Raw genomic sequence first — 495,534 nt, 5'->3', positions numbered from 1 at the left:
GAGGTATGTCTCGTTGCATTATGTATCTATCTGTAGTCAGTGTTCGTTGGCGAGGGTAAATAATGCATAGGACAGATGTTATAGTTTGGTAGAAAAGTTCGAATTCTGTAGAAGTAATCATCTTTCGAATTTTTTGTTTTGGACTAATGCAGCAGTTTGCACGAGCACGGAGGACTGCCACAAATAGTAAGACGAGTAAGAAGCCTGACAACGGGCTCCCAGCCTAGGTTTTGGCTTTATATGCTGTGAGGCACTATCAAGATAGAAAAATCAAAGAAAAGAAATCCAGTTCTGTTACGCTCACTATGAAGATTTGTTGGAATGGTTAGTACCAAAATCATAGTAACCGTTTAAGCAAAGTGTGGGCACTGCCCTCAGCCATAACGCGCATGTCGATGCAGCGTTTCCCCGTTCCAATGGAAGTCTGCTGCGTGCGAAGGTCCCTCTCTACCTCCTCGACCTGTTCCTCCCACGTGGAAATATCACTGCCCGGGACGGTTTCGCGCAGGAAGTTTGTTAGCCCGCCGATCACCTCGGCGAGATCAGGGACGGGGACCTGTCTTTGTTGTTGTGGTTGTTGTTGCTCGGATGCAGTTTCGGTAGAGGTTTGAATAATTCTAACGAAAGAGTATTGCAAGGAGCCATTCTCAACGTCGCTTGAACCGCAACTACGGCCTCGTCGGTCCATATTGGCAGAGGGCTGCCTGACGTTAGATGGATCAGTCGGTGTGAGGCCAGCGTGGCACTTAGGGCGAGGTGGAGGGGGAGGTGGAGGGGGAGGTGGACGTGGACGTGGCCTCTCTGCCACAGCCTGACTGTGATCAGAGTTCTGTTCCGGAGCGGCCACAAGAACCACCCAGCTGCCAGAATGTATATCTCTGCGTCTGACGTTTGACGGGTCGTTGGGCGGGAGTTCGTGATCGAAATATCCGACTGGGATGGGGCTCACACCGAATTGACCTGGTGATGTGGTGGTGGTGAGTGACGAGGAGGGCCCCTTGTATGCGAATCGCAAGATAGCTTTCTCGAAACCCGAACCCGAGCCCAAGGACTGGAGGTATGCCAGGAATCGGCCGGCAAAACGCTCGGCGTCTAGCAGGGTATTGTCCATGGCGTAGTAGCCACTGTAACTGTAAGTAGAACTGTTCTCGTATTGTTGGTCTGCGTCTGTGTCTGCGTCCAGGACATCTTCGCGCTGACGACCCACAAACGTGAATATGTGGATCACGGGAAATACAGGAGAAGTGATAGTCGAGGATGATGTTAAATATTTGCGGCTGCGCAAGGATGTTGAGAAGGCGGAGGTCGGATAGATGGTGATGGACCCCAAACCTCCTCCCGATATCCTCTTCCACAGCAGCAGCAGCTGCGAGCAGAAACGAGCGGACGCATTGTCGCTATCCCTGTCCGGCCGCTGCAAAAAACATAGCTGTTTGAGCGCCGTGGATCGTGCCAGGGCCGCTGCGAGATCACCAAGGTCTTCCTCTCCCTCGTCTCCCCTCAGCTTGAACTGATCGACGCAAAGGCTGAGCGCAGACGCGCCCCGAAGTTCATCAGATGCAACGGCCGCAGCGATCACGCTGGGCGCGAGGTTCCGAAACGCGACCCAGTTGAGGTGCCTGCGTCCGGCGTACGCAACACGCAGAATATAGCCCGAGTTATCGGACGGACCTAGGCTGTCTGGCACCTCTTCCAGCCGCTGCCGCAGCTGCTCGCGGTACTCGACGAGCTTTTGGAGGTTGCCGATTATCGTTTTCTCAAGGGGGGGCTCGGCGGGCTCCTGAGTGTGCAGAAGCATATCATCGATAGCATGGTCGATGTGCGCATTCCGCAAAGGCTCTTGTGACGGGGCAGTTGTTGTAGTCGATGCACCTTCAGCGCGAGTGGTGGGCTTTATGGGCCAGAAATCTGTTTTCATAAGTCAGCAAATGTGTCTAGACATGTGTGAGTACAGACAGTCGGAACTGCTTGAGAGAAGGCCTTGTGAAGATTCTTCAGCCTGGCTTTCATCTGTATCCTGATCTTCAAGCTCCGGCGGCCAAAGGTCTACCATTCCCAAATTAGCGCAGGCGGACAGTTGAGGTGAAAGCAGACGCACAGTCCAGGGCTGCAGCATCAACAAGCGGCCTGTCCTCCAGTCTGAGGACGCTGGGGTCTTTTTTCACGCTGTCAGAGACGCGGTACTTGCTTAGCCACTGATGAATAGACAACGGCACTCGAGGCCGCGGGCTATCGAGTACAACGTCAGGCTCCTTTAAAGGCGGCTTGTCTTCGATGGGATCCCAGTTCATCGGCGTGAATCGCGCCCAAACCTCGGCCATATAATGCATGCGGAACGCAACTATGCCGTACTTCACGCCGCTGTCGAGGTCGGATATGTCAAGAACGACAAGGCCGTACTCGGTGCAGTCGCCGCGAAACACAGTGGAGAGCGGTTGGAGCTGGACGTCGCCGGGGCGCGCGCTGTTGCTATTAGTGGCATCGCCATCGCCGCGCAACAAGCCCAGCACAAGGCACGTCGCTGTAAAGGGGAACTCGCTGAGCGCGTCATCATGCCACGGCAACTGGGGCCGTGGTGGCACCGGGTACTTATAACGGCGGTCAGGTTTGACGAAAGGAGGCTGCGGCGAGTCTGGAACGCTGGGCCGCTCATTAATATGAGGCTCGTTGGCCCCCTTGGACCGGCGATACCAGTCCTTTGCGAGTGCCCTCTCCGCCTCAAGCAGCGCGCGGTTTGCGGGATCCGAGAGGATTTCGATCAGGGCGAGGGTGTCTGCCACGAAACGGTGTATGCGCTCCGGAGGCCACAGTGCGGTGGTGCGGTCGCAGCCCTGGCGATAGGCCACGGCCAGGGGGCGGCTGGCGCCACCGGGGCCAACATTGGCAACGACGGCGAAGAGGAAGGAGCGGGGGGTTCTGGAGTAGAGAGTGGTGTATCCCCGCACCATTGTATCTAAACAGCTGGGGAGACAAGGAGAGCAAACGGGAAAGACTGGCGGGCGGCTAGCTTAGGTCTAAGTACTTAACAGAAGAGGGGAAGTGGTGTTATGACAGCTTTGCCAAGGGAGACTAATAAGACACCTGTCAGAAGATGTGTACTCTCTGTCTGCATAAGACGGTGACATAGCCATGCCGTGGCTTAGTAATTTGGGCTCTTTGTAACTATTAAGCGTTCCCAGCCAGAATGCAGCATCCTTGATTATAATTTAGCTGAGCTACCAACGTTGATATCTTTCCATGGCATTTTCCTCAACACAAGTGACTTGCCGATTTATTATCTCTAGTATCATGGGTTCCGGGTTCAATACGTTATCCCACCCATTTGACAAGCGTTGGAAAGTCCAGACGACTCTAATACCACAACTCCAAGCATTATTCTGTTGGGAGTAGGCTATCTTCATCTTATTTATCATACGACAAATAACAGGGAGAAAATTCAGTTGCAGCTTCTTGGTAGAACTTCAGGGCCCTAAATTCTTCAGGGCCCTAAATTCTTCCTGAACCAATCTCGACATCCGGGTCTGGTCAATAGCGCCTCGATCAGCTAGCGAATCGTAATAACGAATCGCTCGCTCCCATTTATTAATTTCAAGTAATATGTAGTGGCTATCTGTGTGACTAATAGGGCAGAAGTAGACCAATAGATTAACATCTCCAAAGGTTTCTTTAGCTTGTCGTCGGTACTTTTGAAATCTTCTTGGCCCACACCGCTAACGGCCGTTTGAACGGTCAGATTCGCTTTACTGGTTTAATTGCAATAATCTCATCAAGAGGAATACTTTTGTCGTGTCGAACAATTTCCGGTCAGTCAAATATCTACATAGCGGCCAGGATTATCTATGCATCGAGCCATACCCCTGGACAGAGGTGCTGAAGTATTGTATATTCCAGCTCCGTGCTTCCATTCACGGCCAGATTTATCGGTAGGGCTAAGTATAGTCTGGCCTAACACTCTGGCCTTGACTCCTTTAACCAACTTTTTAATGGCAGTATCTATTTTGCCAGCGGGAAGAGCTTCCTGTTTTATTTTTATTAATTGAGCTGTGCTAGTACTGATGATTCAGGTTCCTTATATCCTTAAACAGAAAAGTAATTCGTAATTCCCGAGCCTTGTCTTTTGAAATCAGCCCCCCGGGGGCCTGTTAGACAGGTAACAAATCACGAAAGTCAGGCCAACCATTACTCACAAGGCGCTCTAGTTAGAGGCCAAGGAACTGAAGGAGCCTTATATGTTGGGAGTCCTTATATGTTGGGAGTCTGCTTGTATAGGATTAATAAGGTTATCCAGATACTTCATGCTCATCTTAGTGTTTTCCCTAGCTATATTAGCGGACTGAGAAGTAACGAAGCAATGCCGGCCTTGCTAGACTTTTCTGCTGAACAGTATCCTGGAATCCTAGGATTTTGACCAGCTTCGTGCTTAGCTTTTGGCCTCTGTTGAGTTGCATCCTGATAAGTTTCCTCTGCTGGCGCTGGTCACTCTCAGCAGGGCTGACCGGACTGCTTGGAAGCTCATGGCTATGTTTATTTTGGTTCAACGCAATTATTCCAACCCTACTAATCTACCTTCCCCGGCCTTCCCCGCACCCTCAAGTGGTCTGTATCTCATTCGACACAGGGATTACAGCTCCTCGGCAATCTACCCGCTGACCCTTCTTGGTGGAGATTGTCCTCTGGGCCAGTTATACTTGGCCATTATACTATTCCCAGGCCCCCATGTATTCCAGCATGTTAAGAATAGTAACATGACATTGCCAAGAGGGTCCTATCTCGAGGGCTTGTACCTATATCGAACCATCGGACCATATATTATTCGTAGATGCGGCAAGTGTCTCCGGCTGGCTGCCTTGCAATAACCGAAGACTTCGTCTGTGTATAGCCTTAGGGACACTATCCTGATATTGGCAGAGCTAGTAGAGGATCCGAGCAGCGTTGATAATTAACTCCTGGATAGGTAATACCTCCATGATAGAGGAATATGCTAGGGATTGGCAGGATAAACTAGAGCTGTCAGCTAACACTAGTACTTTTTCTTGGTAGACCTTAGGTTGAGAGAAGAATGTTTCCTCAACCTGTCCTGTATCCAGGGTCTTTTCAGCGGGCGGTATTAATTCAGTTTCTAGTACGGTGTTTTCGGTTCCACGCGATGTTAGGGTCTCTGTCAATAGCATGTCCTCGCTTGCCGTGGTGACTGTTGGACGAGCTTCGTCATCCCCCATGATCGGCCTCTTTATTTCCGGACCGCAACAGTCAGCAGTGGGACTGGATTTTGCAAGGTATGAGGAAGATCTGCTAATCCTGGTAGACTTTGATGGACGATAGGGAGGATCTTGGTCGCGTTGACCTGCTGTTCGGATGGGACCGGTTTGTTTCTCCCTGCATGGTTCCTGCAATGGCTTGTGCGACATCTGGGGCTGCCTCGCAAAGTTCGTGAAGTATTGTTTTGGAACTTATATCGCACTTAGTATATTCCTGATTTCAGTGAATCAGCGTACCTTGGGCATTTCTTGAAGATCAATAGCTGCGTGGGAAATAATTAGATAAACAAAACGCTCCAGGAGCGCGATAACCTCATCCCTGACTTCCGGTACTAGATAGGATATATCAGCATTGTTAGACAACATGGTCGAGAGTGAGCTTGACTGAAGAATTGATTATTGCTATAGGTGACCGAGACTTAAGCGAAGGATGGGTGGGTCTTCTTATACCTGTGGCTCCGGGCATTCTACTATGCTAGATGGTGGAAAGCGAGCCAGTCGGAGGTGGCCAGCAGGGTTTCTGACTGGCCAGAGTGGCTATTCCTTTCACGGAAAGTGCTTGGCTCGCTATCATTGCTTCATTGCTTCATCGTTCCCTAGTCCAAGGCAGACCCGGCTCATGGTCATATTCAGTTGGCCCAAACAATTGCTCCTGTACAGGCCAATCGCCGAGGGAAAGTATAGTGTTTGTATTGTCATGGCTGCATTGGAATGGATTTTCTTTGAAATACTGCAGCTGGCCCCCGAAAGGGCTTACCCTTATCCAAACTGCCCGAAACATTGACCTTTTCCGCGATCCTTGGCGTCAAAAGTAGTCAGGAACTCTCATCAGGGCGTGGCCAAGATAGCCATAGCGTAGCATCAGGGCCCTAGAAGCTACCAGTTCCTCCAAACAAGGTAGGACTAGAAGTGCGCACGGTAAATGACTGGCTCTTAGCACCTAGCTTAGTTTCCACCATTCATGTGAATCTCCGAATCAAGTCCGGTTATCCAAGCAACCTGTTTAGGGTCCGTGAGGCTTAGACTGCTGAGCTCTAGGACAGAAATGTAGATAAGGTCTATATATTAATCAAGAAGCCTCCTTGGTATTTGGTACCCTGGTACAGGCGCTGCTAAACTGTAACGCTTACTGCAACCCTTGGCTAGCAATCCCATGCCCACGCGCTCTTGGATAGCATGAAAGAGACAAAGGAGATTCTCGTGCTTGGTCTTGGCAATTGCTAAAGTAAGAGGGATTATTTTCGAACAAGACATCTAAGCGGGTTATCATAAGTTATAGGCAGCAGGTAGACTAGGGAAGCGCCTTTGTTTATTTTTCGGCGCCCTCGCGGCATAATAACATAAACTGCCAGCTCTTGGTTAAAGGGCCCGAGACTGCTTGGGCCGCTTGAGCCACTCCATATCCTCTAAATCAATAATAACTAAACACCGGGTAGATTCGTCCTACTGTATATTACACCACTCTTTGTCTTTGTAGTTAACTCCATGTGACCGGAGGATGGACAGACAACGATGGCGCTCTTCGTGGAAGAAGGCTGAATTTTGATTATTGATTATTTGCTAAACACGAGTTCCAGACCAACTCAGGATTATTATATATATTATTAATTTATCATGGTATTAATACTTGATATTCAGCACAAAGCTGCCTAGACAGACCGGGATTTAATACCCTTACAGGGCACAGAGGTAGTAATAGTTATCTGCTTCTGCCTCAAGGGTATCTTCCTTGTCCTCCGTAGTGGCTTTAATAATCACGGTATACCCGTGAGATAATAGAGTTACTTTTAACAGATACTCAGTCTGACCACGGATATATAGTGGTCCAAAACCCTTATTCCGATTCTGGACAAGTTGATAATGCAGGTTACGTGTGAATACACGCGTGTCTATTGGATACTACTAACTACCGTGGAGTTGCTAATTAGGGTACTTGGTATCGAGGCGACCTTGGTTAGCTATACCGCGGATACAAGCTATAGTTAGTATAATCTCTGCATGCCTTTTTGAGAGGGAGCCTCTTTTTATCTCCGGTCACGTGGTATTTACTCTTGTCCGCTAGCTAACTAGCATTTACTACCTTTTCTGCGGCTCAATGTGCGGGTAGCTGGTGCGGTAGACGGCGAAGGCACCTTATTGTCACTGTTACTATCTTTACTTGAGAGCCTCGCGGGGTAGATATGCCTGGATTATAGCGAGCGTCGGAACGTGTATTGTAGCGAATTGGGACCCGACAGGCCTGTAGTGAAGTATGGAAGTGGATAAGTTGATGCTATTCAGAGACCGCCGGCGGCGGGAGCTAACCACCTAATGCTGACTAAGAACTGAGTCATCAGGGATGACCGATATAGTGAAGTATGCACACTGCGTGACATGGGACGCGACCAAAAAAACGAGGCCTCGTCATCTGCAACCACCTTATATAACCCATAAAAGCTAGAAAAAAAGTTTTAGATTATCATGCTTACCTTTATATATATTATTGCTTGAAATAGCAGCCTTACAGTCTGTTATGAATTGCGTATGCACACGGGAAGTAGGGCAGAACGAGGCTGTATCAGCTACACATACGTAGCCTACTAAGGAGCGGATGCCTAGATGGTTATCATTCCGGGCACCGTGCCTGGGATGAGCCTCTATTCGATACTTGACGATTCTCTTTACAACACGATAGATACAATGAGGGGTCGACTTCCCAGGGGTTGGAGTAGCGGCCGAGCCGCTAGAAATCACGTGGTCTCATACTTTCGTATCACAGTCTAACAGAGGTTATATACAGATGCATAAATGAGACAAGACGTAGCTGGGAGGGCTGTACTTCGAGAGATATCGACTGAACGGGCGGTCAAGGGCAGCAGAAAGAGCCACTTCACATATGGAATGAAGCCTAGGCCGGCACCATGACATTTATACTAAAACCAAGAGATTAATTTGCTTGCACTAGATCCTGCAAGACCTGCAATGCAACTTTCTCCCTCCCATCCGGTACAAAAATATGGTCATGATAGAAGCCGCTAACCACATTCGCACTGACTTTTGCATCCTTGAGCTTTGCGCTAATGGCGGCGATTAGTCCTACGGCTTCAAGACTAGAATGCACGCTGAGAGTAATCATGCGACAGGGAAAGACATAGTTGGTGAAGCCATGCGAATCGGCACGCTCGCGAGTAACAACAAATGTGGTGCCTTCTGTTTCCTGAAAGAGAAGTTGCGGTTGCAGTGTATGGAAATCTTCGCTCGCCTGGTGGATAGTCGTGTTGGGCACAGTGAGAAAGACGAAAATATCTGGGTGCAGGATCGGCTCGAGAGATGAAAGAAGTATTTTGAGATCAGATTCGCCAGGTGCCATTGTACTTGCTATATTGGGGTATGGAAATAGTTATCACGAAGGATTTTGTAAATTGGTGTAAAAAAAAAAAACCCTTTGGTAAAAGTAATAAAATAATTTCAAAGCTACAAAAATATATTACGGTTGGTCACGTGAATTAAAATGCTGTCGGAGCATACTGCCCTCCGGTACCGCCTGCCCCTAGGGGTTCGACCTCTTCTATTAGTAAGCTAGTTATCTTAGATAGGCGGCTATGAGCGTCAGCCTAGGTGTAAATTACTCGACATCAACCACTAATCATATAAAAGAATGAAGGTCTGATTTCTCAATCTAGCTGCAAACGGTGGTTTAAATACACAGATAATAATCAGCAATCTAGCCGGAAACAGCAACTAGAAGAGATATAACTTTTGAACGGTGGCAATAGCAGAAAATTTCTGCATAAACCTCGGTGATCGGAGGTCGTCAATCCGATATCCTAAATAGGCAGGTCGTACGGTCGACAGCGGCCTACCGGCCACCCAATGAGACACACATCCATCGCTTCCCATAAATGCTAACGAATTGGCTTCGCAGTCATGAGGTGGAGGGGGTAAGGGTCATCTCACCCCTTTCAACAGGTGACGTGACCTGTGTACTACATGCAGGAGGTTTACTTGCCAACGGCGCTCACGACCCAAGAACTGCATGCACGACGCCCACCAGCCGCTCAACAACCAACTCGACGTCTGCGCGGGAGATGTTGTATGCTGGGGCTATCTGAACAATGTCCCCGTTCTTTCCATCCGCGACGCCGACGCCGGGAATGACTGAGATGCCGTGTTCCTTCTGCAGGCCAGTCAGGTGGACATTCTGCGCTATACCGTCTGCCACTGGGAAGGGCTCTTTGGTTGTTTTTTTCTTGACAAACTCGACCTAGATTCGTTAGATCATGCACAGTGAAATCTAAAAGGGTACCTACAGCCCAGAAGAGTCCGCGTCCGCGAATGTCTCCCACGTTCTTGTGTCCTCCCAGGCGGTCTTTCAACAGCTGCCCTAGATACCTTCCCTGCTCTTGAACGTTCTCTAGTAGATTATCATCCTTTATGATCCTGTGCACAGCGCAGGCCGCCGCGCATGCGATAGGGTGTCCCTGGTAAGTCTGGCTATGGATGAAGCTCCCTGTACCTTTGGACAGGGTGTCCACAACCCGTGACCCGACAAGGAGTGCTCCGACAGGAGCATACCCGCCTCCCAAACCCTTCGCAACGGTTTGCAGATCAGGCACAACGCCTTCCTGCTCCCAGGCGTGGAGAGTCCCCGTCCGACCCATACCCGACATGACTTCGTCCAGTACCAATAACGCACCATGGTGGTCGCATACCTCCTTCATCGCCTTGAGGTATCCTGGAACGGCGGCAACGCATCCCAGCGTCTGGCGAGGTCAGCGAAGTGATTTATTGCCAGGGCCGAAGACTCACCGTCCCAGACATGGTCTCAGCGACGAACGCGCAAACTCTATCCGCTCCAACTCTCTGGAACTCGTTTTCCAACTCCTCTGCCAGGCGGGCAACATATTCCGCGTCGCTTTCGCCTTCTCTCTTGTCCCGGTATGGATAACAAGGCGAGACGTGCGAAGTACTAGCCGCCAAGATGGGCTCATAGACCGCGCGACGCGCTTTGTGGCCGCCCACTGCTAGAGACCCAAGGGTGTTCCCATGATACGACTGTCGTCGGGCGATAAATTTTGTCCGCTGCAGCTGAGGCTTCGGCAGCTCAGTGAAGTACTGACGGGCCATCTTGAGCGCGGCCTCGATTGCCTCGGTTCCTATCTTCATTAATTCAGGTTGCCAACTGGGTCTACATACCTACTAACCTGAGCTTACTATGAAAACTTTACTCATAGCTCCATTCGTCGAGTCCGTCAGGAAAGACGCAATCTCCTCGGCGGCCGGAACGGTGAAGAAGGGCGAGTAGACGTACGCCGCCTTGTCCAGTTGCTCCATGATTGCCTGCTTCACTCGCGGGTCATTGTGCCCGAGACAGGCGACTGCCGCACCGCCGCTTGCGTCAAAGATTGCTCGTCCATCGCTCGTCTCGAGATAATGACCCTGGCTCCTGAGTATTTCTGGTGGACGGGTGTCTATTTTGCTGTAGAGGACGGAGGGAGCCATGGTATGGTCAATGACGGTGGGCGCCTTGCGAAGGAGATATGAGCAACGCTTATCAGTAGAGACTTTTCTGGATTAAAATCTCTTCCGTTTTTCTTTACTTCCTCCGGCTTCTGTTCTCAAGTACGGGTTCATCTTATACCCCTCGCCGTTATCAAGCCGATCGGCCAGCGACTTGGAGTAACGGCGACGCGAGCAAATCGGCGTTCAACTTGCAGCTTATCAAGCCCGAGTGCAACTCTGATTGGAATAGAATTCGGACGACCGAGCCTGTCATTGGCAACGTGAGGTATGTACATCCCAGCTGCGTTGCAACCGAATCATGCGCTTACTGCGATGCGTGCTTAGTATCAAGCCCGGTAGTCTTTTACTTTCGCACGGTCTGTCGGAGAGGAGCCCCAGTAGATTTCGCTCCCCTTACGTAAACTGAGAGTCATCATCCGCTTGATGTAAACTGATCTTTGAGGTTGCTGTTGGTCAACCAACGCACGTTCGGCGAACCTCAGGCCCTTGTCCAACCGGTTAATGCAACATGTCTGCGATGGACCTGCGAAGCGGTAAGAGAGCGAGATGGATGGTGAGCCGAGAGCGGATGGTTGCCTCTCGCAACATACTTGGTAGTTCGCAGTTTGTCTCGATTAGGAAGATCTCAGGTTCTACCGGTGGGTATCCTGATCGGCTACCAACGGACTTACAAGACTCTCTGGCGCAAACAGCAGTAATCCAAGATACTATGGACAAAATAGCTAATCTTATTGGTACAATGTCTTCATAGATCATTTTAATCCAAGCCCATGATAGCAACCGCCAGAGACACGGCGATCGTGGTGCAGTGCGTGCCTCCGACGTCCACACGCACGCCAGACTCATCGCAGCCATTGTGCAGGACCTCGCCGTTGATCCGACAGCTAACAGCAGGCAATGTTATACTGAAGCTTCCCTGCGTATTTCTCGCCCCGCAAACCTTGAACGCAACCTCCTTACCAGAGCCATCAATTTTCCAACTAGCATTGATAACCCCATGCGGCGTCGGAACCCTGCCCTTCGCCCACCTAAGCCCAGTATGAGTGAGGGTAGGCCGAAACGCCCATTCCTTGAATCCCGGTTTCGTCGGCTGAATCCCAAGAACATATTCAGTAAAGACGTATGTCGGAGCCCCGCCCCATGGATGCGCATGCGATGTGAAGAGATCCAGACCGGGCCGACCATCGGGATACACGTACTCCCATGCCGTCCCTGTGTAGTACTCATCCTGGTCTACCATTGCGGCCCACAGGCCATTCAGCAGGAGATCGACGGCCTCGGTTACAGCGGGATCGGTTGGCGCTTGTCTTGCATATGCAAAGAGTGCCTCGAGGAGGAATCCTGACAGATTAGGAGAAAGGTTTGTTGACGGGTCTGAGGCCGGGAGATCCGAGGAAAGTTTGTACCCGATACCAAGCTTGAGTGAGGAGAGTGCCGCAATGGCCGATGCAGCCTGAGTTTCGTTTGCTGTGCCGGAGAGGATGGCCCATGTCGTTCCGATATAAGAGGTCTCGTTTGTAGCTGTTAGACTCGAGCTGTATGTCCCGAGGTCACTCTTCCAAAGGTGCCGGTTGACCGCGTCAGAGATATTTGTAGCGACGTCGCTCCACTTTTGCGCGGTCTCGGCTTCTCCCACGACATCTGCCAAGTTGGCAAGGCGGTTCAAGGTATGAGTGAGCAGAGCAGACGCAGCCGTGCCATTGCTGTCGCCCTGGAAGAAGGCGCCGATTGTCCCTCCTGTGGCAAGCCCGGAGTGCTGATCGACAAGCGGCAGCAAAACCTCAACCCCAGTCTTAATTTTTGCCCACCACCCGACGACAAAGTCCTCATCCGCAAAATCAAGATAGTATTGAGCATGCTGTTGAGGAAGAACATCTGGTAATCGAGCAGACCGTAGGACTTGTAAACAGGAGTATACTTTGCGGCCTGGCCCATGCCCGGAGACATCGCGAACAGTCCAGCGGAGGGGCCATTTGTCTCTTGACGCTCGAGACAGAACTTCAACGTGCCTTTGAGGAAGTCGGCCCTGTAGGTGCTGGCGCTGATGATGCGCTGGGTGTGCGCAAAGTCACCCGACCAGACAAGTCGATCACGCTTTGCGCCGTCCAGGCAGACCGACTCGGTGTTGTCCATGACTCCGTATTCCTCGAGGACAGTCTCGTTTGTCATGGGGTTGCGATACAGAACAGTGCCATTCTGCGCGTGGACTGTCACATCCTTGACATACGCCACTTGGTCTGCCCAGGGCCCGAACCCCCATGTCCCGGTGTATACGCTGCCTGTTGAGAACATGGCATTGGAAACCAACTGCAGGTCGCTCAGTGGCACAGTGATAGGAGGATTGCTTCCAATTGAAACGATATATCCGTCCTCCGCGATGCTGGTAGAAATGCTGAACCACTGGCCTTCCTTAACATTAAAGGGGAGCTCATAGTAAGACACCCGACCACTCTCCAACGACGTGTTATTGACAATGTTGTGGCCGAATCCAACAGCCAGCGTATTACTCGGCACAAGCGTCCGATTGGTGTTCAGAAAGGTCGCGTCTGGAGGATACTCGCTTGTGAGAAGAAACGTAGGACCGAAGCTGGTCGCTGAAGTCGCGACCCTCCAACCAGTTCCACCACGCACAATCTTCGTCTTGAATGTCATTGTATAGTTGGAGAAGTCCGCCCCCAACGCCGACTGCGCCGATTGCTGCCCGCGAAGCCGCACCCCGTCGGCAGTGACCTCCCACGTCGACGGCGCCGTTCCCTTCTCGATACAAGCCTGCTGCACTGTGCGTGCCCCGAGCGCCCAAATCTCATTATACAGCGGATTCGAGCTCTCAAAGTAACCAGGCAATTCATTGACTGGGCGCCGCTCATTGAGGGACTGGATCCCAGCGCCGCATATCCGCACGTTTCTGTCATGGTTAAGTAATCGGAGACTCTGCCAGCGCTGCCCACCCTGTTGAAAATATGACTTGATCTGACCTGGGGTAGTGATATTGAACGTTTCAACGCGGAAGGTATTCGATAGCTGGTTTTGGAAGGCCCATGGGCCGTCCGCGTAGGGCACGTCGAGGCCTGGCTTTGCTTCTGAATATTTGGCTTCTATCTGAACTGTTCCAGAGAGGGAATGGATGTAGAGGAACGGGTATCCCCCGACTTCTGCGCCGTAATCGAGAGTTACATTGGGTTGAGATGGGGAGAGCGTGATGCATGTCGCATTGGCGTTGTAGGAGTGGAAGCCGCCAGACGAATGCCCAAAGCGCTCTGGATATACAAGAATCTCGCTTTCAGATGTGAGAAGGCATAGCCAAATTGGGGAGCTCACCTCTCACCTTTTACCAAAACCCACGCAGTAGACGAAGACAAGGCCCAGCGCAGGCCATATACGTAGCATGTTCGCAGTTATTGTCGACCCAAGTCCATGAATGCGCGAAACAATGGTTATATATGCGTGCAGCACCGCCCACAATTCCAGTGGGCTCGTTTCGGTGACTCTTATCCCGAGCAAACTTGGAGCGGTGCCCAGTCGGTCGTGGATGTGGAGGAGAAGGTGCGCTTGGCGAAGCTGCCTAGTGTCTGCACTATACAGCGAAACTTGCAGAGACTCAGAGAGCCTGTTGGAGATCAACAGTCACTACGTAATCTTTGTTTGAGATCGGCGTCAGGCACCGCTTGCTGTCTCCACCGTCGCTGTCACTCCGATGCGGCGGCTCGGAAAACCCGGACACTATGCCTATGGGTTTTAAGATAAAGTTGATATGCCTTTAGGTTTTGATAAATTTGAGCTGCTCGATATCAGGAAGTCTCAAGTCTGAGCGGTGATTCCATCTCCATTGGTTCCGGTTCAAATACAGGATCAATATGTGGCAGTTAGGAGGGTATACCGCTCCGAGTTGCTGGTTCAGCATATCACTTCATTCAAACGGTTCCTTTGAAAGCCCCGTTTGTATAATCTCAAGATCATGGCTAGGTCATGGTTCTGTTATGATATCGCAACATCAGCCGCGAGCGGACCAGGTCTCCAAGAAAGAGGATCTGCCTCTGATTGCTGAGTTAGTGCGTCAAGGTTGCTGGACTTGGGACAAGGTCCGGGGAATAATGTTACTCAGTAATCAGCTGAGGGGATATTGACCCGGTCATCTGTGTAGTAATGTGATTTAAGCGATGGGCTGATTCTATGCAGATACAAACACCCTGAATGATAAATGCAGCGCCAAGCAGGTACCTTGGGGGTAGGGCTCCTCCGCAGGTCCTCGTGCACGACGCGATTCTTGACTGTTAAGACCTCGATAAACTGGGCAGTGCTTCATGAGGGGTAGACAAGTTCTGGGTCTAGAGCTCTCTCCACGTTGAGTTGAAGCTTTGAGTTTCAGATATCGTATGTCTTCTCAGACTTCAGCCCTAGACTCCAGCCGCCCCTCTACACGCTCGAGTCTAGAATGAGCACCAAGGACGAGATAGCAGTGCAAGCGAAGAATGCTAGTCATCCCTGCGGTATGCCTCTATTTATAGTCTCCTTCTTTTTTCGTTTCGCCTAACGAACCCTTTCATCAGGCACCCAAATCTGGTTCACCAATCTGGAGGATGGGAACACCTGGTTCCGATCACCACATAAGCTCGAGAAAACGATAGCTTCAGTCACAAGCACCACCCCAAATGACCCCCTAAATTGGCCCGCCTGGCGTCGAGATGCCCTACTGATTGCAATCGGCTTCAGCAGCTTCCTATCTGCAGCTCTATGCCCAATCCTCGCCACAGGCTTTCCAGAAATATCGGATGCATTTGGCGTATCTACGCAAAAAGCCTCCTTCACCATAGGCATATACATGCTTGGACTCGGAGTCGGCACCCTACTCTGGTCGCCCACTGCAACTCTCTTTGGCCGGCGCCCTGTTTACGTCGCCGGGTCTCTCCTCCTTATCGCGTCTTGTGGTTGGGCAGCTGCCAGTCCTTCCTACGCTAGCTTGGTGCTTGCGAGGTTCGTCCAGGGCCTCGCCTCCAGCCCGGGCGAGTTCCTAGTCTCAGTCACTATATCAGAGGTGTACCAACCACAAGAGCGAGGTTTCAGGCTAGGCATCTACATGCTTCTTCTAGCGGCGGGGAAGAGTCTTTCACCGTTGATTGGAGCTGGGGTTATTCAACGACTCGGTTGGCGTTGGGTGATGTGGTACGTCGAGTAGATTATTTCATTCTTCATCGCAATAGCTGACTGAGGAGCAACAGGGTGTCGGCCATAGCCTCCGGTGTCTGTTTCGGTTCCATCCTCATTTTCGGGCGGGAGACATACTGGGTGCGCGACGACCGAAAAGTAAGCAGGCAATGCTATTCAGCCATATAGAGAAGGGCAAAAGCTGATCAATATAAAGGAAGACTGCGGTTCGGTGACACGTACACCAGGACAGGTCTACACCGACAACCTCTCGACTTCACCACCTCTCCGCTTCTCCCAAGCACTCTCGCTATGGAACGGTCGCCTCAATCAATCCAGCTGGTTTACACTAGCATATAAACCTATGCGTCTACTCAGATCTCTCACCCTCCTTTGGTCGGCAACGATATACGCCCTCTCCCTCGGCTGGCTCGCTGTCCTAGCAGAAACAATCTCGCATTTGTTCCAGTCTGTCGATGGGTACGGCTTCAGGCCACTTCAAACAGGCCTGCTCTATATATCCCCTCTCATAGGAACAGTCCTCGGCAGCGTTGTCGGCGGTAAGGTGTCTGACATCCTAGCATGGAGAAAGGCACACCATAATCACGGCATATACGAACCTGAGTCTCGGCTCGTGATGATGATACCGGCGGCCCTCACGGCCGTTCTTGGTCTGGCGGGGTACGGTGTGGGTATCGAGGCACGTACCCATTGGGTCATTCCAACCGTCTGCTTTGGCGCTGTGTACTTTGGGTGTATCCTTTGTAGCATGATCGTAGTCACGTACTCTCTCGATGTGCACAAGGTAGCTGCTATTGAAGCGCAAGTTATCCTGAGTGTATTCAAAAGTACGTGTTGATTAATCCAGCCCTTTTGGCCATGGTGAAATGCTAATCTGGTCGGTTAGACGTCCATGGTCTGGCGTTCTCGCTGTTCGTTGTTGATTGGGTCAAAACGGCGGGACCGCGGGATATGTTTTTGGTTATTGCGGGTATTCATCTGGTGTTTCTCTTAACAACTACCCCAATGTTTATGTATGGGAAGCGGATACGGATGCGACTGGAGAAGTGACGTCCTAGATATATTACCTTACAGGACTCACAACGACCACGCCCAATTCCTCACCCGAATGCAAGAGAGCGCCCAGACGGTGGCTTAAATCAAAAATGAGGGCGAGACGGCGGACAACATTAAGAAAGTGTATGTTTCTGCCTCCTTTCCCTCTCATCCTATCCGCTAATGTTAGTTTTCTATACCTACCAGCCGTCTCCACGTCTCTCAAGACCGCAATGAGGTTTTCGTGGCAGTCGCCCAGTATGATAGCGAGCACATCAGATATCTCAACGACAAGAACCACAAAAGCCACGCCCCATCATTCATGACGATGAATTGGGTTGGTCCCTTCAATACCCTTAATCCTAACCACATGCAAGCGGTGGGCTCGATTCTTCTGGCCATGTCGCTTCGAGCAGACGCCGAGGAGAGGGGCTCGGTTTGGATACTGTGGGGATTTCATTGTCTTTGGTTCCATTGTCTTTAAGCTACGAGGATATCTTGAAAAAAGAGCTGGGCCTCCTATGCCAACAAACTTTGTTTTTCATGTACCTGCAGTTGAAGCGAATCGAAATGTAAATTGGTTGTCAGATTCATGCTTTTGAAGGACCAACCAGCCGTATCTTTGGTGCAGCTACTTGGCCGAAGCATTTCAAACAGATAGCTGAATGGGGCCGGGGCTCCCTCGCTTCTACCTATCTCGCAGCCATCAACTTCTGAATAAAATTACTCCTCCTCTTCAACAAAGCACCAACATTGCTCGAAAACTCATAGTTGTGTCCTCCACGTGGTAAGATCGCCGCATCAACCGCGGAAGCATTCACGAACCTCTTCACCAAATCCTGGAATATCGGTATTCCTTCTTGCTCATTCTCCCACGCAATATCCACCTCCGCGGCAAGGAATTGAACGGGAACATTAACACCCGGAAAGACCTCGTTGAGAAGCCACGTGTTATTTTCGAGAGCAAGATACTCGCTCAGTTCAGACTTTGGTGCTGCATTGCGAGCCACCAGTAAGTATTTAATGCTGCTATTGTAATGGGAGAGGGATGCCATACCAGGTTCAAACACCGCTGCAATGACGCTCTCCGTCAACGCCCCGTCCTGCAGCCACTCAACCTCGCCCATAAACCGCCGGATATTCTCCGCGGTAGGCTCAGTCACGTAGCGGGGTCCACCGATCTCGCTATCCAGTCCCGGGAATAAGCCAAGTGGTTTCAGGGAAGGCAGGGAGCCCATCACGCTGACTCCGAGGGTAGGCAGGCGGTTTTTCGCTTCGAATGCGATGGACAGAGCAAGAGAGCCGCCGATCGAATGGCCAATTAGGATTATGCCCGGCCTTTGCCCAGAATGGCCAAGACTATCGCTGTATACCTTCTCTATGAAGCCGATGAAAGCCGGTATGGAGTCTCGGAGAGGCGTTTTGGTAGACGGGATTGGGGTCCCGCCGTAGCCGGGGCGGCTAATGTTGAGTACATCGTGGCCGAGGTTGTTGAGTTCTTGGACTACGCTGGGACCAGTTAGTAAGAGGTCTTTGCTATAAGAAGGAGGCGACATACGAGACTACTGAGTTATCGAAGAAGGCCGGGGTTGCCCCTCCTCCGTGCAGCAGGACGATCAAGGGGAGTGTTGGCTGCGCACCCCGTTTGAGAAGCCCGTAGAAATAAAGGCCGTTCTTCTCAAAGGGAATCTTTTCGTCGTATTTGGTGGCCATGGCTTCTAATACTAGTCGATTGTGGTTCTGCCTACAGGACATGGATTCACGCAAGGTGTTCGTTATGTGTAAGATTTGAGCACTGCCACTAAAATTCTGCACACATTCATTGGCCAGCGTAAAGCACGAAAGAGGAGGAACAGATGAGTCACAACAGTATTAATAATGTCGCGAGCCTAGACACGCTCTGCAGGCCGCAATTGCGTGCTTCCAGACTTGGTCGGTTCTTCGTGAGATTGCTCCTGCTCGTCCCGGCCAGGATCACTTTGGACATCCGATTCAACAGGCAGCCTTCCGATAACTCCTCGAGCCCTATCTCTCTTTTCTAAATACGCAATCAGTACGACGAACGGCAGTGTCAGCGCCCCGGTCACTAGGCTCGCAATATACCCCTTGCGATAATTCGGGGCATCCGTGACCGGATAGAAGATCAACGGCCACCAGGTGACAAAAGCAAAATCAAACGAGTTCATGAATCCGGTCGCAATGGCTCGAAGCTGCACGTCATGACTGGTCACGTCGGCCAGCCAGCTGTACCATACTGCCTGCGGTGCGTATGTGGTGCCTAGGAGGTAGAAGGCGAAGAAGTACCCTGTTGTCGGCGGGTCTGCGACTAGGATGGCAGACCCAACAACAAAGGTCACGCCAATCGCAATGGAGACCTCCCACCGAGACCGCAGTCGGTCGGAGATGGCAGCATATCCGATCGTCCCGACAATGGCCGTGGCATGGACTGCGGTCGGATAGTTGTTTTGCTGGACGGTGGTGTAGCCGCGCGACGCCATCCAGAGCTGCATCACATTGTTCGACAAACTCTGGACACAGAGCGAGTACACTAGAGAGTTAGGCAAGGCCTGGCATTAGGGCAGGCGGCTTACGCATGAAGATAAATGGCAGCAGGTAGAATTGCCAGCTCCACAAGACGCGTTTGAACACTGTCAGATCCCATTGCTCCTTGCGAGGAGGACCGAGTCGAGTTGCAGCGTGCTCCTTTTCCTCGGCATTGAGATACCAGGCCACTCGATGTGCGGGCAGATCAGGGATAAAAAACCATCCAAAGAGAGCCACTGGGAGGGTCATGACGGAGACAATGATGAAGATCCATTTCCACGCCGAAAGGCCCCCCTTGCCAGCTAGACTCTCCAGCAGCCCTGCTTGAATCCATCCTCCGGCCATGGACCCAAATTGGCCAAAGACGCAGAAGATGGCATTCCGCGTACCCAGCTCCGACTTTCTGTACCACGAAGCAAGAGTGAATAATGCTCCGACACTGGGCGGTCAGTCAGGACGTCTGCTACGTATGAGACGGGATAGACGCACTACGCAATGGCCGAAAAAGCACCCTCGATTGCATTCAACAGGATGACCTGCCAGGAGTGTGTCATGCGAAAAGTGATCATGGTGAGCACACTCCACGTCACATTGGCCGGCACAAAGACATATTTCGGTCGGACCAGGGTCAACAGGCTAGTTCCGGGCATTTGGAATACAGCGTAGGTAACCAGGTACGCAGTGCTCATGTAGTTGTAGTCCTTGCCTCGGAAATTGAGCGCCTCCTTCATTCCGCTAATATATGCCGAGGAGTAACTAGACCTGGTGACGCCAAACAGAAACCAGATGAGCGAGAAGTACGGCAGGAGCGTGATGTCGAGTTTCGCCAGCAAAGCTCGGTCCCTTGGGTCAGCGCCCCAGAGCCAGACGGCGATCCTTGTTGGAAGGGGAGCCATGGCCGAGGATAAAGGGGGGGTGGTGAAGAACAGCGCGACTGCAGGCGACTGCAGGCGGGGATGATCTTAAAGCTATGGAATTGGAGTCGTCACGAGAAAGGCATCTAAAATGGCGACAAGGTTGTCCTTCTGAAGCAGCAAGGATTTGCTATCTGCCTTGGCGCAGCAGTGACCATGATGTGATTCGCGCAAATGTAGCGTCACTGCAGGTGTCGTTGTATCCCCCGAGCCGCCCTTGCGTGCAGCGTGCTCAGAACTACTTACCAAGACAGGATCTCGACCTGGTTTCTCTTTCCTAAATTATCGAGTAGATACATAGCTGTCGCGCCTTCTTTGTCTGGCAAGAATGCTGCAGATATACACGGCAGGTGCGATACGCCGCTACACCTTCCCGGACACAGGGCAACAACCACCCCAGCCCTAAACAATGCAACTGCTGTCCTCTTCCGGGGTCCGGACTTCGATTCATGGGTTTTTTACATTGATACGTCTTGTTACTTCGAGGCTTCTCCTGACTGCCTCTTCTCCACAGACAGATACCGATCCTTGCCTTCGCCCCGCACCCGGATCTCATATTCGCCATCCATAAAGTCCTTCAGCCGAAGCTCCGTTGTCCTTCCAAGCCCCTCCAGCTCGTCAAGTCGGTCAAGCGTTGCGTTCAAGTGTTCTTCGAAGTCAGGATCGCTGATGACAGACCGGAAGGCATTCTGCATGGGGACGGAATCAGCTCTAACGACTGCATCGGCGTCGATCGCGATGATGTTCATCTCATCCAGCCTCTTGATAAGGTCCGCTCGTGTCATCAGCTCTTGAGCTTTGTGCAGTGGGATGCCTGGGAGACCGGAGACGTAGTGTGTTCGATCCGGGTTCTTCTCCAGCTCAACCAGGGTCTTGCCCAGCAGCATAGCACCAGACTACAATATTAGCACTGTCTACCAGGGTATTTGAGTGAACTTACTGCCAAGTCTTGTTGATCTTCAGCCTTATCATCCATTTCGGCACCGAGAATCCAGCATTTACACAGCAACCACCGTTTCTCTTTCTCACAGATGGACTCGCATGTTTTGAGCATGTCCTTTGATCGAGCAACTTGATCAAGGTGGATCAACCGCCCGCCAACAAGCTTATAAACCTGATCAAGGACGCTCTCTGGAACAGATTCTCGGAAGGCAGACTGCCGGAACGCCTTCAGGGACTCAACGGCCATGTCCTTTGGAATGTCCTGCACATTCAGCACTCGCATCCGAGTCGCATGTAGCCGAAGCATCTCAGTTGTCCGATACTGGTCGCTGGTGAAAACAAGGGTAATCAGCCCGCTGGCAGCCCACATCTCCGCCCGCTGCTGTAGGAGGTCGATAAGTTGTTGTCCTTCTGTGTTGTCTGGTAAGTAATGCAGGTTGTTGATCATCAGCACCAACGGCCTTTCTCCTGTCCTTTTACGCGCGAGGGCGACCTTCTCCAGCTTGTTCAGCGCGCGCTCAATGTCCAGGAGAGGTGTGGAATCGCGCGGGCCGCGAATGCTGAACATCCCTCCGATGTAATCTTCATGGTACTCATAGTCGATCGCCTTCCCTAACCGAAGCCGGAAGACTTCGATATCACCGTGCGCTTCAAGCATGCCGACACCGTCTCCGTGGATCTTCTGCATGGCCTGTAACAGCATAGAGTTTTTTCCAGTGCCCTTCTCGCCGAAGAGTAGGTAGTAGTTGCCCATATCTTGACCACTGACAATGCGATCAATCAGCGACTGCTCCGGTCGCGTTATGCGAAACTTCTGCTCGTCGTCTAAAACAACCCCATTCTCAACAGTATATCCATGCTGCGCGAGAGCCGCCAATTCCAGGGACGAAAAGCCAGGCGAGAAGGCATTGTCGATCTTCCGCAAAACAAGTCGCTTATAAAAAACATGATACGAATAGCCTGCACCACCCAGCATAAGCAAGGCTGCTATCGTGGATGCTCCATTCTCCAAAAATTTCCGCAAAACGCTCTGCTCCTCCTCGTCGCGTTTGGACCCGCGATTGGCGCGTGCGCGCCAGGCCGTTCGCACTGGTCTTCCCTTGAACAGGCGGAACCAGATTCCTGCATTTTCTGTCAATAATTGTCATATCCTACAGGAAGCTATGCCTGCATACCGTATCTGTCCACTCGAATTCGCGGCATGCTGCTTGAAAGGAGAAAGAAACGACGCTGCCTGAGAAAGAGGGAAAAGTGTCAGCCTTGGCGCCAAGACCCGCATACACGCCCCATACCCCCTACCCTTACCTGCGCAGCCCTAAGAATATTCGATTGAACAATTGTTATAGCCCTCCAAAGCCATCCATCACGGGTGCCGGGTTGATTACAATCACTCCACCGCGGCAGAAAGGTTTCATATGCTCAGCACTTCTACCCTATAGACATGCACGAACCAATACAGCCGTTATCGAGGAGTTTATTTCTCATGCCGTTAAGCTAAACGTCAAATGAACAGGCCTGGGCAGCTAAATTACTTGTTAGCCCAGGCTTGAAGAGTGTCGATAGCAGCCAAGTGTTCTCAAAATACCGTCTAATCAAGCCAGTTGATGCTCCTGTCTCACGATCTACGGACATGGCAAAACCAGATGTAGAGAGTGAACTACGCCATGCTCGACCTCATCCTCCCCCGGAAGGCGGCTGATCACCTCAGCTGCCTTCTCTAGACGCAACTCAATGCGTTTCTCACCATTCAGAGTCCGCCATGAAACCGTCGCAAGGTTATCTTTCCCAAGCGCAACCCTCGCAGTAACCGCCCCACTCAAACCCAACCGGGGCTTAAAGAGTATCCTCCTACACCCCGGCGCAACAGGCTGCACACCCGCCAACTCCACACAGTACTCATAAATCGGAACACTCCCCCAAGCATGGCAATCCGAGCGCTGCCGTACATCGTCCTCTTCCCACGTACTAAGATTCTGCGCCAGCATCTTGCGATACGGCTCCCACGCTTGGCTCCAGAATCCCTCGTATACCTCGTCGCCCGCTATACTGAATGCGCGCAGGGCGTAGAAGCGCATCATGTATGAGCATTTGCTGAAGCGGGGGTTGGCGAAGGACTCGGTTAGCAGTCTGGCCCTGTCTTCAGGATGCGCAGTGCCCGAGATGATAGCGAAGACCTGGCAGTGCTGCGAGTATGCATCTTCACCCGCTTCATCGACTGTTGAGTCTGTGAAGAACTGCCCATCGTAGCAGTGTTCCCGTACTGCATCCCGCAAAGCCTGAGCGCGAGTTTCATACTCCCCGGCATACCCGGGCCTCCCAACGTCCCTGACCAGCTGCGCGGCCCGTTGCAGAACATAGGCATAAAGAAGACTAAAATACGTATGCCGATTCGATCGTCTTCCTGACGTTGGTACCCCCTTATCCGGATGCTCGTCTGTCGCGCCCCAACTCGTCACCCAGTCAACATACTGCCATACATCCTCCGGTAACCCAGAAATAAGACCGAGAGTGTCAATATGACTATCAAAGAACTCCAGGACTCCATCAATCCTCGGCAGAAAAGTCCGCGTATAGTCCGTATCCCCAAAATACAAATGGTGATCTGCAACCTGGAGTATCCAGTAAAGCGAGAATCCCGCGATAACCTGGGGGACGTGGCTTGGGAACCGCGACTGCGTTAGTCCTTCGGGGGTTATACTCGCTGCGTAATTTGTGATCGCTTGGCGCATGAGTCTGTCGTCGCCGGAGAGGAGGTAGTGGAAGAGGCCAACGGAACGGGAGTCGCCGGAGTATCTGTCTCAGTTAGGCTTCCTCTAGTCCCATCTTGCTGCGGGTGTGTGGTGAGAGGGGCATACTGCAGCTGTTCGTAGAATGGACAATCCGAGTATCCATCGAACATACAATCTCGCAGTGTGCGAATAGACACGTCCCAAATTTTCGAACTATCCATGTCGCTTGGATTCTCAAAGTCTGCTTTTATAGCGAGAGGGTAGTTGGCCTGCGTTGCCTCAAAGCCCGTAAGCCGAACTGGCGCTGATCCAACAGAGACCTCCAGCCGCAGAAGGCGGAACGTCCTGAACCAAAAGGGCTCGTATACCAGCGGCTCGCCATCAGTAATCTCAAACTTAACCTCGTCGTATGGCCCAATGAGATGCCCATTCTCCGCGTCAAGTCGATCTGCTTTACTCCGGAAGAAAGGGTACGCGCGCGGGTCCAGCTCGTACCCCTCTGAGTAGGTGATCTTCAGCTTGATCGATGACGATCGACCGGGGTCAGCCTGGAACGTCCAGCGTAGGAACGCAGTCGAGTGAACGTCAGCCTGGAGCTCAAGCGTATGCGCAGATCCAGCATCCAGAACCAGGGGCTTCTTATCCGAGAGAGCGGCAGTCCAGTCCTCTGCTGGGATTAAGCTCTGACATGCCCGAACTGTATGAACGTTCACACTGCTCTCCTCATAGATTGGGATCATTCTTGGTCGGAGTCTCCAGGGCGCCAGCTCCCCATTCAGCGTTTTCAGGCTGTATGCAATGGGTGTGACAGGCGGTGATAGCGCGACGGGAGATATACGTTCGTTGATCTGATCTCCAGTCAGCATGGGTACTATAGATCCTACAGGTGGCAAGTAGCATACATGAAGAAACGGATCATCCACCAAGCCAATTGGAAACCGAATACTGCTATCAACCTGCGCAGTCCAACTCTCCGTTCCCGCCGTGTTAATCTCAACGATCTCCCCATCTCCATCCTTGGACTCGACAAACCCAACAACCGTCAACCCCGGGAACGCAGTCCTTTGAAAGGGCATCGCCCCACGGCAGGAATTAAAGTACCGAATCACGTCAAACTGCACCGCATTGCTCCCCTGTCGGAGACACGACGCGATATCGAGAGAGTCATAGTACCAAATCGCGGGACTCCCGCGGGTAGGGCCGACGGCTACCCGCGTGCCATTAACGAAGAGTTTGTATCGCGTGTCTGCTGAGACATGGAGAAGTGCTCTTTTGGGGGGAGAAGGGAGGGAGAACTCGTGGCGGAAGTGGACGATTCGACCGGCTGTGTTGGTGGTGTGCGGGGATGAGTTGGAGTTGGTGTCGGAGTCGATCCAGTTGGGGGGCCAGATCCAGGAGGCTTGGAGGGCGTTGATGGTCTGCAGCTGTTAGTATCGGATTTTTAGGGAGAAATGGAATGGTCGTACTAATTGTTCTTCTGGGGATACTTTCATCATCATCTTGGCTGTGCAGTTGTTGAGGTGAAATGCGAAGCACTGGAGACGGTACGCCGGATATATATCACTGTGAGGGGCTCGGACTGCATTAAGCCGATGCAACAAAACGCCAGAACCCTCAATCTCAACCCCGGCAGAATAATGGCTTTATGGACCTCTTCCAGATGAAGAGGACAAGATACAGGAAGTTGAGGGTCTGTTCTGGTAATGACTAAATGAATCGAGGTTTCCTAAATATGGGTTTCGTCGACAAAAGACTGTCCACTGGATGTTGCTTCAGGAGACATTGTCAACGATGGTAAGATTGGCATCTAATTGTACAATTCTGCCACCACCTAAGAAGCAGGTTCGTTAACTCTGTTGTTCAGAGTGTTGTGGTATTTATGCGGAGGTTCCAGAATATGTCTTCCATACAAAAGTCGCCGCCACGATTATACCATCGGCAGCTGCGACTACTAAGACTTGTTTATTCTGCTAGCGCACCCGTTCTAGATCTGGCCCACCTACAGATACACCAGCAGTGCTTCCGAGGCACCGACAGTAAAAGTTGCCTCTCCTCCAGTCACGCTGGCTGTCTCAACCACCTCGTCTCCTTGCACCGTACAATCGCCGTTCCCAAAAGTCTGCCCTGCAAGTGTCGGACTCTCGCCCCTGTCCGCTCTCGAAGTCGCATACGGCGCAGTCAATCGTCTCGCAGTTAGCGTAGACGAAGGGAGCCCAGTCAAGGTATAGGTCTGGCTGGACCGCGTCCCGCTGGTATAATAGTCCGAGTTATACAGCAGCACGCGAGCAGGACTACCGCCCTCGTAAATTGCATATGCAGCGTAGTTGGTCGTTCGTTCATCCAATGGCGCGATCTGGTCTGCGTTTGCTAGCGCTAATGTGGCGAAGTATGCCCCGTAGTATGGTGCACCCGTCGTGTACCGTCCCCACCAGCAGTACTGGCAGTTTCCGATTGTACCTTGGTGGAAGTAGACGGCCTGGAACGATCAGTAATCGCCAATCCGAGTATAACGGTTGGGTGACCTACCTCAGTCCCCATTGTAACCAACTGCATCACATAATCGACGATCCACAGCGCCGCGCCAAATGTTGGACTTATACCCCCTCCGCCCTGAGTAGCTGCACGAATCAGCCCTGGCCATCGTTCTACAAAAAGAGCGTAACATACCCGAATTCGTCTCTCCAAAGACATGCGGCTTCCCAACGGCATTTGCAGCCTCAATCTCCGCCCTGAACGGCTCCACCTGCGTCGCAATAGCAGCATGGCTCATCAAAGCTTCCAGGTCATAGTTCGGCGCATACTGCGGATAGTTATGCGAGCAGTAGTCGCGCACATAGACAGTTGCGCCTCCTTCTTCCTCTTCTGCTGCGAGGTCTTGAATGCTCATCGGATCCGTGCCGAAATATACCCCAGCCGAGAATATGTTTGTGGCTGAGAGGTTCCCGGCTACGGAATCTTGCCATTCAATTTGGGAGACGTAGTCTGCGGACGCGGTCCAGGGGGAGCCGTTCGCTATGGGGTCGTCATCTGTGAAAACTATGGTTTGTTAGCTCGCGATATTGAACAATGCGAGGGCACTCACAGTTCGGCTCATTGCCTAGCTCGATAGCCTGTAAATTCCCAATACTGTTGAATGCAAGTTGAGCAGCGTCAATCGTATTCTCGATATTATTCAGCCTTCTATTCAGGCCGAGCACAACACTGCCTTCGTATTGCGCAGCTTGGGATATGAAGGCCGGCCCGAAAGTAAGTGTCAGCGGCGCATCGGCGGGGTCGTCGACTGAGTACGTGACAGCTTCAGTGGAAGACGCGTCGTATGTCGCTCGGTCTCTGTGTTCAGATTCATTACCATCTATCTCAAGGATTAGTGTGATTGGAGCCTACTGTGTCGTCCCGCCAATTCTCAGTGGCGGCCAGGCGCCGGTCAAGTCTCGAAAGTTCGCTAAGCAGGTCGTTGTCGCTGCAACGTCGTTGAAGTAGGCAGGAAAAGTGAAGAACTCTAGGGAGACACCGACGGGAGCAGACGAGAGCTGAGGGCTGGAATTTTCAGGCGGGCTAGCGGGGACGTTGAATGTCAGGGCAACCGTTCCTGATACCAGGTGGCTCAAAAGCCAGACGGCCGAGAATCGTGCAGGCATTTTTATTGTAACGCACTAAATGACTTGTTCCTTCCGCGCTCAGCACCTCCAATCTATATAGTGTTCGAATGTTTCCCATCAAATTCGTCACTGGTGTAATGAGGAGTTCGATTGCATGATCGGCAACCCCACGGGGAACCCGCTTAGCCCGGCGGGGGCATTTGCCGTCTCGGGGTATCAGACAGCGAGATGCTACCCTAGGGCGCCTAGCCGTGAGGAGTCGATGCATTCCTCCAGTTAGAAGCTTGTCTAGTGCAGGCGAACTTGGTACTATTCTTTGTTCTTCTTGGGCTGTGAGCTTTACTCCGGTGGCACGGCCGCTGGGCTCTCACTAAATGATTTTATCGGAAGCCGGCTGTCCAGTTTGTCGGTTTCTGATATCAGGGGGTTTTATCCTTTAGGATAAATGCTCAAATGCGGGGAATAAGCCCTGATTCTTGGTATAATCGCCCTTCGTCGTCCACCTGCACAGCTTTCTTGTCGTCGAATCCATACCGTCGGCCAAGTACCTCGCCATGACAAAGAAGGTTGAAACTGACATGGTGGAGGAAAGCACCAACGTGGCTCAGGATGCTCCTGCCAAAGGAGAGCCGCTCATGCGGTCTGGCCTCGATGATCTCAGCATCTGGGAGAGTCTGCGACGCTACAAGGTCGTCACTATGATTGCCATGGCGGCGGCGTTTAGCGCATCCCTGGATGGCTATCGTAAGTCAACACCACCTAGCCTAGAATGAATGCATGGAATGTGAGATCCAACCTAGCTTAAACGGAGCAGAAATTAACCTGAACGGCGGCGTGGTCTCCAACAAAGGGTTCATCCAACAGATGGCCAATCCCGAGACGTTGATTATCGAGGGAAAATACATCTCTGCTTGGGGAGGGATCCAGTCCGCCGGGCAGACGGTTGGACAGATTGTACTCACTCTCGCTCATTTAAATCGACATCAGAACCACTGACATGAGCAGCTTCTTCAGTATGCCACGGACGGGTACGGGCGGAAGATAGCGCTCTACATCATCTTCCTTACATTTGTGATAGTATGATCCACGCCAATCGGCCAAGGTGCATCAGTGATCTAATGATTAAGTAGAGCGTCTTTGTCGAGTCATTCGCAACACACTGGGATCATTGGCTCGTTGGCAAGCTTTTCTCCGGCATGGGCGTCGGTATGCTGCAGTCGACCATGCCGCTTTACCTCTCTGAGATCTCGCCTACTCAGCTGCGTGGGTTTCTCATCAACGCTTATAGCTTGTCAGTATCATTAGCCCTGAGAGTGTCATTGAAAGAGAGCTGATAACTGGCAGCTGGTTTGTGATCGGTCAACTCTTCGCCTCTGTCGCCTTGAACCGCCTCAACGCCTCTGACCCGTATAACTTCCGCACCCCCATCTACACCCAGGTTCGTTGATACCCTACCATATACCGACTGAAGTCTAATTTGTATAGTGGGCGATGGTCGGTCTATCTGGGATCATCTTCGTTGCCCTCCCAGAGTCACCCTGGTGGCTCGTGGGTAAAGACCGCCATGAGAAGGCAGCAAAAGTTCTACGTCTTTGCAACGGTGGAGTCGAGGGCTACGACGTCCAAGAGCAGATAGTCAGTAACTGCCCTTCACTTGAAGAGCGCAACTGACTTGCCAAGGGAATCATGACCGCAACAATCACCGAGGAGCGTCATATCGCGGCACGCGACAGCCAACAAGGGATGTGGGCTGTTTTCCAGGGCCGAAATCTACTCCGATTTATTATTGCCGGCTGGCCGAAAATTACGCAGCAGTTTGTTGGGCTGTCGGTGTTCAACACCTATGCTACTTATTTCTGTACCTTCCTCTGCCCCCCGGAAACATGGCTGGTGCTAACGTGGCTCTAGTCCAATACGCCGGCAACTCGGATCCCTTCCTCGTAACCCTGATACTCTCCTGCGTGCAGATTATCTCCATGGCTGTAACATGCACATTGACAGACCGACTCGGCCGCCGCCCGCTAACCGTCTACCCTTACGGCGTGACAGTCCTTAGTGTCCTAGCCCTAGGAATCGTCGGCTGCTTCGACTATACAACCCCATCACTTAGTTCACTCCTGGTACATCTCTTCGTATCCGGTCTATCTATCTTCAGCACTAACAACGCTTTCAGATCTTCTTCGCCTGCCTCGCCACATTCTCCACAACCGGTGCCTCAGCAATAGGCTACGCCTACGCCGCCGAAATCCCCTCCCAACGACTCCGCGCGCAAACAGCGGGCTTCTCACTCGCGTTGTCTAATATGGTCGCCATCATGTTTAGCTTCTGTACGCCGTTGATGATTAACGAGGGGAGTGCGCAGTGGGGTGTTAAGACTGGGTTTTTGTATGTCCTTCCCATTCTCTTCTCATATTTACTGGGGGGGTGAAGTGTGGTGTGAGTGGAAGTTAAGGCTGACTGCGTGACGATATAGCTTCGCTGGAACTGGTGCAATTGCGGTCATTATTGCTTGGTTTATTCTTCCTGAGGTCACGAGAAGGACACCGGCTGAGATTGATGAGCTGTATGTATCGGTCCACTCATTCTTCAGGCTTCCGGGAACTAATGGCTGCAGGTTCGAGAAGAGGGTTAATCTGCGGAGATTCGACAAGCATGTTACGAACGTACAGTTGAACTCAGTGGCGCAGACACAGGGCGAGGGGACCGCTTGAGATATCTGCCAGGGTTTTGAGGATATGATACCTAGCGGCCGTTGAAAGCAACCAGAGATCCTAGTTGAGATTAATAAATGAGAGAGGTTTGGGAAGCTTTTTGACTCTTGAAGAAGCCTCATCTGTGTCTGAAAGGCCTGAATGAAGGTACTCCTGACGCGTAAAAGGAAAATACAGCCTTAATAGTTATCTGATACACAGCCCTTGGGTAACCTGAGTGTGACAATTTCTCATTATGTGTGAGCCAGTGAGGCTGTGTGGAACTAGTCTTTTGTTTTATTGGATGCATGCCCTGAAGCAGAGTTAATGAACGGATAACACTTCATTCGTAGCCTGGGTACAGTTGCCTTCAAAGCTGCGGTTAAAGTACGTATCGCCCATGTAAGGGGGAGGTATTTGCTAAGATTATTAATAATGTAGCAGCCGGCTACGCTCTGCCAATTATCATAAAATCCGAATCCTACGTGGACTATATTATCGAAACCCTCAAAGACCAGCTTAACGACCTCGCTGTATCCAAGCTATACAAGTGATTCAACTTCTTCGCTTTTGACGTTGTCGGTGAAGTCACATTCAGCCAGTCCTTCGGGTTCGTCAAGGCAGGTCGTGATATTGGGAATGCAATTGCCAACGCGCGAAACTGGCCCTCTATGCCTGGACGATGGGCCATTTCGTGTGGCTCCACAACCTCACCATCGGAAACCCACTAATTAGCACGCTGGGCTTGATGCCAGCATCTCATTTATCCGACACTTGCGTAGCGGCCATCGAGTCTCGAAAAGGGAACCGCGAGGCGCAGAATGATATGATGGAGCGGTGGCTGAACATGCAAAATACGTGTTCCGAGAGAATGGCAGAAGCGGAGGTTTTCGCTGCCGCGGCTGCGAATGTTGCAGCCGGAACAGAGACGGTTCGCGTGTCGCTTCAAGCACTAGTTTACTACCTACAAGGAAATCGCGTCTATTTGAGACGGTTGCAAAATGAGCTAGATGAAGCTCAAGTGACGGGCGAGTTGTCACGCATTGTGCAGTACTCCGAGGCACAGAATCTCCTGTATTTACAGGCCTGTGCAAGTATCCCACCGCAGACGCAGCCTTCAAGCCCAACTGCAGCGAATCAGTTGTAGATCAAAGAAGCATACCGGTACCACTCATCAATCGGGACGAACCTTTCGCGCGTTGTACCGAAAGGTGGACTAAGTATCCGAGATCGTTACTTTGAGGGCGCGCGTACCACCTACGTTTATGGCCGTATTTGGTGCTGATATATATAGACCACACTAAGCGTCAACCTCTGGGTGGTCCACCGCAACCCTGACCTCTTCGGCCCAGACAGCAACTCATTTAACCCAGAGCGCTGGCTCGATAAAGAGCGTGCGAAAACGATGGATTATCACTTGCTTCATGTATGTACCGCTCTGCCCTGGAGTCAAGGGCATCCTAACAAGTCGTGACCGCAGTGGGGAGCAGGTTACAACCAATGTCCAGGTCGGAACCTCGCGCATTTTGAGATAAGCAAGCTTGCTGCAACGCTCCTTCGGGACTACAAGTTTGAGCGGGTTGATCCGAAGAAGGAGTGGTCTTTCAAGGACCATTTTATTACGAGATCGACTGATTGGCCTTGTTGGGCGAAGAGGCGGGAGGTAGAGGTAGGCGTCTAACTAGACCTGTGGAAGGGGTCACAATTGATTTGAGATAGACACAGCCTTCGGTATATGAACCCGTGAGGAGTCAGGGTTTTCATATGCAGAGGATTGGTCAATCTATATCTGTCTATTGTTATCTGGTAATGTATCCCGAAGGAAAATCAACATCTAACCGGATTCTCCGAGGGACAGAGGCAAACAGTAGCCCTGTAAAGTTCCAGGCAGTAAGCACCCCTATCCATCGACCGACTAAAAGAAAAACCTATAGGCGCGGCTAGCGCTATTCCCCGTAGGAGTGTATTTCAGGGCTAGTCGTGGTCGAAGAAGGGGTGCCGGACGCGGACGAACCCTGCGACAGGGGCGTGGACGGAGAGGGCGCAGTGGTTGATGTTCCTGAGGTGCTGATAAGCACGGAAGTAGTCGCCTGCGACGTCGATGTCCCGGCAGCCTCAGTCTCAGACTCAGTCTCAGACTCAGCTTCTGACGTAGAAGTCATAGTGCTCGATGCACCACCGGCCGAAGACTTTGAAACCCCAAGACTCGGGAATGGCGCCATGAAAGCCATACACAGACCACAGCGTCCCGCATCCCTCGTCTTGGCGCTTGGAATGGATATATGTTTCTTGCTACCGTCTACGTAACCCGCGAGGCAGCCAACGCTGCACTGAACTCCCTCGAATCGCTCGGCTCCATCGACGCCGCCTTCGGCCATCAAGCGGAGTTGATCGGTGCTGCAACTTACGCCGCGCGTAATGGTTTTGATTCAGTTCTCTCTTACATGTGCCGGGCGTTTATCTCTTTCTGCGCTGCCTTCTGTTTCTACTTGCCAATTACATGTAGAGCGCGATGGTAAACATCTGAGTAGATTGCAGCTATCGTACATACATACATTCCTAGTCCCCAGATTGCATGGCCTTAAGCCAATCTTCCTCCACCCGCGACTCAAGCGCTGTCTCTGGTTGATCAACGCCCGAAATAGAGCAGTCGATGGAGCCGGGGCTGGAAACGGCGCGACGTGAAGAGAACAATGAGGGGGTAGACAAGGAGTGACAGATATAAAACGACGGACTTAGAACGACAGGCACGCATGGGACGACAAAGAGACGAAAGCGACCGGTCAGTGCAAGGCTTGTGAAGGGAGGTTATGCTTCAGAAGGGCGACAGGGGGCATGTTGCTCTTCAACATGGATCACACGAATCAAGGCGAGCATCCTCAGAGTGTCGGCGCAGTAGGCGAAATCGCCGGTAGAGTCGCGGTATTCGCTGCAGTATTGTTTGCCCTTCTGGTTAGGGTAGTCCCGTCTGTGCCCGGTTGGGCGCAGCAGGGAGCGATTGAAAGGAACAGGGACATGGACAGGAAGACTGAGATGACTGTAGGCAAATTGAATTGTCCGGTAGCAGAACAAAGCAGAATCGAGAAGTGGTTTAGCGATAAGATCTTGGAGGTTTTAGGGCGGCTGCTCCCTTCTGCGGACCTGATGCATCCGGTTTCTTCGCCTTCGCCTTCTTCCATCTGCGGCCTGCCGCAGGGCTACGGTTGGCTGGAGTAGCCATCACATGGTGCAGGGATGTCTCCACGATTCTCCAGGCCTCAGATTGCCTGTCGTTCTTTGCAGGGAAGCCCTGGAACCGATAGCTATCGCCCAATCGATACCCATCAGGGCCAACATAGTCGTGTTTCATCTCGCGTTTCAGCCATTCCTCCAGGGGGATTTCGTGGTTCTATATCATCCCGGGTAGCACTCCCCAGTCGTTGTTCCACCACCCGCGGATCTGCCACTGTGCTTGTAGATCGTAGCATGCCTGGGAGATTATGCCGGGTCTGCCGAGCAGCGAGGACAAGTTTTCCGCCCTTTCGATCAAGCGTCTCCGCTGTGTCTCGAGTTGGTACGTGAACTGGTAGTACGGCCGTGACGGATTGTCCAGTGTCGCGCCTTCAACATGCATTTCCGCTTCGTGCATCCAAGGGTTCGGACTGGGTGGTCCTGCGTCGACATTCCAGCTGTCGTTCCACATTCCCTGCTGCACCCAGTGCGTTCTTGATTGTCTTACCAGGGTCCTCGCCGGGATTGGGGTATAGCTCGCGATAGAACTTACCATTGACTTGAGCCTTGAATTACCGACAAGGCCTGCTTGCTCCATGTTCCGACACCAGCTTCAGCCTCCGGTTGTATGCGTTGGGAATGTCGCTGAGGTCATTGGTGTCGATGCTGCTGGCTAGAGGTTAAATCGGTTTCTGGCGCACTCCAGCTGCTCTGGATTCTCGGTCAAGTTTGCGAGGGCGTCTTCCCGGTACGTACCCAGATCCATTCCGGCCGTTCGGTTATCGCGAGGAGGCCGTTTGGCGAATTGAAGGTGAAATGGAGATGAAGGTCAGGACTCCAGGAGGAGATATAGCCCCTTCCATTGTCTATCACAGCTTTCAATGTCACAAAGAGTTGAGGGGGCGGAAATCTGTGCCTTTGACATTGCCTGCCACGGTCTGGCTAGACGAACGAACGGAGTGCTCAATCTCTCCAGCTTGTATCTCTGCCTTCCTCTACCTAGTCGCTACGCTGTTCTGTCTCGATGAATGTGCCCCTCGGCTTCCATATCATCTCGCTTGCTTGTCCCATACTACCCCTGCTTAACATGTCTCTTCCGCCGCCTATCGCAGGTGCGCTCTTCTCGCTCTCTCCGTGCAATGGCAGAACCACTGATATAACTTCTTACCCTCATAACTAATACCTGCTCCCAAACTTACAAGAGGTCCCCGTCATTAACGTTAGCCAGTCCCCTCCCAAACGCCGCGACCCTGCTGTCCTGGTAACAATCGGCCGCGCCCTAGACGCAGATATTTGTGTCGATAATCACGGTATCTCAAGGACACAGTGTGAACAGAGCGCCAAACCTTGTTATTCTCCGTTGATACTTTAGTATCCCTTAATAGCCAAATCTCTTTAGCTTCCAAGTGATATAGCACTAGCCAATGCAGGAGACTTCCGATGAAATCGCTCGATGATCGGAAACGGCTCAGTCGGAAACGCCAATACGATCTCAGCAAACCCTCGCTCCAGTAGTCACCGACGCGGAGGATATTTGTACGTCATCCTCGCACGAGAAGTATACTCACTTCCTGTAACCTGTACGATATGCTCCTGTGCGTCACTGAGCACCGATCCAGGAGTATGTGAGCGAGCTACTAATCTCAAGAGTGGACATATCATGAGATTGCTACAGTCGACTACTAGTCAACCCCGCATTTTGTGGTCTTGGGGGGACAACTAAGCTGGCTGCCCATGGGGTTAGGTCGTTGGAGTGCGGGTGACCCCAGCCCTAGCCTTATCCTGGATTCTAGCCCCTGTCGGATTCCTTTCCAGTCACAAGTGCGAACGCCACGCGCGGTCGAGCACGGCGTAACTTCTACCGAATGCCTAATCGCACCCTTCCATTTACTGTTTTTCGGCTTTGTTCTCTAGAGATCGTCCTGACCAGGTACCTTAATGCCGACTGTTAAGCCGACCTCGCCCTGTATTCTCCCGAGATGATCACTGCTGGGAGACGTGTATAAGGTGGACTGAAATGTCCATAGATCCCAGTTCCACCTGGCCAACCTTGATCCCTAGGTCTAGCTGACACTAACTTTCAACATGGGTCTCTGGAACCGCAAAATCACCGTCAGCGACGACGCCGTGACCTCCGCAGTGAGCCTCACGCTGCGGCAGTCCCTGCTCCCAAATGCTTTAGGTATTTTACCCCGTCTCCCTGCCTCAGTTGATCAACTCAACTAACGACCACAGTCACTATCCTATTCTTCCTCTGGGGCTTTGCATACGGCCTCCTCGACGTTCTGAACTCTCACTTCCAGTCAACGCTCGACATCACAGCTAGCAAGTCGAGCGGCCTGCAGGCGTCGTACTTTGGTGCTTACTTTATCTGTCCGTTGACTGTTTCCGGATGGCTTGTTCGACGGTTCGGGTTTCGAGTCACGTTCATGACTGGTGTGTTCTCGCTCGTTTATACGTGGTATAACGGGGCTAATTGTATAGGGCTGGCTACCCTCGCCGTCGGATGTCTTCTTTTCTGGCCTAGCGGGGTGAAGAAGTCGTTTGGTGGTTTCTGTGGGAGCATGTTTGTATGGCTTCTCGGTCTGTGACATATAGCCTCAACTGACGGAGATAGGTCGTCGGAGCCGGTCTAGCAACCCTCGAAACAGCCGCCGACCCGTACGTCCTCCTTTCGACCTTCACACCGCTATCCACGCTGACATGGGTACAGCTTCCTCTCCATCTGCGGCCCACCCCGCTACAGCGAAATCCGACTCAATTTCGCCCAAGCCGTCCAAGGCGTGGGTACCTTCGTTGCGCCCCTCCTCGCCTCGCGCGTCTTCTTCGCCCACACTCTCGACACAGACCAGGGCCTCGAGAACGTGCAGTGGGTATACCTCGGCGTAGCGGGTTTCGTGGCCCTCCTGATAATCCTCTTCTTCCTCGCCCCTTTTCCTGAAATCACCGACGCAGACCAGCAAGCTCTCGAGGGAATGATCAGTGAAGATGGGACTGAGCCGGCCCCGCTGAAGAAACAGTATAACCTGTTCCTGGGCGTGTGGAGTCAGTTCTGTTATGTTGGGGCGCAGATTGCGCTTGCGGGCTACTTTATGAATTTTTGTTTGGAGGCGGGCTACGATTCTGCACAGTCGTGTATGTTTCTTCTTCTCTCCTTTTTCTTTCACAGAGCAGTGTACAAGTCCTGATAACATCAGCGGACCTCCTCGCCATCGCTCAAGGCCTCTACGCATTCAACCGGTTTCTTGCGACGGGGCTCATGATGATGAAGGCGTTCAAGCCGCGGTATATGCTGACCGTATACCTGGGTCTGTGTATCGTGTTTTCGATCGCAGCAATGAACACCTCGGGCGCGGCGAGCGTTGCGCTCTGCGTCTTGGTCTTTTGCTTTGAATCTGTACGTTCCGATCCTCTCTGACTAGAGAATTGTCACTGATATTTGACAGTGCTGCTTCGCGACAATCTTTACCCTCGCGCTGCGCGGTCTAGGTAGACACACTAAAACCGGGGGATCCTTCCTCGTCGCCGCGATTTCAGGAGGAACAGTCTTTCCGCCGATGATGGGTGCCGTCGTCGTACGTACTTCTTTCATTGAGATGTCCTCTATCCTTGTTCCGGGAGCTAACGAGAAATTCTAGGATAAACGAAACGCGCACATCGCCATGGCAATCCCAATGATGGGGTACATCCTGGCCTTTATCTTCCCCGTGTACGTCAACGTCTTCAAGAAGGACAGTATGGATGCGCACCGCAACACGGCAATTAACGTGGATGTGCACGCGGGGAAGACCATGGAGGTTGAGCTTGAGAGGGCGGGACCTGTTGAACAGGTAGAGCGGGTTGAGGGGTAGATAGGTCGACCTGAGGAGAGGGGCCGTAATTGATGATAAGTCTGATGGGCTGGTCTACATATCTCTTCAGAGTATCCTCAGACTGGTGTAGTGAGGCTTTTGAGTCTACTAGGCATGGCATATATTGTAAGCCGCACCTTGCTTTCATAAACTCCTGCCCATTCAAGTCTAGCCTGGGTAATATCTATCCTAGACTGATATCCTTTCTAGACTGAGGTTCCAAGAGATTCCAGGAGCCGCGGAGTGCGAATAGATGCCGGAGAGTGGTACTTTGTTATTAGCCATGCCGTCCATGTCCGGCTACGACCGGGTGCAATGCTAATTACAATGCCGAAACCTCGGAGGCTGACGCAACAATGGCATGATGTACCTGGCGTTCTGGACCGCAGTATGTACGATTATGGAGAATGCATCTAGTCTCCGCGCTAGATAAATTGCAAGGAATCGTGCATGAATCTACTCAGATTAGAGTCAAGCGTCGCGCGGAGTGGACTCCATTTTGATTCTGACATCGTGGCGACCCACGAGGACAGTGGAGTCGATTGACAAACATGACATTTGCGCCTCGAGGTGGTGTTGATGCATCACATTTTCGCCACAAATGGACGGACACTCGGCCGGCTGAGTTAGGGTTATCCGCGCCTCTGGTCAAATTCCTTTTCAGCCCAAGGCAAGATCAAGAGAGAAATATCGATTTGCCTGCCTCTTTATTCCAATTCTAGACTAGAAAAAGAAGTGAGGAACTAGAGCACTAGCCTGATTAAAGCCGACAGTTGTGTCTTCACTGGTCTGAGTCTCCGCGGGGCCAAGGCCCACTATTGTTTCCTCCACGTTCGAAGCCTGCAGGGTGTGGCGAATCAGGATGACTGTTTCATGTTGGGCTTCATGTCGAAAAACGAGGCACAAGCCCAATCAGTCTTTGTAGAGAACAACAAGACAAGCCGGCAGTTCCTTTCAGCTCTTTCAGGAACCGCTCGGCTCAGTTGTGCAGGGGTTTCGCACAACATGTTCGTGGACTCGGAGGTCGTGCCACGCTCCAACACTTTGTGCTGCTGACTGACTGAGCTTTGAGTAACAGTACTTTAACTTTAACTCATCGAGCAGTTTACACTGCCCTTTGTTCAAGATGTATCAATCCGAGTCAGAACCCACTGGCGCTGAGAGACACCCGCAGCAACACGATTAAAGCCCTGCGCATGCCGCGATGCCCCAGTATTCACACTCCAGTGTCTAGCTATCCATATACACGTGTGATCGCCATCAAAGCCGATCTTCTGATGAATCGCGGCCTCGGAAGATCGGGACCAGGACGTTTGACAGCGGGATCCACATGGCCACGGTGCTTTTTTTCTAGCTCCTGCGCGGGGCCTGCATTTCGATTGATTGATTTTTGTGATTTGCATTTGCTTTCGCGTTTGTATTTAGGCTCTCTTTTTCCTACGTCTTGCGTCCCGGTCAAATGTTGGCCGGTCTGAAGGTTCAGACGCTGTCATTCCTTCGTGCGTCTTTTGCGGCTTGACACTCATTCAGCAGAATATCGATGCGTACGGTCTCACTCTCGATTACAATCTCACCACTCGAGTCTCACGAGTTGTTGTGTGCGGCAGGGTCCTCTTCAAGACTAATTGGTTCGCGCAATGGAAGGCATGGAAGCATTGGCGGGCACAATCACCACAAAGGCAATCTCACCAAGCGCACTGTATGCCACAATCTGGGTCGAATATGGAATCTGCACAGTTGTCATGGTTCTCCGGGGGTACTCGCAATTCTTCGTCCTGTGCAAGTTCACCGCCGATGACTTCGTCATGCTCGGTGCTTATGTCTGTCTCCTCACTTAACTACTCATCCCAATTCATCCAATCTACTTTACTGACGACACGTCGCAACAGATAATCCAAGGCGTCGCGTCCGGCCTCGTAACAACCTCAACATACTACGGCCTCGGCTCAAGCATCACATCCCTAAACCTCGCAGCAATTAAGAACGTCCTGAAATACGCCATGATCAGCCAGCCCTTCGGGGTGATCGCGCCCTTACTAGGCCGAATCTCGTTCATGCTCTTTTTGCTAAATTCCGTGATCACGATGAAGACGATGCATAACCTCCGAAGGAAATTACTCTGGTGTTTGATTGGACTCCAAATACCCATCAATATCATCCCGTGCATTTTGCAGTTCACGCAGTGCAACCCCGTCGATGCGCTGTGGGATCCGCTGCAGCTTATGCTGAAGTGTCAGGGAGCGAGAGTTGTACAGAAGTTTGGGTATTTTCAGGGTGGTAAGACGGGTAACTATCCTGGGATAAGCAAAGGAGACTGCTAATAGGTGGTTTCATGCAGCATTCAACGCCCTAACGGACCTTATCCTCATTCTCATCGGCCTCGCTGTGATTATATCGCTAAAGATGCGCCGCTCGAATAAGCTCGTCTTGTGTGGGATCTTGTCGCTGAGTTTATTGTACGCAACATTCACGTTTATCCCAGTACCTAGTACCTAGGTGTAGTGGAAAGCAAGCTGATGAGCGCAGAGCAATGATCGCCGCGATCCTCAAAACCGTACAGATTCGACTTCTCAACTCGACCGAGTTTAGCCGTACGTCCCCTTTTAATATTGGTTCCTCCCGTCCAACCAAGCTCGAGAAAACTTACTAGATGGATATGGGCATCACTAACATGGCTGTGAGCAGACGCAATGGGTCTCTGGGCAATCTGGTTCCTGTAAGCCCTCCCCCTTCCCCCCTCGCCCCAATACTCTCTCCTCCAGGCATTTAACAGGGCCCTTGTATACAGAACGGAAGGAACCGTCGTGATAATAACTGCCTCAGTCCCGCGCCTCCGCGCAATCGTCGTCCTGGGTCGCCAAAGCCGCAAATCCTCATACAACTACAACTATCCCTACAACAACTACAACGCGTACATGCCCAGCGCAAGCAGGAATTCTCCAAACGGCACCGAAGACAGGGTCCTTCGCAATGCCGATAAGAATCAGATTCTACTCACGACGGATCTGCATATTGAGAGGGAGGATATGTCTATTGGGCATGTTCGTTCTCATTCTCACGCTCAGACATTGCAGCGGGGTCGGAGTGTTACGAGTCGGTGTGAAGCCGGGATTCGGAATATGGACGGTAGTGGGAATGAGAATGAGAATGGGAACGAGAGTGGGAATGAGAGCTCGAGTTCCAGCTCAAATGGGGCAACGAGCGTACAGGGCAGTCTTACGCGGGTACAGGCTGCTGCTATGGAGTCGGGCGTGGAGCTCATACCTGTTGCGAAGGAGAGGAGTCCGTTTTTGTAACCAACCAGGAATTCATTCTTTTTGCTCTTGGGTGGTTTCGTTTGTTTTGGTTTAGTTGATATATATACTACATATACCCCTTCGTTTGAGATTATTGAATAGAGTGTACATATACGGACAGCTGCAGGTATAAAGTAGTAAGCCTCGCCGTTACCACCAATAGTCATTCATCGCCTCGTCAGCATTAAACAATAAGCGTTCCTGATTAATTAATTACAAGATCAGATAAGTCATATAGACAAGTCATCCACCCCGCCTCGGCCAGAGCATAGACATTGGAGATCAAGAAGCCTAGACCTAGACCGCCAGGACGGCAATCAATGCCCCGACTGCCCCAGATACCCCAAACCTGCTAAGCTTACTCGCCGCACCGGTGAAGCTGGGATCGTCGGTTCCAGTTGCAGTTGGGGTCCCCGAGTCAGAGCCCGAGCTGGAGCCACTGGTCGAGTCGGTGTCGCTATCTCCGGAGGACGAGGAGAAATCAAAGCCGGAGTCGCCACTGTCTGAAGATGACGAGGAGGACCCTAGACCTGAGTCGCTGTCATCTGAAGATGAAGACGAAGACGAGCCAAGACCTGAGTCGTCACCGCCCGAGGAAGAGCCCAAGTCAAAGTCAAAGCCCGAGCTGGAAGAAGTGCTTGAGTCTGAGGAGTCCGAGCCAGAGCCGGCGCCGGAGCCGGAGCCGGATGTACTTGACGATGAACCAGCGCTATCCGAGGAGTCTTCTTCATCATTTCCGTAGGATGAGCTAGAGCCAAGACTGAAGTCAAATCCAGAAGAAGATGATCCTGTTGAGCTCGCCTCGGCGCTGGCCCCCGTGCTTCCGGTTTGGGTGGCAGTTGGCGAGACGCTAGTAGTGGCAGTGCTACCCCCTCCGCTACTGCCACCACCGAAGATTAGATCAATAAATATGGAAATGATTTGCATCAAGTACTGGAAGATCTGGATGGATCGTCAGTTAAAGCCCGTATCTATGGTTAGGATATATTGCGAACGTACCGGAGCAAGACTATTAACCAGGTCCCGGATCTGGTTGGCAACGTCCTGGGTCAGTAAAATGCTGGCGTTATCTATGAGGGTCTTGACTTTGTCAATCAGGTCGGAGTTGAGTAGCTCAAGGAGAGTCTGTTTCGAGTTAGTTGTGAATCTTAAAAATGAGGGAAAACTCACTGGAAGCAAAGGCTCAAGCTGATCTATAAGATCCTGCACCGCATCCGAGTTCAAAACGCCAGATATAACATCGACAAGATCTTTGGTACTCTCAGCCCCTCCATCACCCAGCAGATTTGCAAGGTTGGTGATGATCGAGTTGATGTTTTGCAGCGACTCCGGCCTGATCAAGTTAAACAGCGGCGTGAGAAGATCGGTGATGCCACCGACGATACCATCCAGGTCGAGCGAATCCAGGTCTACTTGGCGAGCCACGAGGAGATGCAGCTCCTCCTGCGTCACCCCAGTTACCTGGATCAGCGAGGCATCATCCTGGACTGCCCAGCGAGGCTCCGTGGAAACAATGGCCGCGGCCGACAGAGCGAAGAGCGGGAGGTGTCTCGAGATGCGCATGTTGCTATCTGGTGGTAGGCTACGGTTGGCAACAGAAACAAGCCCAGGACGTTGCCCTCGAGGGACCTAAATCTGGGGCGCATAAGCCAAGTTATAGCATCCCCGTCTCCGCATGCGACCATGGTCGATCCTGCATTGAGACCCTGCCAGGACCTTCCATGTGACGAGAGGCGTCCCTTATTCAGGACCTAGCCAGATTTCGAATAGCCTCATTATAGACGTTAAACCCAGCCAATGTTTGCAGTGGGATATATTGCCCGTTCGAAAGGATAAATTGGAGCCGTGGAGAGCCAGAGCGGGGGAAGCGGCATGACTCTGGTGATCTGACTTCGAAGTGACTGACTCGAATGACGGAGTAGTTGAAGCTCAGACCAGGAGGTGATAAAAGCCTCAGGGTCTGGCCGGATTAAATAACAGATGCCCTAAATGGAAGACGCACGTGTATCGATGCCATACAGAGGTTGCTATCTCGGCCCGCGGAACCAGGGCTTGGCTGCGCTTCTCCCTGATCAACCCTGTCGGAGGTGTCGCTGAGGAGAACAGCGCCCAGGCATAGTCGACGGGGGCACTTGCAAGGCCAGAGCTCGGTTGCGATCGTACCCATCCACGATAACAGTACACCTGATAGATGTGAGGTAGGTAATGCACAGACGCGCTCACGGATTGGAGGAGGTTATGCCGATAGAGCGACCCCCGCGGGTACACAGTGGTGGAAGGCACATGAGAAACGCAAAAGATATATTCTGAGATCCATAAGCCCAGGTCCTCAAGCTAGAGGTGAGACTACTCTATGTGACTAATTAACAGCTTTGCTGCGGTCCAGTATGCAACAGAAACGACCATCTCAGAAAGCGGCACGACAGAAAGCTTGAAGGCAGAGGGGAAATACATGAATGGCAGTTGACATGATTAAGTAGAAAGAAGGATGAATAAACCAACGAACCGATAGAGGAAAGGCCGACCTCGTCTGGAAGAGGGAAGGGAAAGTGGCAGGTTTGGCTGGTCCAGCGAACGGTGATTTGCTTCAGAAAGCCTGGGCCAGTACTTCCGCGGCAGTCACAGTAGTGGGATCCGGATCTGCCACGGCGTACACCCCTTGTTGCCCCTGTAGTCCAGTTGCCACTGGTGTGGGAAGGCCGTCAAGAGAATCTGGAGACAAGTGCGAAACGAACAATCCTGTCTACTTCCATGGTTCTGCAGAGAGGTATCAAGCGCGCTGGCCGACTCTCCCACTTTGAAGTCTGCAGCAGGCCCTGCCGGTGGAGAGCTGGGTCGAGATCCTGAGGCTCTGAAACGAGATACTTTAATCTGTTGATGTCTAGTGTACAATCCCTGCCGAGGACCTGCGCTAGAATAGTTCTTCGGTCTTCTGGTTTGGACTTCGGCGTGCCCATTCGTTTGTTGATATCGGCTCCGTGTTTCAGTGCAGGTTTGCAATGTGGAGGTTTCCTTCAATCACTGCACACACAAATGGGTGATGCCGTAGAAGTCCAGGGCGTCGGTCTCAAGATCATATTCTAGCAGGCGAGTTGTGAGGAATTAGATCTGGGTCCCCTTGTTGAGCAACGAGGTGCGGGCTAGGGATATTCATCTGCAGGTCAATAGCCACGTTGTGGAGGGACATTGTCGAACAGGTCCGGCTCGGATCTGCATCAGCCTCTAGCAGGGCAAGGAAGATGGATTTCCGATGATCATGGATTGACTGGTGAAGAGCCGTCATTCCGAACTCGCCGTTCGGTCTATTGATATCAAGGACTTCCATGCAAGCCTTCGAGGCGAGAAGGTACTGCACCCACACGAGCCTCTCGTAGCGGGCAGCCACGAACAGCGCATCGAGCTCATATTCATGTCCACCTACGCGGTCCGTTTTCGTACGCGTAACGTCGATCCCGCGAGAGACCAGCAAGTCAAGTGTATCGTTCACGGCCTTGTGCTATACGCACTGCTCAAGGGAGCGCAGAAGCTCTCTTCCATGCAGGATTTCAATGGGGTCTGCCTGTTATCCTCGACCAGTGACGACGTGGACAGACTCGCGACGCTTAGGGACGCCACACAGACGCCACACAGACGACATATCCATCGCTCTCCCAGATGGTCGACCAACCAATGCACTTTCTTCGTCTGCAAAAAGTAATCACCGAGGCTGTCCAGCAAAACTTAGCCAACTGTATCCCTCTCGAAGCTACAACCATGGTCCAAACAAAGGCCAATGGCAATAGTAGTATTGCCCGGTTATCGGAGGATTTCCTAGTGCTCATAGATTGGAGACCATACGAACCAAGTCAATACGACACCGAAAGCTTTATCAATCTCATAAGCTGCATCGCCCCATTATCAGTCCTCCTCAGTCGAAAGCCGATGCCTATATACTTCCACGTCCTCGACTGCATCGGCTATTGTCACGATGAGCCGGAGCACCGCTTCGGCATAGTCTATGGTCTACCAACCCTCGAAGTCGACAATATTCCTGACGTCGTACGCTTTACGACCTGATTCATCCACAATCCGGCGCCGAGAAGGTATTCCCCAGTCTGAACGACCGGTTCAAGCTATCAATCCAGCATCCTCGGGAACGACATCCTGCAACTCCACTCAAAAAAGTGGCTATGGACCATCATAACTCCGCAGCTCACACATTCTGTTCATCAGGTCCAGCAAGAGCATAGACTGGCTGCAAGAGCCGTACATCCCCGGCTTCAGCTACTTGCGACCAAACGAGGCAAACACAATCTCACTACCACTCTGGGAGCAAGACGTAGAGGTTAGTACCTCCACCCGGTCATCTCAGAGAGCGCGATAACGGGGCGATACCGTTGGGAATTCGACGCGTATAATCCTAGTTGAGATTAGGTTCTGGCGACCCATCGCGAATTTTCGAAAGGCGACGTATAATCTACAAAAGAATCATCGGCGGCTGCTGGAGTATCAACTCACAGGTGATCTTGCGCATCGGATGGGGGATCAGTCCGAGCAGGCTGTTAAGTTATTGCTCACTAACAAGGTGTATGTTGCAGCGACGGAGGGAGAGCAGCTAGTGGCGTTTTTGCAGAATGTAGTGGGCAAGGTTGATGGTCGAGGGTTAAACTAGGTCCGGGCATAATTTATGGCAGAAGTCTGCACGGTGGGGCTTCTCAAATCTATGTTCATTCTTTGAGATGGAGCTGGCGGGATGGGATGTGGTCACAGCCCACCATCGACTGCAGAGTCTGTAAAGGGAGCCGGACTGAATGACCCCAGCCACCTGCAAAATCACACTAAGCCCAGAGCCCTAGATAATTGGCCTTTCAATTCCTCCTGGCTTGTTCTTTCACGCCTTCCCGCTGACATCGGGCCAATAACAAGACGTCAATGATGCTGATAACCTGACCAAGCCAAGGCTGCATCCGGAATGATTCCGTGCTCTGACCAATGCAAGGGTTACCCCGGATTACAGTCACTCTATAAAATTAATTCCTTCCACCTCCTCATGAATCATCCTGTTGAGAGCACCTGCCCTTAGCCATGTCCCAAACACAGGAGATAACTCTCAAGAATATAGTCCACCATGACCGCCCCCGATCTGCACCCGCATCTGTATCCTCCTTTCGCAATGAAACACCCCAGGCACAACCACCCCTCAGCCGCGCCCAAGCAATAACCGCCGTCGTCGCCCTATCAGGCGTATCCTTCCTAAACACCATGGGCTCCGGAATCCTGACCGTCGCCCTTCCCGCTATGGCCCCAGACCTCGGATTAAACCACGACATCCTGCTCTGGCCCGCAGCCGTGTACGCCCTCTCGGCCGGCTGCACATTGCTAATCTTCGGCGCCGTCGCGGATGTCATCGGCGATAAGCGCGTTTGGGTCACGGGCTCTGTACTCTTCGCCGCGTTCACGCTTGCCTGTGGACTGGCAAGGACGGGGAACCGGCTCATCGCGTTTCGGACACTATTGGGGATTGCGGTTGCGATGTGTCTTCCCTGCGCAGTGAGTCTGATGACGAGGACGTTCCCGCCGGGACGGGCGAGGAATCTCGGGTTTGCGTGTATGGGGATGGGCCAGCCGTTGGGGTATAGTGTTGGTTTAATCCTAGGTGGTATCTTCGCGGACTCGATTGGGTGGCGCGTGGGGTTTTATATCTCTGCGGGCATCAATGCCCTGCTTTGCGCGTTGGCGTTTTGGAGTCTTCCAGCGGAGATACCGAGAACCGAACCTGTGCTCAAGGGGTTAAAGGGGATTGATTGGGTTGGCGCGCCGATGATTAGTGTCTCGCTTGCACTGTTGTCGTTTGTTCTTGCGTGAGTACTATCCAGCCCTACCTTCCATACCTACCTCTGAGACCCAATCTGATAATAGACCAGCCAAATCACAGAATCCTACCGCAATCTCAACAAACCATACATCATCACGCTCTTCGCAATCTCTCTAATCCTCCTCCCCGCCTTCGTCGCCTGGGTCGAGTACCAGGAACGACACGGCCGCCCGGCTCTGATACCCAATAGTCTCTGGAAGAACGCGCTCTTCAGTGCAACCTGCATAATCGTCTTCTTTGCCTGGGCGGAGTTGAATGCGTTGCAGTATTTCACTAGTCTTTAGTTTGTCACCTGCCTGCCCTGCTTTGCTTACCACATTGCGCAGAGGAGAGACTAATGATATGTGGTGTAGCTTCCAAGAAATCCAACACCACTCCGCATTCTCTTCATCGCTAATGTTCCTCCCTATGGTGGTAGCGGGCGCAATAACCAATATATTCACAGGCTACACGGTCGACAAGATCTCTGTTGGCGCGCTGGTCTTTGTCTCTGCTGGTATCAGTACCGTCTCGCCGCTGGTTATGGCGCTTATGCGGCCGGAATGGGGGTACTGGCGCGGTCCATTTGCGAGCATGCTGCTTAGTCCGGTGCATTCGGATGGTTTGTCTTTCTTCCTTCCTTTCCCGCGAGGGATAAACTGTTTGGGGTTGGGTGTGAAAGCTAACATGATTTTGTAGTTCTCTTCACGGTCTCGAACCTGATTATATCACGCGCGTATCCAGGACAGAATCAAGCTCTTGCCGGCGCGGTGTTCAACTCTGTCTCTCAAGTTGGAAACTCAGTAGGGTTGGCCGTAGTGCTGCGATTGCGGCGTCTGTCACAGAACACTCGGGGCAGGATGACTTGAAGGGGTTCCAGGCAGCATATTGGCTTATGCTTGCGGCTATGGTTGTGGTCTGTGGGTTCAGTTACTTTGGTTTGCGTGGTGGAGGGTACGTCGGCAAGAAGAATGAGTAGGTTGGCCTCAAGATATGGAAGATATACTATGATCGACCAAGTTAGGGCTGCCTTCCGTTTGAAGAGAGACAATCACATGCCCTTCACTGAGATGGTCAGCAAGATTCAGCAAGTCCCGATAAGCGGGCGTATAATCCGGTGACTCACTTTACCTTGCCTATAGAACCTGATCTATACGTCCTGGCAATGTCCGATTCGCAGCACCTAGCTCAGCTCGCTACGGCCGAGTTGCGCCTACGAATCGGTCATGGCCAAGTAAGCTTACGGAGCTGCCCCGCACTCCAGCCAAAGTCGTCTTCGTAAAGGACCCATGAAGGCGAATGACCTGGGAAATTGGCTAGACCTGGTCCATCCTGGGGTCCGCCCTATACTAGGTTGCCTGTTTGGGCGAACTACAGAGGCGAAGTTAGCGCAGTGGGACCCCCACTTCAGCTTCGGCTACGCGGTCGATCTGGCTTGATCTTGTAAAAGGCCCCCCAGGTATTTATACAAACCTGCAGGGATCTCCAGATATCTCAAATCAAGCAAACATCCGCACGTGGTTCTGAATCCTTCACTATGGCACTTACCTACAGCCTCCCAGAGCTCATCACAACTGACATCAGGTCGGCCCTTCCTGAGGCTGCCGTAACCGACATCATCTCTCGGGCGCCATTTGCAACTGTCCCTGGAATCTTCAACCTACGCGATCTCAGCAATGCCATCACTCCATCCTCTGCCTTTCCAGCTGTCCTTCGACCAGGTTTAGCCTACCGAGCGGGTGCACCTGCTTCGACATTCAGCGATGAGGGAATCGCTGCTATGACTGCCCTCGGGATCAAGAAGATCTATGACTTGCGCCGGGCGGACGAGCGCATCAAGAAACCGAGCCCGGTTATTGACGGAGTCGAAGTCGTCTGGATCCCGCATACCGCTGGCGCTGTCGTAAACAAAGAGCCACCAGCGGACACAGAGAAGTCGATTGACGCACTGGTGCAAATGTACCTCGGCTACCTGATGTCGCATGCACCAGTATACAAGGCAGTTTTTGAGCACATCCGCGATGAGCCCGAGAAGCCTTTCCTCTTTCACTGTTCTGGTTCGTTTCTCCACACAAACGTAATTCAAGGCGCTAACAAGTTATCGGTATCATAGCTGGAAAAGATCGCACCGGCGTCCTTGCAGCTCTCATTCACCGACTCGCAGGAAGCTCCGACGAAGCCATTGTCCATGACTTCACACTGACCCGCGTTGGTCTAGAGCCCGGTCGCGAATCGCTCCTGAAGATGATGCAGGGTCTCTATAGCGAGTCCGCTTGGAATAATCCGGTGTTGTTGGTCCTTTGGGGCGTCCACGCTGGCGGGATAACGGGGTTCTTGGAGGTCCTGGACGCGGCGTATGGCGGAGTCACTGGTTATCTCAAAGGCAAACTCGGGTTTTCGGACGCGGATATTGTTATTATGAAGAAGAATCTTGCCCTCAAGGCATCTGGAAGTTCACTGTGATGGCGGTCTGCCATGGTAGGTAGTTGTCTGAGAGAAGTTTGAGGCAGAATCATGCAGGCGCATATGCACGGTGGCTCTTTCCTTTTGGGCGGATATTTATGCAGCACAACTTTTATGCATCAGGATGTGAAGCTGGATAGCACGTGATTACTCCGGCGGTGTAGTCGGCCCGACAATATTTTCTTGCCTCGTGATTGAGCATCTTCAATTGCTACATTTGCCAATACAATAAACACTCAGAAAATTACCTCGGTTCTTCTTTTCTTTTTTTATCTTCTATAAAGCACAGTTACCATGGGTGTCGCAAAGAAGACCAAGAAGTTCGCGCAGGTCAGCGCTCCGAGCAAGCAAAGTCGACCACCACTAACACCCAGCAGATGAAGCGCCAGATCAAAGCCCGCGACGAGCGAGTCAAGAAAGCGCCCGAGAAGCCCAAGCCGAAAGACGAGGTCGTCCGTAACGTCCAAGCAGCCCCGACGAACATGTTCTTCGCCGCCAACACTGCCCTCGGTCCTCCTTACCGCGTCCTCGTCGATACCAACTTTGTCTCGCACGCTATTCGCGCGAAGCTCGATTTACTGCCGGCTATGATGGACTTGTATGTTATACTCTGGTCACTATGATTGGGATGGATGCTCATTCTGGCTAGGCTGTATGCGAAATGTATACCGACGTTCACCGACTGCACGATTGCGGAGTTGGAAAAACTGGGTGACAAGTACCGTCTTGCGTTGAGAGTGGCGAAGGATCCGAGGTGGGAGAGGGTCAAGTGTTCGCACAAGGGCACATATGCCGATGACTGCCTTGTCGACAGGGTGAGTGCGCTCGGTACGAGGTCGATGACACCTTGCTGACTGTCAGGATTAGGTGTCGAAGCATCGCATCTACATCGTCGGAACAAACGATAAGGATCTCTGTCGCCGACTTCGCAAGATTCCTGGTGTGCCCATTATGAAGGTCGCGAGAGGAAAGTTTACAATCGAGAAGTTGCCGGACGCGATGGATTAGTGGCAGCCGTTACCGTTTTTTTTGTGATACCTACAGCATCGCCGAATGCTGTCCCAACCCTGCAAATGTCGCAGTTCAAGCCCCGGTCATCGGATGAAATTTGCGATCCCGCACCGCCGCCGTCAACACGAGGCCGGCAGGCTTCTGCGCTGTCGCCGAATGATCACTTAGCGATGCCATCGGGCGCACAATACCTCAGCCTTGTGACGACTGAACAATTACAAGGCATCACAATGAGCCTCCCAAACGAGGCCCTTGAAGACAGGCTTAGATATCCTCACCTAAACAATGGAAAATTATCCGTTCATCTCCACGTCTCCACATAGCACTAGCCCAAGGTCGAACCCAACACCGTTCTAAAAAAGTCCATACGCCGTAGAATCATACGATGACGCTATCCCCAACATTGTACGAGTTTGCGAGAAATGCCGCACCTTAGGTCCCACTGATATGACAATTAGCGTCGCCGACGGGCACTTCCAACCCAGACAAACCTCTTATCGGCGCCCCAATGAGTCACGGCCGGCCATTGGCACGGCGTTCCAAGGTTCGTCTATCAGATTATCAGACTATCTTATCGGCCTGCGGGGAGTTTAAGTATCCCCTCATTCTCACTTACTCCAAATTTTGTGTAGCCAAATTACGCGCATCATTCCAATTGACTAATCTCTAGCAAACTACCAAAATGCCAGAAAAGACAGAAACCATCGTCGTGGTCGGGTACGTTACGTCCACCTCACCTCTCCCTCAACGTCAACCCAGCTAATTGTTCTCTCACCAGCGCCGGCGTAATCGGCCTCTCAACAGCCCTCCAACTCCAAGAGCAACTAGCACCACACCAAAAAATCCTCCTCGCAGCCCGCGACTGGCCCTTCACCACATCAATAAACTACGCCTCGCCCTGGGCGGGTGCACACTACCGCCCTGTCCCGGGAAATACACCTCAAGCGCTGCGCGAAGAAACGCAAGCTCGTCGGACGTATGCGCATTTGAAGCACGAAGCGACGATTCCTGCGTCAGGGGTCGAGTGGGTGGAGGGGATAGAGCACCTTGAGGATCCACCGAGGGAGTATCTCGCTGAGAATGCACTCGATAATTATACGCACCTCGAGGGGTTCCGGAAGTTAACCGACAATGAACTTCCAACGGGTGTGAAATGGGGTGTGCGCTATATGACCTTTACGATTAACTCGCCTGTTTACTGTGCGTATTTGCTGCGGCGGTTTATCTTGCGTGGTGGGGAGACGAAAGAGACGGCACTAGTGAACGTCGACGAGGCATTCTATCTTGCGCCAAATGTGCGGACGGTCGTGAATTGTTCTGGGACGGGCATTGGGATGGGGGATTCGAAGAGCTTTATCATTCGCGGTATGCAATCATCTTCTGCCCATTTGAACAACAAAACCCAGCCCGCTAATAATGACGATTTCCAGGCCAAACATGCCTCGTCCGCAACCCCGTCAACGTAACCCTAACGCGCCAAAACTCCGACGGGACATGGTCCTTCTGCATCCCGCGGCCCTTAGAGGGGGGAACAATCATCGGTGGAACAAAGCAAGTCAACGACTGGGATCCGAACCCGTCTCTTGCCACGCGGGAGACACTCCTTCGGAATGCGACGAAGTGGTTCCCCTTCGCGGAGGGAAGTAAGAAGGAGTTCGATGTGATTCGGGATATTGTTGGAAGGCGCCCGGCGAGAGAAGGCGGGATGAGGATTGAGAGGGAAGAGGTTGGGCAGAGGAGGACGGTTGTGCATGGGTATGGGGCTGCTGGACGGGGGTTTGAGATTTCGTGGGGGGTTGCGGAGGATGTTGTCAAGTTGGTTAAGGAGGCCGGGCTTGTGGGTGGGAAAGAGAGGGCGAAGTTGTGATTGCTGTATGACACTCGGGACAGTCGAATTGGGCTGGCCCCGAGGTAATTGGTTGCGTTGTATTTTGCCATGCTCCAAACAGGCTTTCTTTTCCGCCTCTCGGGATTTCTTTAGAGGTTTCACTCAGAAAGGAAGCGTAGCGTTGGAATATCATTACATTAGACCATCTACATCAGTTTTCGTATTAAAGCTTCCCATCAGGACTCTGCCTTCTCGCCAGATCCTCCCCAGAGACACTACTACTCTCACTTCTCGCAGGCCCAGTCCGTGTCCCAACATCCTCAAACCTCGTCACAATATCTGTCGTGACAACGACCCCATTCTGAGCCCCCACAATCCCCTCCTTACTCCCATTCCTCTCACCCAGCTCCATCCAATCCAGATCATGCGGATCCTTCCTGGTAGAGGTACCATATGCATCGGTGCGGAAGTTCGAGTGATTTGTATTCGCGGCCCCGGTGGCAGATCGATTGCCGTAGCCCGGGCGGCTGGAGTCGTAGTACCCGTAATGGGGAGTGGAGGTTTTCTTGCTCGAGAGGCCGAGACGCTGTAGGATTCGTTCCATCAGCGGGCGGATTGGGGGGACGCAGCCAACGACGATGACGATCCAGGCTTCTGTTGAGGCCCAGATTAGGAGGGAGGGTTGAGCCCCTGGTACATGGCCGGTCAGCAGCTGCATCTGGTGGACAGGAGGAGAATGCTTTCAGGAATGAGTACGAACATGTAATATCCGACGTCTCGGTCAGAGCCTTGAGCTCGTAAGTCTTGACGGCAGAGCAGACGGCCGCTCTTGCTGCATGTTAGTACTTGAAGCCGTGGTGTACAAATCTAGGTAGGGCAAACTCACATCCACCCAAGCCCCATAAGCACCGACAGCGCAACCTTAATCCTCAACTTCATCTGCAGCTTCCAAAACAGATGGATCGGATAACTGGCAAGGAGCGCATCGGAGAAAGAATTGAAACTCGCCTGGAAGAACGAGTAGTTCTGATTATTCAGGCGACCCGGGTCACAAGTCCCTGGTATATCATCATCCCACAACTTCTCCATAGGCGAGCACTGACCCAGAATCGTCCCCAGCACAGCAATATTTACAGCGGCGATAAGAACCCCCAACACAATAAGCAACCACGGCTTCTTCTCATGTCTTCCCCGGATTTGAACAAGAAATGCAAGGATAGCTAGCTTTCCAAGCATGGACCCCGCGATCGCGAGGAGCTGAAACACCCACGACCACTTTAACGTGCGGACCTCAGACTCGTGGTCGAGCGTGTCGATGTGTTTTCCCATGCCATGATCCACGGAAAGCTGCAGGAAGATCTGGGCGACGACTTGCGTGAGCACGGTCACGCTGGCGACTGCGAAGTCCCAGCGGAACCGGGCAACGATTTTCCAGTTTGTGATGAAGCGCAGCGTGAAGAAGGAGAGGCCGATGAATGTCTCGACCCAGGAGATCGCGAGGATCATTGCAGATTTGTCGCCTGCCATGGCTGTGACTGGTAGAGCGCATGCCCCATGCAAGTCGGCACGTTGCGAGGAAGAGAGGATTCAGGCAATGACAATGGGGAAGGGGGAGGGGGGTATGGCATGAGGGATAATCAATTATTTCTACAAGTACGTCGTCTACAATCTGACATTTGAAACGGACAAGGCAGGACCAGGTCCCAGGTCCCGGGCCAGACTTCATCATGCATGATTAGCTCTCGTCAATTGAATTCCATATAATTCATTTTCCTTCAATTTTCCCGATCCTGACCTACGACCGCGTCCGGTACAATCATATTGAAATTACCAATTTACCACTTTATCACTTTATGCCAATAATTAAAAATTCTTCCAGGAACCAGGCCACCTGGGCAGAGACAAAGACCAGGTCCAGGTCAGGTAGCCCGGTCCCAGCTAGGACATAAAACTCGCTATTCGACGACAGGAAGCCTACACATTCCCTAGCGCAAGCAAACCAGAAACTCAATTCGCATCCCGCAGGATGGACTGCCCAGTGCCATCAATGAAGACGCAACACCATGGCTGAGACAGATCGACAGAGGAATCGATTCTTCCCAGGCAAACAGAAAGTTTCGAGAACCATGGATCTGCGAGCGTCGATTCGAAATCGACGTCCATGTCGTGATCTTGTCTCTGAGGGGCAGCGGCAGCGCGCATCCGGACGTCCTCCGTGCTCTTCTCCGTAATAATCTGCGCTACACGGCCCTTGCTGTGATCTCTGGCATAGACATCTCCACAACGGAGGACAATTGCCGATTAGGAAGCCCGAAATGGCAGGCGGGGACGCTCAATCGCCGGGCCCCGAAGCCCGGCGCGCCGGCGGGCCCCCTAAAGCGCCCAAGGAACCCTAAGTCGAGCGCTAGGCGGCCCTAAGAGAGCGGACTCGATGCGGTGGAGTCACGGCCGGGCATGGGCCGGATCTGGGATGGAGCCTGGGGGCGGGTCGGGTGGTGCGACATAGCTGAACCCTGTTCGCACCTTGAACTGAGAGCTGGTATGGCTGACGCTGCTGTTATGTTACTGGGATAGGAATATGTACCTTGAGGCCGTGATTCGCGCATTACACGTGGCGACATGGGTGTGTTTTTGTAGGTTCAATTTCGGTGAGTGATTTTCTGGTTAGAGTGTTTTGCGGACACGCGTTGGCCCCGATTCCTTCATATAGTGAAAGTTTAATGGAAGATGCGCTAGTGACAGGATGACAATTGCGTTGTTTACAGTACTTTCCAGACTCTCGGCCTCCCCGATCCGTCAATGCCCGGTTCAACCTGGTCCTGATTCCCGTTCCTTCCTACAGGACACCCGCTGCAGCGAGGAAATTCTTGTTGTGAAGCCAGATCCTGATCTCTTTGCCCTTGAGATAGAAGGGAATATAGAACAGGTAAATGGCCACGTTAATCGTCGCAACGGTCATGAACACGGAGAGGAGCCCGCTGGCCGTGATGAAGTCGTTGATCACCCACGTCCAGATCCACGCGATGCAACTCTTCAGCGCGGCAATCGTGATCATCACTTCCACAGAGAGCTGGTAAGCAGTTAGTAGCGGCCTGTCAAAAGCAAAGATGAGACAAACCTCTTTGTGGCAATCCAAGGCGTAGTTCATTCCCAGCGTCGTGCCCATCTGGCTTCCCACGGACAGAATTCCAGCCCCCACTACCGGCATGGCCCAGTGCATCTGATGCTCATATGAGAGAGCGAACCAGAGGGCACCGAAGAATGTGAAGAAAGCCGCTAGGAGACAAGTGGGGAGACGCATTTCGGGCTCACGAATCCCGCGGTTCCTTTTCGTGAAGAAGTTTGCGATCCAGTCCGCGAATGTTCCGGAGAAGAAAACGCCAAATATCGAGCCGATAAATGGCGACAGGAAGAACAGACCTTGCGCCCGGGGGTTGAAGTTGTACGGAGGCGGCCCAAAGAGCTGCGCGACTGTCGCGCCGAGAATCACATTCCAACTCAGCGCAAGACCGTAGATGAAGCAGGACCAGACGACGGTCGGATAGGCGAGGAGGACAAACGGGCGGAGAAAGATGTGAGTCAGATTGACGTCTGGGTCGCCGGCGCTCCAGAACTTGAGCTCTTCCACAAAACTCTTCGGGGGGATAGGGGTGCGTTCCTCGACGAGAACCTGCTCCTTCTGCTCGCCAGAGGACGCGGTAGACATAGCAGCCGCAAAGGGATCCGGACGAGGTCCGGTAAATTTCGTCTCAGGCATGAAGAAGAACATGCAGATCGCATTCGCAAAGACAAAGATTGCCACAATCCAGAACGCCCAGTCCATTCCTAGGTCCTGGACAATCAACCCGGAGAACATCGGGCCCAGCTCGTTGCCTCCAAGAACAGCCAGTCCATAGATGGCGACGAGCTCGCCGCGGTTATGTAGGAAGAACATGTCGGTCACGGTCGACGGAACGATAGACTCGATGGGCGCCTGGAAGGCTCCGAGGAAGGCGCGACCAACGATGAAGACGAGGTATGTTTTGTTGGATGCAATGGCGAGCCAGATACATGCGATGCCCATGAGGATGTTGGAGAAGAAGTAAATCGGGCGACGGCCGTACTTGACAGCGAAGGGCATCCAGACACAGTTCCATACGCCTTGGTTAATCAGACAAGCACCGTTCGCATAGGTCAATTCTTGGAGGGTCTTCCCAAATGTCCCAGATAATTCCTGCATACCTATACAGAGTACAAATTAGACCAGCAAGAGGAATGCGGGAGAGAAAACCTACCAGCAGCCATGATAGGCCCCGTAATGGCACCCATAAACGCATACCAACAGGCATTGAAAAACGTCAAGTTCTTCTTCCAGCCCGACCACCGCAGCGGATCATTGGGATCATTGATCGAGGGCTGCGGCACGAGCAGCATGCGCGAGTCACCTTTGGTCCGGTGCTTCAACTGGTGAATCCGATCGGCGATAACCCCGTGCTTTGAGGCATCGTCAAAGAGGATTTCAGTGCCTGGCGCACTGTGGAAGTACTCGGCCTTGTTCTCTTCACGCTGTGCAGCCATGGCAGCCAACGCTGGACAATAAAATCAGAAACAAATCGAGAATGCGAAGAGAAAAGGAAAAACGAGTGGACTGACGGATGATCATCGGGATTGAGTTTGGAACTGCAGGCTTTTATTATTCTCCGGAGGGGTACATCCTTGCAGTCGCCAGACTACTCTGTCTAGACTAGGGGAGAGCGATTCAGTCGGTCACCCTCCGGTCATCAATAGGCCACTGCCACTCAACCACTCGTGAGTCGTCTACACGTGTCTGGGTCGATACGTACATACGCTGCACTATCCCGATTCCTGTAAATTATCCATTCACTCCCTCTGGGCATCATCTTTGGATCCTCCGTATTCCCGACCTCGGAATTCCCGAATACTCCCACGAACGAAGCCGTGCTCCAACCTTTAATTGGGCGACAGGGATCTAGATAAACTCAGCCCACACGTTTCACATTGGCGATTTCTAATGCAGCCACAACTGTATCTAAATTCGTCGGGCCGGCCATGGTCCCTCTTAGGGCTGTTGGTGGGATCAGGTAGATTGTCGGGTAATTAAAATGTGAATTTGTTGAACCGGACCATGGTTGTCAACTGCGCTATTTAACTTAAAGTCATTATCCACTGTCTCCAAAATAGTGAGCAGCGAGCGACTTGGGTATCTCAGACAGTTATAAGGGTCAAGCACCCTCAAGGCGTAGTAATATATGGCAGCGCCCAACCTACTTCCCAATGCGGACAGCAACAGAATGAAACAATGGCATAGTGCGCTGGCAGATTGCCTGCAAAGGAAGCTTGACCGAAGCACGCAGATCCAGGCCTCCAGCCCATGCATGGGAGCTGCGCCGCTGACAACCCCTGCTGACGCCCAGCCCACCACTCAGACACTAGGGCATGGAGGCCGAACTGGGATTAGCGCGGTGCATAATTAGTCATAGCCATTTGTGCATCATTATGCATCTTCAACCGCCGAGCATCCAAGCCCGAACACTGCCCACATCAACCATGCAGCCTCCCAGGCCCAATAAGGCCTACGACCAGTGTCGTGCTCGGAAGTTCCGCTGCATTGGCATGCCTGTTCTTGTGCAATCCAGTTTCTTCACCTCCTGGTTCCACGCTCACTTATTCGTCACAGTGCCGCCTGGTGGCCCTGACGTCTGTTCCCACTGCATAGTAAGTCTCACAATCATTCATCTCCTCGCTTGACGGAGAAGAATTGGTTTCTGATATCCGCCAGAAACGAAATGAGACATGTCAATTCAGCAACCTAAAGCGCAGGCTGCGGGTGAAGGGTAAGTAAGGGCTCTTGAAAACGTCAGACGGCCCAGTGACTAACTGCTTGTAGAGCCAGCACCCCAGACAGACGCAACATCCGGCTCGCAGACACTTAATACCTCGTCTGATCTCTTCGTCGACCGCTTCCTTGCAATTCGTCAGAGATTGCTGTTCTCTATGATGAGTTCTGTGTCCTAGGGGTTCGCAATGACCGCGGTATGCCTCACTGAGACAGTCATTATCGTCGCCGCTGATCGCTATTAGTACCAAGCTCCGGACTTGCCTTCTTTTCCAAGAAGAAAGGGGAAAATAAATATAAAAATAAAAATGAAATGAAATGAAATGAAAATGAAAAGAGTCGACTCGCTTGTAAAAAGGCTGGGACATACAAGGGTCAGGGACCTGGTGCACTTTATCGACAAATCTATTCGGACGCGTTTGCTGGCGAGGCCTGATAAGGACACTTTGCTCTATAGTCTTGCCAAAGCTCGAATGGAGTTGGTGATTGATCCAGAAGCATCGGCGCATATACAACGTTAGTACATCTCCGTCAAGATATACCTCTGACAAACCTAGGCTATTTTGAGATTCTACATCCCATATATCCCTTCTTGGATCGAAAGTCGTTTGAAGAAAAAGCCAAGAGCAGACTTGCTCCAGGCCCTAGAAACGTACCACACATTTTGCGGGCTATACTACGCTATACTGGCTCTAGGCTGCCAATACAATGACTATAGCTCGTTCACTCCAGATAATAGCCATGCGTGGAAGCTTTTCCAGGTGTCTATTAGTCGTCTTGACCGTATCCTTTTAACCACAGAATGTCTGCTAAACCTTCAGGTACGCCGCAAACCCCAACAACCAATATTGACTGACGATACCAGTCCGTAACAGCAATTGTATGTCTATGATTCGCCTTTGATGGTTTAATCTAACGGCGAAGACCATCTTCGCGACAAACACGTTCATCCTCCAGCTAGACCAGACTTTACTGGCAAAGGCGAGCCGAATTGTACTTGCACTTCGGTATCACAAATCCATCGTCAGCGAGGGCCCTACACTATGCCACCGGAATTTCTGGGTCATCTATCACTTAGAGAAAAGATACTGCTTTCAAGCCAGCAGCTCGGTTTGTCCGTTTCTCTTGCCGGCCTGTAACTGCAACACTTACAATCGTAGGCAATCGCGGACTACGACTTCGGGTGTCCCATTCCAACAACTCCAGAGTCGATTCTTGGTCATCACGACTGGCTGAGGTCGTCCGTCCGCTACGGCCGCATCCTTGCCATCCCTTACGAACCACTTTTCTCGACCCCTGCATCGACCCGACCAGACGACGTGACTATAGCTGCCATTGACCATGTTCGCGCATTACTCGAGGAATGGCGACTATTGTTCCCACCCGATTTCAGGCCGAAAGAGCCACTTCAGCGATGTTGTCTGAATGACGGCGCAGCGAAAGAGATCGCATTGCGGACTCACTACTACTACTACCATTTAACCATTGTTCTAGAACGACTAACCTTAGACGTTAGTCGCAACATAGCAAGAAGCGAGAACAGCATGAAGTCCTAACTCAATACCGCGAGAGAAGTCATCAGTTTGACCCGTTACATTGACGTGGAGCCATATACACATGTGTTGTGAGTTCTCGCCTCATCCTCACCAATACCTCCATGGCATGACTGGTTGGATAGCATCCTCGCAATCATACCGCTCTCTGCCCAGTTCGTACTCTTCGGCTTTGTTGTGTACCATCCTAATGATCCTGATATACGCGGATATTTGACCTTGCTAGATATTGTCGCGGGGCACTTTGGCCAGCTCGACCACGCCTCCAACGGGACAATCCAGTCAAGCTACTTCTCCGAGTTCTCGCACATGGCCCGGCAGTATGTTCAAAGTATTCAAAACGCAGAGAAAGAGAAACAACTACTTCCCGCACCGCAAAGCCCAAGCGGCAGTCAATTGGCTGCAACAACAGCAACTAACCGAACGGTTACACCGTTCGACGCCTCGAGTAGTGTTCCAATAGCCGCGAGCGATCACGCTGACAGAAGGCATCGATTATGGCAGATCGATAACTTTTATTTCCTAACTCCGGATAGTGACTGGGGTGGAATGACGTCGCTCGATGAGTGCGACCCAAGAGAGTACTACGGGTCTATCTTCCAGTGACTCTTACAACACCGGACTACATTTGCAGCAGATTCAGCCCCAAGCTGTGAGTCTGTTCTCGGATTCGAGATACAGAGTCCTAGCAGGTCATTGGGCAATTTCCTGCCTTGAGTGTTGATCGCTCTGTTGGTCGGCTAAGGAATACTTCGGTGCTCGGTGCTTGGCGAGGCAGTGCTGCCAGCATTTGTATAGCCTCCCTTTCAGTGCTCGAATATTCAACATCATCTAGATCAGCTGAAGCAACTCATAAATAGCAACCCCAGAATGCCCTCGAATTCCTTTTTCACCAAACCAAATTATCCAACAAATGACCTTGACACCACACCAAGCACTCTCGACCGTGATCATAATATTCTACCTCCCTCCCTCGCTCATTCCAACGACCTTCCTCCTCCATCGGCACGACATCGGCAAAGCATGGCTGGCTGTACCTCTTCATCTTCTCGGTCTTCCGCACCACCGTTGCAAGTCTTCGGATTGCGTCGGAAGCAACTGAGACTAGTGGACTGCAGACGGCGGCGTCGACCTTTGCGTCTATCGGCTTTATGACTCTACTATTGGCTATGTTAGGTGGTTATTGAGGATGTGTATGTCTCCCTTGCTTGTGAATGTGGATTGATTGGAGGATAATAAATACTGACGATTATAGCAAATCAACATTCGCCTCAGACCCCATCCACCCTCGCATCTGGACCCTCCTGCACTTGTCTCCTCATTTACCACTCGCAATGGCCTCAGCTCCGCGGTCGCAATAATTGTCGCATGTCTATTCTCCTGTCAAGCTAGCATCTGCCTCGTCTTCTATATCCGCTTCCGCTCAGGTCCAGTCGATCAGCAACAGAATCAGTCTAGAGATGTGGATAAACAAGATATCCTTGGAACCAACGAGGCGGACGCGACAACAACAAGGACCCTCCTCATCCTAGCACTATGCAGCACGCCTTTTCTCACAGTCCGCGTGATATACATGCACCTATCTACATTCGTCCAGACTCCGATATTCCAAGGGAGGGATCTAGATGGAGACGGGGACGCCGATAGACCCGCGAAAGTGTATGTCCTGGCATTCATGCAGTATCTCATGAAGATTATTGTTTTTGGGATGTTTTTGTATGTGGGGTTCATTATATCGTTGAGACGGATGGCGAGGGCTATACAGAGACAGACAGGTTCAGCTCCACTCCGGGCGGCAAGTCAGTCACCATCTACTTCGATCAGCGAGGTTTGATATCGCTGAAGGCGGACGTTTAGGGGAAGATATTTCCTTTTCGTCTGTTCTGTTTCTCCGCAGGCTCGGTAAAGGTTTTTCTGATCAAGTTTTTCTTTCCCTTTACTCCCGCCCAAATCGGGAGCCCACTGCATTGCTTTTCGTTTATTGAGGTTTTTGGTTTATCGAAGTAAGTACTTTTACGACACCATTGGCGCAACCTGATCTACTGCTTCGGTTGGCAAACTTCGTTATGCATTTCGAACATTGATTTTAGAAAGAGCGTGAGACATTGATACCCATACTGTGAATGGATGGACTCCGCATCATTTATCAGCTTTTCTAACAAGACCTGGGCCCTGTGCTAGAACTATTTACCTGGCTATTTATCTGTGCCTTTTGCTGCTGGTCCGGGTAGATCAAGAAGGATCGTGGACAGATGCGATTGCCGGGAGTGCATGCGGGTACCCCATCGCCATGCCTTAGATGTGACCTCACAACAAGCCACGACTGCATGTAGGTAAATCGACTTCAACGTCTACGAGAGATGGGAGTGAGTTCTGGCCGGGCCGCCAGAACGCTCTTGCCCTCGTCCATGTCCGGCTTTGGCCGAAACCCGGAGAATCGTCGTGAGGCCGTTAAACCGGCAAGGCGCAAGATGCGCCGGGCCACGAGCCCAGCCCTAGGTTCTACTAGGAGAGGCCATGTCTCTGCTCTGGCTATGGCTCCGCGTCTAGGGCCGGACAGAAGAATAGGCAGCCTCCACTGACCTTACCTCGCCTGTCTCATGAAATCGACAGATGTATCGTTGGACCTCTCATGGAACTGGAATGTTAACTGTACAAGCTACGTGCCGATGCGCCCTTCGGCCAACCCCCACGATGCTAATCCAAACCTCTAGGCTAGCCAGCCCTATAAACCTAATCCATATTCACTGGCAGTCGGAGTGAACTTACTATACTAGGCTCTGGAATTTCCGCCCGGCCATGCTAAACCTTGCCCACGTTTAGTTCGTGTTTTCAGGTACGGTTGCTCTGTTCTGTGAACTAACACTAGAACGACTGGACCTGCTTTTCTACTTCTCTTGATTTCCACTGTGTTGAGGGTACTGTGGTAAGGCTAAATACATTGTTCACTACACTGCAGTGCTTGTCTGATATCCGCCCCGCCATACTTTACTCAAAGGACCAGTCAATGTGAGAGATTCTGAAAGCATCAAAGCAGGCTGAAACCAAGGCTTTCCAGTTGTTGACCTTTGCATCCCATCGCTCCTTCCCCCTTAACTTTTTCATTCTGACGCCGACTCCGAACTGTCCCAGCAACAACCATGTCCACCCCCATGCACCCGACCCTCGAGAAGATCCATCAGGAGGTCGTCTACCTGCATTCACAAGAAGACAACCTCACTTCCCTCTCATCGACACATACCCTCGGAATCAAACTCCGACCCGTCGAGACACCCCTACAAACCCACCATCACCGTCCGCTAAATTTCAAGCCATGCTTCTTCCGCCCGCCCAAGCCGGAGAAGAACAGATTACAGTTCAAGACCAGATCAAAATCCAAGTCGACCTCAAAGCTGAAAAAGACAATCCTGCACTCGCACGTGCGCGAAAACGGCCGTTTGTGCGCCACCCTCATCTCAATCCTCATCCTCGTCCTCGTCCTCCTCGTCTACATCGACATCGACATCAACATCGCCTACTCGCCTCTCGTCTACAAGCACTTTGTCGGCATCGCGATCTCTACAACTGAGACCATCGTCATTCCTGTCTTCTTTCTCCCCATCTGTTTGTGGTTTTGCGCGTGGGAATAGCGATCATAACCGTGGACGTGATGAACGTGGACACGGACAGACCGTGACTTATCCAATACCGCCGACGCTGCGAAGGTTAGCTGAGATGAAGGACGTGGAATTGGAACTGCCAAAACTTCCAAAGGACACTGGGAGAGTGGCCCTAAGGGATAACGGGTGAGTCATTCGAATTGAACATCGATCCCGGCGTTTTCATGTTAATTGAACTGACACTAACGGGTTCAGTCTCAGCCCAGTAATGAAAGGCAAAGCGCGTCAGAACCCAGCCGTCGAACTGCACGAGGACAACAAGTGGCGGATCACGCAGGTCCTCGAGGACACGACATACACAGCACCACACGCTATCGAGTTCGTCGTAAACGCGCAGCGGCCCACCGACGGGTTATCCCTGACGATAAGTGAAATCAAGGCCATCGTACGTGTAATGAGGCTTCGGATAGAGATGAGGCAGTATCGGCGCTTTCCAATTCATCCGGTTCTAGCACTCTCGTATCTCAAAGGAGGAGCCGGGGCCGGGTTCGGAGCCAAAGAGAAGAGGGAATATCGCGCCGCGAGGATCCTGCAGGCGCACCATGACGGGAAGCAGCTGGTCATTCAGTACTCGCAGCGACTTCTCTTTACGTCTGAGATGGCGCCGTCGTCGCTGGATAGGCTCTCTCGATATTACCTCAGCGAGCCCATGATGACTGGTGATCTGGCTAAGAACGAAGGGGATCCTTGGCGTTTGCTGCAGAGCTGTATTGCGTTGAAGATACAGCGCCGATCGGATCCAAGTGACGCGGACGACCCAAATGACGAAAAGGAGAGCCGGTCCTTGCGGCAATGGTTCAGTAAGAGGCTTGCGCGTGGAGATTAATTCGGTTACGGTTTACTTGAGCGTCATATTATCTGGTAGATAATGTCTCGTAGAGTTATTTAGATGAAATTCATTGGCTTAACATACACGCGGTCTTGCTCATCCCCGGGAATAATCAAAGTAGTGGAGGAGAAACGACATTGCATAACGGATTAAACGAAGAGCGTAATAGGAAATCATGGGAGGGAAGAGTATCATATTAAAAGGAGAGGCATCCGAAAATTGGGCCACGAGCGTCCGACGAAGCGAAAAGATGAGGGCGAATCAATCGGGCCCACTCTCAGAAACGATGCGCGTTTACTAGAACACAAATTAGCCGCTAGTCCACTTCCACGAGATCTTGCTAACTCACCGAAATCTCAGCCATGCCGAGGTCCTCTCCAGCGGCGGCGGGCTGCTGAGGAGCACCGCCAGCCGCGGCGTTGGCGTCGCCTGTAGCGCCATTCTCGTTGGGAGTGTTGAAGTAGTCCACCATCTCAGCGTCGAGCTCTTCGGCAGTCTTGGGCTTGGGTCGGCCAGCACCACCTCCCCGGCGGTTCTTGCGGCCACGCCCGCGGGTGGGAGCCTTCGCGTTGGTCGCCGGCTTTGGCTGAGACTTGCCCTGACTGGAAGATATTAGCATTTGTATCAATCGGGTGAAGAGGGAACGGTAACTTACGCGACACGGTCGCTAAGGGGCTTGGGAGCGGGCACCGCAGGGGCGTGCGACGCATCGACGACAACCTCGATCTAACACAGGTTAGCAGCAGAAAATGAAAGACAAGAATGGACGGCAAACCTTCATCGGTCGTCCGTCAACAAGAAGTCCGTTCAGGTCCTTGGCGGCCTTGGCAGCAGTGTCGGGTTTGCTGAAGACAATTGATGCGATACCCCGGCTGGTACCGTTCTGGTTGTAGGTAAGCATGACTCGCTTGACGGGTCCTGCAGACTTTGTGAAGTATTCCTATTGGGAGGAGGAGAAACAATCAGTATGTCGGCCAAAAGAGTAATGAAAACGCGTCAACGATGCCGTCACGGCCCCAAACACAAATATGACCCGGACTCGACAGCAGAGAGCATCAGCGAGCGCACAGCGTTGGTTAGTTGACAGCGGATGAGCGCATGGCGCAGCCCAGTTCCAAGCAAAACAAGCCAATTTGAAGGCGTTTGTCCCATCAATTTGTCCCCCAAGAACGTGACATGCTGCGGCATGAGCTTTTTCCCTCGGATGTTCCACCCAAACCGACACAGTTGACCCCCCAAGCCATAACCAAACATCTTCCGACGAAAAGAGGATAGTCATTGTGTCGACAACTATCGACTGGTCACCCCACTTGTGGCTAGTGCGGCAGGGTCGAAACCATCAATGCCGACATACACCCGTAGAAAAGGTAAGTTTCAGCGACATAAAAATGACGCAGTCTCCAAGCGAGACGAAGCTAAGCGCACGCTGCTCCAAACGACCAAGTCAACGGTCTATGGGCTATGAGGTGTGGCTAACAGAATAGACCTTCTGGTTTGCTGCTGGTATGCTGATGCACTCGCTGACGCCCAAGACCCGAGATAAGAACTACGCGGGCAGGAAAAGCGGGCTGAATGTGGTGGGTTAATCAACTCTCACCAAAGCGCAGTCTGCAGCGTCATCAAGAACCTCCAGGTTCTGATGTGAAAGACACATTGCAAGATTACGGCAAAACTCGACTTCCACGCTGGCATCTGCCAATGAAGGCGACGCAAAGCGATTGTTCCAGAAGGAGTAACTGCCTGCGCGAAACGAAGCAACCACCACGATATATGAGCGACGTGATGGGGTCGAAAGGCGAATGGGATACGCTGCGACCGGAAGGCTTCGAGAAAAAGACACGGCGATAGAAACCCAAGGCGATGGCCTCTCGATCAACATACCTTGATATTGGCCTCATTCACATCGGCAGGCTAAACAAGGTTAGTAACCGTTACTTTCAGTACGAGTTTAAGGTGTCTGCTTACCAAGCCGCTGACCATGATCTTGCTCTCAGTTGAGGCCGGGTGTCCATTCTGGACGGCCTTTCCAGCAGGCTTAGCACTCTTCGTGCTCTTCTTGACTCCTCCAACTGGGACTGTGGCAGTGGCGGCCTTGGACCGGTTGGCGCGGCGGCGCTGACGCACGCCCTGGCGACGGTTGACGAGTATTTCGTCCAAAGACTTGTCGAGCTTGCCAGACATTGTGTTGAATGGAAAATTCAGATGGGATCCGAGTTTGATGATGGATGTAAGGTGAGTTGCAGACGTTGGGCGCGAAAGCTGATGTGGCGCCTCGAGTGTTCGTGCTCGAAAAGAGGGCGCGAAACAGGCAAATGATTGAGCGCTACACGATAGATGTACGCGCAAAGGTTCAATCAAAGTAATAAAGAGGATTGACGAGGTGTGGAAGCTTGCAGACTGTGTGAGCTGATGGTTGATGAGACAGGGAGGAAGGGAGATGGAGGATGATATGGATTGACGCAGGTTTGGAAGGACCAAAAGGAGAAGGCGGAGTGAATGCCCGTGACAGGCCTGAGTGAACTAATCCCAATCCGGTGAGCACCATGATGCGGAACTATACCACTAACTAGGATGGGGGAAATTGTTTTGAATTCATTATTTGACTAGTGAATTATCAAGCATTGATAGGATGGGTTTATTATACTGAATTGCGAGGAGGTAACATACTTCGTAACTAAGGCGCTGCCCAATTGCTTCAAGAGGTGATGGACTGTACTCCACGAAAGAGTAAGTGATAAGCGAGGTCTTTCTAGAATCCTGCATCCAAGGCCAGCTGTCTGGCAGGATTCTGAGCGGGAAAGTCATGCAGAAACCATAGTATCATCGAAAAAACACAAACGCTCTACCGTAGTGAACTCCATCAAACATAAGAGAGAAGAAAAAAAGTCGACAAGCATCCGCGTCCCTGTACAACGCGATGGCATCACCAACAAAACCAACAAAGCTCTAACAGAGCAAGGGGCCTCTATGCTCAGCTCTTCAGAGCTTCCAGGCGCCCTCTCATCTGCGCGAGAGCGGCTTCCTGATCCTCGAACGCCTCTTCCTCCTCCACCGCCTGGGGCTCCTCCAAAGGTCTTTCTTGTTTGACGTCCTCCACTTGGGATAGCTTTCCCTGTAAAATCTCTTGTAAGATCTTATCAACCTCCTCATCGGCTTCTGCTTCCTCGTCCTCTAGTAGCTCGTTGTTCGGAATGGCATCGTCTACCATTTCTTCGATGATGCCGGCGCGGACCAACTCGGTCGCAAGCTGGTGCATCGTTGCTGACAGCTGAGGGAGACGAATCAAGGTATTGACGTCTTTCATGATACCTGTCGACTTTTGTAGGCTACCCTGGATCTTGCGCATAGAGAATGCTTCATTGACCTGCATTTGGACGCTCTGTAGTTGGGCTCGGCTGGTCGACAGTCGCGCCGATTGCTTTCTCACCCGAACAAGTTCCCGCGCCAGTGTTTTGGCTTCAATGTTTGCCTGCTTTGCGCGGGCCGGGTTCCGCTGTGCGCGTTTCGAGGCATTCAGGATTGTCTGGCGTGTTTTGGAATCGAGCGTCTTGAGAGAAGCGATATCGCGGTCCAACTGACGAGTGTTTGCGCGGATAAGCTGGTTACATTTTCGCATCTGCAGATATGGGAGATCAGTATGTGCCTAGGAGTGTCTCATCTTCGACGTACCTGAGTCTGAGGATCTGGGCCAAAGAAAACAGCCTTGAGAGACTCCATGACGAGCGCTACCTCGCGATTACGTGGTATGTTTGATCTCTATACTCGAAACACCTTTGGCGACCTGGAGTGCCGTTATCAGGCAAGTCTAGGTGGGATTCCCGAAAGCGGAGCGGTACGGTGCGGAAATCGGATCCGAAGTTCAGGGCACGACTGATGTGGATTGCAGTCGGTAGGTAGAATTGGTAAGTTGGAGTCTGAGATATGAATCACATTACCTTCGTACTTTGGGCCATTCTGCTTTGTTGTTTCCATCTGAGTGAGAGCCTCCAGGTCGTCGAAAGTTAACGAGCGCCAAGAGGCCAAGAATAGCTGCCTGAGGCTGCACAATAGACGGCAGACGTGACGTCGCAAGTGAGGGGAGGATGCAAACAGAACAAACAGTCTCAGCAGGTTCCAGTACTTTCCAAAGTTTCTAGCACCACTTCGGCGGTGATCATCAGCTCGCAAAGAGGCTGGATTTCAACAGTGCTTCTGCTCCTCCACTACAACACACCATCCCTTCTAACTCCCACTTACACCAGTCCACCTCAACTCGATATCTGAATCACTCTCTTTTCTTTTCACCCCGCATTTCCCTCTCAACTCTTATAACAATGCCTGAGCTACCTCAACACACTCCCGAAGGTACGTAATTCCTGCTTCTTTTCCCCGCCTTCCGCTTGCTTGCTTCGGGTGTTTGCAGCCCAGTCACAAGGCCATGCCCATTCAATTCTCCTTCTTCTCATCAAGCGACCTATCATATCGCTATCGCTATCTCAAAAAAAAAAGCTGACTGATTTTCAATTTACAGTCACATGGGCTCAGCGCTCGTCTGCCACTGATGCCGAGCGCAACTACCTTTACGTCAACATCAAGGCTGCGGATGTTCCCCGGTCCGATGCAAAGCTCGACATCACTGCCAAAAATGTCACATTCTCCGGTCCCTCCAAGAAGGGTGTAACATACCAGGTCTCCCTTGACCTGTACGGCGAGATCGACCCCGAGAACAGCAAGGTGAACCACAGCGACCGCGAGGTTGAGCTTATCCTGCGCAAGAAGGAGCTGAAGGAGGAGTACTGGCCCCGTCTGTTGGAAATTGCCAAGAAGGTGCACTTCCTCAAGACCGACTTTGACAAGGTGCGGCCTTCCGTTGAGCCCGATCTGCTATAGCGTGCGGAATACTGACTACTGGTAGTGGGTCGATGAAGATGAGCAGGACGAGGCACCAGAGGATGATTACGCCAACAACTTCGGCGGTTTCGACCCCAGTGAGCAAGGTGGTCTCGGAAACATCGATTTCTCGAAACTCGGCGGCCTTGCCGGCGCCGGTGGCCTTGGCGGTGACCTACCTGCTGAGGGTGAGGAAGAGGTAGGCTTCCACCCCCGATGATTCTCCTTAAGTCTTCACCAATTAACATCTTGCTTTAGGATGATGATGAGATGCCCGAGCTCGAGGATGCTGATCAGAAGGCTGGTGATAAGTCTAAGATCCAGGAGGTTTCGTAGACGTTGGTCTTTTTGGAGAATTTGCTGGAGTTGGGAGGACTCGAATTGGGCTCGGAGGGGGCTCCCAGTACAATGGGTAGCATAACTGATGATTATCACGATCACACATTACTCGGTTGGCATCCGGTTCGTTGACTGGTGTCAGCTCTTATATTTACGCTCGGCCTATTCTAGTTGGCTTGGCGAATGCCTTGAGCATCAAGAAGAAAAAATTGACGTTATTTGCCTATCTGTACAAACACCATGAGTTCTTCAAAGTATGTTTGGTACACACAATGAATCGGCTCGTATCTGAGTTTGTGGTTTCTTCTTACTCGTGATGTCAAAAAACTTTTCATACTCTCTAGACATACATGTCATATAAAATATACCACTGTAACAGATTATCGAAACTTGGTTTGTTTACTCTTAAGAGGTGGGAGATGGTGTATATAATATTGTTGCCATCCGCACGTGCCCTCTTCAAGAATCAGAGATTCCTGTGAAATGAAAGAGGTTAGAACCACGCAAGTGACAGTACAGAGCAAATAGCCTAATAATATTTGTGATCTTGTTTCTTTATTTGAACCAGGTTCAGGTGGTGGTTGAGGTAAAAGATTGAAAAGCGCAGTCATTGGCGGAGAGCAGCTTATGTGAACAGTGAAGGAGTTTTGCCCGCCACACTGTAGAAACCCACACCGAATGTGGAGGAGAACTTGCAACTTCCATCCATCTGTGCCACCACCACTATCGTTGATTTCCCTTGCGGTCGAGGTCTATCGTCCTCTTCTTGTTTTATCTTGCATAGATTGGACCCCTTTCTCTCTCTTTTCTTCCGGATTCAGCGATTGAATCTCTTTTCATCCCGCCTTCTGCCACCAGCGCCCGCGCCCCTCACGACGCTAGTTTCGACCCAACTAGGCCAAGTCGAAAGCGTCCTCATCGTCATCGATTATATTCATCACTTTCAAGCATTCTAGAGGGTTAAATAAAAGTCGCCATCATGCCTCCCAAGAAAGCCGACCAGCCTAAGAAGAAGAAGGCCACCGTCGAGGACAAGGTTCGTTCCCATCGTAAGACTTTTCGTCGAGACCGCCCGCTAACGTGACCTCGCGAACAGACTTTTGGCATGAAGAACGTACGTCACCGCGCCCTACCCGCCCTCTTTACGACACTCAAATTCAATAACTAACGGAGTTCTCCCGGACAGAAAAAAGGTGGAAGCGCCAAGAAACAGATCGCACAGCTCAACGCTCAAGCCGCCCACAGCAAGACTGCAGATGAGAAACGGAAGGCGGCGGAGAAGGAGCGACGCGAGGCCGAGAAGAAGGCCTCTGAGCAGGCGAAGAAGGATGCTCTCGAACTGTTCAAGCCAGTCCAGGTGCAAAAGGTTCCCTTCGGTGTGGACCCGAAGACTGTGCTTTGCATGTTCTTCAAGCAGGGCCACTGCGAGAAGGGCAAGAAGTGCAAGTTCAGTCACGACCCGAATGTAGAGCGCAAGTCGCAAAAGAAAGATCTTTACACCGATTCTCGAGAGGCGGAGGAGGAGAAGAAGAAGGCCGATACGATGGAGCAGTGGGATGAGGAGAAGCTACGCAAGGTCGTTATGAGCAAGCATGGCAACCCACGGACAACAACAGACAAGGTCTGCAAATACTTCATTGAGGCGGTCGAGAACCAGAAGTACGGTTGGTTCTGGGTCTGTCCAAACGGAGGCGACAAGTGCATGTACAAGCATAGTTTGCCGCCTGGGTATGTTATTTTCCGAATTATTGTTGAATTTTGACACTGACTATTCGCAGCTTCGTTCTCAAGACAAAGGAACAGAGGGCCGCAGAGAAGGCGATGATGGACAAGTCCCCGCTGAACACTTTGACACTCGAAGATTGGCTCGAAAGCGAACGACACAAGCTCACCGGAGAGCTGACACCCGTCACGCCGGAGACTTTCGCCAAGTGGAAGAAGGAACGTATCGACAAGAAAGCCGCGGAAGAACAAGCACGCAAGGCCAAGGAAAACACTGGAAGATCATTGTTCGAAAGTGGCAACTGGCGGGCCGAAGACAGCGAGGCAGACTCCGACGACGAAGACGACGATGGAACCTGGAACCTTGCTGCGTTACGGCGGGAGACCGAGAACATCCGAGCACAAAAGGAAGAGGAGCGTCTTGCAAAGCTGCATGGTGAACCAGTGCCAACAGGCGGGGGCGAGGAATGAACGGCGCCTGAGTTCTCCAGGTGATGATGCGCTTGGAACATTGGGTTGTGGAAACCCGCCCCATACCGGCATCGGCCTGTGGCTGTTGTCGAAACTCATGATGGTGAGATCGCGCTATCTACAAGCCGCATTGACCGGTCAAGTTGAAGCGGTTGTTAGCTATCGCGGTCGGTGCGAGGGCTCAGTAGTTGAAGTGAACGCTGATTTGCCGTCTTCATCCATGCCCACAGCCATGAGCTGTCGGAGCGCTCTGCGGAGCCATGGAGAAGACTCAGCGCAGCGGCACACAATGTTGGATCAATCATTGTGTTGGAAGATAAGTCTGCCTGACATGATATTATGCTAAATGTACGTAAAATGGTTTTCTACACCAGTTGTTTGAGCATAGACTGCCACTTTAATTTCAACATTCTCCCAACCGTCTGCTCTACCTTTTTTCTTGCGTTGCCGACGGCCTTTACTCGGTGTAATGTTGACCGAATGCCGGCAGTGCTCCTTGGTATTCATGAACATGTTGCACGTAGCGATCCTTCCAGGTTACTCGATAGGGATATACCCCAATTAAAGACTCATAGAATATGAGACAGCATCACCTGACTCCCCCGCACTGGGGCCAAACTGGCGAAGAGTCAGACCCAGCCCAGACCCTGGGGAAGAACCTGGAGACCTGTAGTAAGCTACCAAGGTCCCTTGACCAGGGCTCAGGCAATCTAATTCGGAGCCTGAGACGTGATTGGCAACCTCGTCCGCTAGAAGTCCGCTGGTTCTCCGCCAAAAGCACCTAAATATACTAATGGGAGCAGCAGCACCTGCGCAATAATGCACTGGAAGGATTCCCCAACGTCCTGAGTCTGTCAACCACTCTTCATTTCGGAGGATAAGCTGCTCAGCCTCGAGAGCACGACCGTACGATCTGTCACTGGACGGCAGGGGTGTAACTGTTACTGCCAAGCGCTGAGCGCTGGTTGTTCCACCAATCATCCCCGTAACCCTAACTGCTTTTTCTTTGTCTGCGCAGGTGCTCTCTGAGTCTGGGAGTCAGCGGCTTGCGTAGACACGTGGATGACAGATGGGGAGATCCTGGTGAATTCGACAGTACGGCCACTGGATTTTGGAATCGCCCGATGTCTTGAGGTTCAAGACCGTTCGGGGGATTGTGATTTCGGTCGTTGGTTGGGCTCTGCTGATGGATTGTGATATCGCCTGCAGTCACTACACTCTGCACTACTCTGACAGCAGAATTTCACCCTGACAGTCAACAACCCGAGTCCCTCGCGTCTGCGACTCCCCGACACGACACCAGGTATCGCATCCATCCTCACGGTGGCTAAACCAAGCTCGTCACGCGTCTTGTATGTCTTCTCCCCCGGCCTGGGCGTGGGGAAGCCCACGAGCGCATGATTGGAACCTTTACGAGCAGTCCAAGAAATCGAGGTCGCGTGGCGTCCACTAATGGCCCTTTTAGCTTTCTGCTTCCAGCGCCGTCTCGTCAACATGGGTGAATCATGAATTGCTTTTCGACCACAATTGACTAGTAGCCCGCCGCTGGATGTTACGTTGCACTGCTGGCTGGCATGCCATGGGATACGGTTTGGTTTAATTTGGTTTCTGAGGCGGTAGAACTTAAGACTGCACATATGGTGAGGGGTTAGGTCCAACGGTTCGGTTGAAACCTGAGCCTGACATTCATTCAATCTGGGACATGGCCTGGTCGACGTCGACTGGCATTAATATATAAGGGGGCAGCACCCTGGCCTCCCCATCTTATCTTTGTTCTTTTTTTCGCCGTTTCCCTTCCTGACTGTTTGTTGGTGTGCTGCTTCGCGCCGGCCTTCAAGATGGTGAGCTTCGGAAAGTCTTACAATGTTTACTTCCTCTGCGGGTTTATGACCCTCGGTAAGACCCCGAGCTTGTAAGTAGGAGGGGGTTTGTTAGCTGACCGAATAGGTGGTGGTCTGTTTGGTTTCGATATTTCTTCGATGAGTGGTAAGACCGTTTGTTCTGTGACTGCAAAAAGCAAAGATCTCACCAGTGCAGGTGTCCTCGGTACCATGGCGTACATTAATTATTTCCAAGTCGGTGAGGGCAATTACAAGCAAGTACGTTTATCCATCTCTGTAAAAACAAAGACTGACAAGAGTAGGGTGGAATCACCTGTGCTATGCCATTTGGATCGCTCGTTGGCGCCCTGGTGTCTAGTTACTTCGCCGACAAATACTCCCGTGTCTTGACTATTCAGGCTTCTGCCATTCTATGGATTATTGGTTCTGTGTATGTATTTACCTTTTCCACTTCTACAATTCTAACATTCCCAGCTTCCAATGCGCCGCAAACGGTATCCCCCTTCTCGTCGTCGGCCGTGTCATCGCAGGCGGCTGCGTCGGCATAGCATCAGCCATGGTCCCCGTCTACATAGCCGAAGTCAGCCCCAAGCAAATCAGAGGACGGATGATCTCGCTCCAGCAGTGGGCAATTACCTGGGGTATTCTCATCCAGTACTTCATCCAATACGGCTCCAGTGAAGTTGACGGCGGCCCGAACAACGAAACCCAGAGTACGGCTGCTTTCCGTATCCCCTGGGGTATCCAGATTGTCCCCGGCGTTATCTACTTCATTGGTTTGTTCTTTTACCCCAAGTCACCTCGTTGGTTGGCGAGTAAGGATCGCTGGGACGAGTGTATTCAGGTTCTTGCCCGCCTGCACGGCAACGGGGACCTCAACCACCCCAAGGTCCTGGCTGAGTACAAGGAAATTCAAGACGCGCTTGCACTCGAACGTGAGCAAGCGTCGACTGGTTTCCAGGAACTTGTCAAGCCGCGCATCTTCAAGCGTGTCATCCTCGGTATGAGTCTGCAGATGTGGTCGCAGCTCTCCGGCATGAATGTCATGATGTGTAGGTCTATCCCAACCAACCTCTGATCGTTTAAAAAAGCTAAAAAAAGGCGACTTTTTAGATTACATAGTCTATATAATGTCGTCTACTGGCGCAGGATCACCTCTCCTGACGGCCTCGATCCAATATATCCTCAACACAGCCCTCACCCTCCCCGCCATCCTCTGGCTCGACAAGTTCGGCCGCCGCCCCGCAATCATCATCGGATTCACAATGCAAGCCATCTTCCTATACGTCGAAGGTGGCCTGCAAGCTGGATATGGCCGTCCAACTCGAGAGGGCGACGACAACCTCGACGCAATCTCGTGGACCGTTGCCGACCACCCGGCCGTCGGCCGCGGCATCATTGCCATGTCCTACCTCTTCGTCTGCTCGTTTGCGACGACCATCGGCCCTACATCTTGGACTTACCCAGCTGAAATCTACCCGGCCAAGGTTCGTGCTAAGGCTGTCTCCCTGGCGACGGCAAGTAACTGGACCTGGAACTGTCTCCTTGCGCTCTTCGTCCCGCCTTTGCTATGGAGTATTAACTGGAAGATGTACATGATTGTACGTTCCCCTTCCCCCTATTATCCTCACCCCTCTAGCCAGGCTAGACGTAAGCTAACCCAAATATGCAAACAGTTCGCAGCCTTCAACACCGCCGCCGCAATCCACATGTTCTTCACAGCCCCGGAAACAAAGGGCTTCACGCTCGAAGAAATGGACGAGGTCTTTGACAGTGGGATCAAGCCCTGGTCGCGCCGCAAGAATATCCAGTCTCGCCTTGAGCATATCGAGAGGGAGATTGCGGAGGGGAACCTCAAGGTTACTGATCGGCAGGGACCGGTCGAGCCGGTTGGGCCGCCGCCTGAGAAGGTCGCTGCCGCTGTTGAGGGGGATCAGAAGGTTTGATTTGACTTCTCTACCCTATCTATCTATTTGGGATACCTGGTACGTGAATTGGATGTAATGAGGAGGATTGAGGAGGTTGGGAGGTTGAGTGTTTATTCGACATGGGGAAACCGGACGGGGGGTCGGGTAGTTAGGGTTGTGGGTAATGTCTACTCTAGTCTACTCCGAGTTATGGATTCCAATCTGAATAGGGCTTACATTATGCAATAAATGCCCCCTCCCCCACCCCCGAACATGAGAGAAAAGAGCAAAGTAGGCGTAGTCACTACTAATACCTGTCTTTCCATTCCCAGTTTCCCATCGACGTCAATTCTACACAACAAGCCCAGCCCTCATCGTTAACCGACTACTAGTAGTAGCTAGAGTAGTATCCTGCCAGTTCAAATCAACACACGAGTCCAACCTAAGTAGTCGCTACCTCGTCTATCGTTGACGCCGACACCACTCACTTGACTTTAACCTTGGTCATTCCTGCAAGTGGCGTCGAGCATCATACGGCTGTCAACGATCTGATACTAGGTAGGCGCTGCTGAGGTTCATGGTCCATCTCCCGCTCTTGGTGTTTCTGGCTCAGATGCTCGAACTCGATGAGACCATAAGATAAGGTACCGACGTGACCACCGTCGAATCCAGGTACTAGGTACTCCCAGGTCAGTCCTAGACATGAAAGTTAGTATAGCCAGGGCCGATAAAGTACTAGGAGGATCTACCAAGGACCTGTAGGTCTGGGTCTGGGTCTGGGTTTGCAGGTACTGAGAAGGCAAGAGCGACCGTCATCCACCAGGGCAAAGACCGCTCCTGCCTATAAGGTTCTACATCTATAGATCTAGATTGGTAAGTAATCGCGCCTTCCTATTTACGGCCATGCGTTGTAGGTAGTCCATCGCTCCCTCCATCTCGGACTGACGCAACGTATGCTTCAAGACGCCTCCGTCAGGCTCAAAAGACACAACTTGTAGGTTGAAGCAGGGAATGCTTCAGTCGGTAACTTGTTCCAAGAATCATCATCATTTATAACAGCCGTACATCATCATGTCCAATCCAGACCATCTGATCTAGCGCGTAGTATACCCCCCATTAGCAAAGATAGTCTGTCCCGTGATCCATGTTCCCTCAGCGCAGAGGAACCGCACAATGGGCGCAATGTCCTCGACCAGGGTCAATCGTCCGCCCATTCCGTTGGCCTTGTGGAATTCCACGGCTTCGGGGGTTTCCTGGGGGTAGAAGAAGGCTAGCAACGTTAGTTTCATACTTTACAGGAGGTTAGGGAAGGAGACGTACGAGTATCCATTGGGCCAGGGGCGATGTTGTTGACGCTGACGCGTCGGGATTGGAGTTCTTTGCAGACGCCGCTGGTAGTCATTAGAATAAATTTTACTCGTTACGGAGGCGTGAGGTACTCACCGGGTAAAATGCTCGACGGGTGCTTTGCTGCCCGCGTACGAAGTGTAGTATCCGGTGAATGCACCCAGCAGGGCGGTGACAACGGTGATAATCTTTCCGTCGTCGGAGACGTTCTTCGCGGCCTCCTTCAAGACGAAGAACGCAGTCTTCGAGTTGATACTAACGAATGTCAGAGACGCAGTTGCAGAAAAAAAATGGGTGACATACGCAAACATCGAGTCATACTCCTCCTCCGAAATATCCATAATGGGCTTCTTGAGCACCTTGCCAACGGTGTTGACAACGATATCGATCTTGCCAAAATCACGCTTGGTATCTTCAAATAGCTTCGTGACGGCAGCAGCGGAAGTCAAGTCCCCTTGATAGACTGCAACCTTGACGGACTGCTTTAGCTCGGCTTCGATCTTGCTGGCGTCGGACTGGCTGCTGGGCGAGTGGTAGTGGAGGGCAAGGCTGGCTCCCTGGGCAGCGAGTTCGCGGGCAACCTGGGAACCGAGGTTCTTGACACCACCGGTGATGAGAGCGACCTTTCCGGCGAGGGACATTGTGAGTGATGAGTGGCAGTGAGGGTATCTGATAAGTTTGTATGAGATTGAGCTTGAGGTTCGCAAAGGGGTAGCTGTGCAGGGAGAGGGGTATTTATCTTCAACCCCTCCCAAGCTCCATCGACGGAGATAGGAAGAAAGGCACCGGAGAGCGCATTGTCTATGCTCAAGCTGCAGGATATCCATTTGTCGAGGACCTCGGTGTACAGAGTACAGAGCAATTGTGATAACCGCTTCAGGTATAGTGCCGCCGATCTCGCAGATGTGATCACTCTTTTGGGAAAGGCTCCATCGAGCCCACCAGATCAATGGTTCTTCTCAGGTGAAGGATCGGAGTTCGTGATATCATCCAGCCCAACCCCGCCAGTCGCAAGCTGAGTACTTTATTCGCATCATTGCGCTCCCAAGAAGTGACCAGGATTCGGATCCGGCAATGGTTGACCCGGCGCAAAAGTTTCACCCGGGAAATACAAGGGCGACCCATTCAAAAAAGCGCCATTGCGGTCGATCCAAATCACAATGCGGCGTAGGAGACCACCGAGACCCAGGGATGAAAGTCCCCCTCGAAGCTCGATAGCTCGCTGCAAGCCTTGCATATGAACGGCATAGTTATTCAAGTTTCCGTACATTGCTTCGTAGCTGGCCATCTTCGCGATTGCGCCGATCAATGCGTCGCTCACGGCTGAAGGCTGGAGCTCCAGGTATTTATTGATGGCTTGGACGGCTTCGCATCGAAGGCCGAGAAGGTGCAATTTCATGTCTGTTGCCTCTGTCTGTACGGAGGCGTAGTTTGATGCTGCCAGTAAGACAATCACTAGGAAGAGCGATGGCTCGCTCATGACGAGCGGAAACCAGTTGGTGCGAAGGAGGCCTCTACTCCCTGGTTGGTCCAGCTCAGGGATGTCTACCGCCATGCTCATGAGATCTATTAAGCGGAACAGCGTTACGATAGCATTCTGACAATCTGGTTCAGGGGACGTACAGTGATCCACGAGCTGGGGTAAGAAAGGGTGCCACGCGACAGGGTATGACCAGAACGGATCTCCTCGCAGTCCACCGAATGGTCGGTCTATAGGCAGGTTGCCGGAGAAGAATGCGGTCTGGGTGTGGTTAGTCGGAGGCTCAATCAGATCGACCGAGACTAAATCCTGCAGAGAATGCTTGTCATGTGTGTCACTGCTGTCCTGGCCATTGTCCTGGCCATGCTCATGAACTTCAAGCTCGCCCCTCTTCGCCTTTTTCGGGACCCTCTCGGTGGCGACGCGAGAGCGCTCTCCGTGTTGCTTCCACTGGCGGCGCGTGACGTGAGACCGAATGCGGGTGTCCTTGGCCAGTTTAAGGGCATCCTTGGGTTCGCGAACGTGGATGAAGACAAAGTCGGAGCTCATACTGACAGGTGTTGTGCGCCTGAAGAGCGTTTTGGGCGTTGTTGACGGGAAGAAGGATAGTTCGGGTTGTGGGCTCGGCTGCCCCTCGGTGGCAACGACCCCTGAGTTCAGTGTGTACAACCTCACCCACTTCCTGATCAAGGCACTACTGCTGACGGAGGTGACTATCAACAAAAAAGCCGCGATGAAGCAAGACTGTTGCCACTCGATTGGTCTGAGTCCTGACTCATGCTAGTTCGTGATCGCAAGATTGGCGCGAGATGTGGCAGCCGACATTGCGCCGACGAGATCTTCTCTACAGCATCCAGCTCAGTGCTCAACAGTTGCGCAGAAGTGCCCAGGACTAAGGCACCCACAGAGAGCTGTCTGTAACTGACCATTAGTTTTTGTTGTCTTTGTTGGCCATTGTCTGCAAGTGTGAGACTGTTCTCGACCTGAGCGGATCTCGCTAGCGGTTCGCTTTAGCCTCAACCAGGGTCCAGAATCAGAACACGGTACATTGGATAGCGATGCGCCAAGTCCCACCACCACAAGAGCTGGCTCTTAAATGGAGCTTGTCCCGGGTTAAATGTCCCCAAGTTAACGCAGATGACCTTGATCATGGTCAGAAGCGACGCGTAGATAACTGTCCACTCTACTCACCCAAGTCTATCGTTACCCTCCTCTACATACTTACTTCTCCACTATCGTTAACTTTATTACTTGCCAAACGTTGCTTCAGCATCGGAAACCAAAATGCAATCCCTCACTATCCTCCCGTTACTACCTATCGTCTTCCCTCTGGTGTCCTCCTTCTCCCTCGAACCAAAACCAAGTACTGGGCCTACACCACTTCCTCCCTGGCAAACACCACCTCAACGGAATGCAAAGAAGCCTACAGCGCCGAGATCGCCTGCGACGACTATATCGTTGCAGTCGTCAACGCAAACGAGGACCGCCATTTTCTTCCGTCGAAGGAATTCTCGGACATGGCGGATATGTGCACGAAAACATGCCGTGACTCGTTGACCAAGTACATCCAGAATGTAGAAGAGAAGTGCTCTGAATCCGGCGATGCAGCACTCAATGGGCGCGGCATCTATGGCGAAATGGAGTTGGAAGATATCCCGGTTGAGACGGTTGGTCGGATTCTCGAATATCACCTTATGCGGGGTTGTGCGGAGGATGAGTATGACTCCTCTCCATTCCTCCTTCATAGACTAATGGAAATAGGACCGGCGAAAACTGCTACATCAACGAGTCGTCTAGCATCCCGACTGAGTTCAAATGCAGCTGGACCTGCGCCGTTGCATACCGGTACAACCAGCACGAGTACCCGTACAGCGAGTGGCAGTTCGGAAGCACGTCTGGCCGAGGAGTGCGGTACGAGGTTGACAAGGACGGGAACCTCGAGTCTCCGATCAACATTTCGGGCGATGTGCTCGTTCAGCATGCAGTGTTTGAAGAGGGCATGGAGGAGGGGTGGGAGATTGCCAGCAACTGCCGGCGGAACGCGAGTGTACAGTTTCAGACGGGCATCAAGGGTGTTGATGCTGGGTCTGAGACGGCGGACGTCAAGGCTAATGGTAGTAATAGCACGAGCGAAGAGAAAGCGAATGCGGGTGAAGTCCCGTCGAACGGGACCGCCTCGTCTGACTCGGCAGATCCTGAGAGTGCTGCCGTCAGGGTTGGGGTTGCTGGCGGATGGGCAAGCGTTATGATTCTGGTGTCGAGTCTTGTATATATGATTCGATGTGAAAACGTCGGCGGATGAAGGTCATGTATAAGTATTGCAGCAACCAAAGAGCCGGTGATATTGTATTGCTCATTCAGCTCAATGGCGCATGTTAGCCGACACTTCTGGAAAACGCCAGACTTACTTGCTATGGATGCGATTCCTTCCCCGTCAACTGCAGCAGCATGCGACAGAGATCCATTCCCTGCCAGGTGCAAAGACACTATAGCCCTAGTCACCAAGAGCAGGGCGAGTCCGGTGACAGTTACCTTGACTGCATCCAGCTCTTCGACCGTTCAAATCGCAATGATGACAATGCTCATTTTTGCGGTCTTAGCCAGTGCACATCTAGGGCCTTTCGTACCGGATAAGCACATTTTCGTACCATATGTTCGAGGCAGACGAACTGAACCATGTCCGAACCTGTACGAAGTCAGCGTCAAGCGATACGACTGGCGCGAATCGGGGACAAACGGCTACCTATCAGGCAGATCTGATAAGGAAAGAACGAGCATCATTGCACTTACCTTGTGAATTGTAGAACGGCCATTTCAGGAAGGAGCGACGACCGTCGACGGGTCGACGAAAACGCGGCCCTCATTATATAGAAGGCACGAATGTCATCCATCTGAGGAAGACGCGACTGGCTCCCAATTGAACGAACCTCCGCTGGAAGGCGCGATTGTCCATCGTCTACGCAGTTTCTACGTACGGAGTACTCATGGCTGGATACTCGACTCCAAGTCATACCCCCCTTCACCCTCAACAACGGAGTTGCTACAGAATCGCCTAAATCGACAGCAAACACATAAACTCAACGGCGTCGCTCCCATCCCGTCAAAAGACGGTAAACTCATTGCAAAGTGACATATCTGGGGATGTACATCCCCGATAAGACGGTGAACAGTCTCGACTCTTGATCGCGTCCGTGCTCAAGCTCGAGCTCTCGCACTGCATCGAACATAAAGAATGCGGATCGGGAGACCAGCTGCTACGGCAGCGCGGATGCAAATGTACCAAGCTTGGAAATGATCATTGGAGACAGATAGATGTCTTTACCCGCGCGGAAGGGACAAGGTTGGAACTTCAATGGAAGACTGCAGATGGATCATCATCCTGGAGGGGGTTCGGTCGGTTTGGCAACCCGCCCAACGGTTTGACATTTTCATTGACAAACAAGTTTGATTGAGTTTGAGTGGAATTTGGAGATGGTTCCAAGTTGTTTTGCTTCGGGTCGGGTCTTTGTGCGTCGCGTCAGTGCATTTCGGGGTTGGAGTGGGCTGCTGTGGATTAGGGTACATGCAGGGCATGGATGCATGCGTGAAAGCAACGCAGCATTGGCCAGGGTATTCACCGCCAGTTCCAGGTCAACAATTGGTTGCTTTCTCTGAGCTTTGCTTGTTGAGTTCATGTTTGACTCATACTGGGTTGCGTGGCCAGTCTCCAGCATCAACATCTGGACCATCACTAAGGTCTCTGCTGCTATTGAGCACTGATATCCCACTGGCGCTTTCGAGCGCCACCAGTGGCGGAAGAACCTCTCCGTCTAGATCTAGACCGGATTTCGCATGAATCAGGATTGAGGATGCCTACCGCGCACTCCAGGCCCAGCTAGACCCTTCAGTATCATCCGTCATCTGCAGATTCGTTTGTCGCTGAGGAACTCCATCTGACTGATCCGACAGGAGAGAGCGCGAAGGTACGCGACAAGCAACGACGAGGATGAGGGATTCAAGTTTAACGCCCACCAGCCTTATCTGGCAGGTCCTCAGCGCACCGACTCAGTCGAAGATCCAATCGATAAGATCAAGATTAATCAGGCCTACGACCAGAACCATCACCTAACTCATCATCTCGACTCCGTGCTAGCCAGTGTGATTGGCGAAGACGTCTGACCAGTAGCGACCGCGGACGAAATCTCCGTTGAGTCGTTGACAGTCACCTAAGACACCGTTTTATTGCGGAGTCCAATCGCGTCTCAGTGTCGTCGCGAACCTCGCTCAGACTCCTCGCGACGGGACTGTCTGAGATGAGAAGCTGGACTGAGACAAGCTGGATGACTGGTGAGGCCTGAGATACGAGGTCTGTGTTGCTCGCTGTCGCTGTCGCTGTCGCCTCGTCGGGTTCCGCCGTCGACAGAGCAGTCGTAGTGGTCAGCAAGAATAGCATCATAACGACGATAATTATAATAATGATAACGCGTAATGATAACCGCTAGATGCAACGTGGTGGTGATGGCCCCACTAGGGTGTTGATTCTAGAAGCCTTCTCGAAGGACACCCTGGTCGCGATGACGCCAGATCAGAGCAGAGTCAACTGAGCGGGGCGCGTAAACGGTTATTCACACATTGAATAATGCCACAAGCCACAAGGTTACATGATTTAGTCTCTTCTGTCAGCTGTCGGACACGCCAGAGTCAGCAGTTAGAACAGTGCGAGTGATTATCAAGAGGCATCACCACCACCCGAATTCCAACGTGAGATACCTGACGCGGCAGATGGGAATGAATGCCTTTCCCTTGGTGGGGGACCGCGGGGCCATTTCATTTTGGAGGGGTAAGTCAATACTGATAAAATTGATAAAAATGATATTCGATAAGCGCGGTTACCACCACCAAGTTCGAGTTGTGTCACACCGACACATGAAAATGAACTTGAGGAGCAGATCGTCGACGTGGGTGGCTTCTCTAGCGAAAACTCGCGTACAGACTACAGCAGGTTATCATGGTGTTGACTTGAAACCTGGAAGAAGATCAAGACAAGACCTTGTTTTTGACAGCCCACCGTGCATAAGACTTGAGTCGGAGGGGTTTATCTTATCGTGAGCTCCACATCGACTGTCGAACCTACCTTTTTTGAAGTCAAGAGTCGAGTCTCGACTCTTAAGATTGAACCTTGATAGAATCAGGGATAATTCATCCGGATGCGGAAATCTTAACCATCGGCCTGGCCCCGGTTGGCGGCCCGGTAGAACTGTGGCCTCGAGTCGAGGTCGAGGTCGCGATCCAACCAAACAAAGTCCATATTCCAGATGACTCTGTATGTCACGTAGGGTCATAGTCGGCGACGACCGAGACAATGTCGTAATCATGCCATGAATTATCATTCGTGTCCGTGTTGTTCAGCTTCGCCAGATCCTAGACTGGGCTCTGGACTCTGTAAGAAAGCTGAAATGAGGCTCTGAGGCATTCGACCAGTCGGTTAATATTGTCAGCACACTACAAAAATATATAATTACACTCTACTCTGTTCTGTGGGTGGACTGTCTGTCATGCTGACTGCATAATTAATTTCTGCACGAATGCGATACGCTGAATGTCCATTCAGCCTCTGATATCCTGTAGAAATGAGATTATTCTACATCGAGTTTAAGAGTATGCTTCACTCCGTATATTCGGAAGGAATATTTTCTAGCATATGAGATGACGCCCAACATCTGCAGCGAGGGTCGCGACACCTTCACATGAAGATGACACTCCCATGTGTCAAACAGAACATCATATTATGGTTATTATTTAACACGAGATGAAGTCAAGCCAAAGTCAAAGTTCAGCATTTGAACAGACGGACTCACGGAGCGAAGTAAATATCGTCCGAATCCCTCCGAGCAACCACCACGGGTGACGGCTCACCACGATAATCCCACGATAATCAACGGACGAAATCACGAACAAAGGTACAAAAGTACCGACCGAGGAAGCACCGCGAATTATCCGAGCTGGCCACTGGACTGGGCAATTGCCAACCTTATCCAATCGGCAAATGCGATCGACCCTACGGATTCTCACTCCGGACCCCAAGTCTAGGCACGCCTGCACCGCTGATCATATAACCGGTGGCGAAGTCACTGGCAAATGGAAATGATATCTCTCGAGCCGCGACTCGAGACGAAGTAGAGGGCGGAAAACCGACCGACTTTTGGCGGAGAGAGAGTCTTCTTCCCGAGGTCATTCCTTAGAATAGATAATTACTGTGTCCAGGCTAGGTAGTTAAGTAGATTGACGGTTGATTAATCGGCGGAACTCCGACCGAGAATAATATCCCCAACTCGACGCGGGAAGAATTACCCTTCTCTTTCACTCCGTAGCTAATCTCCACATTCACGACGGGGCGAGTTATCCCGTCTTGTCTTGTCTTTCTGGGGACCCCGGAGTTAGAGTCAGAGCAGTGAGACGGGTACGGACAGGCGGAGACTTGTCCGAATATGACGGAAAATGGACCGTAAGGGAATTAGTAACCGCCGTCTCACAACCTCGGCTGCTAATTCTCTAGCCTTGTATTCGTCCCATGGGTGGTGAGTCCTGGTGAGCAGGGCTGAGTCGGGTCCGGGGAGGATGATGACCTGGAGAAGGGAGTGGGCCGTGTAGGAGCTCAACCCTGGTTCAGCGCGGGAGGCCCGTTGCCTTTCCCTTGGAACCTTACTTACCTTTCCTGAGTTACTTTGTATAACCCAGGAAACTATATCGCGGGGAGCATTTCCGCGGTGAGGAGTCACATAGTAGCATCCGACAACTGATCTGTGCGTTAGGTAGCTTCGTAAAGTCTCACTGACTGATCTATATACTTAAGAGTCGTCGTCAGTGGCTTTTGCCTTGCTTGTGTCCTGCGCAAAACCAGGGCTTTTGTCACACGGTCTATACAGTAGTCAATAGATGTGATGCGATGCGAGGCAGCAAGGCACTGTGCTCTGTAGCCACATACGTATCGAGGTATGTGATGCACCCTGTACAACTGGGTATGCTTCAGTGCAACGCAGTTCCGATTTATCGTGAGCCAACCAGAATCATCGCATAGTAAACCCGAGTCCGAATTTGGTGATGGATGGAGGGCGAAAAAGCCAAACTCCGTATTATTTCTCCGCGATTACCACCTAAGGCTGGGGTAGTTTCTGGTAGCTCTCATCCCTCGCGTCAAGCTCCCGCCGGGAAGTCGAGCCGGGAATCAAAGCTCCAGCTGCAACTCGAGCCTGCAAGGCGCCTCACATGAAGATTATTCCTGCCTCTGCAAGGGTCTCGGTCGGAAGGTTATTTTGTTCTCCGCGAGACTCTAACCTGGGGTCTGGAGACGGTGGACCTTGCGTTGTGATTCGTTTCTTCAGTTCACTCGGTCGGAAAGCTCGAAAAACGGACTGAGGAGAGGAATCGGTCGATTGGCATGTATCTACCCGAGACTCAAAGCCAGTGGCGTAGATAGTTCGAGCGCCATGGGGATTGAGCAGGACATATGTCAAAGAGAGCAACGGCCAGTCGTAAGTACCGAGTAAGAGCTCGATTTCTCCAGGTCCGATCCTGGAATGTGAGCTGAAGAAGTGGCGGTGGCCTGTGTACAACAGGTATGCAGCCATCAATATCAAGGCCGGGAAGAATGTATCCGATCGATAGAGCGTGCATGAACGTCGTCAGCTTGGAATGCTGGGGGCAAGGATGGCTGGAATGTGCATATCTGGAGAAGTCTTTGATGGATGGAGAGAGCTTGAGCCAGAAGCAAGGGCTCAGCCACAATGAGCCACCGGAGATTTATGCAGAGGAAAGCTTGGTGTGGTAGATGTTTTCCAAGGTCATGGTGCTTGTGCATGAAGAATGTGCTATGCATAGCAATAGCCATCAGGCTCCAACGCCCCTGATCGTTCAAGTTTGGTACCGTACGGATCAAGCCTCCCTTCCGCGCTCTCCACAGTCAAGTCGAGACTCGAGCCCAGCCATCTTTTTCCGCTTGGGGGGAGTCATGTGTCCACGAGGCCACGAGTCGAGTTGATCAGGCTGATCAGGACATTATTGAAATGGCCAGTGGCAGTGGCGGGTGGAGCAATCACAGGGCCGTCAGTCCTCACATCAACGGCAGAGTCGGACAGCAAGAGTCGCATCGCAACTGAAGCCAGATTGATAGATCTTTTTTGCATCAGGTTGTCAACATCACAAGAGTTAGCCTGTTGTTAGTGTTACCAGGACACCGGAGCCAGGAAAAGGGGCAGCCAGCGGCCCCCACCGGCACCCAATACCTGGAACAGTGGACCTCAGTTTCAACGCCGGTTGGGCAGAGAGTGGTGGTTCTTTGTCCCGCTGATTCCGCGGGCCTACCCGTATCCGTGGGCTGCTCGTTTGCAATCATCATTGGCTGCGGGTACAAGCTGGTTTCCCGATGAGGTTTCGGGGAGAGAAACTGGACCCAGGCGAAGGATGGTGATCTAAGCAACAAGTAAAGTACCTTGTTAGAGCCTGGCGAGTTCACTGGATCAGGAACTTCGGGACTTGGAGCCCTTCATCGTTGCTCCGCAATCGCATCCGCTACGGGTCTTGATCCTTCAACTAGTCGACCCCTTGGGCAACAATCTCTTCATCTCAGCTAGAGTGGTGATTCCCACTCTCGCGTGAAAAAAGAGAGTGGGGGACTCCGACACAGTGGTTCGTTCGCCAGATAAAAAGGCACGATTGAAAAAAAGCAATATGAGAGAAGAGGCAAAAGCAGTTCCGCGACTGGCGCTGGTGCCGTCTGGGCGATATAGCGACGCTTATTGGTGTTTCTTTGTTGGTGTTGGAATTGGCCACTGGTGTTTGGCTGAGACAGCACGATTGATCTTGAAGCGGGAGCTCGCGGGCAGCCGGCCAGCTACATGCCTCTTTGGGAATACGGGGTATCTTCTCCGGCTGTGCCGCGGGTGGCTGTAAAACTATTCAATTGGGCAGGCATGTCTCCTGAATGTTGGCGATGAATTTCCACGGATCACTTGGGTCGTTTGTCTGGGACTTTGTTGCGGCTAGAGTGGGTGACAGGTACCAGAGCGCTAGTATCTACAGATCGGGTGTGTTGCATTGATCAAGATAGCCGTACATTAACATGCAGCGGAAGCAGGGGCTGGCTAACGACTGAAAGTACGATTGGACTCTTCAGCTTCAGTCATCGTCTGCCTCATCATCACCTGCTTCGTCTCCGTATCATTTCACCTGCCTCAGTTCATCAATACGAGGCAACACCTCCCAAGGCTCCCAGCTCGTGCTTCATCCTCGTCAACCTTCATCCCAAGCGACCGTAAAAGAACAACTTCAATAGTAGTTGGATAACCTCGGCAATCTCAAAGAACCCAAGCAGCCGGAACGCCCATCCTGATCGCTCGCACAGCGTTCCACCGAGCCCCGACCGTGGCCCAGCACCAAGCCGGAGTTTTCCCGCAAAATTACGCACATTTTCCCGTGGCCGTGAGTTAGTGCTTCATAATCACGAAACGGTCTCGACTTCCTAATTGACCCGTTGATCCTGAAGGAACGGCAACGGTTGGGGACGCGGGAGTTATCCCGGGGGAGTTTGTACCCACAAATTCGCCATTTTGGGCGTGCGCTAGACTCGACTAGGACCAACGGCTTTGTTCTCAGTGATGATCCACAAGCTCCTTGCTCTTTTGGGCGAGCGGATAATTGCAACACTCGTTAGTTCGAACTTGGGAGTCGGGGATGGTGCGACGACGAAGAGCGAGCTAGAAGTTCTTTGTGTTCTAGCGGGAGGAGGGCAATCAAACTACGGCAGTTGGGCTGATGTTCAAGTTGACCCGTGGTGAGGGTTCAGAAGCAGTGGGATCGGGTATTCCCTCGACTATGGATATCTGTTATCTGTATACAACAATAGAATCCCACTGCAACATGTTCTGTTGATAGTTGATACATAATAATATGATCAGATAAATCGCCGTCGCGATTGCCCGCGCATACCGCGCATGGGGAGACCCCTGTTATACTGATGTGAAGACAAAGCACAATTGCAGTAGTCCTCAGGGCGATCGGATAATTGCTTTTGATAGCATAAAGTACGATTGCTCGCGACAGCTTCAAGTCACAGATACCAGTCAACTGCCAACACTGACAAAAGTTTGCATGTTTGCAGTTGTCGGTGAGCTGACCGCCACAGGGCCTGAACCCTTGATTGTACAGACTACAGCCAACTTGCAGCAACGTTGCACATCGCGGGTACGGAAGCAGACCAGGGCAGGGTTCCCAGCTTCCCACGGCCAGGGTACCTTGATCTGCCAGCGCTAACAAGCGGTGAGGTGCGTGACGAGTCCAGCCAACACGAAATGGACTTGAAGGAGCGGTGGTTGGGTGCAAAACAGACAGACCGCTGACTCGAATCTACTGCAGTCTGGAGTTTGAAATTTGAGGCGAGAAGATGAGTTGGTGAGACTCGGAAATTGCTATCGAGAGTCCGCCTTGTTAAGAACAAGACTCGAAGACGTAAGACTGAGACCAAGAGCTCGACGGCTATCATCTGGGGAAGAATTCTTCCGGAGAGCAATTGATTACCTTAGCAGCGGCTAATTAAAATCAAGAAAAGAAAAAGAATTATTTACCCCAAATTCCATCCGATCTTCCCCGGCCCGCGGACCGACTCGACGCGACGCAGCATGAAGAACCGGCACAAAGGATGAAAGGCAAGAAGAGAACATCATAAAAACGAGTGATCCGCGCCAGGGGGTACTTGCACATTTTCGAGTCTCGTACTTTGTTGCTGCTTCATCTTGTTGTGTCTCACCACCAAACCATCTATCAACTCTACCACTCAACCAAACCGGTGTATCATTTCAGTGCCAGTGACAGATCACTCTGCAAACACTGAATAATAGTCTGTTAATCTCATCAGAAATCAGGCTGCATACCGCACAGCGCCGGAACGCCATCCGCCTGATCACCGCGCTTGACTCGCAGGTTGTCATCGTTGCCAGTGGACGCCTCATGCCTCGGTGGGTCAATTAAATCGATTATCTGAAAATCAAATTGGGAAAAAAATAAAATAAAATAAAACCCCCCGCGGCGCCTTATCTTGGGAGATGCAAGGGAGTCCAGAACCCCCGATCGGTCTGGCCCTTCTTTCACTGTCCGCTTCTTATATAGACTCTTTCACTCCGCCGTTTGTTCTGGATTCTTTCCTCACCTATTCACCACCAACAACAGAGAACAACAGGCCTTTATCCCTCTGGCTTTATATCTCGCTCCCCTCTCACCACATCTCCACTCCCAACTCACCACAACACAACACCATCACCATTACCTCACTCACCCACAACAGTACGCCAAAATGGTGTACCCCTTCCAGCCCTGGAGCCGGGACTCGTCCAGCATCCGCTCCTCTCTCAGCGAGGCCAGCTCAAGCAACCACCATGTCTACTTTGACCTCAGCTTCGGCAGCACATACTCGCCCATGGCCACCAGCATTCCGCCTCCACCACCACCGTCGCCAAACGACGACCTCCTTGACATCACACCCCAGAAGTGCTCGTTCTCGTCAAACTCCACCAACAACGCCTGTGCTTTCCCCTCATGGCCCAACCGTCCCTCGCTCATCAGCTGCGACTCGGGCGAGTCCACCGCCAGTGCTTACCTCTCCGACGAGGACCTCTTTCCTGACGGACCAGTCACTCCTGAGCCAGTCGAGGAATCCGCCGTCAACGACATGCCCGGTGCCGCCAGCATGACCACGGAACAACAAATCCAGATGCTCCGTGCCGCAGCCGAGGAAGAGGCCCAGCGCGCGCGCTTCCTCGCCCAGGTCCAGGCCCACGCCAAAGCACAGCAGGCTCTACGCGTCGCCCAGCTCGCAGCCACGGAGAAGGAAAGCAACAAGCGCACGAAGAAGCAGCGCAAGCCCGTGGTCGCCGAGAAGAAGCGCCGAACTACCTCGTCGCCGAGAGTTGTCTACCGCGCGTAGACGACATGCTACGGTCGCCCGCGCAGGTCGCTGGCTACACCATCACCACCACCACCTTCCTCAGCTCATCCGGTCTGGCAGCTGATCGCCACCAGTCGCCCCCATGTCTGCCCCCCCGAGTCTCCAACAGAGGCTGAGCACACGTGCGCGGGCCAAACGCGAGTGAGCGGCCGGGGAATCCCCGAACAGGCAATCTGACGCGCGAAATCGGCTGCTGATTCGGCGCCCGACCGGGGCTCGGCGGTTTGGCAGCTTACCTAATTCCAGTCGCAGTCGGCGCCTGCAGAAATTCCCCCAACTCGACCCCAACCTGTGCACACTGCACTGTCAGTCAATGTGACAGCTGCTCCAGCCTATCATCCCGGAGAACCTCACCGCCAGATCTCGTCTTCCCGACTTCCTCCACACTCTCGCCTTTTCTACTCGCTCAATACCTGATCTGGTCGGAAGATCTTATCACATCTTCTCTTCTTTCCTCTTCTTGTCGTCCGCTGTCTACCCGGGCTATGACTCACTTGATGACTTGTTCTCTTCTTTTCTTCTAATATCTCCATTTCGGGACTTCGCTTATCCTTTTATCCTTCCATTAATCCTGTTTTCTAGCGATAGCGATCATCTGCTTTTCCTGTCTTATCCCACTTATGTCCTATTGATACCCCGTCGTGTATTCTTTGCTGATTCCTATCATACCCGAGCGTGCCACAGCAGCTCACGTTGGTTACTTGGTTGCATTATCTTATTTCATTTTATTAGCATAGCCCAGCGTCATACCCATCGCCAATTTTATTTTTGTCTTAGGTAGTATATCTTAGGTAGCATTGTTTGGACTCTGAATACGAGTTATGATACAACAACACACATGTCTCTTCTTCGTATACGTATACTGACTGATCTATTCTTGTACTTGTATTTGTAATTCGTAGCCAAGGCAACCCATCGAAGTGTTCGAACTTATGGTGAGATTAGGCAGGAACCTGATTGCCCTAACCGCCTGTCTTTGGGCCTGTTTCGTATTCGTCTTGAAAGTTGAAACCGAGGTCCGCAGTTTGCTAAGGTTTGCTCCTTCTGAAACGGCGTTTCGTCTCCGGATTTACAAATATAATGACCAAAAGTGCCTTAGATACCTACCTCGGTCCTAGGTTCTAGGTCCTACCTCTTCGAGCGTGACTCGCGGTCTCAAAAACTAGAAGCCGAAAAAGCAAAACACCAATACCAACACACCCTTAACTCCTTCGGGAGAAAGATAATCTAGCTTTGCGGTGCAGTGGATAAAGAAAGGATGCCAATGCTATAACAAACGCACGGAACGGGTGACTGATCCTGGTGTCACATCATCACATCACATCCATCCTGGCACAAAGACAAAGAGACAAGGGCACATCTTTCCTTTTTGGACCTTGATGCATCTAGATTCTTGCTTCGAGGTAGATCCTGGATCTGGGGAAATTGAGGAGTTTGTCGATCTATGTCGTACTTTATTTTTTCTTTCTTTCTTTCTTTCTTCCATTGTGCCTTCTAGGAGAGATTCTGAATCTTGTTATGTAGGATCAGTGTCAATAGTCGGCCCGGCGCAACGGTTAAAATAACGCCCATGTCCAACATGAGTTCAAGACTTCAGACGCGTTGGTTTCGTCGCAAAGAAAGTCACTCCTGCCTTTCCTTACCCCTACCACCCCTACTTGTCCGAAAACAGACTGACCGACTGACTTCGTTGCCCTACAGCCCCTTCCCCAGCAACTCACCCCCAACCTCCTTGAACAAAGAATCGTTCTCGACGTCCTCAACGCCCTTCTTTGCGTCAAGAACATCCCTAACAGCCAAAGCCTGACAAAGATCCGTTACCGCGCCATCAACGGGCGCCTCATAGACTAATAGACCCAGGGCGAAAATGAGACCGTGCAGCGCTTCAAGGCTACTACTTTCCTGACTGAGTGCTTCAACGATGGATGCCGTGAGCGCGACTTGTTCTTCTTCAGTCAGCGGTTCCTCGGTATACGGCGTGCCGTTGAATCGGGAATTATGGTTTAATGCGGAGAGGTTGAACGCTAGGCTTGCGGCCACAACGCGGAGGTTGCTTTGTTCGGAGAGGAGGGAGGATGTAGCTAGGGATAATAGAAGAGGGCGGAGAGGAAAAGACGATGAAGAGAAGTGGTTTGTGTAAAGGGATGTTGTGAATACGTTGCAGGCTAGTTGGAGGGTGACGATGCGGAGCGGGTACGGTGTTGATTCGTCGTCGAGGGAGAAGAGGGTTGTGAGGAGGGTGTGGTGGTTGTCTTCGGCGAAGTAGGCTGCGACGCGGGGGTCGACGAAGAGGAGGCGGGTGAGGTCCACGAGGGCGAAGCGATTTTCTATCGAGATGGAGTGGTAGGTTTGGATTAGGTAGGGCGCAAAGGTAGGGAGGTCGGATGGTAAAGGTGTATCAGCGGTTGACTGTGCGCGGCGCTTGATGAAGTCGATGATGGAGAGGAGGGTGGGATCTCGGTCGTGAGGCTTCAGCTTCTGGATTAGCTTCTCGAGCGGCGGACTCTTTTTGTACGTGACGTAGTTGGTGATGGTGCACTGCAGGCTAGGCAGATAAAGCTGGCGATGCTTATGCGTGGGATGCGCCATCTCAAGCAGGAGACGGACGTTCCCGCGTAATTTTCCTGCGTCAGCACCAGCCCACGTATCGAGCTTCTTGCCGCGAAGAAAAGTCATGAATGTCGGTGTTGCGCGGACGCTGTATCGCATGCCAACGTCGCGGGCGACGCTGGTGTCGACCTTGATGAGAACAGCCTTGGACCCCGCCTCTTCAGCGAGTTCGTCGTAAACCGGGTACATCATCTTGCATGGAGGGCAAGTAACCGAAGTGAAGAAAATGACGGCGCACGACTTCGACGCAGAGGCTAGCTGTGTCTCAAGCTCGTTCAAGCTGCTCGCCGCGCGTACCTTACCCGTCGACTGCTGAGGCTGTATTTGTGGCTGGGCAGCAGGTCTCGCAGAAGGCCCTGGCAACCCCGGCCCTGGAGCCTGTGTTACACCGCGTAGCGCACCTTCAAGCTGAGGCTTCAGCATCTGGCCCAGCGGCGTGCGCAGAAACGTCTCGGGTAGATTCCGTATATGCTCGGGGATGCCCTTCCCCACGAGGAACATGGCCAGGTCCTGCGTGAAGTTGTTGCAGTTGTGTAGGAAGAGGTCGTAGGACTGACACCATCAGCATGTAACTGCATTCAAGAGAAGCGAGGGCATACCTCCGGCGTGTAAATGGAGCTCAACGACTGCAGATACTCCTCTACCACCTCGAATGGGAGTTGGCTCTTGCCCATGTGGATCTTCTCCATGGGCTGGCCGTGATGCGTGCTTCCAGGCAAAGATGTCTGGATGCCTTGTCCGAAGTAGTGCTCCACGTTGTTGAAGACTAGAGAGGTGTGGTAAATGGCGTCGATCTGGGTGCCCGTCAAGGCCATCGAGTACTACCGGTTTCAGAACCGCATCTCAAGAGGATTGCAATCAAGGTTGCACGTACCATTCGTGCCATGCCCTGGGCTAGTTAGCATGTAGTCATTAAACATATATGGGGGTCGCTCACCTGGGACAGGTCATAAACATACAACTCTACATCCATGTTGACGAGCTGCAAGTTGCTACAAGAACAGATCACAAGAAAAACAGTAAAAGTCCCAGAACTGGCAAGGAAATCAAATCGAAGAGCTCCGTCTTATACCTGCATCCGCGCAGAAGAAAGCTGCCGGCGACGCTGCAGGCACGAAGCGTTACGTCAGCATCATCAGCAGGACGCGTGCTTACCTAGATAGAGCTTCCGCCAGCTTCTATGATTCTATCAGATGCGACAAGGCCGAAACCAGCGCAACGCCAACTTGCAGACCATGTCCGCCAGCTCTGCAATGTGATGTTCTCACGAGCTCCTCGATCACATCTCATCCACCCCGCCTCCTATGGCCGAGCCCCGCCTGCTCTTTCAATCTCCCGGCTTTCTTTGGCGTCAATTGCGAACCGCGGGCAGACTTCATTCAACTCCCTATCTTACATTACAACCAAATCAATGGTAGGCGCGACTTTCTCTCTCCAGACTTGAAATCCCGATTCAGCCAGCGACTAACATAACACAATGCAGCCACCAAAGAAGCGCTCCGCGCCGAGCGCATCCACCTCATCAGCACCGAAGAAAGCGCGCCAGTCCAAGCTCGCCAAGGAGAACGATTTATCCGGCGAAGAGGAGAATGAGATAAAAGAGGTGTTTCATATTTTCGCTGAGGCGAACGAGGAGTTCCCGGGTGAGAAGGAGGGTGTTATACCTAGGGAGGATGTTAGGAAGGCTCTTGTGTATGTTGTCCCTCCGACTTCCCTTCATACGACGAGGAGATGGACAATGAGGGGTGGATGGGCCGATTTCGTGTGCTAATGATACGGTGATAACAATACAGAGCCCTCGGCCTCCCCCCCACAACCCCCCAAGAACTCCAATCCATCATCAGCGCAATCGACCCCACAGGCACAGGCTACGTCCCCTACGCGCCCTTCCTCTCCGTCGCAGCCGCGAAGCTGCGCTCGCGATCTGACGACGCCTTGTCAGCCGAAGTTGACGCCGCGTATCAGCTCTTCACGCGCGGTGGCGACGGCCCGATTACATTGGGGCATTTGAGGCGGATTGCGCGTGAGTTGAAGGAGGATGTGGATGAGAAGTTGCTGCGGGATATGATTCTTGAGGCGAATGGGGGAGGGAGTGTTAATGAGGGGGTTTCGTTGGAGCAGTTTCATGAGGTTATGTTGAGGGCTGGGGTTTTTTGATTGGTTTGTTGGTTGTCTTGCGAGGTGTTTGGCTGGTGGTTATGCTTTCAAGAGATGGCGTTGGGGTGTTTGGGTGCTACTGAGAGGTTCTACTATTTGAGTCTCGATCTACATGTTTACTGTTGAATTGCAACCAAAACCTAATGTGTTGTAGTATTGATACAGCCAAGATTCCGACCCTTATAGATACAAATAAAGCAGACTTGACCGCTGCCAAAACGCCTAAAATGCTTGTGTTGGGTATCATAGTGCATGCAACCGCATGAGAGTCCAAGAAGATGCGAAAGATAGTCCGGAAGCGAAGCCCATCCTGACTGAAGTCTAGTCAACTCCCAAACCTGGCTGACTCTTGTCACTGGATTCGCCGTCAGCCGAGACACTCGTAGCACGGGAGGTGTCGGAGGCCGTTGATGAGCGATCAGTCACTGTCGATGTAATGGACGACATATCTTCCGGCGCCGGAGAACTGAAACTGGACTCGCGGTTCCCAATTTCATTAGAATTTGAGCCTACTCTCGGCGTTGAGGCACCAACAGCTTCGTAGAAAAGCATGAATGCTCCGCCCTGGGTCATCACGTTCTCTTCGCTGACCATCTGGACATCCTCGTCGCTCAGTCGGTACCAGCGTTCGGACTTTTCTTTATCGCCGTCTGCCTCGAGAACTGCTTCCGGCACATGCACGGGGAAGAGGTTAACCGGGTGTTTTCTATAGCATATATAGTGGCCGTTCTCGTGCCGACCATAGTGCGTAACTACCGCACGTAGTTCGTAACGGCGTCCAGATGTATCTCCCACGGCGCCGGGCGGGGGCAGCATTGACACGCGTGGGTCGGTACCCCAATTCTCGATATGCTCCACGGCCTCCCGTGAGCCCCCTCCCAAGCACCATTCGTTCAACTCGAGGACCCTCGGAAATTTGACCGCCGCATAGTTCTTTCGCAACAGTCCCGTGTGCTCGTCAAACACGCTTCGATTGACGTGGATGGTTAAGCAGCTAGGCGGCCTTGCAATGACGGCTTGCCGTGACTTTGTTGTGGAAACTCTGTTCTTCGAGGGAATGTGGCATTTCTTCGACAGGGTCTTTTCGGTGAAATCGGTCTCCTCTATCGCCTCGTCAACAGCCTGCAACCGCTGCTCAGCTGATGTTTTGAGCGCGTCCGACACTTTTGTCGAGCCATTAGACTGCAGTATTTTTTCGTCCTCTTCGATTTGTTGTAGTAGGTTGCGGAGTTGATCTCGAGTGCGGAGCAGCGTGCACTTTGCGCATTCCACGCCCTCAATCGGTTCCAAATTCATGTACTCGTCCAGACAATCGCGAACATCGTATTCATACCCAGGTCCTAGAGGCACAGTCAAGCAGTTGAACGGGATCAGGGATAGCCCTTCTGTCCACCCACACTGCATGCATCCCACTCTTTGCGCGAGAAGGCCTTCCAACGGGTTCCTCAATGATACCCTCTCAGGTCCCATTTGAGCTGCACCATCGACCTGTGCTGATATGGTCCCGATAACGTGTTCCTGGGGTCCCGCCATCTTCAAGCCAAGGTTGCTCGTCCGCCGTCGCGTCGCCTGTTGCACCTCATGATCGATCTGGTCCACCACCTTTGAAAAGTATTCCTGCGCATCCTGCTGCTGCCAACTGCTCATCGACTTTAGATCCGGTGGTGTCCACAACCGCTGCCCATGATTTTCCGCATCGTTCAGTCGTTCGATGATCCCCCTGAGCGCTTCATGGGTCGAAAAGGAAACCTTTCCGCTGAGTTGGTCGATGTTCCTCCCTAAGAAATCTGCAAACGACGGTAATGACGCCAGCCCCTGAATGATACTGTTCTGATAGCACGAATTATCCCAGTTTCCTAAACCCGGCGGCACGGTGTCCTTATTTCCCAGTATAGCGGTGCCAAGTCCGGAAAAAGGCGTCGATCGAGGGAAAAACGAAGGGAACGTGGCGCCGTCTAGACCGAGTATCCGTTGCATCGCCTCGCTTTTTGCTTGGAGGGTCATTGAGTCGGAGGGTTCGTTCGAAGCGGTGGTCGCCTTCGAATCTAGAGCGACGATTATGCGGGTCGGCGTCAGGTGGACGACGATACCCCACACTGCTCCGATGAACGAAGCCGGAACTGACCTGAAGTAGTTCAGGAGAAAGAGGACAGACACCGCTGTGGCGAGAATATATGTCAGATTGGCGTTATCCTGCAGATGGCCCCAGAAAGTATCATAATGGTTCGGTTGAGTGGTGTAGCGACTCTGAGCGAGGAAGTCAATCCCCTCTCTGCGAGCATTCATGGTTGATGGAGAGCTATGAGAGACAACATAGAGCCAGTGTTGCTAGAAACATGGGTAACTGCAGATGACGGAAGAAAAAGCGTTGTGTAGGAAGTTCAGAAGAGGAGCACCTGCAGATCGGCTGCATGTCAGCGCACCAGCTGCACTTTGGGTTGGTGCCGCCTCCCGCAATGGCTTTTATCGATAGCGGGATCCACAAAAATATTCTACAGAAACAGACCAATTCACCAGAAGTTACAAAATCAGATATGGCAAAAGCAAAGCGTAAGTCGCTGAAACTACCAGCTGGAATTCAAGGCCGTAAACATCTTGCTAATATATTTGTTGTACAGCTCCGTCGAAACACTCGCGGGCTGCCCGCCGAGCGGCTTCACCGAGTCTGGATCTTGACAAGTCCTTGACCTCCCTCCCCCGAGCTGAGAATACGCCCATGCAACGCGAGTCGATTCTCGCCGATCGCGCCAACGCCGGTGTGACAAAGAAGCAGGCGAAGCCGAGAAACAGATCACGGACTCAGCGTCTACGGCAGCAGAAGGGTCAGGACCGGGCGGAGGCTGTTCTGGATCAGCTAGAAATCAAGGTCGCGAAGAGCAAGAACCGAGCGAAGACGGTCAAGAACCGCAGGGTATGTTTCAGTCATTCTGTTCTTCAGGTGTCGCTAACATGTGTTTAGGCTGAGTGGAGCGACCTGAACGGAAAAGCGGCCAAGTTTGACGCCCTTGCAGAAGCCGACAACGGTGATGATGATGCCATGGTCGATGCCCCCGTCACGAGCAGCAAGCCGAAAGCAAACCCGGCACATGTCACTCAAAATGTGACGGTAGAAGAGCACGCGCCGATCGACGAGGATGACGAGATTGACTGAGGCTTGAACTGTTCGACAAACTCAATGGCATCTATTTCGGCCGTAGTTGGTTGATCATCCGGCCAATCTCGACGGCAGCCGGACCGGAGGCCTTGCCTTGGAGGACCTCGAGGGTATTGAAGTCTTTTGCCTTGAAGGCTTCTTCTCCGGCTTTTACAATCATTCCGCACTTCACCCACATCTCAATCCTTTCCTCCGCGGACAGGTTGGTGCATTTTGGCACGAAGACAGAAGCCAGCTTTGTGTTCTCGGCACCTAAAATTTCATTATAGAATGGCTTCACTTGATGTCAGCTTATGCAATGATACCACGATACGATGCTTTACGTACCTCCCATCCTATTGGCGACTTCTTGACCTTGCCGATTTCTTCCAACTCCCCCCAGTCACGCTTCGCTACGAGCGCTCGTAGTCGTAGCCACCAATATGTTCTTTCCGGCATCTTGAAGTCGCCTTGTATCTTCTGCGCTCGTTTGCCGTAGCCTGATCTTATTAACCTGTAAATCGTCTCGTTCAAGCTAAGGCCAAGGAATTCAGATCGTTCCGCCAGGTCCTTGTCCAAAGCCTCTTGGACTTTGAGTAGTTGTGACGACTCGGTGATTAGCTTCTGGTGTAACATTAATGTCGGGTCTTTGGAGTCGGACAGTAAGCGTGAGGCTAGCTGAAGCTTCTCCTGCTTGCGAGCCAAGTCTGTCTCCTTTAGTGCATCTGAGAGAAGAGCGTTCGAGCCATCTAGAGGCCGGTCGTCCTGGTAGAACAGATCTTTGAGTAGTTCAGTGTCCTCATCCCGGGCCGTAGTCTCCACGAGGGCAGACGCCATTGGTCGTGTGTTAATCATCCTAAAGAAGCTCGCGATAGGGAGCTTGCTCTTGAGATGAAGAAGTACAAAATTCACAAGGTCGTCATCTCCGCTTTGGATAGCCTTGTCCAGCGCAATCTCATCTTCCTCCATGTTAAGCAGCAACGGAACCTGCTTACCGGCCCGCGGTTCGTAGTTCAGAAGTTGCGTTGCGAGATGTGAACGGCCCTCATCGTAGGCCGCTTGTGCGATCACTTCGAATGATATTCCTGGCTTGCCGTCCAGTCGTTGCACGATTAGCTTGCAGACGGCTTCGTCGTCGACCGTGGGATCTTTAACTTTTGAGCTTGCCCAGTGGACGTAGATTTTGTCCGCAGGCAGCTGGAGATAATCTGAGATCCGGATCGCAAGGAGGTATTCCCTCCTGTTTACCAGGCGTTCAACAAGCTTCTCCGGCGTCAACCGCATGTACTGCTCGTACGAGAGAGCAAGTCCTATTTGAAAGTCCCTGACGGCCTGCAGCACCCGCAGCTTTTCTGTCATTTCAACAAACTCATCGCTGTTGTACAGATCTAGGACTGACTTTCCAAAAGATGCTGCCTTGAGCAGTCGCTTCTGCCAATGCGCGTCGAACTCCAGTCCGGATGCTTTCACGCAAGAATCAACAGCCTCTGGCAAGCTCGACTTGATCCGCTGAATATTAGCATCTGCTTTGGGAGATTTCTTCTCTAGAAGATCGATTGAATCCACCAGCACTGACGCAGGAGACGTAGAGCCGAGTCGGAAAATGGCCTCAGTCACGTCTGCTCTGATTAGCTGCGAAAGTTTGGTTCATGCAAGCAACCTACCTGACACCTTGTGTAAGAACTCATATGTATCATTAGTAATTAGCCCAACACCATCAAAATCTGGCAACACATGAACGGTGCCATCGTAGTAATACCTGCTCAAAATTAGAAGAGCCTCAATCTAACGAACGCCAAACTTACCGCGCTGCAGCACCATTCGGCCCAATAAGATGTACCTCATCTTCCCAGGCAATAACAACCGCGTCATCGCCACACCACTCCACCGCACGAGGCGTAACCCGAGAGTCTGGATCGTATTCGCTGTATTTGTTATGGAAATCGCTGCTCACCACCCAAACTTTGCCTTCCGCTGTGATAAGGGCCACGAACCGGCCCGTGGGTGATACACTGGTGTGCTTGAAAGGTCCGCTCTGGAGCACCTTATCCTCCGCCTCCGTAGGATCAACGAGGTAGATCGTCTTGTCGACAGCGAGTAGAACCTCGACAGAGCGGGACAGCGTATAAGCCGGCGGAATCAGCGACCATGAAGCAACCTCTCCCTCCGGGCACTGTGCGAGTAACCGAGGCCGCGGTTCATTGTAATTGGAAACAGCAATCAGCTGATTGTTGGCGAGCAATGCCACAAAACCAGAGTTCCAGAAGCGGCATGCTCTCACTCCATACTCCTCGGCGCCCTGTGATAGCCAGTCAACTGCAGCTCGAGATTCGAATTAGATAGTCCTTACATTTCCGAGAGAAAATGAAGTGAAGTCCCCGTACAGGCCAAAGTAGCGCCGGACAGTACCATCCTCGGTAATCACCAGCAGTTCCTCTTGATCGGACCATCCAAGCCCTTGAATCGTGCCATGCTCCCACTAGAAGAGTTAGCATGCAACTTCTGAACAAGAGAATGAACTCACATTAAGCCGATTAATCAGTTTCCCAGACCGAGAGTAGATGTCAATGTTCGACTTCCCCGTTTGGGCGTCTCGAAAACGCATAGGCTTACTCTCATCACGATATAGAGCTAATTATCCCATCAGTTCAGATCCGGACTTTGATCAATGATGATCGCATACCAACGGCACCTCCGTACGGAGCGCCGGCAACAATGTAGTTCTCTAACTCGACGTCCTCATCAAAGACTGAGTGGTAAACAGGGACCTTTTTGTAAAAGCTCGTCCCTAGCTTTTCCCAGTTGGCTAGCGGATTAGTCGGCGCCATTGGCGGCTGGTAAGATCATGTAAAGCAACCGAAGTATGGAGGTGGGATCATGGATGGAACTCGATGTTGTCGTTCTCGGGGAAGCTCACATGGCTGGGAGAAGCGCTAACCCGATTGGTGTTGGCCCATATCAGGCTGCGGACGGCCACTGCCGCATTTTCTACTCCGTCAACAACCATCCACTGTCCAACATGAGCGCTGTCTCAGGAAATAATGATGGATGACCTGCAAGACATCAGTGGGCTTGCTCATGAACTATCCGACCTTGAACTGGCTTTGCTCATTTGCCTGGCTGGCCAGGAACACTGCCTGATTGAGGCTACCGACAGCAATATCAATGACGTCGCGGCAGAGCTCGCCTTGGTATGTTACATGGTGTGATTCGTACAACAATACTGACAATCGCATTAGATCTGTTCGCACACATACGAGCGGGCTTATACGCTCGCAGAATTCTCAGATACAACCACTCTCGAAGATTTCTATGACCAAATATGTACCCAGCGAGGGAGCGTAGTTGATGTTGTTATCGCAAGAAACTTCGACTATGCGCCGGAGTCTATACAGCTGGAAGCTCTGGAGGTACGGCCTTGCTCAGTCTATCTCTTACATAGCTAATGTGTAACAAGTTGATGCGGTCAAAGAAGCTTACGACAGCAAGCGGTGTCCTCGAAGCCCCGTCGCGTTTCTTGTTCGTCCCTGTGGTGATCCGCGACGCAGGGCAGGTTCGGCCGAAACTCAACGCGCATCTAGTATGTGCTGTTTCCTCTCTATGTTCTACCATGTCTAACCAGCATAGATCGATAATCTTCTTATCTCACACTTCCACGACTCCGAAGACGGCTACGTGTATCTTGAAGATGACGACTGGCAATCCGAAGGACAAGAGTCCCTGTCTTCTGTCGTCCACAGAACGCGCACTCGGGATAGCCGGCACCCAAGCATTGACGACGAGGTATATCTGCCCTATTATGAAGCTGCATGATAGCTGATACTCCTAAGATCCTGAATAAGATTCACACGGCTAGCAAAACAGTCAAAGCAACTGCTGAGCTCATTCGATATCAGCAAGACATCGTCGTCTTTCTTCGACTGAGCCGCGCTGTTGCGGCCGGTATATCCGCGCGTTCAAACATTCAATGCACAAAACTTGCCAAGTATTTAACCATCTACTACTAAACAGTGTTCCGAAACTAACGGAAACAGAATTCTGGCCGTCATCCACGGGATTGACTATGTGACCCCGTCGATCGCCGCGCTAGCCGCTAAAAAGGTCTTTCGCCATCGGATAGTCGTAGCGAAGCCCGAAGACGATCGCAGCTTGCAGTATGGGAGTGACCTGGCGGCTGTTTCGAAGGTGCTGGAGTATGCGACTCCGGATACGATCTTGGAGAGCGTGCTTACGCTAGAAGCTCCTCTATAGCACTTGCCCGGTTCAGCAATGCTGAACCAGCTGCCCTTCTCCTACACTATCTGGGACCCCTATTCCTCGATCTCAAGAACATGTCCGGCATCTCAAACTCGCCCTGCTTCGCGTCATCACTGCTTTCACCCCCAGCACTCACAATCCCACCGACCCTCCTCCACTCTCCAAGCACAACCTCAACCTCAATCTTCGCGTCTCCCACAAGCGCATCCATCTTGATGTCATTCCGATCATACCCAAATGGATCCTCCAGCTGAGACCCGATACCCTCAATCCCATAGAGCGTAAAGATTACCAAGCTCACAATCGGAATCGTCCACCACCCCATATCATCCACCATTGCGAAGGGAAGCACACAGCCATACAACGCAAGGACTTGCTTCTGGTGGATGAGGTGCGCGACGGGGATAGGCGTTATCCTTATCGTCTCCATAGTACCCAGCGCCGCGGTGAGACAGTTTAGTTGTGCTGTCATTTGGCTTGCGCCTGGCGCGTGGAACCAGTTTCGATTCACGCCTCGCTTTATGAATGCGTCGACGAAGAAGGTTAATTGGTATGGCAGGCCAAGTCCCGAATCTTCAAACCCGATCAGGTCTGCGGGAAGGAGGTTCGCATAGCTGGGGTTATAAACCGCGGTCCCGTTCTCAGAGAGGTCACTCCCCAGCAACCCAGGACCACCACCAAAAGCACCACCATCACCAAGCTCATCAAACGCAGCCCCCCACTCCATCCTCAAATGATTCTTCACCGCGAATGGAATGGCCATGAGTATACGAACCGTCCGTTCAACATCATCCTTTTCCTCTACGCTCAACGGCCCCGCCGTACTATACGCATTCGTGAGGATAACGCGTACCAGATTCCGGATACTCGTCTGCACTGCCGTCATGCCGTTCCGCCCGTCCCAGAACCGGTTGTAGCTCGTTTGGTTGCGGAAGACGAGCATTAGACCGACGACGATGGAGAGGGAGGGGATCTGCAGACACATTCACTTATCAACCATGTCCGAGAAGAAAGGAAAGGAACCACATACAATACTATTCGGCAACCCCACACTATCAAAAACATACTTATCAAGCACAATAACAAACGCTGTAAACACCGCGTGGAAAATAACGTAGACGAGGATCGCGCCGTGGATCGCGCCTTTTATGAAGCGGAAGACGAGCGGCCATCTTCATGTATGCAATAGACATGTTAGTTTCTTCTTATTGTGTTGCGGGAGTACATGGACGAGAGGAAAGGATAGAAAATACCGTCTTGGCTTCCGCCGACTAGACAAAAGATGCGGATGCGTGCTCGCGCGGGAATGGTGCCGCTCATGGTGGGTGTTCTGGCGACTTAGTGTTGGGGTGGGGAGTTCACTGAAGTTCAGGCGCATCGTACCGCTATCCAGGGACTCTGTACGGGTGTAGCTGCGGGTGAATTGAGGGGGAAGAATGGTTCAGATAGTTTGGATCAGAAGGTGGTGAGGAGTAGCGGTCAATTGCAGCCGCTAAGCAAAGCTATGAATTTAGGGCGAGCTTTGTTTCAGTGGAGATAAGATTTCCCCGAATATCTATCTACTGCGTATCTTCTCAAGAAGTTCAGTTCATTATCTCGAGACCTCAAGCTCAAGTGACCTCCAGCACCAAATCAATAGCTCTGCCGCAGTCGCACTACTGACGCATGAAACAACAAATCAGAGGTACAGCTTGCGCAACGAACACAAGCCACTGTGCCACAGGTTCCATCTGCGCAATCAGGAGCCACATTCCGGCGGGGGTAAAAGGGACTCCCACTTGAGCTGTTGATCGGGGCGTGCTGGGTGTGGATTGGTGTTGAGGCCTGCGAGGTGCGTTTATTTGAGGTGTTTATTTGAGGGAGGATGACGCGGAGGAATACAAGTGAGCGGGGTTGGTGTACGAAGCCAGTTGCCGCCGTGAAACTACTGTACTCTGTATGGATTGAGAACTCATTTGAATTATGCGAGATCCATTCGTATTGAAGCTAAGAATAATCATGGAGACAGACTCGAAATTGTGTACTCTGTATAGTAGCAATAGTCTATCGTATACAGAGTAACATTCGGCCAGTATGCCCTTGGAAAAAGCCCAGAGGCCTAAGAAAATTGTATAGAGAAGGTCCATCGATAAAAGACAGAGCGCCGTCTTGAAGCGAGTGCAGGCATGTTAGGCTATGCAAAATTGAACTTGAGACATCAACCGGAGTGAGTCAAAGTAGGCTGCCGAGTGCTGCCGGATGTCAACGAATGTAATATAGGGAAGCAAAGCCGCGAAAGGGGTATAAGCCAGATTAGGGTAATGATAAGAGATATAGCAATGCCAAATGCTAGGAAATGCAACCAGATGGTTAGAAATAGCTGATCGAAAACGCCTCTCAGCAACTACAGTAAATGAAGATGCAATGCCTCGATGATGATGCAAGAAATTAGGCTGAAATATGGCCATCGTAATCGACCAGTATTGATATATGTCAAGGAGGTCTATGACATCCCTGCTCGGCCATCGAACGCAAGAGGACCGGAGTCATTTCGTGGCGTCAAAGGGTTCTCATCCGACGACTCGGACCGATTTGGAGTGTCCACCCGTAGTTCTGCTTGTCTAGGCGGAACGACAGTAGGGGACTGCGTCAGGGAGTGAAACCCAGGAACCTCAAGATCGGGATTCTGAGGGGAGGTAATGGAAGACTCGGCGGCAGTCGCTGTCGGATTGCTGTCAGTCAGACGAATGTTTTCAACCTGGTCGACGAGGCTGTCGGCGGGCAACTCGGGCGTCTGGCGACCTTCACTACTGCGGGAACCATTGGATGTGCAACTCGTGCCTAATTGAGTAGAACACATCGTAGACCGTACCCCATTTGTAGGCTCTTCTTTATCCTCTGAATCCTTTTGGTCCGTACTCTCAGCCTCGAAATCGTTGGTGTCGTCGACCTCGGCGCTCAAGTCTGTATACGCTCGACAATTTGGGCACTGGAACATAGGATAATCGGGCGTGTGAATCAAGCGACTGACACATTTATAGTGCCATACATGGGCACAGGCTGCCATGAAGAGACACTGGTACGGCCTCTGTGTCTGTAGTTAGCCCTGGTCTTTCAACCAAAATATCCTACCTAGAACCTACCAGAACAGATCCTAGACAGATGGAGCACTCCCGGCAGCCAGAGTAGTCAGCGGTGTCACCCTTGCCCAAGTTCTTGATGAGACTCTCGGTGTTTTTGCTGCAAAGACATTAGTTTGGTCTTCCAGGAAACTGAAAGTAAGAGTGAGAACATACTTGAATTCGTTCGGCTGTTGCTGCCAGGATCTGTTACATTCAATCCTGATGCGAACGCAACGGAAGATCATTTCCTCTCCCCCACGAAAGTCGATGCCAAGCTGGACAATGTCTCCGTCCTTGATGGTGTAGAGTCGCGATGGCATATTAGGCTGGCTCAATCTCATGTGATTCAAGAACGTCCCAGATGAGCTCCCCACATCCTTTATATGCCACTGGCCATTCGAGTATATGAATTCACAGTGCTTCCGGCTCACAACTTTCGACTTGAACCCAACAGGGGCGTCCGATGGTTCGCTCGGATTTGGAAGAGGAAGTCCATCTCTTTCGGAGTACCGACCGACGCGAATGTTGCAACTATCGGACGGGAGGGTGCGTGAAATAGGAATGAAAGGAAGGGAGGGGCGCGAGCTTTGACTAGGGTCTTGGTGAGGGAAAAAACGGATCGTCGCTCCTTTTTTCGACCTGGGGCTGGAGGTAGCAGCACGGGAGACAACGGGGTCTGGAGAATCGATATTTATCGTACTTGGCGCACTGGAGGAAGCTTGCTCGCTGCGGGAGTCTTGGTGGTTTTGTGACGGGGCTCTTAGTCGGGCCATGGCTTCAGGCGTTGGTTGCCTTGAAGATTCTGAGGACGGCGGGTTCGAAGAATCGGAGGAAGGCTGGTTTTGCGATCGCAGATCTATTCCAAGGCCACGAGAGCTTGGAACCACAATCGCACTGTGACGATTTCGGGTGGAGCGTTCAGCACGAGGCAAAGGGCATGGGTTCGAGTCCGCGGCGATCGGTTGAGCGGAGTCGGTGCGAGAGGTGGTGTGAGCGGAAAACCAAGACAGACGGCGACCGCTGATACTATGACGACGAGGGCGTGGTTGAGGTTGAGGGTTGGTTGGCGAGGAAGTGTTGGAGGTGTTGGAAGAGTGGGGAGATGAAAAATGGATTTGCGTATAGGCTCGCAGCTGGCTTAGGCGGCGAAGGGGCCCCGAGCGGGAATCGGACGAGACCTGAAGGGGGTGCGAGATCGAGGTGGAGGCGGACACCGACGCTGCCATCATTGGGCGCGAAATTCGAATTCGCCTTAGTCTGAGTGCACAAGGCTAGACGGCAAATGTGAAATTATTGCAAGGAAAAGGTCAGTCGCAGAGAATAACCCGGGTGATCCCAGAATTGGCTGTCTGTCTCTTTAGTACGGAGTACCTCGTGGGATCGGCGAACAGCTCTGGGTCTAATAGTCGCTGTCTGGGTCGCCTGATGCAGAATCGCACGTTCTGGGGGTCGGACTTGCAGTTGCAGCACCGCGCAGTGGTGATGTATGCGATTGACGGGGGGTTCGTAGCTTCTTTTCATAGGCGTTCGCTCGGCAAAGGATTTTAAATCTCAATGGTTTGCAGCAGAATCAGGGCTCTGAGGAATGACAATGAAAGATGTACATCTGTGAGAAAGGAAAAGAAACAAAGACACGAGGGGACATGAGCCCATGTTTTATTGTGCATTTCGCGGTCAGTCCACCAGTCCACTGCGAGTCAGACGGCAAGGGATCTTCACTGTTCTCCTCTGCAGGGCCTAGGCAGTGGGGTCAAGGTAGTTGATCGTAGGATGCGCTCTTGTATAGACTAATAGTATTCCTCCGGAAAGCGTGAATCTTTCCAGGAGAACGAACCGATTCACTCTGAGTGGCGCCTCAGTCCTCCCAGCTCGAACCATGATCGGGACCGAGGCACGCAGTCAGCAGTCAGCACAGTTCAGCGTTGTCTGATTGAATGTGCCGAGTCTGCAGTTGCCCCAGCCAGGAGAAAAATCTCGAGGTCAGGGACCCGAGTTGAGCAGGGCATCATGCCGTCCAGCCCGTTTCCCAATGTCCACAGGCCCGCTATCGGGCTGTCTATTTCTAGCTGCCTTACAGAGCTGGCCATGGATCTATCCTATTCTCCTGTTCCTGTCTCAGACTGTCTACAATGACTTCTGCGAGTATCCAGAGACCTCTTCGTGAACAAAGAGATCCGTGCCAGTTGCCACAGGCGGCCGAGGATGGTTAGGTGCTAACTCTTCGATCATGATGGGAGAATGCTCCGCTAGCGTTGGTTAGTTATGCGGGGCGACGGGCTAAGGCTGGGAACCAAAAGTCGGCCAGCCTGTCAGCGTGCAGTTCCGCTTCAACGGGCGCTGCAGAGATCCACGATGGGCCCCAATGCCTTCCAAGTCATGAGCCCATCTCCGCATGTGACGTCGCCTCACGTGGGTTTCAGCTTGAGCCAGAGTATAATAAGTCTGTTCAGGACCCTCTCTGTAAGACCATTCTGCGCACGCTTCGACCAGGTTTCCTTCGCTTCAGACTCATGTCAGCATACGAAGCACCAATCCAAAATATCTTTGGGTGGTACTGCCGTGTTTCAACTGTAGGATATTCAGCTCAAGGTTCAATTTATTTGGGGTCTAGCAGGGATGAACACTAGACATTAGAAAACTGCTAGCCGAGACTGCGAGGGTAATCAACAATTGTCCGAGCACCCAATATATAGAGCGCCCTCCCTGAGGAAGCACCAGTGACTGTGCCCTGGTCTCTGTGGTGGGCACAAATCATTTGATAGTGGACGAGATAAGGTGGAGGCTGATCTCCCGCCGCCGTACTTTTGGATGCCTTCATGCGATTCCGCTTATGACGAAGTGATTCGTCGTTCACGGTCAAGGCGCCTGCACCGGAGTATGCAATGACGATCGGCCCTATTATAATGACGACTGCCACGACTGGACGATTGGGATGTTGAAGGCGAGAAGTCGATGTTGAATGCAATATATGGAGAAAATACCTACTGGCTCGTATTGGTAGCAGGCAGGCCCAGATCTTCAGATCCTCGCTTGTCCTGCTATGAGCACGAGGTTCTACCTGGCAGGTGACTTGATAACAGTGTAACAGTTCGATATGAACGCGATAAGGCCGGTCGATAAGTATGTCCATGATAAGCATACTATTGACCACATCAATCAGTCTTTTGAGTCGTCAAAGTATATGGATGCCTTCGAGATGCTGAGATCTATACTAACGTGAGAACCATCGAGCTCTTTGGCTAAAGCACGATGATGTAGTTTGGTGGTGAGCTTTTCTAAAGCTCGATGTCATTCGCCAGGGCCCCATGGTCGGCAGTCACCAGCCGCCAGAAGCTGGATGGAGCCCATACTAACTAAACTAAGCCCGCTTGGTCATTCACCAACTCCATCTTCACCCTTCACCTCCCCTCCATCATCGCCATCTCCTCGTCGGCAGGGCGCCTGGGAATAGATTCGACTTCTCCCAAACTGGAACCGGGCCCGGTCGTGATTGCTATATCTTCCTTCTTTCCACCGCCCGACCTGGTTTTGTTTTTTCCCAGGCTTCAGCTCCATATGCAGAGCTAGGTCCCGTCCTGTTAGCTCCTTCAACCTCTCTTTTCATCCCACCCCCCTTCCTCTCGATTTCCCTTCGGTTACATCGTCGATCTCTAGTCTCTCCGGAACCTTACATTCGAGGGCGCGAGCAGAATATACCTCAAGGGGAAGGAGCAGCTTCGGAGTCCGCCCGGTGTACGCTTTCCGTCTTTCGCAGCGACTGCCGCCCGACCTCCTTTCACTCTTTGACCTTCGACGCCCGTGGGACTGATCCCTTGCTTTGCAAACACACAACCTCGAAGCCATGGCCGGAATCGCAAATGCATGCCTCTCTTGCCTGTCAACAGTCGACCGTTGGTGCCATATCACCGCCTGCCTCGGTCCCCTTGGCGGTCGCTCAAGAGAGGGAATATACGATACGACGTTGGCCGATAATGAGCGGGAAGCTGTATCCGACCTGCTCGGTTACCTCGAGAATGTAAGGCATTTCCTTCGGGGCAGATTTTCTATCCGAGATTACTAGTCCCCCCCCCCGTTTGATCGTTGCTGCTAACGTTACTCGATAATCAGAGAGCGGAAACCGATTTCTTCTCTGGCGAACCTCTCCGAGCCCTGAGCACCCTGGTCTATTCCGATAATGTGGACCTTCAACGAAGCGCTAGTCTAACGTTTGCTGAGATTACAGAACGAGGTACGTGCGGAGATGCCAATAGACGACCCTTGCGATGGCTAATGCCGGGCTCAACACAGATGTGCGCGAAGTCGATCGGGACACCCTCGAACCAATCCTTTTCCTGCTACAAAGCTCTGATATCGAGGTTCAACGAGCTGCGAGTGCGGCCCTTGGAAACCTTGCGGTGAACGGTCGGTCCCAAATCGCCTTACTTCTCGATTAGTGCTGACAGGAAGCAGCGGACAACAAGGTGTTGATAGTCGCCCTGGGAGGGCTTGCCCCGTTAATAAAGCAAATGATGTCGCCGAACGTCGAGGTTCAATGCAATGCGGTTGGCTGCATTACGAATCTTGCTACACACGAGGATAACAAGGCTAAGATTGCCCGGTCCGGGGCTCTGGGGCCACTAATTCGCCTTGCTAAGTCCAAGGATATGCGTGTGCAGCGCAATGCGACGGGGGCTCTTTTGAACATGACACACTCAGGTAAGTATCGGTCTTCATTTGGAAATTCTGAGTATGTTCTGATTTATTATCAGACGACAACAGGCAACAGCTCGTCAACGCCGGTGCGATTCCCGTTCTCGTTCAGCTACTCTCTTCCTCCGATGTCGACGTCCAATACTACTGCACAACAGCCCTCAGCAACATCGCTGTTGACTCGTCAAATCGCAAGAGGCTAGCCCAGACTGAGTCGCGGTTGGTCCAGTCTCTCGTGCACTTGATGGACTCCTCCACACCAAAGGTACAGTGCCAGGCTGCTTTGGCCCTGCGAAACCTTGCCTCCGATGAGAAATACCAGCTCGAGATTGTTCGGGCCAAAGGATTAGCACCACTCCTCCGCCTCTTACAGTCGTCTTATCTGCCTCTTATCCTCTCCGCCGTTGCTTGCATTCGTAATATCTCTATCCACCCTCTCAACGAGTCTCCCATCATTGACGCCGGCTTCCTCAAACCGCTGGTAGATCTTTTGGGGTCAACCGATAATGAAGAAATCCAATGCCACGCCATTTCTACTCTTCGCAACCTCGCCGCTAGCTCGGACCGCAACAAGGAGCTTGTTCTCCAGGCTGGTGCGGTCCAAAAGTGCAAAGACCTTGTCCTCCGCGTACCCATCAGCGTCCAATCAGAAATGACAGCTGCCATAGCTGTCTTGGCCCTTAGCGACGACTTGAAACCTCACCTACTCAACCTTGGCGTCTTTGATGTGTTGATTCCGTTGACGGAATCTGACAGCATCGAAGTCCAGGGTAACAGTGCTGCAGCTCTAGGTAACCTTTCCTCCAAAGGTACGTCGTATCCCGCTCGATTTTTGCATCTTCGGAAGCTGACAGCAGTAGTTGGGGATTACTCCATCTTTGTCCGTGACTGGGCGGATCCCAACGGAGGAATCCATGGCTACCTGAGGCGTTTCCTTTCTAGTGGAGATCCCACATTCCAGCACATCGCTATCTGGACGCTTCTTCAGCTTCTTGAGTCAGAAGACAAACGCCTCCTTGGCTACATTGCCAAATCAGAGGACATCGTCCAGATGGTCAAACTAATATCGGACAAGAACATCGAGTCTGATGAAGAGGACACGGAGGACGGTGAAGCGGAGGTCATTGCCTTGGCCCGGCGGTGTCTCGAGCTCCTCGGAGGCGGCCCTAAGCAGACTTTGGTTGAAGGCTAAAGTCTCCATCCAGGTAAATTCTCTTTTATAATGTTTTCTGAGCGTCCCACCTCATTCGTCGGGTCCTTCACTTCTCACCTCCTCTTCGACCCACGCGATTCTGTGTCTTTTTTACCTTGATATACATTGTTCTTATGTTATGGGCTTCAAGAGGCATTTTATTTGATGTCACTTCATCTCTTTCAGCGAGCATTCGGTGTAATAGGATCTATATCTTTCATGGGCTTTTTGTCTTTTCTGTTCGGAACGTTGCTGTGATGACGTGGATTTATCCGCGGTTAATAATGTAGTCGGCTGGGCCAGAGTCCCTATTTACCGTTGCTTAGATATATTATATATTCATTAAATATTGTCTTCTACTATCTTGGTGCGATAGCCGTACTCTGTTTCTCTGAGAGCCGCTGCTACTTAATGGTTGTTGCGGCTCGGGTAAACTCTGGTTCCGTGATGGCCCACTTGGGAAAAGAACTTGGAAGCTTCACATCACTCATTTCTCTTTCTCCTTTCCAGGTTTCGTTTGTTTCGCACCGAGCCGAGTGTGGTCTGGGATGGCAAGCTCTCTTCCGTCTCTGGCCATTCCTGGTCAGCGTCTAGGACCTGCCTCCACTTTTTCAGCCGGCCCAGGAACACATGTCCATCATTCCGACATTTATGCATCAATCGCGGGACCGGTTTTTGTTGACCCGGCTCAACCAAAGTCCCAGGCAAAATCTGTAGTCAGCGTCTCAAGGACGATCAGAAGGGCACCGTCATCCGAAAACTCGGCCGCGCGGTCAACTGCATCCTCGAAACCCAAGTACAACACACTCCCCGCAGTCGACTCCGTCGTACTGGCCCGCGTGACCCGCGTCCAGAAACGACAAGCAACAGTCTCAATCCTTGTTGTTCTGGACGAATCCGCAACGTCCAAACCCTCAAACCCCACACAATCAACCTCCGACAACGATAACATCGAATCCATCCTCTCATCCGCCGCGAACCCCGAAAACCACAGCAGCACAGACGAGCTCCGCTTCCAAGCACTCATTCGAAAAGAAGACGTGCGCGCCGTGGAAAAGGACAGGGTCGTGCTAGATGAGATGTTCAGGGTTGGAGATATTGTTCGTGGGACTGTGATTTCGCTCGGTGATCAGAGCTTTTATTATATCACGACTGCGCGAAATGATCTCGGTGTTGTGATGGCCCGCTCTGAGCAGGGCAATATGATGTTTCCCGTTAGTTGGAAAGAGATGCGCGATCCTGTTACGGGAGCGGCGGAGTTGAGGAAGGTTGCACGGCCTTTTTGATCAGCTCGCTTGGTTGATGCACAATTGCTGTTCAAACTTTCCGCTCAGAACTTGCGGCCGCCCGGCTCGTCTGATCTTGTTGACAATCGCGGACTTTGACTCATCATTGCCATTGGGCTATTGAATGCCATGCCCGATGACCAACAACTCTGGCATTATCTTCGAAGCCAGGCTTCACTACATATCTGAGATTGAAACTCAGAACCAACCATCACGGAGTTGGCCGCCCCAAGACCGATGCACATCAGCAGAATATTGGTTTATGATCACCAATCTGGTCACAACTACCTGCCTGGCCTTATTATGAAACTGATTAGCCAGAATCTTGAGATACCCAATGAACATAGTTCACCATCCAAGGACGCTCATCGTTCTACCTTACCTAGTTTACGTCTTTGTCTTTGTCGTTCATGACAAATACGACACCCTCCTCAGTATCCATGGTCCTGGCTTTTCAATGCTGGTCTGTGGTTGTCATTGGAGGGAGAGAAACCGTTCGCTCTGCGTCTCGTGGGGACTTCGTCTTCACGACCCTGTTTTAGGATTTCTTTGACTTTGCTTGTGGTTTGAGAAATTTGTTTAACTAGGGTACATATCTAATGACGTATCTTGTTCGTATCTTGATACATATCAAATCATAGATATAGATATCAAATCTAACCTTGAAACAAGCCTCTAAAAAAACACCATCAGGACCAAACCCTACTAACAACCCGCAATCTCGCCTTCAGTTCAGGCCTGTAGAAGCCAAGGGTCCCTGGGGCTCAACCGCATAACCCATACCCCCTAAGAGCGCCGCCGTACCACGCCGCCTAGCCTCAACCTCTATATCCTCTAGTATATTTCTCAAAACCCGCAGTAGCCGGTCATCATCGCGCCTATTCGTCCAGTGCGCAAGCAAGCTAATTGAAACGAGAGGTCCAGTCGACGAGTCCAAGTTCAAGCCAAGCGAGGTCTCGATCCTACCCCGGGCTAGCTCTGCGGACTTTCGTAACAGTGAAACGGGGTAGAGCTGGAAGATTAGTCTGTCAATGAGGCCCTCTACACTGTAGAGATGTTGAAGGGCTGGGGTAGATCTCTGCTGCGGCCTTGAGGGTTGCGGCGTGGGGTTTTATGACTGTGTCTCTGGTTTTTCCCAGAGGTCACAGTGTAAACCCTCTCAAGTGTGAGGGCCAGTATAATGAACCCGATTCACACACACCCCTCTCCCCCTAAACCGCGCTACATCGCCGAGACTGATCGTGATATGAGTGTCGTCCTCCTCATTCTCATCCTCAGCTGCCCTTACCAAATTCTCGATCTGCGACGCTAATGAGAAGGGGAAGTATTATGTTACGGCTGTCCAGGGGGTTCCCTGCGGGTTGAAGGTACGTGTGTCGAGGTCGAAGCGCGTCACGACACCGATACCGAAGTTGTTCACGCCCATGCCGATGCGGAGGGCAATCCAGAGCTGCGGGCTTTCGAGGGCGTTGGCGTTGACGATTTCTACTGAGAGGAGCACGATCTCGTAGTTTAGGATGTTGTTATGGGTGGGATGAGGCTTTGCTCTGTGAGGAAGGGGAAGTTGGTTTGGGATGGACCTGGTCTTAGCTGTTAGTTGTGCTTTATTCCTGGTTTTACGATGTATCATGGCGATGGATATATGGTAAAATTGAAGATGATGAAACTACACATAGATGGATAGATAGGTAGATAGGTAGATAACATACCACTCGACGCAAACCCCCCAACCCCATCCGTCACCGCACAAGACCCCGGAAAGCCCAGACCTGGTGCCTTTCTATCCAGCTTCTCAAAGACAGCCTCCCCTCCACCGTTCCCCAGCATCAATGGAGAGGCTACTCCCGTCGTCCATCACAGACACTCCCGTAAGGAGCCCTAGATCAAGCGTGATGCCGCCCTCGATATCCGCGCACCCAGGAAGTAGTTGAGAGCCTGAACCAGCACTCTTGATTGCGAAGGATATCTCTAGAGGGGCGATGGTTATTAAAAACAGCGAGACATCTTCTGTGTTTCGGGGACGATGCAGGCGTCTTGGTCTGAGAGGTAGGAGTCGTTAGGGCTGAGGGTGCTGACTTGGACTTGCGATGGAAAGATCTCTTGAAGAAGTGCAATCGGTTTATCTTTAGCTATGTCCGTCATAGCCATAGCTATCATATCATTTGGAAATCTGCTTATACTATCGGTGTTGGGGTGGGCTATCACCTGGAGATATATACTCCATAGATTCAACCAGCCAAGATAATCCACCGTGCAGGTCTGATCCAGTAGTATTGTGCGGCAGCTGCATATGTCTAAGAACCGTAGATCTACGGGCTGGGTCGTATGAGCTTGAGCTCGTGGCTTACATATAGAAGTGTAGGGCTGCCCGATGATGCAGATTGGGAGACTGACGGGGTGATGCCCTAATGGTTTGACAGGTCTCATTGCTTCTTTCCGAGTCCTCTTGTATCGTTTCTACTGTCCTGATGTCTATAATGAGTCCATCACGACCGAATAGTCTTCTTAATTGTCGTCCGAGACCTCCTTTGACTAATGACTTTTCTTCTAGCATGAAGGTTGAGGTCTTTTGGGTACAATGACAAGTACATATATATATCAAACAATGCGCAGCTGAGTATGGCACACTACCGTCTCCCAGCCTCCAAAAAACGGCAAAGATCTTTTCAAAGTCCTATGTACCTTTCATCTAGTCTCTACAACTCTACTTCTTCAACGTCTTCTGCTTTTCCGCATCAATCAACTTCTTCCCCTGTACAAACAACCCCTTCCGCGCCCTAACAGCATCAACATAAACCTTGGCCACATTCTCACGATCCGCAAGCTCGCCCAAATCCTCCAACTCCTCCTCCGTAGCCGGAACCCAAAACGGGTCTTGGTCAAGCGCTTCAAAGCCCGCGAAGATAAGCTGCGGCTGCGCGGCGCCAGATGTCCGTTTGCGGATTTCTTCGGCGAACCCGAAGGATTCGGCGACGGGGAGGAGAGACAGGATTGTGAAGAAGGGCGTGCCTTCTTTCATTGCCTCGGAGAGGATGCGGCCGCGGCGGCGGGTGATGACGCCGTAGACGCGGCCGAGGACTTCGGCTGGTGGTTGTTAGTACACTACACCCTGAATGACTATGAAATGGGGCTGGACTTACTAGAGGCTTGAATCTCGCAACTGTACATGGCAAGCATGATTCGGGGGCTCCAGTCTAAGAATCCCTGGGAGATACTTTCTCGGACGAGCCTGATCGTCTCACCGGTTAGACGGCCGAGGTCAATGTTGTCCTCTGCAGCATTGATTTGAATCTCCTCGAGGAAGACGGCTGTTCCTTGGATGGGCTCTTGACAAAGCGGACCTTGAGCCATGGCTATCTGAAAGGCGTAGGTGATTTTGTCGCTGGAGTCGCGGACGATGAGGGCGTCACGGCTGGCGTCTGCGCCGAGGACGCTGGGTTGTTGTTTAGGGTCGTCGAGGAGGCTATCCTTTTGTTAGTGCTTGTATTCGGAAAGGTGGGATGGGAAAAGCGTATACAATTTCTCGCAAGTGTTGACTGCCGTTGCGTCGACGAGGATGTTAGGGCCTATCCGCCGAGGACCGAAGGCGACAATTTTGTCGACGAGGCCCTTCCACAGCTCTTTGTCTTCCTTGATATCCTCAAAGATCTTATTGAGCTCGGACTTGAACTCGTCCAGCGAGAGCAGGGTGACTTCTCTCGCCTCACCTGCAGCATCGGTAGCTTCGTCCTGTTGCGTGCTATCAGAAAGCAGCTCGCCCTCAGCCCTTGCGGTCCGCTTCTCAGACTGCAGGCGCTTGAGTGTCCCAACATGCTTTGTGAAGAACTCAGTAACGACCTCCGGCAAAGGAACGACCCGTAACCGAATCGTGAGCTGCTTCGAGGGAGAAACTGTGAGGATTCCTCCTCTAAACAGTTCCGGGTTCTTCGGAGGCGCCATTTCGGCTGCATCGACGATGGTCTCCCGGTATGGCACGATGGTCTGGCCGGTTTGAATCTCACATTTGGCGAAACGTTCTCGGAGATCCTTTAGACAGCGCTCGAGGTGCAGTTCTCCCGCCGTCAGGATCACATGCTCACCATTTGGAAGAACTTCGTATAGTGCACATGGATCACTCTGCTCAAGTAGACGCAGGCCGGTGACCATTTTGCTCAGATCCGACGGGTTGACGGGCTCGAGAGCCACGCGGACGATTGGCGGCGTGTCCAGAGAGACACCTGCTAAGTTTATACTTCCTTCAAGCTGAGAACACAGAGTACCTGTCTTCAGGATGTGGCCAGCAAGACCGCCAATGCCGAAGACGACACCCGCAGGCACAGACTCGAGAGGCTCGAGACTCCTTCCCATCAGCAGGTAGAGGTCTGTCACAATGACTTTCTTGGGCCCTGGACTTGTGTGGGCGTTTTCGGGCGAGAACTTGGGTGGTAGGACGTAGACAGAATCTCCGACTGAGAGGGTTCCAGAGTAGAGGCGTGCAAAACCGATCAAGTGCTCGGGGTCTTCCTTTTGCTCCGACTCGTCCTGTTTCTCGGTGTCGTCTACTGTAAAGTGCTCAAATGCAGACGTTACTCGCGAAAAGTCGTCTTCTTGGTTGTTGCTGGCTTCTGCTTGCATCTTGGCAATCTCTTCTCGCTTTCTTCGAGCAATCTCTCTAGCTTCATCCGCGGACATGGATGCTCCGGACTTCTTGTTGCTTGAGGAGAGCTCACTTTCTGGAATGGCTGTCATCTTGCTGACGTATGCCACAACGGGCTCCTCGGATCCTGTCTTGAACTGAACCATTGCGTCTTTCACCTTGGTGTCCACGAATTTCGATCCGGGCGACTCTTCAATCATTGGCGGTAATCGAGAGGCTTGAGCTGCCCTTGGACTAGGAAGGTACTCAATAACTGAGACTAAAAGAGCCGTGGAAAGCGGTAGCCATTGTGAGAACAATGTGGTCATGATGTTCCTAGGGTCGCGAGACCGTAAGACGTATGGTGGGATGTTGATACCCAGTGACTTCGTGATCTTCTCCAGCAGTGCAGAGTCACTTTAAGCAGGTCAGTACATTGCAATAATCAATGAGCGTTTCTTGATCATACCCTTTTCCTTTTCCGCCACCAGTGGTGGCCTCGTACGCGGCCCAGACACTATCCAACACTAGCTGTACAAACATTGGCTTCAGGGCTCGCCCTTTGAGATGCTTCTGACCTAGCACTCTCTTTGTCTTGGGATCGAGATAATAGTCTCCCCAGAGCACCTTCTCAAGGATAGACCTCTTGATTCCCAGCTTCTTCTCATAAATGGCAGCAAATTGTCGAACAGTGAAAGCCCAGCCATCAACAGCACTGCAGAAGATGACGTTGTTCTTCTCAGGTGCGAAATAAAGGTCTTCGTCGTCACGTTCCTCATATTGTGCCCCGTCGACACTTCCCTCAACGGATTCGTCATCTTGCGCCTGCTTCTGCTGAGCTGCGGCATTGACACGCTCTTCCATACGTTCTCGCCACTGGAGGTCTTCCTCCATCCGCTCTCCTTGGTAGAAGCTGCCAATTACCGCATTAACCTGCTCCAAGAGTCTGCTCAAATGTGAATAAGCCTCCGCGGACGTCATCTGAAGTTCCGTAACCAGCCTGTCCATTTTGTTGACGACGAGGATTGGCTTCAACTGCTCAACCCATGTTTGACGCAGCACAGTCACCGTCTGACTGCAAACACCCTCTACAGCATCAACAAGAACCACTGCCCCGTCGCAAAGGCGCGAAGCTGTGGATACCTCGCTGCTGAAGTCGATATGCCCGGGGGAATCGATCAAGTTGATGAGGTACTCCTTGGCCTCTGGCTGGGCGTCCGGAGCAGAGCGGCGCATCATGGAGAAAAAGAGCGAGATTGCAGATGATTCCATAGTAATTCCTCGCAGCTGCTCATCCGGACGTGAGTCCAGATAGCGGATCTTGCCCGCCAGCTTGGGCGAGATGATGCCATTTGTGGCGATAAGGCTGTCTGTCAATGAGGTTTTTCCATGATCCTGAATTTATGAACATCAGATATCTTCATGAGATATTTAGGGATGTGATTTGACTGGATTCCACGTACAACGTGTGCAAGAATACAGATCTAAAGCATGGTTAGCCTGGCAAGAACGTCACCGGCTGTGGAATCAAAGTGGGATGGAGGGGCAACGAACATTTCGAATGTCGTCGGGCTTCCGTTGCAGCCGGACGAGATCTTCGACGCTGACAACGGGCATTTTGGAGAAGAGGGCGCTGCGATCCAGCGACTAGGATCCGGTGAGTTCCAAGTCAGGAACGCTTGTCGCGTGAGAATTCAATGTTCTTGACGTTCCAGACTGCGGACCTGCGTGGGAAAAATATTTCACCTCATCAACGCGCCCTCCGTCCGGTTATCACAGATGACTTCACCCATTCCGCAGCTACATTTGGTGAGTAACAGAATAACTTGAAAAGGCTTACAATGAGTCATCTATTATACAGCTTACTCATCGCTGTGGCCAGTTGGGTTCTCTACATGGTCTTGCGACACACTCCGCAGGTCGAAACACTACTCGCACTCGACGAAGAAGTTGAAGGACTTTTCGAGGAGACAGAAACCCAATCTACGATAGACATATGGTGGCGGGTCTCTATTTACTCCTCAAAGGAGAGCTTGATTTTCTTCTTCTGTTTTGGTTTCCGAGGTCCCGTCTCTTTCGGCCGCACATCCTCATTCTCAGCTTCCTGAACTTCGTCGCCAACAACTTTGGCCTGTTTTCGCTTTCGAGAACCTCCGATCTCAGCTAGGTTCTGTTTAGATGTTGCTCCATTCGTCTTCTTGGAGCCTCCGCCATCCTCCGCGCCGGTTTCTTTGTCCTTCACACCATTGTCAGGTTGTTCAGATTGTTCGTCGTCGTCGCCTTTTACCATGGCCTCGTAGGTCTCTTTAGATATCACCTCATTGCTCTCCGCATCGACATACGTAGGTCCGTCGTCGTCGTCATTGTCTCTTACGCGGCGGGGCCGTTGCGAAATCGGGCGCTCTAAGCCTCCGGAGGTATTCCCGTATTGTCCTCGTAGCCGCTGCAGAAAGGCAGGCTCTTTCGCATCTAGAAGTGATATCAGAATAGCTAGTCAGAGAGTGCGCTCTGCGCTCCCAGGACGGGATGGGACGTACCGTAGGCGAGGTTCTTCGCATTGTACGACATGGCTGGATCGAATGAGCCGAATCAACGACACCTAGCAGGCGTAGATAACTGCCAGGCCAGACTGAGAAAACAATGCAAAAGATTGAGGTTGTTGCTCATGCTCTTGCTGTGGTTCGGCGAGAAGTCGTGCCTGATAATGCCCTCCCCCCCAGAGACTAGGATGTACACATCAGTCAGAACACTGGATTGCGATGAGTGCCGCCAGACATCAGCGCGCTAGGCCATCAATACTTAGATCAGCTGTTGGCCAGAAAGAACTGGGAATGTCATGGGGGGCGTGTTGGCAGAATGCCTCGAGCCAAGCAATCAGTGATCGGCCACAGCTATAGCGGTCGCACTAGTCCAAATCCAGCGACAGCGGAAAAGTCCAAGGAGCCGCAGCTTCACCTTCGCCGACTGTCTTCTCCATCAATCAACCAGTCTACACATCATGCTGTGCGCAAGTAAGTCTACATCGATCTTATCACGGCTGTGACCACGCCCTAACTATATCGCAACAGTTTCCGGAGAAGCACCGCAAGAGCCTGTCGTCTCGCCCAAGAGCGGTAGGTTTTCAGACACCAAGAGACCAACAGCTTCGATTCCTAACTCTGATTAGGCAGCGTCTTTGAGAAACGTCTCATCGAGGCTTATATCGCCGAGAACGGGAAAGACCCGGTAACAGGGGAGGAGCTCTCTACAGACGACCTCATTGAGGTCAAGGCCCAGCGCGTCGTCCGACCTCGACCCCCCACGCTCACGTCGATTCCTTCGTTGCTCAGTGTTTTCCAGGAGGAATGGGATGCCCTCGCTTTGGAAACATACACATTACGCCAGACTTTAGCTCAAACGCGACAAGAGCTCAGCGCGGCACTATATCAGCACGATGCCGCCGTGCGCGTGATCGCGCGGTTGACGAAGGAGAGAGATGAGGCTCGCGACGCGCTATCAAAGGTTACTGTTGGCGCGAGATCTTCCGGAGCAGGCGATGCCATGCAAGTCGATTCTACCGGTCTGCCTGATGAGGTTTTGGCGAGAGTAGAGAGCACACAGGCATCGTACGTCTATCGAGATCGCTATTCGCGACGCTGTTTCCTGAACATATTTACTAACTTCGGACAGCCTCTCAAAGACCCGTCGCAAACGTCCTGTTCCCGAAGGCTGGGCGACAGGCGAAGCTATCTCCGCGTACAAGCCCACTGAGAGCACTGACCCTCTCTACCCCGGCGGCAAAGCGTTATCTGTCAGCTCGTCGGGCGATTCAGCACTTGTTGAGACTGCCGAGGGCGTTGTTGGCGTCTACTCTTTATCCCAGAAGCAGGTTCTTCATACTCTCCAGACAAACGGTCCGGTTACCGATGCTATTTGGGCGGGCGAGAAGGCAGTCATCGCTTCTTTCACTGGCTCCGTGAAGGTCTTCGAGAGCGGAAAGGAAGTTGCGAGCTTCAACTCCCATGCCGGCGCAGCTACCAGCCTCGCGTTGCATGCTACCGGCGATATTGTCGCCTCCGTTGGAGCGGATAAGAGCTACGTGCTGTATGATCTCACAACAAATGCGGTTCTCATGCAGAATTTCAGTGACGCATGTAAGTGTCTCCTCCAGCCTTGGAGATTTCTGAACCCTCGCTAATCGCTTCTGTTAGCCCTCGTCTCTGTCCAGTTCCACCCTGACGGTCACCTCCTTGCTGCTGGTGGCGCGGACGGTCAGATCAAGATCTTTGACATCAAGACGGGTACTGCGGCCGCAAACTACGATCTTTCCGGCCCGGTTAAGCGTGTCTTCTTCTCAGAAAATGGTACCTTCTTAGCGGCGGTGACGGAGAACTCGACCATGGTCTCAATCTGGGATCTACGCAGTTCGAAGGAAGTCAAGGTTCTTGAGACGGGCAGCCAGGTCGAATCAATCAGCTGGGACTACACAGGACAGTTCTTGCTTGCCGGTGGACCCAGCGGGCTCACAGTCCAGCAGTACATCAAGGCCTCCAAGTCTTGGTCAGAGACTCTACGGAGTGCTGTTCCTGCGGTTGCTGTTGCCTGGGGCTCTGCTGCTCAAAGCATCGTGGCGCTCAATACAGATGGCCGAATTACTGTGTTGACGGCACAGTAATGATGAATGATACTCTGAAAATAGGGAAGACTGTCATCAATCTACTTCTTTATGATTTATTCTGTACTATTAGGTGTTTCGCAAGGGAAATAGCAAGGAGAATGACAAAGGATTGTGCATAGATCTGTTTATTCCAGTGAATGTGATAGGCAGGATACTCTCACCCCGCCTAGAACTAATTGGTGTTACTATTCGCAACGTCAGAGCACAATAACCAGAATGGGAGAAGGCGAATCCAGTGAAGTCACGTTGAGCGTCCAAGCGCAGAAGGCGCCATGTTGGACTCGGACCGGGGATCCAGACTGCCAGCGGTTCTTCATCACTAAGCAATCGATATGACCTCCACCACGCCGCCTTTGAGGCCCTCACTGAACTATTACAACTCTGTAGACCCCCGAGATCTCTCTCTATCCCTTCCACCCTTTGTCTCGCCTCGCATTTACCGCTCACCCCTTCCCTTTTTGTCCAGCTATCCTTCAGAACCATCTCCACACAATATGAGCAGCGACTCCGGTGTTCAGTTTATAGCTCGGCGAAGAAAGGTCAGTATTGCCTCGTTCCCCTCTCAATTGCGGGGTCTTGATTGATTTCCCAAACTCTCTTTCCTACCCGCAACTTTACTGACACTTTCTTTGTGTTGCAGCGGCCTCGGCATGATTCCGTAACAACACCAAGTGCTCAATCCTCGAACTCCGTACCTACTTCAAGAATCCCCCCGAGCGAGATGCCGCCAGCACGCAGGTACCCTGGAGACGGATTCGACTTTCGTCGCCCAGTGGCTTCATCTGCGCCACTCGAAGAGGATTCGGAGGTAATCGACCTTACAAACGAACCAGATTCGCCAGAATTTCCTAGACGACAGGTCCCCGAAGGCAGCTCACGGCGGGCGGCCCGGCCGCCTCGGTTCGGTCGAGACATTATGGATAATGTTGTTGATTTGGCTGGTGGTGATGATGATGATGGTGATGATGATGATGATGATGATGATGATGATGATGAGCTGGAAACCCCGAGCAGCCCCGAAGTGCAATTTTTATCTTCAACAACACGACGGCAACCGTTGCCACCGCCCAGGCCGCCAGGTCTCATGAGTGCAAACTTTTGGCGTATGCTGCCACTTCCACAGATGTTTAGACCCACGAACGAAGGAGTTCATCGTCGCGAGATACCTTGGCAAACAGCAAACCAATTCTCTCGTACTGAAATTGAGACTCTGTTCCTAGGAGATGGCTCTGGGGGTCCTCTCGATTTGACGATTGATCTGGATGACGGCGCCTGGAACTTGCTTGGGTTAACACCGGATAGAGGCCGTGAAGCAGAACGGCCGCGGAGCTCATATAAACCGCCAAGTCCGGCACCAGAAGGTTTCACGAGGTCTGTTGCAGAGGATGATATAGCTGTCTGTCCCAACTGTGACGAAGAGCTTGGCATTGGGGGCGAAACGAAGCAACAGATATGGGTATCAAAGCAATGTGGACATGTTCGTCTCAGCTCTTTTATTCACCTTAAGGTCATCAATGTCTTAACATCTGCTGCAGGTTTATTGCGGAGCATGTGCCTCTAACCGGTCCCTCACAAAGTCGAAGAAAGCGAGCTCGAATACGAAGCCTTTCTCGAAATGTCAAGTGCCTGATTGTGGCAAGTCGGTCAGCGCTCCCAAGGCGATGTTCCAAATATATTTATGACTTAGCCGTGTTGTATGTCGTGCATCTGCATTATCCGGTGTTAAAATGGCGTCTTTTTCTCTTCTTTTGATACCCCCTTTGCATTGACTGGACATCATGGATGGTTCAATAGCAGAGTCCGAACTTTTGGTTATGTTAGTGTCATATGAATCTCCATTCGAGCATAATACAAGTGTATGCTTAGAGAAGTCCAACCTGAATATCACTTTCAATCGGTATATGTGCAAGTATGATACAGAGTGGTCATTAACCATGTAGATGTAGAGAGACCATAATACAGTGAAAGAACCCCATAATGCCAAAATAAAACACCGATGCAAAATGTAAACCAACACAAGACCACTTAAACCGTCTTGAGGCCTCCGTGGTACGGAGACCAGATACCACGCACACTGTCGTTGATACTCGTAACGGGCTTCTTGGTGCGCTTCAACTTCTCACCACTAGCCTGCTTCAACAGGTCGGCCTTCAGAGCAACCTGTTCCGGCTCGAGGTTCCGCACGCAAATTGTCTTTTCTCGTCCGTTGATGTAGTGGCCCTTGATGATGGGGTGCTTGTGAGGTCGTGGTGAAACTCGGATCTCGATCTGCGGGTTCTGTTTCGCGAAGGCTGGGAGGGCGTGCTTTAGGTAGGCCCTACATTCATTGAGGTTAGGTCATGAGCTGGAAAGAGCGTAGAAGAGATCAAGGACGACGTACACCATACCCCGGGAGCTGCCCGCCCAGTCACAGTAGTGGAAATCCAACCGCTTGCATTGCAGGACGAAGGCGCCCACGCCGTTCTGGAGAGAGTGTGTTAGCTGGCACTGTCGAGGACAAATATCCAGAGCGGCGGAATTGAGCATACTCTAGCAGTGGCAACGGAACGGAGCCCTTGTACCGGCATTGTTGCGTTCTCTGTTGATGTTGTCTCTTCCCTTCAAGATCGCCAGGTCGAACGGGGGACTTTTTCACGGCACCATCCGATGTCATTGACCGGCGCCAAACTCGGCTATCGCGCTTGGCGGCAATACGTCTGCCAAGACCATTCATTCAGCCAAACGGGGAACGCGAAGTTTGGAACACACTAGACGAGGTCACGACTCACGTACCATATCCTATCCGCCCATGCCTCTTTATCTCGGTCGCTGAACTTCTCCTTCTCGACTCGACTGAGATACCATTGGGGCACGATGACGGATAAGCTCCCCCCTCCGCTCCTGGCGCTCTTCCAGCCTCGTCCGCCCTTACGCTGGGTCACGCCCATTGACCGCGCGCCTGAAGACGTCAAGAAGAGCAAGCTCTCAGGCGTCGCACAGTTCCTCCCGGAAGCGAAGAAAGTTGCTGAGGAGACTGAGTACAATCCGACTGAGACGTGGTTGCAGCGCAAATGGCGTCAGAAGGTCGAGAAGAAGGAGCGCTTGAACAAGCATCTAACTGAAGGTCTTGCGGCTTGTATGGGTTTACTGCTTGGGTCGAATATGAAGTGATGCATGCTAACTGTTTTAACAGATGAACCTAATGAAGATGCGCAAGCTCGCGGTGATCCATTCAAGACGCTTTTTGTTTCTCGCTTGAGCTATGAAGTCACCGAGCAAGATCTTGAGCGGGAGTTCGGACGGTTCGGTCCTATCGAAAGAGTATAGACACCAAGAGCATTCTGTGACGATGACAACAGCTAATATATCTGTAGATTCGCATTGTTAAAGATACCGTTACCCCCAAAGGCGCGAAGAAACCCCACCGCGGTTATGCATTCATCGTCTACGAGCGTGAAAAAGACATGAAAGGTATTATTAATCTGAAAACTCATCGCTAGTCCCAATGATACTAATCTAGGTCTCCGTTCACCGTATTCAGCCGCCTACAAGGAAACAGATGGTATCAGGATCAGAGACCGACGTGTCTTGGTGGACGTTGAACGTGGTCGGACAGTCAAAGGCTGGAAGCCTCGTCGGTTTGGTGGTGGCCTAGGAGGGCGAGGTTACACAAAGGCAATGCCCGCACGCCCAATGGGCCCCGGCGGCTTTGGTCCGCCATCTGGTCCGGGCGGTTATGGCGGTGGTTTCCGAGGTGGCTATGGCGGACGAGGAGGATTCAGGGGAGGACGCGGTGATCGTGGATTTGGTGGGCCCCGTGGAGGTATCGGCTACCAAGGAGGTCGGAGCGGCTTTGGTGGACAAGCGCCGCCAAATGCCCCCTCGGGACCAGGGGGTGGCCGAAGTGGAGGATTTGGTGGCGGCCGATATGACCGCGGTGCCACGGGTAGCAACCGTGAGCCTGTCCAGCCCAGAGACAGATATGGCGACCGGGACAGGCGAGACCGGGACCGCGATGGCGACCGCCGTGATCGTGACCGTGACCGTGATAGAGACAGCTATCGCTACCGTGACCGTGACCGCGAGCGCGATAGGTATGGGAGCAGGGATGATGGGGGACGAAAGAGGCATCACGAAGACGACTCATACGATGACCCCCGCGCAAAGAGACGATACTGAACACCCCTCTTATTCAAGACGCTTTTGTCAACCTAGCATGACGGTTTGTTGGTGGGTATCTCTGGTTGAAAGTCTTTCTTTACTCTTATCGTCGCTTCACCATGCACTGGGTAAGACAGATCCAACATCAACGGCACCTTGAATCGGTCACTCACAGCAGTCGAAATGCCATCAGCTCCACTATAGCATTTGAATCAGCGCAAGGTATCTGATCAATCCCTCCACAAACTCATTTCATCAGCTCCGACTATCTACCAAAGCGTATCTGGGCTCCTGGGCAAGAAGGGTTCGGTCCAACAACGAAAAGGTCTTACGGCTTGAGTATGGCCCTCGCAAACATCTTTTATCTTCCATTCGGGTTTCCCTTTCTTCTTCCTGTATTCTGTCGTTTGCCCTGTTCTCTCCCGTTTCCGTTGCTCTGGCTTGGGGGTAAGTATGTACTTTAGTGAATCTCTTTTCAGCAGGAATCGTCGTTCGGAGGATATTTCTACATTTCAGGTAAGAAGATAAGGTAAGGTTTCTCATCAACGATGACCTATGCCAGACATCTTCGTGGGTTGTAAAGCAAGGGGATAGTTTTTTCAATAGCCTGAATACCAGATACTCTAGTTTTGTAGTTTATCTTGGTACTTAATTATCAGGCATTTCGGCGGCGGGCGTGGGAGTATGCGCAAACCAAATTCTTTTGCTTGATATTCTATATATCCGTCATACGCTCATGAAAGATGTCGACACCTTAGAAGTAGGACATCAACAACGGGATCAAAAGTAAGAGAAAATAACGCCATCCGAACTCCAAGAGATGCCCAAGGGGACTTCGTATAAGAGAAATCCAGGAACGAGAACCACTTTTGAGAAACCCCCATTTATTCCACCTCCATACCACCCTCATCCTTCTCGAGAATATCCACCTTACCACCGTCCCTAGTCCAGTGAGCCTTAAGCCCAACCTTAAACTCCGACGTCACAACCCCAAACATCTTCAACAGCGTCGTCTGCCTCGAATCCAACTCATCCCCCTCCTTACAAACAGGATACCCATCCTGCCCATCCGTCAACTCAAGCATAACCTTGCCCTTGACAAGCCGAGTCGGAACACCCAGCTTGCGTAATTCCGGCTCAATCGTGTGGCTAATGGGCTCGTCCTGTGTAGTCGGAATCTCACCCGCACGGGAGTAGACCAGACCAGCGGGGATGGAGAAGTCGCGGGTGGCTGTTGTCCCGGCGCGAGCGAAATCGAGCGGGCGGAAGTTGTCGAAGTACGAGATTACAGAAGCCGGGTCTCGCGAGGTGAAGAGGAGGCCGACGGCGCCAGTGAGGTAGGGCGTTAGGAGGTGGAGGTTTTCAGCGGCTTCTGTTTCGGGGCTGTGGCCGAGGGCGACAGCCATGACTTTTGTTTTGCCGAAGAAGAGGCTAAATATAATTGATATCAGTATCAGGTACAGGTCGATGTGCGCAGCGGAGTGGTTATCTGTCTGTCTATAGACGGGTTAACTCACCGACTGTCTGCGAATTCCGTGCGCACATCCTTCAGGTATGTGTTTCGCATGTTGTCAACGGAGAAGACGAAGAGGTGCTCATATTTCTCAACGCATTCGCGGATATTAGCGAACAGGCGCCGGGTCTGTTCCTTGTGGGACTTTTTGGCGGTCTTGGACTCGTGGATGATCTTGGCGCGCTTGGAACGAGGCATTTTGGAATTTTGGCGATTGATGAGGTATCGAAGTAGAGAGTTTGATATACAAGTGCGGAGATTGTGGTGGAATTATTTTTTTCTTCGCTGATAACGGCGGATTAACATTGATGCGGGGCTTATCCGACTCGCCCAAAGAGGAAATGAGCTGATAGGCTCGCCGCGGCCGGGGGTGAGCTCGCTTCCAATGTTGTTTTCAAGCAATTTCCCTTCGAACTCACTATGCTCTGTGGTGCTCACCTCGAATACGTATTACAACAACGTACGCTGGTCCTATTCGTCTCCTGAGTGACGCCTGATCATGCTCGATTTCATGGACTATATCCAACTCGCGTTCGCGGAGGGGACGCAGTGGAACCGCGACAATTCGTACTCGTCTCTCACTGCGACGACACAGTGTAAGTGGCCGCTTTGGAGCGACCGTAGAGAATGCAGAATTGACTATTATCAGCGCTTCTTGACTTCACAACGCCTGAGCGTGCCCGAGTTCACCTCTCCTCTCTCTCCACCCCCAATTTCGCGACGAGCTATACCCTCGGCACCGTCGGTTTAATCGAAGGCTCCGTCTCATATTTATACAGCAACATATCATTCAATGATACGCCAAGCAAGAGCGCTTTGATTCCCCTTCGCAAACTTGCCCCTGGCTACCGACAAGTGCAAGCACCTATCGCCCCTCCTGTTGATTCATGGAATTGGGATTCTATACTCGATGGCACGAAACCTGGAACCGTTGGCTATGGACAAAGCCCCAACGGCCAGAAGGCGACATTACTGCATGCAACGCTGCACCTCCCGCCGCCGACGACCCTGAACGCGCTTTTCCTGCGACGGATCTCCCCGTCTATGCAGCTCTCCCTTGCGGTATCCTCGACACGGGGCCCTCCGCTATCCAAATCCGCACCGCAAGCTACTCTCCTAGGCCAACTGTCCCACGACACAGGGAAGTACAGCAATGAGTATCTGTTCAGCACGGATAACTCGCTATTCGGCTGGCGCGGACTATGGAATTTCGGCCCCGATCCTCGGTTTCAGCCAGTCGCACATCGGCCGTCCCTATTATCAGCCGGAGCGGAAGCCTATTACTCTCCAGTCTCGTCACTAATAGGCATGTCCACAGGCCTACGGTTCAGCACGTTACCCGCAGCCACAAACCCACAATCATCGTCATCACCGACACCCTGCCCTACTTCACCCATCTCAACCTTCCCATATACCTTAACACTCACCCTCACACCACTAACCGGATCCCTTTCAACATCCTACTCCCTACGCGCCTCACCCAATCTATCCTTCAGCTCCCGCTTTGGCTTCAACGTCTACAGCTGGGAAAGCGAGATGGTAGCGGGTTTCGAGCTGTGGCGACAGTCGAAGAGGTCCAACGTCGGAAATGCCGAAGACCTTGAATGGGCCCGAAATAAAGTTCGACTTTGGGACCCTTCTGCTTTCCCCGTGGCTACGGAGAGGGAGAATAAGATTCCTTCGTCGAGCACTGAGAACGAGAACCAGGAATCGGTGCTTAAGCTCCGTGTTGACCAGTCTTGGAATTTGCGTCTTCTTTGGGAAGGAAGGGTTAAGGAGTTGCTGGTTAGTGCTGGGGTTGGGTTAGGCCCGAGCTCGTTCTCACCGAGCTCTCAGGGAACGGCCGGGGCGCAGGGTGGTGGTGGGGGTGCACCTGCGTCATACTGGAGGGGAGTTGGAGTTTCGGTGTCGTATTCTTCATGATGACCTTTTTAGAGTTGCTTCTATCTAATATATACTTTGTCCAGCTACATAAGATGCTATACGTGGAAACCCGCGTGATGGAAGAAAATATGACATAATTATTCATTTTTTATGTTGTATCACGATATATATCCAAACTCATACCGTCATTTAGCGCTGTGGTATATTTTTGACCGCAAAAGCTTACAGGCGAGCGTTGACGATGTCGACGACTAAAGCCAGTTAGTGACGGATGCACCACGATATAGTTATGAAGGGGGAGCGAAAACGTACAGGCAGGCTTCAGACTGGCACCGCCGACGAGGAAACCGTCAACATCGGCCTCCTTGGCAAGCTCCTTGCAATTCTTCTCGCTCACCGAGCCACCGTAAATGATACGGGTGTTCTCGGCAGCCTCACCAGAGATGGCGTCGCCGAGCCACTTGCGGATGGCAGCGTGGACTTCCTGGGCCTGCTGGGTAGTAGCGACCTTACCCGTTCCAATGGCCCTGGTCTCTGTTAGTGTCATCTGTTCGGTGAAAATGAAAATGACAAGGCAGAGGTCCACTTACCAGACGGGCTCGTAGGCAATGACGACCTTCGTCCACTGGTCCTTGGAGAGCTCCTTGGCGGCAGCGTTGAGCTGGCGAGTGACGACATCAATGGTCTTATTGGCCTCACGCTCCTATACAGGTTGTTAGAAGATGTAAATAGCCTAAAGCGCCGAGAGCTATCCAGAGTGGGGCAAGGAAGAACAAGCAAAATGCGAAAAGGGAGCTTTACCTCGAGCGTCTCACCGATGCAGAAAATCACGCTCAGGCCACCGTCAATGGCAGCCTTGGTCTTACGGGCAATGAACTAATCCAATTAGCATTTGTTCGTGTCACCGAAGCAGAAGCAATGCGCGTACCTCGTCGCTCTCCTTGAGGATAACACGGCGCTCACTGTGTCCAAGGATGGTCCAGTTGATCTTGGCTTCGCTGAGCTGCTGAACACTGATCTCACCGGTGAAAGCACCGTTGGGCTTGTCGAAGACGTTCTGAGCAGCGACGCCAATCTTCTCGTCGGCAACCTCGCGGGCGAGGAGCAGGTAGAGGGCAGGAGGGGAGACGACGACCTCGGAAGAGGAGTCGAGGTTGGCAGAGTTGAGGTTCTTGATGATGGAGGTAGTGCTCTCGGCATTACCGTTCCTACAGGCGAAAGAAGAACCGGCTGTTAGCTACCTATACCAGTTCGCGGGGTTCAGGTAGGAGTATATGGCGGGCACGATGGTGTCGACCATTGCGGGGTAGCGGGCCATACATCTTGAAGTTACCACCGACGAAGAATTGGCGAGGCATCTTGGACGTTAGTTTGAGTAAATTAGAGGGTAAGAAAAGGGAGAAAGATGTAAAGCTTGAGGTGAATTGAAGTCTGGAGAGTATGAAAGTTTGAGAAGGAGAAATGACGAAAATAAACGGGAGGCAGCGGGAGTGCACTAACCCGGTGACTTAATGGAGGGGCTTATCGATAGGCGTCAACTCGGGGTGAGGTCACTCAGGTGGGCTGCGCGGGACCCATTCTTGTCCTCCTTGTGTGTTGGCTGTGCGTCACTACCTGAACTACACCCCACATACTCAAGGGAAATCGTGGATATTGACTTTGTAAGTGCATAACTTTGATAAGTCATGAAAGGACTATCACGAAAACGGTATCTGTAGATTCCAATTGCTCATTTTCCAGCTCAATACCAAGACAAACCATCCGATAGGAGACCCGAAAGAACATAAGAAACGAAACGAATAGCTCCCAGAGACTCGAAAAAACATCAGTTAAGATAGCCACGATGGTGGTATGGGGGCAATTGATGATCCCGCAAGGACCTGGAGCGGTTAATGAAACCAATGTCATCCATCCGTTCGTTGCGGATTGAATCCTTGAGCATCTGCTTTTGGTACTCGAAGATATGCTCACGCTCTGCGAGTTCCGCTTCCCAATCGTTCAGCATCCGACTGCGAATATCATGCTGCGCCCGTCCTCGAGCCTGAGCTAGAAGCAACTCCATATCATCGTGGCTAGGCTGTTGATGGAGGATTCTGGGTTGAGCACCCCAGTGTCGAGTGCTACCGTGAGCCCTGCCCAATTGTCTTGCAGCATGCGTTGAAGCCGCCGGGTAAATGTCGACAATACCATTATCTCGATATCTCCTGTGTCCACGCTCTTCAATTCGTTGTGGCTCTTTCCGATAGTGTGTGCGATAACCATGGCGATGCTTCGAGGACGAATGGCCACGATGAAGACTTCCTCTCCATGGTGTCCTGGTTGACTTGGCTTCACGGCTGGAAAATTCTTCTTCTGAATTTTCACCGTCATAGTCCGGTGTCAGTATCTCATCTCCACTGCTGGTTTCGTCGGCGGTTAGATCTGGCTCTGAGCCATGGCGGTGTTTCGGCGACTTATCGCGTTTGCCGCCAACTTTCACTTGAGGATTCTTTCGGTTTGTGGCCGGAGGGGGAATCTCCCTTCTATGAGTCATGGGCTCTGGGTTGACTGCGGGCCTTCGTCCACCATGATCTGGCGCGTCAGGTCTAGCATTGGGCACGGGCGGATGATTGATATGGTTGTGCACAACTGGCGCAGGATGTGGCGGTTGGCTTCTTGGGACATTCTGTGTCCAATTGCCTTGCTCTGGATGCGCTGGTCCTCCCATAACGTTCTGTGGTGGCGGACGGGAAGGGGGAGGACCTTGTTGATGGAATTGAGCAGGCTCTGGATGCACCGGTCCTCCCATCACATTCTGGGGCGGCGGGCGGAAAGGGGGCTGCCCTTGCTGGTGGAATTGTGCAGGTCCTGGCTGCATATTAGGCATATGGGGTGGCACCGGCGTTGGGGCATAATTCGGCCCGTGCCGCGGATCAGTGTAAGGGCCATTTACGACGGCAGGTCTATGCTGATTCTCCGGTGAGAGACGCTGCGAGTGAGCTGGTCTCTGATCTCTGAGGTGGATCGATTCCCCGGAAGATGATCGGCTCATCGATCTCATCGATTTTCCCATGAGGATGATTGTCATTGACGTCGTTTCGTAATCGCCGCGGCGGAAGTTCTTGCCCTTGACGTCTCTTATCTCCTCCTTGACATAAACGCACGTCCAGTGGAACCGGGGGTTGCTATGTCGAAGATCCTCGATCAGTCGGTCCACATGGGTTCGCTTGGCAATGGACAAGTTCTGGTACTGAGTTGCGACTGAAGTCTTTTTAGAATTCTTCCTCACGAGGTCAGCAAGGTCGTTCTGCCTCAGGTTCATCTTACTCCTCTCAGCTTTCTTCCATGTTGGCTGGGAATCCGGAGTCGTCTGGGCCTTGAAAAAGGTATAGCCGACATAACAGGTACCCGTTCGCTCATCGATGTCAATATCATCAATGAAATCCCTTGGCCTCGCTTCAAGGCTAGGGCTGAGCCGGTCTTCCTGGATATGAAGTTGCCTCATTTGATTCGCTAGATAGCTAGGGTTCATGGGCCCAGCGGGGTTACCGAATGGAACATGGGGTCTGTCGCCCGGGTGGACTGGCGCCTGATGTGGGTGAGGCATAGGCGGATTCATGTTGGTAATTGCCATTCCACTAAGGGTTTGCGTGAGGAGGCAAATTGCGGGAGCAGCCGTAGTCCAATCGACGAAGAAGGATGGAAGACTGACTTGGGCGGGTAGGATGAGCTGAGGAATGGCAACAGAACAGGTTCGGACGAGGCGACGAGGGCACTGAAATATTCCCAGACACCCCACACCAAACGCACAACACATCCATTATCTTTGGGAGAGGGGTGTCAGCAGATGCACGATGAGCTCTGATTGCAACTACACAGCACTTTGCCAGAAGAATATTCATTCGCCAATGGGAAATTCTGCTACGACACCATGCTCAAGACTAGACGCCCAGTTTCCCGTCAGAAGACTGCCCCTGGGGAAACTGCGGAGATAAGATTGCGTGGAAGACCGGGCAAATGGGCAAATATTCTCGACTGCTTGGTAACAGATAGAGAGAATGAAATGACGCAGTGAGCCCGGGCAATGAAATGTGAGGCTTCAGACATGGATGAGAATCCCGCCTATGCTCATCGATACCGCAACTCTGCAACCCTTGTGCGCTGTCAAGGCAGAAACATTTGATTCGGACGGAGCCTAGCGTGCATGAGGCTCTTCTATCTGATAGTGAGGCGAATCAACCAAGCCACTCTGCCTGCAGGGATGACTGCGGGGATCTTGACTGGCTTCCCCTTCCCTCTTAGCCCCTATGCGAGGCTTGGCTCTTCCCAACGACGAAGAACTGGCAGACTCGTAAGCGCAACGTACCTCTCTTCCTTGGCGCCCTCCAATCCATATGTATTTCTTGCCCTTAGCCGCAGAAGATATGCAGCTAAGGCGCAGTGACCAATACCGTTGCTTGCAGAACAGCTCAGCCTCCGCTACCTGTCTGTTACTTTGGGCTGTGCCAGCCCACCACCAATCAGTTATGACTCACACTTTGAGAATCTAATGCGCTTGCTTGTTACCATGCATTACAATTGTCAAAGCATCCCCGCCGTTCTTGCTCTGAATCACTGACCCACAAGGCTACAACGTCTGAACATTATATTTGACGCGGGGCAGATATCGACTAATTCGGCTGGGGTTTACATATACTGACACCATTATACATCTGCCTGGTGTGTCCCAACTCAAGTTTACCCCTCCTTTCCGTTTCACGAGCCTGAGCCCGACTGAGCCCGGGCAAATGGGCGATGCCATCGATTGCTAAGCCCACCAGATCAGACATGGATGTGAGTGGCTCGCGTCAACACTCCCGCAGAATTGTTCTCATGCAAAAGTTGTTTGCGTACTTCATACGGACTTGGATGCCGTCGCTTCCGGCAGCAGAGCCTCTCGGCGTCGAAGTATCGAGTAATCGAGGCGTTGCCCTGAAACGATCACTGATCTACTATCTAGGATGATTTAATATAGGGCTACGGTCATCATCGGCACTTTGACAGGAATCTCGCATATTCTTGCTCAAGAATGTTTGTTTATACTACCTTCCTTATGACTGTACGCAGAGGCAGAGCCATCGCCATCTCGTATCCAGGAATCAAGCATGAGCGAGGCGATAGCTGCGTAACCTTTGGGCATTATCAAAAAACAGGTTTTGTCCCATCTCGTAGAGCCTCATCTACGGAAATGCAGGATGTGAGGTCAGTGGTCGTTTCAATGTTTTCATGTTATAGAATGATGAAAATAAGACTGGCTCGAGTCTAATAACCCTAGCCCATTTCTTGATATGGATAGTTTCGTCATGTCAGTTTCGCTCTTCTCGCAACGTCATGGGTATGTTTCATTATCCAGTTTAAAATTGGAGAAGGCCGCGTCTAGAATAGCCCCACTGGGCTGGATCAAACGAGATGTCGGAGTTGTAGGCTCGTAAAAAAGAATCAAAGGTTGCGGCTATCGCCTGAGGCTATCGAGCCTTGCCTGGAGATCGTCGTCGTCGCTTGCGCCACCTCCACCACCGCCAGCACCAACCGCTTGAGCTACTCGTGCCTCACTAACCGACTCCTTCTGTATGCCCGATGGCGTCTCTCCCAGCTGTTTCAGAGATGCGTTAGTACATTCTAGAAAAGTGAACTTTGCACAAATCAACACGTGAAGACGAACCGCTTGCGTAAGATCAACGCCGATCTCGTCTAGGACTTCCTTGACGATGTCTTCGCCCTCCTCTTCCTCGCCCTCCATCCCTGTCGCTTCATCTATCGCGTCGTCCATCATCTCCTGTCGTTGATCCATGATGTCGTTCTCGCGCTCGAATTCCATCGCGATTCGTTGCAAGGCTGGAAGGTTCATCTGCTTGTTCATGCTTCCTAATAACATTGTCGCACCCTTCATCGACTGCATCATTTGTTCGTTGCTTCGGACGGTCTGTACCAGGCAACCGTAAGCCCTCGGCTAAGCGCATAGATAAAGGAACATCGTACCTGAATGCGAAGAGAGATAGCCTGTAGTTGTGTCCGCATCTGATAGAACTTCTGAATATATCTGTGCGTCGAGAACAATACATCACCAATCTGCCAGCGGAGCAATATGGGCAGAGTATCAGGCAACATACCTTCGTGTCCGTACCAGGTCTTTCGCCTGGATCTTGCATGCTCCAATCTGTCCATTCTTCGCGCTCTTCTTGATGTCTGTTATGAGCTTCTTCTCTTGATTCTCGAGTTTCGTTCGCTCTCGATCCAGTTCCCGCTGTGTCCTATCGAGCGCCCGCTGGTGTTTGCGGAGACGCTCAGCGGGCGTCATACGCTTTCCGAACGCCCACTCGACGATCTAAAGGTGATTATTAGCAGAAAATCCTTTCAAGCGGTCGCATAGTGAGAACTCACATTCATCTTTGACAGAAATGAAAAGACTGGGATAGAAAGATAGCAACCGAGGGGTATCAATGAGGCACAGAACGGAGACCTCGCCGAGCGGCGGTGACATCAGGCTGCCGCGGGCTTGTAACGGCGATACCATTCTTTACCCAGTCACATGGCAGCCGCTATTCCCGATTGAGCCGCGATTTTTACGGGTCTTGCCGAGAGAAATCACATCACCTTATCCTCGACATCAATTCATCGCAACTCGATCTCTATGCAACACACGAAGTCGTCGCCATGAGTCAGGAGTATTTTTCCGGCAAAGGTGGCTCCTCTTCTTCCGCCGGTGAGGGGTCGTCGACACACCCACCTCCTGAAGCACCAGAGGAGAATCCGTTTGCCCCCCGACTTCCGCCATCGTATATGACCGTTGGGAATGGTTCGACCTCGGAAAGTGCTACGGCTTTGATGAACACGCTGCGTGCGGACTCGGGATATGGAGGTAGTGTCGCGGATGGAGAGTCCAGTGCTGGTTGGAGGTCCGAAATGCTGGTCGATAGACCAACTCCTGCGCATACGCCTACCCAACCTGGAGAATGGAATCCCGCGGCCGAGCACGAGAAACAGATTGTCGCTAGTCATGTTCATCAACTGCTATAGTGCGTTCTTACCCGGTGGTTACAGTATCTCGGTAGGCTATCTAGATGCTAATGGCGAATCTAGTAACTCGAACCGAACGAAGCTCGCGCGCGCTATCTCCCGCACTATCGAGACGTTGAGGGAACTTCAGGATATGAACCGGCAATGGCCCGCCCACTACCCATCAGTACAAAACGTTCCGAGCGATTCTTCGCAGAAGCCTTCGTTACATCAGAGCCAATCGTTCTTGGGAGACCCAACTGCACACGCGGACAACCTGTCACGGCCTGGAAATTTGAGACGCGCTGCTACTATGCCTATCAATGACGAAGCCGCAGAATCGAGCGCTGCTGCCGAACGCCGAGCTCCGCCGGAACCCAGATTGATGAGCCCGCAAATCGCGCAAGAATTCTCGATCCTGAAGCTCGATTTGAAGTTGGGGGCTCTATCTCAAGCTGAACTGGTACATTCTTTGGAAAAGTCGTCGATTGCGTCGCTATTGGATGGAAAGATTAGCCAGAGCGTCAAGCATCTCCTTTCGCTACGGGACAGAATCGAGGACATCTCCAGTAAAGTCTTGATTACGGGAGATTTAAATGCAGGAAAGTCAACATTCTGCAACGCTCTTCTTCGGCGCAAGGTGTTACCCGAAGATCAACAGCCCTGCACTAGTATCTTTTGCGAGGTCCTGGATGCTCGGGAGAATGGTGGACTTGAAGAAGTGCATGCCGTGCACAAGGATCAACATTATAACCGCAACGACGAAACCACCTATGACGTCTACTCGCTGGCTCAACTCGAAGACATCGTTATCGACAACACAAAGTATATGCAGTGCAAGGTATACGTGAAGGATGTACGAACGATCGACGAATCCCTTCTCAATAACGGTGTGGTTGACATTGCTTTGATTGATGCTCCTGGTCTCAACTCGGATTCACTGAAGACCACTGCTGTCTTTGCTCGCCAAGAAGAGATCGACGTGGTGGTCTTTGTTGTCTCTGCTGCCAACCATTTCACCCTCTCAGCACAGGACTTCATCTGGAACGCAGCGCACGAGAAGGCTTACATGTTCATGGTTGTCAACGGATTCGATCAGATACGCGACAAGCAGCGGTGTCAACGGATGATTTTGGATCAGATCAAGAAGCTGAGCCCTCGCACATACAAAGAGTCCGCCGAACTCGTGCACTTTGTATCCAGCAATGCCATCCCCGTTGCACCACAAGGCCCTGTCGAAGGCCCCGGTGGTGGTGGCGGTGGAGGTGGCGGAGGATCGGATCCCAACGGAAATGATTGGCCGGGCGGTGACGATGAGGATAATCCCGAAGACAAGGGCAAGGGTAAAGGAAAGGAAAAGGAGAAGATTCAAGATTTCGAGAATCTGGAGAGTTCTTTGCGCCGGTTTGTGCTGGAGAAACGATCTCGTTCAAAGCTGGCTCCTGCTCGGACATACCTGCTCAACCTTCTTGCGGACATCAGCGCTTTGGCTTCTGTCAATCGCGATGTTGCTGATTCAGAGCTGCAGAATGTTTTGCAAGAGTTGGCTGAGCTTGAGCCTGCATATGAGTCTGGCAAAAAGAAGAAGGTTGAGCTACAGGAAGAAGTCGACAAGGCCATCGACGATTCATGTGAGGATGTGTATAAACACACTCGATCAACCCTGTCGTCCGCCATCTCCAACGTATCCGAGGCCAATCTGGGGGTTGAATACCCCGGTATCTTCTCTGCATTCCAATACGCCGAAGATCTGAAGTTGGCCATGTTAGATCATATCTCCGACTCGGTGGCTGGATGCGAGGATTATGCTCGCACCAAGACCGCCCAGGGCGTAGGCTTCATCCAGAACCTTGGTCTATTGCATATTGGAGAAGACAAGTTCAGCGCCCCGACTTTCCGCGCCGACTTGATGTTCCGCCGTGGACGTCGCCATGCGCTTGCAAGGCAAGTCGACACTGAAGTGGAGTTGCTGGATTTCTTCGATATCTCTGCCCTCTGGGAGCGGCAAGAGAAACTTGCCGGGACCGGTATGGCCATGACGGCCGTGACTGTTCTGGGAGGCCGGGCGTTCGGTGGTATCAGCTGGGTTGACAGTGCGTTCAGCGCCGCTAAATTCCTTGGGCCAAACAACTTGCGGCGTCTTTTCCTTCCTGGTATCTTTGCTGCTGGTGAGTCTTGCTGTTATTGTTGGCTTTTTTCAGTGTGTGCTAACTTGGCTAGCTGTTATTACCACGGCATATGTGCTCTCTACAATTCCCTCGACACTTCCACCTCGGCTTTCGCGCAAGATTGCCGCCACTCTCGAAGAGATGGATTACGTCCACTCCAACTCTACCCGGATATCATCTGAAGTTCGCCGTATCCTCCGCGTACCCGCTGGTAACCTTCACAGCTCTCTGGCTCAGGATGTCGAAGACCTCGGAAGGCGTAAGCAGGAGGTTAGCAGAACCAAGCAGGAGAGTGAAGTCGCCAGCAAATACTTTGCCAACCTGTTCCGCGACACCACTGACAACAGGACATCCGTCGAAAACATCGATCTAGACGGCCCGTTACCCGGTGCACTCGGTGCCTACGACGCATAGTCTTTCTTGTCTCTACTGCTGTGCTTGTACAAAATTACGACGTTTCACGATGTATCATCTTCATTCTGGTGTTGACCATTCATCCATATTGCACAATATCCCCCTCGTGTACCCTTGCTTCCACTTCCTCAACATTACTCCTTTCTCCTTTTCTTTCTCTTATGCTTCCTTTGACTATTTCAGATCCTCTTTCCTCGTAACCAGGGCCTTTAGACCTTACTCTGTCCAGAACAACCATTTGTATAGCATCATTCTACCTCAACGCGAGATAATCAAATCAATCACATCTTATTTGATCTTATGTAAATTAAAAGCTTTCTTGCAATTTAGCTGATGCGAATTGTGTTGCTATGGCCTTTAAAAGAGCTGAATCGAATGCTCTCAGAAAGCAGCCGCGGCACACTACTTGTCTCTAGTTCTCGACTCAAAGCTGCAACAAGCCACCCGCATTAGATAGTGTATTATATAACGTCTAACTCTGTTAATTCTACCTACTCTAATAATACTCCAGACTGTAAAGGATGCTGGCCGTCTTCAAGTCGCTCCTTCCGCTCCTCGTGTACCTTACTAACAGGGTAATCTGCTTTTCCCTTCTGGGGATCCCATCTCAAGACCCCATGGTCTCATGGGACCTCCCACGACCGTGACCGGGTACTTCTTTTAAATACTGCGACTTCCTTCAGTGAGAAGGACTTGGTTTTCCTTTCATCTTTTTCTCCCACCATCCACAACTCCGCCGATCGGTCCAGCACAAGGTCGACGGTCTCAACAAAGCCCTCATCTTTTGCTACTTGACAAACAGGCTAGTTTCTCATCTCACCTTATTTCTTACTCTCGTTGACTGCTTACTTATTTTCTCTGACTGTTCTCCCGGTTTGTTGTTCCAACTGCCGTCCTTCAGCATCACGTAGATCAGGCCTTTGAGCCCTAAAGTGAGAGGTTAGTCTCGGGGCTGCAATGCTGATTGAAAGGCAATTCCAGATATCCAAATGCTGAACCACTTTCTTCCAACCCGTTCAGAATTGTTACAAGTGGACGCAGCGCATACTTGATGATGAGCTTGGACTACTACTTGACTGACCAAGAGCATGTTGAGAGCCCCCGTTTCAATCCTGTTCACCCTGTCGATTGACCTGCCTGCCTCAACGATGATACACAAGAAGCGCTTCTAAACTGCATCTCTGACTGAGACGCTCAGTCCATGTCTACAGGAGCCTTTGTGTTGATAATGGGAAGATTCAATTCCTCTGAAAGGCATGCATATCCCACTTCCCCAGCGCTCCCCTCCTGTACATCATCCTTACATCTTCCCATACACACCTTCATTCTATACATCACCAAAGCTCTCCACCCATGCCATGCATCTTCCTGTTACACACTTATTTTCACTTCTTATCCTCCTACACCTTCTCCTACATCCTGCCCTACACCTTCCCTGCCATGCCTCCTTTCCGATACACCCACCCTCCTGTACACTCACCTTCCCTTCCTACATATCTTTCTTCTTACACATCTCCCCGTTCAACATATACCTAGCTCCCATCCCATGCATCCCCAATCTTACCCTTCTTTGCCTTGATGATAATTAGGGTTCTTACCCACGCTGGCTGAAAGGCATTCCTTCCTCCAACGAGCTGTAACACCTGTTTTGCAGAATGACAGAACACAAGGGAATATTTACCTTTGTGATGAATGGCGCTGCTTTCCGCGCTCTGAGAGGCATATTACTGTGTGTAATCACGCCTTTTCATTTTATTGACCATGGCTGAAAGAGCTTTTCTTTCTTATCAAATACATTCTATCAGGTCTCTGGCTCAATGATGAAATGAGGGCTTGTACTAAACCCTACTGAGAGACAGCCCTCATTTTGCACATTAGTGTGCACCAAGAATAATACAAAACATATTTTTCGTTCCTAAAATGTAATTTATGAACGTTAGTTATAGCGTGGGCTTTGGCCAAAGCTCAGAATACAGCATTTCCAGGCTGGTTAAATAGACAAGTAACTTTGAGATTCATCCAAAGAGAACGTTCTTATACAAAATGCGCCATGACTCCCCAGGTCTTCATCCAAAAGAGTAGCCGTCTAAACGCCATGCACATTCTATGCGACACAGCTCTTGCAATCAAGATCAAAACTCATCCTCATCCAAATTAATAACCCTATTCGCATTCCTCGTCCTCCGTCCAGTCCCCCACCCAGTGGACTCCAACTCCTGCACCTCACCCACAACAAGCTCCTGCCCCTTCTTCGACTTCTCAACGACCTTCCCCGCTTGTCGCAGGAACTTCTCTCTCATCGCGACAGCGTCCGGATCCTCATAGTCCAACTGAGTCATCTGCGGCGTCTGGTCCTCATATTCAGCGCCCTCCTCGGCTTCGTCAATGTACTCGAATTCGAACCGGCCGTTCCTACTTAGGGATGGGATGGCGATGTCCGTGTTTATGCTTGCGCTCGCGCTCCCGGCTGCACTCCCAGGTCGGTCTCCATTGACGGTATCGACGGAGCTAGCGCGGGAGAAGGTTCTATGAGCTGATGAATGCGATGGCGCGCGGCCTAAAAGTGGTCGTGGTCGTCGTGAGCGGATACGGTCGTTCTCGCTGTTTGTGGAGTCGGAGTTTGAGCGGGAGGGGATTGATCGGGCGTTCTTTAGGAGGCCGTTTACGGCTTGGTCGATGGCGGATTTTGTGGAGGATGCTGTTGCTGCTGCTGTTCCTGTCGTATCTGTTGTTGTCGTTGCTTGTTGGTCAGAGGAATATTTGCGTTTTGCTGGTGAGGATATCGCGACGTTTTCGGGGTCGGAGGGGGTTAAGTTTGTCGGTTTGGGGGGTTGCTTTGATTTGATCGAGTACCCTTTCTGCGGGCTTTCGGAGATAGATTGTTTGATCGAAGTGCCGTTGGTGGAGTTTGCATCGGGTGATTTTGTCCCATGGGATATGCTGTTAGATTTCCGCAGCGCTGCGGCATCGTTCTTGTGTATTTGCTGCGACGGCCGCTTCTGTTCTGTGCGAGAGCCAGCTCGCGATTCTAGGTTTTTGCTGCTGCCCTGTGAGGACCGGATGAGGTATGGCTCGAACGACTGTTTCTTCTCTTGCCGGATGGATGCCCACAGCCATTCGACAGTCACTGCTGGGACACCCCATTCGTGGGTATGGCGGATTTTTTCGTGGTTAAGGGATATCGAGTCGTTACAGATCAGGACGGACGCAGTGGGCTTCAGATACTCGTTATACGTGGCGCCTGAAACGTCAGCGGTTGACGATAAAGGGAGATTGAGCGTAACTCACCAACTAGATTAACAAGCTTTGATAGATGTAGAAGGTCGATTCGGGAAAATCCGGTGGAGCAGATGTTCATTCCCGATAATCCTGGTGTCGTTAGGACGCACTGCAGTAGTAACGAGTAGGGTTATCTACCTTTAACCGGAAATGAAGGAATTGGCGTGTTTGCAAGGTGAGATTCAGGAGATACTAGTGTTTTTGAGTCAAGGCACCTTTCCAGCCACATATCTGTCACGACATCGCATTCAAAGGCTAGATCGTCTGTTGACGGAGCGCTTGACCGAGGGGTCTTGTAAGGAACGATAATGTAAAGACCATGACCTCTCTTGGGTATATCTGGCCGAGAGAATTCGCTCAGAGAGCCTACCAATTGAGCACCATTGAACGAAAGATGGTTTTTCAAAACATTGGTCTAAGGGAGTTAGAAAGTTCAGAGAAAAATAGGCTAAACCCACCTGTTTGGAGGAGAACCCATGTATCAAGAAAAAACATCCATCCAAAAAGCCATTTCGAGCATTGACAGGTCCTACAACCGGTTCACGAGGTTGTGAGGGCGCGGCAAATGTAGTCTCGCTGGCAAAGGACTTGGCTACCTGAATCGCATTGCCATCCTTTATTTTCTGCTCGTGTAATGCCTTCCTATCTTCGCTAGATGGTTTCGGTTCCGCCGTCTCGAACCCTATACCAACAATATCGCCCCATATGTTTTCATTTTGGTCACCCAGTTTGGCACTCGCAACCCTGCGTATCTTTCGTGGTCGAGGGCCCGACGAGCTGTCGGCTCCTGCCGGTTTCGGTTTGATTGCAGGTAAAGAGCGATTCCAGGCTCCAGTGCCCTGCTGCTCCTCCGGCAAGAGAGGATGGTATAAGGTTTCTTCAAGGACCATCCCACGTTCGATGCTGTCGTTGAACCACTTTAGGGTGACCACTTTCACGTTCCATTGCGTCGCGAATTTGTACTTTTCGCCCTTTGGATTCCGTGCAATGAGATGCGTCACTGTTTTGGTGAGGTCTTTTCTGAAGTCTGCGCCATGAGCTTGTGCGGTCGTACTCATATATTCTCGGAATGCCACTGGAGTAGATCCAACGTCAATGCTTGCTCGACCTAACAACGGCACCGCCTACTTACTGTCTTCAAAGCCAGTGATGCATATCGCACAGCCAGTAAACGTTGGCAGCTTGTATCGCTCTTCCAGAGCCTGTATGTTTGTATCCCCGCCCTTCATCCATGACTGGCGTACAGCTTCTACCCATTCTGGCTGGAGAACAACAATGTCCGGCCGCTCGCGTGCAACGAACTTGTACTTCGCGGTGCTTGTCTCGCCGACAAGTAGATGAGTGACGTCGGAGGTTAGGTCGTAGCAATGAGCCGCGCCCATCTGGCCTGCGATGGTTACTAACTCAGTCTATTGGCAAGAGTTCATTAGCATCGTCCCACTCTGGAATAGAATCATATCAACCCACCCGCTGCTCTGGAAGGATGGACGTGAAGCACAGAACCACCCCCGCAAGAGGGTGCTCCTTGTCTGCCGAATGTCAGCAAGGCGATGTAATTTTTGCACAATGGCCACTGACTCGAGGCAGTTTTCCCTGCCATACTTCATGATTGACGGACTCGGGAGGCTTATCGGAGTTGACCCAACTCGGCTGCTACCGGCGGTTGCGCGTCAAATGGATTACTATCGTGCGGGTGTCATATACGCGGAGTATACTCGATAGACTAAATCAAAAAGCAAAGATAGTCCTGTAATTCAGCAGTTCAGGCTAAATTGGACAAGCAAGGAACCAGAATCGTTGTTTTCCCCACGGAGCAGCAGCGGAAGCAGAGCCCTTATCGCGGTCACGTGTGATAGCAGCGCGTTCTCCAGACGCGCCTTTTTTGGGACGCGGAGTCTTCAATCAATTGCTGTGCTCATTTATCTTGCTCTCTTTACAAAGGAACGGCTCTTTCCCCTCCCTGTTTATGTACTTTTCCAGGGCATCACCCCGGAGACCAGCTGCCATTTGTCAATCTTTCTCCAATGGTCCAGTTTTAGCCCCGCAAACTGCCTCAAAATTCGCGACTCTGCGGCCACTGCAGGCTGCAGAAGATCCAGCAGTTATGTTCAAAAAGGCAGTCAAGGACCATTCAGCTGCGACTGCCAGACCGCTCCAGTCGACTCTCCCGAATGCCAATGGAAATGCGCCCATCAAACTTCCCCCGTCACAGTCTATCGGCGTGAAGCGGAAAATCGAGATGACAAGCACAAAGTCTACACTGGGGACCTTGCACAGTGCTGTATATTTTGACGAGAACGACTTCGATGATGACGATGACTTGGACTTCTCAACGCCCGATCCTTTCATTGCCCCGTCTCAGGCTCAAACCAACAGCTTCCCGGAAGAGTCATTCGAAACTGCAAAGACAAGCCTTTCACTGTCTCATAAGGACGACTCGCTATCGAACATTCCGCCTCCCAAACATACTTACAGCTCTGAAATCAAGTACCCTGACCTTCCGCCTATTTCGCCGGACGATACTCCTGCACCGCCGAGTAGCTCTCAGCTACCCTGGTCTTCCTCGCCACCAACTCATTTTCAGAAACCCGCCGCCCCTCGAACCGTCCCCTGGCTCAGACAGGACAGCTCGGTCATTGTGATAGATGATGATTCTCCTAAGCCAGAGACTCCGGCTCGCCCATCTTCAACGGCCCCGTGGAATAAGACAGCCAGTGCGATCAAGGAAGAACAAAAGGAACTTCGACAATATAAGAAAGCGCAAGCCAAAAAGCAGGCCGAGAAAATACAAACAAGCACCAAGCAACATGCGCCCCGCACGCAGGTTGCTCCTATATTTCTAAGCGATGAACAGAAGCATGTTCTGAAAGTGGTCATTGATAAAGGGAGGAGTATCTTCTTCACGGGTTCCGCCGGAACCGGTAAATCAGTGCTGATGAGGGAGATTATCAAAAAGCTGCGGGATAAGTACAGGAAAGAACCAGATCGCATCGCAGTTACAGCCTCCACTGGACTCGCTGCATGTAATATCGAGGGTGTCACTCTGCACAGTTTCGCAGGCATTGGTTTGGGCAAAGAGCCTGTACCTGAGCTAATAAAAAAGGTGCCGTTCATTATCAAGTCTTGACAGACCAAGGTAACTGACGTTTCACAGATCAAGAAAAACCAAAAGTCCAGGAATCGCTGGTTGCGTACAAAGGTTCTGGTCATTGACGAGGTGTCGATGGTTGATGGAGATCTTTTCGATAAGCTTGAAGAAATTGCCCGAATAATCAGGAATAACGGCCGACCATTTGGAGGAATTCAACTCATCGTCACAGGCGACTTTTTCCAACTGCCCCCGGTTCCGGAAGGCCAGAATCGCGAGGCGAAGTTCTCGTTTGCTGCAGCTAGCTGGAACACTACGATACAGCACACAATTCTTCTGACACACGTTTTCCGTCAGCGGGATCCCGAGTTTGCGGATATGCTGAATGAGATGCGACTCGGAAAGCTGAGTCCTCGGACGATACAAGCCTTCAAAGATCTCTCACGGCCGTTAGACTTCCATGACTCCCTCGAAGCTACTGAATTGTATGGAGTCTTTCCAACTTACGCCGTTCGTGACTGATTTTCAATACAGATTCCCTACACGGTTTGAGGTAGATAATGCCAATTCGGCCAGGATGGGCCGACTTTCAGGCGAGACAATGACGTTCAATGCAGTGGACTCAGGGACCATCCAAGATCCCAAGTTCCGAGAAAAGCTACTTGCCAACTGCATGGCTCCTCCCCAGATCCATCTGAAAAAGGGTTCGCAAGTCATGCTCATCAAGAACATGGAAGAAACGCTCGTCAACGGCTCGATCGGCCGAGTTGTCGCCTTCATGGACGAGGCAACATTCGATTTTTACGTGGAGAACGAGAACGACTTCACCGGCGACAAACTCGACGAAGGCGACGACGACAAGCTCGCCCGCTCCCGCAAGAAGTTAAAGGGCATGGCCCACAAAGACGGCGGCATCACGGTCACCAGGAAATGGCCACTAGTCTGCTTCATCCAGCCAGACGGAACAGAGCGGCACCTCCTCTGCCAGCCAGAAAGCTGGAAAATCGAGCTCCCGAACGGTGAAGTCCAAGCCCAGCGGCAACAAGTCCCGCTAATCCTCGCGTGGGCTCTGTCCATTCACAAGGCCCAGGGCCAGACATTACAACGGGTCAAGGTCGATCTCGGCAAAGTCTTTGAGAAGGGCCAGGCCTATGTTGCGCTCAGTCGAGCTACATCCAAAGCCGGTCTTCAGGTGCTTCGGTTCGACCCGCGCAAGGTCATGGTTCATCCGAAGGTTATTGAGTTCTATCAGAATCTTTCTCACGTCAGTGACCTGGTCAAGTCGAAAGAACGCAAATCCCAGCAGACTATTAAGGGTCCAGACGATAATGACCAGAACTACCTCGACGAGCTTCTTGCGGAAGCTGAGGCTTATTAAGTAAGCCGTTTATCAATCCTTACAACTTTCCTTCTACGAGTTGATCTCTCCATTCTTCTGCTACTTTCAAATATCGATATCCATAGCGCGGTGGCTTTCATCTTCATGTTTATTGGAATATGCTAGAGGTGTTGTTACATGATATAGTCTGAACACTACATATATCGAACAACAAAACATAACAGGAAGAATAATCCCATATCACTTCATCATCCTATAATAAAAACATCCATTATCCATAGAGACAAATCACTTCGACCTCCCCACACTCCCCGTATTCCCCTGATGCGGATGCCGCTCATCATCACTCGTATTCGCCACAGGCGGTTTATTCGCGCGTCTTGCAGCAGCAACATTCGGCTCGTCCTTTAGCCGGTGCACATTCTCGCTCTCGCGCTCGTGCACGGCGTTCTCGTAGTCGTCGATGGGCGCGTCGTCGTCGACGACCCCGTGCACTTTTTTGGGATGTAGGGGGGGTGAGGAGATGGAGCCTTTGGGCATTTTGATAGTGTGGTTTGAGGTGGTTGGTTTGTATAAGAGTAGCAAAAGAGGATAGCTTCAAGTTTTTATGAGTTGGAATCTTTCTTTGGGTAATATTGTGGTTTAGGGAGGAGTTGGTGCTTGTTCTTATATCAGGTGCCATAGGTAGGGGTGATACCATCATGACGTCTACACGGTGGTCGGCCGATGTCTCCAGGGTACCATCATACCATATCACATCATGCCGAGAACATAGCGGATCTATGGAGAATGAGAGTAGGGGCATCGATGGGATTCTGATGGCATCAGTAGAGGTATCATGTTGTTTGTTCCAAATAGGGTACATGGCCGGGGACCGGTCGCTCCTTAAGTAAAGTCTGCAACACAATGAAGGGGCGATGGTGTACCTGCAGGTAGTTGTTCTTCCTTCTTTGCCATAGGGAATTGCATGTCCCGTGCAATTGGCCCGTGCAATTGGGCCGCGCTATAAGTACATGAGGCCTTGGCCACCCTGCCTATTATACCAAGTGCTTCGTATTGAGTTCCTGAGCTCTCAAGCCGCGTAGTTGGTGCCTCTGATAATGAGATTCTGCTATCGACGTTTGGGTGTACCGTGCACGAAGTCAAGAGTCAGAGGATGTTAAGGAGTCCATGTCGAGCAGTCGCGCGGCACTAACGATTCAGACGGCTGGGAGACATCACGAATAGATAGTCCGGCTGCTGGTCCATGGATGGAGCCGCTGAGATCTGATCGAGCGTGGAATATGGATAATGGGACTCTATGAGCACAGCACTCACAATCAGAGACAGCCTCCTTGTTCGTGGCTGCCATGCAGCATAGGATAGAGATAAAGCTCTTGACGCTCTTCTCTAATCCCAGGAGCTGAAATCCCCAAACCCACCAGTCCTTTTGAACTTCTTCCGCATCGGCTCAGGCGCAGGCTCCTCCTCAACAAACTCCACAATCTCGTCCTCGTCCTGCGTAGCCCTCTCATCCAGCGCAGCCTTCAAGTACTTGCCAACCCCGGCAGAGCTGTCCTCTCTGCTTGCGCCAGGACCACGGACCCGTTTTCCAGTCCAGGTAACCTGATCGTCTTCGGCGCGCCGAGCAGCTTCTTCTTCGTCTTGGGCTGTCTTCGTTGCATCCTTATCAGCGGATTGTTCTGTTTTCTTCTGTTTGAGGAATTCTTCGAATGGATCGACAAAGACCGTTACGTCTATTATGCGGACGTCAGGAGTAGGTTTGTTTGTTGTTGCGTTGACAGGGTGTATTTCGAGTTTGTTGAGGGTTGGTGAGGAGGGCGTTGGGTCATCGATTACGTGGCCGAAAATGGTATGCTTGAGGTTCAAATGGGGTAAGGCGCGATAGGCAATGAAGCTGGGATAGTCAGTACAAGCAAGGTTCTGGCCATTGGTGTAGGGCATGACTTACAATTGACTGCTGTTTGTGTTCTTGCCCTTGTTTGCCATGCTGAGCGTCCCGCGCGAATCATGTTTCAGCGGGCCCTCAAACTCATCGTTGAAGTATTTGCCCCAGATACTCTCGCCCCCGCGTCCTGTACCCGTGGGGTCTCCTCCCTGAATCATGAATCCTTTGATATTCCGATGAAAGGTCACGTCCTTGTAGTAGCCCTTCTTCGCAAGCTTGATGAAGTTCCAGACGGCTTTGGGCGCGTACTCCGTGTGCAGTTCCAGGTTGATGTCTCCAGATGTGGTCGAGATGCGCGCATACCCCTTCTGCTTTACCCGGCCCCTCTTCAACATATAATCCTCATCCGACAACAGCGCAAGCTCAGCCGACGTATGAGGCGTCATCCCCGTGCTGGTAAAGGATGCCGCCGCCAGTCCAGTCGTGTATCGTGCCGCATTATACGGCACCGGCTTGCCAGACTGGTTGGTTGTTGTCTTCTGGGCCGACTTCGCGGGGGCATCAGGCTTCGCCAGTGCCGTAGCCGCAGTCCCTCCGGAACTTTTCTGAGCTCTTTCCTGCCGCGCCTTAGCAACCGCCTCTCTGGCCTTCAATATCTTCGCCGAGCTCCCCAGCGCATTGGCATTGACGTTCCTCGCCGGATCCTCGCGCTCCCTCAACTGCTCCTTAGAAAGCCCACTCTCGCCCTCCTTGATATAATTGAACGAGCTCAGATTCCTCGACTCAATATTCTGCGGATCCTGCAGAGTGATGATATCCTTCCTCCCGAACTCCTGATCCGTAACCAGATCCCTCCACATCTTCCCCTTAACATTCAACCGCTCAACCGTATCCCAAGCAAACACATTCCCCGTATTCTTCAACGCAACAACATGCGTGTTATCCGTGAGAACCTTGTACGTAACAGGATCAATGTACTCGCCCGCGTCATTCTTCGCAATATTCAATTTTATCAGGTCCGAGCCCTTCAGCGGCGTCCCGTCAACGGGGTTCGTCCCGTGCTTCTTGATCCAGGGCAGGATGTTCGTTAAGTCGAAGATTGTGCCGGAGGCCGTGCACACGGGGTGCTCGAATGGCTGCAGGGAGAGCGAGCAGAATTTGAAGGGGAGGCGTTTAAAGGATGCGCCGTCGGCGCCGCGTCTAGATTTGCCTACGCCGGCGCCTGCGCTGGCAGAGTATGCGTCGTCCGAGGCCCATTCTGAATGCGTGATCTGGATGTCTTGTGGTCAGTGGAAATTCTTCGGCGGATGAGAACAGAATTGCGACGTACGTAGAGCTTATCCGTGCCTGAATCGCAGTCGCGTTAGCTTAAGCTGATTGATGGCTTGGGGAGATACTGACCTTTACCCATTTTTGCGAAAAAGTTTGGTTGTTAATCTGGTCTTTTGTCGCGGCGAGAGCCCTGAAATGATGTAGTCTTTGGCCGCGGGAGCATTGGAGCTAGCTTCTTTTGGTAAAGTATATATTTAGTGCCTTAGGAATAAGGCATGAAATATGAGGTCTGTCTATCACTACGTCTTGTTCAAGGGACAGGGTTCGAAATTCGGATATTCAAATAACTACTAGATAAAATTTTCAGTGGGCTCAGTCATAGTATAGGTATATTTGGAGCTAAAGGCTATACAGTGCATGCTTGAATTGGACTATTTACTTCGCTAATAATAAATCACGGCTTTTGTCCCATTTCCTCTACCGCAACGCCTCAATGCCTTGTTCGTCTGATAGTCATTAGATAGTCGCCCGACACCGCTTGTTTCTCAGGCAACAGAAGGCTGGTAGCGTAAAGATACGACCCATCGGTTGCCAAAGTCAATTCCATGTCGTCGGCGTGTGCCAAACTTTCGCCAAGCGATTTGGGGTATACCAATGTCTGCGACAGAGAGGTTCCAGGAAGCCCCCTCTCCAGCCAATAGAGCATTGACTAGCCCAGTCTTGGGTGCTCCAAGACCGACAATCGACTTTGATTCAACGCGCAGTTGCCCGCTGTCGACGACCGTCACTTCACCTGGAGGGAATAATGTTAGGTTGGTCGCTTCTAAGCTAAGGGTTAGGAGATTCTTACCTGTAGTAGCGGATATACCGGACGGGACATCAACAGACAACACATCAAGCCCGCTTCGGTTAACCCAAGTAATCATCTCAAATGCGGTCACTTGGTCATCGGTACGCAAGTCGTTGAATGGAAGATGAATGCCGAGCAGCGAGTCCAGGACTAGATCGGGTTCGAATTCAGAATTTGAGAGCCTTGGTGAAAGCTCTGCCCAGTTCAAAAAGCGGCCTCCGATCTTCCTGAAGATATTAAGCTGCTTGCGGCAGCTTTCAAGTAACTCAACCTCTTGCTCAACACCCAGCATGCACACTGTCACACGATGTCCACGGTTCCGCAGATGGCGGGCAGCGCAAATAGCCCTCGCTCCAGTTCGATGATTTCCAACGAGTGCTAATATCGTAGGTGCAGCGGCATCGCTGGATAGAAGACCAACAGCGGCCTCGGCAATGCTTCTTCCAGCATTTTCCGTGATCATATCCTCAGTCAATCCAACTTCACCGATCGCTAACTGCTCGACTTCGAGAATTTGCAAAGGGCTGGCAGTCGGACAGCTTCTGTTCGTTGTAGCAAGTCGTAATGTAGCGCTTGACACACTAGGTCCAGCAAGTGGAGATGCTGAAACGTGTGTTTTAGTAGGAAGTGGACTGCTCGTGCGAGAAGCGCTCAACTGGCTGCGTCCAATGGTGTTAAGCTGCGATGGAACTAAGGGTTGCCCAAGTATTGCACTCCCTTTGCGAGACGCTCGGCCGCGGGCCGACAATCTTGACGCATCGCGCCCAGAATAAGTACTGCTGCTAAGCTTCGTATCACTCGGTTCATGATCGGTAGCTCCATTTTCATTCTCTTCCGGGCTGTCATCGAGGACATTCTCCGTCCAGTGTAGGTTCCGCCCTCCATTGGTACCAGGCTTTGGGACCTTCCTGTTGAAGCTGACCAAGCGAGCTTCATCAGCGGTTGTATCATCATTTCGGATCTCTTCAAATACTCGTCTCTTGTCGAATTTGGAGAGATTGCTGGCAAAGTCAAATTCAGGCATTTCTTGAATATCCGTCGCCTCTTCGGTCGCCCAGCCACTGACTTGTTCGGGATAGCCTCTCGTCTTCTTCTTTCGCCGCTTGCCATTGAGTGTGCCCGTCTCTCTAGTCGGCTGCGGGGAGTTCAAGAAGCTTGGACTCGAGGGCTCGACGAACGCAGTCTGGCGCCACCCCTTGCTCTTTGGGTTTGTATTCAAGGCCTCATTGTGCTCGTTGTAAACCTTGGTCTTCCCCCCGCGACGGCCACGGGTCGTTCCATGGCGGCTTGCGGCATGAACTGGCGTTTCGTCGACCACGTGGGGAGGCCCTTGTAGCTCCTTCTCCGGCTCCACTTGCGGAGTTGAAACGTTCAGCTCTAGGTTACTGAACGGCTCGGTTAATGTAACTGGTGTTGCGCGGGGTGTCTGGTGCGGTATGGATTGCGACGCGGGGTAATAACGAGCGCTTGAGCCATCTACAAAGGGCTGAGAGTGTGTGCTCGCTTGCGCCTCATTCGAAGGTTTTGAGAAGCTTAGAATCGCCGGGTCCACGAAAGGCTGCTGCGCTTGAGGTCTTGGAGGCTGAGGTATACTGTGTCGCTCTTGTGGTACAGGCGGAGCTTGTGTATTAGTGGTATTTGAGGGCCCCAAGGAAAGGTCTGCAATGTCCGGAGCTTCGATGGAATAAGTTGGGAGTGGGTGTCTAATCCATGACAAAGTAACTAAGGAAGATTCGTTAGAGCTTTGCAACAAATAGATGGATTTTGTTTGATCCAAATCCCTCAGATAAAACGTACCATTTCGAAGCATCAAACGCTGACCGATGACATCTGCGACCACACCTTGCACTGTAGCATCTGATGGTGCCCGGAGGGTTACCAGGACATTGTAGCCGATAAATTCGGAAGCCATGGGTGCAAGCTCTTGGACGGTGAGGCCTGAAATTAAAAAGAGCGCATAATAAGGATTCAGAAAGAGGACTTTGAAATGGTAGAGAAAGGTGAGAGCAGCGCTGTGCGCGGGATGGTGATGCTAACGGAAAGTTGTCAAGCTCCTCAGAGCTCTGGCGACAGGTATCACGTGGGACCTCCAAGGTTCTATCTTATCGATAAAACGCTGCATTATTCGAGAAGTTCTATAAGTCTTTGAATCTAAATAAGTCGACTGCCTTGCACGAATCTTGGCCAGGGTCTCGAATAATATCAATTGGTGCCTAGTCATGTCTATATATGCAGGAAACGTTGCCCATTCATTATAGCTCACAAGGTATAACGTAATGATTGAAGTGACGCCGGCGAGCGCGGATGCTCATATATATTTCCAGCGCGGACAATAACTTTCACCCCTCGTAGGATAATTGACCACGTGCGAAATAAGCAAAAGTAGGTGGACTGCAAAGCAGTCAGCATGAGATACAATGACCACAAGTCCAGCTCCAGACTCAATACAATCACTCGATTATCAGTATATCTAACAGAGATCTGTCGCCGACCTCTGGCTGGGCCGATGGCACCTTCCTCACCTCGGACGACTCAGCGGTTCCTTCCGCTTCTGGAAGGTATTTGGCTTTAGTCATCAAGTACGTCATGCAACGCACGTGATATTATACTTGTATGGAGGTTTGCCCGATTTAGACAGGCGCCCTGAAACACCTAAGGCGATGTGGATGCTCTAATCTCCGGAGTAGTCTTGAAAAAAAAGTCTTCATTGGAAGCTAGAACCATTGTATTGTATTTGAGAAGTCGGGTTAGCTGGAGATCTTGCAAGAAAGGCCCGTCGATAGCAATGCTCACGCTATGCCCGATTCATGAGTACTCCAAGTTTCACTGACGCCATCCCCCATGCTACGTTGGGGCGAATTCCAGGCCACTGTACGAGGAATGGATCGGGCAATACGTTAGGTAGCTGTCATTAAGGGCCGGACAGAAACGTCCATATAAAGTCTTTGATTAAACAGTGAATTGGTATCTATATCTATTGAGTTGTATGGTGATTCGGGCTCCACCGGTTCATGGTCACGTTTATCGTTAAGTCCGAGCCAGCCGCCGATGATTGGAAGCCCCCGGTGGCATCTCATTCTGGGCAATCTCACCTTGCTGCTGCAGTGTATGCGACTACTATTAATAAATATCCATCAATCCTCCTCCACCTTTCCAAAGACTCCTCCTATTCCGACAAGCCAGGCCGCTATAGCTTTTTTCGGTCCTGAGACCACGTCTCTCATAAATAGTGTCTCCGTGAGTGCCTATAATCCTTCCAGCGCCGCCAGCCTGGCTTGTGATCTCGATCCAAGCGCGCAGCAGCGGGGCTAGAGTGCGCCGTTCTTGAGACAAACAAACCCGACCGTTGAGCCCAAGTTAGACAGAAGAGCATGTGGCGACCTATCTGGAACTCGGCAATGGCCTCTATTAGTCACTGTTGTTGGATATCCCCGTAATGAGCTCGAATCCGTGCTGTGCTGCCAGCAAGCGTCACCCGATAATAGTGCTGATTGAGTGTCGTCTGAGGCTTCAGAATGGCCAGCCACCCATCTACCCTACAGCTTCAACGGCTGACACTTCCATAAGATTGAGTTACTGACCCTCTACCTTCTATCCAGCGCTATCCCTTCGATCCCGCCCGCAATTCTCCCCGCTGCGTCAGCTTTGCCCGCTCCGAACACCCATCGCCCCGCATCTTCTCGTCACTCGCACCGTATCTGCGGAACTGAAATCGGAAGTCCTTCAAGCTGGCAGGAAATAAGCGAAGAAGTTTTTCTGGTCAGGGTGGGTTGCTGAACAGGATGTTCAGTGGCTCCTCGAGCCCGCCCAAAGATAGCACTGTCCCTCGCTCCGGCGTCATCAACACGCCGTCGCTCAGTATTCAAACCGAGGATCCCAGCGCAAAGAAAGCATCTCCTCCAAGTGGCTTGTTTGGACGGAGAGCGAGCGAGGATCAGAGCCCCGGCGGCGACAAGAAGCGCCGAAGCAGCACAGTCTCGAAGGCGGCGACATTCTTTGCCAACGCTAAGAACTCGCTGAGTCTCAATAGCCCCCGAACGGAGAACTCTTTCAGCACCTCAATTCCAGAATCGCCCTTCATCCACAGATACGGAACTATGGACCCAGCGCTCAATGTTCCTCAAGGCTCTCTGAACAATTCTGCTGGCGAATCTCTACCCACTGCTCGATCATCCTTCAGAGTCGGCGTTACAGAGGACCGGAATAAGAAATGTCGTCGGACTATGGAAGATACCCATGCTTACCTCTACAATTTCCTTGGAAATCCTGTACCGTTAGGCCAGATCGACGACTCGGACCAAAGCTCCAACCCTGGAGACGCGTCCTCAAAGACCGCTGAAACGCCACCTGTCGTTGAAACCGATAATGGCTACTTTGCGATTTTCGACGGGCACGCAGGCACTTTTGCTGCGCAATGGTGCGGGAAGAAGTTGCATTTGATCCTAGAAGATGTAATGCGCAAGAATTCCAACGCACCCGTTCCCGAGCTTCTCGACCAGACATTTACTGCTGTTGACCAGCAGCTGGAAAAGCTACCCGTGAAGAACAGCGGGTGCACTGCGGTTGTTGCGCTCCTCAGATGGGAAGACAGACTCCCTACCTCAAATTCAGTTACCGGTTCCTCGGCTCTCGGGACCGCAGCAGCGGCTGCCGCCAAGGGCGAAGCCGGATCCGAGGCCGGTGATACGCCTACACAGGAAGTAGCCGCTACCCCTGTCGCCGCTATTCCTCCCAAGTTGCGCGAGAAGGCTGTTCGTCAGCGCGTGCTGTACACTGCCAACGTTGGCGATGCCCGTACTATTTTATGTAGGAACGGCAAAGCCCTTCGCCTATCCTACGATCACAAAGGCAGTGATGAGAATGAAGGAAGGAGGATTGCCAACGCTGGAGGCTTGATCCTCAATAACCGAGTCAACGGGGTTCTCGCTGTGACTAGAGCTCTTGGCGATTCGTATATCAAAGACCTTGTAACCGGGCATCCGTACACTACAGAGACAGTTATACAGCCAGATCTTGATGAGTTCATTATTCTGGCCTGTGACGGGGTGAGTCTTAACAGCCATTCTCATTCTATCTGTCATTGGCGCTAATTTGTTGCAGCTCTGGGATGTTTGCAGTGACCAAGAAGCCGTCGATCTGATTCGCAACGTGCCCGATGCCCAGGAGGCATCCAAGATCCTGGTCGATCATGCTCTTGCACGGTTCAGTACTGACAACCTCTCCTGCATGGTAATCCGACTCGACGCCGACCGTCACCGTGAAGTCGCCAGCCGAACAGCCGACCTCGCGGCCACAGAGGGCAAACCTGCCAGCTCCGGGCGTGGAATAAGCGAGGCCGATAAGATCGTCGAAGGAGCCAGGAAAAGCATGGCCAGCACTGGGATAGCGGACGAATCAGAAACACTCAAGAAGGTCCACGAGGAGGGCGAGGAGCAGAATCAAGCAAGGTTATCCGGCGACGAGCCTGAATTAGAGGTGGCTGTTTCGCCAAACGCCCCGGCCCTCGATCAGCCGCAACCGAACAAATCCGATTCAAGCAACAGTACATGAACGCGAGCGCTCGGCAGTCCATATAACAATTAACAATTGAAGATCTGGCTATCTAAAGAACAAATAGAAACAGAGCAGAGCAAGGCTTGGTGCTAAATCTACAATCGAAATCTTACATTCTCTTTTCATCTGCGATCTTCTGCGATCTTCTTTGCTACGCGTTTCCTACATCCACATTCTCCTATTCCCCTCTCCCTACCATTGGCGTTGATCGCGAATGGCGACGAGAAGAGATACTCCAACCGTCGCTGGAGTTCTCTGGTTTGTCGGTTATCTGTCTGCTTGGTGTTTTTCCCTAATCAGCCGCAGTCTGGATTCTTCTCTACCTATGGGAATGAGGGTCTGGCTACGCTCTCCGTGTACCTATACCTGATATCATGGAGCAAATATGACTGGCATTTTGGATATATAAGGATGACTTGTTTGCTACGAGGATCGTTCGGAGTCATCAGAGACTTCTACAGTAGACTGTCGTTATATAAATTTTCTGTCTCCTAAACGCCAATCACAGTCACGACAGATAGGAAGGAGTTTAAATCTAAAAATACAATACAGAAACAGGGTAGGACAGACAAAGGAGAATATCCACATCAAGGCCATAGATACAAATTACATAGTCTATCCAGCTGCAGCTGGAACAGCACGTCTAGGCAGTTGCAGGCTCCGCCGCAGTCTCTGTCTTCTTCTCCTTGAAGACCTTGTCCGCAAGCACCTCAGTGTCGTAGGCAGGCTTCGCGCCCGGCATCACATGGTCGCGGGTGAGTTCCAGTTCGCCGTGCAGGACGCGCGCGGGCCAAGACTCGGCATACCGGGCGTTGTGAACATCCGTCCAGAGGATCTTGACGGGGTCCTCGGGCGATAACGTACCCTTTTCCTTTGTTGTCACGGCGGCGTCAGACTCCTGGATCTTGTAGGTGACCTGGTCGGTGCTCAGGGCGCCTTCGAACTCAGCAACCCGGTTGGCCTGCTCCTCTGACTTGGCCGCGTTCTTCTTCCAAGCCTCACGTCTGCGTCTTCTCGCGGTGCGGCTCAAGTATCCTCGCGAGTATTCGCCGCCGAACCCGTCTTTGATTTCCTGCTCCTGGATTGCTAAGACGGCCGAGATATCAGCGACGCTGGTAGCCTTCTGGTCCATAACGGCACGGGCACGGTCCTTCTTCTTCATTATCCAGCCGACTTTATCGGCATATTCCTCGTCAAACTTCTCGACCTCATTGGGATCCCGCGGCCGTTTCTGGTCAAGCCATTCCTCGGTCATCGTGATCATCTCTCGCGGGGGGTCGAGTTGGCGTTGGATGGAAAATTCACGGAGGAGTTGGTATGCGCGAAGACCGACCCTGAAGTCGGTGAAGTGAACGGAGAAGTAAGGAACCCACATGTCCTTTCGGAGGGTCGCGGGGACAGTTTTCTTGCCGTGGTAGACGAGCTGGCGGAGGACATTGTTTTTCTGAAACGGGAAGAAAGATGTCAGTAAAGCAGAGTGAGAACTTCCCCAATTAGACAGCACGAACCTCCAGATACCGCGTCAACGAGTAGACGACCTGGTTTGTGCGAATATTATGGTAGACAAAGATGTTCTTGCCATGCGTAATGGCATTCAGGGCCTTCCGTAACCGCGTACCCTCCTTCTGCTGATGTGTCTTGAACGCATTTGAACCCTGCTGTCGAGGCTTTCCCTGAATCACGGCCCCGTTCTCGATAGGTGGGCGACGGACAATATTCCAGGTTCCGATCTTGGTAGGATCGAGGAACTTTTCGATGGATCCCTTGAGGGTTGCCTTGTGGACTGATTGTTGTGAGGCCATTGGGGCCAGGACGCGGGTCTGCGTCGCGCGTATGGTGTATCAAGATCGAAACTTTGGAGATTAGGCAGACGACACTCTATCGCATTTCGGTAGTGGTGCGATTGGGCTGGTGGTGAGGTGGTGAGGTGGACTGGTCGGCGGAGAGGTTGGAAGGTGAAGGGCGGATCATCAATTTTTCGGCGGACACCAAACGGGGGAAGCCGCCTCGAGACTAAGCCCGCAGTTGTCCGAGTGGAGTTCAACATCAACCTCTCTTGTTTACGTTCTTTGCCATTACACGCTATTATTCAATCCGCTTACGGCTGCTAATGTTACCATCCTTGCATGGCGACTGGATGAGTATAAAAGGACGCATAAGCTTCCTTAACGGCTCGCAATGGCGACTGCCGACGCTTCGGTTGGGCTGATCAATGACGATGCTGCCAGTCGCCGCGATAGACCCTCTCTCTTCCCATCGGTGGGTTTCAGCTGCAAGGGATTGCTAACGAACTTGCCAAACTAAAACTAACGATTCCACGATTCAGGGTCGAAAGTTACGACACCTCCAGGGCGTTTCTCTACGGAACCTTGTCGTTGACCCTCCAAGCCGAGCTCGAGGAAAGACGATCGACGATGAAGATATTCCCAACTCCCTGCAGTCGCCGGACAAGATACCTAGACATGGTGCCAATCGACCGTTGAACCACTCGCGATCATTCTCCAATCTCAAATCCTCCGCATCTGGCGATCAGAATCTCTGTACCGAACAGCGACTCCCTTTGCGACAGGCGCGTCGGAAGAGTACCCTACCATGGAGCGATCCCGACCCGCAAAAAAGACAGGTGAAGCTGGAGGACATTACGCGCAACCGAATGGCAAACACTTGGTTCTCGATCCACTGCGACGGCATTGATGAACCTGTGTATGTCAGTGAGGTCGTGGAAGATGCTATGAACCCTAACTTTCGGGCCTTTGATCTGAACTTCTGCGGGCCTACTGTCTCGCGCCTTGACCACTTGATTTTGAGATTATGGGTGAAGACAGGCACAATGGACGATTACATGGTGCTGGTAGAATTGCAATTACATCTTCAGTCTCTCCAATACCTGGGGCGGTCATTGGACAGCTTTCATCAGCCTCTGCCAGCAAACTCCGTTCTCTTCCACTTCCCAGATGGTGTATACACCAATCTCATGGATATTCCACCAGTCTGGACACCAACACCCACACCGAGCTCCAAATCTAGTGAAGCGTCGGCTCTACCGACGTCGTCATATGATGCACTGATGCGCCTCGCAAATCTAGATGAGTGTATCCAGGATGCTTTGATAACTAGGGAGAGGCTGGAATCTCAAATCAACTCAATCTTGGAGAAGAACCATCATGACGTGCACACGCGCAGTGAAGCATCCCGAGCCCAGGATAAACTCTCGCTCACTAAGAGCGCGGTTGCCAGCGAGCGCAGACAGCTGCGCTTAGCCAACAAACGAAAGGAAGAACTAATAGCTAGCATCAAAGCCAGGAAAGAAGCTATGGAGCGTGGGACGCGGACTCGAGAAGCCGTGCGAAGCCATCTCCCCGATGCGCGCGTGAAACTGGGTTCCAGTACGAAGTTGCTGGATCAGAACACAGAAGAAACTAAGGGCCAGATCCGGCGAATCTCCGAAGACATCCTCGATATCTATCCTATTGAGCCCATCCATGATAAGCCGCTAGCATTTACCATAGCTGGTATAGCTCTTCCCAATTCGAACTTTACGGACATCGACCGAGACGAGGTGGCAGCAGCTCTAGGGTACACAGCACATCTTGTCTATCTGCTGTCGTTCTACCTCTCCATACCCGTGCCCTATCCAATAACCCCATACGCATCGAACTCGCTGATTCAGGATCCTGTTTCAACCTCCCTTCCACAAAGGACCTATCCACTCCACCCGGTCAACGTGCAGTACCGATTCGAGTATGGAGTGTTTCTTTTGAACAAAGATATCGAGTTCCTGTTGAACAAACAGGGGCTGCGCGTCCTTGACATACGGCACACCCTACCAAATTTGAAATATCTTCTCTACGTTCTCACAGCGCGGTCGTCAGAAATCCCGGCAAGGAAGGCTGGAGGAATTCGCGGATTACTCCCAGGACGCCTGACACCTAGCCTCTCCCGTCGCGGCAGCGAAGACAGCGTTGGGTATGGCGAGACCGTTAATCCTCGACGAGGAGTGAGCCCGATATCGAAACTGAATGGAGAGTTCTCACCCGATAAAGCGAAGAAGGCAACTGCCTCCATTGCAAGCAGTTCAGCCTCGCTTGGCGTGGCTTGAGGGAGTAATGGCGGAACTGCGGCTTGACTGATGCATTCTGATAGCGATAACGCTGGCTGTGACGATTACTGGGAGATTTTACCGCCTTTGGCTCTTGTTCTACGACTCTTTGGGCCTAAGTGTATGTTGTATATAGCGTTGAGTTGATTAGCATACTGCGTGGATACTTGTATATATGAACTAACTCTGAAGTGAAAACACCTTTTCATCTCGCCAGCCGCAGCTAGGTCTTCTGTTATTAATTTCCTATATATTTAGGTGGGGAGCCAATAGTGCGTACAATGCCGCAATCCTGGTGAGTCATGTTCACCTGGGCACTGCATAACAAAGGCAACCCCTCGACCCTGGCCGATTGCAAGTGAGTCACCAACTCACTTCAGACCCAGAAGACCCCTCCTACAATCTCTCGCAATTCACCTCTCTTCACCTAAACATCTTTGTCCCAATGTCTCCGAACTGCTCTCCGTTGAAGATTGGCATCTACACAGGCGCCCACGAAGCTAATGAGCCAGAAGCAACAACTCAAGCTCGAAAGGTACGCCAAAAAGAAAGAGAAGCAAGAACAGCAAGCGCAACAACAATCAAATGCCAGCGGTCCATTCAAAGACAAGAAACCTAAGAAGCAAGATGTATCCGCGCTGGAACTGCAAGACTGGATCGAGGACACCCCAGCTGGCCTGAAGAAGATTCTCAAACCACTAGACGATCCACTCCATAAGGCGTATATCCCCAAAGTCGTCGAATCAGCCTGGTATAGCTTTTGGGAGGACCAGGGGCTGTTCAAGCCGCGGACAGAAGAGAATGGCGGGCTGAAACCGAGGGGGAAATACGTTATTGCTATACCGCCGCCGAATGTATGTCCGGACCTTTTCATATTGACAGCATCAGAAATTACCTGCTAGTACTCGTCATAACGTATCTAGGTGACAGGCAAACTACACATTGGCCACGCCCTGGCCCTCTCGCTAGAAGATACCCTTATCAGGTGGCATCGCATGAGGCAGTTCACAACGCTGTACATCCCTGGCTGTGACCACGCGGGTATCGCAACGCAAGCCGTCGTCGAGAAGTAGCTCGCTAAGAACCCCGTAAACGGCAAATCGCGGAGACAGGACTTCAGCCGCGCTGAGTTCGTCTAGCTCTGCCAGGACTGGAAGGAGGATTACCATGAGGAGATAAACAAGATGACAAGGAGGCTCGGCGTTTCCGTCGACTGGTCTAGAGAGGCTTTTACTATGAGTCCGCAGTTGTGCAAATCAGTCACTGGGACGTTGTGCGGTTGCATGACAAGGGGCTCATATATCGTGCTAACAGGCTTGTGCATTGGTCTTGTCGTCTTTCGACGGCGTTGTTGAGTCTCCAGGTAGATCAGAAGGAGATCCATGAGACGACGAAGCTCAGTGTGCCTGGGTATGAAAGGAAGGTTGAATTCGGGACGCTCACGTACTTCAAGTACCCGATTGAAGGCTCAGACCAGACGATCGAAGTTGCGACGACTAGGCCAGAGACAATGCTAGGTGATACTGGCATTGCTGTGCATCAGGATGAGAGGTACAAGGACTTCATCGGCAAGACCGCGTAGCGCCCCATGATGCTCGATAGAAAGCTGAAGATCATGGCGGACGAATACGTCGATCGTGTGTTTGGCACTGGCGCAGTGAAACTCACGCCTGCCCACGCCTGCCCACGACTTCGCCCTAGGCAAGAAACACAACCTCCCGTTCATCAACATCCTCAACGAAGACGGCACCCTCTACGACAATGCCGGGCCATACGCCGACACGAGACGTTTCAACGTGCGATACAGAGTAATCGAGGACCTCAAGAGATTAGGCCTGTATACCAAATCAGAGTCCAATAAGATGGTCGTCCCCATATGCAGCCGGTCAGGCGATATCGTCGAGCCACTACTTAAGCCACAATGGTGGATGTGAATGGAGCCCCTTACCAAACCGGCCATAGACGTCGTCCAGCGCGGCGAACTTGTTATCCGGCCGGAGGTGCAGCAACGGCAGTATCTTGCAGGACTGGTGGGGACATCAGATACCCGCTTACCATATTAGTATTGAAGGCGACGACAATGCCAGGGACGATGCCAACGACGAGTACTGGGTATGCGGCCGTGCAGAAACCGAAGCCCTTAGCAAGGCGGAAGCCAAATTCCCCGACAAGAACATAACCCTAAGACGAGACGAAGACGTCCTAGACACCTGGTCGCAAAATCAACCCAGGCCATACACAGATATCTCTACGACGACCTATTCGACATCTACATCGAGAACTCAAAGAGCATCATCTCGACCGGCTCGCAAGTCGAAGCCCGTTCAGCAATGGATACGCTCTACACAGCACTTGAATCTGGGCTGCGCATGTTAGTCCCCTTCATGCCTTTCTTAACGGAGGAGCTGTGGCAAAGACTACTGCGTAGACCGGGCGACAACGCCGAAACGGCTTCGATTACGATCGCCAAGTATCCGGAGTATGACCCAGCCTTTGAGGATAGGGGCTCTGAAGCTGCATATGAGCTTGTTCTAGGATGCGCTAGGGGGATAAGGTCACTAGTCACCAGACTATGCGGTTAGGGATAAAGGCGTGGTGTATATCCGGCCTCTAAATGAACGAGCGCGTCACGGATTTCTGTGTTTCGGACCCAGTATCTGGCAGTTCGATTACCACTTCCAGCGTAACTGCTCCGTTTTGCAAGTAAACGATGCCACCCCAGTCCAATTTCTTCCGCTTGACGTCGCTGTCGGGTTCCCCGCGCGTAGTGAACTTGTTATCGCACGCTTCGTCGAGGAGAAGGTCATGGTTCCCTGCGATGACAATCTTGTGCGGATGCGGCTAGGCTGCGAGCCAGCGGAGCTGGGCTTGCACTTCGTCAAGCGTTCTGCGGGCAGTCAGATTGCCTGCATGGATTAGGACGTCACCTGGTGGAAGCGTTGGAGTTGAATTATGTGTGTCTGAGACACATATCACGCGGATTGGGGCGAGGTTCTCGTCTCCATCGCCCTGGATGTAAGTTGAGATAGGTGAAGTGGATGGCTTTCGGGGCGCGCAATGCTTAGGACCACCAAACAGAAGAACATTGAAAAGCGGCTGGAGGAGTCGCTCCTTCCATGTTGTGGTTGGGATTGGTTGTATGGGAAGGGCAGCAGATGGCTGTTCATTGCTCGGAGGGAGTTTCGGAATCAACCGACGATGTAAGAGGACAATGAGTCACGGGGTCAACAACAATGGTTTGAAAGAATGAGGGTATCCCAACACCCTGTAAGCGCCGTCAGACGCCCAGCGCGAGCGGTGAGAAAATCGTCTTTCTGACCAGAGAGCAGGCAATTAGAATGTTATCAGCATGGTAAGTGCACTTTGCTTATTCTTGAATTTGCCCTGTGGCTCCAAAGTAGTATCCAGATACTAGCTGCTGTAGTGAGGACAATGCGTTATTCACTTGGGCTAAGCGTGACATTTGGAAGACACTATGAATTGGAAAATGAATTGCCAGGAATAAAAGCATGAGTATTTTCCATAGCGCATACACAATTGAGTTGAAAGATGCGTTGTTGGAGTGCCTGTTACCCAGAGACATCGACCATCAAACCAGGTAGAGCAAATAGATTGATCTCGGGCACAAACAGCAAATCAGAGCGGGTCCATAAAGAACACTTTTATTGACTTGGCTTAATCAAAGGAACAGGGGTTGCATAAGAATTGATAACAAGGTCACGATCACTGGGTCTCCGCTTCAATCGCAATCCACTCGACGCAAGGCACTCGTCCTCTTCCTCTTTCGCTTCTTCTTCCTCGTTCTACCCCGCATTGCGCTGGACACTGGACACTGGACGTTTGTCTCGGGCTCAATCTCGAGTCCTCAACTTCTTCACCTCGAGTCCTCTGTTCTTTTTCTCGATCTTACCGTGCAGCGGAAAAGTCCCCGACGGCGGCTGATAAACAACGCACGCCGACTCCAACTTCCCCACCGCTTTCGACGCTTTCTGGCGGTCGTCGTCGCTTTGCATCGGCAAACCCCAGACAACCCCATCCGCTCGCTCTGCGCCTGGCCTAGGCGCATTTACCCCAGATTATGATGGCCACGCACGACGGCCAGCAGGATAACGGCCTCTATTCCCGCGAAAACTCCTCGCGTCGGTCGGCCTCCCCGTCCAACACACAACATCGTCGCGGCTACCAGGCCTGCGATCCGTGTCGCAAACGCAAAGTCAAGTGTGACCTTGGGAGTGAGTTCAAGCCCTGCGGGGAACGTGTCCGGTACCCGAGACATGAGGGGTAGAATAATGCTGATATGTTATGGTCTCTTAGGTGTCGATAATCCCCGACCGCCGCCATGTGTACGATGCCGACGTGAAAGTAAGCGCTGCGAGTTCTCCGCCACGCGGCGCAAACGCAAGGTTTCCGACGCCGAAAGCTCTGTCGTCGATGATGTTCTCCGTCGCGATAAGCGGATGATGATCGGAGATACAGGTGCGAAAGTCGATGCCTCTCCGAGCGCGAGGTCGTCTTCCTACCCCCAGGCTGAACCTTCTTTCGATACACCGGCTCAGTCGCAGCAAAAGTGGCCCAGCAAATCCCCCTCCACATACCAACTACCCCCGCCGACGAACGGTAGCCAAAATTACGCCGCCAACCCGTCCATGTCTACGTCCCAGTTCTCCGATGTAAAGAATACAAGGCACCCGGTGTACTCTGTTGGAGAGAGGGCACCTGTCACGAGGTTCAGCCTCGAGGGCAACCAGCCCATGATGAACCGGACGGCCGTCGAGCTACTCTCCCCAGCCATCAGCAATAGTCATGATGCTTTGCATCTCCTGTCAGAGGCAGCTGGAAGGACGGAGGATCTAAATCGCCAGAGTCTCGAAAACCGATACGCCGCGACGCGACAATCGGCCTCCTCATTCGCCTCACCCATGTCGTCTATGACCCAAGCGGGAACTCCACGAAGCGCGGGCGGGTCTTATGCGCGACAGCACAGATCGGGGACAGCACAGACTGATAACTACTTTCAGCGCGGTGGGCTGGCCTCTGGAGAGTCCCACCCTGACGCGCGCGATCAAACGAGCTCTGCCGGTCATGCGTCGGACTCGGGTTATCTGGACGCTGTCAAAGCATGGTCGCGACTACGTTTTGTCCGTGCTGGTTGGCTTTCAGTCGAGGAGTCAATGGCCTACGTTGCATAGTAAGCTATTTCCCCGAACTCAATACGCTATATACCTAATTAGTCTTGCAGTTACTATGAACATCTCGCGCCTCTGAGCCCGATAGTCATCCCGGACTTCTCACACCCCTCAACGCATCGTACTCTCCTCACTGATGAGCCAGTGCTAGCTGTAACGATCTTGACCACCGCCTCGAGGCACATGAAACCGAGCGGAGACGGCGCACATTCCCGAGCCTTCTACATACATGACCGCCTCTGGTCCTATCTTCGTGGAATGATTGAGCGACTGTTCTGGGGCCAAGAGAAATTCGGCGGGAACGGTATCGGGATTAACAAACCTCGGTCCTTTGATTTAGCGCCTACCTCAGCTAAGATCAACCACAAGGGTAACCTCAGATCCCTGGGCACGATTGAAGCATTGTTAATTCTCACGGACTGGCACCCGCGGAACCTACATTTTCCTCCAGGTGATGATGAGAACGCACTAATTGATCTTGACGCCCACGCTGGCAGGTACGACAAAGACCTGGATAATTATGGCGAAAACACTGCACAGCGAGGCTCCAGTGGTGCACCTGAGGGCAGACTGGCCTTTCAGACATGGCTGGAACCAGCTTGGCGGTCAGACCGGATGTCCTGGATGCTGCTCAGCACTGCCCAAGCGTTGGCATTTGAGCTAGGCGTGTTCGACCAAAAGAACGATGCCAAATCGTCGACCGAGTCTCCGGCTGAACAAACTCGCAAACGTCGACTTCGCCGTCTCATACTCGTGTACATCACGCAGAGCAGTGGTCGTTTGGGCATTCCCTCTATGCTGCCACTACCGCAATGGGCGGATGATATCCAGCCCACGCCCGTGACTGGCACGAAGGGCAATGAGATTGACAAAATGCATGATTGCTGGCTTGGGATTTCAAAGATCATGTACCAAAGCAATCAGCTCCTGTTCGCATCCAATGAACAGACCTCCGACCTGATAAGAAGTGGTCGTTATCGGGACCAGATTGGCCGATTCCAGCCTTTCCTTCGAGAATGGCGGCAAAACATTGACAACACTGAGTGTAAGTAGATCGTCCCTGGCTGTCTAACAAATGCTAAGTATTCCAGTGCACCCTGCTATGAGACACATTCTGATGATCGAATATGAATATACCCGTAAGCCCCCTTTGCCAGAGATGATAACTCCGACTAACGACTGAAGGACTATATGTCAACTCTCTAGCATTGCAGGCAGTGGTTGATCGATGGACGACAATGTCAAACGAGGCGGCTCAGGCTCAAAATAAAGCGGGTACTGCATCTGGGGGCGGACCGTACAATGTCTTGATGGAGCTGTATCGCGTCAACGAGCCTTTCATTCAGGAGGTAGTCGATGCATCCCGCAAGATCCTGACGACAGTACTCGAGGATCTGGTCCCAGGTGACCACCTGAAACACGCCCCTGTCCGAACGTGCTTCCGAGTCCTGTCCGGAATGATCTTCATCCTCAAGACATTCACCCTCGGTGCAAAAGAAGACGACGTCCGCGTCTCCCTCGACCTCCAAGACCGCACCGTCGAGGCGCTCCGCACCTGCGTCGTCGACGATATCCACCTAAGCCACGCCATTGCCCGCCTCCTCGAGCTCCTAACTTCCAACATCCGCAACCGCTTCCTCCGCTTCGCGCCGTTAGACCGCAGCGGCGATGGTGAAGGCGCCGGCCCTGGCACAGCCCAAGACCGCACCTCCGCACCAACCTCACGCGCCCACTCCCCCCGACCACGCGAAGGCCCACCCGCCCGCCGCGACGGCCTAAACAGCCACACCTGGACCCCCGCAGGTAACCACTCCCACGGCCAAAACCAAAACCTCGACTACCACCCGCCTGCAACAACAACACCCCTAACCTCCGTCCACGACCCGCTAGCGGGGATCCCGGCACAACCCATCAACTCCTCCAACATAAACGTCAGCTTCATGCCCCCTCCACCATCAGTATACTACAATTTCTTTGAGCCGCGTGAGACTCCGCCCTCTGGAACCGGCGCGGGTGATATTGATTCCTCGGGTCTCGCTTCCAACTCGGCCATGAACGATAGCCATAACCAGAACCACCAGCCCGGTGTATCAGATTGGTTCGCCCTCCCGCTAGACCAGTTCTTTAATTCTTCGACTGCGGTAGTGGATCAAGGATTGGGTGGGACGGGCCCGATGGTTGGGGAGTTTGATATGTTGGAGGTTTTGCTGAATGAGCAGTATGATGGGAGCGGTGTTGGGAATGGGGTCGGGGGTGGGGAAGGATTGGATTCCGGGGCTGGTGGATTGCCGAGTCAGTTTATGTCTTCTTAGGATTGGGTATGGATAGACTAGCTGTTTGTTGGTGTGGGAGTAGGTGTATAGTCTCTGATCTCTGATCTCTGCTCTTTGGGCTCATTTGCTACTGATTGCTTTGTTTGCTTATGGGAGGGGAATACCCTGATGATTATGATTGCATTGCATTGGCTTGTATTGTATAGTGCTGACTTGTTTTGCTCACCCCTGAGACCGGAGAGATATGGTGGCGGCTTTGGTACGATTATGAGACATACGATCTTGAATGAACATGGATAGCTAGCTTCTCCTGTATACTGAGTGCATGCTCTGGCGCGTATCTGTTGGAGTACAAGAAACCTACTTCTGTCCCGACTGGCTTCTTTATCAGGGTATTCCCTTGGCAACGTCTAGAGTCCCATGTATAAATTCTTGCATAGAAAGTGTAACACCAGCTTGTGGGACTGCCGTAGATACATGCCATGCGCCGAAGCATTGAGATTCAGACTGAAGGCAGTTTGAACCTAGAAAACATCTCCTGATCTGCAATGATCGCTGTTCCATTTCGATCCCAGCTGACCCGAAATTTTATTTAGATGCCGTTTTGATTGCCAGCCGGTTTGGAGTGCAGGGTAGCCACAATCGCGGATAAACTCGTCGTTGTAGATTTGCAGCATGTGGTGACGGACCCTGCAGGCTGCATCGCCACCTGCATTTCAGGGATCGTCGGGTGTTTGCGAACTGCACTTGCCGGGCCCTCTCTGTATAAAGTAGGTGGAACTGCCTGCGGAGCTAGAACTCAGGAGAAAAGCAGTGATCAACGGCCCTAGAGGTTAGCGTCCTCGCGGCCCTGCAACTGACTCACTGAGTCGAACCCTTCCCGACTTCATGATGGACTATGATCGCTTCTGTTCAATCTGTGTTCTGTATACCTTTCAACAGTCATTGCTGAAGCCGGCTCTGCAGTAGAGAGAGCGTTCAAGACCACATCCGGGCTCAAAAGATTAGGAGATGGCTCGCGTGATGAAGTACGGGCTAGAAGCCGATCCCAGCAAGCACGTAGAAACCAGCGGGATTGGAATACTCCGTGGTCGGGTATCTTAGTTTTAGCTGCATCGGCGCATTATTGACTGAGAGAGGGCTTGGGAACGTGATGAGAAAAGTCGACGGGAATCGCACCTTAGTCTTCAAGCCTATCTAGAGTATTGTGACGATGAAAACTGGGAAAAAGGAGCTTATCGCGAGACTTGGAGATGACAAGGATAGATTCATGTGACTTGCCTGATCGACCTTCCACCTTCACCACCGCAACACTTTCTCTTCCGAATTGTGACTCTCGTCCATCCTTTTGACTGGCTTCACTGGCTCAACCATGCAGGCAGAACCTCGGCTCGTGATATTGCCCCTGAGCCCTCAAGCCAACCCAATCCCCCGGGCTCATCCACAATTCGCCGGCCGGCCTTTTTCGGCACCTCCAGTCCTCTCCACACTCTCTGCTTTGCACACGCTTAAATGACGATTGTGGGTTCACGTCTAATAAGAGCCCCGCTTGAGCCTGAACTATTGCCGGCGCAAGAAAGCTTCCTCGCAGCGAAGGTCCGAACAAGCAACATGTTACCCGCTCCGCAACTGTATCGCCAACTTAAGTGCCTCACCCTCGTGCCTGGGCATGAAGCTTGTTCCTGGGAGGAGCCTGGCTACCTTGCCACTGTCAATGCAATCCACCAATCCGAGCTATGGCCCTGACCTACTGTGTTAGATCGGAGCCGGATGTAACCCAGGATGAGAGTGTCATCCCATAACGTGCTCATCACTGAGAGAGATCTTCGCTCGCAGATTCCTAGTATGGCGCACTTTGTGCTCACTAGCAGAATGCTACTCCGGAGGAGCGCTTGAACCCGAACCAGGTGGGACCTGCCTCTCATGGAGATAAACATGCTCATCCACTGCTTATCGCCCTGCGAGGGGGAAACACTGTTATAAAGCTGCCTCCATCCTCCTACAAGGTGTGGCAGCTTGTCAATCCCACGTGCTTCTTCAGTCTGAGATCTGAAGTCCTGTCCTCAGCCTGTCTTCTTTCCCCCAGTTAACACACAGGTCGTACAAAATGGTTGGCTTCAGTAAAGTTGCAACTGCGGTCGTCGGCCTCTTTGCCGTTGCGTCTGCGGTGCCCATGGCTCCTCCTCGCGAGGGCTTCCCTCGCCAGCGCTTCAGTCTCGACCAGCTGTTGAAGCCGGTACTTGGCCGTGGCGGCGTCAACCTTCCCAGGATGTACGGCAATGCTCTGGCTAAATACGGTGCCAACGTTCCTACGCACGTTCGGGATGCCATGGCTCATGGCAGCGCTGTTACGACCCCTGAAGAGTACGACATTGAATATCTGACCCCAGTCGATGTTGGAGGCACCACTATGAACCTGGACTTTGATACCGGTTCTTCAGACCTGTAAGTCAAGCGCACCACTGGTTCCGTTGGATGCATGAAGCTAAGAGATGTAGATGGGTGTTCTCCGACGAGCTTCCGTCCGCCCAGCAGGAGGGCCACAGTCTCTACAAACCCTCCGACAATGCGACCAAGATGTCCGGCTACAGCTGGGAAATCTCATATGGCGACGGCAGCGGCGCTGGTGGTGATGTTTACAGGGATACCGTCACCGTTGGTGGTGTCACTGCTCACGGACAGGCAGTCGAGGCCGCCCAGCACATTAGCGATCAGTTCACTCGGGACCAGAACAACGATGGCTTGCTTGGTCTAGGGTTCAGCTCTATCAACACTGGTGAGTGAGTCGAGTCTGTCCAAAAGTCACTCTACTTATCCGATGGCAGTCGAACCCAGACCCCAAACCACCTTCTTCGACAACGTCAAGTCTCAGCTCGACCAACCTCTGTTCGCTGTGACACTCAAGCACCAAGCTCCCGGAACCTACGACTTTGGTTTCATTGACGAGGCCAAATATGACGGCTCGATCACCTACGCCGACGTGGATAGCTCTCGGGGCTTCTGGATGTTCGACGCCACTGCTGGCGCGACACCCTTCACCGCAATTGCCGGTACGCTTCAATCCATTTTTTTTTCTCTTTTGAAATAAATCGTTCTGACTGGATCTCGCAGATACTGGTACAACCCTTATCATGATCGACAGCGCCATTGCCCGAGAGTACTACTCCCAAGTTCCACTGGCCTTCAACAACATCTTCTATGGCGGCTGGACCTTCCCCTGCGCCGCGAAGCTTCCATCTTTCACTATCAGCATTAACGGCTACGACGCGGTCATTCCAGGCGAGCACATCAAGTATGCCCCCGTCACCGACGGATCCGCCACCTGCTTCGGTGGAATCCAGGACAACCAGCGCCTGCCGTTCTCCATCCTTGGCGACGTCTTCCTAAAGAGTCAGTACGTTGTTTTCGACTCGCAGGGTCCTCGTCTTGGTTTTGCGCCTCAGGCTAGGGCTTAATCTCACTGATCACGCGTTTCCATCTTCTCAATATTTTTTTTTTTTTTTTTTCTTTCCGACACTGGCCTGAATTAGGTCTTCACAATACCATCTTTCGTAATTTGTCCGCCTTTCCGGAGGAAACGTGAGCAATAATGTGTAACTACTGAGTCAATATGAAAAGAGCCTTGCAGTGGGCAAATGAAAAATTTAAGAATACTAGAAACCCGGTTCAGTGCGAAAAGAGGAGAGTATCATGCATTAATAATGTTCGCTACGACGTAGCCCTGTTGTAGGCATCATGTTTCATATCGGAGCCGAGTACAGTGCCAGGCTCCCAGTAGTAAACCCCGGCGCCATATTTCTATACAAAAGCAGCCTTAGAGTTCATCATAATAATCCGCATCCATCCTGTACCCTGTACATGCACCGCTCGTTCCGTGTGTACTGTACTGTAGTGTACACCCCCAACCAACACCAATCCCAACCCCAGCAGATATAACCCAGATATCAAGGTACTAATATTCAAAAGAACCACCCAGAACAGAAAGAAAACCATAGCCATACCACAAGAAAAAAGGTCAATGTTGTGCGGTGCGGTGTATCTCCACTGTAACTATACGTATAAGTATACGTATATAGTAGCAGCATTCGTGGTATCTCAAACGACAAGCCGAGTCAGATAGAATCATTCAGAAATGACATCATTCATTCAGATCCGAAACAAGCAAGGGATAGTCGGAAGATGTGGGGTAGATTGGTAGAGGTAGGTTGGTAGGTAGGTAGACAGCAAGACCGAGCCCGGAGATCCGGGTATGGTTTGGTTTGCCAGAGGGTGAGGACTGTTACGCCGACGGTGAGCGGGGTGAGCGGGTTCAGATGGTGGGCGAGAACGAGAATGAGGAGGATAAGAATGAGAGTTTGTACAAGGGCGTGGACGGCGCTGTCCCATGATGGGAACTTGTGGTCCTCGACGGACGTGTATGCGATGTAGTATCTGAAGCCTGAGTTGGTTGCAACGCTCGATACGATGAAGACGTTTAAATCGATCAAATCGAGTCGGAGACACCACTCAATAATCATAATTGATGCGTATCCATCCCCCAAATCTCCCACTTTTTAAGGACATCCCAACCGACGCGCTGGACCCGTCGCCGGAGTGTGCGGTTCCTAAGCCCAGCAGTAAGACAATTGTTCTCTGTACTTTCTTCCCAGACGGCCCGTTGGTTCTGGCTCAAAGGAACGACAGAGGATTCCTCGTCGCGCATGCGTTTTCCGAGGCTTGATGGGGGTTGAGTCTGAGTGGGTGTGTTCTGGGTGAAGGGTGGATTTGGGAGTTTTGGCGAGTTTGTTTGGGTGTGGTTATTATTGAGTCCTGGGCTTGGAAGGCCTGCTCCCGTGGTGACGCCGTTAGTCTGTGTTTGTGTTTGTGTCTGCGTCTGTTCGAGGTTACTGTAGCCTAGCGGGCTCTGGTCGTCGGTGCTCGGCGCACGAGATGCAGTTGGCGTTTGGGACTGGACGCCTCGTGGTTGTGAGTCCATGGGGACGGTATAGTAATCGCCGAGGACGAAGCCCTTGCGGCCGATGCCGATGACTTTAAGCCGCTGGAAGAGCTGCTGGTCGGCGAGGTTCTCGCCTAGGATCTCGATAAGAACTTCGTCGTCGAGGTCTACAAATTCAGCTAGAGATTCGGCGCTGATGTCTATGCCATTTGAGTCCTTGGATATCTTTGAAGGTGGTTTGGGGTCTTCGTTTGAGTCAGAGGAAGTGCCGGTGGGTATGAGAAGGCGGAGGGCTTTGAGGTTGCGGAGGAAGGGGAGGAGGAGGCCCATTGTATCCATGCTTGAGAATTCTGCCGCGAAGGCGAGTTGCTCGAGCTGTGGACTGGCGTGTACAATGCGCGCTATTATATTCGATGAAAGGGCCCACCGTGCGGGGAGTAGAAGATGTCGTAGTGTTGCGGCGTGGTTAAGAACGATGTTGTTGATGGAATTATCCCTGATCCTAGCATGGAAGCTAGGCAGACTCGACGGGGAGTCAGCCGACGAAGGGGTGATGAGGTCGCGAGAGGGGCAGTTTGTGGTGTCGGATGCAGGTGGTGTGAGAGTCGTTGCACATGAAGCTGAAGCCAGCTCTCGAGGCGAATTAATACCGTCAGAAAGGCCCGTCGCACCAAGCAGGTATAGCTTCTCGAGCCCCGTGAAACTCCCGAGAAACTCACTTTGCCTCGGATTATATATGTTGGCCCTGAGGCTCTTGACGTTCATCGGCTTGTGGGGGGTGACGGGCCATGTATTATCAACGAACGTATTGAGACTGGCACCGTCCCCTCGGATCTCATTGAGCATCGTAACTTCCTCCACCGCGTCGGCCGAAAACGCATTCATGAAATCGTCGCTGTGGCGCGCATACATGTTCGCCATGCCAAGCTTCTTAACAGTCAACGGCTGTTTCATCAAAATGCACTTGCGAAAGTAGTCGTGCAGCATCACGCTGGGCTCCTGCATATTCCTCATCCTCGGCGACCAGTGCATTTTCAGCTCCCGCAACTTCCGCGCCTTCCAAAGCAGCGTCGATATATCATCCGGGTAGCAAAGCGGGTCGATATCGGTAATTTTCAGGTATCGCAGATGCGGCATAGCCGGGATAACAGTCGTCGGGCGCGGATGCCGACTCGAGGGAAATCTGATCGTCAGCGAGGTCAGCTTCGGCAATTGTGCCAGCCCCAGGTACACCGTCTCGAGCATCTTGGTGCTCAGTTCCCAGCTGAAGCTCTCTAGATCCTGCATTCTATCCACGGCAGCGCGCACGGTGATATTCAGCATCATTGAAGAGTCCGGGACCCGGCCGACGCGCGCGTGCTCATCCAGCTCCAGCTCCCGCCAGTCACCCCGTAGGGTAAGCGATCGCACCAGCAATGCATACGGTCGCGTGATGATGGCGTTCAACCCCATTGTGAAGGGACTGGCGCTTCCCATGCCCTCCGGTTCATCGCCGCGGTATCGGATTTTATTGTAGGAGGTCAGGATGAGGTTTTTGTAGAGCTGCGGGAGGGCCATGTAATTGAGGACTCGACATGAGCGGCACAGACGAGCGAGATCGCCCGCATCGTCCAACTACAGAGTGGTCGCGTTAGCTGACTGAGGCTTAAAGCTAGTATTTTGACTTTGAGAGCACGTACGCAAGCGACAATTTGCGCAATGAGGTTCAGCGGCAGAACTAGCAAAGTTGGGCCTTGCGGCTTCTCAAGAGCAACGCAGGCATCAAACATATTCCGGTTGACAGCCGCCATGGCGCGACGTCCGGCAACTATGGCGGCAGAGCATCGACTAGCGAGGAGATATCCAGATCGATGGGTGAGTAAGGCATCGATCGATAAGGAGAAAAAGTAAAGACGGATGACAGTTGTGGAGTCGAAGGTGGAAGAAGCTGGGGGACCTTTTTGGGTGAGACGGATGCCTGAGGTTCCGACCGAGTTATGACGGCTACAGTGCAATTACACAACAAGTATATAATATAGATTAATTGGTAATGTAGGGTATCTTGTTAACAACACCGTCCAATATTCCTTCCCAGTAAATACGAACTATGCCGGTTCAGTGAACCCAAAACAAAGTCCAGATTTCCACTATGCAGTAGGTGGATAACCGCCGTTACTCCCCGCTAAACCCAAACCGAGGCCAAAAACCAAAGAGAAAATGAGTAGAAAGGTCACTGCTATCGTTGAGACCCCGATCGATCGCTACCGGGCCCGGCGCCTGGCGGTTCCTGAGCTGGTGACGGTTCCTGGCCGCCTTGCCGACCCTCCGGTATTGACGGTGCCTCTGGGCGATCCGGCCCTTGAGCCGGCATAGTCGGATGCACCTGGTTCTCTTCCTGTGCAGACTGGTGATACGAGGGATTCTCAGGGACAAGAGCTGCTGTTTCTGGGTCATAACGCAGCTCATAATCCATGGAGCTGAAAGACCCATCTACGTCGGCGGCAGTCCATGGGGCGGCGCTTTGAACTTGCGGCTGAATCACCCTCATTCGTGGACCCTGGGGCCGTTGAGGAACCCGCCGACTTGAGGAGCGATCGAGATTGGAATCCGTGAACCATTGCGGCGACCACGTGTGCTGACCGCGACGACGGGCAGGAATCACGGTCACCGGTAGCGGTTCGGCGGCGCTCTGCCGTCTAGACGCTGGGTTTGTCATTCGATGGAACGAGAAAAATTCAGTACGGTGCCGTGAGCTGTGCGCCTTTTCTTCATCTCCCTGGTTTTGTGCTTGTCCTTCGGGTCCAAGGAAGCCTTCCTCCTCAGCCTGCGCAGAGGCGATCTCTCGAGGCAAAGCAGCATGCCTGTTCTTGAATGGGTTCAGGATAGTCCGCCATCGATGATCGACATTGACAATCTGCGGCGAATTCTCTCTACCTGGGTCCATCGAACTGTTTAGAGCAGACGGGCTAGTTTGTTGGTTTTCAACCACAGCGAATTCCTTCTCACCGTCGTCATCGGATCTTTCGTCCTCCTCTTCCATGAAAGGCATAGCGACTGGTGGCGTGGGACTGGAGACCGGGTAATAATGCACATTGTAGACCGTGCTAGCTGCACTGGTGGTGTCAGCTCGACTGACAGGAGTGACAGCTGCCGGCGGCGGTGTAGGCCTAGCGGATCTTCGTCTTCGTGACCGAGTCGCGGCAGCAGCATCTTGCGATTCGCGCTGATCTTGGGCATTATTGCGACCACCGCGGGTTCTTAATGGCCGATGAGCAAAGCCCATAACGCCTCCCCATCCCGACGACATTCCGGTACCTCCACCACGATCATGGCCCTGGAATTGTTGCCGGGGCCAGTCAACCTCCTCGGAAGGTGTATTCTCAAGCATTTCATCACCGTCAAAGACCTCTCGTCCAAGGATACCGTCCTTCCTCTCGTCTCGTTCCAGAGCCTCAATCCGTTCCACCCATTCCCAAACAACAACACTTGCTGCGGCGGAGCCAACCCACCTAATGTAAGTACCCCACCCAGCTATCTCAGGTTTCGCAATATCCAAAACAAAAAAGACGACAGGTATCAAGACTGCACATAAAGATAAAAGTGCAACGAGGCAGATGTTCCTCATCTTAGGGTGAAAGAAGGCGAATCGAGATTTCGATAAAGAGTAAAAGATTACCCAAGCGGCGTATAAAAGGTTCAGAGCGAGTTCAAATAGGTAACTGAGAGCCGGAATGGCATCTTCATAGAGTCGCGGCCGAGTCGTATTCGTTTTAACCAGAAATTTATCCAAAACGGCAAAAATGGTATCCAGGACAATAAGCGCAAAGCCCGCCCATTTGATCATGATCTTCTCTTTATGCCGCGGGAAAAGTCGGATCAAGGTTTGAACCTGAGCCAGCCAAAGAAAAGTACTCGATATGATTCGAACAACTTTGATCTCGGTTCCGTCAATGACTTCCGAAGCTAATGCCTCGGCGTCGGAGTAACCGTGATCATATTGCTTCTCAGCCACCCGGAAGGAATCAGCAGTCGCTATTGTCAAAGATATGGCGACCAGAAGCGCGGCGACTTTTTGCAGCCACGGACGACCGCCGACACCCACGACCGAGGAGTTATTGCTGTAGGACCCGCTGACCATCCCATGTTGACCGAGGAAGCTGGCGCCGCCGCCTCCGGGGCCACCGACATAGAACGTACGAGGTGTAATAAGGAGAATGATGACAAGAAGGTAGCTGACAACGGTGGCACATCCGATCGCGTATAATTGAGGAGTGACCGACGCGTAAAAGGGGTCTATTGTATCGAGCGCAGCACCCGCATGCTCAGTTGTCGTCGGAGTGCTCGTGCACGCAGGGTCGTAGATGGCATTTTCACCGAGAGATATTGAGTAGGTGCGATTGATATACACGTAACCTAGAAACACTCGAGATGTTAGTGGATCTGGAATGACGCAAGTGGGAGGAGCGGCCTCTGGCTGGTGCCGCGGGCAAGACATCTGCAGATGCCAGGGACATACCGTCACTGGGGAGCAGGAAAGGGGTACAGCCGGGGACGTAGGTTCTGGTGGTTGTGCTTGTAGGTGCCGCCCATATTTGGCGGGGGGCGAGGCGGCCGTCATCATCCTCCATGGTCATGCTGAAGGACTAAGTCACGTCGCAACCAAAGCAGCTCATACACGCCCTGAGAGCATCGGTATCGCGGGCATCAATGCTGTGTGCATATGTCATATATCGATCTTCCTCGGTTTAGTTCTCCATCACTGCGGCGAGTCTGTTCCTTAAGGGGCCAAGCGGTCAGTCGAATCGGACGGTCGGGGCCTCGCGATGGCGCGGAATGCAGGTAAGACACGTACTCGGTCGCTATCGACGCGGAGGGCAGGTATCCAGGAGCTGAACGATAGAAATGACGTTCGGAGCAAGCGGAGATGGATAAGACCGAGCGGCACAGGTTACATGCCCAGGAGTTGACGTTGATGGGGGAGTGAAAGAAGCCTTTCTGGAGTTGCGCCACAATCGACTGTCAATGGTCCAGATCGCGGCCTCAGTCACCGCCCACTGCACTACAAAGGTACCTCCTGTTCTTCCCCTTTCTACTCTCTACTCTACTCGCTACAGATCAAATTCAAACACAGTCTGTGTGATAATCGACATTGACAGTCACTCCAGACGCACCCCCTCCGGTCTCGGTGGAAGTACAAAAGCAAGGCCCAGGCCATGCACCGATTTCCCAAAAGAGCCTCTATGGAGTACAAACGGCTGATAAGCAGCAGCTCTGAATTAATACGACAGGATCATATTAAATAAAAAGCTCATTAACGGCCCAGCTTCAGCTTGGGGTAGCTGTGACATGTTGTACAAGACACGGTATATATTCGAAAAATGAGAGTGCGAACCACTGGGGAACACGCAATCTGGTCAAGGGGTATCCAGCATCAAACTCGCTCGAACAAAAAGACCTCATCTAGCTCGGTTCGTCATTCGTGGGGAGAAGCAGGAGTCCGTTCACCTCTGGGCTGGACCGTACGACATCGGCGCCGGGGCTAGATACTGAGATACCAGCGTAGCCCCGGCGGCTCTGACTGCGATCGCCCTCTCTTCCTCCCTTTTCCTAATCTCTTTCTCATCCTGAATGAGCGTACAGCATATGCAACAAGTGGCGCGAACGCAGTCAGATGCAATGCCACCCGGGATGTCATATGATTTGCGAATCCGGGTGTGTTGGATAGTTGCCAGAAGCCCTAGCCCTTGTTAGTGATTTTGGGGTATTTTTTTTCTGCACTGGAACTTGTGCTTACATTGACAGCCACATAATAAAGCCATAGCAGTGCAGGATCCATTGCATGTTTCGTACCCAAGCATATTTGTTGGATCCTCTTTTCTCGACCTCATGGATAGGCGGTGCTGTGTCCTTCCGTACAGAGTGCAAGGACATAAGAAGCCGAGACAGCACGTCCCAATACTGGAGCAATCGCATAGGCCATGGCTCCATCCCCCGCCCTTTATCTGTTGATTGGGGTGTGATATCTGCCCTGGTTGATGGTAGGGCGCAAAGCTGGCCGCTGCCGGCGCTGGAGGAGCTGTTGCTGCCCTGACTGGCGGAGGAAAGTGAAGTACTGAAGGCGATTGAAGAGGGTTCGCGTCGGGCGCAACAGGACCACGTTGTCGGCCATAGTCATGACCTTGTGTGTACGGATCTGTTTTGATGGGAAGAGGGCCGGGAGAGCTTGGGGGATCTATACTTTGCCCCACAGGCTGTGTCACATCTTGTTGAGGTAGAGGGTCAGCGAACGGAGCATGATTTGCAGGGTGCTGCTGAATGTCTGGAGTTTGGGTATTCTGTGCCGCAAGTCGCGCTTTCTCATCATCGACCGGGGGTGGCGGATGAGTCGAGTAAGTGTGCTGAGTTTCTGGAGCGGAGGCAACTTGTGAACGGGCCTGGTTTGGAGGGGTCATTTCCAGCGGCGTTGCCACATAAGAGTAACGGTTGTTGACTCCCATATTTGAAGTATCCAAACTCAGGCGCATTCTTGGGTTCATGACGATCGCTTTCGAAGCTCCACGGCCTAATACCGTGCGACAAGCAAACGATCCAACGAGCTTAGTAGATACAAGACAACAGGATGTATGACAAGTCACTCTTGGTAGGCAAATTTCCGCGATCTGTGGGTATTACTCTGTTGATGTCGATGAGAGATATCACTAGAAGGATATGAGAGATAGAAGAAAGGCCGAGTCAACCTCCAAAAGAGCGACTGGAGTTGAACTCTGTTGTTAACGGGGCGATCAAACACAAGAATCCCAAGACTCGAATGGCTCGAGCTCGGAAGATCGTCTTGATAATGGGTTCGAATATTGGCTAGCATGCTAGCCTGCATGATCGCGAGCGCTGTTCACATAACTACCGATCGTGGTTGGTTGGTCGCCCGGTTAGAGAGTGGATAGTCTCGTGGAGATGCGCTGCCCATCACATAGCGCCGCCCTGTCACATCACACGCTGTAAGCGCCTTCTTTGTCAGACTGCAGCCTCGAGACCTTCTGGAGCCCTGCTTCGCCTTTCGAAACAAGACACTGCCACAGGCTAAGTGAAAACTAATTTTCTGTTGCCTGATGTCCATTTACCTCTTATATCAAGTCTCGGAGTTTCGGAAGGCCTGCCCTAGACACCATGATTCAACCCGTTGTCGTGCTCAGGGAAAGAGCGACCAATACCGACAAATATTCCCTTGAGCTTTGTCCACTCCGCCATCTCTGTAATAACGCGCTCAAACGGAAGCAAGTCCAATTTCGCAACTATGGAGGCAAATTCCAGATGAAGTCCAGGTCTAAGCAGTCCAGGTCTAACCCTAGACCTGCTTGGGCGCCATCCCAGGGTCCAAAAGGTGCCATCAACGGGTCTAAAGGGAGGGACAACCAGTCACCAAAGTCTGCTTGCCCGGTCCAGTCTATCATATCAGGATCCCACGCGCCTACTGTCTGGGATAGCTGCTCTTGTTCGTCAATGCCACGAAGTTCGGCCTGGTCCGGTCCATTGTTCTGATACTCCACGCGGCTGGAACTGGCGAATGTCTGCCTCAAGCGTGACACATGGGTCTTGAGAAGGATTGCGTATCTTGAGACAAGGTGTATATCGTCCAGTGGATTTGATAACAGAGCTGCTATTGCCGCATCAAGTAAGTGCAGTGATTCCTGAAGTTTTGTCTTCCGCACCCCTAGGGCTAGCGCTTTCAGAAGGAATATCGAAGAGCTGATGACGCGTGACAAGTCTCTCATAGGAAGACATCGAGGATCAGAAAGTGACACGATACGCGCTAGGATGACACAAGCCCCGTCGATGACTTCTTCGATGAACTCATACTCGGCCCTGCTCATATTGAGTTGGCGCGCTTCAGAGACAAATGTTGCGTCGATCGTTCCTTGCGGATGTGTTTCGGACAGTACTCGTTCAACAATCCCTTGTACACCGAGAGAGTTTGCAAGGACTCTCAGATATTGGTACTCGACAAGGAGAATATTATCGTAGCGAGAGGCTAGCCAGGATTAGCACATTGGTCCTGAAAACTGTCCCACTACTCACTGTCAACACCTTGATGGTGGTCCTTCCATGCTGCGAGCTGTACTTTCCACTGCTCAAGCGATTCGAAATCGATACGCGGATTGTCACACTTGGACTTCACCAAAAACGACTCTCGGAGGTTCCGGGTCAATCCCGTCAGGTTTACCCATGAAGTCATGAACCTCGCCCATTCGGGATCGACTGCCATAAGCCTATCAAGGCTCGACTGCTTAGAGAGCTCTGGCATGATAGACGTGCAGCCGATCCTGGAAGCAAGTAGATTTGTGATGACGAATAACAGCGATGGAAGACGTCGGCGCCTGAGTTCCAGGTCCTGGAGATAATTCTCGACATCCGGGCCCGCAATTATACCCTCCTCTCTCGGGGCGCTCATATGGTCTCTCGGGTCAAACAGCCCCAACTCGTGTGCAAGAGCCAATGCCGAGCTGACAAGCATCCAAGACATTCTATCTAAGCGTTTCGTCGGCTCCACAACATCCTCCCTCCATCGATCCTGCATAGGGCTTTCCTGGCTATACGGAGGTGGATCTCGCATTGTGAGCGTTGTGAGCATCCAGTCGGAATCCCAACCGTCTGACTCGAGCGGGAAATGCAAAGCCAGGGGATACCATTCCGAGAGAAGCAGTAGCGCCTCGATCGACGACAGATGTCTCGTCTTGGCCTTTGAGAGCTTCTCCTGCCCGAGCATGATCCGCAAGATGAGATGCTGGCAGTGCTGCCACAATCTGTTATGGATGTAGAATCCTCTGGAGGTGCCAGAAGGTCCAGGTAGGGTATGATACCGCGCAGCTATCATCAGGATAGTGCAGCACAGGACCGGTTCCTGGGTGATCAGCCAGTAATGCTTATGGTGAGACGCGAAAAAATCTGTCAATATGGGCGTCGTCGCCGGGACCAGGTTCTGGAAGAACCTGCAAGCAAGGTTATTCAGAAGTCGTCTCAATTCACAGGGAAGTTGAACCAACCAATCCGTGTATAACAGTGCTTCCTCCGCACTGAACCACCCCATCTTGACGAATCGACACCCCTCCCAGATCTTGAGGACGTTTTCCTTTGAACGGACATCGAAGGGAGATGCCATCTCCTCAGCAGTACTTTGGTGAACGCCAGCCCGCCCACCAGGGCCCGCTTGGGCTGCCGCAGTGAACAGGATATCCAGCGCATCGTTGCCACTCGCAACCTGCTTTTGTAATACGGTCGTGGAAATGCACCCGCCATCCTCTAACCCGCTTGAAGTCGTCGTCAAAGGCGATTCCTTGTTGTCAACCGTAGCTCGACCGCCATGCCCTGACGCCGAAGAACCGTTACGATCACCAATTTGACCGTGGCCACCAACAGCCTCTGTCGTCCCGTTCTCCTCATCGCCCTTCGTCCTCGACCATGGCTGCTTCGCCGAGAATCGACACTCCAGTCGCATCTTCCGACACCGCTTACACGGTCGATGAGGGTCAGGCTCCGCCTCGCACTTAACCTTTCTATTCCGGCAGGCAATGCATGCTTTGTAGGCGCGCTGGAAGGTGTACTGTGTTGTTGCCCTGCTTCGTGGGGGGCGCTGCATCGTTATTATTCTTGATGTGTCTTCAGCGGCGGTTTAGTCGAGTTGGGACAGGATAAAGTTGGTCTTCAGAAGAAAAGGTAATATCGGAATAGATAGAATCGGAAAATATGTCGGAATTATAGAGTGCAGTAACCTTGGAGTAAAGGACTGGGGTTCGGGTGAAGGACGGAAAGCAGCCGGGTGGAGGAGCGGGGGAAAAGGGAAAACGACTTATTAAAGAAGTTCTCTCATAGGCTGTTTGGCATGGGGAGAATACGGGGTCTTTTCGCATTACAAATGTCAGACTCCAAGCTTATTCTGATCCTTCAAAAGTGCAGTGGATTGTAGTGATTTAGCAACTATATACGACTACCTAGATACCTTCGAACTGGACATCTACTCATTGCCAACCACCCTAAAATACGACTCCCGAGCACACTAATATACGGCTAAACCATGTACCGAAATCGCGGATTCGCATCACCATCCTCAGTCACGTCGATACGAAAATCGCCTGTAACTGGTCCATACATTCTGTCTCGCTTCTTGTTCTCGTGGTTCAACTTCATGTATAGGCCTCCCGCCAAGAGTGCAATGCAACCAGTCAGAGCGCACCCGATAGCACAGCCTCGGATATAGATCGGCCTAAGTAGACGTCAGAGCCTTTTCAGAGCGGACAATGAATACAAGCAGGTGGGTGGCATACCCTTCCGAGTCAGGGAAAACAGTACTACTGACGAAACTCGAACACTGGCCAAAGACAGCTAGCAGAGCCATACCAGCGCCCTTTTTGGAGTCGCCTCCCTGGTTGTTCAGCAACCAGGTGATATTGATGCAGAGCGCAGGAAAGACACCACATGTCGCCAGCCAGACCCCGAGGTATCGTGGCCCGACCTTGTTTTCGTCCTGCACAGCCGCAAGAATCAAGTATCCGACCATCCCCACGGTCGAAAAGAGCACAATCACAAGGCCTCTCTTCCCATACCTGTCGGAGAATATAGCCGCTGCAACGCAGAACAGGAACGAGACGAAGTATGGAGGAGCCGATAGTCCTTGAGCGTTGATCGAAGTGTATCCCATGTGCTCGATAATGGTTGGGAGGAAGTTCGAGAGACCTGCAAAGGAGAAGTTGCAGCAGAAGTGGATGAGAGTATGTACGTAGTTCTTGTAGTCTGCTAACCCAGCAAGGACCTGGTGCTTGTCTAGTCTGTTTTTGGCTGTGCGGTCAACAGTGTGAAGGCGCTCGGCGGCGGCGGTTTGCTGGGACTCTGAGAGAAACTTCGCGGTACCGGGGGAGTCAGGGAGGAAGAAGAAAACGACTATGGCAAATAGGACGGTTGGAGCGCCCTCTGTTTGCGTTGGTCCTTGTTTTCTTTACCAATGTGCAGGGAAGCCGGGCTCACCGATGATGAACAGAAACCGCCATGATTCCAGCGTCGAGTGTTTGATATGGGTGATACCGTAGGCTAGTGCACTGGCAAAGCAGTTTGCGACCGGGGACATGCCGAGCAGGATCGAGACGCGGAACCCAAGCTCTCGTCGTTGATAGAACAGGGACAAGAAGTACGGCGCGCCGGCACCAAACGCGGCCTCGAAGACGCCCAGCAAGGCACGGCAAACAATCAACTCGGCCATAATATCGACTGAACCGGCGCACATAGCGGCTGCACCCCAGCTGAGGCAATGCTCAGCTCATGATTAGGACGAAGGGGGTAGGGGTCGTGCTAGCGTCCCACACTTACCAGACACATAGCCCTGTCACGTAGATGTGGGCAGGAAAGATCTTCCAGAACACGGTGGTCCATTCAAAGAGCACATAGCAGATGTAGAAGGAGTTCAAAACCCAAGCCCACTGTGAGTCGTTGAGTCCGAGGTCGCTGTCAATGCCAGCGGTTTTGGCATTGCCGATATTTCCTGTGTTATTGTTGAGTTGGCAAGGAGCTGCGGTGAGGACAACGGGAAGATACCTACCTCGGTCCAAATAGGAAAGCACGTAGAGAATGCACACAATGGGGAGCACACGGCGGTCGAACTTAGTCATCGATGAGTTCCAGCTGTCATGCCATCAATCAGGGATCATGTATGGTGCCATACCTTCTTCCGTATAAAGGCCTCTTCAGTCGCCGTGACCTGGACGGGCAGCTCATTCTTCTCTGCAACTTCCACGTCTTTGGAGGTATTCTCCAGATGGAGGGAGATTTCTTCTTTGACGTCAGTCATGGTGATGCCTCCGCGTATACTTTCCAGAGGTGACAACAAGGGCTGTTGGTCCCCTTATAACCACATTCCCATCAGCGTCTTTATATGATTCGAATTTCTGGAGAAGGCACAGGTCACCGAACGCGTGCTGACCTGTCCTCTACCCGAGACTTGACGGCCAAGTCTCATTGTTCATCCTTTGGCAAGCTCTCCCCACGGGGTACCAGGGGCTAGACGATCAACCGTGGTTAATTGGCAGTATCCGCCCCTTCAAGACACACCCCCTCTTCACCGTCTCACAGCCATTGGAGATTGGGGAGGAGAAGCAGAGATTGTCCTCTGCTGATTGGCAATAAAAAAGCCACCTAGAGCTTTCAAGCTCTCCACTTCTCGGTCGAGAGCTTCGTGTTTCCGTCCGCAGACCGAGTCAACGCGGGTATTGCCAAATTGCCGCTTGCACTTTGTATGCGAACTACCCGCTCTCCAACGTGCACTTTGCCGAGACCACATTTAAACACAACGATGCCTCTAATCAGCCTTGATCAAGTTTCGGTTTTCTACAGAAAGACAAGCTGCAAGCAGATCAAGATGTCCGTCCCATACCCTTTCAAGTTCACCACCCCTGACCAGCCGACCTCATCCGGAAACGGAGAGACTACCTCGCTCAACATCACCCTCCAAAATGTTCGCGGCAGAATCCCCTCTGCCCAAGCCTCGCGACTTCGCTCCATGATGCTAGAAGCACACAATGACCCCAGCAAGATTATTGCTCACGCCTGCTCCTACGACGGTCTCTCGTCCCGTCTCGTCGAAGAAGCTGGGTTCCCCATTGTGTTCTTGGCTGGCTACCCGGTAGCCAGCAGCTTCGGTCTACCGGATACGGGTTATATTGCTATGGAGGATCTGTGCAAGAAGATTCAAGAGGTGGTGCGTCAGGTCAATGTTCCTGTCATGGCTGATGGAGATACCGGATACGGGAGCCCTATGAACGTCAAGAGGACGGTGGAGTCATTTGCTGCTGCAGGCGCGGCTGGTATCATGATCGAGGATCAGACTTGGCCTAAACGTGAGTAGGCCTCAAAAGCTATTTGGAATGTTACTAACTCAAAATCTAGGGTGCGGCCACACCAAGGGCAAGTCTGTCGTTTCTCGGGGTGAAGCGTTCGCGCGTATTCAGGCTGCCGTCGACGCCCGCAATGAGGGTCAGGATATCTTTATTCTTGCACGTACCGATGCGCTGATCCACGGCTGGGACGAAGCATTGACCCGTGCTAAAGAGTTCAAGCGCATTGGGGTTGATGCTGTTTTCGTCGAGGCTCTGCCAGACAGGGATTCTATGCGACAATGTGTTCAGGAGGTTGGAATTCCCACATTTGCCAATATCATCGAAGGCGGTAAAACAGAAAACCTCTCTGCTAAGGACCTTGCCGAGCTCGGTTTCTGCGCCGTCGCTTATCCGTGGACGCTTGTGGCGGCAAAGCTGAAGAGTATCCGGGAGACTCTGGAGGCGTTGAAGAAGAGCATGACCGAAGGGGCGCCTCCGATGATCCTAAGCTACGCAGAAGTCTGCGAGGGAGTCGGCTTCAATAAGTACTGGGTATTTCTGTCTTTCTCTTTTGTAGATCTTCTGCTAACCTTGACCAGGATCGGGAGACACGGTACGAATTCAATCAGGATGGTCTGGTCAACCCGCCCAAATGAGCATTTTCCATTTATATGAAATATAAGATTTGTATATACAGGCTTGAATTTGCCGAATTATCGAGACTACGGTATCTCATCCGGAGCGTTAGAACGTTGAGCATTAAATTATGGGATGTTAGTAGGGCTATGATGTCATTTTATAATATACAGCCAGAGTATACCTCGCTGAAACAGGGAGATAGATGACAACACAGGCTGACGGCCATGAACATTATGATGAGACTTCTCTATAGTACCTGTCAGCTGCATTCCAAATGCAATAGGTTACCGACTGAATGCGCCTGACACAGCATCATAACCAGGTATGGCTTCATCTATTTTCTACACACCAATAAAGTCCAAAATTCAACGCCTACATAAGGCACGAATAATCCCCATCTACAAACCACAACCCCATGAGCCCCCAGAGCTAAATATATCAGATCCATCACATCTCAATTCACCTACACAATCCCATAATGTACTAACCCACCCACGTTCTCGAGACCGTGGCAGCACGAGTAATATGACGTCAGACCCTCCAACGGCCAAACCAGAGAAGAGCAAGCAGCAGCGCCACCGACAGCATCTGGATCGCAAACAAAGAACCCGGCGGATCGAGATCGGATGACATCTCAGATGGAGTCAACGGCTCCGGGGGGCTTTCTCCTGGCTTGGCGCCATTTCGTAGTGGAGGCGTCCACGTACATTATGTGGGAGTGCTGAGCACTTATTACTCTTTGCTTGGTAGTGGTACTGCAAGGGGAGGGTGCGCTGATATCATACTAGTATATCGTGGTGGTTGGGGTATATAGGTCTCTTGGTGTCCGGGATTCTCCTCTTTGTTCTAGCATCTATCATCTGTCTGTCTTTAGGCTTTCTAATATTATACCACATATAATTTAACCTACTTTGAGTTTACCTTGAAATACTCCATCCTCTCACAAACCACACCTATAACCAAAACAAGCAAAATGAACAACCTAAACAGCCTCAACCCCTTCGGCTCAGGCCAATCCCAATCCTCAGACAAAGGCCAATCCTCACAGCGCCCACCTGCCCCAGAGCGCCAACACACGGAAGAACAAAAGCGGCACTTCTACGACTCTCTCCCCGCAGAAGAAAAGGAAAAGAAGAGCTACAGCGAATGGGTCAAGGAAGCCTACAACGACCAGTACGAGAAGTGGATGCCCTGGCTGGAGGACCAGTACCTGAAGTGGTTTGGCAAGGGTGATAATAAGGCTTCTTATGTTGCTAAGGGTATAACCCTCCTTCCTCCGTTCCTCCCTCCGTTTTTTGAAGTTTATGCTGATAAGATTGGTGGAATAGACAACCTCTCCAAAACAAAAATAACCGGCGACAGCCGCATCGACCAACTCCAAGACGACGCGAACAACCTCGTCGGAAACCAGCTTGGGGAGAGGGGCTTCCTCGCGCCCGTGGGCAGCGCGCTTTCAAAAGAGGGGATCAACCGCGGGGAGCGCGGCGGGAAGGACGAGAATGGGTCGTATGGTGGTTCGTATCTCGGTGGTGTGACGGATCCGGTTGTTGGTGCGGGCAAGAGTGCAGGACAGGGTATTTCGTCTGGTGCGCAGAGTGCTGGTTCGAGTTTGCAGTCTGGGGCGGAGAGTGTGGGGGATTCGGTGACGGGGGCTTTTAAGGGTGGAAGTAAGTAATCTTACAGAGTACCTGGTTTAAGGGTTGTACCCGTAGGAGGATGTGAGTTTCATGGCTCCTACTTTTCAAACCCACCTAGGGTCTATCATGACGATGTGGGATGTGACACGATAGTACGGTTTCTTTTAGGTTTGATGCTTTTCATGACTACTTAATGCGAGTTTAATTGCAACATATGATGGACTCTTCAAGCACTGTAAACTTTGTTTCTTTATATGAGGCTTGAGGTATATTAAGGTTGATTCTGTCCGCTTATGTCATAACCTTAATCGGTAATCATAGTCAGATGGCCTAGCAATCACATGATAGACTATAGGTGAATGTCAGATACTCTGTGATTCCTTGCTCTTTTTGTAATACATATCATGCTTAGGTAGATGTACACTTGCGAGAGCATTACGAAGTATATATATTGAAGACCATTTAATCCCGTATGGCAAATATATCTCGCACAGTCTACACAGCCTCAAGGCACGAAATACTGAATCCTATAGATGTTGCTTCAATAGCTATACGCTCGCTGGTAATATCAGAATCCTTTTATTGGTGGCTTTTTACGTCGCAACGACACTCGATTGCGAAAACCCTGGGGTTGTTCCTCGGCTTAGGGATGAATTAGAGACTGACAAAAATGGAGGACATCTTACGAACCAGGATGTGCTCCCTAACTAACGTCTCAAGTAGCGTTATCTTAAGGCATCAAGGGCCATGTGCAATTAGTAGGAAGTAGCTACTCTGTACAGTCTTGAGAGCATAACTATCTCAAGTGTTTGGAGTACGGCCCTGCGTCATCGAAGCTCTAGTGGAATGACTGGGTGAACAACGTTGTAGAAATTCATTTGAGTTACTTCTAGGGCTCGCTGCATTGTCGGTAATGGACTTCTACTGCGCGCTTGACGAACCATTTATAATCTGGCCCGCAGAGCTACTACATATTATCAGCATCGAGTTGGAGCTGCTGGCTAGATGATAAACCGACACTCGCCGATAACGATCCGCGATTATTGATCATTTGCGAGCCACATAAAAATGTTCTCCGGCTGTGATAGCATGGTAAGGCGTAGCCAGATCTCACTCGAGTGAGGCCAAAAGGTCTCTTTCAAGTCAACTGACCAGAACGCCGACAATGAAGAGTCTTTGGAGTTTTGACCTGCTGATAATGAATATTTAAATGCACGTGAATTGTCTCAAGGCCAGGATGAGCTGCGGATCTATTTTTGCAATCATGAGTGCACTGATCCCCATGCAGAATGCTTGATTAGGTAGGACAAGGTTTAGGCAGCAAGGGGAAAGGGTGATTTATCCTCGATCATCGTTTTCTGGATTCACCATGGTTTCAAGGATGAGGCATTTCTCGCTTCCGTCTGCATTTAGGTGTTGCACTCGACGGCTGGAGCCGGATCACGGAAGGCTTGGCCTAGCTCTCGATGATAAAGGGCCAACTGGTCCTGATCCGGGGAAGGTGACTGCACAGCCTCCTATGAGGTTGAGATCGACGCGAGTTGGAGAGGTGAGCATGCACCTCTGAAAGTCGTCGACGGGAGATTAGCAATATTTTTTCTCTTGAATATAGCACGAGTGCTCAGGTCCTTCGGAATCTAGCAAACGTGTCAATAATGATGACGATCATGGCGGCGGTGAGCCGGAGAAAATAAAACGGACTGCGACTGAAAGACAAAGAGATAGTCAATTGTTGAAGTCAAGCCCGGATATGGAGGAGGATTGAAGTTGTTAGGAGTTTTGAGCCAGCAGGTTGATCACGTTGCGCAATGATTGGTAGATTGTGCCTGAAGGGGTCATGCGGGTGTGGGGTGAAAGAGACCCGACGATTTCCTCCTGGAATGTCCCCCCACTGCGACCGTCGGTCGTCAAGTATCTTCAAGATGAGACGAAGAACGCATTTGTCTCCAGATAAGCCGGTCTTGGGCTTGCATCGCATCATTCATCGTTGCTTATGACGAATGGAATCGGATTTCTCTCCGCCCGCTGCGGCTTTTGTACCCCAAGGAGAAGGGCAGAATTACCAGAGCTTATCGTATCGGTGTCGTTATCGAGTCATCGAGTCACTCAATAATGGAATAATGGAATTCCTTTGTCCTCCTTCATGTCTTAGTCCTAGATTCTCGGTATGCGGTAGCACAGCGTGCCAGCTCCCGGAGACCCGAGTCGAGTTCCGCGTGCAATCAACGACGACAAAAGTTGTCCAGTTGGCCAAAGATCCAAGGGATAAAAGGATGGTAATAGTAGCGAGTTTATCGGCCATGACCAGAAGTGTCGACGTGCGTATCAGACCCCTCGAGAGTCGTGGGAGATTGGCCTGGAGATAGCTTCCATCTCGCCAGTCTGACTCTCTTGACCGAAGCATTCGCTGAAGGCGCGGTTCTGATTGGCTGTTTTTTATCTGTCCTGAGCTTCAGTCTCTGACTTCGTCGAATTCTCGTTCCACTCTATTCCAGAGAAGACACGGCCTGGAGGTTTAGTGCGCACTGTTGAGGATTAATCCCTCATTCTGAATTTGGGGTTGGAACCACGTCTCGGGGTTGTTTGGGGCCTCGAAGATTGGGCAAGCAGTGTCTGCTCAGTTGCTGGAGTGTGAAGTGGAGGACCAGAGCTTCTGACTGCGAGGTTTGCTTTTTCTTGCAATTCAGGAGTTGGTGAAGCTGTTATCTGGAGCGAGAGGAAAGCGGTGACGAGAGGATCCGCAGCAGTTGTTCCCCGGGCTGGGTTGGCCAAACACTCTTCCTCTCCCAAACTAGTCCCCAACTCAAGACTTGCCTCGCCCCTTCCATCATCATACCTTAATCGCTTTCACGGGCTAATCTATTCCTCTTTGAGGCCTTCCCCCCCCGATTTGAACCTGTAAGCTGCCCTCGCCCTGGAACGTGGCTGATGTTCCTTGATCTTCTCGCCTGCTCCCAAGACCCCGGCTAACGCAGTGACGCCAGATCCTCTTGGGCTTTCTTTTTCCGCCTTCATCAATTGAGACACCAACTACGATCCTTTGCCGTCCACGCCTTTCTTCCTGTTCGGTTTCCGTAATCCCTGTTCTGGCTGTGCAATTCCCGACCAATGTCCCACCCATGTCAAGGCCTCCATCTGCATCTGACAATACCCCCTCGACTCCCCCGGTGACACCTGCTGCTTCTGCCCAACATGATTGCTCTACGCGGCCGGGCTCTCTTCACGGCAAGCAGCGGCGCCGGGACCAACTCGCCCATATCGATCCTCAACAAGCTCCTTCGCCGTCCCGCGCTGAATCCCCCTCGGCTCGCCAGTGGGCCAACTCGTCCTCCAGCTCTGCTCTAAAAAGGGTTACAACTGCTCCTCCGACGAACTTCTCTCGTCCTGGCCCATCTTATATCGGCTACAATAGCCCCCAATTATCCGAGAGAGAGAGCATTTTCGCAACACATTATCTGCCTTCTGATAACGAAGCTGCCAATTCACCGCAACTTCCGCCCGTCGAAGCTGCCCATCATGACTCTCCTGCAAAGGTGATTTCTCCTTTGGACAGTGCGCCTTCGCCTTCGCCTTCCTCCTTTACTCCCAAGGTCCTTTCCTACCACGACCGCGCCCACGACGCCCACATGAAGGTTGACCTACACAGAACGCTTCCCGTACACTCCGCTCCGCTCCTCCCTTCTCGCCCTCCTTGCTCGCTATCACCGGACGATTCAGATGTGATTTTGGACGAAGAACTTGCTTCAAAGGGGTCGCTAAGTCCAGCTTGGGATCGCCCCCTATCATATCGCTTCTCATCGTTGCACGGAGGTGCGAGTGCCGGTGCGCCGCAGACGTCTCAGCGTGGGCTAGGCCCTTCTCCTTTGGCCGATAATCCTTCTCGAGCACAGCCATTGATGGTAGCCCCTTCCGACACCAGGCTCACAGGTACTAGCCCTGGGGTTAGCTCCCATAACAGACAAGGACGGACTTCTTCGGAGACAGAGCAGGAACCCAAGCTTGAGCGGAGTTCTAGTCGCAGCCGTCGCGGGAGAGTGGAGCACTCGATTGAGGCCAATATAGCCAATGCGGAGCCCACCTCTCATGTTCGCAGCCGCAAGTCTAGCCACTATTTAGGTTTGTTCAAAGAAAACACCGCTGCGTCGCCCGATCGCAAGCGGCGAGAAGACCGTACAGCAAGACACGATGAAATCATTGACTCTGATGACAAACAGTCCCAAGGCCTTCATGCGGACCAGCTTTCTACTCGCGACGATTATGAATCCAAGAGTCCGGAGCGACCAGATACTCAAGCTGGAAAAAGGTTATCGCAGTTCTCACTTGCCGATATCCCACTGATCAAGCCATCCGCAGGTGGCGAATCGCATGATGATTATCTCTCCGCGGAAGTCCCACCTAAACTTGAGCACAGAGTGTTACCTCGAAGCCTTCTTGAAGAGATCCGCAATTTCCACCTAACGCCCGGAGGGGCACGGGGGGCATCATTCTCGAGAAGCATTCCCACGCAGTATTCAGAAAGAAGCAGAGATTTTCTGAGTTCGCGCTCTCCTTTCTCGGATACGGATGGCGAGCATCGCATTGGCTCAGCCGAGGCCGACGAAGAGGGTGACGAGCAGATTTCGTCTGCAGTATACTTCCCTCATGAGCGAGTGACAGTCACCGATGAAGTCGATCCAGTGTCGTCCTTTGAAAAAGATCCACTTGGTTCGCAACGATTTGGTGAACCGGCAACGGAGAGTAGCCTCGTCCTAATGCCAGAGAGACACGCTGCTCCAGATGAGCCTGAAGCTAATCATGTGGATATTTCGCTTCGATCTAAGAATGACAGTAGAATCCTGCATGGCGACCTTCAGGACAGGAAGACTCCAATAGAAGAGTTAAATGAGAAGCCTAATGATTCCATGTTCCAGCGCCAGCTTGAGTATTCAACTGAAGAATCCGAAGCGCTCTCTGCAGATGATAGCGGGACTTCTGTCCGCGATGAGGAGTCTAGCGTGACTGACGAGGCCGAGGTCACACCAACGGCTACCCCCACGCAACGCCCACGTATTCCTCGTCCTCGACGCCCACAAGGCGCCGTAACGCCAGTTGGAGCGGTTGAGCTGAAACCTTACCGGCACCAGGTGGGCGGTCATACGACAGTCTTTCGCTTTTCCAGGCGCGCCGTATGTAAACAGCTCAACAATAGGGAGAATGAGTTCTATGAGCGCATAGAACGCAGACATCCCGAAATGTTGATGTTTCTCCCCAGGTATGTGGTTTATTTTTCTTCTTAAGTTCATACGCTGAACGTTTTTCTAGATATATTGGCGTGTTGAACGTGACATTTTCGAAAAAGCGGCCCAAGAAGTCGGAGGCTCATTCAGATATTGAGAATGCCACAGATGATCCGCAGACCACCAGCAAGACCGACCGTACATCACAAAGTCATATGCATCAAGCGTCTGATCCCGTTGGCAAAGAGCGCATTTTCAGCCAGAAGCAAGTTACTGGAATTGTTCCCAAGGTTATACTTGAGAATAACCGTCATATCATCCCGGTTGATCTGTTCTCCGGCCAGAGGAGACCTCGCACAGCGGACGCTACAGTGTTTGGCGATGCACAACCATGTGAACACCAACCTGACTCGATGACCAATGGACGGAACCAGCCAAATGGATCATCCGATGAGAAGCCCTCGCGATCGCCCTTGAAAAAGACCTGGGGCGCAACAACAGTCAATCAAAAACTTCAGGAACAGGTTCTCAGGGAAGTTTTCAGTCCACCAGCCATCCACCATCACCGCCGGCATGCTCGAGGACTCCTTACCTTGCCCAGGACCACATCTGATAGTGGCCATCGTCGGAGTGCGAATTTGTCGGAAAGCCTTGTCCCCAGCCCACTTCATAGTATGGAACAGATGGCATCACCGCGGTCCCCCGCCATTGATATTGTGAAAAAAGGCAGCGAGGGTCCCGGGTTATCATCATCCGCCTCAACCGCTCTTGAGGCTAGCCAGATGCAACTCGATTCGGTGAGATCGGAAGAGGCTCCGCTACGTTCCAGCTCTGTGTCCCGTACTCGAACGGTTCGGCGGCGGCATTCTGGGAGTGGCCTGCAAAGGCGAGGAACGCTGGATTCTGATAAGGGTGGAGGTGACCTCATGTTTTTCGAAGATGAAGGATACGGTGGCGATAGAGAGGACGAGATCTTTTCGATGGAAAGTGACCCGCCAATATCATCTGCTAGCTCGGACAAACCGAAGACGTCAACCTTCAATCCCAGCAAAAGGAATAGTTCAGTTGCCGAAAATGGTTGGATTCCCGGCCATCGTCCCCAGGATGATGCTCAGAGACCACCTGTTTTCCTAGGTTTTGGTGATAAATTAAGTACGCAGACGCCAGCCAATCCAAAAGAGGCGCAGACAAGGAAGGATGACCGTGTTCAATTTTTCCTGCTGCTGGAGGATCTGACTGCTGGAATGAACAAGCCTTGCGTGTTAGACCTCAAAATGGGCACTCGCCAGTATGGAGTGGAGGCCGATGAGAAGAAGCGAAAGTCCCAGCGACGGAAGTGCCAGAACACGACCTCACAGCAACTTGGTGTCCGGCTATGCGGCATGCAAACTTGGAACGTCAAGAAGCAGGAGTACACCTTTGAGGACAAGTACTTTGGCCGCGACCTGAGATCGGGACGAGAATTTCAGGATGCGCTGACACGCTTCCTCTATGACGGCATTAGCTACCTCAGTGTCGCCAAGAAGATTCCTGTTATTCTCGACAAGCTATCAAAGCTGGAGAATATGATTCGGAAACTCAAGAGCTACCGTCTCTACGCGAGCAGCCTCCTGATACTGTACGACGGCGAGCAGAATCCTCAATCAAAGACTTCCCTGCTGGAGGCGGCTTCAAAGAACAACATACGGAATCAACTACAACGTCACCAGTCTGACGATGGACATAACAATTTCGATGTCTCCTTGAAGATTGTTGATTTCGCGAATTGTGTCACGGGCGAGGATGAACTTCCCCCAAATGTACCTTGCCCTCCTCAACATCCAGACGATATTGACCGTGGCTATCTGCGCGGTCTCCGCACTCTGAGGATGTATTTCCAACGGATCATGAAGGAGATCATCAGCGAAGACGAGTATACCGAGAGAGGTGAAGGCGAGGGGATCGCCCTCAACCCTCAATTGACAGACGACCACCATGCACCTGAACGCTTTTGGGATGAAAATGTCATGGATCACGATCCTGGAGAAGTGAGCTTTTAGAGCCGCGGCCAGATGCATCCGTCTTTTGAGCCCCACCATCCTCTATCTTGTTTTCTGTTTGCAACCTTTTTTTTCTTTGCTTTGTTATCTTGCTTCTTGTTATACCTCTGAGTTGGAGTTCACGGCTTTACCTTTCATCTCGATCCAACACACTGGATCAGGCAGGGGTTAATGAACCTGGCGTCATTATAGCATGGTAACGGCTTGGGAGGTTTTGCTGGTTTACTTCTTTTCTGTCCTGTTTTTATTTCAAGATACCAAAAGCATTGTACCAACCCAGGTGGAGATATGATGCGTTCTACGGTGACAACGATTGACGACTGGTCATGGCACATTTACTTTACTTACTCTGGAGGTCTACTGTTATGCCTGGTGCATGGCAGCGGGGTCTTCATGCTGTTTTTCCTCTCTTTTCTATTCTGGTCTACTGCACTTTCATCGGACAGCCTGTCTTAGAATATACCATCCGGGAACTTGTTCGATTCCTGGGCCTTGCTTCTCGCTGAGACTTTGCTGTATTGTTGGAGTAACGCAGATAGAGTTGTAATCGATTTCTTCGTCCTATTTCTGTCTTTCTACTCGTACTGTTCTTTCGTAGCAGCATCTATAAAATTGGAGTGGATAAGCTGTCACGTGTCTCGGCGATAAGCGGCGCCTGTGGTATCTCCTGCGGAGTCACGACGTCAGCCTCCGCCCTCTCCTCACCGAGCCACTGCTCCCACGGCAGGGCTATGTTACCGTCTATCTAACTGTTCCTGATTCCAGCCTACTCTTGTATACTGTGGTCTCTCAACCTCGCGGCTATTTCCTTAAGTCTCGCAGCCGCGAGAACATGACAGGCCCAAATGGCCAGGCACAACTGGTCATCGATAAGCGCGACTTCGACACCAACCGCCAGTTATCCACCTCACACGAGACCAATGCTCAAGAGGACCACGCCCTGCTTCGCTCTCGTCCAGACTCGAGCCTTTCGGTGACAAGGCACAGCGATTATAATGACGGGCTCCTGAGTGATGTGGTTGACGAGATCGTTGAACGAGACCGGAGGAAGATGGCTCGGAAGGTTGTTCGCGTCGCCAGCTTTGTCTGGGGGGTAATTACCTGGTAAGCGCTCTATCCTATTCTTCACGGGGTAACCCCGCTGATGTGCTTGCTTGTCTTGTCTAGTCTCGGCGCAGGGAGCATCACAGCCTTCTCGCTATACGGTCCGTTACTGTTGAGCCGTTTGCACTATACCCAATTGCGAGTCAATGAGGTGTCCATCGCGGCGGGCATCTCCATGTACCTCCCTGTATCTCTGGCGGGGTACCTCTGTGATCGCTACTCACCATCTCCATTGATCTTATTTGCCGGCATTACCTTCGGTTTCGGATACCTTCTCGCTGCGTTTGTATACAAGAGTGGACCGCCTCCAGACGCCGGTGGGACTGGATGGCCCTTCTGGATGATGGTCGTGGCATTCATCGCGATTGGAGTGGCTACGTGCAGCATGTACCTGGCTGCCGTAACCACATGCGCCAAGAACTTTGGCAGGGGTAAGCACAAGGGCATCATCCTTGCTGTGCCTATTGCTGCCTTTGGTCTGAGTGGGATGTGGCAGAGCCAGGTTGGGACATACTTTCTATGCGAGCGCTCAGAGAATGGCAGCTGTGGCGATGTTGACGTCTACAAGTACTTTCTTTTCCTCGCCATACTGCTCCTGACCATTGGGGTCATTGGCACTTTCGCGCTAAGGATCGTGGACGATGATGAGGACAAGTATATTGACGAAGCGGTCGAGGAGCTGGAGCGAAGTGGCCTGTTGACGGGAAGTGAATTCTTCCGACCACGCAGTGAAGTAAATCCTGCGTATGGTACATTCTCCCAGGGCGAGGGCAATGATTCTGACGACGGTCAATCCATTACTGCATCTGAGGAAAGGCACGACGCCGCCCGGCGCAAAAAAGAGAGGGAGGAGGAGCGCAGAAAGAAGAATTGGCTGCTGAACTATGAAACAAGGACTTTTCTTGCTGATCATACGATGTGGTGGCTTGCGCTGGGTTTCTTCCTAGTTACCGGCCCGGGCGAGGCCTATCTCAACAACGTAAGCCCTAACTAACCAATCTATATGGTATAATTTAGCTAACATCTGCTCTAGCTGGGAACAATCGTGCAAACTCTCAACTCAGACTCGGCAGCCTTTGCCGACGCACACCCTGCCGGCCTCGCGTCCACCCACGTCACAATCATCGCGCTGACCTCCACAATCGCCCGCCTCCTAACAGGCTCCCTATCAGACCTCTTCGCCCCCACAACAACCCACCACCTCACCATCGACCACGAAACCGCATCTCCAATACCCATAAAGCAACCCACCCGCACAACCCTCTCCCGCCTGTCCTTCCTCCTCCCCTCCGCCCTCCTCCTCTCCCTAGGCTTCCTCCTCCTCTCCACCCCCTTCCCCACCCAAACCCCCGAACTCGCACACCTCACAACCGCCCTCGTAGGCCTCGGCTACGGCGCCGCCTTCTCCCTAACACCGATAATAATCTCCGTCGTCTGGGGCGTCGAGAATTTCGGCACGAATTGGGGGATCGTGGCGATGTTCCCTGCTGCTGGCGCCGCCATGTGGGGTCTTATCTACTCGCGCGCGTATCAGGATGCGACTGATGGTGGATTCTCGGGTGGCGTCGGTGATGATGGGCAGTGTCGTGGCTGGAGGTGCTATGGGTTCTGGGCGATTGGGTGTACGGCAAGTGTTTGGGTTGCGGTTGCTGCTTGGAGTGTGGCTTGGTCAACTTGGCGGAGGAGGGGGGTTGTTGTTTGACCTCTTTGACCTCATATATCTATGGCCTGGCATGTCTTGTTTGTTTTGCTTTGGATTTGGATTTGGCATTTTGGAGTTTATATAGTAGTATAGTGCATTGGCATCTCTTGGGTAGTTTTGATTTGATTAGATTTATGTGACATGTTTTTACAGGGTAGAACAACGGCGCTTCCACTGCGCCTTTAACATCAGAGGAGGTCCATGAGCCTTGATACTCGCGGTGCTATGTTTGACTAGTTATAATTCATGATTTTAGACTCTATATCTTTCTAATCACTGCGGTATAATCTTACTAAGGTGCAATTAGTAGAAAGCTGTGCATGTCAGTAATAGGAGAAAGACTAGTATCAAAGGTCTCAGCTCCCCGTACCAGGTACTCCAAGTTATCGACGTATGTTTTTCTCACACAGCCATTGACTGATGGGAACACGTGATGCCAGGCTAATGGCATAGGGGGCTTGTAACGGTCCTGCAACAGCATGGCCTGGTTATGGACTCTCGGGACTGCACGGTTTAGGGCTTCCACGACAACATTTATCCAGTTTCCCAGTTGGATGACAGTATGTCCCAGGAGCGGAAGGCATCTCTGAACAATTCTCTTTGGATAAACTCGAGATGGCACAACTGGAAAGGGATATGCGAGAGCTGCCGGAGTCCTTCAAAGGCCCTAGTTTGGGGAGGCGATTTCCTGGACGGAACAGTTGAGCTCTCTGGTCGGGTGTAGTCGGACATCATTGTCTATCCAACGGGATTGTTTTTTTTATAGGGGTAGTTTGACGTTTACACGCTCTATGCTGATAAACCCACTTACTATATCCCTGAGCCTGTCTAGATGAGCTGAATTAGAGAAGACCCATCCCGGCATGGAAAGCCGTCGTTTCAATTTGTCTGCATTACCTACCTAGTTAGTATGTACGGCGTAGTCATCCCTCCCTTATCTAACCTGATCTACGTAGGTTGTTCAGGCAAAGCCAGGAATCTTAAACCCCCCGGGCAAACTACCACCAGCCTTAAACACACCTCTCGGATCCACACTCTTACTGACCCCCCTCAACCTCCGCACGCTCTCCTCCCCATAAGAAGCAACCGGATCCTGCCACTTAGCCGCATAATTCATGTACACGAATGGATCATAGCTGCCTAGGTGTCGCGCATCCTCTTCGATTCCGGCGAACAGGGCACGGGCGGTTTCCTGCACTAGGGCGTCGTCGTGATCGGATTCCCATGTTGCGCTAAGGACTGTGACGACTAGGGCTTTTTGCCGTTTATCAAAACCGAGTGCGTTGCTTTGGGGGGCTCGGGCGTAGATTGCGGGTGGGAGGGGTTCTAGTGAGAGGGACCAGTGGATGCCGTCAATGCCTTGTATTGCTGACAGGCTAGTGTTCCAGCGGTGGTATGTTGCTTTTAGCACGGGGAAGGTGGAGTCGTGCGTTATTGTGATGCTCAGCTCCCTAACAGTCAATCAACCATAAGCATCAGCAATGACCAGTTCCAAAGACGACGGGAGGAGGAGAAGAGAAGAGAGACATACCGCTTCCCATTCACCTGAAACGACCCCTGCACCTTCGACATCTCAGTGACACCAAGTGTCCGGATGGAGCTATAAAGCGACGGGATCTCAAGGAAGAGCTTGTAAACCTCTGGGCTCTCCTCATCCTTCGTATACACAATACTATTGACCACCGCGCCACCCTGCCCCTTCGCAAACCCAAAGCTCGTTATCAGCGACGCATGCTCATCGTACTTGTCTACCGAATTAAGCTTCTCAAAGGCCCTCAGTTGCTGATCGATAGTGTCAAGCGAGTAATACGCCATCCCGCCCCAGATCAAGCCCTGCCTGAACGTCCTGAACTCGATTCGTGTCACGACTCCGAAATTGGATCCGCCGCCGCGCAGGGATGTCAGGAGGCCAGGGTCACTTTCTTCATTGGCTTGCACGATCTCCCCATTCGCAAGAACAACCTCAAAGGTCGTCGCCGTATCGCATGTCCATCCGTATCGGGGAGAGAAGTAGGATATCCCGCCTCCCAGTGTGAGACCACCGACCCCAACCTGCGCCGCGCGACCACCAGGTACAGAGAGACCTAATGGTTCGAGGAAGGCATAGACGTCGCCCCAGGTTGCGCCGACTCCGGCGGAGACGGTAGATTGGTCATCGCTTAGCGTTATAGTGTTGAGGCCGCTTAGATCGATGGTGATGCCGCCGTCGATGTTTGAGGCTCCGCCGTGGCTTGCGTGGCCGCCGGAGCGGATCGCGAAGAGGCAGTGGCGTCGCGATTGTTCCTCTGGAGAGAAGGAGGAGGTGGTGGAGGATGTTATTTGCGATATAGCGATGGAGACGTCCTCTGTGCTGACTGGGGAGACGATGCAGAGGGGTCGGAGGTTGGCGTTTTGTTGCGAGAAGTAGGAGTTAACTGAGGCGTTGTATGGCTCGGTGTTGGGGAAGGAGACTTTGTTGCCTAGAGCGGAAGAGAGGGCGGCGCACTGAGAGACACGCAGACAGTGTGAGGATGGGTTTCTGGATGGGGATGAGGGGTAACTCACGCAGGCGCCCAGAGTGGGAGAGATGGGACTGGTAATAGTAGCATCGGCCATTCTGAGGGTTGATATATGGCAACTGCAGATGGAAACAGAACTCTGAGGCAAATCAATGTCAGATCTACATCTATTACTTTAGTTGCGATCTGGAAGCACGACTTTATCTGGATGCTTGCATGGCTATAGCTGCTCTGCTATGACTAGGACGTATGTAGTATCATCAGCCGCTGCATGACACTTTTTGCTGATCTTCTCTTCCCCGCTCTTGCCTGGGCTCCTCTAATTAAGCTTCCTAAGCTTTCCCTAAGATGGATCGTCCTTTGTTTCTTTGTCTAGTGGCCCCGAGGCAACGATTCAGCTGCAGGTGTGCCCAACATGCTCCAGAGTCCCAATGCACAAGTCTGCTCTAAAGTCAAGTAAATGACAGGTCGGGAAGGGTTTGAGGTCCCAGGTCCGTTCCTGTCTTGCTTACCCAGACACTGGTTTACTTCATATGGTCCATATCACAGTGGGATAGAAGCTGACATAGTACAGCTCATTGCCTTTGAACAAAGCTCACACAATGGAAGGAGACCGACTACTCTTCTGATCAAGGATACGCTGCTGGCTGATAGTCCGCCCAGCTCGGTTTAGACTCCCAAGCCCGTTTGCCTCCTCCAGATTGCGCATCCTGGGAATCCTCCTGCCTCGAGTCAAACTAGGAAAGCCTTCAGACGAGAAATTGCCACTGCTGGAGCTGCTTTTGAAAGACAGTCTCTTGATAAATGTCCACTCCAGCACGGTTCCCCTGATAAATTTGGCCGCCGCGGGCATGGAGCTGACAATGATGGCGACACTGTTCTCGACGTTCCTAGTCTTGGTTAAGCCTGACTCAACTAGAAGGGAGCACGAAACCTACGTGCAAATGAAATTCTCGCCTTGAGCGTACGTGCCATCAGAGGTGGTTTTGAGTCGGATACGGAAGATCAAGGCCCCAACGCTGGCAATAACACCCCTATAACGGTCAGTAAACTTGTCCCTCAGGTGACAGAGAAGATTTCAAGCGCACATAAACGCTGTCGAGAAGACCGCCATTATCTGAAGGCGTTTCCACATTGGTTGTTGGATCTTCCAGAGCCGAGGGAGCGGCAAGATGAAAATATAGAGATCTAGGATAACGGAAAGAGCCCCTTGTGCGATGCTCCATGGTAACATGCGCTGCGGCATCCCATTGCTGGTCAGGTCGGTCCAAGACTGACCTGCATGCGGTGCGCAGTAAATTGACAGTAGGGCGATATAAGGCCAGTATATGATGAATGTGGATAGAAGACCGAGTAGGATGGCGTATTTCATTCGTTTCTCCGCAGTGAAGATCTGCTGGTAAAGGAGAAAGATGGAGGATTTGGCGAAGAACATGGCTGGGCTCAGAAGGATGGCTTGGACGTAGAGGATCTGGAGTCATATGTTCAGCTCTGTTGCTCTTGATCAAGGCCAGGGCGCAGGAATCGCACTTTAAAGTATCTGGCGTTGTACCAGCAGACTGGGACATCCCACTGATGGCGGGCGTATTCGAGTATAGCCAGAACCAGCCCATTGTAGCCACCAGAAAGGATCAGTGAGGTAACCACAAAGCCTGGCCCTGGTCAATATGGCTGGCTATGGCTATTGGCGGGGCAGACCTACAGTCGGCCAGAGTCAACTTTCGAAAGTTTGTATATATTCTCGCAGCAACAAACAGAGTAGCCCAAGTAATTACAACAGTCGTCACTGCGACTGTTACAGCAGCCAGCGAGTCCGGATCATCGAGGTTGGACGTTTGACCAGGCGGCGGTTGCGCTGCTGGTATGCTGCAGAGGTCTGTTGCTGGTATAGTGCAGGGGGTTGCTGCTGGTATGGGGCAGAAGTCTGTTGCTGGAGAAGTGGTCGAAGACATGACTATAAAGCTGTCGCGGAATGACTGCGTTCAAAAATATTCATTCCGAATAGAGGCTCGTCATGAGCAACTTTCTTCTCGCGGAATCTAGTTAGATCAATATCAGCAGGGGCGCTGCGTAGAATGGACCGGGGACTGAGCATTTATGCATGTCCGCTGTGCTTGCTTTTTCCCTGTCTGACCTCCTCGACCAGCTGTGGTGTGCTGTGCACATCCAGCTTTGGCCGCTGCGGGGCGCCTAGACACCCTGCTTTCGATTAAAGTCTGTCGGAGAAGACGAACGTCTTGCGTGCTTTGCGTCGCACAGTGTTTGACGCTGTCAGCGGACCTATACCGAGGCCGGGGTGCATCGGTGTTCGTGCAGCGAATCTCTGCCACCATTTCTGACAAGGTCGGGCATGGTAATCGAAACGTTCTTCTCGGAGGGGCTCGGCGTCAGCTTAATGCAAGTTCAGATTCCCCATCGCGGGCACTGTGGCTCAGGGCTTGACAGCCTCCACGTTGATGTACCATAAGCATCCACTTACGCCATCACTATGCCCTGATCGGTGATATGTCTATTTCTGGCTGAATCTCACCGGTCTCAAAGCCCGGGTACGATGCCTCTGGCTGAAATCGGGCCACCTTTAGGACACGGGTAAGATGCCAATGCATTTCCAAGAGCCTTGGTGATGACAATGGTTCGTTTTCAAGCGACCAGAGCAGACTGGTTTTTAAGGGCGTGTAATCGACAAGCATGATGTGCTCGCCAACAAGTTTCACTGATTCGCTCCTGGGAAGTCTAGTACCGACGACAACTCTAGAGGCCGAACGTGAAACATCCCGGTCGTAGAAGATTCTGTGAGTTTCCATGAATTGACCAGAAGGTGTTCCGCTCTGTCTCGGACCTGGACGTCATGCAGTCTGGGAAGTTGTGTGCTGTCAATACTCCAAAAGACGGGCGCGACACTGGCTCCCCGCCGTACCTTGCAGAGGTTGCAGTATTCTCGTCCATGGATGGACGTTCCTTCATAACTTACGACTATATAAGTCTCGCCCTCAGACTCGCTTTCCAGCAGCTCGTCAGGTGAGACATTTGCCGCGCAGTCCATCACTAGAATACGAGTGAGATGCCGTTGAATCTCCGAGATCTTTAGAGATGGCAAGGCGGTATTTTCAGGGGAACGGATTTCGAGTACTTCTGATGCTGGCAGCCACCAAAGGCATAACCTCGTCCTAAGTGTACGTTTGTTGGACGATGACTCTAGAAGCTCGAACTCCCAAAGGCGGTGTGCATCGCGGCTGAGTAGGATAAAGCTCTGTATAACTTCTGTTCCCTGGAGACCTATTACCTCCTGCCTCCAGCGCCACTAGCTTCCGCTCCATGAGCCCTACCTGCGCCACTGTGCTATAGACTGATTCTTCGCTGAGACGGGGGTAGCTGGCCATGAAGGCTTGCAGTAGCGATGCAGCCTTGGAATCAGTACCAGTGCCAGTATCCGTAGAATGAACCTGGATGTACTAGTCACCGACCATGGAGGCTAGGTCGCGTGTAAAGTCTGCGTAGCAGCATGTCTCCCAGTCTACGGTAGCCAGTGAAGATGGTTCCTGGAATAGAATACTGGCATAGATGATCTTGTCAGCTCAGCGCCTCGTCGTCTGGATATCGACCAGTTATATACTCACTTCCTTGTAGTGAAGTCGCCATGGGTCATGGTCACGGTATCCGTACGCCGCCGGTTCGGGTTCGGAAATAATAAGTTCTCGACATACCGCCGCACCTTTTCGTCTGCGCACTCCCGTTGAAAGAACCGTAGTCTTACCGTGCTAATATCTTTCGTCAGGAAATCGGTGTTCACTTTGATGGCCTCTGCCAGGCCTTCATCGACGCCATTAAGCGACCATGCATGGAATCGCCCCAACCAGGTCCCCAGCGCCTTTCCTATCGCTGCGCTGGTCAATATATCTATATCGCCAGATTTACTTGGTTTCCTGAGCCAAATCTGCAGTGTACAATCATGCGGAAAATCCTCGAGTATTCGGATATTCTGTTGCGGAATGTAATCGTACACGCGAGGGCACTGAATTGTGGTGCCATTATGGTGCACTTGTCGGACTGGCGTGTCCTGAAGTGCTTCGAGGACCCTCGGCTCTGTATGCTAGAATGAATGAGGTTAATATTAGCCAACCAGTCAGCCGTGGAACTTGAACCAGGTCCTAAGCGGTAGGCTTCGTGCGTATCGTAGATGGCTTACATACACATCGGGAGGTTGACACGGCGATACCAGGGTGTTTGGCACACCACGGTCCGCCGTGCTCGACGACCACAGTCTATAATTGAGTTGTCCTCTGTATGTCACGTTTGCGAGTCCCTCGTTCAACTCATGAATTGACGAGCAGGCGTACGGGGTATTGCGAAGAGACTGGAGGACCTCGGTGCTGCCACCCTCTGGCAGTCTACCTTCCTCAATTGTCATGATGTTTGCAACAATGCGTAGGTAGTTTCAAATTCAAGCCAACGTGAACAAAGTCGCATTGAATACGTAGGCTGATCTGTTTTCTCCTGCCCCCAGCTTGGGTGGGGTACATGTTAATGCTGGATTCAACTCAAGTGCAGTCACACCGCAATTTGGACTCTCTACCTCCCCTTACTTACATACTGCGTCTGGCTGCGTCTCTTTCCCGCAGATGAGGCGTTCTAAGCCCCAATTCTTTCAGGCTGAAACTCTGAGCTCTCGTGCATCTTCGTCCCCAAGACCGACAGCACCTTCCTTTTTCTTTTGGCACAACTTCGAGTTTCCTGGCGTTCCAATTCGGGACTTCCCGAGTATACCAGCAAAGACCCCCGAAACTGGGCGTCAATCAAGAACGCCCTGCATCATCCGAGTCAGTTCGCTGACGTCCAGAATCTAGACCACTTTACACATGAGATGGATGCACAGATGTCAACTTCAATCATCATTGGCCTTCCAGTGACCCGCTCCCCCACTGCACTACCTGCACCATAAGAAGCCGGTTTTCCGGGGCTGGGCCTCCTGGAAGCTTGGCCCAACCGTCGACACCATCTTCATTCTTTGCAAGTTGAAACTATGTCAAGGCTTGGCGATAAGCTCCAGAATGAAGGTTCCCCAACTCAGTCACGGGCGGTGGATGGGGCCGGGGTCGAACGCCTAGCAGAGACACAACAACCAACTACAAAAAGAGTCAAGAGGGGGCAATATGTATCCAAGGCCTGGTAAGCCATGTTACCTGCATTTATTTCACATGTCATATGGTGGACGAATTCACTAAACGTCCCACAGCATGCCTTGTCACAGTCGAAAGATCAAGGTACGCTTGAGCTATACATCACCGATACTGACAGTGACACCCGCTCATGATCATTACTCCCAGTGCGATGGCAGCATACCATGCAGGTCATGCGTTGCTAAAGGACGTGCTTGTCACCGGCGGATTGTCCAACCGGGCTCGAACGTGCTGGCCTCTGAACCAGTGGAACCGATAGGACCATCTGGAACTCTGAATCCAGATACCACGGAATCAGGGTAAGGGAATCAAATCTGGCATCTAAAGAGATATAAGTCATGGTGACCTTTGCTACCTAGGTCGTCTCAAGATAAGCTTCTACGGAGGATCGATCTTCTGGAGAGCCAGCTCCAGCGCCTAATCCACAGCACACAGCCGGACGCCTCTCAGACACCGTCAAATAGTAAGCCGGCAGCCCGTACACCCTCCAGGGAGCCTCAGAACATTCACTCGAATACGCCACCTGATGACACCTCACCATTTGTGGGCGAGACTTCAATGGCACATACACTGAAAGAGGTCGAGAACCGGTTTCAGAAAATACGTGACACATATGGAACGGACTCACCAAGCTCGCCTAGTAAGACGTTGAGGCCGTTGCTCAACCCTGCTATTGACGAGGATCTCTCCGACCAACCAGATCAAGTACGCTCTGCCTTTAAAGCACACGGTATAATTGCAGATCGAGCGAAATGGGACCAAGATCTCCAAGCGTTTATAGACGAAATGCATGTTCTGTACCCGATTTTGCACCTTCCGACTTTGCGAGAGGAGCATGCTCGGTTCTGGAACAACGCATTGGATGAGCAGGGAGCCTGCCGGACCGGCGACTCCCAAGCGCTGACGATGCAACTACTTATATGTCTGGCCATCGGGCGCTGTACAAGGGCTTCCAGAGCTGGGCCAGACGAGGTTCAGCACTCATCCGGATGGAGTCTGTATAGCGCTGCCATGGATTTGTTAGGGGCTGAGGCCGGTGTCTTTACTCTGAGAGGGAACCCGCTTCCGCACCTGCAAACCCTCGCATTAATGGTTAAGATTCCTAAAATCCTTATATAAAAACCAAAACTTTGAAATATGAACTGAAAGTCTAACTTTATTTGTCTAGGTCGTCTACTTGCTTCGGCTGGATGCGAATGATAGAGCGAGCAAAGTCATTGCTATGGTCATTTCCCATGCACACCAGCTCGGCCTACATCGTGATAGAATGTTGTCACAGATGCCTGTGTTTGATCGTGAAATGTATCGGCGGCTGTGGTGGTGCATCTACATTCTCGACCGACAGGTCTCCCTGGAGACTGGCCTCCCATTTGTCATTCAAGATTTCAACGTCGACACGGGATTCCCATTAGAATTGAGTGACGACTGGTTGTCCCGTTACAGAGACAACCATGAGACGGCCGGTGCACTGAAAACGAAGATCGACACGGAAATCTCTGCTCGACCGGTCACTCCAATACCATACTTGGTCTGCATGATACGGTACTCGAAGGTCATCGGTAAAGTATGGGAAGCGCTCTACAAGGCCCGTGAAGGCCATTTGGCAGATAAATCTTCCGACGCCTTGACCCAGGAATATCTGGAGCACCTTATATCCAGCGCCGAACGGCAAACACCACGCGATTTGGTCTACAATAGAGAGAAACCACTTGTAGAGCAAATCGCCGGGCTTGATCGGTGGCAGATCAAGCAGAAAGCTCTAATGTGCATGGTATGTAGGTCCTAACTGACCAGCATTGTTCGCGAGACTGACCAACGACTAGCGCTGGACTTTCCTCCGCCTATGTATTCGAAGGCCGATGTTGAACCATGCATCGTCTTCAGAGTTTACATTCGGTATAGACGGTGTGGAAAACGAATCGAAATGCATCAAGCTCGCCAAAGGCATTTTTGACCAATTCTATACAATGTACAGCCAGTACCCAAGCTTCGAGTTCCCATTTCCCCATTACCTCACAAGAACCACTATGATCTCTTTAGGTCTAATCATTAAAGAGTCCTCATTTCGTCAGGTTTATGGCGACCAGACTCTGCAAATGTCTCGTGACATCAAGAGACTCTGTCAGCGAACATGGATTTCAGGGAAGTTTGCAAGGTCTGTTGTGACATTGAACAAAATGGCAGAGTCGGTACTTGTGCGACCTACAGCTTCAACACCACAGCGCAATATGCAGAATTCCTCTTCCATCATCAATTTGGAGCTTATGCCACCAAGTAATCCGAATGGAGCTTTATATGGAGACAACGCCGCAATTCTGGATAGGACATTCCAGTCCCATCTCGAGCACGCTGATTTGAGCGCTAAGAACGGAGCCGCTATAACGAGCGGACATCAGAACTCTGCTTTAATCGGTGGAGTAGATCCCGAGATTTCTCAGACCCAGGCGGAAGAGCGCAATGGGGCTGCTGATTTCGGATCTCAGGTCGATCTTCTCACTCCTCTGGCGCCAGCACCATACGCATCCCTTATGCCTTCGTCATCTACAATTGACCATCAGGTCAATCAACCTGGGCATCCTTTATTGCCTAGTCATCTAGACTTGGTGACGCGAGACTTTGAATTCGAGAGGACATTCGCCGGCGACAACACTCACCGTGATACTTACTTCTCACATCTCTCAGCGAGTCCCAATTTGCATCTTTACCCGACTTTCCAACAGGGATCAAGCGCTCATAACACCTCGCGGCAGTCAACTGAGGCGCATATAGATCTAAATCCAACCGACTCAGGAGTCCAGGCTGAGGACCTTCAGCTGGACTTACAGGCTGCGAGCATGGATTGGGTCCAGGAACTTCTCGGTGCTGGCTTCCATGCTGACTCGTTCATTCTGTGGTGATCTGTTCAGTATTTTGTGATGCTGCTGAATTTTCAGTGTCAAACTCTAGAATAAACAGGATTATCGAAAAGCCCAAGAGCATGTTAGCCCTAACGGCATTTCGGCCATGGCGATTGCGGGATTTCGGCATTTCGGAAATCGACTCGGCATGCCGACGGAAATGAGGGGAATTACTGCAGTGATCGGCGTTTCTGCCAGCGATAAAAGACTCAAGAGGGAGCGCGCAAGCATCCTTGAAATATTAAACTGCCTTGAAGTTTCTCCCTCATTGAACATATCCACGATATGACACCCATTCAGCCCAAGGTCGCTTTCGTCACCGGTGCCAATGGCATCAGCGGCAACGCAATCATCGAGCATCTCATTCGCACGCCCAAGACAGAATGGTTAGTATACATTTTTCTATCCTTGCAACAATAACAATCCATCGTATTCCAAGGCATGTCTTGAAGAAGTTTGTCTCTAACATCCCGTTCAGGTCCAAGATAATCATCACCTCCCGCCGCCCTCTGAAAGGCTACTGGCAGGATCCGAGAATCGAGTTCATCGCGCTGGACTTCCTCGAGCCGGTCGAGACCATTATCTCGAAGATGGCCCCGTTCTGCAGTGAAGTGACTCATGCTTACTTTACCTCCTACGTGCACACCGATGACTTTGCACGATTGAAGGAGCTGAATGTCCCTCTGTTCGAGAACTTTCTGACGGCAATTGACCGAGTTGCGAGGGATAACCTTCAGAGTGTTTGTCTTCAGACTGGCGGGAAGGCGAGTCCCCTTTCTTTTTTTTAAAAATTGAGTAAAGACGGTATATGCTAACGCTGTCGCACAGCACTACGGCGTCCACCTAGGCCCCGTGCAGCAGCCATGCAGCGAGGAGCACCCGCGGTACGATGACAAGGGTGAAAACTTCTATTATCCGCAAGAGGATTTTATGTTCGCGATGCAGAAGAACAGGAACTGGACATACAATATTATTCGACCGAATGCAATTATTGGGTTTACCCCTGGCAGTTAGTTCGCTTCCGTCTTATACCTTCTACGAGCAATGAGCTAAGATAACGACCCAGGCAACGGAATGTCCGAAGCCCTCACTTTGGCTCTATACTTCCTCATCTGTCGCGAGACAGGCGAATTCCCGCGCTTCCCGGGAAACCAGTTCTTCTACAACTGCGTCGACGACAACTCGTACGCGCCTAGTCTTGCAGACCTGAGCGTCTGGGCCACCACAACGCCTGCAGCGGCAAACGAGGCCTTTAACCATGCGAATGGAGACACATTTGTCTGGCGCTACTTCTTCCCTCGCATCGGCGAGTATTTCGGTCTTGAGGTACGTACGCAGCATATCAGCACACCCACTACATATCTAACCATCGCTAGGTCCCCGAAACAACTTCTTTCCCTTCAACAGCAACAGGATCCAGCGGCACACAGCGCGAAAACTCCTTCACGATGGGCTCCTGGGCCGCCGACAAGAAACCCATCTGGGAATCCATCTGCGCCAAGTACGGCGGGAACCCCGAGGCCTTTGACTGGGGCACGTGGGCGTTCTTCGACTGGGGCATTGGCAAGGCGTGGCCTACGCTGAGCTCTATTTCGAAGGCGAGGAAGTATGGCTGGAACCGGTATGACGATACCTATGAGAGTTGGATTGAGACGTTTAGGGCGTTTGAGAACGCGGGGATTTTGCCGAGGAACATTGTTTTGAAGGGGGGTTGTGTCTAGACGGTGGTTGAAGGACTTGTCCCATGTTGATGCCGAGGTCGATGCCTTGCTGTGAGATATTATGTCAATGTAGATAGATATTGCCAATCTGTCATCCAGAACGCAGTCGGGTTCTTTGCTTGATCTACTAGAAACTACTAAATGAACAGGGCTCCGACAGAAAGGGAAGGTATTACCAGCAGCAGTCACATGACTTCGTGACCCTTTCGCGGAGACGCGCCACGTGAACTGCTATATCACTTTCAGTGTCGTTGTTTGTTGTTCGCCGCCATTGCCCCTCTGCCACCCCGGCGAGCCGCCAATATGCCGCCAGAGGTCATAGACCTTCTCTCCTCGACCCCTCCCCCTCCAGCCCGCCGCGACTCCAGATCCTCCATTCGAAGATTCAACTCCAGCCCGCCCGCCCCCGCCGATTTACCCTCGAACTCGAACCCGAACCTGAACCCGGTCCACCTCTTCTCAGACGACATCGACATCGCGCAGTTCAACTACGAAGATGACCTCAGCAACGACCAGCCCTCCAAGAGGAGGCGATTGACCCCCACCCCAAAACCCGAGCCAACGACACAGTCGACTCGAACAGGCAATGCGCTGCCATCGCGGAGTCGCAACCAGAATCAAAACCGCAATCCGCTTTTCCTCTTCTCGGATGATATTGCGCTTTCGTCTGACGGACCGTCAAATGTACAAGGACAAGGGCGGGCGCATGTGCAAGTGCAAGTGCGGGTACAACCGAAGACGCCAGCTTACCCGCTAGATTCTGATCCGATTGTGTTTACGTCGTCTGCGCCTGAGCCGTCCCGACGAAGTCTGTCTCCAGTTTCGAGGGATCAGAATATGAACCGGCGAACTAGTTCGGTAGGGCTGGATATACTCTCTGACGATGATCCGGATCTGAAACTTGCAATTGCGGCTAGCTTGAAGGAAACGCGCAAGATTTCTGGGATAGACAACATTGAGGATTTCAGTGACCCCCTTCGCCACCTGGAATCTGATGGGGCTGTCGATCTTACTGAGGAGAGTGAGTTCAAGGTGCCGCCGCTGCGGTCTGAGTTTTCGGGGAGGACGGCAAATATATTGGCGAGCCTTGGGACTTCAAAAAGTAATTCTGGCGCTGGGGCACCGACAAAGTCGAAATCTCGGGCGAAGGATATCAATGATGATGACCCCGATGAGCTTCCTGAACCCCGAGGTCGCAAGGCGAAAAAGACCCCCGCGGCGACTAAAAAGACTACCGCGGATAAAGAGGGAAAAGCGAAGGAGCGCGAGGCAGCCAAAGCGCAGCGTGATCGTGAAAAGCAGATAGAGAAGGAGCGGAAACAGAGATTAAAGGAGGAAAAGGCGAAAGACAAGCAGTTAGCCGCTGATATAGCGCAGGTAAACAGGCTCAAGGTTGAAAAAAAGGATTCTACGCCAGAGATGATACTCGACCTCGCCTCATCATTCAAGGAAACCAGCGTCGCAAACCAGGCCATTGAGTATATGCGGCTGCTAGGGGTGGAACATACCTTCTTTGACAGCCCAATCCGAAACGTCGTCAAGTGGCGGCGGAAGATGAAGGCTACGTACAACAGGACCTTGGGGTACTGGGAGCCCTGTGAACAATTTATCCGCGAAGAAGAGCATGTTCTATGCCTTTTAACGGCCCAAGAGTTCGTCGATATGGTCACCTCAATTCCAGACTCAGACACTCCTGACGCACCAAGCGAGCTAGAACTCCACGTCCTCCGCATAAAGAGCGCCTACCCATCTTGCACAGTAATCTACCTCATCGAAGGCCTCACAGCATGGATGCGCAAAAACACAAACTCCCGAAACAGAGCCTACCAAGCTGAATTCCGCCGCAACCTCAACGAAGTCCAAGGAGCCTCATCAGCTTCAACACAACCAACAACCTCATCAACATCCCGCCGCAAGAAAACAAACAAACCCGGAACTGCCCCAATCGACGATGACACAATCGAAGACGCCCTCCTCAGCCTCCAAATATCCCACAACTGCCTCATCCATCAGACCGCCGCACCACCCGAATCAGCCGAGTGGCTCAAGATCTTCACCGAGCACGTCTCCACAGTCCCATACCGCCGCGAGCGCATGAACGATAACGATTCTGCCTTTTGCATGGATACCGGGCAGGTTAAGCCCGGCGAAAATGCATCCGATGCTTACGTCCGCATGCTGCAGGAGGTCAGTCGGGTCACGGCGTCGATGGCCTACGGCATTGCTAATGAGTATCCGAGCGTTGTTGAATTGGTAAGAGGGATGCGCAGGTCTGGGCCGGGGATGTTGGAGGATGTTAAGGTACGTTGTCTTGTTTCCTTCCCTCTCTACACCTTTCCTCGTGAAGACGCCTGTTAATGTCATATAGAAATCAGCAAACAAAAATGGCGCCCTTACAGACTCGCGTATCGGTCCTGCGGCGAGTCGGCGACTATACAAAGTATTTATGGAGATGAATCCGCAGTCAACGGATATTTAGCAGTGATATTGGCTACTGACGTTGACATTGAAGTTAGCTTGCACAAACGTCTGGAGACTTTGGGCAGGCTTTGTACTTGTAGAGGTTGCATGCATCGAGTGCCTTTGCTCTGGCCTACTCAGCAGTATCTGGGCCATTAGATTTACTTTGGTCTCAAACTCTCCTCTATATTCTGCTCCCAAGTCCAAGTCTTACTAGATCACTGATGATCATCTTCGAACCTCGAGCCTCCTACATACATACCTTGATCGGACATCATATCATCTACATCTTCTCTATCCCAGTCTGTCCTGATTCAATCGTTCATTCCCCCTTACAAAGAAACTCAAATTCCCTCCCTACCACCCGAGTCTTGAGTTATAATGGGGCAGTTGGATATATACCTACGTACCTAAGAACCTACGAACCTAGGTACGAGTAGGGTCCTTGCTATGTGCTCGGGACCTACTAGTACTAGTAGTAGCTTAGTGATGTCACCTACCTGCACTGTAGCCTAAAACCCAGAGCCAGCCCTCGACACCACCATCGACAGTTCAGCTCTTCTGTGTCTTTGGAGAGGTGTGACGGCGTGGATAGTAGCTTGAATGCGGGCGTAGTCGGGCGTGGTAGGGTATGTAACATAAGCGTATTTGAGCGTAGCTTGTCTACTGTATAACCTGTACCTGCACCTCGAGGTCTATAACCTTAAAGCGAACAAACACTCCAAACCCAATGCTAATTATAGAGTCTAGTTACAAAGTGTCTACTCAATCTAACCCGGGGGAAACGAGCTCTAGCTATGCATCTCCCTGTCAGACAGAGATGACCTGCCTAGGGATCATTAGGGGCATCGACAAGGTCGCTACGTGTAGCGACGCAAGGGAGAGGGCTCCCAAACCTCGCCGGATGCAAAGCTGCAATGGAAGGTCTCGTTTCTCGAGGCAGAGAACTGACGCTGCTGCCCTGAATCAAGTACCCCTCGCTGGATCGGCCGTTGATCATCTCCAAGTTCATTTCGGAAGTCAAAACCAGCAGGTGGGGTTGACACTGGCTCGGGAACCTCTCCCCATTGAACGGGCTTCAGAGCATGATCAGGATCGGAGTCGGGAGGATGACAAGCAGCGCTTATTGCCGCGCTGCAATGGACCGCAAGCGGCATTCGAGATGCAAGAGGCCGCAACCCGAGTGCCACTCCGCCCAAAATTAGCAAACCACCTAGGATCATCGCTGGGACGATTGCAGCGGGCGAGAAGCCACACGAGACATTTATCCATCTGATGTATCCGTTGGTCTCGAACAAGATGTGTTCGACGTAGAAGAAACTCTGGGATACCAGCCAGTGGAGGAGCGCTGAGATCACCAGCAGAGTCATTCCGTACTTGTACGGAATGCTGAGATAGTATGTGGAGCGCTGGGCGCCAGAGGGCCAAGATACGCGAAGAGGTCTTTTTTCCGTTGCATAGCTGCTGTATTCATGTGCAAGTAGCATGGAGGTGAGCAGCGAGTTGTAGAAGTAGTATGCAAAGGAGACGATCAACTGAGGCGTGTTCGCCAAAAGAATTATCTTGAGAACTGTTGCCCAGAGGGGGCCTTCGAAGTCTGCATAAAGCCCTTGCAGAACGGTCGCTGTACTGGGTTCTCCGAGTCCTGATTCCCAAATACTGCCCGCTCCCCATGTTTTGCGATATGCTATACTAGCAAAGTGAAAGGCAACGCCAGCTCCAACAAGTATTGTGATACATCTGTCCCAGGTTAGTAATCGTAGATAAGAGTAAAAAGCAGGGTAGAAGGGGTGGCTTACAGGGAGAGAGTGCCCATCCATCGCCCGTGGCTAACAGCTTGGGCCCATCGTTTTCGACCGGGCAGGAACTGATTAGTATCTTTGTCGTGTGAAGGATCCGTCTTATAGGTTTCTTTGTTTCCTATTTTTCTCCATCCCTGGGCACCTTGTTCGGCTAGGCTTTTAGAGAGAAGACAGGTCCCTCTGGTAGCTGGGTCTGGACGCGTAAGAAACGATGATATTGCGTCTCCTATCGTAAGCAATAGTTCGTCCCTGTCATCTCGTGCAGTCAACAGTATACAGACTAGTTTGATTGCATTGCAGCAGATCACAATCAGACAAACTATTGGCATGAACACTAGTTGGCAGGTCTCCTCCGTTGGTACAGCCAAGCAGTGGTCGATGGGATATTGCGTGCCAGCATATTGTGGACTATTGGCCACATTCTCCTCATTCGCACAAGTATGGCCAGATCTCGATTGCACTCTCACGTTCTGCGCCCAAGAGCTGTTGACCCATTGTGTCTGGTCATCAAGCTCTTGTCTCAGTTCTTCCGCGGTTAAGTACTCACTTAACAAACCATGAAGGTGTTCGGAGTCTTCGGTATATTGATATAATTCCTCGATGTTCTCAAACCCATTCTCAGTCGGCACTGATACGTTGAGTTCTGGAAGAGCCCACCTGGAGCCTGACAACTTCCAGTTTGCCATGTACTTCTCCTTGACATCTTTTTCAGAACATAGGTGAGAAGGACACATCCACTCGAAACTGCAGCGCTGAGCATCGGCAAAGCCAATAGTATTCCCTCTCCCCACAAATATCAAGGGAGCATCACGGTCGTTTAAAGCAGCGTTCGTGATCAGGATCAATGTTTTCTGTCCGAAAACAAAGTCTTTGGCGAAAGTGTCCACGCAGTCTTGTTTGGAAAGTCTTTGGTACCGCTTTTCTCTCATAGTTTGAAGGAATTCGGTCATGTCCATGTTTATGTTTGGAGCAAAGCATTGTTCAAAGGCATCCTGATCTTCGGTTGGGTAAACCTTGTCCAGAGGGGTGTTGGCCGATGCCATGATTACCGGGAACTGCGACATTTGCATGGAGTAATACGCCGCTGAGTTGTAACTAGAGATGCCCGAGTTCGAAGTGTCAGTGAGGGTGCCATGGCATTGGGGAGGAGAGAGAGAAAGAGGAAGCGAGAGAGATGGACAAACATCAAATGGATTGGAAACGAGGTGAGTAGCAGGGTACCTCCTAGAACCCTTCTTCTCCAACCGGCACGGCTAGAGAATATCAAACCAGGTATATGCGGGGTTCCAATGTTGAGCCACTCTCGCTTCTCATGCGCTTCATCCACTTCGAGTCGCGATGGTGCGGCCAGGCATTGCATGGCGTAATTGCTTGCCCCCAGCATGATCGTGCTGAGTATGTTTATCAAGAGATGGACGACCGTCGCAGTAGTCTTTGCGGTCGAGCATTTTCCCTCATACGCTGTCGCTCGGGCAAAATTCCCGCCATTCCATTCTCCATTGTATCCTCCCTTGTATATGGTGGCGGCCAGAATGCCCGAAGCGATAGTGAGGATAATGTTCACAGCAAGAACGGCGGCAGCGATCCACGCGCAGACGAGAACACCCTTCGTCCATCGCCGTCGCTTCTCTGTGCTTGATAATCCATGGCCGCTTGTGGTGTTCATATCTGTGAAAGTGCGCTGGCCATACTGGAAAGACCGAAGACGTTTGACAGCCACCAGGAACCGTTTTCCCATGTCCATGTTGACGGTTTGCCGGTAGCAGTAGCACCCAGCCCTGAGGCTAGGCACGAAGGACAACCCATCTTATACCTTCAGACTTAAAGGCTTAACTCAGCCCCAAGACCGAGCAATTCCTTCCGAGTAGGATCCATCGTGGACGAGGCTGAGTTCTCGGCGATGCAGAAGCACCAGAGGGACAAGCCAATGAGTGCGGTCACTGCACCGCAGTGATGCCGATCTTTTGCCCTACTATGTAGATCGGGGCTCTGTGAGCCTGTAGTCTGAACCCACGGCTAGACAACTCACTTGCCATCTTAGAGAGACTTAGACCCTGGTTCACTGGTCGCAACTCGGACAAGAAGTCAAATGGCTGACAATGAGTGTGCTTTGGGTAGTAGCTATGATGAGGCCGGATAGGATGGAGAGGATAGGATGGCAGAGATGGGTAACTGTGGTGAGCAGATTGAGATTCCAAGTCGTTCTTAACCCCGCGGGGCCCCGAGCCGCCTATTGTATGCCCACTGCCAAAATTCTATACACAACAACTGCTACTAGTAAAAGACAAAAACCGCCATACCACGCTCCAGACCAAACAATCAAGTAAGCAAATAAATCAAATATATACCAAACAGAAGACAACCCACCAACACCATTAAATATAATTCGCACTCTCGCCATGCAACTCCGGGATCCTTGGAATCCGCGGCCCTGATGCTCTATGTTCCCATAGACTTTCTGATCTTGTCCCAGGCCCAGGTCCATATCCAGTTGGTGTTGTAATGGCCCTTCCAATCGTACTATTCGTCGTTTCGGCTCTCGACCGTCCAGTACCATTCCTTACCCTCTCGGCGTCACCAGGCAACAAACCAACACCTAACCCCTCAAGTCCACGATCCCTCGGCGCTGGCGCCGGCGCCTCCGCAGGATCCGAATGAACCTCCCAAGGCGGCAAATTCACAGGCCGGGCAAGTTTCTGCGGGAGTTCCGAGGGGACTAGATTGGCTGTTCTGTAGAGTGGTCCCGATACGGGTATCTGAGACGGCGGGAGGATGGAGGGTGGGATTGGAATTTGGAGGTGCTGTTGTTGTTGCTGTTCTGTCGGGGAGGGGACCATCGATGAGTAATATCCTCCTCCTCCTCCTCCCCCGGACATCGAAGGTTGATGCGAATGATGAGTGTGGAGGGGGTGGGTGTATGGATCTGGATCTTGATGGGCGTTGCGTCGTATACTTCTGTACTGGAAGTATGCCAGTATAGCGAGGAGGGATATCAACGGCGCGCCGATACCAGCGCCTAGACCGAGGGCGATTTTGCCGGTTGAGGTTAGAGAGGAGGCAGTTTCTGCTCCTGTTGAGGCGGGGGTTGAGTCGTCGGTGTTTGTTGGTGGGGAGGGAGAAGTAGATGGGGAAATGCTGTTTGAAGATGAAGTTGAGGATGAGGAGGTGATATTGAAATCGGCTGACGTGTAGTCCTTGCCAGTATCGCCTCCTATAGTGAGGTAGAAAGTGGAAGAGGTATCGAGGTCGAGGCCGTATGTCTGGACGGCCCAGAAGAAGGTAGTGATAGAGTCCGATTCCTCTGTTTTTGCTGTCGCCATTCGTAGCATTAGCTACCATACCGATCTCACGGAGGCCCTATTGTGAAAGAGACCATACCGAAAATAACCCTCCCATTAGAGCCCCCATCACCGGATCCCCCGCTGCGCTGCCAAATACTAATATTAAAGACATCCAAACCCGTAACCCACGAAATCTCCTGTACGCTCCCCAGCGCATATGACAATCCTTCATCTTCAGTATCCGAGTCCGACGAGGCAGGATGCGTAAAGTATGTCTCGTCCGAGCCGATTCGGACTGCGGCGCTAGAGAACGTAACGAGAGAGAGAACATAGATGCTGATTCTGATGAAGCTGGATATAGGCAGCGAAAATAAGAACAGGAAAAGAAACATCGGGCATTGAGTTCTTCATACCCGGGCTGTGCACAGCCCTCAAATGTTCTCAATGCGATGCGAGCAAGAAAAGGAATGGAAGACTGACAAAAGTCCAGAGCCTTAAGCGCGACAGCGGACAGTCCCATGGTTATACCAACGACAAGAATGACAGTTGACAGTTAGTTGACTGTCGAGGCTGAATAGGCGAGTGTTTCAGCGCGCGTGGCAGGGCGCGATAGACCATTGAGAGCCGTTGCATAGCCGCTGTTGTTTGCTAAGGCGGAATTGTCCCTGGATTAGTTCATGCGGCGCAGGCTTCTTGCAGCTTGGTTGTTTCGGCTGCTGAGGGGTGGGTGGGAGGCGTCGATTAAGCGCCGAGGGGACCCTCTTATTTAGGGCTAACATTGTACTATACGCTGGCGACATCGCGTTTTCCGATCCGGAGAGGAGCCGACCACGCAGGTAAAGTCTAAATCAATGGTATCTCTAAACAAAGATCAAATACTAGAGTGCTATAGGGTATCCGTCTTATTTGTACAAAACCCCTACCAAGACCGCCCCAAGTACCAACCCAAGCAACCCCAAAAGCATGGTCAGCACCTGCTGCCCCCCACTAAACGCCCTCCTCTCCTTCCCAAGCATATCCCCAATCTCACTTTCAAGCGTCTCCCCCATAGCTCGCAAGGAGAATAGCCTTTCCACACGCTCTTTCGCGGCAACCGATATCTTCTTTCGCTCGGCCTCACTCAATTGATATAGAACCTTGTCCATGACCGCCGTCCAAGCAGGGACATCTGTTGCGTCGCGTAGCCAGCCTGTCTCGCCTTCTAGAATTGTTTCGAGCGGGCCGCCCGTGTTCGACGCGAGCACGGGAATTCCTGCGCGCATGGCCTCGATGGGGACAATGCCGAAGTGTTCGTTCACAGGGGTGTAGAGAAGAAGGGAGGACTGGGAGAGAAGGGTGTCGCGGAACGCGGAGGAAACGGAGGGGAGGAAGAGGACGTCGATGGAGTCCGGGATCGAGAGGGCGGATGGGACGGTTTTGGATGTGGCGTGTTGTAGGCCGAGGGATGACGTGAGGGTTTCGAGCTCGGCGTGGTATTGTACGTTCTCGGTTATGCGGGGGTCGTAGCCGCCTTAACCAGGTCATTGTTAGCGGTTCTCCTAATAGAATAGAATTAGAGGTAAGCGCACCAGCAACAACCAACCTCACCCCCCTCCTCCCCTCCCCAAGCCCATGATACGCCCGGATCGCTAGCGCGAGATCCTTCTTCCGCTCGAACCGGTTCACACTAAGTAGTATCTTCTTCCCAGCCCAAACCTTCCCCTCTTTCACTTTGTTCTCCCTTTCCCGGTCTTGACCCTCTACCTCCGTATCAACACAAGGATAAACAACCTTAACATCACCCAACCTCCCACCCCCAAAAACACTCTGCACAACACCCCTCGTAAACTGCGAATTCGCAACGACCCGGTCCGCCGCACTAATCGCCCACCCCTCAAATGCATCAAACGGATACCGATATAGCCCCTTCAACCCAGCAAGCAGAGTTAAACCCCCCTCATCTCGCCTGGCAAGCAACTGATCTGGAAAATGGCAGTAGAATAAGATCCGCTGTCGCGATTTCCCTTTCCCTCGACCAAGTGCCCAGTCCCCGAAAACTTTCAGGATCGGCACACAAGCCGGTACCTGGTCGACGATAAATACCTCATCCACATCCTCCTCGCCATCGCTACCCCGCGCCGCGAACTCCCTGAGTAATTGCCCCGTAAGAACAACCTGCCTCAGAATCGCAAAGAGCACGACGAATCTCCCCCCCAGGTTCGGTGGTAGATACCGATCCCCCCTAACGTTCACGTCGAGTGTCCCATCCCTAGCCTCCTCAAAGCAATGCGACTTGTCACAGTGCGACGTGTAAACGGAGACCTTGTGGCCGGTGTTTTGGAGCGCGAGGGCGACGTCGATGATAAGGCGTTCGGCGCCGCCGATGCCGAGGTCCGGGTGGATGATTGTTATGTGTGGGAGGTTGCGGCTGGGCTCTGGTCGCTTTTCGGACATTTTGGGGGGGAGGGGAGTTGCAGTGGTTGTTTGGGCTTTCGGAGCTCATGACGGAATGGATGAGATGCGTGGCCAGTACGCACGGACCATACCGAGCGAACTATTCCGAATCCATTTTAGCTCCCGTGGCCCACTCTCAGCAGCTGAGCTTGGGAAGGAAGGCGGTGACGCCGGTCTTGGTGCCTGGCACCTGCCGCATTTGGTTGTACCTGAGAAGAATATACAGGCAGACTAGTTGAGTGACATCCAGCTAACCAGGGTATTTTTCGATACTACCATGCTGGAAAACAAGGCCAAAAGTCTATTGAGATGAGTCTTGACCTTTTTGAAGTATCTATGATTTCGTGCTATAGCACCGGGGCAAGGCCTGGCAAGGAAGGGCAGAGCTTTTGAATTAGACTACTTGCAAAGCAAGGTCTGTAGAATGGGATGGAGAAGGTCGGAGTCTGAAAAAGCGGAAAAGGAAAAGGATAATCAACTTCCAGGGTTCTACTACAATACCAATCAACGTGGATAAAACAAAATAACAATTCGCTATCCTATAAGCGATGGCAAGCAATGGTATGGCATGGCATGTCTGGCCGCTCCAAAACAAACAATAAACAATATGGACCAAGGTTCCAGCAAATACAGGGTAACGGGTAGAATGTACAGGCGCCGGGTGATGGCAGGCCAAATGGCCACCACACTTCAGCAAAGAGGGTCGTGAAGAAAGTCATAAATAAGGGGGGTGTCCTGAAAGAAAAGGTACTGTGCATGAAAGTCAAGTCGGAAAACAAACGTAGAAAGACGTAGACAGTTTGGAAAGGTATCAATCAGAGATATACAGGGGAATCAACGTTGAGTTCATGATGCAGTGATGATCTGAAATTCGCGTGTCAGCATGGGGGCAAGAAAGGATGTGATGGGAAGGGAAGTGAAGAGAACGGGTCTAGAAACAGTTGAGGGTGCTCTTCTTCTTTTTCTTGTTGAGGGCAGCCATGCGCTCTTCGAGCTGGGCTCGGGCGGCCTCGGCCTCGCGACGGGCGCTCCTCTCCTCCTCGACGGCTTGAAGGGAGAGACGCTGGGAGTTGCGCTCTTTGCGCAAAGTGCCGAGCTCTTCTTCCAATTGCCAAGCCTTTTTCTTCCAAGCTTCGCAGTCGGACTTGACCTTGTTGCTCTGCGCTTCCAAGTCGCCCAGAGCCTCCTCCAGTGTGGCAGTGAGCTGCTTTTCAGCGTTGAGATGCTTCTCAATAGTGCGAATGCGAGCCTCCTGCTCTTCGACAACCTGGCTTCCAACCAGCTCTTTGCTAGTGTGCCGAGAGCTGGGGGGAGAGGAGGTGCCGTTGGTAGCGGAAGCGATGCTGGGAAGAGGTGGAAGGGGAATAGCAGGTGGGGGTGAGGGAAGAGAGGCGGCCGAGGAGCTCTTGCGGAGGTTGGAGGTAAGTGAGCTGCTGCGGTCGTGCGAGCCGTCTTGGTTCTTGATTTGAAGCTGATGCCGTTAGTAAATTTTCTCACAGGAAGGTTACGGTGCTCACCTCAAGTTGCTCAATACGCACACGGTATGTCTCGATATCTTTCTCGTAGGTGACAATCTTAGCCTTGGCATCTTCCAAGGCTTGATCACGCTCTTGCTGGATGACAGAGAGACGGTTGTTGTGCTGGTCGAAGCTGTTGGTGATCTGGTCTTCGAGTTCCTCCACCAGACGCGCGCTCTTCAGCTTCTCAGCGTTGGCCTCTGCGACGAGGGCGTCTTTCTTCTTGATCTGCTCATCCCTCTGGAGCAAGGTGTCCTCCAAGGTGGCGACAAGCAAGGCAAGCTCATTGACCTTGCCGTCCTTGGCCGAGATGGCCTTGTTGAGCTCGTTCACGCGGCTGTCGTCGTTCTGGCGGGCCTCGATTTGCTTGCGAAGATCCTCGTTGGTGCCCATCAGTTCGGCATACTTATCGGAGAAATGCTGCTTCTGCATCAGGATGTCTTGAATCTGGTCCGCCAGGTTGTCTGCGGTGACATCCGACTGGATCAAGTTGGAGACCATGCCCAGCAGTTTGACTAGCTCATCCCGTGATTCAGAGATCTCAGTACGAAGAGATTTCATAGCCTGCTCGTGCTGGCTGTTCTGCTCGGCGAGGCGCAATTCGTGCTCAGCTTCAGCTGCAGCCTTAGCGCGAGTCTCCAGCTCCTCCAGCTCGCGTTTGTGAGACTCCTGCAGGGACTCAAGGTCCTTCTTGTATGACTCGACAAGAGACTTGTGGCTACCAATCTCTTCCTCCAGTTCGGTAATGCGAGCTTGACGCACTTCGATTTCAGTCGACGTTGAGGCGGCGTCAGTCGCACCCTTCTGGGAATCCTGCAGCTTCTGGAGAGACGCAATCTTCTCTAGGTGGGTGGTAGCCGTGGCTTCGTGCTCCTCAATCTTTCGGTTCAACTCATCAACGATCTCCTTTTGTCGCGCACGTTCACTCCTCAGCTCTGTAGCCGCTGCCTCCTTATCCGAAGTATCGTGAGCGCCACCATCGGAACGCATAGAGTCGATTGTAGCAAGAGCGCCGTTGAGCTCTGCCAAGGTACCCTTGAGCTGGTTCTCGGAAGACTGCAAGGATTGGAGAGCGGTCTGGTGTTTGCCCTGCCATTCCGTGAGCTCACCCTGGAGATGAGTAATCTTTAGCTCTTGCTCCTCGACATGTGCATCTTGAGCCTTGGCAGCTTCCTCCTGCGTTTTCAGCAGGCCCTTCAGCTCCTCAATCTCTTCGAGTAGAACCTTCTCTCTCATATCATGAGCTTCCTTCATCTGCATGAGAGTGTTCTCCTGCTGAACGATCTGGTCGCGGAGCTGATTCACCAGACCCCGGTCAACTGGAGAGGCACCCTGCAAACTGGATCGCTCTCGCGTGAGTCCGGAAATGATGGTGGACTTCATCTCCATCTCCTTCTTCACGCTCTGGTTCTCAGATTCCAGTTGCTGAATACGCTCCATACGGACCTGAAGCTCGTGCATCGCGCCATCGAGGTGGAGCTCAAAGTTCTGCATGGTATCTGGGCGGTTTGCGAATTCCTCAGAGGCAAGAGTACGGAGACCGCCGATTGAGCGATGAGCACGGTCAACATTCGACATGATGCTCTGGCTGGTCTTTCTGCGAATGACGGGGTTGAAGCCGGGTGTGGTCGGCGGCGACGTAGACTTCGATTTTTGCAACTCAGCCTTGAGCGACTCGATCAAGCTCAATGTGTCTTCGTGTTCAGCCTGGAGCTCACTATACTTCTGCTTCATGACGTTGACGCTCTCTTGATGGTCCAAAAGAAGCCTCCGCATGTTCTCATCCTCGTGGGTGCCATTTGGCACATTCCCGTCCTGTGAATCAACGGTAGTTTGAGGAGTGTTTGCATTATACGAGTCGTGCGAAGTCACAGGCTCCCCGGCCAAGGATAACTCCGATGAGAGTGATTGCGAGAACGAGTGTTGTGTTCCAGTCTTGGATGCGGGGGCCTTGGCTTCCTCTAAAAAAGAAACCGGACGAGATATGGTTTGGATGTGAGCATTTGAGGCGGAGTGGCGGGCCTCGTCTGCTGCGTCCCGACGAAGCTCTGCCATAGATCTGAGGGCTTCCTCATACTTGGCTTCGAGAACCTCGTAATCGTTGAGGGTATTCTCATGCTGCAGACGCAAATCGAAGAGTTCCTGGCTAACAGTTTCCAGCTTATCGGAGACGACCCGCATTTGAGTCGGACTAGAAGAACGGCTACGGGCTTGTTCGTTCTGGACCTCAAGGCGGCTGGTGGCGGTCTCCAGGACTTTGAGGTCGGAGTCACCTTGTTTGGCGTCCTTCTCAGCAGATTGGTCTTCCTCCTCCTCGGGAATTGGCTCGGTTAGTCCCTCGTCGGATTCAGGAATAGCGGTTTCGACTGCCTCGGTCAGTACGTCAAGAGACATGCCTCGCTTTCGAGGTTGGTAAGCTCCCGGTGGAGCAAGTTCCGATTCGGGCTGTTCTGGGCTCTTGTCTGGCTTGCCGTTTTGCTGCATGTGATCAAGCTCGTAAAGGAGGTTGTCCAGCTTGCCAAGGCTCCGCTGGCGATCCACGACGTGTTCCAGGCGATCGATTTCTCGTTGCATAAGCTCCATATCTTGATCCGCCTCGGCTAGGCGCTCTTCTAGTGTAGAAATGTAGTCTTCGCAGCTAGCCTCACTCTCGCGAACACGGGTGAGTTCTTTACACAGTTCTGAGACAATCGCCGCCTGTTGCTCTTCGCCGGAGGATTGGCCATCAATCTTGGACTCGAGCTCGTGAAGATAGGCCTCCGTGCTAGATTCTCGGTCCAACAGTTTCTGGATGCGGGCTTGGAGTTGCGCATTGACGGTTTCAACGTAGGCGCATTTGGTCTCGCGTTCCAGAAGAGTGCTTTCGGTGGTAGACAAAGAAGTCCGAGTATTTGAAAGTGAAGACTCGAGACTTTGAATGGTCTTTTCATACTCCAGGACGACCTGTTCGACCGACTCGGCGAATGAGTGTGAACGCTTGAGTCTCTCAACGGAGTTACCGACCGCGGACTCAACCCCTTCACTTTCACCGTCAGCAGGCTGCTGCGAATCCCTGGCAAGCTCAGAGATGAGCTTGGCATGGCGCTGACTCAGGGCGTTGTAGCCTTCTTGGGCATCAAGCAGCTGGTTCTGGAGCTCAATCTCTCGTTCGTTCTGACGCTCAGCGCGTTCCTGAGGAGCGACGGTTCGTCGGTCGTTGTCTTCAGCGTTGCGCAATTGCTGGCGCAAAAAGGCGACCTCCGCCTTGAGTCTTTCAATCACTGCGTGCTTGTCGCTCTCATCGGCAACCTGCTGGATGCGGGGCTTGCTTTGGATCGCTCTTGCTCTCTGGGCATACTGAACGGTATTTAGGGTTTCGCTGAGATGAAATTCGGCCGGCGTAACGCAGGCAATCATGTACGTATAGGCATTTCCACCGAGCGAGTCTTGGAGTAATCGAGTAAGCTTGGAGTCGCGGTATGAAACGTGAGATCCCGCTTGCCGAGAGGACAATTGCGAAATAACCTTCCCAAGAGCCGCGAGACCAGCGTTGATCGAGATACCTTCGCGGGCACGCTCACCGGAGGCCCCAGTGTTCTTCAGGCGTTCACTTCCGGCCAAATCAACAAAATGAAGCTTACTGTCGACAGCCACGGAATGGTCGGCACCGGAAGGCATTTCGACCGGCATGGACATGCGCTTTTCCTTCGTGGACGTTCCGCTGCCGGACTTTCGTTGGACAAGGTTCAAACTAAAGACAGCGTGAGATCGTGATGATTTAGCGTTGATTGCGGTAGAGTCGGTTTGTCGGATTGAGGAACCGAAATTCAGCGCGCCAATAAGGTCCTCGAAGGAGTTGATGTTGACTTGGTGCAAGCCGGTCAGGATGATGCGACCTTTGGTATCCTCGCGGATGGTGACGGCGCTTCGGTCTGTCGCGGCGACGGAGTCGGGGAGAAGCAAATCCCTTAATTGTTCATTGTAAATCTGCTAGAGTTAGCCCGCTCGCTAAAGACAAGCAAGGGATTCATACCTCCACATAAGTAGCCTTCAGCTGCCAGTTCTTTTCGACGTTTGATTTTCCAAAGCTAGATGTGGAACTGACCGAATAGCGCGATGGTGTACGCAATCCTGTAGAGCTGTTGCGGTTATGCTTGGGGCCCTCCAGCTTCTCGAACAAAAGTTGAGCAGCACGCGGGATAATTCCTATTGTCGTCAGTGAATTGCAATCTCTAAACAAGAGTTCGATCAACTACCCATTGCTTCGGTGTTACCCTGCTCATTTGGGCCTGAAGTACCCATTGTATAGGATTTACCAGCACCCGACTGGCCGTATGCCAAGATGGAAACATTGTAACCTTGAATGAAAGAACCGACGCTATCGCTGAGATACTCCCAGATGCCTTCTTGATCGACAGTTTCGGCGAATACGCGATCAAACACGAACAGCTTGCGGCCCTGGGGGACATCGACGGCCAAGCTTGTCGGCGATGTGACGTGGGCCATCGAACGCTGAAATCGTTGTGGAATCAATTCGTACCCGGGATCGGTTGGCTTCAGCGGAGGGCGCACACGAACGGCTGCGATTGGATTAGCACGGGGTCGAGAAACGTTGTGCAGCATTCCCCAGAATTTCTGATTGTAAACGCACCAACTTTGACCGCGGTTTTTCCATCCTCGTCCGATGCCCTGCTTCCTCCGTGTTTACTACTCATGCTCAAACGACTGTTGCTGCGCGGGGTGCGCATTAGAGCGCTGAACGGCCTCTGAGGGCCCGGCCCCGTGGGCGACGCTGGCGGCGAAGCCGTCATGGTCTTAGAATCCGCAGACTGACTGGGAGAAAGTCGATGGCGGTGAGTGGGTCGATTATCGGTCAAGAACGGAGGGGAGGAACGTCATTAGCGATTGATGGGCTGGTCAAACGAAACCGTTCGTCGGCAGTTATCGATAAAGAGGTGTTTGCGTTGGTTGCAGACGCGAGGACAATCTCAAGAAATGACGGCCTGCGACACGAGATGCGATGTTAGCGAAAACCCCCAATTTCAGAGCGGAAAGCAGGAAAGAGCAGAGCTCGGGAGCGGCAGTCGGTGAAATACCTGGAAGAATGCGATATTAGAGTTGCCTTCAACTTTTCGCAACCCGCCTCGGCTCAGACTGAAGAAAAAAATAAAAGAAAGCAAGGGCTGGCGATGCACAAAATGCACAGGCCCGTCAAACGATCAGGGGTATGAGGAGCTGGGCCGGTGTAGCGCGGACCAGGACCCTGGAGCCAAGGCAAGAGGGGGAAAGAGAGGCAATACAAACAGGAAGAACTGGAGAAGACAAGCAAGCAAGCAAGGAGTGGAAGGGCGCGCGAGAAAAGGAGAGAGGCGAGAGAAAAGAAAGTTGAGAGTTGCGATGTTGACAGGTCTGGGGATCCATCGAGTGAGTGACTGACTGACTAGAGTGGCCGACTCCTGAACCGCCAAAGTTAATTAGCTGGCCGGGCCATGGGAGTTGACACCAGCCTCTCCACTGCTGGTCCAGAGTAGACAGAGTATACATTATTCCTAATATTCGGCTCTACAGACATGGTCCAGAGTACAAAGAGCACATCTCATCATTCCAGCATGCTGCCCGAGTCCGCCGGCTGCTTTTGAATCGGACATTGTTTCCTTTCTTATTCTTGTCAGCTAATATCTACTCCAACAGTTCTTGTTCTCGGATTCTTCGGTAACTTTAGAATCAAGTATGCAGGTGAATACTCTCCAGTATAACTGGGCTTCACTCATAACCTCGTCATTCTGGAGTATCTACTGTCTGCCTTCACACTCTCCGCACGGCCTGAACCGGAGTGTCCCACGGTTCCCTCCAGGAAATTGGGGAACCAGAGGGCGGCCTTTTTCCAACCAAGGCTCGCTTTCATTGCCTTCGGAGAATTGACTCTCCAATTATTCGCGTCCCCCAATTATTCGATAGGCCAAATATCGATATATCGCAACGTCTTGCATACAGTCGCTTCTCTACAAAGTACTCCAAAGTACTTGCTGTTCATAATTCATACTCCTGTATACTCAGGCCTAGATCGGATGCAGGCAGGTGAAACAGACCTAATTTCCTCCAACGCTCCAGCCACAAACCCATCCCCATCCCGCGCGAACTGTCGACTTAAGCTCCTTCCACCGCAGCGGCCACCCTGACAAAGAAAGAAAGAACTCCAAAAACTGACAGCGCCGGCGTGTTACAGATAAATGAGCGAGCGAAATGAGGACCGCCGTCACGTTTCTCAAGGATTCAAGCCCAACCCGCGCGCCCAGACCTCTGTCCCGCCTGAAGCTTGAGCGATCGTGCCACCTCTGCTGCTGCGGGTCGCCAACACAGCTGCTGTCGACGCTCGTCGGATCACAGTCACAGTCTTGACTCTCCAGGGCGGCACTCTGCCGGATTATCAGCATTTGACTTTCCTCAGACTCAAACTCACCGTCAGCCCGCTCAGTTTAGACTACAAGTTCCCTTCGCCCATCCAGCGGTGAACTCGCAATTGTTACTTGGAGAAGGCATCGATCAACCGGACAAGAATAATTAAAGATGTGGACCTCTGCGGAAGCAATTCTTATGCGAACCCGATCCAGGGCCGCTGAGGCTTTGAGCACGGTGACAAGAGGCTAGAGCACCACCCTTGCGGGCCACACTAGCATGGTTCATGGATGTTGTGCTCGCCCGTCATAATCCCACATCCGCCATGGTATTGGATTATAGTCAATATATTCATCGATCGTCTCGTGGACTCGGCGTCCCGATCGTGGCAATTCGTCACCCGAACCAAGACGTTGAACCAGAAATCGACTTTGAGCCCTGGACCTTGAATTTCACAAGGGCAATAGCCCACCCAGATGACAGTGCATCACAGCGGTCACTGCATTGTCTTCCTGCTACTTCCAATTAAAGAAGGCGAATAGAGAATTCTCGGCCAACCGTCTTGTGAATGAGTGGTCAAGTTGTCGATCCCCGACCAAGACACGAAAGGGGAAATTCTTCGCTCATCCCTGGGCCGCAGTGCTGATAATACTCCGCTTATCTTATTCAGTATTCATCCTGAAGGAAGCAAGATCCTCCGGAGAACGACCAAGAAGGAGAATAAAATGACTCGCCCAGAACCCGAAGCAAGATGAGACCGACGACTCGACGAGATGAATATTTCTTCAGAGGCGTTCGTCATCCATGGATGCAGGAAACCTTAGCGCGTTCGTGTCGAGTCCGTAAAAACGGTTGAACGCCGAGACTCGAGACCCTACTCCACTAGTCTCACACGAGGCACTCCAAGCCGATCAAAATATCCAGATCACGGAGCAAGCTGTCAGAGCTCAGCTCGCCACAAGTGCAGCTGCTTAAGAACATACCGATCGTCCGATCCAATTCACGGTTTCTGTTTTGACAGTGCTTTGTTTCATCTCTTTGACGACTTGATACTTCGTCGTTCAAACTTCATAAAAGCCATACGAGTTTCATGACAAGCAAGATTCAACCTCAAAACTCCTGACCCAGCGGAGGAGCTCCGGAACCTAGTTACTAACCTCCACGCGGCGGACGGCTGATCTTCTCCCATGCAGGAAACTCGACATCGTGGTACGCTAGTACCGAAAATCAAGTTAGGTTTCGGTGCAATTCCCATGCCCCGATTTCCATACCTTCTAGTGTCCACACGGAGTCTAGTTTCCAGTTTTTCATAGTTCGGGGCTGCGGATTAGACCGCCCAAAGCTGTTCTTCGGTGCCGATCGCGCGTAAAGATGCGAATTGAGTATTATCACGGGCGGATACGCGCGCGGATCTTGCTCTCTCTTTCCACTTATATCAAATATCTTTGCGCGGATTGGAGTTCCGAAGACGCGGCTGAGTCTATCTATCCGCCATCATGCCAAAAATCGACAATGTATGCATTGGCCCCAGATCGTCCGCCGACTGGATACGGACAATGCTACTCCAGCCCTGAATCGAGTGTCCACCAGAGACCACGCACGAGTTACGACAGGGGCGCAGGAGTGGTTTCTAGGCATCCAAGTTCTGCAACTCACAGCCCACCGGAGCACGTCCTGAAAACGTGCGTCGTGCACCGTCGTTCCCAGGCTGATGGGATTGAACGGCGATCCACATATAAACCCCATTCCTCCACCGATATACATAATCTATAGCAAGGCTAACAAGGTTACTACTCAAGCGAGTCATTGATGTCCGCAACCTGGACTTGCCTGACTAGTACTAACGGCAGATAAGATCCTCGGTCCTCGCTTTGCACTGGGGTGATACGCTGCTGGTCTTCTTTTTAGGAATTTCGAGGTAAGGAACCACCAGTCCGTTAGGCAGACAAGCTCCTCTCCTGGGTGCGTATAACACCTTCCCAACCTAGGTGATCTGATGATCAGCGATGCCAACATCGGCAACTCGCGTCGCCGATTAGATTTCAGAGGGGCTGAAATGTGTCTCCGGTACCAAGATAGGTACATAGTAGGTGATGATATTTAGTAGTTGAGATCTCGGTCAATTCACACTTACAAACATACCATACCCTCCCTCAGTTAACCTTCCGGTTCGAATTCAAGCGGTGACATTGATCAAGGATGAGACTGGTATCTCGACTCAGGCCTAGGCAAAATATCGAGCAGAGGTACCACAATATCTCTACATACTTCGCAGAGCCGAAGACACTTATTGTATTATTGGATCAATCGCCATTCCAGAGCCTTACACAACTGCCACCAAGGATAGACGAGGCGCCCGCCGTACGATACGAGAGAGCGAGGGACAGAAAGAGAACGACTATATCCAGATATAGATGCAGGTGGACTACCTAACGAACAAAAAGAGCGTAAATAAATGACTACCCACGTATAGACACACAAGCAGGCTACAAACGCAAATTGCGGACTACAGTAGTCATTTGGGCTGGCTTATTTGATACCCTACACATCCAACACAATCAGGTAGATGATAATTAACATGATATGGCCCGCCTACCCAGCTCCAGCCCCGAGAGAGGATTAGGTAGGGAGAATTGATCTATCTATCTAGCCCTATGTACCTCCATCGAGCACAAAATGGAAGCGAAGCCGTAGACGGGTCGGTGGTCATGGCAACCTTCCATTGTAGGTAGATATATATTGTATTGTATACATAGCTGCGAGGCAATCAGAACATGTATTTCTTGAACGAATTCAATCCTCTTCACTTTCAATCGATCTCAGGAAGGGTTTGCTTTCCTATCTCTTGTGGGCTGGCTGTTCTTCTGGTAATACCAGCAGATATGCGTCGGTGCGTCGGCGTGAAGGGGGAGTGAGATGATGGATACAGTACTATTCGATCATGAATACCAGTAAGTCCTTGAGTCTTAGTAAGGTATCCAGGCCCGGAGGAAGTAGGTAGGCCAATTAGAGTAATCCGTATCTTGGCCCTGAAGGCTTTGGCTCTTGCTGAAGCGGTATTTAGGATAAGTTGGGAGATGATGCTGTACTTCGATTGCTATATACCTACATCTAACTAACAACAACATGCCAACGCAGCGATCTCCAGGTCTAGGCCGCAGTTGCCGCGGCAGGAGCAGCGGCAGGGGCAGGAGGGGCATCGAGAAGTAGTGATACGACTTCCTTCAAGTCACACGCGATATTCGTGGTGAACGGATACTCGTTGCGGTTGTCGAGCAGCAATCCGCTCCGTTGGTAGTGTTCGAGCAGCTGACGGAATGCGTAATCCAAATCTATAATTGTATGATGCTCGAAAGCCTTCAAGTTCCGTGCATGTGCCATTGCTTCTTCCAGTTCACGGATGGAGACGGGCTTTGTGGAAGCTGGAGGCTTGTGTACATCCGGATATTCGCCTACGCGAGGTCCGATGGGCGAGTCAGAGTCAACCAAGTCGAGCAGCCTCCAAAGACATGGGTCTGATCTATACTCTGACAAGACATCATGTTTTCGTGCCCATCCAACAATCGCATCGTGGATAGCCCTGGCCGCCTTGATCATAGCTTCCATAGCGACTCGGCGCCGCACGCGGAGTCGTCTCAAATGCTGCGTTGTCTTTTCACTAACCGACACCCACATATAAGCCCAGTCATCGCCGGTGTACCAATCGAGCTGTCCGCTGACAATAATCGAGGCGTCGTGGTAAAGCTTGACAGCTTTCGCGTCCTCCGCAAAATTAAGAGTATCCACAATCTGGCGGCACGACTGCTTCCAGAAGGCGTTCCTCCGTTGCAAAGACAGAGCCTGGTCAATATATGCCGCGAACCAGGCCGTGTTCCCAAATCCCTGCGAGATGCGATACAGCCGTTGCGCCTTCTCCAGAGAGTCCATAGTCTCGTCAACTCGATGAACCACCAGCAACCATTCGTAAAACCGTGCGCTCTCCTCGTCAGTTGGCGCTCTGTACTTCATTGGCGTTGACTGCCGTGTCTCGTTTCTTTGCGAGATGACGCTCAGGGTCTCCGCGCCAGAGTCGTCTTGCTTCACGACGAGCCGGAGTAGTTTATATGGTAGACGGATACCGTCGACTTCCGGGCCCAAATGGTTTCTCGACGCGTTTGGTAGCAGGCCTCGGAGACTCTCTATTAGGTTCTGTATCCTATCGAAGTACACTAGGTAGCAATCGGTTCCGGCTTCGATCTCGGCGTTTTGGTACATGTCGCTTCCGAGGAGGTATGTTTTGCCTCGGGGTTGAGGTTTTGGGGTAGGAGTATTGCTGGGAATTGGCTCTGCCATGTGTCTGGTCTCGAGGAGAAAGAATAGATGATATTAAGTAATAGAATATAACGAATATAGCGCGTAACTCTGCAAGTCTGAAGTCATGATCAATTCATCGAACCCTGTCCAGAAAGTCATCCTGACGTTGGTCTGGTCTGAACTGCATGGGTTGCTCCTGCTGTTTTGTTCCAAGCCAACGGATATCTGGAACTGACATCCGCAGCCTAGTACTCTGTCCTCAGTACTTCTCCTCCTTGACAACAACCGCCTCCTCCCCACTAAGATCCAACCAGACCTTAGCATCGACATGCCCAGTCGACCCATCAGCAAGGGTAAAATTCAGTCCCAGTCTCTCCCAGTCAACTTCCTCAGAACCTCCATCACGCTTAACTGGATGCACACAGCTCCGCGAGTTATCCACCCAGAACCACCCACCTGCATAGATACCTCCGTACGTCCATGAGCCGCCGTTGTAACTCGTGCTCGCGAAGTCATACCACATGCATTGGTTTATGATTTCTTCGGTTATGTCCTACCCCATCCAATTGAGTAATCAGTCCTCAAGTTCCTCAGACCAAATCACACGAAGACGGTAATGGAAAGGGAGACAAGACAAACCCAACACTGCTGCTCACTCTGCATCCCCTGAATAGTCCAGGAGCCATAAAACGCGCTCGCGATTCCACCGCCTGCATCGCACCATGCGCCGTCCGGGTACGCGACGATATACTGCCACCAGGCATTCGGGCACAGCCAGGCGCGGATCGACCACATCATTTCAACTGCCGCTTGGCTGAAGACTTGCTGGTTTGGGGCGGTGCAGTCGGCTGCTAGGGTTGGGGCTGGGGCTGTGAGGAGGAGAGGGAGGAGAGACTTGAGGTTGAGCTTCATTTTGATCTATTGATCGTGGTGGCTTGGGTTGGGCTTGGTTGGGTTGTTTCGATGATTAGGAGAATGGATAAATGGCATGGGATGAAGCTGCTTTTATATCTCTCTGGCTCACATTGAGCGAAGAGTGCATCTTTCTCCTCTGAAATCTCCATGCCCATGCAGAGTAGTATAGCAGCGCTGTCGCTTATACATTCTTACCACGCAGCCTTAACTACAGGTTTATACTTGCCATTGGTGCAACTTCTGGGATAGCCACTCTAAAAAGACCCTAAAATGGGGCGAAATCTCGTAAGGCATGATTCACGTCGGCAATAATTACTCTCTTTACGAACATCGAAAGAACACCTCAGAGATTTATACACCCTTGTTCCAGCAAAGCGCACTATTGGTGGGAATCCCCATGTGGGAACATTACTTGCAGAAACATAATCATTCTCAAACTGTCAATCATGAGTCCGTCAAACTAGATGACAAGCCGAAGTATCCTCCCAAACATTTTCCAAAATCCTCCGATGACATCTATCTACAGATCCTCATTTGCCTCCACGGTCAACGGCCCCTTCTTCGTCATAATCGTCAACACTTCATACAACACATCGGCAGCAGCCATCGTCGTCAACTCCGCATTCGTATCGTATGCCGGCGCAACCTCTACAATATCGGCACTGATCAAGTTCAACCCGTCCAAGCCACGGATGATCGTGCGAATTTCACGCGTCGACCAGCCCCCCGTCTCGGGTGTGCCGGTACCCGGCGCAAAAGCGGGATCAATGCTGTCGATATCAATAGAGAGGTAAACAGGATTCTCCGTACCGACTCTCTCTCGAATCCTCTTAATGATCCCATCCGTCCCAATCGTATCGATCTCACGCGCCTCAACAATCTCAAACCCGACGTACCCGTCATTCTCATAGTCCGAAGGCCCCGACAAAGTCGTGCGAATACCAGCGTGAATGTTCGTGTCGTTCTTAAGCAGACCCTCCATAGCAGCATGGTAGAAGTATGTTCCGTGGTTGATAGCCGCAACGTCGCTGGGAGACCCGCCAAAGACCTTGGGCTTCCAGGTGTCCAGGTGGCTGTCGAAGTGGATGACCGTGACGGGCCCATATGCCCTGTTGATGCTGCGCAGCAGGGGCAGGGTGATGGTGTGGTCTCCTCCTAGAGTGATGATGCGGGGGAGGGTCTTGCCGGCGCGAGAGATGCCGGGTTCATGTGCGGAGGTGAAGGGTTTGCGCATGAGGAGGCTGTTGTGCCCTTCTTCGATTTGTTGGATGGCCCATTTGTTGTCGTACCTGTGTTGTCAACACACTCTTCATCAAAGGAAATAAGCCAGGGAGACTCACGAGGTAACAGGGATATCACCACAGTCCAAGACTCTCAACTCATTGCTAAAGGGGTTCGCCTCAAGGGGCACATTGTACCCACCACTAAAAGCAAGCTTGCGTGAGCCTTGACCGGTAAGCACAGCTCACAACGTAAAACATACTAGAGATTGAGGCGGCGAGAACCTTGCCTGATACCGCTGGGTCCGAATCGGGCACCTGGTCTGTAGGAGGTGCCGGTGTCGAAGGGTGCTCCGATGAAGGCAATGTCGAATTTTTCTTCCTCGCTGGCGAGGCAGGGGAAGTAGGGCAGACGGCCGAAGGTTGAAATTCCTGAGAAGACGGAGTCGGCCTGAGCAGTTAGTATTTGCATTGGTATTGTTAATGTGATAAACTGTAAGCTTACCTGAGTGCCGCCGTCGCCGGGAAGAGTGTTGTACCACAGCTTCTGGAGGGGTCCAGTGAGGGGAGTCTGGTGGTTGCCGTGGGCAGAGACCGCTGCTGAGAGTGCGAGGAGGCTCACGGTTGAGGCAAACATGCTGGGTGGGAAGCACGTGAAGAAGCTGGGGGAGGTTGAAGGTGAGGGACTGAAGAGTAAGGATGCCTCACTTATGTACTTCGCCCTCAAGACCCTCCACAACCATGCAACAGTCGATCTTAGGTGAACCAAATGGATAAGACCTCGCATGATCTATTCGCGCTCCATTGCTTGCTGACTTCTGAGTATGCTAACACTATCCATGAGACAGAAGAGCACCGATAACGGCATCATTCTCTCCTCCGACCTTCTCGATTGAGGCGATATCCTGAGTTACACCGGCAAGGCATCGACTCCTCCCCGCAAGATAAGACCGTGATCTATACATCATGCTGTGCAAGGGTCTGCACCCACTCCCGCCAACTTCCAGAAAAGAGCAACGGGAGGAGAAGAGGCCGGAGATGCCACGGAGATCAATGAGGATAAGCTTGGCCCATTCTGCTGATAAGAATGCATCCGATAACATAGTACAGGGTTCCCAACAGCAGACGTTGAACGCGGTTCCAATGAATCCAATGATGTGCCAATTTCCAAAATAGGAAGGCCGGAAGAGAGGAGACCCTCAGTGAAGCTATCCCCAGTTGTGGGGATCTGGGTCCAGGCCCTTATCGCACAAATGACATGAACTAACTGTCCTTATCTTGACAGAATCTATGGAACCATGTCATTGCCAAGTTTGACGTCTCTCTATCTTCCCACCACGGAGTACGAATCTGACGCTGACGATGTCCCAAATTTCTGCAGCCCCGGAGATATACTACAACATACTGCCTATTGGTCTTGGTAACGCTTCTCGTACAATGTCAGTGGCCTCTCCATTTGCCTTCCTGTCTGAGCTACAGAAATCAACTGAATCGGCGAATATCTTGAATTTACTTTGTCTAGTCTATGTCGTGGCACCTCAGATGTCAGATTCCCTGTTCCACCCGCTCATGGACGTCCATCCGTCGAAAGGCCTTGCCGACTTCCTTATCCCAGTTGCTGAAAGCCACAATCACCCACTCTAGAGCGCCGACCAAGTACAATGCAATGCACTGACCAACCCACAATCCCTTGAGACCCCAACCATGGAAGGCTAGCCAGATCCCCAGTGGCAACGCACCGCAGTAGTAACTCACCAGGTTCACCATCGCTCCGACATGCTGCCGTCCCATGCCTCGCAGACTTCCCCCACAGCTTCCGTTCAGCCCATCAGCAATCTGGAACAGCGCCACATATGGCAGCACGTCAGCCGTGAGACTGACGACTCGCTCGTCCGAGTTGAAGATCTTTGCAAAATCCTCCCTTGTCCCCATCAGAACTGCCAGGACCACCCCGCCGAGAATCATGCTCAACCAGGCAGCGGTATTGGCTGCTCTCGCGGCGCCGCCTGCATCTCTTGAGCCAAGCAGATTACCCACCCTTGCCGACGTGGCAACACCTACGCCAAACGGGATTGTGTTGAGGACTTGATCGGCGGTCATGATAACGCTTTGGGCGGCGAGTGGAATAGTTCCCAGGCGGCCGGCAGCAAGGGCGACGATTTCGAATGCCCACCATTCAGTCCCAACATGGACGACCCCAAGCAATGCAAGGCGTGCGAAGGTGCGCATGTTCTGGAACGCTTCCTTGGACCACCCGCCCCAGCACTCAGAGCCGGCTATGAAGCGGGCGTACATGACCAAAAGGGCGAAGGATAGCCAGTATGAGATTCCAAGTGCCACTGGCGCGCCTGGCAAGCCCATGTCGAAGGTGTAGATGAAGAGGTAGTTCAGCAGAGCATTGAGCGGCGAGATGATCAAGAGAACGTATGTTCCCGGCCGCATGATACCTGCATCATCAGCAACCGCAACCGGGTGAAGAGAAGAGGACAAACCTTGCGCCTGCAAAAACTTTTTCATCAACTCAAAGTACACATACCCCAGTCCTCCTGGGATCAACGCCATCAAGAAACGCGCGCTATCCTTCGAGATGCCCTCCCCTTGGCCCAGGGCCAAAAACACCCGTTCCGAGCACGCCCAAAGAACCGCAACAGGGATATAAAATCCTCCCAGCACGACGAATCCTCTTTGGAGTAAAATGCCAAGATCATACTTTTTGGTCCCTCCCGTAAAGGACGAGGAAGCCAACGTATCAAGCGCAGTTGTCCCGCCCAACGCAATCATCCACGCCGTAATCATGGCGAACATCAAACTGAATGCAGCTGTTGCGAGGTGCTCAGGAGAAATTCGGCCGACGATCAGGACGGATATAGTTTGCAAACTGTTCTGGAGAGCATAGGCGAGGATTACGGGAATCGAGGTCTTGAAAAGGTAAAGAAATTCCGAGAGAGTGGCCTTTTTGCTCTTGCTCGAGACTTCATCTGCCTCATTTTGTGAGAAGAATGCCGGAGGCTCGTCATTGTCGTTGGTGGGCTTTGGCAGGAGAGATGTATACTCAGTCGGGGTCGAGGGCCGGTTGTCTCGGTCTCGGTCTCTGGTGCTGAGCGAAGTATACATCTTGCTAGCAAGCGTACAGTATGAGATAAAGAAAACTCAAGGCGAGATATGACAAAGTTATAGTAATTCGTATTCTCATGAGGTCCTTACTTAATGTACAACATCATCGCTTTAAGCCCCTCGCAAAAGCCAGCAAGTCAGCTTTTCTTTTCTTTTTCGTCCGATCCCGCCTTGCTTTAGGGTACTATATACACCAAGTGGTTCATCTCGAACATGCAGTAGACTGCAGTAGTAGCGCAGTCTAGAAACTCCGTTGTCGGTACGCCAACTTCGAGAAAAAAAAAAATAACGATAAAATGAAAAGAGCCCCTCATCATTCCATGACTTTATCCCTCATCTTATCGGTCGTTATCAGTGTACTCCGTCTCTTCAACTTCTCAATCTATTGACCCAAATCGGTATAGATCTGCCCTGCTCTGAAGTATACTCCAGCTTTCGGCTTGCCGGTTTCGGTTTGGCGCGAGAGGCAGTAGTCGTTATCGGAGCTATAGTTGTGTTTATCGTGGATTAATATTATAATCATTTCGTGAATAATGGCAATTGAAACGATTAGCGTTGAGAAGAGCAGTTTCGCCGTGGAGGTCTTGAGGAGAGTGAGGAGGATGGCGAGGGCGGGAGTGAGCATTGTGGATGGATAGATAACGGGTAGTATGTAGGATAGTGTTCAGAGAGTTGGTCTCTTGGTTTCTTGTCATATGAGGTGGGGGGTGTAGATTCATAGAGTTTTGAGGTTCTGAGGAGTATAGAATTTTGTTAACTTTGTATACATACATATACTGGGCTGTGATTTGTCAAGGCATGAATAATTCTTATCAGTCCTATACTAGTATTGTACTTTATGCATGTTGAACAAACAGTAAGCCTGCCCTAATCCAGTCCAATCCTGAAGCGCTTCTTCCTCGCGATAAGAGAGAGATAGCCTCTTGCGTCGTCATTAGATCGTACGGTATCTGCTGTGGCCATAGCCTTCATCAATCAGTCGGACTGAACATCATGGCGCATACATATACTTATACAATGACTATCTATCTACTTTTCTTCTATATTCCATTCCTAGACCTAACTAAACCATGTCCTCAACCACCAAGACCAAGAAAGAGATGGACCACGGCCAAGAGCAAGAAAAGGGCCTCTCGGCTGAGACCCTCCCCGTCGAGCAGAATGGCATCCGGGTGCATCCCCAGTCCACGGCCGACCCCCTCGACCCGCTGAACTGGTCACGGCTGCAGAAACATACTATTTTGGGGATTGTTATGTTGAAGTATGTCCTCCTACCTACCTACCTTCGTCCTAAACTGGGTTGAGACTTTGCATCATCCATATCATGTCGTGTAGCTCAATGTCCTACAAGATATACATACTAACACTGATACCGGTAGATACTTCCTCTTCACCTACCTAACAACAACGACAGTCCCCTCCTTTCCCACAATCCAATCCCAATACAGCATATCCTACAACGAGGTAAACTGGACCGTCGCAATCCCCGCCCTAGGCCTCGCACTGGGCCCGCTCTTCTGGTCCTCGCTAGCAGATACCTACGGACGCCGAATCGTGTTTATCTCGGGGACGACAATTGCGCTTGTTTCGACGGTGGGCGCAGCTGTTGCGAGGAGTTATGGCGGGTATATGGCTGCTAGGTTCTTTCAGGGGTGGGGTGTTTCGCCGGGCGGGAGTGTGGGATTGGCTGTTGGTTTGTGTCCCTTCTCCCTCTTTATCAGAGCTGGGCTGATTGAGTGGTGCATCTTACAAGTGAACGATCTCTTCTTCGATTACGAGCGTGGACAGAAGCTAGGGTTTTGGGTGCTTGCTCTTGATGCGGGACTGCTTGTTGGGCCGATTTGTATGTTCCTTTCCTCTCCAGCTCCTCTTCTAAGCAAAGAAGGGAATGCAGGAGGATGCTAATGATATTGCCCTAGTCGGCGGCTTCCTCAACCTCGTCAGCGCAGCCTGGATCAACTGGTACAACGCAATCCTCTTCGGGACCCTCCTCCTCCTCGAACTATTCTTCATGCCTGAGACGCTGTATCCGCGGTCGTTGATGCTTTCGAGAATGCCGAGGGTATATTCATTCCCATCTTCAGTATCAGATGGTGATATCGAACAACCCTCACCGAACAACGAGACCACCGACCCAGACGAGAAACGACAAGAAACCGAAGACCTACCTCGCCGAACAAAATCCCTCCCCTTCCTAAACATTCGCCGAATCCCCTCCCTCCCCCCACGCCACATATACACAACAACCCTCCAATTCCTATACACATTCAGCCTCCCCACGATACCCATAACTGTACTCGGCTACTCGTTTCTATGGTACTGGTGGGTCCTAAGCGTGATAACAATGGTGCCGGCCGCGTACCCGGAGTATGCGCCGGAGACTCAGGGGTTGTTGTTTTTGGGACTGTTGCTGGGCACTGTTGTTTCAGAGGTGGGGTGTTCAGGGAGGTTGAGTGACGCTATTGTTGGGAGACTCGCGAAAAGATCGGGGAATGAGGGGGTTAGGGTTGCGGAGATGAGGGTTTGGTTGGCTTATCCGGCTATAATTCTTACTGCTGGTATGTTTTTTTCTTCTTTTCTGGATACTTTTGAATGGTTGGGCTGTGAGAGGTTTGAATTGAGTGACTGACATGGTGATGAATGGATAGTCGGCCTCATCGTCTTCGGGGTCAGTATAGACAAGTCCTACCACTGGATGGTGGGCCAGGTTGCTTTCTCCCTATGTATGTTCCTCACCTCCCCTCCACTCCCCACTACAACCACCACAACCCTGTCCTTTCCTTACCCTACCTTATCCCATCTCAGGGACACCTCAATATACTTTTGCATAGACTAACAAGCGGTATGGTGGTACCAGTCGCCGCAGGAATCCAAATCGGCAACACCGTAACCTCAAGCTACATAATCGACAGCTACCCACTGCAATCGACAAGCGTTGTGATATTCTACGCGGTATTCTTGAATCTGAGTGCTTTTGTTAATCCTGTATGTCGTCCCCTCCCCATTTCCCCTGAACTTCCCTGCCTACCTACCAGAAACCTATCTACTTAGATGAGACGGAAAAGACCAGCTAGCTAACGTGTTGGAATACAGTTCTTCATAACGCCCTGGGTAGACTCCGTAGGCTGGACGTGGACGTTCACGACGCAGGCTCTCATCGTCATCGCCCCTGGGACAATGCTCTTCGCGGGATTGCAGTGGTATGGCGCTGTTTTGCGGGCAAAGGCGCCGATGCCGTCGTGGGTGAACCCGGAGTTTGATTCGAGTTGATATCAGAGATTTGATAAATCAGGTAAATTGAAGTGGATAGATCACGCAAGTTATGTGCATACGCATGAAGCAGATAGGCTAGTCAAGTCTATGTACAAGCTAAAATAAAAAATAAAAAATAGAAAAAATAAACTAATCAAAAGCCAGTAACCAGTAAACCAACCCGGGATATCTCGCATCGCCGTCCAACGCCAAACTCCCTATGTGGTAGGCTGCGCAAATGGTCAAGTTCGAGGCGCTATGCCCGAGCGACGTCGTTTGCGTCAGTATTTTGGGCGAGGCTGCACTTCGTGAACTGGGCGCCATCATGGCCAGCTGCTCGAGCTAGCGAGCTTTGTGAAGGTGAACAGAGCATGACTCGTATAGCTCGTGATCACAACTTTCCATGCAGCTTCAGCCGGTAAATGCATGTCTCGTTCGCCCCCCAGTTCGACTTCACGCGGAAAACAACCTTGTCAACTCGGAGCTCATCCGAGTCAAGCAGCGCCGTCACCGGGAACCTCTGAATGTGAGTCTTTTCGTGGATATCATACGTCCACTTTCCAATGCGGTAAAAGTCCTCGCCGAGGAGCTTGTCATCAGAAAATGCCTCATCCGGCTCTCCTCGCCATGTCAGTCGTAGAGCCTCCATAACAGGCCCGCGAACTACCTTTCTATCCGAGGCCAGAGCATCCTGTCCTGCGATATTCTCTGGGTACCCTCGGATCCACGAAGACCACGACGATTTGTATGGGCGGGCATTCTTGCCAATATATCGATAGCGTGCCCACAATTCCATCTCCTGGGGTGCGACTTCGGGTCGAATCGTCGCTGTCTTCGGCAGATGCTCGACAATCACATCCTCAGGAACGATGCGACGACCTAGTATAATGCCAATCTGGGACATGCCTTGGCGCGGCGCACTGCACCAGCACTCGCCAAAGTCCTCCCATGGCGTCAATGCAGCAAGCGGTGGCTGGGGTCGGAGATGCTTATTACCCGCGAGCCAGAAATAGGACTCTTGGAACCATGTCAACTGACGACCAGCTGAAGGGCTCGTCATGTACGGATCGATAATCACGCCGTGGCCCATCGAGAGGAAGTTCGTCTTGAGGGTTTCCTGACGGTTCTTGTTCGGATACTGGAAGATGGTTGTCGGGGCAGGTATCCTGCTAACCTCCGCTCTGACAGATTTCACATCTTTCGATAACGTAGAGACCTGCGCTCCCAGATTGACCACCTGGTTGGAGAGCCCATCAAGCTCGCTGTTGTTGTATTGGATCGGTGTTGATCCTTCTGGGTAAGTTGCACCCTTGGGCATGAAAGAATAAAAAGCGAGCACCGCTAATGCAGCAACAAGTACTTGCAGAAGCCAAAAAGGATGGCCATCTTTGGGCTTTGGTTGCTCTCGCTGACCTCGCTCTTGTTGAGCGCTTTCAGCCTTTGGTGGTGACTTTCGTGCCCTCCGAGCTTTTGGAGGACTCGGGGGACTTTCTGGCTTCTTTTCAGGTGGCGGCTCTTCGTAGGAGCGATCTGGGATAGTAGTCCTTGTCGGGACGCCATCACTGGTTGACTTATCAGACTGCGGACGCGAAGCATAAGACGGCTCGTCTTCCTCTATAATAGTGCTGTGTCCAAAAGCAAGGCCAGAAAATCGACGAGGCGGTGCTGTAATATTTGAGCGTGTCCGCTTGAGATCGTCATCATGAATATCTCGCTCGACATTATACGACACAACTGACATATTGTCCAGTCCGAGTCCGTTCAGGTTGTGGTCAAGCGGGATCTCTGCTTGAATTGGCAACGCTTCTCGTTCCATAGCAGAAGGGTAAAGCTGCTGCGCAAAGGAGTCCCGGGGACTAGTTCCCGAGGAGAAGGAGTGACGGACAGGAGTTGAAGGCGTTGCAGACGAAGCCTCATTCAGCGAGGTGAGGAGTTGCACTTCATCAGGCGTCGGCTGTCGTCGAGCTCTGCGAGGCGATCCGGTCTCAACAGGAGTCCTCCTGCGCGAGCTTGCACTCAAGTGAGGATTGTCTGTCGATTCACTCAGCTCTCGCTGTCGGGCGATCTGAACGGCGTCTTCAATGGAGTCGGCCGTTTCCTCTAGGTTCATTGATGGCTTCGCAGCAAGCATGTGAGGGAGAATAGGCGTCGTTGAGGAGCCATAGGCGAAAGATGTTTTGGTGGGGATATTTGGTAAGATGGAGCTTCCTAGGCTTGGGCTCACCCTCGCAGAGCGGCGTGGAGGGGAAACTTCCACAGCTCCCCCACGTCTGTTGGTAGCCCGCTTAGGCATCACTAGAACGAATTAGATGGATAGGTATTCCTGCTCTTGTTAGCGCAACGGGATCGAAAGCTGTAGAGGATGATCGCATACAGTGAAGGCGATCATCAACTGCTACCAAAGCAGATTGTCGGGATAGGCAGCAAGTCGTAGCTCGAGATAAGGCGAATAGTTAAAGAAGTTCAGGAAGAGAAACTGGACCAGGCGCAAAAAGGAATACTCAAGTAATTATGCAGCAAAGAAGTGGTAGCACTGCGACTTGAGTAACACCGACCTGATCAATGGTGGGATGGTGAAAGGACCCCGGTCAGTTCCAGACAAGGCAGCCGCCACTCCGCGGATCGCTTTGTTCGGCGCTGGAATATAAGATGAACAAAAAGATAAAGAAGACCAGGCTCGAAAGAGCGAATCGCAATTTCGCAAAGCTCAATCTTGTTCGTCGTTGAAAGAACAGTCTGGTTCGTCTCTTAAGTGACTGACGAAGACACGGCGCGCGGGATCTGGACGCGCCAGATCATGCAGACATACAATTGGCGACCGGTATTTCGTCTATTTGAGAGAGCGCCTCATTGCGCAGCCATCGAGACGCGTTTAGATCGAGCTTAAGGAATGAGTGTTGCGTCGTCAAGAGATGAAGTGTTGCAAACGAAGAAATAATGTGGAAAGTATGGGGAAACACGAATTCCCAAACAGGAAAAGCGCGGCTGGTTCTATATGAATGAGGCTCCCTGACGTCTTACGACTCGTTGTTCAAACGTCTCGTCTATTTTAATTCCGTGGGATTGATTGTACTATATATGTAATATTTATTGCTCTATGTATGGAAAATTGCACCTTGTCCCCCGTTTCAGAGAATAATGCGGTCACAACGACTGACACCCCGACCGGAAAAGCCATCCCATTGCCTTCTATCATACTCCAAAAATAGATCTTAAGATGTTAATATACAGATGCAGATATAAAGACAGTCGCCGGCTTGGGCATAACAATGGCATGTACGGGGATGGTTACACTGCGTCGGTTAACAAGTCCAGGCCGCGACTGTTCCGTCCCTGCGGCCTTCAATCATGAAGCCGTCTTTGAGCCGGACGCGCTCAACAGTCGCAGGTCCTGGTCCCGTTTCGTCTGCGCCGACTCCGGCACCGCAATCCCAGTGGTGACCGTCTGCCTTGTCGTACACCTTCACGACGTTCTCCCCGGCGGCGGCTGCGATTCGCTTCGTGTCGAACATCATGCTGGTGACCGGTTTGTCGTAGCCGTAGGCGTCGTATATTGATCCCATCCGAAGATCCCATATCTAGAAAGTTAGTATCCGAGTGATAATCTAGATAGATAGACTTACCCTGATGCTGCGATCGAGACTTCCCGTCACCAAGTGCACGTCGTCAAACTGCAGGCACGAAACAGGACCAGTGTGTCCGACAAGGCTTCGGTGAACCTGTCCGCTACGCAAATCCCACAGCCGGACCATGCCATCAGCAGTACCGCAAGCGAGAGCCGCATCAAAGCATTGCACGGCTCCGACAAAATCCGCCGCAGCATCCGGCATGCGTCCCGACGGCCGCCATTGCGAGTCACCTCCTATTGAAGACGCTTGCGCAGCTGCCCAGAGAACATCCAGGGTTTGCACGCAGCGGCCTTTGACCAAGTCCCATTGTCGCAGTGTCTTATCGGCGGATCCTGATACCAATGTATTTCCCTTGAAATGCAATGCTGTCACTTCGCCTACGTGGGCGTCTAGAGAGTAGACATGGCAGTCTTCCAAGCTTGTCGAGGGCGAAACCGGGACGTCGTCATCTTCGTCCTTGTTCACGCGGTTGTCTTTATGGGAGGTTCGCGCACGGCTCAAGTCCCAGAGCTTGACTGAAGCATCCATCGAACCAGTCGCAACAATGTTGTCTTCAATTTGAAGACACCGAACAGAGGCGTTGTGCCCTTCCAAGAATCCTACACAGCGACCGATATTGAGATCCCAAACCCGAACCGTGTCGTCCAGCGCGGCCGTAATCATAGTTCCGAAGGGGTAGTCAAGGTCAATCGCCGTGACGACGTCGGTATGCGCCTGCATCTCCTTGATCTCCGAGCCAGGCGCGAAGTGTTCGTGCAGAACCGGCATCGACCGCTTCCCTATTGTTGTTAGCTACGATCCCCACCTGGGTTGAATCACATACGGTGCGATCGGTGTCGTAAGCTTCGCGGTGAAGGCAGTTTCTGATATATTGATTCCGACATAAACGACGCATCCATGGCTGGATCTTCTGAAGACGCAGGCTCCTCGTTTGCCTCCGACTCGCCAGGTGTATTGTTTTGTGCGGTTTGCGCGGCCTGCGCGGCCTCTTCTTCTTCCATATCCTCTAGTTTACTGTCGATCTCGTTGACTGTGTGGGTTAGCCTTATTCGAAACCCTAGAAACTGACCTACCCTCATGCTCAAGCTCCGCCTCCTCCGCCTCTAACCCGGCCAACCGGTCCAAGACGATCTGGCGCATTCTATGAAAGTTCGCGATCTTGTTATCAATATCAAGGATTTCCGAGCTGCACATATTTTTCCGAACACCCATCAGTTCCATCCGCCGATTCAGCAGATCCCGCTCCTTCTTCAGATCGGGCAGCGTCGACGGCAGCGCGCCGGTATCGCCATCTTTATCTTTCAGAAGTTTCTTGCTCTTGGATCTTCCCCGGCGGTGGGTCTTTCTATATTCTTGGTCATCTTGCGTAGCCTGGAAGCCTTGGAACAGGGAGTAGCTGCTGGAGTCGTCGGGGATGTTCAGAAGGAGCTCGTCGGGGAGGGAGGAGAGGGCGCGGGATTGGATTTCGGAGGTCGACAGCTTCGATCGAACGAGGTCGGTCGGGGTCGTTTGAGCCAGGGCGAAGACTTTGCGCTGTGTTCCGGGGCGTCGGAGCTCGCGGTGGATGTCTACCATGGCGTTTTGGTAGTGAGTAGTGCTGTTGCTCGGGTCGCCGGAGGGTGCCATCAAGTGCCCAGCAGTTGATGTGACTTTCCGCCCAAAGGCCTCAATATGCCGAGACTGCATTTCGCATCACGATTAGTTCTTATGAGAGTATCAGTGGCGAGGGGAGGGGAAGTACAGTGATGCCGGTCCCCATTATGCCGTCACGCTCGACAATATCCGACAGCCCGGAGGGCGACTCATCGCGGCCGTGCTTGTCCATGACACCGGCTTGAGGAGGTTTCTAGAGCCAAATCTTCATGCGGTTTGGGGCAAGTCAGCGGGGAACAAAAGGGCGTTGGCAGGTGATCGCTTGAGAGAAGTTCTAGAGGTGCACGCGACGTTTACCGCGGCGCCGGGGCCTACAATCTGATTTTGCCGTTTCATACCGCAAACCAACCATCAGATAAATCGGATTTGCTACGCTTTTATTCTTTCTTTAACATCATTACATATAATAATAGAGGTATGCAAATCCCCAGAATAAATCTAATGACCATTTTTCTCCCAAAATCGGTTTTTGGACGTTGTAGTCTGCTCATGCAGGAAGGCTAGCAAAACATGCAGATCAGATCGTCCATCTGTACTCCGCAAACTATGACTTGGCTTCAATGCGCTTCAATCTTTCAAGTTGGTGCTCCAATTGTAGATATCAAGACATGACGCAGAGCCTCTCATATTGTGACTCCAGACTCGGGTTCATCCCGTGTCGCACAGCGGTGCGCCTGACGTTGCTGCCAATACCCCAAATTTCCGATGGCCCGAAAAAAGGCCATCTAACGATGACTGACCAAATGAGAGGCCGTGCTCATCCCAGGATACTCGCTCTCCCCTGATACCCGTTTTTAGCAGCCTCCAGGAGAATATTGTACCCCACAGACTTGTCGCCCGTAATCCGTACGGCTGTGAGTGCAAGTTCTGCTGGCGTTCGACCCGGGGGTTGCTCATTAGAGATTGTCGCCCTAGGATCACTGCCCGCCTCTAACAAGAGACTAATCACTGAATCTTTGAGGTAATAGAAGGCTGCATGATGCAGCACAGTCCATCCGCTGATGCTGCTAGCGTTCGGGTCTGCTCCGGCCTCGAGTAGTCTCTTAACCACGGTATCATGTCCACGACTTGCAGCAAGAATGAGCGGGGTACTCTGGTTGACAGTCCTGGAGTCCACGAGTGAACCCTTTTCTAGCAGTAGATCCACGGTGTCGAGTTCCCCGTGCTCAGCAGCCCAAGTGAGTGCCGTCCGACCATATAAGTCCTTTGTGTCCACAGCCGCCCCATGCTCAAGAAGAAGTTTGACAGTCCCGTGGTGATAATTCAGTGCAGCCAAAATCAAAGGAGTCTTTGCCTCTTCGTCCTCGGCTTCAAGGTCGACGCCCTTTTCGAGTAATAACTTGGCTGTTGCCGTTTGCCCAAAGCACGCCCGCCATCGCCAGAGGGGTATGGCCCACTTCGTTCCGCGCCTCGAGCTCAATCCCCTGATCTGCAAATGAGATTAGGTGTTTCAATACACGCTGGTGGCCTCGTCTAGCAGCTATCATTAACGGCGTTTCTCTGGTGATGTTCCTCAGCTCAGTATATGGTCCTGCCCCCATGGAGTTTGCTGCTGTCGCAGCGATATCGCGCTGAGCTGCATAAAACATTGCTGAGCGCTCGCCATATCTCAAGTTATATCGGTAAAGATACTCATTAAAGGTGTCGTAAAGATAGCGACAGGTTCTGATGAAGGCGTTGATGTCGCTCTGAGATTCCTGATGATCCACGATAAGCTGCAGCAGTTCGACCGGCAGGTCAAAGAGCTTTGACATTATAGCAATGACGCGCAAGAGAGGGTGTCAAGCTGTGTTCCATTGCAGGAGAAGACGGTAACTTTGTGAGGCGACACTATCAGCCTAGCTTGCAGTAGTACTGCTAGCCACGTGCGAATGGCATGACAGCTTCTTTAGACCTCATCATCTGCGGAATATACATAGTCAGCAATTTCAAGTTCTTCGCTGTCTCCAGCTCTTCAGCTCAACAGGCCACGGAACAGGTTTCTCCACCGATGAAGGCAAGGATAGCTGGAAGGGACCAGACGACATTGCAGCACGACCATCTCGACTTTTTCGGATCCAGCTGAATCGTCTTCGAGGTTATAATTGGCGAAGTTACTCCTGATTGGCACTGAAGCTCAAGCTACATTCAGAACATTGCCGTTTCGTGCTGGTCTGTTTACTGACACGACAAGGTAAATATATGCCCCGCGAAAGTCATTTCACGTGGTCCATAATTAGTAAGTGGCCCAAGCGGAGTTATGCAAGAGAACTAGATAAGTCCGAGGCAAGACCAGACGAATGACGAGTCCACCACCATCAGGACTATTGAAGATTGCAAAACAATGATCTAGTTTCCTCCTCATTTGGATGAATGGTGTCTCTGCTCTATTCACCAGATCCATCGTTCCTGGGACTTAGTAGTAGTGACGAGTCCGATGATTGTTGCCCCGCAGTACAAATAACTACATCTTCCCCCAAATAATTTGTCTCACGCCCCTCCCTCTCACTCACTTCGTATGCGCCTACAACAGCAGAGCCAACCCAATCCCGATATGGATACTGCAATTGACCTCTCCGATGCCTCCAAGGCCTTGGACCTAGCGAACATCCGCTTCCAATTAATGTAAGTGCCCGCGATATCTGACCGAGCAAGAGGTCAACCCCGCAAAGTCAGCCTTATCCTAAGCTGAAGGAACGAACCTCGCTAACTTCTCTTTCTATAAATTGAACAGCCGCCTAGAAGACACAATAACCTTCCACCTAATCGAGCGCGTACAATTCCCCCTCAACAAACCCATCTACGTCCCCGGCGGGGTATCCATCCCAAACGAACACATCAGCCTACTGGACTACCTCCTCCGCGAACAAGAGCGCCTGCAATCGCGCGTCCGCCGCTACGAGTCACCAGACGAGTACCCTTTCTTCCCCGACGCGCTGGAAAAGCCCATCCTCCAACCGCTCGACTACCCCAAGATCCTGCACGACAACGACGTCAACGTGAACGAGGTCATTAAGGCGCGGTACGTGGAGGACATTCTCCCCGCTATCTGTCCTAGCTTCAACGGGCGGGAGGACCGCGGCGAGACGAAGGAGAATTATGGATCCGCTGCTACGTGCGATGTCGGTGTGCTCCAGGCTCTGTCGCGGCGGATTCACTTTGGGAAGTTTGTGGCCGAGTCGAAGTTCCAGAAGGAGCCGGAGCGGTTTGTGAAACTTATTAAGGCGGAGGATCGCAAGGGGATCGATGAGGCGATTACGAACGCGCAGGTTGAGTTGAAGGTTCTGGAGCGGCTGGCGCTCAAGGCGAAGACTTATGGCACGGATCCTGGGTTTCCGAATGAGTCGGGCTCGAAAATTGATGTTAATGCTGTGCAGGCTATGTATAAGGTATGTCCTGTTGGGGTTCTGGTTTCTAACGAGCTAACTGGTGCAGGAATATGTCATTCCTCTGACCAAGGTCGTCGAGGTAGAGTACCTGATGCAGCGCCTGAAGGGCACACAATGGGAGTAACGCCTGTTTTCTCCGTGCTCGTCCGCCACGCCGTAACGATTCGACACTAGATACTAATTCCGAATTCCAAAAATAGACAAACTTTTCCTTTCCAATTTCAATGCTCTATCAATCATAACCACATTAATCTATAAATATAAATCAGTTTATATCATAAATCATGCATTCCCAGGCCCCTTCACAAACTCAACCATATCCTTAACAGCCCCCTCAAACTTGCCCGCCTCAATCAAAATCAAACTGCCCCCAGTCTTAATCCCCAACTCCTGAAACGCCCTCTTCGAATCCGACGACCCCTCCTCATACTTATGCTCATAACCCCCCTTACAAAGCGCATGCCGCTCAAGCACCTCATCCTCAGGATGGAAGAAGAACCTTTCCCCCTTCTCATTGCCACCCTTCTTCTTCTTCTTCTGCGGCCTTGATTCCTCGGCATCGAGCTTGGATTCAACCTCCTCATACGTCTTGCTGACAATCAGGTAATGGCTGAAATTGTACGGCTCGTTCTCTTCGAGCGCCCAGGTGATTTCCTCTTGCAGCATCGTGTACATCGGTGGGATTACTTCGGTCGGCATGTTGATTAGGCGTTCTGTTAGGATGAGCCCGATTGGTGGGATGGGGGTCTGGGAGAGGAGGGTTGCGAGGGGAGATAGGGACGGCGTGCTCGAGGCTTTGCGGTGGAGGTAGGATGTTAAGTCTTTGATTGCGGGTTTTTCCTGCAGCGTCCACTGATTAGCCCTCATTCCATATATTCAACCAAAAATCAGCGCAGAGACGTGAAGAGAGGACGTACAGCATGCTCCCTCAAATTCAACACCGTCAAGAACGCATACGGATCACTCTCCTTCCCATCCGTCTTAACCGTGGACCCTAGCAGCGGCTGGGAGAGAACAAGATCCGCCAACGCGGAGAGATCAAAGTCCGCTGCGTCGCTGTCGAAAAGCTGCCGAATGAGGTGCTTCAGGCCGTGGAAGTCGACGTCCGGGTCGGGGTCGAACCACTCGAAGTCGACGTCGACAATGTCCATCTCTTCGTCGGAGGAGTCGCCGGTGTTAGGGTCTGTGCCGCCCATGGCAACGTCGCCGTCTTTGAGTTGTTTGCGCTTGCCCATTGTGTTTGTGTTTGCGGTTGAGGTGAGAGGGGCTGTGTTGAGGGTTGTTGGTTGGATGTATAGTAGAGTGAGGGGGAGATAAAAATTGTTGCTCCGCGGGATTGAGTTGAGCGCGGGTTCTGATTGGGTGGATCAGTCTATCTTCGACTTCAGGTTGATAGACCCCTGGTATTGTTATCTAACCCTAGAATAAAGGTGTAATTCAAACCTAAAAGTCATGGCGGATAAATAACCAGATATCCATTTCATACTTTTCCTTTAAAGTTCGCTAGCCATACATGATCATAGACAATACAACATGTGAAGAGTCCCCCAGATTCCCGAAACCCCTTGAGGCAATTCCAAAAACAAAAGTCTCTTACAAAAGACATTGGGGGGATGGCATTCAAAAGCAGATAGAAAATAGGGGGAGAAGGCTACAGACTGGTACTCATCCGGTGCACGATCGGGACTGCGCTCGGTGGCAGACTGCCCATCTCGGTAACCACCATATCAACATACTCAGCCGGCGTGGCATCATACAACAGATTGAGAAGCTGAAGGTTAGTCGTGTCCCTCCAGTCCACGAGCGGCGAGTCACTATCTTTCGACTTCGTAGACGACTCGGTTTCACTCGGTTTTGAAGGCGCAGCCTTCCCACCCTTCTTCGGCTCAGGCTGTGCAGCCGCAGCAGGGTCAGGTAGGTCCGTCAGCTGGTGAGGTGCCTGAGAGATGACGAGCTCGTCGGCATCCGCAATCTCATTAACGACGATACTGTCGAGCGCGACGCGGTCTGTGAATTTGACGGTCTCGCAGCAGACAATGACGGGGATCTCGACGCCGCCGGCGCGCTCCTTAGCCGACATGGCGACCAGCGCCGTGCCGACGCGCGAGTACAGCCGGCCGTTACTGGTCATGGCGTGGGCGCCGAGGAAGACCTTTGTTGCGTCCTTGATGGCGTGGCTAATGCCGCTGACGAGGGAGTACTGCACCTCGAGACCGGCATTTGCGAGTGTGCGGGCTAGGTTTTTGCCTTCGAATAGCGGGCGAGAGTCGATGATTGAGACGCGGAATCTCTTGCCTTGCTTGAATGCTGTCAGGAGTGTTTGCTTTACGATCGAGCTGCCTGCGAATGTCACAACCACGTCGCCGTCTTTGATCTTTTGTGCTGCGCTGCCAGCGATGACTTGGTCTGCGACGGTGATCTTCTCGCGGATGAAGCTGTCGATGAACTCGCACAATGTAGTCTTTGCTTGCGCTTCTAGGACTGATGGGTCGATGGAGGAGATGGCCAGTTTGAGAGCTCGGATAGCATTTCCCTGGCTAATGGAGAGTGGGCGGCATGTAGAAAGGTAGGTAATCTGGTGAGAGAGATGTGTAGTCAAGTGACGAGCAAGGGATGTGCCCTTTGGTGTTGTGTAAGCCTGAATCACCTAGCGAAAGCAGCATTAGCAACAACATCCCAACCAAGCGCAGGGCAAGTTAGTGGAAGAATAGCATACTCTCTTAAAAGCCAACAGAGTCGCAACGCATCTCGCACTACTCCCACAAACCACATAATCTCTCATCTGCAAACCCAGCGCCAACACAGCAGGATGAACCTCCTTCCCAGCACCCGCAACCGTAGTCCGCCGGTGCTGTCCGTAGAGATGCCCAAACACAGCAACGTTCTTATCCTCCTGCTTCTTCTTCGCCTCTGCTCCGTTCCCCGTGCCGGCCTGCGTAGACCCTCGTCTGGGGATGGACTTCTGCCCTTTGCCCGCTTGCCCAGCCGCAGCTCCAGCATCGGCGCCCTTCTTCCCAGCAGGTGTGTTCGCGGCTTGTCCACCGGCGGCACCGCCTTGGTCGCGGTCTGCCTTTTCGCGTGCCCGGCGGGCAGCCTTCTCGGCCTTTGCCCGTTTCTTCAGCTCGGCGGGGGAGAGACCATCGCCTCCTGCTGCACCGTCGGCGGGGGCTTTGTCCTTGGGGGCTTGTTGCTTGGCGGGTTTTGGCGGCTTCGGGGCCTTCTGGGCTTGCGGTTGCGATTGTGATTGTGGTGGTTGAGACTGGGTTGGGTCCATCTTCGCGGCTGACGGGGTTGATGATGCGGGCGCAGGGGTAGGGTTCGCGGAGGGGGAAGGATCGGTGTTCAGTGTAGGGTCGGAGGGAGTCGCCATATTGAGAGGACGGAGTTGAACGCGATGGCGGCAATCAGGAGGGGCATTGGAGACTTTTTTTCGGGCGGTTGTGGGGATGGAGAGCGCGGTCCGGTGGATTGACTCACACGCCGAAAAGGGCGATGATGCCATAAGCCGCGGGCAGCTAACTATTCTACTAACGCAGGTCGCAACTTTTAACTTCTACAGTTCAAGAAGGTACAAGAACATGGTGTATGGGTAAGTATACTGATTGATTGATTACTCCAAGCTGTCATGCAGTCATCTGACATTCCATCGTCTCATCATTGCAACGTCAAAAAGAATTAAAAATCCGCAGCTCAAAACACCACCCAAACGCCTTACAGGATATCATCGCTTATTTACGCTCATTGATCAATTGCCCAGGATATCTCCGAGTGCTCTTCGCCGCTTACGGCCTTCATGTGTTCGACTAGCACCGAAGCGTTCGTGATCCGTAGCCAGCTTTCGCTTGAAGACGTCAAGGTCGCCCAAAAGACCCTCCATAGTCGCCTGCATCTCTTGGGCTTCGAGCTGGCTGGTATCGGTATGACTGTTATCTTCCCAGACCAGATCCGGCTCTGCGTCCACCTCCGAGATAGGGGACCCTGCCCGGTTTTCTTTGTCATCGAGTTCTTCCTGCTCGTCCGGAATGTCAACATCGCTGAGAGCCTTCTCTATCGTCACAGGTGGGATTGGATTCCGCAGACTATCCAGGGCCAGCTTGAGGTGGTTACGTAGCGCTTCGTTCTCGGTCTGCAACTGTCTGATTTTGCATTCGCTGACCATCTTTGTCTCCTCCATAAGTCGTTGAAGCCCGCTCACCTTTTGCTGGTACTCCTCGAGGCGTTCATTCTGGACCTCGGTTTCCCTGCGGCTCTGTGCTGACTGACTGACGCTGAGCTGCAGTGTGCGAATTGTTTCCGCCATTTCTTCGATCTGTCGGTCACGCTCAGCGGCCGACATATGATCTTGGTTGACTTTCGCGCGCGTCCGGATGTGCTTCGCCTGGTCCGCATACCGCAAGGTGGAAAGTGTTTCTTCATAGTCGGTAGGTGAGATACAGGCAATCATGGCCGTCTTCGAGTTGCCTCCAAGGCTGTCTTTCAACAACCAGGTGAGAATCGAATCACGGTATGGTACCACCTCCTTCCCTTTTCGCTTGCCTGGACGTCCTGCTTTGGGATCAGCCAAAGCCGCAATGACTCTACCCAAGGTTGTGAGAGATTTGTTGATGTTGGATCCTTCACGCAGTCGTTGGCCGGTAGCTTCGGTTGATTTGGCACGCTCAGACCCAGCTAAGTCCACCAGGCGAATGCGCGCGGTACGCTCTGTGGTCTCATCCGTGGAAAGGTCATGGTGAATCTGCTTTAAGGTAATAGTAAAAACGGCGTGTGATCGTGAGGACGTATCGTTCATCTTAGTGCTAGCAACAGTACGTGAGACATCACCCTTGCGCATAAACTTCATGATCTCGGCGTAGTTCCTGACTGTAACCTCTGTGAGGTCCTTCACGTATGGTCCCTCAGAAGGTGACTCTCGGATTCGAAGGTAGTGGGGTGGGTCAGTCCGAGGTACCAGCAGGTCGCGCACATGCTCGTTGTAGACCTCGAAGTAGGAGACACGAACGTTGTAGCTGACGTCCGGGGACTCGGCGTTTTCTATGCGCTGAAACAGGTCTTCGCATGTCCGCGGGATCAATCCCGGTTGCTCAGAATTACCCATCATAGTATAACTCTTGCCAGATCCAGTCTGGCCGTATGCAAAAATACACGTGTGGTAGCCTTCGAAATTGTGGTCCAAAAAGTCCTCGCCGAGGCTGTTGTAAATGTCCTCTTGGTGGGCATAATGATCGTCCGCCTCATCGTGCGACCAGAACGAGTTATCAAATATAAAGTCTTTGTCTTCCAACACTTTTCCCCGAGCCTGCGACTTTGGTTTTCCTTCATCGTGAGGGTGAGCTTGCGGTGCGTGTAATTTAGTCGTCTGGGTATCAGGGTCCATCGAAATCAAGCATTGCGCCTTCCGTTCGATTTCTAATAAACGAGTCCAATGTTAGCTGCTTCTAACTATCTTCAATCATTTAACATACCTCTTTGCAGGAACTTGCGCACTCGCACAACGACGCGAACATTTCCTCCCGGACCAAGTCCTGGAACGCCATCTGAAGGTCTCGAAACAGCAACGCTCTGTCTTGCACGTAATGACGGGCTGGAGGCAGTCGATCGCAGCCCTGCTGAAGAAGCCGCAGACTGTATGGACGGACTGGTGATCCCAGTAGTCGACGAGAAACCAGACAACGAGGCAGAGGACTGCGAGCCGGACCCGACGCCAGGGCCTAGATGGTGATAGAAGCGGGGGTCGAGTGCCATTTCTTCCTCAATTAACTGTTCGAGTTGAGCGACGATTACTCGTTGACGGCGGATAAGGTGATGGTACATACAGTTCGGTGTACCACTGAGGCGGAGACACTGGATATAGGAAGGTGCGATGGTCCTAGCTCCCTGGAGTATGAGGCGGATCGCCGCTTGGAATTGAGATGGATAGCTAACGTCTGACTTTCAGGCTGGCTATTGACTTTGGTCCGAATTTGCCGACGAAATGAAGATGGAGGTGCCTGCGATGTGAAGTAAAAGAGCGAAACATGCAGCGAGTGAAGGGAGGGAGGTGGACAATGAGATAAGCGCTACCGCAAGACAACCGTTGACAGCTCACTCAATTGTCTTCAATCATAGCACATCAGTGGTCGTCATCTCATCATCATCTCGCGACCGGAGGAGTAACATCGAGAAGTCAACAACACCGCTCAATCGAAGCGTCACAGCTGGTTCGTTTGGGTTTTGCCGGATCGAGGTTGGCGTGGAGCCTGAGGCAGATCAAGGCCTATCCTGGTGCACTTGGTTGCCATGGCAATTGTGTTATCATAGGACTTTAGTACAGACTCGAAAGAACTCCAATATTCATGCCCTGGCATATTCATTATTTACTTCATCTTTCAGGATTTCATTATGTTACATGCCAAAATGAGCGCGTTGACATGGTTAAGCGACAGTCATCCAGCAACTTGACAGTAACCCATAGTCTCATCTCAGCAACTTACATTCGGCGACAAAGTTGTTCATTCTGATAAGACGATTCGTTTCTTGACTTTAATCAAAGTCTTTGTCAAGAGAGGCAGAAACCTCGTCCGCTTGTTGGTTCCCATGCTGTCCCTTGTTCAGCCGAGGACCGTCAATCCAGGAATAGTCATCAGAGACAATATTGCCGTCCTGGTCCAGCCCGGTCTCGAGCATCTCTTCGACACTCCAGCCTTCGGTGGGGTCTTTTTTTGATCTTGAGCCCGCTTGGGATGCAGCCTGCTTGGCCTGGGTTCCAGCAGGGCTGAAGGCGTTGGTTTGTTTTGAGGACATGGTAGCTGACAGAGTGACAGTTAGCATGCATCGAAAAGCATTGAAGCCTGCAATTTGATGAGCGATACCTCGTCGTATTTTCAGATAGTTCGTCTGTTCGCTCAATCGTTCGATAATACCACTAAAAAATCATCTGGGGTCATCGACCATTATATGAACAGCAGGTGGCGCAGATGATGAGTGATGACGCTGAGACTCAACCACAACTACGAGCACGGCTTGATACAGAAACGGTCAGCTGCCGTTTGCTCCGTTGAGTTTAGTCATCGCCAAAGGCTATGATTGCTCAATGTGTGGCATGAAGTCATCAGCTATGGCTCAAAGTCTGGCCAGGCCGGGGTCATGACGGACTTGCGGTCGATCGTTGAGGAGCATCAAATTGGCTTCAATCTCCAGTGCGGGGATGCCATGTCTGAGGTTCCAGGGTTGGGGCATGACCGTTGGTTCAGAGCGTGGTGGGCGGTCGCATTGCTTCAGCTTGCGGGTGGTGATGATATCGCCACCTACCAACTCGATTTCCAAAGATTACTGGTCAGGAGCTTCATTCAATTAACACTTGAGTTTTGAGCAAAGCAATATGCTACGTTCCGTTTTCGGACTCCGAAGCATGACCATTTTTCTTTGTGGGCATTTGGGTTTGTTTAAGTTGCCTTACCCTTGGAACGCAGCTTCTACAACTTCTACGTAGGTAGCTAGGAGCCATCGTCATGCTATCCTAGGAAGTCGCGATTATTCGAGCAGGAAGGAACAACCAGCGGCACCTCAGTCGCACCTTCCTTCCCCGCCGAGAAAGCACCGTCCCAAATAGATCTTAGCACTATGGATGTTGCTCGGGGGAGGAAGGAACAATCTGTAGGGATTAGATTTATTCGGAATGGAAGGCAACTCAAATGACAGGCGTAGGAGACAGCAATCAAGAAAGCCAAGCCATCTTAGAGCTATAGCAGTTGCTACCCAATGCATATATTCTTTAGCATACGGAAGGACAGATTACATTATTGACACGATGGTCTGAGCTCGTTGCGGTCAATCATCCACCTGCACCACCTCGGTCCTCGATTTGGCCGAAAATGAACGAGACCTATAACCTCACCGACCTTTCCAACTTAGCATGCTCTTCACGACGCTGACACTTGAAACCTAGCAGATTACTTACATAGTGATGGATGAGGCATCGGTTACCGAGTCCACCATCAAGATACACCCAAATCTGCGAAAGCATACAAAGGAATGCTTCTTGCGAAACCATTGAAGGACCGTGAGGACAATCAGCATCTGCACTGTTGGTCAAACAGCGCCCAGCTGAGCATGGTTCAGTCACTCCCGGAGCACAAGCTGCTCCCGACTCTCCCCCGAGCCTCAAAGAAGTGCTCGGCCTACGGAGTCATTGTTCTCTGCAGACATCCAAGAGCAAAATATCCTTTCTAGCATCTTCCTGACGCGTTCTTCACAATGATATATTTTAGACCCAATATGGCGCAATCATTCCACCATTATAGCTTCTTTTGTGCCGTCAAAGTCCCCTCTTATGACCAGGCACCTGCGTTTCAGTGAGTCTAGTTCAGCCCTACGGGGTTGACCGCGAACCGCCGATCCATCACGATACCGGAAGCGATCCGAGCCACCACAGCGCAGCGCAAATTCTGCTTCCTCCAATAAATACCTGCGGCCCCTGCGCCCTCTACATCAATTACCCATGGTATAGGCACCGGCACAAAATGGCAGCAGCAGATATAGAGGCCAACAACAACCCGGACGTCAAGGCCAGCAATGGTCTCTCGGGGTTGGGGACAGGGACAGGAGCTGGAGGCGTCGCGAAGCCAACAAAGACAACAACATCGCGATGGACGCAGTCTGTCTCAGCAAAGTATACCGACCTCATCTGCCTCGTCTGCTGCTTCATAACCGGTCTTTGCGATAGTGCCGCTTACAATGCTTGGTCTTGTTTCCTGGCTATGCAGACAGGTACGCCCCTGGTTACCTCTACGCCTCCGACGAGATCGATTCCGCTCTCGGCCAGGAAGATGAGTAAATGCTAACGCTCCGCTTCGCAGGAAACACAATCTTCCTCGGCCTCGGCGCCTCAGACCAACCAACAGGCAAGCCCTGGGGCTGGCTGAAATCGCTCGTCTCAATCGTCTCCTTCTTCATTGGCGCACTCCTCTTCTCCCTCTACGGTCGAAACCTCGGCCCCAAGAAACGGATGACCCTATTCACCTCCTTCCTCTTCCAAGCCATCCTCGTCATAATCGCCGTCGCCCTCCTCGAGGGCGACCTAATCCCGCACGACATCGCCGAGACATCCAGCCTAACAGGTGGGCGTCTCTTCCTCGAACTTATCCCCATTGCGCTTCTGGCATTCCAGTCCGCCGGGTCAATGACGGCCGCTAGGGGGCTAGGGTATAATGAGATCCCGACTGTCGTCCTGACGAGCGTCTACTTTGATGTCGCGAGTGATCCGAAGCTTGTGCGCGATGTGGCGGGAAATGTTAAGCGGAATCGCCGAGTCGGTAGTGTGGTGCTCCTCCTTGTTGGGGCGATCGTGGGCGGCTGGTTGAGTCGGAGTTCTGGGGGGATGGAGAGTGCGTTGTGGCTTAGTGCGGGATTGAAGGGGGTTATTGCGCTGGGGTGGTTGGTTTGGGTTGGTGAGTAGGCTGTTGCCTAGTATGTCCTACAATGGGATGTTGAGGATGAAGGGTGTTTTGATAATATAAATGGTGACAGAGAGCAATAGATGTGGTCGGGCTATATAGACTCTAGACAGCTCGACAATACCGTTACCTAGATAGATAGACCTAGTAGTGCAAAACATATAAAGAATAGGTTAGAACCACAACCATCAGTCTAATACGCACTCTATTTCCCAGCGATACAAGCTACAATTCATCTACCATTCTACCCCATGTCATAACCTAGCCAATAGAAAAAGCCCCAACGACAAGAAGGTGTCGGACGGACCCAACGCCGTCATCATGGTCCAACCGTCCATCACGGAGAATTCCCCTCCAACCACCAACAGGAATCCCACCTGTCCTACCCCTCTCTCCGACCATGTAAATCCCGCACGTGGACACGAGTGCCGGCGCAAGCGCAAGCCTCCTCCAACAATTCTCGTATTGATATATTATTACGAGTATTGTAATATTACGTCAATCACTATCACATCACATTCTCGCTTGTACGTACGCATGTTTGTAGAGTATGTGGCATACTAACAATCCTCGTAAGCGCCGGGGCGCGGGCATGGGCGCGGGCGGGCGTCATCTTCGCGCGTTCGTGAAGAATGCGATGTGGATGGTCAAGAATCAACGGGCGCTGACCACCACCATTCATCCATCATACCTACCTACCTACCATTCAACTAAGCCTCAAGGGCAAGACTCTTCCATACATACCCTGTAGAAGCGGCATGTAGAAACAGTAAGACTGCCGTAAGAATGCTCACATCCATTCAAATCGATTCATTGGCGAAGCCAGCCTTGACACGTTGGCGTTTGCAGCACCTGGCAGACTGGAGGAGGGGTAAGTCAAGAATAATAACGTTGCATGCGTTAGGGCGGCGCAGTGATTCGTCGCTGATGTGACTGCCGTGCTTAGCCGAGTGTTGGAGGGGCTTAGGTAGACTGGTAGAGGGGAGCTAGAGGGGTTTGGGTAGGGCTCGATGAACCCAACTCACTGAATGAACTGTCTTTCTTTGATAGTTTGCAGGTTGGTATTACTGTAAATACTATTGGGGTATTGATGATGATGACGTCGGTTCGAGGTGGATTGATGTACGTACTGTACATATCTTGGATGTTCTTGTCTGTGGTACCATGGGGAACACGAGCTACTGAGTTGGAATGAATGAAGATAAAGTGTATATTGAATCTATTAGTAGGCGTAGTGGGTATGCTTATGCTATGCTAGCCATCGCAAAGAATGAATCAACCACCGACCAATTCCAACTGAAACTGAGAACAGCTCGAGATCGCAGAATGGTATCTTAAAGCAGAGATAGAGATGCAAGACTCAACTCCTGAGCATCGATGCACTCAAAATGAATCCAATCAATAATATCAAAATCCCGTCCCAATGCGAATGGAGACGGACGGACGGACAATAGCTGGCAGTGAACAAAGGAAATGACAAAGGAAAGACTTTCAGTAAATCAAGCAGGAACCTGAACCATCAAAGAGGTCGCGTCGCTTCGCTTGTAAGATCAGATCAATATCAATCAATGTCAGAACGCAAGAGCAAAGGTATCCGGTATCCAACCAAACCAAACGCGCTCAAATGCAGTCCGAGAAATAAACACTTCAAATCAAGTGCAGTAAATGGAGTAATTCGAAATCGAATCAATCAATCGAGTGCGCAAAGACACTTTCTGTAGAGTAGCGGCTAAGCGGTGCGCTTCCGCAGAATATCATCGCAGTTTGCGTCAAATCGCATGTTCCACACACGGATGCTGTTCATCAACTTCTCCGTGTTCTCCAATTCGCGATCGCGTCCAAAGATCGACTCGACAAATTCACAACCGGCGTTGCGGCCCATAGTCACCGACTTCCCACCTTCTCGCTTCGCAGCCTTCCACATGAACTGCTCACATGTTCTTAACAGTTTCTTGAATCGCGACCACAATCGCTTCCCGCTTTCTAGAAAGTCCTCCACTGTCTCCTGAGAATCAATATCCTTGATACGGTCCACGCACTCCGCCGCCCGCTTCACTTTACCAGCAAGTTTGATGAGCAATAGCCAGAGTTCGCCCGCGACATCGGCCATTGGGGTTGAGGCGCCGTGGTGGAAGATGGTCCAGTCGTAGATCCACTTGCCAAGAGAGTTGGCGTCGAATACACTTCCAAGCAGGATGATCGGCGCTTCGGTGGGGTCCCAGTTCTTTATCGAATAGCCCGGGGGGATTCCTGCGCGTTCGGCATCCTCTTCGGTGGCCTTGGGTGGGGGTTTGGAGGCAGTCGCTGGCTTGGGCTTGGGCGCGCTCCGGGTGGAGGTAGACTGGCGGCGTGCGCGCGAGCGTTTGGCAGCATCAACATCGTCATAAGCGGGGACCTGGGTAGATGAGAAGAAAGGATCAGTGGTTGGCTTTGGCTTCCGTTGAGACGTTGACGGACGTCGCCGGGATTTGTTTGGTTCCTCGCGAGAGGCGTATTTTAGCATATCATCGTATCCATCATCGACCACATCCACAAAGATAGATCGTTTCCGGGATGACTGCGGTTGAAGGGGAACACCGTAGTCATAGATGCCTGCGGGAGCACCGGACATGGTTTTGCGACGGCGGTAGGACGGAGGAATGCCACTAAAGTAAGCACTTACATTTTCGTGCTTGGACGGAGAGCCATATTCGGGCATTGCGCCGTAGAAACCGTGAGAGTATCCGGAGTGGAATGCTCCTGCATCTTTGCTGGGAGGCGCCGCGTAGCTGGCTTTGCGGCCGTGGCGCTTCGAGGGGCCTCGCGGCGAACCAAACGGGTTCGTAAACTGCGTCGCATAGTAGGCATAGTGAGGAGACGTCGGAGGAGTCATGTACTCGAACGACGACCACCCGGGGGGTGGACTAGAGTAGTGGTACATTATCGCGAATCAAGCATGTAGTCGAGTCACGTAGTCGAATGCAATATCGTGAAGAAATCGAAAGGCGAGAAAAATCGACAACTTTTGAGAGCCCAAAATTACCGATTAGGAGAACTAACACAGCAAGAAAAGGAAAAGATAAAAACAAGAACAAAAATCACAACCCAGTATATTGTACAGGATATCGTCCAGAAAGAACCCGATCGACGCCGATCAAAAGGACAACGAAATCGAGATAACCACGACGGGAGCGTCACCGTGGCACGGCTTCGAGGGGAGAGGAGGATTGAGGTGCTGTGATGTGCGAAGCGTGCATTTGAACGACGTCGGACTCCCGAGCGTTGCTGAGTGAGATCGATGCTATAGAGGCGACTTGTGTGGGATCTCCGCTATAGGCCTAGCAGAGAAGGACCGAGGATCTTCTGGAATACAGAGCCGATTCCTGAAGACCAAATCTAATCTGACAAATCCTGGGGAAGCTATGGAACCCAGGAGAACAGCAAGAAGTGGCAAAGGGTCGTGGTTTTGAACTTGGTAAACCCAGGGAGGGCTGTGATGTGTTTTGGTAGTAGGCAAAGGGGGAAGACTCGGAAGCGCAGGAGTGGATTTGGACTGGTTTTGTAAGAGCAAAGTATGTGTGGACTTTTGGGTGCAGTGGATTGTGGAGCCTGCGGTAAGCGGGCGCCGGTGGGGCCAACCTTGGAACCGTAAAGCAAATTTCAGCTTGTACCGTATTTACGGCTATCCGGACGTCTGGGTCAAGTTGGTACGGAGAATGTGCCTTTGCATATCAGGCTGAAGCTTGTCAGGTCAGTAGGTGATCAAATTCAATCTACGGGCTTATTGTCTGTTATATAGAGATTTTTCGCAGCCTCACTGCTCAGCTTGAGTCACTGTTGGGCAGCTGTCTACTCAGAGTGAGTCGAGCGGCGACTTCTGATGACGGAGGCAAAGCAGGTCGCAAGATATAACCCTCGCCCTCCTCGATCACTTCTTTAACCCTCCGGCGCGATACTACACGGCTCATCTGCGTCATTGGTACTGCCACCCTCCAGTAACCGCCCGCTCCCAGGCAGACGAAGCGCCATCGAGCACCCAAGCCATCTGGTTGGTGTCCTTCAGGCCGTCTCGACTCACCCAGCTGGACACGCGGGCATCCCAACAAGACGGGAGCCTACGAGAGTGGAAACAGAGGGGGACGAGAGGTTACTATACGATCTCGACCATGAGTCATGGCCTCATAGGCATGCGCAGAATTACCGGTGAGTGATCCACAGATGAAGGCTGAGCAGGAAATGCGGGTATAAAAATAAAACCCTTTGAGTCAAGATTCTTTTGCGCAGCAGAAATCTCTGATCTGCCGTCAGCTGTGGCTGCCTATTGGTGTGGCAACGTGGCGGGGGTTGCGCTCGGGATCCTGTGCTGAACATCGTCGCTAGCACCGTTATTGGCGAGCTGCCAGATGGGCTGCATGTGCATCAGGAACGTACGTCTGGATGTGAGGTCATGCCCATCCGTCCCATGGAAGCTGACGGATGCATCCGCTGCATTCCGTGGATCAAGCTCGCTTGTCCTTGAACCTTGACGCCTGGAGCCTGCAAAAGTAAAAAAGTAAAACTCCTGTTGGGCAAACATCTGTACGATGGGCTTTACCGCCGACTGGGCAGCCACCACACCATCTCCCCGGGGAACCGGACGCGACACCGCAAGTCGAGGGGGAAATAAAATAAAATAAAATAAAATACGGCCAATGTCGAAGAGAAGAAAATTCTGCTTCAAGTTGAGTGCCAGTCGCGATGGATCACACTGACTATCCATCGATAGCAAGACGCTGCCTATCAGCGGGCAAGAGAAGAAGCAAAACACCGTCCAACCAAGACAGCGGGATCCCTCGGTGTCAACTCGAAGCCAAAAAGATGGTCTCGAGCGTGTAACCCCTGGCATATCACACAAGCAAAAGCAACCATGGTCGTTATCGAAATTGAAAAGAGGGCGCACATGGCGTTCTGGATGCTTAAGATCATCCTCCAATAGCGCGGGATGAAAATTAGAGTCCTGCTCGACGGTCGGATCGCAGGGTTATGGGTCCGGCTTGCGACTCTAATAAGCTGAGATGAATAACTCCGACCGCTAACTTCTTGTCAACCGTTCGACTACTGCAGTTTGAGAGATTCGAGAAGCTGTTTCGATTCTCGAGTCTGGCTGACTGATTGATTGCTTACCACCATCGCCAGCACGGCGCGCGAATAGGAGTACTGGGATAGATTAGTAGCCATCGCGCAATGTCGCAACTACGACTCGAGCCGTCAAGGAGACGGCCTGAATCAAGGCCTGAATCAATCAATATCTTGTCGCGGAGAATCACCGGCCCACCAGCAGAGTTTTCACCCCCTGCTCGGGAGCTTTTTGAATTGCTTATGCTGTTCAAATTTATATGTTGATCTCATCTTTTGAATTTATTGTCTGTACTGTATTTTACAGTGGTAACATACATATAGGTATCAAAACCCAGTATTCATAGACCACAATTTACCTCTTCCAGCAATTCTTTCCTTCTACAGTCCAGCCTTGATATATAGTGAAAGCTCCATGGTCTATAGCTCTTCACAGAGAGGTCCAAATGAGAAGCCACAAGTCCCTTTAGAATTGCGCGCTCTTGAATATTCTCTAAATTTCATTAACCCTTTCTATAGCCAGTTGTAGAGATCTTAAATTGAATCTTAGTATGATAGGTTTTGGAATATTAATGAAGATAAAAACACGCCCGGATGGTCTAGTGGTATGATTCTCCCTTCGGGCCTCCAGTAAACCTTCTATATGAATTTATAGATGGGACGCTATGCTCAGGTGAAAAACTGAAATGGGAGAGGTCCCGCGTTCGAATCGCGGTTCGGGCCCGAACCTTTTTTTTTTCCTTCCTCTTTTTAGCCCTTAGAGGCGGACTTCCATACTCGATCGACAAGCATGAATGATGAATGCACAAGCCCAATTCAAACGGGTCTTTTCGTATGTCCCTCGTCACTGATAAGTAGGCAGGGCAGTCCTATGGGCAAATCCGGGGCCTTCTGCGCAGAGAATTGCCGAGATATCCAAATTTGCGGCAGCACTCACTGGGACTCATGGTATTTCTGCCAGAGTTCATCAGCCATCATCCATCCACATTTACCGCGACGAAAACAATGAAGCTGAACCGGTGTTTGAATCGCAGCTCGAACCCATCATACAACTAACTGCCTTTCTCTTTCGAAAAGGCTTTCGCAAACCAGAGGACAGTCGAAAGATAGCGGAGACCGGAGGGTCTCGTGTCACGAGGCCTGATGTTGCGGCTCATCACGCTACGCAATAAGCTCAAAAGGCTTCAAACACAACGCCGATGTGCCTTCCTTCAGGGGTTAGCACCTCCCGGTCACATATACTCGGACATGGGCGAGATTCTGGGTTTGACTCCCAATTACTCAGGATGGATTCGTCAGTGAAACTTATATCAACAGATCTCTGGGGGCAACCTGGGAGCAGATAATCGAGGCCCGGTATGACGTTAGCGACCCGGACTATGATCCCCCTCCAATATTTGTGTTCGACAGGATGGATATGAGCCTTGACATTACATGCTCCGGTCACCACCACCTGGGCATCCTGTACCCATTTAATGAGCCTTATGTACGGAGCGTCACAGTCCCGGACGCCATGAAGTCCATCGGTGGTAGAATAGTTTAGTGATCTCGAGGCAATTCGGAGTCGGAGTGGGCGGACGGACATAAATAACTATATATTACAGAGTACGTATTAAGCCCACGGAAAGCCGTACGTACGACGTACCAAAGATTGCTTGACACTTTCCCGCTTCCTCGAAACGTCTGGAGTGAGTGAAGCTATCTATCTATGAACTAAGTAATCATAGAGTTCACTATTTATAATTAGATGGTTAATGAACTAGGTGAGGGAGTAGTTGCTAAATACCTAGCGAATAGTTCATACATTTTTTTCTGATTTCTCTTTTCTCTACCCTCTTCTACCCTTTTTCAATATGCTGACCAATAATAGGTCTGTCCCTAAATCTCGCAAGATATTCCAATAATGCATTTTCTTGAATGGAAAAAAAGAAAAAGTTACGGCCTCAACCGGGATTTGAACCCGGGACCTCTCGCATTCAAGATTGTCCCAAAGCGAGAATCATACGACTAGACCATCAAGGCTCATATATGGTATTATGTACCATCAAGGTTTTATATGATATTAATTCTAACAGGTTTATATTATAGAAACGGTAGAGCACCCACGGACGCCTGATCGAGTCACCTGAGCACGATACTCCGTAGACATAGCAAATTTGACGAGCAGAAGGAGTTCAGAGGGGAGCATCTCAGAGATAAGAATCAATGAAATCAGTTGGGAAACTGGACATGCTACCACTTTCGCGTGGAATCTCACTTTTACTACGTTCTCTTTTGGCTGCCATTAACTCTCATCCCACTCCTGCTCCCTCTCCATGCTTGACAAGTATTCTTGACATTATCGAGTCCCCAAGTCCATTCTCTGCCTCTCGTCTTCGTTGCAATTATCTCCTAGAGCTGTCGCGTCCCAAACTTATGCGTACAGTCTTACACCCCATGTTACAACGTGTCTAAGAAGGAGATATTTCACAGGCATGTTTGTATCAGAAGTGTAAGGTAATTACTGGTAATAACGGTCTGTATCAGGGAGTTTCTTGATAGATACCTTTGTTGCCGAGTCCTTCGTCTTCTGAAGTCTCTCATCCTTCTCGCTCGAAGTCTGAGTCTCGACTCTCAGGTCCTCTCCATGCTTGATTTCCTTCTCTCAACATCCTACAAATCGACCTGATCTCACGTTCATCTTGAATCCCATTCCCACACCTCACTCCCCCATCATTCATCGCGTCACAACCTTTCAGACAATCTTACACCCCGTGTCACAGTATGTCTAAGAATAATTTCCCCTTGTACTGGCAGGATTCACCATTCCAAGCCTCACGCCGATCGCGCGGCAGAGCGAAATGAGCTCCTCGAGAGTCAAAAGCAAAGGAATATTATTCCCAAGTTTCATCAACAGGCACCTCGAGTCTTGAAGGATTTGTGCGCGTCAATGTTTTTGCCCTTGCCCTGAGCCCTATGCGTCTCCAGATGATGCTGTGATCTGCCCAAGGCATTGGAACTGGATCCGTTGGAATTTAGCTGCATGGGACTTTTGTCGAATTTGCATGATGTTTGTTGTTGTTGGCTCCACCGCTCGTTTCATCTGATGTTCGAGCTTTGGCACCTCAGTCCGAATTGGAACTTGCGCATGAACATGTTCTTGTTGGGCTCTGAAGCTATAGGTTGCTCACTCAGAACATTATATATGCAAGGCTCAACTTCTCGAGCTTACTGCGCTCGGGGCGCTCTCATCCTACCTTGCCGCGAGGTCTTCTTACTGACAACAGCCTGCATCCGAATATTCAAGCCCAACACGAGAAGTCCACTGCGAAAAGTACCCCTTTCACCACCTAAGCTAGCCATCTAGCCCGCGAACAGCTCAACACTGACACCGAAATCTGAACCCTGGAAACCTGTCGCAACCCTCGAGACTTGGCCGAGTCGATGCACGGTCAACCGTTACCGAAGCACGATCCTTTGCATCTGCAAGGCTGAATGGGACTAACTAAACTAACCTTCTCCGACATGTGCAGTGCTGTCCAACGTAGTGGAGTCGGGGATATCCCCGCAAATGAGGGCTTGACACGCGAGTCTGGGTTCGAGACGGTGGGACGGTGGTGGGGTGGACTGTGGAAAAAGATTTGATATTTTGTTTCTTTATCTACAATTTTGGCTGAGGTCAGGAGACCGTGTTTGCGTTTGGGGTTTGGTGTTCGTTGTTGGGGATGATGAACGGTGGTATTCAGTGACTATATTTTCCTGCTGTATACAATCGCACAGCCGAAGAAGTATACATACCTAAGCAATGTAAGCTAAACTCGTATCGATCCATTTCATCATATCAAACCCACTTCGTATCCAGTGAATTAGCCTCTCTTCATTGGAGAAAATCTCCGTGACATCGACATCGACAACGTCGTGGTCATGCCCTAGCAACAAGTGCAGGCAAGCGGGGTGGAGGGGCTTTGATGACTTGTTCTTTCAGCGTTAACGAAGAGGACCTTACAAAAAAACAAGGCTTAGCGATCCTTCGCTCGAGATCTTGCAAAAAGCGCACTTCTGACAGCTCTTTGCACTTCTGATTCAAGATTTGAATTACATGAATTTACCTGTTTCGAGTTGTATCTTGCATTGCAACTTGCATCCTTCCATATCCACATCTGAGTCCATCACCCCGGCAATCAAATCGCCTAGTTCTGACCCATCCTAAGAAAGAAGTACTTTATGCAATGCAAGGAAGATGTACATGGTACTCTGTGATCGGTAAGGCTATTCATCACAAGTACCAAGTACCAAGCCTGTAGTAAGAGTTTAAGATCACCGCTAATTCCAGGCTCTGTCTACTCCGTACAGAGCACATATATATGCAGTTTCAACCCCGTGCATCCTTACCGCTCCGATATATGTGCTCTTAGTACTGAGTACTCCTAGTGCGATCTGATGTAATGCAGATGCAAAGAGATGCATGCATATGATATGTGAATCGACCTTGGTGGTGAGAGTCTAGACAGAGGACAAGAAACATAGAAGATATCCCTAGCATGAAATTGATAAGTTGGAGGGTGATTCCTTGGAAGACTGAAGTTTAATCTTGGTCGGGGTTGTTGGTTGTCGACACCGCTATTGTGGGGAGATTTGACGGTGAGTCTATGGTTGAGTCTTGTGTGGTGAGTTGGCGTTAGCGACGCTGAGGAAGGGAAATAAATCAACCCGGAGACGAAGCTTTGTGGGCCCGGGATAGCGGGTGATCTGAGGTTTTCGTCTTTTGGAGGAGACCATGACTTGACACTCCAAGCCAACCGGAGTCCAGACTCGAGCTACTTACAGCGAACGGTACAGGTAGCAGGATATTCAACCTCAGCGGTCTGCCTACTAGGCTCTTACTCGATTTGAGACCTGAAGGCTAAGCGAAAGACAAAGGTATTGGCATCATTACATCTTGAGATCTATATCGTAAGCCCGAGCGGCGATTTTGTCTATTTGCTGAGTCCATTAGACCACCATGTACTCCCCCTCAGCTCGTTTGGCCTGCATGACCTGCTGCCACCGGAATCCTGCCATGGACATGGCGTTGTCCACAGGCCAGCCAGGCGAGTACGTCGATGAAGCTTCATCCAATGTAATGGCAGGTGGATTTTCAGCCCAGATTTTCAGCAAAAGTTCGAGGCAGGAGAGGTTATTGCAGAACCCAGAGTCCTTGGAAATGTCCTTGCAACGTTCTTGAATAATGGTGCGATATTCTTCGAAAACACACTCGGAGCCTGTGATGAAGAGAGGCCACAAAAGGTAGACATCGGACTTAACGGCTAGTATGTGTTCCATTGAGCGCTGTACGATCTGCTGAAAACGAGGATGCGAAGACGGGAGATCTGGGTATGCGAGGCGTTCGCTGTAGAGGAGGGCTGAGTGTCGGAAAGACTCGGAAATGTGGAAAACGTCCTCGACGTTTTGAGGAGCTACGCCTGATTGGTATAGCGGTGATGATGGTGGTGAAATATAGGGAGCAGAATCGATGGGCAGCCCAGGGTTGAGCCGGTCTTGTGGAAACCGCCAGGCCTCGAGTTGCTGCTTGATAGAGAACCATTCAGCCCAGAAGACCTGGGATAATGGTTGTTTGGTCTGATCGCCATGTCGTGGTGGAGTCGGCAATGGAAATAGATAAGGTTCGTGAGTAAAACCAGGGAGGGGCGCATCTGGGGTATGATAACCCACGGAGGTTGGAGGTACCGATGTAGGTATGAATATATGCGGGGAAGGTTGTGTGTGTTCCTGGCTCTGGCTCAGGAGGTTCAACCGACCTAAGTTCGAGATGATCTTGAAGAGACTGGCATCGCATCCGGCAATATTTTCCAGGCCCCATTCACCGTCAGAGGCAGCAGTCAGGTCGACATACTTGCTGTGCAGTTGAATCTCGCGATCATTGGTTGTCGCAGTCATCGTGTCGTACCATGTGAACATGCGAATGAACCATTTCAAATCTTCTGATACATAGGGAGACGCGCGCATGCGGATCGCGAGCAATTTGGTCACTCCGGCGAACTGGGTTTTGAACTGACCTACTCCGGTGTCACAGACATGGAATAGACACAGTATCAACAAGGTAGCAAGGACCGAGTCCGAGAGCCTCTTTTTCGGATCTGCCAATTCCTTGTTTAGCTCTTTAACGGCCATAGCACGGTGGTACTGCTCCTCAAGAGCGAATCCCTCTGGGATCGAAGGGTCGGAACATTCCTGAAGTGGTATATCTGTTAGAGCCCGATGCGCTAATGAAGACATCCGTGCAGGCTCCGTTCGTCCGGTCGAAAGGGTTCCTCGGTCGCGTCTCTGCCGTAGATTGCTGGTCGACAAGGTCGCAATCGCCTCTTGGAGAGATGTGCTATCCTGTGCCATACGCAGGACAGAAGTGCGAAACGGATTCGTTGGACTGTCAAAAGCAACAATCACTGGAGCGATGACCTCGGCATAATAACTGATGAGATACCGAAGGCGGGGCGTCCGTCCAACAGATCGTGCCAGAAGTAACTGCGAGAACGATGGCGAGTGAGTTGCTATTTTGTAAGCATAAGAGTGACGGCGCTCCAGGTCAGCAGTCGCATCGTCACTTTCCGCGTCGTCATTAATAGAGCATGGCCATGCAACTGGCGGAGACTGAATTGATGGAGACCATGAGTCTGTCCAGCTGCCAGGAGCCGAAATCGACTCTACATCGGTCGATGAATCCGTCAGAGGCTGTTGGGGTATGTTACTCGTCGGACTCGGCTGATTCCACGATGTCCCTTGAACTTGCGCTGAGAGTGTGTTTGTCGGTTGGGCATGGTCAAAGGCAGTTTCTGAGGTCGGGGAAGGCTGGGCATAGGGCTGCGGTGGGATAGTTGTGCTTGGTGACGGTGCCTCTTGGTGGCCTGATGCACGAGGAGGCTTTGCCTTCCCTTCAGCCGGCTGTGCACCTGTCACTGGCAGAGACAATCCTCGGAATTTGCCCCGACTTGCAACACCAACGCCCCAAGTCAAAGTTGTTTTATACCCTGCACACTCAACTCCATGTTCCAGACATTGGGAGCAATAAGGGCGTCGTCGGTCGCACGGAGAGCCACTGCGGGCGCAGGTGAAGCAGTCGTGGGCGGCACCGCTCACTACAGTCCTTTTCCGCCTTCGACGGACAGGAGCCGATGGAGGCGAAGGCTTGTGTACTTTGGCTGGGGCAGCCTGCGACATTCTCAACCGGTGCTGGCTGGAGAGCCAAGTCTGACCGGGAGTCCGTGCAGTGCCTATTGCCGAGTATTATCGGGGGTAAGAGACGATGCGGAGGCTCTCCGCTCTGTGGGGGTCCATGAGAGAATTGAATTCGAGAGGTTTCTGAAGAATTCAGAGTGAAGAAGGTCTGACTGTCTGAGAGGCGAGGGAAGCAGAAGGAGGAGGGGAAGAGAGGAGAAAAAGGAAAAATAGTGCCGCTGTGCCAGATATAATAAAGTTCATAATTCTCCGGAGAGGAGACTCGGGAATCGTTCTTGAGCATCCAGAAAACCGCGCCTTTGGCTGGCAAGATGGCGATAAGCAGCCGTTGGCGGTTGATTCCGCCACTCCGTTCGACCAGCCTGGCTAGTGTGCTGGGTCCTCCCAGTATAGAGTCGACCGTCGGAGATTGCTGCATAAATAATAGCTCTGTGCGGATCTAGAAGCTGCTGCAGCTGGATCTCGTATTTCTGTAGAATCAAAACCGGCGACGATCTCTTCGAGAGCATTCATTCTGAAAGGTCGATCCGGAGAAAAAAAGGAGCAAGACGAATGGTTGTGCTGGAGATGATCTGCGACGCGCCTTCCCTTATCAGCAGTGGTGGAGGTCTCAGGGGATCTGCCACCGCCTTCCTGATCGGCTCTCCCGCCTCAAAAGTTCTGGAATTGTCCTACTTCCTCGGAAGTTGCAAAGCCTGCCTGCTGTTGATTTGAAGTATCTGACGTTGAAGTCGCCTGTCGAGTCTCGTCAATTGATCATATTCAGCTGGATTTTTTTTTCTACTGCAGAAGACTGCTGTGCCGAGCGTGAAGCGTGTTGTACCGCTACATCATCCAACACCTGTAGCTACCATGCACCACATTCCGGTGCAATCATAGTCATGCCCGTTATCCGCCGCAGTCGGCTGAGGACCGTTCTCTCGATAGTGGCTGCGTTGTTCCTCGTCGGTACCGTCTTCAAGATTAATTGGTCTCCCGCTCCTGCTTCGGTAGTGGTCCCAAACACCGCGTTCGAAGTGCCTCTTACCGAACGCCAAAATGCATTCTGGAAGGCTTTCAAACCTACACTAGAAGCACACGCTCCCCGTTGCCCTCCACCGGTCCATGAAGAGGATGTCGAGGCTACGCACTTCAACGCTACCACAGACGAAATTCGACCTGATTTGACGTTTATGGACGAGAACAATGTATTGTTGATGCAGGATGCACATGCACGTTTTCTGGAGGCCATTGCAGAAACGAGACTTCTCCGCCCAGTACATGCTCCTGGTACTCGCGGCCTGGTTTCTACCGCTGGAGGCCAGTACTTACCGGTTTTTCTTGCTACTCTGCGGATGCTGCGACGTACTGGTTCGATATTACCGGTGGAGGTGTATATGAAGGACGCTAGCGAGTATGAGAAGAACATCTGCGAGGAGGTTCTCCCATCGCTGAACGCTCGATGTCTGATTCTATCCGACGTGATGGGCAAGGAGTTCATAGAGCATTTTCAGCTCAAGGTCTTCGCCGTACTATTATCGTCTTTCGAGGAGGTCGTCTGGATGGACGCCGACTGCTTCCCTCTTCATGAACCTGAGCTTCTCCTTGATTCAGAAGTATTCAAATCAACCGGGTTGATCACATGGCCTGACTTTTGGCAATCATCAGCATCTCCATTGTTTTTCCAGATCTCCAAACAGCCAGAAACTCCAATGAACGGGCGGCAGACCACGGAGGCGGGCGTTTTCCTAGTTTCCAAGAAATCACACTTACGGACTCTCTTACTTTCAGCCTATTATAACTACTATGGGCCCTCACACTACTTTCGGCTGCTATCACAAGGTGGACCGGGTGAGGGCGACAAGGAAACATTCCTGAACGCCGCTGCTGCCGTCAACGAACCCTTTTATGCAGTAAGCGAGAGGGTGCAGGCGGTTGGCCACCCCGCTGGGGATGACGGACTATCTGGGTCCGCCATGGCCCAGTCAGACCCAATACAGGATCAAGCTCTCGTTAGCCAGGGGCTACTACGGGTACTCGATCCTAGCGTGGCGGATGCCCCGCGGGTATTCTTCATCCACGCAAACTACCCGAAATTCAATCCTGGAGGCAACGATATATGGGGAACGGAATTTGAGACCGCGCCCACGGTCCGACCTGACGGGACCGACGGACGCGCATGGATAGTCCCCGAAGACGTCATCCAACGTTTCGGATACGACGCCGAAAAGGCGTACTGGGAGGAGCTCAAATACATCAGCTGCGATCCGAGCATTGAATTCCAGACCTGGACAGCCAAGCCTGACGTGTGTCACAAGGTTGAGCAATACTGGGACAATGTCTTTGCGGTGCCGCACGATGATGACTTTCATTGGGACTAGATTCGGTCCCTTACTTAGTCCACGGACTTGACGATTCTACGACTGCATTCACGAGCGACGACTGCTTCTTAGCTGTACCATATCGCATATACTCTTACTTTGTATACACATCACGACTTCATAATACCATAGAATCCAACAGTTAAGTTTCTTGAACTTGCTCGCAATTCTCATCATTATCTCATATCGTACATGCCATCAAACCATTTATTTCTTGATACCCTTCTCCCGCAATCGCTGCTCATCCTCCGCTTGCAGGTCGCTATCGATCTTCGCTCCCTTCGACGGCTCGTTGCCGTGCAGCTTAGCAGGCTTAGTGGGATCCTGCTTGCTGAGCTCAGCCTCGGGCTGGTGGTCGTTGTTGTGGTGGTGCGAGGGGTCGGATTCTTTGCTTTGCGCCGCGAGGCGGTTGCCGATGGAGCGCTGGTCCTCTGTAAACGTTGTTAACATGGTACTATATAGGGCAAAAGTATTGAAGTGAACATACTTGAGTCAAGGGTAGAATGGCTGTGCTTCTCGCCGGCCTCGTACCGCTCCTGGTCCTGGACGGAGGATCTGGGCTCATTGCGCTGGTCGCCGGCTTCGTAGATGGAACCTTGGCCGACGGATGATTGGGCTGCGGAGTGTGAAGACATTTTGTTGTTTGTGCTTTGAGGTTGTTGAGGATGAAGATGCGGAGATAGAGTATGAAATTGATATTTAGTTGATATAGGAATAGAGGTAGTGATAATTGATTGATTGAGTGAGTAAAGAACGGAGAGTTACAGCACGCTTCCGGACAAGGTCTATATAGGGTTGGTGGGAGTGAGTGATGTCATGATTCCATAGTTAACGTTCTGGAGCACTGAGATCATACGTGGGGCAGGGAGGAAGAACACCTTGTTACGGCGGGCTATTGCGAATGTCATGGACGGTTATGGATGCGTCTCTTTGCAACGAGTTGTGATCTGTTACCTAAATTGTTGGCGTCGGGCTGGATTGTCTGTCTTGTCAGGGCAGAGCTTCGTTCTATGACGTTGTGTCGCGTGCCTCTTTTTGCTTGGCCGCGATGACATGACATTCTCGGGTAGGGATAGGGGTTCTGGCTGGAGTAGTCTGGTCCGTAGAAAACTTAGGGACGGCCGAGATTATTCATCTTAAATTGGTGTTGTTGGTTTATACACCTTGGGAACTTGGAGTTCTAATGAAGCTATACTAGGTTAGCACGATCTCCAAATTACCCCGCATGACTATATACTTCGTGACAACAACCTTAGCGTTCTTTTGCGGCGGGTGATAAGCTATGATAGATTCGGGCCAAAAATTAGAGCTGGTCTCCTGGAGGATGCCGATATTCTTGACTTACCCCTGATGCTCGCTCCAGCAATTCAACGCGCCAAATTCGGAAACGATGAAAGATCCCACCAGTAAAACTTTACGTCCCACCTCAGCTGAGGCCAGGCACATCAGCGTGCATCCAGCTACTCCAATTGATAGGCTACGCCGGCTATCACGGAATACCTGCATACCCTTTTATAAAGTCAGACGCGCAACAACCGAGGAATTCAGTACCTGAATGACCAAGCTGCCACTGCCCCAATTCTCTCTGCAGCTCTGCCGCATTTTCACCGACACAGTACCCCTCGCCCTCAAAAGGCCGCTACATCTCCCACGACGACGACCACTCCTCTCGCTCTGCGAACCACTTTCGACCCTCCAACAGCAGAAAAACTTCCCGACCTCACGACCCCTCACCACCATGGCCGCGCCCACACCCTCCATCGACCCCCGCTACCGCTGGCTCTTCGAGACCCTCGAATCCCGCTTCGCTGAAGCAACCTCCCTCCCCGCCGACAAATGGGCCATCCTCGCAACAGCCACTCTAGCCGCAGGCCCGGACCCCGAGCGCGCAGACCAGCTATACCTCTACCTCACCTCCCAAGAAGCATACAGCACATCCGAAGCGCGCAAACAATTCGTCCGCCGCCTCCGCGAAGCCCTTCTCAAATCCGTCATCGTCGTCGGCGTCTGCAAACCCATCGAGGCAATCATCTCCATCTCCAAAGTCGAGCGGGAAGAAGACAAGGATTACTCCCCGCCCACACGGGAAGGATGGGCCTGCGACGAGGCAAACCACGAGCGCGGCGTCGGGTGGTTCAATAAGCTCTATGCGCGGAACGGCAACGCGACGCTGGACTTGTTCGCTGCGCATAAGGATTTCTCGTGGCTCAGCACGGAGATTACGTATGGGCTCTTTTTGAGTGATCGGCAGGTGCTGGATGATGTTGATACGCAGATGGTTGTTCTTCCGGCGATTATGAGTCAGAATCTGCCGAGTGAGACGCATTGGCATATTCGGGGGACTAGGAGGTTGGGGGTTCCCATTGAGGATGTTAAGATTGTGACGGAGTGTGTCAAGATGGTGGCGGAGTTCTATGGGGTGAAATTGAACAAGGTGCCGACTGTTGAGGAGGTTGAGAAGGATGTATAGAAAGATTGAGAGTGGTATAGACGTATCTGGGAACATAGAGAACTTTATAGATTGGGTTCATTTAAATTATACCTAGATTGGAGCTACTCGGCCATATATCAGAGTATGACCTGAGTTAAAAACACTAGTAATAGGTTTGTACCCGGCGCCAACGAAACTGGCGCCAACAAATTGAAAGGCGTCTCGAGCAAGAGCGGCAAGCCAAATAGATGGCATAGAATTTAACCTAGAGGAAATGGAAGCTTTCCTTCGTTCGCTCAAGGCTTGCATCTATACTAGAAGAGCGAGCCACGACCACAACCATTGCCAACTGTAAATGGATGAGATCAAGTGATCTGCCAAAATTCCGGATAGGACGAGATGTTGGGTGATTATTTCCCTCGCAATTGTGGCAGTCGAAAACATGAATATACTGGCGCAATATTGTTTGTGGTTCTCCGTAGAAGCCTGTATACGGAAGAGTCACGTGCCATAACCGTAAATACACATCAAGTAGGCGGTGAAAAACAGCAGTACGCGCAAACGCGTCTCCCGTCGCGTCCCCATTTATCGAAATCGCGACTGGCGCAGCATCTACCAGAGTCCAACAAACCTACCTCACAACATCTCGGAGAGAATAAAATCCTCAGAATGGCCTCCCCACCAGTTGAAGAAATCGACAATGGCGACCTGAACGAAATCTTCGCGCCCTCTGCGCCCTCAGGCCTGCCAGCAGATATCCTCTCCGAGCTCCAATCGATCATGCGCGTGCACGGAATAACCGCGCAAGAACTATTCTACCGATGGGAGTCATACTGTCTGCGCATGGGGTCCGAGGAGACGAAACTCGATCTCGACACCGTGAGACTGTTCAAGCGCGATGTGCAGGAGAACCTAGAACGGCAGGCGAGGGGACGACAGCAGGTTGAGAAGCGGAGTGGCGTTATGGCGACGCCGAGGGCCAGGGAGACGGGTGGCGCGGGGACGACAGATGTCTTTGGGATGTATGTTGGTCGAGTTTACTCGAGGGCGTGGTGGAGGTTTGCTGATTTGCGCATGATAGGTTGGATGGCTTAACGCCGGGACGAACGCCGGGTGGTGGATCTGCGAAGAGGAAGGCGGACTTTGCGTCGCCATCTGTTTCAAAAAAGGTTGATTCTCCGCTTAGTACGAAGGTGAAGGGTGCGACGAGTGGTAATGGGGAGGGGTTACAGTATGTTGTGCTTCGTGCAGTCAAGTCGCGGGCAGCGGCTAACTTGTATAGGTCAGTCCCGTTTTCGGAGCGCCAGAATCCCGGGCAGACGATCGAAACAATCAACGAGCACTTGACAATGCCCGAGACACCCATGGCGCCGTTCTCGGAACCTCGAATTCGTCCGGCTGCGAACACAGATCTCAAAAAGTTCGGATACAAGCCCATGGCTATGCGATTGTCAGAAGCATCCGAGATTCTGGATGATCGGATTGATGAGTTTGTGGCAATATTCGAGAAGCAGTATGAGAAGGAGGACGTCACATTCGGAAGCGCCGCCGTGCAGAGCACGAGCGAAATTGTTGCAGTAGGGCGCATTGCATCTGATAGCTTGGAAGGAAAGCTAAATCCTGCATCACTTGTCCTTGAAACATCAAGGCGAACAGGGGCTGGTAAGAGAGTCCCGTTGAACGTGGACTCGATTCCATCAGTGAACTTCTTCCCCGGGCAAATTGTTGCACTGTTGGGGATCAACGCCTCGGGGAAGTACTTTTCGGTTAAAGAAGTTCTCCCACCACCTCTTTTACCACCTGCTGTGTCGTCCATTCCTACCATCGAGAGTACCAATGAGCGCGTAATGGAGGCTGGAACTTCACCATTGAATGTGATGATCGGATCCGGGCCGTACACAGCGGACGACAACCTGGACTTTGAGCCCTTGAAGGAGATTTGTCAGAAAGCTGCGGAGAGCTATGCGGATGGGCTGATCCTCATGGGACCGTTCCTGGATATCGAACACCCTTTGCTGGCATCGGGCGACTTTGACCTTCCAGAGACCAACGGCTTTGACCCGGACACGGCTACGCTCACGACTGTCTTCAGACACTGCATATCCGCGCCATTGCAGAAACTTGCTGCAGCCGTTCCAAGCATTACAATTGCGCTCGTCCCGTCCGTTCGAGACGCTGTGAGCAAACACGTCTCATGGCCGCAAGAGCAATTACCCAAGAAAGAACTGGGGCTGCCCAAGCAGGCTCGCATGGTGTCAAACCCAGTGACCTTTTCCATGAACGAAACCGTGATCGGGATGTGCTCACATGATGTGCTGTACGAGCTGCGGAGGGAAGAGGCTCTTCACGGAAAACCCAAGGAGCCTAATCTCCTAACCCGCCTAGTGAAATACCTGATCGAGCAGCGACACTTTCTTCCCATCTTCCCGCCGTCATCTCGAGATGCGCTTCCGAGGCCCGGAATTGAAGGTGGACTGGCGACAGGTGCTGCCTTAGACGTAAGCTACTCTAAGCTTGGTGAGTGGTGGAACGTGCGACCCGACATCTTGATTGTGCCTAGTATGCTGCCGCCATTCGTTAAGGTATGTTCCTAACAAAATTTGAAGAGGGATGATTGTACTAACGATCGGCAGGTGGTCGACAGTATTCTCACTATAAACCCAGGTACTCTCTCTAAGCGGCGAGCGGCAGGGACATATGCTCAAATGGCCATTCATCCCCGAATCGTCAGCGAGAAAGAACAAGAACAAAAGAACGTAAGCCACAATCTATACGAACGGACAAGGGTGGATATAGTCCGGATATAGAACCCTGCACTGTACATGTATAATGAGGCGTTTTGAAATAATGATAATGACCATTCCATTGGATTGCAAACCTTGGGTATCAATAAACGCAGGCCACCAACGCCAACTATCCCATCAGACAGACAGAATCATCGCAAACATAAAACCCTCTTCCCACCCATCAACCTACCCGCATCCTTAACCCTCATCTTCCCCCCCTTCCCCCCAGCACCACCCCCAACCCCCCCAGACGCAACCAATCCCTCCAGCCCAAGATCCCTCCAAACCGCCTCCCGTCTGCGCTCCATCGCCCTCGTAATTCCAAATGCCGCATGCTGATCTGGGACAACGTCATCTTCGTCTTCCGGGTTCGGAGGCTGGTATTGCGGCGCGACGTGGATGTCTTCGATGGGGAGGAAAGAGGGGATCGACGCCGGTGAGGACGAACCATATGTTACTGTGTGGTTGTGGTAGATGTGGGAGGAGGAGGATGCGAGTGTTGCTGTTTGGCTCGTGTGGGGGCGTGTGAAGTCTTCGAAGTAGTCTGCTAGACGCGGGTGGTGCATGTGGATTTGGGTTGGGGAGGAGTCTTTGCTCTTTTTGATGTTAGTACAGCATTAAGAATTTATAAGGAGATAGGACATACCATTTTGCCTGATTTCTTGTGGGTTCAGTGGAAGATTGCTGGTTGATAATAAGTTCAAGCTGTTGTTGATGCTAAACGATACCACCCGCCTGGAAAGATGAGCCAAATGTTAGTATATATTAGTAAGCAGCCTTTATACAGAGTTATACTAGGCAGCTGTCTAGATCGGGTGGCCTGTCGATCATCACTGTACACGCAAGCGCCAATCACAACATTTCAGCGGATTCGGAAGACACAAAGGAACCATCGCATGAGAGCTGAGACATTTCGATTTTCGAGTTCTCGCTGCCGCATCCCACATTTTAGTCGACTCCCGTTTGTTGTCCCTACCACCTCTCAAAGCCAGTTGCAATTGCAACCCTGTCCACGCATACATAGCCATGTCCACCGCTCCATCGGACGCTACAGCTCCAGCAGCTGCGAGTCAGCCTGCTGCCCCAGTCAACGGGGTCGCCGTCGCAGTTGAGAAACCCCAGGTTGCAACAGAGGCCGCTCCCGTACCTCCAATTGAACCCACCACAGTTCAAGAACAGACTGAACAGCCAACGCCAATCCCGGCTCCAGCCCCGGCTCCTGCACCCCAGGAAACAATCGAAGGCCTGAACCTGCCCTTATCCGCCGCCGACGGCCTCATCAAGAAGCCGTTCCCTCGCCCCCTCGACACTGCAAAACCCTCTACGCCCGCCGCATTGACAGGCGACCAACAAGCCAAATATGACAGCGTCCTGAAATCCGTCTCCGAATGGACCACTGTCCCAGCTACGTCCACGAAGAACGCACCCACCGAGCCGATAACAGATGACGAGCGCATGTTCCTCACCCGCGAAGCCCTCCTCCGCTACCTCCGCGCCACGAAATGGAACGCCTCCGAGGCTGTAGCCCGGCTCCAGCGCACCCTTACCTGGCGGCGGGAGTATGGGATCGAGAAACTCACGCCCGATTACATCTCCATTGAGAACGAGACAGGGAAGCAGGTGCTGCTAGGCTATGACGTCCACGGCCGGCCGTGTCTGTATCTGCTGCCGTCGAACCAGAACACGGAAAAGAGCGATCGGCAGGTCCAGCATTTGGTGTTTATGCTGGAGCGGGCGATTGAGCTTATGCCTGCGGACCAGGAGACGCTGGCGTTGATTGTGGACTATAGCCAGACGAAGTCCGGGCAGAATGCCAGTATTGGACAGGCGAGGGATACGGTGCATTTCTTGCAGAACCACTACCCGGAGAGATTGGGAAGGGCGTTGGTTATCAACAGTGAGTATACTTTTCTAAATTTGGCGGAGAACGGCCTAGCTAATGTCGACTCCGCCAGTGCCATTCATAATCAAGGGCTTCTTCAAAATCGTCACGCCATTCCTCGACCCCGTCACTCAGGAGAAACTGAAATTCAACGAGGACCTGAACATCCACGTTCCTCCCGCCCAGCTCATGAAATCTGTCGGCGGCGAGGTCGAATTCGAGTACGACCACTGGGCCTACTGGCCCGCGCTGAACAAGCTCGCCGAGCTGAAGCAGAAGGAATACCGCGAGCGCTGGATCCAGGGCGGAAAGCGTATTGGAGAGTACGAGCACTATCTCAAGACCGGGACCAGCCCGAGCGTGGCCCAGAAGGAGAGCGAGAGCGCAACCAAGTCTAACGGCGCTGGTGAGACTGCCGAGGCCTCGTAGGTTGAGGTAGTCGGCGAACTCAAGAATAATGATTATATTCCCCATGAGCGGAGCGGAGAGCTACCTTTGCAGCCGCAGCCTTTGGGCTTCTGGGCATTCATCGTTCGAATATAGATATAGATTCGTGTCTTTGACAAGTCGAATACCAATTCAGCGAGCCCTAAATCACCTCTAATACTCACTCTTGGCCTCGACTGCTTCCATACTTCTCTCTATGCCTCAAACTTCTCCCCAACAAGCCCCTCACTCAACCCCCACAACCTCCCCGCTAATCCAGAATCCCTCGCATGCCCCCTAACCTCTTTAACCTGACAATCCGCAAGATAACACCCATTATACCCTTCCAGCTCCGGCGAAAGCGCCGCAACAAGCGTCGTACTAATCCCCTGCTCCAGGGTCTTAGGTTCATCAGGCGCAAACGGCAACCCCGTATTCTCGAGGGACACTTTGTTCATTTCCGAGGCAGATAGGGAGTCGTCGAAGTGGCTTGTTAGGGATGTGGATGGGATAACTATCCGTCTGTTAGAGCGGTGGTCAAGGACAAGGCAAGGCAGGAAAAAGGTAGTAGGAGAACCAACGGCCCGGATGAACAGCAAACGCAAGGACTTCATACGTTGCATACTGCTCCGCCAACGCAAGCGTGAATAGGATATTGGCTGTTTTGGATTGCGCGTAGGCTGAGAGAGGGTTGTATGTTTTGCCGTCCTTGAGTGATAGCGTACACGATCAATCGTCTACCCGTATATTAGGCAAGATATACCTACCGAAAAATTCCAATCATCCTCCCGAAAACCCCCATCTCATATCCCGCACTCGAAAGATTGACCACTCAGCCCTGTTCAGCCTTTTGAATAAGCGGCAAAAGCACAAAAGGTGCCCTAGATGATTAATCGCAAACTGCCGCTCAATCCCATCCTTGTTCATGTTCCATGGGATCGCCATGACGCCCGCATTGTTGATGAGTATGTCGACTTTCTCGACGGTCTCTTTTATAATCCGCGCAGCGGCACGCACGGAATCGAAGTCGTCAAGGGAGATAGGGACGAATCGTACATTTTGTTGCTGGGCTGCTTTGGGTGATTGTGGTTATTGCGTCTTGGACTTTGGTTTCATTGAGAGCGAGGAGGAGATGCGCTGGACCGGGCTTGGGGTTGGATGTTGCGAGGGCGGTTGCGGTTGCGCCGCCGAGGGTTCCGGTGCTTGCGCCGGTTATGACCACTTTTCGGATCCTGTTAGTGATTTGGAGGGTGAAGGGCTGGTGGGATGGGTGTGAAAAAAAAAGGTACATACCTGTCTTGCCTGCTAGAGATGAGCCCCATCTTTCTATTACTGCCGAGGCTGTTGTGGAGAAGTTGGAATCGGACATTGTGAGTTGTTTTATATGGCTCGTTTTCATCGTTCAATTCAGATCAGGTTTTTATATATGCTTTGCGTTACTTACTCCAACGAGGGAGGTCATCGGCTTTAGTATAGACTCGATGGAACCCCACTTGAGTCGTTCTGATTGGTCCTATACATGAAACGCATAAGCAAACGCACCTCTAAGGGTCAAGGCACGCTACCGGTGAGGTGAAGTCATGGCAGCTCGAACTATAATTAAGGGGAAACTGTATACAAATCCACCCATGGGGGCATTCAGATACCTAGCATCTGTTTGGTCCGTAAACAAGGTTTTCCGTTAGCCTGATTGGCTCCTGTGGGGGGAGGGTTGAGCTAATGCAGGCTGCTTATTCTTGCTCCACTATTAGGGCGCTCTGCTTCTACGCAGTTCAGGTTATGCCTATGACTCTGTACGTAACTGATTCTATCTACCACGGCACGGGGATGTCGAAGTTTCTAGAGAGTAGTAAGCCTGTCGCATAAGCCCAGGACATGTGGAGCATAACTATGTACATAGCTTGCCAGTAATCGGAGTATCGCCTTTTTCTGGGGCATGTTGGGGTACATAATAGCTGCCACTCCCCGGGCTAAATCAAGAATCTCTCTCCCTTCTAAACCTCGAAGGCATACCTAGTGCAAGTCTCAACATCCAACAGTTCACAGACCCAACACGACACAACCATGTCCTTCTTCGCCCAACCCCCCAAACCCTCCACCCCGCTAGCTCACCACCGCATCCTCTCCCCAACAGCCTCCGTAAAGGTCTCCCCCGTGTGCCTGGGCGGGATAAGCTTCGGCAACGAATGGTCCGAGCTCTTCGGGGTAAGCGAAGACCCCTTCGCCCTACTCGACGCATACTACGCACAAGGCGGGAACTTCGTCGACACAGCAAACGTGTATAACAATGAGAAATCGGAAGAGCATATCGGTGCTTGGATGGAAGCGAGGGGTGTGCGAGATCAGATGATTATTGCGACGAAGTATTCGGCGCAGTATAGGAGTTGGAGAAGGGGGGAAGAGCCGCTGCAGAGTAATTTTAGTGGGAATTCGGCGAAGAGTCTTTTTGTTTCGCTGAGGGGTAGTTTGAGGAAGTTGAGGACGGATTATGTGGATGTGCTTTATGTCCACTGGTGGGGTTGAGTATTCATTTTCCATGTTGGTTTGTTCGCTGATTTTAATTCTGACAGGTGGGATTTTGCTACATCTGTCGAAGAAGTCATGCTTCATTTGCATTCGTTTGTTATGGCGAAGCAGGTGCTGTATTTGGGGGTGTCTGATACCCCGGCTTGGGTGGTTGTGAAGGCAAACGAGTGTATGTCCATCGAGACTGAACCCCGCCTTGTTTCCCGCTAACATAAGTTCTTCATCCAGTCGCTCGAAAAAACGGCCTCACGCCATTCTCGATATACCAAGGCAAATGGAACGCCGCCTTCCGCGACATGGAAGCCGAGATCATCCCCATGTGCGAAGACCAGGGGATGGCAATTATCCCTTGGGCCGCGCTTGGCGGAGGATTGATTCTGTCAGCGCAGCAGAGGAAAGAGCGGGAGGAGAAGATGGCTGGACAGAAAAGCTTCTATGAGCTTGGTCCACAGGAACTTGCTGTATCAGATGCATTGGAGAAGGTTGCTGTTGCAAAGGGGACGACAGTACAGGCTATTGTAAGTTGTCCCCATTTTTACTATCCTCAGAAAGGCTAACAGGATGACAGGCCCTGGCGTATCTATACCACCAGTCGACCTATGTGGTACCAATTGTCGGCGTCCAAACGACAGACCAGGTTAAGGCAATGAACGATGCGGTCACGGTCAGGCTTTCGGCAGAAGAGATCCGGTCAATCCAAGACGCTGCGCCGTTTAACCCGTTGTTCCCGATGAACTTCCTCTTTAACACCAAGGGGGATAAGGGTTACAGTACGAAATTGACTGTAGCGGATCATGTGCAGTACAAGATGGGGGCATGGATCGATGCGCCGGCAAAGCATCTGGTATGTACGCAATTTGACTGAAGCTTGTGCTATACTCATAAAGTCCAGACGCACTGGGAATCCCAGAAATTGCCTGATGATCAATAAGACGTGCTCTTTGCAGCTCTCGAGCGGGTACGAAGACTCAGGTCCGGTTTAGGTAGTAGATGGGTTTGATATAATGCTCAACATGCATAGAGCAACTGAACAGCTGAATTAATCAATGAAGTTCCTCATGTAAGATCGTTTGATTCATCGATAGCGAGATGCTCCTGTAAGTACATGATTTTGTGGCAATTGATGCTTCTTGCCTGTACGTCCATCCGAGAAAACAATCCGAAGTTTGGGCTCTCGCTGGTTGGCCGGGTATTTCGTAGTATTATCTCGAGACTTTGAAATTCGACTGAGGTCCGCTTGTAGCGTAGAGATGGAGGAAAGAGATGGAGTCAACGGGTCTGAGGGTCTTCGCACGGCGGGATCACGTGTGGGGATGGCGGGGTTGCCGTTGTGTGGGTGTGGAGGCCTGAGGCCGAGCACAAAGTGACAGCTCTGGTTGAGGAAAAGATAGAGAACCATTTTGATGGACTGTCTGATTGATGGAATATAGAGTAGAGAGGTCAAGAGAGCGATTGCTGCGCCTCAACAGGAACAGGAAGAAAGATCAGGTTATCAATGCCTGGCAGCGGTGTAGTTACCCCTCCTTCCCCTCCTTGTGCTCTGTTAAGCCCGTCCTGCGTCTATGCCGGTCTTGGAAGTCGTCATCTCGGCTGTTATAGATGTGACAGTAACGACTATATCTACGGTGCTAATAAAAATACTTATCGCGGGGGTTTTGCGTTGCTTTTCCTTTTTCCTCTTCATGATGTGTATCATCACTACTAGGGGAGCTCTCTCCACCAAGTATGCCAGGTGACAGCTCCCTGTGTTTTTCGCATCCTATCCTTGCAACCTTGGCCCGTTAGACGAGTAGTTACCCGCCCATATCCGAAAATCGTATGCGGCAATCCTGCCGACCGGCGTTGAGATGGCGTTTGAGTCAGGTGAGAAGGCTCAACAGTGTGCAACTCCAGAGCAGCCAGAGCCAGAGCACCCCACGGGCAGAATCAGCGGTTCCGGGCTGCCGCCTCCGGCCAACGACTCGGACACAAACACCACCACCACCAGCACTACTGTAACTCTCCCTTCCACCACGATCTTCCCCTCCTCCACCTTTCGCGTTGTGAGCACGATCCCGTCCGCTCCTCCCTCCGACCTCTCTCCTCCCGTCCCAATCTACGGTCACGCGCGTGGTTTCGTCCAGCCCTCCTCCTACCTCCGGTCTCGACCCCCGTACCCAATGCCGGTATCCCAGCCTGAAAGGGCGATCGACCGGGAAGAGCGCCAGGGCCTGGTAAGTTTGTTTTTCTTTTTCATGCACCCCTGCGGCTTGCCTTGGACTTTTGTCTTCGGCCTTGGTCTGTACCTTTGCGCCATGTCTTGCATACAGTTGGCCTCCCTCTACTGAATGGAGGGATTGTTTTTCGATCATCGCGCCATCCCCGCATCCTGTGTCCTTTCAGCCAAGTCAAGATCAAGGCTAAGTGAATCCCGTTCTCCGGTCTAGCGTGCCATTCGCAACTTCCTCAAGGTCCGCACCAGCTATGATGTCCTCCCCCTTAGTTTCCGGCTTATCGTGTTCGATACCGCATTGTCGGTGAAAGAAAGCTTGAATATCCTCATTCAGAACGGTACATTCGCTCGCAAGTCAATCTCCTCATCCATCAATTCAGTATTGACTTTGCGCGCCCACAGGAATTGTTTCAGCGCCATTATGGGACTCAAAGTCCTCCACCTTCGCCGGTCTGCTCACTACCTCCGATTACATCAATGTCATTCAATACTACTTCCAGAACCCTGCGGCGTTGGACCGAATAGACCAGTTCCGCCTGGATAGCCTTCGAGGTCCGTAATCGCATCACGTCCTGGTTTGCATCTCAGCTGACTGTGTACAGAGGTGGAAAAGGCACTGGGCGTTGCACCTCCCGAAACAATCTCCATTGATCCTGAGCGACCGCTGTACGAAGCATGCCGGCGCATGCTCGAGTCTCGGGCTCGAAGGATTCCGCTTGTCACCAACGATAGCCAAACAGACCGACACCTCGTCCTCAGCGTCATCACACAATACCGCATTCTCAAGTTCGTCGCCGTCAACGTTAGCGATACGCAGAAATTAAAGAAACCATTGGGGGAGATTCGCCTGGGGTCTTACAACAATGTAGCGACCGCATCGATGGATACGCCGGTCATTGACGTGATTCACATTTTGGTCGAGCGGAGTATATCTAGCGTGCCCATTGTGAACTCGGAGGGTATGGCACTTCTTACGTGACAGCATATTTGGCTTGCTGACATTTACCGCTTAGGTGTTGTATACAACGTTTTCGAATCAGTAGATGTCATCACTTTGATCAAAGGCGGTGTATATGATGATTTGAGCCTTACGGTGGGCGAAGCATTGAAAAAGCGGTCTCCAGTAAGAATCGACTAACTATACGTCTCCAATTGTTTTTGCTGATGTTGAGCAGGACTTCCCTGGTATCTATACCTGCTCGCTAAATGATGGCTTGGACACTATCTTCGACACAATCCGAAAATCCCGCGTGCATCGTCTAGTGGTAGTAGACGACAACTTCCGGTTAAAAGGCGTGCTTACATTGAGCGATATTCTACAGTACATCCTACTAGAAGGTGAAGGTGACGAAGGTTTATGATCAAGGACAGACACTCAGGTCTTCGCATCACGCAACTTGCATTGAAACGGCGTTCTATTTCAGTTACGGACCAGCTTTGACGACCTCCAGCCTGTCGATGGGTGAATGGTTGGTTCATTCTCAAATGTCTCGTTTTTCTCTTGGACCTGCCGTCTGAAAAGAAGGTTTCGCATGGTTTGAATTGGCTCGACTTGCCTTCTCTTGCTGAGAAGTCATAGTCGGCAAACAATCTGGCATCGGCGTTTGGCTTGACAGCAATAGACTCCTGTTATTGTACGACCATATCATGATGATTTACGATGGTACTGTATGGATTCCGATGTATTTTTGTATTCCCTTCTCGTGTCTGGTAGGTGGCGGTGAATGGTTGTACAACTGGAGGATCACGGCTCAAGCTTGAGTCTTTAAACGAAGTCCCGATATCCCTGGTCCTTGATCTGCTTCAGGCTTGTACCCGATGTTGGTCGTGTCTTCCTTTCCGGGACGACAGTGAGCGCACGAAAAGGGAAGGGGCGATGGTTGCAACCCGCGGACACCAAAGTGCCACTGACATTCCGTTCCGTTTGCGCTTCACTCATCGAGCAAACGCAACGGCCGCAAAACTGCATCAACACGCACACCGTCCTCTACTCCAAACAGCAGAATGGGTCGTTTCAACAGCATCTTTTCCTGGTCGTCCGGAAAAGGAAGCAGTTTGTCAGAAATCGGTCGATCAGGGGCTTCGAGTCGACGTCAATCGACTACAGCTCAGTCTCAACCAAAGGAAGATTCACCAGAAGAAGCAGAGGCGGCGGATGCACTAGGGCCCAAAACAGCGGGCATATCTGGCGGCGAATGTACCACGAAGCGCCAACAATCGGAGAACTGCCGGCAACTCGCCGGCCCTCCACCAAATACAGAGCCGGACAGTACAAGTAGTGGTGGCTTAGAACCACTGACTTTGACTCCGCTCTTTGGATATCCCTCGCGGCGTTTTGCAGGGTTCAAGACTCTCTTCCTTTCCCGCAAACAACGACGACGGAGACTCGAATTTAGGATCGCACAAGACGACGATGCAGATGATGATTGCGATGGCGATAGCCCTCGTGGCTCCAGCCCGGGCTCTGAAGATGGTGGTGACGGCCCCGACAAAGGGAAACAAGGCAGTGCGTCAAAAGATCATCTAATCGACGATGAAGCCCGAAAGGTCAGCGGTACTACTGAGAAGTCGGTCAACTCGAGTGCTACAAACATAACTGTCTGTCATCATCCATCAAAGCGCATGTCGATGCCGATCACCGTTATAGACCGAGACCTCAACCCATTTGACGATGTCTGGGAAACCTCAGTTACTTCACGCTCGGAAACGAATATTAGCAACTCATTCACGGGGCAGACCAAGAGCACCGAGTCCACAGAGCAGTCGAGTTCCAGATGTAGTGGCTCGGATAACCCATTCTCTTCACTGCCTGGCCATGTTCTTGAATTGAGCAACTCGTCGCATACAAGCTGGAGTAACCCAGCGTTGGCAGGATTCAACGGCTGGCCCACGCCTGCCGATCGACGTTTGGCGACTGAATCGTTTAACAAATTAGCGTGCGAGCTATACCTTGAGCCCCTGGGCCCTAACCGTGATGGTACTAGCCAGGATGATAAGGCTGGTGAGTGGCCTCGATACCGAACTATAAGGCAGAATCCTGATAACTATAGTGGATGAAATGTTTGCGTCCGTGGACAAGCTAGAGCGACGACGGGATAGGCTCCTCGGTCGAATCCGAACGATGCGATCGAGCCTGCAGATCAGAACGGAGCCATCTATGCCCCGAGCGCGAAGTTTACGTCGAAGGAAAACGTTCAGTGCGCTACCCGCCCGCTCAACTTTCATGACATCACTACGAGGCAAATCTCTGGAAACTCTGGCTAGACTAGGTGGCTTTAGTTTGTTGACACTTCCGGGTGATTTTGCACCGACAACGCTAAGCCTACCGGTGTGCTTTGTAGCGACTATAAACTATCTACGGTCCGCTGGTGAGTCTGTAAAAATATTTGTTTGTCTAACCTGCTGATTGAACGGGCGATTAGTTCCTCCAGTGCAAGGTCTCTTTGTCGACCCTGGCGACCTCGATGCGGCCACGCAAACGTACCATTACTTTGCCGACCAGGTGCTCTCTGCCGAGAAGGACAGGGCCAAGATTCATATGACGATGAGGAGTAGCAGAATGCCAAAGTTCTTGGACGAGGCGTACGAGCCAGACGTGGAGACCCAGAGTTCACAGGTTCTTGGCATTGCTTTCACCTTTAGGGCACTCCTCGAAGGGCTCCCTGGCGGCATACTAGGCTCTGTGCAACTGTATCGGGTTTTGATCAATATCTGTCACGGGCGGGTCTCTTCTCGGTCCGTGCAGCGAACTGGCAGCTGCCTCGCAGGGCTGTCGGCGGAAGACTATGCAAAGGTTCGCGCCATAGGTCTCGCAATGTTGGCACTCACGAGCTCAATGCAGCTGAATTTGCTGTGTGCAGTGTTTGGGCTCTGCTCTCTATTGCTTCATGAAACGCGGCGGATGTCTGAGCTGGAACGGCGCCAACACCGACGTTCCCCTCGGCGGCCCGGCGCAGACAAGCTCAGCTTGGACCGACTCGCAGCGACTCTAGGGCCGCTCCTGGCCGAGACAGAGCAGGGCGACAGCCCCGATACTTATCACGCCATCCAGGAGGAAATTGAAAGCCAGCGGGTAGTTGCGCTCTTGATTGAGCACTGGCGCAGTATCAGCCGACAGCTACGAATCTGGGAGCGACGCGGTATAGAGGGGCGGTTGGAAGGGCATGCAGCGAGCGGCGAGAGCGGATGAACAGTGGGCCAGGCATGACTATGAATTAGAAATGAAAATGGAAGTCGAAGCGAACTGTACGTATAAAGTATATAGATTATGGTGGGGAGAAGAGCAATGCGTCATTTTCCATGCTTAAGAGCTTGAGCACGGACAGTCTAGACCGGTCGCAGATCCCGTTGGTCGAGCCATGCGCAGCGGACGCGCCGGACGGGACGAGGATCGCCACTAATGTTGGCTTAAGCAGGGAACCACGGCCTGTGCTGACGAACGGTGGATGGGAGCTTTATTCTATTCTAGAAGAGTGCTTGACCCTTGGGCGATATGTGACAGCCGCCATGAGTAGCGAATATCAAAACAATAATTATCAAAGTGAAGCCGATCGCAAGCACGGTGGGCTGGGATGACCAAGAAAAGCGGAGCAGAACAGGTTTTGGGCGGATATTAACAGGGTAGTGCAGGTATAGCCCCATGCTGCGTTCGACATGTCCAGCCTGGCAGATTGTCGGCTGTCTGGGCCGGAGGTTTTCTGTGGTGCTGCACTCAAAGCTGAAGAGCTGCCACGGAGCTGAAACCGCCAATGAGCGTTGCTGATCGCAGTCGATGACGTTTCATCTCTGGTACACATTGACACCACCTTCCGTTGAGATCGCCGGCTCCTTGGAACTCCCAGCGACGCTTCTCCAGTGTTCCTGAGTGTGGAAATATCTCGATGATCCCAGTGATGATGATGTCAAATGATGATGTCAAATTCTCTCTAACTAACTGCTTTGCAGTCTCATTGGAAAGGCCCTGTTACTTTGTTACGCGGATCCCTTATCCGGGACCCGGTGAGAGCTGCTGTTGGCCAGTCCCTTGATTCCTTGGTATTATTCTGCATCCCTTCCCTCCTTCCTCATTTCCGTATCTGCCATCGACAACAACTGAGCAAACGCTGCCGTTTGTATATTGGGAACTTGACCACTAGACAACACCTACTTGAGCTTCGTGAATGGGCTTTCTCAGCAACCCACTCCACTGATCCCTCTCCCTCTTGAAGACCATTTAGACCATCATGTCGCGTACTATCAACTTCCGCCCCTTTGTGAATGCCCCCAACATGTCAGATACCATCTCTGCTTCGGATATGCAGCGCTTGAATCCATCCATCTATCCCTCCGACATTCCCAGCCTCACTGGCGACTTCAACCTCTCCCCAGACTCCAATATGTGGGCGTCGGTTCCCACCACCAGTACCGTCAATCCTTCGTTTATTAGCGGTGCAAACAACATTCAATCACCTTTCCCTCTATCATTCAGCAACGTGCCCAGTAAACAAGTCGACGATCGCAGGCGAAGCTCGGCTGCCGCCCAGTTCGATCAAGGACTGACCAATTCTCGGGTCCGCCACGGCCAATTCACCCCTCCGTCTGACCATTCACCATCGAATCCAACCCTTTCATTCCCATCAGACGACACCAAACCCTATCTTCGCTCCAGCATCGAGAGCTCGTCCGAGGCACCTACAAAGCGCCGTCGAGCTAGTACTCGCACTACTCGAGGTGGTAGCCACAGCGGAAGTGCCAGGACATCAACCTCGGCTGAACCGTCCTCTCCAGGTGACGACAAACAAGAGAAGACTAGGGCGAGGAACCGCCTCGCGGCCAGCAAGTGCCGTCAGAAGAAGAAGGAACAGAACAACCAGTTGGAGAGCAAGTACGAGTATGAGCGACTCAGAAATGAAGAGCTCACTCGTACGGTGAATTCACTGCGTGACGCCATTGTCGAGGCAAAGGACCAGCTCCTTGCACACTCTGAGTGTGACCACCAACCCATCAAAGCGTACATTCAGGGCATGGCGAACAAGATTACCGTCCAAGACGGCCGTATCGAGGCCGAAGCTTTCCCACAGTATTACGGATGCGGTTCAGCAGAGCAGAAGCGAGAGTCCATCGGCTTCGACTTTGACGCCTGCCCGCCAACTGCATGATTCTTTCTTTCTGTCTTGCATTAGGTCTGCCTTGCGTTGACTCTTGACTATTGTCTGCGTGAAAGCGCATGACTACCGTTTATGCCCTGGAGGCTCATCAACGAATTATGAAGCTGCTTCGAAGCGATGTTCTTACTGGCGTTACGCCGATATGGCTTGAAAAGCGATAAGATACCGTTTGGTTGGCACAGTGAATACCGGCGGTTATGAATACGGATTCGGTGGTTCATCTTCGGTGGTTCATTTTAGCAGGCGTGTACATTTTCGTTGGAGTTTGGAGTTCGGTTTCGGAACTGTATTATCATCGTCATTTTATCATCGTCCTCACAGGAGCTCGAACACTTTGCTCTGTTGTTCATTTCTTATGCTTGACACTATAACCATATTTATCTCCATACCATACCGTCAAGCTGGACTCAATACACGCTGTCTAGTTACAATCAAAGAAATACTAGATATTAGTATAGTTATGCACATCATCCAGGTTTCTATCCATATATACAAGTCATGACCGTAGAGAAACACTAGCACTGTCCCTCTTCCCATCCCCATCCCCATCTTCATTTTCTGAATCCCCCCCAAGCATCCCCTCCCTCTCCCCCACCCCATCACCCCCATCCTCCTCAATTCTCACAACTTCATACTCATCCCCAAAAACCCCCTGCACCCCCTCCAACGTCAACCCCCTCGTCTCCGGCACACACCACCACACAACCCCCGCAATAACCAAATCCAGCCCCCCAAAAAGCAAAAACGTCGCCCACTTCAAATCACGCAGGATATAAGGCGTCGCACTCGACCATATAAAGTTCGATAACCATTGCGCGGCGACGGCGAGACTTACGCCGGGGCTGCGCAGGCGTGTTGTTGGGAATATTTCTGCTACGTATGGCCAGGGGAGTGGGCCCCAACTTAGGTTGTAGAGGGTTATTGTTAGGTATATTAGGAGGATTGTTGGAATGGTTGTTCCGTTTACTCCATCTGAGGGAGTGGAGGGGGAGGTCGATGATGATGATGTTGGTGTTGTTGAGAGAAGGATCGAAGTAGCAATCAAACATAAACTCATCCCCGCAGCCCCAAATCCAAGAAGCGGTCTTCGGCCGAATCTATCGGCCACTAACAGGATGAAGACCAGGCAGGAGGTTACTTTTAGCAGGCCGAAGATTCCTGTTAATAGGAGGGGGAGTGAGCTATCACCACCATTTGATCCAGATCCAGAGGACGCCCTTGCCTCTGATGATGAGGAAGAGCCCACAAGAATCTCAAAAAACTGCGGCCCAAAGTACGCCATTGCCGTCGCGCCAGTCGCCTGCTGCGCGATAAATATCCCCACGGCGAGGAGGACTCTCTTTAGATTCGGTCTGCGTAGGAGCTCGCGCGGGTGGAAGTCTGCTGTTTCGTGGCGGTCTGTCTCGACGGCGCGTTTCATTTCGTTGAATTCGCTTGCTACTTCATCTTCATGGAAGTTGGGGTTGGAATGTCTGGCCCATGCCAAACTCCGCCACGCACCAGCTTCATCACCGCGATCAAGTAGCCACCGTACACTCTCCGGTAACCACACCATTCCAAGTCCCATAGCTGCGCCAGGGAGAATCTGCAGCGCAAGCGGAACCTGCCACTGACTTGGGCGTGCATCCATAAACTGTAGCGCATAATCAAGCCAGTAGGATACCAGTATTCCCACCGTAAACGTAAACTGGTATCCGCTCCCTAGCCTCCCTCTAAGATGCGACGGAGCCATCTCAGCGAGGTATATCGGGGCTACAGTTGCCGAGCCACCGATTCCAAGACCGCATATTACCCTACCTATATAGAACAGGGATAGGGAATGTAAATCTAGTATCTCAAAGATCACACCCGTGCAGAAAACCGCGCTGCAGAGCATGAGTGCCCTCCGGCGTCCGTGCGCATTCGTCACGGGTGTTATGAGCAGACAGCCTAGTAGTGCTCCGGCTTGTTGGATCCCGACGGAGATGGAGGATATGGATGTTGCTGTGTCTGGTATTATGGCGAATGAGGTGTGGAAGGAGGGGAATGTTAATACGCCGCCTATTACGCCGGAGTCGTAGCCGAAGAGGAGGCCGCCGAAGCAGACGATTGTGGCGAGGGTGTAGATGCGGAGGGGATGGGTGGATGTATCATGGTGTTGTTCAGTGGTGCTGATTTCGGCGTCATTGTTGGCATCAAGGTCTTCGGTGAGCTGGGTGTAGTATGTTGGAGGCATGGCTGTGGCTGGCCATGTATATAGGGCTCAGGTTCAGATAGACTTGGTGGTGTTAAAGGTTGATAATTTGATATGCGTGGTGAGTTATGATACTGTTTGGATGCCACGTGCCAGGAACACGGTCTACGTAACCATAGGTCTCCACTGAGTATGGTTTCAGGGCCCGTAGAACAAAGTCCGCGTGTCTAAGCTAAAGCAGCTTACTACCCTGTACGGTAGGTATGGAGGCAGATCACATAGTAATCGGGCAAGGAAACCAAGCTTAAAAAAAGGCTGTTTGATGGGGATGTGAGTTGGACGCAGTTGCAAGAATGATGCGCCATCAAAATAAACTATGCAACCATGTGGTCCCCAAGGCTTAAGTTTATGTGCGTTCCATGACTCGTTGACGCCAGGAGTATGGGGCTGTACAGGGAAAAGTAGCCGACAGCCGAAATGACACCATCGGCTCCAAAGGTGACAACTTCCTTATCGATAGAGAAGAGTTTCCCCTCTTTCTCTGCTGCTTCTCTGCCGACAGCCGACGTCGATCATCTGATACTGTGCTGCTATTTACTGCTGCTGTTGCTGCTGCTATTCATCATGGAGCTCCAGCGTCCAACTCTTGTCTCCTCTCTACAGAGAACACCATGGCTCCAGCTCCAGCTAAACGCCCCAACTTCCTCGTCATCGTCGCCGATGACCTGGGCTTCTCCGACATTGGCTGCTTCGGCAGCGAGATTCGCACCCCTAACATCGACAAGATAGCCCAGCAAGGCGTGCGCTTCACGGACTTTCATGCTGCTGCTGCGTGCTCGTACGTCTTGACCCCCAGCTTAGCAAATGCCACTAACGAAACAGTCCCACTCGCGCCATGATCATGACCGGCACCGACCACCACGTCGCAGGCCTAGGGAACCTCATCGAATGGACAAACATATCCGGCCAGAACGGCCCCAAGGGATCGAGCACAGACACGGCGCCCCAGCGTGGAATGCCGGGATACGAAGGGTACCTCAACGAGCGCGTCGTTGCACTCCCCGAGATTCTGCGCGATGCGGGCTACCACACCCTCATGTCTGGAAAATGGCATCTGGGTCTTACGCCAGAGCGTGCGCCCTTTAAGCGCGGGTTCGACCGATCTCTTGCCCATCTGCCGGCCTGCTCAAACCACTATGCATTTGAGCCCCAACTCAAGGGCCAGGACGAGACGCCCACGTTCCTGGAGGCGAGCTACATCGCTCTACATATGGAAGACGACAAGTACGTCCGCCAACTGCCTGACGGGTGGTACTCGTCCGACGGGTACGGCGATAAACTGCGCGAGTATCTATCCGACTGGCACAAGAACAAAAAGGCAGACGAGGATAAGCCGTTCTTCGCGTACCTCCCCTTCACAGCCCCGCATTGGCCGCTACAAGCACCGCGCGAGTACATAGATAACTACATCGGCGTCTACGATGACGGGCCCGACGCCCTCCGCCAGAAACGCCTCGAGCGCCTCAAAGCCCTCGGCATGATCCGGCAGGATGTCGAGCCACACCCTGTCGTCGTAGACGAAGGCGAAGGTAAGCCCTGGGAAACACTTACACCCGAGGAGAAGAAACTCTCCTGCCGCGCGATGGAAGTCTTCGCGGGGATGGTCGAGGCCATTGACGCCAACGTCGGCAAGGTCGTCGACTACCTCGAGTCAATTGATGAGTTGGACAACACATTTGTCTGCTTCATGTCCGATAATGGCGCCGAGGGCGCTGCATACGAGGCATACCCGCTCGTCCAGAGCGGTGTCCTCCCACACCTGCTGAAATACTACGACAACAGCTACGAGAACCTCGGCAACGGCAACTCGTTCATCTGGTATGGTCCGCGCTGGGCGCAGGCAGCCACTGCACCGTCGAGGCTATACAAAGCGTACACGACAGAAGGCGGCGTGCGCGTCCCATTCCTCGCGCGCTTCCCTACGTCCGTATCCGCAGCAGACATCGCCCGCGGCGGCTCTATAACCGATCAATTCGCAACAGTCATGGACCTAGCACCCTCCATCCTCTCCATGGCCGGCTTATCCCACCCCGCGCCAACCTACCAAGGCCGGGAGATCGTCCCCATGCGCGGCAAATCCTTCCACGCCTGGGCAGAGGGCACCGCACCCCGCATCCACGAGAAGGACTTCATCCAGGGCTGGGAAACATGCGGCCGCGCAGCATTGCGCTTCGGCGACTGGAAAATCGTGTATATCCCAAAGCCTAAGGGCCCTGAGAAGTGGCAGCTTTATAACCTCGTCGAAGACCCAGGGGAGGTGAATGACCTATCCGAGAAGGAACCGGAGCGGTTAGCGAAACTGCTCAAGCTTTGGGACCAATATGTTATCGAGACCGGTGTTATTCCGCTGAATCCGGATCTGGGAGACTTTTTGGAGGCTACAGAGGCGCAGATGCCGGAGAATGCGTGGATGGAATATGATTATTGGAAGGTTGGGGCGAGGGATGAGCCGGAGAGGTTTATGCGGAAGCCGCCGCGGTTTGAGAGGAGGGTTAAGCAGTTTTAGTTTTTTTTATATACTTACGGGATAGCTACGAGATAGCTCTCATATGCACATAACGAATGAAACGAACTTTATCAAATAACTTTTGATTCTGAAGTAGTGTTGGGAAGAAGCGAGATGCCTGTCTTTTACAACACTCAAACCCTGCAGAACCTCGCCACGATCAACTTAGTGCACCTGTCATCATCGAGACGGCATTTAGGGACATATTGAACGCCATCTATAATTCTTCATCCTCGACGGAATGGGTAGATGGTATGCTTCGTGTCTTGTATAGATCTACGTAAGCCTGCGGAGACGGCATCCTTCCCCGCAATCAACACTCACCTTCAACAACCACGTGCACCACATCCTTCCCCTTTTAAAAGTCGCCAACATAAATGGAGGTACGCTCTCGCAGCTCCCCTCCCCAGAGAATCAAAAACCCCTAATACTCCATCAGACACCCCCTCGAGCCCGGGGCCCCGGCCGGTCCGGACCCCGCCGCCGCACGGGCTGCCTCACCTGCCGAGCGCGCAAAGTCCGCTGCGACGAAGCGAAGCCTACTTGCGCTAATTGCACGCGACTGCGATTGCAGTGTGCTTATAAGAATGTTATTATCCCCGGACTACGGGCGCCGGCTGCGGCGTCGGCACAGGGGCGCGCGAGGTCCAGTTCGAGTGCAACGGTCGACATGGAGATGGAGACGATTATGGAGCAGCAGCAAGGACGGGAGGGTGAGGAATTTTCATCAGCGAGGAACGCAAACCCAGTAGTGAATTTGAATTTGAACAAATCTCGGTCTGAAGTACCTCATTTTCCGACGCAGCAGCATCCCGCTCTCCCACCTGCGAGCGAAGGACAATCGATGGACTTTCCTATACCATTCGATATGCTGAGTTTTATTGGCGAAATTACCTCTGACCTCCAGCAGAAGCACCTCGATCTCACAAATGGGGGGACTGTTGCCTCTGCGGCGGCTATGCCTGTACCTGAGATAGATCGTGGTCTTTTTCACAACGAACGGCAAATACCCTGGGATTCTGAGGAGGTAGATACCGTCGGGATTCTATCCGAGCCAGAGCCAGAACCTCTTCAAGGTTCAAGCAGGGAAGAGGTCTGGGAGGAGGAACTACTCGAGCATTTCAGGGACAGCAGACCTCCGCCTACGATCTTTGGGCCGATCGACCTGGAATGGAACCATGTGAGTGACGTTATAATCAATGAATCGACGGGTTGTCGTGCACTTCTCCTGGCAGTATACTGCTACTCGGATATGAATAAGGCATGGATTGACGGGACGAGCTGGAAGCTGGGACCGACGTATCATGCGCAGGCCAGCTCGGAGATCCAGGCTTGTTTAATGGGGGATGTCAGCGAGAGGCTGCTGAAGAGGGTGTTTATGAGTGTTTTGCTGCTTATGTTGGCTGAGGTGCGTCCTCTACCCTACTGTACTGGTAGTGAATGTAGCAGGCTGACGTTCAACAGCTTATATCCCGTGAGAACTGGCGCCCAGCAACTCCCTTCCTCCAAACGGCATACCTCCTCATCCAACGCTTTCACAACCGAACACAATCCTGGACCGGGCTAGCCCACCTCATCGCGTCATGGGTCTTTCTCCTCGATATCAAATCACTCATTGCAGGACGAGACGGCGACCCTCTCGCCGACCTAGCAAGCCTCACTCCATCCTCCAACGAAACTACACCCTCCTCAAACACAACCTCACCAGATAACGACCTCCCCACCCCCTCACCAACCTACCTAATAACCCAAACCATCACCTCCCCAGCCTTCACCTTCTTCCTAGCAACACAACAACTCACCCGCCGCATAATAACAATCGACCTCCACCACCGAAGCCGGGGCACCGTCTCCGACGAATTCGAAGTCCTACAAATCGCACACACCGTCTCCGGCGACCTCGAGGCCCTCTGGAATAAGCGGCCCAAAATACTGGAACTCTACACCTCCACTCCAGCAGACGAGGAATGCCTTTTAGAAAGCCTATCTCCGACCCTAGCGAGATCTATAGTCCGCACGTTCAGGTCTTACGTTGCGAACTTTTTGGCTTTGTTTGTTTACCTCCATCGCGTGGCGTTTGCAATTTATCCGAGGACGGATCGAGTCTATCGGGCTGTGGATCAGATTATTTTTTTGGCGAGGGAGGAAAGTTGTTGTTCTACCTCCTCCTCCTCCACCTCAACCTCCTCCTCTAACAACAAAATCAACCCAGACTCAGAACCATCCTCAATCCCAATAAGCCTAATCTGGCCGCTCTTTATCGCAGCCTTAGAAGGCTCAATCGAGCAGCGCCGCTGGATCATCTCCGAGATGCAGCGCATGGCGGCTCTCGGTCCTGGAAAGGGGAGAGAAAGAGGAATGGTGCATCCGAATATACGCAAGGCGCTTGTATTACTAGAGGAGATGACAAGGCGCCAGGGTAAGAGCAGGACGTGGGCGGATTCGAGGTGTGTGCGGAGAGAGCTTTTTGTGGATTTTTTTGTTATGATCTGATTCAATCCAGTCCCATTTAATTTCATTTCTATATACATATATAGATAGACCTGTAAATTTCTACTCCCCAAGCTCAGATTAAGAGAGAAAAGGAGTATCAAATCCTACTATCCCCCATACACTTACTCGTATGCAGCAAATGCCCCCTTTCCCTGCGGACATACGCCGCAAAACATACCGCTGCGAGTCCGATGGCTCCGTAGCTGATGTACACGGGGTACTTGAACTGCTCGGGGGCCTGGAAGATAATCGTTGTTGCGAACGAGAGCATCTCGAAGACGCTTTGCAGTGCCATTTCCGTTGAGGAGAAGCGGGATCGTGAGGATGGGGGGATTCCCTAGATGGATCAGAACTGCTATGAGGGGTATTATTAGAAATTGTTGGGAGGGGTACGTACCTCCTGAACAAGAAACTGCACCGCCAAATCAAACCCCCAAAGACCAAGCCTACTCATCGCGACCCCCGCCACAAGAACCCCCGCTACGATCCTCGCCATACCCCCATCCCCAACACCATGAGGAGCCCAAACAAAGGCAGCCACCGCAGCAGCAAGTGTCCCAAACTGCCAATTCAAAAACCACAGTCCGGACCTCACCGGTCCAATCCGATCCATTAAGAGCGGCGCAACGACCGTCCCTGAGATCTCGAATACAACAGCGCCAATGCGCATCGCGCTTACCTGGATCGAGGTAAATCCGGAATGCAGCAGGAAGGTTACCATTGTGGGGCCGAAGGAGAGGACGGTTAGGTAGAGGAGACTTAGGGAGAGGGAGGGGAGGAAGACGGGTGCGGTTGTGTATTCGTGCCAGGGGAAGAGGGTGCGGCGGGCTTGGTGGGTTATTGTTTGGAGGAGGGGGTGGGGTTCTGGTCCTGGGTGGTGTTCTTCATCGTGGAGTCTGTCTTCGTTTTCGTTTTCGTCTTCCCTTGAGCCCTCGTCCTCAATGTCGTGGGCGTCTTGATTTTCCCTCCTTCGATCTAGTTGGGGGACTGAATGATATACCTATTCTACCCTGTAAGCGTAGTCCTAGAGCTTAAATCCAAAGATATACATACCTGTGCAATAGCGAAATACTCAACCAATACAACAGCGACATTCAGCCCCAGGACACCCCAAATTGCAATCTTCGTCGAGAGCAGCCCGTCCATGAGCGAAACCACCAGGGGAGCAACAAGCTTGCAGAAGAGGTCGATTCGTCTCATTGTTGCGTTTAGATCTGAATAGAGTTCAGTTAGCTATATCATGATCATATACGCTGTCAAGGAATGTACGGGGTAGGAGAAAGTAGGTACCTTGCCTCGAGACATTCAGAGAATCCGAAATCACCACGGCCTAGCGCAGCACGTTAGATGGGCCTTAGAAGCCAGCAGGGATAGAATAAATTCACGTACCCAATCCCGCTCAACAGCCACTGTATTAGCCGTCGAAGCTAGCTTCTCGACACCAGCTAGCAGAACTAACGATACAAACAACATCCATGATAGATGGGCCGGTGGCGAAGTGAGTAGTAGCCCCAGACAAACGCACGATACTGCGACGGGGAGTCGTTGCCATACTGTGCAAACCAGTCAGCATTTTTCTCTCGAGAATCTTGACTCCGTGTTTGAAAAGAAGAAGAAAGAAGAAAGTGACTTACTGATCGACCACCGAATACTCACCAACCGATCAACCCGATCAACGAGAGTCCCAAGCGCCGACGAGAACAAGACTGCGAAGAGCGAGCGAACAAGTGCGTAGATTGACGCGTAGAGGAGCGTATCAGGGTATATTGAGGCTAGGAAGACGACGGCGCCGAACTCGAACATGCGCGAGTTCCATGTTGAGAGGGTGTGCGAGGTGTAAAAGCGGAGGAGGATTTTGTTGTTGTTGCTAGTGGGAGAGGGTAGAGATGGGGGGGCGGGCTCGTTGGGATTGGGAAGTAGAGGTTCAGATTCCATGTTGGTGGAAGGCTTGACCAGTTATGGAGGGAATGGATGGTGGTTTTTATTTTGGTTTGTTGATGGATGTAGATAGAAAATAGATAGATGCTGGGTGACCTTGAGGTTGAGGGCCTATTAGACCACTCGGCTAGGCGGGCGGGTCATTTCTCTACATTCAATGTATCCGGGGTATATTTTGAGCTTGTGTGTTGATTACCGTCCATTGTCCATACTAAAAAGTAAATAATGTGATATACAAGCAGTCTACCAAACCAGCTCCGTCTACTGACTCTTTTCGCCCTTTTCGTTCCATCGCACGCCATCGAGAGTCTCCTTGGTCTGTCGGTGGAGCACCTCTCTCACCTTCTCCTTAACACCGTCCTTGTGGTCAAACTGAGTCAGGAAGTGGTTGATGACATCCTCCTTGGACTTGGGAGCCGTCTGTACATATCTGTGGATCTCCTTCTCGCTGGGCAGTGTGTATTTGTGTGGGTACTCGCGGTAGTTACCCTCGGTCACAAGTGTCATGCGCTTCTCGCCTTCAGGGAGTTCGAAGAACTTCTCGGTTTGCTTGTGGGTGACCTCGTCCAGTGTCGCAGGCTGCCAGTTTGCCTGGCGCGGAGGCTTGGACATGAGACGGGCCTTGACGCCCTCGACAAAGTCGGGGTGGCGCATGAAATGGGCAGCAACCTCACACTCACGCTGGAACGTCTCAGCAATATCCCAGTTGCGTCCCAGGCGCAGCTGGCGCAATGTGACTTTGAGGGACGTTGGTGACCGCTGAGAGATGGTCTCTAGCGTCTTCTGTGCCCATTTCGTGTGCACCGTCTCGTTTTCCAGTGCTCGCAGTATCTCTTCCACCGTGTCATGGCGGAAACATCTGTCAATTGCCTGGCGCAGACTTCCGCCCAACTTGATCTGCTCATCAGGAAGGCCCGTGGAGAACTCGGCCATTGTGCGGTTAACCAGGTGTAACCGCTCGCTGAGACTGGCGTGGTCGCGGAAGATCAGTTCTGACAGACGAGCCGTCAGGTTGCCCAGAACACTGGAATCAAAGTAGTGTGTAGCAATGCCCGCGTACAGCGCTTGAACGCCGGACAGGCGCTCCGACGTCAACGCGAGATAGGTACCGATCTCGCCGTCAAGGCGGGGAAGGAAGAAGGAACCGCCAACGTCAGGGAAGAACCCGATGGTCGTTTCGGGCATGGCGAAAACGGTGCGCTCGGTCGCGATACGGAACGGGGCGTGAACGCTGAGCCCAACACCACCACCCATGGTAATGCCGTCCATGACGGAGATGATGGGTTTTGAGTAGTTTGCGATGAGGTGGTCGAGCTTGTATTCAAATCGGAAGAAGTCCGCTGATGCCTGCTGTCCTTCAGGACCTGTTTCGTTTTGTAGCGCGAGAGCAGCCACGTCGCCGCCGGCGCAGAAAGCCTTTTCGCCAGCTCCCGCGAGCATGATGATGTTGGCCAGTTGAGATTTTTCGTACTCCTATATCAACCATTTATGCTTAGCGATGCTCCCATAATTGCAGTAGCTATCATGTCCAACCTTGAGTCGAGGAAGAATCTTTCTGGCCATCGAGCCGTTCATCGAGTTGAGCTTCTTCGGTCTGTTGAGTTCCACCAGGCGCACTCCGTACAGCGAATTGAAGAGGACATCGTCGGGCTCGTCTCCGGGGAGCTCGTGAGGAGTCTGCGAATCTGTCGCGGTCGACATCTACCATCGTTAGCTCGTCATAAGTAGATAGTCAGCAGTATAGATACCTTGGATGACGCCGTGAAAGCTGGGTTGGTGACCTTGGCGCGAAGAGGCATGGTGCGTGCTGGTGATATCCGCGAGAGCCAGCTCGACGGCGTCGGAGACCGGGAAAAGCTGTGTCGAAGCAACATGAGGCAGACCCACAGCCTGGGGAGAAGAAGGAGGGGAAGGGAGGGAGGGGAAGCCGAGGGCGAACAAAGATATAAGTCAGATACTCGGGGTCGTGACGGAAAGACGATCGGTTGGAACTCCGCAAGTTAGAGGATTTTCGACCTCGGAAGTTTTTCTCCGCCGCCGACTGAAAGCGAACCGAGCTCTTACAACGATAGTAATGAAATACGTATCTAGATACATTTGAATGAATTTGTATATATTTTTTCGAAGATAATCGAGGTAGTACCTATTCTACTCTGTATAGTTGGGAATGTGCTGTCGTACAGACTGCTTCGAACATCTCAAACTCGACATTCAATCAACATGTGCTAATGAAAGTAAACAAGCAAAGTCATTCATACAATATTGAAAGTATACTATTTGTACATCCAGTCATTTGACTGTTAATGAAACTAAACAAGCCCCGCGCATGCCTAGTTATATGTAGCCACCGCCGGCTTGCTCTTCAGGTCCCTTGAGTGCTGGTTCAGAATGATGTCCAAAGCCGACTTCTCCACAATCAACCGCCCGGTCTCCAACAGGTCCTTCACATCCACGTCTTGACGGTCCAGAATCTTTGCGTGCTCCCCAACTCCGCGCACCGTCTCGAACAGCCGCTTATTCTCCAAGTCTGTGATCAAAGTTGACCGGCCGAATTCCCTTCCCCAACGGTTGACTTTGAAGATTTCCTTGATCAGATGCGGCGTAGCATCTTCCGGAATGCCGATTTTGTCGTCGATAATGATGAGTTGCCCCCGTCTGTACCGGTAGCTGAGTGCAATTCGCCAGGCCTGGTCGTAGATCTTTTGCGGGAGCCCAGAAGAGAAATCTCGTGGGTGAGGACCGAAAGCGACACCTCCACCCTTGCGAATGGGCGATTTCTTGTCACCAACGCGCGCCCTTCCGGACCCCTTTTGCGCTTGGATCTTGCGATTACTTCCGTGCACCTCGGACCTCCACTTGGTGCTTGCTGTACCCTGCCGGGTCATGTCACCTTCGTATACAACAGCGCGGTGTAGGATGTCTTTTCGTAGCGGCATCATGAGCTGGTCGCGTTGGTATTCCACAAATCTGACCGGCTCCATCGAAGGGAAGGAGTAGGTTGTCGTCAGGACAGGTTTCGGAGCCCACTTCGCGAGGAGGGCTTCTCGAGAGAGGGGTTCGTCCGTGGCAGCTGATGTTTCTGTGGCCATCGACCGTGAAAGGCACCGTTGCTAAACATAATCAGTTCTGAATGCTCCTTGGGAGCCGGACGTGAGGCATACTGTCGTGGCTTCAGCTCCAGAAAGGAGACTCCGTGAGGTGCGAGATAGCCATTTGAAGGTGCCAAAAGCGCTGCTCCCGGCCATTGTGACGGCTTGAAATGAAAGCAATTGAGCGGTATGATTCCAAGCCGGAGGTCGATCGGTCTGATTGAAACAGCCAAAAGTTCAGTCGAGGTGGTGGTTTGGCACTAGTGGTGAGGCTTGGCGCCGGGAAAAAAAAGTGTCCGGCCAGAGTTCCTCAGCATCGCCAGCAAGCCGACCCGACCACCGTCTCCCACACCCAACTCCAATTTCTCATTCCAGCACAATGGCCCATTATGAGCGGGCCTCAAGACCTCTCATCCAATGCCTTCAGAAATCGTCAATGAGGGGTCTGCCCCGCATCCAGCTGCAGACGCGCACCTTCCAGACCACGACCGCCGTCCAGGAGGAAGCCCAGGCCGAAACCTCGAAACAGGCCTTCTATAAGTCGCCTGACCCGTCATTAGTATCAAGTCCACGCTTGGAGAAAAGGCTGATGCGACAAGGCATCTTGCCTGTCGGATCTCGTCGACGTCGTGTCGCGTTGCAGGGCGCGCCCAGCGTGCCTTTCGAACAGCTGCCGTATCAATGTTTCCAGGAAGCACGGAAAGTTTTACTTGCCGATCGGGAGGAGAAGCTCAAGGAAATCGCAACGACAAGCGAGAAGATTGCTAAGATCCAGGCACTGCCGGAGGAGGAGCGCACGAAGCATTCTACATACTCTAAGCTGCGTGCGTTGGAGGTACATCTCGAGAGACTCCAGGTCCTTGCAGATATCAACGACCCTCTAGTCAAGAGGAAGTTCGAGGATGGACAAGGTATTTCATCTCGGCTCATTGAATGTGACTTGATGCTAACTGTGTAGGTGACATGAGCAAACCGATCTACCGCTACCTCGCCGATCAGAAATGGAGAGAGTACCGTCGCAAGATTCTCGTTCAGCGAATCACCCAGATGAACTCCATTCCTGACGTCCTTCCCCATTGCGACCCGATTGTCGACGCCAAGCTCTATTTCAACAGAAGGATTGTGCAACCGGGAGAGTTTGTCAACTCCCAAGTCAGCAGCACTGCCCCCAAACTCGACATTCAAGTGTTTGACGGCGAAGAGAGGCTGGTGACTATCGCTGTCGTGGACTCGGATGTTCCCAACGTCGAGACAAACAGCTTCGACTACAAGACGCACTACCTCGCCGTTAACATCCCCATCTCGGCTCTTAACACCAAGGTCGACCTTTCCGCGCTCTCGCCCGAGTCGCAGGTCGTCCTCCCATGGCTGCCTCCCGTTGCTCAAAAGGGCAGTCCATACCATCGTCTGTCGCTCTTCATCCTGGAGCAGAAGGAGGCTAAGCCTCTGGACTTTGCGGCCCTCAAGGCCAAGGAGGCTGATCGCGACAACACGCTTCTTCGCACGTTACAAGCGCGGTATCACCTCAAGGCCATTGGAGCACACCTTTTCCGAACCATTTGGGACGAGGATACAGGGGCAGTCATGAAGCAAATTGGCTTCCCTGAAGCCGAGATGGAACTGCGGCGCAAGCGAAGCGAGGCCCTACCTTACAAGCGCAGGAACCCCGTCACCATGCGGTAATCTGCTGCCATCGATATCTTTTTATCGCATTTCTTCTCTAGATGTACTGTACAATCACATGTATGAATATAGCAACCGTTCGAATACCAACTCCAAACCCAAACTCCATGATGCGCGTATACTATACAGAACCAAGCCCTGCGCTCGTTCACTCCAAGCCCTTCACATCTTCAACCGGCTTCAGCGGATTCTCCACCCACTGCATCCTCGACGGCGGCCAAACCCGCGCGACTACCTTCCCATTAATCAACCCCATCGGAAGAGGCCCATAGTTCCTCGAATCCCTCGACCAAGGCAGATTATCCCCGCCTACGTAAACATGTCCTTCCGGTACCTAACAACGTTCAAGTCAGAACGAAGAAAAGAAATGGTAGAGAAAAGAACCCACCCGAATCATCTCCCCCGTCCTCCCAGCCTCTGTCCCAAGCGCCTGATCACGACAAACAAAATCCCCCGGCATCCCAAGCACGCGCTTCGCCCCATACACGCCTACAAAGCTCGGATGCCAGAAGCGCACGACATCCCCGACTTCAATGCCGCGGCCGTGCTTGTGCAGTTTCGAGATGAGGAGGTAGTCGCCCCGCGGCGAGAAGGTCGGATACATCGAGGGGCCCTCGGATAACTGGATCATAAGCACATTCTCCCAGAATAGGCCGCCTGCTGCGGCTGCGCCGAGGCCGTAATAGACTTTTCGGAATATGGCGCCGGGGTGTGTTGTTCGGAGGAGGTAGCGGATTAGGCGGTCCGCCGGGGGGGCCATTTCGGTGGTGCGTGACTATAATCGTTGCAGCGACAGTTTGGGGGTTGATTTCATGGCATTGGGTCTCGTGGCTTTTGTTTTCCGGGGAGTCGCCTTGAATTGTATGATCCAGAGTATCTAGTTGAAGCGGAGCCGGATCGGAGATACTAAATGTCACGTGATGGACCAGCTTTAAAGAGATTTTCGGGGCCGCATCTTCTCTTCTTTCTTCATCTGCCCGCGAAATTATTATTATTTGGTGTCGACAACAACACCGCAATCGTTGGGGCTTTGGTCGCTGGATTCAATTGATTCAGTCGACTGGACATGCATTCATGGAATTGGACATGATTCCCAGGTGCTTAATGTTGCCCTGATTGATTGTCTGCCAATGCTCCCGTTGACTACCCCTCACTCATCCGACATAGCTAGACATTGTTTGTTTTCTTTGCTTTATTATGTTTCCTTTTTCCAACAGCTTCTAAATTGCTAGAGCTCACCGCTGCCGAAATTCAACACCAGAGCGAGTGAGTGTGGACAGAGAAGCAAGATGAACATGCTCAGATCTGGCTTCGAGCCAGAGTCCCTGAACGATAGCCCGGCTTGGACCCCATTTAACTATGGGAATGGGAGGCTGGGTGGTAAGACGGGAGACAAATATTATCATGAATCTAGGATAGTTGTAGGATTAATGAAGTTATTCCAATTTGCCTTGGTTCATATTCTTGCTGTAAATACTTTGTGTTTTGAGCTCCTACATCGCGTTCTTCATCTCCCGCAGAGCGGCCATGACATCGATGGGGTCCGCCTTGCCTGTTTTCTTCTGTATCTCGGGGTCCTAGAAAGGTCTTGTCAGTGTTGATTCTCAATGTTTCTGGGGAAGGAAACGTACCGTGACTCGCATGAAGACGTTGTGAAGCTAGATAATCATTAGCCAAGTTGAAGTCAACTGCACTTCGCCGGGCCATACCTTCTCATCTCCAATGGTAAACTTGCCCTGTGTCTGCTGGTTCGCGTTCGCAAACGCTTCCAGCTTCTTAATGGGCTCGGTCTGCGACACAGCAAGGCAGAACTTAACGTTGCCCTTGGTATACTCGTGTCCGGGCTGCAATCGTCAGCACTCTTAAACCCCCCAGTAGATGAAGACATACATAAACCCTCGTGTCATCCGGCAACTTAGCCAACGTCTCATTCAACGCCTTGTTCATTTCCGGCGCAGTCCCCTCGAAGAATCGTCCGCATCCACCGATGAACAGTGTATCGCCCGTAAACACGGCCTTCTCGTCACCATCCTGCATGAAATAGCAAATGCTATCTTGCGTGTGGCAAGGCGTGTGCAGGGCCGTCACGGAGATGCGGTCTCCGATCTTGAAGGTCTCACCGTGGCTTGGGGTCTTCGTCACGGATTGGCAGTCTTTGCCGCCGATTATGGGGACTTTAAAGGTCTTCAGGACTTCGTTGTTTCCGCCTGCGTGGTCCCAGTGGCTGGTTGTTGTCAGTTATCAGGTTGTGTAGAAGAGACGTGAGAGGGGAGCATACTGATGTGTGTTTACGATGGCTGTGAGGTTGATCTTTCCGGCTTTTGTTTGGGACTCTAGTTCTGGGACGACCCTGCAAATGGTCAGCTTGACTGCACTATATATACAGTCACCTATGCGACTTACTCAGGAGGATTAGCAGGGTCAATAATGATCGACTGCTTTGTCGGCTCATCTGTCACAAGGTAGGCATAGTTGTTACCCTTCCCAATCCCTATCCAGCATCATCAACCGAAAGTTCATCAAGGTCAAAAGAGGTGACGCCATACACATAGGCAGCGACTGAATATGCATGGCTCTGGATTGTGGCAGTGACGAATTGAGTGAACGAGCAAGGACCTTGTGGAATGGCCGTGTGGTACGTATGAAGCTCATCGACGATTGACTCGAATGGTGGTAGGCAGTAAGCTATCTGTCCAGTGTCTGCGTCTGCAATTAATAATGCGGGACAGCTCACTAAGAGTAGCTTGAAGTCCGATAATCCTAGCTCATCTCCGACCGCGGCTTGAGTGTGAAATGGACATGACCTCATAGGCTGGGGTGAGCTTCAGCCACTGTGGCTTGTTTCTCCAACTACGAGAATGGGGGTGCTCCTGATTGCACTCAAAACACCGTCCTCAACATTTTAAGCATACTGAGTCGACATCCTCATTCCTGAGCAATATCTGCCACCAAAGGTAGCCTTCGCGCTGACCTTATAGGAGCGCGTGGCTCAAAACAGCCGAGCGGCTCGAGGAGCGTCTGTCTGAGGAGGGCCATTGCGCCTAGGGCTACGTCGACTACCGATGGGCATACAAGAGCCATACAGACTGGAACGAATTCATGCTGCGCCTGCGATCCAGTATCAAGAGAGCGCTGAAGTGGAATGGTGGTCTGGACATGCTTGAAAGTTGGCTTTGATTGTGATTGATGACCATCTCGTTTCCACGCGGCTATTCGACGAGAGGACGGATACAGGAGCCGATTGAATGTTGTATCCTGCACGATGCTGGCTTGGTGAACGCTTCCTTCTCGCTTGTTACGATGAGTCCTTGGAGAAGCTTGCGCTATACGGGGGGCTGGGACTTGAACTATGTCCGGCCCCCCGAAAAGAGCTGTGACTGATCCCCATTAACTAGGCTTGCTTTAATGTCCTTGCTTAGAGAGAGCCCAATATCCAGCGGGTAATACTCGCGAAGAAGACGGATCTCAGAACTATGAGAGGGCAGCACCTCCGGACTCAATATTTGCCCCATCGATCTGGGTTAGAGCTGCTAACCAAAGCCTGTCCCATGGTCTAGGAGATAACAACAACAACAACAACAACAACAACAACAATCGCGGCACCTGATACCGTTCACCTGCCGCGGCTCGTCCCGTTTCAGAGAAATCCCGTTTGCTCGCGGACACCGGCATGCAGGAGCGCCACATGGATTCATCGGTCCATGCACAGTTGCGACGACCATGATCGGTTACGGTATGGGCGTCCATCCAAATGAGTATGTTTGAGATCTGGCTGTTGCCGGAAACATTGGTGCGATCAGCATTTCAGGTCAATGGAATGTCGTTTAATTGAGTCACGCATGTCCGTGCCGGCATAGATACTGTCCGTAGGATGGTTTTAGCAAGAGCAGCGCATGCTCAAACTGAATCCAAAACTCTACAGTCTGCATCGGGAACAAGTACGTCATGGCCGGGGCCAAATGGATGTAAAAATGAACAGCTGCTTGATTCAGGAAACAAATTAGAAGCCTTGAGTTGTGATGTTGCCCTTTCTTTCCGTCTAAATACCTAAGTTTACTGACGTGCCTGTTCCCATTTGTAGGCACCAGCGGGAACACCTGAATAGAACCTTTATAGTACTTGACCGATAGTCTGTGTAACCTCTCAAAGCATAGTGACAGGTACCTGTAGCCAATCAATTAGCCAAGCAAACAAAGACATGGGTATCTAAAGCTAACTACAACACCCAACTCAACTCCCTACCCTCTCCATCGTACTCCCTAACCCCCCATGCACAACAAGCAAAAACCTCTTCTGCCTCAACCCACAAAAAACCTGACACCTCACCAAGCCCGCATCAAGCTGCAACTCATCCCCACCATACCGATCCCTCAAACAACGACCCAAACACGGCGCCGCATGTTTACTGAAGACACGACACTGGCTGCCCATCCCCGTGTGCGTCGACCCAAGCCACCCCCACCCGCGCTTCGTGCAATCAAACGCATCGACCTCGCCGTCGTTGAATAAGGGGAGCGTATGCTCGACTAGAACCTCGCGCGTACGCTGGGGCGCATGCAGGAAGACGACGTCGTCTTCGAGGATGAGGCATTTCGCATGATTTCCTGCGGCGCAGGCGTCGAGGGCTTGCGCGTACTTTTCGCGGAAGAGGTCATCTTTACTTAGTTTTTCCCGTTGACCTGAGTCAAAGTGGAGGGGGAGTTGCGTGCGATCTAGCGCATCGCATTGTGGTGTCGTGGGGGTGTTAGGGACGAGTGTTAGAGATGTCGCGGGGAACTGGGCTACCGCGTCGGATGTGAAGCGCTCGCATGAGGACGTCATGACGTAGACGCGAAATTGGCGATCGAAGTAGGACTCGTAAGAGAGGTCGTAGAGGTAGGAGTTTGTGAGGCGGGGGATGCGCGTGGCCAGGAGGTAGAGGAGGATGAGGAGGAAGGTTGTTAGGATTATGGCGGACCGGCGCGCGCTGAGTCTGGGGAGAAGCATGTCGACATTATTGTTCCTTCAGATTCAGGGTGGTCGAAGGTCTGTCATTATGGAAGATGAATTTGCAGGTAGGAGTCCCTGAGGCTTAGCTCAATTTCAGCCCCCGGCTGGGGGCTTGTAGATTCCTGCCCCATTTGGCATTAATCTCCATACAACTGATTCCAGCTTGATCTTCAGCATCGCATGAGCTGTCAGCACACCAGATATGATCATAACCTTGCTATTACCTCGGCGAGGGAACGGGCTTGAACTGTGTAAAACCTGCCGAAAACCATTAGATTAGATCCATGATATCGTACAAGTATAGTCTAGTCTAGCTAAACCATACCCACTGGCCTCGTATCCCACGTATCTACCATTCTCCAACCAAACTTGCTCAGCGCCTTCATGTCCTCATCTATCTGCAATGAGTCGCCTTCATCAGATGAACGAGCTATCCTCGATTTCTTTTGTAAGCCAGGCGCCGGTGACCCGTTATCTCCCTTCCCGAGGCTCTTCTTCAATAGCCCGGTCCAATGATTCTTCCTCTCCCCACAAACGGCCCGGATATACGAGAGCGAAATGAACCGCCGCTGGGACTCCCACTGTGCCGAGTGTAGTATATGGTCCAGCCATATGTAGACGGCTTCGTGGTGGGGGTTCTTCTCGTCCTTTTTGTCGTTGGGATCTGACGGTGACAATGAAAATGGTGAAAATGCAAGTTCCTCAGCCATCGTTTCTGTCAACGTAACCAGGAGCAAAGGGTGTCCTTCGCTGACCTGTTGCAGGAACGGGTCCCATCTTGTAATGGTTTCTGTTAGAGAATCGCCGATTCTGGATGGCGGTTAGCATTGTATCTATAATCGTCATGGTGAAGGAAGAATTGTGTACCTTCGTCCAGCTGGAACAAGAACACCCTCTGCCAGCATCTCCCGCGCAATCAACCCCGTCGCATCCTTCGACCCCCTTGAGACCGAAATCGCCCGCGCCGCAACAGACGCCACCTCCTGCTGCACCCTCCTCCTCTTCCTCGGCGGCTCGGTGCCAGATCCCGAACCCGATGTATCCTTAGGCCCAGGCTCAATCAGAGCCCTTGCCTGCTCTATAACATCCCTGACAACCTCCTTACCTCCCTGAACCCCATTGATCCCAGAAGGAACAGAGACAGACACAGAACCAACACCAGCCCAATAAAAACTCCACAACCACTCCAACGATCGTCCAACGGCCCCGCGAAGCACAGTCAAACTCGGCAACTCGCGATGCGTCGCCTCATGTCTCAGTTCCACAAACGACGCAGGCAAGCCCAGTTCCACTGCGCGGCTGAACATGCTCTTCCGCGCGCCGAGCTTGCTGTCCACTAACCCGGTTACGAATCTATCTATTATCAGTACTTGAAATCAATCTCCAAATGTACAGATGGACCGGGGTAGGTGAGAAGGGAGGGTTAGTGAATAGGTAAAGGAAGAAAAGACTTACCGACAAAAAGCAGCCGCATACGTCGCCCGAATACTAAAAACGGAATTCTTGCGCGCGTCATCGTGCAATATCGCGTCCGTTAGGAGCGCCGTTGCTTCGACGGGGTGTGGGAGGTTTCCTCGGATTTTCCATGCTGAGACCTGCGAGAAATCAGTACCAGTCATACCCACACAATCCATCCCAATTATTCTAATGGATAATTTGGAGAACATGTAAGGAAGAGAAGGTAAAGCATACAGTAGCACAAGCCCTTTCCCGCAAATCCGGACCCTCGTATTCAGGCGGCGGGTAGAAATAGTTTCGGACGGCCAGGAGATCAGAGGTGTGTTTCCAGGGTGTGAAGATAACTTTTGCCATCTTTCTTCAATGTTTATTGGTCGGATGACTGGTGGTCTGGGGGAAACCTAGATCATGGCTGCGGTTTGGATTTTTATATGTGCGGCGAGTTGTTTTTCCGGTCCGGGTCGATTTGTACTGAATTCAATTGGGTACGGCGGTTCATGGCCGGAAGACTTCTCCGTCGTCTATTTCTAGGTACTTTGCAGTTCTTTAGACTTTGTTGTTGGCGATTGATATTGTCTCTTACTGGATTTACTTGGCCTCACTGCTATTGTTGGAATTTTTCGATTTTTATCTGATAGAGTTATCGTGAATATCCATCCCGTCGCTTCCTAGGGTAACCCTGCCGGGCCCCTTGCGTATATGCTATGCTATGCTAATGCTGTCCCATGCCAAACCCAAACCCAAACTCCGCGCTATACGACAGGAAAAAGAAACAAAGTCACAAAAGAAAATGCAAGAATATGGTTCAAATCCAGCCGTATCCGTAATTCATGCATGGCAGGGGCGCGAAAGTGAAGGACGGTCGGGACTCTGGCATGACGCTCTGGTCGAGATCGTCGTCCTCAAAGAAGAAAGACTTCTGCATCATGCTCTCGGCTGGCTTCTGCGGTGGTTTGCTCTGTTGCGAGCTGGAATGTTGCTGCGGTTGGCTGTCATTGGCTGATTCTTGGTCGTCTTCGGCATCGTCCTCATCCGCATCATTTTCTGCGGACGGGGTAAAGGTTTCTTCCAGTTTCAGTCCCTTGCCATTCATGCCATAGAGCGATCCGTCTGTCGGTGTTTCAGGGCTGTTGTACAGACCCATTCCGATTAGTTCATCCTCAGGTTCCGGCTTATCTAGGGTCGTTATTGACGATTCTTCATCGCCAAATTGTTGAATAGGAAGAAAGTCGGGAGTGGCTGGCTCAGTCATGCGTCCGGGTGATGAAGCACTTCCATAGTTGGATGGTGGAACCCCAACAGACGGTACACTCTGGTTCATTGACACCATGTCAAAGGGCCACTCGGTGGAAACTGTCGGTACATAGGATGGGAACATCCCATCGTCCCGGAAATTGCTGGCTTGCCAGGAAGACTCCTGGGTCGACAGATAATTCCCAGGCCCGGTGAGAGACATGCTCTGCTGCATGCTTGAGCTGTCGGTGGGGATGGACGATTGCATACTGTCATCAAACGCGGTAGGCGTTATTTGCGGCTGGAAGCCGGCCTGAGAGGCCTGCAGAGAGTTCATAGTCATGATTGATGGAAAGTACTGTGACGATGCTGGATACTCCATCTGTTGTGATGCGGGGTGCCAGCTAACCGGTCTTGAAGATCGTCCTCCGCGCATCGCAGTCGCCAGGAGAGCTGCATTAAGCGGAGACTGATAGTCCTGGTTTGGCACTTGCCGGTACGTAGGCGAGCTGTGCATCGTGGTGGTCCTCCGTCTGCCCGCAGCAGAAGGACTGTTCCCGGTGCTACGAGGCTTCATGACGCGGCCGGTGAGCCTGGGCTTGGGGAAAGCATAGATGAAGTCTTGGAAGGTTGATGGTCTTGAGCATGGCTGGTTGTCCTGGGTCCATTGCGAGCCTCCCAAGGGGACTCCTTGCTGTGGATAGTAGGTCATGAGGCGAGTTGAGGCGAAGAAGTCGAAGAATGAACGAAATGAGGTGTTGCGTAGAATGCGGTGTAGATGTGTTGCGAGTTGGTGAGGCTTAATTGGAGTTGAGCCGGGTATAGGCAGACATAGTTGTTGGAAGGTTGGAGGCGCCGGATAGTAAAGGTAGGATCAGGGAAAAGTATATAAGAGCTAGGAACATCAAACACGGAGCGGGTCCATGAATGACTGCAGGAATATGCAGAGGATCTTTAGCTTCACCTGGGGTCGAGAGTGAGACCTTCCTTTCAAAGATGACACAGGGGGTCAAACAAGCAGGTGCTGAGGCAAGGTACAAGGAGCCAGTCCCATACAAAGTGCATGGCGGCATTGTTAAGTATGAGGAGCGGCTACGATTGGGCCAGATCATCGACAAGGAGAAATTAAACAAAAAATAATAAAATAATAAAATAAAAACGGAACAAAAAGAGCAAGGTGGGACATCAGGAGTCCTGTTGGTTGGTTAGTTTGTTCATGCTCCATGGCATTTATTGGCATGGGCACAATTCCTGATCTGCCATCCGCAGCTCCACGATCCCAGTCTGACTTGCTCTGCCGCCTGACAGAATGGGACACTGGACTGGAACAGGGGCAAGGCGCTGGCACAACTAGGGAAAGAAGGAGCGAAGGAAGGTGGTGGTGCGAGCCTCGGCCATGCCAGAGCCATGGTAAGCCTGGTATGGGCGGCAGTCTGGACTCAACGGGGCGAAGATGGGCAGAGCTAAAAAATTAATCATGGTGGTGGGGGAAGTGATTGGGAGTTGTCACTTTGTTACTTTGTAAGTTTGTTCACCTCAGCCGATGCTAAGTGGCCAGTGAGTCTGCATCTGCAACCACTCCTACAAAGTGTTACCTACCCGGTCCTCTGCTCCGTACCTTATCCGGCACAAAACGTCTCCAATCAGTCGACAACCTTCTACAGATCAAAGCAACGGTGGCTTGTGGCACTACCTGATCGCCGACCCTGCCGCTGTGTCTGCGTGACCTCAGTCATCCTTGAAGGTCCTGGACTCCTTCCTTCCGGGCCATTCCATGTCTCTGCCACTGCTAGTCTATTACGTTACACCTTCTCCATACCGCCCTTGTCACCTTTCAACTCCTCGGATTCTTCGCTGTCCCCCAGTCCCCACACGTTCACCGTTTCCAACCCGTCGAATCGCCGTTACGCAACGACAAGCATTCAATATCTTGGCCTTAGTACGATTACTCTGGCGAATAGGCCGTGTCTGCCGCATCGCCAGCTTCCTGGCTTTGTCCCATGATCGTCTGGGAAGTGTCCAGTGGTCATCACAACTTTTGCTGGATCTCAATCAACAAACTTGTTTAATTTTGTTCCCTCGCCAGATATCTAGTCAGCGATCTTATGCCACCGTAGAATCCTCTAACCGGAAATGGCCGAGACAGCGATCAAAATGATGTGATCATCCTTTGATAAACCGACCAGCCCACATCTTATATGCCGTATCCAACCATGGACACGATAGGAACCACCGTTAGCGTCCTTCACACCACCCTTCTCTGAGGCTTCTTCTCCGTTTGCCTCTTGACGAACCGCTGACGAATCACTGTCCTGCATGGCCGGTCGGCTAACTATATTTTAGTGGGGCTATCCTGACCCTTCCCAATTCTTTCGCTTGTCTTGGTCGGTTAGGCCTGACTCCATGACACCAGGCGCAGACTGGGGCTACGTACAAAAATCCTTACCCCTTGGAGGTTCAACACCGGTGAAGGAAGGAATCATCGTCGGAAGGTTCGGCTAGATGGCAAACACCACGCCTTCTCTGAGTGAAGGTTTTAGACTCCTGGACACTCCCAAGCCGTATGAAGTGGGACGTTTGCAAGCGCCCTCATGGCGAAATTTTCCCGTCGCGACGTCCTATACGGACATGGTCCATATCATCGTCAGATTGGCAGAGTATATTAACTGTGCCACTGCGGAGTAGATACCTGTGACGACTTACGAGCCCAGCTGTGCCGCGGAGAGCACGGCATCTGTTCTCCATCCTGATTTCTGCCGAGACCGACTCGCGCTCCCCAACAAAAGGAATAATGATGATAGTGAATTTTATCAATGATACAGGGGACTATGCAGCGCTGCTGCATGTGAGGAGCCACTATTACTCCTCCGATGGGGTCTCTCTCGACTTCAGGAATCACTCGATGGGATACTTATGCAGACTGTGCTTAGGCGGCGCACCTCTGCTATCTACAGAGTTGTAGTACGTACCTGAAAGCGCATAGCCCGGCTTGGAGTTTCCAGGGGCTCGAGTCTACTCCGAGGCAGCGCATCAAAAGGAATATCAAATGCCTGTTGGAGAAGAACGAGTTGCGATCAGATCGTCAGTGCTGCATCCATCACCTTGTTCAACGCAATCGAAGACATACACCACCTTTGCGACGCTCGCTCAAGTTTGAGCATGCAAAGCCATCTCCAGGATCCCTAACAGAGATTCCCAATCCGCCGAATGCGACCAAGAAGATACACTAGCAAGGCCAGATAAGATAAATTCGAAATTTCTAGCACGATGAAATCGACACTAAGCAGCCGCCTATCGGACAATTGACCTTGAGTCTTGACTCTTGAGATCATCCCACCCGCCTGTCCTACAAATCAGGAGGCGGAGATTACAGGAGGTGAACCGCCGGGAAAGCAAGTGCGGGGCTGAGCTCCACCTGAATGAAGAACAAAATTCCAGAAGGTCAGGGGCCGAGTCAGCATCGCAGGAATTTCGTGCCTAGCCTGTCCGAAGGAAGGGCGAGGATTGTGGAAGGGCCAACGAATGTGGGTCCCCGTTCCGTCTCCCGAGAGACAACAAGTCGGACGACTAGGGACGACGCAGCACGCTTCTGCAAATCTGCAGCCTGCAGTGGAGCTGCGGTCTTGTCGCTCGCAGACGGAACGTTCTGATGCCGTTAGATTATTGGCGCTGAGATTCCTTGCTCGGCGTTCTTGACTCTTGTCAGCATGCCGCGGCGATACCAGGAGTCTTCGTTCATGACCCATGAGTAGTCTTCAAGGTTCTGTTCTACAACTGTGCCACTGTAACGAAAGCAAGCAAGCAAAGGCATTTGCTTTCTGCAGATTCTGAATTCTGAACCAGTGAACCCTGCTGAATGATGGATCCTGACAACGCCGATCTCTTTATTTGAATCATCCCCGGTCCGTATGCAACTCCAACCATAATAGAAAGCCGTCGTCAGCAACGTTGCCTCTGGCGCTTGTTGGGGACTTGGAGTTGTGAAGTTTGAGGTCAACCAGGATTGTTACCCGCGAATGAGAATGGGACCTCATCCTTACCTCAAGCACAGCCTTAACGACTGCATGCGACCGGCGAATGTTGGCCAACACGGAATTTGATTCGCTGATCCTTGTGAACTTACGAAGCTGGAAACTGTGCGGCTGGAACCTCGGAGCGGAGAGATCTGTCCTCCCACAGACGTCACAGTCGCAGCAGCCACCAGAGGCCGCAAGCCCGAAACCAGCTCTGCGAATGCCAAGTTTCAACCGATCTTCCAGCCAGATCCAGATTTTAGAAGCGCTCCGAGAGGACGTGAGCTTCATATAAAATTGGAACTAGGTGGAACAGCATTTCTCCGTTATAGACACAGCGACTAAGACACGGGCCCCTTGCGAGTTAAAATTTAGCCAGATTGCTAAGGATAATCGGTGGTCGCACCGTCCCTAACAGATCCCCCTTTGGCAGCAGTCGGTCTGTCGGTGTCAAACTTCGACGACACTCAACTGCAACACCCACCGAGGCACAAAGCCCGCCGAGAGAGCAGGATATATAAAGCGCGATGGCCCGCGGATGATTCTGCTCCAGTTTCGTGTGAGGTGCTTATCAAACGATGGCTTGAGCCCAAGCGTCATCAAAAGCCAAGGCAGAGGCAAAAATAACAGCAAAAAAAAAAAATTCCGAAACAAAAATTCAAAGCGGTAAAAGGGAGAAGGGAGCTTGACGCTAGACAATTTGGCTTACCTTAGCGGCATGTCAGTCCCTATTTTGGGTTCCATTGATGGATCATCGGAATTCGACGAGGAGCTGATCCGTTGGGCCCTGCGGCCTCGTCTGAGCATGCAACTATGAGGTGCAATCACTTGCTGCATCTGGTCGCTGATATTGCTGTTCCTGCACGTATTCTCTCTTACGGGCTCATTCCTTGCGAGATTCATTATCTCCTCCTAGACCGGGCACAGGGCGAGTGTGACACGACACAACATACGCGTTCTTGAGTTCGCCCGCGCCTTGAGCTTACAACAGGGTAGAGTAGCCGCCGACGATATCACGCAGAGTCCATCTACGTACAGTATGACTGCGTCTTTTTATTGGACGTCAGGACAACCGTCTCCGGAGTACCAGATTGGTGCTAATGCAGGATACCTCCATGCATGCTCCAATGTATGCCATTTTCCTCACGGCCGCCTGCAGATGCACTGGCTCTTTAGATCAATGATGCCGTGCCACCTCACCTGAAGTGGACATCAAAATTATCGAAAGGACTTTATGATGTAAACCCTGAGTCTCGCTGCCTCGACATCAGCCGAATCCCAGTCGAGCTCTTCAGATATCACCTCGTCACGGCTCTTGGGCCCTAGACAACTTATCAGGTGGCATTGCATTGCGTTGCACTCAGTAACCCCTTATAGATCAGATGCTTCATCCTTTGGCCTACCCTGTAAAGCTCAGACGTTGTGGCGCTGTCATGGCACAGTGCCACAGGTATCTACATACTCCATACACCGTTCAGCTTCTGATGGACTATCCGACGAGATGAAACCGGACTGCCTTGGCTCGCGCCGTACAAGCAGTCATCCTCAGCAACACAAGGATAGTTGAGGTCGCGTCTATAGATTCGGAGTACTGATTACGACTTACCCTTGATTCGGCGGAACGATCCCGGCCGCTCGGCTATATCGTTGCCTTCCATGAGTCGGTGCTGAGACTGGTGAGTTGTAGGCTACGTACTGCCAGTCTGCTCCTCCAGTCCAAGTACCAAGCCTCACACGTGTGTTAGGCCTACTAGAATTCGCCAGTAAAGGGCCTTTAGTCGGGGAACTCCTACGCGGAGGAAGTGCGGGCACGGTGTCAATATAAGTAACAGATTCAAAACACCTCCTAACAGGGGATTAATGCAATCTCAGCTCCATCCGCCTCAAGGAGAACCGCATGACCCCATCGACCACTCTAGCCGTGATTTCAGTACGGGTGCAGCGTGACCGGCGAATCAGAACATGGAAAGCGACCTCTCTCAATCCCCTCTACATCTGCACTTACAAGGGCCGTATCACTGGCCATGGCCGTGACGAGTCGTTGAGAATCCTTTGACACCTTACTCCGTACAACATATGGCCGAGGCCTTCAAAACTCACGCATTCGCGACCCATGGGTCCATGTCATATCCGACGAGGGATGTCAATGATCATGAACCATCGGGCAAATAGAATACCCTGAACAGGGTATATGGAGTACTTGGCCCGATTCTGGCTGCATTGGCCACAGCAGATCAAGTGGACCCCCAGTATGCTCGAAACCTCGAATCAAGTCGCGGACATTGCGACAGTTGCTTCCGTCTGGCAAAAGCGATTAGCACCGGCTACTCAAGGGTGACAGGGTATAACGTCCATTAGCTGAGCTACAGCATCGAGATGACCGATTCTGAGGCTCGCATGGGCAACGAGACAAGGATGGTAATCATTCTACATAAGTCAGTCACGAATCACCAGCATTCCGTCAACATTTTGCTCGCTTGCATCGGCTCCAGGTGAAATACTTTTGATGCAATATGCAGTCTGCGATTCTGATTGTTCCCAATGGTGGGCCAAATTAATGGTCAAACAATCGGTCGGAAAACTTGCGGCCCACCATGCAGGATCCGTTAGCCACCGATCCGTCTGGATCCTGGACTATGGAATCATTTTCCACCACACTGCTGAAACAGGTTGGGCGAGCAATAATCACCAGCCCGCCTACGGAGCAGAGCGAGGTCATATTTCCTGATTGGGAGAACTAATGGATGGCCCTAGCGCAATCAAAGTTCGGGAAGTGGAAGCCACATGGTTTTGCTCGAACAAAGAAACAGCACCGCATATACTTTCCTTTGTGCTGTTCGACCCGGGGTAGACTACGGAATACGAAGGACAGCAAATTCATTCATGATCACCAGGCGTACTGCAGCAGCCTGACTGCAGTCTCTCCAACAAAGCGCTGACAACTGACGATATCGGACTTCGCCGTCTCATCTTAATGCTCATCTCTCCGTAGTTACATGAGCCCTGTTCTCCAAACTACTCCAGATCCAGAGACTCAGAGAGGAAGTAGCCCCACATGAACATCAGAACGTCGAACTCAGACCAGGGGCCAAAACGAAGCCCAGTAGTGGAGCCAGACGAGAACTCGCACACGACTCGCGGTGGCTGGCACCGTGGCACGTTGCAGCAGCAAGCGCCGCTGACGCTGATCAGGCCAGCAAATTCGCTTCTTGAGTCTTGACGCAGCGACGCTTGGCCCGCGACTGACTGGGTCGCAAAGTTGATCGATTATTGAACCTAAACTCGGTCCGATTCTCGATCCTTCGCCCGTCAAAGTTTCGATCAGTTGGACTAAAACCAAGGTTCAGGCCTGGGATTCGCGGTCGGACAACCGCCGGGTCGTTGCAGCATTAGCGATTTGGCTATCGCCGCGAGCAAAGTTTGAGCTGGATGGAACCTGATTCAGGGGATTTTCGGCTGCGCGCCGCCTCTGAAATCTGGGATACTTACTCCGTATCGATAGACGATGGTCATCGCTGAGTTGGAGGGGTAGTCAACAGTGAAATGAGGGGTGATTGGTGAGTGAATCGTGATACGCATTGTGGACTGCACCTCGCTGATCCCGATCAGTCATAGCGCAAGTCCAATCTTCTCTCCTTTGGCCCGGTCCAGTTGAGTTCTGCTTGCTTTCCAACAAAACTGACGAACAAGATACCCAAGTGTCCCATGGAATCTGTCATGAAAGACAATTATCAGGCCCCAGCGCCGAATACGAGCCGAAGGCCGAAGCAGATCCAGGGGATCCGGCGCTGCGCAAGTCACGATGACGCTCGCTGCGGCTGGACGCTTTGGTAACGGGTTCGGGCTCAAACTTCACATCATCCAAAAGACTCGTCAACTGATTCAGATGGCGTGGCTCTCTCCACAGTCCACTGCGCACAAGACAGACGGGACTCCAGCAGTCTCCAGCCCAGAGTTCAGACTTCAGTCCAGAGTCCAGACCGTTCTTCCGGCCCTCTCCGCCGCCGCCTCAATTCTGAACCCGTGGACACTGGACTTGAAGACTGAAGGTTGAGCTATTTGCTAATTATACTTGAGACATGGGGGAGACTGACCTCATTGTCTCGCTCAACTGACAGCGCTAGATACTCCTATCTTCTTCGTGATCGACTGCGTCGCCATGTGTATCGTATTTCGGTCTGTTACTCCTTTCAATCATCCTGAATGGCTTCAGCCTCGAAGTCCAAACGCCATCTGCAGAGCTACGCTGTCTATCAACGAACACCGTTCACTACAGTACACATGCTCCTGTCGTCCGAGCGAGCAGTCCCGGTACCATATAAAGACTACGAACGGGGGAAAGGGGTCACGCCCGCGAATGAACCAGCCGGACCGGGACCACCATGGCCATACTCAGTTAGGGCTACCCACAATACAAGGCCACGGGTGACAGCTTCATCCCGCCTTGACTCCGGTTCTATGTGAAGGGCCTCAGTCTTCACACAAGGCTCGAGTAAGTAGTCGGGACCCATGCAATGATTTCTTCCTGTTAGGGAAATACACCAGGAGCCCGTCGCAACTGCCTTGGCACCTTGCACCCGTCTACATCACCTCGCAGGGAAGGTGCGATGGAAGTTGTTCTTTCCTGGCCTGGGCAGTGCTCCAGGCCGTCCCTGGCACACAGTACAGACCAATCATCGTCATCCCTAAATAGCACAGCCTGGGTGTGAATGCGATCTACTCAGGTACGATGCACGAGCACCTGTCTGCCTACGACACGCCAGAGATAGGCAGACAGGCAGCGTCGAACCTCTAGGCTCGAGCAACGGGTTGTTCTGTGTACGTCCTAGACAGTATCTCATCTTCCATTCGAACCTCGCTACTTATATCGTGCAGAGTGGCTAGCTAGCTATCCGTATCCGGTCAACCCGGCGGGTTTATCGCGCAACCTCAACGAGTGTTCCGGCACAGATAAAACTCCTAGGACACGTCGTGCCTAGACCTGCTCCACAACCGGGGATGATACAGCGTATCATCCAAGCACCCCGACTTAAGCCGTTGAGTATATCTCCTTGCGCAAATACCTCTAGGTAGGTGTAGGTAGGTAAACGTAAATAGGCAAATTACTAGACAAGCTGAAAAAAATCCAGTCAGCAAGGACTAAAGCAAAACAAGTCAAGTCTACTCGTCAGTGTAGCGACAGTAGATAATAAGCAAAGTAGATCTCTCTCTCTTTCGTGCCGGTCAGACATCCAAGGAAGTACATTACGCTCAGAGCACGTCTATGATGGGTTCATGGCGACGGCTGGTAGCGTGGAAACTGCGAATGTGGAATGTGTTTCATCATGGGATCTTCCCTCCTTTCCTTTCCTTTCCTTTTCTTTCCTTTCACCTCTCGAGGGAGAATAGAAGGGAGAATGGAAAGGGAGGAGGGAAGATGGCGAGAGAGAGATTGATTGAGTGGATGGAGGGGGTGATGTGGTGCTTACCTGTTAGTTTTCACTTTTTAAGAGACCTGGTTAGTTCAATAGATAGAGTAATGATCATGACGAATCTGGAATCACATAAGATTCCGGTGCTGAACTTCGTTGGATGTTCTTGCGCTGTGTTCGCGCAGATGGTGTTGGTGAGAAGAGGGAAAAATTTGGCGGGTTGGCTTGCTTATTTATATACTACTTTGCCTCAGGCTGCCATGGAAACCAGAACGACTCATACAAATGAAACGAATCTTCTCGAAAAACTGGACAGCACAAGCATCCCAACGTGGAGAAATAGTTCTTGTTTTGTGCAAATGTCCTTTCCTGATTGTGTTCTCGGGCGTAAGCGCTGGTAGGACGGATTATATTTCTAGAACAGTAGATATATATCTTGCCTAAATGTAATAGATACCATTCTATATCTTGCAAAGCACATCAACGACTATTGCATGGCTTTCTGTTTTGACCGAGTATTCCAGTTTAACGTCTTTGACAAACTATGCATCCAGTCATCACCTCTTCCCCCATGAGGCAGTACATTAGCAAACGGGTACCGTGACGCCGAGACCGTCACGTAGTCTCCTGGTAGCAATTCGACCCTGTCACGCGTTAGCACAGATATCTCGGATAAGGTGATCCTTAGACTGCGGGCCTACCTTTGTCGCCCGTCGAAGCTGACCCAGGAGCTGGTTCGCGCATCATAGGGCACGCCGACCCGAAGCACGACGGTATCAGGGAGAATGATCGGACGGAAGGAGAGGGTATGTGCGCAGATAGCAGTGATCAGAATGACCGGGTTGTCTGGATGTGAGAGGGAGCCTCCCGCGGCCATGTTGTAAGCTGTTGATCCTGTTGGAGTAGAAATGCAGACGCCGTCGGCCTGGAGAGTTGTGAAGTGCTCGTCACCGCCGAAGAGTTCAATTGAGGACATCGCTATATAGTCACTACCCTGTTCTAATGATAGAATGGTCGGTTGTACTTACTAGGATTTGGCCCTCTATCGACGACAAGATCATTCAGGATGTGTGCCGCCCCGTCTGGCCGATGACTTAATGTCCCCTCTGTTTCGTCCCCGATCAGCTCGTCAACTAGATCTCGCTGTTTCTTGCTGGCAGGCGTTTCCTTCTTGTGCGGATTGCTCCGCATGATAGTGCATTCGAACCGTAACCGCAGACTCACCAAGACGCCATCCTGTATCGCGGAGCTGAGAATGTTCTGGTAGTCATTAAAGTCGAACTTGGTCAGGAACCCAAGCGATCCTAGAGCGAACGATAGGACCGGCGGCACTACATGCTGGAACAACCAGCTTGTGTATAGAACGGTCCCGTCGCCTCCCAGCGTAACGACAAAGTCGAATAGATGCGCTTGTTCGGTAGCCAGTTTTGTATCCCAGAATTTGAGTCGGTCTTTCACGGACAGGTCCTCCTTCAACAGTCCCTCATAGTCAAACTCTGGATCGACCTGCAGCTTTTTCTCGATGTAAACGACATACTTCGTCTCGCGATCTTCGGACAATAGCCACCTCGTAACCTGGCGGGTGGAATCCACAACAGACTCATCTCCCGCCTTTGTAACCAGGAATATCGTCTTGACATTGAGCTTTAGCCGAATGCTGTCCAGCTTCTTGGACAAGTTGCGCACATTCCACGCCATATCGGAGAGCTGCTTTTTCGTCAGGTGTCGCGATTCCACCTCGTTCTGCGGCGATTTCGATCTTTTATCCGCATCCGTTTCATTCTCCTCTGCGTCCTCATCTTCGATAGCGACGTCATGACTGCTCGGCTCATTCACTATATCTGCCTCGAGCTTTGACTTGTCTTTTGATATCCGAAAGTTCGCAATTTTTGCTGGTGACAGTCCTTCACCTGCGATGAGGGAGTGAACGAAGCACGCTGTCGCTTCGTCTGCTTTGTCGGGGAGTTTTGGTTCGTCGGCCATTACGAGGGATGCTTTGCGACGATGACTGCTCGTTTTCGGAGGGAGCAAGACCTAGCGATCATTCTATATGAGTAGCCAGTAAGAAATAGATTGCAATGGGGTGAATACCTCAAATTGGCCCGGAGACTCGTTCTCTTGTCCGTCGTGGCCCTTAAGAGTCAGCGCGGGAAAAGCTATCGCGAGAGGGACAACGGTACAATATCCCGCGAGCGCCTCCTGTCCATTGTGCTTGGCGTTCTTGTGCGTCACTCCTGGTCGTTCGATGTCAATTTTATGACGATAATGGCGTCTCGTTCACCTTGGTTGACGATCGGTGGGCTTTGTAGGCTGGACTCGCTGGAGGAAGCGGTGGATGACGTCGGTCCACAGCGGAGATCGGATCGATCTCCTTGCATTTGTCAACTCAATGGATGAATCTCGCGACGGTGGAGCCATGTTCTTTGTACTCGGTCGTCTATGTACAACGTAGAGAAGGTGAAATGTGTTTAACTAGATCGGTTTCCCAGAAGATAGAACTGAGGGGAATTGGCGGGTTGACAGCCGCTAAGTCCGTAACTGAAACTGCCCATCCTTATTAGGCGACCACCACTTGGGGCGCTCTACAGACTACAGCCACGACCACGTATCTTGCTATCTTGTATGTGAAATTCCCCCAGCATAGTTCCCAATCTGCTAGAGCCGGCTGTCCACTTGGAAGCTCAATCTGCCATTGAGCGTTGCCTTGGCATTGGCTTATACAATAGGATTATGATAACCTGCAAGCCCCGAGTAGATCATCGTTTTCGATTGAGCCAATCATTGAATATTGCTTTCGAATAGTGGAATAGTTTGCGGAGGTTCTAGTCATTCATCCAGATGTTCGCGGCGTTCATCCTTCTGAGACTCATCGTCGTTCATGAACATTAGCTCATGATTGGGTTCCCATTAGTGAAGGCCGCAGAAAGCTGCTTCAACTGCACATCCTTACCTACTCGACCAACTGCTCCATAGTCACGTTCTGACCGTTGATACCAAGCGATAAAACGATGTCATATTGAGCCTGAATGTTGCCTGGGTCTTCCTCTTCAGGGCCTTCCTCTCAGCCTGGCTCAGTACCCTCATCTCGACCAGAATGCAGCCCCTGCTGGAACTGCTGATAAGACAATATCCGTTCTCGAAACGAGACGTTCTGTTGCTGTCTCGTCCACGATGGCCGCTCGCCGCAATATGATTCCGCTATACGTCTGAATCAGAGAATGAACTTCCACGCGACTGGCTGCTATCAACGACCTGATGTCGAATAATGCGGCCGCGGCAGAATACTCGAAGTCGACATCGTCTCACTAGCGAATCGGACCATGCTGGTTCACGTCAACGATCAGGTACTATGCCGGTGCGCCGTGCAAGAGAGACCGATGGCCCCTGAGCACAACCAATTTACTTGGTATAAATCATGTCCGAATCAGAGCAAAATCAAGGCTAAATTTCTGGCTTGGTATTCTTGGTTGTTCTCGCCGTCTTGGTCAGGGTAACTGACATGATCGATATGAAGTCCGAATAGAGGAGGCGGCATATGTTTGCTACGCGATCTGTAGCCGTCGATCTCGCAGAGAGTTGAATGTGAGTCATGCACTGAACATTTATCAGTAGGTTGTCCGACCGCATTGAGCTCATTCGCAGGAGTATCTGTAGATACGAACATTTCGACCTTCCTCCTTGCCTCCTGATGTCTAGCCGATTGCCAAATATGGCGGATAAAGTTCGAGCAATCAGCCAAGGCGATTGAATCAAGGCTTCCACGTCTGACCTGGATATCCCATAAACAGACGAGCTGCTCTGGCCTTGGTCAACGGGTCTTGTTCACGAGCGCGAATCTCACGTTGTCGTCTTCGACGGTCTCGGGCTCGTTTCTTCTTCTGCTTGAGAGCTTCGAGCTCTTCGGAACTCTTCCCTGTGAATAGACGGTATAGCCAATCCATCATTGTTGCAAGGAATGGTGTGGTCTCGTAGTCTCGTTGTCCTTGGACCGTGCCGGGGATGTCTTCAGACACCAACATCACCTCATCAGGGGGGTGCAGGCAACAATAAATAGCTCCGCCTTAGTCTCGGCATCGGGGCGCATCGGGATCCGTAAGCCATTGTGTCACGATTAATTAAAGACCAAGTTCGGTGATAGATTGGCTGAGACTCACAGATGGCCCCAATGTGCACCAATGACAGTTGGCGTTGACCGTAGCGAGCCTCAGCCTCCGCTCCGCCATTCTCGCTGCCACTACCCCGGCAGGCCAACAAGCATCTTACTGCTTACACTGTTGCGAAGCTTGCGAGCGATCATCCTCAGCTTACAGAGTAGGCAAGAACGCCTCGTCGGTCACTTTCAGCACATAATCTATCCAATTGACACGATACCTCGACCTTCGCCCATCGCAGCCCAGTGATCGCTCCCCACTCACAGCCATCCTCCAACTCATACATCATGGCGCAGCCGCCACGGCATTCCTCAATAGTGTCCATGAGCAGTAGTGCGCAGAGCGCTACCCCGACCGAGAAACAACTACCTCAGCAGCCACAGATCCAAACCCCGACACAAACAACACCTGGACTCCGCGTGCCCTCGAACCGCAAAACAATATACGACAGACACCTGAACCGCAGTCGGAATGCAGAATCCAGCCGAGCGAGCTTTGCCTTTTTGTTTGGGGAGATGGTTACATATGCCCAGAGGAGGGTTACGGGTATTCAAGATCTTGAGAGACGGTGGGCTCCGAGTTATCTATCTTTATGGTCAAGTCGATTGGCTAATGCCCGCCAGGTTAAACGAACAAGGCTACCCCCTCGGCCTCCGCCTCCTCGATCTCCTCTTCTACCGAACAATGTCTAGCTCCTCCTCCTCCGCCCTATCAAGCTCCTCAACCTCAGCATCACCCCCAAACAGACCCCTCCGAATCCTACCCCTATTACACCTCATACACGGGCCTCTCTGGCGCCTCCTATTCAATCGTCCTGCGGATGCCCTCGAGCACTCCGTTTCGCCAGATACGCCAAACGAGTATATGATCACGGACAACGACCCGCTTGTCAACACGTATATTAGTGTTCCCAAGGAGATGAACCAGCTCAACTGCGCGGCTTTCGTGGCGGGTATTATTGAGGGGGTGTGTGATGGGTGTGGGTTTGAGGCTAAGGTTACGGCGCACAATCAGCCTACGGAGTTGTGGCCTAGTCGGACTATATTTCTGCTACGGTTTGGTGAAAGTGTAATGGAGAGGGAGAAGGTGTTGGAGCGCGCAGGTGTGAAATAGGCTTGAGGTGATACGTTGAAGTGGCTGCGGGATAATCGAGGGTTACGTGAAAGAGTCATCAAGCACAGTCCATGTGCAAGCGGGCCAGAAAGCGTGCTCATAGAGCGTTGCTGAGATTCGTTCTGATGGAGACGCAGTAGACCGACGAAAACGCGTTGGATAATGGGATGAGACTCGCTCAAGCAATGGAAGCTCTCAAGCGAATCAAACATATTTGAGAGGGGAGGACTCAAAGGCAGTTTTGATGCTGTTGACGAAGATTATCTACAGACATGTTACAAGTGAGGATACCCAGAAGCAGTCCAGGCTTCTCCCAATAATGGCAATGAATCATGGCGAGACAATCAGCCAAAGAGAAAGAGAGCATATTTTCTATATGTCATACATCATAAACCAACCCACCCACTTAATGTACACAACGTCAATATAGATACACATGCGTTATAGCTAAGAAACACTCCTCATTCTCCTCCGCTTTTCTCGATCCTTGTAAGGCGAAGGGCTCCGCTTCCTGCGACTGCTCATGTCCGGCCGATACCTATCCTCAGACTGGTCACGACTATCATAACTATCCCGCCTCTCGTCTCGCCTATCCCGTCTCGGCGATCGTGACCGTGATCGTGACCGCGACCTTTCTCTCTCCCTGCGCTTCTCGCGCACGACAGACGCATTCGCACCCGTAGGACCCCTAGGCCGATCATCTCCACGATCAGGGAGAAATCGGTCATCCGTAACACCGACAGGATCATCCCAGCGCCGCCGATTACTAAACCCATCGCCAAACCGCCCCGTATCCTCAGACCGGAGATCTTTGTACCGCGTGCGGCCCTTCTTGCCTAGCTTCGTCATGTCCCGGATTTGCATGTACTGCGGTAGAGTCTCGCGGGAGACATCGTCTGCGAATCGCGCGCCCATGACATTCCGCTTGTCAAGGCCCTCTTTCTCGAGATCGGGGCGGAAAAATGCCCCCTTGTGGAAGTAGCGCTGCATGTACCCTGTCTGTCCGCGCGAGGCGTCGCGCTCCTCCTTTTGCTTTGCGATGAATTCGGCGTCTTCCCTCTCGCGCTCCTCGGCTGTTAGGTTCCGGCGGCGCTCGACCTCCTCGCGTTCCTTCTCTGCGGCTTCAACTGCTTCGCGCTCGCGCTTGATGCGCTTGAGTTCGCGCAGTTTCCAGGCGGCGTATTCGGCTTCTGGGTCCTTGTTGTCCGTATCGTCGATTTCGGCCTCCTCATTTGCCATTGCTTCGTCGTCGTCCCAAGCCTTGTTTGCTGAGCTGCGCGCGATGGCGTCTTTCTCGATCTGTTCGCGGACTAACGCGTCTGCTTTTTCTTGCCGCTGGGCTTTGCGCGCCTCGGCTTCTGCTATCGAGTCGGCTGCGCCGGATGTGCTTTGTTCTGATGGGCCGTTGACTCGGTTTCCTTTCTTGATGAATGTAGGTCGTAGTAGGGCGCGACGGGGCGCTTCGTCTTCCGAGCTGCTTTCTTCCTCTTCTGAACTCTCTTCTTCGGATTCCTCATCCTCTTCCTCCTCTGCTGTCGCTTGCGCAGCGGGCTTCGCAGCCCGTCGTACCCCAGCTTCACCAGCCGCAGGCTCAGGTACAGCTACACCCCCAGTCCCCTCCTCATCATCCTCCTCCGTCACAAACCCCTCCTCGTCGTCATCGACCTCCTGCTCAATCTGCACGTCCCTGACTCCCTTCGTGACGGTCTTCGCCCCCGGAAACGATGTCGCTTTTGGCACGGCCGCTTGTTTTCGCCGTTGCGCTTCTAATCTCCTTCGCTCTTCTTGCTTCCGGAGCTCCTCTTCGTTGGCTTCTTCCTCTTCTTCTTCCGATGAGGGTTCCTCGGGAACGGCCTTGCCGGGTCGGTATCGGGCTGGTTTTATGGGGTTTGCGGTCATGCCGCGGTGGGAGGTTGGGAATGGAGGCGGCATCTTGAGAATGGTTGTATCGTGGACGGAATAGGTGGTTGTGAGATGGGCGAGGGAAGAAGTTGAAGGTTATAGGTGGGGCGCTGAAGACGTTGAACAATCAAATAGCCAAGGATCCAATTTGTAAATCTTCTAAATAGTCAAATAATATGACTAGCGCACGGGGCAGTCAATTCGTGATGCGTAAACTGTTCGCCGAAGCTATGACGGCGCAGGCCAGTATCAATCTCGAAATCGATATCTCCGCCAGCGCCAAGGCGGTTTGGAGCTAAATGAGGCACGTGACTACGCGTCGCCGTGTTACGCGCCTCCCCTCCGCTCATAACTATTAAACCTATCCAACACCAACAACACCAAATACCTCAACCGATCCGCCTATTCATCCCATACCTCCTACCGAATCCAACAAAAAAATTCGCAAAACACAAATCGTAAACAATGTCCCTCCAAACCCCCCGCGTCCTTCCCTCCCACCTGCACGCCTTCAATCCCTCAACATCCGGCCCACGCAGCCCCCCACCAGTCCGACTACTAGGAACAGTCTCATCACTCCGCGGCGACACAGCGACGATAACCTGCGGTAACCACGGCGACGTCACGCTCATCCTGAAGCCCGATTCGCACCTGCAGATGGGAAAGCTTGTTGAGGTTGTCGGGAAAGTTGCGGAGGTTGATGGCGGATTGGGGGTTAGGGTTTTGGCGACGACGGATTGGGGGAGTCCGGCAGGTTGTGGTATGTTAATGGGTTTTGATTTCTTTTGTGTTGGGCTCTCTATTGGGTGTTGGGATGGGGTTGTGTTTGATAAAATGAAAGGGTGGCTGGGCTAACTTCCTCGGCCTTTACTCTTTAGACTACAAGATTTACGAGAAGGTTGTTGATGTGACGCATCGGCTGAAGCCTATCTTTTACGACTCGGCTGAATAGGCACGGCCGACTGAGCTTGGGAGATTTCATCGATTCTTGGCGGCGTCGAATCATGTTTGCGGACGAAGTCGATTCTAATACCCTAGTGACGGAGAGGAACGGAGGCTGACGGTCTCAATCCAAGATTGAAGCGGTAGCTGGGGTGGATTCTATGTAACACTCGTCCGCGCTTCTTGCCGCTCTCTGTACCCGACTGAAAAATAACTACAGCACTGGGCTATGACCGAATGCATGGTCTATGAAACTTGCGCTGCCTCCTTCCGTACGCGGACCAACAATTGTACAATTACATGAGGTTTCGCGGATAGGTGATCAACTCATTATCGTCGTATGTATTGAAGTATTATGGTATCTATTGAACCCGCAAGCTCGTCGCTTGAGCAGAGTTGTAAAAATCATATCCCAATCCTCTCCAAATATGAAAAACGAACGAGAACAGCCGTTATCCATAAATCTCACGAACAAAAAATCGTTTCGTGGTATGCCAGAGGAAAGTGCCATAACGCCTTCGCTGAAAATATCGAGAGAAAGAACGTGGAGGAATAAAAAAGAGGACTAGAAGACTCGTAACACATGATGGATCCTAAACTTGTTCGGAATTGCTGGTCTGATTGGCGGAATTGCCATTTTTGTTACCAAGGGCCAATCCGTCACCTTGTAGAACATCCGAGCTGAAGAAGCCCGAGTCAAGGGTGTGAGGATCCGGAACCTGGAACATGTCCTTCTGGAGATCGGGTTCGGAAAGAAGCGCGTTGATAATGTCTGCCGAGTCGTCGTGGTTCAGGTTTCCATCCGACTTGGATGGGGAAAGGTCAGACGGAAGCCAATTCGCCCAGTTGTTGTTCGACGGGTTCGCGGAGTTGAGCCCAAACAATGGGTCCGTGTGGATGGCAGCATCGTCGGAGAAGATATCAACAAACATCTCGTCCATCCCTTGAAATGAGGCCGTGCCAAAGATGTCATCCGGCATTGAAGGAACGCCAGGAAATTGGGAGCGAGCCCGCCCAGGGGTTCGATTCTGGCGAGACACAGACCCGGGACTACTCTGAACGCGTTGCAGCCGGCGCGCGGAGTGTCTGGTCGGAGTAGTGGGAAGTGAGTGCCGCTTCTCCCCTGGATTCACGCGCTGGTTGCGTCGCCTGGGGGTGGGACTAGCGCCGAGGTCAAATTCGAACGAGGGACCCTCGAAAAGCCGGTCTAGGTCATTCGCAGCCTGGTTTTCTTTCTCTCCAGATTCCTTGTTGGACTCTTGGGCACCGGAATTGCGGGGGCTTCGCTTAGGACTGTTCAATACTGACTGGCCTAATGCCTTCAAAGGACCCCCCTCGTTCTGTGAATTAGGAAACAATACTCTCCTAACTGGCTTGGGAGTAAGATTATCCTCACCGGGAGCTGAAGCATTGCGACTTGCAAGATTCCTAGCTGGGCTAGATTGAATAGCCCGCCGGAGCGCTTCTATCGCATCCCTTTCTCGCCAATGGCTCCCTGCAACATCGTTTGACTTTCGAGGCTCCACGCTATTTGCGCGCCGACGTTTCGGTGACGGCTCCTGGACATCGTCGTTCTTGTCCTGCTCGTTCTCACCCGCTTGGTTGGTGAGATCGTTATCAGGACACGGTGTAGCATCATCGTCTGCTGCCGGTGTTGAAGCGTCCGAGACGCCAGGTGAGGAAGCATCCGGCTTGGACGAGTCGCTCCTGTTGCGTCCCCCTGGACCATTCTCGGTCGAAAGAGGACCACCTTTCCTGCGGCTTCTTGCTCGTCTTTTCCTGGTGTCCTTGCTCTTGTTCCATTTGTTTTCAGGGCGCATGAACTTGAACTTATGGAGCCAGAGGCCACAAGCTTCGAATTATCAGTACGCGAAAAAAAAGAAAAAAAAATAATAATAATAATAATCGCTGGGGTTCATGACTTACGATTGCAGAGCAGAACCATTGCAAAATCTTCATCCTGTTCCGCCAAGCTCTTCTTGTAGACCTTGAATCTGGTGACCTGCTCTTTTTCATCCTTGTCAACAGCCTGCCAGAAAAACACAAGAGGATCTTTGGCGAGCTCGTTGGCTTCGTCTTCGCTGCCATCGATTTCCTTGCTGTGGGCCCTACGCCAGGTGGGCGTTTCAATAGCGCCACAGTTCTCACAGAATGGTGGCACTAAACCATCTCGAATGCACTTTTCGAGACGCGCCTGCACTTGCTTGACTTGTTTCAATCGCTTAGCCCCCGCCCCGCTGCGAGGCTTGCCATTTTCGTTGGGGCCCTGCGCACCTGGAGTCTCGGCGGTGGCACTATCACTCGGGGGTGCGGCAGGATCGCTCGCGGGGATCGCGCTAAGAAGTTGCTCCAATTCGCTTTGGGAGATAGGGGCTGGAGCTAGCGGCTTTGGCGCAGATTTCACACCAGCACGTGAAGAAGGTCGCGATGAAGGCCTTGAGGAAGCTTGCGAGGCGCGAGGCAGCGGTGCCGGAGCTTCTCTTGCCTGCTGCTGCTCAATTGGCCCAGAGCTCGCAGGTATATTTTGAGCCTGATTTTTCTGCTGCTGTGGTCGCTCGGACGATCCTTGGCTGGCAGGAATATTCTGAACTTGGTTCTCCGGCATTTCAGTCACACTAGCAGGGGAGCTTGCCTGGACAGCAGAACGGACAGTTCGCTTTGGCTTTTTCGCGGTCTTTGAGGCTGCCTTTTCACCGTCGTCGAACGGGGCTCCGAGCTCACTATCCAGAAGTTCATCGATACCGCCGCTCATGAAGCCGGAGTCCAGGTCAGCCGTCATAGGTGGAAGGACCGGGCTAGATCTAGTGGGAAGCCCGTAATCCAGAACCGGCGGCGAAGACGGCATAGTGAAGGTGTTTTCGAATAAGCCCTGGTAACGGGACTCTTCAGGCGATGTTGCAGCCGGTTCCACTGAAGGATGGTCGTCGCTAACGGGGTACGGTGACATGTATTGAGTACTGCTCTGAGTTGAAGACTCGCGGAGAAGGCTGGGAAGGGGGCGCGAGCGCCGGGGTAGGTTGTTGTTGGTGTTTGATATGGGGGTTGGAGGGCGAACAGGTTCTTCGTTGGAGTTTTGGGCTCCGGACAGCAGAGGGTTGATCGGTGTCGGGCGATGAATGCGCACAGAAGCGGCCGTGCTTGCGGCCACTCTCAAAGAGCTCGGTTGTCTTTCGATGTTCAAATCGCTCTTCCCAGGAGCTTCGGCTCGGTACAGCTTGGCTCTCTTTCTGGGTTGTTGCTCAGACGAATCGTCACAGCTACCGTACCCCGACTGAATCGAATCCCTGCGGTTGGAGGATCTTGCATAAGCATGGAAATCGGCATCGCGCATAGAGGCACTAGACGATGGGCGGATAACATCGCTCTGGCTCCGTTCCAGGTGTTGTGGCCGAGATGCAGGCTGTTCTTGCTGCTGAAATTGGAATTGACTTCCTGGTGTGTAGACTCTGCTTGCGGTACTTAGAGAGGAATGTGCAGGTGATGTGGATCGAAGAGGGGGGTTGGCCGGCATCGTCATAACGTCTCTTGGTGTGGAGCCTGCGCTGAGAATTTGGTGAAATTTCTCAATCCCAGAGTAGTCCATCGGCGATTGTGCCTGAGCAGCGGGCTGAGACGTTGGTGTCATTATGTCAGGATTTTGACGCACGAAATCCGTCCAAGCCTGGGCATCGAACTCGTGCGGAATGACGTTGCTCAATTCACGATATTTCTGCATGCTTTGCAAGTACTCGCTCTGCATCGTCGTCGGAACAGGCACCAGCTTCAGCTTAACCTCTAGTGTTTCCTGAGCACCTTTTGAGAATAACCCCAGCACGTTCTTGCAAACTCGGCCGGTGACCATTGTCATTGACTGGTGTGCCGGCGCATTGGGGGTGGGGGAGGCTGAGGCCAGAACCCATGAGAGCATGCCCTGCCCGACGAGGGGTGTCTCATATTCCGAGTAGTCATAGGCGTAGACGGTGTAATCGTGTCCTAGCTGAGCGACCAATTCCGGACTAGAAAGAAGCCAGTCAGAAGAATATTGAGACGTTTCCAAAACGTAATACCCACCTTGCGGAGACAATGGCTTGGATGCAGGTCTTGAGCTCAATTACTCCGATCTGGGTTTTCTCGTCCAAAGCGGCAGTCTGTATATCGAGCAAATGCGGCCATCGAGCTAAACAATTCGTTTTGCTGTCGTTATCGAATGTGTACAGCACCTTGACTAGAGTTGTAAAGCACACCGGTCAGCATGTTCCAACACACAAACGGGACGTCAAACTCACGCCTCATCGGCCGGACGGAAATTCCGTCCTGAGATTCCATTCCACCAAGTGATAGGCAGTTTTCATAAGCGATAACCAAGCGAAGTATAGATCAATTGTTCGGTGAGAGTTGTATTGAGTGTCGAGTTCTCCAACAGGAGTTCTGGAGCGTAAGGGACGTGGGATGGAGTAAGAATGTGTTCCACGACAACGATTGAACGAGAGGCAGGGACAGGTTTAGTCCAATCCCCCTCGGTGTCTTATCGATCGATCAATCAGGCGAATCGAAAGCGGTCGGCCGGTTGAGCTGCAGAGGTATAGTGGTGGTATGCAACGAGGGTCGTAGGAAGTTGACCGGGATGCAAACGCGGAACAAGGAAGCAGCGAAGGGAGAAGGACGCGGTGAGAAAGCTAAGGAGAACCGGTTTTTCTTCTCTTCTTCATCCGACACGTCTGGCGAGCTGCAGCTCAGGAAGCAGGGACGGAGGAGAGGTTGGGGGGAATTGGATGAATGAGAAGAGAATGAAGACGACGCCTTGCATGAAAGCAGCGGAGACGTGAAGCTTGAGGATCGCCGCCAAAGCAGCGTGTCGGACGCGACGTGACCCGTCAGCCAATCACAGCTCGTGTATTGCCCGCCCGACAAACACGGCAAACACGGCTCTGACGCGTGACACGTGACTGTACTCCGCCAAGCGCGCGTTCTGATTTCTGAGGAGCAACTGCGACTTCCAGTCGACAGAGGTTGAGGTCGACAAGAGGAACCGCGTCCCATCCCTCCTTCTTATACTGCCAGCTACTGAAACAATTCTAGGTTCAAGGCTTACCCCTCCTTTACATTCACCGTGCTATATCAGATGACTCATCTGTCCTGGTTTCATGAGGCCATCGCAACTCCGGCCTTCAACCGCATCACATCCATTCCACCACACACCAGGTTAAACAGTTACATCCTACGCCTGCTTCCGCGTTTCATCATCTATTCCAATCCTTCCGTTATCTAGGTTTTCATCAACGCCATTTTCCCACAATCCGCCTCGCATGAGTCCTATCCGCACGGCGCTTGGTTCCATCTCAATCCATCACGGCTCCCACGGAATCAACCTCCTCTCACTCATCATCGCTTCTGCACCGCTTCATCAATGCGACTGGGAGCCCATCATCTTCCATCATCAATAAGAATCCGTCTTTCATTCGGGCTTCATGCTACGTCTTCACTACTCATCAAGCGGCACAACGCTCCGGTTCACGAACGGTCTAACAAGACTCTACGAGTTGGGACTCTTATTACAAACTGACGTAGGTTGACGTGAATCGCCTACCTGTCTCTCAGAGTCGACTATCCTCTGCAGGGACAACGGCGTCCATCAACTGGTATCCAACCGCAGAGTAATCGACAGGATTAACTTCACCGAGGCCAGCGGAAGATGGCACCACGCCATCTCTGGTCATATTCCCTTTGTGGACTTACCAGTCTGTCCAGGCCATCCCGCGTGTCTCCTTAGGCCGGTATCTTCACGTGACACGACATACTGACCTCGAGTTCTTTTGGAACTGAAGCCATACAGAGTTTCCCGCCATACGTAGTAATGTCACGAAGAGTGTAAACCTTTGCGTACGGAGTTGCACTATCCCTTGGTGCCATCAAGGAAAGATGACTCGTTTATCTCACCTTGATTGGATGAACCCTAGCCCAGACCCTCCAGCCCTAGGTAGAGGTGTGACCTCTTAGGCACCAAAAACAGACAACAACCCGAAGACATAAAATGAGGTGTCTAGGTAGTAGCCTATTTCAACTCATCGCATCAAGACTCAAATCTAAACTAGTAGGTATCTATCTTTGAGGTCAATACGGATACCTATGGAATGGGAGTCTCGCCTCGCCTCGCCTCGCCTCGCCTTGCCCTCAAGAGCGGACTTCGATACTATCACGTTCTTGATGGGTCTTGATGGGTCTTGATGGTAAAAGTCCAACGCTTCGGTTAGGTGTATTGGCGGAACCTGTTTTCTGCTTCGGCTACCTAGGCCACTGTGGATGTAGCCGTAGCCCTTACTAGGCACATTTTACCTAGGTATTTTTCTGGAAATTCATGGGAATCATCTCACCTGCCTAGTCCAGGTCTAAAAGGAGAAGGTGTGGCGTCTTGACATCCATCCGTACATATCCCTAAATAGCACGGAGCACGCAGCACGCAAGTTAGTTCCGCCTCTGTCACCGTGTGCTTACACTATACTCGGTGCGTGAACGCAGATCTTAGTTGGAGAGAAGTATAATTCACGGAACCACATAATGGGATGGCTGCCGGATGGACATGGTCTCTGCGGTCATACTACGGGTGCCGTTTGTTTGAGAGCCCTCCAGCTGACTCAACCCGGTTACTACTCGTCCAGGGGATACACAGAGTGTCACATTATGACTGCTCATATCATCGTCAAATTTTGCTGAGCTTAAAAAAAAAAAAACGATTCACGAGATGGAATGATTACTATATGTACCAAAATACGCGCCTGCGAAGTTCAGTAAAGTAGGGTGTTCCAGCTCGAGTCCAGCTCACAGAGCGCTCGCCAACCCGTTAAAGAACTCGCTAAGCCCATAAGCACCAGGGTCGGGAATCTTCCCCACCCATTCCTCTTCACCACCAACATATACAGTTCTGCCGAGCGATGCCTTCATGTGCTTCGTAGCCTCTGTAGCCTCTTCTGCGGCCTTGGCAGCAGCATGCACATCCCTCTTATCGGCGAGCATCTGCGCGAAGGGTACAAGCGCATCAATCATGGTGCGGTCACCCGGTTGGGCGGGGGTGTACTTGCTCAGGGCAGTAATGGAGTATTTGAGAGCCGTGCCCCAGATGTCGACGTTTGCCGGGGTCTCCGAGCCCTTGTCTTGTTCACGGAGGCCGTGGACGAGTGCGTTGAGGAAGATAGCGTAGATGGCGCCAGAGGTTCCGTCCATTGTGTTTTCGACGACGGTTACGATGCGGTTGACGGTGTGAATGACGTCGTCGTTCAAGTCGGCGGAGGAGTCGTTGAGGAGTTTGAGAACGGCTTCGGCGCCGCGCTTGAGGCCTATGCCACAGTCACCATCTCCGACGATGGTGTCATAGCGAGTAACTTGGGGTTCCGCATCGATGACCCGCTTGAGGGCGGCGCCGAGAACTTCACGCACTGCGGTGATGTCCACTGTGCTTGCTGTTAGTATAGTCCGAGGAGAGACTTATGCATGGAAAACGTACGCTTGATGTTGCTGGGTGGTTGCTCGGTAGTGACGATCTTCTTAAGCTCGACAGGGGGTGAGTTTTGGTGCTCCCAAGTGGAGGGAGTGATTGGGGCAGCCCAGCCTACAGCCTCAGCGGGAGCATCGAGGAGCTCGAGGAAGGACTTGCCAGGTCCCAGCCCGGTGTCTGCCAGCTTGAGCAACGAGATGCTGAAACCCAGTCCATTGAGACTAGTCAGGAAAGTGCCCTGGATGACTCGCACAGGCTTGATTTGGTATGAGTTGTTGAGCTGGCGATAGACCTCGTCTGTGATACCTGAAAGCTCGAGAGTGCTGACACCTCCCAGGTTGTTGATCAGTAGCGCGAATTTGTCCTCTGGCTTACGGGTAATGTAGGCTCTTTCAGGGTCGTTGTGGTCCAGTAATTGGAGGAGCATTGTCTCAACCAGCCCTTTGAGGTCTGTCTTGGCCCGATGGGATCCCGGCTCATTGTGAATACCCATACCAACTTCAACTTCGCCATGCGGGACGAAATCATCAGAGACCTCTCTGCCAACGACATGGACGTGCTCTAGAGACGATCCCACGGATACGAGGTTCGCGTTGGCCAGCTGGGCCAGGTTATATACCTCCTCAAGTGTTCCACTGGATAATGTTAGAGATCGATCAAGTACAATCAGAAACACGATGATAGGTTACCCAGCCTCTGCCAGAGCTCCAACAACTTTCAATGTGAAAATACCACCACCAATACCGCGACGGCCAACTTTGCCGCCCTTCGTCTTGCCAACACCAACATCGTCATTCATGGCGTAGAACTCGGTCTTGACGCCGGCAGCCCGGGACTTTTCCGCAGCCATACCAAAGTTCAAGACATCGCCGGTGTAATTGTTGGGGAGAATGAGCACACCATTCTCGTGGTTAACACGTTCCAACGCAGCAATGCGAATTTGCTCGGCGGACGGGGAGGCGAAGATAGTACCCGCGATAGAGGCGTCACAGAGACCTTTGCCGACATATCCTCCAAAGGCAGGTTCGTGGCCGGAACCTCCACCGGTGATGATGGCGACTTTCCCTTTCTTTACAGTTTCAGGACGACGGAAAATGACCTTGTTCTCCAGGTCAAGTGCGAGACCTGGGTTTGTGAGGGTCAAAGAGTTCAGGGCGGTATGAACCAAATGGGTGGGATCGGAAAAGAAGTGTTTGGCTGGAGAGCGTTAGCGCACAGTTCGGCGTCAGTTCCGGGCCCCAGTAGAACTTGGTGGAGCACATCTGACTTCACGATGATCGTGGAGACGAGCGATGTGGGGGTGTGACAGGCAGAATATGTGAACAGTGCATTGGCCTGAGCTGCTAATAATGCGATGAGGGGAATTGGGTAGTACGTACTCTGGGCCATGGCGGACAGTGGGAAGATCGGCGGCCGGGGAAACGCGATATGACGTCGAGTCCAAGGATATGGTGGGGTTGGGAGTTATCGCAACGCGCAGTCTAAGGATGGAGGACGGTCGTCCGAGAGTAACTGGGAGGCCCTCTTTATAGGACTGCGCACGCTTCGGTACTTCGTATGTCTGGGCGATATTACTCCAACGAGGATTCCGGGGGTATTTCGCGGTTCTCCAGGAACACTGCGATGGGGTCACGGTCCAGAATAGATAGGCTCAGCGGGGAAAAAGTGGAGAATCAGGTCGGTACAGAACGTTCGGTCACTTCGGTTGTTGTCAGCCTCTGCTTCAAGTGTTGCTCCCTCGATTCGCAGGTAGTTTCACTGCAGAGGGAGCAGGGTCGCTCCTTTCATTGGAGTGGTGAAGACTTGCCTTGGGGATTGAGTCCCGGTGTTCCGGTGGTCAGAAACACAATTGCAGTATGAAGCGTGAGACGAGAAGCAAGGGAGAGATGAAGAGAGATTGGATGCGTAGCAGAGTAGTAGTATGACAGGATGGCCAGAGGAGGGGGAAGGGTGGTCTGGATAAATAGGAAACCGCAAGCACCTCTTCGCTGCCCAGGTGACTGTTTCGAGATGGCGTAAGCGGGCTGGCCAGAGCAGGCAAGAGGAGCTGTCCAACAGTCCAAGGTATCTTTTTCTGTTCATTTTTCCTGCTCACATGAACAGCTGCTAGGTGCATGACTCCATCCATACATCAGGAACCGCTGCTACGAATGCAGTAAGAGATCGGAGCTCAACCGATGCCAGCGCTTCGGATTACCAACTGCGGCAATCCCGCACAGGCCCGTTGTACTCTGTAGTCAATCGACACCGTTGAGTGGGAGCTGCTAATCACCATGTTTCTTTTTTTCCTCTCGAGTATCGCCTGACGCCACAGTACCCCACATCATCGAGCCATTTTATTCTTACTATCGGCCGAGCAGGTACTCGAGCATTGGCGACCAGGCACTGCCTCAATGCCGCCATGCAACCAAATCCTTGGATGTCAATTCCATGATAGCAATTGGGCATATTGTGAACTGCTAACTCTCGGGGTTGTTACCAGTTGGCGGTGGATATGCAGGATGATAATCAAAGGTCATGCGACTGGGATATGCACAAATCATCGAAATAGTCGCTCCGCCGGAGTATTCTGCCGCAGACAGCTTGCTGAGCTAGAGTCAAGGGGCCGTTCCAGAGGGTGGATCGAAAGCTCGGACAATCCACGTGAGCCTCTGGAGGGCCCAGACTGTGTCAAGTCCGCTTCTGGACTCTGTGGCTCTGTCCCGACGCTGCGGCTGCCGGCAAACCTACCGCAGTTTTGTAAAGGGGCTGCAATTGACTTCGGTCTGTGCTTTGCTTTTGCATTGATTTGTCCATAGGACATCCTCTTTACGACAGGATATCACTCTCGGCCGAGGGTTTCAGACCCGAGACTGACTATTCCGACAATACAACCACGATCCACGGATCTATATACTGCAATCTCGCAGACCGTGGATTCATCTAAGAGATGAGGGCAAAAAAATAGTGACAAAAAAGAAGAGGTCCTGCCCGGGATCGAACCGGGATTATCAGATGTGACTCTAATTGTATCAGAGTCTGATGTCATGACCATTAGACCACAAGACCTGATTTGTTGGTGGCGCACAAATTGTTTTGTATCATAAGCCGAAATAAGTTTCTGTCCATATATTCTCTATCGTCTCAGCTCTACCCTTCCATTGATTGTTGCTCGGTTCATTCCTTTCCACGTCCACCAACAGCAATCTATTAAAACCATTTGTATCGTTATAAGATAACCTGTCATGTAACGCTTGCTCCTTGCCCATTTTTATGTTGCTTCAACTGGCCACTCACCCCAGTATGTGACAACCAAGCTGGCTCTGCCTTGTTATATAAATTGGTTGCAAGGTAAGCCCAATGGCATCAAGGTAATTGCCGTAGGCGGCGGTAAGCAGGCATTAATATTCCGACCCCAGCCAACCCCTACCAGGGGACAAATCAGACCATGATAGCGAGGGTCTGCCCAGACTCTCCAAGGCTCAAACATAGCCCGATCGACGCCTATAGACTGTAAGTCCGAGCCTTAACACCAGAGCCTCACCCCCGCAAACCTGATCCCCTCCTATCCTTACAACACCAATACTATTATCATAGGCCATCATGAAGGTGGCCGTCGTAACCTTTCCTATCGGCACAATTAGCCAGGAACTCCCCCACAATTCCTCAAACACCCAGGAATCACCTCCGTGGTTGGTTTCTGCCTTTCGCACCTGTTAGCGCCCGCGCGGCCGATCTTTAACAAGCACAGCAAACCCAGCGTGCAAATAATAGAAGACATTTGACAAGGTATGCTGACTCCTAAAGCTAAAGAGGCATTCAAGGCGTTAAAAGGCACAGATGCCTGCCTCTGGCTACTACGCCTTTTACCCTGCGACGAGATGGTCGATCATGTGTCTAGCGCACTCCTTCGGGCTTCTATTGCGATGTACCCTCCGCCTGGGAAAAAGTTTCGCTTTTTTTTATCTTGGTCAGATCTCGACGGAGCGTGTAGGTTGCCTATCTAGCGGACTGTGATGACTTGAGTTGCCGACGGAATATAAAATAGGACAAAGCTGAGAGTGTCGTACTGCGACGTGCGGCAAAGAACCCGCAAGTGTTTGAGGCGTACATCGTGCACCCTGGAGTGATCCTGTTTCCCCGGGCCTGGTACTCCAGCGTGGTGGTCACCCCTCAGCACTGCTTCCTTATCCTGATACTATTATTATATACCCGTCACCTGTACCAAGATGCAACAGCCCTGAGCATGCAGAATGTCTAACAGCAAGACCCTATCCTATCTCATATCACTCACAACTAACTAACCTTACCACTCGCTTCGACAGTTCCACCCCGAAAGCCTACAACGGACAAAGCCAGCCGCAACCCCCCCCTCCCAGCGGAGCCCGAATCCGGCTAGCGTCATGATCTCGTCGTGGTACACGCCAGGGAAGAGAAGGGATAGGATGTAAAGTGATTCAGCCAGGAGAGCCACGAAGCTGTTTCTGACCCCGGTTTTAATCCAAGACCACCTGCTAGCCCGGCGCTTAGACAGGTAGTACTCATTCAAGGCTTCATGCCACCGGCGTGGGTAGCTGCTATCCAGAGCAAGTACGATATCGAGATCGACTTCTTTAGACAGTATCTCGATTTGATCGGCCGAGCGACGCCAGACATGCATTCAGCCCCCCCTATCCATCGACCTTGTCCTCGGACGTCATGTTTCGACTCTGCGTTAGTACCCTTGTCGGACGTGATACCGACGACAAGCGAGAAGTCGTGCCCCTGAAAAAAAGACCAGGACAATGCTCTTCGAGCGTACAAGGAGTGTCTTAGGGCCGGCTATGCCCCGTCTGGAGCTTTGCTGGTACGTGAGTGCTCGATGATTCGCCTGCACATCTGCGTGCTCGTGCAGTGGATCCTAATCTGCATCAAATCCGACGAAGGTCGAGTCGCACTGGCAAGCAACGCCTGATACCACCTACCCAATCACCTGATATCGGGGTATACATGCTCATACCTGTACGCTATAGTCATTGCCTGGGCAGATCACTGGATGATTTCCCCTCGGGACCGTGGGTAATGCGAGCGCTTTTCCAACCGAACAACGCTGCTCTACCCCGATGTGAACTCGGGCTGGAGCTCCAAGCAGACGGTAAGTACAGACAACCTGCTATTCTCCGTGCAATGCCTCATAACTCGAACCACTGGCTAACCACCGACCGAATCTCTCTAGACCCGCTATCAGCGTGCATCCCTATGTTCAGGCATGCAGTATCCCCAGAACGGCGATTCCTTCATTTCATGGAACGCGAGATCCGCGAAGAGCGAGGAAAACTAGGTCCGGAGACAACTTGGAATGGAGGCCGCTGCCTGGCCGCCCACATCCCGCACGAGACCTTCCTTCTTCTCACACAGTAAAGAGAAAAAAAAGAAAAAAAAAAAATCCAATAAACTCGCTTCGCTCGCCGCGAAATGTGAAGAAGCAAAAAGAATAATGAATAGGTCCTGCCCGGGATCGAACCGGGATTACCAGATGTGACTCTAATAGCTGTTAATCAGAGTCTGATGTCATGACCATTAGACCACAAGACCGGAGATGTTGTAGAGATTGAAAGAATTGCATTGTTGAGGTAGGGCTCAAGCGTGGCTGGAAGTAGAAGGAGAGTGGGGCCGTTTCCCGCTTAGGTAACTGGAACCGTGGTGCTGGGACACAATAAAAAAGATAAGAAGATAGATAAGGAGATAAGAAAAAAACTTGAAAGGCAAAAAAGAAGAGGTCCTGCCCGGGATCGAACCGGGATTACCAGATGTGACTCTAATTGTATCAGAGTCTGATGTCATGACCATTAGACCACAAGACCTTAATTGATGCATACCTGCTCTAAGGTCCACTACATAAACGCCCAAAACCCTATAATCTCAAATGGCCTCGTCCCATTTAGGGCTTGGAGTACGTACATCACACAGTTGCTGGATTGTGTGGTCAGCCCAGACCCACCGAGCCGCACCCTCCCTGTAACTATGTGAGTGTGTAGTGGCCCATTAGCAAGGCGTAAATCAGTAGGTACGTATTGGGTAGACGTGACGTATATTATGCCGGTCGTGCTTTCCTTGAGAGTCCAAACGCACTTACCTTGGATGTGACTTTCCCAACCCATCAAGGAAGGTGCGACCGACCTCCGGCCAAGGCCAAGAACGGGTTACCTAGGTACGTCAAGGCTATGTACTTCCCCTCCCCTTAGCCACGTACCCAACGGAAACCTAGTGCATTGTACTCTGTACAATACTAACAAGCAGGAATACTTGCTGAAACAAGCGCCAGGCTGCTCACACTTTCTATAAACATGTGAAACATCAGTACCCGTTGATTTCTCCTGTAGAGCAGGCAGAACACTTGACCTCTCTCCATTATCCCCATCAGACAAAACGGCAATCTCCTCCAACGTATACCCCTTCGTTTCCGGGTACCAGAGCCAGATCGTGACTGTGATAACAAGCAGAATTACACAGTACACAACATAGTATTTCCACGCAGTCGCATCAAGGTTAATTGGGTTCACGAAGGCGTTGAAGAACAGCGCAATCCGGGTACTGTCATTCCCAGCCCCAAACCCGAAGCGCAGGGATTATACGACCAGGTCTCGCAAGTATAGGAGACAAGCAGCGGCGTGAAAGCAAAATCGTAGAAGCCGTAGTAGATGAAGAGGAAGGGGATAACGGCTGTGCCTATCGACGGCGTGCCCGTTTGCGCGAAGGATCCTGAGAGCCCGGAGATGACGATGTAAGTGCATAACATTCCCACACTAGAGACGAGAAAGAGAGGTCGGCGGCCGAAGCGGTCGACGTTGGAGGCTGCGGAGATGGCTAGAGTGAGATTCCAGAGTTGAAGGAAGCCCGAGATCATGGTCTGGCTTGTGACGGATGTAATTCCGACGCTGCGAAGGATGGGGGCAAGATAGTAAGAGACGATACCGACGCCGTTCCATTGGGCAAAGACACCCAGAGTGACTGAGATGAAAGAGCGGTGGAAGTTTCCACGACCCCGGAATAGATCGAGCCACGAGCTTGATCGGCGGTTGTGGGCTTTGAGAGCAAGCCCAACCACGCGTCAGTTGGGTTGTTCATGAATTCCTGCCATCGAGGCAGCGCCTGCCGGCCGCTCATAAGGCTGCCATCGTAGCCGTCGGATGCAGAGAGAAGGAAGAGGGACAAAAGTGCGAAATTGAGACGAAGAAGGTGCCGCTTTTGATACCAGGGGATGCCGTCATTGGGAAGTACCCTAGCCAGCTCAAGGCCGGCCGACCTAAGCTGGGAATTTTTGTAGGCCATAAGGCCAAATTTGGTATGAAGTTTCCCTTATGAAAGTCAGAGTTGGGAAACCATTCTTTAAGTATCCCCAGGCGCCTATTAGTTGGGTAACCGGGGCTTTAAAGACCGAGCGAGCTCGAATCGAGACCCTTCTGGTTTTCGGGCATGGATGCTAAACCGCATATCATGTCTAGGGTTAAGCAGCAGCCCCATGGGGAATGCAGGTCTAGCGTGGAAACACGTTGGGGAAGAAAAACATGACACGAGAACTGGACCCTTCATTCTGGAAGCAGAAGGTAGAGACATGAGTGCGTAGCGACAATCTGGCGCCAATAATGGCTTCAAGGCTCAGATGCCGTCTCTCACCGAGAGATTGAAGGTTGAATCCTGAGTGGCCCGCGGAGAGCCGGCTATGCAATGCGACCAAGTAGACCGGGGACCGATCATTTATGATTTGGAATTATGCATATTCTTGAGGCTGCCGGAGTACTTTTGAAATGGGCCGGTCTCATCGAACATGATCTATATTCCGAACTATCTAGAAAGCAGCGTGGAAAAGCATCTGCATCAAGTCGACATCCTGTCGCGCATCTTCAATCGTCGTCTTGGGCTCATGACCATTCATAATGGTCTCGTACCACGCCTTGAACTCGATAGTGTAGTTGTCTTCGTAGGTAGTCCGCACGTGCCGCTCTTGATAGCATTTTTCTCCCCGCGGTCCGGTCGTTTTTTCGCGTACCGTTATGGTGGTAGGAAGACCCTTGACATACGGGGTATCGTAGTTGATGCGTACAATCTTGTCCTGCCCGTATATCTCAATATGAGCGTCGAAGACAGGTACCTGGTTAATACCAGACTCATAAACGACTGGAAATGAGCCGTAGTCGAATGTGGCCGTCCAGATAGGCGGCTTCAACACCGCAGCCTTTACACTTTTCGGCATACCAATCGCCTCGCGCACGGCAGACAAATCATGAGTCCCTAGGCCACCATGTACATCAGCATTCGGCGTGTCTCGTCATTGATGGGTACTCCGAAAGCCGTGAGCGCCTCATCAGCGGCCGCTTGGCCCTTGTCCCTTAGGGCTTGTGAGCCCACAGGGTCATAATCTTCAAATCGCTTGGGGAAAGTGCCCGACTGCCCAACAAACGCGGAATTAGGCCCGATGATGTCGCGGACTCGGGCGTATAGAACTTGAGAAATGCCTCCAATCTCTGCAATGGCATCAAGGAAACCAGGCGCATAACGTCGCATGTATCCGACCATCAAGCTACCGTTAGATGCCTTCTCCGCAGCCTGTAATCTCTCAATGTCTTTGTACGAACTCGTGAGAGGCTTTTCCACCAGGGCCGACTTATCGTTCTTCAGGGCCAGGAGTGCGTGCTCGGTGTGGTAGGCCGATGCATTGCAGACCAGAACGGCGTCGACTTCGGGCGAACTGCATAGTTCTTCGGCTGATTTTGTGATCTTTGGGGAAGACCCGGCCACTTTGCGTCTGCAGTGCTCGAGGGCGCTTGTTGAGATGTCACAGAGACAGGTGACCTGGAAGTAGTCTGATAGAAAGTTGAACGTCGGAATATGAGAGACCTTCACATTGATTAGAACGTGAACTGGATAGAAGTTGCCCGAAAGACTTGCCTGCGCTATCTCACCACATCCGATAACACCCACCCGTACGATTTTGCCCATGTTGGATGACAAGGAAGATCCATGGCACTTTAGCAACAGTCAGGACAATCGATTTGCGGATGCTTCAAGGTTACACTTGACCCTGATACTAGGTGCCCCGCATCAGTTTGGAACAGCTGCTGTGGTGGGGGAAGAGGGAAGAGTTGCTTTTGTTTGGAGCGGGGAAAATTGGCAATCTTCCCTTCCCCAACTCTCCTGCAACTATTTTGTGGACAGCTTTGTCGTTTCTCACACGCGTAGCTTACTTCCTGGGCTGCTAGTACAAGTGACCTGGGATTCGACACCAACAGAAAGCCCATAATGGGCCCTCGCCGAAACGCCGATGGTGCTGGGAATACTCCTGCAGCAAAGAGATCCCGGGCCAGTGCACCACGCAACGCTTACCCGCGCAGACGAGCAATGACAGCTTGTCAACTATACCGCATGAGAAAGGTAATTGGCGAGGGCTACATACCGTACGGGGCTTAACTGATTTCGCTAGACCAAACGTGACAATCGTCGGCTTTCCTGCGGCACATGCACTTCACTGCTTCCAATGCGTTTGGCAGAACAGCTCCACTGACTTCTCGTCGTAAGTTCCCTGTCAGGGTAGTTCTGGAGTACTCTGATAGCCTTCTAGATCTGATGTTGCTAGTCTAATCCTGGACCGCGTGAACTATGCAATTCGACTCATCGAGCAAAACCCCGGTAGCCCTATCGTTTCGGCCTCCGACACTCCGCGGGCCAGGCACGTCCCTCAACAACACCCCGAGGACAGTGCCAGCTCCAAATTGGTCTCGAGAGTATTGCTGGAGGAGACAGGCCTGAATAATACGGAATATACCTTCTTGCTGGAGGCGCAACGGCTACAGGCCCAAAGTGCGAGCAGCAGTGTCGTGCACAGGCCATTCCTTCGCAATCTCCGTGATCCTAGCGAGCTTGACAAGCTCTTCTTCAAGCCAGATTACCACAATGCATTAGCTCAGCAAATAATATCACCCGGTGGTCGGTATTCGCGAGGAAGACGTCCCTTCGCTGATAGAAAGCTTCTTGGGAAATGTCACACAAAACCCCAATTTTGGATCCGAGTGAGTTGAGAAAATTGTCTCATGCATCAGTGAAGATGGCTTCCAGTGGGACGGCCCGCCTTGCCTGATCCTAATCTCTTGTACATTGGGTACGATAGCTCGACCCTTCTCTCAGGTGAGATCCAGTCCGCAAGATAATTCCCGTACGGAGGGCCGCGATCATACAACAGCCGAGTCATATTATACTGCGGCGCGCAAACGAATAGGTCTCCTAGACTCCTCCATTGTTACAATACACTGCGGATTTCTCATTGGAGTTTCCGAAATGCACTCCATGCGACCACTTCGTGCCTGGTTGTCGTTCAGCCGAGCCTGCACCTTCTTCCAAACATACTTGCATTCGTCGTCGTTCAGCCAACCCTTAGAACAATTGCCCGAGGCTGTTAGGTCACGTCTTTATTGGTCCTATTTAAAGCCAAACTGTGAAATGAGGGAGGAAATCGCGCTGCCTCCAACCGAGCTGGTCAAGGTGTAATACTCCGATGGTTTCCCTTCGCCACCAAATAGCGCGCCGGACCTAGATGATGCAGGTCAGAAGCGGCCAGAAACGACTTTGGATGCTAACTCGGAGCGTAGTTGGTACTACTACCTATCCGAGATCGCCAGTTGACGCATCGAAAACCGCGTTACTGCAACACCGTACCCATTCGAGTCCAGAAGAATGGACGAAGACGCCAATCCACCACCTGCAACGCACCGCTGAGGAACTTGATGCCCAGACAATTCAACGGGCAGAGAATTTTCCGCCGATGGTCCAACTCAATACCGATGATCCTGTCACTGCAGACGAGTTATCTTACGCCCGATACCTAGACCTCTGCGAGCGGATCTGGAGACCCTTCCTGTATCTGGCAGCACATCCAGGTCCCCAGGTTCCCAACCTACCAATATATGCTCAATACGCTAGTATATGTCTAGAAAGCACATACGTAACACCCCATCAGACATCGTCACCACGGATCATGGTTTGCAGGGCGCAATCTCTACACAAAGGTTCTCCTATTGCTGGTGGCTGCCGAAGGTCACAATAATGTTATGCCGCCTGAGTGGAGGGCGGTCATGGACACTTGCATTGCGGGCCTTGTGTACTGGGGAGATGAAGCGTCAGATTTACGAGCCGCCAGAATTACGCCTCAGCATATTTACCAGTCTGTTAGTAGTAACTACACCGACATTGGGAAGACAGGGAGGTCATGTAAGCTGTTATCTGCAGGACTGAGCTGGCTGATTGCTGCAGAATTTTGCTACTGGGAGATACATATGGAAATTGAGGCGGCTTAGCGCAATCGTGCGCTTGCCATTAGTCAACCCTTGGATGCGTCTCTTGAGTTTCCCCCGTCATCCCAAAGCAGGATGGTAATGTTGGACTGTAACTGAGCAACAAAGGCCCGACTCCTGTGACCGAATTGGAAAATTCGTCCAATTTGTTATAGGCTTGCGTATTCCTGGACAAAGACTCGTACATAGCTGGCTTCTGCAAGCGGTCTAGTACATTGCGGCACAGGGCGCGGTCCACTGTTGATCATTCGCAACACAGAGTTATGGAGCAGGCTAAGCCAGACAGAATTGCTTGATCGAATCGCCATTGATACTTGGGAATGTTCGGAGTATAGGGCGCTCGGGGCGACTGGTGTTGTGCGCGGAGTTCGGCAGAGCGTTCGCAAGGGGATATCGATATTGATGGACCAGATACGCTGGGTAGACCAAAAGGTGAAATTGACAGTCTTTCGGGACCGAGTTTCGCACTCGTGTCGCTGACGATTTCTTCATCCTGCAATTGAGGAAAGTCGAAGGGTAGAGGGCGCGGAAGGAAGGACAGAATACAAAGGGACCGCTCCCAACGTGGGTAAGTTTCCTGGAAGCCGAAACCCTGAAGAGTAGTCGGAGCTTTCTGGATTCTCCATCCGTTTAGTCAAGAAGCACTCAATCTTTTCCTCCAAAAAAAGATTAAAACACAGAAAACCTGTTCAGTATGTCGCAATCAGTGCAGATACCATGCCACGGGCGCCCACCCGGCTGCTGACGCGGCGGAAGTTCTGGATAACAAGAACATCCCTTATGTATCTTTGGCTGGCTGCCCGTCGCACTCCTTGCCGTCGACGCAGGACTCGGTGTGAGTACAGCAAGTCGAACATGGGCATGTGTTATGGTGCTAATAGTAACTAGAAAGTCGAATTCGTGGTTCGGGACGCGGATCATGGGAAAGCTGTCGAGGAGCTGGTCGACAAAGGGTTCCGTCTTTGCGAGGACCGTGGCTTTCGTGAACTTCAGCAATCGGTGCTTCCCGTGTCAAGACGACCTGGATGGTGTACCGTACGGAGATGCGGTATAGACATCAAGCGAGTGGGCTGACTTTAATGCGCTCAACGCACTTCATCTCATTGCCGAAGCCCACTTCCACCTTGGCGGGCAATACGAGAAATGCAAGGTCCTGTCGCTTTACAAGAAGAGCAGCATACTGCGGTGGATTCCAGTTCTGGAAGATAATCCTCAGGATGCCGACCCTTGCTTGGTTTGGCTGTCAAACGACTCTCTTCAGCTGCTCGCCGCCCGACCAGAACGGCCTTCCGGTCCCTGGATGCAGCTGCACCCAGTGAAAATCCTGGACCCGACTTCATTCTGCGAGGCAGCACTCTTGCTATACTGCCGAGATTTGCATCACGTTTATGACCATGACATAAGCTGGGGAATGATGTGGTCATGCCTCGTGCAATACCAGATGCGGCTCAACAGGCCCATCAGAACCGAATTCAAGGAGTTTTGGGAGCTTGCGGAGCAGAGATGGGTACACAATGTCAGAATAAAGGACCTTTTCAAGCTTCTAAGCGATACCCGCAGGCAGCTGATTGCAAAGGGCGTGGTTCTGAGATCAGAGATCCCTGAAATTGAGGAGCGGGGGATGAAGTAGTGGAAAGGGGAGGGGATTTCAGTTCAATGGTTGAGTTGCATGGCATTGCGTTGCCTTCGGATTCTGAGTTTGTGTGTTGTTCTGTTTCAGAGCTGTGAGAACTATTTTCAAATTTCCACACTTTTCTCTCTCTATTCTCTGTGTTGTGCCTCAACCCGTCACTAACCTGACATTGCAGTATATGGAGCAAAGCACCACTGTGCCTTCAACCTAAATGCTCCTTGGTTCCCTTCAAGCAACAACCAAGCCGAATTCACTTGGGAACTGATGGAGGGGGGAGCGATGGTGGACCGATGCTGATTCTTGCAACTATCCGAGACATCCCAGCTCAGCCCTCAGCCAACTCTGTCCGCCTTGCACATGCCCACTCCAGAACGGTTGGAAATGTCCCTAGACACGTTGTCAGCGGACCATGGCGCATAGCCCAGGATTTACATCCAGAGTTTGGGCTTGTTGCCCGGTTTCTGGAACTTGTGAGAAAATGGTCCAGAGCCTTGCTGGAAACGGAATGATTCTTTGTCCGAATTCAGGACGCTGAAAAGACGGCATCAAAACGTCCGTCCGACCTACCAGGTGCTGCACTGCCGTTTGAGCCTGGGTTCTGTGTTTCGTCTCCTTGTCCAGGTGCCTTTCTCTGGACTATCAACCCTGAGGCTGCCGCCGCAAATCAAAGTTATATAACAGACCCTTCCCCCCATGCTCGTACTGCCCTGATCAAAGCTACGCTTACTTTCTTGAACGTTATCTCATACCCCCTATGTCTACACTCCAGACTTTCAAACCACAGTGCTTCCGAGAGCCATCGCACAGAAACTGATGGGAGTCCTGGCAACGGAGAACTCCCAGCTGGCAAACAGCCACGTCTGAGTGGTGCCTGATGATTATGTGTGCCGTGATGTGTTCAGACACCCCGCCGCTGCTCTCGTCGCAGCTAGTTCTCCGGTATGCATCCCTACTCTGCAATTTATGTATTCATAGCCTGACCTGTCACGTTTGAATAGACCATTTGCTTCCTTCTACGAATTCCGACAATGCCCCGTCCGTGCATCCCTACCGTTGGACCAATGTGCGTCGATTATTTTGTTAGCGAGACGGTAATGGCCTGGAAGGCCAAAGCGAAAAGAATTTCGATAGCGAGAAAAGTGAAGAGAACACCGCTCTTTGGGAATTTGCTCGGCCCTTCCGAAAAAAAATGGCAAGCTCAGATTTAACAAAACCGTACTGAAGTTCCTGGAGATAAGCGAGGTGAGTGCCCATTACTTGCTCCCGCGTTGTCTATTTTACTGATACCTCGATTAAGACTTCGTTGATTGGAAAAGGTACGCCTACCATGACTAGTGTCGTGGTTATGCAAACAATTCCCTACGCATCTAGGAAAGATGTCCTAGTTATAGGACTGCAAATGCTGAGTACAAACGCGCCAGCGAATAGAAAATCTGGGAATGGCGCCGCCGTCGACCGGCTCGCGAGGATCTTGCGGCGGAAAAGCCGGGAGCGCTTGATCTGGCATAAACTCGACAAGATGGAAGCCGTACAGGAGGTTCTAAGCACCTTGGACGGCTCCGATTATAGCGTCCACTGGTGGGTGACCAACCTGGTGCTTCGTTATGCCCAGCCGGAGGTAGTGGAGGAGGCGTGCTCGAATTGTTTGTCGATCTTTTGATGATTTCGCATAGAGTTCGGAGTACTGCGTGTCTTTTGACTTTTTCTTAGCAAAACAAATTCTTAGCAAAATAAAGATGTCTGTCGCGTCAGCTACCCAGCGACAGTAGAAATTCGGGCTTTGAGATCGCGTAGAGCTCCGTATTATCCAGTGCATTCAGTAGGGGCAAAGACGACCCCAACGTAAGAGTGGTTCCTGCGGTCCATACCAGTCAAACCAAGCAAACCAAGCAAACCCGCAATAAGACTCAAATCTCGCCAGGACACCAATCAGCACAGTAGGTACAGTCGACGATTGCTTCTTCCCTTTAGATAGTCACGTAGAAAAAACCATGAACAAGTGGCGGTGGAGTCCTGATTTATATCCGACTGTACTTATCTAGGACCCTAAAAAATAGACCCAATTTCTTGAGTCCGTGCATCCAATGCCGGCAAGCGAAGTATATCTACGCTACATATTGGTATTTGTTCCCATCCTCGCGCTCCATATAGTCCTTCTCGATCAACCTATGAAACAGAAGTTAGTATTTGCGATACTAGTGATGGGACAAACGCAAGGCAAGGCAGGAGACAACGTACTTCTCGATATTCTTCTTAATATCCGCCGGATCAAGCACGCCCCGGCTACGTGTCGCCTTAATGACCTCAGCAACGAGCTCCGCATGCGTGATAGACTTGCGGCTCTTCATGATCCGCACAATAGCCGCCTGGGTTTCATAGTGTCGGTCCGCAGCGACGCGCTCGTGCGTCGTCTTGTTCTCCTCCTTCGTCTCCTTGAGCTGAATCTGGTTGATCTTGATGCGCATTTTCGGGTCTGTGAATGATAAGTTGTAGGCGAATTCGTCGGTGTCGTTGACGTCGCGGCCTTTGGGCTTCTTGCTGAGGACGCGGTATTTAGCGCATGCAACGGATTGCAGGGTACGGACGAGTTCTTGGTCCGCTGCGAAGCTTGTTTAGCAAAAGAGAAGATGAAATCGTAAATCTGTTGGCGACTTACATAATGAGGTGGCCTCTTGGATCTGGCGATAACTGAGGGTTCCACCCTCAGGGAGGTCGTTGAAGAGCAGCAGCACAATCGCCTGGAAGGAACTAACGACTAGTTCCTTATCGCCCTTGGGGAACCTTGCTCGTATCTGGCAGTGTGCCAGCTGATGTTTCCAGTAGAGTTTGCGGCCATTGTGCTTGTCGCCGTAGAATTTCTCAAAGTCATTGATTGCTGTTGCGATCTCTGGCGGTATCCGCACCTGCACCTCCGGGTAGGTTGGCCATGACGCTGACGAAAGCACGCTGACGTGCATATCGACCGGGAGAGGAGTCTGACGCTCACGCTTGATGGAACTGTACGCGGCCATTTCGTCCCGTGCGACTTCCATATCCTTGAACATCGATTCGAGGTTATGCGTGAAACTTGGTCCGCACTCTAGACCCAGTCAGTCACAGTTCGCACAGTGTACCGCGCAGAACAAACCTGTCTTGAGTCTAGCCAGCATGCTCTTCTCTGCATCATCGCTGGCACTCCTGCCCATCAATAGGCGACGCGCAAGGTCGTTCTTGTAGAAAGCCTCGAAAACCGCCTTACCGTGGACGAAACGGAACAAATCCAGTACCTGATCAAGCTGTCGGTCAATCTCTGCATCTTCGTCCGCAAGAGGCATATTTCCTGCTTCTCGCGTAGGAACAAGTCTCCATCCTCCTCGAAGAAGTCTATCCACGTATTTCGCAATCATCTCCCCGGCCTTAGGGTTGTCGGTACCGCCAGTAGCGTCCGACTTTCTGCCCTTGTTCATGAACTTCTCAAATGCGTCTCGGAGATCGTTACCGAGATCCTCGTTTCGGCGAAACGAGTCATTCCAGATTTCGTCGAGTTGTTTCTTGAAGTCTAACAAACGTGCCACCATCTGTGTCTCTTTCTCATCGTCAAAAATGATGTCCGTTCCTTCTTTTTCAATATATGCACTGAAGGCGCCCTTCAGTTTCGTTCCAAGATCTTTCCGTTCAAGGAGTGTATAGAGCTGCCCTAAAGCAACTTTATTCTTTGTGCGCAGTAACCCGAGAACGTCATTCTGACTTAATAAGATGTGTTCCTGATCGTGTATTAAGGTCTGGTCCAGCATCTCGGACAATATCTGCTTGGTAGTTTTGTTGAAAGAGAACTGATCGCATCGATTCATCTCGCGCTCAATCAGACGATGACTGTTCTCCACATATGATGCTAGGTATCCAGATGCCTCCTGCTGAGCCCATAAAATGAAGAAGTCCTTCGAATCCGAAACAAGGACCGGTTCAAAGCCGGAAACGTAAACATCAAGGTCGTGGAATAATTCAATCGCATTTCGAAGAAGGGACGAGTCGGCGATCATGCTGGGTTCTTCGCTGCGGTTCGCTGCCACAAGGTCACAGGCGCCTCTAAGAATCTTATCTCGTAGTACGGAATCGGAGTATATATGCTGTCGGAATTGTATTAGGCCCATTTCTCGCACCATTGGGTGTTCTTTGGAATGGAGGAGGAAGGACTGATCAAGGTAATAGAAGATCCAGCGCACGGTGACCTAGCACGTATCCATCAGTGATATTCTTTACGCAATGACAGAGAGCATCCAAACATACCAACATCGATTGCCATACTTTCCACGCCTCGACCACAGACCTCAAAGTATCCACATTAGACGCCATCTGCGCCTTCTCTACCAAAGAACCATGTAATTTCCCCGTAACATGCCCTCGACACCGGTCCTGGAGTCGCTTTGACAGCTCCGCGGCTCGTCCCTGACGACATACATTCTCCGCCCCCTTATAGAGCTCCTCGAGGGAGGCCTCCGGTTTCCCGCCGCTGAAGATCGCCGACAGCGCTGCGTCCAACTGGCCCCAAACCTTATCAAAATAGGAATCTTGGTTCAGACGTGGTGCCGTTCGGAGGTTCTTGACAACGAGTCGCTTTGCGCCCGTATGCGGCGTAAAATTGCTTTGATGCGACGACACATTACCAGGCCGAGCCTGAAGGGCGGAGTTCGATAGGATGGGACCGCCCGCACTCGAAGCACCCGGTCTCGGCCCCGTGTTCGAAAAGCTGTACATCTTGCCAGAGCCGGGCTGATTTCGGTCCGTGTTGTTCGCGACAAAAGAGGCCGATTCTCGTACTCGCTTGTTCGTCGGCGGTAGGAGTTCGTCGTCCTGTGCTAGGTTCCGGTGGAGGATGTCCGAGATGGTCGCTTGCTGATGCTGCTGAGGCTGCTGCTGTGATGAACCCTCTTGATCCGTGAGCTTCCTCTTGGCAGTAACCTTGCGCTTACCGCTCCGCTGCTCGGGGGCGCCTCGCGGATTCTGCTGCATCTACCCGGTTCTATGAGAAGAGGGTGACGAAGGGAAGCATTCAGAGTTGGAAAGATCCGAAGGCAGTTCGGACCATGAAGACCATCGCAGGTGGTTTCCAAGTCTGTAGATGCTTCGATGATTTGCGGCCCGGTGCGATGGTGAGCTGCTAGGTATGTGAAGGACACTGGAAGTGAGGGACCTCCGCAGTTCAATTGACGTTGGGCCGGAGATAAGATAATACCGATGACATAAGCGGTTGTCATCTTGAAGTTAACCACGTACATACAACCTCGGATGCGCGCAACTTACATATACTCTTGGAATTGCTTGACGAACATGAAAGTTTAGGCATTACGCTGATTATTTCCATTGATATGCTGTGAAACTCCTCGAATCGGATGTTGAATAGAGGCAAATCCCATATGCTAATCCCATAAATACACACAGTCCTTCCACATCCCAATCGTGACTCTTATGCAAAACCTCGCCTATGAAAACAGCTTGGGCCCAATGTGCTGCTCGACTTCATTCTCTTCCACCTGGAAAGTAATCTCAGTTAGTATCTGATCGAGCGGGCGGTAATAGCTCACATACCTCTAAGAAATCAGTAGCAGCAACGAGGGCCGTATATGACTTCGCAATGCTGGTAAGCGCGTCGTGATGATCCGCTGCGCCAGTTCCACCAATCTTGGCAAAACGTTTGAATATGCCCACCATACTTTGTCTGTTATCCGTCAAGAAAGATCGTATTCGCTCGATCATCTGCTCGTTGTGAACTCCGCGGGAGAATACTGCCGTGACAATCACCCGCAGCACCGAGTCGAGGAGATCGTAGTATTTTCGGAGGGCGTCGGGGTTATCAATGTCTGTTGTTGTCAGTGAGTGATTCTCCGGATAGGGATGAACGAATAAATACCAATGCCAAGGTCAGGGTCCGCAGCGAATAGCTGAGAATCGCGCACTGCCTGGAAGAGACCAGCCTTCAACACGTGAGTCGCGCCAGGTTTTGTTTGGCAAAGCTGCTGTAGTAGAGATAGCAAGGATTCGTAATATGATAGAAGTATTGGCGTGTCTGAAAGTTGGTTAGCGAAATTCATAGTGGACAGATGGGACCTTCTACCGTTTGCTTGAGCATTGCCAAGCTCGAGTGGCAACACTCGAATGCTGTCCAGGAATAAAGTCAGATAGTTTGACTGAGCAATTGATTCGGCCAAGAGAGCGTCTGCCTGCCTGTCCAGGGCTGCTAAGGAGTTGAGCAACAGGACGGCTGACAGTCGGCACGTTTCTTGGCCAGTGTAGGCGTCATCACATATAGCCTCAATCAGTGCGCGGCCGGATGATCTGACTACCTGCTGACTGTGCTGTCTCATACTCCCATTCCCGGTACCGTGGGAGATGATGCGGGCAACATAGAGCGAGCAGATATTGTAGAAAGTCTCCTTCAGATGGACACTTCGGGTGGCCAGGATAATGCCTCGAACACAGATCTGGAAGAGCTGATGGAGCTTCTCATCGACAATGTCCCCGTTACGCCTGGGAGCAACTGTTTTGGTTGGTGCTGGCTCCAGGTTCTTGATCAGCGTTTCGACTAGGCGGGCCAGTTCGAGCCCTTCTGGGAGGTTGTCCTCAATGGCAGTCTCGAGCTTAGGTAGGGTTATTTGGATGGCGTGTAGGATAAAGGTAATCTTTCGTCCTCCGTCAAGCTCAGAACAGGTAAGAATGGTGGTAACCAACTCGGTCCAAGAGCGAAGTGCCATGTGCCTGTTGAAATCGATCAATCGCGATTGGTTTCGCGCTCGAAGGAACATGATCAAGTTGTCAGCCTCAAGCGAAAACGCTTCGTCGTCCTGTGGACGCAGCTCGCTGTCTTCCACTAGTTGTTGCCTCCTGGATTTGATAAGTTCTCCCACTTGATCCAAGTCGTATAAGGCCAGGGAACCTTCCGCTTGGGGCTGTGCGCAAGCCTCGATGTTCACTCCGGTAAAGTACTCTACTTCTGGAGGCTGAGTATGAAACTGAACATCAAGGTCCGCGAAGTCAAAAAGATCAAAGACCGTCGGAGTTGGGACAGTTGCCCCATTATCCAATGTGGAACTTCCGAACAGGGTAGAAAGAATATTAGCTAGTAAGGTAGGTGAGCCGAGCTTGGCCGCAGAACGGATTTCAGTTGCTGCATAGTCATATAGACAACTTCGGTATAGAAGAAATTCCGCAAGCGCAGATGTTGATTCGCAGATCCAGAATTGTTCTGCGGCAACGGGTAAGCCATCCCATAATGTGTTTGGCCCGACCAGAGGCTGGCTAGCAAATAGACTGAGGAGAAATCCATTGGCGCGCATCTCGGATAGGGTATAGAAGGAGGAGAGCTTGGACGACCACAGATGCTTCAGCACTTCGAACGCCGTCCGTTTTGAATGTAACATCCATGGCACAATGGCGCCGTCCCACTCATCGGGGTAAGCTTGCAGGAAGCCTATGATGGCGTGCAACAGTGACGCCCCATTGGCGAATAAGCCGTCAGGAGAAACGTCGAGAATATTTCCTACACAGTTAAAGCCCAACAGTAGGTGGGCAATGGTAGGTCGGTCGGAGATCATACGCAGGCAGCTGTTGAGAAGCTCTAGGAGACTTTGCCGTATGATGTAGCCCGCGGCTCGCGGTCCAGAATCGATTTCCCTGGGTTCAGGTTGCATTTGGTGCACGAAGGGACGAGAGACCGTGTCCAGATCAACTTCCGTGCTCAACACTTCGACAATTTTGTTGGATGAGCGCCACCTAGTTAATTCAAGGGAAGACAGCTTGTTAAGTCTTTCAGAGCTGGACAGCCTTTCCAATAGAGTCATTGAAGACACAGTAAGCTGTTGATGACCCGTACTGCAGTATTGGCACAACTTCGGAATGATTTTCAGATTGTTCAAGACACAGTCCTCAAATGCGGAGAGCGAAGAATTTGCAACATTGAGTCTGTTCCCAGGCTGCGACTTGATGAATGGCCGGACAATGTTGAGGTAGGTAGACTGGAGTTCCATAATCGTATCCATTACTTCAATGCTTTTAACCAAAGAGGATACTAAAATTGAGTCCGCCGGAGCCTTCGAAATCTCGGCGACGTTTTGATCCACTGTCATGAAGATGGACTTTATCACGTCTTCGTTGTATAGCCATTCGGCTACGCGGGCGAAAGGGTGAAGGCGGACATATGCAAGGAGCGTTGAAGTTCTGAGATTGGGATCTGGTGTAGCCAAAGGCCCGAGAAGGACGGTGACAAGTGTTTCGTTGAAGGACTTCAAGCATGTCAAGACAAAATCCAAAGAATTGTAGGTAAGTAGTCGAGATTGACGCTCGTTGAGGTCCGGAACCTTTCTTGAGAGCGCCTGGCCCATGATAAAGTCTATGTACGGCTCGATGCCCGGCATACGGTAGGAAGAGCCAAGTGATTCGGGAAACGGCACCCAGAGGTGATATTCGGATGAATCGATAGCCGGAGACACGAGAGAGAGAATGAGAACCACAAACGCATTGGCCTGGTCGAAACTCTCGCCTATTTTTTCAAATGCCTGCTGTTCATGCCATATAAGCGGGTTTGAGACAAGGGGAACTTTGTTCTGACTGGAGGCGCTCATAGATCCGCTCGAAATCCATTGATCAATTGAAAGCCACATTTCATTGCCATTAATGGCGCTCCTATCGGTCATAAGACCTGCGAGCGCTTGGAAGACGGTTGCGCGCAAGTGGGAAGGTAACGGGCCACTGCAGAGTGTCAAAAGTGTACTAACAATGTTAAAGGTCGGATGATGGAGCATCCATTCCCTGACAGTCGTGCTTTGCCTAGAAAGATGTCCAACGAGTCTGAGGTAACAAGAAAGCATGACGGGGCTCTCTGGCTCACTCATATCAGCTGGCTCGGCTTTTCTGGCACGTTGAAGAGTCTGTGCGGGTGACGGCTTCTCGGTGACTCTTGCTGCATATATCTGAAGCTCAGCAAACATTTGTGACCAATTCATGGATGTCGACCGTTTGAATTTCGAAGACAAAAATTTATCCTCTTCCAATAGAAACCTGTGTGCGGCGGCGGCATTCTCTTCTCCTCCTGAGATCGAACAAAGCAGTTCGCAAAAGGCGCTAACCCTGGGCACTGTCTGTCGTTTGGAGGCCCACTGGAGGAAGCCGTATAAGTTGCCATCGGGATCAGCCCAGAACTCCTGTGCCGCGTCCGGCCGACCTTCGAATGCAAAGGCCATGACCAGCAAGAATGACTCGAGATGCGTGCGGGCCTCTACTAGACTGCGATGGAGGTTGGACGTCAATCCATCCCTTAGAGCTGTAATTTGGTCCAATCTTTGGGAGTCTTCTTCGGTTTTTAGTTTCCGAACAGCATCTGGCATATTTGCTACGCATGACTCCGCGAAGGTTTCAAAGTACTCCATGAGCAGAGCTTTGAGGTAGGGCGAGCAAGGTTCCGCCTCAAGCACTGCCCAACCGCTTTCCTTCATCGAGGATGCGCTTTCTCTCAGGAGCATTGTAACCAATTCGCTGCGGGCTGGGTCGTTCCATTCTTCCCCACTCACGCCCGAGCAAATAGAGACCAAGAGATCAAGTCCTCCATCATCTAGCGCTGACATGAACAACTTAGTACGCTCTTCAGCTTCCTTTTCGAGATCAGCGCCTGGTGGGGCTGAAGGTGGGCCATCGTAGTCCCATCCGCTGTAAACAGCAAGCCAAAGTGCGATGACAGTTGAATGAAACGTTTGATATGCCCAATGTTGGCCATCTTTAGTGGAAACAATGGCGGTATTCAGACTCCGAGCTTCGTTGTAGTTACCCGATCGTTCGGGGGACCCGTGTTGAACGAAAGCGGATATTATGGATGGGATATAGTGGATGAGAACGCCATCAAAGCGATCTAGCTTTCGGAGGTGCTTCACCAATATCCTGAGATCCTCTGGGCTTGTATATGGTCCCTTGAAGAGATAGCAAAGTATTGCTCCGAGCGACTCGTGTTGTTGAAGCAAGCTGTTGCGCTGGTGCTCTATAGCCTCCATGATGTCCCGATCCTCCTCTTGCCCGACGAGAGAAGCTTTCTGAATTTGCTCCCCAAGAAGCAAGAGCCACTTCTCGATATCCTCCATCGATTTCAGACATTTCCGTGTGTAAAGCGAGGCATTTCGTAATTGACCGTCTTTGATCTCAACGACATGAGCCAACATTTCCTGCATCAACTCCTGCGTGCTTTCCCGTTCTACCTCAAAAGACACCTGGAAAATGAGGCGCAAAGATTCTAACAAAAAGCTTCGGCGTTGATGGAACGTAATGATGGCGGCGATCACGGGAGGTCGATCAAGCTCCTGAGCTTCTTCTTGAGCTCTAAAAAAGAGCAGCGCCGCCATCAACTCGTTGATATCTAGGGCGTCGGCGAGCTGAAGCGCGCCTTGCTGGAATTCTTCATTGACCGAATATTCGACATCGTCAATGTTGATTTTGCCTGTGTTCGGCGCAGAACGAAGTTAGCGCAACGGCGTCTTTAGTGTTTCAACATAGCGGCGGAGGTTCTCAGATTCATACCGGACAAAACACTCTGTCGGCTTGCATTGCTCTTTGAGGGTTTGTCGAGCAAGACCCGAAAGTCATGGATGTGAGTCTCCAATTCGACGCGGAGTCGGTCTATGTTGACGAACGACGTGTCCGAGATAGTAGAAAGATCCTGGTACAGGCCGCGAAGGCCGGCCAGAGAGTCTGCGCTCTCCATGCTCAGAGCAAAACCGTCGAAAACCTGAAGCGCGGCGGAGAAGATGCGAAGCAAAGCAGGTGACAACAAAAAAGTCGGGGAACGCGACAAAATTCCGGCGGTCGACAAAGGCGGCGAGAGCTCCTCTGACCCACCAACAAGCGTCTGCCCAGTGCCCAGTTCCAGAACAGCTCCAAAGCTTGCGATTCGATGCGAAAGACATTTTTTATTCGCTTGCAACTGACCAGCTGTTCATGAGCGAAGCATTCTGGTCGCAGTCCGTACGTCGCAAGCCTTCGCTGAATGATGGAGCGTTTGAGTGCGCCCGGATGAGCTCCCACCAGCCCAAGTAGAGTCAACACGGCACAAACAAAATGGTGGGCGAGATCACCCTAGATGGCGCGATTGCGCTTCTGTCGTCGGACAAGGTCAAAGACCGTACAGATGGTTTAGCTGGTTCGTTAGCTACCAAGTCTTCATTGGTGCAATGTTCTGACGCCATGCAGATCTGAAGCATATTCTCCAGCAAAACAAGCGGAGTTCCAAACTGTATGGAGCTTTCAACCAACTCGCTGAAGGCCATGTTTATTGACGTATGGCCATTGTCTAGACAATCAATGGGCGACAAGGCCTGTCATAGGATCTTCGAGTCTCTGTTTCGGTTTATCTCCACAGAGAAGTCGCTGTACAACCGAGCGAGCTTCAAAATTAAAGGAGGCCCTTCTTCTCGCCTATCCACATGTGCATCCGTCATCCGTACAGCTGTCGTTGCTTTGCTGCGTAACTTGCGGACCAAGTCAGTGCGTGCTGTGCTTGATCACATTACCGATGTACTGGTTAGTCCGGGGAGTGACCTCTTCGAACTTCTTAGCGTGGATTACACAAAATGCCTGAGTACAATCTTGCACTACCCTCCACACGTTGAGCATTTGAGTGTTGAAGAGTGGGAGAATATCATGCAATATTGTTTGAAGCTCATCAATCACTCTCTTGACGATAACAGCCAACAGGGCACATGGAGCCCACACTCATCTAACCTAGACGATTACCTTGGTGCTAGCGGTGGTCGCTCAACGCCGTCTCGGATGACGCCGGCATTGGCCCTCAGAGAGAAGCCCAAAGGGCCCACCGGCGCTGTTGAAGAAGCTCTTCTATGCGTTAAAGTACTCTCGGGTGTTCCAAATGCGCCTATTCAGGAGAATGCGGAGAGTGTACTATCTGGATTGGCAGAATACGTAAGATCGTCACGCCTTGCCGGAACTAGTCATCAAACAGCCTTTGCTACCATCAATACAGTGGTGATGAGAGTAGTATTCTGCAATTCAGAGCTTACCAGAAACACATTACTGGATCTAATCCCAGTAATCCGTCAACATTGGGCCACTAAGCTTCTAGGTTTGAGGGATGAACTGCTTGTCACTACGATGCTTGTTGTGACTATACTGACCGACGGAGTCCGAAGAAACCCAGCGGAGACTTCAACAGCTACGATCGACGAGCTTATGCATTCTTTACAGCGCGAGTACTCTAGGCGTCCTGAGAAAGACATCCTTCAGGTGGACGAGTTGGTTTTTGAAGCTAGTCATCAAACGATGACTGGGAAATTTCACTTGTGGCCACGACAAGAGAGTCCCAGATCTGAACACAACTGGACGGTAGTATGGGCTATTGCGAGATTGATGGAGCTGTCTGAAGCGCTGGCCTTACGATTGTCGCCTTCTCCTGCTCGTGGAGAAACACCAACGAAGAAGCAGCGGCTCGAATCGAAGATTGACGACGTTTTTCGAGACTCCGTACGGTCTTTTGGCACCAGACGCATTTGCGCTTTGCAGTTGATTCCTTTCCTTCCCAATTATTATACCTCCGTCGAGCCAAAGATATCCTTGCTTGAGCGACTGATTCCTAGCATACATGACGACAACACCGCAATATCGTCCTGGACGATGATAGCCATTGCGAGGTAAGACTTCACGAAGAGGTGCCTAGGAACGAACCATTGACAACGTTATTATAGCATCGCAGCTAGTCCCAAGGCGGATGCCCCGTCCCTCAAACGGTACTGGCAACAAGCCTGGGATTTGACGTCTCGTGCGTCCACGTCGCAATTTACTTCCAGAGCAGCTTGCCACCTTCAAAACAGCATCCTACAGTATGGTCTTTTAGACTACGCCGCGGTAGCAGACACGGTCAATTCAATGCTTTCCTCGGTCAACTTGAATGGCCCAGCAACTCTGTCTGATGCGTCCCTCGAGCTATGGGCGAGCGTTGTCAGAATGATGGCCCAGACTAACCCAGGATCTGCTTCTAATGCTTCAAGTCAGATTTGTGCGTGGCTGAGAGACGCGTGGACGCTCGGTGTGTTGCTCTTTCCTTCTCTTAGCTTTTCCTGTCTACTAACAATATCCGCCAGGAACATCCACTGATCGTACACAAACATCGCTAATCGCCGCATTTGCCCGTCCCTTGGAGCTCTTTAATCTGATCTTAGCTTGTACTAACAGGCCTTTCTACCGACCTAGGACTCTTTTCAAAGGGCCAACAGGCATTGTGGCGACGTGTTGGTATTTCCTCCATAGAAATAAGCGAATCTGGAGCTATCTCTTCGACGTGCAGGAGCAGCTAGACACCTACGATATTTGGAGTGCAGAAAGCGCGATCTCTATTCAGGATTTCTCTCAACTTGATCGAAACGACACGAGCATTATCGACTTGTTGCAAGCAAAGTCAGAGCATTTTCTTCACTTCTGGAAATCTGTTTCTGACGACAAGTCGCGTCACGTTACTTCGGAAATTGTTCAGATTCTTACGTCTTTCTGCATAACTGTCGCTCTTTACGCTTCCTGCCTTCCGGAGCAGCAAGAATCTCGATTACAGACTTTACGGGCAAATAATCATCATATCTGGCATGGTATCTGCGCGTTTCTGGATTTACACGAAACGACGTTTGTGGTCTCGGCATTATTACTTTTCCCCCATTTTCTTCCCCTGGATTCATGCTTTTCCAAGCCCGCGGAAGCTGTTCACAGAGCACTTTATGGACTTGTGGTGCCTTTAGGCAGAGTGCTTGAACATCAAAGGCAGTCCAATAGAGAAACGCTCTCCATCGCTGACGAAGAAATCATGGACTTGGATGACCCTTTCCTGGCGTCAACGGATAAACTCCGAGAGGCGTCAAGCATCATGGTTTCGAACCGAAGTGACTTGCCATTATTCCAAGATCCTGCTAGCTTCCAGCGCCATATGACCATCCTTGTTTCGATGTTTCAGCGGGCATACTCGCAACTGAATCCCTCTGAAGAATCGACTGAGGAAACCCTGGATCAGTACCTGGCCAATCTGGATGAAGCTGATATTCTAGCCGCACATGACGTTTTACCTTACGTTTACAAGTCCTGCTCTGATCTGGAACGAGACTCGCTGCTCGGACTTGTTGAAGATCTCGGGGAAAAGTGCCTTCAATCATATGAAATGGAGCGTTGTGAAAACTCGCATTTGGTTTGTATACATATGATGAACAGCCTTGCAAAGTCGTGGACCAATGGAATCCAAGACAATCTAAGTGATTCAGCTTTGGACATCTATGTCTGGTTCACGGGAGTATTCTTGAAAAAAGGGCGGGCATCCTCGTCGGTCATGATTGCCTTCGCGGAACTTCTGGGGAATATTTTGAGCTTGAACCCAGCGTACTCGAGTGGCCAGTCAAGTCCGTCTCCACGAACGACTCTCTTCAAAATTATTGGGGAAGGCGATGTGCTGGTCAAATTTAGTGCAGGCAACCTGATTCCTCAATTGTTCGGGCAGTTTCTCCTCAAGGATCATGATGCTATATTCAACGACGTCCTTGACTGTCTTCCGCGGGATCCTGAATGGGAAGAAGGAATCGCAGTTCGTTTGTTTCTCCTTTCCCAGCTTGCTTCCAAATGGCATACACTGCTCCGAAGAAGCATCTATCATATTTTTGAGACTCCAGCTCAAGTACACCATTCCTTGTGGTATGCGGAAAAATGTCTGGCTCATGTCTCGAATGCGCTAGGGCTCCAGGATGCCAGGGAGATCTTTCGGCTTTTTTCTTCCCAGATACTTTATACCTGGACCGAGACACAGTCGGTAATGTCTATGCCCTTTAGCATCTTCGGATATGCTACTCTCCAGGACATGCTAAGTGACGCTCAAGACGAGATTGTTGGACAGATCATGATGCGTGCTAGTGAAGCAGACGCTTCAGAGCTCTCAAAGTTCATGCGTCGGCCTTTCATTGAGCTTCTGACAGATTCGTTTTATAAGGCAGAGGCGTATACAATAGCTCGCGACATCTGCACACCTCCTGGACAGGGCAGTCAGCCAAAGGGCGTGGAAAATCGTCTCAAGAAGATTCTGGGAGCCGACAAGTTTGTGGCTCTTATTGAGGCACAGTTTCCACGGATCATAGCCGTCTTCTTCGGCACCCTCGATCTCTACGAGCAAGTGGAAAGGGCATTTTCCAAGCGGCATTATCAAGGGGCACTTGATACGTTCAAACGCATTGCTGGTAAGGAATCCACGAGGATTGTGCTTCCGGCAAACCAACAGCCCTCCTTCAGAGCACGATACATTCTTGACGAGCTCGAGTTTCTGTGCAGACGGAGTGGTTATGAACTTGAAACTATCTGGACTCCTGCGTTGGCATCTTATGTTTGCCGAACGCTGTTAGAATCGATCCACCCTGCTCTTGGGTCCCTTCACGCTTGTTCCGTGCTACGGAAGATCAAGGTTCTGTTATGCGTGGCTGGGCCTGTCATGCTGAGTGATTATCCATTTGAGATGATTGCCAATGATCTTCAGCCGTTCCTTGTGGACATCTTCTGCTCTGATGATGCTTTATCTATCTTTCAGTACTTACTAGAAGCCGGGAAGACATATCTGACTGAGGAACCGGGCCTGATGGCTGGCATCGCCCTCTCCACGTCATTGTCCTTGAAGAGGTTTCTGGCGTCGCCCCCCACAAACCCTGGGCAAGAAAATCGGCTAGAATTTGTTTTGGGCAACATCAAAAGCTTTTCTAAGTGGTTTCAAGAATATCTCAATTCTTACACTTCGCCAATCTTAAATGAGGACTCTTCAGAACCTTTTCGAAGGTTTACCGGCACTTTGCAGGCGGTGGCTGAGCAGGAGCCCGACTCGACAGGAGTGAACGAGAGTGATCTATTGCTCGAGGTACTCAAGGACCGTGGCTCAGAAAACAGCCTATTGAGCAAGCCGATATCTGATCGTGTGATTTCGCTGCTGTGCACCACGTCCGAATCAGCTGCTGGCTATCATCTCAACGCTATCGAGCGTGACGAAGAGGCTATTTCAAGCGCTATCACGGTCTGTGAGACTCTTCAAGATTTTAACACTGGTCCGGATTACCGGTCATGGGCTGCTAGAGTCATTGGAAGGGCCTTTTCAGCTACTGGTAGAATTAACGATGCCCTTCTGAGAGAACAGGATCTGGCACTCTTTCGCTCTTATTCGCCACGACCGAATGTTGATATTCTCTGTCATTCCAAGGCCAATATTCTCCAACTACTTTGCAATATGCTGCTGAACAGTGGTCAGACTGGGCCGATTGAACGTACGTTGCAACTCATTATTAGCAACCTGGCCAATTTTTCGAATTTCCAACCGTGCGTGAATGACATCCCCGTTTCGCTGATGAAGGCTCTCACCTGGGATCCCTACAACTGCCCAGGAGTAAGTTTGAGCGCCTTGGAAACGAAAGGGCGCGACAATGCGCGCGGATGGGATCTCAGCCTCTCGGCCCTCCAATGGGCTCGGAATGTCGGCCTTTTCCTTTCGGAAGCAGCCGCAGAAGACCCGGTGATCAGGCCATTGAGCAGTATCTTGTACCTCATTCCTGGTCTCGCTGCGCAATTATTACCATATATCCTACATGATACTCTGCTGGCGGAGCATCGAGGGGAGGTTAATGTACGGGACACTATATCGCAGAAATTCAACGAAGCTCTGCAGGATGAAGAAGACAGAACTATCCCTCATACACGCTTGATTATCAATTGCATCCTGTACCTTCGCAATCAACCTCGACCAGACGAGCAGACCATAGTGGAGCGAGAAACTTGGCTGGATATCAACTACGCGGTAGCTTCGTCAGCCGCCAGCAGATGTCGAATGCCCAAGACTGCTCTTATCTTCCTTGAGATTCATGCGTCTCGCTCTACATCCGGGTCACGACGGTCATCCGTTGCTAAATATGAACCCCCAGCAGGCCTGCTGCACGATATTTTCAAGAACATTGATGACCCGGACTTTTTCTACGGAATTCAACAAACTTCTTCGCTGGATTCCGTCATGGAAAAGCTCGAGCACGAGAGTTCAGGATTCAAGAATCTTCTGTTTCAAAGCGCACAGTACGATAGCCAGGTCCAGATGACAGGGTCGGGGACGAGTTATGGCATTCTAAAGGCCCTCAACTCAACCAATCTTCATGGAATGGCTAACTCTATGCTGGGTGCTTTTGGAAACTCAAACGACGCCATGATCCCAGTTGACGATATGCTCAAAGCTGCTACAAACTTGCGACAATGGGATATACCTGTTTCTCCGCTGAATATATCCCCGTCAGCAACCATTTTCAGGACTTTCCAGAACCTGAATACGTCTGGAAGTTTGCTTGACATGCGTGCTTCTATTGACGAAAGTTTTACGAATAGCTTAGCTCTGATCGATAGCGATCGTCGATCGGCGACGTCTTTGCGAACTGCCATGAGGACCCTCGGCATCTTGACTGAGATCGAGGAAGTCTTGAACTCAAAATCTGCGGAGGAGGTCGAACAAAACTGGCAGAGAATGTCGGCTAGGGCTTTTTGGTTGCGAACTACTGAGTACGTACACTCCATGCAAAAGCGCTTGTAACCAATACTGACCGTCTACAGCGTCCAGGAAGTCGGCGAGATCTTGAACTCGCACGAGACCCTCTTCTCTTCCATAAAGCAGAAAGATTATATCAGATCTGCCTTCAATTTGGGCGACCAAAATGCGCAGCTGCTCGAGGTGAAAGTTGTTCGCCAGTCTTTGCATATTTCTAGAAACCATGGGATTGCACAGGCTTCGTTGAAGTCTGCTGTCTATCTTTCAAAGCTCTCAGATCAGTGTGCTTCTTTGGGACTCAATGTTGAAGGCGTGGCGAAATTCGACCTAGCGAATGTGCTATGGGACCAGGGTGAAATGGCGCCCTCCATTCAAATCCTCCAACAGCTCAAGGACAGGGATGATCTTCATAGACAAGCAATCCCCATCAGTCGAGCGGAACTCCTCGTCACTCTGGTGAGTAACTTGATCTTCTTCTCGGTCTGGATATTCATCGGCTAACACAAATCAGGGCCACCACATCGCGGAAGCACGCTTGGAGAAGCCAGAAGCAATCATTCAGAACTATCTGACACCAGCAGTTAAGGAACTGAAGGGTCGATCGGAGGCGGAAGAGGCTGGACGAGTCTATCACGGATTTGCCATGTTCTGTGACCAGCAGCTGCAGAATCCTGACGGACTGGAAGACTTTGCAAGAGTTGAGCAACTACGAAATCGCAAGGAGAAAGAAGTACTTGCTCTTGATGCAATGATGAAGACCGCAGAGGGCAAAGAACGAGACAACCTCAAGTTTCACCGGTCAAAAACAAAACAATGGTTCGATCTCGACGACCGTGAGTATCAGCGTCTCAGGCGCAGTCGGGAAGCCTTCCTTCAGCAATGCCTTGAGAACTATCTCATCTGCTTGAGGGAAAGCGAGGCATACAACAACGATGTCCTCCGCTTTTGCGCCTTATGGCTTGACCAATCCTACAGCGAGATCGCTAACGGTGCAGTATCGAAGTATCTTGCAGACGTCCCTAGCCGAAAATTTGCGCCTCTCATGAACCAACTAACGTCGCGTCTTCTTGATGTCTCGGATGATTTTCAGAGATTGCTATCCGAACTGATATTCCGAATCTGCTCTGAGCATCCATACCATGGGATGTACCAGATTTTTGCAAGCAGCAAGTCTAGGAGTGGAAAGGATCAGACCGCGCTGTCACGTAATCGAGCTGCGTCCAGAATGGCCGACACCTTAAAAGCCGACAAACATATAGGGACAATGTGGGTGACAGTGCACAATGCAAACGTCAACTATGTGCGTTTCGCTATTGAACGACTGGATGACAAGATGAAGAGCGGCGCAAAGGTTGCGCTGAAAAAGCTCGCGCCTGGCGCACGCCTTGAGCAAGAAGCTAGAACTCAACGGCTACCACCACCGACTATGAAAATCGATATTCGCATTGACTGTGACTATAGTGATGTTCCTAAGCTTGTTCGCTATCAGCCCGAGTTTACGGTTGCGTCTGGTGTTAGCGCGCCCAAGATTGTGACCGCCATTGCTAGCAATGGTGTGCGGTATAAGCAACTTGTAAGATGTCTCTTCGCTCGTTTTTGTGTTCTTTTATAATGGCTCACATTGGCACAGTTCAAAGGAGGAAACGACGATTTGCGGCAGGACGCTATCATGGAACAAGTATTCGAGCAGGTTAGCAGTCTCCTCAAAGACCACCAGGCTACGCGCCAGCGCAATCTGGGGATTAGAGCCTACAAGGTCCTGCCCCTGACCTCAAATGCGGGCATCATTGAATTCGTTCCCCATACAATACCACTCAATGAATACCTGATGCCCGCACATCAAAGGTACTACCCCAAGGATATGAAGCCCAACGCGTGCCGCAAACACATTGCCGATGTCCAGACGCGGTCTTTCGAGCAACGTGTTCGGACGTACCGCCAAGTAGCCGAGCATTTCCACCCGGTCATGAGATACTTCTTCATGGAGAAGTTCAACAATCCAGACGACTGGTTCGGAAGGAGGCTGTCGTACACCCAGAGTACAGCCGCGATTTCAATGCTAGGGCATGTCCTTGGACTTGGAGATCGTCACGGCCATAACATTCTACTGGACGAGCGAACGGGTGAAGTCGTACACATTGATCTGGGTGTCGCTTTTGAACAAGGACGAGTCCTACCAGTCCCAGAAGTCGTTCCCTTCCGCTTAACCCGCGACCTCGTAGATGGAATGGGCATCGCCAAAACAGAGGGCGTATTCCGGCGCTGCTGCGAATTTACCCTAGAAGCACTGCGACAAGAATCCTACAGCATCATGACGATCCTCGACGTCCTCCGGTATGACCCGTTATACAGCTGGACTGTGTCGCCGCTGCGCATGAAAAAAATGCAGGAGCAAGATCCTGGGGATGGGCCACCGGTTCTACCTGGCTCTACAGTCGATCAGCAGCGGCCCCCGAATGAGCCGAGTGAGGCTGATCGAGCACTGACTGTCGTTGCGAAGAAGTTGAGCAAGACTCTGAGTGTCACGGCAACCGTTAACGAACTAATTCAGCAAGCGACGGACGAAAAAAACCTTGCTGTTTTGTACTGCGGTATGCTCCTTTCCCTTCTGTTGTATCTTTGCTTTTGCGTAAACTAACCACGATGGATTAGGCTGGGCCGCTTATGCATGAGCGTTAGATGTCTTGGCTATGTTATAGATATGTAGATGCATGTAAATACTAGCGTACATAAATATCTATACTGATAACTAGTTATCTAGAAATAAACTAGCCAGTGGCGAATATAAAAATAGTCTTCGTCTCTAGATAGGGGGCCTACCACTAGTATTAGCGGCTTGACGTCTGCGTGACCAACTGCCGCTTTCGCCTCTTTCCCTCTTTCTCTTCTTCCCAACTCGGTATATCGCCCAACCGACAACATTCCGTCCATCTTCATTCATTCTTAAAGCTGGCCTTTTCTCTTCTTATATGCTTATCTTGCCACTAGAAGCTAGAGCAGATTTTGGGTCTTGGCGCAATTTTTCTCTTTTGGCTTCGTGGTCTTTTCAGCGGCCATCCCTGCCTCTCGTAAGCTAAATATAACTACAACTATATCCTCTTTCAGCTGCAAAGACTTTGGAATAGGTACCGTCCTTCGAACATTCAAGCTTGTCTTGAGAATTTTGTCTTTATTTGTGAAGCTCTAATACCTTTCAGATCAGCTACGCCTTGCTCCATTGCTGGCCTCGATGTCAAGCACGCCCTCGGCTCCAAACAGGGGCCTTGCGGTCTTTTCCGGAGGAAGTGCAGCTAATAACCTCGTGGATGTCTTTGATTCCGTTCGAGAAAGCAAAAAGTGTTCTCTGAGTTATATCATCCCGATCAGTGACAACGGCGGCTCTTCTTCGGAGCTGATCCGAATCTTTGGGGGCCCTGGAATTGGAGATGTACGGAGTGAGTATCCCATAGTATCACTGGTCGTCACGACCATGCTAATATTTCACAGGTAGACTGGTCCGCCTGATTCCACCATCGCCTCCCAATTCTGAGCGAGCTGCTATCAAGGCATTATTCAATCATCGACTATCAGCAGACAATTCTGCTCATAGCGAATGGCTCGCTATCGTGGATGGAACATCTGTTCTATGGTCATCAATCACCCCGGCAAAGAAGGAACTCATCAGATCATTCTTCAACCTTTTGAACCTGGAGATCCTCAAGCGTGCGCGACCCCCGGCATCAACTTTCGACTTCTCCTCAGCCAGCGTCGGCAACCTATTCCTCACCGGCGCCCGGCTCTTCAGCGGCAGTTTTGAAAGCGCCATATACCTCCTCAGCAACATCTGCGACGTCCCCTCCGACCTAATCCGAGTCATCCCAGCCATAAACTCCAACTTCTCGCACCACATCTCCGCCTCGCTCGCCAACGGGACCATCATCGTAGGCCAAAACAGCATATCCCACCCAAGCCTCCCACCGCGACCCGCATCGCCGCGTCCAAAGAACCCCCTTCAGTCTGAGCCCGACGAACCAAGCGCAATAGATTACACCGAACCATCCGACGTCCTCGACACAGCCCTCTACGAAGATGACCAACCACCGGGATTCCTCCCCCACCTCCGCAACAAAAACATCAATTTCTCCAAGTCCGAGAACGAGGATCTCCCCGCCCGCATCACGCGAGTATGGTACATCAACCCTTACGGCCAGGAAATTCGACCGCGCGCGAACCCGCGCGTTCTAGAGTCCCTGCGTGATGCGCAGGCTATCATATACAGCATCGGCTCCCTGTATACATCTCTCATACCAAGCTTAGTCCTGCAAGGCGTCGGCCAAGCAATCGTCTCCAGCCCGGCGCGTCACAAGATCCTTATCCTGAACGGCTCTCTAGATCGCGAAACTGGTCCGCCTTCGGACCCATTCAGCGCAGTCGATTTCATTGAGGCGATTACGCGCGCGGGGGAGGAGAGTCGGGGACGGATACCGCTTGATGCGGCGCAGGTCCCATCACCTCAACCTTCGGCATCAACATCGTCTGCGTCGGATACAGCTTCAAGCTCTAATCCTGATCCGGACACCAGTACAAACACCGAATCATTCCCCACCATAGAACCTATCCCCCAGGGCCTCCCATACACCTCCTACGTAACGCACGTCCTACACCTTGAAGGACCAGGGACACCACACGTAGACAAAGACCGGTTAGCGGAGATGGGCATCGAGACGCTGCGACTGTACGGGCGGAAAATCGTCTCTTCGACGGGTGGCTCAGGGTCAGACGCGGCAATACCGATCGGGATGAGGTACGACTCTAACGGGCTTATTCAGGCGCTAGAAGTTGTGCTTGGGAAGAAGGGGGATGGGATGTTGAGGGGGGCGGTTAGTCGACGGAATACGTTGGACCCTGGGAGGAAGAGGGGGTCGAGGGATTTGTCGAATTATGTTGGATAGACTTGGAGCATGGTGGTAGACTCAGACTAGGGAAGAGAGTATAGAGGGTAGAGAGAGGCAGGGACTTTGGATTATAGTGATGACTTGGTTTTCTTTTATTTCTATCAGAACGGATTTTATATAATAGAACATTTACACCTCGCATTAGCACCATACATAGACAGTAACAGCATATCCAAGACCTTTCTTTATTTTGACTCCGATCACAGCCCACAACAGACACAGACGCCGTCTCCATGCTTCATAAGTCATATAATACATCTGCGAAGTACAATCGAGAATGTAAGCACAATAGAAAGTGCAAGGGTAAATCGCGCGAATAGAACGAGATATAGGGGCATATACATAGGAAAAATTGGTTAGAGGAAAGGGGTATGAAAGAGGTTATGCCCTAGCCGTTGGGCGCGGCTTCCACGGCTGACGGCCGAGGTTGACTTGGGGAGGCCGGCTCCCTTGGGGAAAGCCTCGAAAACCGCCACCGTAGAGACTGGAGCCGATGTCCATTAGGATGGCCTTTTGCGGCTCGGCTACCGATCCGTTAGTCGACTTAGCGCGGGTGTTCGACGGCCGTGTAGGTTGTTTTGCCGGAGCGTTTGTTTTGGTGAGATCTCGAATAATATCTCGAAGCTCCTTGTCATCTTTCGTGATTTGAGCTTGGATAAGGGCAGGGCTATTGGAGGTTTGAAGAGCAGACATGACAGTGTCTCGGGGCGTATAGTTGTATTTTTCGGGAGAAGGTGGTGAGATGGGAGTGATTGATGGGTCGAGGCGGGCTTTTTCGTTCTTGCCGAGCAGCTGCATAATATCCAAAGTCTCCCCGTGGGGAATCTTGTTTGGATGAGACGGTGTCACGCAGTCCATGTCAACTTCCTTTCGCAACACGTGATCGATGTCGATTTGAGAGAAGTATGCGCACGACTGAGGCAGATCATTAATGCCGACCTGCTGGGAGAACATGGAACGCGTCCAGACATTGGCAACCTGTAAAGCCAAAGCAGCGCGGTATTTGTCCTCCTCTTTCACTAGATATCTGATTTCGTCGTGGACGGTGATGGCTAAACGAGCCTGAATGTTGAAGCGTCGAATGAGATAGTCCATAGCGATGATCAACAGGTGCAGGTAGTCTACACCAGAAGACTGGATTGCCCAGTTAATACGGGATGTCATGAAGCTACCCTTGTTGATGAAGCGCCGCATCAGGGCTTCAGTGATACCGGCACCTAAGACCGGCGTCCGAGGCCGCTCTTGTTCGGCAAATTCCTCCAATTTGTTGAAGACAAAAGATTCTGTGCCTCCCCGCCAGAAAGGAGTATCGCTCAATTGGCGGCGTGTGGTTTTGGCACCCTTGGTCTCCTTGTAGAGCTTCATCGCCACCTCCTGGGTATCTTTCTCGGTCATCGACGGGTTGAATTGGCGTAGTAGCGTGGCCGCGAACTTTACACCAGCTCCATAAATGCGTCCGTAGTTGAAAACTTTGGCATCATTGCGCGAAATGCCTAGGATCTTAGCAGTACGTGAGTGCATATCAGTGCCCGCGGCCTTCGATCCCTCGAGAGTCATGAACCCAATAGCATTTCCACCGTGGAGCTGGAATTGAGCATCACCAATCAAACTTGCGATCCATAGCTCTTGAGAGTCAACATCGGCACCAACGAACGCGTAGCCCGGCGGAGCTTTGATCATGGCCTTGAGTTCTGAGCCGACGCGATTACCTTTAGCATTACTCGCTGTGAGCCATGTGTTTTCCACGGCTCTCCGAGTGATAGTGCCCATTGGGATAATTTGAGGCAGAATGAAACCCAACTTCTGGTCGTCCTTCCTCGAGGTATGAGACCGCACGTCATTCTCGTAGACAACCATTTGTCCCATTATTCTATCACGGGCACTGATCCAATAAGAACAGGACGCATTCATTTCCAATGCCTCCTTGGCGAGAGCATATTGAGACGACAGTGTGCCGCGTTCAAAGTACTGCAAGTACCCTTTCGCCAACGGGCTGACGCAGCGCGCTTGTGGTCCATCTTTGTGAGGAAGTTTGAAGTAGATGTTCCTCCTATCGTTTTGAAGCTCTGCGATCTTCTCTTCGGACATATCGCATGCAACCACAGGTTGATTGTCATACTGGTGAGCTTGTTCGCGCGGAACTCTAAACGTCCAGCCATGCTTGTCTGACCAAATCAGCGGATGGCTATCCCAGGACAGCTTTAACAAAATGGGAGCAATTCGCGTCCGCACTGTGAGGTTGATTTCTGCGTTGTTTGACGTGAACAAATCTTTAAACCATTGCGGCATGCCGGGCTTTTTCTGTCTCGCAGCTGGTCGGGGAGGGTCTCCTTTCTTTTTGCCCTTGACCATTTTAATTTCCTGACCAGTCCAGTCCAACTGCCGCAACCAGGGATCATTTGCATACTTTTCAGGATCATCCTTCACACTCAAGGCTTCATCGCATAATTCGACAAGTCTCCGTTGAACGTCGCCAAGTCTTTGGTGATAAGTTGACTCAGCCTTATCGAGGTACTCCTTCCAGGTCTGATTTACTGGAAGTATGACAGAGGAGAGATGTCTCAGAGCGCCAAAGCTGACAGGATGCGGGCAGGTCTCCAGAAAATTAGGGAAAACCTTCTTGTATACACGATGAGTGATTGCGACATCGGCAGCGCAGTAATCCAACAATTCATCCAACTTTCCCAGTATTTGAGGCTTGTCGAGCTCGCCGAAGTAGTCTCTCTGAGACTTGTCAATAGTGACATCGCAATGGAATTTAGCCACATCTCGGAGAGAATTGACCGAACTCCTTCCGACCCACAGCTCTTCTTCTTCTTCCCTTAGCATTTTGTTCTCGATTAGGGCTGCAAGCTCCACAGAGTTGCTGTCGCTCGCGATTTTGTCCCTCAGATCTCTGTTCTTCTTGTGGCGCATCCAAGTGGGCCGTTGCTGTGAGCACATCCCATTCACGGCGACATGGAGTGACATTGTATCAAGAAAGAAGTTGCCCGTCTGCTTAAGGTCATACTCCTCGAAAATGCGCGCACGGTCGTATCCGATGTTATGCCCGACAACGATCCTTGGCTGCGTTGGATCGCCTAAGGGCACAAGCTGAATTTCGTTCTCCGACTCGCCCAGTAACCAGGGTGATATCCAAGCGTACCAAGCTGTGGGACTAACAGCACACGCCATGACAGCGAATGGATTCTCTTTGTACATGACTTCGGTATCGAAAGTGAGCATTGATTCGCTCGGCGCATCCACAGCTTCCGACGTGCCATCACTGTTATACTTGGTCCACCCACTACGCCTGACCCATTTGCGCGGTAATGACGGCGAATTGGCGAGCGCATATTGCTTAGAGTAGGTAAGGTAGGGTTCCGATGAGTCCATTCCCAGCTTGAAGAAGTGTTCGTCTAGGGTTCGCCCCTGAAGGGCAGGCAGGTCGAAGGCGACCGGATCCGCATGTTCCTGCGCTTTCCCAAGTAAGTCATGTCGCGTAAGATGATCTTTTGATAGCGCGACTAAATTCGGATCCGGCGGCTTCGACTTGTTGAAAAAGATCTGAGAGTACACATGGTCGCTCAGTTGCTGAACGCCGATCTCGTTGTACCTAGCACCAGCGGGAACTAAAAACTCAGCGCCGAGCCAGACGGGTTTATAGTCGCATAGTCATACCTAGAAGTGAAGCTCGTTGAGTCTCACTTTCGCCAACTTGCGAGCTGTAGCATCTTGCTGATAGTGGCGAGGCATGCGACTGCACAAATGAGCGCAGGCGATATTTCTGTGGATAAAAACGAGCTACCCCCCTGGAGCAGGGCGCGCAGTGAGTTCTGAGCATGTTACAACTGATGCAAGGACGGTCGTATGAGCTCCATGATATCCCAAGCTGGCCGTCCTTGAATGCTGGATGCGATTGAGTCAAGGAGGCGGAAGTGATGGGACTTCAGAGCTCTTTCCTATCGCGCAACCCACCGAAGCCTCACCGCTTTCTGATAAGCGGGCAGAGTCCCTCCCTCCGACAGTAATTAAGTGGCGGACACAACCATGTGTTGTAACACTCAGTTTCAATAAACTGCCTGAAACTTCCTCGCCGACTAGGATTCAACTTGCATCTCAGTGTGAAGGTGGAGGAAGCCATCCTCAGCCTGAAAGCTAGTGACGACTGCTCCGAAACTACTCCAGTCATGGAGGACCAGCCATCCTCCTCCCGCCGCACCTCGGCTATGGAAATATCATCTTCACCTCCCCAGCGCCGACGACCATCAACAACTCAGGCCGGCCCGTCAGGACCTCGTAAACGTCGAAGACTTACTTCAACATCTCAGCTCGAGACCGAGCCGATTGAGTCGATTGATCTCACGGAGGTGGATGGCAACTCGGCTATTGCCAAAGTACTCGCGAAGCAACGTGAAGATGCCATCGCTGCCCAGCATTTGAATGAAGGCGAGAACGCACGGTCAAGGCTTACTGCATACAAATGCCCCGTGTGCATGGAACCCCCTGTTGATGCCACGACGACGGTCTGTGGTATGTATCCTCACTGTCGGACAGCAGCTGTACTTCTCGCTGACTAGAATAAGGTCATTTGTTCTGCCACAAGTGCATCATCGATACATTAAAGTTCAGCGAAGAGCAGCGTACAGACCAGACGGGAAAGGCGCTGCGGGGCACATGCCCCGTATGCCGAAAACCACTTGCGCGGGCAGATACGCCTGGACCAAAACGAAACCTCGTACCTTTACAGGTTCAACTTATCACCAGGAAGCGCATAGAGTCCGAGCGCAGAAATCCATCATGAAGACACCGCTGGACGATTTCCAAATGTGTTGTCGGAACAACTTCATGCCACTAGGCCCTACACCATCCACCAGCGCGCCACCGCATTACCGTGCAATATGCGTTCGAAATCACCTTAGGTTTCTCCAGGATACTAGACTTATCAGGTCTCGATCCCAGCGAGGATTAATTCTCTACAGCGTAAGCGTTTATTAGAAAGAGTGTCTATTCGACACCATTCATTCGCCTTGCCATCTGCTCCAGGAAACCCCTATTACCGTCCCTCCGACATATCGGCTCCATGGTGTCATGGTTAACAATGCAATGGCAGCTTTGCGCACGGGTTTTCTGCAGGGTCCACGGAGCAAGTCTTCGGAGTAGTTGGACGAATCTGAACCGTGGCTCATAGTCTATCGGCTTTTTCAGAGTTGGAGCACGGACATCTTGAACTATTTTACCGACCTAGAACTTACATTCAACATGGAACAATGATTTATGATTCATCAACTAGTATGTATTCTGTGAGTACGGAGTACTGAGTAGAGTACGGACACAGTACTCCGTACTCTACTCTATTGTAGACAACAGGGCAGGAGCGATGCGGGGCTCCACTGTGAAGTGCCGAGCAGCACCATCCAATAATGATCCAGCAATCTGCGATTCTGGGCAGGGTCCAGCGCTGACCGAAGCCAAGCTGCTGTCAAAGAAACCAGTCCTGCATGCAACCCCATTTCTTTCATCTACCGATTCCTTTATGCTTCATTATATCGTCTCTCACTAATCTTGCGACTCTTGCTTGAAATTATCGCGACGTGTGGGTCGCAACCAGTTCGTTACTTCTTCATGTTCATTCTCCCGTGAACGTCATCCCCGAGATGGAGTTTGTTGAATGGGAGCTGAACTGGCGCCAACTAGGGAAGAATTGACCCCTTTTTGATTCATGTCCCTGAAGTAGCTTCTCTTTCTTGTCGGCTCCATTGAACCGCAACCAACCCGACAACATGAGCATTCATTCCCACGACCATGCAATATTTGCGAGCACGCCGTCTCCGCGAGCCGAACCGGTACAGGAGGATATCGAGGCTCATCCACGCTCACCACAACAGGCGCCTGACTCCATAAACTGGGAGCCTACCTCCCCAGATACACGAACAATTCCTCCTGCGCGGCCCAGCTCTCAGGAGACGATCAGACACCGCGCGCGTCGCGCGAATACTGCCCGTTCATACCGTCCGGATACTGTTGCCCATGACCCCAACTGGCAACCTGGAACAGAACCTGGCATTGACCCGTCCAGACCTCTTCCAGCTTATAATGCGGAGTGGATGACTTCAATCTCGACGAATCTACACCGCAGATGTGAAATAACTGTGGTGGACTTCTCCCAGAACGAAATGCGCCAATACGCACTCGATAACGATAATATAGAGCAGTTTATAACTAGGGAACGAGAGCCATGGGTGCAATGCAGGTGGATCAATGTCAACGGCCTAAGCTGGGATGTCATCAGGGTCCTGGGAAATCAGAAAGGTCTGCACAGGCTAGCACTTGAAGATTTGATAAACGAGAACAACCGTACCAAGGTGGATTGGTATTCCGATCATGCTTACATTGTTCTTACGTTGCAAAAACTTATCAATCTGCGACAAGAGTCTAGTGACTCTGAAGAGGAAGCTGCTGACGATAATGAATCCTGGGGACCGGAGCGGAGGAGCTCGGCGCTGAGCAGCAAATCTGTATCGCTGAAGAAGCCGACCAGACGGCACGTCATCCTAGCCGCTTTGAAGGATATCCTCTGGCCTTTATCCAAACCCCGAAAACGTGAATCAACAAATAGGGACACTGATGGAGCTGGATCTTCACCGGGCATGAATGGCTCATCCAAGGCACCCAGATTCGGGGACATTGCCGAGGTTCCAGGCAACGCGCGCAGTATCCAGCGATATCGGGGTGGTCCAAATGAAGATCGGATCGGCTTCATGGAGCGCCATGCTGTACTTGCACCAAAAGAACTGGCAGTGACTCTGGAGCAGGTTTCCATTTTTCTTCACGCTGACAACACCGTGGTTTCCTTCTTCGAAGCAAGCGCGGAAGAGGTTGAGGCTCCCATTGCCAGGCGTCTTACCCAGCCGGAGACCATCTTACGCCAATCATGCGATGCTAGCATGCTCGTACAGGCTATATTAGATGCCATAATTGATTTGGCGATACCGGTGACCACGGCTTATCAAGACGCAATCGGCGATCTAGAACTCGATGTCCTCACGGATCCAGACGTTGATCAGTCAAAGAGCCTCTATATCCTGACTTCTGAGATTTCAATACTGCGCAGCGCCATGCAACCTATTGCCACCATCATAAATGCTCTTCGAGATCACCGTTCTGAGCCCGTCAGCACTCCTGGCCTCGCCACCCTCAGGCCACCTGGGTTTGCAACACCGTCTTCCACTCATGGCCATCTCGGAGTTGCTACCCCAAATCTTATGAGTATGAGCGGCACAAGCGTGTCAATAAGCCCCATGTGCCACACCTACCTGGGTGATGCGCTTGATCATTGTATAACCATCGTCGAAGGATACGATCAGATGAGGCGGGCTGCCGACAACATGATTGATTTGATTTTCAATACAATTGGTAAGGTACCCCGTAGCTGGCCGCTGGACATCTTATTTACAATATCTAGGTGCGTATCAAAATGAGAGTATGAAGCAGTTGACCCTTGTCACTTGCTTGTACCTTCCTCTCACATTTTTAACGGTTGGTATCCTTAGTCGCTCCGATACCTCATGCTGATCTCCAGCAGGGTTATTTTGGCATGAACTTCGAGCGATTCAGCGGGGTTACTGATCACAGCGATGGGTAAGTACTCAGACAGCGTCGCCTGCAGCAGCGACTAATCGATTAGGTATTTTTGGATCATTGCGCCACCTTTTGTCTTTGTAACGACGCTCATCCTGATGTAAGTCTCCTTAGCTTTTCGCTGCGGAAGGTGTACTAACTCATCTTGTAGGCGTGACAAGATTCAGCGGTATGCTGTTCTGTTGGCTCAAAGACGCCTCATCAGCAGTTCGAGACGGCAGAGGAAGCAAAAAGGCTTCAAGCGAGAATAACCTTTGCTTTCTCATTATTTATTCAATGCGGTAGTGTGGCGTATATTGTACAGTCTAGTCCGTATTGTACATTCATCTTACTACAAGCACATTTCAGAAGGATTTCCGTCGAAAAGCCATGTAAGCCTTCCACGGAAGCTTCCAATCCGATGTCAGAAGTTCAGGCCTGAAGATATCAAAGTCCACGCTCTCCAGCTTATCTAACCACAGCCGCGTTGCAACAGCAGGCATGAACACCCCAAAAGCCCGATTGGCCTCATCAAGTGGTGACTCCTGCTCCCCAACAGCATACTGATGGTCCTCCTCCCCCTGATGCTCAAACGCATGCCCGACGTCCTGGCCCGCCCGCAGATTGCTCAGCATTTGTTGCACCGTAATCAAATGATCGCTCGCCCTCGTCGCAACCGTAAACACCGCATCCCGTAGGCCCTCCGCCTCCGCACCCCGCCTAAACACCTCCTCCTCTTTCACCCCCGCCTGCGCCATGACATCCAGCGGCAACATAACAGCACCCTGCCTTGCGCCCGCCTGTCCAGCCCCAGCCGCAGCTCCGGCCCCCGTATCCTGAACCTGCTGCTTCACCTGCTGCGGAAACGCAACAATCGGCAACCCACGCAAAACAGCCGCAATCCCCGCCGCCTTCCCAATATGACTCGCGACATGATCCGCCGTAACGCTCGCCATGGGGAGCGCCTGCAGCGTCAAATAAAGCAGCGTGCTATACGTACTCTCCGCGTAATTCTCGAGCGCCTCGATATTCGGATACGGATCGTTCGTGAGCGTTTGTTCCCGCGCGTTAATCATCCGATTCAACCAGTTCTTGCTGAGCTTTGCCTTTCCGCCGCTGCGCGCCGCCAGGTCTTCTATTGCCGAGGCGAGCAGGATCGCGATGGGTTCTTTTGGTGGGGACCCCGCGAGTGTTTTTGAAATTGCGTCCCGCCAGAACTGGAGGCGCATTAGACCGATTGTATACGAGGACGTTGTGTCGGGGATTAGCGATAAAGTGGAGTTTAGGGCGCGCAGGGCGATGTATGCGGGTTGGGTCTGGCGGGGGATGAAGGTGCTTAGGGTGTAGGAGGGGCGGTCGTATTTTCTAGATAGCACAGGTGTTCAGTAATCAGTTTGATTGTGGTATGATTTGGGGAGATGCACGACGTACGCAAGGAGATTGAGGCAATATTGGTGTGCTGCCTGGACTTCTGCTTCTGCTGCGCCGGTTGTGGTTGGTGTACTGAGTTGGCGCTTTTGGTGGGTAGTAGCCATGCTGCGCGGGATGTAGAGGCTTCGTAATTGACGATATGAGCAGTAGGGCCGCATTGTATTCTTCTTCGATAGTAAGGACATCTTGATGTCCTTGCAGCCGTTGATGGAGATGATCAATCGGGGTATGGATTGCGCAGGACTGCCAGCCTGATTAAGGTAATAAAAACGATGCAGGAGATTATAGAATATCCATGAGTGCGCGACGAGAGTTGTCCAAAGGCTCTCCAATGACCAAAGAAGAAGCTGGATCTCCGAGTTGCTGACAATGGCGAAGCTGGTGTCGGCTGTACTTTTTTTCATGACGTCGGGCCGAGTTAAATGACTTTCGCGCGGCGCGTCTCCCGAGCTCTGATCAGCGGCCACTCAATCAACCAACTGAATGCTCAGTCCACCCATGCTCCCCTTTCACTCATTTTCACCAGGGAAACTTCGTACAACATGGATTTCGATGCGTCTAATGATCGCCCCTTCAAGAAACGGCGCTTTTTCGTCGATGACGAGCACCAGTCCACGAACGAGTCCGAAATCCCCTCTAGCCTCGACGCGTCGATACCGTCTTCATCGCGAAGAGACCTGAACAATGGCCCCAACGGCCATCATACACTAGCCCCGAGCTCGGAGGCTCAGCGGTACCAAAAATGTGGACAAGAGGCTCCGCAAACCACGACCCTCTCTACATCACAAGGCCAACAAGATACAGACGGGTTCGATACGGCGGCGTTCGTCAGCATCGTAGGCGAGGACTTGTCTCCGGAAACATTGCTAAAGATTCGAAAATCCTCCGGAGGAAATCTTGAAAGAGCCATAAATGTATACTTTGATGGGTCGTGGAAGACTTCATCAAGTGCTGGGTCAAATTTGACGACGTTCTTATCCCGCGAGCGAGCGCCTTCACAGCCAGCTCCAGCTATTAGATCAATGACGCCTGCTGCAACATTAGTAATGGAAGATACTAAGCCTGCCGAGCAACCAACGCCGCGTTTGAATTCACAACCCTCTCGCAGATATCTCGGAGCTTTTGGCGTTGGTGCGTGGGCTACGAGAAGTGGAATGGGCTTGGTTAAACATGGTGACCATGTCAACATCGAACGGGCAAGGTCCCAGCCTCTTTCTACTCGCGGCCGGACCGGAAAACCCAAAGTCAACCAGAAGGGAGATGTTCTCACACGTTTTACAAACAGTGCTGGCCAGGAGATTGGAAGACTGCCTCGAGAAACGGCCCAATGGGTCTCGACGCTTCTCGACCAGAAGATATGTGAATTTCGGGGCGTCTGCGTTTTCGCTCCGGACCGGCTTAGAGTAAACGACACGGTCTACTTGCAACTCTGGTGCTACCTGCGGATAGAAGCATTTCAGCCAAATGCGTTGCAGCAGTTAATGGACGACAATAGAGCAACGAGCATTTTCGAACAAGAAGAAAGCACTGAAGAGAAGCAGCTACGTCTTCGTCAGGTCGCTTTAGTCCATTTATTCGACGAAATCGGTCTTCTATCAACCTTGCAGGATGACACGATGAAGAAACAGAGAAAAGAGGGTTTGCTCCGCGCTGCCGAAATGGCAGACCAGGAGGCAAAAAAGACAGCCAAGTCTGGAAATGACGATTCGGACGAAGAGCCACCGGCTGAACTCGAGGAGGAGCAACTCGATGCGCTGTATAAGAAGGCGCAGTCTTTTGATTTTAGCATACCCGAGGCCCAACCTCCATCTTCCTTTGCCTTGGATCTTCGCAAGTATCAGAAGCAGGCGCTGCATTGGATGCTTTCCAAGGAGAAGGATCTGAAATCTGGCAGGGAAAAATCGATTCACCCACTCTGGGAGCAGTACGTATGGCCGCTGAAAGACGTCGACGACAAAGAACTTCCAATCATTGAGGGGATAGAACACTTCTATGTCAACCCCTACTCTGGAGAGCTCAGCCTCGAATTCCCAGTACAAGAGCAGCATTGCCTTGGAGGCATCTTGGCTGATGAGATGGGTTTGGGAAAGACCATTGAAATGCTCAGTTTGGTCCATTCTCACAGAAGCGTTCCACCAAGCCGTTCCAGCGATCTAACTAGACTGCCTACGTCTGGTATCGTAGAGGGGCCTTACACTACCCTAGTTGTTGCGCCAACATCTCTACTCGCGCAGTGGGAGAGCGAAGCAATGAAAGCCTCCAATGAGGGATCGATGAAAGTCCTCATGTATTACGGAAATGAAAAGTCAGTGAACTTACGGGAGCTGTGTTCTGCTGGCAACACCGCAGCTCCCAACGTGATAATCACGAGTTATGGTGTCGTCCTCTCGGAACACCGGACGCAACAAGCACTTCAAGCGGGGGCTTCTTGGACGCCAGGCAACCTATTCTCGGTGGACTTCTTCCGAATCATCCTCGACGAAGCTCACCTCATCAAGAATCGGACGTCTAAGACAGCTAAGGCTTGCTATGACCTGAAGGCGACGCACCGGTGGGTCCTCACAGGTACTCCGATTGTCAATCGTCTGGAAGATCTGTTTAGCTTGGTCAGGTTTCTCAAGGTTGAGCCATGGAACAACTTTTCCTTCTGGAAGACCTTCATTACGACGCCGTTTGAGTCAAAGGAAATTGTACGCGCACTTAGTGTCGTGCAGACGGTACTCGAGCCATTGGTTCTCCGGCGTACCAAGACGATGAAGACACCTGATGGAGAGCCATTAGTTCCCTTGCCCAAGCGGACGGTAACTATCGAAGAAGTCGAACTCATAGAACAGGAAAGGGAGATCTATAACCACATCTTTACCCGGGCAAAGCAAACATTCAACAGCAACGTCGAAGCTGGGACCCTGCTCAAATCATACTCGACAATCTTCGCCCAACTGCTCCGTCTCCGCCAGACGTGCTGCCACCCAGTCCTCACACGAAACAAGGCCATCGTCGCAGATGAAGAAGATGCCGCTGCCGCCGCCGACCAGACCAACGAGCTCAAAGATGACATGGACCTACAAGAGCTCATCGACCGGTTCACAGCAACAACTCAAAACCACAGCTCCGAAGAAACCCAAGATCCATCCACAAAATTCACAGCGCACGCCCTCCGTCAAATCCAATCCGAATCAAGCGGCGAGTGCCCCATCTGCTCAGAGGAGCCGATGATCGACCCGGCCGTCACAGCCTGCTGGCACAGCGCCTGCAAAAAGTGTCTGGAAGACTACATCCAGCACCAAAGCGACAAGGGCGTCCAGCCCCGCTGCTTCTCGTGCCGCGCAGATATAGGGCCCAAGGATATCTTCGAAGTTATCCGGCACTCGTCACCGGGTACAACGCCTACCGAAGCACCGCCATCTTCATTACCCAGCGACGACCTATATAGCTCATCCCAACAACCACCCCGCATCTCGCTGCGCCGAACCAACCCTCTTTCGCCGTCAGCACATACATCAGCTAAGATCCACGCCCTCCTCTCTCATCTCTCCCACGTCCCACCGGGTACGAAATCCGTCGTCTTCTCGCAATTCACATCCTTCCTTGACCTGATCGGCCCGCAACTCACCAGGGCAGGGATCTCGCATATCCGACTAGACGGCACAATGCCGCAGAAGGCCCGCGCGGAGGTCCTAAAGCAGTTCACGAAAACCGAGACATTTACACAGGAGGAACTAGCCCAGGCTGAATCCACATCCACTCCCACTCCCATACCAAATTCAACTCCAACCCCAGGACCAGGTACCGGTGTCGGTCCCGACATCAGCACACCCAAAAAACCCATTTCCAAGCGACCCACATCCACTTCGCCATCCCCATCATCCCCAACAGTCCTCCTAATCTCCCTCCGCGCCGGCGGCGTCGGGCTGAACCTAACAGCCGCAAGCAACGTCTTCATGATGGACCCGTGGTGGTCCTTCGCGATCGAAGCACAGGCGATCGACCGCGTGCATAGAATGGGCCAACTGCGCGACGTGAATGTTGTGCGGTTTATCGTCAAGGACTCGATTGAGGGACGGATGTTGAGGGTTCAGGAGCGCAAGATGGGGATTGCGGGGTCGCTGGGGTTGATGGGGGGTGAAGGGGGTGAGGAAGAGAGGAGGAAAGAGCGGATTGAGGAGTTGAGGTTGTTATTTGAGTAGTTTACTTATTTTATCGTATTATATACTTTATTAGGTATATTGGTGTTGTGGGTATGGTTGATATTTATGGGATGGGACAGTTAAATGATGGGTGCAACTATGGAAAATTCGATCTTATATGTATACAAGGTTTATATAGATATTTTCATATCACTCAAGTTCATATATTAATACAAGTAACCAAATCGCTGCGTAACAGGTCAAGAACATTCAGTGTCGTCAATCCAAATCGTTACCAGGCCGAATTTTTTTAGTGGTGGTGCAACACCTTGTTAAGTCTCTCCTTCATGCTCTTGTGGTGGTGCTCATCCTTCTCCTTATGATCTTTGTGGTCCTTGTGGTCCTTATCTTCTATAGCAATCATCAGTCTCAAACCTCCAAATTCAAAAGCACATTTCTTTAGGAATGAGATACTAACCAGGCTTCGAAGTCTTAGGCTCATCATCTTGCTTCTTACTACCACCACCACTACCAACAGACTTCATCTGACGCTCGTATGATTCGCGCGGGGGGCCAACAGAGGGACCACGAAGCGCCTCGGGGCTGATGCCCTTCTTCTGCGCGGCCTCGGCAGGCGAGATACCGCCGGTTTCGGAGTCCGCCTCGGCGGTAGCAGGGACTTGTTTGTCCTTCTTCGTGATCTCGGGCTGGGTAGTCGAGGGCTGAGTTCGCTGCTCGGAGGCAGGCTCGGTGGTGGAGAAGGTGTTTCCGCTGTTGTTTGGTGCTTCGGATGTAGAGCCGGACTTGGATGCTGATGTAGAACCAGTTCCCGTGCCAGCTGCAATGGTAGAATCGGAGCCAGCACCAGAACCAGTACCCGAGCCAGATGCAGATCTATAGGCCGCGGTGGCTGCATCAGCAGCAGAGGCCTTGTGCGTAGCAATGGTCTCAGCCTTGTCAGGGGCGGGACCAGAGGAAGTAATACTCTCGTCCTTGAGTGTGCTCTTGTGTGTACTGAGGGGCTCGTCCTTCAGGGTGCTCATGGCAACAGGGCCTGAGGTGTGTTGCTTGCCCTGGACGGGCTCGGGGTGGTCGACTCTGGGGTTCTGGGGACCAAGAGTTGAAGTCACGAGGTTGGCCTTATCGCTCTGATTCTGGTATTTGTCGTTGAATGTGCCGGTTGTGCCAGTTGTGCCGGAAGTCGAGGCCAGGGGCTCTGTGACGACGGCGGTGTTGTCTTTATTGATGGGGGCGCCGATTTGCTCTGTATGTTCGTTTAGTATATGGAATTATGAATGAGTCTTGGTCGATGCGGTGGGCTAACTTACCATCTCGGTTGCCGGCGTCGTAGGGGTCGGCTACTGTGCCCTTACCCTGGATACCAGACATGGGCTCATCGCCGTGCTGGTTGACTCGTTGTTCGGTCTGGTTGTTTCCTCGAAGGGCATCGACACCATTCCAAACGGCGTTGGAAGCAGTCTGATAAGCTTGCTGGACGGTCTCCATGATTTTGATAAGTAGAAACAATGCCAAGTGAGAAAAATGTGGGGAATATGGTGTTTGAGTAGGATCAATTAAGTGATTTCGTTCAGCCTTGTAGTTCTTGTAGTTGGAAGTATATCGCCACTTCCTTGGGCCAAGGGCTTGGTATGCGGGTGTTATATAGATCCATGATGCGTGGAGCAGGACCATGCAAGGACCAGAGTACGTCAGTGGGAAACGAGGCCAAACCGGGTTCTAGACGTCATCGGCCGTAGGGATGATGATGTTCCTTCTCGCGGTTGATTGATGATGTTATCAGGCTGCATATCAGAGGACCAGTGACGTCAGGAGGTCACGTGACATGGACAGCAATTCCAAGTGGAAGACGGAGATGACTTCATGTGTTATGACGATTGGATATCTAGTCTATTTTGGTGTCCTATCAGGATAGCCAGCTGCCCTGCGTTCCTCCTACATCGCCGGATAGTGGTACGTAGTTTGTCCCAACACTGTCCTTGGCATCGCCTGTTGATGTCGGGATATGCGCTCCCGTCCCATCTAGCGAATCGGCAAGGAGCCTTTGTTCAGCTTCTTTTTGATCTCTTCCACCAGGTCCTCCCTAGCGATCAGCGATCCGTCCTTTTCGGGGTGGCCTTCCGGCAGCCCAAGCTCCTTCAGCTTGACCTTGCCCGCTGCTAATTCCTCCTCTCCGAGAATGACCGCCAGTGGGATACCGCCGGCCTCGGCCAGCTTGAACTGTTGTGGCAGCTTAGGCTTGACCGTCTGGGCAAATTCGGCCTTGATGCCTCCCTTCCATAGCTGATTGGCAACAGCCATGCGCTCGACGAGCAGGCCGTTGAATCCCTTCCCACCAAAAGCCATGACGAAAACGTCGGATTCGCTTGCGCGAACAGTGGTGCTACCCTCTTTGGCCTCTTGCTCGAGGCGTTGTTTCATGATGGTGAATATTCGGTCCACACCGAATGAAATGCCGACACAAGGAATCTGGCGCTTCTTGCTGAACATGTTGACAAGGTTATCGTAACGCCCACCTGCAGCAATACTGCCCACGCCGACGTTGGGGTCGTCGCCATTGGACTTTGATGACTTTTTCTGAGAGGCCGCGGCGAATCCTTCGGCAGAGGAAAGAGGTGTAACGACTTCGTAGATCAGACCGGTGTAGTAATCCAAGCCTCGGGCAAGGGACAGGTCAAAAGAGACCTTGTCCAGGACATCAAATGCCTCGAGGTACTTGAAGAGCAGCTCCATATCTTCAATGCCCTTCTTGATGGACTCATTTGAGGAGAGCAACTCATCGGCTTTGATGGCTTCTAAGATGTCACGACCGCCCTTTAGCTTCACGTACTCTCCAACCTTATCCGCAACCTTCGGTGCCAGCCCCTTCTCCTCCATCTCAAATTTGACTTGGTCCCATGGGGACTGAACCAGTCAGCCAATACTCATAACGAATATACCTTCACATACCTTGTCGAGTTTATCAACCGCCGAACTTATTGAGCGAATCTTCTCGTCCGGAACGCCGCACGCCGTAAACAACCCATCAAGGATCTTCCGGTGGTTGAGCTTAATCGTAATGGAATCGCGCATGTTCAGCGCTTCGAACACCTCCACGATGACGCGCAGGATCTCGGCATCGGGGATCATGGCGTCGTATTGACCGGCGATATCAAAGTCGCACTGGTAGAACTCGCGCATCCGTCCTTTCGCAACGGCCTGAAAATCGACCCATCAGCCTGAATAGAACACATTATCAAACCACACGAAGGACTCACAGGTTGATCTCGTCGATACACTTTGGCAATCTGGTATCGCTTGATGTGCTGTACTGAAGAGTTCATGGCAAGCCACCGTGCAAGGGGCACCGTCAAATCGTATCGAAGAGCGCTGTCCTCTCCACCTTGGTCGGCAAGGTCGTAAATAAGTTTTGAGTCCTCGCCATATTTGCCCGCCAGAATCTCCTTCAGCTCGAATACGGGTGTGTCTAGTTGGGTGCCGCCGTGACGCTTGAAGACCTCGGTGATGGCGTTGAAGATCGATTCACTATAGATGGCGTGAGTAGGGGTACGCGATGGGGGTACGCGATGGTAGACTCGTAGCTGGATAATTACCGTATGATCATATCAACACCGATCCCTATGCGATAGCAAGTCAGTAATGGGAATGCATTGTATCAAGCATCCAAACTCACAATCTCTCGTGCCCTTGGGCGTCTTGAGCTGGAAGCTGGGCCCCTTCGACTTCCCTTCCTTCCCCTCTTTTGACGCCATATCGATTAATTCGCCTTGCGGATGCAACGAAATGAAAGAACGAGTGTATAGATAGGAAGCACTGGTGGCCCGGAGATTCCAATGAATGCGAGATAGAGGTCTGCAGAAGGCGCACGTGGGAAGATCACGAAATGCCTTGACTGAAGAGGCTAAAAAGCGCATGAATAAATGACTGGCAACCCGCGAAAATGAGGGGCACCAGTGGAAATATTCGTTCGGGTTTCCGCAATGAGTCAATGTCCCACTCTGCCAGTGACCGGGGTCTTTTTCCTGCATGCCTGAAGACTAAGGCAGAACTGAAATCACGAGAGTCCACCGAGTCAGTGGACTCACATCACAGCCTGGCAGCTCTCTCAACCCAACCCACCCTCGACAACTTACCCTGCCTTCGCCTATCCGCTACCTGCGTTTGTCGTGACCGGACAAACCGCTACGTGATTCGCTTGCGCTGTGCACCCGATAATTGTATGCTTCAGGGTTGGCGCTCCGCCAAGCTCCTTTCCTTGAAGCTCTGATAGTGCTCTCCGCCTGCATCAACGACCTGCTCTCACTTCCGACTCTAGAGGATCACTCGGCCTTACTCGGCCGTATTGAGATGCCAAAGCACGCTCTACACTATGACAGAAACAAAAATGCAGCTGGAGGACTGTAAGTCTTGTTCTATACTATCACTCTCCCTTTTCTCCCGGCATGATGAGGAGTGCTAATAATGATTGCAAACAGGGCTAGATGATTTGTGTGTTCGTTTCATTATAAACCTGCCTCGTGAAGAATTAGAATCAGTTGAACGGATATGCTTCCAAGTCGAAGAAGCACAATGGTTCTACGAAGACTTCATCCGGCCCTTAGACCCGGCCCTTCCTTCGCTATCTCTAAAGGCCTTTGCTTTGCGGATCTTCCAGCATTGTCCGCTCATGGCCAACTGGTCACATTATCATCATATGACCGCCTTCTCTGAATTCCTTGCATACAAGACTCGGGTTCCTGTTCGTGGAGCCATTATGTTGAACCAAGAGATGGACGAGGTGGTGCTGGTGAAAGGCTGGAAGAAGGGCGCTAATTGGAGCTTTCCTCGAGGAAAAATCAACAAGGACGAAAAGGATCTTGACTGTGCCATCCGTGAAGTCTATGAGGAAACCGGTTATGACGTCCGAGAAGCGGGACTGGTACCGGACGATGAGAACGTCAAGTTCATTGAAATCACCATGCGTGAACAGCATATGAGATTGTATGTGTTTCGCGGCGTGCCTCAGGATGCCTACTTCGAGCCCCGTACGAGGAAAGAAATCAGCAAGATCGAGTGGTGGAATCTGTCGGATCTGCCGACCTTGAAGAAGGGCAAGCAGTTTGACCAGGGACAAGCAGCTGCCAATGCAAACAAATTCTACATGGTAGCACCCTTCCTGCATCCGCTCAAGAAATGGATTGCGCAACAAAAAAAACTGGACCCGAAGGCGCCAGTGGATGTTCATCAAGCCCTGAAAGACGGTGAAATATCAATGGATGAGGGTCTTCAGGCTGTCAATATCAGTCAACTATCGAACCAAGTGCCCCCACAGGTAGCGGTTCCTAGTGACTTGCCAGAAGTTGCAGCAAACCAGGATGCATCTGCACACCTCAAGCGACTCCTAAACGTCAACCCCAGCGTACCTGCGGCAGAACCCGTACAGGCGTTATTCAATGCCGATCCCAACTCTTCAAAGTCTCATGCTCTCCTAGAACTTTTGAGAAGCGGTGCATCTCCCAACCCTCTCAATGGGCCCCAGCAGCCCACCAGGGAATCCCAGATGTTACACTCGGCGCATCAGGGATTCTTTCCCGGCTTTCCGCAACAATTCGGTGGGCCTGCGGGAGATATGTCCCAGGTTCCACCCCCATACCATGGTCATCTTCAGGCCCCATTTTCCACTGCAAGTCAACATGCGCCTGCCGTTCATCAAATATTCCCAGCAGGACCTCCTCCAGGACCTCCAGCCGGATATCCTGGTATGTTCGATCAACCTCACCAGCTCCCTGCTCCGCAAAGGCCAATCACACGTGCATTCCCCCCTGCTTCTGGACAGGCCCCTGCTCCGGCCCCCTATCAACGTACAGGAGATCCCGAGTTCTCGCATTCTGCGCAGCCTCCTCAAATTCAAGGAGCGGCTGTGCCGCCTGCTAGCAAACTACCTCCACCGAAGCTCACAAGTCATTCGTTGGCGCTTCTGAACGTCTTCCGAGACGAGAAGAAGCAGACTCCGAAGAGTACCAACGCCATTTTAGCACAGCAGCCTGAGCTGTCATCAAACAAGGGCCGCAAGCCTTCTCAACACCAAGATCAGCTGTTGAACTTGTTGAGAGGGTCGCCTGGTCCACCTGCCTCGCGACCAGCGGAGCTATCCGCCGAACTATCAGCACAACCTACCTCGCCTGGTAAGAAGCAGATCCTTCAACGGCCTAATGGAGACCGCACCGGTCAGCAACCACGTCAACAAGGGAGCAAAAATGCTTGGACCTCTGCCACAGTGTCTGGCCCGCTCAATACGCCACAGTTTGAGGCAATCCCGAAATCGTCGAATAGGAGGAAGAACGATGTGAAGCGTCAAGGTGGGCGGGACAAACAGACGCAGCCTCTGGCTTCTCCCATCACGATCCTACCCAGACCGCAAAGTGCCAAGAGGGAACAAATTCCTAGCCCAGTACAAGCGCCGTCTCCCAGAGCGACTTCGAATCCTCGGTCTATCAAAGCGAAAGCCCCGGAGCCTCCGAAAACGTTCCAGCCACAGATACTGCGTCGTTCAGATAATGCAGATATCTGCAGTATATTGCCTTTACGGCCTAAGGACACGCAAGAAATCAACGAGCAAGTTGATGAAGCTCCTGGTGCCAGGGCCATTCCAGTCCCGCAGCCTGAGAATTATCGACGACCAAGCCAGACCCCCGCCCAACGAGAGGCACTGCTCTCTCTATTCGGAAAATCTGCTCCTTCTCCGAAAACCACACCTGCCGAGCATCTGAACCTGCAGACTTCTGTCGCCAAACCTGCGCCTACACCTTCCGTTGTGAGCCCACTTACACCTCATTACCAACCGACTGGTAATGGAGTGGCTGGTGATTCTGAAGCTTCCAACATTGACAGAGTTGCATCGCCTGCCAACAAGGCATTTTTGCTTGGATTTTTGGAAGGTGTCGCCAAAGGGAGCAAATAAGCTGCTTGCAATTGAGGTTTTCCAGCGTTTCATGTTTGCTTGTACTTTAGACTTGACATATACCATTGTTATACGTTAGTCAATCATTGAACTCCCTTGTTTGTCCATTTAGTGATACCTGTTCCTCTTGGTTACTCTCTGGACCGAGGTCGGTCGTATACTTCCGATACTGCCACCTGTCACCGCCCGCCCATCAATATGTCATCAATCGATGCTTCCATAACTTCGACTTCATCAACATTAGTAAAGAGCAGCGCTGGTCAACATGATGCACCCAAAGGCACTCCCCCGATCAATATGCTCCCACTGCTCACTCCAATGGCGCTCATTCTCGACAACCCGCCAATGTCAAGCTCCTCCACCCCCTCCATCCGCAGGGTACACCCGCCTCACAAACCGCGGTATCATATCAATCACCGGCCCCGACAGCACGACATTCCTGCAGGGCCTCATAACACAAAACATGTTCGTCCCTAACGATCCCAACCGCCGCGTCCGACACACAGGCTCCTACGCCGCCTTCCTAAACTCGCAAGGCCGGATCCTCAACGACGCGTTCATATACCCATGGCCCCTCGACAAATCAGGGTGGCTGGTCGAGGTCGACAAGGACGAAATCCCGCGGCTCATGAAACACCTACGGCGCCACAAGCTGCGCTCGAATCTGAAACTGCGCGCGCTGGACGAAGGCGAACACACCGTCTGGGCGACTTGGAAAGACCACTCCGAGCCGCGCTGGGCGGCGTATAACCTCGAGTCACCGTCTCCGTCACCATTCCAAGACGATAAGGCTGTGCACGGGTGCATTGATACGCGTGCGCCGGGGCTCGGATCCCGTCTTGTTCTCCCCGGCCCGGAAGACTTGCGCGTGCATTTTCATGATGAGACGCAGGTTGCGGGGGAAGAGGTTAGTTTGGAGGGGTATACAATTCGCCGCATGCTGCATGGTGTTGCGGAGGGGCAGGCGGAGATCCCACATGCGGCGGCGCTGCCGTTGGAGTCGAACATGGATATGAGCCGGGGTATCGATTTTCGGAAGGGGTGTTACGTCGGGCAGGAGCTTACGATCCGGACGCACCATCGGGGCGTTACGAGGAAGCGGATTCTACCTGTGCAGTTGTATACGGGGGACCCTGGTGATATACCGTCCGCGCCATCAGAGGGGCCCGTCTACGACCCCAATATCGAGATCCCGCTTCCCCCGTCCGGATCGAATATCGTCAAGGACAGCGCGCGCAAGGGCCGCAGCGCCGGGAAGTTTCTAGGCGGTATTGGGAATATCGGTCTTGCGCTGTGTCGGCTGGAGCAAATGACTGATGTACAGTTTACTGGTGATGACTTGGGCTTTGATCCCAGTCAGGAGTTCAAGATTTCGTGGGAGGCTTCGGAAGAATCGAGTATTGACACTAGTGGGGAGGTCAAGGTTAAGGCTATTGTACCGCCTTGGACGAGGGAGTTCATTATGGCTGGGGCTGCAAAGGGGAACGGTAACGCCAATAACGAGGGTCACCGAGCGAGAGATTACGTGGAGCAGCTGGAGGAAGAGTCTCAACGATAGACGAACTGATAACTAGTGGTCATTCTGTCGCTACTGTACATTTATCTAGCCTTGTATTGTATAACGCCATTATGTAAATGCAACTCCAAGAACAATGCATGGGTATCTCCAGTAAGCAAAAACCTCGTATATAGAAACCAAAGCCCTTTTCTGTTAGAGGGAACAGTTCCTAGTTCCCAGCAGTCTCCGCAGCATCCGCCGCTTCATCTTCTTTCCTCAACTGCTCCTCAAGCGCCCTCCGCTCCTTCTCACGCTGCGCGTTCTTCAGCCGCATTAATGTGATTTCTTCCAAGCTAGGCGTCTTCGCTCCGTTCGACTCAGCGGCTGTTCCGGGTGCAGCTTTGGCGCCTCCAGTTGCCGCAGATGCAAAAGAGCCGAAGGAGGGCGCTTTTCCCGGCTGGCTTCCGGAACCACCTGCGTTTTTTAGCCCAGCGAAGCTGAATGTTGGCTTAGGTGGAGCAGGGGCACTCTGTTCTTGTTCCTTTGGTGAGGGTGCTTGTCCGTGGCTTGTTGAAGGTGATGCAGAACCAGAATCACCGCCGCTGATCCGCCCCGCGAGATATGGCTGTTCGCCCGTAGCCCAGAAGACGGAGTCGATCACGTTCCAGTCATTCGCTGTCTTCGAGAGACTTTCGCGCATGAACTTCTCGCTGTCTAGCACGGCGGTGTGCGCGGCGACGATAGATGCAAAGACAATCAAGCCCGTGGCAACGGTTTTCTTCTTATCTCCTTCATTCAGGCGTTGTCGTCGATCTTTAAGGACCAGGACACTCTCGATCTTCCCAAAGGGCGCGAATAGCGCCGTGAGCCGGTCCTTGTCTAGATCTGTGCCTCGACCCTCCCGAACCCAGCGTACCTTCACGGCACGTTCTTGCTCGGGCACATTCGTGCCTCCTTCATGGGACCGGTCGACGCGCTTTGAACTCCGGTGTCTCTCCTGCTGCTTCGCTTCCTCCGCGCGTATCCGTTCCTCATCCGCCTCAACCTCCCTCTTCAGCTTCTCCTCCGCCTCGCGCCTCCTCCTCCTCCCATCCTCCGCAATCCGCTCAATCTCCCTAGCCAATTTCTCCTCCGTATCATCACCCGCAACCGTAGCGCCCCAAGCCCTTTTCACCCCCCTCTGTCCACCGACACCAGCAGCAGCAGCCCCCGCCCGCTCCCTAGCCTCCAAGTCCTCCTTCATCCTCCTCTTCGCCGCATCAAGCATATCATGCTCCCTCTTCTTGCGCTCCCTCGCCTCGCGCGCATTATCGTAGAGCTGCCGCACGGCCGGTTCAGAAAGGACGTCATTCGCGATCTGGAGGAGGTGGAACTTGTCGATGTCGGGCTGCGTCGGGTTGGTGATTTTGTCCGGGTGGTACTTTAGTGCTGTGCGGCGGTAGGCGCGCCGGATTTCGGACTCGGTTGCTGCGGGGGAGATGTCGAGGAGTGCGTAGAAGTCGTGCGCGTTGGAGGTTGCGTGGGATTTTAGGTCGCCGTCTGTGCTGGACATTTTGGCGGTGTTGGGTTGATTGAAATGGTTCGGGGTTCTGTAAGGTTGGTAGGGGAATGTAGAAAGCTGAAGTAAAGGCTCGAAGTTTTTTGATAAGAGCGGAATATACGAGAGGGGCTGTTGAGCTGGCAAATGCGCTGCCTGAAGCTCGAGGGTAGTTGTTGTTGGAAAGTTGGTTGGCGGTGGCGGACGTTTTCTTATGACCCTCGTGTACTGCGAGAAACACTTTAGTACCATCGACTCGACAACTATTTGCAGACCAGAACACGATGTTTACCGCAGAATTTCCCCGGTTATCTTGTGTCCTATGATTCTACGAGGTTCTGTTCATGATATGGCATCCTAGAGCGCAACAATGTAACAAGATATATATCCCCACAGCGCAACTCGTCAACGTTCCAAAAAACAAGCTGAAATGAAGTACCATGAAATTGATATGGAGGAACCGAACCAGTCTCAAGCTTGACCGTGTCTACTTCTCTGAAACTCAACCAGATTAGAACTTGGTAATTTGGCAAGACCTGGGTTTTCATGTTTTGATCCGGGGAAGGCGACTCGGCTATATGCCCCAATAACCGACAACATGCGGAGACCTATAAATCAGACATCGGCTGCTCGATCTGACCTATGCAAACTGTATATTGAAGATAATAAAAGAATGTTCGCTAGGCTATCCTGTCCCCGGCTATTACAGCCACCTACATCAACATCATCAAGCATACGGCGCTTCTCACAATCCGCCGCGCAAGGGACCAGCACCAGCACCAGCACCCAAGGCCCCCTATCCGGAATAACGGTAGTTAGTCTGGAGCAAGCCATCGCCGCCCCATTCTGTACCCGCCAACTAGCAGACCTCGGCGCACGGGTCATAAAAATCGAGCGTCCAGCCGTGGGCGATTTCGCGCGCAACTACGACACACGGGTAAACGGGCTCGCATCGCATTTCGTCTGGACGAACCGGTCAAAGGAGAGTCTTGCGCTGGATGTCAAGAAGCCCGAAGACCATGATGTGCTCATGCGACTAGTTGATAAGGCCGATGTCCTTGTGCAGAACCTCGCGCCGGGCGCGAGTGCGCGGTTAGGGCTTTCGTTTGAGAAATTGAAGGACGAGCATCCGGGGTTGATTGTTTGTGATATCTCAGGGTATGGCCAGGATGGGCCGTACCGGGATAAGAAGGCCTATGATTTGCTGGTGCAGTCTGAGGCAGGTTTGTTATCAGTTACGGGGACGGACAAGGAGCCTGCCAAAGTGGGCATTTCAATAGCGGACATTGCATCGGCCATGTATGCCTACAGCAGTATCCTTGCGGCGCTGATCCAGCGCTCCAAAAATGGAGGACGCGGGAGCCATATCGATATCTCCATGCTAGAGAGCATGGTCGAGTGGATGGGGTTCCCTATGTACTATGCCTTCAATGGCGCGCCGGGAATTGTGCCCGCCGGTGCCTCACACCCGTCTATCTACCCCTACGGCCCCTTCGAGACAGGCAACGGCTCCGTCATGCTGGGTCTGCAGAACGAGCGCGAATGGGCCAATTTCTGCACACTTGTCCTCGCGCAGCCCGACCTAGCCACAGACACTCGCTTCTCAAATAACTCACTCCGCGTGCAGAACCGCAACGAACTAAAGGATATCATCACAGCATCCTTCGCCAATCTCCCAGCCGAAGAAGTCACGCGCCGTCTGGACGAGGCGTCGATTGCGAACGCGAATGTCAACGATATGCAAGGCGTCTGGGAACATGCGCAGCTCCGCGCGAGGGATCGGTGGACGAAGGTGAAGACTTCTGGGGGTGTGGTGGCGGCTCTTGTCCCGCCGGGATTTAAGCTCAGGCCTGAGCAGGGTGGGTATCGGGCGAGGATGGATGCGGTCCCTGAGGTTGGGGAGCATAATGAGTCGATATTGGCTGAGTTGGGTGTTTCGAGGATGTCATAGCTAGGGATAGCTGAGGAAGATAGATGGACTAGTTTGGCTGATTCTCAGGCATTGACGCACGTACTTTCAAATCAGTTACGGGCGAATAGAATATGCCGTCATGAATTTGTCTTGCTTGTAATAATGTTCACAATGGCCCGGGCTGGGAGGGATTTGAGAAGTTTCGGTTGGAAGGTCTAGAATGGCGGAGGAAAAGGCGCATCCATAATTTGGCCCCTGATGGTTCTCCCCCACCATATGCGAGGGACGCGGTCAGGCCGATGCGACGCAGCCCCAGCAGCAGTGCAGCATTTAGTTGACCCAACTCAACAACCGTGTCTTAACACAATTAAGACAGAGTCATTTTTAGGGAGATATTGAGCAGTGGTTTTCTGGTCTGGTGGTTTAAAGCCCCAAAAGAACTAAGTGAACGGCTACTAGGAAAAATGACAAAGAGAGTATGTCGGCAAGCCGGCCCCGGGGGACAGGGCTTCGCACCTGGGCATCGTGAAGACGTTACCTAGGGCATCGGGCCCTATATACCTACGGTTATAGAAAATACCGAGAGAATATGCATGTACAGACAGACCAATACATTGCTGTCTATCTATCTAAGTCCGAAATGTAAGCGTAAGGATTGACATCGCTCATATGCGCATAAGATTGAATGGATATTTTCACGTTAGTTCTCAGCCGCGGCCTCCTTCGGACGCTCAGGAAGCTCCTGAGTCTGTCCCTGCTGCTGTTGCTGCTTCTGGGCTCCAGGGTGCCTCGACCCCTTATCCTTAACCTTCTTGACCTTCTTCTCCACAACCGGCGGCGGGTAAGCGGCGAGGGTAATCTCCTGCCACTCGGGACTAGCCTGGTACGCCTCCTGGATAGGCGCCATGAGGCTCGTAAGCGCAGCCGTAACAGCGGGCTTGAGAGCCTGTGGGGTGAGAATATCATTCGTGTAATCCTCCTTTAGCTTTGTAATGTCAGAGTAGACGAGGGGTTCTGCGTCGCGGCGCTCAACGACGAATTCCTTCTTGCCTTTGAGCGCGGCGGCGGGGAGGAGAACGTATTCGACCATGGCGATGACGCCGTTATCTTCGACAATCTTGGGGGCTGCTTCGGCCTTTTTGATCTTCTTTTGGATTACCTCTGGTGGGTCGAGGAGGTCGATTTTGCTGTCTGTAGGGTCGATGTTAGTTATCGGCTGCACTGCCTGGGGATGGAGGATGAACATACCGTGAACGCTGGAGCTCATTTTACCACCGCTGAGACCGGCAACCATTGGCGTGACAAGGTGCGCGCGCTAGATGAATCAGTGGCTGCAATGACAACATGCATTATAGGTAAACTCACCTTCCGGTATCCAATCTTCGGCAGCCACTCGACAGCAGCAGCAAAAAGCTTCCTCTGATCCATACCACCCAACTGGGCATCAACCTTGAGGTGCTCCTCATCAAGGACCTGCAGAATCGAGTAGAGCAGACCACTCAACGGCGCATTCGCCGACTGCTTGACGATTTCCGCACCAGCCTTCTTAGCATCATGCTCGCTAACCAGCGACGAAAGTTTGTACACATCCATCGTGTACTCAGGACTCTTCTGGTAAGAGCTACCTAGGACAAACTCCAGCTTCTCGGTGGGCACACCCACAGACTCCAGAATAGCCGTGATGACCTTGGAGTAGTACTTTGCGCGGTTCTCGACGAGCTCAAGCGGGGCCTTCAGATTATCCAGGAAGGCGTGGATATCAGCGAGGAGGACGACGACTTCACATCCTGCAGCGAGCAATTGGGCGATTTTGATGGCGGCCACGAAGTAGCCTGTGTGTGGGCGGCCCGTCGTCGCTGTTCCCCAGTAAATGCGCGGGTTCCGACCCTCGGCGACGATGCTCTCGATGATTTCGGGGTTGAGGGTCTCGGCGAGGTTCTCAGTGATGAGGTCGAGACGGGCCTTAGCTGCTGCGTCCATTGTGGGTGCTTCGGTCATGTTGGAGGATGTATGGCTGCTGAGAGATGTGTCTAGACTGAAGGTGGGATGACTGGAATTTCTACATTTTTTGACTCACAACCCCGCGCCTATCATAATTTACTGCCGTCGGATTTCAGGCGGCGAAGTCACCACCGCCTGCTTTTTAGCCACCATGACTCGGCATTCAGCCACATGGTTGCCGTGGCGCCCAAGTAAGATAACAGAACATCCAGGAACATTCCGAACTGGTTCCGAGTATCGCCAAACAGCCGGTACTTTGCGAATCTTTCAGATGTCCGATATCCCTTTCTTTGTGTCCTTTCTCGGAATCTGCTCTGTTCAATTAGCATCCGGATCCCAACTCCGAACATAATCGAGCCGACGACGAAATGTGTAGAGGTCCTGTGGCTGACCTCAGCGAAGTGGAACAGGATGCTATATATAGATAATAAGTATTTCAGATAATGTCATGGCTGAGCCTTGGTCCCAATTCACTTGCTGCTATCCCAACTCATCACCGAGGACCAATGAAAGGACCCCATCACTTCTCGGTATCCCTATAGGGTTGTATTTAGTAAGTACGTTTCGAGAACATCACAGATGGAATATCTCCAGTTATATCTTGAATACCTGCTCCTGGACCTCAACAAGCCCAGCCTCCTCCATCAACGCCTTCTGCTTCACACCCATATTGATCATTTTTTCAAACCTCTCCGCCGCCTCATCCACCAACCCCTGCCATTCCTTGTTCGCACCCCACTTGCCCACAATTTCCTCTTCCTTCCCTTTTCGAGGGTGAAATCTCAAGTCATGCCCCCCACTTCAACCCACCCCCAGGCACCAAATGCTTGAAGACATTCGCGCAGAACCCCTCCCAGTCAGTAAGCAGGCCACCGAGTGCCTCACCATGAATCAAGTGAAAAGCCTGCTTCGCCGTGAACGGCCACGGGCCCTCGAGATCCTGCTGAATCATCCAACCCCGAGCTGCAACATCAAGGACTTTGGTATTCTTCTTTAGGGGAAGCGGGAGTGGTGCAAGAAACGGCTTCTTGCTAAGTAGACCGGACCATACTATTCTGGCGGTTGTTTCCTGATCGTCTAGGAAAGGAAATTGGCTTGTGTGGCCGTGGTACCGCCGGCCGTTCTCTCACGTATAGTCATTCCGGCGCCGAAGGGGACTGATATCCATAATCGATTTCTTCATAGACATGCGTGATTATGATGATGACGATGGTTCTGTGTTGCGGTGTTGTCTTGCAAGAGCGCTCGGCGCAGAATGTTGCAATAATGATTATCGGTCCATGAAGGGCAGGTCTTGAAAAAGTCCGGGCACTAAGGCAACCAAGTCGCGCAGAAAACTGAGCAGCGCATCCTGACAGATAGTGAGGCCCAAGGCATTAATATAAAGCAGGTATTGTGGCTGTATACCAGACTAATACAGATCCTCGAGTAGTAGTCTACGTCGTACAAGGCTGGATGCGGCTAATCTTAGCGAACGGGCAAAATGCCCATAACTGCTGCCTTTCGAGGCGTTCTTACCACCAATCACCTTGACCGATATGGACCGCCATAATGTTCATGGCTCATCAAACGTGTCGCGACTTGCCATTAAAGAGCCTAGGCCAGTAAGATCAGAGACTATGTATAGATAGTGAGCATTTCAGATAATGACATGGCTGAGCTCTGGTGCCAATTATTTGCCAGATACACCACAGTTCAATCATGATGTACTTTTCGGGTGTTGAGGACGAGTGCATAGCTGGAGGCAGAGTACGAACGCCTTTGTAAGACGTAGTAAGAACTGGAGGGATCTCTCCTTCGTGGCGACACTCCAAAGTGGCCTCATCCGAGACATGTTTCGAGAAGAGATTTATAGAAACGAGGCTGAACCGACCGACAACTTCTCGAAGCCGAGTACTGGTAGGGAGCAATAAGCAAAGTTTCTAAGAAAAACATCATTGAGAATTCAACATGATATCAACATTGTAGCATGACACCAGGAGAAGACGCATGCTGAAACTAGCAGACGGTCGTCATCCGTGCCCGGCTGAATCCCGATGTAGACCGGCTCTGAGCCGTATCAGGCTTGGAGATCTCTCGGTGCCGGGCCGGTTTCGCTTGCGTGATGCCAAGAAGTTCGAGAAGGTGTCATGAAACAAGGCCATGATTGGGCATGCGCCCCGGGTGATGGACGTCAGAGTCGTCACAATTGTCAGCAAAGACGTCCTAAGAGTTAAAACACGGCTTACGATCGGGCGACTGAGTCACCGTGAGTCTCGTCGGAAACTCGAAGTTTTGATGCCATGGAGGATGTGCTGCAAAGCCGCCGCACCAGCAGGGTTTCCCGCGGAAAGGCCAATGAGAGGCGATCTCGCCATCCGGTGCCTGATTCTGCAATTCCTGTTCAATGTGGATTTGATACTCACCGTCTCGTGGACTTTTCAAGTTTATATGGCGCAATTTCCATGAGACAACTCAAGCGAAAGCTAACGCTCCATACGTGAGTACCCTCGACGGCTGCTCTCGCATATTGTCGGGGAACTTCAGGAAAACCGATGTCAACAGAGACTTCAAGCCGCGCTATATTATTCATAGTTCCCCGAATACTGGACTCTTCCCCATAAAATGATATCCACTGTGGATGATTCCAGATTGCCTGTGGTCCCTCATCCCCATCCTCGGCAGGGTCAACGAGTCGCAGCCAACGAGGATCGTGAAAGATTCAAAGACGCTAGGTGGACGGCGGAATCCGCCGAATGCAAGATCGAAGAGGAAGGTCGGGGGCTCTTGCGATGTTGTTGCGCAGACTGAATTTGCGAGGGAAACATGCCCCGTAGGTTCGGTCGGGGCTTCCGAGAAACAATACAAAAGTACGCTGTCAGGCCAAGCGTGTAGGAATAATTCGCCGAGTAGACCGATCCCGCCGGAGTGAGTTTGGAGTCTGCAGCTTCAGATGGCATGATGCTTTGACACCGCTTGATGGACAACAAGTCCGACAGCTTCCCGATCGGAACGGCAAGTAGAGAGCGTTGATGGGCTGAGAATAGAGTGAAAGTTCAGACGGGATCCCTGAACCACGCACTGGGCGTTACATCCAGCGCAATTCTGTTAGGTAATTAGGGATCCGCTGGCCGTCATCATTCGTCGAAAATCTCCAAAAATCCATAAAAATGGACCTGGAACCGCGTTGACAGCTGTTGTCTAGAACATTTGCTTTATCTGATCATATACTTCGTATTCTTTCTGTATAGCATCGCATTCAAATTAACCCTCATGTCCCAGATTTTTTGCTTTTCTCAGGAGATGACCACAGCCAGCGCAAGCGAGCGAATGATGCAATCCCCCCGCAACGGGCTAAATCCCCTGCATTGCGGGGAAATGGGCGTTGGCGCTTGAATTGCATGAGCGTCGGGGACGGCGACACTGCTAGCAAATGCAATTGAAGGAGACCCCTTGACAAGTAGACAACTAGCCAAGGCTTAGCCGTATAAGGCAGTTTGGGGGAGATTGACACCACCATCAGAGCGTTCTAACGGAAGTGTGTCCGAGATCCTTGGTAAGGAAAAGCCGAATTTAGAGACACACCTTGTGGAAGTTGTTTCCTTCCTTCCCCCAGGCGCAACATGCCAACACCCGCTTTCTCCTTCTTATTTCGCTGGAGGTGGGTCTTGAGGAGTTAGAGGAACATAGCATGATGTTGCGCAGACCTTCATCTTCATGGCAATGGCCGACATGCCCCTCCTCCTGATTCTTCCTGTAAAGGATCTCCAACTAGCGCGAAATTTCCAGGTGTTTCGTACAATACGTGCCTGTAACGGTGCCGGTCACTGATGGTACGGGGCTGAGAACACGCCAGACCGCCGACGAAGGCGTCAGTGCTCGAGCTCAGGGACCGCCACGTGATGGTTCAATGACGGGTAGACGGCTCGACTGTTTTGATGGCAGCTGACCCTGCTCGCCTGGCCGCAACTCCTCCATTGGGGGCGCTGCTGTTTGTGCTGAAGAAGTCAGGCGCAGACAGCCACACTACAATGTCTGAATTGTTGATTCGTCTGGCCTCTACGGACTCAAACAGCAACATCCCGTTATTGTAATGATGCTCTGTTGTGCCATTCGCAGCTGAAGTTTGTATAGAACTGGCCAATCGCATCGAGAAGGTGCCTCCGGAAAGGTTCGATGCGCCGGCGTCATGTTCCCTAGTGCTCTCGCAAGTACTAGTATTGCAAGCATGACACCTTTTGAAGATCATGCAGCACAAGCTCAACAAAGACACATTTGTCAGACTCATGTCGAGACAGCAGCCACTGCACTCTGAGGCCTGGCGCGATATTGCGCATTCCTAGAGATGTTCTGTCGACATAGACGATCGATTGAGCACGCAATACAGACAGCTTTAGATCGGGGAGGAGCTCCTACTGGGGGCCGTTGGAGGCGTAGTGGTGTACTCTGGCGGACTCGATGCCCGTGAGTCATCGTGCACGGCCTTGGAACCCGTTGAATGCGCTTTCTCGGAACATACGTACTCTCATAAGTCTGGAATGCTTGACACCTCATAATTAGCTCTACGTCTCCAAGGTACTGCTCTTGTGTTAAGAAATAGATGTACGCGTCCTTACTGCCCAACCGTGGATGTCGGATCATCTTGAATTACCTTGCAATCGGCTAGACAAGTCCACGAAGTTAACAGCTATGAGATGATAGCTCTACGCTCGGCAAGATTTAGTTGTTACTACGTATTCTGAGCATGACTGGAAGCTTCAAATCTCCTCGGAGAGCAGGCCCGCCAAGCCAGATCCGTGCTGTCACAGTACGGAAAGAGAGCTGTAACGAACGGTAACAGCAGGGATATCCACAATGACGCCTTTCCCCTACAGCCGCCCCACCGGGCTCTGGTTTTATTGTCCGCTTTAAGGTGGCCAGACCAAGAAAAATTTGTCCTTGTTACATGTGGGAACCATCCAGAAACCATGCCTGAGAAAATTTCAGTGGTAGCAACTAGACTAGCAGAGTCAGTAGACAATTGGAGCGCATTGAAAGGGAACGCCTCGTCCGGTTTCTGGTTCGCAACTCTCTTCCTCAGTTCCTCTTGCTTCCTTCCCTCAGTCGCATACTCCGCTCTTCTATACATGTACTCTCCGCGCCTGCCATTAGTATACTACAGTCTACTAGCAGCTTCTACCACTACTAGCTACCCAAGGGATATTATGCGAGCAACTGCCTACTACATCTCTCAGCTTGATCAACACTGCATTGAATCCTGAACTATATACCGCAGTCACCTACTGCCTAGCCTACCTACACAAGGGAAGCTCCTACAAGAACCCGAGACACTTGACGTTGTGTCCATTCTACCCCATCAGTCACCAGCTTCAGAAGAGTCTCGACTCGATCGACTTCCAAAATGCCGGGCCGTCTGCTGTCCAGCCTTGTCCGCCCCTCCCTCTCTCACCACTCGATCTTTCCCCACTCCAACACTTCCTCGTCATCTTCAGTAAACGAGGTCTCGCATGCTGGACCCTCAAAGAGTGCGCACTCTTCCAGGCCCAACTCGCCAGAGCGCCGTCTATCCTTCTCGATGGACCACTTCATCCACACCTACCGCGATCACCACCACAAGGACAAGAAACGACATGGACGATCAAAGGAGCGCACCAGCCACGAGGAGGCTGCAGCCTCTGCCAAACTCGATGTCGTTGTCGAGTCTCCGCCTCTAGTCTGCTACGGAACACCAGCCAACTCCACTGGTGCCCTGTTCTCTGGCCGCCTCAGAATTAATGTGCCTGAAGCAACGGGAATGGTTACCTTGGACAAGTTTGATATGCGTCTGATGATCAAGAAGACAACGAAGAAGCCTGTCTCAAGAGACTGCCCCAACTGCGCCTCCAAGACCGAGGAACTCACCAATTGGAATTTCCTGACCGAGCCTCTCCATCTCAAGAGCGGGGACCATGACTTCCCCTTCAGCTATCTATTCCCAGGTAACCTGCCTGCGTCTTGCAATAGCTCTCTCGGGCAAGTTGAATACTTCCTCCAGGCCCACGGACATAACGTCAACGGGGAGGATTATAACTTCAAGATGCCATTACACATGCGACGCGCTATACTTCCCGGAAACGACAAATCTTCCATTCGGATCTTCCCGCCCACCAACCTGACCGGCCGCATCGTGCTTCCATCCGTTGTTCACCCAATTGGCACTTTCCCAGTCCAGATGACCCTGAGCGGAGTCCTGGATAAGGGCGAGGAGACCCAGACGCGCTGGCGGCTGCGCAAGATGATGTGGCGTATCGAAGAACATCAGAAGATCGTTTCTCAGGCTTGCAGCAAACATACGCACAAGATCGGTGGCGAGGGCAAGGGTGTCCTGCACCAAGAAACCCGGATCATCGGACACAACGAGGAGAAGGATGGTTGGAAGACGGACTTTGATACCGCTGGAGGCGAGATTAGCATGGAGTTCGAAGCCAACATCAACCCTACGTCCAACCCAGTGTGCGATCTCGAAGCTCAAAGCGGGCTTGAGGCGAAACACAACCTTGTCATCGAATTGATTGTCGCGGAGGAGTTTTGCCCGAACCGCAACACCAGACTCATTACTCCGACAGGTGCAGCACGTGTCCTTCGCATGCAGTTCAATCTTCACGTCACCGAACGCAGCGGACTTGGTATCAGTTGGGATGAGGAGATGCCACCAGTATACGAAGATGTCCCTGCTAGCCCTCCTGGATACACCATGCTTGGAAGCAGCGTCATGGAGGACTACCAGGGATCTCCTTTACCCACTCCAGATTATGAAGACTTGGAGCGGATGGAGTCCCTTCGACTGGATACCTCATCTACGAATTCCTCTTGTCGCGGACGCACGCGACTGACGACCGACGACTTGACCACCGAGCCGGTCGAAATCACAAACCGAAACCGAGCTCCATCTGCGGACTCACGATCCTCCTGAACAACTTACTCTACGGATTTAATCACTTAAGGCTTCAGCCTCAACGAACTCACGAACTTTACGAACTTAACGAACTATACACAAAGACTGCTCTCCTTTGGTCATCTTATCTACCTCGCCATTCAACAGCGAGACTTAATAAACGACTACTATAGTGTCGACTACCATAAAAAGTTCCGCGTTTTCTCTACGTCAGGTTGATCGCTTTGGGCGTTTCCCAGGTCTCTTCTCTTATATCTGCATTGGGTGGATCGGTTGTTTTGCATGATACCCATCATATTTCACTTTCTTTTGTTTCTGTTTCTCTTTCTGTTTCGATTATGATTTACGATGTACTCGACCTGTATTGTCTTTAATACTGATATCATACAAATGGATACAATTGAGATGGTGATAACTTGAATCGCTTTGTTCTCAGAATCATTCACCTGTCACTCCGTAGTACGGAGTAGACTAACTGAACCTCGCAAGCTAAGCGACAAGGCAGCGCAGCATATTTCCCAATTAAGACGCGGTCAGATGTAAAGTATGCATGAACGCCTGCAGGCTGAGTCCGAGCACAACGCAGGAGGATACGGATTGGTGAAGAATGTGTGCCATGCAAGAAGTGGGGGGCTTAACAAACTACTTCATACTCGTCACAGTAGGTAGGTGCAGTTGCATTCATCCCTTCCCTCACTGACTTCATCCCCTCCAACACACAACTTTTCTCCAATCTATCAACAATCATCATTAATTCCATCGATTATTCCCAAGTCAAAATAAAACAAAAATCATCAACTCATAACATCGTCATCATGAATCAAAAATCGGCCCATAAGCCGGGATCCCCAAGCTCTCAAGCTGATACACAGTCCTCTTCGTGACAACGGGGTTACTAATGACACAGATCGCCTCGGCGTCATGCTCCCTCGCAATGTGCCTAATCAGCGGAATCATATCGAGGCGACCGGATGAATTCGTGTCGATGATGACCGGGTTGGGATCCATGCGCCCGACCAGATTGAGGACTTCCTTGCCGTAGGTCCGCTTGGGGGCTCGCGTCTGCCAGATAACGCGGAGGGATGGTCGGTTGTCGTCGCCTAGGAAAGAGAGGCAGGGGCCTATTCCTGAGCCGGTTGTTACGACGACAACGCGCTTGTATACGCGCATTGCGTATGCGAAGCCGTAGACTAGCACGCCACGCTTCCAGAGGTGTGTGGGCTGGTCTTTGATTGTTGCGGCGGTCCAGTCGCCGGCTTTGGAAATCAGACTTGAGAAGCTCTTGCCGTTGCTGTCGGGGTCTGGGAAGGTGGCGAACCCGTGCCAGTCTTTCAGCGGGTGCTTGGAGAGTTGGATTCCCTTGCCGAAGGTTGTCTTCGTGTGGGTGAAATGCAGCCGCACGGCGTGCGGGGAGAGGTACTCGGGTGTTACTTTGACTTTGCGAAGGAAAACCCAGGGGTGGATGATGGCTACGACGACAACCATGAGGAACCAGAAGGCTGGCAGTTCGATGAGGAAGCGACCGAATGATTTGCCTTCTGCCGTTGAGGCTTCGTCGACGAAGACCATGAGGAGGATAACAAAGAGAGCGACGACGAGCCAGCCCGAGAAGCGGTGCGTGAGCTCAAAGTAGTCGTGCATCTTTGAGCGGAAGGTAGGGTACGCGACGACGATGATGGCCAGCAGCAGGACCAGGATGATGTATGCCAGAGTGATGGGCGCCGCTGAGAACGGTGATGTGGTGCCCGCGGGGGGAGACCAGTATTGGCGAGAGAACTCGCCTATGAAGCCCAGGTACCAGATGAGCGAAGCCACGCCGCAGCCACTATGAACGCCGCCATAGTGGTACACCTTTGAGCAGAGGCGGCGGAGGAACAACGGAGCCCACCGTGGTATCGAGCATACCGTGACGAAGATTGTGTTGACGACCAAGGGCTGTCTTGCAAGACCGCATGCAAGCAGGTTCGCTGCCGAGGCGTTGACGAGGGCCAGGAGCTTCCGGTCCGCCACGAGCACATAGATGAAGACGCCAATGTTGGCGAGGAAGACCAGTGTGAAGAGCCGGCGGTAGATGTTGAGGAATGTGTACCGGACAGGAGAAATGATTCTATTGGCAGTGCTTTGTGCCTCGAGATCAAACGTCCCAATATCTTCAGGGATCATGAGCTCGGAGACATCTTTGATGATGCACTTCTCGATGTTTGGAAGAAGGCTTGTTTCGCTTGGGCTATCTGGAGGAAGCACCGACAAATCTTTGACGAGAACTTTCTCTACGCCTTGGATGCTCGACTCGCTTGGGCTCGTCGGGTTCTCTGGAGGGCGTATTGCCGTCGGCGGCCTAGACACCACAACCTCCTGGACCTCTTCAACTGAAGACATGACGCTTCAATTGCTCGTGAAGCAAAGAGTATGTGTTGCGCGGCAGTATAGGAGAGGTATAATACCACCGGTTATAGGGTCAAACAGGAGAAATAGTAAGTGACCAGAGGAGCGATGGTGGTATGCGCTCATACCCTGGGATACAGTTCGCAGAATCCAGCCCACCACTAGGGTTCCTCCACAGGGTGCATGTGTCTTTTTCAATGACCTCGCATAACGCCATTTATTGATTCGGTTTAGCTGAGAAGGTCTTTCCCAGCTTGTTTACTTGCGTCGGACTTTTCTGCCGTGTCCTAGGTCCATCGTTCTTCTGAACACCTCGGGGTCCACAGTAGACGGTCCACCATGGCACTGTCCTTATCTCTGAAAGGTTTTTTCCCGCGCAACGCCTGCCAAAGTCGAAAGAGGCAAAAGAAAGCAATTTTTCGACTTTAGAGCCTGAGTCAGTGTCACCATACCGCAGTCAAGTGTTCGGTGTGCGTCAGCATGGCACGATCCCACGGAACCTTTCCCGCTAAGTTAGACCCTACATGTTGCCAATGAGCACTAAACACACTTATTATACTACAACCTTGCATCAGCTTTCTTTCTCCAAATGCGGCATGCTGTAGGGCCAATGGATGGTAAAGACAGACAGCAGATCCCGGCAAGCTCCTTGCCTGACCAAGAGAGTTATGCACGCTGAGCCAAACGACCGAGGTGCCTTTCAACCGGCGATGCAGATGCAGCCCAGGCAGCCCAGGCGGCCGGGAGAGATGATCGACAAACAAAAGCCACGACAGCACGAGCATGGAAAGCAAGGCGTTCGTCACAAACTCGCGGCGTTTGTCTGATTGCCCCGCCAAGACGCCGTCAAAAGCACAAAATCGAGAAAAACAATCGGGAGCACCGAACTCCAGCGAGATCACAGACACACAGACGGCGCAGAGAGAACGGTTGGGAAGCCTGGGGCCCAAAATCGTGGAGTTAAGTTGCACCTCGCTGGAGTATGCAAACGTAAACTGGACGTATTATTCTGCAGACGGGTCCTCGCGGAGCCCACACATTTCTTGCTTTTGGTGTCGAGGAGAGGCAGCTATTGGTAGGATGCGGGCGAGACCGACTGTCTGGACTTGTTAACCTGGATTCCTGATAAACTAGGTTAGTGGGGTGGATGTCAGCCAGATTAATGGGGCCATGGCGTCGACGTGCTTGGATCAACCGCGGATCAATGGAATTGTCTCACGCTTCATCCTTGTCGATTTTGTCGAGCGGGGTACTGCGTCCAGTAGACGCTCCAACGACTTGCGCCGAGGTGCGCCATGCGCCTCGTGCGTATGATTTCGCTGGTTCGTGGGAATACTATATTGCAGCACTCTGGGCCCTGGCAGACGCCCCCCGGAACGGAAAGGGTGCATATGCATAATAATTAACGGGTAAGACCGGGCACGCAAAGTACCATACAGGGCAATGTTGACAGCTGGTTAGATTAAATTCTCAGTCTATTGCCTGTCACCCGGGGCAGATCTTCTCCGGTTGCTGAGACAGCAGCTCAATTGGGAATTGGATGTGCTCAGCACGCTCAGCACGCTCAGCAAAGGAAGTGGAGGTCGATGAGCGGGAAAGGAAGGAGGAACTGGAGGAAGAGATCTGAGGCGAGCCAATGGGGAGCTCCCGAAATCGCGGTTGAAGCATCCTCTGTCCAAAGCGCTGGAAATTCTTCTACAAATCGGGAGACTGTCGCGGGACCGACAGCATGGCTGGTGCAAAGTGGGAACATGTTCGCTGAGGTTCGGTGTTCGAACTTCGCGTCGTCCAGCAACTTTAGGTCTTTTTAGCGACTCCACCCGCTCTGATCTGAATCTGGCGGTGACCGATTTCGATTCGGCGGGTTAGACGCAAGCCTCGTCTGTGGACCAAGACTACGATCAGCAATCCAGCTGAGCGGCGACCGGGCTTGGTCTGAGCGAACTGCGAGGTTTCGAAGTGACCAGGATTGTTTTTGTACGCATGGCGTCTCGGCGAATGAGAGCGTGCGCCGCGCGCCCAAGCAATTTACGCAGAGGATTCCAAATTCCAAATCAGATCACCACCAAACTGGAATTGCCTTCTCCAAAGAGCCCTATCTATAGCATGAAATGATTTCTAAAATCGCAGTATGCGAGATATTTATCACCCTGGGTCCCTCCGCTCGAGGAGCATCTGTGTTTCTCTTCTTCCCTCCCCTTCAGTCGGCTTCCCTACCCCCCTCCAAGTCGCCCTTCTCTCCCTCCCGAAGCCCTAACCACCCGGGTCACTTACCAACCTCTCCTTGACCAACGCCCAATATCTGACTAATAACAACAGACTCATGAGAATGGGTATTGGGGAGTCGTCTTTGGCACGACCCCAATACGGCAATGCCAACGAGGTATACACCGACTTGTTGACCTTCTGCTTCCGTGGTCCTGTCGCCTACAATGAAGACCAGCCATTGTTCATCGATGCAGAGAATCCTTCACGGTCCTTCAGCGCTCGGCAATTCAGAACCCTTGTGCGGACCCTGATTGCCGGGTTGAAGGCCCATCATGTGCAGAGGGGTGATTGTGTTCTGGTCCACATGGGAAACAGTGTAAGTTTGCAAGTCTAGCAGGTCCGCCGCGATGTTTCCCTCCCAACAACAAAACATTTGTCTCGCCCGAACGAACTCCGGTTCTTCTTCATTTGGCGTTTTACCTTTTCCTGCTCTCCTTCCTGTTCAAGAATCCAGTATGCTGACGGTGAGGATTTTTCATCCTGATGCAGATCATATACCCCGCACTGTTCTTCAGTGTTGTCGGCGCCGGCGGCGTGTTCATGGGCTCTAATGCACGCAGTCAGCCGCAGGAACTAGAGCACCTTCTCAATCTAGCCGAGCCCAAGCTAATCATCACGAACCGCGAAGCGCTCCCCACCGTCCTCAACGTCTCCACAAGCAAGGGCATGCTCCCCGGCCAAGTTTGTTTACTTGACGAATCCGCCACAGAACACATCGCACAGCTGGTCGGAACAGGCACAGCGCCGTACCTCGACGGTGGAGATAAGAGCTACCTGAATTTCGCCAGCCTCCTCGGCTACGGTGAGAACGACTGGATTACGTTCAACGATGAAATGATCGCAAAGTCAACGCCGGCGGCGATGTTCTCCACCAGCGGCACCGGAGGGCTACCGAAGGCAGCGATTTTGTCGCATCACGCCATTGTTTCACAGCATAGGACTATCGCATACGATGTGCCGTACAAGGTTAGCCGGTTGATGTCGCTACCAATGTTCCATCTTTTCGGCGCGCTCTGGTCACATATTTTCCCGGTCCGCTATGGGCAGCCACTGTACGTTCTTTCGCGATTCGAAATAAGCCAGTTCGTCGCAGCGGTCTACCAGTATCAGATTACGGAAACGTATATGGTTCCTGCTATGATTCACTCCTTTAATCGCTGCAATCTACCGTTGACCGATTACCTCTCCTCCATCCGCTATGTTGGTGTCGCTGGCGCGCCAATTGACGGAGCGTCAATGCAGCAGTTCCGCGAACTTTTACATCTCGACGCCTACGCCTCTCAGCTTTGGGGAATGACCGAAGTGGGGGTTGTCTTCCAGAACCGGTACGGCCAGCTAGGAAATGCCGGTAGTATTGGCAGTCTCCAACCCGGATACGAAATTCGTCTCGTCGGTGCCGACGGGAACCTTGTCGCAGGCGACAACAAGCCGGGAGAGCTGTACGTTCGCGGCGACGGGCTGCTCACATGCTACAGAGGCCGCGACGACGCCAAAGACTTTCATGGCTGGTTCCGCACAGGAGACGTCGCGTACGTTAACAATGGGCTCTACTACATCGTTGGACGGACCAAAGAGCTCATCAAAGTTCGAGGGTGTGTTCAAGTCCTAATTCCCAACGAATATAACATACTAACGAAAATCCAGATGGCAAGTCGCCCCCGCCGAACTCGAATCCATCCTCCTCAAGCACCCTGGCATTGAAGACGCTGCCGTCACCGGTGTGACCTCCAAAGACGGCAGCACCGAAGTACCCCGGGCTTTTGTCGTGCGCTCCAAGACCCTCTCCGGCACCCGTCTGACCTCGGAGGAAGTCTACCTCTTCACCCGCCGCCAATTAGCCTCCTATAAGGCGCTAGATGGCGGCATCATTTTCGTGGAGGAGATTCCGCGCACGGCTAGCGGGAAGATCCAGCGCTTCAAGCTCACGCAGATGAACACGTACCGTGAGATCGTCTCCTCTCTGCTTGCAAGGTTTCGGGGCGCGAGCCTGCAGAGTGTCGGGATTATGCATGGAGGAAGGATTACAGTTTGATTTCGCTTTGATCCGACTCGGCAGGGAGGATCTTTCTGCATTGTTTTCTTTTTTCTCTTTTTCTCCCTCATTTGCGCTATCGGTTTTCGGGATGAGTCTACGACCACACTACGACTACGACTATGCACTGCACTAAGCTATCACTGGGTATCATCATTATTTATTTTTGACTGACTCAAGGTCACCTTGGAGTTCTCGCTTCATTATTCGACATTCGTTCCTTGGCAAGATGCATGGCGTACTCTAGTCCCGACTACTGCCGGACGAAGAGCTGGTTCTTTGTTTATTGTTGATCACTTTTTTGCTTTTTCTCGTGCTACAAATGGCGTTGCTTGGTTATTGGATTTTATTTGGGTTTTGGTTAGGAGCAGGAGCCGAAACTTTTGAGATGTTTGCTTTTGCCCCTATTTTAGGGTTGTTACTTTTTGTTTTTTCTTTGACACTTACACTCATTGTTGGCGACTGCTAGCCATTGCATTGACTGGTGCCACTTGCTACTACTGTACTCAGAACTTAGATTACGCTCTCTTGATACCACCCATCGTTGGCAGAACACAATACCCAGATTGTTTTTGTTTCGTGGTTTGATTTGACTTGCATTTTTATATTCAATAGGTAACCCCAAAAGTACAGGGATGATCCAAGGTAAAGGCTCGAGGAGCTCGAGTAGCTCGAGTCATGACTCACGAGTGTGATATTCACCTCAATTCCTTAGACCGTTCGGTCTCTTCATGCTCAAGCTCTCGTTTTCGTTGCTGACTCGTTTGTACGCCGTCAACCGGCACATGCACATGCCTAACGGCATTCTGCATGCAGAGTGGAGGGAGCAGGGTCTTACACAGAACGACAACGACTACGTATGTTTGTCAACAGGACTAGATATCACATACTCATAGTCATTATTTCATAGATGCATTGACGAATGTTGATTTTATTATGCATGAACAAGATATGGTCATATTCCATCCCTACTCCCTATCTACCTAGTAGGCAGTGGCCGCTACTCGACTGCATAGGGACGATTCTGGCATACTCTGTATTTAGCAGTATGACGACGTTGTGATTTGCTTTGCATGCGGACTACGTAAGTAGACTGACTACCTGCCGATGTACATACATAGGTACTGCTAGGTAGTAATTATCTCAGGACTCAGATTCTACCAGGAGCTAGAGGCAATGCTTGTACTCCCTCCGTAGCTTACTGCAAGATGACGAGTTTATTTAGACGGATTACTGCAAGGTAAGCCACCCGATTATAGAGTACTAGAAGACTCAAGAATCACTCAATACTCCTCGACTCCCTCGAGCCATTCAGCTGGTAGATAACCCGTGCTCAACGAAGCCGCGTCGAAAAAAGCAAGCATGCGACCAGCGGCAGCCAAGCAACCGACTCCTGACTCTTGAGTCAATCCAGGTTTCAGCTTCAGGAAGTTTCTGTTTACTGGCGACTCCTCTAGCCTCGTGTAACCGAGTTGGTTCTGACGAAAGTACCGCGCGGGACGAAGTCAGAAGGAAGGGAACAATCGTTCGGTAAAATCGCGAGGTTGGAGACTAGTAGGTCTACTACTTGGAAGCTGGTTTGATGAAAGTATAAGGTATGGAGTAATGATATAGCTAACTCCACAAACTATCGAAGGGAAAGGGTCGTGCACTTGGTGCTGGCAGCTGGCAGCCGTCACTGCGACGATCAGCCGGGTCCGACCCGAGATATGACCTCGTTGACTCGTTGCGTGTTTTGCTAGCTCTTGAACTAGATTAGTAAGTCTAGTAGCCCTGATCAGCCGGAGGCCCGAGTTGATCGGGGTCCTCGGGGAAGGTCGCGATGGTCTTGCCCGAAAGACAAAGTGCGATAGAGGTAGTGAAGCACGGTCCACTGATGACGGATACCGAGGGTCTAAGATTTAGTGCTCAATAGTCGGATCGGGTGTAAGCAATTTCTCCACACTTCAGCGCTTGAGTAAACTATTGTCTCGGTTGACGGGAAGAATGTTCAATGTGGACTTGGAAATTGGGTACTCGCGAATCTCGTGATGTTGAGACTCAAGCGTGGTGTCTTCGAAAGTACTACACTGATCGGCGAAGGACTCCTTCCTGATTGGGGAAATAGAGACGGCATACGGCATCGCCTACCGAGCCGCTGACAGGCAGATCAAAACCAAGACCAGGATCAGATCAGCGGAGCGGAGAGTGACCGGGGTCTGGGAACAAGGCGCCATGCGAGCCCAGATGATCCGCGCGGTATCTCCAACCTTGATTGCCAGCCGAGAAGGATTAACAATGGCGGAACTACGTTGAGAACAAACCAAGGAACCAGGCGTATACCCCGTATATCAATTTCATAGATAGGACAAAGAAAGGCCTCGAGACTCCTAACCCAATTGAAAAAGCCACAGCATGCACTATGCAGGTGCAGTTGCACCGGGACCTCATCGTGTGACGTGGGCTTCGTGAGTTGGATGTTTGGTCATCCTTCCCAAACTGTCGGGTCCTGGGATTGTTGAGCGGGTGTCGAAAACAGATAACCCGGCTGGTACTGATAGTGATGAGATCCTTGTCCGGGATGTTGCCTAACGCAGGCAGTGGTCTCAACTCTCAAGGAGCCTTTCCTGCACCATGTTCGCGGCCGCGTGCTAACTTTAGCAGGGAAGGGCTTTGGTGGTACCATGAGCTCCTCGATTCTTTCGAGCCGCTGCAGCAGCATGATGGCACTCTCGGTGTCACCGACTGTTCTCAGGGTCCCAATACACCTCGGCCGCTCGCTGTATTGCATGCGCTAGATGAGTTTGCTGCACGTTTAACTACCCTGGGCCCGGAAGACGGCGCAACAAAGTGGCATGAGATCCTCGATCCCTTGAACCTACTGATGCAGTATGAGGGCACTCTCGGTGTTCCCGGTTGCTCTCAGGAACTCAATATCTCCTTGACCACCGTACTGTATGAGTCGAGTCAGGATGCTGCACGTTGAACACCCTTGAAAGCTAACGACGGCGCGAACCGATGGTCCACGAACCTAAACCGTGACAAATGCTCCAAGGTTCATGCATGTTTTCGGCCCTCATCACTTGCTTTGCGGGGTACCAGCTCTGGGTAACGCAGAGGGCCAGTGAAGGCCAATAATTTGAACCACTTGAGATGGACGAGTCTCTGCAAACGTTCTCTCGATGTGACGAGATTGATTGAACGGGGCAACCTGCCGCATGAGCACCCTTCCTTTGGATTGGAGAAGATAACATAGACCACCCAAACAGGGTTTCAACGGATTCAAAGTACGCCCATACTTTGCAGTCGTAGTCAGTTCTAGTCAGTCGTAGCGAATTCCCAGCGAGTACATGACGTATCGCGCTTTCTGGGGATCGGCGCCGCCCACTCGAAGCGGCCATCGCGAGTTTTGGCGACTTGGAGACATCTAGCTTCACATTATGACATATCCCTTCCCATATACACCCCATGCTAGTGGGCCCAGCGCTCCAAGGACAGCAGCTCCCACAGGAAGCTCCAGGATGCACCATACCCAAAGGGTCCCAATAGCCGGGGCTTGCTTCATAACGGCATAGTAAGTCTCCTCGTTCGTCATGGCCATGAGCTTGTTGCCCAGAAGAGCAGCCCCGGGCAGAAAGACCATTGTTTTCAAAGACGGCGGGAAGAGCAACTTGCGCAGAAATGAAAAGGAGAATTTCTCTGGATGCCACGGGAAGAGCGACATGACATGGGTGTCCGCTTTACCTCGACGGAGAGAAATGATGTGTCCGTGAGCGAGGTGGATTAGCAGAGTGAGCATCGGTAATGCGACGAGGCCTGAATTGCGGAAGAGGGCGTTGAGATTGATCTCCTGTGCGTACTGGTGGGCCGCCAGGTAGCTCAGTGTCAGGTGCAGAACGGTCAGAGGTATAGAGAGCAGAACGGTGTCAATGAGAGGTGAGATAGGGTCGACCTCATCGGAGTCTTCCTCGTCTGCAGTTTCTTCGATATTATGGTTTTCCGTTGCGCTCGCGCGACTCGACTCATTGTACGGAGACATCTCGCCTGTGTTCGGGTCGATGGTCACGTATTTCGTCTCGAGGCCTTTGCTTGGATTTGGAGAGTCAGAGTCAACTGTAACACCCAGCTCGTTCTGTCTGTCTTTGATCAGATCCACTAGTGTCTTCCCGTCTTTCTTCGAGCGATCGGTTTTCGGAGGTCGAGCGAGAGGAATCGAGGAAGGGTCGAAGGAATCTGCCTGCGAGGCATTGGCAGCAGCTCGTCGCTGCTTTCGGTTTCGTGGAGCTTCCATCTTGGTGCAGCTTGAGCGGAATTGCGATGGAGAAATTGGTGAGCTGAAGGGTTGTCTGATGTTTTGAAGTTGCAGAAACGAGAATCGGACACAACTCCAGATCGGACATAAGCGGGGTTAGCCAAGCCTCATAGTTCAGGCCTCCTGTTGCACCAGGGATGTTTCGACAGTGCAGCTTCCAATAATCTCGGAAGAAGGCCGTTCAAAATGCTTAATCCAACATTTCAAGCACTATCTTATCTCATCCTCTTGAGTACTCCGTATGGCAGCCGTTATCGGACCTCGCTCCGATCATGCTTTGTAATGGCCATGATGCCATAGTTGGATAACCTCGCAAGAGGAAGCATACCGGTACATATATCCCAATTCCCCTCCGTAACTTGCCTTCATCTTTTCCCTATACATACAGCCTCAATACAAACCCATCTCCATGTCCCACCTCGAAGCCGCAAACCTATACAACATCAAGGGCCTCGTCGCCGTGATAACCGGCGGCGGAAGCGGTACGCATACCCCTCACCCCACTTACTGCAAACACACCAGACTGATAATGACTGACAATGGCATTTCCAGGCCTGGGCCGCACAATGGCCCTAACGCTCGCGACAAACGGCGCGTCCAAGATTTTCATCATCGGCCGGCGCGAAGATGCCCTGCAAGAAACCATCTCCCTCGCACCCAACCATGCCAAAGACAACATCATCCCGATCCCAGGCGACGTAACATCCCAGGACTCCCTGGCGGCCGCATACGACAAGATCGCCTCACAAACAGGCCACGTCGACCTGCTAATCGTCAACTCGGGCGTGCTTGGGCCACCCGCAAAGATTAATTTTGGGAAGGACGGGTCAACGCCCTCGATTAATGAGTTGAAGGATTACCTGTGGGGTATACCCATGGCGGACTTCTCGCGCGTCTTCGAGGTGAATACGACGGGGGCGTATTACACGGCTATTGCGTTCCTACCACTCCTCGACGGCGCGAATAAGCGGCGCGGAAAGCCGGAGAAGAATAAGCTCTCTTCGCCGCTGGCGCAGATAATCATGACGTCTAGTATAGCTGGGTTTTCTCGTCGTGTTCCGTTTGACTTTGCGTATAACTTATCTAAATCGGCTGTGAATCACCTCGTTAAGGTGCTCTCGACGAGTCTGACGGATTACAATATCAGAGTTAATGGGATTGCGCCGGGGCTTTATTACTCGGAGATGGCGGTGGGTAACTTCAGCGGGGATGACCAGGGCGTGTCGGATGGATCTTTCCCACCGAGTATGATTCCGATTACGAGGGCTGGAGGGGAGGAGGATATTGCCGGGTTGGTGCTTTGGATGGCGGGGGCTAGTGGGGGTTATTTGAATGGGAATATTACGGTTACTGATGGAGGGAGATTGAGTGTTTTGCAGTCTTCTTATTAAAGTGCGTACTATAGAATGACATAAGGTAGATAGATCTTAGATCGTATACTCCCAGGACATAAACTGAACGCTAGGAAATGCTAAGAGATGCTAGGGTTGCAAAGCATATGCGCATAAACAAGTAGAGACGAGACTTCTGCAGTTAAGCGGCCGCCTAGTATGTCGCAGTGAGGCGCTGCACCATGTAGTCTCCGCATTTTATGCCCGGGTACTTGGTCTTGCTGATATCCTCGCCTTCCCCGTAGGTGCCGGGAATAGCCTCAATAAACTTGTCCATATTAGGATTGCAGAAGTACGCGACACTATATCGCGCCGGGTACATGTCGGAACCATTGTCTTCTTCATTGACTGCCTTCGGCGGCTCAATAACCCTATGTTTCGTGCTTTTGATAGTGTCGTTAGACCACCGCGCAAGCAAATCGCCCGCGTTGATAACCACCGTATCGGGAAACGGCGTCACGTCTACGAATGTTCCCTCCGGACTTCGCGCCTGTAAGCCCCCACGCGCGTCTTGGAATAGAAGTGTAATGGAGCCATAGTCACTATGTTCCCCGGCGCGAACCTGCCCGGTATTCATCTTGAAGACGTCCTTGTGCACAGCCGGGTAATGCAGGAGACGGAGGTTATTGTCACCAGCATCGACGTACTCATCGAAGAAGTGGACGGGCAGGTTCATGCCCAGTGCAATAGCCTGCATCACACGAACATGCAACTCCTTGCACATGCCGAAGAACTCGAGCATCACCTCCTTAAAGCCCTTCCCCTCATCATCTAGATGGTCCGGCCAGCGATTCGGGAGGCCCTCAACGTCGTCACGGCCAATCTCCATGCTCTCTTTCATATCCGGGTTCGCGCAGCGATCGTCCGGGTCGGAGTGATCGTCAACCCTGCTGAGCTTCTCCCGGCCCGTCCTGACGTAACCACGGTTCGCCTGCGGGGTTGTCCATCCCAGTGTGTCCTTCTGCGACTGGGGTCGGGCGAAGAAGGCCGCGGACGACCTGAATACGCGGAGCGTCATGGATGGCGGAATACCGTGGTCTTTGAGGTATAGGAAGCCAGACGATTTGAATGCGTCGACGATGGCCATGGCTACGGCGTGCTTGTCCGCTGGGGTGCCATTTAGGAATGGAGCGAAGTCGATGATCTGTCTACGTCAGTTCCAATGCTCTGTTCGACTGTCACGAGAAAGGCAAATGGAGCGAATAATAACGTACTGGGATCGTTAAACCGTCTTTTGATACCCTCTCGGTGACAGGGCGGACCACCTGGTGAGGCATATTCCCTTCCATAGCGAGGTTAGAGGGATGGAATTAGTAAACTCAAAGAGCAAATAGATGTCTAGTAAGTAGGAGGCAGAAAAGCCGAAACAGAATATGGCGAAATATGGCAGCGTCGTAGGTAGAGTAAAGACGAGGGAACAGGAGCGGGGGTCAATCTATCCCAGTTATATCGTCACCTGCAGGCCAGGAAGTAGAGTCGCATCGTCTGATATTAACTCGCTGTAGATGGCTAGTCGCGGGGAAGATAAGGGAAGAGAATTGGAGGGAGAGATACGTTATCTCTGATAAAGTGCAGACGTTGGAGATCTCCAACAGTGGTACAATACTACATTGGGATGCATCACGAGAACCCCGCAAATGCACCCGTATCTCCCTCGCATTTTCCTCTTCTGCCTTCAAACCATTTTTCACTCCTGCTTTCTTTCGCATTTGCTTGAGCGCTCAGTCTTAGATTGCCAACAGCGAAAATGTCTTTTATCATCGACATCCATACCCACGTCTACCCCCCAGCATACATGCAAATGTTGCGATCCCGCAAAACAGTCCCCTACGTGCACGACCCCTCCAACAATGCAGACCCGCGCCTGATAATTCTCTCCTCAGACGACGCCACCACAATCCCACTTGACCAGCGCGGCCGCCCCGTCGACTCCTCCTACTGGGACATCGACGTGAAGCTCTCCTTCATGCGGCAGCACGGGATAAACTGCAGCGTGATCTCGCTCGCAAATCCCTGGCTGGATTTTGTCGAGCCCGCAGAGGCCCAGATGTGGGCGGAACGAATCAACGATGATCTGCAGAGAACTTGTGCGAAGGTGAATCAGGCTGTGGACCCAGAGAATGCGCTGCCTCTTGATAAGAAGGAGACTCTGTTCGCTATGGGTGCTTTGCCGCTTAGCGCGCCTAGTTCTGATATTATTGTCAATGAGATCAAGCGATTGAAGACGCTGAAGCATCTCCGGGGTGTGATTATGGGAACCTCTGGCTTGGGGAAGGGGCTAGACGACGCAGAACTCGACCCTGTTTGGTCGGCGTTGCAGGAAACAGACACGCTTATGTTCCTGCATCCGCATTATGGTCTGCCTGATGAGGCCTTTGGTGGCTCTGAAACAACGGGTCGATACGGCCATGTTCTACCCCTGGCATTAGGGTTCCCGCTCGAGACCACGATTGCGGTAACGCGGATGTTGCTATCTGGTGTCTTTGACCGCTTCCCGCGGCTGAAGATACTGCTCGCTCACTCCGGTGGAACGCTCCCTTTCCTCGCTGGGCGGATCGAGAGCTGTATCCTCCATGAGCGGAAGTTTGTCTCGGGCGGTGGTGATGTCCCCGGGCCGCAGAGAAGCGTGTGGGATGTGCTCAAGACGAATATCTATCTGGACGCGGTGGTATACGGCAAGCCTGGGTTGGAAGCGGCTATTGCTGCGTCGGGCTCGGATCGTCTTCTCTTCGGTATGTGATTTTGCTTTGGCTGTGTTTGAGATTCTAGATGCTGACCTGGTTATAGGAACCGACCATCCGTTCTTCCCTCCTCTGGACTCGAAAGAAGCTGACTGGCCGAGCGTAACGACAAACTACAAGGCGGTTCACGCGACGTTCGGCACAGATGGCCATACGGTTGCCGATGTCTTGGGCGGTAACGCTGCTCACATTTTGGATCTCAAATAATAGACTCAACAAACTATTTCGTATAGTATAACTTGCTGCCGCAAGGCGCAACAAACACAACAGGACGAACTCACAAATATCTTGCATGTATATACATATAGCATCATCGAAGAGAAAATACAAGGGATATAGTTGCATATGGCATAAGGCAACAGATTGCCATCAATTGTTGTTATTCAGCACCTCCCACCCTACAAGGTCCCAGACCTCTCGTATGTACCAGTCGGGAATTGTCGACCCAGACATTCGCTGGCCTTCAATGAGGCTCTCAATGTTGCCCTCAGGCTGCGCCGGTCGTTCTAGAGTGCGCCCTAACTCTGGATCTGGGCCAAAGACTGCCTGAACAAGAGTACTTTGTAATCTTGTCTTGATGCTAGAAAGGAACTGGCTTTCTGGCACCGCAAGGTCTGATGACGACGGCTGCGTATTGAGGGCGACTAACGCCCTCCGCAGCAGCCAAAGTAGGTATATAGCGTCCATCTGCGCGCCGCCTCGCGATTTGTCGTCGAGCTCGGCGTCTACCAGGCCGGCGGGGGTGGGGAGTGCATCGGGGTCCATTTGAAGATGAGGCTGTAGCTTTAGGTCTTGGAAGACGAATAGGCATAGGGTTTTTCCCGCACGGCTAAGCAGGATGTAGATGAAGCCCTCTAGAAGCTGCCGGTGCCCGGGGCAGCTCAGGTCAAGCATTGTAAGCATTCTGTTTAGTAGCGAGGTCAATTTAAAAGCGCCTTCGTCCCTGTTTAACTCGATTTGGCTGTTGGATTCGTTTCTGGATTCCGTTTGCTTGCTTGTTTTGCTTCGTGTTTGCATGTCGTACTCTGCCCTAATTGGGGCTGCTGGGGCTGCCGGGGGTACTGGGACAGAGACGGCCTTGCAGTATTTCTTCAGACTGGTCAGACTCACCTCGTACAGGCAAACAATATGGTAGATGAGTACTCTCGCCTCTTTCACACTGCCACCGGTCATTGACAGTCTCTTGAGTGCTTGGAGAAGGAGGCTCATAGCGGATCCAACGCAATGTACAACCAAGCCGAGATGTGAGATTTGTGACTCTGTCGGGGTCACTTTTGTCGACTTCCCCTTCGAATAATTCTCTGGGATCGCGCTGATAAGTTCGTTTTCGCATGTCTTGCATAAGGTGGCAGCATCCCGAGTAATTCTCGCATAGTCGGGTCGCCTCTGTAGAGTCTTCCGAAGGGTGTAGGACTGCCTGATGAATGGGCTCGGAGCTTCCGAAAGATGTCAGCACAGGAAAAATGTAGCTGAAATGATCACCTTACATTCCCCTGCGTCATTCAATCGGTCGAGCACATCATCACGAAAAGCCCGAATGTCCTCATCGCGCGACAGCTGCGTCTTCGGTCGCTTCCGCGAAGTGTTGCCGCTGGAGGCTGCGCGCTTCAGCGGCTCCTTTACTGCGGACGCATCCTTGCGTGTTGCACTTTCGGCCTTTAGATCCTCTTGAAGATGCAACTTTGTCTTGAGCTCCTCATTCCGCTGTTCGAGTTCGAAGATGCGGTCGTGTAGCTTGCTCTGCTCTGCTTCTGATTTCTCGTACGCTTGTTTCCAGAAAGCGACGCTGTCGAAGAACTTGTCTGGAGAGTGGGAAATTTCAGCGGACTTGGAGGCTGTGATGGAGGCTCTGATCTGTAGGATGTACTCTAGCGAAATTGTCAATTAGGTGTTTTTCTGGGAGAGGGATCGAATTTGGCAGACCTTTGAGATCTCGACCTGCTGGTTTTGACTTGACGATGGCCAGAGCGAGAGCGAACTGTGCAGGAGACGGGGAGAATGTACTATCCATTGGCATACTTTGTCATTGGATGCTCAAAGACTAGGATTGACAGAGTCGTTGAGGGGCAGAGGTGGAAAGCATTTCTGTCACCAAAGCCTCCTTGGCGGCGTGGAAGTTCTAGCAGGTCATGAAGGCCTCTGGTGCTATGGGACAGCCATCCCGTCTTTCTTTGGTCTGGTCAGCTTATGGGGTCCTGTCATCTTTATTCTGTTGACTCTGGCAACACACGGCCTGTTTATACTCAAATCTTGTTTATAATTGGAGCTATGTATGTCAAATCAATATATTGAAATATGAGACACTGGAATCTCCGGCAGCTGCTAAATTGAGCAATTCAAGGTAGGCAGATCCAGTGTTTCAACAAAATCCAAAACAGTCCCTGGCACCAAAGCCTCCTTGGCGGAGTCGAATATCTGGCAGGTCTTGGGGGCCCTCGGTTTCCTGTTACAGATAAGGGATTATCCCTTTTTGTCTCTAGGCTGGGAGATCGACCCTGACTGCGGCCTCTTCTTTTTCAGGCATTCTGAGCGCGACCGTACTTCTTTTTTACGTCAGGCAACACACCCGGCTAGTCCGCACTAAGTTTTCGATTCATTCGATAGCTAAGAGTATCAGAATTTAGAATATCTCAAAATAAGAGACCAGCCACGCCTATTCGCTGAAAAGAAGAGAGAATTTGTGTTAAGCAAGGTCACTATATAAGCCTCTATGGTGGATTGGAATATCTGGCGAACAAGAGTACTCGAGGTCTCTGGTATTTCGTTACAGACTACGCACTCCTGTCCCCATTTTTTGCAACCGTTTGGTCGAGCGATCGACCCTCGCTGCAGCTAGGCCAGCGCCAAAATATGACTTTTTTTGCTTGGTATGTCTCTGAGTGGGTCTTGGTGTTATTATACAGAATTCATGAACCGATTCATTCATTCCCCCTGAATGAGAGTGTTACGACGCGTTGAAGACGACGGACAGAGAAGAATTGAGTAAGCAAACGTGAATTATGGTTCACAGAAAGCAGGACAGCTTCTGCTGACTATGGCTCGCTGGTCGAGTGGTCCCGTCTATTGACGTTTTCTTTTTGAGAAGGCACCGGACATTCACTCTTTTTGGTTCACTTACTCTCATTCTGTTCTTTCAGAGGCCAGAGATAGAGTCCCGTTATGGTCTTTCTCTCTTGTTTTATTTCTCCCAGCAGTGCACTCTTATTCTTGTGTTGATGTCGTGCCCTTATATAGCTACCGTTGATATCGCACATCTCTAAGTCTCTCAATTTGAAGACCAACGCGACTTAGTCTACGCAGACTAGGAAAAAGCGCTACAATTAACTTAGCAAGAGTAACAAGTTTTTTCTCAATGAAAATACAGGATGAAGCATGTTTTGCTATACGAGAAGATCTTTGGGGTGTGGTGGTGTATCCACCAAGGAACCGATCCCGCGAATATATTTCGTTCCGAAACATATTTATCAGCTCACAGCAGCCTCATATATTATATTCTCAATAGCATTTATGTGCTGTATGCCGATATTCAGTCTAGCCCTAAGTGCAGCATGAAGTGTCGTCGTAGATACAAAATGCGGGCAGTCCCACATGGCACTGTGAACCACGAACCCTACTCCACCACGCCGCCCCATGCATCCACTCCACATCGCGCATCCGAACGCCAAGTTCCAACGTCACTCTTCCTCCAGTCGCGTCTCCCCTGAAATTAATTGAAAGTTCCCACCACCTCCTTATCAATCCCGCGATCCCCGCCAATGTCCTCCCCAGGTCAATCTCTCATCTCAATCGGCTTCGCCATCGCCGCCGCGTTCCTTTTCTGGACGCTCTCATCCACAACGACGTCCCCGTTCGCACGCACGTTTCCGACCCTCTCCAACAAACGGATATGTCTGCTCATCGCGCACCCGGATGACGAGGCGATGTTCTTCGCGCCGACGCTGCTGGCGCTTACGAAGCCGGAGTTGGGGAATCATATTAAGATTTTGTGTTTGAGTAGTGGTATGTTTGTTGCCCTCCTGTCGTTCTGCCCGGTCGGTTGGAAAATGAATGCGAAGCTGACGCGGTATGATCGTTGCGAATATAGGAGACGCCGACGGCCTAGGCCACATCCGACGCGAAGAACTCAAAAAGAGTGCAAAACGCCTCGGTATCCGCGGCGACAACGACGTGCTTGTCCTCGACGACCCGCGATTCCAAGACTCCATGAGCATCGAGTGGACGAAGAGCGATGTCGCCTCTTTGCTCCTACAAACATTCGCACCTGACGCATATACCAATTCCTACTCCTCTACAGCATCAACGCGCAAGCGCAAAACCCAAACGTCCCAACCAACGGCCACAATCGACACCATCCTAACCTTCGACAACCACGGCATAAGCAACCACATCAACCACCGCTCGCTCTACCACGGCGCAAAACATTTCCTGGCGATGCTTATGAAAGATGCGCCGGGGTACTCGTGCCCCGTGGCAATGTATACATTGTCAACGACAAATCTGCTGCGGAAGTACATTGGTGTTCTTGATGCGCCGTTTACGATGGTGGGCGGGGTGGTAGAGGGGGTTTTCTCGTCGTTCTCTTCGTCTTCATCTTCGACGAGCAAGAGCCAGTCCAAGAAGAGTAAGGATGCGAGCATGCCTGCGAGAATGCTCTTTGTTAGTTCTGTGGGGGAGTGGATGACGGCGCAGTCGGCTATGGTGAAGGCGCATCAGAGCCAGATGGTTTGGTTTCGGTGGGGGTGGATTGGGATTGGACGGTACATGGTTGTTAATGATCTGAGGAGGGAGGCGGTGTAAATTTCTTTTCTTGTTGGGGTCAGGGGGGTTGAGGTGTTTGTGGACTCTTGAAGTGGATGTAATATATACCTACGGAGGATGAGGATTATGTACAGTATATAGAATTCCTTGCGTATTAAACTTCATTCGCTCATTTAATGTAGAATCCGAGAAATGCGCATTAACGTAGTCGGGATATGGCACCCATACACTAGAAACATGAAAAACTCAAATAATCAGAATCGCCATCATGTTGATTTTTGGTGCCCATGACATGAACTGTGACAAGGGTGTCGGGTATCTGGTGCAGTGACAAAACAACCGCATTAGACCACAAGAACGACCAAAGACATCAGTGCGACTCAACTCAATGAAACCATAAACATCGTGACACATCTTCGATGGTGCAAGAACAGACAAAATCAAGTAGGGGCAAGGATTGTATTTTCTCCAGTGTTTTCTCCATCTGCCTCTCCTTCTCCCTCTCCTTCTCCATCTTCATCTTCCCCAGGAAGAGGTCCGAACGCCCTTCTGAGGGCTAACTCTTTCCGATTATAGGATTCAGCCGCCCGCTCTCTCCAGCGCACCAGATGAAAGCTCGGCACATACACTTCCTCACCAGGGTCAAGTATTAACTTGCTGATAGCGGGATTCACGAAGGCTTCTTCGTCCTCAAAGTCTGGGTCGCCGCTGTAGTGATCGTAATCTACAATGACGGGGTCGAAAAGGCGCTTGAGCACAGGGTTACTGAGATCCAGACGGGACATGTTGCTTTTATAATAAGTCCAGATGGCGTCGTCGTTGAGTTCCTCCAGGGTGGCCTTGTCGGGAATGAAGTCATCGTTGAGCGAGGGTTGACGGACTTGTAGTCCTTGGTGGGTGGTGAAACGGGGGTGTACCCAAGTGGTCAATCCCAACAATTTGACCTCGCCCGTTCGCATGGGATATCTCAAGAATTGCGGGAGAAAGTCCCTCCATTCCTCGATCACCTGCGGCAGCCATTGAGTCTGCCAATGTGTACCTTCCGGAACACGCCAGCGCCTCCTGAATTTGTAGACCAGGAGTCTCGCGAGTCGCTCTATCATACATGTCTGCTGCAGGACCTGAAACCGTAGGATATCGTAGGCGTGTACAGCATCTGCAAAGCCCTTTGACCGTAGGATTGAAATGTCCATATCTGTGCCATTCGAACGAGGGTAACGCAAGTATGATTCGACCATTTCTCGCGCAGCTATACTCTTGCGCCTTGTCTTGTCCATAATCTTGTATGCGGCGCGCATGTGGTACAAGAAAGGCTCCAAACGCCTGCATACCCATGCGGTCTTAGCAAGCTTAGTGTGCATTTCCACTGTCGGTTTAACATTGAGATATTCGCTGGTCATTGTATCGAAGAGTCTTTGTACAAATGGGAAGGTGGCAACATCGGATCCCAAGAGCTTCCGCGATCGCTCAGGTTCTGGGCCCGATCTGGGGCGTGATAGAACAAAAGCCCATTCGAATAGTTGGGTCCATACCGTCTCAGGGACTTCAATGTCGTAATTTTTAGAAAAATGCTCAATGGCCTTCACTGCCGCATCCATGTCGTTATTGGTACCAAATGTATGAGCAAGCGCAATCAGGAGTTGACCCGAGGGGTAAAAGGGCGAGGTACGATCGTACTTGGTGACATTGTCGATGAACCCCTTTTTCAGTGCCTCGACATCGACGTTCCAAAAGGTCACGAGAATGGTTTCCATCGCCCGCCTATCTCCCACTCGAGCGGCCGCCATTAGAAGATTGACGACGGTCGTCTCATCGCCTTCACTGCCTGCCTCTGTCATTTCATTGTATATGTGCCGGACTTCTACTCGCACACTGTGCCCTGCGGTTCCGTAACCTCGCCATCCGACTTCTTGGAACCTTCGTTTCCTATAGGCAAAGGGTGTCATGCGTAGGCGGTATTTTTCTTGTCCTGTATGAGCCCCATTCCAGACCTTGGCCCCCATGTAATGGTTGTAGCATTGAACATCAGGGACAATGCCGTCTCGCTTCATGGTGTGCCAAATGTGGTCGGCCATCAGCGCATCGCCCACAGAACGAGCACAATCTAGAAGGTGAGTACACTCAGCGAGGCCGAGGGTATGACCTGCCGACAATCGAATTTGGATAATGTCAGAGAGGTTTCTAACAAAGTCGTCGAAGGTCGAATGCTCTCCTCTATATTGTTTGCGCTCCACATGGTACGGATGCATCGGCCTGTAAAGTTCTTTGTAGGGTTCGATAAAATAGGCGGGAGACAGCAGGTGCAGAGCTTCGATCCATACAGTCTGTGGCATTGTAGCAACAAGGTGCTCGCAGTCATAGTCAAGCATAGCAGTCATCACTTGATCGGGTTGACCGGTCTCCAGGGTCAAGTAGAACTCCTTCCTCAGAACTTCCGGATCCACGTCTTTGCGTCCAAGAAAAATGCCAGAGCGTGGCGGCTCATTGACGGGAGAAGCTTCCTTCTGAGGTTCGCTCACAGACTCTTGAGCATGATCGTTAGCCTTGGGTTTTGGAGTCGTCGAGGTATTCCAGCTCCAGGCAGCGAGAGATCCGCTGTTGGTGAAGCCTCGTGCGAGCCGAGGCGCGGGGATAGCGATAGGACGCAGGTGAGGGAAGCCATAATGGCTGAGGCGACACGAGGGACAAAGAAAGTGAGAGGCCAGTCGATGGCAGCGCCGTACAATCACCCGCATTGCAAAGAACTACAGAAAAGCAAGAGGGGGAAGAGAAAGGGAGGAGAGAAACACGACGCCATGGTCAGGAGAGAGGGGGAAAGACCCTTGTACAGCAGCAGCATTATTAGAGCTATTAATATTGCCATTGGCATACGGTCCAGTCAGCGCTTTGTCCTGTGCAGGGTTGTCTGGCAGTGAATGGTGTTGTACTGAGACACTAACAAGGCTGGAGTCTGGGGAAACACTAACACGCCGGGAGGGGAACCGCGCTAATTGTGTACAGTAATACAGTAACCAGCCTTGGCACTTCCTCTCTTCTTTTCTCCGTCGGAAACTGGAACCTGTCCGGCTTAGCTTGGTCGCCATCGCTCTTTCCTTTCAGTATCCCCTCTCTTCGATACAATGGCCGACACCGAGGGCGCGGGCACCTCCTCCGTCTCGGAACCTCTGGACCTGGTCCGTCTGTCTCTCGACGAAATCGTCTTTGTCAAGCTGCGGGGTGATCGCGAGCTCAAGGGTCGCTTACACGTGAGTCGATCGCCGTCGCATTCTAGCTATTCTCAAGGCATTTACTAATCCTCGATTTACTCTCAGGCTTACGATAGTCACTGCAACCTGGTTCTAGGTGAAGTCGAGGAGACGATCTACGTGGTGGAGGAGGACGAAAACGAGCAAGAAACCATCCGAGTACGCTGCTTGCCCTCCCCGTGTCGCGCGACGTCACGAACAGTGATTAACATTGACTTCTCGCTCATCTAGACAATTAAGAAGCAGGAAGAGATGCTGTTTGTTCGAGGTAAGCTACCACCCCCTGTGCCTTCCTCGGCCACTTGACTGACCCAGCCAGGTGACTCGGTCGTTCTAATCTCCCCCCAAGCCTGATCGGACCACCTGAACATAAAATACTACAAGTCTGGAAGAGAGAACGCTTCCTCTGGGAGTTACTTTCCACAATGATTCCCCGACTTCACGAGTCATGATGATGGTGCCACGATTTCAGATAACCCAGGCAAAGCGAAAGGTTATCGGACACAGTCCCCGGGATGATGACAATGACTCACGAGTCTTTGTCGCTTTGTCACCGGTCTACCTGGGTCTGCATTGATGCAGGAGCATGGATCGTAAGAATCGCCGGATCAAGCGCGATATGTTTCAAAAGGTTGATTAGGCATTAGAGCATCATGAATGAATTGCCAAAATGAAGGCCGGCCTGTAGCGCAATGGCATTCCAACAAACACAGCCCCTTATTTGAGTCAGTTTCAGCCTCTAGTAGCTATAAAATATCTGTGGTTGCTGTGGCAGAGCAGAGAGGCTGTAGATATGACTCAAGGGACCCCCGACACTCCGCGGCTATCGATAAAGCTTCCCTCAATCGTCATCCTTGCCCGTATTTAACCCCCTCCACTCCCTCCTCTTCTTCCTACAACCACATCCTATTGAATTTGTTACTCATACTCACGTCTATGTCCTAAGTCTAGCTCCTCTTTGCGGAGAATGATCGTACGAATACGTGTTTGAACCCGCCACAGGCGACTTCTCATTTGCGACCGTCTTAGTTGACACCATATACACTTCTCTCGCCAACATCATTACTATTTCACCTATTCTTATTCACTGCGCCTGCGCATAAACACCAATAATGCGTACAGACGGCCTGAAGCCCACCGCTGAAGACCGGCGAAGGGGCGAGCTTGTGAGTTGCAAGACTCCTATCCCATTGCCCCTCGTCCCCGCGCCTTCACTAACCGTCGTATCTACGCTAGGCGCTCAGCGAATTCGCGGAATACGCGGACAAGCAACAGTCGCTCCGGTCTGCTCAGTCGGTGCCTTTTGAAAATGGCACCAGCGAAAATCCCGCCGTGCATGAGGATCACGAGGAATTGGAGATCCTGGACCAGCTGGGCCTGTCCGATGACCCGAAGACAGTCAAGTTGAAGGACCTTCTGTTCGGCGCCGAGGACAAAGCCGAAGAAAACATCAAGGCTCTCGCTGAGATTTTGCAGAGCAGGATAGATGAAGGTCATGGGGAGACCATCTTCGATCTCGGGGTTGAGGATGGCGGCGAGTCCATGTCCCTCAGCCTCAACCAGTGGAATTCGGCCCTGCAGCGACTGCGCGAAGCCGCAACCACTCTCCATGCCTTTTGCCGTATACTCCTAACATACAATGTCGGCGGGCCCGAAGAATCACACACTGCGAGCGACCGGATAAAGGGCGCATGGGGTAAGATCCTCGTCCGGCAGCCTGCGGAGACGATAGAGGAAATGGCAGAGATCCGCATGGCAGTCGTCGGAAACGTCGACGCTGGAAAGAGTACCATGCTCGGTGTCCTCGTGAAAGGGGGTCTTGATGATGGACGTGGTAAAGCCCGTGTGAATCTCTTCCGCCACAAGCATGAAATCGAGAGCGGCCGGACCAGCTCTGTCGGCCTGGAAATCATGGGCTTTGACGGTCAGGGTGATATCGTGAGCAGCGCGCAGGGACGCAAGCTGTCTTGGGAGGAGATTGGGAAACGGTCTGCTAAAGTCATCTCGTTCTCCGATTTGGCTGGCCACGAGCGCTACCTACGGACTACAGTTTTCGGCATGCTGAGCAGCAATCCCAACTACTGCCTACTGATGGTTGCGGCAAATAACGGTCTCATCGGAATGAGTAAAGAGCACCTGGGTATCGCGCTGGCGCTGAACGTGCCGGTCATGGTTATCATCACCAAAATCGATATTTGCCCTCCTCAGATCTTGCAAGAGACGATTTCCCAATTGACCAAAATCCTCAAGTCGCCCGGAGCGCGGAAAATCCCTATCTTCGTCAAGGATATGGAAGAGACCATCAATACGGCGGCGCAGTTCGTCTCGCAGAGGATATGCCCTATCTTCCAGGTCTCTAACGTGACGGGAGACAATCTGGAGCTCGTCAGAACGTTCCTCAATATTCTTCCCTACCGAGGACAGTACAACCCCGATGCACCTTTCGAGTTTCTGATCAATGACACATTCTCTGTTCCTCATGTCGGTACAGTTGTGTCTGGGGTTGCTAAATCGGGTGTCATCCATGCTGGCGATACCGTTCTAGTCGGCCCCGACTCCCTTGGCCAGTTCACAACGACCACGATCAAGACCATTGAGCGCAAGCGCATTCAAGTAAACGCTTGTTTTGCCGGCCAGTCTGGGTCGTTTGCTCTGAAGCGAGTCCGGCGAAAGGAAGTCCGCAAAGGAATGGTCGTTCTCAAGAAGCTGGATCAGCAGCCGAAGGTGTTCCGAGAATTTGTTGCAGAGGGTAGGCTCTCCTGGCCATATTCAAATATTCAATCCCTTTCTAACTAATTTTATAGTCCTTATTCTCTCGCACGCGACAACTATCAAACCTCGATACCAGGCAATGCTCCACGTCGGCGCAGTAAGCCAAACATGCTCCGTCATCGACATCGACCGCCCCTACATTCGAACCGGAGACCGCGCCCTCGTCGCCTTCCGCTTCATGCAGCGCCCTGAATTCCTGGCGCCCGGTGACCGTGTCCTGTTCCGAGAGGGCAAGACCAAGGGTCTAGGGATCGTCAAGAGCGTCGGATACGATGCCAGCACTCCACTGAACGCTGAAGCGAGGAAAGAGTTTGAGCGGAAAGAAAAGCACTGATCCTGGTTATGGTTCTGCTTGACTCATTCTAGACTTCGCTTCGATGTCTGTACTTCGCTCTCGTTTGGGCGCTTGCGCCGTGGTCGTTTTGTACATGTAAACTTCGACGTCATGAACTGGGCGAAGTATGACGACTTCTTTATGGCGTGGGGTTTCCTTTCCTTTGCACAGCTGTACAGGTTCTACAGGGCAGGAGGACAGGCCGTCTTCGGGCTCCAGCTACACTTGTTATGTTTTCTGTCGCTGTGCGAACCGTTTATTTTAGTTCCTTCTTTTTACTTTATTATCGGTCAATAGTAGTTTTCGAGAATCTGATGATGAAATCTAGGGCATATTATCCTCCTAGCGCCCTTAATTACTTTTGTAGATGTGTTCTTATTAACGCCGTCTTCTTGAATATATCTCTTGGGTACGGCCACTATATATTCTAGTTCTCGCGCCCAAAGCTGTCAAAGGCTCAATCAGATGTTGTATGGTTGCCACACCGCCACGTACTCCAAACAAAAATAAGCGCCGAAAGAGAATTTGAACGAAAGAGCTGAAACGGAATATCCATCACGTTCCACTCGGGTTGCCTGATCCAATAGCCCTCACAAATCACGGCACACTACCGAGACAAAAGCAAAGGAGGCAAGCCACAGCTGATCAACGCCGTGCACAGTATGATTGGCGAATCTCTAGCCGCTGATGTGGATGTGGCTGTGCACTCCAGTTTGGAATGTGCTGGCGCATGACGTTTGCTGGTCGAAGGGTTGGAACTTGAAAGGTTGGTTGTTGGGAATTCGCGAATTCGCCAGGGAGGGTGATATTTATCGTTGATCTATCGCGTCTTGGTTTATCTTATTTATTCTTCCTTAGATCCTGAATCTATTTTACAACTCTACGAGACTATAGACTCTTTGCGATATCCGTTGCCATACATATACTTAGCTTATTCGCGGAGTGATGTCATTCCTATTCTCCTTCGTCGGGAAGAAGATTCTCGCCGAGTCGGCGAGGAATCATTTTGGCCAGGAGGTGAGTTCGCGAAACTGCATCTGGTTGATCATGGTCGCTTCTCCTCGTATCTATCTAAACTAACAAGCATTCGCATATAGGACCCATACTTCGAAGAAGTCCCCGCGTCGCGCCTAGGCCGCGCCTTCGGCAAAAAAACACAGAAGCGCCGCAAAGCCATCCCGCCTGGCCTCTCCGAAAATGACAGCAAGGTTCTCACGAAGGTCAAGCGCCGAGCGTACAGGCTTGACCTTTGTCTTTTCAGTCTTTGCGGGCTGAAGTTTGGGTGGGGGAGTGTGATTGGGCTGGTTCCTTTGTGAGTTGATATTGGCATTCCCATTCCCATCGCTCGATGCACTGCGCGGTGATTTGAATCTTATCTTGACTAACGATGTTGTAGTATCGGTGACGCAGCCGACGCCGCGCTCGCTATGATGGTCTTGAAGAGCTGCGAGGGTATCGACGGCGGGCTCCCGGCGGAGCTTCGAATGCAGATGATGATCAACATTATAATCGACTTCCTCATTGGCCTTGTTCCGTTTGTTGGCGATATAGCGGATGCTGCGTACAAGTGTAACACGCGAAACGCCATTGCTCTTGAGAAGTATTTGCGGGAAAAGGGCGCCAAGAAGGTTTCGAGGCAGGAACGGCATGGCGACGTTGATCCAAGTTTGTCGAGTGAGTTTGATCGGTATGATTCGGAGGCTGGTCCGGCTCTGCCGCAAAAGTCACACTCGAAGAAGAGCAGGCCTGGTCGAGAGCCCGACCTGGAGAGTGGGTATGTGGAAAATCGTCCAGCACGAAGATAATGCTAGAATCGGGGGTTCAGTCGCTTCTGAAATGTCGATAGAGCAGCTTTTGAGACACATATTGTATGTAATCTTGGTTGTCTTTGTTTCCTCATAATCAAATCAACTTAGCTCAGGGCGGGAGCGTTCACAAGCGTAGCAGAATACGTTCGAGGAGTTGGTCTCAGCGGTAGATTGAGTAGACGCCCCTTCAGGATTGCAAATGTAAGTAGAACACAAAGCACATCGTGACCCGTTCGTGGGCAGTCGGGACGCCTCAAGTTTGTTTGCGGTCCTCGTTACATTAGACATGACACCGGGATACTTCGCTCCATGGGTCGCAACGTAACGTATCATCAGCTGGTCGATGGACAGATTCTTGGTGAGTACATTGTCGGAGAGAGGAGCATCCGGAATTATAACATTGACGAGTTCCGGGAAGAGATTCGCATAGTCCTGCAATTCTGCTTTGAACAGGTCGCGGAGCGGAAAGTTGAATTCCAGGCCGAACGGAGACGTTCCGTCTGACACCTGCCATGTCAATGAAGAGCCGCGCCCAACAGAGACATTCGCGAGGGTCTTTGCAGCAAGCCGGTCATCCGAATCACCCCATATAACCCCAAGACAACCTTTGCTCTTAGCGAAAGCGACGATGAGTCTGTTCAGCAGAATGGAATCGACATCGCTGATGGAAGTAGCCGACGTGATGGAGGCGCGGAAGGCTTTAAGGCGCGCTTCCGGAGATTGTGTACTATCATCTGCGAATCCCTGTCCAGCATATCGAACCATAATTTCGTCCAGACCGGGTACGTATTCGAAGATGCTATGCAGAGGAAGGCGAGTGATCGAGGCTCTAGGGAACTGCTGCTGGAGCAGCTCAAAGGCTTCGTCGTGCGGTGGATTTGACGGAGATATGCTTGATGGGTCGACTATGAGAACTTGCAGTTCAAAGGCTTGAGCGTGTGGTTTCACGAGCAGCTGTTCGACTTGTGCGTGAACCATGTGCAAGAGGACCGATGAAGAGACGCCGTAGGATAGAGGCAAAAGTACCGGGCATGGTCCGCGTCTCGGTAGATCTCTCCGAAGACGATACTTTTCCATGCGCTTAAAGACCTTATATCCCAGGAATCGTATATAGCAGTCACTATGCGGGGAACAAGAGTCAGAACGAAGCAAGACCAGCGTTCAACAGGCAAGACATACCGGCATAGTGAGCGGCGACGAACAGTCAGAATGGATTCTGCATCCTTGCAGTCCATACAAGGTCTCGACAACTGTTTCCCGGGCATCTTTGAGATCTTGACTGAATGGCATCCAGTAGTCAAAATTATGGCGGGGTTTTTTTTGTCAAAAGGCAGAATTATTCGGCGGCAATGGGCGGGCAATAAAAGCAGCAGGCGGTGAAGATGTGTCTTGCGTATGCGCCACGGCTAGGCTGCCAATCTGTCAACTAACGCGCTCCAGAGTACTTCTCCGTATTCTCCATGCTTGTCAGCCACAATTGCGTCGACCAGTGCTGGCTTATCCCAGATTCAGCCGTGGACATTGTCTGAACGCTTTATTAATTTCTCATCCATCTCCTCAACCTTCCATGAGCACCCATTCCAACTGAACCCTTCTCTTTTTTAGCCAGGGAGCCCGCCTTGTAGCTCCGATCGGAAAGTCAACATGAGAAGCTGGATTCGGGCCCTTGGGTTGTCCGTCTTACTGGCAGGACGAACATTTGCAAACGAAGCGGAAATTGTATGACAGTCGATTGCCGTGAATTGCTGTTTTGATCTGACACTTGATCGCAGACACAAGATCCCTCTCATCGGTTACAATGTTCGGGCATGTATAGCCGCAAGGCTTGGGGAGGGAATACAGACCCCCTCATCCTAACCAAGTTCGCGAAATCTACCCCCGCCGACGACAGCGATCCTCTCGTCAGTCTAGTGATATTCGAATGGAGCGATGAACCTTTAATTGGAAGACGTGTATCCGAGGATCCCGAGGTATGCGATTCCTCTGCCCGGCCGATGGAACAAACGGTCCGCTTACTTTCATTTCTTAGGAATACCGATCTATTTGTGACCAAGCCAGCGTACAAGCCGAACTATGTACGGCAGGTCAACTCGGTTCCTTTCTTCTCGCTCCAAATGCCACCGACGCCGCTCAGTTCAATATAATCTCGAAAGCCGTACACCTCAAGGACCCCGAGGCCATCAACTATCCTATAAAAAAGACAGGATACTACTGTGTGAGTACCTATGGCTATTCTGGCCAAGACTACAAGGCCGTGGTGGAGTTCCGAAATGCATACGGCCAGCTCCCTGCGGCGCAGATTCCGAAGCTGCCTTTCTACGGGGGCTTGACAATTGTTTATGCGGTGATTGGCGCGTATGTTCACTCCATATGTTACTTGTCCCGCACAAGACTAACTGTGCATAGGTACTGGGCATTCCTATACTTCCAGAACCGCTTTGATATCTGTAGGTTCCTCGTTCCGACCTCCGCTCATCCGCTAACACATTCCAGTACCCGTCCAAAACTACATCACCGCTATCCTAGTCTTCTTGATCCTGGAGCAGCTGATGACTTGGGGCTTCTATGACTACCAAAACCGACATGGATTGAACGTAGGCGCGAAGGCGCTGATGGTCATAGTCGCTGTCCTCAACGCTATTCGCACGTCTTTCTCATTCTTCCTCCTTCTCATTGTTTGTATGGGATACGGTGTGGTCAAGCCGTCCTTGGGCAAAACCATGATTTATGTCCGTATTCTTGGCATAACCCATTTCGTCTTCGCCGTGATCTATGCTATCGCGAGTTTGTCCATCACACCTGAGGCTGCCGGCATACTGATTCTATTGATTGAACTCCCACTTGCGGCTACATTGACTGCATTCTACGTGTGGACTCTGAGCTCACTGAACGCAACTATGAAAGACCTTATCGACCGGAAGCAGAAGACTAAGGCCATGATGTACAAGAGGCTCTGGTACTGTCTCTTGGGTAGTATCATTGTGCTGTTCGGCTTTATCTTCATCAATGCGCTTGCCTTTGCTAGTCGCACTGAAGCTGATTTCCTGCCTGACCACTGGAAGAGCCGCTGGTTTGTGCTTGATGGATGGCTGAGTATCGTCTATCTTGCTGATCTAGCCTTCATTGCCTACCTATGGCGACCCACTGCTAACAACAGGCGATTCGCCATGAGTGATGAGGTGAGTCATTCCAGAGCGGCACCGCTTGACTTGATGCTGACACGACCCACAGCTTGCCCAAGATGATGATGGATTCGAGATTCGATCTTTCAACGGTGCATTGGATGAAGAGGATGCCCTTGGTGGCTTGGATGAGCAGTCTTCATCCGAGCCTCGTCGTGACCTCTCACCGGTACCTCCTAAGCCTGTTCCATCGGCGGCACGAACTCGGGAGTCACTGGACGGCGAGACGATCTTCGCTGTTGGTGAAGATGGCGATAAGTGGTCCGACGACGAGGACTCGCCACGCAACTCAACCGAACGCAAAGCACTTACAAAGGACATGGACTAATCACCATCTCCTTTTCTTTTGCGACGGCGGCCAACGAACTGTGACGAGTTGTCGCATAGTTTTTGTACTGATACCAAGACAAGACTCACTTGCCCGCCTATCTCACTGAGAATTATGGGCACTGGGTTCTTGAATCTTGACTTTTGACTGTATTCGACTTTGGACGGCATATGGCGGCGTTATAAATTCGGTGTTCTCCAAGTTTCACTACTTTCCTGTTTCGTAACCCGTTATATAATATGTCGAACCTGCATTCGCAATGATGGATGAACAACGTTTTACTTGCATTGTCATTTTGCATAAACATGTTCCTGTATACAATGGATTATCCACCTTATCGGCGCATGGACAAAGAGAGGGTACCATAGTTCGTGGCCCATATTCGAGCTTGAGGCTCAACTGGTATGCATCCCCGCGATGAAGCCGCCCTCGCGATGTCGTGCAACGTTTCTCAGATTTCCTAAGCGGATATGCATTTAACTAGATACAGTATTATCCACAAGAAAGAAACTACTAGTACCCTCTATAGCTCATGAGTCATAGGTGTTAGTAGCACCTGCAGAGGGTGCTAGTGATGGCTTACACCTATTATAAGCATCCCGCATAGTTACTCCGTCCAAAAAAGTTCCAAGTATTCCCGCACCCATTCAATTCGTAGAACAACATCACAATCCACCATGAACCACAATGCCTCCCTCGAAACCGACGCTTCAAACCCCAACGATACCATCGAGTCATCAACATCCACCTTGAATTCCAACTCCAACAGCGACGGCACCACAGCCGCCTCCCTCGCCCAAACCCTCGTCACGCGATGCCGCACCCTCCTCGCGGAACTCGACGCCTTAAAAACGCTCCTGGCCGAAACACAGCGGAACCCACAGATTGTCGAGGTGCGTAGTCTGCGCTCGAATGTTCTTTCGGAATTGAAGACGCTGGAGAAACTCTCTGCGCAGCTTCAGCTTTATTTCAATGTCTCGAGTGCGGGGTCGGAAGAAGACAACCAAGACCGACACGGGAATGCGAATACAGATGAAAATAGAATTGCAGAAATAGAAGAAGCAGAACTCCGCGTCTTACACGCGCTCAAATCCTCAAACCTACCCTTCTACGAGGCCGTCTGGACGGTCGCAAAACACTCGTGTACGGGGCTCGTTGCGTTCGGGAAGCGGTTCTATTTCGATGCGCAGGCGACCAAGGGCAAGGATAGCAATAAGGAGAAAGGGAAGCGGAAGAGTGTTTTTGTGGATATTGTTGCGGATGATGGGGAGGAGTGGGTGAAGGTTTCTACGATTTCGGAGACGAGGCTGTTGTTTGAGATGGCGAAGAAGGGGTGGGAGGGGGACTCGGACGATGGAGATGAGGATGGGGAAGAGAGGACGGTTTTACGAAATTTTGAGGGGGATGGGGAGGATAGTGAGGATGATGACGATGAGATTGAGTTGATTAAGTTGGCTGGGGATATGAAAAAGGCTGCGAGCTTGGTTAGGGTGAATTACAGGCGGCCGAGGCTGCGGTTTGTGATTCCAAAGATTGAGGAGAGGTCGAGTCCTGAGATGGATGATTTGATTAAGACTATACGCGGCCATGGCGTGGTAGTCACTTGCGGCGAGGATGCATTTACATCGCAAGGGGACGATCTTCCTGGGTCTGTCGAAGATGAGGTCCGAAATCTTCTGCCTAATCGGTTCAAGAGGTTCACGACCACGCTCAACGTGGATTGTACCCTATTACTCGCCTTTATTTCAGACTTGTCCCATTACAAGACCATTGAACCCTCCCCAAAGCATCACAAGGCTATCAACCGGCAGATCGAAATTGAACGTGAAAGACCTTTGTTACCAACAGAGCTGTGGCCAGCCGTGGAATCCCACGAGCTGATATGCACTAGTGAAGCCGCCAAAAGAATGCGCGAGATCGTGGACACAATCGGTACCGAGACGGAGAGGAAACGGATGACGATATTAATGGGAGACGTTCCTTCCGTCGACGCAAAGCCAAGTTTCCTTGTTGAGGAACTCCAAAAGCTATCGGACTATCAGGTTCCCTCTCAGCTAGGCCTTCCGATCAGGATAGTTGACGCTGGTGCCGTCATCGAAGCTGGAAAAAATCAGGCAAAATTGCCTCCTATCGCACAGAAAGTGGAAGAAATATTGTCGGATATCAATACCAGCGTATTCATGTACGGTTGGGTCACCGATATGATGACCATAACAAGCAACCGGACAGTGGTCAAGCAACTTGAGGCTATGATCGAGGCGCAGAAAGATGACGAAGATCTCAAGGGACCATTAATATGGGTGTGTGACACAGCCAGGAGCTTGATAGGAAAAGAAAAAGGCCGAAAAGCTTGAGCCTAGAAAATCCTCCCATAGATAACGTAGCCCTGGAATGAGACAATAGATTCCTGGTGCTGATTGCCTGTATTGCCGATGATGCGCATAGTGCCGTTCTTGTATCCAGTCACCGACCAGCTTCGCTTTAAACGCCCCTAGAACTGTCCTCCGGGAGCCAGAAATATAACTCTTTGTCCGCAGAGGCAATCATGTTGAACCTCGGATTGTACTCGACTAGTGCAGTACTGCTGCGATGCGGTAGTTTTATCATGGGCTGCAGACAATGATTGGTATCTGGCGTCTGCTGCAGGTCCCAAATCAACAGGTCGTGTTGATCTCCCGATCCTCCAATAACGTATCTCCCTTCAGGAGTAAAACACGCGTCTCCTTGCCCAAGAGGCTTTCCTGTGGTCGAGACCGGAGCGGCCCTGCCGGGCGATCCACCCTTGCCAACCAGGAAAGTCACCAGTTTACCCTCAAAGGCGTCGAGAACAAAATGGCCATGGTAATCTGTCCCGACAAGCAAGTACTTTCCATCATTGGAGAATTCAAGGCGAGTCCACGCTTTTCCACGCGTTTGAGGAGTATATCTTTCCTCGTACTGAGCCATATCAAATGTTGTAAAGGGCGATTTATCATAGTTTCGGAAGTCGTAGAGAAGAACGGAGGAGGTTGACTGCGAGGCAATGGCGATGACCGATGCGGAGGGGTCGAAAGCGACGAGATACGGAGTTGAGAGCTTCAATTTCCCTTGTGCATGTCTAGACCCCAGATCCCAGATGGCGACTGTGTCGTCTTTGGAGCATGAAATGAACGAATCGCTTCCCGGCGAGAGAGCCAAACACGTCACTTTATCCGTATGTCCCTGAAAGTACCGTAAATAGCTTTCGTTATGCAAGTCGAGCAACCGTAAGGAGTCTGATCAAAGTTAGTACTTGGCATCGATGCCGGGCGCAATCAACATACCATCAACCTTCGTACTGGCGTGGAGGACCTGGCGAGGATGGTGGGTAAACCTAGCCAAGTGCGCGCCGTACTTCTTGCTAGGCACCGATTTTGTTTGTTTTCCCGTTTTCACGTCCCATATTTGGATGGCGTCGTCGTCACCGGAAGTGACTAGGGACTCTCCCTGGTCATCGAAATCAATGGACGTTACGAAGCTTTCTTGCTTGGCCGGCTTGAAGACCTATATGAACGACACAATTAGACTGCAGATCGTGTAGGGAAGGTGAGTTCCAATCTAACCTTCGTAGGTCGATAACTACGGATGACGTCTGACACCTTCTGCGTCTGTTGGGCAGATTGTTGCTGCGCTAGCTGTTGTGGTGTTGACTGCCCACCTTCCGCCATATTCAAAGAAATACCTGAGCAGATCTGAGTGATAAATGGTTCGATCACGCTTCAATCGCAACGCCAAACAGTGCAATTCTTCTTCCCCACAACAAGTTCGCAAGAGTCTCAGAGATATCACGCGTCCCACGCTGGTTCCTGGCGGTAGAAAGCTTCAGTCGCGCGTTTGCTTCACGCTTGGCGTGACAAGGTTGTTCCGCTCCGGCGGCTACAGGCGGGCGAAGCTTGGCCAGTTGGTCGGTCTGAGTTCCTGGTCTAGCCGAGGCCGATCCCCGACATCGCGGCTGCGCTCTGACATTTATAATTCCGGCCGCTTGATTCGGAGCACACCTCTCGTCCATTCTCAGCCCTATTCTTTGCTGCTTGCGCTCTCTTGAGAGGCATTTCAATCTCTTCTAGCGCTCTACGTTTGGAGAATCTCCACTCCTACCTGACGTTTCTCCTTCGCTCCCCGCCGCCGATTCAGCTCCGCTTACGGAGGCACTTCTAAGATGTCTACAACGACCGGGTATGCTACACCCTGCGCAGTCGCAAACCCCACGCGACAGAACGCTGACTATTGAATCGCTCACAGCGCGTTCATCGCCGGAGGTATCGCAGCATGCGGCGCTGTCACCGTCACACACAGTTTTGAGACAGTCAAGATCCGGTATACCATCTACCTCTCGCCCGCCGGATCTCGTTTCGCTGTTCGCATTCTAATCGATGATTTCGCCTAGTCTACAATTACAGGGAGAGTTACAAGCCAAGTCAGAAGCAGTCAAGAAATACAATGGTGTTTTGCACGGTGTAAAGGTCATCCTGCAAAACGAAGGCCCTCGGGGTCTGTTCCGGGGGATTGGGTCGGCGGTACGTGCTTGCGATACTTGAAATGGTCTGTGGCAGCTGACAAGAGGATCAGTATATCTATCAAGTCCTTCTAAATGGTTGCCGTTTGGGTTTCTATGAGCCAATCCGTGGCGGGCTCACCAACGCCGTCTATAAAGACTCGCAAGTTCAGTCCCTCGGTATCAACGTCTTTGCTGGTGCATCGTCAGGCATCATCGGAGCCGCAGCAGGATCACCATTTTTCCTCGTCAAAACCCGTCTCCAATCATTTTCTCCCTTCCTCCCTGTCGGCACACAACACCAATACCGGAACTCGTTCGACGGTCTGCGTAAGATCTTCGCCTCTGAGGGTGTTAGGGGACTGTACCGTGGAGTGGGAGCGGCCATGGTGCGGACAGGTTTCGGCAGCTCCGTCCAGCTACCTACATACTTCTTTGCCAAGAGACGCCTGGTCAAGCATCTAGGCATGGAGGAGGGTCCCGCCCTTCACTTGGCCAGCAGTACAGCCTCCGGGTTCGTTGTTTGCTGCGTTATGCACCCCCCTGGTATGTGGCGTCCGAACGATTAAATCCCGATCGATCGCATCTAACCTGTTCAGATACAATCATGTCGAGAATGTACAACCAGACCGGTAACCTGTACAGCGGCGCCTTTGACTGTCTGATGAAGACGATCAGACGGGAAGGCATCCTTGCCATTTATAAGGGCTACTTCGCCCACCTAGCCCGTATTCTGCCTCACACTGTGAGTGTCTCATCGTGTCTATTGAAAGAACTGACAACTAACCTCTCCCAGATCCTGACTCTCAGTTTAGCCGAGCAGACCAATAAGCTCATGCGCGGGGTTGAGAATAGATTCCTCTCGGACTCGCTCAAGGCTCGCCTCTAGATTTACAAGCTTTGACCCATCTTACCTTAAGTCGCGAAAACTAGACGAATCGGCATCTCGATTGGCGCTTTGGAATGTATATAAACGGCGTTTATTGCTGGATTGCCATGCGATAGATCGAGTTATAGATATATTGTTGGGCTGGTTAATACCAGGGGCCGGGTACATTTCATGGCAGAATTCCGTCAGTAGATTGTGTAAATTGTGCGTACTACCTCTCTCAGCTCTGTAAGCCTGTAAGGTACCTAGGTAGGACAAGACACGTCTGCCGCCCAGCTCCACGTCCTCGACGCGTCGCAAAAACATCCACCTCACAATCCAGAACAAGCTGAAACCACCCCACATTCAGTCCACTTGATTAAGGCTGCGCTAACTCGCACCGCTAACCTACTTTTTCTTACTATGACACAATGTTTTGGGCTGATTCTCATATCCGTAATTCCGCTGGCGACGCCGAGTGGACTACTAGATCTGCAAATGGGCACCCAGAATCACGCCAAGGAGCGCGTAGACAATTTGCAAGGGCGTTCCTTCGGGCCAAGCTCAGCTTACTCGATGATTCATAAGAATCGGCTTCGAGCGTGTGGGGGTTAGTGGGTAATTCTTTGTCGGTATCGGTAAGGAGCTGCCAGCGCGGCGCGCAGACCAAGGGAGCACATGTACGACAGGCAGCTCCTGCATGGGGGCAAGAGGATATTGAAAATAGAAATTTCGTGGCAGCATAATAAAATAGAGGATGCTGACCATAGTGACCGTCTTATAAACGTATTCTGGACAGAGTATGGGGGGCTTTTGACTGAAGGAAGAAAGGCACGCGTCGACGTGATGGCTGATCGAGATGATCAGATAAGATAAACCCGCAGCTCCATATATTATAACGCGCATTTGCATCTCATCACATCGCGTATGCACCATTTATTGTGGGAGCCAATTATCATGCTGGCAGGAAAGGTAGTGGAGATTGCAAAACCGGATCGAATTTACGAGCAGTGGCCTGAGACGCCCGCAGCTCGTCATCTGGGCTGTCGTGGAAGACGGGATGCCTGACGCCTGAGGCTCAAGAGGTGCCTAGCGCAGAAAGTTGCATTTCCGCCAGCCACCGAAGCGCGCTAAGTCACGGTAGCACGTGACTTGTCCCGTCGCGCCAGCCCGGCACGTCTCGCTCAGAGCGACTATTTCTTGTCGCCCTCTCCTCCCTCCGAGGCCTTGTTTTCTTCTCATCCCATTCTCAAAAATTAGAGCTTCCTGCTGTTGACTGCGTGATCAAACCTCCCTTCAACATCCGTCTTCTGCTCTGCTCTTAGTTATCCTTCACAATGTCTGCGCAGGTCACTCCCTCGAAGCAGGTACGTCGCCGTCACGTCTCGTCGACTCCACACGCGTCGTTGGTGGACAGCAGCTAACAATTGCTGTGAACAGGCGGCTACCTCCCTCGAGAACCTCAAGATGAATGATTCTCCCGTCAAGAAGCTCAATTTCGAAGCTGCGGGCAAGGAAAACGCCCCCGTCTCGACCCCCATTGTCGACGCGCCAGTCAAGCCCGTTGCAGAGAAGCCCGCTGAGCCCTCGAAGACTCAACTCAACATTCAAGAGATCGAAGCCAACGAGCCTCTGCTTCAAGAGAACCCTCACCGTTTCGTTCTGTTCCCTATCAAGTACCACGAGGTGAGTGCGCCACGCCACGCCACGCGTCACGCGTAAAGTGGATCTTTTCTACCGCCTTTGGGCAACGACGACTGACGGTTGCTCGCGATATCTAGATCTGGCAGATGTACAAGAAGGCCGAGGCTTCTTTCTGGACTGCTGAAGAAATTGATCTCTCCAAGGATCTTCACGACTGGAACAACCGCTTGAACGAGGACGAGCGCTTCTTCATTTCCCGCGTCCTGGCCTTCTTCGCCGCTTCCGATGGCATTGTCAACGAGAACCTGCTCGAGCGCTTCAGCGGTGAAGTCCAGATCCCTGAAGCTCGTTGCTTCTACGGTTTCCAGATCATGATTGAGAACATCCACGCCGAGACATACTCGCTCCTCATCGATACCTACATCAAGGAGCCTAAGCAGCGCACCTACCTCTTCGACGCCATTGACACTAGTATGTTCCTCAACCCTAGCTTGCAGAGCTCGTGCTAACCTGAAATAGTCCCTTGCATCCGCAAGAAGGCCGACTGGGCTATTAAGTGGATCCAGGACAAGGAGTCCACCTTCGCTCAACGTCTTGTTGCCTTCGCTGCTGTCGAGGGTATCTTCTTTTCTGGCTCATTTGCCTCCATCTTCTGGCTGAAGAAGCGCGGTCTCATGCCCGGTCTCACCTTCTCCAACGAACTCATCTCTCGTGACGAGGGTCTCCACACTGACTTTGCCTGCCTGCTCTTCTCTCACCTGAACTGGCGTCCCTCGAACAAGATCGTCGAGGACATCATCGTTGAGGCTGTTGCCATTGAGAAGGAGTTCCTTACGGATGCCCTCCCTTGTGCTCTTCTCGGCATGAACGCCAAGCTCATGTGCCAGTACATTGAGTTCGTTGCTGACCGTCTCCTGGTGGCTCTTGGCAACAAGAAGTACTTCAACGCCACCAACCCCTTCGACTTCATGGAGACCATCTCCCTGGCTGGCAAGACCAACTTCTTCGAGAAGCGTGTCGGTGACTACCAGAAGGCTGGTGTCATGGCCAGCACCAAGAAGGACCCCAAGCAGGAGGAGGCCAAAGCCAGCAATGGTGGTGGCCTTTCCTTCGACGAAGACTTTTAGACAACAGCGACATATACCCTCTCCCCTTTCTTTGCTTTTTGGTCTGTTTGTTTCATTGATTGATTATTTGAAGGACAGGCATGGGCTCGGCGTTTGTATAGGCGGTTTTCTTTTGTTTAATGTCTAAGATGCGTCTCTCATGCGTTACGGTATATATTTAGTGAATAGGATATCAAATGTACATTGGATGTTGATCATGACTGCTTCGTACGTGTACCAATTGGATGGCTCTTGTACGAGCACGAGGTCTCGGGTCTCAATGCTCATAAAACCCAAACCTGGCCTCGTGAAACAAATCATCTGGTCAAGTCCTTGAATCGCAATTGTCGCATGTTCCTTATATTAGAATCCGCGAAGCCGACAGGACTTTCCGGACTATCCGAATACCAAGCCTAGCATTATACATCGCGTCTAGTTCCGCATCATTTAGCATGAAAGCACTCATTTCTTCCCCTTCCCCTTCTTCTTCGACTTCCCTCCCTTCCCAGCATTCGCACCTGCACCGGCACCTGCTGTCGTTGTAGCCGCAGCCGGCGCCGCACCCCCAGCATCCTCCATCTCAACATCCCCACCAGCCGCTGGAGCTGGAGCAGTCACATTGACAGTCTTATCAAGAGCCCCCATATCCGCACCCCCTGCTAACAATCCCAGCGCCGTAATTAACCTCCCGACCTCAGCGGCCTTATTCGTGCGGTATTTCAGGCATATCCCGGCTTCAGGGGTGTATGTTTTTAGGACGAGGGTTGCGATGGGCGTTGCTGGTTTTGAGGCGTCGGTGATGGTGGGTTGCTTGGTTTTTGATGAGGTGGGTGAGAGCTTGGGGAATGTGTATTTTGTTGTTATTCGGGTCTGTGGTTGATTTAGCTTGTTAGCTGGGGTTCAATCAAGGGTAGGTGGGTTAATTGGTGGAGAGATGTTGGATCAAGTTGAAGCTGGGCGCAGGATCACAAGGTAGGAAACGTACAGAATTAGGATATGCTTGTAAGAGAAGCGACGACTCCTTGAGGTAGGCGGCGGAGGTTGGGAGGTATGGGCCTGAGGGCATTTTCGTAGCGATTTGTTCTCTCTGCCTTGGTCTAAGATTCAATCCGTGGGTTGTAGATGCTCTTATTGACGGTCTTCGACTGAGGTAGTTTCGATTGTGGGAGTTCGGAGTCGTACTGTTGTTCTGGATTTTGTGGAGTGTCAATTGATATCTGGAGCAGACTCGGGACAACTGAACTTGGTGAGTTTTGGCGGGGCTTGGCGGTGGAACTAGAACTCCTGCTAGCTATGCAATCAATCTATGGCCATGCACGAGAGCAAGTGCTTTAATCAATGAACTAGGCAGCAATCAATTCGATCAAGAGTAATGAATAAATAGGTCCAATGGTCTTCAAATCTTCGCTTCCGTCCGTATCGTTACTATACAAAACGCCAGAATTTGCTAAATACAGCCCAATGAATCGAACCAAAATGGTACAATATGACGCCAATGCATCTCGTCTACATGTCCATGATCAAACCGAACCACCAGTATGTACCTCCCTATATCCAATCCGCCCATATATATCCAGAGCTAAAGCAATGCAAGAGAGAAAACAAGAGAGAAGAGAGGAGGGGAGGAGAGGCCGAAGACTGAGTGACCGAGACGAGACGGCCCCTGTTACTCCTCGAAACTCAAGTAATCGGTCTCGAACAGCGAACACAAATCAAGCGCTGCTTGCCGCTGCGCCCTTTTGTCGCCTTGAAATTCGTGCCCCAGCAGCTTTCACACTTCAGGACTTCATTCTCGTCACCTGAAGCGTTCGACGACGCATACTCGCTACTTAGTATGCTTGCCCGTGTGAGCCTCCGCTCCGGCGCGTTGGGCCTGGCATTTTGATTTGGGTCTAAGAAACCGGGGGAGTTGCGGTTGACTGCGAGCGCATCCTGCGTGATCTTGTTATAGAAGGCGTAGCTCTGCTCGCCGGCTAGCCAGAGCGGGTTGTCCTTATCGTCACCCTTGTTAATCAGGGCGGCTGCTGAGGCGGGGTGATGCAAATCACGGCGAGGTTCAGGCTCCCGGACTTCTGGTTTAGGGCCACTGCCGTTGCCGTTTCGCTTGCGCCTCTCGGCGAAGCTTGATCGCGGACTTGAGAACGAGGACTTGTATGCTGATGGTGGCGGGGAAGCTGTGAATATTGAGCGGGACTCGGCTTCGGCGCGCGCGCCTGACGATCCGCGGCCTGGGCTTGAGCTTCGGGATGCTGCGGCCATGGCCTTGTTTGGTGAGGAGCTCCGGGTCCTAGGCTGCTGCTGATCCTTGGTGCTCGCGTTGTCGTGCCCGATGACAGAGTTGCGCCATGAGATGATTCGCTCGGAAGGTGTCTTGTGTGAAGATTCCTTGCCTATGGAAGAGGCAATGCTATGCCGCGCCGAGTTGGTCCGGCGGAGGATACGCCTGGATATTGTCGAGTGGGTGTCCCAGCTTTCATACCGGCGCTTGTGGTATGCACAGTCTTGACGGAAGACCTTTATTTTCCCCGAGTAACTAAGAAGAGTTAGAGGGTTAAGCCTGATTGGACGAAGACAAACTTACTCGGCGGCCAGGATAAGATTCCCGTCGGGGTGCGTCGAGCGGGATAGAAATCCGGGTGATTCTTGGGCCAGCTTACTAGCCGTTGAGATGCGGTTTTGCCGGCCATTGTCCTTATCGGCTTTGCTCTCGAGGGTAACCGGCGGCGGGTTACAAATGTCATAAATCGGGTCTTCCGACAGACTGAGAACCTGTTTCGTCAAGTTCGGAGCCATGACAGCCGCCGTCACCATCGCCGACTGCGTGTCGAGAACCTCGAACGCTCGTTTGTCCGCATCCTTTTCCACTGGACCCATAGGCCAGATATAAGCCCTACGGTCCTCACTGCCGCAGATTACATGTTTGCCGTCATCGCTAAAGGTAGCCCGAATCTGACTGCATGAGTTCTCATTACCGCGGAACTTGGCCTCCAGCGTCCTTTCTCGAAAGTCATAAAGGCGGATGCGCGAGTCATTACTCGTGATCAGAAGTTTCACTGAACCTTCAGGGTCATCCTGAGGTAAGACCATCGAGTCGATACCGGTGATCTTGCTGCCCTTTGCGTTGCGTCCTCGCGCGGAGCGGACATGAATATTACCCGCTGGTTTGAGGCCGTCGGTTTCGTAAATATTCAACATCCCGTTGAGACATCCAGCCATTGAGTAGCGCCCGTCCGGTGTGAAGGCGACGGATGTGATCATATCTGGTACGGTTACGGTGAACGCGACGCTCTTGTCAGGTATACTCCAGAGCCGAAGTTTCATGTCCAGCGAGCCAGCAAGGAAGAACCGGTCGTCGCGCGGATGGAATTGAATTGATGTCACGAAATCGCTGTGCTTGAAGCAGCATAGACATTCCGGCCGGGATACATGCCACAAGCGAACCGTCTTGTCCATGGACGACGACAGAAGAAAGTTATTCTGACCAATTACCAGTTAGTTTTGCGCAGAAGACAGACAGGACGAAAGCATACTTTGCTCCAGCTCAAATCTAGGATGCTTCCGGTATGGCTGTCGTACACTTGAACCGGCTTCTCCTTGAAGACTGGCGCTCTTAGCCGCGGGATGTCATCGTCTTCGCTTTCAGATCCACTAGAATCTCGGTCCTCCGGCGATGCGATGACCGACCAAACTCGGACTTTTCGGTCCTGGCCAGCTGCTGCCAGGTATTTGCCATCCTTCGAGAATACTAAAGCCCATATAGCCTTTCCGGTAGATTTACTGCTCCCCGATTCCGCCGTTCCGGGTCGCTCATTGCTTTGCCCTTGAGTTTCAGTATCGACACCTTCCAACGTCTGAGCTTGGAAGAGGCGGTTGAAGGTCTTCTCTTTCTTGTAATGCGCCCTGACTCGAGCGTACTTCGGAGGTGGTGGAAATCTAGGAAAGAATCCTACCGGTTGCGCAGCCACAGGAACATTGTTGCGGGCATTACCCATTTCTGATACATTGTCCTCTTCATCGGAAAACTCCTCTTTCTTCTTGCCGGGGATTATGCGACTCAGGAAGGAAACTCCTTTTCTGTGCGGACAGTCAGGGTACTGGTCTCGAGACGAAATAACCAGGTGGGACAAGGAGTATGCAATAAGCAAATAAGGGAAAGGAGGGGTATCAGAGGATTATATGCGCGGCTTGGTGACAGACATCCGAAGCTTCGCTGGGACGTACTTCTTCTCTTTGGGCTTCTGGGGCGTTTGGTCGCGGTTGGGACCTTGCTCAACAGGGCCGTATTTGTCAGATCCGCCAGCTTCAGCCTCGTAAGACGCCCTCCCCAATAACCTTAGAGGGATCGACCTCTGGGTATTCGTGCGCTTGATGATGTGCTGTTATGGTTATAACCCAATACAATCAGCCACTAGTGCTCACGTCGCATAGACTTGCTCAAGGGAACGCCTTACCTGGGACAGCGGGTCTATCGCGCTGGAGTCGGCGCTCTCCAATGCGATCGGCGAGGTGGTCGAATTCCTGCCAACGAGGCCCGACCCTGAGCCATAGAGAGCCGGACGCTGCAGAGACTTTCTCGCATCCTGCAGGTTTCCACTCGAGCCAGAAGCATCGTCGGAGGCCGCGGATTCTGCAGAGGAGAAAAAGCAAGCGGCTGTCAGCGAATGATCATCTCTGCGGAACCACCGAGGCTTCCGAGGGATCGGACACGAGGTGTGAAGTGTTGGACAGGTCAGATAGCAGCGTCTTGTGATGACGGTCGTCACATACCAATTTGAAACGACTGGGATGAACTGGGTAGGCCAGAGGGCGTGACCGGGCTCGACTCGTCCACAAAGTCGTGGTTGTTCGCGCTGGTGACAAGCGCGGGAACCGTGGAGGAGCGCGAAACCGAAGCGCGATGGCCTTCTCTCCTCAGAGCCTCCGCCTGCTGCGCCATTTCTTATTCATGACATGCGTGCATGCGGCGGGCGGGAAGGTAGACACGGTACACTGGAATGTGACGATAAGAAATGAGGAAGAATGAGACGGAACAAAGTGACAGGATCGCGCGGCTCGAGCGCGATTAATTATTAGTTCGTGGTACTTCGACTAACGGTCGTACTATCTTTGGAGAACAGGGTTTAAACCATTATCATAGGATCGCGAGTCTTGCCTCCTCTTGTCTCATTTTAGTGAAAAACCGGGCCTGAATCTGGGGTCTGGACCCTCCAAGTCTGCCCTGCGGATACTCCAGGTGACTTCTGTATGAAATCATCGCCACCGAACTGCACTTCTACAAGAGATACTCTATAGAACATCCTCGCCAGAGGCTAGACATAGCATTAGCAGGTATACTGCCGCCCAGCGATATTCTTTCAGCAAAGATTCAAGAGTTTTCTGGCATTTCAGGGGCCCGGAGATAATCCTCCAATGAGGCTAATATGGCAACTGTCAGACAGATATTTGGGTGTTTGTCAGCTGGGGCCCGGACCCGGCCGGGGTTATGCGAACCCGAGGCTCCTGCCAAGGCTCAGATAAGAAACATCTCTAAGCTTCTACTGTTGTCCATGAACAGCGCCCGGATAGTCGTCTCTCGCTCCGTCGCTTATCAGATGCGGCGCGCTTGGTTATCGGTCACGTCGTAGCTTAACTGACGGTGGTCTCATCAGCCTGATAGGGAGGGTAAGGCTTGTGCGCGATGCATACACTCTCACGTATAGATAGAGAGGACTAACATTAGAAACTGAAAGCATGCAGAAGCACCCATGCGAAAATGCAGAAAATATGAACACAAGCGAGAGTAGGTTTATCAAGAATACAGACATCCTCTGTTTCTGCAGCTTTTGCAAAGGGCCATCTATTTACCTCGTCCTCGCATTGGGGCTTCTCTGCTTCAAACGTTGATAGACACGAGGGAGTCGCTAAGATGCGTTGCTTAGCTTCGAAGCCCGATCTTTGGCTATATCGACCATGGCCTAGGTAGACTGATTAGAATCTCTCTAGAAGCCCAACAGAATCACTCACGTGGATAATCTCCTCAATCTCCCGCTCGCCATCGTTACAATCAATCCTCGCGCGCATCTCGTCCATGATCACGGGCCTACTCCGACCGTTGACGAATGTTCTATCAAAGGTCAATTAGCGTTTGCAGAAATGTATACCTAACATCAGCATCGCGCCACATACACAAACCGTAGCCCCGGGAACTTCTCTTCGTACTCGGCATTCAGCAAGCGCAATTTCTCCGCTTGTTCCCCCGCGCCTGTATTCAAATTCGCCTGTTCCTTCTTGCTCAGTTCGCTCAGATGCTCCGGTGCCGCTGTTTTTGGCTGGCCCAGCCGGGGATGCGAACCGAGTATCCCCACCAGAATGTCACTGTCTATTGGTGAATTAGGGGCCGAAAGTGCCGACATTCGACCTCCTACGGCATCAATCAGGCTTGAGTATGAGGAGAACGCCTGATTGGCGAGGACTGGAGCCATGAGGGTATGAAGCTCTGGTGATGATTCGAACAGCGTGTCGAGGACTTGGAATTGTTGCTCCTGGGGTAGCTCCCTCAAGGAGGACGGTGGAGGGAGAGACAGCATGGTAGGATATCAAAGAGTATAACTTTTGGGTCGTGGACGACAGCGACAATTTGATTCGGGTTCAACTGAAAGGTGTTTGACATTGTGCTAGTTATATAGACTTGACGATATTGGGTCCCCGCATGATGTATAGTCGGCGCCTTCCGAATCCGCTGGCGGGGCATTGCGATCATCTCGATATCTGATGAATCCTGACAGCAGCATCTGGAGTTCTGAACGCGTCTCGACTATTTTGTATAGGATAATTACTCGTCATTCTTCTAGCAGGCTTCTAGAATAAGTGCAGCTTACAATGGCATTCAACCTAGCATCAATAGTTCTGCCAAAGCGCTGCCCGTCAATAACGAATTGGGCATAAAAGTTCAGAACTATTGACGGAGCACTACAAGTGAAACGCTAGTGTGAATGTCCCAGAATTGAATCTGAAGAATCGCGATGAAGATGTAGAACGGCCATAGCCGAGGTTTCGATTGAGTACAATCAATGTCATTGTGAAGACTGTTGAATATAAAGAGGACTGGGTGGGCAGTTTGGAGAAGGTGCCAGATCAAGCCGGTCGTTCCTTCCCAGAACAATCCAGTCGCATTGGAAACCTTCATCTTCCCCATTTTCCTTCAGACGGTGGCTCTTATTCCAGACTAGAATCTTGATCAGGAACCGAATCTCAACTCCACGTTCAGTTCGCACTGGCCCAAAGTGGAGGCTGCGATCCGGCCACTAACAGAGCCCCTGAACTCCTGAGGGTTCGTGACAGTCGCTCGCCGTCAAGCTTTCTATCCAGGAGCCATCCTAGACGCCGTCCGTTTTTTTCTTTTTTGGGGGGTGAAATCTCTTCCTCTTGACTTCTCTTCACCATTGTCACCCGTTTCCTCTGATTGCTGTCGTTGCTGTTCCTGTTCTCCGAACTCCTCCAGGAACCGGATCCCCTCCCCCTCTTTCTTTGTACAACCGCAAGCAGTCTTCCAGGTGTTACATTCAGGGTCTTCTCCAGCCTGATGCAGCTCCCGCCATGTCTCTCAATGGCTTAGACAGTCCTCCGGTCATTGAAGCCTACCAGATTGCTCTCATTGAAGCTGGAGGATGGTACGTTATCTATCTCTCCATCCCAATGAGCGAATTCTCCTAACGCACATCACTCCTTGTTAGGTTTCTCCTGCGCTATGTCTCAAGGGATGAAATAGCCCTCCACGAGCGAGGGACGGGGGGTGTTCCCGACGTGCGAAATGCGATCGAAGGCTATGAGGAATCTTCTCCGCTCTATGGATTTTTACAATATCGTCGGCGGAAGGTCGTATTAAGCTACCTCCCTGAGGATCTGTCCCGACTCGTGCGAGGTTTGTTGTCCCCTCCTTGCCTGTCTCGGGCACTGTTAACATACCTACCAACCCCTTGCAGCTCGAGCCACTGTTCAATTCCAATCGGTCCTTGACAAGTTCTCCCCCCATGACACGGTCTTTTCCCTATCACAACCCTCCGAGTTGACAGAAAGCGCCCTTTCATCCGCATGTCTTCTACACACTGCTTCAGGTTCTATTACCTCCTCTTCGAACTCCCTCCGTCGTCGGAGACTGCTGGAAATTGCGGAAGATGCAGAGGAATCTCCCGCCAAAGACCCAGCACAGGCGCAAGCCCCAGGCCAGGATTCCCGGCAAAGGTCGTTCAGCCAGGTGTCTGAAGCCACAATTGTACCCCCGTCAGTCGCCGAAACTGCACCGACAGCACTCCATGATGATATATCTACGCCAACGAGTCCCGATGCCCAAGCCAATGCACTTTCGCCTACAATATCTGTGGATCATCATTCCGAACGACCGGCTTCCTCGAAGAATCTCCGCGATGACCTATCCCTTGCACCCTCGGAAACTCGCCAGTCAACGCAGTCCGCCAGGCCTTCCCTACAAGACCTTGAACGCGCAGCAGGGTTTAAACCCAAGGTGAAGCTAGGGCCCCGGCCTTCAATAGATGGGAGTGGGCGGCCTCGTACAGCGGGTAACTTAGCTCGCAGCGTTGAGCAACGCCCTGTTGCTTCGCTGCCCGCGGGTGTTCGGGCCTCGCCATTCCGTAAGTCTAACCCTTCCCTCGCTCGGCCCCGCTCCCAAGGGAACCCCGTCGCAGCTCCATCCGCAAGGGTGCCGCCAGTGCCCCCTCTCCTGGTGCCCCCATCATCGATGCCGATCTCGAGACCGCAACTTTCCCCCGGTGCCAAGTCACTGAGTGCTATCTCCACGGCCTCAACATCGAACGAGAAGGAGCGGCTCATGAAGGCACTTCAGCTACGCAAGACGCAAATGCAAAAAAGGACCCAAGAAGCCAAGCGGGCCGAGGCAGCTGTTGAGGAAAGCAACAACTCAACGCAAGATTTGGACGATGATAAAGAGAATTTCGGACTACACTCCGAGAAACTGAAGTATGACAAGGGACCCCAGCGGCTATCTAGCATCTCGGAGCATGACAACAAGGGTCCACTTACCAGTACACAATTACAACCTGAAACCCAGCAGCCTGCCACTCCGGAACCCGCTTCAGATCAAGATCAAGAGGACACTACCCCAGACTCTTCCAAGGAGGATCTAGTTGTAGAAACGGACAGTGGCCAAACTGGTTATACGCTGCCCAGTACTACTTACTCACCAGAAGACTCTGAGTCGAATAATCTCGGCAACGCTCTGGAGTCACCACTTTCACCTTCACCTGAAACGGGTCCTGTTCAGGAAGACTTGACTGGCTCCACTGCGACTGGAATTAGTTGCGGCACCGTCTCGCCTAGCGCCGTTGTTGACGTCCCACCTGAAGACCATCCTGAAAAGATTCCGGAGGAAGAAGAAATTATTACAACTCCTTCGCCGGCCGAAGAGGAGACTCCTATTACAAAAGAAAACAAGGTAGACTTGACCACCGAACCGACCGAGACCGTCCAACCCCAGCCAGAGCCTTTACACGAGTCGCCCGTGCTTGATTCACTGTCAGATTTCGTCACCGACACTCCAACAATAACCGCCTCCGACCTCGTCGACTCGCAGGATGCACCAGCTTCCGAAACTATAAACAAAGAGCAACAAAACCCAACGACACGGAAGGACAAGCGCAGACCTCCTGCCCTAGAACCCATACAGGTTCCAACACCCGATTACTCTGATGACGATAATCTTCTTTCCGATGACGATTTCATGGAAGAACTGAAGAGCGCTACGGTTGAGGAGGCGAAGCCTATCTCGGTGGGAAAATCACCGCTTTCCCCAGGCTATTCGAACGGTGGAAACGAACAGGGTTCACCCGATGCTTGGAGGAATTCCCGAGCGGTTTCGAACCCAAGTGCCACTAAACATCAGTTTTCCAATTCACCTATTGCTACCAGCAGGTCCGTATCGAGTCCCTTTTCACCGGCCGAGAACTCCACAGGACCCGTTTTGGTGGCTAAGAAGATCAATGTCTCCTCCGGTATCTCTAAACGCATCAAGGCCCTGGAGCAGTTCTCTAGCCGCGAGGGAGCGGTAACCCCGACTCCTAGCGCATCAACCCCATCTGCTGCCTCCTTTGGAGCTCTTCGGAAACGAGCCTCGGTATCATACGGTGGCGGTAACCCAGATACGTTGTCTCGACAGCCATCATATGCACCGGAACCCCTCTCCAGAGCAGCTAGCACAAGACGGCCTGAATCGAGCGCTAGCACCAATGCTGAGCGTGCCACAACCTCCGTGTCCGTCACGGCACGCATCATTCGTGTGCCAAGCGCTGCCGGGAACGACCAAAGCACGACTGCAGATCCTCACGCGCTGAATCTACAGGCTAGCCCATTGACCGTTGAGCGTGGTACTCTGGATGAATCTCCTTCTCGGAACGCCACAGCAGAGCCTGCTACAAACAACAGTGGTCCGCGCAGCACGTCAATCTCTTCCACCGGATCACCTAAACCACCGGCAGCTGATCTTCAACGTTCAGAGAGTAGGCTGTCTGTGTCTTCCAGAAATGACGGCTATTTCCTCTCGAGATCGCCCAGCGAGACTTCGGCATCCTCCCCCGAGGAAAAGAAGGAGTCCCGCGCCTCCAGACTTCTTCGCCGTATGTCCTCGATCACTTCGCCCTCGCGGAGAAGTACCAGCAGTTCGAAGAATCCAGCAACCAAGGATGACAGTATGCCGCCCGTGGAAGAGGGACCCAAGCCTACGGTGGCCGCAATCGATATTGGCGAAGTCAATGTCCAATTCCCTGACACCCTCCTCTGGAAACGACGATTTATCCGAATTGACAACAAAGGCTACCTAGTCTTGACCCCTGGAAATCTGGACTCGAGTAACCGCAATATGATCAAACAGTATCACCTGACCGAGTTCAGGACACCTTGCATACCTGACGAGGAACGGCAAGAACTCTCCAATAGTATCTTGTTGGACTTCCTGGACGGAAGTACCCTTCAATGCGCCTGCGAATCAAGGCAAGGACAGGCGTTTGTTCTCAAAAGTAGGTTACCATATCAAATCTCAGTCAAGGATCAAGGACTAACGAAGAACAGCTCTTGTCGACGCCCATCAACGGCTCGTGTCAAATTAGCTCCTTTCACCCTCATAGCATCTACTACATATCTTTCGATCTAGAATTGCATTTCCCCATGCATTCGGTTCCGTCCTTAACCGTTCGAACGGCCGTTTGATTTCTTTATTTGTCATCATGCATGTTTTCCAGCGGTATACCCTATCAAAACGATTTTCCTACTGTCACCCGCCATATTTACTCTTGACACCGCATCTGGAGCGTCAATTACTATTCGAGACTTACTTTTCTTTCTCACTTGACAATTCTGTGCTCATGTATGGAACACGAGCCAGACTTGTTACATGAGCCATTGCTAGCCGCACGTTTCAGGCCCTCTGCATCACTGAACATTTTGAGCGTTTCACTATTATCTACTGGAGGGCCTAGTCTGGCTTATATTCAATTATTATACAGAGCCTAGTTACCGAGCATCTTCTATGATCATTTTGCGAGATGCAGCCTAGACTATATAACTCACTTAGAGCCTTCTTCGGCAGCTCTTTTTTTCTCCCACTCTTCCAGGAAGCCCTTGACTTTTGGACCCCAAACCTCTTCTCCGGCGTCGAGATCCTTATACTCGAGTATCCTCTCTGGCTCCAGAGTGTAGTCGGCCTGACGAGATCGTATGAGTGCGCTCATAAGGCCACAGCTACCGACAGCCTTGCCGAGATCATGGGCCAGTGAGCGGACGTAAAAGCCGGACGAAACAGTCATGGTGATTTTCACCGCGGGTGATTGTGGTTGAGGTTTTGATGGCTCTGAGGATTCAGGCTGTGTTTCTGTTTGCGGTTGGTCAGCAGCTTCTGGCTCGTCCTTTGGTTCAGACGGGGCCGGCGCTGCGCTACCTTCATCAGATACCTTCTGTTTCTTCGCTGTCGATGTAGACTCGGATGTCGTTCCGTCGCCTTTGCTCTCGGTCGGCGGAGACTTGCGCTTCGACGATTCCACATCTTCCGCAGCCAGGGCGATAGGCAAAGAATCGTCTTTTGCCAACAATTTCTCCGCAACAGCCTTCTCATCTGCGGCAGCCTCCTCCTCGGGCCATGTATACTCATGCGTCCCAGGCTCGTACCACTCCACGATTCTCAAATCACTAACCTCCACAGGCCGAGACTGGATCTCAATGGGCGGCTCCTTTCCCTCCCGCGCATACTCGTAGAGCTTCTTCCCCTGCACCTTCAGAGCCGAGAAAATAGGCGGCCGCTGCATGATCTTCCCCCGGAACTGCTCGAGCGCATTCTCCACAGCCTCACGCGTAACATGCTCATATGGCGTACGCCGCACGACCTTACCAAGTTTATCATACGAGTCCGTTTCTGCACCAAATATAACGACAGCCTCATACGTCTTCGTGCACCCTAAGAAGTCATTGAGGAATTTCGTCCCCTTCCCGACACCGGTAACGAGGACTCCTGTTGCAAGGGGGTCGAGCGTCCCTCCGTGTCCAATCTTCACGTCAAGACGCTGCGAGCGTCGGCGTTTGCGCTGGAAGTTGCTTTCTCGGTTGCGCCGCGCACGTTCGGTCTCGAGCCAAGGTCTAAAGAGGTCGGAGGGGTTGAAGTGGTGCTGCAGTTTGCGGATTACGTCGGCGGAGGTTACGCCTTGAGGCTTGTGGACGGCTGTCGATGTTAGCTGGTTTGAATTACAGCAGTATTACTATTATATGGTGGACGTGGTTACCGAAGACGCCCTCGTAGATCTTTTCTCCAGACATGGTGTTGCGAAAGAGCCTCAATCCTTGACGGAGGCCCATCGGCGGGGAGGTGAAGTATTTCTTGAAGGAATACAATGAAAGAGCAATGGCTTTTAGTCCGCCAATGCAACAGAAGTGAATAAGAGGGAGTCTCAATGAATTTAATGCTTGTCCCTAGTAAAAGTCTCAGCTCCGGAAAAGATTACGGAGTACACCAAAGAAGCTAAGCTCGCGTATGTAAAATAACCGCCTAATACAGAATGTTACCCATCCCATCACCTTACCAGTAGTTCACCCTGCCATTGTCTCCCATCCTCCCCTCCTCTCGCCCCTCCGCTCCACTGATTCATCCTCTCGCATACTCCCAGGTCATACCTGGACACTTTCCACACCCAACCAAGGCGTCATGCAACCTCCCGAGACATGACATCCCGCGAAGATAGCGTCTTGGCCGCGCGAGACCCGTCTCTCGTGGACGAGAACGACTGGGAAGAATTCAGCTTGTCCGAGGTCAGAATTCTGGTCCCTGGCAAGTCGCGCTATGCCAATCTTCTTACGGCTACACCGGAAAATCCTGTTCAAGTGACGGGCTGTCTGGAGGAGGTCGAGGAGGAGCAGGAGTCCCTAGGTGTGTATTACACTTACGCCGGCTCTACTACGCCGATGCGTCCCTTCATGAAGCACATAGCTAACGCTGAATATCCGCAACAGTCCAAGACCCAGATTACCTTACCAAGCGCATCGTCATCGACAACGTGAACCACTTCGCCTACGGACAGCACAATGATGGCGAAGTCGGTATTTGGGTTGCCGGCCGGGCAGGCTGGTTCTCGATCTCCCCCGCCAAGGGATACCGGGCGATGTTCAGCGAGGTTGTCGAAGCGATTGATTTGCTGTATTTCCTGACCGATAGGCATAAGCCGAAGAGGCGGAAGAGGAATTGGAGTTATCCGAGCTTGGAGTACCTGTTTGATGAGTATGTACTTCACACGCATGGGATTTGTGAGGACGGCGACGACTCCGCGGAGGTTTTCTATAAGCACCATAATTTCTTACTTTCGCGAATGATTAGGGGTGAGGAGGAGGTTAATTGGGCGGAGACGAGTATTTTTGCGCATCTTTGTGAGAAGTTTCCGGTTGGTGTTATCTTACTCTTTGGGGGTTGGAGATTGATGCTAATATTGTGTAGGAGGACTACGAGGAGCTTCGCGCTCAGAAGGAATCTAAGGAGGCTGAAACTGAAGAAGAATTTAACGATGAGGATAAGGCCGGAAATGAAGATGGGAACGAGGATGGAGAAATGGAAGCTAGGGAACCTACACCGGACCCGACTACCGTCCCCAAGACACAGGCAGATTCCATTTATCAGGTCATCCTTGATCTCAAGGAAGCAGGCCATCTTGCGAAGCGGCAACTGAATCTCGAACTTGTCGTCTCAACCTTGATGACCCGCTTCGAGATCGAGGATGAGGAGTATGCGCAAAAGCTCATTTCATCGACTGCCGCTGCAATCGTTAAAATGATGAACGAATCAAAGACAAACATGTTTAACTGGTCTAAGAAAGTCATCTATAGGGAGCTGAAATCTGCCTCTAGAAAGAAAGCCTTGGAGATCGAGGCTTTCACTCCATTACGCCCACGCATATCTGAGGACACTAGCTCCTCTGATGAAGAGAGTGATCGCGAGCAGCGGAAGCAGCGGAGACCTCGCCATCGCAAGTCTGTGCTACGACCAAAAAGCCAGATCGCAACTAAGAGGACCGGCAAGCGGACACGAAGCACAGCAGCGGAAGATTACCTTTCTGACGACGATAATCAAGATGCAATGGATGAGTATGAGACTCCTAGCAAGGTTCGCGGTCATGACCTTGTTCGGGACCCACTGTCAACAAGAGCAAAACGGCGGACACGGTCCATACTCTCAGACACCATCACAACTCCAATGATCGAGCGAACACCACTCCAGGAAACCCTCCAGAGTCGAAACACATCGGTCTCAGCTGCCGAGCACGTACCTGACACCGAGTCTTCTCGCGACCCCGATGCCCCAGCAGATACATGGATATGTCAGGTTCCTGGCTGCGACAAAACCATAACTAAAGCTACTTCAAAGCGCAGTAAGGATTTGATCCAAGATCATTCATTGGCACATGCGGATGACACCAAGGCAAAACTCGACCTGGTATTTGCGGAGCAACGGCTGAACGTCAATCTCAGCGTTGACAACCTCCTGAGTCGCATCCGGGGCATGGGGGCTTTGGACGGTGCACTGGCAGCACTCAACGGCGAAACGAATGATGAAATGAACAGCGAAGTGAACGGAATGGATGCAACGAACGGCGAAACGAATGGAGCACACGAGGAGATTGGCACCTAATCCAAACTGATGCCGTCCAGCACATAATCACGGGGCTCAATCAACGCAGCAATTATCTGCCTGCCGTGAGCGAAACAGCGGCGCCGTCGGGAGACTTGCTCAACCATTACTACCTGGGCTCGACTGAGCTAGGCTGCATCGGCGACAAATCACAACGCCTCACTTGATGTAAATGGGCCAGGCTCGAGAGGCCAAAGTTCTCATGAACCATCCATTCATCCGTAATTTAGGCCGCCCAACCAGCTACCCTCGACCATGGTCGGTCGTCCTTCATATAGGCCAAAGCTCAAGCGTCCAGGGCACTGAGATGGCAGTTCAGACCATGGCCTAATATTTGAAGACCATTAGGCAAAACATTGGCTAGGCACATTCGAGATTCAAGTCTTTGCGAAATACTTTGGACATGACACACAAGGCAAAGATCCATAGTTCATTTCAATTCCACAGCTACAGCCGCAGCTCTATCGTCTTGGTCAAGCCCAGCTACACAATGGAACAAATTGCTTTTCTAAACCTAAACCCAGAGACGCAGAAGAAAAAAAAAGGCCTTACTTCCGGTATCCTCATAGAACAAACCGAAGAAAAAAAGGAAAGTAGAATACACCACATCTAGATGCATGCATACAATGCAATCAATGCAACAAACCCGTCACTCAGGCCATTCAATCAAACCTAAGACTTAATTAAGCCCTTCCCCGGGCAGCAGCACGCTTACTCTTCCCCGGCCTCTTCGACACCCCAGGACCTCCCTTCATCTTCTTAACGGAGAAGTTGCGCAGATCGCCACTGGACATCGCGTCGCCGCTCTTCGCATGTCTCTTCTTCCCGCCGAAGCCATACTTCTCGTTCTTCTTTTGGCGCTTCAGCGAGGGGCCGCCTGACTCATTGCGCGCGCGCTTGCGCGGATTCTCGGAGATGGCGTCTTCAACGGCGACGTCGAATAGGTCGTCTGCTTCTCCGGCTCCACCGGCTGTAGCTGTTTTGCGTTCTGGAATTGGATGTTAGTGGGCGGGTATCCATTATATGGAAAGTTCGAACTTACTCTTCTTCAGATCGTTAATCTTCTCAATAGCCTCCTTCTTCTCCTTAGCCCGCTGCTGCAACTTAGCAACCTGCACCTGCTTCCCAAACTTCTTCAAATCGCGCTGCTTCCTCGCCTCAGCGGCTGCCTTCTTCCCCGCCGCCTCATCATAAAGCTTCTTCTTAATCTTACCCATGTGCTCATCAGTCTTGACCATCTCAGCAAAGTAATCGCCCGGTCTCGTAAATGGGACACCCTCCTTCTTGAGCAGTTTCCGGGCCAGGAGCGCGCCGGCCTGCGCCGTCTTGTAGAATGCCAGCTCGCGATTCAGATCGTCATTTGCGTCCGGCACGGAAGTCTCTTCTTGTGATGTGAGACTGTTGTGTTCGGAGAAGGGGGTTAGGTGCGTGATGAAGGACATGCGCTTTGTTGAGGCTGTCAATGCGGCGGCGTTGTTGATTGTTAGGCGTTGGTGTGGGATTACGTCTTCGCGTTCGTCGTCGGAGAGGTCCGAGAGGGGGATGTCTTCTTCTTCTTCGGCGTCTTCTTCCTCCTTCTCAGCATCATCATCTTCTTCATTGACATTATCAGATTTTGAGGCCTCGGCGTTCTCTATGTGTTCATCCTCCTCGTCAACATCCTCGTCTTCGGATTCGGAGCCGGATTCTTCGACTTCGGGTTTCTTAGACTTGATCTTTTCCTCCTTCCGATTCAATTAGCGACGAGACGAGAAAGTAGGATATATACGAGGTGAAGACGAACCTCCTTCTCCTCACCACTACCACCCTTCCTCTTCTTCGCGGCCTTGACTAACTTTTTCTGCTTCTCGGCCTCGTAGTCCCGCCCCCTGCGGTCGTCCAGAGCCTGGAGCAACTTGCTTCTCTTCGGCATTGTGATATACTCGAATTGTGAAAGAAAGGTGTTGAAATGTGGTGTATGTATTAGCGACAATATGCGACGGCTCAGAGTCGTAGATGGAAGCAATGATACGGGATTTTTTTTGAGCTGCGGATGGGGCTAGGACTGATATGGCTTAGTGTATTGATAAGGCGGCGCTAGTGTTTATCGCGTTAACGTGCTTGAAGTCGGAACGGAGAATTGATGATCCGGACGAGTGTCCTTATCGATAGTGGGAGCTTCATCTTGAGTCGAGTGTTGGGCCTTCTCAGCTTAAGGTTGCGATTTCCAAGGTTCACGAAGGTCCTAGGTTTGCGATTGTTCGACAGCCTTTCCTCTACAACCTCTTCATACAACTCTAGAGGTTCGATATTCGAAGAACAATCTACACTAGACCACCCCGCCCATTCTACAAATTATAATGTCATCAAAAGACGAATCCGCCCCCGCGGAGACAGAAACAAACACGCTTTCTCCTTCGGCACCGACTCGACAGCAGGTTCGCTTTGCTTCCTATCCTGCTTCCCTTCAAATCAAACAAAACATACATGGCCTAACGGTATCTCTTGCAGTCAAGCACAGACGCGCAGGGTCAATTCAGCGCAGCCGTGGACGACTTGCTCGACCAGCTCCAGCATAAATTCGATACTACGTCGCGGGAGATGTTTGGGAAGTGTGAGTGTTCTTCTGTTTCTGCTTGATAGGCTTTGCTTTGGCAGTGAGGGTTGGCGTTTGGCGCCCTGTCTACTCTTGTTGCTGGGCTCTTATTGAATGAATGGTTACGGGATTGGGTGCTCTCTATGGCATGTCTTCGAGTGATGAGTGCTGACGTTGTTTGGTTAGTCGACGACATGGCAAGACGGCTAGATGAGTTGGAGGCTTCGCTGAGTGCTGCAGGGGATGCGGGGGCTCCGACTTCGCCTACGCCCAAGTGATACCTACACAGTACATATGAGGCTGATCGAGCTGGACTTTTAGAGGAGGTTGTTATTCTTTGATTTGAGATACCCTGGATTATCCATACTGTTGCGACTGCGACTGCGACTGCGCGCAATTAAAGATAAGCAGACATCAATTGCATCACTTCATTCTATGAATCCGTAGACAAACATGTAATGTAGTACTCCGTACCTTTTTCCAAATACTGCATCTTGCAGTAGTTATCGACCATCCAACAAATCAGCTTCGTATTCGACGTCTCATCGTCTCAACTGAATCAAACGTCTAGAGCTCATCCTTGACGTTCTCCTCGGTATCCTGTCCAAGGAACTTGCGCAGGATGTTGCTGCGCGAGATCAAGTCATCCACCTTCTCCGGCGCAGACCCACCCTTAGCAAGCACCTTCTTCAACCGCTCCGCCTCCTTAACAGCATACTCCTCGTTCTGGCTAAGCTTCTCCGCAACCTTAACATAGTACTCTGCGTACTTGCCCTCAACGCCCTTGGCAGTCTTTTTAACCTCGTTAACAAGCTCACCAAAGTTCTTCGTGGCGATGTACTTGGCCACCAGCTCGTCAAGAACATCAACGGTGCCGGCCATGTCGTTAAGGCCACCGCCAGGGGCACGGTGCGTGCCTGCGTGCTCGTTCAGGAAATCAATGAAGGCTTCCTCGGTGCGGGCGCCGGAGTAGGCCACGGCCTCGGTGGAGCCCTTGGGGAAGAACTTGATTGTAGGGTAGCCGGTCACGCCCTGTTCCTTGGCTGTGGCCTTGGAGTTCTCGGCTTCGGCGTCGACTTTGCCGACGATGACGGAGGATTCGAGGGCGAAGTCCGTGGCGAGTGTTTCCCAGGTGGGAGCAAGCTTCTTGCAGTCTGTTACATTTCATCGTTAGTGACCAGTCCAGATTTAAAACGGAAGGGGAAAGGAAAACTCACGTCCACACCAAGGCGCCGTAAATGCAACAAGAACATCCTTATCGGAACCAATCGTCTCCTTGAAGCTCTTGTCAGAGAAGAGCTCAACATTAGAGGGTTCCTTCTTGGCTCCCTTAGCCTTAAGACCCGTCTTCTCTGTAATGAAAGCAGTCAGGCTCTCAAGGTCCCGACCACCCTTGTAATCCTCCGGCGTGTCACTCTTCCCATCAAACCATTTCAGCGTCGGGAACCCCTGGATCCCGAATCGCTTTCCCAGATCACGGTTCGCATCGGCGTCGACCTTCGCAATGCTCACTTTGTCCGTGGCATGTTCGAAGGCCTGTCCGAGCTCTTCGTAGACGGGGGCGAGGTTCTTGCAGTGGCCGCACCAGGGGGCGAAGAATTCGACGAGGGCGGGCTTGTTGGATTCTAGGACGACCTTGTCGAAGTTTTGGGGTATCAGGTCGAGGACTGCGGAGCGCGCGGTGGCGAGGGCGACTAGGGCGCTCAGCAGAAAAATGCTGAGGCGAGCCATTTTGGTTGTTTGGGTTGTTGTAGTGCTTGGACGGGTGAGACAGGTCGACTGTCGATTAATTGAAGAGCAGAGAGTTCAACCGGATGTCAGCAGACGGGGAGCATTAATAATAGATATAGTAGCTCCGGCGGATCTGCGGCTGCGGCTTTGGAAAGGACACTTGTAACAAAAAGTAAGCTCTTTGCCCAGACCATGAATTACGACGTCACGAGTATAGAAGGCAATTAATGAATCAAAGGGAGCTTCAAGCTCAGTGATTTACGAAACTACCTCTTAGATCAACTTGATGGTTACATGTATAGATTTGTTGTATTCACTCGGCCAAGTTTTCAACTGTACTAATACAGCATGAGTAGGTATATCGTAATAGATTCACAACACCACGACAGAGCCTTGACAACAATACGACAGCGGTCCTACTATTTCCTAGTGTAGTGATCATATCCAGAGCACTTTCTGTGACTTACCGCCTCTCGGCCAACCATTTGTTCGCATCCGCCCAGATCTTCCCCTCCTTGAACTCTTTGCCTGCACTCTGGGATCCCTTGTAAACTGCATCCCAAAGTTTGAATGCTCTGTCCAAATTCCCTTCGAAACTGTCGCTGTGCTGGAACCACTCTTTGCCCTTGGACTTCACTTCTTCCCGCGCTTCTTGCGAAGTCGGCTCGGCCTGCAAGGGCAGATCATCGAGGTATGTCCGGACGGCGATGCCGAGGCCACAGTCGTTGTCATCAATGAACGGGAGGCTTACCAAGTCAGCTTCAGTTGCTTGCCTGGAGTGTGTAGCACTTACCTAACACCAAGTTCGTTCCAGTCATTGCGTTCGCGGTTTGCATCGCCGCTGAGGAGAAGGCCAACAAGTACAATCTCGATCAGGTTTCGGAGCGTCGAGCGGACTTCGGTAACAAGAGAGCGATAAGAGAGTAGCTGCCTGCTGAGTGGTCCAGAGTAACCGATGTCCTTGTGCCGCAGCTTGCCGATGCAGGCAACCCGAGATACTAACATGTTGAAGGATTTGTCCTCATCTGAGACGTTTTCAGTCATTGGTTACCATCCGCAAAGACGTGTATTTTCTTACCTGATCCTCTCATAGGCCCTCCAGAGACACGCGAAAACCATTGCTTAGCATTGAGAACCCCAAACCGGAGCATCTCGACAGCCACAAACGTAGCCTCTTCTAGAGAGTCTTCTGGGTTGAGAACCGAGAGCGCTTGCTCCAGGCATACGCCCCAAGGCGTGAGCTGATGCTTTTCATTAATGTAGCCACGAAGTTGTAGGAATCGCCAGTAAACATTAGCGAGGATATCATCCTTCGATAAAAGTGGCTGGTAAGGTCAGTCTCTGGGCATCTCATGAACGCACGGTGTACCCACTGTAGAATCTTTGGATGCGAATGACTTTGACACAAACTCGGTGTCTGTCAAGCTTTGAACAGCAAACTTGAACGGCCCACACGATCCCTGGGCATATTAGTATTTTATATCACCATCGGCTAGCTAAACTGACCTGCAGCTTTTTGACACCCTCAGTGTAGCGGTCACTGGGCACCTTCCAGGCACGAATTGAGTGTATCACAGATGGAGGCGTCCTGAGGGTAATCGTGGAATCGGCCTTTTCGTCGTACCATGTCCGGATGTTGATTGGTTTGCTCTGGTAAAATCGGTGGAGGTGATTTGACAGCAAGAACATTGCCTGCTCTCGGAGTGGAGCAAGGGTCTCGCCCGCGACCTGGCGATATATCGGCGAGTCCTCGATGCCCAGAGGCAATGAGATCAAAACCTCACCAGACGTTAGGTAGTTTGGCAGATCGGCGCCTAGTATCCCCTTCGAGAGGTAGAAATAAAGCTCCTCCGGGAGGCGCTGGCCGAGAACGTCGTGCATATCAGTAGGGCCATTATCAGCATTTATAGGACCAACCCTTCCGTCCATGTCCATAATCACGTGGTGTTTGACGTTCATAAAAGCGCGCTTATAGCGATCTGTGTACTGGAGGTCCTGCATGCGGCGCTCGTCTTCGTACTGTGTGCATAGCGTAATGGCGCTTCGTCCGGCGCCGATGAACATGTTGAGCGCATCGCGAATAGCGATACATTTTCCTGGAAGCCCGGGATTCTCGAAAAATGGGAAGATCGGGAGAAATGGAGAGCCTAGGAGGAGGACAAAGTCGAGGAACTGCTCATTGCTTAGCCTGGCGAGCTCGTCTTGACACGCTGATTTGGCGACCCAAGAGAATTGGGCGGGGTCGATATCGATGCGAGTGATAAGCTTTTCGACGTCGAACAGTAGGACCTCCGATGGTCCCCAAATGGCATCGATCACGGAATTCGGGCCATCGTTGAGATGGGCGAGCTGTACGGGGTAGATTTGTCAGAATGGCACATGCTAGGCTGTGGAGCAAGTGCAAAGGATTATGATCACCTGTGCGGCGGCGCTGTAGGGCGCTACAATGTAGTCAATGCCATTCTGAACGAGAATGCGCTGGAGGAAGCGGTAGAGCGATTCCGGTCGAGGAGTGCCTAAAAAGCAACAGTCCGTCAGCATCTCCCGGCGAGCGAGCTAGGACCCGATAACCATACCAACGCTACTGAACGCCTCAACAACCTGGTCGGCCTGCTGCTGATCATATAGCTCCCAGGCGTTCTCGAAAGCCCGAACAGTCTCGTGGTGCACGTGAGGTCGTTGATTCTTTTTTCCAAAGTCCAGACCGTTGAAGACAAAGACACAGGCCACGCCCAAGTCCTTGAAAACCTGTAGCTCCTTCTCGATGTTGCTCCTCAGCGCGAATGGAAATCCTCCGAGCGCGATTAGAAGCGGCTCGCGGGAGGAGGGGTGGAGGAGGTGTTGAGAGATGTAGTGCGACGCATCGATACCGACGACTGCCCCTTTGAGGGCGGAGAGGGGGAGCGACGACAAGGTGCGGGTACTGGCAGAGCTGGCGATCCAGTCGTCCAACGGGCGGACTATTAAGCACAAACAATCGGAGTGAGTGTGGTCCACTTGGGGAATTGGGCAATTGGAGAGCTTCGCGGGGGACACTTACTCGGCATTCTTCAAGATGGGGCTGATCAGGTACAGTTTACGATGCGGGTGCCGATAGCAGGCAGGAGAGCCAGGCGGGGTGATAGAAGAGGTCCCTCAGCTGGAGGTGGAAGAGGAGAGGAAATAGAAAGCGAGGAGGAGAAGGGTGAGGTTCCAGGGTCGAGGACGAGGTTCGAAGCTCGAGGCTCGTGAAATAAATGAATGACGCGACAACGAACTCGTCGGTTCCAGGTCAAGGCCGACCCAATCACGGGATCCACCGCTTGTATGTATGTCTTGCGCACCACGATTCTAATGGTGAAGCAATTGTCAAACAATCTTCCAATCTGCAATTCTGAGCTAATGACTGATGATGATGTGAAGCTGAATACAAAATTGGTGGGGCCACCGAGATAACGCTGCTGATACCGAAATATGCTCCAAGATATATATAACTTGGGGCTCCCCGCATCCACTCTATACAATCGCCCACTTCTTAACAAGGCACTACGATTAACCAGTGAAGCACCACACACCATGGCTGAATCCGCTGCCGCCGGACCCCCAATAAAGCTACCCATCCTCGACATCTCTGACCCCAAGGACCCCCTCGTGGGTAAAGCTATGTTAGGGGCTGCCACGAAGTACGGCTTCCTGTATGTAGACAGCAAAGGAACCGATTTCGCCGCTGACGATGTACGAAAGGCATTTGAACGGGTGAGCACTGAGAATAACTAGGTGATCAATATCTAGGGTACTGACATCTTCCCCAGTCCAAAAGCTTCTTCGCATCACCCGTAGAGGAGAAGGAACCCTGTCGGATCCAGTCCAATGTTCGTTCATGTTCACCCTTATCAAACGATAGCATTGACGTCTGTCTAGAACCGCGGCTGGTGTGCATGCACTCTGAGACTCTGGATCCTGAACATCAGCGGGTCAGTATAATTTCTCTTGCCTGATACCATTCGGAAGCAAGTATAGCTGATCCTGAATAGATTGGTGATTTTAAAGAGTGAGCACTTGCATATATGATCCCTTTTCTAGCACTCTATATACCGGAACAAAAGTAACGAAGCACCGCCTCGACATACAGAGTGTTCAACTTCGGCGAATTCAACCAAGCAGGAAAAGCTCAACAGCCCCTCCCACCATCTCTAGCCCCCCACGAGCCCGAAATCAGGCACTTCGCAGAACTCTGCAACAAGACCTGTGCGCGCATCTTGAGCCTCCTCGCCCTAGGACTCAAAGTAGGCATTCCACACTTTATCACGACCACTGCAAGTTAACTTCCATCAAGGTCTCACCTTCCTTCTTCACAACCGCACACGACCCAACCCAGGGCTCAACAGGCTGCATCCTGCGCTACCTATACTACCCATCTATCTCGGCGCCAGCAACAGCAACCTACGACCACGCCGTTGATGTGCGTGCCGGCGCACACTCCGACTACGGGAGCATCACGCTTCTATTCCAGAGACCTGGGCAGCCCGGGTTGGAGATTCGGACGCCGGAGGGCGGATGGGCGCCTGTCCCTGTTGAGCCGGGGAAGTTCAACTCCAAACACGACAGCCAGGACGGTAACGGTGACGGCGATGCTGGTGAATTCGCATTCCCGCCTATCCTCGTGAACATCGGTGATTTGCTCTCTTACTGGACGGATGGATTGCTCAAGTCGACTGTGCACAGGGTTGTTTTTCCGGCGTCGGAGAGGACGGGAAATGCTTCACAGGATCGGTATAGTATTGTTTATTTTTGCCATCCGCTTGATAAGACGGAGTTGGTGCCTGTCCCGAGTGAGATGGTTAAGGCTTATCGGGAGGGGAAGGACGCGGGCCAGTTGGAGGAAGAGAAGGTGGGATTTGGAGGAGGAGCGGGCAACCTTGAGCCTGGGAAGAGGGCGCTCACGGCAGTGGAGCATTTGATGTTGAGGTTGAATGCCACATATGACTTTAGGAAGGGGGAGGAAACTGCTGTGTAGAGTTATGGACCATGGTTAGGCAGACACCTACTTGAGTTGCGACTATGGAAGGCTATTTTAACAAGACTCACTGTATGTGATTTGCAGTGCTAGAATATGCATGCAAACGACCATTCAATGCAATAGGCAAGAGCTGCCTTCTGACAGGGCGCAAGGTTCCACGGAAGGACAAAAAGACCAACGAGTATAGCCAATGGGAGAATATCGACCAAAACACAAAAAGGCCATACAAAAAACCAGCCAAAAATGAAACGTCGGAAGTCTTGGGTAATGTTGAAGTTGATGAGAAATGCTTGATGACACTGACAAAGGAGAATCGTCCGACGTTAGGGCAACGGTGGATTAAACCTGTACTGGCAAGGAGGGCCTGCGAATGTAACAAAAAGGGAAATAAGATATGTAGGACAGATGGTTGGAAATGACGTCGCAAGTTCATGACCGCTAGGGGGAATTCGTATGAGTAAGAGACGGGCTGAAGAACTCATCTTAAATGAAAAAGGGGCCCTGAGAAGGGAATTGAGAAATGCAAAGAGAATAGCGTTTGCAAAAAATGACATACAAAAGGTATCTCTCTCGAATAAATGGGAACACGGCCAGTCCCAAAATGTCATGCACGGGTAAAATATAAACCCCTGTAAGAAGTAGAAGAATGGGAAAAAAAAGGCATGAAATGAGTAAAAGAAGAGCGACAATAGGCGGACGCTATGCAAGCCGGTATGCATTGAGAATTAGAAAGAAGATTCATCCGGTCATGGCGTGGCGCACCAGTGTCGGTGGTAGAGCCACGCTGCTTTCTGGCAGTCCTTGCTGCAGTATTTGGTGCGACGACAGCGGCGGCATTTGGCGAACTGTCGTGTAAATTCTTCCCATTTGCCGCACTTGTAGTACGCGCATTGCCGGATGCCACCTCGGGATTCGTCCTTGCGACAGAGATTCCGCATCACAACGCACGCCCAGTACGACATGTCCTTGGAATGATGACGAGCGGTAAACTTCTCCACCAGGGGGAAGATGTTCACATCGTCGGGAAGCAAATACTCATCATCTTCTTCCATGGGCTCAATCGGTGAGGTTCCCTCGTCTAGCATTTGAAGCTCTCGGTCGACCTTGAGCCTGGGCACTAGATGAGAGTTCTGGAAATAAGCGCGAAGGTTGCAGTATTTGGAGACGTAAGCCAAGAGCTGAAGCGACATCAAAACGTCCTCTTCGCGCGGCATTGTGTTCAAGAGGTTTTGAGAGGCAGTGGTGGTACGGTCGCGGAAGTAGAGAGAGTAAGGACTGGGAACAATTGGAGGAGAGTTGGCGTTGTTAACAGCCTGTGTGTTGTCATTGTTGATGATACTCCCGTCAACGGCGGAACGATGAGTAATGTTAAAAGTCTCCGCCTCTTGCCCTTCTGAGGTGTCTGTTACTGTCAAATCGTGGGATTCGGAAACGCTGTCAATCATGGCTTGCCTATCGCCATCGTCATCAATATCCATGGCGTTCTGTACACCAACGATAGGTTCGGCTGCTTGCCCTGAAACTGCATCGTCTCCCATAACGGCGTCCTCGCCATTAGCATCATCTGACTCTCCGGAGGCTGATTGCTGCTGACTCAGAGTCGGGCGTTGAGTTGTTGGTGCATGGCTTCGAATGTGTCTAGCGTCGTTGGGAGTTGTAGGAGAATCCGGTTGTGAGGCGAGCCCGTTGAATATGGCAGGAAGCATGCTGGGAAGTCGCTCAGCGTCACGCACGGGGCGCAATCCGAAACCATCAGCACTGTCCATCGAAGGGATGGCTGTGGCCAATGGCTGAATCGCTCTGTGACGGTGAGTTGCATGAGACCTATGAGCGTGTGCATCCTGGCCAAAGTTGCTTCGTTCGGGAGGAGAAGTCATCGGTGCACGAGGCGAGGAAGTGACGTCCGTAGCATTCGAGTCAACCGCACGGGTATCATGGAAAAAAGGGGGAATCTCGATGTGGGTAGGAGGGGGTTGGCGGCGAGAGGTGCGTTGCTCATTGTTAGAGCTCTCTGAAAATGATGAGCGGGTTGTGTTATCGCTTGGCGCAGGAGCGGGCTTGTGATGGAGATGCAGGTGTTTGTGTCGTTGAGCTTCCGAATCCGATCGGGCGCGCACTTTGTCGATTACTTTGATATAGTTATCCAGGATAGTTGCAATCACAGGTACCATGTCTGCTTCGACGACTCTGGTCCTGACATTTTCCGAGCCTCGTACTCCAATGTTCACCACGCACTGGAAGGCAAGGCTCCACTTCCACATCTCCATTAGGTTATTACTGCGGCCCTCCTTGAGGATGCAAACCAGTCGCTCGATGCCGCCATCGACGGTGAGGATATCACGAATCCTAGCTGATGAAGTTGTGAGGTAGGCTAGGTGGTTAAGGGAGTTGATGAGAGGCAGCGTCGATGTGCAGTCCAAGGCCCGCCGGTCGTAGAGGGTGGTGGTGATGTTGACCGAGGCCTTGTTGACATTGGGGATGCTGAAGTTGACCTCGCGCATGATGGTCGATGGAAAACCGCTGTATCGGCGGATGATAACCGACTTGAGATGAAGGCAGAGGGGATGATGCTCGTCGATGGGCCGTTCGATGGGCTATAACCCCTATAGTGAGACCGAAAACTCGTCGCTGTACAGACGGAAAGAGAGGATGTACAAAGGGGAAAGAGGGACGGGGTGGAACAAAAGGAGATTATTTCAGAGACATAGGGTATCCAGGGGAGAGAAAGGCTGGCCGCGGAGGGTCCTCGAGCGACGATGGACAAGCTTGAGATGGAAGAGATGCTTGTTGGACGATGAGGAGAGATAAAGGGAGAGTCGGAGAGTGGCAGCCAAGACGACTAATCCGTAGAGTCCGTCAGTCTGCTGGGCGGTGGCCGGGATGGAGGGAGGGAGGACGGAGAGCAACAGCGTCAAACGAGAGTACCTTGTTGACAAGGGGGACGATAGTCTGAAGAATGAATAAGGGAATTAGGCGCAGAAAGCAAGAGAAACCTTCTGATTAGGCTGATGGTGAATTGGTCAGAATCTGTCCTGGCTGGAGGCAAACCGGGCCTTGCCTCAGGAGTCCGTCAGGCAGTATCGTCCCGCCACCGGCCTCTTGCCTCGCAGTCGCAGTCTGCAATCGGCAGAGTCAGTCTACTGATCTGCCCTTCATAATTCCATTATGTCGCTGTCACAGGCCACATTGTGCTTATCGCGATCCTCACGCCTTTCCCGAGTCATTTCGCTACTCCTCCTCTCTACGTTCTTCAGTTTCTTTCCTGTCTGTTCCTCTCCGTTGTTCATAGTCAACAATAGTTAGTCTCATCTCCTTACCAAAACAACCTAATCTCAAAAGACACGCTCCAATGAGAATCATACCAAACCATCGCCATGCGACCCATGCCATGTCTTCCAAGGTTGCTCGCCGCACATCCGCCCAGTGCTATGATTAGAAACCACCAATGGCCCGCGGATGGACCTGCCCTCTCGTAACGTACCTTATTACCTACGCGCGACTAACCTTGCCGTAGCCGCCTCAACCAGACTTCCTGATCCCCCAGGACCCACTTGCGTGTTAGAGGAGACGCCGGGATCCAACGTGCAGTCAGCCTTGCGATGTTTATTTTGTCACAGGATTTTCTTCTCGGCCAGTAGCGTCACAGATCGGAAGATCGATGTGTTTCATGATTCTCATTCTTTGTTCGATCGTGGAGTGTCACTAAAAATAGGGGATAAGCGCCGGGCACTCTGACTATGCATATTATTCTTCATACTAACAAACACTAAGCCCAGACCCTGAAAGCTAAAAGTAGACTCGAGTGGTCTACTCGTGCATGCTAACTACACTTCGATCTTGTCCAGTGTCATCTTCGACCATCGTCGAGCACAAACTTGCTTCCAAGCGCCATGGCGGTCGTGTTGCCAGGGATGATTCGCAACCAGGCGATTGTCGAGAAACTTGACTTTGAACAGAGGAAAATCATTATCATTTTTCATATACATGGTTCTATCGATGATGGATGCTTTGGAAACGCCTCGTGCAATCTAGCTCAACAAACGCCTCGGCATCTACAAGTTGGCTGAGTATACCGTGTTGATACCGCCAGTCACGATCATTTTTATGTTCACATAGTCCTCGATGCCATATTTGCTGCCCTCACGGCCCATACCGGAGTGCTTGACACCTCCGAACCTGCCAAAGTTAGTATGATTGACTATAATATTCGGAAAATAGGTGCAATATAGGGGGAAACACACGGAGCAGCAGAGTCTGAAATTACACCAGTGTTGATGGCAACCATGCCGAACTCCAATCTCTCAGAGACACGGTGCGCCTTCCCCAAGTCGCTCGTGATAAGGTACGATGCCAGACCGACCTCGACGCTGTTGGCACGGCGAACGACCTCGTCTTCTGTTTTGAACTTGGCCAGTGCTGCAAGGGGGCCAAAGGTCTCTTCGCTGGCAACCTTCATCGAGTCGTCAACGTCTCCAAGTATGGTTAGCTCGTGGAAGTTCTTGCCAACCGACGGCAAGCTGCTGCCGCCGAGTAGCACAGTAGCCTTCTTGCTAACCGCGTCCTGGACGTGCTCCTGTGTCTTGGCCACACCGTTGGTCAGGGGACCGTGTGTCACGCCAGCATTCTGTCCATTGCCGACCTGGCACTTCTTCACTTCCTCGACAAGTCGCTTGCTGAACTTGTCATAGATACCCTCCTGCACGAAGAACCGGTTCGCACACACGCAGGTCTGGCCAGTCAGCTTGAACTTGCTACCAATAGCGGCAGTAACAGCGGTCTCGAGATCAGCGTCGTCGAAGACAATGAACGGAGCATTCCCACCAAGTTCCAGACTCAGCTTCTTCAGCGTACTGCTAGACTGTTGCATGAGCAGTTTTCCAACGCGCGTTGAACCAGTGAATGAGATCTTTTTCACAATGTCAGACTCGCAGAGTGCTAATCCTAATGCTGGGGTGTTTTCAAGCGCAGTCACAACGTTCAAGACACCCTTTGGCACACCCGCGCGCTCAGCAAGCACGACCAGGACATTCGACGCAAACGGCGTCAGCCCATCCGACTTCATGACAACAGTACACCCCGCCGCCAAAGCAGCAGCCACCTTTCTTGCCCCCATTGCTATGGGGAAGTTCCACGGCGTGATCAATCCAGCAACACCAATGGGCTCTTTCAGCACCTGTGTCCGGCTCGTCGGGTTGCTATGGGGAATGACATCGCCGTAAATCCTCGGCGCTTCTTCAGAGAACCACTCAAAGAACGAAGCAGCGAAGAGCGCTTCACCCTGTGCATCCCCCGTCGCCTTCCCGTTCTCTGCTGTGATGATCGTCCCAATATCCTCTTTATTCTCAACAATGAGGTCGAAGAGCTTGCGGAGGATCCGCCCGCGCTGGCGACCCGATTGCGCGCGCCATGTCGGGAATGCATTTGCAGCTGCCTGAATCGCGGCATTGATGTCGTCTGTGTTTGATTCCGGGGCGGTACCGATGAGTTCTTCGGTTGCGGGGTTGTAGACGTTGAAGGTCTTGTTTGATCTCGATGAGACCCATTGCCCGTCAATGTAGGACTTTTCGATGAAGAGGCTGGGGTCTTTCAGGGTCGTCGCGAATGCGGCCATATTGAGTGGAATGCGTTTCGTAGGGAGGATCCGTAGATTTATCGTGGAAATTAACAACGAGAGTGAGGTAGGTAAAATAGTGATAATAGCGGTTAAGCCTGAATGTAAAGAACAAACCTCGATCCTTCCATTAAAGAACCTATAAGTATCCCAACCAGACCTCCAGCTACCTCTCCATCTCCAATTGCCTTACCCCTCCATGCAGACCCAAGCAATCCAGAACCAACAATCACATACGTACTCACCCGGGCCGAGGGCGCAACCTTGGAGCTTGGATTGGAGCTCGGAATCCCATACCTAGCTTCTTCAGTCTGTAGTACAAGTAGATAAGATAGGTTGGCCAGCGCGAACCCGATGGCCCCAGTTCGGCTGCGGCTTCCAAACCCGACGGGTCTGCTGGGGTTAAGAACCTTGAAGGAATACCCTAGTTTGGTCCTTCATTCAAATCAGTCTTAGTTGCCTCCTTGAGAATAAGGAGTATAGTAGGTAGAATAGTAGCGAAGCTGCTTTGGGGTAGAAGAAGACTAGACTAGCAAATAATTCAAGCGATTTGAATGGTTTGGCGGACATTACTAGTAGCGGGGTTAAGGGTTGTAGTTATTTATAAAATCTATGACTACGGATGATTTCGCTACTGCCTTCTTACTAATCTCGCAGAGTTATATAATGATTGATTGAAGTAATTTTTTTTCGTTGGGCTATTGACTACGGTCCAAGGGCTGTCGCTCCCTGGGGGTGATAGAGCCTATCTAGTTCTTTTAGCCCATGCGTTTGTATATATGCACTTTGCCACACCGTAGAAACCAATACATGATCCACAGCTTGAAGTGCCAGCGTGTTGATCAGATGTTAGACCGCCTCGGTATTCTTCTTTCCCACCAAACCAGTCATAAACGGACTCCTAACCCTTACCTCCCTCCCCCAAACGAACATCGCCGTCGGCACAAGCGAGAGCACTAACGAGATAAACGCGAGCAATGTACTCGCCCACTGAAACCGTAGATTATTATACATGCTCATCGTAGCCAGGGGCAGGAAAGCACTAAATATGTTCTCGCCTGTAGCTACAGCCCCGATCGCGCTGCCGGCGTACTCGCTGTATGCGTCGACGACGTAGTCGGAGACTCCAGTGACAACGAGCACACTACCGACCCCGACCATGGCCAGGCTGATTGCAAGCGCGATCCAGGGGATGTGACTGTATGAAGTCCAAGCGTAGGTGAACATGCCGCCGGAGATACCGAAGAGGCCACCGAGGACGGCCATGTAAAGTCGAGCTTCTGGGATAGGTGAGCCAGGTGTTTCAGTGTTGCGAGAGGCAGATGCAAAGTAGAGCTTTCGGGAGACGAAGCATAACGCCCAGCCGATGCATTCGCCTATGACGATAGCAGCTTGGACGTAGCCGGTTTGGGTGACCGTCCAGCCGTAGAGTCCCATGAAGACTTGTTCAACGGATTGGGTGAAGAGAAAGAGTGTTCCGACTGTGAAGGCGGACCACAGTGTTGACACGAAGAGGACGGGCTCGGTACAGAAGAGAATCATGGGTCTTGTTGAGCTGACGATGAGATTCTGAAGGCTCAATGTGGATGAGTGACTGGTCTTTTTCTCTGCGCCAGAACCTTTGCGTTCCTTGCGGGCTTGCCGTGCGAGGATCACGTCGCCGCGTGACTCGTAGAAGAAGAAGTAATAGACTGGAAACAGCGCTCCGAACCAGATGAGCTGCATATAGCTGATCCACCTCCATCCCAAAAACTGAAATATTGCAGCTCCCATCACCGGGCCCATACTGCTGCCGGCCATATAGCCAACGATATAGAGACTAACAGGAATTGATCTGGACCATTCGCTGTTCCACACATTCCCAGCAACCGCGGCAGCCGTATTAGCCAAGATGGCAGCACAGCCGCCAGCAAAAAAGCGGGTAACCACCAACGTTGCAAAGTTTTGGGCGATGGCTTGGGGGATGAGGAAACAAAGGAATATAAAATATGTTGTGAGAAAGACCGGTCGGGTTCCAAAGTCCTCTGTAAGAGGAAGGATGAAAAGAGCAGAGCATGCACCGCCAGATGCCCATGTCGTAACAGGCCAATAGGTATTGGGGAATGCTGTCTCGCTAACATTAAATTGTTCCGCGATATCGAAGTGTCCAACTGTGATGATAGTTCCGTTCATCATCGTGAGGAAGGTTGCAAATGCGGCGAGGCATGTCAGAGCCCATTGCCGTGAAACCGGCCAGTTGTAGGGGTTTTTAGGGTCATCATGACCGTTCCAAGATAGTGCCCCCATGTCACTTGCAAGAGATTCAGGAACGGCAGAGGCCGGATCTTGCATATGCTTCTCTTGATGCTCTGTCATGTTGAAGCAGCCAATGCTCGGCGATGCTGCAGGCTTTCTTGGGTTGCAGCGAGTATATGACCACAAAGTGCACACCAGAACCAAGGAGACGAGAGCGATGGACTGAATGTCACATTCCTTGACCTCTGGTCTTTATGGTGAGATTCATCCCATCCTAGGGTTCCATCTCTCCAGATATTGCCCTCTTTGGGAGTAGTGCGTTGCGTGCTCCAGAGGCAAGGGTGAATATCTCTATGTAATGAGGTGGATTCCAATGATCGCGGATCGAGGGACCTCGGGCACGAATCCTCAACGGAATAGTCATCTGCAGCGCCTCACGCCGGAAAATCACCAAGTAGACGGACAACTAAGCATGCCAAGAGAGTTAAGAGACCCAAGCCAGGATGGCGATGCTTGAATTCCGACCAAGCGAAGTCAGGTGCTAGCCAGTACGTAACAGGAACGTCGCTCGTGGAACCGTGGACCCCCGTGGCCGCCCAGCGGACTCGGAGTGTCTGCAACTCTACAGCTTGCATACTCCTCCGCATACTCCATATGCCGCGGTGACGTCCCCAGGTGCTCAGACTGCGATCTATCGATGTCGGGGATCCCGGCCTATGGCCGGCCGTGACTTCCCAGCTTCGATCGAAAGGATCTCGGGCTGATGCTGCGTATCCCGCATCTCGGGACGTCACGTGCAAGACATCCACCTCGCTTCGGTTGCGGAACCCGAATTGTGGAAACCATGATCGGCTTCTCTCCGAGTCTCCAAAGTCCAAACACTCGTCAGCTCTCCTGTTTGGTGCCTATCACCACGGGTTTGACTACCGATATGTGCGGGTGGCGGTTCCTTGTTGGACTTTAGAGAGGAGAAAGAATCCGAATGACACTTGTTTCCTTCAAGGAAGGAAGAACCCCACGGACATGGCTGTTCCTTATTTGTCTTGGGTGGCGCCGGAATCTCCCCCAGATGTAGACTGTAGGTGTAGACTAGAGCTTCGCCCCAATGACTACCTGAGTTTCTTCGTCATCTCACCCCGGTGGAGCTTCCAATTCGTTGGAGTCGGGGTAACCACGGACCAGCACTTTCGGTAGTGCGGGGTGTTGGCCACGGGGATGAGTCTACTACAACGCTGAAGATCTCTTCGACATGGACGGTGTCATCTTTGCTGTACCACGGCCCACTGCAGACAGACCAGATGGCAGCACAGGCCCAGCCTGAGCCGTACAAGCCGAAACGGACTTCAAACGTGTGAGTATCTACTCTTCTGTAACTCGCTCGTTGTTGACACGGACTGTGCCAGATGTATTGCTTGTAGGCAAAGCAAAATCAAGTGTTCTGGCACGGAGCCATGTGCCAATTGCCAGCGACGGGCAATTGAATGCCAATTTACAGACTCTCACAAAGTTTTGGTTGATGAGCGATATCTCCGGAAATTGATTGAACAATCAAAAGGCCATGAACAAGTCCCTCAGCAAGTCTCTCAGCAACAGCAGCCCTCGCCTGGATCGAAGCGGTCTGCCGATGTCGCTTTTGGGTCCGCGATTGGCGCTGACACAGAACATCCTGGTAGGAAGAAGTGATCAACTGACTAGCGATCTGGCTGATGGCAATACAGTGAGCCGAAGACCACGACAGGAAGAGTTACCTCCATACCAGCCGCTCGATCAGGAACACAGTGGCTGGACCAACCCGTTTACTCTGCCATCAAGAACAGTAAATGGCCTTTACAAAGGCAAAAGTGGCTGGAGTATGTTCTCATGGATACAAATTTACGCAGCGCTAACCGAGCTAGTCTGGCTGGGCCCGACATCACTATGGTCTCTCACTACTCGGCTCTCGATTATGATGGCCGAGAACCTCCATCTGGAATCACCGTATAGGATCCCAAGCTCGTTAGACAAGGAAGTATATCCACTGCGCTGGAGACCAGCTCCGATTGAGGAACCTCCTGACATCAACGGACTACCTTCGGTCGACGACGCTCTATACCTGTTCAACACGGTCAAACACCATCTCGACCAGCACTATCGATTCTTTGACGAAGCTTCATTCACAGCTCGCTTACATGAGTTCTACTCCGGCAATTCCCTGCAAAAGGCCACCGAGAACCGTCTTTGGTTTGTGCACTTTCTGCTGGTTCTTGCGTTCGGTCATGCATTCCTCCTCCGCTCTCGGAATAGTAGAGATCCTCCTGGCTCCAAGTTTTTTCTACGCGCTATGTCTCTTATGCCTGACTACACCAACCTCTGGACCGATGGTCTCCTAGCGGTCGAAGTCCTCGCCCTAGCTGGGCTATACCTCTACTCCATTGACCATAGGGAGTCAGCGCACGTATATGTACGACCCTTCCGAAGCCCCTTACCTTCCATTACCATGAGCTGTTCAAAATTTGACCATAGACAGATCGGCCAAGCTAATCGGATTGCACAACTAGACGGTCTGCACACGGAACTTCCCGAAAACGAGCTGGGCGTGGACACCGTGGCTCGCTGTCAAAACCTATGGTGGACACTTTACGTGATGGACCGGCATGTTTCATCCTCTCTGGGCTTGCATATGACCACTCAAGATAGTGATATTACCACTTTGCTTAAGCCTGTCAGCACAGGCTCACGACATGACGCCACCTTGAGTCTGCATGTAAAGCTGTCATATTTATTCTCATCTATCTTGACTTGTAAGTTGCTCCTGCCCTCGACGAAGCAGTCCTGACGTTGCTTTTGCGTTAGCAATCTACAAGAATGAGAAAACAAAACTAGGAACCTTCCTTGAAAAAGCACGAACCTTATTGCAGGCGATGACAACCTACGCCCGCGAGATCGAGGAGATCGTTCACCCAGAGACGTCGAACTCGGTAGAGACAATGCCAAAGGGCACTCGATATATCACGCTACTATATCACCAAGTAAGACAAGTGACCAGTCTTTCGCCATGACCGACCTCGACTGATTATATACATCAAAGTGTGTGGTCGTAGCAACCAGACCTCTCCTCTTATCTGTCCTCAAAGAACGTCTGGAAAGATCAGGGAACCAGGCCGACGACTGGCACAGCTGGCAAAGCTTCCTAGCCCCAACAAAGGCTCTCATCTCAACGGGGATCAAGTCAGCCCTCAAGACGTTGCAAATAATGGCCGATGAAAACAGCCTCCTTGGTACGTTATCCGATCAGATGCCTTTTTAGGCTACGAAGTGAGCCATGGACTGATTTTTCTTTTTCGCGATGCATATAGAAGTCTTCCTCCCTTTCGAAATGGAAGTAACCTACGCGCCGCCCTTCACCTAATGATGGCAACCACGCTCTTTCCGCGCTCAACAGACGGCACCACCACCAGCAGTCATGGGCATTGTCCATCTAGTTCCAACTGGAGCCAAGAAGCCCATTCAATTCTCGACGAAATGGTGTCAAAAGGAAACATGCTCGCCGCAGCGCGGAAGACCGAACTATCACATTTGGAAAGTCTCTTCCGCGAGTTGGCGGTTAGGATTGAAAGTTCGGGGATGCAGGCTTTGACGCTGACTACGCCGGATAGTCATAGTTATGGCCATGGTCAGAATTATGTCGGCGCGGCGAGTGAGCATGAGCTAGACAATCATCGAGCTCAAGTACAACATCCGCATATGCACGAAACGTCAAACATCTCCACGGCCGAAACAGCGATGAACCCCACAATAGGTCCTGGCGCAGGGCTGGACGCCCACACCCAAGCATACAATCCGCTTCACACCCCAATCTCCCCCTCGCTTCCACACCTAGCGAACAGTGCCGAGCTCCTCAGCGAGATAGGAATCTCATCATATGAGTTCCTGTCCATTATCGACCAGATTGGCGGGGCGGAAAGCAATAATGTTCTAGATCCGAGTCCGTCATATTCGTGGAAGGGGGTGGTTGATGAATACAAAGTCACGTGAGAGACATCTCAGGGTTATCCTTGGCTGTCAACCCTGAATCCAGCCCTTACCGCGGGCGCCAGGACCACGTTGCCATAAATAGTTCCTGTTCTGGTCCGAGTCCTTGAAGCTCAACAATTTCTCACATAGTGGTCCTTGGTACTGTGAAACCTGGTGAAATGAATTTTTTCCTCTGATAGGGCTTTGAGATCGAGAGCTTAATAGTTGTGTACGGCCTCTGTCAATAACCTCTTCTCGTGATTTCGATACTCAACCACACTCCTGAAACAAGGTAAGACATCAGTTTCTCGGGCCGTGGGGCAGAACTCCGGACCACATTTCAGATGCTGCCATCTGTATCAGTACTAGACTACCTTCAGCTGCAGGTGTTTTGTGATAGAGCATGCTTGGACTTTTCGGCCGTTCCCAACCCCCTAGAGCCCCTACCTAACCCACAAGCCCCCAAAATAAGAACATACCCCGGATCTGGGGATGATGGGAAATATTTAATACGGGATGTCTTGCGAGTTGTGCAAGAACGACTCGATTTTCCTAGGTTGAGAAAGAAAATCAAAGGGGGCTCATAAATGCGATTGCCCGAGGAGACGACTAGCGGCAGATGCGTCCAGCCATTGACTGGTAATTTGACTGTTAGATAGGCGGGTCAGGGGCCTCGTTGAGGTCCAATGCAGGGTTTTCCTTAGCAGCTCAGCTTAATGACAACGTGTTGTTAAGCTTCAGGGTTCGGGAAAGGGTTTCGAGAATTCCCACACCAAATCAAATCAGATTGATGAGACTTTGGTATCGCTCGCATGTTGGGGTATCTATAAAGTCCAGACTTCGTTTAGAGACTGAGGGCAGATCTGATGTTGATCTTATTTATGCACATAAAAGGTTGCATTTGCAGGTGCCTATTAGTTAACTTTAAGTTCTGTGATTAGTCACGCGTAATTTACCCTGGTTTCTCCTTACTAGGGGCTTGGCAGTAGTAAGTTCGACCCCCGTGGCCACAACCTACCACCGTCCAGCCTTCATCTGTCGGACGTCTCGCAGCTTCTCGGCTTCGACCTGGCTTCACCGTCTACTCATCACGATTGATGACTCGGCCGAATTCCTTCGATTATTCGACCTCACGCAGAACCATTTCCGCTTGCACTGCTCTCAACGCACGTGTTATCCGTCTCTGCTCGCTCAGCTGAAGGAAAAGTGCGAAGAAAGGAGGATTCCCTCCAGCCGCTCGTTCATCTGTTTTTTTCGCACCGAATCCCTTTTCCTTCTCTCTTCGTCTGTCAATATTCATCATCACTTTGCTGTCACTGTTGATATCGACCAACTAGCTCGCTGCCGACTTGCTCCGCCACGATCCCGTTGCTCGCGTGCGGCCGATCCGACTTGAGGTGGAATCTTTCTAAGTCTTGCGGTTTGGTCTTGACACATCCCCAACTTTGGGCTTTTGCCCTCCTGTGTCCATTGGAATTTGATATCGCTCGCGCGAGCGGAAGCCGCCTGGGCTCTCTTGCATCCATGGGGCTCGTTCAGCGAGTTCGAAAATGGTTGCCCTCAACGCCGAGTCTACCTATTGATGACTCGTCCTATGAAAAAGGCCACAAATCCTCGAGATTTGCGTTTTTCAGGCGCAGAATACGGTTGAAGGGCAACTCTACGATTTCCATACCGCTGGGGTTTGTTTTATTATTTCCATGCATTGTAATAGTTTTGATTCTGCTACTTTTCGTTCGACACCCCTCATCCCCCGGGGGCATCCTAATACCCGCCGGCACGCCGCCGTCGATAAGGTTAGTTCCAGACCAGCAGAATTCGCAGTCCGCGTCCATTATGTGACTAACCCCTTTTGTTTCATAGAAAAATAAGTGAAAAATACGACAAGGTGTTTGCGACTGGCTGTCTTCCCGTCGAGAGGACGGACGGCCCTCGAGCAAATGCTGCGTTTGTCGTGCTCGCGAGAAATAAAGAAATAGATGGTGTCGTCCAGTCCATGAAATCGATTGAACGACACTTCAACCGCTGGTATCGATATCCTTACGTCTTTTTGAACGACGCCGAATTCGACGAAAACTTCATGAATACTGTCAAGAATTACACGAGCGCCCCTGTAGAGTTCGGAAAAATTGATGAGTCGATGTGGGGTTACCCCAGCTGGGTCGACCACGAGGTTGCCAAAGAAGGTATTAGGAAACAAGGAGATGCCGCAATCATGTATGGAGGTATGGAGAGTTATCACCACATGTGCCGGTTCTACTCTGGGTGAGTTAAACTTCGTTGTCGCCTGGTTCTGTGGATGCTAATCTTTCCCAGATTCTTTTACAAGCACCCTCTGCTCATGAAATACGAATGGTACTGGCGGTTGGAGCCCGAGATCACTTACTTTTGTGACATCACTTAGTAAGATACCCTTATACTCGCGGTTGAGCGTTGCTTACAATTGAATAGTGACCCATTCATCAAGATGGCTGAAGCCAACAAGACATACGGATTCACCATTGCTGTTAAGGAACTTCGCGAAACCGTCCCGAACATTTTCCGTTATGCTTCTGCTTACAAACGGAAGAAGAATATCAAGTCACAAGGGTTGTGGGAGATGTTCTTGGAACCCCGTGAGGAACCGAACCCCGAAGAGCAGCCACCAGAGACTCTGCCCGAAGAAATTCTCATTACCGAGCCCGGTGAACGGAATGAAATCGATCCTGAGACTATGGAGGGTGAAAGCTATAATATGTGCCATTTCTGGAGTAACTTTGAGATTGCGCGCTTGGATTTCTTCCGAAGCAAAGAGTATGAGGAGTTCTTTGAAATGATGGACAGGAGCGGTGGTTTCTGGATGGAGAGAGTAAGTTTCTGTTCCTCCGCGTGCTAGCTAATTCATTTGGTTGACGTTTCCGTTCCAGTGGGGTGATGCACCCATCCACTCGCTCGCCGCCGGTGTCCTTCTATCCCCCGCTGACATTCACTACTTCCGAGACTTTGGCTATCGGCACACCACAATCCAGCATTGCCCTGCGAATGCCCCCGCCCGACAACTACCGCGTATTCCTTACCTTGAAACCACCACACTAGATGAGAAGGAGCGGATCGAAGAGGACGAGTACTGGGCTACTCCTGATCCCGTTAAGGAGAATGGTGTTGGCTGCAGGTGCAGGTGTGATACAGATATTGTGGATGTCGAAGGCAAACAAGGTAGTTGTCTCGCAGAATGGGTGGACGTTGCAGGAGGATGGGCATCTCCATAGACACGGCTTCTTTTATAATATTCGTTGTATAATCTTCACGTCTCCGTTTCCGTACCTACTTTCTCGGCTATGGCCATTGCTCGGATCATCCTTGGAGTTTTTTTTCTTGCTTGAGCCTACTTGTTGCGTTGGCTGTGGAATTGCGGACGGCGTTTTTACGGATCTGACGACTTCTTCTCTCGAAGATGGCGTGGCCATTATCATCAATATCGACAAGTCATCTAGCGTGCTTTGTATGATGTTCTATCTGGAGACCTCATTCGTCTTTAATCGTCGTCGACTATTTCAACTTTGTGGGACATGTACTGGTCGAGGACGTTATCACATCAAACAGTGTGGGCCGACTCTGAACGACTCAGCTCTATTGCCCATCGAAGCCACCCGATTTTGGATATACAAAGATAGATGCAGGGTCTAGTTGGGTGCTTGCACAGGAATCTGCTTCGGGGACTTGTTGCCCAGCCTCAACCTTATTGAGTTCTGGGCACAGTAAACTAAGGTAACTATCATTGATGACTTTAGCAATAACTCAATCATCTATTGTCTTGTTCAGTGAGAACAACCGTAGCCTTCATCTACTAGATGACTACGGATACATGAATGGTAGCTGTGAATGTGAAGTCAGAAGTATAATTATTCTGCCGACGCTGGGGGCTCGACCGGAATCATGATGTGCACATTCACTGGAATACCAGGGTCCCTGGAAAGTCAAGAGGCTTCCCGGAGGAATAACTCGACTTATTACAGTTCGAGCCCTTCACAGTGGCCGTGAGTTCCGACCACAAATCACCACATGCTTCGTCATGTGCCCCGCGTTGGGTGAGCACCTCAGCTGCAGCAAGTGACTGCTTATCTCACGCTCTCCGTCCTTCCTGCATACTTCTCTATTATTTTCCATTCTTTCTTCATCTGCACCAGTGCCCCTGAAATCAAAGAGCACTCCGAAGCTGACGGACAAAGACACCGACTACCCTGTACTTCCGGACTAGGAGGCGAGTCTCTCTTTCTATTTTCACTGTTGGCCCGAAGCACCTGACTCCTCTTCCGCCCGGCAACCTCCCCTCCCCCCACATCCAATCCAACAGCCGCCTAGCAAGGTTGTCATCGGGCATCTGCCTATTAGGCTGAGCCCGTCCTGCGAAGCTTACAGTTCAAAAGCCTAAGATATAATCACCTCCTTTCCGTGTCCAGGCGTACTCTTTCGCCGCTTCTCTCTTGTTTTCAGTGTCGTTTGTGAGCTAAGTTGTCGACCTTGGTGTTCGACCCCGAAGCTCTCCGCTCCGCGCTGCTCCATAGTTGACCCGCTTTGACCTGATCTCCGTCCATGGCATATACTCTCTGGCGATATGACTGACTCTTCTGAGGGACCCTCCAGGCGTCTACACATCGTCTCAAGCACTTCACATTTACAATACCCGACCTTGCCTCCCTTGAGTGGCTCAGTTGAGGAGTGGCTGTCTCGCTCTAGACCAATCAATATGACGTCAATGGACGAGCCGCGACAGTCTCTCAGCGAGAGCTGGGCTACACTGAGTGCATCCGACGCACACTCCGAAGATGGAGCTCCCTCTGAACAGACCGACCTTGGATCTCTAATCGATCCGAGTGGCCCGGATGATGTGGCAAGCCTCGACGATCAATATAGCAGTCATGATGAGATGGACGAGAACTATGAGGAGGAGGGTGTTGATAACGAAGGCTACGAGTCTAGGAGTGACATATCCGAGTCTCGAAACCTGCATCCTCTGTTTTCTCATGGAGAATTCTCCATTGATGATAGTAACCTCACGACTCAAACCGCCTTTCGCCAGTCCACCAAGTCTATCGAGTTCATTGAGCCAGACAAGTGGCCTGAGGTTGAAAGGGTACAACTCAAACATACAGTTCGGTTGATCGACGGCCCTGAGCTTGCTGAGCTGGGAGATAATATCGCTGCCCATTTGCACGATTCGACTCTGATGGCCACCGTTCAACAAACGATAACAAAGAAGAGTATCACCACTGATAAGCCGTTTCGTGTCCTGTACATTGGAAGCTCCGAGTTTCGTAGCATCATCCTCGATAAGCTCGGCGATGTCCTAGTCTCAAGCACGTCCAGCGGATTCGAAAGCAGCTCAACCGAGTCCTCAAGGTACCATGTGGTTCCCACCTCATTCGGCGCTGGCGCTGTTCCTAACTTTGCGGAACTTCTTCCGATCCATTTCCAACTAATTGTCGACGAATGTCTTGAGGCCACCTCGGAATCTCACATTGATAGGCCCAGGACAATCAACCTGAAGTTCAAGAATCGACCTGCATGCACGTCGCTCTGGACAGGAAGTGAATACGGTATCTCATCATCTACTGAATGGACACTGCCTGATATGGCCATCACCTTCCTGTCCTCTCTCGACAACCAGACAGCTATGGACACACAAAGGCTGGCCCGTATGTTCATGGAGAGACATGGTGTACCAGCAATGGTCATCTCAGAGAAACCACTCTGGAAGATGTCCAGGGAATTAATTCCCGTGAACCACCATAGTCTTCACATGTGTCTCGAATCTCGCCATTCTTCTACTGGGAAGACGACAGTCCTGAAGCGATATCCCATCGACCTGAGCACGTTTGAGAGCATCACTCCAGGCCAGCTAAACAAGAATTTGGCCTCGTTAACAAGCATTTACCCCAGAAAGCATTTCAAGTCTACTGCAGAGGCCACAGTCGATGTTCCGAAGGCCCCGGCCTTCAATTTCAAGAATCTCACTCGCAAGGTCCTACCTCTGCCCTACCTGAATAATGATACCGAGTTGGCTTTTATTTTACGTCTTATCATGGTCACCATCATTTCTCTTGCATCCCTCACCTTTGGACATTTGGCTTTGAGAGCCACTGCTATCTTCGTTTCTAGTTTCTTTGCTCGGTCAGTTCCTTCCAGCCAAATCTTCCCCGTTTCTAGCGTTCATACTACCAGTGTCCTCCCAACGGCGGATTTGAAGCAAACACATGTACCATTGCTTTCTGCTACCACTCGGGATGTTCAAGTTTCGTGGAATCAGCCCAACAGTCTATCCCAACTCCAGAGTCTGATGGCGGGAGCGAGATCGAAAATCGAACCATCCAAGCCATCTGAAGACTACGAGATACAGGTAGTCGGTGACTGCCATTTGGTGATCAAGCCGCCAACCACGTCAGGCGCAAGGAAGTCGCCAAAATTCGACGTCCAAGTTCATCGTCGCGAGCAGCCACTCCAATATGAGCTTTCTAGGCTCTTTGAAGGAGTTTACTCACTCAGATTAGAACGAGGCGAGGCGTACGGTCTAGTCAACGTTACCATAACCGCCGACAAGCCTGCGTTCAAACAAGTTGTGTCTTTAGACTTGGGAACGCCGTGGCTAAAGATAGCGAACTGGAAACGCGCCGCGCGAACTATTACATCCGAGCTTGTCCGGGACATGAGCACGGCACAAACGGGACTGTCAGAAGTCTATGATAGAGTGTCCACTGAGGTCCAGATCCTCGTTGGGGATGTCGTGAAACGAACACATCTTCTTCGACAGAAAGCGAGCCTCATCCGGCCGGACACCCTTCATGTTAACCTTGGCGCACGTGAAGCCATTTCCTCGACGTCTAAGCAGCTTTCCGAAGTTTTTCATCGCACCGCTGTGCAGCCTTTTCTATCCGCTGCCTCTGTGCTACAAGGCCAAACGAGAAAGGTGAACAACGAGGCGAAACAGGTTGCGAGCAGCACATGGAGCAGAATTAGCGCCGGTGCCCGACGCCTCAGCGCTGACGCAATGCGAGAGCACGTCGTAAACGTTCGAAAATCGAAAACCCTGGACAAAGCGCATAAGAGAGCGAGGCGTTTGATGAAAGGGAATACTTCTTAGGGATGTAGATATTTGGTTAGAGCTACCAGGAGGGCGATTGGTCCTACTCACCACTTGGCTCTGCAGATCCTGTATCTCTGATATTAATAGTCTTGTACATGCGTTATTCTTTTACTATTACTTTTTGTGCTAGGCTTGGTGTTGGTTTGGTTCATGCGTATGGGACCTGCAAGGAAGGGTCCAAGGATTTTCTGAGAGACACGTCTTATGTAACAATGAAGCAATTATTCTCCATGACGGGAGAGTCAAGTCCAAAAACACAAAAGAGTAGATATTTCGTAAGTTTGTTGAGTGGATGAAAGAACTCGACTGGGACTAGCGTTATTGCCACAGCCTCACAAGCCCATCTCCCCCACTTCAGATCCCAAAAACACAGGTGCCCGCCAAACATTTTCCCCTCCTATCTTTCTATCACTCCATAGAACCTCTTTTAAAGACTTTTCCATCTTCAGGTAAATCCTATATTATTCTCACGCCGGAACACTCCCAGCTCACCCAAATACTACACAGAAAACAAAACACATTTCCACCATGTCTGACGTCGCCGAGAAGAAGCCCGACCCCGCCACGGCTCCTGAGTCCAAGCCCGAAGAGACCACCACTGAGACATCAAAGACGGAGGAGGTCAAGGATGCCGCTGCGACTGCCGCTGAGACTGCTACCGAGACGGTGAAGGATGCCGCTGCTAAGACATCCGACAGCGTCTTCTCCATGTTTGGTGGCGGACCGAAGAAGGAGAAGAAGGAGGAGACCGAGGAGGTAGACGAGCCCTCTGGCTCTTCTAAGGCCCAGAAGGGTGATGATGAGGTGAGTGTCTACCATATAAATGCCTTATCTAACCTATTATCAATGGGACTTTGGAGTCGCGTGCTTTCAGGGGTGAAGTCGGCGATATACTATACTTTTTAACAGTGACTAACCTTTCTGCCTACTTACAGGAAGAGGCCCCTGAATCTCCTGATGTCCACTTCGAGCCCGTTATCCGCCTTACAGAGACCGTCGAGACCAAGACCAACGAAGAACTTGAGGAGCAGACCTTCAAGATGCGCGCCAAGCTGTTCCGCTTCGACCGTGATAGCAAGGAATGGAAGGAGCGTGGTACCGGTGACGTTAGGCTGCTGAAGCACAAGGAGAACGGCAAGACTCGTCTGGTGATGCGCCGTGACAAGACCCTGAAGGTCTGCGCCAACCACTACAGTAAGTGTCCTTGTGATATCTATCAAAAATTTAAAATGCTGATCAGTCTTTAGTTGTCCCCGACATGAAGTTGAGCCCCAACGTTGGTAGCGACCGTAGCTGGGTCTGGAATGCGGCTGCGGATGTTAGTGAGGGTGAGCCTGAGGCTTGCACCCTGGCTATCCGGTTTGCCAACAGTGAGAGTATGTTATTATATCTTGGCTCAAAAGGAAACCTCAACATGCTAACAACTATTAGACGCCAACCTGTTCAAGACCGCCTTTGAGGAGGCTAGAGAGGAGAACGAGAAGCTCCTCAAGCAGTAGACTACCTGTTCTCGCCGGTTCTCTATGATTCTTGACTATGTGGAGGCATATTCTTAACGCATACCATACTTCTACCCTTTATTACACCGAGTTTAATGAAGTCCTCGTTGACTCGATATTCCCCTTTCGCCCCTAACACGATTCCTATTCGATTCCCACTTACCCCTCCTATCCCCTACACGATGTACGCATGATGAGGAAGCAGAGCAAGTATTCTGCTAATGGTTTTCAATGAGCCGAGATTGGCATGATCCGGGCTTGATGAGGTTCTCGGTGCCGTCAATGACGGTCTTTGTTACCAGTGGGGGATGGACCAACGATTTTACAGTAGATAGACTCCCCAGGTATTCATCTAACATAAATAAAAATATGAGCAAACTGCGATCAATCAGTAGTATGAAACTGTGTATAGAATTCATTACTCGTAAAGATGTGGCTGCTGTGCTCTGTGAATGTAGTCTGTAGTGGGGAAGGCTTGAAAGCCTCAAACCTTCGGATGTTTGGCTCTCCGCCCATTCTCGACTCTACGACTCTACGACTCTCTGCCTCCCCTCACGCGCCGACAACCACGCCTCACACCTCCTCAATACGCTTCCATCATCAATTTCAATTCCGCGTCTCTCCGCCACTTCAGCAAACATCTCTACTTCGCAGGGTTCTACTCCCCTAGCTCAGCGGAGTTGCTGGAACTTTCGGCCGCCAGCTTTTCACTCCGCCAGCGATACTTCGCCCTAGGAACTTGCACTTCCACACAGCTTCTCGCTCAGTCAAGAACTGACAGAAGGTTTCGCATTTATACTTCTTCCTGAATACTGCGCGCGCGTCACTTCGAGTTCACTGTCATCATGCCCGACGTGAGTCTTTCGCCCTTGACCTTGCCCTTGCCCCATCTCAGTCCCAGCCCCAGGTTTAGGCCGGTCCACGACCTGGCATGGCCGGCTCTGGTCTACAATAGCTTGACATTGCATCTTTCGCACTTTAATAACTGACGAGTTTTGCTGCGTATAGGTTAAGAGGAGCGTGAAGCTCGTTACAGAGCAGCACATCATGTACGTTCCTATCAGCCCACCTCCGTCTCTAGCTCCGCATCAAGGATGCCCTCGACTCGAACCCATACCTTCTCTCTATCGTATCTCCTCGTCTTGCATTCCCAGATACACTGTTCAAGTTGCTGTCGCGTGGTCAAGGGCTTGTGCGCGTAGGCCCTTGATGACCGCGCATGTCCTCGTGACACCGACTCGCGTCCTAGCTATTACTCGGGAGACTTGGATATCTTATGGTCAGACTTGAGCTAACGGTTCTTGCGCTTTAAAGAAACCGCGACTCCGGCGTCGAGGGATTTCCGCTCCGGTCATGGTCAATTGAGGTGTTTCTCCTCAACGAGCATGGGGAGCAGGTGCCAGCGAACCTTTTCGACAAGGTGACCTACCATTTACATCCTTCCTTCGGGAACAGAGCAACTCAGAGTGCGTATTCCTGATTGTCAACCTCGTATTCATTTCCTGGTTCGCTTCAATTACGGTCTCGAGATGCGAGCTGTGGCGGCAAATGCCACTACAATTGTCGAGTGGGCGACTAATCAAGGATAATAGCTTTCAAGAACCCCCCTTTCCGGATCCAAGAGGAAGGATGGGGTGAATTTGATATGACAATTGGCTTCACTGCCGCAGACAAAGAACATACCATTGCACATGATCTCAACTTTGCGCAGTCGCGATATGAGTCCAAGCATGTCATTGTGAGTCTCAGCTCTGCTTACTGACTTTCTGATGGACACGTGCTAATGCTCGTTTGCAGACATTCAAGAACCCCAAGCCAGCTCTGTTGGCCGCGCTCCGGGAGTCAGGACCTGTTCCGGGCGATGAGAACGGGGTCAAGTCGAAGCGTTCCGCAGGAGGAGAAGAGGGATCCAAGAAGAAGAAGCGGACAGACAAGGGCGTAAGTTCCACCTGAAGTGAGGAGCAGAAGGGGAGATACTAATCCTATCCTCCCAGGTCGACATGGATAAACTAGCCGACGGCCTCCAGCGACTCGGAGAAGACGATCTCCTGCAAGTAGTCCAGATGGTACACGATAACAAGGCCCCCGATTCGTACACCAAGAATGATGTTGAGCGTCAGTATCCCAATCCCAATTCGTATCAGGAAAGACAAGACAGACACTAACTCATGGACCAGAGGGAGAATTCCACGTCGACCTCTATACCCTACCAGACTCCCTCATCAAAATGCTCTGGGAGTTCACACAGGAGAAAGGTGCTCTGTGATTATGATTGTGATTGGATTGTCTTTGCCGGGTTCTTGCACTTCCACTAACTTTCTCATCACTGCTCTGCTCTGCTCTTACTTCTATCTCGATCTCGAAATCCTTCCATGTCGGCGTGACCTGCTAGTACCTTTCTTACTCTATATCATTAACTACTTATTGATCCTGCTCCGTATCCTTCTTTTTTGCATCTTGCGTTTTATCACAAAACGAGGGTTCCAATCATACGTTTATTTAAGTTTTAAATCTCTAATTCGAACTAGGCTTTCTTACATGGTTGTCTTCCTCATCGCGTTTGCCTTTCCTTTTTCTGTTTGACAGACCCTACCATACTTAAGCTAAATATTCTGGCGTAAAATGTAAACCCCAATTTCAGGACTCTATCCAAGCACTCGGTAACCACCAGACACAAACTGGGGTAAAGGCCATAGCATGTAGCGGTGAGCAATACCATCCTCCCTCCCTACATACGAAAGACAGACGGATCGCGGACGGGAACAAAGGAGGCCTACCCTGCCGTCCAGGTTCCAAAGATAAAAGGTGGCTCTCCATCGCACTTGCCCAAAGCGAGATATATCCGAGCTTGAGCTAGGAAGGAAGGTGCCCATGTAAACAGGAAAACAAAGGGAAGGAAGGACCCGACTGTGTCAGGTACCCATCGCGCCTTCCCGTAGTTTTCGAATGCGAAGTGTATGCAGCTGACCTAGGTCAGGTGCCTAGGAAAGCATAATTACCTGATTTTTAAGGAGCGGTACAACGCCCCGGGTGAGGTTTGAGGGGAAGGAACAGCCGATTCTCGGCTCCTGGCGCTAAGGTTTCCTTGTAAAGGGTTCTTTTTCTTTGTCCCTTCAAGAAAGCTTAGTGAATATCAGATGCTAATTAATAAATACGGTCAATGTAGCATAAGCATAAGCCTAACATTCCAACCGCCTTAAGTCCAGTAGAACAAGGCTCCAAAGTATCGGGAATCGAGATGTATTAAGTACATAAGAAAAGAGGTGGTTGCAGGTGACCTGAGGTCAACTTTTTTCTCGTGCGGGACAAATCTGCTTACTTAATAGTCTTGGCAGCCATGTGACCTTTACAAACTTT

The 495,534-nt window shown here is 51.7% G+C and overlaps 191 protein-coding genes and 5 non-coding genes across 196 annotated transcripts in view; 90 read left to right on the top strand and 106 right to left on the bottom strand.

Annotated features, from left to right (window-relative positions):
* Nucleotides 1-180, top strand: part of BDV17DRAFT_297485 (uncharacterized protein) — a gene marked incomplete at its 5' end in the record, with an annotated part of 1,522 nt that extends 1,342 nt beyond the window's left edge. Inside the window, one exon of the mRNA XM_073763498.1 lies at nt 1-180. This exon is cut by the window's left edge and continues 1,112 nt beyond it.
* Nucleotides 181-337: 157 nt separating this feature from the next.
* BDV17DRAFT_280551 (uncharacterized protein) lies at nt 338-2,948 on the bottom strand (the record flags this gene model as incomplete). Its single annotated transcript, XM_073759901.1, has 2 exons — nt 338-1,908; nt 2,099-2,948. 2 exons carry the CDS (start codon nt 2,946-2,948, stop codon nt 338-340), a joined length of 2,421 nt encoding a protein of 806 aa, XP_073617825.1.
* Nucleotides 2,949-7,975: 5,027 nt separating this feature from the next.
* On the bottom strand, nt 7,976-8,665 carry BDV17DRAFT_257927 (ACT domain-containing protein). Its single transcript, XM_073757255.1, has one exon. It carries the CDS (start codon nt 8,605-8,607, stop codon nt 8,185-8,187), a length of 423 nt encoding a protein of 140 aa, XP_073617824.1. The 5' UTR covers nt 8,608-8,665; the 3' UTR covers nt 7,976-8,184.
* Nucleotides 8,666-8,838: 173 nt separating this feature from the next.
* Nucleotides 8,839-10,920, bottom strand: BDV17DRAFT_257924 (pyridoxal phosphate-dependent transferase). The gene is made up of 5 exons (XM_073757254.1): nt 10,442-10,920; nt 10,047-10,393; nt 9,548-10,000; nt 8,921-9,501; nt 8,839-8,857 (listed from the first exon to the last, which is right to left on the bottom strand). Exons 1-4 carry the CDS (start codon nt 10,737-10,739, stop codon nt 9,256-9,258), a joined length of 1,344 nt encoding a protein of 447 aa, XP_073617823.1. The 5' UTR covers nt 10,740-10,920; the 3' UTR covers nt 8,839-8,857; nt 8,921-9,255.
* A 597-nt stretch (nt 10,921-11,517) lies between these two features.
* On the bottom strand, nt 11,518-14,147 carry BDV17DRAFT_289409 (putative alpha-L-rhamnosidase C; the record flags this gene model as incomplete). Its single annotated transcript, XM_073761657.1, has 3 exons — nt 11,518-12,618; nt 12,669-14,037; nt 14,086-14,147. 3 exons carry the CDS (start codon nt 14,145-14,147, stop codon nt 11,518-11,520), a joined length of 2,532 nt encoding a protein of 843 aa, XP_073617822.1.
* A 1,045-nt stretch (nt 14,148-15,192) lies between these two features.
* On the top strand, nt 15,193-16,973 carry BDV17DRAFT_297483 (major facilitator superfamily domain-containing protein; the record flags this gene model as incomplete). Its single annotated transcript, XM_073763497.1, has 5 exons — nt 15,193-15,247; nt 15,392-15,920; nt 15,977-16,061; nt 16,120-16,750; nt 16,810-16,973. The coding sequence occupies 5 exons, from the start codon at nt 15,193-15,195 to the stop codon at nt 16,971-16,973; spliced, it is 1,464 nt and encodes a 487-aa protein (XP_073617821.1).
* Nucleotides 16,974-17,055: 82 nt separating this feature from the next.
* BDV17DRAFT_257919 (uncharacterized protein) lies at nt 17,056-17,416 on the bottom strand. The gene is made up of 2 exons (XM_073757253.1): nt 17,166-17,416; nt 17,056-17,102 (listed from the first exon to the last, which is right to left on the bottom strand). Exon 1 carries the CDS (start codon nt 17,358-17,360, stop codon nt 17,181-17,183), a length of 180 nt encoding a protein of 59 aa, XP_073617820.1. The 5' UTR covers nt 17,361-17,416; the 3' UTR covers nt 17,056-17,102; nt 17,166-17,180.
* A 101-nt stretch (nt 17,417-17,517) lies between these two features.
* Nucleotides 17,518-18,674, bottom strand: BDV17DRAFT_257918 (alpha/beta fold hydrolase; the record flags this gene model as incomplete). Its single annotated transcript, XM_073757252.1, has 3 exons — nt 17,518-17,952; nt 18,016-18,467; nt 18,517-18,674. The coding sequence occupies 3 exons, from the start codon at nt 18,669-18,671 to the stop codon at nt 17,651-17,653; spliced, it is 909 nt and encodes a 302-aa protein (XP_073617819.1). The 3' UTR covers nt 17,518-17,650.
* Nucleotides 18,675-18,847: 173 nt separating this feature from the next.
* Nucleotides 18,848-20,398, bottom strand: BDV17DRAFT_280547 (major facilitator superfamily domain-containing protein; the record flags this gene model as incomplete). The annotated part of the gene is made up of 3 exons (XM_073759900.1): nt 18,848-19,506; nt 19,550-19,941; nt 19,992-20,398. 3 exons carry the CDS (start codon nt 20,396-20,398, stop codon nt 18,848-18,850), a joined length of 1,458 nt encoding a protein of 485 aa, XP_073617818.1.
* Nucleotides 20,399-20,726: 328 nt separating this feature from the next.
* Nucleotides 20,727-22,526, bottom strand: BDV17DRAFT_30102 (ATP-binding protein). Its single transcript, XM_073764170.1, has 2 exons — nt 21,357-22,526; nt 20,727-21,312 (listed from the first exon to the last, which is right to left on the bottom strand). The coding sequence occupies exons 1-2, from the start codon at nt 22,332-22,334 to the stop codon at nt 20,893-20,895; spliced, it is 1,398 nt and encodes a 465-aa protein (XP_073617817.1). The 5' UTR covers nt 22,335-22,526; the 3' UTR covers nt 20,727-20,892.
* Nucleotides 22,527-22,840: 314 nt separating this feature from the next.
* On the bottom strand, nt 22,841-27,725 carry BDV17DRAFT_297481 (uncharacterized protein; the record flags this gene model as incomplete). The annotated part of the gene is made up of 8 exons (XM_073763496.1): nt 22,841-24,151; nt 24,214-24,935; nt 24,990-25,505; nt 26,099-26,563; nt 26,614-26,705; nt 26,755-27,123; nt 27,170-27,417; nt 27,472-27,725. 8 exons carry the CDS (start codon nt 27,723-27,725, stop codon nt 22,981-22,983), a joined length of 3,837 nt encoding a protein of 1,278 aa, XP_073617816.1. The 3' UTR covers nt 22,841-22,980.
* Nucleotides 27,726-28,186: 461 nt separating this feature from the next.
* BDV17DRAFT_297478 (general substrate transporter) lies at nt 28,187-30,445 on the top strand. Its single transcript, XM_073763495.1, has 11 exons — nt 28,187-28,430; nt 28,501-28,640; nt 28,692-28,763; nt 28,817-28,977; nt 29,031-29,124; nt 29,172-29,321; nt 29,367-29,544; nt 29,595-29,806; nt 29,860-30,071; nt 30,160-30,249; nt 30,301-30,445. The coding sequence occupies exons 1-11, from the start codon at nt 28,241-28,243 to the stop codon at nt 30,395-30,397; spliced, it is 1,596 nt and encodes a 531-aa protein (XP_073617815.1). The 5' UTR covers nt 28,187-28,240; the 3' UTR covers nt 30,398-30,445.
* Nucleotides 30,446-31,058: 613 nt separating this feature from the next.
* BDV17DRAFT_289401 (cytochrome P450) lies at nt 31,059-32,057 on the top strand (the record flags this gene model as incomplete). Its single annotated transcript, XM_073761656.1, has 3 exons — nt 31,059-31,307; nt 31,671-31,802; nt 31,857-32,057. The coding sequence occupies 3 exons, from the start codon at nt 31,059-31,061 to the stop codon at nt 32,055-32,057; spliced, it is 582 nt and encodes a 193-aa protein (XP_073617814.1).
* A 3,614-nt stretch (nt 32,058-35,671) lies between these two features.
* Nucleotides 35,672-37,437, top strand: BDV17DRAFT_289400 (major facilitator superfamily domain-containing protein; the record flags this gene model as incomplete). The annotated part of the gene is made up of 8 exons (XM_073761655.1): nt 35,672-35,768; nt 35,822-36,022; nt 36,071-36,156; nt 36,204-36,247; nt 36,300-36,721; nt 36,784-36,983; nt 37,033-37,161; nt 37,225-37,437. The coding sequence occupies 8 exons, from the start codon at nt 35,672-35,674 to the stop codon at nt 37,435-37,437; spliced, it is 1,392 nt and encodes a 463-aa protein (XP_073617813.1).
* Nucleotides 37,438-38,957: 1,520 nt separating this feature from the next.
* On the top strand, nt 38,958-40,255 carry BDV17DRAFT_29813 (uncharacterized protein). The gene is made up of 5 exons (XM_073763622.1): nt 38,958-39,257; nt 39,327-39,714; nt 39,776-39,893; nt 39,964-40,028; nt 40,123-40,255. Exons 1-5 carry the CDS (start codon nt 39,075-39,077, stop codon nt 40,155-40,157), a joined length of 789 nt encoding a protein of 262 aa, XP_073617812.1. The 5' UTR covers nt 38,958-39,074; the 3' UTR covers nt 40,158-40,255.
* Nucleotides 40,256-41,030: 775 nt separating this feature from the next.
* Nucleotides 41,031-42,296, bottom strand: BDV17DRAFT_289398 (uncharacterized protein; the record flags this gene model as incomplete). The annotated part of the gene is made up of 3 exons (XM_073761654.1): nt 41,031-41,675; nt 41,733-41,858; nt 41,904-42,296. 3 exons carry the CDS (start codon nt 42,294-42,296, stop codon nt 41,031-41,033), a joined length of 1,164 nt encoding a protein of 387 aa, XP_073617811.1.
* A 3,501-nt stretch (nt 42,297-45,797) lies between these two features.
* BDV17DRAFT_289397 (major facilitator superfamily domain-containing protein) lies at nt 45,798-47,545 on the top strand (the record flags this gene model as incomplete). Its single annotated transcript, XM_073761653.1, has 5 exons — nt 45,798-46,573; nt 46,637-46,870; nt 46,941-47,188; nt 47,266-47,369; nt 47,426-47,545. 5 exons carry the CDS (start codon nt 45,798-45,800, stop codon nt 47,543-47,545), a joined length of 1,482 nt encoding a protein of 493 aa, XP_073617810.1.
* Nucleotides 47,464-49,257, top strand: BDV17DRAFT_257887 (tyrosine-protein phosphatase). Its single transcript, XM_073757251.1, has 3 exons — nt 47,464-47,486; nt 47,700-48,623; nt 48,680-49,257. Exons 2-3 carry the CDS (start codon nt 48,104-48,106, stop codon nt 49,027-49,029), a joined length of 870 nt encoding a protein of 289 aa, XP_073617809.1. The 5' UTR covers nt 47,464-47,486; nt 47,700-48,103; the 3' UTR covers nt 49,030-49,257.
* A 66-nt stretch (nt 49,258-49,323) lies between these two features.
* On the top strand, nt 49,324-50,037 carry BDV17DRAFT_289395 (rRNA-processing FCF1 family protein; the record flags this gene model as incomplete). The annotated part of the gene is made up of 4 exons (XM_073761652.1): nt 49,324-49,359; nt 49,407-49,627; nt 49,679-49,844; nt 49,897-50,037. 4 exons carry the CDS (start codon nt 49,324-49,326, stop codon nt 50,035-50,037), a joined length of 564 nt encoding a protein of 187 aa, XP_073617808.1.
* Nucleotides 50,038-50,380: 343 nt separating this feature from the next.
* On the top strand, nt 50,381-52,060 carry BDV17DRAFT_29831 (FAD-dependent oxidoreductase). Its single transcript, XM_073763666.1, has 3 exons — nt 50,381-50,757; nt 50,819-51,405; nt 51,471-52,060. The coding sequence occupies exons 1-3, from the start codon at nt 50,723-50,725 to the stop codon at nt 51,905-51,907; spliced, it is 1,059 nt and encodes a 352-aa protein (XP_073617807.1). The 5' UTR covers nt 50,381-50,722; the 3' UTR covers nt 51,908-52,060.
* Nucleotides 52,061-52,091: 31 nt separating this feature from the next.
* On the bottom strand, nt 52,092-53,395 carry BDV17DRAFT_289393 (uncharacterized protein; the record flags this gene model as incomplete). The annotated part of the gene is made up of 3 exons (XM_073761651.1): nt 52,092-52,558; nt 52,629-52,696; nt 52,755-53,395. The coding sequence occupies 3 exons, from the start codon at nt 53,393-53,395 to the stop codon at nt 52,092-52,094; spliced, it is 1,176 nt and encodes a 391-aa protein (XP_073617806.1).
* Nucleotides 53,396-54,567: 1,172 nt separating this feature from the next.
* Nucleotides 54,568-56,481, bottom strand: BDV17DRAFT_257877 (major facilitator superfamily domain-containing protein). Its single transcript, XM_073757250.1, has 3 exons — nt 56,143-56,481; nt 54,987-56,089; nt 54,568-54,938 (listed from the first exon to the last, which is right to left on the bottom strand). The coding sequence occupies exons 1-3, from the start codon at nt 56,423-56,425 to the stop codon at nt 54,705-54,707; spliced, it is 1,620 nt and encodes a 539-aa protein (XP_073617805.1). The 5' UTR covers nt 56,426-56,481; the 3' UTR covers nt 54,568-54,704.
* Nucleotides 56,482-57,415: 934 nt separating this feature from the next.
* Nucleotides 57,416-59,863, top strand: BDV17DRAFT_280539 (Zn(II)2Cys6 transcription factor; the record flags this gene model as incomplete). The annotated part of the gene is made up of 10 exons (XM_073759899.1): nt 57,416-57,583; nt 57,648-57,702; nt 57,756-57,820; nt 57,850-57,901; nt 58,044-58,220; nt 58,335-58,525; nt 58,629-58,814; nt 58,865-59,219; nt 59,277-59,328; nt 59,383-59,863. The coding sequence occupies 10 exons, from the start codon at nt 57,416-57,418 to the stop codon at nt 59,861-59,863; spliced, it is 1,782 nt and encodes a 593-aa protein (XP_073617804.1).
* Nucleotides 59,864-63,705: 3,842 nt separating this feature from the next.
* On the bottom strand, nt 63,706-66,196 carry BDV17DRAFT_257865 (uncharacterized protein). Its single transcript, XM_073757249.1, has 5 exons — nt 65,711-66,196; nt 65,627-65,656; nt 64,521-64,685; nt 64,401-64,471; nt 63,706-64,347 (listed from the first exon to the last, which is right to left on the bottom strand). The coding sequence occupies exons 1-5, from the start codon at nt 65,924-65,926 to the stop codon at nt 64,086-64,088; spliced, it is 744 nt and encodes a 247-aa protein (XP_073617803.1). The 5' UTR covers nt 65,927-66,196; the 3' UTR covers nt 63,706-64,085.
* A 166-nt stretch (nt 66,197-66,362) lies between these two features.
* Nucleotides 66,363-67,722, bottom strand: BDV17DRAFT_257861 (ESCRT-III subunit protein VPS24). Its single transcript, XM_073757248.1, has 2 exons — nt 67,415-67,722; nt 66,363-67,361 (listed from the first exon to the last, which is right to left on the bottom strand). The coding sequence occupies exons 1-2, from the start codon at nt 67,460-67,462 to the stop codon at nt 66,717-66,719; spliced, it is 693 nt and encodes a 230-aa protein (XP_073617802.1). The 5' UTR covers nt 67,463-67,722; the 3' UTR covers nt 66,363-66,716.
* Nucleotides 67,723-67,962: 240 nt separating this feature from the next.
* On the top strand, nt 67,963-69,597 carry wos2 (Hsp90 cochaperone SBA1). Its single transcript, XM_073757247.1, has 4 exons — nt 67,963-68,089; nt 68,256-68,581; nt 68,640-68,813; nt 68,873-69,597. Exons 1-4 carry the CDS (start codon nt 68,059-68,061, stop codon nt 68,948-68,950), a joined length of 609 nt encoding a protein of 202 aa, XP_073617801.1. The 5' UTR covers nt 67,963-68,058; the 3' UTR covers nt 68,951-69,597.
* A 335-nt stretch (nt 69,598-69,932) lies between these two features.
* On the top strand, nt 69,933-71,146 carry BDV17DRAFT_289386 (translation machinery-associated protein TMA46; the record flags this gene model as incomplete). Its single annotated transcript, XM_073761650.1, has 4 exons — nt 69,933-69,989; nt 70,050-70,067; nt 70,140-70,681; nt 70,732-71,146. The coding sequence occupies 4 exons, from the start codon at nt 69,933-69,935 to the stop codon at nt 71,144-71,146; spliced, it is 1,032 nt and encodes a 343-aa protein (XP_073617800.1).
* A 1,738-nt stretch (nt 71,147-72,884) lies between these two features.
* Nucleotides 72,885-75,486, top strand: BDV17DRAFT_29179 (sugar porter family MFS transporter). Its single transcript, XM_073762198.1, has 7 exons — nt 72,885-73,042; nt 73,094-73,132; nt 73,184-73,245; nt 73,290-73,417; nt 73,462-74,039; nt 74,101-74,588; nt 74,664-75,486. Exons 1-7 carry the CDS (start codon nt 72,985-72,987, stop codon nt 74,931-74,933), a joined length of 1,623 nt encoding a protein of 540 aa, XP_073617799.1. The 5' UTR covers nt 72,885-72,984; the 3' UTR covers nt 74,934-75,486.
* Nucleotides 75,487-75,988: 502 nt separating this feature from the next.
* On the bottom strand, nt 75,989-76,882 carry BDV17DRAFT_289384 (uncharacterized protein; the record flags this gene model as incomplete). The annotated part of the gene is made up of 4 exons (XM_073761649.1): nt 75,989-76,164; nt 76,215-76,285; nt 76,338-76,496; nt 76,551-76,882. 4 exons carry the CDS (start codon nt 76,880-76,882, stop codon nt 75,989-75,991), a joined length of 738 nt encoding a protein of 245 aa, XP_073617798.1.
* Nucleotides 76,883-77,115: 233 nt separating this feature from the next.
* On the bottom strand, nt 77,116-78,524 carry BDV17DRAFT_29241 (uncharacterized protein). The gene is made up of 2 exons (XM_073762360.1): nt 77,865-78,524; nt 77,116-77,807 (listed from the first exon to the last, which is right to left on the bottom strand). The coding sequence occupies exons 1-2, from the start codon at nt 78,268-78,270 to the stop codon at nt 77,275-77,277; spliced, it is 939 nt and encodes a 312-aa protein (XP_073617797.1). The 5' UTR covers nt 78,271-78,524; the 3' UTR covers nt 77,116-77,274.
* A 35-nt stretch (nt 78,525-78,559) lies between these two features.
* Nucleotides 78,560-80,586, top strand: BDV17DRAFT_29263 (uncharacterized protein). Its single transcript, XM_073762413.1, has 2 exons — nt 78,560-79,438; nt 79,483-80,586. Exons 1-2 carry the CDS (start codon nt 78,780-78,782, stop codon nt 80,021-80,023), a joined length of 1,200 nt encoding a protein of 399 aa, XP_073617796.1. The 5' UTR covers nt 78,560-78,779; the 3' UTR covers nt 80,024-80,586.
* Nucleotides 80,587-89,044: 8,458 nt separating this feature from the next.
* BDV17DRAFT_289381 (uncharacterized protein) lies at nt 89,045-89,674 on the top strand (the record flags this gene model as incomplete). Its single annotated transcript, XM_073761648.1, has 1 exon — nt 89,045-89,674. The coding sequence occupies one exon, from the start codon at nt 89,045-89,047 to the stop codon at nt 89,672-89,674; it is 630 nt and encodes a 209-aa protein (XP_073617795.1).
* Nucleotides 89,675-91,390: 1,716 nt separating this feature from the next.
* Nucleotides 91,391-93,278, bottom strand: BDV17DRAFT_280536 (bifunctional C97 family peptidase/thioredoxin family protein; the record flags this gene model as incomplete). The annotated part of the gene is made up of 4 exons (XM_073759898.1): nt 91,391-92,857; nt 92,905-93,126; nt 93,180-93,194; nt 93,243-93,278. 4 exons carry the CDS (start codon nt 93,276-93,278, stop codon nt 91,391-91,393), a joined length of 1,740 nt encoding a protein of 579 aa, XP_073617794.1.
* Nucleotides 93,279-93,488: 210 nt separating this feature from the next.
* On the top strand, nt 93,489-94,604 carry BDV17DRAFT_257834 (EF-hand superfamily Ca2+-modulated protein). The gene is made up of 2 exons (XM_073757246.1): nt 93,489-93,997; nt 94,099-94,604. The coding sequence occupies exons 1-2, from the start codon at nt 93,783-93,785 to the stop codon at nt 94,460-94,462; spliced, it is 579 nt and encodes a 192-aa protein (XP_073617793.1). The 5' UTR covers nt 93,489-93,782; the 3' UTR covers nt 94,463-94,604.
* BDV17DRAFT_257830 (ubiquitin-specific protease UBP1) lies at nt 94,605-96,822 on the bottom strand. Its single transcript, XM_073757245.1, has one exon. The coding sequence runs from the start codon at nt 96,746-96,748 to the stop codon at nt 94,784-94,786; it is 1,965 nt and encodes a 654-aa protein (XP_073617792.1). The 5' UTR covers nt 96,749-96,822; the 3' UTR covers nt 94,605-94,783.
* A 96-nt stretch (nt 96,823-96,918) lies between these two features.
* BDV17DRAFT_289377 (Alb1 domain-containing protein) lies at nt 96,919-97,613 on the top strand (the record flags this gene model as incomplete). Its single annotated transcript, XM_073761647.1, has 3 exons — nt 96,919-97,012; nt 97,081-97,373; nt 97,422-97,613. 3 exons carry the CDS (start codon nt 96,919-96,921, stop codon nt 97,611-97,613), a joined length of 579 nt encoding a protein of 192 aa, XP_073617791.1.
* vp16 (tethering complex subunit VPS16) lies at nt 97,397-100,453 on the bottom strand. The gene is made up of 7 exons (XM_073761821.1): nt 100,279-100,453; nt 100,120-100,226; nt 99,946-100,074; nt 99,401-99,894; nt 99,260-99,354; nt 97,944-99,214; nt 97,397-97,890 (listed from the first exon to the last, which is right to left on the bottom strand). The coding sequence occupies exons 1-7, from the start codon at nt 100,421-100,423 to the stop codon at nt 97,645-97,647; spliced, it is 2,487 nt and encodes an 828-aa protein (XP_073617790.1). The 5' UTR covers nt 100,424-100,453; the 3' UTR covers nt 97,397-97,644.
* A 186-nt stretch (nt 100,454-100,639) lies between these two features.
* BDV17DRAFT_289375 (uncharacterized protein) lies at nt 100,640-101,846 on the top strand (the record flags this gene model as incomplete). The annotated part of the gene is made up of 6 exons (XM_073761646.1): nt 100,640-100,786; nt 100,835-101,005; nt 101,053-101,175; nt 101,223-101,378; nt 101,426-101,580; nt 101,630-101,846. 6 exons carry the CDS (start codon nt 100,640-100,642, stop codon nt 101,844-101,846), a joined length of 969 nt encoding a protein of 322 aa, XP_073617789.1.
* Nucleotides 101,627-102,939, bottom strand: BDV17DRAFT_28991 (bestrophin family protein). The gene is made up of 2 exons (XM_073761768.1): nt 102,883-102,939; nt 101,627-102,825 (listed from the first exon to the last, which is right to left on the bottom strand). The coding sequence occupies exon 2, from the start codon at nt 102,793-102,795 to the stop codon at nt 101,893-101,895; it is 903 nt and encodes a 300-aa protein (XP_073617788.1). The 5' UTR covers nt 102,796-102,825; nt 102,883-102,939; the 3' UTR covers nt 101,627-101,892.
* A 1,217-nt stretch (nt 102,940-104,156) lies between these two features.
* Nucleotides 104,157-106,366, bottom strand: BDV17DRAFT_28912 (FHA domain protein). Its single transcript, XM_073761597.1, has 3 exons — nt 105,128-106,366; nt 104,975-105,071; nt 104,157-104,919 (listed from the first exon to the last, which is right to left on the bottom strand). Exons 1-3 carry the CDS (start codon nt 106,180-106,182, stop codon nt 104,335-104,337), a joined length of 1,737 nt encoding a protein of 578 aa, XP_073617787.1. The 5' UTR covers nt 106,183-106,366; the 3' UTR covers nt 104,157-104,334.
* Nucleotides 106,367-107,330: 964 nt separating this feature from the next.
* Nucleotides 107,331-108,322, bottom strand: BDV17DRAFT_28983 (uncharacterized protein). The gene is made up of 2 exons (XM_073761742.1): nt 107,583-108,322; nt 107,331-107,521 (listed from the first exon to the last, which is right to left on the bottom strand). Exon 1 carries the CDS (start codon nt 108,090-108,092, stop codon nt 107,595-107,597), a length of 498 nt encoding a protein of 165 aa, XP_073617786.1. The 5' UTR covers nt 108,093-108,322; the 3' UTR covers nt 107,331-107,521; nt 107,583-107,594.
* Nucleotides 108,323-108,651: 329 nt separating this feature from the next.
* vac8 (protein anchor VAC8) lies at nt 108,652-111,167 on the top strand. Its single transcript, XM_073761615.1, has 6 exons — nt 108,652-108,968; nt 109,061-109,181; nt 109,241-109,354; nt 109,403-109,648; nt 109,702-110,451; nt 110,503-111,167. The coding sequence occupies exons 1-6, from the start codon at nt 108,795-108,797 to the stop codon at nt 110,832-110,834; spliced, it is 1,737 nt and encodes a 578-aa protein (XP_073617785.1). The 5' UTR covers nt 108,652-108,794; the 3' UTR covers nt 110,835-111,167.
* Nucleotides 111,168-111,333: 166 nt separating this feature from the next.
* BDV17DRAFT_257819 (exosome non-catalytic core subunit CSL4) lies at nt 111,334-112,806 on the top strand. The gene has a single exon (XM_073757244.1). The coding sequence runs from the start codon at nt 111,383-111,385 to the stop codon at nt 112,118-112,120; it is 738 nt and encodes a 245-aa protein (XP_073617784.1). The 5' UTR covers nt 111,334-111,382; the 3' UTR covers nt 112,121-112,806.
* Nucleotides 112,807-114,659: 1,853 nt separating this feature from the next.
* On the bottom strand, nt 114,660-118,550 carry BDV17DRAFT_28868 (GTPase RIA1). The gene is made up of 6 exons (XM_073761458.1): nt 118,290-118,550; nt 118,199-118,219; nt 117,205-118,130; nt 115,638-117,152; nt 115,261-115,583; nt 114,660-115,204 (listed from the first exon to the last, which is right to left on the bottom strand). The coding sequence occupies exons 1-6, from the start codon at nt 118,350-118,352 to the stop codon at nt 114,825-114,827; spliced, it is 3,228 nt and encodes a 1,075-aa protein (XP_073617783.1). The 5' UTR covers nt 118,353-118,550; the 3' UTR covers nt 114,660-114,824.
* On the bottom strand, nt 118,414-119,398 carry BDV17DRAFT_28875 (DUF4604 domain-containing protein). The gene is made up of 2 exons (XM_073761485.1): nt 119,273-119,398; nt 118,414-119,204 (listed from the first exon to the last, which is right to left on the bottom strand). Exons 1-2 carry the CDS (start codon nt 119,301-119,303, stop codon nt 118,750-118,752), a joined length of 486 nt encoding a protein of 161 aa, XP_073617782.1. The 5' UTR covers nt 119,304-119,398; the 3' UTR covers nt 118,414-118,749.
* A 327-nt stretch (nt 119,399-119,725) lies between these two features.
* Nucleotides 119,726-121,541, top strand: BDV17DRAFT_257813 (pre-mRNA-processing factor 19 family protein). The gene is made up of 5 exons (XM_073757243.1): nt 119,726-119,746; nt 119,804-119,848; nt 119,902-120,340; nt 120,405-120,868; nt 120,926-121,541. The coding sequence occupies exons 1-5, from the start codon at nt 119,734-119,736 to the stop codon at nt 121,387-121,389; spliced, it is 1,425 nt and encodes a 474-aa protein (XP_073617781.1). The 5' UTR covers nt 119,726-119,733; the 3' UTR covers nt 121,390-121,541.
* BDV17DRAFT_257811 (uncharacterized protein) lies at nt 121,542-122,367 on the top strand (the record flags this gene model as incomplete). Its single annotated transcript, XM_073757242.1, has 1 exon — nt 121,542-122,367. A coding segment is annotated over exon 1 (248 nt), but the record flags the coding sequence as incomplete, so codon positions are not given.
* Nucleotides 122,368-122,383: 16 nt separating this feature from the next.
* Nucleotides 122,384-123,273, top strand: BDV17DRAFT_257809 (putative RING finger domain protein). The gene is made up of 2 exons (XM_073757241.1): nt 122,384-122,869; nt 122,928-123,273. Exons 1-2 carry the CDS (start codon nt 122,477-122,479, stop codon nt 123,072-123,074), a joined length of 540 nt encoding a protein of 179 aa, XP_073617779.1. The 5' UTR covers nt 122,384-122,476; the 3' UTR covers nt 123,075-123,273.
* Nucleotides 123,274-124,063, bottom strand: BDV17DRAFT_257806 (mitochondrial 54S ribosomal protein mL43). The gene is made up of 3 exons (XM_073757240.1): nt 123,921-124,063; nt 123,773-123,855; nt 123,274-123,709 (listed from the first exon to the last, which is right to left on the bottom strand). The coding sequence occupies exons 1-3, from the start codon at nt 123,957-123,959 to the stop codon at nt 123,418-123,420; spliced, it is 414 nt and encodes a 137-aa protein (XP_073617778.1). The 5' UTR covers nt 123,960-124,063; the 3' UTR covers nt 123,274-123,417.
* An 89-nt stretch (nt 124,064-124,152) lies between these two features.
* Nucleotides 124,153-124,989, top strand: BDV17DRAFT_28793 (U1 small nuclear ribonucleoprotein 70 kDa). Its single transcript, XM_073761268.1, has 3 exons — nt 124,153-124,507; nt 124,565-124,692; nt 124,746-124,989. The coding sequence occupies exons 1-3, from the start codon at nt 124,246-124,248 to the stop codon at nt 124,869-124,871; spliced, it is 516 nt and encodes a 171-aa protein (XP_073617777.1). The 5' UTR covers nt 124,153-124,245; the 3' UTR covers nt 124,872-124,989.
* Nucleotides 124,700-125,739, top strand: BDV17DRAFT_28813 (uncharacterized protein). The gene has a single exon (XM_073761325.1). It carries the CDS (start codon nt 125,108-125,110, stop codon nt 125,690-125,692), a length of 585 nt encoding a protein of 194 aa, XP_073617776.1. The 5' UTR covers nt 124,700-125,107; the 3' UTR covers nt 125,693-125,739.
* Nucleotides 125,740-126,416: 677 nt separating this feature from the next.
* BDV17DRAFT_280528 (ribosome assembly factor MRT4) lies at nt 126,417-127,243 on the bottom strand (the record flags this gene model as incomplete). Its single annotated transcript, XM_073759896.1, has 2 exons — nt 126,417-126,963; nt 127,050-127,243. The coding sequence occupies 2 exons, from the start codon at nt 127,241-127,243 to the stop codon at nt 126,417-126,419; spliced, it is 741 nt and encodes a 246-aa protein (XP_073617775.1).
* A 213-nt stretch (nt 127,244-127,456) lies between these two features.
* BDV17DRAFT_297462 (mitochondrial distribution and morphology protein 10) lies at nt 127,457-128,968 on the top strand (the record flags this gene model as incomplete). Its single annotated transcript, XM_073763494.1, has 2 exons — nt 127,457-127,641; nt 127,695-128,968. The coding sequence occupies exons 1-2, from the start codon at nt 127,545-127,547 to the stop codon at nt 128,966-128,968; spliced, it is 1,371 nt and encodes a 456-aa protein (XP_073617774.1). The 5' UTR covers nt 127,457-127,544.
* Nucleotides 128,969-129,056: 88 nt separating this feature from the next.
* On the bottom strand, nt 129,057-130,374 carry BDV17DRAFT_257801 (triose-phosphate isomerase TPI1). The gene is made up of 6 exons (XM_073757239.1): nt 130,250-130,374; nt 129,858-130,137; nt 129,731-129,805; nt 129,520-129,632; nt 129,242-129,456; nt 129,057-129,180 (listed from the first exon to the last, which is right to left on the bottom strand). Exons 1-6 carry the CDS (start codon nt 130,285-130,287, stop codon nt 129,152-129,154), a joined length of 750 nt encoding a protein of 249 aa, XP_073617773.1. The 5' UTR covers nt 130,288-130,374; the 3' UTR covers nt 129,057-129,151.
* A 380-nt stretch (nt 130,375-130,754) lies between these two features.
* Nucleotides 130,755-132,527, bottom strand: BDV17DRAFT_289362 (uncharacterized protein; the record flags this gene model as incomplete). The annotated part of the gene is made up of 1 exon (XM_073761645.1): nt 130,755-132,527. The coding sequence occupies one exon, from the start codon at nt 132,525-132,527 to the stop codon at nt 130,755-130,757; it is 1,773 nt and encodes a 590-aa protein (XP_073617772.1).
* Nucleotides 132,528-134,306: 1,779 nt separating this feature from the next.
* BDV17DRAFT_28695 (ESCRT-III subunit protein DID4) lies at nt 134,307-135,419 on the bottom strand. Its single transcript, XM_073761052.1, has 5 exons — nt 135,329-135,419; nt 135,058-135,272; nt 134,927-134,987; nt 134,610-134,870; nt 134,307-134,540 (listed from the first exon to the last, which is right to left on the bottom strand). Exons 1-5 carry the CDS (start codon nt 135,332-135,334, stop codon nt 134,400-134,402), a joined length of 684 nt encoding a protein of 227 aa, XP_073617771.1. The 5' UTR covers nt 135,335-135,419; the 3' UTR covers nt 134,307-134,399.
* A 56-nt stretch (nt 135,420-135,475) lies between these two features.
* Nucleotides 135,476-138,688, top strand: BDV17DRAFT_28706 (mitofusin). Its single transcript, XM_073761074.1, has 3 exons — nt 135,476-135,963; nt 136,028-138,111; nt 138,164-138,688. The coding sequence occupies exons 1-3, from the start codon at nt 135,602-135,604 to the stop codon at nt 138,523-138,525; spliced, it is 2,808 nt and encodes a 935-aa protein (XP_073617770.1). The 5' UTR covers nt 135,476-135,601; the 3' UTR covers nt 138,526-138,688.
* A 1,833-nt stretch (nt 138,689-140,521) lies between these two features.
* Nucleotides 140,522-143,572, bottom strand: BDV17DRAFT_28651 (BRCT domain protein). Its single transcript, XM_073760919.1, has 7 exons — nt 143,383-143,572; nt 143,272-143,333; nt 142,937-143,213; nt 142,263-142,879; nt 141,943-142,219; nt 141,814-141,894; nt 140,522-141,766 (listed from the first exon to the last, which is right to left on the bottom strand). The coding sequence occupies exons 1-7, from the start codon at nt 143,402-143,404 to the stop codon at nt 140,658-140,660; spliced, it is 2,445 nt and encodes an 814-aa protein (XP_073617769.1). The 5' UTR covers nt 143,405-143,572; the 3' UTR covers nt 140,522-140,657.
* A 4,048-nt stretch (nt 143,573-147,620) lies between these two features.
* Nucleotides 147,621-152,153, bottom strand: BDV17DRAFT_280521 (uncharacterized protein; the record flags this gene model as incomplete). The annotated part of the gene is made up of 5 exons (XM_073759895.1): nt 147,621-148,128; nt 148,183-149,390; nt 149,946-150,184; nt 150,242-151,963; nt 152,039-152,153. The coding sequence occupies 5 exons, from the start codon at nt 152,151-152,153 to the stop codon at nt 147,621-147,623; spliced, it is 3,792 nt and encodes a 1,263-aa protein (XP_073617768.1).
* Nucleotides 152,154-153,788: 1,635 nt separating this feature from the next.
* On the top strand, nt 153,789-155,900 carry ptcG (type 2C protein phosphatase PTC1). Its single transcript, XM_073760794.1, has 2 exons — nt 153,789-155,286; nt 155,342-155,900. The coding sequence occupies exons 1-2, from the start codon at nt 154,024-154,026 to the stop codon at nt 155,789-155,791; spliced, it is 1,713 nt and encodes a 570-aa protein (XP_073617767.1). The 5' UTR covers nt 153,789-154,023; the 3' UTR covers nt 155,792-155,900.
* A 369-nt stretch (nt 155,901-156,269) lies between these two features.
* On the bottom strand, nt 156,270-157,774 carry BDV17DRAFT_28602 (mitochondrial 54S ribosomal protein mL67). The gene is made up of 2 exons (XM_073760820.1): nt 157,303-157,774; nt 156,270-157,238 (listed from the first exon to the last, which is right to left on the bottom strand). The coding sequence occupies exons 1-2, from the start codon at nt 157,594-157,596 to the stop codon at nt 156,438-156,440; spliced, it is 1,095 nt and encodes a 364-aa protein (XP_073617766.1). The 5' UTR covers nt 157,597-157,774; the 3' UTR covers nt 156,270-156,437.
* A 60-nt stretch (nt 157,775-157,834) lies between these two features.
* On the top strand, nt 157,835-160,287 carry BDV17DRAFT_257774 (putative UV radiation resistance protein (UVRAG)). Its single transcript, XM_073757238.1, has one exon. It carries the CDS (start codon nt 158,448-158,450, stop codon nt 159,891-159,893), a length of 1,446 nt encoding a protein of 481 aa, XP_073617765.1. The 5' UTR covers nt 157,835-158,447; the 3' UTR covers nt 159,894-160,287.
* Nucleotides 160,116-160,959, top strand: BDV17DRAFT_28564 (uncharacterized protein). Its single transcript, XM_073760749.1, has 2 exons — nt 160,116-160,747; nt 160,824-160,959. The coding sequence occupies exons 1-2, from the start codon at nt 160,397-160,399 to the stop codon at nt 160,860-160,862; spliced, it is 390 nt and encodes a 129-aa protein (XP_073617764.1). The 5' UTR covers nt 160,116-160,396; the 3' UTR covers nt 160,863-160,959.
* A 549-nt stretch (nt 160,960-161,508) lies between these two features.
* BDV17DRAFT_289352 (uncharacterized protein) lies at nt 161,509-162,475 on the top strand (the record flags this gene model as incomplete). Its single annotated transcript, XM_073761644.1, has 4 exons — nt 161,509-161,530; nt 161,595-161,730; nt 161,957-162,005; nt 162,125-162,475. The coding sequence occupies 4 exons, from the start codon at nt 161,509-161,511 to the stop codon at nt 162,473-162,475; spliced, it is 558 nt and encodes a 185-aa protein (XP_073617763.1).
* Nucleotides 162,476-163,240: 765 nt separating this feature from the next.
* Nucleotides 163,241-163,724, bottom strand: BDV17DRAFT_257769 (uncharacterized protein). Its single transcript, XM_073757237.1, has one exon. It carries the CDS (start codon nt 163,474-163,476, stop codon nt 163,261-163,263), a length of 216 nt encoding a protein of 71 aa, XP_073617762.1. The 5' UTR covers nt 163,477-163,724; the 3' UTR covers nt 163,241-163,260.
* On the top strand, nt 163,725-167,537 carry BDV17DRAFT_297460 (Zn(II)2Cys6 transcription factor domain-containing protein). Its single transcript, XM_073763493.1, has 5 exons — nt 163,725-164,125; nt 164,208-165,081; nt 165,133-166,124; nt 166,171-166,218; nt 166,265-167,537. The coding sequence occupies exons 1-5, from the start codon at nt 163,972-163,974 to the stop codon at nt 167,389-167,391; spliced, it is 3,195 nt and encodes a 1,064-aa protein (XP_073617761.1). The 5' UTR covers nt 163,725-163,971; the 3' UTR covers nt 167,392-167,537.
* Nucleotides 167,538-169,459: 1,922 nt separating this feature from the next.
* On the top strand, nt 169,460-170,807 carry BDV17DRAFT_280534 (pepsin-like aspartic protease; the record flags this gene model as incomplete). Its single annotated transcript, XM_073759897.1, has 4 exons — nt 169,460-169,797; nt 169,851-170,128; nt 170,178-170,402; nt 170,464-170,807. 4 exons carry the CDS (start codon nt 169,460-169,462, stop codon nt 170,805-170,807), a joined length of 1,185 nt encoding a protein of 394 aa, XP_073617760.1.
* Nucleotides 170,808-171,865: 1,058 nt separating this feature from the next.
* Nucleotides 171,866-174,078, bottom strand: BDV17DRAFT_289349 (uncharacterized protein; the record flags this gene model as incomplete). Its single annotated transcript, XM_073761643.1, has 2 exons — nt 171,866-173,902; nt 173,968-174,078. 2 exons carry the CDS (start codon nt 174,076-174,078, stop codon nt 171,866-171,868), a joined length of 2,148 nt encoding a protein of 715 aa, XP_073617759.1.
* A 217-nt stretch (nt 174,079-174,295) lies between these two features.
* BDV17DRAFT_257763 (pH-response regulator protein palH/RIM21) lies at nt 174,296-177,256 on the bottom strand. The gene is made up of 3 exons (XM_073757236.1): nt 177,120-177,256; nt 176,784-177,043; nt 174,296-176,680 (listed from the first exon to the last, which is right to left on the bottom strand). Exons 2-3 carry the CDS (start codon nt 176,899-176,901, stop codon nt 174,504-174,506), a joined length of 2,295 nt encoding a protein of 764 aa, XP_073617758.1. The 5' UTR covers nt 176,902-177,043; nt 177,120-177,256; the 3' UTR covers nt 174,296-174,503.
* Nucleotides 177,257-177,647: 391 nt separating this feature from the next.
* Nucleotides 177,648-178,979, bottom strand: BDV17DRAFT_28367 (DUF614 domain protein). Its single transcript, XM_073760399.1, has 2 exons — nt 178,062-178,979; nt 177,648-178,004 (listed from the first exon to the last, which is right to left on the bottom strand). The coding sequence occupies exons 1-2, from the start codon at nt 178,801-178,803 to the stop codon at nt 177,769-177,771; spliced, it is 978 nt and encodes a 325-aa protein (XP_073617757.1). The 5' UTR covers nt 178,804-178,979; the 3' UTR covers nt 177,648-177,768.
* Nucleotides 178,980-179,556: 577 nt separating this feature from the next.
* BDV17DRAFT_289347 (transcription factor domain-containing protein) lies at nt 179,557-181,898 on the bottom strand (the record flags this gene model as incomplete). Its single annotated transcript, XM_073761642.1, has 3 exons — nt 179,557-180,293; nt 180,341-181,251; nt 181,306-181,898. 3 exons carry the CDS (start codon nt 181,896-181,898, stop codon nt 179,557-179,559), a joined length of 2,241 nt encoding a protein of 746 aa, XP_073617756.1.
* A 233-nt stretch (nt 181,899-182,131) lies between these two features.
* On the bottom strand, nt 182,132-184,319 carry BDV17DRAFT_28396 (putative MFS transporter). The gene is made up of 6 exons (XM_073760452.1): nt 183,972-184,319; nt 183,849-183,909; nt 183,620-183,791; nt 183,281-183,552; nt 182,584-183,226; nt 182,132-182,522 (listed from the first exon to the last, which is right to left on the bottom strand). The coding sequence occupies exons 1-6, from the start codon at nt 184,095-184,097 to the stop codon at nt 182,327-182,329; spliced, it is 1,470 nt and encodes a 489-aa protein (XP_073617755.1). The 5' UTR covers nt 184,098-184,319; the 3' UTR covers nt 182,132-182,326.
* Nucleotides 184,242-185,965, top strand: BDV17DRAFT_28299 (isocitrate lyase/PEP mutase family protein). The gene is made up of 5 exons (XM_073760291.1): nt 184,242-184,539; nt 184,640-185,142; nt 185,192-185,673; nt 185,721-185,894; nt 185,963-185,965. The coding sequence occupies exons 2-4, from the start codon at nt 184,665-184,667 to the stop codon at nt 185,775-185,777; spliced, it is 1,017 nt and encodes a 338-aa protein (XP_073617754.1). The 5' UTR covers nt 184,242-184,539; nt 184,640-184,664; the 3' UTR covers nt 185,778-185,894; nt 185,963-185,965.
* Nucleotides 185,966-186,325: 360 nt separating this feature from the next.
* On the top strand, nt 186,326-187,637 carry BDV17DRAFT_28514 (uncharacterized protein). The gene is made up of 2 exons (XM_073760649.1): nt 186,326-187,019; nt 187,089-187,637. The coding sequence occupies exons 1-2, from the start codon at nt 186,734-186,736 to the stop codon at nt 187,433-187,435; spliced, it is 633 nt and encodes a 210-aa protein (XP_073617753.1). The 5' UTR covers nt 186,326-186,733; the 3' UTR covers nt 187,436-187,637.
* A 2,503-nt stretch (nt 187,638-190,140) lies between these two features.
* Nucleotides 190,141-194,719, top strand: BDV17DRAFT_28214 (inositol polyphosphate kinase KCS1). Its single transcript, XM_073760151.1, has 2 exons — nt 190,141-192,648; nt 192,699-194,719. The coding sequence occupies exons 1-2, from the start codon at nt 190,517-190,519 to the stop codon at nt 194,650-194,652; spliced, it is 4,086 nt and encodes a 1,361-aa protein (XP_073617752.1). The 5' UTR covers nt 190,141-190,516; the 3' UTR covers nt 194,653-194,719.
* A 634-nt stretch (nt 194,720-195,353) lies between these two features.
* On the top strand, nt 195,354-197,740 carry BDV17DRAFT_257736 (MFS transporter). The gene is made up of 3 exons (XM_073757235.1): nt 195,354-195,756; nt 195,820-196,735; nt 196,790-197,740. Exons 1-3 carry the CDS (start codon nt 195,485-195,487, stop codon nt 197,456-197,458), a joined length of 1,857 nt encoding a protein of 618 aa, XP_073617751.1. The 5' UTR covers nt 195,354-195,484; the 3' UTR covers nt 197,459-197,740.
* Nucleotides 197,741-198,413: 673 nt separating this feature from the next.
* On the bottom strand, nt 198,414-200,115 carry BDV17DRAFT_257734 (FAD-binding oxidoreductase). Its single transcript, XM_073757234.1, has 3 exons — nt 200,003-200,115; nt 198,990-199,942; nt 198,414-198,909 (listed from the first exon to the last, which is right to left on the bottom strand). Exons 1-3 carry the CDS (start codon nt 200,051-200,053, stop codon nt 198,420-198,422), a joined length of 1,494 nt encoding a protein of 497 aa, XP_073617750.1. The 5' UTR covers nt 200,054-200,115; the 3' UTR covers nt 198,414-198,419.
* A 217-nt stretch (nt 200,116-200,332) lies between these two features.
* On the bottom strand, nt 200,333-202,205 carry BDV17DRAFT_28163 (uncharacterized protein). The gene is made up of 5 exons (XM_073760053.1): nt 201,659-202,205; nt 201,487-201,608; nt 201,045-201,427; nt 200,895-200,990; nt 200,333-200,846 (listed from the first exon to the last, which is right to left on the bottom strand). Exons 1-5 carry the CDS (start codon nt 201,906-201,908, stop codon nt 200,552-200,554), a joined length of 1,146 nt encoding a protein of 381 aa, XP_073617749.1. The 5' UTR covers nt 201,909-202,205; the 3' UTR covers nt 200,333-200,551.
* Nucleotides 202,206-202,559: 354 nt separating this feature from the next.
* BDV17DRAFT_28187 (uncharacterized protein) lies at nt 202,560-203,468 on the bottom strand. Its single transcript, XM_073760104.1, has 2 exons — nt 203,283-203,468; nt 202,560-203,224 (listed from the first exon to the last, which is right to left on the bottom strand). Exons 1-2 carry the CDS (start codon nt 203,334-203,336, stop codon nt 202,667-202,669), a joined length of 612 nt encoding a protein of 203 aa, XP_073617748.1. The 5' UTR covers nt 203,337-203,468; the 3' UTR covers nt 202,560-202,666.
* On the bottom strand, nt 203,409-204,364 carry BDV17DRAFT_289339 (aminoglycoside phosphotransferase family protein; the record flags this gene model as incomplete). Its single annotated transcript, XM_073761641.1, has 4 exons — nt 203,409-203,508; nt 203,574-203,835; nt 203,902-204,046; nt 204,143-204,364. The coding sequence occupies 4 exons, from the start codon at nt 204,362-204,364 to the stop codon at nt 203,409-203,411; spliced, it is 729 nt and encodes a 242-aa protein (XP_073617747.1).
* Nucleotides 204,365-205,190: 826 nt separating this feature from the next.
* Nucleotides 205,191-208,030, top strand: BDV17DRAFT_289338 (transcription factor domain-containing protein; the record flags this gene model as incomplete). Its single annotated transcript, XM_073761640.1, has 5 exons — nt 205,191-205,217; nt 205,281-205,432; nt 205,493-206,225; nt 206,302-206,904; nt 206,957-208,030. The coding sequence occupies 5 exons, from the start codon at nt 205,191-205,193 to the stop codon at nt 208,028-208,030; spliced, it is 2,589 nt and encodes an 862-aa protein (XP_073617746.1).
* A 285-nt stretch (nt 208,031-208,315) lies between these two features.
* BDV17DRAFT_289337 (SDR family oxidoreductase) lies at nt 208,316-209,751 on the top strand (the record flags this gene model as incomplete). Its single annotated transcript, XM_073761639.1, has 5 exons — nt 208,316-208,416; nt 208,509-208,770; nt 208,859-209,039; nt 209,097-209,356; nt 209,407-209,751. 5 exons carry the CDS (start codon nt 208,316-208,318, stop codon nt 209,749-209,751), a joined length of 1,149 nt encoding a protein of 382 aa, XP_073617745.1.
* A 288-nt stretch (nt 209,752-210,039) lies between these two features.
* Nucleotides 210,040-212,555, top strand: BDV17DRAFT_257728 (uncharacterized protein). The gene is made up of 2 exons (XM_073757233.1): nt 210,040-212,052; nt 212,120-212,555. Exons 1-2 carry the CDS (start codon nt 210,055-210,057, stop codon nt 212,228-212,230), a joined length of 2,109 nt encoding a protein of 702 aa, XP_073617744.1. The 5' UTR covers nt 210,040-210,054; the 3' UTR covers nt 212,231-212,555.
* Nucleotides 212,556-212,723: 168 nt separating this feature from the next.
* Nucleotides 212,724-215,679, bottom strand: BDV17DRAFT_280507 (uncharacterized protein; the record flags this gene model as incomplete). Its single annotated transcript, XM_073759893.1, has 4 exons — nt 212,724-212,869; nt 213,239-213,951; nt 214,011-215,108; nt 215,198-215,679. 4 exons carry the CDS (start codon nt 215,677-215,679, stop codon nt 212,724-212,726), a joined length of 2,439 nt encoding a protein of 812 aa, XP_073617743.1.
* A 554-nt stretch (nt 215,680-216,233) lies between these two features.
* On the bottom strand, nt 216,234-216,577 carry BDV17DRAFT_257727 (uncharacterized protein). Its single transcript, XM_073757232.1, has one exon. It carries the CDS (start codon nt 216,568-216,570, stop codon nt 216,244-216,246), a length of 327 nt encoding a protein of 108 aa, XP_073617742.1. The 5' UTR covers nt 216,571-216,577; the 3' UTR covers nt 216,234-216,243.
* Nucleotides 216,578-216,589: 12 nt separating this feature from the next.
* On the bottom strand, nt 216,590-217,806 carry BDV17DRAFT_257726 (uncharacterized protein). Its single transcript, XM_073757231.1, has 2 exons — nt 217,392-217,806; nt 216,590-217,323 (listed from the first exon to the last, which is right to left on the bottom strand). Exons 1-2 carry the CDS (start codon nt 217,623-217,625, stop codon nt 217,225-217,227), a joined length of 333 nt encoding a protein of 110 aa, XP_073617741.1. The 5' UTR covers nt 217,626-217,806; the 3' UTR covers nt 216,590-217,224.
* Nucleotides 217,807-218,135: 329 nt separating this feature from the next.
* On the bottom strand, nt 218,136-219,820 carry BDV17DRAFT_257723 (GDP-Man:Man(1)GlcNAc(2)-PP-dolichol alpha-1,3-mannosyltransferase). Its single transcript, XM_073757230.1, has 2 exons — nt 218,863-219,820; nt 218,136-218,804 (listed from the first exon to the last, which is right to left on the bottom strand). Exons 1-2 carry the CDS (start codon nt 219,725-219,727, stop codon nt 218,197-218,199), a joined length of 1,473 nt encoding a protein of 490 aa, XP_073617740.1. The 5' UTR covers nt 219,728-219,820; the 3' UTR covers nt 218,136-218,196.
* Nucleotides 219,821-219,995: 175 nt separating this feature from the next.
* On the bottom strand, nt 219,996-226,629 carry BDV17DRAFT_257722 (kinesin family protein). Its single transcript, XM_073757229.1, has 6 exons — nt 226,320-226,629; nt 225,875-226,226; nt 225,480-225,803; nt 225,257-225,429; nt 221,245-225,210; nt 219,996-221,198 (listed from the first exon to the last, which is right to left on the bottom strand). Exons 2-6 carry the CDS (start codon nt 226,032-226,034, stop codon nt 220,659-220,661), a joined length of 5,163 nt encoding a protein of 1,720 aa, XP_073617739.1. The 5' UTR covers nt 226,035-226,226; nt 226,320-226,629; the 3' UTR covers nt 219,996-220,658.
* A 4,140-nt stretch (nt 226,630-230,769) lies between these two features.
* On the bottom strand, nt 230,770-231,951 carry BDV17DRAFT_289332 (uncharacterized protein; the record flags this gene model as incomplete). Its single annotated transcript, XM_073761638.1, has 1 exon — nt 230,770-231,951. One exon carries the CDS (start codon nt 231,949-231,951, stop codon nt 230,770-230,772), a length of 1,182 nt encoding a protein of 393 aa, XP_073617738.1.
* Nucleotides 231,952-232,029: 78 nt separating this feature from the next.
* Nucleotides 232,030-232,971, bottom strand: BDV17DRAFT_28052 (uncharacterized protein). Its single transcript, XM_073759894.1, has 2 exons — nt 232,552-232,971; nt 232,030-232,465 (listed from the first exon to the last, which is right to left on the bottom strand). Exons 1-2 carry the CDS (start codon nt 232,822-232,824, stop codon nt 232,172-232,174), a joined length of 567 nt encoding a protein of 188 aa, XP_073617737.1. The 5' UTR covers nt 232,825-232,971; the 3' UTR covers nt 232,030-232,171.
* An 85-nt stretch (nt 232,972-233,056) lies between these two features.
* BDV17DRAFT_28046 (agmatinase) lies at nt 233,057-234,697 on the bottom strand. Its single transcript, XM_073759883.1, has 4 exons — nt 234,553-234,697; nt 234,311-234,498; nt 234,168-234,251; nt 233,057-234,116 (listed from the first exon to the last, which is right to left on the bottom strand). Exons 1-4 carry the CDS (start codon nt 234,682-234,684, stop codon nt 233,348-233,350), a joined length of 1,173 nt encoding a protein of 390 aa, XP_073617736.1. The 5' UTR covers nt 234,685-234,697; the 3' UTR covers nt 233,057-233,347.
* Nucleotides 234,698-235,110: 413 nt separating this feature from the next.
* BDV17DRAFT_257716 (MATE family efflux transporter) lies at nt 235,111-237,030 on the bottom strand. Its single transcript, XM_073757228.1, has 2 exons — nt 235,570-237,030; nt 235,111-235,486 (listed from the first exon to the last, which is right to left on the bottom strand). Exon 1 carries the CDS (start codon nt 236,850-236,852, stop codon nt 235,593-235,595), a length of 1,260 nt encoding a protein of 419 aa, XP_073617735.1. The 5' UTR covers nt 236,853-237,030; the 3' UTR covers nt 235,111-235,486; nt 235,570-235,592.
* A 1,201-nt stretch (nt 237,031-238,231) lies between these two features.
* BDV17DRAFT_297433 (putative MFS transporter) lies at nt 238,232-240,617 on the top strand (the record flags this gene model as incomplete). Its single annotated transcript, XM_073763492.1, has 7 exons — nt 238,232-238,422; nt 238,541-238,854; nt 238,915-239,004; nt 239,081-239,719; nt 239,810-239,884; nt 240,019-240,146; nt 240,255-240,617. 7 exons carry the CDS (start codon nt 238,232-238,234, stop codon nt 240,429-240,431), a joined length of 1,614 nt encoding a protein of 537 aa, XP_073617734.1. The 3' UTR covers nt 240,432-240,617.
* BDV17DRAFT_257714 (uncharacterized protein) lies at nt 240,482-243,324 on the bottom strand. Its single transcript, XM_073757227.1, has 2 exons — nt 242,788-243,324; nt 240,482-242,736 (listed from the first exon to the last, which is right to left on the bottom strand). Exon 2 carries the CDS (start codon nt 242,704-242,706, stop codon nt 240,805-240,807), a length of 1,902 nt encoding a protein of 633 aa, XP_073617733.1. The 5' UTR covers nt 242,707-242,736; nt 242,788-243,324; the 3' UTR covers nt 240,482-240,804.
* A 159-nt stretch (nt 243,325-243,483) lies between these two features.
* mdv1 (WD repeat-containing protein) lies at nt 243,484-245,950 on the bottom strand. Its single transcript, XM_073757226.1, has 5 exons — nt 245,784-245,950; nt 245,116-245,722; nt 244,866-245,072; nt 244,037-244,821; nt 243,484-243,991 (listed from the first exon to the last, which is right to left on the bottom strand). The coding sequence occupies exons 1-5, from the start codon at nt 245,865-245,867 to the stop codon at nt 243,716-243,718; spliced, it is 1,959 nt and encodes a 652-aa protein (XP_073617732.1). The 5' UTR covers nt 245,868-245,950; the 3' UTR covers nt 243,484-243,715.
* Nucleotides 245,951-246,452: 502 nt separating this feature from the next.
* BDV17DRAFT_289325 (ankyrin repeat domain-containing protein) lies at nt 246,453-247,449 on the bottom strand (the record flags this gene model as incomplete). The annotated part of the gene is made up of 2 exons (XM_073761637.1): nt 246,453-247,019; nt 247,093-247,449. 2 exons carry the CDS (start codon nt 247,447-247,449, stop codon nt 246,453-246,455), a joined length of 924 nt encoding a protein of 307 aa, XP_073617731.1.
* Nucleotides 247,450-248,228: 779 nt separating this feature from the next.
* BDV17DRAFT_280499 (chorismate mutase ARO7) lies at nt 248,229-249,187 on the top strand (the record flags this gene model as incomplete). Its single annotated transcript, XM_073759892.1, has 3 exons — nt 248,229-248,299; nt 248,409-249,063; nt 249,110-249,187. 3 exons carry the CDS (start codon nt 248,229-248,231, stop codon nt 249,185-249,187), a joined length of 804 nt encoding a protein of 267 aa, XP_073617730.1.
* Nucleotides 249,188-249,291: 104 nt separating this feature from the next.
* On the bottom strand, nt 249,292-250,541 carry BDV17DRAFT_27989 (protein-transporting protein BCP1). The gene is made up of 2 exons (XM_073759791.1): nt 249,981-250,541; nt 249,292-249,903 (listed from the first exon to the last, which is right to left on the bottom strand). Exons 1-2 carry the CDS (start codon nt 250,296-250,298, stop codon nt 249,346-249,348), a joined length of 876 nt encoding a protein of 291 aa, XP_073617729.1. The 5' UTR covers nt 250,299-250,541; the 3' UTR covers nt 249,292-249,345.
* Nucleotide 250,542: 1 nt separating this feature from the next.
* On the bottom strand, nt 250,543-252,493 carry BDV17DRAFT_27988 (translation initiation factor eIF2B subunit delta). Its single transcript, XM_073759789.1, has 2 exons — nt 251,780-252,493; nt 250,543-251,710 (listed from the first exon to the last, which is right to left on the bottom strand). The coding sequence occupies exons 1-2, from the start codon at nt 252,431-252,433 to the stop codon at nt 250,715-250,717; spliced, it is 1,650 nt and encodes a 549-aa protein (XP_073617728.1). The 5' UTR covers nt 252,434-252,493; the 3' UTR covers nt 250,543-250,714.
* Nucleotides 252,494-252,808: 315 nt separating this feature from the next.
* BDV17DRAFT_280496 (kinesin-3 family protein uncB) lies at nt 252,809-254,874 on the bottom strand (the record flags this gene model as incomplete). Its single annotated transcript, XM_073759891.1, has 2 exons — nt 252,809-254,469; nt 254,526-254,874. The coding sequence occupies 2 exons, from the start codon at nt 254,872-254,874 to the stop codon at nt 252,809-252,811; spliced, it is 2,010 nt and encodes a 669-aa protein (XP_073617727.1).
* A 647-nt stretch (nt 254,875-255,521) lies between these two features.
* On the bottom strand, nt 255,522-256,045 carry BDV17DRAFT_27953 (uncharacterized protein). The gene is made up of 2 exons (XM_073759733.1): nt 255,912-256,045; nt 255,522-255,848 (listed from the first exon to the last, which is right to left on the bottom strand). Exon 2 carries the CDS (start codon nt 255,841-255,843, stop codon nt 255,583-255,585), a length of 261 nt encoding a protein of 86 aa, XP_073617726.1. The 5' UTR covers nt 255,844-255,848; nt 255,912-256,045; the 3' UTR covers nt 255,522-255,582.
* Nucleotides 256,046-257,416: 1,371 nt separating this feature from the next.
* BDV17DRAFT_27922 (YoaK family protein) lies at nt 257,417-258,567 on the top strand. Its single transcript, XM_073759673.1, has 2 exons — nt 257,417-257,808; nt 257,898-258,567. Exons 1-2 carry the CDS (start codon nt 257,562-257,564, stop codon nt 258,494-258,496), a joined length of 846 nt encoding a protein of 281 aa, XP_073617725.1. The 5' UTR covers nt 257,417-257,561; the 3' UTR covers nt 258,497-258,567.
* Nucleotides 258,568-260,223: 1,656 nt separating this feature from the next.
* BDV17DRAFT_289319 (uncharacterized protein) lies at nt 260,224-261,414 on the bottom strand (the record flags this gene model as incomplete). Its single annotated transcript, XM_073761636.1, has 1 exon — nt 260,224-261,414. The coding sequence occupies one exon, from the start codon at nt 261,412-261,414 to the stop codon at nt 260,224-260,226; it is 1,191 nt and encodes a 396-aa protein (XP_073617724.1).
* Nucleotides 261,415-262,269: 855 nt separating this feature from the next.
* On the bottom strand, nt 262,270-264,076 carry BDV17DRAFT_257684 (uncharacterized protein). Its single transcript, XM_073757225.1, has one exon. The coding sequence runs from the start codon at nt 263,356-263,358 to the stop codon at nt 262,792-262,794; it is 567 nt and encodes a 188-aa protein (XP_073617723.1). The 5' UTR covers nt 263,359-264,076; the 3' UTR covers nt 262,270-262,791.
* Nucleotides 264,077-264,176: 100 nt separating this feature from the next.
* On the top strand, nt 264,177-264,311 carry BDV17DRAFT_t54. The gene has a single exon. It is a non-coding gene; the product is annotated as a tRNA-Pro (tRNA).
* On the top strand, nt 264,247-265,156 carry BDV17DRAFT_257681 (uncharacterized protein; the record flags this gene model as incomplete). Its single annotated transcript, XM_073757224.1, has 2 exons — nt 264,247-264,852; nt 264,906-265,156. Coding segments are annotated over exons 1-2 (286 nt in total), but the record flags the coding sequence as incomplete, so codon positions are not given.
* A 371-nt stretch (nt 265,157-265,527) lies between these two features.
* On the bottom strand, nt 265,528-265,610 carry BDV17DRAFT_t53. The gene has a single exon. It is a non-coding gene; the product is annotated as a tRNA-Pro (tRNA).
* Nucleotides 265,611-268,559: 2,949 nt separating this feature from the next.
* BDV17DRAFT_280494 (transcription factor domain-containing protein) lies at nt 268,560-270,782 on the bottom strand (the record flags this gene model as incomplete). The annotated part of the gene is made up of 1 exon (XM_073759890.1): nt 268,560-270,782. The coding sequence occupies one exon, from the start codon at nt 270,780-270,782 to the stop codon at nt 268,560-268,562; it is 2,223 nt and encodes a 740-aa protein (XP_073617721.1).
* A 713-nt stretch (nt 270,783-271,495) lies between these two features.
* BDV17DRAFT_27758 (alpha-mannosyltransferase) lies at nt 271,496-273,263 on the top strand. The gene has a single exon (XM_073759445.1). It carries the CDS (start codon nt 271,682-271,684, stop codon nt 273,158-273,160), a length of 1,479 nt encoding a protein of 492 aa, XP_073617720.1. The 5' UTR covers nt 271,496-271,681; the 3' UTR covers nt 273,161-273,263.
* Nucleotides 273,264-273,929, bottom strand: BDV17DRAFT_27757 (uncharacterized protein). Its single transcript, XM_073759444.1, has 2 exons — nt 273,648-273,929; nt 273,264-273,591 (listed from the first exon to the last, which is right to left on the bottom strand). The coding sequence occupies exons 1-2, from the start codon at nt 273,793-273,795 to the stop codon at nt 273,368-273,370; spliced, it is 372 nt and encodes a 123-aa protein (XP_073617719.1). The 5' UTR covers nt 273,796-273,929; the 3' UTR covers nt 273,264-273,367.
* Nucleotides 273,930-274,898: 969 nt separating this feature from the next.
* Nucleotides 274,899-275,630, top strand: BDV17DRAFT_280492 (uncharacterized protein; the record flags this gene model as incomplete). The annotated part of the gene is made up of 1 exon (XM_073759889.1): nt 274,899-275,630. One exon carries the CDS (start codon nt 274,899-274,901, stop codon nt 275,628-275,630), a length of 732 nt encoding a protein of 243 aa, XP_073617718.1.
* Nucleotides 275,631-275,893: 263 nt separating this feature from the next.
* BDV17DRAFT_257675 (DNA-directed DNA polymerase alpha subunit POL12) lies at nt 275,894-278,527 on the top strand. The gene is made up of 4 exons (XM_073757223.1): nt 275,894-276,613; nt 276,673-276,822; nt 276,874-278,173; nt 278,225-278,527. The coding sequence occupies exons 1-4, from the start codon at nt 275,991-275,993 to the stop codon at nt 278,396-278,398; spliced, it is 2,247 nt and encodes a 748-aa protein (XP_073617717.1). The 5' UTR covers nt 275,894-275,990; the 3' UTR covers nt 278,399-278,527.
* Nucleotides 278,527-279,026, bottom strand: BDV17DRAFT_289313 (Apc13 domain protein; the record flags this gene model as incomplete). The annotated part of the gene is made up of 2 exons (XM_073761635.1): nt 278,527-278,966; nt 279,020-279,026. The coding sequence occupies 2 exons, from the start codon at nt 279,024-279,026 to the stop codon at nt 278,527-278,529; spliced, it is 447 nt and encodes a 148-aa protein (XP_073617716.1).
* Nucleotides 279,027-279,256: 230 nt separating this feature from the next.
* Nucleotides 279,257-280,794, top strand: BDV17DRAFT_27740 (CRAL/TRIO domain protein). Its single transcript, XM_073759430.1, has 2 exons — nt 279,257-280,274; nt 280,333-280,794. Exons 1-2 carry the CDS (start codon nt 279,404-279,406, stop codon nt 280,686-280,688), a joined length of 1,227 nt encoding a protein of 408 aa, XP_073617715.1. The 5' UTR covers nt 279,257-279,403; the 3' UTR covers nt 280,689-280,794.
* Nucleotides 280,795-280,900: 106 nt separating this feature from the next.
* BDV17DRAFT_297432 (uncharacterized protein) lies at nt 280,901-282,054 on the bottom strand (the record flags this gene model as incomplete). Its single annotated transcript, XM_073763491.1, has 5 exons — nt 280,901-281,199; nt 281,267-281,393; nt 281,502-281,750; nt 281,791-281,906; nt 281,979-282,054. 5 exons carry the CDS (start codon nt 282,052-282,054, stop codon nt 280,901-280,903), a joined length of 867 nt encoding a protein of 288 aa, XP_073617714.1.
* Nucleotides 282,055-282,749: 695 nt separating this feature from the next.
* Nucleotides 282,750-284,142, top strand: BDV17DRAFT_289310 (NADP-dependent oxidoreductase domain-containing protein; the record flags this gene model as incomplete). The annotated part of the gene is made up of 5 exons (XM_073761634.1): nt 282,750-283,198; nt 283,256-283,380; nt 283,440-283,729; nt 283,780-284,055; nt 284,104-284,142. 5 exons carry the CDS (start codon nt 282,750-282,752, stop codon nt 284,140-284,142), a joined length of 1,179 nt encoding a protein of 392 aa, XP_073617713.1.
* A 1,148-nt stretch (nt 284,143-285,290) lies between these two features.
* Nucleotides 285,291-286,844, top strand: snf4 (AMP-activated serine/threonine-protein kinase regulatory subunit SNF4). Its single transcript, XM_073759391.1, has 6 exons — nt 285,291-285,424; nt 285,638-285,773; nt 285,826-285,975; nt 286,026-286,382; nt 286,437-286,546; nt 286,599-286,844. The coding sequence occupies exons 1-6, from the start codon at nt 285,371-285,373 to the stop codon at nt 286,782-286,784; spliced, it is 993 nt and encodes a 330-aa protein (XP_073617712.1). The 5' UTR covers nt 285,291-285,370; the 3' UTR covers nt 286,785-286,844.
* A 321-nt stretch (nt 286,845-287,165) lies between these two features.
* BDV17DRAFT_27630 (uncharacterized protein) lies at nt 287,166-289,785 on the top strand. The gene is made up of 3 exons (XM_073759314.1): nt 287,166-288,424; nt 288,474-288,791; nt 288,846-289,785. The coding sequence occupies exons 1-3, from the start codon at nt 287,428-287,430 to the stop codon at nt 289,610-289,612; spliced, it is 2,082 nt and encodes a 693-aa protein (XP_073617711.1). The 5' UTR covers nt 287,166-287,427; the 3' UTR covers nt 289,613-289,785.
* Nucleotides 289,786-291,484: 1,699 nt separating this feature from the next.
* BDV17DRAFT_297430 (sugar porter family MFS transporter) lies at nt 291,485-294,083 on the bottom strand (the record flags this gene model as incomplete). Its single annotated transcript, XM_073763490.1, has 2 exons — nt 292,195-294,083; nt 291,485-291,541 (listed from the first exon to the last, which is right to left on the bottom strand). The coding sequence occupies exons 1-2, from the start codon at nt 293,782-293,784 to the stop codon at nt 291,485-291,487; spliced, it is 1,647 nt and encodes a 548-aa protein (XP_073617710.1). The 5' UTR covers nt 293,785-294,083.
* A 192-nt stretch (nt 294,084-294,275) lies between these two features.
* BDV17DRAFT_257660 (arylsulfatase) lies at nt 294,276-296,387 on the top strand. The gene is made up of 2 exons (XM_073757222.1): nt 294,276-294,586; nt 294,631-296,387. The coding sequence occupies exons 1-2, from the start codon at nt 294,414-294,416 to the stop codon at nt 296,306-296,308; spliced, it is 1,851 nt and encodes a 616-aa protein (XP_073617709.1). The 5' UTR covers nt 294,276-294,413; the 3' UTR covers nt 296,309-296,387.
* A 255-nt stretch (nt 296,388-296,642) lies between these two features.
* BDV17DRAFT_27613 (Zn(II)2Cys6 transcription factor) lies at nt 296,643-298,986 on the top strand. Its single transcript, XM_073759300.1, has 3 exons — nt 296,643-296,691; nt 296,748-297,716; nt 297,773-298,986. The coding sequence occupies exons 1-3, from the start codon at nt 296,686-296,688 to the stop codon at nt 298,799-298,801; spliced, it is 2,004 nt and encodes a 667-aa protein (XP_073617708.1). The 5' UTR covers nt 296,643-296,685; the 3' UTR covers nt 298,802-298,986.
* Nucleotides 298,850-300,785, bottom strand: BDV17DRAFT_27600 (putative iron-regulated transporter). The gene is made up of 6 exons (XM_073759285.1): nt 300,436-300,785; nt 300,191-300,354; nt 300,092-300,131; nt 299,855-300,015; nt 299,199-299,801; nt 298,850-299,138 (listed from the first exon to the last, which is right to left on the bottom strand). Exons 1-6 carry the CDS (start codon nt 300,734-300,736, stop codon nt 298,899-298,901), a joined length of 1,509 nt encoding a protein of 502 aa, XP_073617707.1. The 5' UTR covers nt 300,737-300,785; the 3' UTR covers nt 298,850-298,898.
* Nucleotides 300,786-300,912: 127 nt separating this feature from the next.
* On the bottom strand, nt 300,913-302,682 carry BDV17DRAFT_257653 (mitochondrial 37S ribosomal mS47 domain-containing protein). Its single transcript, XM_073757221.1, has 3 exons — nt 302,488-302,682; nt 302,273-302,440; nt 300,913-302,212 (listed from the first exon to the last, which is right to left on the bottom strand). The coding sequence occupies exons 1-3, from the start codon at nt 302,611-302,613 to the stop codon at nt 301,001-301,003; spliced, it is 1,506 nt and encodes a 501-aa protein (XP_073617706.1). The 5' UTR covers nt 302,614-302,682; the 3' UTR covers nt 300,913-301,000.
* A 234-nt stretch (nt 302,683-302,916) lies between these two features.
* On the bottom strand, nt 302,917-304,077 carry BDV17DRAFT_257652 (mitochondrial 54S ribosomal protein uL4m). The gene is made up of 2 exons (XM_073757220.1): nt 303,901-304,077; nt 302,917-303,849 (listed from the first exon to the last, which is right to left on the bottom strand). Exons 1-2 carry the CDS (start codon nt 303,982-303,984, stop codon nt 303,070-303,072), a joined length of 864 nt encoding a protein of 287 aa, XP_073617705.1. The 5' UTR covers nt 303,985-304,077; the 3' UTR covers nt 302,917-303,069.
* A 91-nt stretch (nt 304,078-304,168) lies between these two features.
* On the top strand, nt 304,169-305,686 carry BDV17DRAFT_27591 (mitochondrial 54S ribosomal protein mL38). Its single transcript, XM_073759279.1, has 2 exons — nt 304,169-304,739; nt 304,787-305,686. The coding sequence occupies exons 1-2, from the start codon at nt 304,208-304,210 to the stop codon at nt 305,509-305,511; spliced, it is 1,257 nt and encodes a 418-aa protein (XP_073617704.1). The 5' UTR covers nt 304,169-304,207; the 3' UTR covers nt 305,512-305,686.
* On the bottom strand, nt 305,586-306,355 carry BDV17DRAFT_27588 (putative mitochondrial inner membrane protease subunit 1). The gene is made up of 2 exons (XM_073759274.1): nt 305,900-306,355; nt 305,586-305,845 (listed from the first exon to the last, which is right to left on the bottom strand). Exons 1-2 carry the CDS (start codon nt 306,269-306,271, stop codon nt 305,660-305,662), a joined length of 558 nt encoding a protein of 185 aa, XP_073617703.1. The 5' UTR covers nt 306,272-306,355; the 3' UTR covers nt 305,586-305,659.
* A 12-nt stretch (nt 306,356-306,367) lies between these two features.
* Nucleotides 306,368-308,245, bottom strand: BDV17DRAFT_257647 (beta-lactamase-like protein). The gene is made up of 7 exons (XM_073757219.1): nt 308,058-308,245; nt 307,915-308,002; nt 307,790-307,861; nt 307,402-307,735; nt 307,221-307,355; nt 307,143-307,169; nt 306,368-307,088 (listed from the first exon to the last, which is right to left on the bottom strand). The coding sequence occupies exons 1-7, from the start codon at nt 308,161-308,163 to the stop codon at nt 307,005-307,007; spliced, it is 846 nt and encodes a 281-aa protein (XP_073617702.1). The 5' UTR covers nt 308,164-308,245; the 3' UTR covers nt 306,368-307,004.
* A 1,497-nt stretch (nt 308,246-309,742) lies between these two features.
* Nucleotides 309,743-310,809, bottom strand: BDV17DRAFT_257645 (uncharacterized protein; the record flags this gene model as incomplete). Its single annotated transcript, XM_073757218.1, has 1 exon — nt 309,743-310,809. A coding segment is annotated over exon 1 (688 nt), but the record flags the coding sequence as incomplete, so codon positions are not given.
* Nucleotides 310,810-310,813: 4 nt separating this feature from the next.
* On the bottom strand, nt 310,814-312,342 carry BDV17DRAFT_257643 (rRNA-processing protein LAS1; the record flags this gene model as incomplete). The annotated part of the gene is made up of 4 exons (XM_073757217.1): nt 312,193-312,342; nt 311,956-312,095; nt 311,368-311,853; nt 310,814-311,310 (listed from the first exon to the last, which is right to left on the bottom strand). Exons 1-4 carry the CDS (start codon nt 312,310-312,312, stop codon nt 310,815-310,817), a joined length of 1,242 nt encoding a protein of 413 aa, XP_073617700.1. The 5' UTR covers nt 312,313-312,342.
* Nucleotides 312,343-312,591: 249 nt separating this feature from the next.
* Nucleotides 312,592-314,607, bottom strand: BDV17DRAFT_257641 (uncharacterized protein). Its single transcript, XM_073757216.1, has one exon. The coding sequence runs from the start codon at nt 313,901-313,903 to the stop codon at nt 312,764-312,766; it is 1,140 nt and encodes a 379-aa protein (XP_073617699.1). The 5' UTR covers nt 313,904-314,607; the 3' UTR covers nt 312,592-312,763.
* An 8,395-nt stretch (nt 314,608-323,002) lies between these two features.
* Nucleotides 323,003-325,378, bottom strand: BDV17DRAFT_27315 (putative NAD+ kinase). Its single transcript, XM_073758995.1, has 5 exons — nt 324,796-325,378; nt 324,707-324,748; nt 323,644-324,649; nt 323,317-323,593; nt 323,003-323,259 (listed from the first exon to the last, which is right to left on the bottom strand). The coding sequence occupies exons 1-5, from the start codon at nt 324,820-324,822 to the stop codon at nt 323,103-323,105; spliced, it is 1,509 nt and encodes a 502-aa protein (XP_073617698.1). The 5' UTR covers nt 324,823-325,378; the 3' UTR covers nt 323,003-323,102.
* Nucleotides 325,379-326,946: 1,568 nt separating this feature from the next.
* Nucleotides 326,947-328,001, top strand: BDV17DRAFT_27300 (trafficking protein particle complex subunit 5). The gene is made up of 2 exons (XM_073758975.1): nt 326,947-327,334; nt 327,390-328,001. The coding sequence occupies exons 1-2, from the start codon at nt 327,054-327,056 to the stop codon at nt 327,877-327,879; spliced, it is 771 nt and encodes a 256-aa protein (XP_073617697.1). The 5' UTR covers nt 326,947-327,053; the 3' UTR covers nt 327,880-328,001.
* A 325-nt stretch (nt 328,002-328,326) lies between these two features.
* Nucleotides 328,327-329,811, bottom strand: BDV17DRAFT_289293 (microfibrillar-associated 1 family protein; the record flags this gene model as incomplete). Its single annotated transcript, XM_073761633.1, has 1 exon — nt 328,327-329,811. One exon carries the CDS (start codon nt 329,809-329,811, stop codon nt 328,327-328,329), a length of 1,485 nt encoding a protein of 494 aa, XP_073617696.1.
* A 352-nt stretch (nt 329,812-330,163) lies between these two features.
* BDV17DRAFT_27272 (putative ssDNA binding protein Ssb3) lies at nt 330,164-330,852 on the top strand. The gene is made up of 2 exons (XM_073758921.1): nt 330,164-330,541; nt 330,660-330,852. Exons 1-2 carry the CDS (start codon nt 330,247-330,249, stop codon nt 330,731-330,733), a joined length of 369 nt encoding a protein of 122 aa, XP_073617695.1. The 5' UTR covers nt 330,164-330,246; the 3' UTR covers nt 330,734-330,852.
* A 464-nt stretch (nt 330,853-331,316) lies between these two features.
* Nucleotides 331,317-335,028, bottom strand: BDV17DRAFT_289291 (putative GATA transcription factor (Ams2); the record flags this gene model as incomplete). The annotated part of the gene is made up of 4 exons (XM_073761632.1): nt 331,317-332,575; nt 332,650-334,718; nt 334,774-334,927; nt 334,989-335,028. The coding sequence occupies 4 exons, from the start codon at nt 335,026-335,028 to the stop codon at nt 331,317-331,319; spliced, it is 3,522 nt and encodes a 1,173-aa protein (XP_073617694.1).
* A 2,437-nt stretch (nt 335,029-337,465) lies between these two features.
* BDV17DRAFT_27242 (putative dihydroxyacetone kinase (DakA)) lies at nt 337,466-339,700 on the bottom strand. Its single transcript, XM_073758891.1, has 4 exons — nt 339,571-339,700; nt 338,881-339,388; nt 338,201-338,826; nt 337,466-338,147 (listed from the first exon to the last, which is right to left on the bottom strand). The coding sequence occupies exons 1-4, from the start codon at nt 339,578-339,580 to the stop codon at nt 337,519-337,521; spliced, it is 1,773 nt and encodes a 590-aa protein (XP_073617693.1). The 5' UTR covers nt 339,581-339,700; the 3' UTR covers nt 337,466-337,518.
* A 1,452-nt stretch (nt 339,701-341,152) lies between these two features.
* BDV17DRAFT_t52 lies at nt 341,153-341,239 on the bottom strand. Its single transcript has one exon. It is a non-coding gene; the product is annotated as a tRNA-Gln (tRNA).
* A 1,088-nt stretch (nt 341,240-342,327) lies between these two features.
* BDV17DRAFT_27218 (uncharacterized protein) lies at nt 342,328-342,995 on the bottom strand. The gene has a single exon (XM_073758863.1). The coding sequence runs from the start codon at nt 342,828-342,830 to the stop codon at nt 342,477-342,479; it is 354 nt and encodes a 117-aa protein (XP_073617692.1). The 5' UTR covers nt 342,831-342,995; the 3' UTR covers nt 342,328-342,476.
* A 657-nt stretch (nt 342,996-343,652) lies between these two features.
* Nucleotides 343,653-343,744, bottom strand: BDV17DRAFT_t51. Its single transcript has one exon. It is a non-coding gene; the product is annotated as a tRNA-Gln (tRNA).
* A 182-nt stretch (nt 343,745-343,926) lies between these two features.
* Nucleotides 343,927-344,013, bottom strand: BDV17DRAFT_t50. The gene has a single exon. It is a non-coding gene; the product is annotated as a tRNA-Gln (tRNA).
* A 695-nt stretch (nt 344,014-344,708) lies between these two features.
* Nucleotides 344,709-345,481, bottom strand: BDV17DRAFT_289289 (uncharacterized protein; the record flags this gene model as incomplete). Its single annotated transcript, XM_073761631.1, has 2 exons — nt 344,709-345,160; nt 345,214-345,481. 2 exons carry the CDS (start codon nt 345,479-345,481, stop codon nt 344,709-344,711), a joined length of 720 nt encoding a protein of 239 aa, XP_073617691.1.
* A 407-nt stretch (nt 345,482-345,888) lies between these two features.
* BDV17DRAFT_297426 (Gfo/Idh/MocA family protein) lies at nt 345,889-347,336 on the bottom strand. Its single transcript, XM_073763489.1, has 3 exons — nt 347,099-347,336; nt 346,451-347,047; nt 345,889-346,412 (listed from the first exon to the last, which is right to left on the bottom strand). Exons 1-3 carry the CDS (start codon nt 347,147-347,149, stop codon nt 345,999-346,001), a joined length of 1,062 nt encoding a protein of 353 aa, XP_073617690.1. The 5' UTR covers nt 347,150-347,336; the 3' UTR covers nt 345,889-345,998.
* A 113-nt stretch (nt 347,337-347,449) lies between these two features.
* On the top strand, nt 347,450-349,487 carry BDV17DRAFT_280480 (fungal specific transcription factor domain-containing protein; the record flags this gene model as incomplete). The annotated part of the gene is made up of 9 exons (XM_073759888.1): nt 347,450-347,581; nt 347,698-347,720; nt 347,784-348,137; nt 348,175-348,216; nt 348,247-348,687; nt 348,724-348,821; nt 348,874-349,128; nt 349,190-349,406; nt 349,454-349,487. The coding sequence occupies 9 exons, from the start codon at nt 347,450-347,452 to the stop codon at nt 349,485-349,487; spliced, it is 1,596 nt and encodes a 531-aa protein (XP_073617689.1).
* A 1,117-nt stretch (nt 349,488-350,604) lies between these two features.
* Nucleotides 350,605-351,208, top strand: BDV17DRAFT_27161 (uncharacterized protein). The gene has a single exon (XM_073758806.1). The coding sequence runs from the start codon at nt 350,795-350,797 to the stop codon at nt 351,122-351,124; it is 330 nt and encodes a 109-aa protein (XP_073617688.1). The 5' UTR covers nt 350,605-350,794; the 3' UTR covers nt 351,125-351,208.
* A 2,024-nt stretch (nt 351,209-353,232) lies between these two features.
* On the bottom strand, nt 353,233-361,844 carry BDV17DRAFT_280479 (uncharacterized protein; the record flags this gene model as incomplete). The annotated part of the gene is made up of 9 exons (XM_073759887.1): nt 353,233-353,293; nt 353,366-353,726; nt 353,784-354,206; nt 354,255-355,335; nt 355,394-356,116; nt 356,693-356,964; nt 357,015-357,170; nt 357,219-361,580; nt 361,661-361,844. The coding sequence occupies 9 exons, from the start codon at nt 361,842-361,844 to the stop codon at nt 353,233-353,235; spliced, it is 7,623 nt and encodes a 2,540-aa protein (XP_073617687.1).
* Nucleotides 361,845-362,197: 353 nt separating this feature from the next.
* On the top strand, nt 362,198-371,344 carry atmA (DNA-binding protein kinase TEL1; the record flags this gene model as incomplete). Its single annotated transcript, XM_073761630.1, has 9 exons — nt 362,198-362,279; nt 362,330-362,372; nt 362,434-363,783; nt 363,838-364,178; nt 364,234-368,686; nt 368,738-369,128; nt 369,184-370,245; nt 370,303-371,263; nt 371,325-371,344. The coding sequence occupies 9 exons, from the start codon at nt 362,198-362,200 to the stop codon at nt 371,342-371,344; spliced, it is 8,703 nt and encodes a 2,900-aa protein (XP_073617686.1).
* A 557-nt stretch (nt 371,345-371,901) lies between these two features.
* On the top strand, nt 371,902-373,603 carry BDV17DRAFT_280477 (gluconeogenesis factor YvcK family protein; the record flags this gene model as incomplete). The annotated part of the gene is made up of 2 exons (XM_073759886.1): nt 371,902-372,106; nt 372,159-373,603. 2 exons carry the CDS (start codon nt 371,902-371,904, stop codon nt 373,601-373,603), a joined length of 1,650 nt encoding a protein of 549 aa, XP_073617685.1.
* An 83-nt stretch (nt 373,604-373,686) lies between these two features.
* On the bottom strand, nt 373,687-377,655 carry BDV17DRAFT_27082 (DNA-directed DNA polymerase gamma MIP1). Its single transcript, XM_073758720.1, has 2 exons — nt 377,267-377,655; nt 373,687-377,217 (listed from the first exon to the last, which is right to left on the bottom strand). Exons 1-2 carry the CDS (start codon nt 377,427-377,429, stop codon nt 373,988-373,990), a joined length of 3,393 nt encoding a protein of 1,130 aa, XP_073617684.1. The 5' UTR covers nt 377,430-377,655; the 3' UTR covers nt 373,687-373,987.
* Nucleotide 377,656: 1 nt separating this feature from the next.
* On the top strand, nt 377,657-378,498 carry BDV17DRAFT_27030 (uncharacterized protein). The gene is made up of 2 exons (XM_073758667.1): nt 377,657-378,118; nt 378,172-378,498. Exons 1-2 carry the CDS (start codon nt 377,776-377,778, stop codon nt 378,387-378,389), a joined length of 561 nt encoding a protein of 186 aa, XP_073617683.1. The 5' UTR covers nt 377,657-377,775; the 3' UTR covers nt 378,390-378,498.
* A 406-nt stretch (nt 378,499-378,904) lies between these two features.
* Nucleotides 378,905-381,524, top strand: BDV17DRAFT_27032 (putative CorA family metal ion transporter). Its single transcript, XM_073758673.1, has 5 exons — nt 378,905-381,001; nt 381,051-381,124; nt 381,171-381,226; nt 381,273-381,326; nt 381,378-381,524. The coding sequence occupies exons 1-5, from the start codon at nt 379,369-379,371 to the stop codon at nt 381,475-381,477; spliced, it is 1,917 nt and encodes a 638-aa protein (XP_073617682.1). The 5' UTR covers nt 378,905-379,368; the 3' UTR covers nt 381,478-381,524.
* Nucleotides 381,525-381,570: 46 nt separating this feature from the next.
* Nucleotides 381,571-382,821, bottom strand: BDV17DRAFT_289280 (uncharacterized protein; the record flags this gene model as incomplete). The annotated part of the gene is made up of 2 exons (XM_073761629.1): nt 381,571-382,570; nt 382,637-382,821. The coding sequence occupies 2 exons, from the start codon at nt 382,819-382,821 to the stop codon at nt 381,571-381,573; spliced, it is 1,185 nt and encodes a 394-aa protein (XP_073617681.1).
* Nucleotides 382,822-383,178: 357 nt separating this feature from the next.
* BDV17DRAFT_280474 (DEAD/DEAH box helicase) lies at nt 383,179-386,823 on the top strand (the record flags this gene model as incomplete). Its single annotated transcript, XM_073759885.1, has 1 exon — nt 383,179-386,823. One exon carries the CDS (start codon nt 383,179-383,181, stop codon nt 386,821-386,823), a length of 3,645 nt encoding a protein of 1,214 aa, XP_073617680.1.
* Nucleotides 386,824-387,073: 250 nt separating this feature from the next.
* Nucleotides 387,074-388,269, bottom strand: BDV17DRAFT_289278 (uncharacterized protein; the record flags this gene model as incomplete). The annotated part of the gene is made up of 3 exons (XM_073761628.1): nt 387,074-387,174; nt 387,242-388,027; nt 388,092-388,269. 3 exons carry the CDS (start codon nt 388,267-388,269, stop codon nt 387,074-387,076), a joined length of 1,065 nt encoding a protein of 354 aa, XP_073617679.1.
* Nucleotides 388,270-388,629: 360 nt separating this feature from the next.
* Nucleotides 388,630-390,742, bottom strand: BDV17DRAFT_26999 (histidine--tRNA ligase). The gene is made up of 5 exons (XM_073758620.1): nt 390,455-390,742; nt 390,375-390,399; nt 390,039-390,306; nt 389,731-389,979; nt 388,630-389,685 (listed from the first exon to the last, which is right to left on the bottom strand). Exons 1-5 carry the CDS (start codon nt 390,693-390,695, stop codon nt 388,804-388,806), a joined length of 1,665 nt encoding a protein of 554 aa, XP_073617678.1. The 5' UTR covers nt 390,696-390,742; the 3' UTR covers nt 388,630-388,803.
* A 148-nt stretch (nt 390,743-390,890) lies between these two features.
* Nucleotides 390,891-393,965, top strand: BDV17DRAFT_257567 (decapping enzyme complex catalytic subunit DCP2). Its single transcript, XM_073757215.1, has 2 exons — nt 390,891-391,181; nt 391,257-393,965. The coding sequence occupies exons 1-2, from the start codon at nt 391,151-391,153 to the stop codon at nt 393,719-393,721; spliced, it is 2,496 nt and encodes an 831-aa protein (XP_073617677.1). The 5' UTR covers nt 390,891-391,150; the 3' UTR covers nt 393,722-393,965.
* On the top strand, nt 393,951-395,364 carry BDV17DRAFT_26980 (YgfZ/GcvT domain-containing protein). The gene has a single exon (XM_073758599.1). The coding sequence runs from the start codon at nt 393,987-393,989 to the stop codon at nt 395,277-395,279; it is 1,293 nt and encodes a 430-aa protein (XP_073617676.1). The 5' UTR covers nt 393,951-393,986; the 3' UTR covers nt 395,280-395,364.
* An 84-nt stretch (nt 395,365-395,448) lies between these two features.
* Nucleotides 395,449-396,771, bottom strand: BDV17DRAFT_289274 (putative cell cycle control protein (Cwf23); the record flags this gene model as incomplete). Its single annotated transcript, XM_073761627.1, has 1 exon — nt 395,449-396,771. One exon carries the CDS (start codon nt 396,769-396,771, stop codon nt 395,449-395,451), a length of 1,323 nt encoding a protein of 440 aa, XP_073617675.1.
* Nucleotides 396,772-397,429: 658 nt separating this feature from the next.
* On the top strand, nt 397,430-398,707 carry BDV17DRAFT_289273 (CaiB/BaiF CoA transferase family protein; the record flags this gene model as incomplete). The annotated part of the gene is made up of 1 exon (XM_073761626.1): nt 397,430-398,707. The coding sequence occupies one exon, from the start codon at nt 397,430-397,432 to the stop codon at nt 398,705-398,707; it is 1,278 nt and encodes a 425-aa protein (XP_073617674.1).
* Nucleotides 398,708-399,244: 537 nt separating this feature from the next.
* BDV17DRAFT_26877 (tyrosine--tRNA ligase TYS1) lies at nt 399,245-400,891 on the bottom strand. The gene is made up of 3 exons (XM_073758496.1): nt 400,034-400,891; nt 399,917-399,983; nt 399,245-399,859 (listed from the first exon to the last, which is right to left on the bottom strand). The coding sequence occupies exons 1-3, from the start codon at nt 400,664-400,666 to the stop codon at nt 399,369-399,371; spliced, it is 1,191 nt and encodes a 396-aa protein (XP_073617673.1). The 5' UTR covers nt 400,667-400,891; the 3' UTR covers nt 399,245-399,368.
* Nucleotides 400,892-405,506: 4,615 nt separating this feature from the next.
* Nucleotides 405,507-407,994, top strand: BDV17DRAFT_257559 (alpha-arrestin). The gene has a single exon (XM_073757214.1). It carries the CDS (start codon nt 406,050-406,052, stop codon nt 407,598-407,600), a length of 1,551 nt encoding a protein of 516 aa, XP_073617672.1. The 5' UTR covers nt 405,507-406,049; the 3' UTR covers nt 407,601-407,994.
* Nucleotides 407,995-408,017: 23 nt separating this feature from the next.
* Nucleotides 408,018-410,353, bottom strand: BDV17DRAFT_257558 (integral membrane protein TmpA). Its single transcript, XM_073757213.1, has one exon. The coding sequence runs from the start codon at nt 409,959-409,961 to the stop codon at nt 408,396-408,398; it is 1,566 nt and encodes a 521-aa protein (XP_073617671.1). The 5' UTR covers nt 409,962-410,353; the 3' UTR covers nt 408,018-408,395.
* A 580-nt stretch (nt 410,354-410,933) lies between these two features.
* BDV17DRAFT_26836 (uncharacterized protein) lies at nt 410,934-411,475 on the top strand. The gene is made up of 2 exons (XM_073758459.1): nt 410,934-411,376; nt 411,429-411,475. Exon 1 carries the CDS (start codon nt 411,115-411,117, stop codon nt 411,364-411,366), a length of 252 nt encoding a protein of 83 aa, XP_073617670.1. The 5' UTR covers nt 410,934-411,114; the 3' UTR covers nt 411,367-411,376; nt 411,429-411,475.
* Nucleotides 411,476-412,487: 1,012 nt separating this feature from the next.
* Nucleotides 412,488-414,616, top strand: afeA (adenylate-forming enzyme AfeA). Its single transcript, XM_073758464.1, has 2 exons — nt 412,488-413,827; nt 413,880-414,616. The coding sequence occupies exons 1-2, from the start codon at nt 412,719-412,721 to the stop codon at nt 414,265-414,267; spliced, it is 1,497 nt and encodes a 498-aa protein (XP_073617669.1). The 5' UTR covers nt 412,488-412,718; the 3' UTR covers nt 414,268-414,616.
* A 2,839-nt stretch (nt 414,617-417,455) lies between these two features.
* BDV17DRAFT_26829 (uncharacterized protein) lies at nt 417,456-418,736 on the bottom strand. Its single transcript, XM_073758451.1, has one exon. It carries the CDS (start codon nt 418,535-418,537, stop codon nt 417,680-417,682), a length of 858 nt encoding a protein of 285 aa, XP_073617668.1. The 5' UTR covers nt 418,538-418,736; the 3' UTR covers nt 417,456-417,679.
* Nucleotide 418,737: 1 nt separating this feature from the next.
* BDV17DRAFT_257552 (SDR family NAD(P)-dependent oxidoreductase) lies at nt 418,738-419,976 on the top strand. The gene is made up of 2 exons (XM_073757212.1): nt 418,738-419,040; nt 419,111-419,976. The coding sequence occupies exons 1-2, from the start codon at nt 418,968-418,970 to the stop codon at nt 419,947-419,949; spliced, it is 912 nt and encodes a 303-aa protein (XP_073617667.1). The 5' UTR covers nt 418,738-418,967; the 3' UTR covers nt 419,950-419,976.
* A 1-nt stretch (nt 419,977) lies between these two features.
* On the bottom strand, nt 419,978-421,633 carry BDV17DRAFT_257551 (isopenicillin N synthase family dioxygenase). The gene is made up of 2 exons (XM_073757211.1): nt 421,164-421,633; nt 419,978-421,093 (listed from the first exon to the last, which is right to left on the bottom strand). Exons 1-2 carry the CDS (start codon nt 421,236-421,238, stop codon nt 420,104-420,106), a joined length of 1,065 nt encoding a protein of 354 aa, XP_073617666.1. The 5' UTR covers nt 421,239-421,633; the 3' UTR covers nt 419,978-420,103.
* Nucleotide 421,634: 1 nt separating this feature from the next.
* On the top strand, nt 421,635-423,050 carry BDV17DRAFT_257550 (amidohydrolase family protein). The gene is made up of 2 exons (XM_073757210.1): nt 421,635-422,681; nt 422,737-423,050. The coding sequence occupies exons 1-2, from the start codon at nt 421,697-421,699 to the stop codon at nt 422,895-422,897; spliced, it is 1,146 nt and encodes a 381-aa protein (XP_073617665.1). The 5' UTR covers nt 421,635-421,696; the 3' UTR covers nt 422,898-423,050.
* A 9-nt stretch (nt 423,051-423,059) lies between these two features.
* On the bottom strand, nt 423,060-424,701 carry BDV17DRAFT_289263 (uncharacterized protein; the record flags this gene model as incomplete). Its single annotated transcript, XM_073761625.1, has 3 exons — nt 423,060-424,126; nt 424,178-424,558; nt 424,614-424,701. The coding sequence occupies 3 exons, from the start codon at nt 424,699-424,701 to the stop codon at nt 423,060-423,062; spliced, it is 1,536 nt and encodes a 511-aa protein (XP_073617664.1).
* A 1,679-nt stretch (nt 424,702-426,380) lies between these two features.
* BDV17DRAFT_257549 (PIG-L family deacetylase) lies at nt 426,381-427,533 on the top strand. The gene is made up of 2 exons (XM_073757209.1): nt 426,381-426,689; nt 426,775-427,533. The coding sequence occupies exons 1-2, from the start codon at nt 426,446-426,448 to the stop codon at nt 427,485-427,487; spliced, it is 957 nt and encodes a 318-aa protein (XP_073617663.1). The 5' UTR covers nt 426,381-426,445; the 3' UTR covers nt 427,488-427,533.
* On the bottom strand, nt 427,534-430,197 carry BDV17DRAFT_257548 (uncharacterized protein). Its single transcript, XM_073757208.1, has one exon. The coding sequence runs from the start codon at nt 430,181-430,183 to the stop codon at nt 427,889-427,891; it is 2,295 nt and encodes a 764-aa protein (XP_073617662.1). The 5' UTR covers nt 430,184-430,197; the 3' UTR covers nt 427,534-427,888.
* Nucleotides 430,198-430,408: 211 nt separating this feature from the next.
* BDV17DRAFT_257546 (U4/U6-U5 snRNP complex subunit LSM3) lies at nt 430,409-431,552 on the top strand. Its single transcript, XM_073757207.1, has 4 exons — nt 430,409-430,693; nt 430,760-430,852; nt 430,925-430,961; nt 431,013-431,552. The coding sequence occupies exons 1-4, from the start codon at nt 430,568-430,570 to the stop codon at nt 431,045-431,047; spliced, it is 291 nt and encodes a 96-aa protein (XP_073617661.1). The 5' UTR covers nt 430,409-430,567; the 3' UTR covers nt 431,048-431,552.
* Nucleotides 431,530-434,169, top strand: BDV17DRAFT_257542 (putative GTP binding protein (GTPBP1)). The gene is made up of 3 exons (XM_073757206.1): nt 431,530-431,859; nt 431,930-433,442; nt 433,498-434,169. Exons 1-3 carry the CDS (start codon nt 431,806-431,808, stop codon nt 433,797-433,799), a joined length of 1,869 nt encoding a protein of 622 aa, XP_073617660.1. The 5' UTR covers nt 431,530-431,805; the 3' UTR covers nt 433,800-434,169.
* A 367-nt stretch (nt 434,170-434,536) lies between these two features.
* BDV17DRAFT_26744 (DUF4112 domain-containing protein) lies at nt 434,537-435,655 on the top strand. The gene is made up of 3 exons (XM_073758367.1): nt 434,537-434,816; nt 434,897-435,111; nt 435,196-435,655. The coding sequence occupies exons 1-3, from the start codon at nt 434,745-434,747 to the stop codon at nt 435,602-435,604; spliced, it is 696 nt and encodes a 231-aa protein (XP_073617659.1). The 5' UTR covers nt 434,537-434,744; the 3' UTR covers nt 435,605-435,655.
* On the bottom strand, nt 435,578-436,904 carry BDV17DRAFT_26759 (uncharacterized protein). The gene is made up of 2 exons (XM_073758379.1): nt 436,787-436,904; nt 435,578-436,727 (listed from the first exon to the last, which is right to left on the bottom strand). Exons 1-2 carry the CDS (start codon nt 436,870-436,872, stop codon nt 435,707-435,709), a joined length of 1,107 nt encoding a protein of 368 aa, XP_073617658.1. The 5' UTR covers nt 436,873-436,904; the 3' UTR covers nt 435,578-435,706.
* A 347-nt stretch (nt 436,905-437,251) lies between these two features.
* BDV17DRAFT_280462 (putative integral membrane protein (Ptm1)) lies at nt 437,252-439,117 on the top strand (the record flags this gene model as incomplete). Its single annotated transcript, XM_073759884.1, has 6 exons — nt 437,252-437,326; nt 437,380-437,577; nt 437,637-437,962; nt 438,014-438,054; nt 438,101-438,786; nt 438,839-439,117. The coding sequence occupies 6 exons, from the start codon at nt 437,252-437,254 to the stop codon at nt 439,115-439,117; spliced, it is 1,605 nt and encodes a 534-aa protein (XP_073617657.1).
* Nucleotides 439,118-439,609: 492 nt separating this feature from the next.
* BDV17DRAFT_297410 (uncharacterized protein) lies at nt 439,610-441,535 on the top strand. Its single transcript, XM_073763488.1, has one exon. It carries the CDS (start codon nt 439,795-439,797, stop codon nt 441,469-441,471), a length of 1,677 nt encoding a protein of 558 aa, XP_073617656.1. The 5' UTR covers nt 439,610-439,794; the 3' UTR covers nt 441,472-441,535.
* On the bottom strand, nt 441,535-442,990 carry BDV17DRAFT_26700 (WD-repeat containing protein SWD2). Its single transcript, XM_073758321.1, has 3 exons — nt 442,699-442,990; nt 442,420-442,639; nt 441,535-442,371 (listed from the first exon to the last, which is right to left on the bottom strand). The coding sequence occupies exons 1-3, from the start codon at nt 442,801-442,803 to the stop codon at nt 441,599-441,601; spliced, it is 1,098 nt and encodes a 365-aa protein (XP_073617655.1). The 5' UTR covers nt 442,804-442,990; the 3' UTR covers nt 441,535-441,598.
* Nucleotides 442,991-443,294: 304 nt separating this feature from the next.
* Nucleotides 443,295-444,519, top strand: BDV17DRAFT_289253 (putative mitochondrial oxaloacetate transporter (Oac); the record flags this gene model as incomplete). Its single annotated transcript, XM_073761624.1, has 6 exons — nt 443,295-443,311; nt 443,378-443,452; nt 443,523-443,652; nt 443,705-444,176; nt 444,230-444,375; nt 444,427-444,519. 6 exons carry the CDS (start codon nt 443,295-443,297, stop codon nt 444,517-444,519), a joined length of 933 nt encoding a protein of 310 aa, XP_073617654.1.
* Nucleotides 444,520-445,700: 1,181 nt separating this feature from the next.
* On the top strand, nt 445,701-447,490 carry BDV17DRAFT_26668 (ribonucleotide-diphosphate reductase subunit RNR2). Its single transcript, XM_073758296.1, has 3 exons — nt 445,701-446,184; nt 446,280-446,613; nt 446,662-447,490. Exons 1-3 carry the CDS (start codon nt 445,966-445,968, stop codon nt 447,267-447,269), a joined length of 1,161 nt encoding a protein of 386 aa, XP_073617653.1. The 5' UTR covers nt 445,701-445,965; the 3' UTR covers nt 447,270-447,490.
* A 220-nt stretch (nt 447,491-447,710) lies between these two features.
* Nucleotides 447,711-448,314, bottom strand: BDV17DRAFT_289251 (SRP9/SRP21 family protein; the record flags this gene model as incomplete). The annotated part of the gene is made up of 2 exons (XM_073761623.1): nt 447,711-448,118; nt 448,234-448,314. The coding sequence occupies 2 exons, from the start codon at nt 448,312-448,314 to the stop codon at nt 447,711-447,713; spliced, it is 489 nt and encodes a 162-aa protein (XP_073617652.1).
* A 614-nt stretch (nt 448,315-448,928) lies between these two features.
* On the bottom strand, nt 448,929-452,184 carry BDV17DRAFT_289250 (WD40 repeat domain-containing protein; the record flags this gene model as incomplete). Its single annotated transcript, XM_073761622.1, has 6 exons — nt 448,929-449,781; nt 449,830-450,725; nt 450,779-451,322; nt 451,470-451,624; nt 451,700-451,875; nt 452,016-452,184. 6 exons carry the CDS (start codon nt 452,182-452,184, stop codon nt 448,929-448,931), a joined length of 2,793 nt encoding a protein of 930 aa, XP_073617651.1.
* A 964-nt stretch (nt 452,185-453,148) lies between these two features.
* Nucleotides 453,149-453,814, bottom strand: BDV17DRAFT_289249 (2-oxo-4-hydroxy-4-carboxy-5-ureidoimidazoline decarboxylase; the record flags this gene model as incomplete). Its single annotated transcript, XM_073761621.1, has 3 exons — nt 453,149-453,202; nt 453,252-453,351; nt 453,414-453,814. The coding sequence occupies 3 exons, from the start codon at nt 453,812-453,814 to the stop codon at nt 453,149-453,151; spliced, it is 555 nt and encodes a 184-aa protein (XP_073617650.1).
* An 809-nt stretch (nt 453,815-454,623) lies between these two features.
* Nucleotides 454,624-458,252, top strand: BDV17DRAFT_26640 (putative GPI-anchored cell surface glycoprotein). The gene is made up of 4 exons (XM_073758276.1): nt 454,624-454,897; nt 454,961-455,148; nt 455,210-457,341; nt 457,640-458,252. The coding sequence occupies exons 1-4, from the start codon at nt 454,824-454,826 to the stop codon at nt 458,075-458,077; spliced, it is 2,832 nt and encodes a 943-aa protein (XP_073617649.1). The 5' UTR covers nt 454,624-454,823; the 3' UTR covers nt 458,078-458,252.
* A 566-nt stretch (nt 458,253-458,818) lies between these two features.
* On the bottom strand, nt 458,819-460,058 carry BDV17DRAFT_289247 (pseudouridine synthase PUS4; the record flags this gene model as incomplete). The annotated part of the gene is made up of 2 exons (XM_073761620.1): nt 458,819-459,963; nt 460,025-460,058. The coding sequence occupies 2 exons, from the start codon at nt 460,056-460,058 to the stop codon at nt 458,819-458,821; spliced, it is 1,179 nt and encodes a 392-aa protein (XP_073617648.1).
* A 298-nt stretch (nt 460,059-460,356) lies between these two features.
* BDV17DRAFT_26460 (uncharacterized protein) lies at nt 460,357-462,616 on the top strand. The gene is made up of 3 exons (XM_073758045.1): nt 460,357-460,665; nt 460,749-461,173; nt 461,227-462,616. Exons 1-3 carry the CDS (start codon nt 460,461-460,463, stop codon nt 462,412-462,414), a joined length of 1,818 nt encoding a protein of 605 aa, XP_073617647.1. The 5' UTR covers nt 460,357-460,460; the 3' UTR covers nt 462,415-462,616.
* Nucleotides 462,617-463,062: 446 nt separating this feature from the next.
* BDV17DRAFT_26418 (EBP2 family rRNA-processing protein) lies at nt 463,063-464,431 on the bottom strand. The gene is made up of 3 exons (XM_073757990.1): nt 464,198-464,431; nt 463,457-464,138; nt 463,063-463,402 (listed from the first exon to the last, which is right to left on the bottom strand). The coding sequence occupies exons 1-3, from the start codon at nt 464,324-464,326 to the stop codon at nt 463,098-463,100; spliced, it is 1,116 nt and encodes a 371-aa protein (XP_073617646.1). The 5' UTR covers nt 464,327-464,431; the 3' UTR covers nt 463,063-463,097.
* A 162-nt stretch (nt 464,432-464,593) lies between these two features.
* Nucleotides 464,594-465,328, top strand: BDV17DRAFT_257505 (heat shock factor-binding 1 family protein). The gene is made up of 3 exons (XM_073757205.1): nt 464,594-464,831; nt 464,905-465,007; nt 465,176-465,328. Exons 1-3 carry the CDS (start codon nt 464,754-464,756, stop codon nt 465,265-465,267), a joined length of 273 nt encoding a protein of 90 aa, XP_073617645.1. The 5' UTR covers nt 464,594-464,753; the 3' UTR covers nt 465,268-465,328.
* On the bottom strand, nt 465,329-466,897 carry BDV17DRAFT_257502 (thioredoxin-like protein). The gene is made up of 2 exons (XM_073757204.1): nt 466,207-466,897; nt 465,329-466,143 (listed from the first exon to the last, which is right to left on the bottom strand). The coding sequence occupies exons 1-2, from the start codon at nt 466,718-466,720 to the stop codon at nt 465,557-465,559; spliced, it is 1,101 nt and encodes a 366-aa protein (XP_073617644.1). The 5' UTR covers nt 466,721-466,897; the 3' UTR covers nt 465,329-465,556.
* Nucleotides 466,898-470,275: 3,378 nt separating this feature from the next.
* Nucleotides 470,276-471,716, top strand: BDV17DRAFT_289241 (putative oxidoreductase, 2OG-Fe(II) oxygenase family; the record flags this gene model as incomplete). The annotated part of the gene is made up of 6 exons (XM_073761619.1): nt 470,276-470,455; nt 470,512-470,571; nt 470,621-470,677; nt 470,734-470,750; nt 470,832-470,985; nt 471,036-471,716. 6 exons carry the CDS (start codon nt 470,276-470,278, stop codon nt 471,714-471,716), a joined length of 1,149 nt encoding a protein of 382 aa, XP_073617643.1.
* Nucleotides 471,717-472,309: 593 nt separating this feature from the next.
* On the bottom strand, nt 472,310-474,367 carry samB (MYND-type zinc finger protein MUB1). Its single transcript, XM_073757797.1, has one exon. It carries the CDS (start codon nt 474,218-474,220, stop codon nt 472,466-472,468), a length of 1,755 nt encoding a protein of 584 aa, XP_073617642.1. The 5' UTR covers nt 474,221-474,367; the 3' UTR covers nt 472,310-472,465.
* Nucleotides 474,368-475,771: 1,404 nt separating this feature from the next.
* BDV17DRAFT_280454 (Aldehyde/histidinol dehydrogenase) lies at nt 475,772-479,685 on the bottom strand (the record flags this gene model as incomplete). Its single annotated transcript, XM_073759882.1, has 3 exons — nt 475,772-475,895; nt 475,961-477,302; nt 478,215-479,685. The coding sequence occupies 3 exons, from the start codon at nt 479,683-479,685 to the stop codon at nt 475,772-475,774; spliced, it is 2,937 nt and encodes a 978-aa protein (XP_073617641.1).
* An 853-nt stretch (nt 479,686-480,538) lies between these two features.
* Nucleotides 480,539-483,579, top strand: BDV17DRAFT_297406 (uncharacterized protein; the record flags this gene model as incomplete). The annotated part of the gene is made up of 8 exons (XM_073763487.1): nt 480,539-480,916; nt 480,969-481,234; nt 481,284-481,415; nt 481,461-482,005; nt 482,072-482,345; nt 482,398-482,589; nt 482,679-482,826; nt 482,901-483,579. The coding sequence occupies exons 1-8, from the start codon at nt 480,864-480,866 to the stop codon at nt 483,577-483,579; spliced, it is 2,289 nt and encodes a 762-aa protein (XP_073617640.1). The 5' UTR covers nt 480,539-480,863.
* Nucleotides 483,580-484,972: 1,393 nt separating this feature from the next.
* On the top strand, nt 484,973-486,812 carry BDV17DRAFT_26170 (glycosyltransferase family 15 protein). Its single transcript, XM_073757675.1, has 5 exons — nt 484,973-485,354; nt 485,422-485,823; nt 485,875-485,961; nt 486,010-486,406; nt 486,465-486,812. The coding sequence occupies exons 1-5, from the start codon at nt 485,083-485,085 to the stop codon at nt 486,804-486,806; spliced, it is 1,500 nt and encodes a 499-aa protein (XP_073617639.1). The 5' UTR covers nt 484,973-485,082; the 3' UTR covers nt 486,807-486,812.
* Nucleotides 486,813-487,815: 1,003 nt separating this feature from the next.
* BDV17DRAFT_26186 (uncharacterized protein) lies at nt 487,816-490,935 on the top strand. The gene has a single exon (XM_073757704.1). The coding sequence runs from the start codon at nt 488,153-488,155 to the stop codon at nt 490,673-490,675; it is 2,523 nt and encodes an 840-aa protein (XP_073617638.1). The 5' UTR covers nt 487,816-488,152; the 3' UTR covers nt 490,676-490,935.
* Nucleotides 490,936-490,966: 31 nt separating this feature from the next.
* On the top strand, nt 490,967-492,568 carry BDV17DRAFT_257478 (Ran GTPase-binding protein YRB1). The gene is made up of 5 exons (XM_073757202.1): nt 490,967-491,127; nt 491,186-491,482; nt 491,614-491,872; nt 491,926-492,054; nt 492,110-492,568. The coding sequence occupies exons 2-5, from the start codon at nt 491,207-491,209 to the stop codon at nt 492,175-492,177; spliced, it is 732 nt and encodes a 243-aa protein (XP_073617637.1). The 5' UTR covers nt 490,967-491,127; nt 491,186-491,206; the 3' UTR covers nt 492,178-492,568.
* A 360-nt stretch (nt 492,569-492,928) lies between these two features.
* Nucleotides 492,929-494,443, top strand: BDV17DRAFT_297402 (putative transcription initiation factor subunit (TAF30); the record flags this gene model as incomplete). Its single annotated transcript, XM_073763486.1, has 6 exons — nt 492,929-493,474; nt 493,514-493,643; nt 493,770-493,915; nt 493,975-494,115; nt 494,172-494,292; nt 494,355-494,443. Exons 1-6 carry the CDS (start codon nt 493,454-493,456, stop codon nt 494,441-494,443), a joined length of 648 nt encoding a protein of 215 aa, XP_073617636.1. The 5' UTR covers nt 492,929-493,453.
* Between the last annotated feature and the right edge of the window lie 1,091 nt (nt 494,444-495,534).

This window comes from Aspergillus undulatus, assembly GCF_047715775.1.
Source record: "Aspergillus undulatus strain CBS 261.88 unplaced genomic scaffold BDV17scaffold_12, whole genome shotgun sequence".
Classification (NCBI taxonomy): domain Eukaryota; kingdom Fungi; phylum Ascomycota; class Eurotiomycetes; order Eurotiales; family Aspergillaceae; genus Aspergillus; species Aspergillus undulatus.
The sequence above is the reverse complement of the archived record's forward strand: the minus strand, read 5'-3'. Positions and strand labels throughout refer to the sequence as shown.

Excerpts from the sequence above, each read along its gene's own strand:
- BDV17DRAFT_257927 (XM_073757255.1), bottom strand. The coding sequence starts at position 8,607 with ATGGCACCTGGCGAATCTGATCTCAAAATACTTCTTTCATCTCTCGAG.
- BDV17DRAFT_257924 (XM_073757254.1), bottom strand. The coding sequence starts at position 10,739 with ATGGCTCCCTCCGTCCTCTACAGCAAAATAGACACCCGTCCACCAGAA. Across the intron at positions 10,394-10,441 it reads AGTTTTCATAGTAAGCTCAG|GAACCGAGGCAATCGAGGCC; the intron begins GTTAGTAGGTAT and ends TAATGAAGATAG. Across the intron at positions 9,502-9,547 it reads GACGCGGACTCTTCTGGGCT|GTCGAGTTTGTCAAGAAAAA; the intron begins GTAGGTACCCTT and ends TAACGAATCTAG.
- BDV17DRAFT_257919 (XM_073757253.1), bottom strand. The coding sequence starts at position 17,360 with ATGGCCAGAAGAATCGAGCCCACCGCTTGCATGTGGTTAGGATTAAGG.
- BDV17DRAFT_30102 (XM_073764170.1), bottom strand. The coding sequence starts at position 22,334 with ATGCTGGGTGGTGCAGGCTATTCGTATCATGTTTTTTATAAGCGACTT. Across the intron at positions 21,313-21,356 it reads AAGATCAACAAGACTTGGCA|TCTGGTGCTATGCTGCTGGG; the intron begins GTAAGTTCACTC and ends CTAATATTGTAG.
- BDV17DRAFT_297478 (XM_073763495.1), top strand. The coding sequence starts at position 28,241 with ATGACAAAGAAGGTTGAAACTGACATGGTGGAGGAAAGCACCAACGTG. Across the intron at positions 29,125-29,171 it reads GCACCCCCATCTACACCCAG|TGGGCGATGGTCGGTCTATC; the intron begins GTTCGTTGATAC and ends TAATTTGTATAG. Across the intron at positions 30,250-30,300 it reads CCGGCTGAGATTGATGAGCT|GTTCGAGAAGAGGGTTAATC; the intron begins GTATGTATCGGT and ends TAATGGCTGCAG.
- BDV17DRAFT_29813 (XM_073763622.1), top strand. The coding sequence starts at position 39,075 with ATGGAAGGCATGGAAGCATTGGCGGGCACAATCACCACAAAGGCAATC. Across the intron at positions 39,715-39,775 it reads GTTTGGGTATTTTCAGGGTG|CATTCAACGCCCTAACGGAC; the intron begins GTAAGACGGGTA and ends GGTTTCATGCAG. Across the intron at positions 40,029-40,122 it reads CAACTCGACCGAGTTTAGCC|ACGCAATGGGTCTCTGGGCA; the intron begins GTACGTCCCCTT and ends GGCTGTGAGCAG.
- BDV17DRAFT_257887 (XM_073757251.1), top strand. The coding sequence starts at position 48,104 with ATGGCACTTACCTACAGCCTCCCAGAGCTCATCACAACTGACATCAGG. Across the intron at positions 48,624-48,679 it reads TTTCCTCTTTCACTGTTCTG|CTGGAAAAGATCGCACCGGC; the intron begins GTTCGTTTCTCC and ends TCGGTATCATAG.
- BDV17DRAFT_29831 (XM_073763666.1), top strand. The coding sequence starts at position 50,723 with ATGCCAGAAAAGACAGAAACCATCGTCGTGGTCGG. Across the intron at positions 50,758-50,818 it reads GAAACCATCGTCGTGGTCGG|CGCCGGCGTAATCGGCCTCT; the intron begins GTACGTTACGTC and ends TTCTCTCACCAG. Across the intron at positions 51,406-51,470 it reads GAAGAGCTTTATCATTCGCG|GCCAAACATGCCTCGTCCGC; the intron begins GTATGCAATCAT and ends GACGATTTCCAG.
- BDV17DRAFT_257877 (XM_073757250.1), bottom strand. The coding sequence starts at position 56,425 with ATGGCTGCACAGCGTGAAGAGAACAAGGCCGAGTACTTCCACAGTGCG. Across the intron at positions 56,090-56,142 it reads GGGGCCTATCATGGCTGCTG|GTATGCAGGAATTATCTGGG; the intron begins GTAGGTTTTCTC and ends TACTCTGTATAG. Across the intron at positions 54,939-54,986 it reads CCTTGGATTGCCACAAAGAG|CTCTCTGTGGAAGTGATGAT; the intron begins GTTTGTCTCATC and ends ACTGCTTACCAG.
- BDV17DRAFT_257865 (XM_073757249.1), bottom strand. The coding sequence starts at position 65,926 with ATGTCTGGCAAGCTCGACAAGTCTTTGGACGAAATACTCGTCAACCGT. Across the intron at positions 65,657-65,710 it reads AGATCATGGTCAGCGGCTTG|CCTGCCGATGTGAATGAGGC; the intron begins GTAAGCAGACAC and ends AACCTTGTTTAG. Across the intron at positions 64,686-65,626 it reads TGAATGAGGCCAATATCAAG|GAATACTTCACAAAGTCTGC; the intron begins GTATGTTGATCG and ends TCCTCCCAATAG.
- BDV17DRAFT_257861 (XM_073757248.1), bottom strand. The coding sequence starts at position 67,462 with ATGGAGTCTCTCAAGGCTGTTTTCTTTGGCCCAGATCCTCAGACTCAG. Across the intron at positions 67,362-67,414 it reads GCCCAGATCCTCAGACTCAG|ATGCGAAAATGTAACCAGCT; the intron begins GTACGTCGAAGA and ends CCATATCTGCAG.
- wos2 (XM_073757247.1), top strand. The coding sequence starts at position 68,059 with ATGCCTGAGCTACCTCAACACACTCCCGAAG. Across the intron at positions 68,090-68,255 it reads ACCTCAACACACTCCCGAAG|TCACATGGGCTCAGCGCTCG; the intron begins GTACGTAATTCC and ends TTCAATTTACAG. Across the intron at positions 68,814-68,872 it reads CTGCTGAGGGTGAGGAAGAG|GATGATGATGAGATGCCCGA; the intron begins GTAGGCTTCCAC and ends ATCTTGCTTTAG.
- BDV17DRAFT_29179 (XM_073762198.1), top strand. The coding sequence starts at position 72,985 with ATGGTGAGCTTCGGAAAGTCTTACAATGTTTACTTCCTCTGCGGGTTT. Across the intron at positions 73,418-73,461 it reads CTATGGATTATTGGTTCTGT|CTTCCAATGCGCCGCAAACG; the intron begins GTATGTATTTAC and ends TAACATTCCCAG. Across the intron at positions 74,040-74,100 it reads CGGCATGAATGTCATGATGT|ATTACATAGTCTATATAATG; the intron begins GTAGGTCTATCC and ends GCGACTTTTTAG.
- BDV17DRAFT_29241 (XM_073762360.1), bottom strand. The coding sequence starts at position 78,270 with ATGAGCTCCGACTTTGTCTTCATCCACGTTCGCGAACCCAAGGATGCC. Across the intron at positions 77,808-77,864 it reads ACCCCAGCTCGTGGATCACT|ATCTCATGAGCATGGCGGTA; the intron begins GTACGTCCCCTG and ends TCCGCTTAATAG.
- BDV17DRAFT_29263 (XM_073762413.1), top strand. The coding sequence starts at position 78,780 with ATGCGCCAAGTCCCACCACCACAAGAGCTGGCTCTTAAATGGAGCTTG. Across the intron at positions 79,439-79,482 it reads CGGGGTTGTGCGGAGGATGA|GACCGGCGAAAACTGCTACA; the intron begins GTATGACTCCTC and ends TAATGGAAATAG.
- BDV17DRAFT_257834 (XM_073757246.1), top strand. The coding sequence starts at position 93,783 with ATGCAGCCACCAAAGAAGCGCTCCGCGCCGAGCGCATCCACCTCATCA. Across the intron at positions 93,998-94,098 it reads GATGTTAGGAAGGCTCTTGT|AGCCCTCGGCCTCCCCCCCA; the intron begins GTATGTTGTCCC and ends ATAACAATACAG.
- BDV17DRAFT_257830 (XM_073757245.1), bottom strand. The coding sequence starts at position 96,748 with ATGAATGCTCGCAGAGAGGGGATTGACTTCCTCGCTCAGAGTCGCTAC.
- vp16 (XM_073761821.1), bottom strand. The coding sequence starts at position 100,423 with ATGGCGCCGACTAATCCGCTAGCCAACTGGGAAAAGCTAGGGACGAGC. Across the intron at positions 100,227-100,278 it reads TCCGTACGGAGGTGCCGTTG|CTCTATATCGTGATGAGAGT; the intron begins GTATGCGATCAT and ends TGGGATAATTAG. Across the intron at positions 99,895-99,945 it reads CTTCATTTTCTCTCGGAAAT|GGCGCCGAGGAGTATGGAGT; the intron begins GTAAGGACTATC and ends TGGCTATCACAG.
- BDV17DRAFT_28991 (XM_073761768.1), bottom strand. The coding sequence starts at position 102,795 with ATGCTCGTCTTCCGCAACCAAACGAGCTACAACCGGTTCTGGGACGGG.
- BDV17DRAFT_28912 (XM_073761597.1), bottom strand. The coding sequence starts at position 106,182 with ATGATGGCAGCGTCGGTGTCCGCCTCCACCTCGATCTCGCACCCCCTT. Across the intron at positions 105,072-105,127 it reads CAACAGCCGAACGAATTCAA|CAAAAACACCGAGAGTCTCA; the intron begins GTATGTTCTCAC and ends ATGTCTTTGCAG. Across the intron at positions 104,920-104,974 it reads TCTGTCTAGGATCTGTTCTG|AGGCCGTACCAGTGTCTCTT; the intron begins GTAGGTTCTAGG and ends CTACAGACACAG.
- BDV17DRAFT_28983 (XM_073761742.1), bottom strand. The coding sequence starts at position 108,092 with ATGCTTATCATGGACATACTTATCGACCGGCCTTATCGCGTTCATATC.
- vac8 (XM_073761615.1), top strand. The coding sequence starts at position 108,795 with ATGGCCGGAATCGCAAATGCATGCCTCTCTTGCCTGTCAACAGTCGAC. Across the intron at positions 109,182-109,240 it reads TGCTGAGATTACAGAACGAG|ATGTGCGCGAAGTCGATCGG; the intron begins GTACGTGCGGAG and ends GGCTCAACACAG. Across the intron at positions 110,452-110,502 it reads AGGTAACCTTTCCTCCAAAG|TTGGGGATTACTCCATCTTT; the intron begins GTACGTCGTATC and ends TGACAGCAGTAG.
- BDV17DRAFT_257819 (XM_073757244.1), top strand. The coding sequence starts at position 111,383 with ATGGCAAGCTCTCTTCCGTCTCTGGCCATTCCTGGTCAGCGTCTAGGA.
- BDV17DRAFT_28868 (XM_073761458.1), bottom strand. The coding sequence starts at position 118,352 with ATGCCCGTTGTCAGCGTCGAAGATCTCGTCCGGCTGCAACGGAAGCCC. Across the intron at positions 117,153-117,204 it reads GGTGGCGGAAAAGGAAAAGG|TGACTCTGCACTGCTGGAGA; the intron begins GTATGATCAAGA and ends ACCTGCTTAAAG. Across the intron at positions 115,205-115,260 it reads TTGCGAGATTCAAGCCTCTA|CCGAAGTCCTCGGCCGCGTC; the intron begins GTAAGTCCAGCC and ends AACAACCACCAG.
- BDV17DRAFT_28875 (XM_073761485.1), bottom strand. The coding sequence starts at position 119,303 with ATGTCGTACAATGCGAAGAACCTCGCCTACG. Across the intron at positions 119,205-119,272 it reads TGCGAAGAACCTCGCCTACG|ATGCGAAAGAGCCTGCCTTT; the intron begins GTACGTCCCATC and ends TATCACTTCTAG.
- BDV17DRAFT_257813 (XM_073757243.1), top strand. Across the intron at positions 119,849-119,901 it reads TGTCGTCTCGCCCAAGAGCG|GCAGCGTCTTTGAGAAACGT; the intron begins GTAGGTTTTCAG and ends AACTCTGATTAG. Across the intron at positions 120,869-120,925 it reads GCAGAATTTCAGTGACGCAT|CCCTCGTCTCTGTCCAGTTC; the intron begins GTAAGTGTCTCC and ends CGCTTCTGTTAG.
- BDV17DRAFT_257809 (XM_073757241.1), top strand. The coding sequence starts at position 122,477 with ATGAGTGCAAACTTTTGGCGTATGCTGCCACTTCCACAGATGTTTAGA. Across the intron at positions 122,870-122,927 it reads TATCAAAGCAATGTGGACAT|GTTTATTGCGGAGCATGTGC; the intron begins GTTCGTCTCAGC and ends CATCTGCTGCAG.
- BDV17DRAFT_257806 (XM_073757240.1), bottom strand. The coding sequence starts at position 123,959 with ATGCCGGTACAAGGGCTCCGTTCCGTTGCCACTGCTAGA. Across the intron at positions 123,856-123,920 it reads GTTCCGTTGCCACTGCTAGA|AACGGCGTGGGCGCCTTCGT; the intron begins GTATGCTCAATT and ends CACTCTCTCCAG. Across the intron at positions 123,710-123,772 it reads GGCAGCTCCCGGGGTATGGT|GGCCTACCTAAAGCACGCCC; the intron begins GTACGTCGTCCT and ends CAATGAATGTAG.
- BDV17DRAFT_28793 (XM_073761268.1), top strand. The coding sequence starts at position 124,246 with ATGACGGATAAGCTCCCCCCTCCGCTCCTGGCGCTCTTCCAGCCTCGT. Across the intron at positions 124,508-124,564 it reads AACTGAAGGTCTTGCGGCTT|ATGAACCTAATGAAGATGCG; the intron begins GTATGGGTTTAC and ends CTGTTTTAACAG. Across the intron at positions 124,693-124,745 it reads GGTTCGGTCCTATCGAAAGA|ATTCGCATTGTTAAAGATAC; the intron begins GTATAGACACCA and ends ATATATCTGTAG.
- BDV17DRAFT_28813 (XM_073761325.1), top strand. The coding sequence starts at position 125,108 with ATGGCGGTGGTTTCCGAGGTGGCTATGGCGGACGAGGAGGATTCAGGG.
- BDV17DRAFT_257801 (XM_073757239.1), bottom strand. The coding sequence starts at position 130,287 with ATGCCTCGCCAATTCTTCGTCGGTGGTAACTTCAAGAT. Across the intron at positions 129,633-129,730 it reads GCATCGGTGAGACGCTCGAG|GAGCGTGAGGCCAATAAGAC; the intron begins GTAAAGCTCCCT and ends CAACCTGTATAG. Across the intron at positions 129,457-129,519 it reads ATTGCCTACGAGCCCGTCTG|GGCCATTGGAACGGGTAAGG; the intron begins GTAAGTGGACCT and ends AACAGAGACCAG.
- BDV17DRAFT_28695 (XM_073761052.1), bottom strand. Across the intron at positions 134,871-134,926 it reads CTATCTCTCTTCGCATTCAG|ACCGTCCGAAGCAACGAACA; the intron begins GTACGATGTTCC and ends TGCCTGGTACAG. Across the intron at positions 134,541-134,609 it reads GCGTTGATCTTACGCAAGCG|CTGGGAGAGACGCCATCGGG; the intron begins GTTCGTCTTCAC and ends TCTCTGAAACAG.
- BDV17DRAFT_28706 (XM_073761074.1), top strand. The coding sequence starts at position 135,602 with ATGAGTCAGGAGTATTTTTCCGGCAAAGGTGGCTCCTCTTCTTCCGCC. Across the intron at positions 135,964-136,027 it reads CATGTTCATCAACTGCTATA|TAACTCGAACCGAACGAAGC; the intron begins GTGCGTTCTTAC and ends TGGCGAATCTAG. Across the intron at positions 138,112-138,163 it reads TCCTGGTATCTTTGCTGCTG|CTGTTATTACCACGGCATAT; the intron begins GTGAGTCTTGCT and ends TAACTTGGCTAG.
- BDV17DRAFT_28651 (XM_073760919.1), bottom strand. The coding sequence starts at position 143,404 with ATGGCAGGGAAAACTGCCTCGA. Across the intron at positions 143,334-143,382 it reads GGCAGGGAAAACTGCCTCGA|ACAAGGAGCACCCTCTTGCG; the intron begins GTCAGTGGCCAT and ends GACATTCGGCAG. Across the intron at positions 143,214-143,271 it reads CCATCCTTCCAGAGCAGCGG|ACTGAGTTAGTAACCATCGC; the intron begins GTGGGTTGATAT and ends TCTTGCCAATAG.
- ptcG (XM_073760794.1), top strand. The coding sequence starts at position 154,024 with ATGTTCAGTGGCTCCTCGAGCCCGCCCAAAGATAGCACTGTCCCTCGC. Across the intron at positions 155,287-155,341 it reads TTATTCTGGCCTGTGACGGG|CTCTGGGATGTTTGCAGTGA; the intron begins GTGAGTCTTAAC and ends AATTTGTTGCAG.
- BDV17DRAFT_28602 (XM_073760820.1), bottom strand. The coding sequence starts at position 157,596 with ATGGCCTCACAACAATCAGTCCACAAGGCAACCCTCAAGGGATCCATC. Across the intron at positions 157,239-157,302 it reads CGTTGACGCGGTATCTGGAG|AAAAACAATGTCCTCCGCCA; the intron begins GTTCGTGCTGTC and ends TTCCCGTTTCAG.
- BDV17DRAFT_257774 (XM_073757238.1), top strand. The coding sequence starts at position 158,448 with ATGGCAAACACTTGGTTCTCGATCCACTGCGACGGCATTGATGAACCT.
- BDV17DRAFT_28564 (XM_073760749.1), top strand. The coding sequence starts at position 160,397 with ATGAGCCAGAAGCAACAACTCAAGCTCGAAAGGTACGCCAAAAAGAAA. Across the intron at positions 160,748-160,823 it reads TTGCTATACCGCCGCCGAAT|GCAAACTACACATTGGCCAC; the intron begins GTATGTCCGGAC and ends TCTAGGTGACAG.
- BDV17DRAFT_257769 (XM_073757237.1), bottom strand. The coding sequence starts at position 163,476 with ATGTCTCTGGGTAACAGGCACTCCAACAACGCATCTTTCAACTCAATT.
- BDV17DRAFT_297460 (XM_073763493.1), top strand. The coding sequence starts at position 163,972 with ATGATGGCCACGCACGACGGCCAGCAGGATAACGGCCTCTATTCCCGC. Across the intron at positions 164,126-164,207 it reads AGTCAAGTGTGACCTTGGGA|GTGTCGATAATCCCCGACCG; the intron begins GTGAGTTCAAGC and ends ATGGTCTCTTAG. Across the intron at positions 166,125-166,170 it reads AAACATTGACAACACTGAGT|TGCACCCTGCTATGAGACAC; the intron begins GTAAGTAGATCG and ends TAAGTATTCCAG.
- BDV17DRAFT_257763 (XM_073757236.1), bottom strand. The coding sequence starts at position 176,901 with ATGACCATGGAGGATGATGACGGCCGCCTCGCCCCCCGCCAAATATGG. Across the intron at positions 176,681-176,783 it reads TTTCCTGCTCCCCAGTGACG|GTTACGTGTATATCAATCGC; the intron begins GTATGTCCCTGG and ends GAGTGTTTCTAG.
- BDV17DRAFT_28367 (XM_073760399.1), bottom strand. The coding sequence starts at position 178,803 with ATGAACCCAAGAATGCGCCTGAGTTTGGATACTTCAAATATGGGAGTC. Across the intron at positions 178,005-178,061 it reads TTTATTATGTGGCTGTCAAT|GGCTTCTGGCAACTATCCAA; the intron begins GTAAGCACAAGT and ends AACAAGGGCTAG.
- BDV17DRAFT_28396 (XM_073760452.1), bottom strand. The coding sequence starts at position 184,097 with ATGACTGACGTCAAAGAAGAAATCTCCCTCCATCTGGAGAATACCTCC. Across the intron at positions 183,792-183,848 it reads GCTTTCCTATTTGGACCGAG|GAAATATCGGCAATGCCAAA; the intron begins GTAGGTATCTTC and ends ACAATAACACAG. Across the intron at positions 182,523-182,583 it reads GTTTTCCCTGACTCGGAAGG|GCCGATCTATATCCGAGGCT; the intron begins GTATGCCACCCA and ends ACGTCTACTTAG.
- BDV17DRAFT_28299 (XM_073760291.1), top strand. The coding sequence starts at position 184,665 with ATGTCCGTCCCATACCCTTTCAAGTTCACCACCCCTGACCAGCCGACC. Across the intron at positions 185,143-185,191 it reads GGATCAGACTTGGCCTAAAC|GGTGCGGCCACACCAAGGGC; the intron begins GTGAGTAGGCCT and ends CTCAAAATCTAG. Across the intron at positions 185,674-185,720 it reads TCGGCTTCAATAAGTACTGG|GATCGGGAGACACGGTACGA; the intron begins GTATTTCTGTCT and ends AACCTTGACCAG.
- BDV17DRAFT_28514 (XM_073760649.1), top strand. The coding sequence starts at position 186,734 with ATGAACAACCTAAACAGCCTCAACCCCTTCGGCTCAGGCCAATCCCAA. Across the intron at positions 187,020-187,088 it reads GGCTTCTTATGTTGCTAAGG|ACAACCTCTCCAAAACAAAA; the intron begins GTATAACCCTCC and ends TTGGTGGAATAG.
- BDV17DRAFT_28214 (XM_073760151.1), top strand. The coding sequence starts at position 190,517 with ATGTCAAGGCCTCCATCTGCATCTGACAATACCCCCTCGACTCCCCCG. Across the intron at positions 192,649-192,698 it reads ATGTTGATGTTTCTCCCCAG|ATATATTGGCGTGTTGAACG; the intron begins GTATGTGGTTTA and ends ACGTTTTTCTAG.
- BDV17DRAFT_257736 (XM_073757235.1), top strand. The coding sequence starts at position 195,485 with ATGACAGGCCCAAATGGCCAGGCACAACTGGTCATCGATAAGCGCGAC. Across the intron at positions 195,757-195,819 it reads GTCTGGGGGGTAATTACCTG|TCTCGGCGCAGGGAGCATCA; the intron begins GTAAGCGCTCTA and ends TGTCTTGTCTAG. Across the intron at positions 196,736-196,789 it reads GCGAGGCCTATCTCAACAAC|CTGGGAACAATCGTGCAAAC; the intron begins GTAAGCCCTAAC and ends CATCTGCTCTAG.
- BDV17DRAFT_257734 (XM_073757234.1), bottom strand. The coding sequence starts at position 200,053 with ATGGCCGATGCTACTATTACCAGTCCCATCTCTCCCACTCTGGGCGCC. Across the intron at positions 199,943-200,002 it reads CTCCCACTCTGGGCGCCTGC|TGCGCCGCCCTCTCTTCCGC; the intron begins GTGAGTTACCCC and ends CGTGTCTCTCAG. Across the intron at positions 198,910-198,989 it reads TTTCAGGTGAATGGGAAGCG|GGAGCTGAGCATCACAATAA; the intron begins GTATGTCTCTCT and ends ATTGACTGTTAG.
- BDV17DRAFT_28163 (XM_073760053.1), bottom strand. The coding sequence starts at position 201,908 with ATGTCTTCGACCACTTCTCCAGCAACAGACTTCTGCCCCATACCAGCA. Across the intron at positions 201,609-201,658 it reads AAAGTTGACTCTGGCCGACT|GCTTTGTGGTTACCTCACTG; the intron begins GTAGGTCTGCCC and ends GACCAGGGCCAG. Across the intron at positions 200,847-200,894 it reads GGCGAGAATTTCATTTGCAC|GAACGTCGAGAACAGTGTCG; the intron begins GTAGGTTTCGTG and ends AACCAAGACTAG.
- BDV17DRAFT_28187 (XM_073760104.1), bottom strand. The coding sequence starts at position 203,336 with ATGGCCAGCTACCCCCGTCTCAGCGAAGAATCAGTCTATAGCACAGTG. Across the intron at positions 203,225-203,282 it reads TCTATAGCACAGTGGCGCAG|GGAACAGAAGTTATACAGAG; the intron begins GTAGGGCTCATG and ends ATAGGTCTCCAG.
- BDV17DRAFT_257728 (XM_073757233.1), top strand. The coding sequence starts at position 210,055 with ATGCCGCCAGAGGTCATAGACCTTCTCTCCTCGACCCCTCCCCCTCCA. Across the intron at positions 212,053-212,119 it reads GGATGTTGGAGGATGTTAAG|AAATCAGCAAACAAAAATGG; the intron begins GTACGTTGTCTT and ends AATGTCATATAG.
- BDV17DRAFT_257727 (XM_073757232.1), bottom strand. The coding sequence starts at position 216,570 with ATGGTACTGGACGGTCGAGAGCCGAAACGACGAATAGTACGATTGGAA.
- BDV17DRAFT_257726 (XM_073757231.1), bottom strand. The coding sequence starts at position 217,625 with ATGTTCTCTCTCTCGTTACGTTCTCTAGCGCCGCAGTCCGAATCGGCT. Across the intron at positions 217,324-217,391 it reads TAATGGGAGGGTTATTTTCG|CAAAAACAGAGGAATCGGAC; the intron begins GTATGGTCTCTT and ends GAATGGCGACAG.
- BDV17DRAFT_257723 (XM_073757230.1), bottom strand. The coding sequence starts at position 219,727 with ATGTCCGAAAAGCGACCAGAGCCCAGCCGCAACCTCCCACACATAACA. Across the intron at positions 218,805-218,862 it reads GGTGAGGTTGGTTGTTGCTG|GCGGCTACGACCCCCGCATA; the intron begins GTGCGCTTACCT and ends GACCTGGTTAAG.
- BDV17DRAFT_257722 (XM_073757229.1), bottom strand. The coding sequence starts at position 226,034 with ATGACGGCTTCGCCGCCAGCGTCGCCCACGGGGCCGGGCCCTCAGAGG. Across the intron at positions 225,211-225,256 it reads TGAAGGCTACTTATGTGGAG|ATTTACAATGAACAATTAAG; the intron begins GTATGAATCCCT and ends TAACTCTAGCAG. Across the intron at positions 221,199-221,244 it reads TGCGTATTGAGCAACTTGAG|CTTCAAATCAAGAACCAAGA; the intron begins GTGAGCACCGTA and ends TAACGGCATCAG.
- BDV17DRAFT_28052 (XM_073759894.1), bottom strand. The coding sequence starts at position 232,824 with ATGAAGCTCAACCTCAAGTCTCTCCTCCCTCTCCTCCTCACAGCCCCA. Across the intron at positions 232,466-232,551 it reads AGAGTGAGCAGCAGTGTTGG|GACATAACCGAAGAAATCAT; the intron begins GTTTGTCTTGTC and ends TGGATGGGGTAG.
- BDV17DRAFT_28046 (XM_073759883.1), bottom strand. The coding sequence starts at position 234,684 with ATGTTTGCCTCAACCGTGAGCCTCCTCGCACTCTCAGCAGCGGTCTCT. Across the intron at positions 234,252-234,310 it reads TCTCGCCGCCTCAATCTCTA|TGGTGGGTACAATGTGCCCC; the intron begins GTATGTTTTACG and ends GCTTGCTTTTAG. Across the intron at positions 234,117-234,167 it reads GGTGATATCCCTGTTACCTC|GTACGACAACAAATGGGCCA; the intron begins GTGAGTCTCCCT and ends TTGACAACACAG.
- BDV17DRAFT_257716 (XM_073757228.1), bottom strand. The coding sequence starts at position 236,852 with ATGTTCGCCATGATTACGGCGTGGATGATTGCGTTGGGCGGGACAACT.
- BDV17DRAFT_257714 (XM_073757227.1), bottom strand. The coding sequence starts at position 242,706 with ATGCCTAAGCGGGCTACCAACAGACGTGGGGGAGCTGTGGAAGTTTCC.
- mdv1 (XM_073757226.1), bottom strand. The coding sequence starts at position 245,867 with ATGGACAAGCACGGCCGCGATGAGTCGCCCTCCGGGCTGTCGGATATT. Across the intron at positions 244,822-244,865 it reads CTTACGACACCGATCGCACC|GGAAGCGGTCGATGCCGGTT; the intron begins GTATGTGATTCA and ends TAACAACAATAG. Across the intron at positions 243,992-244,036 it reads GTCTCGATCGCAGCATCAGG|ATATGGGATCTTCGGATGGG; the intron begins GTAAGTCTATCT and ends CTAACTTTCTAG.
- BDV17DRAFT_27989 (XM_073759791.1), bottom strand. The coding sequence starts at position 250,298 with ATGGGCAAGCGCAAACAACTCAAAGACGGCGACGTTGCCATGGGCGGC. Across the intron at positions 249,904-249,980 it reads TGAATTTGAGGGAGCATGCT|GAAAAACCCGCAATCAAAGA; the intron begins GTACGTCCTCTC and ends TGGACGCTGCAG.
- BDV17DRAFT_27988 (XM_073759789.1), bottom strand. The coding sequence starts at position 252,433 with ATGGCGACTCCCTCCGACCCTACACTGAACACCGATCCTTCCCCCTCC. Across the intron at positions 251,711-251,779 it reads CTCTGTTGGCTTTTAAGAGA|GTGATTCAGGCTTACACAAC; the intron begins GTATGCTATTCT and ends TGCTTTCGCTAG.
- BDV17DRAFT_27953 (XM_073759733.1), bottom strand. The coding sequence starts at position 255,843 with ATGTCCTCAAAACAAACCAACGCCTTCAGCCCTGCTGGAACCCAGGCC.
- BDV17DRAFT_27922 (XM_073759673.1), top strand. The coding sequence starts at position 257,562 with ATGGCAGCAGCAGATATAGAGGCCAACAACAACCCGGACGTCAAGGCC. Across the intron at positions 257,809-257,897 it reads TTTCCTGGCTATGCAGACAG|GAAACACAATCTTCCTCGGC; the intron begins GTACGCCCCTGG and ends TCCGCTTCGCAG.
- BDV17DRAFT_257684 (XM_073757225.1), bottom strand. The coding sequence starts at position 263,358 with ATGCCAGGGGTTACACGCTCGAGACCATCTTTTTGGCTTCGAGTTGAC.
- BDV17DRAFT_27758 (XM_073759445.1), top strand. The coding sequence starts at position 271,682 with ATGCCCGTTATCCGCCGCAGTCGGCTGAGGACCGTTCTCTCGATAGTG.
- BDV17DRAFT_27757 (XM_073759444.1), bottom strand. The coding sequence starts at position 273,795 with ATGTCTTCACACTCCGCAGCCCAATCATCCGTCGGCCAAGGTTCCATC. Across the intron at positions 273,592-273,647 it reads CCATTCTACCCTTGACTCAA|AGGACCAGCGCTCCATCGGC; the intron begins GTATGTTCACTT and ends CAACGTTTACAG.
- BDV17DRAFT_257675 (XM_073757223.1), top strand. The coding sequence starts at position 275,991 with ATGTTGGGTGATTATTTCCCTCGCAATTGTGGCAGTCGAAAACATGAA. Across the intron at positions 276,614-276,672 it reads ACGACAGATGTCTTTGGGAT|GTTGGATGGCTTAACGCCGG; the intron begins GTATGTTGGTCG and ends TGCGCATGATAG. Across the intron at positions 278,174-278,224 it reads TGCTGCCGCCATTCGTTAAG|GTGGTCGACAGTATTCTCAC; the intron begins GTATGTTCCTAA and ends AACGATCGGCAG.
- BDV17DRAFT_27740 (XM_073759430.1), top strand. The coding sequence starts at position 279,404 with ATGTCCACCGCTCCATCGGACGCTACAGCTCCAGCAGCTGCGAGTCAG. Across the intron at positions 280,275-280,332 it reads AAGGGCGTTGGTTATCAACA|TGCCATTCATAATCAAGGGC; the intron begins GTGAGTATACTT and ends CGACTCCGCCAG.
- snf4 (XM_073759391.1), top strand. The coding sequence starts at position 285,371 with ATGCCGGTATCCCAGCCTGAAAGGGCGATCGACCGGGAAGAGCGCCAG. Across the intron at positions 285,425-285,637 it reads GGGAAGAGCGCCAGGGCCTG|CGTGCCATTCGCAACTTCCT; the intron begins GTAAGTTTGTTT and ends TCTCCGGTCTAG. Across the intron at positions 286,547-286,598 it reads CATTGAAAAAGCGGTCTCCA|GACTTCCCTGGTATCTATAC; the intron begins GTAAGAATCGAC and ends GATGTTGAGCAG.
- BDV17DRAFT_27630 (XM_073759314.1), top strand. The coding sequence starts at position 287,428 with ATGGGTCGTTTCAACAGCATCTTTTCCTGGTCGTCCGGAAAAGGAAGC. Across the intron at positions 288,425-288,473 it reads TAGCCAGGATGATAAGGCTG|TGGATGAAATGTTTGCGTCC; the intron begins GTGAGTGGCCTC and ends TGATAACTATAG. Across the intron at positions 288,792-288,845 it reads AAACTATCTACGGTCCGCTG|TTCCTCCAGTGCAAGGTCTC; the intron begins GTGAGTCTGTAA and ends ACGGGCGATTAG.
- BDV17DRAFT_257660 (XM_073757222.1), top strand. The coding sequence starts at position 294,414 with ATGGCTCCAGCTCCAGCTAAACGCCCCAACTTCCTCGTCATCGTCGCC. Across the intron at positions 294,587-294,630 it reads GCTGCTGCGTGCTCGTACGT|TCGCGCCATGATCATGACCG; the intron begins CTTGACCCCCAG and ends AAACAGTCCCAC.
- BDV17DRAFT_27613 (XM_073759300.1), top strand. Across the intron at positions 297,717-297,772 it reads TGCTGCTTATGTTGGCTGAG|CTTATATCCCGTGAGAACTG; the intron begins GTGCGTCCTCTA and ends GACGTTCAACAG.
- BDV17DRAFT_27600 (XM_073759285.1), bottom strand. The coding sequence starts at position 300,736 with ATGGAATCTGAACCTCTACTTCCCAATCCCAACGAGCCCGCCCCCCCA. Across the intron at positions 300,132-300,190 it reads TGGCTGTTGAGCGGGATTGG|GCCGTGGTGATTTCGGATTC; the intron begins GTACGTGAATTT and ends GTGCTGCGCTAG. Across the intron at positions 300,016-300,091 it reads TCTGAATGTCTCGAGGCAAG|ATCTAAACGCAACAATGAGA; the intron begins GTACCTACTTTC and ends AACTCTATTCAG.
- BDV17DRAFT_257653 (XM_073757221.1), bottom strand. The coding sequence starts at position 302,613 with ATGTTGCTTCGACACAGCTTTTCCCGGTCTCCGACGCCGTCGAGCTGG. Across the intron at positions 302,441-302,487 it reads CTTTCACGGCGTCATCCAAG|ATGTCGACCGCGACAGATTC; the intron begins GTATCTATACTG and ends TAACGATGGTAG. Across the intron at positions 302,213-302,272 it reads AGATTCTTCCTCGACTCAAG|GAGTACGAAAAATCTCAACT; the intron begins GTTGGACATGAT and ends TGGTTGATATAG.
- BDV17DRAFT_257652 (XM_073757220.1), bottom strand. The coding sequence starts at position 303,984 with ATGGCCGGGAGCAGCGCTTTTGGCACCTTCAAATGGCTATCTCGCACC. Across the intron at positions 303,850-303,900 it reads CTGGAGCTGAAGCCACGACA|CAACGGTGCCTTTCACGGTC; the intron begins GTATGCCTCACG and ends GATTATGTTTAG.
- BDV17DRAFT_27591 (XM_073759279.1), top strand. The coding sequence starts at position 304,208 with ATGGCCCATTATGAGCGGGCCTCAAGACCTCTCATCCAATGCCTTCAG. Across the intron at positions 304,740-304,786 it reads GAAGTTCGAGGATGGACAAG|GTGACATGAGCAAACCGATC; the intron begins GTATTTCATCTC and ends CTAACTGTGTAG.
- BDV17DRAFT_27588 (XM_073759274.1), bottom strand. The coding sequence starts at position 306,271 with ATGGCCCCCCCGGCGGACCGCCTAATCCGCTACCTCCTCCGAACAACA. Across the intron at positions 305,846-305,899 it reads GGACGGGGGAGATGATTCGG|GTACCGGAAGGACATGTTTA; the intron begins GTGGGTTCTTTT and ends GAACGTTGTTAG.
- BDV17DRAFT_257647 (XM_073757219.1), bottom strand. The coding sequence starts at position 308,163 with ATGAGCTTCATACGTACCACACGGCCATTCCACAAGGTCCTTGCTCGT. Across the intron at positions 307,736-307,789 it reads GCCATCGTAAACACACATCA|CCACTGGGACCACGCAGGCG; the intron begins GTATGCTCCCCT and ends GACAACAACCAG. Across the intron at positions 307,356-307,401 it reads CGGATGACACGAGGGTTTAT|CCCGGACACGAGTATACCAA; the intron begins GTATGTCTTCAT and ends TGACGATTGCAG.
- BDV17DRAFT_257641 (XM_073757216.1), bottom strand. The coding sequence starts at position 313,903 with ATGACCTACTATCCACAGCAAGGAGTCCCCTTGGGAGGCTCGCAATGG.
- BDV17DRAFT_27315 (XM_073758995.1), bottom strand. The coding sequence starts at position 324,822 with ATGGACAGGAGGCGCTCGCGGGATATT. Across the intron at positions 323,594-323,643 it reads CGATAGAGGGCCAAATCCTA|CGATGTCCTCAATTGAACTC; the intron begins GTAAGTACAACC and ends GTGACTATATAG. Across the intron at positions 323,260-323,316 it reads AGCTTCGACGGGCGACAAAG|GGTCGAATTGCTACCAGGAG; the intron begins GTAGGCCCGCAG and ends AACGCGTGACAG.
- BDV17DRAFT_27300 (XM_073758975.1), top strand. The coding sequence starts at position 327,054 with ATGGCGCAGCCGCCACGGCATTCCTCAATAGTGTCCATGAGCAGTAGT. Across the intron at positions 327,335-327,389 it reads ATTCAAGATCTTGAGAGACG|GTTAAACGAACAAGGCTACC; the intron begins GTGGGCTCCGAG and ends AATGCCCGCCAG.
- BDV17DRAFT_27272 (XM_073758921.1), top strand. The coding sequence starts at position 330,247 with ATGTCCCTCCAAACCCCCCGCGTCCTTCCCTCCCACCTGCACGCCTTC. Across the intron at positions 330,542-330,659 it reads GGGGAGTCCGGCAGGTTGTG|ACTACAAGATTTACGAGAAG; the intron begins GTATGTTAATGG and ends TTTACTCTTTAG.
- BDV17DRAFT_27242 (XM_073758891.1), bottom strand. Across the intron at positions 338,827-338,880 it reads GGAGCTCTGGCAGAGGCTGG|TGGAACACTTGAGGAGGTAT; the intron begins GTAACCTATCAT and ends AACATTATCCAG. Across the intron at positions 338,148-338,200 it reads ACCACCCAGCAACATCAAGC|TGGACATCACCGCAGTGCGT; the intron begins GTACGTTTTCCA and ends CAGCAAGCACAG.
- BDV17DRAFT_27218 (XM_073758863.1), bottom strand. The coding sequence starts at position 342,830 with ATGCATGTCTGGCGTCGCTCGGCCGATCAAATCGAGATACTGTCTAAA.
- BDV17DRAFT_297426 (XM_073763489.1), bottom strand. The coding sequence starts at position 347,149 with ATGGGCAAAATCGTACGGGTGGGTGTTATCGGATGTGGTGAGATAGCG. Across the intron at positions 347,048-347,098 it reads GATGTGGTGAGATAGCGCAG|GTCTCTCATATTCCGACGTT; the intron begins GCAAGTCTTTCG and ends ATCAATGTGAAG. Across the intron at positions 346,413-346,450 it reads GCCGAATGCTGATGTACATG|GCGATTGGTATGCCGAAAAG; the intron begins GTGGCCTAGGGA and ends GCCGTGCGCGAG.
- BDV17DRAFT_27161 (XM_073758806.1), top strand. The coding sequence starts at position 350,795 with ATGCAGCTGCACCCAGTGAAAATCCTGGACCCGACTTCATTCTGCGAG.
- BDV17DRAFT_27082 (XM_073758720.1), bottom strand. The coding sequence starts at position 377,429 with ATGCTCAGAACTCACTGCGCGCCCTGCTCCAGGGGGGTAGCTCGTTTT. Across the intron at positions 377,218-377,266 it reads TCAACGAGCTTCACTTCTAG|TTCCCGCTGGTGCTAGGTAC; the intron begins GTATGACTATGC and ends CTGAGTTTTTAG.
- BDV17DRAFT_27030 (XM_073758667.1), top strand. The coding sequence starts at position 377,776 with ATGGAGGACCAGCCATCCTCCTCCCGCCGCACCTCGGCTATGGAAATA. Across the intron at positions 378,119-378,171 it reads TGCCACGACGACGGTCTGTG|GTCATTTGTTCTGCCACAAG; the intron begins GTATGTATCCTC and ends GACTAGAATAAG.
- BDV17DRAFT_27032 (XM_073758673.1), top strand. The coding sequence starts at position 379,369 with ATGAGCATTCATTCCCACGACCATGCAATATTTGCGAGCACGCCGTCT. Across the intron at positions 381,002-381,050 it reads TTTGATTTTCAATACAATTG|GTGCGTATCAAAATGAGAGT; the intron begins GTAAGGTACCCC and ends TACAATATCTAG. Across the intron at positions 381,327-381,377 it reads GTAACGACGCTCATCCTGAT|GCGTGACAAGATTCAGCGGT; the intron begins GTAAGTCTCCTT and ends CTCATCTTGTAG.
- BDV17DRAFT_26999 (XM_073758620.1), bottom strand. The coding sequence starts at position 390,695 with ATGCGCTTTTTAGCCTCTTCAGTCAAGGCATTTCGTGATCTTCCCACG. Across the intron at positions 390,400-390,454 it reads GCCCAAGGGCACGAGAGATT|GGATCGGTGTTGATATGATC; the intron begins GTGAGTTTGGAT and ends GCTATCGCATAG. Across the intron at positions 389,686-389,730 it reads CGGTTGATAAACTCGACAAG|TCCCCATGGGACCAAGTCAA; the intron begins GTATGTGAAGGT and ends TGACTGGTTCAG.
- BDV17DRAFT_257567 (XM_073757215.1), top strand. The coding sequence starts at position 391,151 with ATGACAGAAACAAAAATGCAGCTGGAGGACT. Across the intron at positions 391,182-391,256 it reads AAAAATGCAGCTGGAGGACT|GGCTAGATGATTTGTGTGTT; the intron begins GTAAGTCTTGTT and ends GATTGCAAACAG.
- BDV17DRAFT_26980 (XM_073758599.1), top strand. The coding sequence starts at position 393,987 with ATGATGCACCCAAAGGCACTCCCCCGATCAATATGCTCCCACTGCTCA.
- BDV17DRAFT_26877 (XM_073758496.1), bottom strand. The coding sequence starts at position 400,666 with ATGACCGAAGCACCCACAATGGACGCAGCAGCTAAGGCCCGTCTCGAC. Across the intron at positions 399,984-400,033 it reads CGAAGATTGGATACCGGAAG|CGCGCGCACCTTGTCACGCC; the intron begins GTGAGTTTACCT and ends TGATTCATCTAG. Across the intron at positions 399,860-399,916 it reads AATGAGCTCCAGCGTTCACG|ACAGCAAAATCGACCTCCTC; the intron begins GTATGTTCATCC and ends TCGACCCTACAG.
- BDV17DRAFT_257559 (XM_073757214.1), top strand. The coding sequence starts at position 406,050 with ATGCCGGGCCGTCTGCTGTCCAGCCTTGTCCGCCCCTCCCTCTCTCAC.
- BDV17DRAFT_257558 (XM_073757213.1), bottom strand. The coding sequence starts at position 409,961 with ATGTCTTCAGTTGAAGAGGTCCAGGAGGTTGTGGTGTCTAGGCCGCCG.
- BDV17DRAFT_26836 (XM_073758459.1), top strand. The coding sequence starts at position 411,115 with ATGTCAGCCAGATTAATGGGGCCATGGCGTCGACGTGCTTGGATCAAC.
- afeA (XM_073758464.1), top strand. The coding sequence starts at position 412,719 with ATGCAGATCATATACCCCGCACTGTTCTTCAGTGTTGTCGGCGCCGGC. Across the intron at positions 413,828-413,879 it reads GAGCTCATCAAAGTTCGAGG|ATGGCAAGTCGCCCCCGCCG; the intron begins GTGTGTTCAAGT and ends ACGAAAATCCAG.
- BDV17DRAFT_26829 (XM_073758451.1), bottom strand. The coding sequence starts at position 418,537 with ATGGAAGCTCCACGAAACCGAAAGCAGCGACGAGCTGCTGCCAATGCC.
- BDV17DRAFT_257552 (XM_073757212.1), top strand. The coding sequence starts at position 418,968 with ATGTCCCACCTCGAAGCCGCAAACCTATACAACATCAAGGGCCTCGTC. Across the intron at positions 419,041-419,110 it reads GATAACCGGCGGCGGAAGCG|GCCTGGGCCGCACAATGGCC; the intron begins GTACGCATACCC and ends TGGCATTTCCAG.
- BDV17DRAFT_257551 (XM_073757211.1), bottom strand. The coding sequence starts at position 421,238 with ATGGAAGGGAATATGCCTCACCAGGTGGTCCGCCCTGTCACCGAGAGG. Across the intron at positions 421,094-421,163 it reads AAGACGGTTTAACGATCCCA|ATCATCGACTTCGCTCCATT; the intron begins GTACGTTATTAT and ends TGACGTAGACAG.
- BDV17DRAFT_257550 (XM_073757210.1), top strand. The coding sequence starts at position 421,697 with ATGTCTTTTATCATCGACATCCATACCCACGTCTACCCCCCAGCATAC. Across the intron at positions 422,682-422,736 it reads CTCGGATCGTCTTCTCTTCG|GAACCGACCATCCGTTCTTC; the intron begins GTATGTGATTTT and ends ACCTGGTTATAG.
- BDV17DRAFT_257549 (XM_073757209.1), top strand. The coding sequence starts at position 426,446 with ATGTCCTCCCCAGGTCAATCTCTCATCTCAATCGGCTTCGCCATCGCC. Across the intron at positions 426,690-426,774 it reads GATTTTGTGTTTGAGTAGTG|GAGACGCCGACGGCCTAGGC; the intron begins GTATGTTTGTTG and ends TTGCGAATATAG.
- BDV17DRAFT_257548 (XM_073757208.1), bottom strand. The coding sequence starts at position 430,183 with ATGCGGGTGATTGTACGGCGCTGCCATCGACTGGCCTCTCACTTTCTT.
- BDV17DRAFT_257546 (XM_073757207.1), top strand. The coding sequence starts at position 430,568 with ATGGCCGACACCGAGGGCGCGGGCACCTCCTCCGTCTCGGAACCTCTG. Across the intron at positions 430,853-430,924 it reads ACGAGCAAGAAACCATCCGA|ACAATTAAGAAGCAGGAAGA; the intron begins GTACGCTGCTTG and ends TCGCTCATCTAG. Across the intron at positions 430,962-431,012 it reads AGAGATGCTGTTTGTTCGAG|GTGACTCGGTCGTTCTAATC; the intron begins GTAAGCTACCAC and ends TGACCCAGCCAG.
- BDV17DRAFT_257542 (XM_073757206.1), top strand. The coding sequence starts at position 431,806 with ATGCGTACAGACGGCCTGAAGCCCACCGCTGAAGACCGGCGAAGGGGC. Across the intron at positions 431,860-431,929 it reads ACCGGCGAAGGGGCGAGCTT|GCGCTCAGCGAATTCGCGGA; the intron begins GTGAGTTGCAAG and ends TATCTACGCTAG. Across the intron at positions 433,443-433,497 it reads CCGAGAATTTGTTGCAGAGG|TCCTTATTCTCTCGCACGCG; the intron begins GTAGGCTCTCCT and ends CTAATTTTATAG.
- BDV17DRAFT_26744 (XM_073758367.1), top strand. The coding sequence starts at position 434,745 with ATGTCATTCCTATTCTCCTTCGTCGGGAAGAAGATTCTCGCCGAGTCG. Across the intron at positions 434,817-434,896 it reads GGAATCATTTTGGCCAGGAG|GACCCATACTTCGAAGAAGT; the intron begins GTGAGTTCGCGA and ends ATTCGCATATAG. Across the intron at positions 435,112-435,195 it reads GTGATTGGGCTGGTTCCTTT|TATCGGTGACGCAGCCGACG; the intron begins GTGAGTTGATAT and ends ACGATGTTGTAG.
- BDV17DRAFT_26759 (XM_073758379.1), bottom strand. The coding sequence starts at position 436,872 with ATGCCCGGGAAACAGTTGTCGAGACCTTGTATGGACTGCAAGGATGCA. Across the intron at positions 436,728-436,786 it reads CGTCGCCGCTCACTATGCCG|TGACTGCTATATACGATTCC; the intron begins GTATGTCTTGCC and ends TTCCCCGCATAG.
- BDV17DRAFT_297410 (XM_073763488.1), top strand. The coding sequence starts at position 439,795 with ATGAACCACAATGCCTCCCTCGAAACCGACGCTTCAAACCCCAACGAT.
- BDV17DRAFT_26700 (XM_073758321.1), bottom strand. The coding sequence starts at position 442,803 with ATGGCGGAAGGTGGGCAGTCAACACCACAACAGCTAGCGCAGCAACAA. Across the intron at positions 442,640-442,698 it reads GTAGTTATCGACCTACGAAG|GTCTTCAAGCCGGCCAAGCA; the intron begins GTTAGATTGGAA and ends TCGTTCATATAG. Across the intron at positions 442,372-442,419 it reads CGCCAGTACGAAGGTTGATG|ACTCCTTACGGTTGCTCGAC; the intron begins GTATGTTGATTG and ends AACTTTGATCAG.
- BDV17DRAFT_26668 (XM_073758296.1), top strand. The coding sequence starts at position 445,966 with ATGAATGATTCTCCCGTCAAGAAGCTCAATTTCGAAGCTGCGGGCAAG. Across the intron at positions 446,185-446,279 it reads TCCCTATCAAGTACCACGAG|ATCTGGCAGATGTACAAGAA; the intron begins GTGAGTGCGCCA and ends CGCGATATCTAG. Across the intron at positions 446,614-446,661 it reads CTTCGACGCCATTGACACTA|TCCCTTGCATCCGCAAGAAG; the intron begins GTATGTTCCTCA and ends AACCTGAAATAG.
- BDV17DRAFT_26640 (XM_073758276.1), top strand. The coding sequence starts at position 454,824 with ATGTCTCTCAATGGCTTAGACAGTCCTCCGGTCATTGAAGCCTACCAG. Across the intron at positions 454,898-454,960 it reads CTCATTGAAGCTGGAGGATG|GTTTCTCCTGCGCTATGTCT; the intron begins GTACGTTATCTA and ends ACTCCTTGTTAG. Across the intron at positions 455,149-455,209 it reads TCTGTCCCGACTCGTGCGAG|CTCGAGCCACTGTTCAATTC; the intron begins GTTTGTTGTCCC and ends AACCCCTTGCAG.
- BDV17DRAFT_26460 (XM_073758045.1), top strand. The coding sequence starts at position 460,461 with ATGACATCCCGCGAAGATAGCGTCTTGGCCGCGCGAGACCCGTCTCTC. Across the intron at positions 460,666-460,748 it reads GGAGGAGCAGGAGTCCCTAG|TCCAAGACCCAGATTACCTT; the intron begins GTGTGTATTACA and ends TATCCGCAACAG. Across the intron at positions 461,174-461,226 it reads ATCTTTGTGAGAAGTTTCCG|GAGGACTACGAGGAGCTTCG; the intron begins GTTGGTGTTATC and ends AATATTGTGTAG.
- BDV17DRAFT_26418 (XM_073757990.1), bottom strand. The coding sequence starts at position 464,326 with ATGCCGAAGAGAAGCAAGTTGCTCCAGGCTCTGGACGACCGCAGGGGG. Across the intron at positions 464,139-464,197 it reads GTAGTGGTGAGGAGAAGGAG|GAGGAAAAGATCAAGTCTAA; the intron begins GTTCGTCTTCAC and ends TTGAATCGGAAG. Across the intron at positions 463,403-463,456 it reads GATTAACGATCTGAAGAAGA|AACGCAAAACAGCTACAGCC; the intron begins GTAAGTTCGAAC and ends ATCCAATTCCAG.
- BDV17DRAFT_257505 (XM_073757205.1), top strand. The coding sequence starts at position 464,754 with ATGTCATCAAAAGACGAATCCGCCCCCGCGGAGACAGAAACAAACACG. Across the intron at positions 464,832-464,904 it reads CGGCACCGACTCGACAGCAG|TCAAGCACAGACGCGCAGGG; the intron begins GTTCGCTTTGCT and ends TATCTCTTGCAG. Across the intron at positions 465,008-465,175 it reads GCGGGAGATGTTTGGGAAGT|TCGACGACATGGCAAGACGG; the intron begins GTGAGTGTTCTT and ends TTGTTTGGTTAG.
- BDV17DRAFT_257502 (XM_073757204.1), bottom strand. The coding sequence starts at position 466,720 with ATGGCTCGCCTCAGCATTTTTCTGCTGAGCGCCCTAGTCGCCCTCGCC. Across the intron at positions 466,144-466,206 it reads TACGGCGCCTTGGTGTGGAC|ACTGCAAGAAGCTTGCTCCC; the intron begins GTGAGTTTTCCT and ends GAAATGTAACAG.
- samB (XM_073757797.1), bottom strand. The coding sequence starts at position 474,220 with ATGCGCGAGGTCAACTTCAGCATCCCCAATGTCAACAAGGCCTCGGTC.
- BDV17DRAFT_26170 (XM_073757675.1), top strand. The coding sequence starts at position 485,083 with ATGGGGCTCGTTCAGCGAGTTCGAAAATGGTTGCCCTCAACGCCGAGT. Across the intron at positions 485,355-485,421 it reads GGCACGCCGCCGTCGATAAG|AAAAATAAGTGAAAAATACG; the intron begins GTTAGTTCCAGA and ends TTTGTTTCATAG. Across the intron at positions 486,407-486,464 it reads GTGGTTTCTGGATGGAGAGA|TGGGGTGATGCACCCATCCA; the intron begins GTAAGTTTCTGT and ends TTTCCGTTCCAG.
- BDV17DRAFT_26186 (XM_073757704.1), top strand. The coding sequence starts at position 488,153 with ATGACTGACTCTTCTGAGGGACCCTCCAGGCGTCTACACATCGTCTCA.
- BDV17DRAFT_257478 (XM_073757202.1), top strand. The coding sequence starts at position 491,207 with ATGTCTGACGTCGCCGAGAAGAAGCCCGACCCCGCCACGGCTCCTGAG. Across the intron at positions 491,483-491,613 it reads CCCAGAAGGGTGATGATGAG|GAAGAGGCCCCTGAATCTCC; the intron begins GTGAGTGTCTAC and ends GCCTACTTACAG. Across the intron at positions 491,873-491,925 it reads GGTCTGCGCCAACCACTACA|TTGTCCCCGACATGAAGTTG; the intron begins GTAAGTGTCCTT and ends ATCAGTCTTTAG.